The sequence below is a fragment of the Nyctereutes procyonoides genome, unplaced genomic scaffold (assembly GCF_905146905.1).
Source record: "Nyctereutes procyonoides isolate TBG_1078 unplaced genomic scaffold, NYPRO_anot_genome, whole genome shotgun sequence".
NCBI classification, from domain to species: Eukaryota; Metazoa; Chordata; class Mammalia; order Carnivora; family Canidae; genus Nyctereutes; species Nyctereutes procyonoides.
In genome coordinates, this window is record NW_026575052.1 from 1,152,028 (window position 1) to 1,715,301 (window position 563,274).

Genomic DNA, 563,274 nt, shown 5'->3' on the forward strand with positions numbered 1-563,274 from the left:
CAGCTCCCCATCCCGCGGTCAGGGTTAGGCCCCGCCCCCAGACCCGGCTCCGCCCCGCCCCCTGGCCCCGCCTCCTCACCCAGTCCCAGCCCCGATCCGCGCTCAGGGTTAGACCCCGCCCCCATGGCCCCGCCCCGCCTCTGGCCCCGCCCCAAGCCCCGCCCCGGGGCCTAGTCCCACCCCGATCCCGCGCTCAGGTTTAGGTCCCGCCCCATGGCCCCGCCTCAAGCCCCGCCCCCGGACCCAGCCCCACCCCCCGAGCCCCCTCCCCCGCTCAGGGTTAGGCCCAGGCCCCGGCCCCGCCCAGGTCCCGGTCGCTGCTCGGACCCGGAGCCCCTCCGCCCTCAGGCCCCGCCCCCTCGGCCTCGCGGGTGTCCGAGGGCCAGATGAGGGTCGGAAGCGCCCTTGCCGGTCCGGGAGCATCGCCCCCAGCTGCAGCGTGTCCGGGCGGCCCAGGGCGTCAGAGAGGAAGGTGGTCACTGGAGGGGGAGGGAGGGACACGACCCTGGCCACGACCTCACAGGCCCGACCCCCTTCGCAAATGGGGAGCCCGAGACCCAACTGGGACCAGGAACGGGTGCCCTGGGCCAGCCAGCAAACCATAGGCAGGCCTGGGACTGAAGACTGCGCTTCCAGACTCCCATTCCAGTGCTCCCCTGGCTTGGGCTGTAGCTGGAGAGCCTAAGAGGAGCGACTTTGTGCATTGTGCCCCCCCACCCCCGGACTTAGGGGCTGAGAAAGCAGCTTTTTAAAGCTTTTAAGCTTTAAGTTTTATGTGAATGTGGAAGTTTCAGCTTCTATTCACCGACACCAACTTTTGCATCAGGGACTCTGGCTGGAGACGCTTCATGGAGGTGGGAAGATGCACGGGCTTCGAGGTCACAGGGACCCGGGCTTAAATCCTGGCTCTGCGACTCTGTCTCACCCCCAGTTACCCGACCTCTCTGAGCCTCAGTTTCCTTCTCTGTAAAAGGAACACGACAGAAGCGCCTCCTCCATAGGGCTGTGTTAGAGATTAGTTAAGATAAACTGTACAAGGGGCGCCTGGGGGGCTCAGCGGTTGAGCATCTGCCTTTGGCTCAGGGAGTGATTCTGGGGTCCCAGGATCGAGTCCCCATCCGGCTCCCCACAGGGAGCCTGTGTCTCCCTCTGCCTGTGTCTCTGCCTCTCTCTGTGTCTGTTATGAATAAACAAAATATTTAGGAAAAAAAAGATAAGTGTCTGTATGAGATACTTTATAGAAGTCTTGCATTCACTAAGCAACTCAGTGAACACCTTTTATCATTTTTTTAAAAGATTTTATTTTTAAAGATCCCAGGACCCCAAGATCACACCCTGAGTAGAAGGCAAATGCTCAACTGCTGAACCACCCAGGCGCCCCACCTTTTATCATTATTAATAATGGGGTGGGGTCATATGGGGAAGGCTCAAAGCAACTTACTCCATCTATTGGTTCTATTTTATTTTATTTATTTTACAGATGAACAGACTGCCCCATGCTCATGGAGGTGGGTTAGAGGTGGGAACGCGATTGTTTAAAGGCAGAGCCACATCCTTCATCTCAGGTGACCCTCAGAACAACCTTGTAACGAGGTCGGAGACATTTTAAGTTCTTCCTGGTAGAATGTAAGCTCTGTGAAGCCAGGGCCTATGCAAGCTGAGCGAATTTTCACGTCTGTATACACCATGAAGTCATCTCAGATCAAGATATGCAGTGTTTTCAGCACCCTAGAAAGTTCCTTGGGCCCCTTCCCAGTCAATACGGGCTCCAGAGTTAATCACTATTCTGACCTCTATCGCCTGAGATGAATTGGTGGACACTGGGGGTGGTTTTTTTTTTAAGATTTTATTTACTGGGATCCCTGGGTGGCGCAGCGGTTTAGCGCCTGCCTTTGGCCCAGGGCGCGATCCTGGAGACCCGGGATCGAATCCCACGTCGGGCTCCCGGTGCATGGAGCCTGCTTCTCCCTCTGCCTGTGTCTCTGCCTCTCTCTCTCTATCTGTGTGATTGTCATAAATAAAAAAAAAATTCACAAGAGTTTCCCTACTGAGGAAGTAAACAGAACATCTTTAAAAAAAAAAGATTTTATTTACTGATTTGACAGAGAGAGAGAGAAAGAGCACAAGAAGGCCGAGACACAGGCAGAGGGAGAGGGGAAGCAGACTCCCCACTGAGCAGGGAGTCCAATGTGGGACTCGATCCCAGGACCCCGGGATCATGACCTGAGCCGAAGGCTGACGCTTTGCCGAAGGGGCACCCAGGCGCCCCGACTCCCAGCTGCCAGGTCTCTGCTGGGCAGCCAGGGCTGAGAGCTAAGAGCGGTGCAGGTGGACCTCTGCTGGTTACTTACTGAGCGCATGGCATTGCTTGACACTTTTCACAGGTTGATTCATTTAACCCTCACTCAACCCTGTGACGTGGCTTCTGTGCTTACTTCTATTCTCCAGATGAGAAAACTGAGGCGGGGATTTGAATTTGTGCCACGTGCGGAGGTGTTTGTCACCTGTGCCATCCGCCAGGTGGGCTCTGCGGGAATCGGGGATCAGAGTGAGGGTTACTGCAGGAGAGCCAAGGCTGAGGTGGCCCAGACCTGGGCTCATTCCCCACTGCTCCCGTCAACCTGTGTGTCCCCACTCATAGATCTCAGCCACCACATGCATTAAAAAAAAAAAAAGATTTTATTTGTGGGGTGCAGGAGAGCACAGAGGGAGAGGGAGAAGCAGACTCCCCACTGACCAGAGACCCTAAATAAAATAAAATAAAATAAAATAAAAATAAAATAAAATAAAAACAGATCTAAAGCACATTTGTAGAAATGTTGACACCTCTTAAATCTGGGTGTCAGGTGCATGTTTGTTCATTATACTTTTCTGTGGAATTAGGAATATTTCATTATGGTTCTTTTATTTTATTTTAAAGATTTTATTTATTTATTCATGAGAGAGACAGAGACACAGGCAGAGGGAAAAGCAGGCTCCACACAGGGAGCGCGACGTGGGACTCGATCCTGGGTCTCTAGGATCAGGCCCTGGGCCGAAGGCGGCGCCAAACCGCTGAGCCACCCAGGGCTTCCCATTTTATTTTATTTTTAAGTAGGCTCCATGCCCAGCACAGGACTTGAACTCATGCATCAGGAGTTGGATGCTTAACCAACTGAGCTACCTGGGTGCCTCTTGATGGTTCTTTCTTTAAATTTTTTAAATTTATTTTTTTAAGATTTTATTTATTTATTTATTTATTTATTTATTTATTTATTTATGAGAGACACAGAGAGAGGCAGAGACACAGGCAGAGGGAGAAGCAGGCTCCCTGCAGGGAGTCTGATGCGGGACTCGATCCCAGGACCCTGGGATCAGGACCTGAGCCAAAGGCAGAAACTCCACCACTGGGCCACCCAGGGGTGCCACCCTGGCTCTTCTTTTTTTTTTTATTTTTTTATTCATTTATGATAGTCACAGAGAGAGAGAGAGAGAGAGAGAGAGAGAGAGAGAGTGAGAGAGAGGTGCAGAGACACAGGCAGAGGGAGAAGCAGGCTCCATGCCGGGAGCCCGACGTGGGATTCGATCCCGGGTCTCCAGGATCGTGCCCTGGGCCAAAGGCAGGCGCCAAACCACTGTGCCACCCAGGGATCCCTGGCTCTTCTTTTTTAATGAATAAAAGCAGTGAAGAAGTGGAGACAAAAAAAAAAATAATTGTTTCACTATAGACCTTAGTTTCATCTCTTGAAAAATGCATGTTTAAGACTCTGATGCTTGGGGATCCCTGGGTGGCGCAGCGGTTTAGCGCCTGTTTTTGGCCCAGGGCGTGATCCTGGAGACCCGGGATCGAATCCCACGTCAGGTTCCTGGTGCATGGAGCCTGCTTCTCCCTCTGCCTGTGTCTCTGCCTCTCTCTCTTTCTCTCTCTGTGACTATCATAAATAAATAAAAAAAAATAAAAAAAAGACTCTGATGCTTGAATGAGTCTCAAGATTTGTGAAGCACTGTCTAGTTACTTAAGCCATTTAGAAAAAGTCTTAGTGTGAAAATTAATTCAACATTGTCCTAATTGATGTAAATGCATTGACAGTAAACGTTATTAAGCTTCTTTGTAAACATAAAGCTGCGGAAGATAGTTGTTTAGAATAAATAGGTTGACTTGCTCTCTTGTAGCTTCAGGAAAGTTTTATTATTATTATTATTGTGATTAAATATATGTAACATAATTTGCCATTGTAACCCTTTTTAAGGGCAACAGTTCAATGGTTAATACACACACAATGTCATACAAACATCGTCACCGTTTCCAAAATCTTTCATCAGCCCCAAACAGAAGCTGTGCCACCCAGCAGTTCCTTATCTCACCCTTACGCCAGCCCCCGGCACCCTCCGATCCAGTTTCTGCCTCTAGAAATGCACCTGTTCGCAATAGTTGGTGGAAATGGGATCGTACGGTATATCCTTTTTGTCTGGCTTCTTTCATTTAGCATCTTTTCGAGGCTCACCCTGTTACAACAGCATGATCAGAATTTCCTTCCAGGGGACCCCTGGGTGGCGCAGCGGTTTGGCGCCTGCCTTTGGCCCAGGGCGCGATCCTGGAGACCCGGGATCGAGTTCCACGTCGGGCTCCGGTGCATGGAGCCTGCTTCTCCCTCTGTCTCTGCCTCTCTCTCTCTCTCTCTCTCTCTGCGCGACTATCATAAATAAATAAAACATTAAAAAAAAGAATTTCCTTCTTTTTAAAGCTGAATGATATTGGATGCGTGCACCCCATGTCGTTTATCCCGTCATCTGTTGGTGGCCCTGCGGCAACTGTGAACGTTGTTGCCTCGAGCATGGGAGTCCAAGAGCCCAAGTCCCTGTCTCCAGATCTTTTGGGTGTGCACTTAGGACAGCAACTGCTGTGTCATAAGATCATTCTGTGTTTCACTTTTTTTTTTTTTTAAGATTGTATTTTTAGGGGCAGTTGGCTGGCTCAGTAGGTTAAGCATCTGACTTCAGGTCAGGTCATGATCCCAGGATCCTGGGTTTGAGCCCCATAGCTTCTCCCTCTCCGTCTGCCCCTCTCCCTGTCTGCACTCTCTCTCTCTCTCTCTGTGTGTGTGTCTCTCTGTCTCTCACTCTCTCTCTCTCAAGTAAAAAAACCTTAAAAAAAAAAGATTTTATTTTGAAGTAATCTCTATGCCCAACTTGAGGCTCGAACTCACAGCCCTGAGATCAAGAGTCGCGCGCTCACCCACTGGGCCCACCAGGTGCCCCTGCGCTTAGCAGGCTTCCTATTTCTGTGCTCCTGGCCAACACCTGTCCTCTCCTCTATTATTACTACTGCCATCCTAGGGGCGCGCAGTGGCGTACATTGGTTTTAATAAAGTGATTTCTGACACTTTTTTTTTTTCTGGAGGAGAAATACAAAATAGAGGGTTATTGTTTCCCCTTTGTTGGGGTCGATTATTATATTTCACAAGAGGAGAGGGTGACGGGGTCTGAGGGATTTTTCCTGTCTCTTGCTTCCCCTCGCTTTTTCACGCTGGGAAATAAGGAAGCCCGTGGGTTCCCGTCCCCACCGCACCCACAGCAGGGAGGGGAGACAGGTGTGGCTGAGGGGGCCCGAGCGGGAGGGGCAGCGTCTTTGTGGGGTGAGGCCCAAAACCCAAGTGGAGGGCCAGCCTTGGATGGGGCAGGGCCGAAGGGCGGGATACCCGCTGGCTGGGAAGACGAAGGCTTCTGCTCCCCTGCTCCCCAATCCCTGGGGAAAGGTCAGAGTCAGAGACAGGAAGGGGAGCAAGGAGGGAGAGGGTTTAAAAGGGACTCCCAGAATATCCAAGAAGGACCCCCTCTGACCTCACACGCCCCCCAGATGTCCCTGTGGAGCCTCCACACTCCACCCCGCCCCTCTCTCCCTCTCTCACCAGCTCCCTGAAGCTGGGAGCTTCCAGCACCCTCCCTCTTTGGAATCATATCTACCCAAGGCCACCAACCTCCCTGCCCCGACACCCACTGGCCTTTGCCCCCCCTTACCTGACCTCCCGTGGACACTTCCTGCAGCTGGCCGCTGTCCTTGTGCACTGGACTTCTGCGCAGCTCCCACCCCAGTTCTCCTGCTGCCCCAACTGTGGTTGTCAGCCTAGCCAGCATCCAAGTCACCTGGGGGACTCAGGCAATCCCCTCTTGCAGGGCCCTACCCCCAGGGTTGAGATCCAGTAGGTGTGGCCAGGGAGGCAAGAATTTGGCAGGTACCCAGGTGACACTGACCTGCTGGTCTGGGGGACCAGGTGGAGGGAACCACTCTCTCAAAACACTCATCTGACCTCTTTGGTCTCTTTTAAAACTCTTGAGTGCATCACCATTGCCCTCAAGGTAAAGTCCCCTGACGGCCACCTGGTCCCTCATCCTCTCTGCACTGCCCAGAACACCTTCACCGCCCTGCTTCTGTGGACCCTGTAGTGCTCTGCCACGGGGCACGGTCGGTCTGTTACCAGTGCTCCACGTGCACAGCTGGCTCCCGCATCACCTGCGCTCCGGGAGGATGACAGCTTGGAGATAGGTCTCTACCCTGGAGCCCAGCACAGGGTCTTAACACAGTGCTCAGCAAATTGTTGGTGAAGGAACGAATGTATTTATTTTCAGGTTTTATTTTAATTGCCTTATTTATATTTATTTATTTATTTATTTATTTATTTATTTATTTATTGCTTTATTGAAGTACACAAGAAATTTTTACTTGGAGTCAAAACTTATTTTAAAAAGTCAGACTTAAAAAAAATAAAAATGAAAAGTCAGACTTAAATAAATAAATAAATATAAATAAGTAAGTAAGTAAGTAAGTAAATAAATAAATAAATAAATAAATAAATAAATAAATAAAATTTTAAAAGGTGAGTAAGTAAGTAAAAATAGACTTTTTCGGGCTGGCCTCCGATCTGCCCCCTGGCGGTAGTCCTCGTCCCAGCAGGAAAAGGAATGGACGCTGCGAGGTATTTCAATGAATCCGGGCGTGACGACAGAGGCTCATTTGCATACCCGAAATGCATTGCACACCGTACAATTTCTGACTTGGGAACGACTCGATTTTCCTTTTTTCTTTAAATTATTCCCTTCCCCCCCCAAAAAAAATAAGCCTGCTCCCTCAGAATTGTCCAAGAGAAGGACAGAAATCACTAGGTCTTTCGAGCAAAGAGTCACCATCACTGTGTTCGGGGTAGCCGCTACCCGAGGAACGTGTGCCGGGAGCCGAGGGCATACTCTGGTTTCTCTTCAGATCGCATAAATCTTTCGCCTTTTACTAAAGATTTCCGTGGAGAGGAACAATTCTGAGTTTTTAGCCAATTTTTTGAGGCCTTGCGCTCAGCGAGGCTATTAATGACGTTTAAAGGTAGACTCGAGCGTCATTTGGCGCGTTGCGTTGAGTACTGAGGGCTGCTGGTGCTCTAACTCTTGGTTTCTCCTGTGACGTCAGCACGTCCAGCTGGTCGTCGTCTCTAACCGCGGCCTTCTTTCCGCGCACCTGCACCACGTGCCCTGGGGCGCACCTGCGAAGGGAGCTTCGCTCCGATAGAGACCGGGCGAGCGGGTGGGTGGGGTCGTGGGTCGTGGGTCGTGGGGTCCTGGGGTCCTCAAGGAGACCCCGGAGCTGCTTCCCCCACCCCCACCTCCGGAGCAGCTGAGATAGGGAGCTCGGGCCTCGCTCTCAGAGTGTTCCCGGCGCGGAAACCTGGGTCCTGGGTTCGAGACCCTGGGCTCCTCGGTCTTTAATCTGACCTGCTCCTGCTCCCGGGCACCGCGCGGGCCCTGCGCACATGTTTGCTCAACAGAGAGCGTCCAGTCACCCTGGTTTTGCTCAGATTTTGGATAAACTTTTTTTTTTTTAATTTATTTGTTCATGAAAGACAGAAAGAGAGAGAGGCAGAGACACAGGCAAAGGGAGAAGCAGGCTCCATGCAAGGAGCCCGATGTGGGACTCGATCCTGGGACTCCAGGATCATGCCCTGGGCCAAAGGCAGGTGCTAAACCGCTGAGCCACTCAGGGATTCCCTTTTTTTTTTTTTTTTTTTTTTTTTTTTTAATAAAGTGACCAGGGCGTATCTAACTCGCACGCATCTTTCCGTTCTGATCCTGGCTCTAAGCGTTGCGTTTAACTGTAAGTTTTTAAAAAGCAACTTCAGACAACTGAAGCCTAATTGGCTGCGTTTGCTACGACATGTTGATAAGTATTGCTGTTGGTTTGGTTTTCCTGGTAAGGTAACTAAAACCAGAGTCGGGGGGAAAAATGAATGATGAATGAATGAATGAATGAATAATAAATAAATAAATAAATAAAATAAAATAAAATAAAATAAAATAAAATAAAATAAAATAAATAAATAAATAAAACCAGAGTTGGATCGTTTGTGAAAAATCGGAATGAGAGGGATCCCTGGGTGGCGCAGCAGTTTGGCGCCTGCCTTTGGCCCAGGGTGCGATCCTGGAGACCCGGGATCGAATCCCACGTCGGGCTCCCGGTGCATGGAGCCTGCTTCTCCCTCTGCCTGTGTCTCTGCCTCTCTCTCTCTCTCTCTCTGTGTGACTATCATAAATAAATAAAAATTTTTTAAAAATCGGAATGAGAAAGACTTAGTGAAAAAAAAAAGACAGTGATGGTTAGGATGGATTTGATCAAACTCAAGAAGAAGTTAATTTTTGTTTTTGTTTTTTGTTTGTTTTTTTGGTTTGGTTTTAACCCATCCCACTGGCCAGAACCCAGCTTTGCGGGCAGCCTAGGTGGGGGGTAGGCGGGCAAATGTAGTCTTTCTCCTGAGCAGCCCGGGGCCCCTGCTCATGGGGCGAGGCCGCAGGGGAAAGGGAGTGGACACCCGGGAAGAAAACCAGCAGTGTTTGCACCAGCGAGACCGGCCGAGGTCCCCTCCTCCTGGCTCCCCACCTCCCAGGCCAGCTCTCCCTTGCTTGTGGCTGTGGGATAACCCTTCTGATGTCCCCTCCCCCCCATCTTTTTAAAGATTTATTTATTGGGACAACTGGGTGGCTCAGTGGTTTAGTGCCGCCTTAAGCCCAGGGCCTGGGCCTGGAGACCTGGGATCGAGTCCCCATTGGTGTCCCTGCAGGGAGCGTGCTTCTCCCTCTGCCTGTGTCTCCGCCTCTCTCTGTGTGTCTCTCATGAATACATAAATAAAATCTTAAAAATCTCAAAATCTCAAAAAAAGAGTCACATGCTCCACCAACTGAGCCAGCCAGCAGGGCACCCCTAACCCTTATATAATAACCCTTTACCCATATATAATATATATATGTTAATATTAATATTTTTTTATTATTTAAGAGAGAGAGTGAGCATGAGAGAGCACGAGCGGGGACAGAGGGAGAAGCAGACTCCCCATTGAGCAGGGAGCCCAATGCGAGGCTCCATCCCAGGACCCTGGATCATGCCCTCGGCTGAAGGCGGCGCTAAACCGCTGAGCCACCGGGGCTGCCCCCTAAATATATTTTTAAAAATAAATTTTTAAAAATTTGCGATGGTGACGTGTGCTTCTCCATGAATCGATTAAATATTAGGCTCAAATGGCTCGTCTGATGCCTGCCATACTTTCAGAGTCGTGATGCACACGAGCAGCATCTCACGATCTGTGCAGCACCCGTAACGGGTCATGAACGCTGGCATTTCTATTCGTGACGATGACATAAATGCCACAGTTAATCATGGGGAGGAGATGCTACATTCCAGTTAGAGCTTTAGTGAAAATAAAGAGAGATTTCTGAGCCACGTCTGCAGCCCCTCTGCGTCCTGTCCGTGGACCCGGGTTCAGCAGTTCTGGCCTGCGTGCCTTGGCCTCCAAGTGTCCAATACTAACCATCCCGTGTGTGGGTAGAAAGTCTGGACTTTATCAAGCACACTCACACCCAGTTATTTACTTAGTGGGACTTCCCGACCATCTTATGAAGTTGGAAGGTGCTATTAGACCCGTTTTACAGGTGGGAACCTGGCGCATAAACACCCAGGTCACTTGTTGGAGGTGGCACGATGATAGTGACCAAGCTGGAAATGGAGCCAGGTCCCCTAACTCCCGGCCCACTGCTGACTCTTTTATATCCCGCTCCCTTCCCCAGAAATGCTGTTTAGGTAGTTACCTTTTCATGAAGTTTTATCTTGAGGGAATCCACGCCCTTTCTCCTGAGCATCCCACCCTGTTTTGTCATCTCTCACGACACCCACAGAGTGGTCCCGATGCCGGTGGCGCTTGGGCATCCATCCAGGAGCTATGGTTTACCTGGGAGCAGAGGCGGTCATTACCCTGTCAACGGGAGAGCGTCGATCCTGCAAGGCCTTAGGGACCTCTCCCCCTGACCTTTGGCAAGTCACGCTGTTGCACCAGGTCTCAGTTTCTACTTTCGTAAAGCAGGGTGATAAGCTGTCCTCCCTTGGTTTGGGGGGAGGCTGTAAAGATTGGCTTAAAATTATAACAGTGATGAGGGGAGAGGACATGCTATGTCCATGGTGGAATTGTCACCTGTGATGTGGTCATTGCCGTGAGTTAGAGCCGAGCCTACCCACCCCTTGCCTTGAGAAGTTGAAGATCTAGATCCATAAACCCCAATTCTCTAAACTTTTCACCCACTTTATTCCTTTGTGTGTGTGATTTTATTTATTTATTCATGAGAGACACACACAGAGAGAGAGAGAGGCAGAGACACAGGCAGAGGGAGAAGCAGGCTCCCTGCAGGGAGCCCGACGTGGGACTCGATCCCAGGACCCTGGGGTCACGCCCTGAGCCCAAGGCAGGTGCTCAACCGCTGAGCCCCCCGAGCGCCCCCGCCCACTTTGTTCCTTTTGAGGACTCTACACTCTGGACAAACGGAAGTGTTACTGTCCCCTTGCAGCCCCACGCGTCCCCACCTCTGTACACTCACGCTCTGCCCCCTGCCTGGACAGTCCTCTCCCGCGCCTTCACCTGGTGGATGCCCGTTATCCCTCAGGTCCCTCTTGCAGCTTGCAGCTTCCTCCAGGGAGCCGTCCCTGACCATCCAGGGGGGTTCAGTGTGGCAGCCCCTCGCCCCCGCTCTCTGACCGCAGTACAGCTGTGTCACTCCGTAGCTGTCTCCACTCCAGAGTGTGCATTCCCCGAGGTCGAGGACTGTATCGATGCTGTTCTCCCCTTTCCAGGGCTTAGTGCCTTATGGTCTGAGCCTCACTTGCCTCATCTGCAAAATGGGAATGAAACTTACCCTACGGAGTATCCTGGACACTTGTGCTTTGCTGCCAAACATCTATTCCTCCTCCTTTTTTTTTTTTAAGATTTTATTTATTTGTTTTTTTTTTAATTTTTTATTTATTTATGATAGTCACAGAGAGAGAGGCAGAGACACAGGCAGAAGGAGAAGCAGGCTCCATGCACCGGGAGCCCGACGTGGGATTCGATCCCGGGTCTCCAGGATCGCACCCTGGGCCAAAGGCAGGCGCCAAACCACTGCGCCACCCAGGGATCCCTATTTATTTGTTTGAGAGAGATAATATGAGTGGGGAGGGAGGGCATCAGGGAGAGGCAAGCTCCCCCTGGGCAGGTAGATGGACCTCAGGACCCCGTGATCATGACCTGGGGCTCGATCCTGGCATGATCCCAGGATCATGACCTGAGCTGAAGGCAGCCTCTTAAGTGACTGAGGCACCCCTCCTCCTCCTTCCTGATAAGAGTCCCCCAAATCTCCTTCGGAAACCACCTCTCTTCTGCTAGTCTCTGTTCAGAGGTTGGAGATTGAGCCCAAGCTCAGCTCTGAGGAGGTCATAATTATGGTTTCCTGTCACTTGCAACCCCAAACACCAGGATTAAAAGATACAATCCATACAAATGCAATTCAACAAACATTCCTTGAACATTTAGTTTCTGGCTGTCCAGCCACCGCCTTTGCAAAACTTAAGTGCCAAACACACCTTACATGTTCATCAAATGTAATCTTTCCCCCTTTGCCACCCACCAGCCAGACGCAGGGCCTGCTAGAAGGTTCACAATGAATATTTACTGAATCGAGTGATTTATCCGAAGCTTCCATCGGGCAAAGTCCAGAGGAACCTGGAGCGTCAGACCACAGGCCAGGTGGCTGGCTTAGGGGGAAGCTGTTTGCTCAGCCAGTGTCAGGTGGTGGCGATGAGCCCGCCCTCCGTGAGCCTCCTTTCTGCAGGGAATGCATCTGCCCCACACCAAGTGTGAGCCACCCAATTGCAGACCCCAAACCAGGCTCAGAAGAGGGATGCCCCGGGGGCTCAGCGGTTGAGCACCTGCCTTCGGCCCAGGGCGTGGCCCTGGGGTCCTGGGATCAAGTTCCACATGGGGTCCCCGCAGGGAGCCTGCTTCTCCCTCTGCCTGGGTCTCTGCCTCTCTCTGTGTGTCTCTCATGAATAAATAAATACAATCTTTTTAAAAAATATATTTTTTTATTTATTTATGATAGTCACAGAGAGAGAGAGAGAGAGAGAGGGCAGAGACACAGGCAGAGGGAGAAGCAGGCTCCATGCACCGGGAGCCTGATGTGGGATTCGATCCTGGGTCTCCAGGATTGCGCCCTGGGCCAAAGGCAGGCGCCAAACCGCTGCGCCACCCAGGGATCCCAATAAATACAATCTTTAAAAAAAAAAAAAATTCAGATCACTGTCACTTCCCCGGGGTGGGTGGGGGGAGGGTAAAAACAAAACCCCGGAGTGCAAGTTATTTTGTTCATTTTCAACTCAAACATCCTTTGAGGATCTGAAGAAAGCTCTAGAACCTCTCATGAAAGAGAAAAAAAAATGCATACAGTTGGCCATTCTGGGGCCCATGGTCCGTTGAAGTGTGATTACAGATTCCTGAGCAAGAAAAGCCACAGGGTTTCTCCTTCATCTACGATCCCATGAATCCCCGTGTCTTGGTGTGTTTGCGCCTCGGAAAGGTTCCACTGCCCCACTGCAAGAATATGCCTGGATATCTGAGTCCATTCGGGCTCCTACAACAGGGTGCCGGGGCCTGGGGCTTAGGAGGCACAGGAAGGGGTTTCCCACACTTCTGGGGGCTGGAAACCTGAGAAGTACCCGCCCTCTGGGTTACAGATGCCCGTTGTAGCCTCACCTCCCACGCAGGAGAGGACAAGGGTGCTCACTGAGGTCCCTCTAATTAGGGCACTAATCCCATTTGGGAGGACCCCAGCCTCACGGCCTCGTCACCTCCCACAGGGCCCCCTCCAAGCACCACCATATGTGAATTTTGGGGGGACACATTCCACCCGTGAACAATGCCCTTGGGAGAGTCCACCTCCCTTTTGGAAAAATCCTCCAGGGCAGCTGTGGGCCTCCCGGTTGGCGTCCTAGACTGAGGCAGTGGCTTGGTGCGGGCGGCCTATTCGGGAAGAGGCCGCAGGGGCCCAGGCGAGGGTGACTGAGGCAGAGCAAAAGGAACAGAGGGAACCCGGGGCAGGGTGCGTGCGTGCGGAGCCCCCCACCGCGACAGGGCCCGGGCCTGCCCGGATCGCGCCCCGGAGCCGCGGGAACAGAGGGAAGCGCGTGTCCACGGCTCCGTCTCCCGAGAGAAGGGCCGCGCACACGAGCGGCTCCCGGGGGTGAGAGAATTGGAGAGGGCGGAGAGGGCGCTGTGGACGGGCCCCCGCAGAGGCCGCCTGCAGCCCCGGTGGAGGCGCTGGGGGCGCTGGGCGAGGCGGCCTGGAGGGGACGTGACCGCCCGTGACCGCCCGTGACCGCAGCCGCCAGCGACCTGTGAGCTGGCTGGGCCATCGCGCCTCCTAGCGCCGCCCTGCCCCTGGATGTGGGACCCGAGCGCCTTTCCTGCTCCCAGAGGCTGCTCCAAGGACGTGGCGGCGATGGGGATGGGGACGGAGCGTTGAACCCAGGTAAGGCCTCTCCCTGCCCGAGACCAGCGCGCAGGGAGGTGCCCCTAAAAAAGTACCTTTTATAAGATTTCATTTATTTATTTGAGAGAGAGAGAGAGAGAGAGAGAGAGAGAGAGAGAGAGAGAGAGACAGATCACAAGAGGAGGCGCAGGGCAGAGGGAGAAGCCCACTGGCCCCTGAGCGGGGAGCCCGCTGCAGGCATCATGACCCAAGCTGACGAGCTGATGGCCGAGCCACACCCTCTAAATCCTCCTGGCCCCCTCCCCACCCAGAGCGGCCCACCTCGTTCTCACCCCTGCCCCACCCTCTGCGAATGGGGCCCGGGTTCAGGGGGTGGGGGCACCTGGGAAGCTCCCGAGGACCCGCAAACCTGCAGGGCCAGGCGCACATCAGGCCCCACCGCGTCCCAGCTGCTGGGAAGTGCGGGCAGCACGAAGCCAAGCGTCCCACACGGGGTCCCAGCCCTAGGAAGGCAACTCGGGAAGCCTCTGTGCATCCCTCCTGGGGGAGAGGCGCTCCCGGGGCGGCCTCGCTGAGCTGCGTTCCCTCCCCGTGACAGTGGCCCAGCTGGAGACGCTGCCCAGGCTCCCGGCAGACACCTGTCATTCTTGGGGCTCATTCTCGGGGCGCGCTGCTGATGCCATCGCCAAGAGGAGCAAAGGACGCTTCAACCCCTCCCCTGCCAGGGGGGGATGCCCGGGGGGGGGGGCGGGGTGGAGCTGCCTCACCGCCCCAGGTGGCTGCCTCTGTCCCAAACCCTGGGATGTCACCGCACATGTGCGGGGCCCCAGCACGTGGGGAGCGCTCGGTCCTGTAAGTCACAGGTGTTGATGGAGCTTCTAGGGGTTCAATCGGCATTTCTTAGCAGCGGTGACACGGGTGTATTTTTACCATTCACTGGTTCAGAGCTAAACAGGGGGATAGGACTACCGGGTGTGGCTCTTGTCAAGCAGCTTCCAGTCTAATGTAACAGCTGCAGCACACACCGCACCCTAAACCACACCCTGCTGCACCCCACGGGGTTCCTGCTTCCCAAACAGGGAGAGCCACCAACGACTCAGGGCTGGACCAGGAAGGCACCTCTGAACTCTGCACTCTTGGAGCAGAGGGGAAGGCATGTGGAGCTGGGGCTGCCAGGCTGCCGTGGGCCACCATCAGCGGGTGGCAAGCAGCCCAGGCTGCCCGGGGAGTCGGGCTGCAGCACCCACGACACGGTGACCGGGGCCTCCCACAGTCCTCCAGGCTCCGTCCTCCTCCCATGGGCACAGTGTCAGCAGATCTTGGTTTCAGCAAGCAACTGGAAGTGTTTTCCCGCTGATACCCAGGGCAGGCAAATGGGGGGCACCCGGGGCAGGTGGGGGCAGAGGCTGAAGCTCCTCAACCTGCCCGCAGGGCCCGGCGAGCCCGTGAACCCCCCCGCCCGCCCCCAGGGAGCAGAGAGGTAGTAGCCTCCGCGTCTTCGGAGGAGGAGGGTCAGGCGTGGGGAAGCGGTCCCTCACCACGGCAGAGCCAGGTGGCTGGCCCTTCTGCTCCAGGCACTGCCCAGGAGCCTGGTGACGGAGGAAGATCCGCTGTCTCTGGGTTTCAACCACACACAAACCGGTCATGGAAGTTTGAAAGAGATTTATTTAAAAACAGAACAAAAAAGAAGCTTTGGTATTTCAAAACCCAACAATCATCAATCACTAGAAAGTTACCGCCCCCGAAGCCCAGAAGTACAAAAGCACGGATCTCCACAGGCTCATGATAAGAAAGAGACAATGTGCGAACCCGGGGATGACCCGAGACCCGCGCCCTCCACCCAGGCGGGGCGGCGAAGGCCCCAAGTCACCTCCACGGTTCACTGTCTAAAGTGGATGCGAAAGCCATCCGGCAAAACCTCAACAACAATAAATTAAAAACTCAGTCGAGAAAGAACACATTAAATTAGGAATAGAACACAATTTTTCCTAGACAAGTCTCTTCAAAAGTGGGTCTATTTCCTGGGACAGAAGAAAGAAGGGAGGGGAAGCAGAAGGAGTGAGTTCAATTTCAAGTATTTTCCATCTAGGTTCATTTTATTGAGTCGAAAGCTTTACAAAAAGTCCACTGGCCCTCCCCTCCCGCTCCCCGATGCCAACTCCTAAACATCCACACGCGCTCTGCGTCACTGGTGTCCCCGACAAGGCACAAAAGGGTGGGTGCTTTCAAAGGATCCCTTGTTCGTGCAGCAGGACTTTCAGTGCTGGGTGTCTTGTGCAGACGGGGCTGAAAGCGGGACCGTTGGTGCGCTCAGACACTGGGATCCTCCTGTTCAAGTAACAAAACAAGCTGTTATTCTTCACGACCTCGTGGAAGCCACAGCACTGTCAAGGGAAGCAGGTGATGGAGCTGACCTGGGGGCACCCTGCCCAGGCTCTGACCCGGCTCCTGGCCTGGGATGTGCTACAGCGCCGCGGGGTCAGCAGCCTGGACACCTCCGCGCCTGCTGCAGGGTCACTGGGCCCTGCCCTGCGGTGGCCCAGCTCGGCAGGGGGAAACTGAGGGACACGGGTAGCACCCCAAAATGAGGGGTTGGGCTTGTCCCCGGGACCCGGCGGGGAACCAAGGGCAGATGGGCAGATGCCAGAGGAAGAGCAGAGGAGCCCCCGCGAGCCGTGGGGAGAAGCAGCCTGCCTACTTCACAGGGGCCGTTGGACCCACGCGATGCAAATTTAGCACCTGCTCTTACAGCCTGGGAAGATTTCTTACTCATCTGACTTTCCGTTTGTTCCTCCAGCTCGGAGCTCAGACCTGCTGCCCACCCTCCTCCCACGGCTCTGGGCTCACTGCCCCCGGCCAGAAGCCCGAAGGCACGCAGCCCTCTGCGGAGGTGATGAGGCGCTTCTCCCGAGTCGGCCCAGGCCCCTTAGCCGCGGAGCGCACAGACCGAGCGCTGACACACCGCTCCTCGCAGCAGCCCGACAAGAGGAGAGGGCAGCAAGGGCAGCAAGCCAGCTGCCTCTGAAGGACTCTCGCCCGTGACTGCCAGTAACGGGCCCCCTTCTGTTCCCTCTCCCGGGCAATCCTGGTAGTGAGCAAGTAGGGAGGGCTGGTGGCAGGGCGGGCCGGGCGGGCTCCCCAGGCTGAGCCTGATGCCCAGGATGCATTCCGGGTGACAGTCCCACAGTGACCATGCTCAAAGTCATGGCTTCCTGGGGACAAAGATGCATCAGGAAACAATATGTGCTCACAAGATGACCGCCTGCACTGGCCCACAGCGAGGGGCAGTGAACTGGCCCTCCCAGGTGAGGACAGGGGTCCCCCCTGCAGCTTCCCTAGAGGCTCAGGTCAGCCTAGGGGTCTTGTGCAATTATTTGTAAAGGCTGAGGTTTACTGGGGCAGGGAGGGCACTGCCCACGCCCCTGGAAGGCCAGCACTCAGCTGCCCACACCTGATTCCCGCCACCACCCCCTGCTCTGGTCTCCTCCAAGGAGTCACGCTCTGACATCCTCTCTAAACACACTCACGCCTCTCTGCGCTGCGGGCGGAGGGTTCTGGCTGAGAGGGGCACCCTCCCCCGCACGGGCCTGGGGCTCTGAACACACTGGGGCTTTATACCTTACTCCTGAAGAGGGGCTTGGCCCCAGGCCCACAGTACTCGTTGTAGATGAGCTTGAAGAGGAAGAGGTGGAAGAGGGTGATGAGGGAGGCCACGCTGAACCAGAAGAGGAAGGGCAGCCCAGGGTCCTGCTGGGCCATATGCTCATCGTGGGCCAAGATGGCCTTGAGGTGCAGCGTGTGGCGCAGGTCCTGCAGGTGCGTGAGGTCGGTGGAGATGTAGAGCAGCGGCGTGATGGGCTGCGTCACCATGACCGGGAAGGTGTGGCCCTGGGGCACCGAGGTCAGCTCCACGGGCTCCTCCAGGCAGCCCGCCTCACAGGCGTAGATCTTGACGGGCTGGCCGCGCGACTCCACGGACACGTGCAGGTATGGCTTGCCCTCGGGGTCCGCGAGCACAGCCAGGTTGATGTGATCATTCTTGTAGCGGATGCCGTGCAAGGCGTAGCTGTTGTGCAGCACGTCAGGGTCGGCCTGGAACTGGAGGTGGTTCTCGGTGAACTGCAGTCCCCCGAAGCTGAGCACCATGCCCTGCAGGATGCCTGGGGCGCCGACCCTCACCAGCCCCTTGCAGCCGCGCTTCTGCAGGGTCAGCTTCCATAGGTCGGAGAGCTGCAGGATCTGCGGGACGGAGGCCAGCCGGCCGGGCCAAAGGTTCTCGGCGTGCATGGTGGCGTGGCCACTGAAGCAGTGGTCTTCGTAGTTCAGTGTCGACTCCATCTGGTCGCGCTCCCTGTGGCTCAGGCTGGGGCTGAGCAGTGGGGCTGGCGAGCAGGAGAGCATGTAGTACAGCGTGAGGTTCACGGTCAGGCCTGACGGCGTGTGGGCGTCCGTGATCTTCTTCATTTCCACACCTGTAACGCCACAAAGGTTGCACGTTAGGGGGGAACGGCGTGGCCGGGGGGCTGAGGTCACAACATGAAGAGCTCCCTGAGTCGGGGAGAAAGTCCTTCTGCCCGGCGCCCTCGCACGGCCAACTGGACCCTCTGAGCCTGAGGCCCCTGTGGGCAGCACCCAGGCCCTCTCAGCCGGCTCCCTGCTAGCATCTCGTCTCCAGGCCTTGGAGCTTCAAGTAACATCTGAACACTTGATTTCCCGAATCTGCACGAATCCTAGACGCCAACAGCTAACCGCCCATTTGCTGTCTCCCCCAGGACGCGCGCGACAGGCATTCTGAACCTGATGTGGTTTGAATTCTTGCAGCCCCGAACCAACCCCTCCCCTCAGATGATCTCCAGACACCTGCTCAAGCCCTCCCCGCAGTCAGGCATCACGGTCAAGTGCTCACGCCCCACAGCCAGTCCATGCACAGTCCTGCCGGCGCCACCTCCGAAAGTACCAGATGCCATCCATCCACTTTCGTCTCTGCGGCCACAGCTCCGGTCCCCCCTCCCCCGCTTTCACCTGGGCTCCCACAAAACCCTATCTGGTCGCCATGCCCCACTTTGGTTCCCTTCTAGTCTACACTCCGCACAGAGCAGCCAGGGGGATCGTCTAAAAATGTACGTGCAAGAGCGTCTCTGCTCTGCCTTCCACCTCACGTAGAGTCAGATGCACCATCTTCACCAAGGCCTGCAAGACCCTTCAGCATCGGGCTGTCAGCACCCGTCCCTGTTTGCAGCCTGCCAGCCACACCGGCCTCAACCAAACGTGCTCCTGCCTTAAGGCCGCCGACCTGCTGGCTCCCTCCGGACCATTACTTGGCCGGTTTCTTGTTCTTTAGGTCTTGGCTAAGTGCCTCCTCCTCGGAGAGGCCTCCCTGACCCCTGCAGCTAAACAGAGGCCCCACCCCACTCTTCCCCCTGACCCCTCACCCTCAAACGCGTACTTCTCACTTTAAACGACTTTTTATTCTAAAAAGTTATCTTGCGGATTCATCCAGATTTTCACTTTTCTAGTATCGTCTTCCTCCCATCCAGAACTTAAGCAAAAGCACCATGAGAACAGGAACTCCGCTCTATTCACTCCTGCATCCCTCGTAGGGGAGGACAGTCCCTGGCAAGACCCAACCTATACACGTGCTGAGCGGCTTAGACACACTCTGAGCAACTACGCATAAGGATGTAGACAACAAGCATCCCGGAAACCAAAATCTCTCATCTAGAATAGAATTTCCTCTACTTCGATGGCCGACGGGGGAAACAAGCTTTCACTCGACCTGTCCATTCCAACCTGCTGAAGAAAAGGTTCCTTTCCCTCCCAGTAAAAAGGCACAACCACACTGGCCAGGGCTCGCTTCAGTCAGTGCCCGGGGCATGTGACTCTTGATCTCGCTCGGGGTTGTGACTTCAAGTCCCACGTTGGGCACAGAGGTCACTTTAAAAAAAAAAAAAAAAGGAAAGAAAGAAAGAAAAAAAGCCCATGCCTGTCACCAGCCAGACTGGGGTAACTAAGGAACGGATGTGGGGATGCCCAGGCCTCTCTCTACCTGTTGATTTAGCCTTTAAAAACCGACTCTGAGGGACACCTGGGAGGCTCAGTGGTTGAGCGTCTGCCTTTGGCTGAGGGCGTGACCCCAGGGTCCCGGAATCGAGTCCCGCATCGGGCTCCCCGGAGGAGCCTGCATCTCCCTCTGCCTGTGCCTCTCGTGAATAAACAAACAGACTTAAAAATAATAATTAAAAGCTGACCCCGAAAACCACTCTCCAAATCGGGCCTCGTCTCCAAGAACAAACCAGTAAGACCTGTCTCTCACTGTCGCCCTTTCATTAGAATCTCACAAGAGCCCTGAGCTCAGTGCTACCGTCGTTATCGAACACAGGCCCACGGAGGTCAGTTAAGTGGCCCAAGGTCACACAGATGCTAAGTGGTGGAGCAGAGGGTCAGCCCCCGGGGTCAGTGGGCAAGCCCCCTTGCAGCACCCCTCTGCTCCCGTTCAGTGTCACCTCTGCAGACTTTAGTGGGGCATCTCCGGGAGGGACTGTGTGCCCTGGTGTACGGTGTGGACTGTGGACCGATAACTGGCCAGGCCTCACCTGGGCTGAAGAGCTGAGCCCAGAGGCGCTGGTGGTCCTGAAGCAGCTCGGCCGCTGGCATCTCCAAGAGCTCCAGCATTTCCTTTCGTGCCAAATCCTGGAGCACCTTGAGCTCCTTGGCTGCTTTGCTTTTGAGCACCTGGGGGTTAATGGGGCCTGAAACATGCACCACCCACAGCACTGTCTCGTCCAGCTGCGTCTTGGGCGCCACTTGGAGCCGGTTCACCAGCTTCTTGGCGGCCACCACCACCAGGTGCACCAGCCCCGTGGGGAAAGGCGGGGAGCGGCCCGAGTAGAGGAGGAACTGATGGTCTCCCACCTTCTCCAGCGTACTGGTGAAGGCTCTGGGGGCCGGGCCGACCGTGGGCCCCACCGTCTGCAGCGCGGCCACGCGCTCGGTGGGATTGCTGAGCTGGATCCGCTGCAGGTAGACGTGGGGTCGGCCCCGGTGCGCCAGGAAGTCCTCCTGCAGCAGCACGCAGTCGCGGCCGGGCCCCGGCGCCAGGCCGGAGGCCGAGGCGGGCCCGGGCGCGGCGGCCGCAGGGCCGGGGCCCGAGGGCCCGAGCTGCAGGCACCGCACCCGGCGCAGCAGCCCCTCCCGCAGCAGCAGCACCGCCTCGCCCGCCTCGGGGAGCGCGCCGGGCGGGCGCAGCTGCACGAAGGGCACGAAGTCCGGCGCCACGGCGGGCGCCCGCTCCCCGGGCGTCACCCACAGCCGGTTGGCGGCCGCGTCCAGCGCCAGGAAGCCGTTGGCCACCAGGGCGGGCACGCCGGGGCCCAGCGGCACCGCCTCGCCGCGCTCCCGCAGGCCGCGCCAGCCGCGGGTGGCCGCCTCCAGGCAGGCGGAGGGCTCGGCGGCGCCCGGCTCGCCGCGGGGCCAGGGCGGCAGGTGCAGGCCGCCCGCCGCCCGCCGCGCCCCGGAGCCCGCGAGCCACAGGAGCAGCAGCGAGAGGCCGAGCAGGCCGAGCAGGCGGCGGGCCCAGCTGCTCGACAGCAGCCCCGGCAGCCCCTTCAGCCGCTGCTGCAGCCACATCGGGCCGCCGAGCGCGGCGCGGGGGCGGCCGCCGGGCCCGCCGCCCAGCCCCCCGGCCCGGCCCGGCCGCCCGCGCCTCGCTCCTCGGCCCCCCGCCGCCGCCGCCGCCGCCGCAGCAGCAGCAGCAGCCAGCGCGGCTTCCTCCTCCTCCGCCTCCTCCGCCTCCTCCGCCTCCTCGGCTGCCGCCGGCCGTCAAACGACGCCGGCCGTCAAGCGCCGCCCGGTCTTTTGCGACGCTCGGTCGCGGAGGGGGCGGGGCCGGGGGCGGGGCCGAGGGCGGGGGGCGGAGACGCGGCGGGGACCGCCCATCCGGGCTGCTGGGAGGACGTCCCACGGAGGGATGGGGGGATGGGGGGCAGGGGGATGGGGGATGGGGGGGCGTGGACGCGGCCCACGCACTTGTCAAGAAAAACCCAGAGCCAGCCAAGCCGAACACGTGCGGGGCCCCCGTTTGCTATTGATGGTTTAATTTTTTTTTTTAATTTATTTATGACAGTCACAGAGAGAGAGAGAGAGAGAGAGAGAGGCAGAGACACAGGCAGAGGGAGAAGCAGGCTCCATGCACCGGGAGCCCGACGTGGGATTCGATCCCGCGTCTCCAGGATCGCGCCCTGGGCCAAAGGCAGGCGCCAAACCGCTGCGCCACCCAGGGATCCCTTGATGGTTTAATTAAAAAAAAAAAAAAAAAAAAAAAAGGAAACTTTTTTTCTGTTAAAATGACTATCCTCCCTGCAGAAAGAGTACAGAAAAGGAAGGAAGGAAGGAAGGAAGGAAGGAAGGAAGGAAGGAAGGAAGGAAGGAAAAAAAGAAAGAAAGAAACCACTGTAAACCAGATTTTTTTTTTTTTTTTAAGATTTTAGTTATTTAGTCATAGAGACAGACAGAGGCAGAGGCACAGGGAGAAGCGGGCATCATACAGAGAGCCTGACGTGGGACTCGATCCAGGGTCTCCAGGATCATGCCCTGGGCTGCAGGTGGCGTTAAAGTGCTGAGCCACCGGGGCTGCCCTCTTTTTTTTTTTTTTTTTTTTTTTTTTTTAAGATTTTATTTAGGGCAGCCCGGGTGGCTCAGCGGTTTAGCGCCGCTGCCTTCAGCTCAGGGCCTGATCCCGGAGTCTCGGGATCGAGTCCCACGTCGGGCTTCCTGCAAGGAGCCTGCTTCTCCCTCTGCCTGTGTCTCTGCTTTTCTGTGTGTCTCATGAATAAATAAATAAAATCTTTTTAAAAATTTAAAAAAAATTTATTTATTCATTCCTGAGAGACACACACAGAGAGAAAGGCAGAGACACAGGCAGAGGAAGAAGAAGGCTCCTTGCAGGAAGCCCAATGTGGGACTCGATCCCGGGACTCTGGGATCATGCCCTGAGCTAAAGGCAGACGCTCAACCGCTGAGCCACCCAGGCATCCCAAAACCAGATTTTCTACGAAATATTTTGTTGACAAGTCTTCCAGACCCGGTCTGGCTGCACATACAAGCATATGGAGACATGAATCGCACCCAGGACTCTGTCCATTTCTCTATCACACCAAGTCGCTGTCTTGATGTCACCCCGAGTTTTAATCTCTTGAATGCCATAAGACACGAAAGTCTCATTATTTGAAAATGCCTTTAAATTGTGAGCTATTGATGCAAAAGAGCAATTGTGCTCTGTTTCTGGGGGAAAAATTCAGTACGAGCACAGGGGCAGACAATGGGACGATTGTTTCCACGTTGGTTTCAGGACATTCCAAAGCCAGACAGTGCTTCCCAGTTGTTGAAAATTAAACGGTCATTTGAGGTGGCTGGCTTCCTGCGGGCCGTGGGCAGACACGGGTATGTTTGCCAAGTTGGAGTGCCGGCGCCCTGTGAGAAAGTGCCTTGTCCAGGTGATCTTATGGTATGCTGACCTTTTTTTTTCAAGATTATTATAAAAGCATAAATGCAATTTTTTTATAGTTTATTATTTTTATAGTAATCTCTACACCCAACATGGGGCTTAAACTCACTACGCCAGAGAACAAGAGTTTCACACTCTTATGACAGAGCCAGCCAGGCACCCCATAAAAATTCTTAATTCCCATCTGGAGTTCACAAACCCCACAGAATATGTATCCACGGCCTACCGTGAGAAAGGCTCCATCCAACCCCCTTGGGAAGGCAGGAGCCCTTGGGGTGGCACAGTGACATGAGAACAAAGGACTGGACCATGCTTGATTCTAATGTGAAATGGGGATGATGAGAGAGCTGCCTCTCATGTTTTCGAGGAATAGATAAGTTAACCCAGGCAAGGAATGCAAGGTGCAGGACCCACAATGAATGTTCAGTAAACGTAAACCCACATAATTCTACTCGCTCCTACAAATAACGGTGTAATAGACGTCTACCTTGGCCCACTGACGTGAATGTTGCAGGGGAAATAATTCCTAGAAGCAGATTCCTGGGTCAGAAGGAAGCCTCACTGTATCCATTCTTAACTCCCTTGCCACTCTCCTTCCCACCCAGCAGGGGAATCACAGCCCAGGGTTAGCCACCGAGTCACAACAGAGACTGGCGGGAGTCAAGCGTCCGGAGGACCCTGGTATCAGGTTCTCTGGGCTTCAAATCTTGGCCTTACCCTTGCTAGCAAGTCAGCTAACTTCCCTGGGCCTCAGTTTCTCCATTCATAAAGTGGGGATCATAAAAGAGAGTAGGATTGCTCTCAGGCTTCAGTGACACCAGCATGTGATACATTTAGGATACTGCCGGGCTGAAAATAACCATTTGCCATTTTTTTTTTTTAAACCAGGAAACAAGAAACAGGGGTATGTGAGACAAAATTCTACATGTGCTAAGAGTTAAAGGGTAAAGTCTTCCTCTCTCCTGACCCCAGCTATTCTGTTCCTCCCCCTAGAGGAACAGAATAGAGGCAACCACTGCTATTTCCATTTATAGAAACGGGAGCATATAACATGCGCTTGTATCTCTCTCCTTTCACTGAAAGGAACGGCTTGGGAATTCGACCGTTATTGTTATTCAAGGGGCTGAGTGCCAGTGGGAGGAACTGGCTGGCGCAGGTGGAGGGGACGGAGGCCCAGGGCCCGGGCAGCAGGGTGTCCAGCATCCTTCCTCGGCTCCGCAAAGGAAACGGATAAAAGAAGACAATGAAAGGGAGAAAAGCAGCCCCACCGCTTGGCACCAGAGGACTGCCCTCGGGCCGCTATCCTCGGTGCCCCCCAGGAAAGCAGGTCCTGCGCCTTTAACTGCGCCCAGCACGTGCAGCACGCACCAGCAGGCACATCTGGGCGGCGGCAGCAGCAGCAGCAGCAGCAGCAGCAGCAGCAGCAGCAGCAGCAGCGGCTGGTTAAACAGACAGGCTCTCCTTGTGGATGAAGCTTGGACCAGGTTCAAATTCCAGCACTTTGGCAAAGGGAGCAGGAAACAGATCGGGAAGGAATGGAGGGGAGGCTTCCCGGAGGCGTGAGTCCTTTCTCCGGCGAAGGCCGGCAGCCTCCCGGAGTGATTGCCTCTCCTGAGTTACAGGGACTCTGGGCACGTGGACTTTGGGAACCCCGGGGCCCAAAGATTTTTTTTTTTTCTGTCCTCACTACTGCCCATAGTGGTTCTCCTTGGATCCCAGCAAATGGAGAGTGAGAGCCAGGCTCTACAGCAGCCTCCCTTCCCGTGCTCCCGCATCAGCTGTGATGTTGGGCAGGTTGCTTCCCTTCTCTGGGCCTCAGTTCCCTTATTTCGTAAATAGAGGCAATACTGTCCAACTCACAGGGACGTTGGGAACATAGAGTGAGAAAGAGCTTTGAAAATGGAGCCAGCCCACACAGGTTCATTCTCCACCCCTCTGCTCATCCCTCCATTTCCTTCTTGAAGGATCTGGAATTTCAGTCTGTGTCCTCCAGAATTCAAAAACATCCGGTGGATTCTGGCACCAAGACTCCCCAGCTGCAGAAACTCCCAACCCCGCAGGTCCCAGTTGGGAGACAGAAGACCTGGATTCCACCCACGCCCTGTCCCTTTACTTGCCTTGTGACCCCTGCGCTCACTTCGACCATCTGTACAGTGAGTAGATCTCTGAACAATGAGATGATCTCCAACGTTCCCAGGGATTCTATCTTCTAAAAATAACATATGTTGGTTTTGCTTGGATTGTACGAATAGGACATATTAATTGCAAAAACGAAAATTGTAAGAACGATGAAAAATATAAATAAAAAAGCTACCAGGAAATAATGCATGACATACACTATATAATTATGCATATATGCAGTCCCACAACCTGGAAATAATCACTGCAAACATTTGCGTGTCATTTGGTGTCTCTATTGTATCCATGAGAGGCTATTTTTACTGAGTGAGGTCATAGCGCACTTCCTTTTTTCCCCACTTAATCAAATTGGTAGAGGATTTCCCCTGCTGAAATAGTCTGGTTTCTCTTCTCCCCGGCACCTGGGCCTGGACTACTCTGTGATGTTGCTAGCACCCCTGACATGCCCCTCCCTCCACCCTTTGCCCCCCAGGGGTTGGGGGGGAGCCCCTGCCCACCCAGAGTTGCACCCACCACCCACGCCTCTGGAGCCTAATCTGCTGGAAAGAGGCTCCCAGATGTGTCTGAGGGCCTCTTCCAGGGAAGGGAGGATGCTTTCGCTTCTCAGAGCTGGATGCCCCAGGCTGGCATCTGCTCCAGGAGCCCTGGTTCTGGAAACCCTCGAGCGGTTTGTGGGGCTTTGAAGACCCACGTCTGTGGAGAGCCACTTTCCTTCCTCCCTCCCTTCCTTCCTCCCTCCCTTCCTTCCTCCCTCCCTTCCTTCCTTCCTCCCTCCCTCCCTCCCTTCCTTCCTTCCTTCCTTCCATTCATTCATTCATTCATTCATTCACTTAACGCGGAGACCTCAAGAGCCAGACCTTCCTTGGCTCGAGGTTCCCTTCGTCGCCCAGGGACGCAGAGGCGGTTAAGTGGTTTCCTTTTTTGGTAGATGCTGAGGCATCTTCTGCATTTCCAGCGGCCAGGGGGGTCTCGCCAGGGCTGCGGATGCCTCCGACGCCCCCCCCCACACACTCACACACACACACACACACACACACACACACACCCCTGCAGGCCCCCGCCCGCTTCCCGCGGGGAGGAGCTCCGGGAGGAGAGCGCGGCCCGGCGGAGGGACCCGGGAGCCGCCCCAGCTCCGGGCGAGCCTGCGGGCAAAGCCTTCCCCCGGGCGGCGGGGCGGGGGGGGGGAGCGAGAGGGGAGGGGAGCGGGGGGAGGGGCGCGCGGGAGCGGAGGGGCGCGCGGGGAGGGGCGCGCGGGGCGGGGCGCGCGGGGCGGGGCGCGCGGGGAGGGCGCGCGGGGAGGGGCGCGCGGGGAGGGGCGCGCGGGGCGGGGCGCGCGGGGCGGGGCGCGCGGGGAGGGGCGCGCGGGGAGGGGCGGCGCGACCCCGCCCCCGGGGCGGGCCCCGTGCGTGGCACCCCGGGCGGGCGGCCGGCCCCGTCGCGAAGTTTCCAGCCTGCGAGCGCCGCGGGGCCGGCCGGACGCGCCCGACCCGGCCATGCGGCCGCTGCTGCTCCTGGCCCCGCTGGGCTGGCTGCTCCTGGCCGAAGCGAAGGGCGACCCCAGGCCGGAGGGTGAGCGCGGGCGGGGCGGGGCGGGGCGGGGGCCGCCCGGGGGCCGCGGGTCTGCACGCGAGGCCCGCGCTCCCGGGGGATCCGGCTGCGGCCACTTGGCCGGGGGCTCGCAGGCGACCGGGGCAGACCACTGCGCCACGCAGCCGGGAGGGAGCCGAGGGGCCGTCTAGGGGCTCGCGGGGCGCCGGCCCTCCGGGCTGTGCTGCTCCAGCGCCCCCCCCCCTTCCAGCTGGGAAACTAAAGTTGGGTGGACTCACCTGCCCTGGAGCCAGGAGGGGCACGCAGGTGTGTGTGGCTCAGGGGAGCGCCGGGCCGCACAGCCGCGGGGTGGGGAGTGGCCCCCGAGCCAGGTACCCTGTGGCGAGGCCTCCGTGGCCTGCTCCGCCCCCGCCCCCGCCCCCGCGGGCGGGTCTTACTCCCTCCAGGCCCCGCAGGAGCAAACGGGCTCAGACAGGTGCGCTGACTGCCCAGCGCAGGGCAGCCTTGGATGGCTGGGTGCTCTGCTGCACTCCACGGCTCTTATGGGTCCCCCGTCCTGAGTGGGTGCTGCTGCCCTTGGCCACCTCCAGGGCTGCCTGCTGAACCCCCGAGAGCCCTGGGGAGGGTGTAGACTGGGCAACCCCAGGAAAGCCGAGCCACTGGCTGCACCTTCCTCTGCCCTCCTTCCTGGGAACCTGGGAGCCGGCAGGGTGTAGCAGACCCTACCAGAGGAGGGGATGGGAACCCCCATTTTGGAGTATCTCCTTGGTCCCAGGTTGTGCCCAAGGCCACACATCTCCCAGTGGTAAAGCCTGTGGTAATTCTAGCCTGCAAAATGGGGCAATGGTACCCGAGTCCTAGCGCTCTCACTAGGATTCCAAGGGATGAGGCCTGCTGGGGAGGGATCAGCCCATCCTATGCAGGCTTGTTCTTCCCTGGACTCAGCACTACCTGCTTTCCTGGAGTATCCCAGCAGGGCAGTACATCAGGTCAAAAAATCCAGTGAGGGAGGCGCTGAGCACAGGGCTGGGCTGGTGGTGTGTGCAAAAGGCCTGTGGCCTGGGCCCACTCGCTGGTCGGGAGCCAGGAGCCCTAGAATAGCGTTTGTTTCCTGGATCTCTCTTCCCCTGCTTCTGCCAGTGTGGCCCCCGTCCACCCCCAGACCATTCCAGGAGACGAAACTCCTGCTGCCCACAAGGAGGCCTACAGAATTGAGTCAGAGGGACCAAATCAATGGCAGGGCCCCAGGTGCCCTGACCCCAGCAGCAGTGATGGGAGGGGACAGAGTAGACAGGAGGTAGCCCCCACCGAGGGAGGGTGCAGGACTCGGTGTGTCGCTGAGACGATCCAGGTAGAGCACCTGGTAGGTAGTAAGGAGGTACTCGACTGAGGTTACCAGACCCGAGCTAATATCAAGCCGCTGTCACGTTGAGGCTCTTTGCTTCCCTTACTCCATTCAGACCCTTTTGATAAGTAAGGAATCATTGGCCCCATTTTGCAGATAGCACGACCGAGGCCCCCGCAGGTTCAGTACCTGCTCTCCCGTCGTCGCTGTAGGCGGTTGGAGGTGGAGGCGTTGACTGGGGCTCGGATCCACTGCTCATTTCTGCTGACCCCTGCCTGGGGGGTGTGGGCCAGGGGGGCTGTTGCCTAGAGATGCCGTCCAGAGGAGCCTGCTCCACTTGCCCAGGCCCAGCTGAGGTGGGCCCCTCAGCCGCTGGCTAGGATGGAGTGGGCCCCCTGACTGGTGTCAGGAGTGGGGGACACTCCAGCAGTCCCCGGAAAGGCCAGCGCCTCCCTCCCCTGGTTGGGCCCGGGACGCCCAGCGGTACCAGGTAGCTGGGATGGGGCCACCGCTGAAGAATGTTCCAGTGGGGCAGGTTCAGGGAAGCGGTCCTGGCAGCTCGTCCACCCCTGCAGCCACCCAGACACACACCGCTTGGGCACACGGAGAGAACGAGAGAGTTTTCACTCCCAGCTTAGGGGAGGACACAGGCTCCTCACCTCGGTAGAGGCCCAGTCTAGGGCGGGGATGCAACCCTCCTCCCATCGCTGTCCTCTCCCTGGGCTCCCGCCTGTCTCCACGGCCTTGGCTTGGCCTTGGAGAGGAAGGACCATCTGGAGCCCCTGGCGGCCCCTGAGGTCGGTAGGGCGAGGGCGGGGCTTCTGGATCGTACTGTCCCACACGGGGAGTGGAAAGGCCCCAGGAGCGAGGGTGACCCAGCTGGGCCTGTGCACGTGTGTGTTGGGGGGCATGTCTGAGGAGGACCCGGGGAGTCAGCCTGGGCGCCCTGGGTGCCAAGTGCACGTCTCTGCCACACCCTGTTGATGGGGTGAGGATGGAGGAAGGGGAAGGGGGAGGAGCTCCGCTCATTGCCTGTCCCAGAGAGCGGGCAGACCTGCCTGCGGCCCCGCCTGGCGCTGCTGGGGGAGGAGAGGCCTGGCTGCGGCGGAGCCCCCAGCGCCCCCTGGGACCCCAGGGAGGTGACTTCCTGCGCCCGCAGGCCCCCGCACCTGGGACCCCTCGGCCCGCACATGTCCTCCCCTCGGGGACGTTCCCTGTGACGAGGCCTGTCAGCCGCGCTGGGCCCGGTGCGGCCCTGGGTGTCAGGGAACCCCCGCCTGTCGTCGCCCTGGGCCTGTGCCCTGGGCCGGGTGCCTGCCTCCTGACCGCGGAGCGTCCACGCTGCGGGTGCCGGCGTGGGTGCCGGCGTGGGTCCGCAGCATTCCAGAATGCCGCACGGGGAAATGGGGACATGGGGGACACGGGCGTGGGGAACTGCAGCCCATTTGCTTCCCGTGTCAAGCTTCCATGACCTTCGGCGGCGGGGGCGTTACTTAGCTTCTCTCTGCCTCAGTTTCCACACCTGCACAAGGGAGGCAGGAACATCACTGCCCCGGGGCTGTGGATGGCTACGCGTGAGAATGAATGTAACACACTTTGCGTGACATGTGGCGTCTAGTAAGGGCTCACCGGTGGCAGTGCCTACTGGACTTCCCTCCCCGGGCCGAGCCCCACCGAGGCCAGACAGTGCACACCCAGACATCCTGAGTCACACCCAGTGCCAGCCACAGGGAGGGGGAGGGAGGCCAAGGAAATGAAGATTTCAGTGTGGCCTGGGAAGGGAGAGGGGCAGGTCTGTGCTGGTGCGTCACCCGCTGGGCACCCCGACACCGCACCGGGTAAGGGGAGGAGATGATGGGGGCTTCCTGGAGGACTAAGGCCTCTTGATGAGAAGGGACAAGGGGATGGGGCGAAGGCTGGGTTAGTGAGGCAGCTGTCGTGGGGTGAGTGGTGCTGAGAGGTAACCCCAGGGTCCCTTGGGGTCGGGGCCTGCCAATCATCCTCTGGCTGGGACACCCCCCCTGCCCCCTGGGACCTGCATTGGAGCCCAGAGTCAGGACCAGGGATGGCCAGGATCAGAGGTTTCCAAATGTGGCTCGCCTCAGAAATCACCTGGGAGCAGTAGGAACAATCCCGCCTCCTAGGCCCATGTGAGACCCCGGGCCGGGGCCCTGGAGTCTGAGGTTCACAGCCTCCCTTGTGATGCTGTCACGCAGGCAGGATTTGGGACCCTCCGGACCGGGTGGGTGATCTGGTCGGGTCCTTGGCCGGGGAGGCAGGTGCTAGATTTGTTCAGGCCCCGGGGGCGCACCTGCCACCATCCGGGGACACAGAGGGGGTAGGCTGAGCGGGTGGGGGTCCAGCGTGGCCTGCTGTCCACTCCGCCACCTCAGCTGCGGTTTCTTCGGACGGACGGGGAGGCAGCCAGCTGGTCCCTGTCCAGGCCTGGGCGGTGTGTGCAGAGGTTAAGAGAGGGGACTCTGGATCCAGGCTTCTGTGTCGACATCCTGCTGCTACTACTTCCTGGCTCCCTGGGGCAAGTTACTCACCATGTCTGAGCCTTGGTTTCTTTTTTTGTTTCTTTTTTTTTTTTTTAAGATTTTATTTATTAATTAATGAGAGAGAGAGAGAGGCAGAAACAGAGACAGAAGGAGAAGCAGGCTCCCTGCAGGGAGCCCGATGGACCCGTCTGGGACCCCGGGATCATGCCCTGAGCCAAAGGCAGCCGCTCAACCACTGAGCCCCCCAGGTGCCCTGAGCCTTGGTTTCTAAGCCTAGAGTTGGGGGCGGGGGTGAGGGGTTAGGACCAGTAAAGTGCCTAGAACAAGGTCCAGCATGTCGAAGGTGTCAGTAGAGGTGAGCCACTTTGTAGGGTTATTTGGTAGAGGGGACTCCGGAGAGGAGCCTGGAGACGCCCGCCGGTCCCCTCGGCCCTCCCCCTGCAGCCTGACTCCGGGAGCCCTGATCCAGCATCTCTCACAGACACACATGCTGGCTTTTTCCATCCATGAAATGTGACACTCTTCCTGTCGCTCTGCTGCCCGTGCCAGGGACCGGAGGGCCTCCGAGCTGGCAACTCTCTCCTCCTCACTTGGGGGGACACTTCACCATCCTGGGAAGAGCTCACGTGTGGGCAGCACCCCTGTCTTGGCCCCCAGGGTCTGGGGGGAGGCCTCCCCTCCACACCTGCCTGGTGAATCCCTCCCTCTTGCTCCCCAGGTCCCTGGGCCCACTTCCAGTGGATTCCTGCCCGGACCTGCTGGGCCACCCCTGCCCTGGGGCCAGTGCCTGCCTAGTTCTGCCGCTCAGCCAGCTCCCCCCCATACCCCCCCGAGGGACCCCTTTGTTCCTCCAGCCCCGGCTCCTCTTGCTTTCCCAGAGTCTCCTCTTGCTTTCCCAGAGTCGGGTGTATGGGAAGGCCTGACGAGCCTGTGTTGGCCTGGCCACCGGGTGTGTCCGTTCACCCAGAAAAGCATCACGTCCCGGAGCCCAGCGAAGCAGCAGTGAATGCGGCAGAGCAGGGGAGGGGGGGGTCCTGCCTCTAAGGGCAGGAGAGAGGGCAGGAAAAACCTGAGAAGGCTTCATAGAGGTATTAACAGGGAAGGGGTGTCACTGTCACTGGTCTTGGGACCCGGAGGAAGATTAGAGAAAGGGGAGGGAGCGGGGGTAGAAGGCCAGGAGCCCAGGATGGTAGGGTCTTGGGCCTGCTTGGTGGAGGGAACAAGTCGGCCCTGGGCCAATCAGGGAGGGCTTTGAATGCCAGAGCAAGGTGTTTGCCTCTCAGTGATCAGGACCAGTCCGAGCTCGTAGCAGGTGCCAGCAGCCCGGTATCCCAGTGGGGTATCGGCAGGCCTGATCTCACTGAATTACTCTGGCAGTCCTTGAGGTCTCCCCATATCCACGGTCTCGGTTACCTGCAGACGACTGTGGTCCGGGCAGCAGATGAGCCTCCTTCTGAGGACACGTCAGTACCAGCCCGACTGTCATGGTGCTGCATTCATCTCACCGCGTCTCATCATGTAGGGTTGCTTGGTTTTTGGTTTTGTGATTTTTTTTTAGAGAGAGAGCATGCATGCCCACGCACACGCGCAGGGTGGTGGCAGAGGGAGCGAGAAGCAGATGCCCCACCGAGCAGGGAGTTCAGCAGCAATGACTCAGGGCTCGATCCCAGGACCCCAGGATCTGGACCTGAGCCAGGGGTAGATGCTTAACCGACTGAGCCACCCAGGCGCCCCTGCAGGGTATTATTATTTTATTTTATTTTATTTTATTTTATTTTATTTTATTTTATTTTATTTTATTTTAAGATTTTATTTATTTATTCATGAGAGACACATGGCAGAGGGAGAAGCAGGCTCCATGCAGGGAGCCCGATGTGGGACTTGATCCCAGGACTCCAGAATCATGCCCTGGGCTGAAGGCAGGAGCTTAACCACTAAGCCATCCAGGGATCCCTTATTATTCTATTTTATTTTGCAAATCGCTTAGTGTGTCGAATTTATAGTAACTTTCTCATAGGTGTGTTCATATAGGAGAGAGCCTTGTATACATGGGGTCTGGTGCTTTCTGTGGCTTTGGGCATCTACTGGGGTCTTGGGATGCATCTCCCGTAGATAAAGGGGGGACTACTGTACTGTTGGGTTTTTTCTTTTTTTTAAATAGTCTCTATGCCCTGCATGGGGCTCAAACTCATAACTCCCTAGATCAAGAGTCCTGTGCTGTACTGACCAGACCCCCCTACTGTACGATCATCGTCCCTATTGTACAAAGTGGAAAACTGGGGCCCAGAAAAGTCAGGGCTTGTCTGAGTTCACAAAGCTGGGATTCTGACCAGGCAGGCCAGCTCCAGAGCCTTTGCCTCTCAGGTAACACAGCGTCCGATGGTGATCTGGAAGGGACTTTCCCAGGGCTCCCCGAGATGCAGCCTGGGGACTTGTTTCCAGCAGGTTCTATTGCAGAGGTGAAGCCTGAGAGAGGTCTCTTGTGAAAAGGCTTGTGCAGTTCCTCTGGTCAAAGCTTAGGATTTCAAGTCGGTTCCCGTGGGGGGTGAAGTCCCAGGAGGCTCAGCAGGGAAGACCGCTGGGCTCGGTCGGCGGTGTGTGCCCGGGCTTAGGCGCGGAGAGCGGCGGCCGGCCCTGCGCTCGGGCCCAGCATCGGCCGGAGAGGTCCTCCTGGTGGTCGGTGTTTGGGGCCAGTCCTTGCCTCGGCCCTGGTGAGAGGCCAGAGCCCCCTGGATCCACTGAGACCCAGCCCCCCGATGCTAGGTCCAGGCGCCTCCTGTCCTGCTGGTCAGTTCCCAGCGGGACGTTCCCTGCAGGAGCCTCGGGAGACCCCGGTTCCGTCCCAGCTCTGTCATTAACCAGCTGGGTGACCGTCGGCACGTCCTTCCTACCTGGGCCTTGGGCCCTTGTCTGTAATGCATGGACGTGAGGACACATCCTTCTAGGACTTGACACATCTGGGAGCGAGCACCTCCTCTCCCCTGCTCCACTCCCGCTCACCACCCCCTTGTCTGTCCATAGACAACCTGTTAGTCCTCACGGTGGCCACGACAGAGACCGAAGGGTTCCGGCGCTTCAAGCGTTCAGGCCAGTTCTTCAACTACAAGATCCAGGTAAGGGGTGCCCGGGGGTGGGGGAGTCCAGGAGCCAAGTTTTTGCCCTTCGCAAACTGGGGGCCATGGGGAAGCTTCTGGAAGCCGGAAAGATGAGGATGAGTTAGGAAAAGCAAGAGGGGGAGAACACAGTCAAAGTCTGGGGGGTGCTGGAGCTGGGAGTGTGGGGGGAACTGAGACAGGAGGAGGCTGTGGGGTCACTCATGTGAGGGGGTGTGGCTGGTAGGAGGCAGGGCCTGGGAAGCAGCATCTCCACCAACGCCCCCGGGTGATCTGGGGATGGCCGTCATCTGGACACCTCAGCCGTGTAAACACTGCTGTAAAGAAACATGGGCCAGGGCCAGTCCCCCTGGCGTCTTCTGTCTGCCGTGTCTGGAGCTTAGCCCTGCAGGGAGACTCCCCTCCTTTCGGCCAAGTGCCTCCTTCAGTCAGGCACAGTGCTAGGCGCCCGGGATAAAATGATGGAGGAGGCAGACGGTGGCACTGTCTACACAGCTTGCAATCGAGTGGTGTTAGGCCAGAAAGAAAACAGATTAGTACACATGAATGCGGGTTGAAGCAGAGTGCTGCTTCAGGCGTAGCTCGATCTAAGGGTTCAGGCTGCATGGTAAGGGCTTTGTCCTTCCATCTCTGGGTCCTGTCCTGTTGGTCTTCATTCGCAGACATCCGCCCCCAGCTTCCCAACCTTAGCAGAACTAGACCTCCTTTCTAGATCTCCTTTCCTTCATTTGAATTGCAGAGTCTCAGGGGAGACGCTGATAGGCCATAGGCTTAGGTCACAGGCCCAAACCCTCTGGGAAGGATGGTCAGGTCACGTGACCCGGCCCCCGCACCCAGCCTGGTCAGCCTCACTCACTGTAGGGTGCTGTCCCCCCAGCTAGGCAGGAGATGCTGGATAGACGGCGGCAGGCGTGGTCACTGTACCGGTGGGGGTGGAGGTGGGGCCTCAAGGTAGATCTTTGCCAAAAGCCCACGTGAAGGGGCCTTTCTGTGCAGGCACTGGGCCTGGGGGAGGACTGGACCGGGGAGAAGGGGACGTCGGCAGGCGGAGGGCTGAAGGTCCGGCTGCTGAAGAAAGCTCTGGAGAAGCACGCGGACAAGGAGGACCTGGTCATTCTCTTCACAGACAGGTAGGTGGCTGGGGGCTTCTGGGTAGAGAAATGGAATATTCTAGAATGAGGCCCTTGCAGGATGGCGGGGGTGAGGGGGGATCGCTATCTAAGGTTGCCTGCGGGTTTAGGGGGGCTGGGAGCCCAGAAGAGACCATGCCCGTTGGTGAGAAGACGGGCAAGGGGGCCTGCCCGGGTCGGTGAGCCGTGCTTCGAGCATGACGAGCACACGGTGGGGTGGAAACGCTGCGGGCCCGGCCGGAGACGACAGGTGGCTTGGGACGCGGCGGCCCGCGAGCCCCTGCCCACCTCTGCCCTGCCCCCGCTCTCCCCGCTGTGGCCGCAGCTACGACGTGGTGTTCGCGTCAGGGCCTCGAGAGCTCCTGAAGAAGTTCCGGCAGGCCAGGGGCCAGGTGGTCTTCTCGGCCGAGGAGCTCATCTACCCGGACCGCAGGCTGGAAGCCAAGTACCCGGCTGTGTCTGACGGCAAGAGGTTCCTGGGCTCTGGAGGTGAGGAGTCGGGGGGTGCCGGGGTCCCTTGGCCGCCGTCAGGAACGCCACGCTGCAGTCCCCCTTGTCTCGTGAACACCCACAGCCACCCGCACGAAGCCGGGGCACCCCTGAATACCCTCCCTCGGCCCCCGACCCCCAGCCCATGGGCTGGTCACCCCCCTCCCACTTGCGAAGACCTCTTGGTCGCACCCTTGGCCCCACTCCCTCGGCCCCTGCCTCGCCCGGCCGTTCAGGGTCGTCCCCTGGCCGCCCTGCCAGCTTCTGTCCTTGCCCCTTCCCGTTCCTTCCCCGCCCGGCAGCCAGACACAAATCCATGTGCATCGCTCAGTGGTTTCCCACTGCGTGGGGATCAGTCTGCATTTTATCATGGGTTCCTCCGTCTGCCCCCCGGGTTCCTCTGTCTGCCCCCCGCAGCCTCGGTTTCCCATTGGCCGGGAGAGCGAGCCCAGTCGGGGAGGCCTGGTCCCGGCCCAGGGCTGGCGGTGTTCCCCCCACACCCCCTTCTCTCCTCACCCGTCTGCACTGTGGCCAGGGGGCTGTGTGCACTTTTCCCTGTAAGCCACAGGCGCCGTGGGACCCTGGCCCAGCCTCTGCCCTTCTCTGGGCCACGTTTCCCAGATAAGTGTAGGCAGGGGGCTGTAGGCCTGTGCCCCACCAGCTCTGCCCCTGGGGACTGCTGGTCCGACCCACCCCCTCACCACCTACGTGGTGCCCGGCACCCGAGCTGTGCGGATCAGTGGGCACCGTTGACCCTGTGAGCTCAGTGGGAGCGTGTCACCGGGTGGCATTAGCTGGCAGGTGCTTTCAGCCTCTAGACGTCAGTCTCACCTCAGTCCAGGAGGACCTCTCAGGGGAGGTAAAAGAGTGGGAGGTGAACGAGAGCGGATGCCAGGAAGAGGCGCCCGACTTAGGGCCCCGGAGGCTGAGTGCCTGTCTCTGTGTGTCCCCCACCAACCCGCAGGCTTCATCGGCTATGCCCCCAGCCTCAGCAAACTGGTGGCCGAGTGGGAAGGCCAGGACAGCGACAGCGACCAGCTCTTTTACACCCAGATCTTCTTGGACCCTGAGAAGAGGGTGAGGGGCAGCGGGGAGGGCTGAGGAGCAGGGGCGGGGGAGGGGAGCTGTGGCATCTCGATGCTGGACCTTGATGCCGGGTGGGAAGCAGGGCCCCCAGGGCCTGGGCATCGACACCCCGTCTGTCCGTTCCCTGATTCCCCGCTGTATCCAGTGGCCACTTATTGGGCGCCTGTGTGAGACGCTGTCCGGCGCAGGGCAGGGGCGTGGCCGTGAACGGGACGCTTAGGGTCCCCACCTTCGTGGACCCTCAAGTCCGGGAGGCGGGAGCATAGGACCTCGTGTTTGTAGTGATGGTGTTGAAAGGAACCGACGAGCTGAATTGCCCCCACCACCCCGCCTGGGGGGCTTCTGGGGGGCCGGTGAGGTCTTGGCTGGACCTGTGCCCCGACCTCTGAGCCTGTCTTGAGGAGAGGTCATTGAGGGGACTGAGGATGGTGTGTCGGGACCAGTGTCGCCCCAAACCAGCCAGTGTCCTCTGGGCGGCAGGGAACTCAGGGAGTTCTTTTTTTTTAAACATTTTTAAAAATTTAAATTCAACTTGCCAACATATAAAACTCGAGTCCTTGAACGGTCCGGATTCCTGGATTCTCGCCTGCTTATCCCTCAACCCCCATCAGCTCTGTGCTATGTGACCTAGGGCGAGTCACCTTCCCTCTCTGGGCCTCGGTCTTCATCATCCACAAAATAAGGAAACGAAGCGTTGGGACTTGCGCAGTAGAAATGTGAACTTTTAAACTCGGTCCTTCCTCCTCCTTCCCCTTTGCCTCCAATGACGTCACTTGCAGAAGCCCAGGGATGAGGGCCGAGCCTAGCGTGCCACTTGCCTTCCTTGGCCTGGCCCAGGGCTCTGTGGGGCCCAGCTAAGTCTTAAAGACGCAGCTTTCTGTTGGAGAGAACAGGGGACCTCGGGCCCGGGCTCCTGGGGTTCAAATGCCAGCGTAGCCAGTTATTAGCTGTGTGACCTTAGGCGAGTTATCCAACCTCTCTGTGCCTTGGTTTTTCTTAAATCTGTGAAACATAGGGACGGCGGTACTTTCCCATAAGGGTGTCGTATGGATTAAATTAACTAATGTACCTGCAGTACTTCGTGATTGACAGTAAAGCAAAAAACTAGCATCTGTTAACGATGATTGTTCTACTTGAACCGGCTGTTTCCTTAGATACCTTCCGATTCCGAAAGTCCCCGGTTCCCTGCGAATAGAGCCACTGCACCCATAGGTCCCAGGGCTCCCGGCTGCCCTGGTGTGACAGGGAGAGGAAGTAGCAGAAGTGGGAGGGCAGGTCCCCCACCCTCGGCCAGGCCCGTCCCTACTGCAGCCTGGTGTCCTCTCTCCTGCAGGAGCGAATCAACATCACCCTGGACCACCGCTGCCGTATCTTCCAGAACCTGGATGGAGCCTTGGGTGAGCGGCCCCACGCGGCGGGGGGATCCTGAGGGGGATGCCAGGAAGGAGGTGAGGATTCCAGGCAGGACCTGGACCCGAGGAGGAGGAGGAGGATGGGCTGGTTCCTGCATGGCTGCTGTGCCGGGAGGTCGCCTGCTGCATCTCAAGGGCCCCACCTGGATGTCCCAGGGCAGAGCTGTGTTTCTGTGGGGTCGAGGATGGAGGGCCCAGGGGTCACTCTAAGAGCCTGCGGGATGCTGACGCAGGGGGCAGCTGCTCGCTGCGGGTACCTGCCCCTGCCCCACAGCCGTGGTTCTTACAGGTGGGCCTGCTTCCCTCCTTCCTGCCCTCCCACCGCCCAGGTGAAGGCTTCCTGGGCTCTCGTGGGGGCTGAGCTGACGGGAGGGCTATGGGTGGCTTGGGAAGTGGAGAGGGTGCCCGGTCCTTTAGAACCAGAAGCACGCTTGGGCCGGCCCTAAACCCATGACTGCTCATGACATTCCTTGATCTGTCTACCTGGGTGACCTCGGGCAAGCTTCTCTCTCTCTCTCTCTCTCTCTCTCTCTCTCTCTCGAGCTCAGTTTTCCCATCTTTAGTTGGGTCCAATCGCTGATTGGTGATTTTATGGGGTAGATGGAATCTCACTTTTTGAAAAATATAACGAGCACTATGGCTCCCTTCTTGGGACGGTGTAGAAACATCCGCACCCTTCTGTCTGTGGCTCCCGGGAGTGCATGGACGTACGTTTAGAAGCCGAGTCCTGAGCATCTCTTGGGGGAGCGAGGGCCCCCTCGCATGATCACCCACACAGAGGGCCTCCCTCCTGGCATCTTCCAGGCCTCTGACGAGAGGCCCCTCTGCCTTTATAACTGTCGGGTAGGGGACAGGCGGCTTCTCCTGCTGTCTCACGGGGTCAGAGCAAGGGGTTTAGGTCCTCCGGAGGAGCTCTCTCCACCGCACAGGACCTGTCCCCGACCCTGCCCCGGACTTCCACGTAGGCCGGGGTGTTCTCCCTGCCGCTCCGCCTGCCTCCCAAAGCAGCTGCCCCCGGGCCCTGTGCCCGGGCTTCTCTGAGCTCTCGCTGGACCTGGGACGTTTCAGGTCTCGCTGTGTCCTGTCCCCTGCTTCTGGCTCGAAGAAGTCCTCACAGTAAATCCTAGGGACTGCCGTGGCGTCTGTGCTCCCCATGGGCAAGGCGTGATGCTAAGCGCTTGCCCCACACGGAACCCTTGCACTCCTACCCCCGTTTTACAGATGAGGAAATGTGGGGCTCGAAGAAGCGCTATAACCCCGAGCACGCCCCAAGCAGGAGCTAGGATCTGAGCCTGGCCCCGGGCCTGATGCTGGGTGTGTCTGTGCTCTCTGATCCCCAGATGAGGTCGTGCTCAAGTTTGAGATGGGCCACGTGAGAGCGAGGAACCTCGCCTACGACACCCTCCCGGTCCTGATCCATGGCAACGGGCCCACCAAGGTAGGGAGCGGCCCCAGCCCCTGGGGGGAGAGAGGCGGCAGCCAGAGGCCCCAGTGTGCTCCACCGTGAGCCCACAGCTTCTCCCTGGGGGCAGAGCCACCCCCCTGCCTCTGTCCTCACAGCTGAGTTCAGCGTGGTGCCTTGTCTCCTTGCTGTGGCTGTGATGGTCCTCCCTGCTCAACCTCGGGGCGCAGAGGAGGTCCCTGTCCCCACCTGGGCCTCCGCTGGGCTGCCCCAGGCATCCATACCCCGTCGTCCCAGGGCAGACTTGTTTCTTCATGCAACAAATGTTTACTTAATATTTGCAGCAGGACACAAGGCACAGTCAGTCCTGAGCAGCACAGACTGGTTCCTGTGCTCCTGGAGCTCAGAAGGGGCTGGGGTGCAGGCCAGATCCCTTGGGGCCTGGGGGGCCAGCCCTGGCTCACAGCACACTGCTTCAGGTGTGGTCCGCGGCCCCCTCTGTGCCCCCACCGGGTCAGAATCACGTGGCCCGGAGAGAATGGGGGGGAGTGTTGAAGCAGATCTCCCGACCCCACTTGGGAGCCGCTCAGTTGGACTCTCCGGGCTGCCGAGGGGGTGTGGGGGGGGACAAGCCATCTGCATTGGCTCCAGGCAGACCCATGACGAAGGGGTGTCAGGGTGCCGGGTCTCACCTCTGCCCTCAGAGCAGCTTTGGTGATCTCCAAAGGGAACGAAATGTTCCCTGCAAAGCCTGCTGCAAATAAAGTCACCTTCCTGCCCCCAGGGGCGAGGGGGACGTGACTCAGTGGTTACAGATGGGAGGGGCCGGCCCGTACCCCGCGTCTCAGACCCCATGTCTCCCTGCAGCTGCAGCTGAACTACCTGGGCAACTACATCCCGCGCTTCTGGACCTTCGAGACGGGCTGCTCCGTGTGTGACGAGGGCCTGCGTAGCCTCAGGGGCATTGGGGTACGGCTGCCAGACAGGAGGGGCCCGAGCCCCTTGGGCGGGGAGAAGACGGTCTTTGGCGGGAGGTAAAAGGCTCACCTTTCTGTCTGGGGTTCCGTCTTCCTCTTCACCCCGGCACCTCCTCTTGGAGGCCTTCTCCGCTTACATGTGCTCCAGCTCGCACCCCCCTCCCCTCCCGGCCATGCCAAGTCCTGGCTCCTTCAGCCTGAGTCGTCTCCCACAGGCCTGTCACCTCACCGACCTTCCTCCTCGTCTGTAGCTCACTTGAGAGCCGAGCCAGCCGGGCTCTCCGCCAGCGGGCCGGCAGCTGGTCCCGGATCCAAGTCTAGGCTCAGTCTGCCCAGCAGGGGCCTCCTCCTGCTGCTTTCTGCTCCCTGCCACGGCCTCCCCCTACCTCCCCCCGCCCCGGCCTAGGCCCCTCTCCTGCGAAGTCTGCACCCCTCTGGCTCTGCGTCGGGCTCCCTCCGGCCACCCAGGGGCTCAGCGGTGGGCCTGGCCAGACCCTGTGCCGCCCCGTCCCCGTGCAGGAGGAAGCTCTGCCCACGGTGCTGGTTGGCGTGTTCATCGAACAGCCCACGCCGTTCCTGTCCCTGTTCTTCCGACGGCTGCTCCGCCTCCACTACCCCCGGAAGCAGATGCGGCTTTTCATTCACAACCACGTGAGTAGCAGCGCTGCCGGGGTGGCGTGTGGCTCGGGCGAAGGCCCAGGCTCACCGGGCGGCCTGAGGCACCCGAGCACTCGGGGCAGCGCCACCACCTGGGCCGAGTGGACGCGGTGGGCGGTGGGCGGCGTCCCCGGATGGCCTGACCTGAGGCCGACTGGCTGGGCTCCAATCCCAGCGCCGCTGCTCGCGTGGGCTGCGTGACCTTGGGTGCCTGTCTCCACTTGTCTGTGCCTCAGTTCTCTCATCTAGGTAGGGGTAGGGTAGTGCCAACCGCGTGGGCCCGTGGGACACGGGTGCCCACCACGGGTGGGGAGGCGCATGATAGGCGCCCCTAGCCGGCAGCATGGGCACGGGTTCTCTCCCTGCCTCATCCGTCCCTCGTGATTTGGTTCCCAGGCAGATTGGTTTCCATTCCCTGCGTCCCTGCTGGGGAACCGGGCAGGGCCCTGCGCCTGCTGCTCTGGGGAGAGGCCCCTCCGTCCCTCCCTCTCCTTCCCGCTGCATAAAGTCCCACCTCAGCCTTTGCTTACCCCAGTTTCCCTAACTGGGGCGCCAGGCACACCCTCCAGTCTTCCCGGTTGCCAAGGCTGCTTCTCTTCCTTAACGTCCTCTGGGCCGCCCCGGATGGTGTCACCCCTTCTGAGACCTCTCAGCCCCGAGGGGCTGCACCCCGCGCCCACCCTGGGTCTCAGACGTTCACTCAGCTGTGCTGCCTGGAAACAGGGAGAGGGTGTGGGCCCGGCCCCGGGAGGCTCCAGTTTCCCTGCAGACATGAAACAGGGCACCCGTGAGGGGTGACTTTGTGATTTGGCGCAGCGGAAGAGAGCCGTCACCGGCGGCCTTTGAGGTCCATCCGTGTGCTCCGTCTGACTTGTCAACGCCTGGCAGTGACCCCGTGGGGGAGGGCAAGTGGCTTGTTCCAGACCACGCAGCTAATGGTAGCAGAGCTGGGCTTTGCTCTGGATCCTGGGTTTGGTTCTAAGGATCCTGCTCCTTCCGCTTCCCCATCCAAGGAGCCCAGGTGTGGGCTCTTGTTTTGCCACGTGTGGGGTCACCTGGAGCATTTTGCACCGAGGCAGCTTCCTGGGCCGCACTCTGGACCAGAATAAATGACTCTGCATATGGGGCCTGTGGGGTTGGGGGTACTGTCCCCAGTGACGGAGGGTGGGCCTGGCCTGATCAGGGGAGGGTGGTCAAGGGTGGCTGGGGATGGGCACTCTGGGCAGAGGGGCTTGCAGGGGCAGAGGTCTGGAGTTAGGAAAGCCCGTGTGTGGCGCCTGCCGGGCATGAAGGGGAGCGGCCTGCCGTAGCCGAGGGTGCTGTGGTCCTGGGGGTGGGACCTGTGTTCCCTTCATCACCTTCCCACCCCCTACCCCTAGGAGCAACACCACAAGGCTCAGGTGGAGCAGTTCCTGGCAGAGCATGGCAGCGAGTACCAGTCCATGAAACTGGTGGGCCCCGAGGTTCGGGTGGCAAATGCTGATGCCAGGAACATGGGCGCGTGAGTTGGGGGCCAGCGCACCACGGTTGTCTCCGGGAACGGGAGGGGACCGGGTGGGGGTGGCCGTGGTATCAGGAGCATCACGCCGAGAGACAGGCATTCAGAAGCCTGTGGGTGTCCCCAGCAAGTCCCTGCCCCCCCTTGCCTCAGCATCCCCATGTGTCAAATGGGGAAATGGTCTCTGCCCTGCTGACCCGGGCGCTCCTGGGTGGGGCTGAGCGGTGTCATTTGGGGGCAAGGAGAAGTCAGAGAAAGATGAAGAACCGCGGGGCCAGAAGTGGATAAATGCTGACAGACCATCTCTGATTTTTCTCTTATTACTCAAACGAGTAGAGTAATCCGTGTTGGCCGTGGGAGGACGGGCCCAGCCGGGGACGGGAGGTGGCTCAGCCCTGTGCTGGCGGCGCCACGGCCGTGACCGTGCCCCCACATTATGTACGGACGCTGCAGTGTGAATTTCGTGGGGCTTCTGCATCACCTCATTTCATTTTCGCCCCCCAACCATTTAAAAATGTCAAATGGTCCTGAGCGCATGAGCCGCCCGACCCCAGGCAGCGGGCTGGCTTTGGACCACGGACTGGTTTGCGCAGCCCCGGGCCAGACAAAAAGAGCACGTGTTTGTAAGGCTTTGGGTCCGGGGAACCAGACTGTGCTTCCGAAGGGCAGGACCCGTTGGCGCCCCGGCCCGGGGCAGCGTAGGGACCTGTCGGGGGCCATGCTGTCCCCAGCACCGCAGTTTGCAGGGCACCTGGCGCCAGTGGCCGAGTGAGCTCTGGGGGTTCGTCTTCTGGCCTCGCAGCTCAGGGTTTGGGTCTCAGGGCCAGGGGGCTGCAGGTCCCAACCTCACCGGGTGGGCCTGAGCCCTCTGAAGACCCTTGGCTGGCTCCCTGAGCTCGTGGAGGGGCGGGCCTGGGAGCACGGCCGCCGGGCCACTCCGGGTCCCTGGTCGGGGAGAGGCTGGCACCAGAGCCCCGGCCGTGCTGACCCGGGGACCCGGCCTGCAGGGACCTGTGCCGACAGGACCGGGGCTGCACCTACTACTTCAGCGTGGATGCCGACGTGGCCCTGACTGAGCCTAAAACCCTGCGCCTGCTGATCGAGCAGAACAAGTGAGGCTGGGGGGCGCCCACGGCCAGCAGGCAGCCCCTCCGAGCCCGCCCTGCCTGCCTTCTCTGCCTTCACCTGGGGCCCCCACCCTGGGCTGGCTGCAGCCCTGCACCCCCGCCTCAGTCCAGCCTCTTCCCCCCTCGCTGCCACCCCTCCCGCCTCTGCTCGGCTCCCGCTGCCCGTCGCTTGGGCCCTCTACCAGCTGGCCAGGGCCCGCTCCAGGCCCCACCCCAAGGGGCTGGCAGGTTGAAAGGTGTCCTCTCCATCCCCGACCTGGTCGGATCAGCCCCAGGCTCCCGGGGCGGGGGGCGGGGGGCTCAGAGGGCCTCCCACTGAGGTGCTCCCTTCCTCAGAAACGTCATCGCTCCATTAATGACCCGCCACGGGAGGCTGTGGTCCAACTTCTGGGGCGCGCTGAGCGCAGATGGCTACTACGCGCGCTCCGAGGACTATGTGGACATCGTGCAGGGGCGGCGTGTGTGAGTACCTGTGGGATGGGGACCCCTCATCTGTCTCCCCCAGTGGACCTGTCCCTGTTGTCCTCGAGTTCCTGCTGGACCCGAGGCAGGGGAGACACACAGAAGGACTTCCCGACAGCTGTCCTGGGCCCGGGTACCCTCCCAGCCTTGACTTCCCCGTCCCCAGCCTGTGGTCCCCTCCATCTTCCTCTCTCGTCCTCAGTGGCGTCTGGAACGTGCCCTACATCTCGAACATCTACCTGATTAAGGGCAGTGCCCTGCGGGCCGAGCTGCAGCACACGGACCTGTTCCACCACGGCAGGCTGGACCCCGACATGGCCTTCTGTGCCAACATCCGGCAGCAGGTCAGCCCGGGCCGCGCAGTAGGAGGCCGTCTCGATGGGGAGGTGTCTCTGTTGCCTCACACCTGGAGATGCCAGGGCCTGGGGCGTGGGGGTACCTGGGATGCCAGGCGTGGGAGCCGACCCTTGGGGTCTGTGGGGATCACCTTGGGGACCCAGTTTCTGCACCCATCTTCTCTATTTACATTTTCACCAGAGCTAGAAAAAACTTTCCACCTAAATACAGTCCAGGTGCCCAGGAGACACCCTGCCCTACCGGCCGTGCCCCACCCAGCGTGTCCCCGCAGTTACCATTTCAAGGTGGCAGCGTGGTGACATTTCGCCATGCCCAAAACTTGAGGACCGGATACCATCCTTTGCTTTTACACATTTGTTCTTCCGTCTCCGTCCGGTCCTCCGGGAAGCCTTCCTTGATTGTGCCCCTCGTCAGGCCTGGGCTGGGTGCTGGGGAGATGAGATGGGGTGACCCTCACACGGTTCCCTGACCGCCAGCTTCCCGAGCAGGGGAGGCTGCAGCCGAGCCTTCGGGGGGCGTGCGTGGGGCTGGGGGCGAGTGTGCATCCGGCCTGTTCTCCCCAGGATGTGTTCATGTTCCTGACCAACCGGCACACCTTTGGCCACCTGCTGTCCCTGGACAGCTACCAGACCAGCCACCTCCACAACGACCTGTGGGAGGTGTTCAGCAACCCCGAGGTGAGGCTCAGCTGGGTGGGCATTGGGGGGAGGGACCCCAGTGACTCTGCGGTGGGGGGGGGGCCTCCTGCACTGCTTGAGAAGGGCTGGCACCCCTGGGGCCACCCTGGGGACAGAACTGTGTCAGTGTGAGGGCCCTGCAGAGGCAGCACCGTCTAGTGGCGGAGGAGGGGGCAGGATGAGGCCCTGGCCTGTGGACCGTCTGCGGTGACTTGGCTGAGCCTCTCCGTCTTTGGGGCCTCCGTTGTCCCTTAAATGGGTACGCTGCCCCAGCCTCGCTCGCTGCGGGGGGGTGGGGGTCATGAAAACCAGAGCGAGAGCAAGTGTGGACAGCATTCCTAGACGTAGTGAGCCTGTGGCACACACACACACACACGTGTAGGTTCACGTGCAGACCCAGCTCTCACGGGCACATAGTCACCCTCGTTGCAAGGGGCCCCGAGGGAGGAACCCCCCCTTAGAGCATCTCGTGGAGTTGGGCAAGGGGTGAGCCCCGCTGGCCCAGGCCGGGCCTGAGGAGCCCAACTGCCCTCCCCACGCCCCAGGACTGGAAGGAGAAGTACATCCACGAGAACTACACCAAAGCCCTGGCCGGGAAGCTGGTCGAGATGGTAAGGACGGGGCACCTCTAGGATCTGCTGAGGGGGATGAAGGGCAGAGGGAGGAGACCGCTGCCCCAGGGGAGGACGGGAGGCACCACTGGGTGCTCAGGCTGCGCTTGGGCAAGAGAAAGGGTGGTAGGATGGCCCTCCTGCTGGTGCTTCCCAGCCGGAGTCTGCAGGGGCCTTGGGACCTTGGGTTTCCCCTGCGACCCAGGCGAGGAGGAAAGACATCCCCGAATGTGCTCTCCACTGTGGGCCGGGGGCCAGTAGCGAGCAGCTGCAGGGCCTGGAGCCCGCGAGAGGCCTCGGCCGGGAAGGGCTGGTGCCCAGCTCCACAGCCTTCCCCGTGAGCGGCTCCCTGACCAGGCTGCGGGGAAGGGCCTGGGCTGCATGGGAGGCCTTGCCCCGGGGGGCCGGGGGAAGGGGCAGCGGGGCCCTCGGGACCTGGCACTGAGTCCCCGCCCTCCCCAGCCTTGCCCGGATGTCTACTGGTTCCCCATCTTCACGGAGACGGCGTGTGACGAGCTGGTAGAGGAGATGGAGCACTACGGCCAGTGGTCTCTGGGAGATAACAAGGTGGGGTGGTGCTGGGGTTCGGGGCCTCCGCACACACCTGCCCTCGGGGCACTCTTCCCTGAGCTGGCCAGCCTCTCTGGGGCTCTTCGGATGGGGGCCCTGGCACTTAGGAGTCTAGGGGCATCACGATGGGATGGAGCGGGGGTCTCTAAGCTGCCTTCACCCTCAGTTGCTAGGTTTCCAGTTCCTGTTTCGTGATTAGGATGATTTAGTTTTTCCTTCACCAGACTGAGTGTGTAATGGGGGAGGGAGGAGCCGCTGTGGGATGAGGGAGGGTTGGGAACATCCCTGCCACACTCATCAGAAAGCAGAAGCAAGTGGCTTGTGGGCTTGAGAGGCTGTGTGTTCCCCGGAGGAGGAATCCTGCACCTGCGCTCATCCTGGAAAGTGCAGGGGGGGAGGGCAGAGGGGGCCAGGAGGGAGCCGGCAGGGAGATTCTTGAGCAGATTCCACTCCATGCTCAGCGTGGAGCCCGACCTGGGGCTCGATCCTACAACCCTGAGGTCATGACCTCACCCACTGAATGCCCCAGGCACCCCAAGTTCAGGGAGCATTTTTAAATTCCTTTTTTTTAAAGATTTTATTTGAGGGATGCCTGGGTGGCTCAGTGGATGAGCATCTGCTTTTGGCCCAGGGCGTGACCCCGGGGACCCGGGATCGAGTCCCACATCGGGCTCCCTGCGTGGAGTCGGCTTCTCCCTCTGCCTGTGTCTCTGTCTCTCTCTCTTTCTCTCTCTCTCTCTGTGTCTCTCATGAATTAATAAATAAGATCTTAAAAAAGAAAAAAAGATTTTATTTGAGAGGGAGAGAGAGCGAGTGTGCGCACGAGCAGCGGGGAGGGGCGGAGGGCAGGGAGAAGCAGGCTGCACCCCGGCGGCCTCCCGCTTACCACGCCCTCCTTGGTCACCTCCAGGACAACCGCATCCAGGGCGGCTACGAAAACGTGCCGACCATCGACATCCACATGAACCAGATCAGCTTCGAGCGGGAGTGGCATAAGTTCCTGGTGGAGTACATCGCCCCGATGACGGAGAAGCTCTATCCGGGCTACTACACCAGGGTGGGCGCACCAGGGAGGCAGCGGCTATGGGGTGGTGGGGGTGGGGGCGGGGTGGCAGCGGGGGGGGAAAGCAGAGAGCGCAGTCCCTCTCTGCTCCAGGGAGAGGCCTGAATATTTGGTCTCCAGGTGGGAGTGAGGCCTCCCCCCACGATGGGGGTGGGTGGCAGCTTCTGGAAGAGTCCAGGGTGGGGGCAGCCCACCTCGTCACCCCCCGACTCCTCCCCCACGTCCTTAAATCACGCCTCAGCAACGCCTTCCTCTGGGGCTCTCCACGTTTTCTCCAGACACCTGCTTCCTCCTGCCTAGTAGCCACCGAAGGTTGTCAGGGTCAGATGCAGTCCCTCCCTCCTCCCCTTCCCTCCCTCCTCCCCCTTCCCCTCCCTCCTCCCCTCCCCTCCCCCTCTCCTTCCCTTCCTTCCCATCCTTCTGTCCGGTCCTCCCCCTGCACATTTTTTCTGACAGCCTCCCCGGGCCAGGCACTGGGGAGCGCAGCGTGAAACCTGTGTGAAACCTGCCCTCGGGGTGCCAGGGTCAGTGAGGCTGGGGGGGGGCCTTCTGTGCACCCCTGCCTCTCCCGCTCTTCAGCGGCACCCCCCCTCCTGCTCCCCCCCCCCCACAGGCCCAGTTCGACCTGGCCTTCGTGGTCCGCTACAAGCCCGACGAGCAGCCCTCGCTCATGCCGCACCACGACGCCTCCACGTTCACCATCAACATCGCCCTGAACCGGGTGGGCGTGGATTATGAGGTGAGCAGCTCGCAGGGCGGCTGAAGAGGCACCGGGGCCCTGGGGCCCAGCTCCAGAGAACCCGAGAGACGGGGTGCCCACTGGGCTGTGGAAAGGGGAAGGCCTCCGTGCTGTCGGGAGGGAGGGAGGGAGAGTCCTTTAGATGCAGGGGTGCAGGAGGTCAGAGGTCAGGCTGCATGGACCTGGGGCCTGCCCGCCAGCTCTGGGGCCTCAGGCATGTCCCTTAGGCTGTCAGTCTGCTGGTGTCTTAGACGGGAAACGTAGAGCGCCCTGTGTAGATGCTGCGAGAATCCCATGAGCTCGGGGTCGCTCAGTAAGCACCCAAGGCCGAGAGCCATTCGTGGTGAGGAGTTTAGGGTTTCTGTAATTCTTGGAAGCGAGAGGGCTGCTTTGAGAATGGGGGGACCGGGTCAGTCCGGGTGTGGGGCTCAGGCTTGTGGCTGGAGGAGAGAGCTGGAGAGACCACGAGGACGTGGCGGGGAGAGGGCACAGTTCCGGGGACCTCAAGCCCCCACGGGAGGCCCCTGGGTGTGACTCATTCACTTACTCCCTCCATGAGCTGCTGTTTCTAAGTGTTTCGGGGACTCAGGCCTGGGCCGGCCACGGCGAAACACACTCGTACAAACACCTCTCACATTTTTGAGAGTTCACCATGTACGAGGGGCTCTCCTAAGGGGACGATTTTGTCCTCCCCACCCCTGGGGGACATTGGCAATATCCGAAGACATTTTCGGTTGTGAAACTGTGGGGGTGCTGCTGGCAGCTAGCAAGGAGAGGCCAGGGTGCCCAGGACAGCCCCCCAGCAAGAGAGTTACCCGGCCCCCTGGCGACGAGGGCTGTACAACAGCACACACGTACTTGGTACCACCGAGCGGCACACTTAGAAAATGTTTCCAACGGGAAAGTTTATGCCACGTGTTTTTTGGCCCAATGGAAAAAAAAAGTCTTCTGGCCACAGATGTCCACACAGTGCTGAGGCTGAGAAACCAGGCCCTCAGCTCCTACCTTGTCTCATCTCAGTGAAGCCTCATGACCCTGCGAGTTTCCCAGAAGGGGGAACTGAGGCCCGGGTTGGTCACAAAGTAAAGCACATCACCGTCGTGTGCCCGCGGCTGCCTGGCTCCAAGGCCCGCGCTGTCCCTGCAGGGCCGCTGGGCTGCCTGGGCTCGGAGGGGCTCAGACGGAGGTGGGACGGGGGCAGGGCCCGGCCTCCGGTAGGACTGACGCTTCCCCTCTTCCAGGGCGGGGGCTGTCGGTTCCTGCGCTACAACTGCTCCATCCGAGCCCCACGGAAGGGCTGGACCCTCATGCACCCCGGGCGACTCACGCACTACCACGAGGGGCTCCCCACCACCAGGGGCACCCGCTACATCGCCGTGTCCTTCGTCGACCCCTAATTGGCCGGGCCGGGCCACCTTGGACCTCTGCGTCTTTGCCAACAACCACTGCCCAGCAGCTCCTGGGGCCCCGTGCTCCCGGCCTCCAGGCTCCTGACCTCCATCCACTGCTCTCGGAGTCGCCATGGGAGAGATCTGGCCCCGAGCCAGAGGCGGAGCCCGCCCCCTCAGCTGGGGCTTCCCTGGTGCTCCTGGCCCAGCACACGGAGACACTGTTCCTGCTCATCCCTCCATAGCAACTCGTCCTCTTCCACCCGTCCTCTCCCACCCGTCTTCCTGAAAGGCCCAGGCCCCTTCCTCTGCTTCTTCCGTGGGCGGGACTCGAGCGGAGGGGGGGCTCAGCCAGCTGCCCAGAGAGCCCTAGGGGTGAGAAGGCGGCCCCCAGCTTCTCCCAGCAGAGCTGCAGCCCCAGGATTTCTGCTCCAGGCTTGGGGCAGACACAGAGACCTGGATCAGACTCCAGCCCCCGCCCCGCCCCCCGGGGCTGCTGAAGCCCCTTCCTCCATGGCTCCCATCGTGGGAGCGAACTTGTTCCCTGGAGATGATGACTCAGAAAATCTCCCGGGAGACGGGACAGCTGTCCATACCACAGCTCCATCCTCCACGTGGGGGGAGGGAGTGCGACATGCACGCACTGCAGTGGATCACCCTGTCCCGGATGCCCCCCGAGAGAGGGACAGACAGTCGGAAATAGGAGAGTTTCTATTAAAGGTCATTCAAACCACAGAGTTGGGAGATCCTGGGGGGGGGGGGACCGGGGGGTGTGTGAGTGGGCACGTGTCAGGGCGAGTATGTCCCCAGGGAGGTGTTTAAGAGCCCCTGACTGGCAAGGAAGGCTGTGTCAGCAGTCTTGGTGACTTGCGTTTCCCAAACGCAGTCCTGTGTGTGTCCCCGTGTCATTTGTGTATTCCACAAAGCCTTACACGTGAGCGCGGTGCTGGCCGCTTGGGGTGCGATCGGCCCCAAGTGCTCCCTCCTCCCTGGAGCCTCTGCTGACCACCCTCCCCGCAAACAGGCCGGAGAGCAGAGCACTCCTGGTGGCCCCCACCGCGCCCTGGACAGACTCCCGGGCACTGATGACGCCTCGGGCGCTTACTAACGGGGCGTGTGTCCGTGCGCGGCGGCGGGCTGGGCGTTGCCGTTTCAGGCACCCAGCGCTGCGGGCGGGCAGGGACGGGCGGCTGCCGGCGGCTTCCGTAGGCGAGGCCTGTGGGCTCGGGGAAGCCAAGGAAGCTCACAGAAGCCCGTGGTGAGGGACAGCGGTTTGAATATGATTTTGCTAGACGTCTGGTCCCTCCACACACACACACACCCCCCCCGGCCCCTGCAGTCGGCAGTGGGGACGAATCTCAACTGCAGCTCGGTTCACAGTGACTCCGTGTGATAAGTGCCCGGTGGCTGGAAAACCTGCTGCGCGTAGCGGGAAGCACCAGTGTCTTCTGCGATGCTGCGCCTCTTCGCTGAGGTGATTTCTTTCCCCAGGGGATATTTGGCAATATCTGAAGTCATTTTTGGTTGTGACATCCAGGAAAGGGGGGGCAAGTACTACTGGCACCCAGAGGCAGAGGCCGGGCTGCTCTTAAACACTCTACAGTGCACGGGACGGCCCCTCGCCCAAGGAATTAACCTGCCCCAGATGCCGGCAGCGCCGAGCAGAAGTGCTGGTAGCAGATGCCAGCTAAGCAGGGCCTGGGACGTGGGACCTGGGACGTGGGTCGGGGAGGAGCTTCCCAGGAGCTGAGACTCCAGGCCAGGTGGCTGGAGCCAGCAAGCACAGATGGGATCAGAGAATGCAGGTTGGCTGGGCGTGGGCAGTGGCCAGGCTGTAAAAGCCCATTTTCCCAGGCTAAGGAGGGCTGGACGTCGTCGCTTCAAAGACATTCGGGGGTTTTGTGCATGCATCCTAAAGATAATTTTAAATGATTTTTTTTTTTTTTTTTAGTGATCCAGGGTGAATTCCTGTAATGTGAATCTTTTTGTTTGTTTGTTTGTTTATTTATCCCAGAGAGACAGAGAGAGGCGGAGACACAGGCAGAGGGAGAAGTAGGCTCCCTCCCTGTAGGGAGCCTGAGTGGGACTGATCCCAGGACCCCGGGGTCACGCCCTGGGCCAGAGGCAGACGCTCAACCGCTGAGCCACCCAGGGGCCCTGTATGTAGTGCAAATCTTAATCCTTTTCCCATCTCAGCCCTGGCTAGAGGTCTCCCCAGAAGCGACCATGCCTAATCTGTCTCTCGGGCAACCTTTTTGAGCAGACTTGTGTGTATACCAGTGTGCATCTCAGTGCTGTTTTTAACTTTTTTTTTTTTTAGGATTTTATTTATTTACTCATGAGAGACACAGAGAGGCAGAGACACAGGCAGAGGGAGAAGAAGGCTCCCTGCGGGGAACCCAATGTGGGACTCAATCCTGGGACCCCGGGGTCACGCCCTGGGCCACAGCCGGATGCTCAACCTCTGAGCCACCGCTGAGCCGCTGCTGAGCTCAGGCGTCCTGAGTGCTACCTTTTTCTGATTACAAATCAATTCCTGTCCAAGAAAAAGTCACTGGGAACAGAAGTAGGTGACACAGTAAAGTCTTGTGCAATTGCACGCCAGCCGTACCCTGTGCACCCCCCCCCCCAGTAGCACTGTGGGCCGGTTCAAGCCGTCTTGCCAGGGAGGGCCTCAGGGCGTGGGACGGTTTCAGAGGGAAAGCGTGAGTGCAGGCCAAGTGCGGACCAGAGGCCACAGGCAGGTGACCAGGCCCCAGGCTGGAGGTCACAGGAGGGAGCTGACCGGAAGTGGACAAGACAGATGTTAAGGGCAGAGAGCCTCCAGGCCTCCACCTGACTTGGGCAAGATTCTGCCAAAAAAGAGATAGGAAATGGAATTCATTTCCTGTGCTCTGAGAATGGACAGTCCCCTCGGGGGCCAGGGTGCGGGAAGGGAGGGCGGTGGGCCGCAGGGTGCGCCCCGTCTCACAGTCCGCCCCTGGGGAGTCTCGGGACACAGGCTGCTGCTTCACCTGGGACCGCACGGTCCCCTCTACCCGTTTGGTCCCTCGACCAGTTTGGCTGGGAGCCAGTGAGCCGGTCAGCCCACGCACCGACTCCCGCTGGGGACTGGGGGCAAGATTCCGCCCCGGAGATAGGAGATAGAGCCGCGTGGCCTGTCTGGTAGAAACAACGTGAGCACGAATCCCCCCCACAGAAGACCTCATTGTTTATGTTGCACACGCGCTGCCCTTGGCCCGATGCGGGGGCAGGGGCCCTTCCCACCAAGCAAGCTCGAGGCCCAGCGGGGTCCCAGAAGGATCTCCGACAGCCCTCAGTTCCACCCCATCGCCTGGAGAGCGCCTGGGCTCCCACAGCTCAGGGGCGCTGTGTTAGGGGTCCCCCGCCACCCCCACCTACACCACCTCTGCGGTCGTCCCCTAAGTGGCCAAAGGACAAGTTACAGATTAGAAGTTCCTACAACTCCTCCGAGTGTTCAGTTAGGACAAGGTACATGGGAGGGGCAAGGAGCTTGTCCCCTCCCTCGGCCCCCCCCATCTCCACATGTTCACCAAGCCAGCGGCTCTGTTACCCTCCTGGTTCAGGGCCTCTTGCGGCCTCATTACACAGGTGTGGTGGGTTAAACCCTTAGCCATTGAAAACCAGGTCAACCTGCAGCCCCCTCCCCTCCCAGGAGGTTGAGGGAGTGTGTTCCCCAAAACTGGCTTGGTCTCCTTGTGGGGGTCACTAAAAGACAGAACCAAGCCAAAGAACAGGAAGAGGAAGCGGTATCTGTGCAACAAGTAAGGGGAACACGGGATATTTCCCAAGCAGCGTCTCCCCAACAACAAAACTAGGGAAGTTTCAAGGTAAGAGCACATACCCATTCGTGAAGGGCTGGTGCAACGGGCAAAGGTGCATGGGACTGGGCAGGCTAGGGTCCGCATTGTCAATTCTCCGGTCTGGTACCTGAGTGCTCAGAGGGGCTTGGGTCCCGCAGAGATACCTCAAGAATGTGCGCCAGCTCGGTCCTTGGAATCAACACTGGGAGTTTTGCCACTATTTATCGTCCCTGAAAGGATTAGGCTGGCTCCTGGCCTGCTTCTACAGTGCCCCCCCCCCCCAACACACACCTTGAGCTGTTGCATTCCTTGTGCTTGAGGGGTCTTGGGCAGAAGTCAGTCTTTTGTAACTGCTTCCTGCTGAGAACGAGCAAGAAGTTGTGGTCTCCCTAGTTAGAGGAGTGAAACTCTCTTTTTTAAAGATTTATTTATTTATTGGGGGGGAGGCAGAGAAGATCTTTTTTTTTTAAGATTTATTTATTTATTTATGATATACACACAGAGAGAGGCAGAGACAAGGGCAGAGGGAAAAGCAGGCTCCATGCTGGGAGCCCAATGCGGGGGGGGGGGGGGGGGGGCACTCAATCCCGGGACTCCAGGATCACACCCTGGGCCAAAGGCAGGCGCCAAACTGCTGAGCCACCCAGGGATCCCCCAGAGGAGAGAAGATCTTAAGCAGACTCTGCTCTGAGCACAGATCCTGATACAGGACTCGATTTCAAGACCTTGAGATCATGACCTGAGCAGAAACCAAGAGTCGATGCTGAGCCAACTGAGCCACCCAGGCGCCCCGAGGAGCGAAACTCTCTTGGTGCTGCATTTAGATAAGTCTGGGGAGCAGAGGGCTTGGGCTGCAACTTTTCACATCCTCACTGGAGCACGGGACTTAGGTGGACTGTTGCAACCTAGCAGAGACACGTTTCTACCAGCAAGTTACAGGTGCACGGACCAAATACCTTGGTCCCTGGGATTGTAGCTGTTAGTGAGGGATTCCAGGAGCTTCATCTTGTAGCTTCCTAGAAGAGTGAGTGGCTAATAGCCCCACGTCAGGTCCTGTCCTGATAGGGCTGAACTGATCCTGAGCTGACCCTGACACCCAGGTCATCCAACAAACCCAGGCACTTGATTCACAGGACTCGAGTTTATTCCGTTTGCTAAAGGGAGGCTTATATTTGCATATTTGTTGAGGGCAAACACAACAGTCCCTAGGTGAATTATGTGATTAATTGCTTATTCGGTTTTCAGCATCAAGGAGAGTTAAAGTTGCAAGCTGCCTGGAAAAGGTTTCTGGGAATCCTGTGAGCAGGGTATCAGGCTGTTTTTTCCGAGAGGTTTCATTGGTTCCATAAAGTCAACCTTAGTTCTTAAAGCTGTCTGGTTAAGGGTTCCTGGTTGGCTCAGTCAGTACAGTGTGTGACTCTTGATCTCAGGGTTGTGAGTTCAAGCCCCATGTTGGCTATAGAGATTACTTAAAAAAAAAAAAAATTCAGGACACCTGGGTGGCTCAGCCATTATGCATCTGCCTTTGGCTCAGGGCGTGATCCCGGGGTCCTGGCATCCAGTCCTGCATTGGGCTCCCCACAGGGAGCTTGGTTCTCCCTCTGCTTGTGTCTCTGCCTCTCTCCCTCTGTGTCTCTCATGAATAAATAAATAAAATCTTTAAAAAATAAAATAAATTCTTGAGGCTCCTGGTTGGCTCAGTTGGCTAAGTGTCTGCCTTCAGCTTAGGTCATGATCCCATGATCAAGCCCCTCCATGGGCTCTCTGCTCAGCAAGGAGTCTGCTTCTCCTTCTCTCCCCGCCCATCCCCCTGCTTCTCCTTGGCTCATGTTCTCTCTCTCTCAAATAAATAAAACCTTTGAAAAGAATTAAAATCTTAAAAAAAAAAAAATCTGTCCGGTCACATCAGAGTCTGTGCACGTCTCTCTCAAATATGGTCTTCCAATCAAAGCCTTAGATAGTAAACCAATGTTTCCAATGGTGTCCTTTTACAAGGAGAACAGATTTTTACCAAATTTATGCAAATAACTGTAATTGTCCTCAGGGGAGACAATCTCTCTCTCTACTAGCTGAGAGTTTCCAAATTCTAGAGGGGATCACGGAGGGAGAAAACGATAAATGTTTCCATTTGTTCGCCAAGGAGTATTTTACCGAACTTCTGTAAGTGTTAAATATGTTAAGAGAAAACGTTTCCTTCAATCTGGAAGAGCAAACATAAGAGAACCGGCAATGTTTCAAATAAGAGTCATAAAAACTATCATCATTGTCCTCAGTTCATTTAGTCCCACAGTATTCTTGTCTGAATGCAGTTTTTCTATTAGTTCCGAAAATTCTTACTCCAGTTTAGTTTTATGATCTGAAGTGTATTAGAAACCTGTATTCATGAAAAGTCTCTTCCAGGAATCTCCTTGAAGATTAAATATGTTTATAAGAGCATCAGAACAATACTTATAAATGACAGAAGACTCAAAAATGGCCATGGGGGCACCTGGCTCAGTCAGTTAAGAGTCTGCCTTTTGGCTCAGGTCATGATCCCAGGGTCCTGTGATGGAGTCAGGCTCTCTGCTCAGCTGGGAGTCTGCTTCTCCCTCTCCCTCCACTCCCCCCCTGCTTGTGCTCTCTCTCACTCCCTCTCTCTAAAATAAATGAATAAATAATATTTAAAAAATAAACAAAAACTAAAATTAACAAAAATGCAATGGGTAAGGGTGCCTGGTTGGCTCAGGCAGTGGACCTTGTGACTCTCCATCTCAGGGTTGTAGGTTTGAGTCCTACACTGGGTATAAAGATTGCTTGGCGCCTCTTGATTTACTCTTGATTAGAAATTGTAAACAAAGGGTTTTTTTTTTTTTCTTTAGGGACTCTTGGTTTCGGCTCAGGCCATGATCTTGGGGTCCTGAGATCAAGTTCCACATAAGGCTCCACACAGAGCATGGTGTGTGCTTGGGATTCTCTCTCCCTCTCCCTCTCCCCCCGTTTGTGCTCTGCCTCAAAAAGAAAAAAAAAAAGAGTAAACCAAGGGAGTGCCTGGCTGTCTGAATGTGACTCTTGATCTCAAGGTCATGGATATTGAGCCCTATGTTGGGGGTAGAGACTACTTAATAAATAGAAGTTTTTTTTTTTTTAAGTGTTGAAAAAGAAGAATAAACAACCCGTCTCATTTTAGGACAAAATTACTTTCTTTTTCCTTAAAAAGAATGTATTCCCATTCCTCATTCCTTTCTCACCAGAAACACGTATCTTTCCTTGCATAGAGTTGTTTCCCTTACTATTTTCAGTAGTCTTAATTATATCCCTAACCCTTGGAAACCTTAATTTCTAGTGGAAACTAAGTAGTGAGCAATTGTGAGCTGTTACACCAGAATCTTACTTGGAAAAGACTTAGATAGCCAATGACTTGAACTTGATTTCTTCTTTAAGCTAGCAAAACTTCACAGTTTTAAATTACCAAAGATTTTGGAAACTCTTTAAAAGTTTACTTACAGGGCGCCTGACTGACTCAGTCAGTGGAGCGTTCAACTCAGTCTCGGGATTGTGAGTTCAAGCCCTGCATTGGGTGTGGAGATTACTTAAAAATAAAATCTTAAAAAAAATAAAGTTTATCTACAAACCTTTTAATCTATTCAACCTTCTTCTTCCCAACAATTACCTACGGAAACTTCATGAGACAGACAAAATCAACTATCATTTTAAGTCATTTTTGTTGACAAATTGCAACAGGTGCATGAGTTTAATAAGCTCAGGTAGAATAAAAGCTGATCACCGGTATTATATTTGATGTTGATAACTCAGAAAGACATTTTTATTTATCGGAGTTTTTTATTTTTTAATTTACTTTTAAAGATTTCATTTTTGAAGTAATCTCTACACCCAGAGTGGGTGGGGCTTGAACTTACAGCCCAGAGATCAAGAGTCACATGTTTTACCGACTGAGCCAGCCGGGTGCCCCTAAAGTGACTTTTCTTTTCTTTTTTTTTTAATATTTTATTTATCTATCTATTCATGGGGGGGGGCAGAGACACAGGCAGAGGGAGAAGCAGGCTCCACGCGGGGAACCCGACCTGAGACTCGATCCCGGAATCACGGGATCACGGGATCACGGGATCAAGCCCCGGGCTGAAGGTAGTGCTAAACCTCTGAGCCACCCAGGGATCCCCTAAAGTGATTTTTCTTTTTTTTTTTTTTTCTTTTTTTTTTTTAAAGTGATTTCCTTATGTCAAGACTGCTTACAGGTAATGAGGCTGAAAGTTCCAACCCTCTAGTCACTTTGTTGGTTCCCCCCGCAACACCGCCCCCCAAATTTACCGGGTTTCCAAAAGTTACCCCATTTACATAAATTCAGGTGTGGTTGAAAGGGGCTCCTTATGAATAACAAGAGACACTCAAGTCACAGAAACAGTGGATGAAGACCAAATACACATTTATTATAAACCACAATATCACAGTGAGCCAGTTTTACGCCATTTTAGATGTTTTAGTAGCCACATTTTAAACAGTAAAAAGAAATAGATGAACTTAATTTTAGTAATAGATTTTCTTTAACTCGGTTTATCCAAATATTTTCACCTTAACATAAAATCAATATAAAAATACTAATGAAATAGTTTACTTTTTAAAATTTATTTATTTATTTATTTATGAGAGAGAGAGAGAGAGAGAGAGAGGCAGAGACACAGGCAGAGGGAGAAGCAGGCTCCATGCCGGGAGCCCGACGTGGGACTCGATCCCGGGACTCCAGGATCCCACCCTGGGCCAAAGGCAGGCACTAAACCGCTGAGCCACCCAGGGATCCCCTAGTTTACCTTTTTTTAAAAAAAAGATTTTGTTTATTTATTCAGGAGAGACACACAGAGAGAGGCAGAGACTCCGGCAGAGGGAGACACAGGTGCCCTGTGGGGAGCATGCTGCGTGATTCGATCCCAGGACCTCAGGATCACACCCAGAGCCCAAAGGCAAACAGATGCTCAACCACTGAGCCACCCAGGTGTCCCCATGTTCACATTTTTTAAGCTTACTGATTTTTTTTTTTTAAAGTTTTTAGTAATCTCTGTATCCAAAGTGGGGCTCAAACTCATGACTCTAGCGATCAAGGGTAGTCAAATGCTCTTCCAACAGAGCCAGCCAGGTGCCCACATTTTTTTTTTTTTTTTTTTGGTGCTAAGTCTGCAGCACGTCCCAATGGGCACTGGTCACCTCTCAGGGGCCCCATAGCCACATGTGACTGGTAGGGGCCTTCCCTGCTGTGGCTGAGGCCACCAGGCCACCTGTTTACTTCTGTGTCCTAGTGCCTGGCACATGATGAGGCCCATGATCAGCCATATGTGATCCGGGGTGATCTCTCCTCTGAGCCTCCAGGCCATGCATGTTAGGTACCCTGCCTGTTCAGTGCCTGTTGCTGTCCTTGCTTCCTCAAAGTCACCTGAAGGGCACCAGCTCCAACTTTGCCTCCTGCCCTTTTTTTTTTTTTTTTTTTTTCTCCTGCCCTCCTCTTAAGAGCGCTTCTCTAAAATTACAATACGCGGGCTGGGATTACAGAGGTGGCACAGGCCTCGGGGTCAGGCTCTGGGGCAATCCATGAGAAAGCGGGAACCTCTAATCCACGCCCTTGTTTTCTCGGTCCCCTCGACAGCTCGAGGCCACGCCCACCCCGCCCTGACAGGCGTCGGGCGGAACTACAGCCCCCATGATGCAGCGGGAGTCCCGAGGCTTACGTCACGCGCCTGGGACGCTCCGGCGGTGAGACCGCCGGCTGGAGGCGCCTCGCAGACCCCCTGACCCGCGAGGCGTGGCGAGGTCTGGCGGGCTGAGCTCGGAGCCCGCCCCGCTCCCGCCCCCGCGCACGACTGACCGCGGGCAGCGCGGCGAAGCTGCGGCGCTGGTGACGCGCGCGTCCTCCCTCCTCCGCCTCCCCCCGCCTCTCTCCGGGCGGCGCCGTCTGATGACGTCGGGGGCGTGATGGCCGCCGCGAGGCCGGGAAGGTGAAGGTGAGAGGGCGAGCGCGCCGCGCGGGTGGGGACGCGCCCGGCCCGGCCCGGCGAGCCTGGAAGGAAGGCCGGGGGGTCGGGAGCCGGGCAGGCGGGCGGCCTCGCCGCGGGGGGGGGGGCGGGGTCCCCGGAGGGTCCCGGGCGCCCCGCCCTCGCATCCTTCGCGGCCGCGTCGCCGTCCCGCCTCCAGCCTCCTGAGCGGCGTTCGCCAGCGTCGTTCGTTCGCTCAGCTCGCGGGGGCCCGCGCTCGCCTCTGCGGCCCGGGCGGGGCGGCCCTGGTCTGACGCCTCCGCTGAAGGTAAAGCCCCTGCAGGGCAGGTGCTGCTGGGCGCGTCCCTAACCGGGCTCCGGGGCGCGCCGGGAGGGAGCTGCCCGGCTGTCCTGCTGCCCGACCTCGGGCCGACCCTGCGTCGCCCTCGTCCTGCCGCTTCTCTCGCCTCCTCCCAGAAGAGCCTCAGAGGTTCGCCCTCCCGACCTGCGAGGGTGGAGGAAGGCGGCTCCACCGAGTCAGAAACCAGTGCTGTGCGAGGGAGTAATTAGCAGCCTCCTGCGTTTCTTTTCTTTCTTTCCTTTTTTTTTTTTTTTAAGGGTTCCAAGCTTCTGTTTGCCCCAAGGAATTGAAAGTTAAGTGAGATCTTTCATAGCATCCAGCACACATAGTCTTTCGTATGTGTTTTGTTTTAATTTAAAGATTTTATTTATTGTTTTTATTTATTTGCATTTACTTATTTATCTAGATTTTATTTATTTTATTTATTTATATATTTTATTTAGATTCTTATTTATATTTATTTGTTCATATTTATTTTTATTATTTATATTTATTCATTATTTTTACTTATTTATATTTTATTTTTATTTATATTTATTTTATTTCATTATTTTTATTTATTTTTTCATTTTTATTTATTTATATTTTATGTATTTAGATTTTTATTTTATTTATATTTATTTTTTCGTTTTTATTTATTTATATTTATCTTATTATTTTTTTTTAAGGATTTTTTTTTATTTTAATTTCTATTTATGATAGTCACACAGGGAGAGAGAGAGAGAGGCAGAGACACAGGCAGAGGGAGAAGCAGGCTCCACGCACCGGGAGCCCGACGTGGGATTCGATCCCGGGTCTCCAGGATCGCGCCCTGGGCCAAAGGCAGGCGCCAAACCGCTGCGCCACCCAGGGATCCCTCATTATTTTTATTTATTTATATTTATTTTATTTTTATTTATTTATATTTTATGTATTTAGGTTTTTATTTATTTTATTTATATTTATTTTTTCATTTTTATTTATTTATATTTATTTATATTTATTTTATTTTATTTAGATTTTTTATTTATTTTATTTATATTTATTTTATTTATTATTTATATTTATTTATTTTATTTATTTATTTATTTTATTTATGATAGTCACACACAGAGAGAGAGAGAGAGGCAGAGACATAGGCAGAGGGAGAAGCAGGCTCCATGCACCTGGAGCCCAACGTGGGATTCAATCCCGGGTCTCCAGGATCGCGCCCTGGGCCAAAGGCAGGTGCTAAACTGCTCTGCCACCCAGGGATCCCTATTTTATTTACTTATATTTTTATTTATTTATTTTATTTATATTTATTTTATTTATTCATATTTATTTGTTTATATTTATTTCATTTGTTATTTATATTTATTTCTTTAGATTCTTATTTATATTTTATATTTTTATTCATTATTTATATTTATATTTATTTTATTTTTTATTTAGATTTTTATTTATTTATATTTATCTTATTTTATAGTTGTCTATCTATCTATCTATTTATTTATTTAAAAGACAGAGGCAGAGACACAGGCAGAGGGAGAAGCAGGCTCCATGCAGGGAGCCCGACATGGGACTCGATTCCAGGATCCCAGGGTCACGACCTGAGCCAAAGGCGGTGCTAAACCGCTGAGCCACCTGGGCCGCCCCACACATAGTCTTTCAATAAGTTCTACTTTTCTTCCTCCCCACCCCTGCCCCCCGGCCTCAGTTTCACAATCCTCAAGCCCAGTCTTTGTCCCCCTGCACTACCTCCTCTCCTCTCCTCTCTCGACCTGCCTTTACCCAGAGCTCCTGCTTCCCACCAGCACACGGCTGACCACGTGTGTGTGCATACGCAGGATTGTCCCCACCTGTGTGTTGTGTTTTTCTCCAGGGCACTTCCTTCACATCCTATCCTAGTGTTGCCAATGACTAAGCTTCCCTCGGGGATGAGTTTGTTTGGCTTCCAACGTGATTAAACATGTTTTGTGCGCTTTTTCAAACGTGCTGCTTGTTGACATGCTCCTTTTCCTTTCCAATAAGTCAGAATCGGTGGAGTCAACACAATCAGTAGTCAACCTCAACCTGAGAGACCGGACAGAGGAGAACTCAGATCCTTATCGTCATTTTTGACTTCAGCATGCCCATGATGCCCAACCTGTGAAGGTCCCTCACTATCCAAAAAGTAAGTGGTGGCTGTGACATCTGGCACCGTGGATTTGGGTTGAATGGAAAGGGGTGTGCTCTGCTGGCCACCCAGTGGCACATATCTTGGATGGGGTCATCTTTGCACAGAGTTGGAGTTTTCCAATCTGTGTTGAAAAAAAAACTGTATGTCCTTTCTACTTCCTGGAGGATTTCACTGGTAGTGGAGAGAGCCTGTTTAAAGATTGACAGTTCAAAACGTGGCTGGAATCTTTGGGCTCCTTGAAGTTAGTCTCTATCTCCCTTGTTCTCTGCTATGCTGGCTCCTCCCTCCCCCTCTCTGCCCAGCAGAGACTGGCTCCTTATCACAGCTCTGCTGGGAGTCTGCTCTGCTCCCTTTACCCTGTATACTCTTTTGTTTCAATTTCTCAGCTTCTCCTCTGCTCCAGTTGTGCCAGCAGACGATCCGTGGACCTATTTTATTTTCCCTGCTAGGAGTTGCTGTGCATAAAACTGGGTAAGGAGGTGGTGTGGATTCAGGGACTATGCTTGGGATCCAAACACACCATGCAGTGAATTTTGTTATTGCTATTCCCACGTGCAAGAGGCCTAATACTCCTCAACTAATAGCCTAGGTCGAGGTCAAGCTTTTTTTCAGTTGAGAATTGGGTTTGGTTCTGGTCTTAGGTTAACATCTGTTAATACCATGCCCCTAACACTTTCTTGGGGCGGGAGAGGGAAAGTACCAGGATGAATGAGGCTTTCCCCAAAGTATGTTCCTCAGGATTTAAAAAACTGTTACATAGAAGAAAAGTTCCTTTGGATACATTTGTGAAATGTTGCCTTAAATACAGTTAAGCTAGTGTCTTTATAACAGGCCTTCCTTTCCAAAGTCTTTGCTTGGTCATGTGCTCTGATGGAGGCCGACCATGGTATGTAGTGTTTTATAAATTTTTTCTACTATGGAAAAACTAGCAAGTCTATAAATTTTTACCTGGAGTGTTGGGTGTACTACATTTTTGTGGACCATACTATGGGAAATGTTTCTGTAAACTATCAGAAACCATGACTTGAAGAGTATTTTGTGGCTATCACAACAGCTTGAAGCATGCCACATAATGTATAGTTGATAGTAGAGCTACTCTGACACAGCTGGCCCCGGGGGACTGGCCTCCACATGCCTGTGGTGAGCCCTGCCCTAAAGTAAGGCCCATCAGGGCTTCCCAGAGGAACAGGAACCCAGCTGCTTCCTACCACTCTGTAAGGATAGGAAGCCAGCAGGCAAAGCCCCAAGATAGTGGGGGCCCTGTCTTGGCTTGTGTGTGCGTATTCTGCAGCTTTGGTCCATCTGTGCATGTATGTATGTCCAGCTTGCTCTTTGAAGGATCAGATTTGGAATATGAGAGGTTCAACTCTCTTGATTCCCTGAGCTCCAAACACTAAGAAACAGATGATTCACCAAAAGCTGCTCTTGGAGAAAAAAGTAGATTTGTGTATTCCAGGGATGGAAGGGTAAGAAGGCACTCCCAGTAAGGGGCATTCACTAACTCACCCATGTCTCTCTCTCGGTTGTGGAGGAAGAAAGTGGAAATGAAGTAGGTCACGACTCTGTCAGACTTTCTGGTAACTCATTGATTGGGTAGATGAGGAGACACTGTGATTAAAAAAACCAAAAGTCTGGTAAGGTTGCATGTCCTTCTTGGAGATGTCAGGGAAGGCTTCACAGAGAGCGTGACACTAGAGTTGGGTCTAGAAGGACAATAGGAATGCCAAATGGGTGAAAAAAGAGGATTCCAGGCCAGAAGCAGCAACACAAACACAGAACCTCAGCTTGGGAGTTAACTAAGCCAGAGAAATCAGACTGTTTGGATGGGTTGGAGGTGGATCCATGAGGGAGGGCCAGGGCACGCTGCTGCAGGCCGGGGAGTGGTGAGAACAGGTTAGCTTCTGGACTGGTGTGACTCGAGCAGATCATGTAACCTTGACCCACGAAGCTTTGACCAATGTGCGTGCCTTCGAATCTTACACTTACTGAACACTAACGTTTTTGGTTCCATATCCTTTGGGCTTGGCAACAATGACCCAGAACTTGAAAACACATGCTTCTAGATCCCTGATCTCAGGGAACTTTCTGCCTGCCAGCAAGTCGCTTCTCGGGCTGGGCCCTGCAGATCCTCAGCCCTGTTTACTGGATTCCCTATGGCAGTGGTGGGGAAGCCCTGGGTGTGTTGGTGGTGGTGTCTCTGCCCTTCCCCAAAGGTGGGGTATTTGAGGGGAGAGTCATGTGATCTTGCTAGTGGAGTTTTTCTTGTTGCTTTATAACACGTGAAACTACCTGTAACTAGGTACCGTGTCTCCTCAGTCTGCGTGGTGTCACACTTGTCGTGCACATGAAGAATTCCAGGCTCTGAGGTTAAATAACCTGCCCAAGTTTATGTGGCCCAGAAAGAGGACAATTTGATCCTAGCTCTGTCTGATTCCACAGTCTCCTCTACAGCTGTATCGCACCCTATCCTGTACCCTTTTCTTTTCCTTTTGATGCTTTCCTCTTTGCACTCATCCCCTGTTTCTTTGAGAGTCTCACCTGCGGGGCCACGTGAAGCCTGATTTCAGTGCACTCTTCAGCTTTGGAGGAGCCAGTGGTGTTTCTTCCCAATTCCTCTTCTTTCACGTGACCTCAGAAGTCCGTGATACATGACCTCCTCCCTAAGAAAATCAGTTGTGAGGTTTACTGAGGAGGAAGGTAGAAATGGACATACAGTTACTTGTCTCTCCTGTCTCCCTAGAAAGCATTAAGGAAGTAATTTGTAGGTTTAGGTGAAATGTGGTTATTTCCCTGTGGGTCTGTCCACTCTGTGGGATGATTTTTTTTTTTTAATTTATTTATTCATGAGAGGCAGAGAGAGAGAGAGGCAGAGACACAGGCAGAGGGAGAAGCAGGCTCCATGCAGGGAGCCCGACGTGGGACTCGATCCTGGGTCTCCAGGATCACACCCTGGGCCGAAGGTGGTGCTAAACCGCTGCGCCACTGGGGCTGCCCTCTGGGATGATTAAATCCTGAGAGCCAGTTTTCAGTTGTTTTGCACTTTCTCTAGATGTTCTTTCTGCTTCTCAGGGGCTTGTTCAGTGACCTTTGGCACCCTTGGGAGATTTCTTGTGTGTGTTCACTCGTGAGCCTCCTCATCCCAGGTGCAGTGAGTGCTGAGTGCTGGCTCTGACAGCTGACGTGCTGTGACGGGGGCGGCTGGGGAGGGAGTGGCCCACAAGAATTTACTGGGTGTGGGGGATCCCTGGGTGGCGCAGCGGTTTGGCGCCTGCCTTTGGCCCAGGGCGCGATCCTGGAGACCCGGGATCGAATCCCACATCGGGCCCCTGGTGCATGGAGCCTGCTTCTCCCTCTGCCTGTGTCTCTGCCTCTCTCTCTCTCTCTCTGTGACTATCATAAATAAATTAAAAAAAAAAATGTTTAAAAAAAAAAAAAGAATTTACTGGGTGTGGAACCATAGGACCAGGCACACACAGCTGTGCACACTACCCCCATCCTTGGAGGAGCCTTTGCCCTTTGACATCCAGGATCTGAGGGTTCTGGGGAAGTAGGTCTGTGCATGGTGGGAACTCAGGAGCAGGCACTTGCGGGAGCAGAGATTACCAGCCACCTTCTCTGGTCTGTTTGCCTCTCTGGAGTTTGACCAAAGATCTCTAGAACTTTGGAGTTAAGCTTCACAGCCCCTAACATATCACTGCTATTTGAAAAATATGAGCCCTAAAGATGTGTGTGTGATCGAGAGCAAGAGAGCTACCTCCCCAGAAACAGACTGCTGAGAAGCAGGTGTTCTTAGTGGTTGTCATAGAATGGTGGTGGGGTTACGGATTTTTCCTTTGGTTTCTACATTTTCTAGAGGGCACACATTTATAATGAAAGAGACTGATAACATGTTTTTAAGTCAACAGCAGAAGTAGACTTCTGTCATTTGAGCATCACCCGTCCTTGTCCACTCCCGACCACCATTAAAAATGAAAACAAAAGACTGTTAGGAATTAGGGCCATCGTGACCTGGACAGCACACTGGCCAGGGGAGTGTGTTGGGGGTCATGGACCTTGAGTGTCACTTTGCTCTCACTGTTTTCGGTATTCATTGCTTTCTCTCAGGTGCGTGATGTGTAGGAAAGAAGTGAGATTTTAGTCACGCTTTTCTGCCTAAGGCTGAGAGGTGGGCTCTCCGTGTGTCCCTTCCTGATTTCTGCCTGGCCCTCTGAGGGGGTGCGGGCAGGGCCTGCCCCTGGTCAGTAGGTGAGGATCAGCCAGCCCAAGGCCTCAATGCAGGGCCCTGGCTCCAGCCGAGTGCCTGTACCCTGTGACAGGGAAACTGCCCACAGGTCCTCAGCGGTCGCATCCTACTCTTATCTTGCCGACCCGGGTCTAGTCCTGGAGGGCCCGTGCTCTTGGTGGTCCCCAGAGCTGGCCCCAGACCTCCCACTGCAACTTGCCGCAGCCCTAGCAGAACATCCATGCTGGGCATCCCTGGCTTCCCTCACACTGTCTTCTTTTGCAGCGCGATGTCCCTGCTTTTCCCCCGGTGCAACTCCATCATCACAGTCAAGAAGGACAAGAGACACATGGCTGAGGTGAATGCTTCCCCACTCAAGCACTTCGTCACTGCCAAGAAGAAGATCAATGGCATTTTTGAGCAACTTGGGGCCTACATCCAGGAGAGCGCCACCTTCCTTGAAGGTGAGACAGGCGCACTCATCTCTCAATTTCCATATTTAGGTGGGAGGATTTGGGGGTGGGGAGGTAGAGCCTGGCTGTTGGGGAGCTCCTGCCCAGATAGGTTGTCACCTTCAGGATTGTTCTGCTCTTGGAATCGGATAGGATTGGGCTCCAGGGAGATGGGGCCAGAAAAACAAGGGACCCGTCATTCAGGAATTCTGTGCCATTGAATCGTGAGGGGTAGGTGACTCTTACCCCACGTAGAGGACAAACAGGGGTTTTGAGACTTGCTCAGTACCAGCAGGTTGACACAGCAGAGCTTTACTGGGTGTCTCTGACTCCTGAACCCAGGTGTTTTCTCTGGCCTGGTTCTGGCCACCATGCATACCAGGCCCTGTGTGGGCATTGGTTGTCCCTGACCAGGATGTTCTTTCTCTGGTATTTATAGTCAGTGGGATCATGCATCGGAAACTTGCGTCACTGACACCTTTTCCACTAGTTACTAATTTGAGTGCAGCCTCTAGTCCCTGCTCGATCAGCAGAGGAGGGCGGGGTCCCGGGGCCCCAGTCAGTCGATTGCCAACACCAGCCCCTGGCTTTCTCAAGCTCCCTGTCTAGAAGGCACACATTGGCTCCTGTGTCTGCGATTGTCAGCAAAGACCTGGTAGCTGAGTCTCATTTGCCCTTGGTTTCCCTGTTTGTGAAGGAGGTGCTCAGGCGAGACCGGGGCTTTCTAAGTTCTAGTCTACACAACTCTCCAGGTTGGGTGGAAATGCCCTGGGGACACACTTCACCCTCCACTTTCTCCTAGAGAGTCTTGGCTTCTGGTTGGTTGGTTCACATGACGGGCCGATTCTTACAGCTCCCTTACAGCAGAAAGGGGGTACTTCCAGGCCAATGGTCTGAGTGTAGCCCCCCAAATTCACATGTTGGAATTCTAAGACCTAATGGGATGGGGTTAGGAGGTGGGGCCTCTGGGAGGTGATTAGGTCATGGTCGGGGGCGCTCATGAGTGAGGTTAGTGCCCTTGTAAATGAGACCCCACAGAGTGCTCTAGCTGCCTTCCGCCACATGAAGGTACAGCGGGAAGTCTGTGACCTGGGAGAGAGCCCTCACCCCAGTAGGCTAGCGCCCTGATCTGAAACTTCCAGCCACCAGAACTGGAAACAGTACATTTCTGTTGTGTATGAATCACCCAGTCCATGGCATTTCATTGGAGCGGCCTAAGCAAACAAAGACTGAGAATGGACTCTCTATGTCCTGCCTAGCATTGTGCTTGATGCAAGAGAAGGCGTTCCCTACGTGTTTCCTAATTCAAAAATCTGATTTTTAAAGTTACAAGATTGGTAGTTGAAATTATTCCAGTTCATTAGTAATTTATTTGGAGCAGCTCAGGTGTGCCTGGCACTGCATGGAGAGGTGGGGGAGACCAGGCCACTCCTCCCAGAGCCCAAGCTGACTGCTGGTGCTGCTCTGAGGCACTTCCTGAGGTGGTGCTGTGGATGAGCACGTGCTTAATGAGGGTGTTTCTGTGCTGGCATCAGGAGTGGATGTTTTGATTGAATATGAGGCCTCTCCTGTTGGTGGGTGGAGGGAAAGAGCTGGAGTGCTCCTGAGACGTGTTTAGGACTGCCCTGGCCAGGGGAGGGCATAGTGACTGCCTTGGGACTGGACTCTAAAGACTAGTCAGTGTACTGGCTGTTTCTTTTAGGTGTGACCACATGTTTAAGAGCCCAGCTTCCTTCCAGGTGCATTCCAGAGGCCTCGCCCCTGTGCCCTTAGGTGGGAGGAATGGTGATGGTCTGAGGCTGAGGTGACCAGTGGACCTGGGAGGCCTTGTTGCTTTGGTTACTTCCTTTCATGGCATCATGTGGGTGGTCCCCGAGTGCCCCTTGTCAGCCCAGTGGTTCACAGCTCACCTAATCTGCCTGGGCTGCCGTGACAGAAATATCACATAGGAGGTAGCTTATCAACAACAGAAATTTACTTGTCACAGTGCTGGAGGCCGGGAAGTCCAAAGTCAGGACACCAGCAGATTCGGCGTCCAGCGAGGGCTACCTTCCCGGACTGCTGTCTTTCCTCTGTACCGTCCTGGTAACCACATGGCAGGAGTTAGCAAGTTGTCTGGGTCTCTGATACCAACACTAGTGTCAGTCATGAGGGCTGCACCATCATGACCCGTTCCACGGCTGGGGCATAAACACTCAGGCCATTGAGCAGTGAGCGTGTTCCAAGGGGCCAGACACCCGTGTACGTGGGCCAGCCTTCCTGGTGTGAGAACTAGATGGGATGGGGCAGGATCTTGCTCAGTTGTTCCCATCATCTGTTGTCCATCTGCCTATCAAGGCCACTGGGAAAAAGCAGTGAAGTGATCCCAGTACCTGTTAGTTTAGCCAGTATTGTGCATCTGCTAAGTGCTGGGACCACACGGGAGATGATACAGGTGAGCTTGACAGTTACATCATGGTGAGGTAAGCAGAAGGTGGAAGAAGTACAGCGTGCTTCGGGAGCACAAACAAGGAACCTGACTCAGGCTGGGGAGAGCCAGGGAGGGCTTCCAGGGGCTGTGCAGTCCATGCTAGGCTCGAGGCTAAGTGAGAATAAGCCAGAGCACCTCAAGGTAGTGGATCCGTGCAGGGAGGGGTTGGGGTGCACTGAGCAAAGCCCGGAGTAATGGGGAGGCAGCATGGTGAGGGTGGGGACATGGTGAGGTGCCATGTGAGATGGGGCTGGTGAGAGGCCTGGCTGGAGCAGTAAACAGGGTGGATCAGGAAGGGTCTTGCGAAGGTGCACGGGCTCCCTGTCCTGGTTCTGCCATTTAAAAAAGTGTGTGACCGGGAAATGACAAGGAGTGAGTGAGACTGTGTTTGGAAGGTGATGAGAACAGTGCCTGGTAGGTAGTGAAACTGTGTTCGTTAAGTGAAATACATACAAGTGATTGGCAGTTAACATTCGAGTGTTTACTTTCTGTATTTTGTTCATTTAATCTTTGCAACAGTGGTAGGAAGAAGGCACTCCTGTTGTCTTTAAGAGCCAGGAGATTAAAGCGCCAAAAGGTTCATTTGCCTGAGGTCGCAAAGCTGGGAGGAGGGGAGAAGCAGTACTTCCCTTGCACTGGCACCCAGGCAGTCTTGCTTCCAGGCCTTGTTCGGAACTGCTAGGCTGCAGCCCCACAGTAGGGATCCGGCCTTTGGCAGGCGATGGCAGGGAGTGCCGGTCTCTGAGGCCTGCAGGCTTGTGATTGTGGAACTGCCTTGACTGTGCGGTAACTCATTTTCAATCTCAACCCCCAGACACCTACAGGAATGCGGAACTGGACCCAGTTACGACAGAAGAACAGGTTCTGGACGTCAAAGGCTACCTGTCCAAAGTGAGGGGCATCAGTGAGGTGCTGGCCAGGCGGCACATGAAAGTGGCTTTTTTTGGCCGGTGAGTCTGTGAAGCCCTCACAACTTCTTCCTGGCTGGACGGAGAGGGGGCACTTTGGGATATTAACCTCTTACCAGGCATGTGGTTTGTAAATGTTTTCTTGTGTTCCTAGGGTTGCCTTTTTACTCTGTTGCCATTTATTCTCTTTTGCCTGTACTTATGGTGTCATATCCAAGAATTTGCTTAATTCAGTGTCCTGAGGCTTTTCCTGTTTTTTTTTTTTTTTTAAGATTTTATTTATTTATTTATGAGAGACACAGAGGGGTAGAGACACAGGCAGAGGGAGAAACAGGCTCCCTGCAGGGAGCCCAACGTGGGACTCTATCCTGGGTCTCCAGGATCACACCCAGGGCTGAAGGCAGGCGCTAAACTGCTGAGCCACCCTTGGCTGCCCTTTTCCTCTGTTTTTTTCCAAGAGTTTTATAGTTGTAGTCAACCGATCTCCTTGTTACGCTTTGAGGTATAGTAGATACTAGAGGTCTGGAGTGTTTCCTGCACCCCTGAGCCGTTCTGCAGTTCTCAGCAGACCCTGGGTATCCTGTAGTTGGAACTAGGCTCTGACACGGTCTTCCTGGAGGGAGCATCAGATCTTATAGGTTAAGGGCCCAGTCCCACAAGACTGGCCTCCTTTCTGATGCTATTGGGAATCCTGTGCTTCTCTCCCATTGGCGGTACAATGGACCTCCCTGTGACTCCTCAAGTTTGGTTAATTTGCTAGAGCCACTTACAGAGCTGAGGACGCACTGACTTACATTTACTGGTTTGGTATAAAGGACACAGAAGAACAACTTGATGAAGAGGTACACAGGGTGAGGTCCAGAAGTACCATGCTCTGGGCATGTGGATGCCTTCATCAACCTTGAAGCTCATCAAACTTTGTTCAAGATTTTTTATGGAGTTGAATCCACAGCCCCCTTTCCCTGAAGTTGGTGTGTGGGGCTGAAAGTTCCAATGCTCTCATTTGGTCTTTCTGGTGACCAACCCATTTTGAGAGTAGGGAGCCACCCTCCATCCGCTCATCAGCATAGGCGCAGGTGTGCTCAAAAGGGGCTCCCACGAAAGGCAAAAGACACTCCTGTCACTTAGGAAATTCTAAAGATTTTCAGAGTTCAGTGCCAGGAATGCGTGATAAAAAACCAATACATTTCTTATTTTATCATAGTGCCTTCAAAAAAGTTAAAATCTAACACAGGGAGAAGGCACCTGGACAGGTTGGATGCTACATACACACAGGCGTTATCCGAGGAGTAGGCACTCTGCCTAATGACTCTTCAGGGAGAGAGGGCGGGGATGGGGCAGAGAGAGAGAGAGAGAGAGAGAATCTTAAGCAGGCTCCATGACCCTGAGATCATGACCTGAGCCGAAACCAAGAGTCCGATGCTTAACTGACTGAGTCTCCCAGGTGCCCCTAGCCAAGAGGGTTTTAAAGGGACAGGGGTCATTCATCAGTGAGAAGGTGTAGGGACCTATAACATTTTCTGATTCTGTGTAAATATAGTGGTGCCTGTTTACAGCTTTCAGTGCTCAAGGGTTATGCAGGAGGTCTAATGCCTGTTCTGTGACGTGTCAGGGCTCTCTATTCTCCTACAAAGGGAATGTATGATTTATAGATAGGCAAGGAGGGTTGGTAAATCAGTCACATGCACTTAGGAACCTCTATTAAAGGTCATCATGCTAGGGATGCCTGCGTGGCTCAGTGGTTGGGCATCTGCCTTGGGCTCAGGGTGTGACCCCAGGGTCCTGGGATCGAGTCCCACATTGGGCTCCCCATGGGGAGCCTGCTTCTCCCTCTGCCTGTGTCTCTGCTTCTCTCTCTCTATGTCTCTCATGAATAAATAAATAAAATCTTGAAAGTAAAATAAAAAAAATAAATAAATAAAGGTCACCATGCTCGTTAGGAAGATCAACGTGGCCCTGACCTCAGGTGTGGTCCTCCACTCCTCGGGGCTCTCATTTCTACAACCTCGTCTCAGAGATGTGGCCCTCACTTCACTGGAAGGTAGAAGAGGGGTGTGACTGGCGAGAACGCTCCAGTCATCTCCCCAGTCGTGACAGTTACCCTGGGGACTGAAGTGTGGGGCTTCACGTGTGAGAAGGAACACGATGAGAGAAGAGCAAGAAAATAGGCCTTTGGTGGAAAGCCAGGGACGTTGGGGTCATTCAGCTCAGGTCATTCAGACTGAGGCAGACTGCCCCGGGGATGAGCCCGTGGTTTCCAGTAGAAGCCAAGGGGGTTCCCCTTTAGAGGTGCACAGGTCGTGTCCACGGTGATGCCAGGGGCTTACAGCGGCCAGCGGACTCCAGGAGTGGTTTGGTGTCTGCGTGCTGGGGCTGCTCAGCGGGAGCCACTAGCAGGGAGGCTGCCATGAAGAACCAGCACAGCGCAGGCACCGGCCAGAGGCATTTGTCCACCCGCCGCTCTGCCTGGCTGGGTACCGGTGCCCCCGCAGAGAACGAGACTTTGGGCTTCGGGGCCGGCAGCCTCGCTGTGGGAGCCTGCAGTGCTGGAGCTTCCCTGATGGCCCGTATCCCCTTCCAGGACGAGCAACGGGAAGAGCACCGTGATCAATGCCATGCTCTGGGACAAAGTTCTGCCCTCCGGGATCGGCCACACCACCAATTGCTTCCTGCGGGTCGAAGGCACAGATGGTCATGAGGCCTTCCTCCTCACAGAGGGCTCGGAGGAGAAGCGGAGTGTCAAGGTGAGGGTGCCGTGGGGGTCCCCACCAGCTGGAGTGCACAGCCCTGGGCGTGCTGGCGGCCTTGGAGCTTAGATTAGCCAGGACGTCCCTTGTGACCCGGCCATCGGCAGCCCCTGGGAGACAGCGGTGCCCCCCATGGAGGGAGGTGGGAAGCCCTGTTGGAGCTGAGCTGTCGAGGAGGTGCCAGGGATTCAGGGAGGCTCGAAGACCCTGAGCACCGGGAGTCAGGAGGCCCCAGTGCCTTGCGTGATGCCAAGCAGGGGGGCTGGCCCCTTCCTCTGCCGTGAAGAGCACCTGTGCCCCGTTTCCGGAGCAGTTGCTAGATAGCGGTTCTCACTCTGGCTCTGTGATTCTGAATCAACAGCTAGCGGCCTGTCCGTGTTGATTTTCTGAGAGCCATTTGCTTTCCTGTTTGGGGCCAGATGTTGCTTTCAGTTCATAAAGAGCTCATCAGTGCCGAATAACCGCAGCTTTAGGACAACATCCAAGAAAGAAGTTTTGAGAGAGTAGTGAAGAATAGTGGTTTCTGACTTTCAGCTCCCAGCTTCTGGCTTTTCCATGTGAAATGGAAGAAGGGGTGGCAGGTCAGGCTGCACTTGAGCAGCCGTACCATGCGTGCCAAGCTGCACGGGCAGCCTCCTGCCTGGCGACTTCCTCAGCCCTGAGCTCTCTTCCTTTCCCTCCTCCCCCATTAGACTGTGAACCAGCTGGCCCATGCCCTTCACCAGGACGAGCAGCTGCACGCTGGCAGCCTGGTGAGTGTGATGTGGCCCAACTCCAAGTGCCCGCTTCTGAAGGATGACCTTGTGCTCATGGACAGGTAAGAGGGAAAGAGCCTCCCTGGGGTCCAAAACGGGCAGTCCCCAGGTCTCTGATTCTGTGTCATCCGGGCCAGGGTCCCCAGGGCCTGTCATTGCTTAAACAGACTGCCTTTCAGACTGGCGCAGCCAGGTCCTCCTGTCCCCTGGATCTCCTGGGGGCTGGTTACTGTATCCATTGCCATCACTGCGCTGGAGATGTCCCAGTGATGGTCTGTGGGGGGGTGGCGGGCGGGGGGCGCCCAAAAGTTAAGCAGGGTCTCAGCCTCAACCCAATGTTGGTGCGCATGTTAGAGGTGGGAGCTGGTGGTGGTGGGGTCCGTGTGGTATTCTGCGTCTCTTGAAGGAACGCTTTGGGGACGGGTTAAAACTCCTCTGGGAAGTACAGCACTATAGTGCTTATGGGACTCACGTGTAAAATTTTATCTTAATTGTGTATCTCCAGGGTAAAGTTACAAATGGTTTTTTTTTTTTCTTCTTAAAGATTTTAATTCTTTATTCATGAGAGAAGCAGAGACATAGGCAGAGGGAGAAGCAGGTCCCCTTCAGGGAGCCTGATGTGGGACTCGGTCCCAGGACCCCAGGGTCACGACCTGAGCCAAAGGCAGATGCTCAGCCACTGAGCCACCCAGGCATCTCCACAAATCATTGTCTTTAAAAGTGGTATAGAGATGGAACAAAACATTTTCAAACCATCCAGAAGGGTATGAAATGAAAAGTAAATATCCTTCCAGTAAAGGTCAGGCCGGGTTGCCCTGAGATCTGTGGCTTTGTACTCCTTTGCCTGGCTGCCCTTGGGCCTGTGCAGAGCAAGAATAGGGCCCCGTGTGTGAGCCTGATGACAGTGTGCCCACCACCCCTAGCCCTGGTATCGATGTCACCACGGAGCTGGACAGCTGGATTGACAAGTTTTGCCTGGACGCCGATGTGTTCGTGCTGGTGGCCAACTCAGAGTCCACCCTGATGCAGACGGTAACCCCTCCTCCTCCTCTTCCTGTGCCCCAGAACCCAGCTGAGCGGGAAGGGGGGCGTGAGACTCACAGGGCCTTGGCCGCCAAAGCCCCTCCTACACTGAGGTCTTTCCCCCATCAGGAGAAGCAGTTCTTCCACAAGGTGAGTGAGCGCCTGTCCCGCCCAAACATCTTCATCCTCAACAACCGCTGGGACGCGTCTGCTTCGGAGCCTGAATACATGGAAGAGGTTGGTGGCTCTTTATTCGCCAGTCTGGGGAGTGCCACCTGTGTGTCTGCCCAGGGCCTCTTCCAGCCTGTGACTGAGTTCACCACCAGGGATTTCCCCTGCATTCCCTGGGGTCCCTGTGGTGTCCTCTGAGGGCTCTGAGAACGCTCCTGCCACTTCCCCCGTTCCCCTCCCCGGCTTCCTCTACTCTTCAGACGGCTGCCATCCGGGTCTGAAAAGCGTCCACAGCACGTCAGCAGCTCCCTTGTCTGAGGCCGGTGCTCACTTCGGTTCATAAAGAATGAATCGCAGTAGAACAGGCTCAGCCTTTGGTAGACAGCCAGGAAAGAAGCTAGGAGGAGGAGCGGAGAATACTTGATCCTCCCTGACCGTTCATAATTCTTTACTTGTTCTGTGTGGAAGGAAAGGGAAGCGACGGGAGTGATAGATTGGTGACGGGGGATGAAGTGCACAGCTGCCAGCTGACGCCAGGCAGTGACTGGGACGCTCCTCGCCTGAGAGGTGGATGTGACACAGTTGTTGAAAGGAAGAAATGGGCTAACGTTGAGGAAAGCAGCTGGCAGGAGAACCCTGGGATTTCAGAGCTAGAAAGGATATTCCAGTGGTGGCGCCCACTCATTTCATATTCGAGGCCCTGGGAGGACTCGGCTTGGCAGGATGGAGCCCAAGGTTAGGTTCCTTTCCTGGAACCTGGCTCACGGGTTCCTTTCCTCCTGGGGCAGCACAGTGAGACGGTGTGCTGGTTCTCACAAGGGGCAGTTTGGGACATATTTAAGCCTTTCTTTTTCCTTTTAATTTAATTTAATTTTTTTTTTTTTTTTAAATTTTAGAGAGAGCACAAGTGGTGGGGAGGGGCAGAGGGTGAGGAGAATCCCAAGCAGACTCCATGCTGAATGTAGAGCCCAATGTGGGGCTTGATCCCAGGACCCCGAGATCATGACCTGAGTCCAGCTCCAGAGTCGGATGCTTAACCGACAGAGCCCCCCAGGCGCCCCACATGTTTAAGCATTTCTGCTTCTATTTGCATGAAATAGTTGTGGCAGCCTATACCCCAAGGAGCCCCTGTCATGTGGCTTTTGGGGAGCGTGGTGGCTAGAGAACTGACGGTGGGAGATGAGGTCGTGTGTGTGTACATTTGGAATAGTGGACGTGACTCTATTATATTACCTGTTCTTTAGAAGAAAGGCACAGGGGGCTGTGGGCTCCGTCAGGAGGGGCCCACCGGCACCCCACCTGGTCTCAGCCATCCACTTGGACCTCAGGTGCGGCGGCAGCACATGGAACGTTGTACCAGCTTCCTGGTGGACGAGCTGGGTGTGGTGGACCGAGGCCAGGCCGGAGACCGCATCTTCTTTGTGTCTGCCAAGGAGGTGCTCAACGCCAGGATCCAGAAGGCCCAGGGCATGCCCGAAGGAGGTGACGCTCGAACGGACTTCCTTTCCCCTGATGTTTAGGCTTCCAGAAGCTGGTTCTGAGAGTGAGGCAGTAGGAAGAGCCTTGAGCAAAAAGCTCTTTGCTTCTCGGCCACTGTTTTAAGCCCCGTGCCCAGTCTGCTTGCCTTTGGGGAATTTCATCCCTTGCCCCTGCCGACTTACGTGGTGCAATTCTCCTAGGGGGCGCTCTTGCAGAAGGCTTCCAAGTGAGGATGTTTGAGTTTCAGAATTTTGAAAGGAGATTTGAGGTGAGCCCTTTGATTCCGGTATCTGGTTATTCTGTGCCTCCCCGGCGCCCACCAGCCGTGTCCCTGGTGGTGAACGCCAGAGCTTGGGCCGTGGCTGGTGGACCCTGGTGGCCTCTGCCTCCCTCAGCACCTCTTGTCTGTCCCAGGAGTGCATCTCCCAGTCGGCAGTGAAGACCAAATTCGAGCAGCACACAGTCCGGGCCAAGCAGATTGCGGAGGCGGTGCGTCTCATCATGGATTCCCTGCACATAGCGGCACAGGAGCAGCGGTAAGAACCGAAGGTGGTGTACCCACGGGGGGCAGTGCTGGGACGTGATCGCCTCACCCCCACCTGCGGACGGGCCGGCAGAGCCGAGTGCCTGGGTTGCCACCAGGCCTAGTTGGATCCATGAGGAGGAGCCTGGTGAGGACAGCCTTCGGGTGTCTGGCTGTCCCTCGTGGTTCCCTGAAACGCTGCCCCACAGGCACATGTGGAGGCCTCAGCGTGGCACCACACTGAGCACCACGGCATTTCTCAGAGCTTAAAGCAGGACAAATTTGTAATTTTTATTTTTGTTTATTTTATTTTATTTTACTTTTTTATTTATTTATGAGAGAGAGAGAGAGAGAGAGAGAGAGAGAGAGAGGCAGAGACATAGGCAGAGGGAGAAGCAGGCTCCATTCACCGGGAGCCCGACATGGGATTCGATCCCGGGTCTCCAGGATCGCGCCCTGGGCCAAAGGCAGGCGCTAAACCACTGCGCCACCCAGGGTTCCCAAATTTGTAATTTTTAAAAAATATTTTATTTTATTTTAAGTAATTTCTATACCCATTGTGGGGCTCAAACTCAGAACCCGGAGAATAAGAGTTGTGTGCTCCACCAACTGAGCCAGCCAGGTGTCTCCTCCAGGATTTTTCTTTTTTTTTCTTTTCTTTCTTTCTTTTTTTTTTTTTTGATATATTTATTTATATTAGAGAGACAAAGAGGTAGAGGGAGGAGCAGAGGAAGAGAGAGAACCTCAAAGAAACTCCCCACTGAGCGTGGAGCCTAATGCACAGTTCAATCTCATGACCCAGAGATCATGACCTGAGCTGAAATCAATAGATGCTCAATCGAGTGAACCCAGGTGCCCCACCCAGGACACTCATTTTATAAAAATAACCTTTTTTGTAGAAATTAAAATCTAGGAAAATAGAGAATAACATGAAAACATTTTGCTTCCTTCAATGTTTGCTTTATATTGTTTTAAATTAAGAAAAAACCCTTTTTCTTAAACACCTTTCAATTCTTTAGCCCCTACCCCACCGTCATCCTGCCCATTCCTCAGAGGCAAGCACAACCGTGGATTTGGTGTGTAGCCATCATCCATTTAAAAAGTGCTTTTACATAAACTCTGAAGAATCTGTAAACGCTGCTTGTATGTGCTTTAAATACACAGACATCCTGTTGTCCTGGACGTGCTGGTGCACCTTGTGTTTCTCTCTGCTCAGCATTGGTTTTGCCTCCTGCCCTGCTGATTACACAGAGTTGGAGTTTATCACTGTGAACTGGCATAGAGTATTCCCTTGGGACCATACCTCATTTTAAGTTTTTTTCAAATTTAATCTCCAGACCCACCCTGGGGCTTGAACTCACAACCCAGAGATCAAGCACTGGATGCTCCACTGACTGGGCCAGCCAGGCATCCCTCCCGTGGATTGCTTTTTAGATTCTGTTATTTTCCTATTGCAAACCCTGCTGCTGCTGTGGGCACCAGTTTACGTGTCAGCTTGTGCACGTTTGTAAGAGTCTGTCTGGGATTAACTCCCGGAGGTGGAACTGTTTCATCTCAGGGTGTGCGCATTTTCAGTTTTACTGTGTCTTCCTTTGTCGTTCTCTCCGTGTGTTCCCAGTCCCACCAGCAGCGTGTGCTGGGACTCTGCTTTCCCCGAGCCTTGCCAGCACTTCAGACTCGGTGACTCTGTCGGGCTTGTGCCTGTGTAGAGTAGTACCTCTTTTTTAATTTCATTTCCCCGATGACTAGTCGGGCTGAGCTTTCTGTTTTCCTATGTTAATGAGCAGAACTTGTTGTAAGCCCCCTGAAAGCACCCGCCCCACCCTGCCCCCACCTCTCCCGAGTTGGAGGGAGTTGGGAGGACCTCCGAGTGTGTGGCTGGCACCTGGGAAGGGCGAGAGCGCATCTCTGGGCATGAGTGTGAAACTGCTGAGGCCACAGCAGGGGCACACGCAGGCTTCCCGGTGTCCCCTCGCTCCTCCACGTGGCTGGGAGGGGACCCGCTCTTGAAACTGTGCACTTCCTCTCAGGGTTTACTGCCTGGAAATGCGGGAAGAGCGGCAAGAGCGGCTGAGGTTCATTGACAAGCAGCTGGAACTCCTGGCTCAGGACTACAAGCTGCGGATTAAGCAGATCACGGAGGAGGTGGAGAGGCAGGTAAGGATTGCTGCTCCGGGGATTGCTGGGCTCCAAGTAGCGTCCAGGGTGCTGGGAAGGCGAAAGAGCACACGCGTCCTCATCCTGGGGCCTCCCAGCCTTCCAGAAGGAAGTTGTGGCCCTGACTCGGGCGCATAGTGCCCCCCACCGCCAAGGGCTCCCTGGTCCGTTGTGTGACCCAGGGCAAGTCCTCGTCCTCTGGGCCTCCCATCTGTAACATCCCTTCTCCCTGCGAAGCTGCCCTGCCGTCAGTGAGCCGAGAAGCCTGCCGGCTCTCGGGGAAGCTTGTGCGGTGGGTGAGAATCGCTCAGGCTCTCCTGGTGCCGCAGGACGGATCCACGTCGCCCTCCAGCCCGAACAGTGCACTTTGCTGTCCTGCAGGTGTCCACTGCGATGGCGGAAGAGATCAGGCGCCTGTCCGTGCTGGTGGACGACTACCAGATGGACTTCCACCCCTCCCCAGTGGTCCTCAAGGTCTACAAGAACGTGAGTCGTCGGGCAGCCGGTGTTCTGGGCTCGCCTCTGTCCCTTTTGTCCACTGGGTGGAATCACTGCGCAGGACAGTGATTCAGGGCCCCTCAGCCAGGGCGGAAGGACCCGGGCTTCCCTCAGCACTCTGAGGTCATCTGCGGGGGGCGGGCTGACAGCGGTTTCCTTGTCCCTTGGCTCCTCAGAAGGGACTCCCGAGGTGGGGTTGTTTCTCTTAACCTCTCCCTTCCGGATTCAGGAACTGCACCGCCATATAGAGGAGGGACTGGGCCGGAATATGTCCGACCGCTGCTCCACGGCCATTAGCAGCTCCCTGCAAGCCATGCAGCAGGACATGATAGGTCAGTGCCTGGGGGCTGGCGGCCGGGGCCTTTGGGATGCCCCGAGGCCCGCTTTGGGGTCCAGTCCACAGAAATGATTCCCTTTCCTTGTCTGTCACCTTTGACAACGAGTTAGTTCAATACGCTCGGGTTCTTGGGGTGTGTTGTGCTTTCAGTCCCCACAGGGAGCCGTCCGGGGTTACCCTATGGGACTGTCACAGGCTGAGGTGTGGCCAGGCTTTCAGTTCACACAGGGCCTAAGTGTCAGCAGGTGTGGAGGGCCCTGGGGAGGGCCACTTGCAGCCCCGCGAGCCCACTCTTTGCACACCCTCAGCACCCTGGGCAGTGGCTGGCACGGCCTCTGTTCCGAGGCCGGGCACCTGTGTGGCCCAGGGCCGAGCTGACGTGGCTTCTCCTCATCTCCCTTCCTGACAGATGGTTTGAAACCCCTCCTTCCTGCGTCCGTGCGCAGTCAGATAGACATGCTGGTCCCTCGGCAGTGCTTCTCCCTCAGCTACGACCTGAACTGTGACAAGCTGTGTGCTGACTTTCAGGAGGACATCGAGTTCCACTTTTCTCTCGGGTGGACCATGCTGGTGAATAGGTTCCTGGGTCCCAAGAACAGCCGCCGGGCCTTGATGGGCTACAATGACCAGGCAAGCAGTGGCCCTCACCCTGGGCATTGCTGGAGGCCCGTCTGCACCCTGCCTCCAGAAACCGGGACCAGTTTTTTGTTTTTTGTTTTAGATTTTATTTATTTGATAGCACAAGTGGGGAGTGTGGGAGGGAGAAGCAGGCTCCTCACTGAGCAGGGAGCCCAAAGGGGGCTCGATCCAGGACCCCAGGGTCATGACCTGTGCTGAAGGCACTTAGCTGACTGAGGCACCCCGACGTGCTCACAGGGATCGCTCTGAAAGGGGTTTCCTGCCATAACAGCCATGGCACCTGTGCTACCAAATTCTGCCACAAATCAGTTGAGTTTTACCCTAAGCACTGATTTTTATGAAATTTAAAACATTAGCTAAACTTACTAAGTATGTGAGTATTAGATATGGAAGTTTTAGGTTTATCTACACACCATGTTTCTCAATTTAGATCTTAAACCACTCGTGTCCACAGCACTGAATTACTGTGCGTTCTGCTCCTGGTGCACGTCCTACACTTTGGGGGCTGGCCAGTGCTCCCTTGGGGCTGGCACATCTGTCATGAAGCCTAAATTCTTCCTTGCTGCACACAGAGCTTATTTTTATTGCCTTTTGGAAATTGAAGAGCCGCGCTGTGTGTCCCTGTTCCCGGACACCTGGCCCTGAGGCTCACCAAGTGTTCTTAGCCCTCCTGTCATGTCTCTTCAGGTGCAGCGCCCCATCCCTTTGACGCCAGCCAACCCCACCATGCCCCCGCTGCCGCAGGGCTCCCTCACCCAAGAAGAGCTCATGGTTTCCATGGTCACCGGCCTGGCATCCCTGACGTCTAGGACCTCCATGGGCATTCTCGTTGTTGGAGGCGTGGTCAGTGACAGGCCCACCTGGGAAGGCTGTGGGCAGGCGGGCAGGCAGGCGGGGGCTCCTGCTTTGGCTCAGCGCGTCACAGTAGGCGCGGAGCATTTTCACGTCTACCAGCGACTTTTCACTGTGGTCTCACAGGTAGCTGTGTAGAGCCGTAGACTAAGCTTTAGTGTGTATCTGTTGACTTCTTTTGGTCTCAGTCCACTAATGTGACGATTAGACAGCACCAGTCCCAGAGGAGGACAACCTCGTTGGCTTGCATAGAGTTAGGATTGGAACTGTGATCTCAAGCCGTGTTTGTCCCCAGCAGGGCCTGCACCACACAACAGGCAGGGAAGAGACTTGAGAAATGGACAGACCAGGGTTCTAGAGAGATGGGTGTGCCCAGGACCTCTCTTTGGAGGGGATGCCAAGAGCAGAACTTAAAGGGTTTAGGACAAAGAACTCAGGCTGGGCCTTGAACCCTTGCCTGTCTCCTGGTTTTCTTGCCCTTCCCTTTCCACTCCAAGGCCTGAGATCGCAGGCTGCCTTCTTGATAACTGGGGTGCTCCCCAGTCCTGACCCCAAGACACACAGAGGCCAGAGTAGGTAATAACACGTTGAGTTTTCCTGACAACATGGCCTTGCTCTTTCTGCCATGGTCTTTAGAGCTACACTTTGGTGGCAGGTGTGGCGGTAACAAAACTGCCAGGAATTGTACTCCGTTTGGAAGGCTACAGTGGGACAGATCTGGGGCCCCTTGCCCTCCTCTCTCTAGCTGGTGCATGCTGTGCTGCTTTGTTCATGGGCAATGACCTAGCAGAGGGTTGGTAGCTGAGATGTGGGTCCCTGTTGGTCATGTGACCCTTTTAAATACCCTGTTTTACCCAAACAACCCTGAGAGTTGGGTGAAGAGCATTATGCGTCTTTTGGGAAGATTGGTTGTTAAAAACTTGCCCAGGTGTCAACCAGGATTAGACAGGCAGCACTGAAGCCGTGATTTTTGGCTTCACATCCACTGCTCTTTGACCGTAACCGCACCGCCTTGAACCAAAGCATCATAGACCAGGCCAACAGAAGCCACCCACTGAGCAACGAAATGCAGAATGCTTGTCGGTGTCGTCGGGACGGAATGTCACTTTACAGCATGCCTGCATTCGTCTTTAAGAATTCTGAGTGGGTCCATGCTTCTGGTCCTAACACCACTTCCCTACCCCCCACCTTTGCACAAGTCATGTCGTGTGGCCAGCACTGAGTTACCCTTGTTTCTGAACTGGGGCTCTTGGGAAGGTCCTGGCTGTGGCAGGCTGAGGGGATGGGCAGGAGGACGGCAGAGAGTCTGCGTCAGCTCATCCCTGTGCCTCTGCAGGTGTGGAAGGCGGTGGGCTGGCGGCTCATCGCCCTCTCCTTTGGGCTCTATGGCCTCCTGTATGTCTACGAGCGTCTCACCTGGACCACCAAGGCCAAGGAGAGGGCGTTCAAGCGCCAGTTTGTTGAGTATGCCAGCGAGAAGCTACAGCTCATCATCAGCTACACTGGCTCCAACTGCAGTCACCAAGTCCAGCAGTGAGTGGCCCCCCCAGTGCCCAGGCACTAGTGCCGCCTCCTGTGGTTCAGGATTTCCCTCTAGCTTTCCTGTGGACCTGGCCTGGAAACCTTCAGGTCCCGAACATCATCTGCCCCTGGCCTTGAGCTGTGCAGTGTCGGCTCTGGGACCAGGGATGGGGAGAGGGGTCTGTCCGGGGTCACCTTATGTCCTGGGTTGGGACCAGGTAGGAAAGAAAGAGGCTGTGGGAAGAGCAGGGACGTTACTTGTGGCATTTATTAAAGGTGATCTGGAAGGGCTTGGTTTATAGGCAGTGAGCTGCTGAGCCACGGCCCTGCCTTCCTGGCACAGCTCTGGGCAGCTGGGGCTGGATTGCCTGGCCTGGCCGCTAAAGGGGAGTGCTGGCTTGCCTGCCTTACATCGCTGTGTGGTCAGCTCCTTTTTAGGGACCTTGCCCCCAATTTTCCATTTTCTCTGTGAACCCTTGGAAATAGATGCTGTTTGCATTGGCATCTCCTTTTTCCAAACGGAGAAATTGCACCTGGATGAGTAGTCTCTTTCCCCCTCCACTGGCTGATGCACAGCAGAGCTGGGATCTGAATCCTGGACTGTTGTGCCCAAGCCAGGGTGCTCCTGGCTGTCCCGACGGTGCCGATGCTGTGCATGTGGTGGTTGTGACCTGCACGGTCTTGGCAGGGGTGGGGAAGTTTCTGCGGAACTGGGATGGTGTGGGGCCGAGCTGCCAGCGGCTGACACGTGGGCTGGCTGCTGCCCTGCTCTCGCTCGGGTTTAGCCAGCGCCGTGTTCTGCAAAACAGCCTCGTGGACCGGTTGATCCCGACTCCCTCTCCCTCAGGGAACTGTCTGGGACCTTTGCTCATCTGTGCCAGCAAGTCGACGTCACCCGGGAGAACCTGGAGCAGGAAATTGCTGCCATGAACAAGAAAATTGAGGTTCTCGATTCACTCCAGAGCAAAGCAAAACTGCTCAGGTGAGGCCGTCCTGGGAGGCCGGGGGGCTCTGGTGTGCCGCTGGGCACGGTGGGTGCTCCGCTGCTTGTCTCTCTTGGGTGTGGACGTGAACCTCATTATGTCAGGTGGCACACTGCTGGGTGCCGGATACGGCGCCAGCGCTGGAGGTGCAGCAGGATGTCGAGTCGCTGCCCTCCAGATGCTTGCAGCGGGGCCGTGTGGCAGCTGTGGAGGAGCCAGGCAGTGTGGTACCGTCGGGTTCCAGGTCACAGGCACCTTCTCCTTAGTGGCATGTGTCTGGCACTTGAGGGGTGCTGTGCCACTCAACCTCAAGGGCTCGTGTAACCCCTTTCCTTTTTCTAAAAGGGAAAACTGGGGCTTCCAGAAGTTAAGTAACTTGTTTGGGGTCCCGTAGGAGATGGTCAGGCCAGGAATAGGTGTGTGTGGCTCCAGCACTCTGTGACACTCTGCACGTCGATTGTCTTTCATTGTCTCCTGTGTACTCGGAACCCTGGGCTGGACCTGCCGCATGCTTCACTCCCAATTCCGTGGGAGCCCAGGGCTGGGGGCATGCTAGCATTTTTACCCACAGGAGAGTTGCGTAAGGTCCCTGGTGATGGGCAGGGCATGTGTTGGCACCCACATCCCCCGAGGGGGGGGGGTTCCCTGCTGAAAGTCAGTGCTTTCCTGGAGAGGATCAATCTCAGGAGCAGGAGGCCTGGGTTCTGGCCCAGGTGCTCATGTTCGGGCAGACTGCATAGCTTTCTTAGGTTCCCTTGTTTTCATCTATAAAATGGAGCAAGATTTCATGGTAGCCACAGAGCTGAACCTAAAAGTGGTGTGCAAAGGTCCTCTGCCCGCTCAGCCCCAGATAACATCAGTACATGGGGACCCTGTGCTTCCTGCCCCCGCCCCTGACGTCAGTGCCAACCCCTTGGCACATAGTGGACTTTCCCTCCCTCGCTGTGTGGATGTGCCCTCACCGCCCACCAGCTGGGTCAGTCCTTTCCTAGGGACACGCGGTACGACTCACGGGGTGTGTGCGTGGTGGGGGCTGCCTCTGCTGCTGTCACCAACAGGGATGGGGTAAAGCCGTAAGGGCTGCAGATCCAGCAATGCAGCCCCTCTCCGAGAGGCAGGAAAACCTAGTTCCAGACAGTTCAGGGACTTGCCTGTGGTCAGGTGACCCGAGCGTGAGGCTTGAGGGTCCGAAGAGCTCGACTTTTGGCTCCAGTGCTACAGTGTGGCTGTAGGAAGTTACGTAACGTCTCTGGCCTCTTCCTCATCTGTGCAGTGGGAGTGATTGAGGCTCCATGTCACAAGAGCTTAGAACAGCCCTTGGCCTGTGACACTGTCACCTGTGATCGGCTCTGAGTGCCACAAAACACCCGTTTCTCTGCAGGAACAAAGCTGGTTGGCTGGACAGCGAGCTCAACATGTTCACGCACCAGTACCTGCAGCCCAGCAGATAGTGGGCAGCCGAGAGCCAGAGCCGCGTGGAGAGGGCGGCACCGCCAGCACTGTGGGCTCCTAGCAGCCCTCGCGCAGTTCCTGCCCGTTGCTGCCGCCCCGAGAACGAGAGCACCCCCCCGTCTCATACCTCTCATACCGTTTTGAGCCCTTAATTGCTAGGTTTTCCCCCTTCGCCTGCTGTTGCAGGAAGACCTGGCTTGTGCCCCTAGAGGAGACTTGTAACGATGACCGTGGACAGCATGGTACAGGGAGTCAAGTGTCTTTGTCAGGTGCGCTGGTGGAGACTCCCACGAGTGCTTGACAGGGTCTGGGAACTGCCCACACCGCAGAATGCCTGCTTGCTGTCACGCAGGCCCCCTCCTCTGGCCGACACTACCGCCCACCCCAGCACCCCCGCCTGCCGCACACCCCAGCACACGCAGAGCAAGGCCGCCTTGGGGGGGTTGAGTTCTTCCCAGGTTGCATAGGAACAAGTTCCAGAAAGGCTGAGTCCATCGCAGGAGGGCTGTTGCCTGTGTGTCAGCCTGGCCCTTCCGCTTGCACGCTTCGCTCTGTCGGCAGAACATTGCAGACGCGTCCTGGAGGTGGGGCCGTGGGGGTTGTAGGCGGAGGCAGCCTCGTGCATGCGGTGGGGCGGGTGATGCAGAGGTGCTGAGGTGACTGGCTGCAGGGTGGGGCCGCGTGGAGAGAGTCGCCGCTGGTAGCGCTGCGCGGGGCTCGGCTTCCCTCTCTCACCGCATCCCTTGTTCCGGTCTCGCTCCTTAGCCGGTGTCGTCTGGTTTTATTGTTGGTCAGAGATGGTTTGGTTCAAGGACGTTCAAGGATGTAGCAGAAGGAAGGATGGTAGAGGGAGGTGGGGGTGGGGCTCGCCCAGGACAGGGTGGGGGGATGTGGGGGGGTGGGGGGTGGAATGTGGAGTCCATGGGGAACAGGGAGGGCTCGCCCCTGCCGCCCTTGGCCACCAGTCCTCTGGGCTGAGCCTCCTGTGCCTCGGCGGCTGCAGCTGGTGGGGGACAGCATGGGAGAGCCAGCCGCCATCCCCCAGCCCTCCCCACCTCCCCGCCCCCCAGAGCTCTAACTGACCCCCATCTGGCCTCGTGTTGACTTTGAGAAATGTTTCCTGTTGAGTTTGGGATTGTTACTGGTTGGAGTGGGGGCAGGTTCCTTTCTCCACGGTGTTAACTGGGGCAAGCAGCCTTTGCAGTTCAGGTCAGAGAACTTCCTAGAAACCAGCAGGTCCTCTCTCCCAGAAAGAGGTGGGGCTCGTCCTCTTGAATCCCCCCCGCCCGCCAGCTTCCAGGAAATGGGTTGGTGGCCTCTGCTCTCCGCCGGTGGCCACGCAGGTGGCATCCTCTCCAGGTGCCCGCTTGTCTCAGCTCTTGAGTGCACCTGCTGTGTGGGACACGTGCTGGACTCTCTCGAGACCGCCACACGGCAGGGGGACGCTGGGAGCTTTTTGCCAGGCCCAGGTGGTGGTCACTTCAGTGTCAGGAAAAATCAGGGTCACACAATCCAGTGAATTTTGTGCTTTTTTGGGGGGGAAGAAATTACTTAAAAACTAAACATGAATTTTTTTGAATGTAGCCCCTGGGCAATAAACGGAATTTTGAGTTTCTTACACAGTAAGTAGGATGAAATGTTCCCCACTGAGGACAAGACTCCGGCAGAAGTGTGGCAAAAAGCACTTTAATTTAATGCTGCTAACTTTGTGTTTATGTTCCTTTGCTGGAGTGTGAGACCTGCTCGACACAGTGAGTTTCTTGTCTGATGTACTTAAGGTGACATACTTGCCTGAGTTACTCCTGTATCATTGCTGATAATATTGGAACTAAAATAAAACCTAGTTGGAAACACTTTGCGGGACCTCAGTTTGCTGCTCTAAACCGCGCCTGCAGGCTGTACTTTGAAATGACCTTAACTTTGTCGGGGGAAGTTCCAACTGTAATCCGCAGTCGCCGTCGGTTCCTCCTTCCTCGGGCTCTTGGAAGGACCCTGATACTCTGAGAACAAAGGACTAACTGATCTTTAAGAACCAGGAAATCTAGAGTGATGTCTTCACAGATTTCGCTGTAACTCCGATCGTTTTTCACTTAAAAAGTAATGAGTCAGACGGGCCCACCCTGGTTTGCCTTCTGAGAACTTGGCTGTGAGCTCTCTGTTTTTGAAGGGCCCTCGTGTGACTCGTCAGCCTCCCGCCCCCCCCCCCCCCCCCCGCCTGTGCCCCGGGCTCGGGCGCCCCCACCCCCTGCAGCACCCCCTGCAGCGCGGCGGGTGCGGCCTCATCCTTCCAGATTCCCAGGCCACAAACGGGGTGTCGTCCTGGACGCTGGCGTCACTTGCTGCCGTCTCCAGAGTACCTCCAGAGCCTGAGCATGCCCCGCAGTCTTTCACGGCCTCCGCCCTGGCCCCCGCTCCCTGCCACCCACCTTGTCCCTCCCACGCGTGCGCCCGCCCGGGTGCTTGTTTTGAGGCAGCGGCCTTGCCGCGGATTTGGAGGAGAGCTCCGGTCACCGGCCGCATCCCGGCGCTGGCTCGGCCCGCAGGGCTGTGACCGCCCCTCGCTCCCTGGCGCCCTCCGCGTTGGGCACGCGGCTTCCTTGCTGCTTCAGACTGCTGGGCACGCACCTTACGTCCGGCCCGGCTGACCCTCCGCCTCGTCCTCTAGCTGTTACCACAGCTGCTTCTTTCACCTCCCCGCCTGGGTGGACCAGGCCGCCTCTGAACCCCCACCCCCCCAGCCCCTGGGACCACGGACAGAGCAGCCGTGTCAGTCCCCGTGGCCGTCCTCCACGTCACAGATATGTTCCGTGTGTCCACCTGTTGGAACATAAGCTCTGCAAGGCCTGAGATTTTTGTTTTGCATGTCTGGTGCCTGGCCCGGAGTCAGAACTCGGTCTTGATACCTGCTGAATTAATGAATCCTGCCCTGATAACACCGTCCACACGTCAGCCCTCCAGGGCTGGGGCCAGAATAAAATGCTACTAGAAACTTCCCAACAGTAGCCATGGCCCCGGGGGCTTTCAGATACTCCAACCTAAGCAGCTGGAGGCCTGATGGATCCTGGATTGGAGCCCAAGTCCTAAGTTCCCAAGTGGCTTTCAGACTGAATTTTGTTTAACCCACCATTAGAAACCCACCAGCACACGTGCATCTGTGTGGATGAAGCCAGAAATGCAAAGTCAAGCCAGCGCCCCCTTTCCGTGGTGCACGGGTGTTCGCTGCTGCTGTATTCACAGCCCACCGGGCTGCTTGCCAGCTCCTCCGGGGTGATGACCCGGACTTGGGAAAAGCTGTCTGCACGCCCCGCTCCTCAACGCCGCCTACCTTTATCCCAAGTGGAGACCAGACGCCTGTGGTCTCCGCCCGACCCACCCACCGTGAGTTCTGGGGAATCCAAGAGGCCGGATTTTCGGTTTTCCAGTAACCGTATCCGTACGTGGTCACAAAGCACGTGGCCAGGACGCACCCCTCTTCCCAGGTCGGGCCGTCTTCACAGCCCCCCGCCAGGTTCACCCCGTCCCCCAGGACAGGCATCTCTGTCTCTGAGTCCGACTCTTGGGCTCGGGATCAGAGCAGCCAGCTAAGAGCTTAGCACGTGTCAGACATTTAGATGCGTGAACCCGAATCTTCCCAGAAATTCGGTGGTCTGTGGGCCTCTTTGTGCAAATGAGGAAGTTCATGGAATCAGCGAGAGGTTTGCGTGCCTGCTACGTGCTGATGAGCACGGTCCTAAGCGTTAGTCACAGCGGCGAGTAAGGTGGATAAAAATCTCTGTGTTCAGAGCTGGTGTGCTGGGGCTGGGGGCCGGGGGACTACAGGCAAAGCCAGTTGAGAAAAAGGCATAGTAAGACTATCAGAAGATAAGGACTGGGGGGGGGACGAGGCAGGGGAAGGTCGGGGAGGGTGCGACAACGGTGTGGTTGGGGTCGGCCTTGCTGAGAGGACTTTTGGAGGAAGATGGTGGGGAATGAAACCGCGTGGATATCTGAGGTGATGCAGGGATGGAGGGACCAGCATGTGCCAGGGCCCTGAGGTAGGAGCACGCCTGGTACCTTCAAGGAACAAGATGAGACTAGGGTGGCCGGAGCAGAGTGAGGGGGCGGAGAGGGTAGGAGATAAGGTTTGAAAAGGAACCCGAGGCCGACTGGGATCTCCCAGGTAAGGACTTGCCTCTATCCTGAGTGACTCAGATGCCACTGGAGAGCTCTGAGCGGAGGAGTCCCATGAGCCGACCTCCACCTTGACGGGCTCCCAGGCTGCTGTGGAGACCACAGAGCAAGGACAGGAGCTGGGGGATCAGAGGGTGACCGATGTTCCAAGGAGGGGAGGATGGTGCCTGGGGCCGGGTGACCGTCATGGCAGCGGTGAACAGTGGTCAGGTTCTTGACGATAGACATGGGGGCGCCTGGGTGGCTCTGCCAGCTGAATGTCTGGTTCTTGGTTTCGGCTCAGGGTGTGACCCCAGGGTCCCAGGATCGGGTCCCACGTCGGGCTCCCTGCAGGGAGCCTGCTTCTCCCTCTGCCTGTGCCTCTGCCTCTCCTTGTGTCTCTGAATAAATCAATACAATCTTAAATAAATAAATAGATAAATCTGAATATGGATAGAAATCCTGTGCTATGCTGACAGACTGGGTGGGCCGCGGGGGACTCAGGGTCCTGGGCACGCGGTGGGATGGGGAGAGCGTCAGTGGGCAGGTTTAGGGGCGGTCCGGAGCACCTGGGACACGGTGTATTTAAGGCCCCTCGTGTGTGGCTGGACACGAGAACTTGGAGCTCGGGGAGCCCGGCCCAGGGATACACGTCTGGGAGTCAGCACGCGGGTGGAGTCCTGGCCGGGGCTCCCCAGAAAGCAGAGCCTCAAGCAGCCGGTTCCCGCCCCCCCATCTTATTTCTGCAGCACAACCCGGAGCGGAGCGGGAGGGAGGGGGAAGCGGGACGTCAGAAGGGGGGAGCTAGCCGAAGGGGCATTACAGAGTCGGATGCCAAAAAGAAATAAATAGATACACGTAAAAAATAAAAGTCTGTTGCCGTTAGATGTGTCACAGAATCACAGACTGACCCCAAGAGGCCACACAAGCGGGTCGCCCCCGTTTCCTGGGGGGGAGCGGGGCTGCATCCACGCCTCTCTCCCCACGGGGTGAAGCTGTGCCTTGGGCACTGGCTCTGCACTTCTGGGTTGGCAGGTGGACGCCGGGGTGGCAGGGGGTGGCAGGGGTGGCAGCTTGGGCCTGCCGCAGGTCCCTCAGCTCCAGTGGAGGGGAGCAGCAGGTGCCAGGCCACGAAGCTGTTCGGGGACGCGGAGGCTCTTCCAGAACAGTCCCTCCTCCCCACCCAGCGGTCCTGGAGGTGGTGGCAGCACTGCCTCCGCCTGGGGGACTGGTGGCCGAGTCACGGCCCTGCTGCTGCCTGGTCCCCTGCCCACCACGGTTCCGAATTCCCGCATCCTGCTCCTGGTGATCCCGACTTCGTCCCAGGGGATCGGAGCCCATCGCCCCAATGACACTGCTGCCAGCGGGAGTGGAGGCCCCAGGGCACAGGCGCCGAGGGGCTCCCGACACCCCGTCCCACCGGGCCAGAGCCTGTGCCCAGGATGCGGTGACAGGAGGGTCCGGCGACCGGGTGGCGATGGCATCTTCCAGGCCGAGGGACCCTCCGGGGCACAGGAAGCCCGGGCCCAGGAGTGGTCCCCACTCGCCCCCCCCCTCCCGGGCCCTGCGTGCTAGGGCGTCCCTGCTGCCCATGCCGGGTCCGTCCAGGCCCTGCCCGTGGCCGTCGGGCTTCCTGGTGAGGTCAGTGGATCCTTGTCGGATGCCCCGTGGTCCGTATTTCGCCAGAACCCAGGTCCCTTGGCTCGAGGTGGCGTCACTATATCGGGACCAGAGGTCCCGCGGGCGCGGTGGCGTCAGTCTCGAGAAGTACGAGGTGCCCCCCTCCAGGACAGACGGACGCAGCCACCTGCCCCCGGGCAGGGGGTGGCGCTGGAGATGGCTGACAGTCGCGGCCGCAGCAGGACCTCCTGAGCCCTTGGAGACGAGCCGGGGCCACTTCATCCGAGGCCGGGACTGCTGTCCCCGCATCGACTGGCGTGGGGGGTCAGCCGGCCTCCAGCACGTCCCCCATCCAGCTGTTTGTTGGCTCCCCGCCCCACGTTCATTGATGGATTTGAAACGTGAGACAGTGTGCCCGCCGCCCCCTTGGTTCTCTCGGCTCGTCCCCTCCTCCCCGACTCCGGCCCCCGTCTTCCGAACCTCCCCCTGCTCCTGACCACCAGCGGATCTTGAGCCGCCCGGGCGGTGGGTCCGTCCATCGCGCCGCTCAGCGCTTCCTATCGCCTGGGCGACCGAGTGTGCCTCGCGCAGCTGCGTCCGCTGGGACGACTGGCTTTCGTCCTTGTCCTCCGGGGCCCTCGTGGGAAGGGGGCGGCACGAGGCGGGCCTGTGTCCCTCCCGGCTGGGGCAGACACACTGCACCCAATGAGGCCAAGTTCTTCTTTGTTTCCTTTACTTGCTTCACATCTTTCACTTAATTGTTAAAATATTTTCTTTGACACAGAGCGAGAGAGCGAGAGGGAGCGTGCGTGCAGGGAGGAAGGGCAGAGGGAGACACAGGCTCCTCCCTGAGTAGCGAGCCCAATGCGGAACTGGTCCCAGGACCCTGGGGTCACGACCTGAGCCAAAGGCAGACACTTAACCGGCTGAGCCACTCGGGTGCCCCTGCTTCACATCTTTTAACAACAGCCTTATCGAGATTTTATTTATCTATTTATCTTTAAGCCCTATGCTCAACATAGGACTTGAACTCATGACCCCAAGACCAAGAGTCCTGTGAGTCATGTGCTCCGCCAGCTGAGCCAGCCAGGTGTCCCTTATCAAGATATAATTTATTTTTTTTAATTATTTTTTTTATTTATTTATGATAGTCACAGAGAGAGAGAGAGAGAGAGAGAGAGAGGCAGAGACACAGGCAGAGGGAGAAGCAGGCTCCATGCACCAGGAGCCCGATGGGGGATTCGATCCCGGGTCTCCAGGATCACGCCCTGGGCCAAAGGCAGGCGCCAAACCGCTGCGCCACCCAGGGATCCCAAGATATAATTTATATACAATAAACTGGAGGTTTCAAGTGTATGAGTGAGACATACATATGCCCGTGAGGCCATCACCACACCCAGGACAGTGGACATATGCATCACCCCCAAGGTTCCCTCATGCCCCTTTATCACGCCTCCTTCCCTCCGACCTCCTAGATCCCATAGATCCCAACCATGGATCTTTCCATCGCTATCGATCTGTTCACATTTTCTAGTTTCATACAGATAGAAGACATAATACATAGTCTTTCTTTTCCATGCAACATAATTATCTTGAGGCGCATCCAGATTGGGCACATCAAAAATTCATTCCTTTTTATTGCCGAGTGGTATCCACTATACGGACATACCATGATTTGTTTATCCACTTGTCTGTTTGCCTATGTTTCTTTTTTTTTTTTTAAGATTTCATTTATTTATTCATGAGAGACAGAGAGGCAGAGACACAGGCAGAGGGAGAAGCAGGCTCCCTGATGTGGGACTCGATACCAGGACCCCAGGATCACGCCCTGAGCTGAAGGCAGACGCTCAGCCACTGAGCCCCCCCCCCCGGCATCCCTTGACCTATGTTCCGATACAGCCGTTGTAAACATCTATAAGCAAATCTTCGTATGGACAGTCTTTCCCTGGTTGGGTAACTGCCTAGGAGTAGAATGACTGGTTTGTATAGTGTGTACACACTTAATTAAAAAATAACAACAACAACAAAAAAAAAACCCAACACCTTTATTGAGGTGAAATTTACGCACCATAAAATCCACTGTGCAATTAAATCATTTCAGCAAGTGTACAAGCTTGTGCAGCCTTCGTGACCCCCGGGGTGACCCAGCGGTTTAGGGCCTGCCTTCCGCCCAGGGCGTGATCCTGGGGTCCTGGGATCGAGTCCCACATCAGGGAGCCTGCCTCTCTCTGTGTCTCTCATGAATAAATAAAGTTTTTTTTTTAATTTTTATTTCTTTATGATAGTCACACAGAGAGAGAGAGAGGCACGAGACATAGGCAGAGGGAGAAGCAGGCTCCATGCGCCGGGAGCCCGACGTGGGATTCGATCCCGGGTCTCCAGGATCACGCCCTGGGCCAAAGGCAGGCGCTAAACCGCTGCGCCACCCAGGGATCCCAATAAATAAAATCTTTAAAAAAATAATAAACATTAAAAAAAAGTCCCCAAAAGCAAAGTTGTGCAGCCTTCACCACAGTCCAGGTCTAGAGCGTGTCCAGCACCCCAAACGATCCTCTTGCTCTCCTCCCTTCCTTTCTTTTTCATCATTTATTTAAAGAGTTTGTTTATTCATGAGACACAGAGAGAGGCAGAGACACAGGCAGGGGGAGACGCAGGCTCCATGCAGGGAGCCGGACGCAGGATTCGATCCCAGGACCCCGGGGTCGCGCCCTGGGCCAGGCCGACGCTCCACCGCTGAGCCCCCGGGCGCCGCTATCCTTTCTTCCCTTTCATTTGCTGAATTACACGGATTGGTTTCGCAGTGTCACCTGGCGGCGGCGGGCGGGCCGCGGCGGCGCTCGGGCTCGGCCCGCGGGCGGGTCTGTAGGCGGGACGTCAGGTCCCGGGCCCCCGCTGCCCCCGCTGCCCCCGCTGCCCCCGCTGCCCCCGCCGCCTCCCCCCTCCCGCGGGGACCCTCCCCCTTCCTCTCCCCGCCCAGGGCCCGGCACCGCGCCTCTCCGCGCAAGGCAGGGAGATGAATACTGGAAGGAAAGTGTGAACAAAGGTCCTGGGGCCGCCGCCCCCACGACCGCCCGGCCGCCCGCAGGGGAATCCTGCTCTCCCCGGAGCCGCGGCAAGCCCGAGCTGCCGCCTTCACGCGCGGCGCGGCGCGGCGCGGCCCGTCCTGACCAATCGGAGCTCGGCCGCCGGAGCGCGCCCCGTCCTTATTCGCCACGGCCCGTACGCGATCTCGGAGGTTGACCAATCAGCTGTTGATTCCCGCCGTGAGTCCCGCCCCAATGTTGAAACCGCCGCGGCCGGGCGCCGAATCACGTTCGCAGGAGCGTCAGGCTCCGCCCGCAGCCTGGCCAATCAGGGCGCGCGGACGGGGCCCCGCCCACGTCCCGCGACGCGGGGGGCGGGCCGGGCGGAAGTCCGGGCGGCGGGAGCGGCGGCTGGCGGCGGCTTCCGGGCGGTGGGTGAGCGCGGCGGGGGCGCGGCGGGGGCGCGGCGGGGCGCGGCGGGGGCGGGGGGGCGCACTCCGCGGGGGGAGGAACAGGGAGGCTGAGCTCCGCGGGGTTCTGCTGCCCCCTCTTCTCTTTGGAGACAGGCTCCGCCCCCGGGTCGCTCGGTCGGGGGAGGAGGGGCGCCGGGACCCGGGTGCGGGTCGGCCTGTTGGCCTCCGTGGTCTGCGGCCTCCCCGCCCTCCCGGGTCGTCGGGCCCCCCTGGGCGCTGGTGGGGGTCCAGGTCAGTGTGGGGGGCCGGGCCGTGGCTGTCAGAGTCCACACCGGGAGACTGAGTTCCCGGGTGGAGCGAGCCCTGGATCCCTGAGGGCGCTCGGAAGCCCCCTCCCTGCAGAAATCCTTCCAGAGGCCTCTGTGCCCCTGAGCCTGGATCCCTGGGGCAAAGGGGCAGAGGAGGAGGGGGGAGGAAGGGGAGGAGGAGAGGGAGGAGGGGGAGGAGTGGGGGGAGGAGGAGAAAGGGGGAGGGAGGAGGAGGGAGGAGTGGGGAGGAGGAGGAGGGGAGGGGGAGGGGAGAGGAGGAGGGGGAGGGGAGGAGGAGTGAGAGGGGGGTAGGAGGGGAGGGAGGGGGAGGGAGAGAGGGGAGGGAGGGGGAGGAGGAGGAGGGGGAGTCACAGGCACCCTCAGCGGCACAGCAGGGGCTGGAGTGTCTGGAGTGTCGGGTCCTGGAGCCACATTCGGGTTCACATCCTGGCTCTGTGGCAAGGGGGGCTGGAGGAGGAGGAGGGGGACGGAGAGGAGGAGGAGGAGGGTGAGGCTGGGGCTGGAGTGTCGGGGTCCTGGAGCCACACGCGGGTTCACCTCCTGGCTCTGTTGCGTATTCGCTGTGTGACGTGGGTCAACTTTGGTTTCTTCATTTGAGAAAAGACGGGGAAGACGGGCGGGTGGTAGGACGGACGGAAGCTTCCCTTCAGCCTTGCCCTAGTCGTTTCCCACAAACTACAGGAACGTGGTAGCTAGGGCCGTTGCAGGGGACCGTCCTCTTTGCGGCCTGTGAGCGAACGCGCCCTGGCCAGGGCCCTGACAGCAGACGTCCGTGTGCCGGCACCGCACTGAAGCCTCACGGCCTGACCTCGTTTCATCCGCACAGACCTCAGCAGTTCTGTTTCCATGTCTGTTTGGCAGATGAGGAAACTGAGGCACGGAGCAGTTCAGTAACCTGCTGGAGGCTGCAGAGTGGGGACCGGAGCCCCGGGTTCCGGCTCCGCGGCAGCTCCACAGCCCGTCAGCTGCCGCCTCTTCAGGTAGGAGGGCTGGGCCTGGAACCTGGCCTGGAGGTGACTCTGCCGCCCGTGGAAGCCCCGCGACATGTCTGGGATGGTGGACGCGGGCGACCTGGTGCAGCTCCGGCAGCTCAACCTGGCGCTCCTGAGGCAGCTGTGGGCCGGGCAGGATGCCGTGCGGCGCTCGGTGGCCAGGGCAGCCTCAGAGGTGCGTGCTCACCTGGAGATCCCGAGGGGCGCTGAGGGGACTGCCTGACCCGGTGGGAGCTCAGGCCTCCATGCAGCGCGCCCAGCGCAGAGGAACCAGCCCCAGCAAAGAAGGGGCCGGCCTGGGCTCCTGCGGAGGCTGGAGCAGGGATGAGGATGGGGACGGGGATGAGGACGAAGATGCGGGGATAAGGATGAGGTGGGGGGATGAGGATAGGGATGAGACGAGAGGGTGAGGATGAAGGGATGGGGGGATGAGGACAGGGATGAGGATGAAGGGATGGGGATGAGGGGATGGGGATGAGGATGGGTGATGGGATGAGATGAGAATGGGAGGATGAGGATGGGATGAGATGGGAGATGAGATGGGGGTGGGGATGGAGAGATGAGAATGGGGATAGGGATGAGGATGGGGGATGAGCATGAAGATGGGGATGAGGATGAAGATGGGGTGTGGAGATAATGATGGGGATGAAGATAGGATGGAGGATGAGGATGGGGAGCCAGGCCTTTGTGCCTGGTGCAGGCCGGCTGGGTGTGTGGCTGGGCCGCTCCCGGGGTGACTGGGCCTCTCTGTTCCAGTCAGCCCTGGGCGCCAGCAGCTGGGACTCCCAGACCCCATCATCCCAGGAGATGTCTCCAGTGGCCCTCAGAGCCTCCCGCCTGCAAGACGCCCAGCAGGACGCCCCCTGTGGTATGTCCTGGCCCGGCGGGGCCAGCTCTGGGGTCACCTCTCTTCCGTCCACCAGGGACCGGTGCCCAGCATCCCTGGGCTCGCCGAGGCCCTGCTCGGCACCCTTGCCCATCTCAGAGCCAGACGACTCAGAGCTTTCAGCAGGGCTGGCCGGCTCAGTGCCCCAGGAGGCCCGGGCCCAGAGCTCCGTCCTGGACCGGCACAGCCAGCCGCCCAAGGTAACGTGGGAGGACAACTTCCTGACCCTGACTGTCCCCGTCTGACGAATGCCCTCGGCAGCAGCTCCCCTCCAGGGTGGGGGGCTTCCTGGAGGTACCTAGGGCGTGTCCAGCTCAGCTGAAGTGCTGAGAAGTGGTGGCCGTTAGTCTCTCAGCGCTTTGGGAAGAAGGTGATGAACCCGTTATACAGATGGGAGGACCGAGGCTCAGAGGCCACCCTTGTTCAGAGTCACACACCAATGGGGTTTGGGGCCAAAGTCTTGTCTTCCAGCTCCCAAGCCCTGGAGCCTCCTTCGGGCCGGGCCCGCACGCCTAGCCCTTGCCTCTGTCTCCCTCCCCAGTCGAGAGTGACCTTCCGTGAGGAGTGTGCAGTGCCTGATGGGATCTGGCGCCTCAGGCCCTACTTGGGCTACGACTGGATCGCAGGTACGGCGCCTCGGTGCTGCCGGAGCTCCCCACGCCGAGCCAGCGCTGCCCTGCTGTGCGTGGGTACCAGGTCGGGCCCGGTCTGTGTGCATGTCGACCCTTTACACTGTCCTGCCCCCCGGGACCCTCTCCCCCAGCAACCTCAGAGGCCTGGCAGGTCCTCCGGCTTCGTCTCCCCATCACTGTCCATTTCTGACGCAGCAGCCAGAATGAAGTCTTAATCACGGGGGTCAGAGGACTGGGCGCTCCGAATAAAATCCAACATCCTTATCTAGACCGACCAGGTCTGTTGCCGGTCCTCGAACCTGCAGCCCTCGTGGTCACTGTGGGGCCTTTGCACTTGTGTTCCCGCTGCCTGGGGAGCACTTCCCAGGTTCACACCCTCTGGTTCCTTTTCACCATGGAGGGCGCAGCTCAGAGGCGGGGCCTTCGGTGAACATGATGTCGTAGTCACCACCACCCCCCCCACCCCCGTGGCGCAAGTCATTTGGACAGTCTCTGTATCGCTCGCTCTCGGGAGTCGCCCCGTTTCCCTGTTTCTTAGCTGACGTCCGCGATAGGCGTTCGCTTCCCCCGAGCGCCGTAGCCGTCCTCTTGCCGAAGCTCTGGAGCCCGAGCTCAGCGGTGCGCGAGGCGTAGTAGGCCCTCACCCAGCACTTGTAAGGGCTCCTTGCTGTGTGGCTCCCCGTTTCACAAAGGAGGAAACTGAGGCACGGAGAGGTGGAGTTCCCTCCTGAAGGCAGGTGCTCCCGGGGGTTGCTGGGACCCCGCGGTGGTGGGGACGCGGGCCCTGTCCCCAGGGTTGCCTGGCCCCGTCAGCTCACCGCCTGCTTCCCGGAGGAGGTGCCTGCCATGGGTCCGTCCCCCATGCCATCAGCATAGGATGGCGGAGAACAGGGCGCTGTGCCGTGCGCGTCCCTCGCCGTTACCCCGTCCTGTCCTGTGCTTCCTGGTGATCCGATTCGGTCGGTGGGGCTGCTGTGCGCTGGCCCCGAGGACCGAGCACCGCGGAGGCCCCGCTGCCTCTGAGACGCCCAGTGGGAGGCGTGTGACTTCTCCCCCTTGCTCCCCCCCTCTCTGTCTCACCACCCCCCCTTCTGCGTTCTGCATGCTCCTGGCTCCTGGTTCCGGCCCTTCCCTCTGCTGGGCGTGGGAACAACTCCCGCCAGGACCATCTATACTCACTCTTTCCAGCTCCGATTGCGTTTTCTTAGTCTGCCGCCCGCTGAGCCGTCCTGTCCACGGCAAGCAGGGTCACATGCTCCCCTGAGGGCTCTTACCTCCTAGCAGGTGTCACCCCGCAATGTCGTGTCTCAGGTTTCTTAGGAGCCTGGGTCACCCCCACCGCCTCCTCGTGAGGCCTGCGAGGCCGACCCATCTAGTTCCCTCCTCCCGCGCTGGCTCCGTCCATCCATGCTTGTTCGCTGTGCTTGTTCGCTGCACGGACGGTGGGACAGGCGTGAGGGCCGACTCGCTTGGTGGGGAGCTGGCGGTCGCGGTGCGTGGGGCGCCCCCGCTGGTGTGTCATGTGAGGCAGCGGGGCAAAGCGGGTTGCCCCAAGTGCCGCCCCCGCCCCCCCACCCCGGCCCCGGCCCATGGCCACACAGCAGCGCCGCCACTCGCCCCCTCCAGGGTCGCTGGACAACAGCTCCCCCGTCACCAGCAAGCCCGATGCCTTCTTCTCGGAGCTGAAGGATTTCCGGGAGGCCAACAAGGAGGAGTGTGTTCACAGTGACCCTGAGTGAGCAGGGGTGGCGAGGGGTGGCGAGGGGTGGGAGGGCGGCTCGGGCCCCCCCCCACCCGCTCGCGCTCAGCCCTCTCCCCTCACAGGCCCCGGCCCCCAGGCGTGCGGGAGAGCCGCAGCGTGGAGGAAGAACATGCATGTGAGTGGTTGTTCTCACCAGGCGCCCAGGGAGGCAGCGGGGACCTGGGGGGCCTGGGGACCAGGTGCAGTGAGGCAGACCTTGGGGGGCTGCGGGGCAGCTGAGGCCAGGCCCTGCAGGACCAGGCTGGCCCTGTGTCGCCCACCTCCCCGCCCCGGCCGCCTCTTTCCTCCGCGCCTGTCTTTGCTTCGGGTCCGCACGTGTAGCATGTGTGCACACGCGTGTGGATGGCGCATGTGTGCTGTGTGTGATGACTGCTACAGGTGTGCGTGTGTGTTCACTAGTGTGGCATGAAGCCGTGTGTCACGCCTGCACACGGGTGTGAAAATGCCCGTTTGTGTGAGGGCACCAGCCTGTGTCCCGCTGGTTTCGTCACGTGAGCACACGTGCACGTCTGTGTCGTGTATGTGTGTGTGTGTGTGCACCCGTACGTGTCTGTGCGTGTGGGGTGGGGCAGCAGGGGCTCGGGGAGGTGGGGGCCCAGCTGAGGGGAGCTGCTGCTCATGGCCCCGCAGGTGTGTACTGTTACCACGTCAACCGACGCCTGTTTCTGGTGCCTTCCGACCCCGGCGTCCCCTGCCGCCTGTGCAAGACCCCCCGGGACCAGAGGGGCCCTGAGACCCTGCTGGAGCCCGCGCATGTCAGGTGAGTGGCCAGAGCAGGCAGGTACTGGGGGCAGCACAGCGGCGGCCAAGGAGGGGAGCCAGCCTGAGGCCGGGCCAGTCCCGAGGGGGGCAGGGCGGGCCTGGGATGCTGGCCCCGCAGTGCCTCCTCTCCGCCCCCTCCCGCAGGGTGAGCATCCCGCTGTCCGTCCTCCACCCTCCACACCAGTACCGCATCCACCGGCGGAAGAGCTTCGACGCCTCTGACACGCTGGCTCTGCCCCGGGTGAGCGGCCACATGGGGCCCGGGTGGAGCTGGGCTCGGAGGCAGGTCCCCAGATGGCTTCTGAGGCCCAGGGAGGGCTGAGACTGTCCCAGGGCCACACAGCGAGGCCGGGCCGCTCCCATCGCGGCTGGTCTGCGTGCTCGCCCACCCCTCGTACGTGGGCCGCCTTCTTGGAGCTCCTGTGTGCTGTGCGCGGCCCCTCGGAGGCTTGGCTCATGGAGCCCTCACGGCAACCAGGAGCGCAGGTCCTGGAGCCTCCCGCGGTTCAGATAAGGAGACTGAGGCAGAGGGAGGTGCCTGGGCTCAGGTCAGCAGGTGGCAGAGCAGAGATGTGAGCAGGCCCTTCCAGTTCCTGGTGCCTCCCGTGGAAACGTTCTTCGTGTCTCCTGGCCAGGGTGGGGGTCAGTGGGGAGGGGAAGGGGTGCTCATCTGTAAAATGGGTACAGCCTATGGTCCTCAGACCAGTGGGGTGAGTGGGGCCCTTCAGTGAATCGGTACTTCTGGGCCATGGGGAACATGTGGTGCCCGGGAAGTGCTCAGCCACTGTCCATGGACTTCCCCCTCCTGTCTCAGGTCGGGGCCAGGGCCTGGGGTCCCCCAGTGTGTGGACACAGCCCCCTCCCCGGGGTGCGCCCCCCTGGAAGGGAGCCCTGCCACAGGCCAGATGCCTTAACCCTTGCTGTCCACAGCACTGCCTGCTGGGCTGGGACATTTTCCCTCCCAAATCCGAGAAGAGCTCAGCCCCCAGGAGCCTGGACCTCTGGTCCTGTGTGTCCTCCGAGGCCCAGCACCGGAAGCTGCCCGCTGCCAGCCCTTCCCACCTGGTATGGTCAGGGTGCCCCAGGACGGACATGCCTTGGAGCAGGCCTGGGGTCTGCAGAGCCCCCGGGGGTGGGAGGGGGCAGGGGGAGCAGAGCCAGGAGCGTCTCTGCAGGGGCCCGTCCTCCCAGCCCACGGCACCCCCCTTCAGGCTCTTCTGCTCCCTGCCAGCCGCCCTACCCCACCCGGGAAGGTGACCCAGACTCTACAATCCAGATGGGGATAAGGGGGGAACGGAGGGTGACCATCCAGGCCCTGCCAACACGGGTCCCACCCTGCACCCCAGTGTGGTCAGGACCCCAGGCCTGCGCCCCCTGTGAAGCCCTGAGGACTGGCCATTTAGAGGAGGATGGAGCCGCGGCCACCAGCTGTAACCCGTCTTCTCCGTTAGGGCACCCGAGGAGGGAGCCCTGCCCGGCCTCAGCTGCAGGTGCACTTAAGCTCTGGCCTCCTAGGTTGGGCAGGTGGAGGGACCCAGGCCCTTGTCCCTCTTGGGGACAGAGCTGGGGAGGTGACATGTTTGTAAATAAAGCCCATCCTTGTCTGTAGCTCCAGGTTGCCCTGTGTGCTGGGTCTGTCCTGCTGTTGCCCTCGGTGTCCGGGAGGTACCCTGGCAGCGCCTGCCCACCCCGGGGACAGGGCGTCTGACGCTGGGTGGGGTAGATCCAATGCCTGGGTGTACCTGCAGCTCCCAGCCCTGGGTGGGCGGCCTCTGGGGTGGGGGCTCAGGGCCACAGGCTGACCCCTGCAGACAGCGGGCGGTGAGTGAGTTCTCCCCCCTGGTTCCTAAAGCTGGGGTCCAGGGCCCCAGGCTCCTCCGAGGCCCTCTCTAGCCAAGCCCCCGGAGCCACAGGTGGTCGGGGCCGTGGTCGGGGCCGGGCGGGTAGCTGGAGGGTGGACGGGCCGAGAGCCCAGATCAACGGCCAGTGTCTTTCTCCTGAAATCCTGGTTTTGAGGATAAAAGTGGAGTAAATGGGGAACCAGAGCCCAGAGGAGGCACATGGCTTTTCTGAGGTTTCTCAGCCTGGAGGCCGAACGAGGGTTGTGGTCTCCTGTGGCTTCCACTAGAGCCGCGATGCCGGGAAGCTCCGTCAGCCCGTTGCTCAGGGCCCACGTGTCAGGGCGGGGAGGCTTCTGCTGCCGCAAGCGATCCCCAGCTCCCGGGGGCTTCCGTGGGTCCCGGTTTCTCCACGTCCACACCGGTGTTTGTCTTCTGCCTTTTTGATAATAGCCATCCTCGTGAGCGCAAGGTGCTATCTCGTGGCTTTGGCGTGTATTTCTCTGATGATGAGTGACGGGGAACCGCTCTTCTTGCGCTCGTGGGCCGTTTGTAGGTCTTAGGAGAAACGCGCGTTCAAGTCCTCTGTTCATTTTTAAATCGGGTTGTTTGCTTTTTTGATATTATTCACATGTAATTTGAAGTCATAGGGCCCGTGGGAGTCAGTGGTTTTGTTAGAAATTCTTTGGCTAGAGGGAGTAGAGCATCTGGAAACCTTTTGCCAAACAAAAATAATGAATTTACAGCTGAGAGCAGCTTAGAAGTTTAGCTGAGCCGGAGGAGGAACAGTTTGAACAACACAAACATTTCCCATAAAAGTCCTGATTTTTCTTTCTTTTTCTATTTTTCTTTTCTTTCTTTCTTTTTATGCTGGGTCCATTAAAGCCTCAGGGTAAGTGATTTCTCTGGAGACACAGTTCTTTTGAAAAACGTAGGTTTCACCCGTTTGCTTCCAGTCACTCCTGTGTGCAAGAACCCCCACCCACCGTCTCCAGACACCCTGACGCCATCGATAGACTCAGCCTTGCTTTGTGTACCAGCAGGAAAAATGGGTCTGCACTCGGGCTGTGAGATGGTGCTAATCTCAGAGATGTTAAAATGTGAAAGAAATTGCATCTTAGAATTAACGAGACACACAATTTATTAGAGAGAGAGAGAGAGAGCGCGCGCGCAGGCACAAGCAGGGGAGGGGCACAGGGAGAGGGAGCAGAAGGCTCCCCGCTGAGCAGGAAGCCCAGTGGGGGGACTCGATCCCAGGACCCCAGGATCATGGCCTGAGCTGAAGGCAGACGCTCAACCAGAGCTCAGGTGCTCTGAGACCCGGACGTCTTACCCTAAGGCTCCCCGACTTCGGTGTACTGACCCCGGAGCTCTGGGCCCCCCGCGGTCTCAGCGGTGGCCTCCGTGGTGGTTTCCTTGGGGCCACGGGGAACGATCGGCTGGGGTGGCGAGGCTTGGCCTGGTCTTTGCTGTGGGTCTGCCTGCCGACGTTTCGGGGGGCCGAGGAGGGTTCGCCCTGGGCCCCTGGCCTGCCCGCGCCGCCTCTCCTGAGCTGTTCCGGGTGACTGCTTCAGGTGGGGCATAGGCTTCTTCCAACCCCGGGGCCCCCAAGAATGAAGGCCACAGGCTGAGACCCCTGGATGGAGTTTCATGTCTTCCAGGCCCACTTCATGTGGCCGCAGCCCCTCCCACCGCTGTCCTGCCCCCCGCAGCCATTCTGCCTCCCCGTCCCCACTTAGGACTGCCCGGGTCTCTCCCTGTCCCCTGCCTTCACATCTTCCGACCCCTGCTCAGCCTTCTGCGTCGCCCCTGCCTGTGTCCCTCTGGGCCCTTATGTGTTCCTAAGTCCCTGACCGGGAGCTCCCTTGCTGAGCGTGTGCCCCCCACTAGAATGTGCTGGCTTTCTGAGAGCGGAGGGAGTATTTTTTTTCTTTGTTGGAATTTTTTTTTTCCTCCTGTTTTCTCACAAGTAGCGGCTAACCTGTATTCAGGACCCAGTGTGGTCTTCCTGCCTGGCTTCCCACCTGCGTCGAGGTGGTAATGGATGCTTTCACTCCCCCGAGCAAGGGAGCCTCGCGTTGGGGTGCACACTAGTGTTTCTCCCCCTCCGAGGATGTGGCGTGAATGCCAAAGGGAAAAAGCAAGATCGCCTACGTCTTCCCCAAATGATGTTGAGTGTTTGTCACTTAGAAATAAGAACAGGGGCGCCCGGGGGCTCAGGTCCGGGAGTGCGTGACTCTTGATCTCAGGGTGGTGAGTTCGAGCCCCATGTTGGGGGAGGAGACGACTTAAAGAAACTTAAAAATAAATCCGGCCTGAGCTCTGTTGCCCCTACGAGAGCACAGACCCCACACAGGCGTCCATTCACACACATGCCCCCCTCGCCCCCGTTTGCACACGTGCATTGAGCTCCTGCTGTATGCCGGGCAGGGAAGCCAGCCACGGTGACAGCAGGGTCCTGTCCCCCAGGGCCCCGTGGGAGCTGGGTGTCGGGGCGCCTCCCGTCCCGTCCCTCGGAGCAGCGGCCAGCCCCACGGAAGCCTCTGCCTGGGTCTCACACCTGCTCACGGTCCTCGGCCCCGGTCCCGATCCATGCCGCTGCCCCTGCCCAGAGCTCCCTCCCTACCCTGAACTCGGGCTCAGGCCTCGGGCTGAGCCCCTGTGTGCGCCGCGGCCTCATTCTCTGGTGGATGCTCGGGGCGGGCACCGGGCCCAGACCCGGCCGCAGCTCCGTCCTGGGACAGCACGTGGCAGGAGGTGGGGCAGTGGGTAGGTGGGTGAGCCCCTGGGTCCGGGGGAGACCGGCCACACAGCCCTGGGACCCGAAGGGAGTGCGTCCCGGGAGTCCGGCGCTGCAGCAGAGCTGTGACGTGGCTGGTGTGCAGATCGCGGGGGCCTGGGATGGGCCGTGGGGAGTGACTGGGGGCGCTGTGACCTGCTCATCCTGGGCCTTTGTCCACCCGTCAGCAGCTGTGGGTCCCCAGCCCTGGGGACAGATGGGGAGCGCGTGCAGGAATGAACACTGGCCGGCCTCCCAAGGGACCCTCGCAATGTCCCAGGGAACAGAAGCGTCTCCCAGGGGGCGTCCGGCGGGGGGCTCCCTGGGGGTCGGGCGGTCCTCGTGGGCGAGGGCTGTGCATGGCCCAGAGAACAGCGAAACGCTGCATTTCCCAGAATTATTTCCCTGTGTGCTGTTGGAACTCAGCATTCTGATGGTCTGAGAATAGACAAGATTTTGGTGCAATGGAAGTTTCTACTGGGCACCCAAGTCAGGGGGTCAGACCCTCCCCACACGGTTGGCGGCTTCCTGACGGTGACCTTGGGCGTGTCCCCTCACTTCTGCAGCCCGATTTGTCCTCCGTAGGGGGGGACAGTGCCAGTGGGAGGTAGGGGCCCTCGCTGCTCAGATGTGACGGTTGTGATCGGCTGCACAAGCCCCCTGCCCCAGCCTGTCACTAGGTCAGTGCGCGGCGCCCAGCCTGAGTCCACACGTCCTTGCCCCCCGCACCCCGGGAGGAGAGGGTATGGGCTGCCGAGTGCATGGGCTCAGAGCCTCGCTGCCCGGCCGCCGCGGGCGCTGCAGGTGCGAGCAGCAGTCCTGAGCCGTGCCCCCTGCGAGGAGGCGCCCGGAGGACCGAGCCTGCCGCGGCCTGCGGTGACCAGGGCCTTCCCGGACCCACAGTGAGGATGGCGGCCGGCCAGACGGAACAGGAGGTTGTGGGGGGAAGCCAGCCTCCGCGGAGCCGTCTGTGGCCAGTGGGGTGATGGGGGGCTCTGACGGGTGGCTGGTGGTGGCCCGGGTGGCCTCTGGGGTAACCCCCTGTCATGACACCAGGCTGAGCCCTGACCGCGGCTGGCAGTGGGCTGCTCTCCCCATCCGCAGAAGCCACCAGCCAGGGGGGATCCCTGGGTGGCTCAACGGTTTGGCGCCTGCCTTTGGCCCAGGGCGTGATCCTGGAGTCCCGGGATCGAGTCCCACGTCGGGCTCCCTGCATGGAGCCTGCTTCTCCCTCTGCCTGTGTCTCTGGCCAACCCCCCACCCCCACCCCGTCTCTATCATAAATAAATAATTAAAAAAAAAAAAAAAAGAAGCCACCAGCCGTCCCCTGCCTTCTGTGGGGGAGGCCCGGGTGCCCTAGGCCCCAGCTCCCAAGGCGACGGGACTGTGCTCAGCGGGGCCGGGGTCCCGGGGGTGTCAGCAGGGGAGCAGGGGAGGGGGCCCCGGGAAGCTCTCCTGCCCTCAGGGTCATCGGGCAATCCGAAAACCCGGGTCCCGAGGGAGACCCCTCGTCCCTGCTCCGTGGCTCCCCTTGCTTGGTGGCCCGGAGAGCAGCAGCGGCTGCAGGGCTGGGGGTCCATGGGCGGGTGGGTGGGTCGTGGGCCCCGGAGCCAGTCGGCACCCGCTGCCTCCCCCATGAGGCGTCCGAGGCTGCGACGGTGGTTGGTGAGTCGCGAAGCGCAGGAGGTGGCCCTGGTGAGGCCTGGATGCTGGCGGGGGTGGGGGGGTGAGGTGCCCCCACCAGGGAGGTGCTGGGCGATCTGCCCGTCACGGGGGGTTCAGGGTGCTGCGGGGCCGTGTCCCTGCCCCCAGGGCCCTTCGGGGAGGGATGGCAGGGCGCGGCTGCCAGCTGCGGGGCTGGGCTGACCGGAGGCCTGGGCCCCCCGTGTCCCTCGGGTCCCCCGGTGGCCGCCTCGTTCTGCCTTCCGTGGACACCTTTCCTCGGCCTCCCCGCTGGCCGCCGCCTTCCCATGTCTCTTGACCGGGGCCGCGTGACCCCGGGCGATCTCGGCCCTGCTGGGCCGGGGCCTTCTGAGGGCCCGGGGTCCCCGGGGCTGCCCATCCGGGCCGGGATTCTAGGAGGGATGAGCCGGCGTCGCCTGGGGCCCACATGTGGGTTCAGGGGTGTCCCCGAGACGTGTCCCCGCAGAACCTCAGGATGGGGCCTTGTGTGCGGCCGGGGGGTGGGTCTCAGCCGAGGCAGAGGGAAGGCCCTGGAGGCGGGGCCCGCGGTCCCCCCAGGTGGCTCTGAGCTCGGGGGGCCAGAGCCCGGGCCTGGGCCGCCGGCGCCCACCCGTCCGTGTGTCGAGATGTAGCGTGGGCGCCTCCGAGGGGAACCGGCTGGGGGGAGGCCCGCACTTGGGGGACGGCGCTGGCCCCACCAGCGCGACCCGCGGCCTCCAAGGGGAAGCTCGGCGTCCCGCGCTCTGGGGGGCCCGAGGGGGCCGCGAGGGCCTGTGTCCCCGGGGCCCGCAGTCTCCGGGCCAGGCCCCGCCCACCGAGCGTCCTCACACGCGTGTCTGCTGGCGCTCACGCGCACACGTGCTGCAGGAGGCCCGGCCGCCTCGGTGGCCTCGCACTGAGTCATTTACCGACCTGCTGGGCTGCGTCGCTTTCATGGAAGCCGACGCTTGGCTTTCCTTCCGCCGAGAGCTTCTCACTCAGTTTCTCTCGGTCTCACTTTTCATTCTGACTGGGAAGGATTTTTTTTTTCAACTTCTCTCTCTTGTGGTTTTGCTTTTTTTTTTTTTTTGAGATTTTATTTATTTATTCATGAGACACACAGAGAGAGGCAGAGACACAGGCAGAGGGAGAGGCAGGCCCCCTGCGGGGACGCGGGACTCAATCCCGGGACCCCGGGGTCACGGCCTGGGCCAAAGGCAGCCCTCAGCGGCTGGGCCTCCCAGGGGCCCCTCTCTTGTGGCTTTTTGGTGGCACCACAGCCCCCCCCCCCAGCTAACCGTTGCCTGTGCCATGTGCCTGGCCTCCGGGAGCCAAGGACGCGGGGGGGGGGGGGGGGGGGACCGCAAGGCGGTGACCCCAAGGCCGTGTGCGTCCCGCCAGCCACCGAGCCTGAGCTTCCCAGGGCGCCCCCGCCGCCGACCCGGGTTCTCCGCCCCGTCCCCCCGGCTCCAGTGCAGCTCTGTCACCGCCCCGGGGCGTCTGGGGACCCGCTGGCCTCCCCAACCCGCTGAGGTGCGGGAAGTCTCAGATCGGTGGGAGTGAGCGCCCCTTCCTGCTTCCAGGCGCTGGACCCCGCGTCCCGGGCGCCCTGCTTCCCTTCCGGGCTGGGCAAGGGGCCATGGAGTCGTGTCGCTCGTCCCCGAATGGCAGAAAACTGTGCTGCTCCTCTCCTCCCGCCGTGCCCGGGACACCCCACCTCCCGGCTCAATCGCGATCCGTCAGCCGGCGTCGTGCCGCCCAGCTCGTGGGCCGTGGGGGGATCCACGAGCTCGGGTGCGGAGGGGCCGTTAGGGCCGGAGTTGCGCCCTCCCCAGCCCCCTGTGTTGGGGCCTTAACCCCTGATGTGACTGTGTCTGGACACACGCCCCCCAGGGGGTCACGAGCGCCCCCAGGACACCCGATGTGCACGCGGGGACGCGGCGGGCGGCCGTGGGCAGGCCGGGAGAGGCCGCGGGAGGAACCAAGCTGCTGGCACACCGCTCGGGCCTTCCAGCCTCCGGGACCGTGAGAAATGTTTGTGGTGTTCGGGCGCCCGGGCCCCCGGGGTCTGCGAGGGCGGCCACCGCGGACGGCCGGGGGCTCCCGTGACGCGGCCCCGCGCAGCCACCGCCCCTGCCCTCCCTGCGCACCTGCGGTCAGCTGGTGGCCCGGGCAGCCCGCTGCACAGCCGTGGGCCTCTCCCCGCGGTCAGAGAACAGGACCATTTACCTTCCAGGATGGCAAGGTCTCCCCCGGCCCCCACGGAGCTCTGCTTTCACTGCCGCGTGATAAAAATACTGTTATGTTGGGGCGCCTGGGGGGCTCCGCGGTGGAGCGTCTGCCTTGGGCTCAGGCCGTGACCCCAGAGCCCCGGGATCGAGTCCCGCACGGGGCTCCCCGCAGGGAGCCTGCTTCTCCCTCCGCCTGTGTCTCTGCCTCTCTCTGTGTCTCTCGTGGATAAATAAATAAAATCTTTAAAAAGAATGTTATCTTAGGGCAAAGGATGGGTTTAGGAGATGAGGGGTCTCCTGAACCGCGGCCCAGACACTGTGTGCTCAGCACTCACCTGGGTCGGCGCCCCATCTCCCGGTGGGACGCGAGGGCAGAGGGACCCGTTCAGACCGGCCCGGCTGCCTGTCACTCGAAGCCCTTTGGGCTCCTTGCCTCTAGCGACGATGGGGTCTGCGGGACGGTGGCGATCCAGACCTATTGTTTGACAATTATCATTAGCAGCTCAGGCTGGCTGTCTTCAGTAAATCCACAAATATTGACAGTGCCAAGTCCTGGGAGCGGGGCTGGGATGGGGGTGGGGGGCGAGCATCGGAGAAATTAGGCAAAACTCCCTGTCCTTGGAGAACTTCCTTTCTAGCGCCGAGGATGGGGGGGTGCTGGGGGTCTGGGGACGGGGGTCCTGAGACTCTCCGGGCCAGTGCTCCTCGCCTGGAACCCTGGGGACCTGGGGGCCTCATCTGTACTAGATGGCCACGCATTTGCATATTTAGGAGAGATCCCTGTCTTCGTAGTAGCGATAGTAGTTGGGCGGTGAATGTTCTAGAGCTTCCTGTGCGTGTGTCCGGCACTGCCAGCAGACTTATCAGCTCCTTTAATCTTTGCAGGGCCCTGTGAAGGGGGGAAGCCAGCGGGGAGGTGAACCGGCTCTGGCTTGCTCAGCTGGGGCAGGGCCAGACGTGGCATTTGAACCCAGCCTTGTCTGACTTTCCCAAACGCCTCTTCTTCTTCTTCTTCTTCTTCTTTTTTTTTTTTTTAAACACCAGGCTACCTCCAATTCCATTTTATTAATACAAGGTGGGGTTTTGTTGTTTTTGTTTTTGTTTTTGTTCTTTTGTGTGTGTGTATGTGTTTAATTTGCAGCCTAGATCACATGAAAGAGGCTCTCTGCATGCTCTTCATTTTGCTGAGTCCTGGGGGAGGTGACGACGGGGGCACAGCTGCTGCAGCGAGAAGCTGCCCTGGCTCCCCGGCTCTTGCAGGGCTGAGCTCCCACACAGGGGCCCCGGCGGCTGAGCTCGGCCTGACCTGGTCATTTTGAAATCAGGGGCCCCTCCTGGGAAGGATGCAGGCTTAGGGGAGCTGCAAGGCAGGCTCAAAAATCAGGGCTTGAGATGACTCATCTGCGGCTATTTATTACCTATCTACATTTCTCGATCTGATTGGGCTGCTCGAGGGCCGAGCCTCCTTCTCTCTGGGTGCTGACTAAGCAGACCAGGGTCCTGCCCGCCTCTGGCCTCATCTGGAGCTCTCTCTCCTCGGCTCAGCACCACGCGGACCCCGTGGGGCCGCTGGAAGTTCCCCCTAATTGCCCTCGTTGAGCTCTTCCCAGCAGCCCCACTCTCTGTGGGTTCCTGTTCTTTCTCGCCACAGTTCTCAGCTTCTGTGTCACCTCCTCAGGGAAGCCCTCTCTGCCACCACGCCCACCGGCTTAGGTGGCCTGATGGAGTCACTCCTGCCAAGCGGGGCCCTGTGTCAAGCTGCAGCTCCTGGGTACCGCCGGGACCAGCACCAGCCGGGGACGCCCCACAACTGAGAACCCGCAGGAACAGAGGGGGGCCTGCAGGGGTCCAAGTGATTAAATCCCTTTAAAAGGGGACGATGTTCGCAGCAAAGTGTCACACTCCTCACACACGACCGCCCTGCGTCTGACTGCTTCAGAGAGGCTGTGCCCGATGCGTCCCCGAGCAGGACCGAGAGCCTTCCCTGCTGGACGCGAGAGGCAGGGAGGGCCGGGCACTGCCCCGGGCCAGATCGAGGCCTTGTCTCCACCGCACGCCCACAGACCGGCTTCGTGCCTGGTTCCTTCACTTCCTACGCCCTCTGTCCTCTTGTTTGTCGTGTGGCTGTGTGGTGCTGCGCTCTGTGTGCCCGTGTGTGAAGCCGAGCTAACCACGAGGCGAAGTGTCACTGGGTTTGGAATCCCGGGCCTGCTTTATCACTATGTTAGCCCTGCCTTGTGGCTGAGCAAAGTTGACGTCATGGAAAGACACAGCTCGAGTGTGCGCCCACACCACTCAGGACAGTTCGTGTGACCCGCAAGACTGCAGGTACGCTGATTCTTTGGGCGTTGGAGAATTTAGAAGAATCTGAAAAGAATGCTAGAATCTTGCCTGAAGTGATCACAACAGAACTGAAAATAGTACGTTGCGGTGGGACGCCTGGGTGGCTCAGCAGTTGAGCATCTGCCTTCGGCTCAGGTCATGATCTCCCGGGATCCAGGATCGAGTCCCACATCGGGCTCCCCGCGGGAAGCCTGCTTCTCCCTCTGCCTGTGTCTCTGCCTCTCTGTGTGTCTCTCATGAATAAATAAATAAAAAATCTTAAAAAAATAATAAATCTTTAAAAACATTTAAATAAGGAGATAATGGGGATCCCTGGGTGGCGCAGCGGTTTGGCGCCTGCCCTTGGCCCAGGGCACGATCCTGGAGACCCGGGATCGAATCCCACGTCGGGCTTCTGGTGCATGGAGCCTGCTTCTCCCTCTGCCTGTGTCTCTGCCTCTCTCTGTGACTATCATAAATAAAATAAAAAATTTAAATAAGGAGATAATAATACATTGGAGACTAAATGTAGTGTGGACATTGACTTTGCAGACGTCTCACTGAGGGTGAAATCCTAAGGGGTAGGCAGGTGAGGCCGAGACCAGTGCCATGCAGAGAGCAGGCAGCAGCGGGAACCCGTCCGGGGCTCACCCCTTTGCTTGCCGGCCATGAGATGCGACTACCAAAGCCAAGACCTGGGGAGACGGCCTTGGAAGGGCACTCAGAGGGCTAAGAGAAAATTAAACCATTTGGGAACATTACAAAGATACATGCCACTACTGGCCAAATTAATCTATGACTTGCCAGAAAGTCACGAAAATTGTGGGGAAATCTGTACAAATATCCCAGCTGTGCATGGGAAACAGAGCTCTGCAGAGTTGTTAAGTGGCCTATATCAGCTGCTAGGTTCCAAAAAAGGTTGAAAGATGTGGACACTAGCTAAAGGACACCTAAAAAGGACGGTGAAGAGGGCCTAGAGGCCTGACCCTGTACTCTGTGTAGAAGACCCAGGCTACCCCAGGAGTTAGAAGTCAGAAAGAAGCTCACAGCCAGGAGGACCCCGAGAGATGCAATCATGGATCTGAAGGATCCCAACAATGTAAAGCCCTCAGGGTCCTGGGCGCCCAGTGCGGACGGCATCCTTGAGAACCATCACAGTTAGACCAGGACTGGCAGACGGGCAAAGAGCTGGCTGGTGGGGTGATGAGGAAGGCCAAGTCAATGAAGAATTTATGTTTTTTTATTTTTTATTTATTTATGATAGTCACAGAGAGAGAGAGAAGCAGAGACACAGGCAGAGGGAGAAGCAGACTCCATGCAGGGAGCCCGACGTGGGATTCGATCCCGGGTCTCCAGGATCGCACCCTGGGCCAAAGGCAGGCGCCAAACCGCTGCGCCACCCAGGGATCCCTCAATGAAGAATTTAAAGGGCAAAACACCTTTGGGACCCCAGGCCCCCATCTCGAGGACCCAGGAGATGATGATAACCCCCGGTGGGGGAGGATTATCACAGCAGACCTCTAATGTCAAGGAAGAGAGCGTTAGATGACGATCACAGGCAAGGACAACCTGTGGAAACAGCTGAAGCAGGAAATAGCTCATACACTGGTGCTGAGCTCGGAAAGGTTATAACATTTTTGTCAGCAACACGGATCTGATGCGCACGGATTGCTCCACGTACAGGACAGTGGGGCCAACACAAAAGCGTTATCAGGCACAGGGATGCCCATCAGGCATCTTCTATACCCGAAAACCCATCCTTAAACCGTGTGGTCATAGAAGGATGCAGAAATACACCACCAAAATCCTATCCCTGTGGACGGCTTTGGCACGGGGGACGGTGAACTCCCACCCGGATCCCACCAGGTTTGGAGATGAACTCGACTGATTTAGAGCAGAGCCAATTACACCGCCCGACGTTGGCCCTTCTGGCAAAGACCTAGCACGCTCGGGGAAGATTCACCATGCCCTTGGAGGTGCCCGCGCTCATGAGATTGAAAGAGCAGTGCTAGGAACCCCAGGAAGTGCCACAAATTTCATTTATGATGCCACTCCGTGCCAGAGGTAATCCGTACACTCAGAGGCCCGCTGGGCCATCGGGCACACATAAAATAACATTTGTGGCTCAGGAGACGCACATGATGAGGATTATAGGAGATGTGAGGACATGCGTAAGCCCTCCTGGCACCTGCTGGCATTGCTCACACCAGTGAACACACAGGCGCCCATCTGCTGACAGGGACAGGCCACAGCTAAGGCCATGGTGCAGGTGTCTGGGAACAAACAGACCATGTGACGGAGATAGGACACGGAATTATCAAAATAATCAAAAGAGAGGGGATGGAGAGCCTGATCAAGGATGTCCAGTGCGAAATCAAAGAAAACGGCAACAAGAAGGCACGTGGAATAGAAATCAGCATAGAAACAGCAAAGAAATGAGGAAAAGAATAGAAATGGACACGGAAGTCGGGGCAGAAGAGGAGAAAAAAAGAAACGTCTCCTCCGTGAAGAGAGGAGCTAGAAATACCAAAGGGAACAGGGGAGTTTACTATAACTTCTTTTACACAAAACTCGAGGCCCCAGGGTGGCCTGGCAGCCGCTGAAACCGGAGATAGTAGGTCGTGAATGCAAGTAACATTGAGAACAGAAAAAGAAATAATAACAGACACATTTTTCGTCGAAACAGGACCCCAAATGTTATTCAAGAGAGGGCGCCTGGCTGGCTCCGTCAGTGGAGCCTGTGACTCTTGATCTAGAGGTTGTGAGTTCAAGCCCCACACTGGGCATAGAGATTACTAAAAAAAAAAAAAAAAAAAAAAAAAAAAGCTTTAAAAAAGAGAAAGACCTACTAAAGGAAGAATTGAAGAATTATAAACATTGAAGGATTAGAAGGAAACATAACCAAAGGAATACCATAGAAACAGAGGTGTTCAGGTATGATAGAGAACCCATAGGACATAGGTTTGCGGGTGCAGTGCAGTTAGAAAGGACGATAGGAATGGATCTAATCCCAAAATTACATGAGGAATGGATGCCATCAAAAGGAAATAAAAAAAGAAGACAATGCTTAGGGGTGTCTGGGTGGCTCAGTAGGTTGAGGGTTCGACTCTTGGTTTTGGCTCAGGTCATGATCTCAGGGTCATGGGATCAAGCCCTGCATGGGGCTCCACATTCAGTGGGGAGTGTGCTTGAGATTCTTCCTCTTGCCTGTGTTATTTCTCTCTCTCTCTCTTTTATTTTTATTATTTTAAAAATATTTTATTTATTCATGAAAGACACACAGAGAGAGAGGCAGAGACACAGGCAGAGGGAGAAGCAGGCTCCATGCAGGGAGCCCGACGTGGGACTCGATCCCGGGTCTCCAGGATCACGCCCTGGGCCGAAGGCAGCGCTAAACCGCTGAGCCACCCAGGGATTCCCTCTCTCTCTCTTTTAAATAAATAAGCAAATCTTTATTTATTAAAAAAATATTTTGTTTATTTGAAAGACAGAACATGGGCAGGGGGGAGGAGACACAGGGAGAGGGAGAAGCAGACTCCCCGCTGAGCAGGGAGCCCGAGGTGGGGTTCTATCCCAGGACCCTGAGATGTGACCCGAGCTGAAGGCAGTTGCTTCACTGACTGAGCCACTCAGGGGCCCTGAACAAATCTTTAAAAAAAAAAAAAAAAAAGAAGAAGAAGAAGAAGAAGGTGGCAACGCTTAGCATGAGTAAAGAAAGACCAAAAAGAGGATCTTTTGCTAAACAATACCCATTAAAAGGGGGACATAGGAAATAACAGGAAGGATAATGGGATCATTGAAAGTGGGTACAATCATTCAGGAATGTCATCCAGTTTTTCATTGTCCCATATGGCCAGTGTTAACATCTAATGGCCAATATAGGCTAACAGTTGGTTATAGGAACCTAAATAAAGTATCACCAAAATTAATGGGGGGCATCGCCTGACACAGAAGAAGTCATTAGTAAGAGAACTAGTTATAATGGAAAATGTTAGGTGACTATGGATGGGCCAGACATGTTATTTTGTTACTTGAAAAACCTATTACAGAAGAAAGCCAGGAGGGAACCCTGGGTGGCACAGCGGTTTGGCGCCTGCCTTTGGCCCAGGGCACGATCCTGGAGACCCGGGATCGAATCCCACGTCGGGCTCCCAGTGCATGGAGCCTGCTTCTCCCTCTGCCTGCGTCTCTGCCCCTCTCTCTCTCTCTCTGTGTGTGTGACTATCATAAATAAATAAAATTAAAAAAAAAAAAAAAGAAGAAAGCCAGGAGTGTCCCACACTCTCACGGGAAAGAAAACGAGATCAGTTGGTAATGCTGCCCCAAGGATATTTCAATAGCCCAGGGAGGGCACATACCATACTGTCCACTCCTGCAGGTGGATCATGGTGCAAGTCTCTGGTAATACCTTACACTGATGACATGATCATGACAAATAGTTACAAGGAACCCTTCAGACGAGAAGAGGACAGGCCAGCCCAGCATCTATCACGATGAGGAAACATCAGGTCCAGACACTCATTGCAAATTTCTAGGAATTCAGTGCTCTTCTGAGGAAGGAAGGTACCTAAGTAAGAGATAAGACACAGCAATAGGACCACCTAAAGGGAAGACAGAGGTACCAAGACTTATAGGCCTATTTAGCATGGGAGAGAGCAACATGCCGTACTTAAATGGAATTTTATTTTATTTTATTAAGATTTTATTTATTTATTTGAGAGAGAGAGAGAGAGAGAGAGAGAGAGAGGCAGAGGGAGAAGCAGACTCCTCTGAGCAGGGAGCCGATGAGGGGCTTGACCCTAGGACTGCGGGATCATGACCAGGCTCAACCGACTGAGCCACTCAGGGACCCCTTTTCTCTGATTTTTTTTTCTTTTCTCTGATTTTTAAAAGATTTTATTTTTAAGTAATCTCACACCCAACACGGGGCTTGAACTGACTGCCTCGGGATCAAGAGTCACACACTTCACCCACTGAGCCAGACACGCGTCCCCTAATTTTTATTTTTTTTAATCAGATCTCCAACTCAAACTTTATCCATTTAAATGTCACATACGTGCCTGCCTCTAATAAACCTTTATTTCACTCAACCTCAGCAAAACATTGAATTATCTCCCTTGCCCATTTCCTCCCAAGGAAAAACACTGAAATGATTAGTAAGGAAAACCGTAGGGATTAACACATCTGTTTAAAGTTTTTTTTTTACATCTGTTTAAGGCTTACAGAGCGTCATTCCTAGTAGGAGAACATGACCCGAGTGGATGCCCTGGTGGCAAACCACTGTAGGATGCTTCAGTTGTGTGTGGGGCAGAGGGGTGGGGGTTCTCTTCCCGGCGCCCGGTTTCTCCGCGAGGAGGTCCGAGGGGCACTGGTTTGTGTTCCTGGGGCCTCCGCTGGGCGATCGCACTTGCTCTTCCTGCAGCAGGGGGCTCGGCGCTGGAGGGTCTGCTCTGGGCCCAGGCCGTGACCCTGGGATCCCGGGATCGAGTCCCGCGTCGGGCTGCCCACAGGGAGCCTGCTTCTCCCTCTGCCTGTCTCTCCCTCTCCCTCTCTCTGTGTCTCTCATGAATAAATAGATAAAATCTAAACAAAACAAAACAAAACAAAAAAACCCTACCAATTAACATTACTAGTTGTTGGGAATCTGGGCACCATGTCATTAAAACAAAATGGTTCATCGAATAGACTATGACACCAGTGTTGTCATATCTAAACAAAATTTGGCCCATGAGAGGTAAATGGGGTAATACGATCCTTCTCTGCGATCACACTCTAAATAATTTTAAAGGTTGGTTTATTTATGTGTGAGAGAGAAATAGAGCGAGCCTGGGGGTGGAGAGGGGCAGAGGGAGAGGGAGAGAGTCTTAAGCAGACTGTGCCCTGAGCACGGAGCTCAATGCGAGGCTCCATCTCCCGATCCTGAGACCATGACCTGAGCCAAAACCAAGAGTCGGATTGGGCCCCCCAGGTGCCCCCCTACTTCTTGCCCTCCCAGGGCTCTCGTTTCCCCCGAGTCTGTTTGGCCAGACGACAGGATTGCTTCCACGTAGTGGGTGGACGAGCTGCCCTGGGCACTTGGGTTGGCAGGTGCCCAGGCTGGGAGGTGTGTGCGGGCTGCCGTGGTTGCACGGCATGGGGGTGTGTGTGTGCACGTGTGCGTGCAGCATGGAAACAGGTGCCCTGCTCCCCACTCCCGGACATTCCATCAGCCTCTGCAGCCTCCCTTTGTCCCCCCGGGAGAAGGCGGAGGGTACGAAGCAGCAGGTGGGCAGGAGCAGGCCGCAGTGGCCAAGGGGCTGGCTAGGGGGCCACGCCTGGGGCCTGGGGCTGTCCCTGCCCTCCCTTGCTGCCTGGGCTTGCCCCAGGGTCAGGGTCATCGGCCGGGAGGGGGTGGCCCGTGGGGAGCGACTCACAGTCTGCGGGTGTGTGTCAGCTTCTGTGCAGGCGGGCAGTGAGGTCGGGCCGGAGGAGCTGGGGCTGCCCTGCTAACTGTCGCGTCTTTCTCGGCCCAGGACAGAGGCCCGTCCCCGGGGGCCTCGGGAGGCTCCAGCCCTAGCCGACGCCTGAGCTGCGGCTGTGCCTCAGGTTCCCAAGATCTCGAGGATCTGGAGCCAGGCCTCAGGGAGGGAGACCAGGTCCGGGGGTGGGGCTCCCCTTCCACCGGCGGAGGGCCCGGGGGGGCCAGCACGGGGGCTTGTGAACGCCGCCTGGAGGCTGCTGGGCAGCTTCTGCCGGGAACAGGGTCCCTCCCGGCGGGGACTGTGGCCTCTTACGCACCCCGCGCGGTGATGACAGCAGGACCCTGGGCCCCACACTCCGTGCCGGAGTTTACATTCAGGGCCGCTCTGCTGTCCTGGAGGGACCCCCGGGGAAGGCAGGGCTGACCTCCACCTCACACCCTGGGCCCCCAGCCTCGAATCCGGTCACCCCCAAAATATGCATGAAGCCAAGCCCCGTAATTATCAGCAGACAGACAGATGCCTCCTGCTCCCGGGGGCACCCACCGTCGGGCCAGGCCGGGCTCCCCGCAAACGGCTCTAGGCCGAGGTGTGCAGCCTTCCTCGCAGGAGCCCCGGGTGAGGTGCGGGCGCGGGGAAGGGCTCTTTGAGGTGGTTTCCTCGAAGCCAAGACCTGAGGATGACAAGGGCAGCATTTGAAAGTCTTATTTTTCTAGGGGCGTCTGGGTGGCTCAGTCGGTGAAACATCAGCCTTGGGCTCAGGTCATGATCCCCGGGCCCTGGGTCGCCTGCCTTGGGCTCCCTGCTCAGCCCCCGCCCCTCCCCCTGCTTGTGCTCTCTCTCTCTCTCTCTGTCAAATAAATAGAATCTTTTAAATTATTTTTTAGGGCTGCTGGGCTGGCTCAGTGGAGCTTGCAACTCTTGATCCCAAGGTCTTGGATGTGAGTCTCACGTTGGTTGTAGCATTTACTTAAAAAATGTCATTTATGGTTTTATAGCTTTATTGAGGTATAACATACCAACTTTACGCATTTAGAGTGCACCATTTGGTGTTGGGGCGCACACGTACACCCGTACGAGCACTGCCAAGGTCACGGACACATCCAGCATGCCACGAGTGTCCTTGGAGGGCCAGCGTCGTGAAAAGCTGGGGAATAGGGTTTCGGGCAGAGGGACTGGTATGTACAAAGGCCCTGTGGCAGGGACAAGGCCGGTTGGGGATAGGGTAGGAGATAAGGTGGTGGTGGTGAGGGGCAGGAGCCCCACCGGGGTCTGTTTGGCCTCGCTGAGAGGCTTGGTTCTGGCACTAAGTGCTTCCTCGAGATCCTCTTGACTGGTGAGTGGGCAGCCACTTGATACTTGGCCATCAGGCCCCTGGCCCTGTCCCCACCAAGGCTCTTCTGAGAAATCCTCCAAGTGGGCCTTGACACCGGCTAATGACTTAGCACATGGTTTCCCCCAGACATGATTTACATCTTCGCTGGGGCCTTCAGTGCCTCCGCTCAGGGGGGTGACTAATGCTGGAATTTCAGGCTGAGGGGCCGCCCGTGGACGGAGCCCCGAGCAGTCACTCCTCGGCCTCCAAAAGGGAAGCTGCTTCCTCGAACGTTCTGGATGTAGGTCACGATTCCAGGGTGCGGTGGCCTCGACGCCCCCAGTCCCGCAGGGTTGGCCCCTGGGGGCCACGCCGGGCCTGTGGGAAGGGCGGGGTGGACAGAGCACGAGGCCCGGCCTCACGGAGCCCTGGGGGCTTGCGAGCAGAGGCTCCGGGACACCTGGACGTGTGGGCCACCCCGGGGGCTCCAGGGCACCGTGGTTTGGGGGTGCCGGGTACAGCAGGCCCCACCAGCACCCGACAGGGGAGGCGCCGACTCCAGAGTCACCGGCCCGAAGCTTAGTGACTGGGCGGCTTGGGCAGGTGATTTCTCTGAGCATCCGATTTCTCATCGATTTTTAAAAATCATCACTTAAAAGAAAAAAATCATCCTTCTCAGGGCTACTGTGCCGAGGACCTCGAAAGCACCTTTGATTCAGCCATTCAGTGTTTTTCCCCCATGTTGTGCCATGCGCTGAACACGGTGGGCCCAAATCCCTGCCCCGGGGACTCCCCCTCGGACGCCAGAGACCCGGGCCTTGATTTTTCCGTCTGCGGGGAGGGGGGCGGGGGTGGGCAGCGAAGCGCGGCTCGTCGGGACGCGGGGGGCCCTGTGAGGAGTGGCCCCGTCTTTCCTGAGCGGCGGCGCCCGGCCCTCGTGCGCAGGACCCGGACCGCGGACCCCCTGCAGGGACACACCTGAGGGTCACGCTGTCCTCACCTGCGCCGCCCGCCGAGCTCTGGCTTCCTTCTTGTACCGAAGCCTCCGATTCCGTGATTAATACTGGACTGGGCTTGGTTTCCTGACAGTGGAGATGACTCACCCCCTTTCACAACGGCCCCGCTGAGCAGAAGGTCCGGGGGGGACGGGGACTCCGTGACGCGGAGCCGGGGCCCGGGGGTTGTCCCCCCGCGCGCCGGGCCTTGGCCAAGGCTCCTTCCCTCTCTGGTCCTGGCGCCCACCTCTGTCGCTCTGGCAGGTGGAAGCCGGGGAGGAACTCCCAGGCCCGGGGGCTCCCGACGGTTGGCGCCGCCTCCTGGGGCTCAGTCAGGCGAGCAGGGCCTCCCCACAGGAAGCTTTGGCCCTTGGCAGTCGAGACCACCGTCGTACTGTGCATGGAGAAACCGAGGCTCAGAGAGGGTGAGCGACTGGCCCAAGTCCGCACAGCGCGGCGGAGACCGTTTGAGCTGGCCTGGAAGAGCAGAGCTGGGGCGCCCTGCAGGGCCCCGGGCCTGGATGGGGTCGAGGCCTCCTCTGTCCCCTCTCGCCGGGGCCTCAGACCCACGGGACGGGAAGCAGACGGGAAAATCTGCGCCCATTTCATAGACGGAGGCGCCTGAGGCCTGGAGGGGGACAGCCGCGGCCGGATGCAGGCCTGGATCCTGGGCTCCCGGCGTCCGTCTAGTTCCCCACCCCGGAGCGGCCACCTAGCAGGCTGGTGCCACCCTGGGCCCCCACGGGCCGCCGAGGCCTGGGCAAGCGCCCCACAGCGGTGCACCCAGCGGGCGCGGGGAGGCCGCCCACATGGCACCTCCTGAGCGGCCAGGGAGGCACCTGCCCCAGAGCCTGCACCCCTGCGTGGGGCAGTCGCGGCTGGAGGGGTGACCTCGCCCTTGGTGGGGGCATCTCAGACAACGAGCCCTCCATCCGTGGTCCCTCGTGGAGAGGCCCGGGCCTAGTGGGCGCCTGGCACCGCGCAGTGGGCGCCCTCCCCTCGGTCCGCCTGCAGCTCGGAGCCGTCCACACGTGCATTACCCGGGCTCCGTGCAGCCCTCAGAAGGCTGCCAGGTGGGTTTGAAGGCCACGTGTGGCCGAGGAGGCCACAGGGTCCCAGTGACCCCGTTACCTCCTGGTCCCCACGTGCCCTGGAGAGGACACAACCTGACTCCTGAGGCCGCATCATCACAGATGCGGTGGCTTCCATCCTGTCCCCTCGGCGTCACCTGCTGGGGGGAGCCCGCTCCCCGTGGGGCACTCAAGGCTCGCGACACCACCGCCTCCTGCCCACGGCCACGTGACTGGCTGGTTTTGGAGGCAGGGTGTCCCGCCCCAGCCAAGCCCTCGGAGGCTGCGGCCCCAGAGGACACCTGGAGGGCGACCTCCCGACAAGGCCCTAAGCCACAAGCACCCCGTGGGTTGCTCCCTCACTGCCGACCCACAGGAACAGTGCGACGGGGTGTTTATTGTTGCTTGAAGCTGCTACGTGCCCTTGGAGAGAAGAAAGGCCTTGCACGTGGCTAGCCCGGACTCCCCCAGCCGTGCTCCCTCTCCTGGGAGGAGCAAGGCCGAAGGGAGAAGAGAAGGCAGCCGAGGCCCCAAAGTCAGACAGGATTGGAGGTGAATCCCAGCCCCATCACTCGCCAGCCGTGTGACCTCAGGCAAGTTCCCGAACTACTCGGAGCCTCAGTTTGTTCATCTGTGAAGTGGGGACAGCAGTACTGACCTGTGATCTTGTTGCTGGGAACAAATGTCTGGCCAAGGGCCTGGTGGGTGTCCTGCTTGTGGGGCGTGCGCGGCGGGAGCTCGTCCTGCCCACCTCTAGGGACCCGCCTTCCTGCCCCAGCCTGCAGCAGCCACGACTCCCCACCCCCTGGGAAGCTACAGCCGATGGTCCAGGATCCAGCTGGCATCCTGGGCCCTGAGACAGGCAGGCCTGCGGGGGTCTGAGTCGCAGGTCCCGCCGGAGAAGCCCCCCCTTGTGGAGTGGTCCTGCTCCCATCAAGGCTCCTGGGAAAGGTCCCTGGAAAAGCACCAGGGCTAATGGGAGGGGAGGGGTCCGGGCTCCAGCCACCCACCCGCCTTCCTAAAGACTCCCTGTATCCGCTGAGGGTATTTTGGGGGCTATTTGGGGCTGGGGTTCCCAGCTGTTGGGGAAGTCCCTGGATTTCCTGAGCCAGGTCGGAAGCTGGCGTCTTACTCAGCATCTCTTTGGTGACATCGGCTCCCTGTTCCCTCCGGAGCGCTTCCTGCCACCGCCTTCCGCGCCTTCCTGCGAGCTGAGCGGCGGTGTGGGCAGGTGCTCGCCTTCCTGCCTCCTGCGGCCTGGGGGCCGGCAGCCAGGGCAGCCCCCCCCACGGCTCGGCCCCACACCTGCCTGGGGCCCGGGACTTCCCCGGCTCTTCTTCAAAGCACTTTCACCCTTGTTGGGGGGTTCGGAGCTGCCTGGGGCCGCAGCAGGTGCCCAGTGGGCCCTGGCCCTGCTGGCTCTTTAAGGCCCTGTGAGCTTGCCCCCCACTCCCGTCCCCCCCCCCCCCCCCCCGCTGTCCCTCCCCCTACTCTGGGGGGGGAGGGGAGGGGCTGTGATCTCTAGGGGGAGGCCAACTCCTGACTCCCAGGGCTCCAACCAGCCCCTGCCCCGCACTGGATCCCCTCTGTCCGTGGGGGGCAGGGCCCCCCCTGGGCTCCCAAAGTGTACCAGTCATTACGGTCATGACGCAGTCGAGACCAGTTCTAGAATTGAGGTGCCAAAGAAAAAAAAAAAAAACGACAGAAACCGCCTTTCAGCCTGGGAAGGTGGCTGGGGGGAGGGGAGGGGACGACGCAGAGGTGGCCCTGGAACGGGGTCGGGGCGGGCAGGACCCGCAGGGGTGTTTCCAGGGGAGGACAGGGATGGGTGCAGGTGAGGAGGAGATGGGAGCTGGGCATGTGAGGCTGGAGCACTTGGGGTGGGGGGGGCTGACGGGGAAGCCAGAGCAGCAGGACTGGGCCAGGCGGTGCAGGGTTTCCAAGGCCGCTGGCTTTGGGACGCGCTGGCCTCGTGGGTTCAGCGGGAGGGCCCTCTCGGTCTCTCACCTGCGCACGGGCACAAAATAGGATCTTCCCCGTGGGATTTCGTGGAGGACTCGAGGAACCAGCGCCTGAAAAATCTTAGCACAGAGTAAGCACTCAAAGGCAGCCGTTGTTATGAAGTGAATAACCTGACTGCCCCCGGGATGAGACGCACCCCCAGGCCCGCGCCTGCACCCCTGCCAGGCTGCTGGGCACAGAAGCCCGTGGGGAAGGCCGCGGGCGCCGGGGCTCCGGAGCACACGCCCGTGATCGCCCTGAGGGGAGTGTGGTATCCCAGCAAGCAGCCACACACCGGCTCCCTAACCCTTCGCCACCGCTGTCGTCGTCGTCATGATGCTTAGGGTATTTCCAGCATTTATAAATAATGCTTTAGGCAACATTGCCTTGTTTATGGTTTCCTTTTTCCTCTTTCCAGTTCAACTGTTACCTTTGTTTTTCTTTGCAAGGGTGAAAAGGTATCAACAGTTTTTTGGTGGGGAGGGTGCTTTTGCTAAGAATTGTCATATTGCTTTCTGAAAAGGATTTGTAACACTTACCAGCAGGGTATGAATGTGTATTCCAGGTTCGCCACGACTTTGGGGTTGGATTTTACCAAAGTTGTTCTTATAAAGAACACCAAAAAAAAAAAAAAAAAAAAAAAAAAAAAAAAAAACACCAAAAAAACAAAAAACACATCAGTGCCACCAAAAAACCCTGATGATTTAAGAAGTCCAAGAGGGTATCAAAGGTTGCCTTCATTTGCATCTCTTCATTTTCTAGAAAGGTGGAATTTTTAGAACTTGTAATTAATGGTCATTTATATTTCCCCTGGGTTGGCGGTGTTTGTGTCATTTTTGGGTTCTGCCTACGAGCTGAACAAGCATCTGTTTACTCAGAGTCCCGTTTCCTCTATAGGTAGAAAAGCCCTGCGCTGGGAAGCAGGCGTCCTGGGTTGCTCCTGTCCCTGCCTGGGGACATTGCGAACCTCATGGGTAGCGTTCACGATCACTTGCTTAATTGTTTAACGTAGTCCCGGCTCAGACATGCCACGGCACTGGGCTTGGGCTCCCAGGGGAGAGCCCAGAAGGGGTCACCCAGAAGGATGCACAATATATAGGAAATTTTTCCAAGTAGAGTCCAGGAGCGTGAGGACAGTTGGGTGCGGTGGGAAGGGCAGATACGGAATGCCCTGGTGGGAGACCGCTCGTAGAGCCAAGGAGAGGATGGCATTTCTGGAAGATGGGGGGCTCATACCTCGCAGGGACAGACCAACGGTCACTGGGCCATTCCGGGTTCAGGGAAAACAACTGGGCTTTTTTAACCCGAGCACCTAGGACTGGCTGCCTATTTCTCGGTCTACAGGTCTGGAAAAAAAAAATACAACACGAGTAAACAAGTCCCGGACCTGTAGTCTACCTGGTGGATGCTCAATATATATGTTTGGGAGGTAGGATGAAAGGAGTAGAGAGCCCATGGGATGGAGAAGCACTGGGAGGGAAAATTATTCCCCTGAAAATGAGAACTTAATTCAGAATGAGGCTTGTATAGTTTCTTTCTTTTAGGTAAGAGTTCTAGGCTCTTCTTCCAGGCAGAAAACTCTCACGGGGGCAGGGAAATATCTGTGGATTGACAATGAAATGCTCTATACTCTGTCCATCAGTCCCTTCAACAGTCAGTCCATCCCCCTATCCAGCCATCCACCACCTGCCAATCCATCAATCCATCCATCCATCCATGCACCCATCCACCCACCCATCCATCCATCCACCCACCTGCCCATCCATTATCCATCCATCCACCCACCTGCCCATCCATTATCCATCCATCCATCCACCCACCCACTCGTCCACCTACCCACCCATCCATCCATCCATCCATCCATCCATCCATCTGCCCACCCGCCCATCCACTATCCATCCATCCATCCACCCGCCCACCCGCCCACCCACCTGCCCACCTGCCCACCTGCCCACCTGCCCATCCACCTATCCATCCATCCGCTCACCTGCACACCCCTCTACCCACCCACCCACCACCCATCCATCCATCCATCTGCCCACCTGCCCATCCACTACCTGTCCATCCATCCACCTGCCCACCCACCCACCCATCCATCCATCCATCCACCCACTCGCCCATCCACTATCCATCCATCCATCCATTCATCCATACATACATACACCCACCCACCCACCTGTACACCCACCACCCGCCCACCCACCCACCTATCCATCCACCCACCCATCCATCCATCCACCCACCCAACCATCCATCCATCCATCCGCCCACCCGCCCATCCACTCTCCTGCCCACCCACACACCCACCCATCCATCCATTCATCCCCCACCCACCCATCCACCATCGATCCATCCACCTGCCCACCCACACACCAGTCCGTCACCTCACCCATCCAACCATCTATCATTCATCTACTGATTCATTTTTTAGCAAAGATTTATTCATGGGTGTTGGCTTTCTCTGCAGCCTCCTGACTCGAGCTGTGCCTTCTAAAAGAACCCCCAGAGCAAGTGAGAATGTCTGGGTTGATCTGTATCAGGAGCAGGCATCTACTCAGACCTAGCCTTATCTTGGGGTGGGGGTGGGGTGGGACCATTGCGCCTGGAGCCTCCCAATGTCCTGAGTCTCCCACCTTCGGGGAGAAGGGGTGGTGGGGACGGTGTTGGGGTGGCGGGGCTGCCTCCCCTGGTCATCATCGGTGCTGCCGGGCCAGGCAGCGAACTCCCTGGAGCGCGGGAGGACGCCTCCTGTCCAATCAGGGCAGGTCTTTAAAACAGCAGGAGGGGAGTGTGGCTTGTCCTGAGTCATCTCTGCACGTGTTTGTCCGCTCTTTCTTCTTTCGCTGCTGGTAGCGTTCCTGGAAACCGTTCTGGGTACCAGTGCTCCTCTGGACGGTGGGGGCAGGGAAGAGTTAAGGCCGAGCCCTCAGAGCAAGAGCAGCCCACTTTGGAAGTGACTTCACAGCTGCGGGCGCGTGAGGTGCGCTGGGGAAGTGTGCGGCCGAGCGAGCCCCAAGCCCGAGCCCCAAGCCCGGCACCGGCTCCCCCAGGTGGGGCTCGGGGCTGCACGTGGGCGCAGCGCACTTCCCGGGCCGCCTAGGTGGGCGCTTCCCCGGCCAGCTCAGCCCACCGCCGCCGGGATGCGCCCCGTCCGCGCCGCGCTGGGACTGCTGCTCCTGGGGGCGCTGGGAGCCCTCCCGCAGGTAGGTCGGTGGCAGGAGCCTGGGAGCGGCCAGCAGTGCAGGGTTCCCTCCTCGCTGCCGCTGCCCGAGCCGGGAACGTGGGGAGTGGGGGGGCGGGGGAGGCCAGGGAGGCTCCTCACCTCAGAAGCGCTCGGGGAGGGGGCACAGGTGACAGGGCAAGTCCTCACAGGTGGGAGGTTGGCTGGCTGGCAGCTGGTGGGGGCCTCTCCAGCTGGGGGGGGGGCGCCTGTTGGCTGGGGGGGTCCTGGGCTGGCCGGATGGGGCCTCCTGCGGCCGGTGCCTGTGCTGGTCTGCTGCTTGCCCCTGTCCCCAGCCAGGTGGGGCCGCTGTGGCCAGCAGAGCCTGGTGTTGGGGCCCTCCCTGCTGCTTGCCCTGGGCCCTGAAGTGGGCAGCGAGGGGGAGCTGTGAGTGGCTGAGAAGCGGGGGTGAGGGTGCTGGAGGGGCCAGGTTAGTACCCCTGCCCCCCACCCCCAGCCGGGCAATGCGTGGGGGGAGCTGACGTCTGCTGCAGGGAAACCCCAGAACCGAATCTGGGGACTGCTCTAAGGAGACTGAGCCTTTAGGGTGGGCGGCGCTGGGCACAGGCGGGGGGCCCGAGCGCAGGGGAACGGCCTGCTGTACCCGCGGCGCTAACACAGGCTCCTGGGAGGGAGGCCCGCGGCTGACCATGGCACCTGGGAGACAGTAGGTGTTGGTGGGGGCTGCTCAGTCTTGGCGCAGAGGCGGAGCGCATCTGTTGGGGGGAGGCCCATGCCCTCTAATCCTATAGGAGAGGAGGCTACTTTTAGAGGGCAGCCCTGTGCATCCCACCCTCAGGGCGGGGGGGGGGGGGGGAGTGGTCTCCAGGCGGGAGGAGGAAGAGTGTAGGTAGAAGAGGGCCAAGCACACGTCCCCCCCCCCCCCAGTCTTCCATGGAACAGTGAGAGACAGGGCGCGGGGGCAGCGGATGCCCTGGCTATGGAACCCCGGCCCTTTGGGTCCTCTGCTGATGACCTAGGGGAGTGTGTGAGTTTGGGGTGCTAAGGCCTCGGGGAGATAAAGGGAAGGAAAGGAATGTGACGGGGACTTGGGGACTTTGCTCACGCTTGGTGGCTGGAGCACCGTGGCTTCCTTTCTATAGAGCAAAATCCCAGTTTAAATTTAGAAAAAAAGAGAGAGAGTATGTATTTAATTACACAAGGAATATATGAATATATCCTCGATGCAAAAGATACAGATAAAGCTAAATCTCCAGACCTCCCCCCGCCCTGGTCCATCTGAGGCACAGCCGCCGTCAGGCCTCGCAGCTTCTTTGGCCCACCCGCGTGAACGCGTGTCCATGTCTTATTAGTCCTAGAGAAGCCGATAAACTTCTCCATATCCTATACGTGCGGCTTTCCAACGTCCGCAGCAAGTCTTGGACACGCTGCCTGGGCGGTCCCCCGTTTCTCTTTTATTTACTTATTTTTCCCCGTTTATCCTTGAAAACGCTATTGCACTGTTCTACCAACTGGGACTTCCAGAGTTTTATCCCTGTCCCTCGCGTGTGGGTGACAAGGTTCCTACTACGGTTTTGCTAGTTTGTCCGCAATTTCAAAGGACAGACCCCCGTTAGGGATGCTTTTGGGAATGTGCACACGCTTCTTTCCCAGAGAAGCAGGTGAGGCGGGAGGGTGGAGGTTGTAGGGTGCAAATGTATTCGGGTTACAAGGTGCCACCAAATTGCCTTCCAGGGAGGCTGGACAATCCTCCCCCCCCCCCCAGCAGTGCCTGAGCGTAGTGACTTCCCCACATCCTAACCGACTTTTGATCTTATCAGAGTTTTTATTTTTGTCAATGTGACCGGTGAAAAGGGCCATATCCTTGTTGTCTTAATTTGCATTTTCCGCCTACCAGAGAGACTGCGTGACTCTCGTGGGCTCAGACACTGGGGCATTTCTTGGCAGGAATCGGGCTGCCTGTGGGGGAGGGGGCTCCACGCACCCAGGCCTCCTTCTGCCTCCTGTGGCCACCGTGAAGTTTTAGGAATTCATCATTAAAAAAAAAAAAAAAAAGATAGAGAGACCTCAAGCCAGGGATTGTATTTTTCAATCCTTTTTTCTCACCGTCTGATTTGAGACTCCAGCGTTTTGTGGTTGACGCCTGAAGCAAGAGGCCTTTCTTGCTGTGTGTCACCTTTTGAGCAAGAGATTTGGCCTCTGATGCCTCATACCACAGTCTCCCCAAGAGTGGTTTTGGTGATGTGACCCAGGATTTGCCCCCATGTGAATCCTGAGAATTCATTGCCCTAAGGCCTCCCCATCCGCTCCATCCTTCTCCTCTGGGCACCGGTTGGTCGGTGGTGGCCGGGCAGGGAGGCCCAGGGTCTTTCCAGGAGCTCTGCAGACTTCAAATTCCCGGCGTCATGGTTGTCGTGGTCGTCATGGTCGTCGTGGTCGTCGTGGTCCTCCAGCGCTGAAGCTACAGGACCGTGTCCCGCACCCGAGCCCTCCTGTCCCAGCCACGTGTCCCTCCAGCCACGTGGAGGCCCCTGCCGCCACCCCGGGCTGTGGCCGAGCCTTTGCTGGGGTGACTGCGGTCACCGAGCTCTCTGCCTTGCTCTTTCCCCGGCCTCTCCGGGGCTCTGCCAGCAGCCTCCGGGGCTTAGGCACTGGCAGGAGCCCGGGAGACTTTTCCAGCTGCCCACAGGCTGCAGGGACGTGGAATTCCACGCTGTGCACAAGGCGGAAGGTTCCGGAGGGGGCTGCCCGATGTGAAGCCGGGGAGGCGGTGTGGGCCGGTCTTACTCAGGGCCTGCCCTTCCTCAGAGAGGCCTGGGCAGCGGGGGGAGCACAGCGGGCCGGGGGGGCATTAGTCAGCCTGAGACCAGTCAGTGCTGGAAGAAGGGCAGCGTTTACTGTAAGTTTCTGACTCTGCTCCCACTCATCTCTGACCTACACTCCTTTCTTGAGTTGATTGTGATTCACCCTGAAGCTCAAATGCACCTTCCCTCCTGCCCCTCCTGCCCCTCCTGCCCCTCCTGCCCCAGGAACACCAGCGGGGGGAAAAGGGGGCCGGGGGAGCCCCGGAGCTGGGGGCCGTCGGCCCAGATGGGTGCCCGGGCCAGCAAGGCCTCCCGGGCTCGCCGCTGACCCTGGGGGGGCCCGTGTGGGCTCACGCCGCCACCGTTTTCCAGACGGGGATGTGGAGGCTCCGAGGCAGAGGCCGGCCTAGCTGGTCGTCCCGACTGGTCAGGGGCTGAGCGGGACCAGAGCCCCAGACCCCGGGGATACAATGTCAACAATAAAGGCAGCCCAGCAAGCCCAGTTCTCCACTCCCCTCTCCCCTGCCCCCCTCCCCCAGGGTCGTTGGGGGTGGAGGGAGGGACAAATCTTCCAGAATCTTCCCTGGCGTCCTCCGTGGCCTTGCCTGAGGGGAGGGACACTTTATTTGCCGCTCCGTCCAATCGCTCCCCGGCTGCCTTGGCCTTTGGGGACCCGGCGCGTTCACAGAATCCTGGGGGGCAGCTGCTCTGGGCACGGTGTGCGAGGGCCGCTCTGAAGCTCTGCGTGCCCGGTTCTTGGGGATGCGGGCTGCGGGGGCACTGGCTCCCAGGCTGTGGGCAGAGGGACACGGAGGTGGGCGGGCGGCCGGTCTGTCCCCCACCAGCGGGAGCCCACGCAGGGCTCGTGCTCCCCCCTGCACGGGCTGGGGGCGGCTCCGGGGCTGGCGGCGGCCGGGGAGAGGAGGAGGCCAGGCGGCCCGGTGGGGAGGGCCCCGGCCAGGAGGGCCCCGGTGGCGACACCGTCCTAGCTGCGGCTGCAGCAACCGGTCCGCAGGGCGCTGTGTGGATGGGCCTCGGAGCCACGTCCCCGGCCTGCGTGCAGGGTCTGGCCTCCACGGGCTGCACGCCCGACGCGCCTCCTGCACCGTGGGAGTGTCCACTCCCGAAATGCCCCCCCCAGGGCCGCGAAGCCCCCCAGTGAGCCTTCACCTCCCTGCCAGAGCGTGTGTGCCCCCTGCTACCGAGTCAGGAGAGGGAGGCTGAGAGTGTGGGAGGGCGGGGGTCAAGGAAACAGGCCGGCCCCCGCAGGTGGGGGGACCCGGAGGAGCCCAAGGCACCTCCCAGAGGGGTCGAGAGCTGAGGCGCCTCTGGGCCGCGGGTCTGGGGGCTCCCTCTTCTCTGATGCCGTGGAATCCTCCCAGGCTGCGGCGCCGGACTCTGGCCAGGGCTGCGGGCCTTTGCCCGCCCGAGGCCTGGCGGAGGGTGCACCCCGACCCCTCGCTGCCGCCCCAGAACGTCCGGGAGGGCATGGCCCAGGCAGCGGCCCAGCTTGTTCCTCTGGGGCAGGAGGGGGTGCAGGGAGCCAGGACTCAGCAGTCGCAGAACTGGCCCCAGGCCGGGCCTCGCCGGTGCAGGCCTCCCTTCTCCGCCCGGTCCTCTTAGCTGCTCTCTGACCTTCAGTGGCTCCCCACTGCCGGGGTCCTGTTTCCCCAAGTTGGGCCTAGGGAACAGGCGTCCCATGAAGACAGGGTCCTAGGGCCCACTGAGATTGGGAGACGCCGGTCTCTCGGCCTCAACCTTTCCTTTCGGCGTATCAGGGGGCGAGCAAGCGCGGTTAAGGCCCTGGGACTTGAACTGTTGACGTCTTAGGTGGAGTCCAGTGGTGGGTTGGTTGGTTGCATTTTGGTTTTTTTTTTTTTGCTTGTCATCTGTGGCCATCGGGAGGAACTAGCGTTTGGTGGATGCTGTCTGGGAAGTGATGGGCAGTGCGGACGGTCTCCTCCTTCTGCTCCCACTGTCACCCCGCAAACCACTGAATTCCCCGGCCGCTCTGTTCTTTCCCGCTTCTGTACCTTCACCTTAAGGCGCCTTCCGCCAGGGATGCCCTCCTCTCATTTCCTCCTGCAACACCTTATCCTCCTTCGAGAAAAAGTAGAAGTGCTCCTCCTCTAAGAAGCGTGTGAATGCCCCAAGCCACTTCTTTTTCTCTCCCTGTCGTGTGACACCTGCGTCATTCAGCTTCGCTCAGCTGATCCCTGTGTTTTTCAGATCTTGCCTCCGAGGTTCCCTCCTTCCAAAGAGTGCGGTTTCGTGTCGCCCGTGGCCCTGTCGCGGGGGCTGTGATCGAGAGCGGGGACCGTCCGGCACTGGCTCTCGTGCGGCCCACAGCGCCTCGCCCAGCGCCCTGGATTCCCACTGGGCCTTCAGGGAAGGCTGGCGGGAAGGGGACGCGGCTTTATTTGTCTTCTGGGCCAGGCCCCGGGGTTAGTTCCCTCCTGGGGCCATCACGACCACACCTGTCGTGGCTCAGAGCCACACGGAGGGTTAGGATCTGTAGTTCCTAAATCCAAAGTGACCCTGGGCTGGAATCAAGGTGTGAGCAGCCTGCAGTCGTCCCCGGAGGCTAACCCACTGCCTTGCCTTCCATGCGCTGGAGGCTCCGCATTCCGAGCGTGGCTCAGGCTCCTTCCTCCATCATCACGCCGGCCTCGGCCCCACAGCTCCTCTGGGACCTGTCGTCGTCCCCAGCCTTCTCTGACTCTGACTTGGAGTCTTCTGTCCTTTCCAGGACCCTGGGGACGGCACTGTGCTCACCTGGATGATCCAGGGTCTCAGGGTTGCTGATTAGCAACCTCAGTTGCCCTCTTCTGCCACCTAAAGTGACATAAACCATAGGTTCCAGGGATGAGGACGGGGACATCTTCGGAGGGGCGCCCTTCTCCTCTTCCTCCACCCCACGGGAGATTCTCAGTGAGCAGGGCTGCCAGTCTGGTGAACTCCATCTCAGAGGAGGCCTCACCTGTTCCTGGCTTTCCCTCCTGCGGCAGGTGCCAGTCGCCCTCCTCTGGGGCCGTTTCTGCATCCGCTGTCTCGGGATTTTACCGCCAGCCACGGCCAGGCTGCATGGAACCTGCACGCCCCCCGCAGCTCCCGGGGGCCCAGGGCTGGGAACTGGGAAGAGGCTCCCCCTGGCTCCTGCTCCGAGGCCGGAGCCCCGAGGGGTGCGGCTTGCAGCAGGGAAGCACTGCGTGCCCGAGGGTGGGGTTGGGGTGGGGGAGCACGACTCCAATTTTGGGTGGTCCCTTGGCCGGGAGCCCCAGGGCGCCTGTGGGTGGGGAGCGGGGCTCGGAAGCCCCCAGGACCAGATGACAGACCCAGGCTGTTGGCGGAAGAACCTTGCAAGGGGGCCGAGGCAGCAAAAAGCCGGTCCCCCGAAACGTCCACATCTAATCCCTAGACCCTGTGACTGGGTCACTTTATGAGGAAAAGGGGACTTCGTACAGGTGATGAAGGGGTAGAGCTTGGGAGCGGGGATGAGCCTGGATCCCTGGCGCGGGTCCTCCCGGCGTCCCAGGCGGCCGCTTCCCTGGCTGTGTCAGGAGAGGGGAGGCGCGGGAGACGGAGATGCCCAGGAAGGACCTGCCCGGCGCGGCCTTTGCAGGACGGAGGGCGCGGGGTGCCCATCGCAGACCACAGGGGTTCCAGGGGAGGGCCCTCATCCACGCGCGGGCGGCAAAGCGGTGGGACCTCAGTTTTCGAGGCAAGGAAACGGGAGTCTGCCCCGGGGCGTCTGGCAGGGGTGTGGGCCTGCCCCCCTTGGCTCTAGCCTGCCGACCTGCTGGGGTGACAAGGGTGGGGCCTCCGAGCAAGGACGAGCCAGTGTGCGGGACAAGCAGGACGAGGTGGTCAGGGGAGCCGTGTGCAAGGATGCCAGGAGGGACGGGGCGGTGGCCGTGGGGACAGGAGCGGGCGACAGGGTGCCAGCTGGGCCTCCTGGGCCGCCCTCGGTACTATAATCGTAGTTGGGTTGGAGCCCTTCAGCGGGGCAGATGGAGGAGACCAGGTCTGCGTCTTAAAAAGCTCCACCTGCACCCCTGCCTTTGCCTGCGTCCATGCCGTGAGTGGGGCAGCGGCTGGGGGCCCACGGGTGGGCCCCAGGCTGGAGGGCGGGAAAATTGAAGGTGGCACCAGAGGCTACGCAGGCAGGACCGGTGACACGGAAGCCTGTGGATAAGAGTGTGCACAGGACGGTTCGGCCAAATCCTGGCCCTGACACCATCCAGCTGTGTCATTTTAGGCAAGTCTCTTACCCGTGTCTCAGTTTCCCCATCTGTAAAACGAGCTAGATATAGTGGGTCCAGGGTGGGACCTGGGATTCTGCATCTTTAGCAAGCTGCCAAGCAGTGACAGCGTTCCTGGTCCAGGAGTGCCAGAGGCAGGGACCCCTTGGGGTAGGGATGGAGCGCATCCCCCCTCCTCCCCTTCTCCCCACCTGGCTCTGGCTCCTTCGGGTATTTTGCATTTGATCTGAGTCCTCTACCCCCACCCCCCCAACCAGGTCTGGATGCCGGGTCCCTGCAGGTGTGGCCCAGCCCCTGTTTCTCTGTGCAGCTGAAACCAGATGGGGCTTTTTTGAAAGTGAAATTGCCCAGGTTTTGTAGGGAAAACCAAAGCGGCCCGAAAACAGGCAGGTTTAGAAATGGGAAGGTTTCAGGCCACTCTCTTTTTATGTTGATGCCACCAAGGCCGGGCCACAGGCCTCAGTTTGCACAGCTCATTACCCTGTGGACACCTCGCTCTGCCCTGAACCTGCTGGGGAACCCCACCCAAAAGCCCCCCTTCCAGTCCCCGGGCTTCCCCCTCCCACTCTCCCCTTTCTGACGCCCCTGGACCTGGGAACAAGTGGGGAGACGGCAGAGGGAGGGCCCTGAGCAGGGCCAGAGGTGCAGGCTGGGCCTGGGGTGTGGGACGGACCAGCTTTGGGGCATCACAGTGTGCAAAGGTGAAGCTCAGGACCCCCGATCCCGCCTCGCTCTGGCTGACGGCTGCGGCCACCCTGGGGAGGTGGGGATGTCTCCCCTGCGGGAGCAGCAGCTCCAAGCGGGTATCGGGGCCTGGCCGGCTCTCCTGCACACGGTGGGTGCCCGACCTGGCTGAGTGGCCCGAGCGGTGGGGGGTCAGCTGCCCGGGACTCAGGGCCTGCCCGGCCGCCCGGTGCCACCCTGGCCGCGTTCTCCTCTCCGAGACGAGTTTGCAGGGTAGTGGGGTCTCACGGGGGGTCGGGTTCCATACCCGCTGTTGTGACTTGTACACCACGCGTCCCCGCACTGGCCCCATTTTCTGGGCGCGTGTAAAGCTGTGACATCACAGGCAAAAAATTCCCCAGGTCTCTGCCAGAGGAGGCCCCGCCACAGCGGCCTGGGGGCATCTGCAGGGGGGGGGGCGCTGAGCTGCACCCCCACCTGGACGGGCCTCTGCCCCCTGTGCCACCAGCCCTCAGGGTCCCCACGCCCCCGCCCCGGGGGCACCCTGGCTGGGGCCCACCGCCCCAATGGCGGGGGGACAGCGCGCCCTGGTGGCAGCCGGGGATTGATGCGGGTCGATTGTCGCCGAGCACCTGTTAGGGTGGTGTGGTCCCCCGCCTCCTCCTTTTTCTGCTTCTCCTCCTCCTCCTCCTCCTTCCCCCCATTACCATTCTCTTTCGCGGAACCATTTGCAAGTTAACTGTGGACGTTTTGAATCTTTACCCCTGAGTGTTTCCGCAGGTTCTTCTACGGCGAGGACGCCTCTTAGGTAAGCAGGTTACCAGATTCAGGCCTTCAACATCCATGGGACAGGATCAAATACAAGGTCCATACTCCAATGACACCAGCCGGGGTCAATCTTCTCCCGTACGGCCCCGCCCACATTCGGAAGCCAATCCAAACATTGCATTCAGCCACCGTGGCTCATCAGTCTCCCAATTCTGGAACATTCCATAGCATGTTCTCTCTCTCTCTCTCTCTCTCTCTCTTTAAAAAGGTTTTATTTATTTATTCATGAGACACTGACACACACACACACACACACACACACAGGCAGAGGGAGAGAGAGAAGCAGGCTCCACGCAGGGAGCCTGACATGGGACTCGAACCCGGGACTCCACGATCAGGCCCTGGGCTGAAGGCAGGCGCCAAACCACTGCGCCACCCAGGGATCCCCTCCATAGCTCTTCTCTGTCTTTCATGCAAAGAGTCCAGCCAGTTGTTTTGCAGAAAGTCCCTCGGTTTGGGTCTGTCTGATGTATTCTCATGATCTGATTCAGATTACGTACTTTTAGTAGAAAGACCACAGATGTGGTACGGGTGTCCTTCTCGGCACAGCAGACTTTTTATTTTACAAAGGTGGGCAGCGTGTGGCCCAGAGAGGGGGAAAGATCTGGGGACACAGTGAAGCTCAAATATCCTCTCAGCACTTAGGTGCTGTGTGACCTCGGGTGGGTGACTGAACCTCTCTGAGCTGCAGTTTCCTCCTCTGTCACCTGGGGTGGCAATCTGGCCCCACAGGGCTGGCAGTGATGTAAAGGAGGAGCTACGTGACCGGCGTGAGGGGGGTGATACGTAATGCTAGAGCTTTCCTATTCCTCTCTGCACGCCCCCCCCCCCCGACTTAGGATGCAGTGGCAGGAAGTGAAGGGTAAGAATTCAGGCTGCCCCCAGACCCTGGAGAGAGAGCAGGGCCTGGACCTACGGCCCCCTTGGAGTCCACAGTTATCAATGAGACAAGTGGGCAGCCAGAGGGGAAAACCCAGGCCAAGGACCCAGAATTTTCCCCACGCTCAGCAGGCCTGAGCCTTCGCGCCCCCACCCCACTCCACCTGTAGGCGTCCAAGCTCACTCGTGAGATGTTTTGAGTCCGGGAGAACCTCCAGTTGTCCCGGGAGGTCTCAGTCCCTGGAGAGGCCCCCCAGGAGCTCCCTGGTTTACTTGAGAAGAAGGAGATCCTGCCGGAGGGAGGAGGCTGGGTCTCGGTGGGTGGGTGAAGACAGTGTCCCCAAGGCCTGGGGCTCTGGAATAAATAAGAAAGGAGGCACACCAGGGCCGTGTGACTGGTGTGCAAACGTCAGGTCATACGTATTTCCCATTTACATGGCGACGTTTCGGGTGTGCAGAAAAAGAACCAAAGAATGCTGTGATCACCACTGCCCGTACCCGCCTGCCAGCCACTCTGGCCTCCCGCTCGCTGACCGCACCACAAGCATCCACTTATTAGCTTTCATTGTTCGCTTGGCCCGGGATGAGAGTAGAGAAGCCCCTTAGACCGGCGAGGCCTCTCCGCTGTGGAGGAGGGAGCGGGAGGGTGGCTCCTGGCTTCCCCCCAAATCAAGAAAGCCCATTCGTCCCATTCATCCCCCAAGTGCCCACCTCGCTGTGCCAGGCGCCACTTGGGAGGCTGCGGAAGCGGGTGGGCCACAGGTCCCTCCTCCCCTCTCCCTCTCACCTCGCTTCCTGGAGCCCAGAAACCTGCCCGTGCTCACCTTTCGTTCCACCAGAAGGACAAAGTTCCTTCCGCCCGGGATGTCAGCAGGGACCTTCCTCTCTGGAGCCCCCTGTGACAAAGGCACTTGCGAAGAGCCCCGGCAACATATGGAGGAACGTGTCAAAACTAAGTCTTCCTGAAAAAAGTGAGTGTTGAGCCCTACCTCGCAGCATGCACCAAAACGACACCCGACTATGGAAAGTTAAGGGATGTCACGTAGCAGACAATGTGGGACAGCATCTGAGTGACACGGGCCGGCAGACAAGTCTTACAAAGGACATTAACTGTGACGGAAAAGAGGGATCCCGTCACCTCTCAGTAAAACTGAGAGCTTCTGTTCACCCAAAAGCCTCCCTTAAGACGGGAGCCTGGGTGGCTCAGCGGGTCGAGCGTCCAATGCTTGGTTTCAGCTCAGGTCATGATCTCAGAGTCATGGGATCAAGTCCCACGTGAGGCTCCACGCTCGGTGCGGAGTCTGCTTGGGATTCTCTCCATCTCCCTCCTCTCATTCTCGGGCTCTTTCTCTCTCTCTCAAATCAAATAAATAAAACCTTTTTTTTTTTTTTTAAATAAAAGGCTCCCTTAGGAAAGTGAAACGGTCGGGGATCTCTGGGTGGCTCAACGGTTTGGTGCCTGCCTTTGGCCCAGGGTGTGAACCTGGGGTCCCGGGATCGAGTCCACCATCGGGCTCCCTGCATGGAGCCTGCTTCTCCCTCTGCCTGTGTTTCTACCTCTCTTTCTGTCTTTCTCATGAATAAATAAATAAAATCTTAAAAAAAAAAAGAAAGTGATAAGGCAAGGGGTAGAAGGGGAGAAGATATTTGCAGCGCCTTTATTCGCCAAAGCGCTTGTGTCCATTATATATAAAGAATTCCCAGGCATCAATAAGAAACGCCAGACGATCCGATTTTTTAAAAAAATAGACAAAAGACCTGCACGGGCATCTTAGACAGTATTGGAATGGCTGACAACCACGTGAGAAGGTGCCCGGCATCGTTACTCACCAGAGAGATGCCGAATAGGCGATGCAAGGAAATACCCCCGCACGCTCCCGGCCACGGAGCAGTTCCCAGAACCCCGAGTGCCGGCGAGGACGGGATCGGAGCCGCTGGCTGCCGAGGCTCAGGGCGCAGCCTGGAGGCGGTGGGGTCTGGGGTCGTCGCAAGCTGCGCGGGGCCTAGGGGCGGCAGCCGGGCCGGCGGGGGGGGGGGGCAGCGTGCACCTGCTGCGCCCAGACGCTGGCCGAGGGCTGCTCCTCGAGGCGTCGTTCGTGGTGATCCGAAGCCGAGGGCGCCCGAGGTCGTCAGGAGCAGGACAGAAACACGCCGCGCGCCCTGCGGCCCCCTGCACCGGGCCGGGCCGGTGGCTGAGCGGCGGGGGCGATTGTCACAGCGCAGCGTCGCGTCAGGGAGGCCGCTGCCGGGCAGCAGGACGGGCTCCGGCCACGGCCACGCAGAGCTCGAGGGCTGCCAGACAGACTCGCGGGGGTGGGCGGGTGCTGCTTGCTGTCGTGCGTGGAAGGGGCGGGGGCGCTGGGCGCTGGCTCACGTCTCGGTCTGGGTGTCGGCCGCGAGACATGTCCACGCTGGAAAACTCCAGTGGGCGCGCACCTGAGCCCACGCCGGTCGACGCCGGAGGCCGGTGGGAGGCAGCGGGACCCACCCCCGGGGGAGGATGGGGCGGCCGTGCAGGAGCCGGGAGTGTGCCCGAGGGCTGGCCGCGAGCACGAGAGGGGTCGGGGCAGACCGCAGGTTTGGGGGTGCTTAGGGAAAGCTGGCTTTGCGCCGCCCCCCACCAGGTGCCGCGGGTTCGAGGCGGGCGTGGAATCGGTGTCTCCGTCCGGGTTCTCCTCAGCGCCGGAGGCCCTGCCTCAGGCCTGGTGCTGGCGGCGCGGGGACACCGGCCGGCCGGGTCTCACCCACTTATCCCGCCCTCCAGGACCGACCTCGAAGGGACACCTGTGCCGGCCGCCCCGGCCACTCCTACGACGAGGCCGCCCGGAGGTGCTGTTACCGCTGCCCGGCGGGTGAGTGCGGGTGCTGGGGTGCGGGACGGCAGGCTCTGTCCTCGGGTTATAAGCCCGGCGATGGGGGGGCAGGGGTCCCACCTCGGCCCGCGTCAGTCCCACTGTGTGCCTGAGGCCGTCGGGGGGCCCTAAGCTCAGGGAACCGGCCCGAGGTCACGGAGCCGGAAGCGGTGGAGCTGGCTGGGGCTGTGACCCCGAGCCTGAGCTCTCGACACCCCCTGGCTGCCCCTCACTTCTGAGTCTGGAAGCCCTTGGCGGTCCTCGCCTTTTCCAGCCCAGAACACGCGTTTATGCCGGGGCCACCTGAACAATAGAACTCTCTGGAACCGGGCTCCCTGCCCAGAGCCCGTGCCCGGAAGGCTCACCCAGCCCCAGCACAGTGACTGGTTCCCAGCAGAGTATCGCCCTGCCCATCCTCAGGCCCGAAGGCACCGCCCCCCTCCTGGTTGCTGTCGAGGGTTCCCGAGGCACACCCAGTGGCCTTTGCTGGCTGGGGCACCAGATAGAGCCAAACTGTCGTCTCTGACGTCGCGCAGAGAGCTCAGGGGGAGAGATACTAGTTCTGGCGGTGGAGGGTGTGAGGCCTGCAGCCTCGAGCTTGGAGGACAGCAGGCCCCCGGGAGTGGGGGGTGACCTTCAGGACAGGTGGGGGACCCAGCCCCATCCTCGAAGCCTCCCAGCATCGCTGCCTGGAGGGTGACGACGGGCCATGCTGCGCAAAGTCACCGAGGGTAAGTGGCCGCAGCTGAGCGGGCGCCCGGGTCTGCTCCTAGACCTGCAGACCCTTCTGCTCCACCGTGAGGGCGGACCGGGCCCAAGGTCAGGCCCCCACAGGGCCCAGATATGCATTTTGGGGAGGAATTCGATTTTTGCTATTTCCCAAAATGATTCAAAGTAGTCATGGTAGGGAAGAAGTAGAACTTTATTGGATTTTCTGTTTTATTTTGTGGTTTAGTGTTGGATCTTGGAGTGTCAGGTGAGTGCCTGGGCTCTCTTCAATGCTCGGGACTCCAGGCCCCAACTGGCCAGCCCCCACGCCCTCCCCAGTGCCTGCCATCCCCGCCTGCCCCTTCACCCCTCCCCGTTCCTTCGGCCTCCCATCCCCCATCGGTCCATCCGTCCATCCGTCATCTCAGTCCTCCCAGGCAGCCATAAGAAAACACCACCGACGGGGAGTCGGGGCCGGGGTGGGGTGTGGGGGGCACTGCAGCAACAGACATTTGTTTCCTGACAGTTCTGTTGGCTAGAAGTCCAAGGCCAGGGTTCTAGCCGGGTTTGGTTTCTGGTGAGAAGTCGTCTCTTCTTGGCTTGCAGACAGGCCCCGTCATGGCTGAAGGAGGGAGAGGAGTGGGGGAGAAGGAGGGGGGGAGAGGGGAGGGAGAGAGAGAGAGAGAGAGAAGATACATATTTTCTCTTCTCACAAGGGCGCCAATCCTCCTGGATCAGGGCTCTACCCTCCTGACCTCACTTAACCTTTCTTCCCTCCTGAGGACCCTAGCTCCAAATAAAGTCACACTGCGGGGGGTTAGGGCTTCAACCCACGGATCTGGGGGGGACACCGGCCACAGCACCGAGCCCTCCCACCCGGTCCATCCAGCCGACAATGTTTGTTGCTCCATTTTATTGTGAGGTCACTTGTCACCTTTCCAGGCTTTTCCCCTTGGCCTTTCTTCCTGGTGCTTTCAGGTCTCTGGGCCTTTGACATGCCTGTGTGCCCCGGGCTGCCCTCCGCACCCCAGCCCGTCCCTCGGTCCTGGCACCCCCGCCTCCAGGAAGCCTTCCCTCCGCAGCCCTGCTGTGAGCCGGCTTCTCCCCAGAGCGACCGCAGCCAAGGTTCTGACCGGTGGCTCCGGCCCCATAATCTCAGCTGTGGGAGGAAAGACCCTTCCCTCCCTCGCGCCAGCTCCCTTCCCCCCTGCCTGGCGGGGACAGAGTGGGCAGGGAGGGCAGGGGGGCAGGGGGGCAGGGGGCAGGGGGGCCGCAGCTCCGAGCCGAGCGCCTCCTGCTGGGGCTGGGCGGGGCATTGCTGCTGCAGTTTTATTGCCGAGGCTGAGGCTTCCGGCAAGCTAGAGGAAGAGAAAAACCCACAAAAACCCCTTCCTCGGTCTCTGGGGGAAATTTCTGACATTTTGCCCGCCCTTTGCCATCAGCGCTCGGCTCAGCTGTGCGGCAGTGTTGGCGGGGCCGCGGGGGGCGCGGAAACTGGGGGACCTTTGAGACGAGAAGTTTAGATGTTCCCGAGTCTCTCGTCTCGCCCGGCCCATGAGGCGCTTCGTAGAATCCCGGCCAGCCGCTCCCCGGCGCTCTGCTTACACACCCTCAGGGACGGGGAGCTCACTCCCGGCGTCACAACGAGGACAACACTGAGCGCCCACGGAGCTGGCCCTTCGCTGGCTCTTGGGACCCCGATAGGGAACCCGGAGAGGAAACCTGGAATGGCGGGGTTCAGAGATTTTCCCACGGCCTTGTGCCCCCCACCCCCCGGGGCTGACTCAGAAACCCGAGCTCTTCCCCCCTCCCTGGCACTGACCGCAGGGCAGAGCGTGTCAGCGGGGAGCCCTGTGGGGGCTACCAGCCCCCTCCTCCTGCCCTACTCACCCCCGGGTCACAGGGAGAGTGGGGGGCGGCTGTGAATGCTGAGGCCTGCCTTGCTGCTGGGGGACAACGTGGAGCCAGGCCGCGCAGTAGGTGGACAGGGGGGTGCGCAGGGAGGGGGGGAGGAGGGAGGGGAGGAGGGGGACCGAGAAGGAGAAGAGGGAGGAGGGCAGGGGAGGAGGAGGGAGGCCGTCGGGAGGGAAGTGGGGCTCCGTGTGCTCCAGCCCCGGGCCCTCCTGTTTGTGGCCCAGGCCGGGGCTCCCCCTCGGGGCCTTTGCACGACCGACCCGGCTGTGCCTGGAGGGTCCCCCCACCCCGCGCCTCCCCTGGGCACCTGGGTGGGCCCTCGGTCCCCCGGCCCCCGCCTTCTCCCCATGTGTGCACACATGGGACACCGACCCGCTCGTGGCTCCGTGGGCCTGCTCCCCCTGGCTGCGGGGCGAGCCCTTGGGAGTGGGCACCTCGCCTTCCGCACATCTGGGTGCCCGGCCCCAGGTGCCCATCGGTAATGAGTTGGGCGACAGCCCCGCGGCTGCGGGCGGCGCCGGGTCTGGGCGGATGGGCCACAGTGGTGGGGCAGGGGCTGCTCGGGCTCACCCCAACCAGGCCCTGGTGCCCAGGATGCAGCGGGTGGGGACCGTCCCAGCAGGGGACGCACCGTGTCCTGACCTGGCTGGCTGCGCAGGGTCCCCGTGGGGAGACACGCGCCTCGGCAGTGCTCAGGTCCGGGCGCAGGCCCCTTGTGTGGGACCCCGGGTCACTGTCCCCAAGGGCCACCTGCGGGGTGAGGACCGCTGCACAGATGTGCCCCCGGTCCCGGAGCCCAGGGGCTGAGCCCCTCGAAGGCCGTGGCCCAGCCTTGGTCGCGGCCTGGCCGGTGGCCGCGGGAGCTCGTCTCTAGTGGCTGCTCCCATGGGCACGAGTGTCTGTGCCCAGATGTCCCCCGTCCTATAGGGACACCAGGCGTCCTGACTGCGGCCTGCCCACGACCGCCTGTGAGCTTTCCCACCCCGTGAGGGCCCTGTCCTCGAGTCGCTGGCCCGCTGACACGCGGGGCGAGGGCGCCTCCTCCGGGAGGACCCGTAAGCTCCAGGGCACAGGAGGGCGCTGGAGGAGGGGCCCGGCCGGCCGCTGGAGCCCTGGTGCGAGCCCCGGGAGCCGGGTGGGTGTGCGGGGAGCGTGGGGCTGCGGCCACACTGGGTACGTGGTCAGGGCACACGGGGTCGCGCATGTGCCGGCCTCAGAGCCTGGGGGAAAGCCTCGGCCTTGAAGAGCGGACATTCGGGGGAGGAATTCAGATACTAAGGCAATTTATCCCACGAATAAATGCGATTCCACGTGTAGGTCAAGGAGATCACAGGAGCCTCAGGTGTAGGACAGCCAGCGACGTGGTCTCCGACGGTTTATAACAGGCCTGACCAAGTTGCTGACAGAGCGACAACCTGACAGTGACGGGAAGGCGGAGCACGAGTTTCTCAGGGTAAAGGGAAGAGGCTCGTTCCTGGCAAAAGGCAGCTTGTGCAAGGGTCCTGGGGTCAGAAGGGCGCATGGCCCCTCTGGGGGCCATGGAGATTCCAGTGCGTCTTGACATGAGACGGTAAAGGGCTGCAGGTGGGCCGAACCCCCGTAACCACGGTAAGGACCCAGGGCTCGATCGTAGGGGCCGCGAGACGCCCTCGAAAGTTGTAGGCGAGGGGTGCTGGGGTTGCCTGTACCTTCCTGAGAGACCCCGGGGCAGCTGCCGAGATTTTCTGAGCCAGAGGGTGGCAGCCACCAGGCCAGTACTTCGGAGAGGGTCTTACATGTTTTCCCGGAGCAGGGAGCCCCGCGTCCGTGGGTGGGTTTCAGGCGCGCTGACCCCGGGCGAGCGCCCTCACGTTCATCCGCCGCGAGCTGAAATGTCCCGCATGAATCCGTCCCTTAAGGATCAAGACCCCACAGCACAGCGGCGACACCGCAGCGTCTCCGCCGGAGGGACCCGACGTCCTCCCGCCCGCGGCCGCGGCACCGCGGTGGCCGCCGCCACCCGCGAACGTCCCCTGGGCTCAGCTCATGCTTGGCCCCACGGTGCCCCCGGGCTCCGGGACCGGGCCTGCAGCGGCCGGTGGCTCGGCCTCTCCAAGCATCCGAAGGCCCTGGTAACAGGCCCGCGGTGACCACGCACGCGATTCCGAGCCGCGTCCCACGTCCCCCCGCGACGAGGAGGCGGCACGAGACGTGCCAGGGCCCCGCGCACCTACCTCCTCCGCGCCCAAAGCTCAGGCAGACGAATGGAAACCGGGGGGCGCCCTCGGGCACCCGCGGCTCTGCGCCCGGACCCTGCCTGCCTCCCAGCCACCTCCTCCTCGGGCACGTGCACCTGCCGCACCGCAGCTCCCGCGGACCCTGCGCTCCGCACCACGAACCCAACAGGAAAGAGAAGGGCTTGCTCCTGGTAGCGGTTTTTTTTTTTTTTAGATCTTAGATTTTATCCATTCATGAGAGACGCAGGCCCAGGCAGAAGCGGGCTCTTCGTAGGAGCCCGATGTGGGACTCGATCCCGGGACCCCGGGGTCACGCCCTGAGCCAAGGGTAGACAGACGTTCAACCACTGAGCCACCGGGCGTCCCAAGGCTCAGGTGTTGTGGTTGGCTCCTCTGGGTCATGTGGCCATCGTGAAGGATGAGGCATTCTGATTGGCCCGTCTGGATCATGCGTCCATCGTGGAGAATGACGTAGTGTTGTGATTGGCCCGCCTGGGTCATGTGGCCATCGTGAAGGATGACGTATTGTGATTGACTCGCCTGGGTCACGTGTCCATCGCGAAGGATGACGTATAGTGATTGGCCCGCCTGGGTCACGTGTCTATCAAGGATGCTGTATTGTGATTGGCCCGCCTGGGTCACGTGCCCATCGCGAAGGATGACGTATACTGCCTGGCCCGCCTGGGCCACGTGCCCGCTGGACTTGGTGTGGGTGGGAAGCGTCGGGGCTGCTGCCGAGGCCGCCGGCGGGTGGAGGCGCCCGGTCCCCGCGCCCCTCGCCGTGGGTGTGGACCGCGTGCGCCTCCCCTCCCTGCGCCTGGGACTCGCACTGCCGGCCGCTGTGCGTGCGTCGCAGTCCGGCTGCCCTGGCTCCTCGGGCCGAGGGGTCCCTGCCCCGCGCTCGCGGGCCTGTGCGGCTTCCTTCGGCGAGGCCGGCCCGGCGCCGCCACGTGGTGTGGCCCGAGGCCGGGGGCGCCGGGGGCTCAGCCGGGGCCTCGGCCGGGGCGGCGGCCTGGAGCTTCTGTGCTTCCTTCCCCAGGGCTGAGCGCGCGGCTGCCGTGCCCTCGGGGGCCCTCCGACTGCGGGAAGCGCTGCGAGCCCGACTACTACCTGGACCGGGACGGCCGCTGCAAGGCCTGTGTGAGCTGCTCCGGAGGTGAGGGCGGCGCCGGGGGCCTCGGGGGTGGGGCCGGGCAGGGCGGACGGCGGCCTCGGCCTCGGGGCGGGCCTGCTGCAGCCCTTTGCCAAGCGGGTCGGTAGACGGCGGCGGGGTGGGGGTGTTGCTCTTTTTTTTTTTTTTTTAAAGATTTTATTTACTTATTCATGAGAGAATGAGAGAGGCAGAGACACAGGCGGAGGGAGAGGCAGGCTCCACGCAGGGAGCCCGACGTGGGACTCGATCCCGGGTCTCCAGGATCCCGCCCTGAGCTGAAGGCAGGCGCTCAACCGCTGCGCCACCCAGGGATCCCCTATGAATCTCCACACCCAGCGTGGGGCTCGAACTCACAACCCTGAGATCAAGGGTCACATGCTCTGTGGACTGAGCCCGCTAAGTTCCCCGAAATAACATAGCTTTTTGCATTCTTGTCTATCCTTTGTCACCTTCCCACAGGTTGACATCTGAGATGTGTAGAATCCACCTCCCCTGTGCTTGTTTTCCATCAGATTTTCACTGTGTTCTATTTATTTTTGCTCTCTGATGTCAGAGCTGTGTTATTAGGTATGATGTTCGTGAATACTGTGTTTTCTTGAGGTTAGACCTTTCGTCAGCATGAAATATACCTCTTTGCTCCTTACAGTGCTTGCCTTAATTCCGTTTTTGCTTGGTATTCACATTGCCATTCTTCTTCATCTGCCTTAGCGTTTCTCTGGTGTATCTTTAAGTTGGTTTTTTTTTTTTTTATTTTTTATGATAGTCACACACAGAGAGAGAGGCAGAGACACAGGCAGAGGGAGAAGCAGGCTCCATGCACTGGGAGCCCGACATGGGATTCGATCCGGGTCTCCAGGATCGCGCCCTGGGCCGAAAGCAGGCGCCAAACCGCTGTGCCACCCAGGGATCCCTATCTTTAAGTTTTTAAGACTTAAGACTGCCTTGTATTAAATGACAGTTACAGACGTTCATTATGAAACATTCAAGCACATGAGGAGATGTGAGGAAGAAAGCCAGCTCTGCCCCTTCCCCCTGGTTGGATGTCTGACCGACGCTTCTCTGTATCTCTATATAGAGGGGAAAAGAATGGGAAGGCCGACAGCCATACATGTGTGCAGAAAAGAGATTTTTAAAAATATTTATTTATTTGGGAGGGAGAGAGAGTGTACACACGAGAGGCGAGGAGGGGCAGAAGGAGAGGGAGAAGCAGACCCCTGATGAGTAGGGAGCCTGAGGCAGGGCTCAATCCCAGGACCCTGAGATCATGACCTGTACTGAAGGCAGATGCTTATGCCCGGAGAAAAGGGATTTTTATTTATTTTTATTATTTATTTATTTTTTAAAAAGACTTATTTATTTATTCATAGAGAGAGGAGAGACAGAGAGAGAGGCAGAGACACAGGCAGAGGGAGACACAGGCTCCGTGCAGGGAGCCTGACATGGGACTCGATCCCGGGGCTCCAGGATCATACCCTGGACTGAAGGCGGCGCTAAACCGCTGAGCCACCGGGACTTCCCGAAAAGGGATTTTTAAAGAGGATGGGAACACACTGTTCGTGATGTTCAAGTGATTACATTTGATTTTATTCAAGTGTATCAGAGGAAGAAGAAATTAAAGTGAAAATAATCACAAGAGAGCAGTTTCTAAAAAAAAAAATACAAAAAACAAACCCCTGTAAAATTAAGAGGTTATGAAAATCAAGAAGTAGTTGGAAGTCATTAAAAGAATAAAACTCTCTTGTGGTAAAGTCATGTTCTGCTTATTTCAGTTTTTGGATAGGAAAGAGTAAATTGGCTTCCTGTAACGAAAAATTAAGTAATTAGCTTGCTGCCTCCCTGTCCTCTTCCTGACTTTTATTACTTACTTTTTTTTTTAAACTTTGTTATTGCCTATGGTGTTTATATTTTCTGTAACCCTCAGTTCCTTGGCTGTTTGCTTTGCTATTTAAACTTATTCATTGTGCACCCGGAGTACATTGATGACAGTTTCTCTGTTCCTGAAATTTTCATTTTGATTTATCACTTGGTTGGTTAGATTTCACTGACCTGTGGATTTTTCAGGAAGGACTCATCTTTGCACATCCCTCGGGGGATTCTTTCATGTTTGGGAATGTTTCTTGCCTGTATGCTCGAATGACAACTTGGGCAGGTATATGATTATTCCTGAAACCTGTTTTCTCTAGAGCTTTATAGGCATTGGTGCTTTGTCTTCATATGGTGAATATTGCTGTGGAGGAGTCTGCTATCCGCCTTCTTTTTGCCCCTTTGTAGATGACCGCAAGAATAATCTTTATCTTCAGAGCTCAAAATTTACCAGAATATGCCTTGAGATTAATTATTTGGAAAGGATTCTTTCTGATACCCGGAATGTCTTATTTTGTCTTTTTTAAAAAAGTTTTTATTTAAGTTATCTCTGTGCCCAACATGGGGCTTGAACCCACGACTATGAGATCAAGAGTCTCATGTTCCACAGACTGAGGCAGCCAGATGCCCCTGGAATGTCTTTTCTATCTGCAGTTTAGTTTTTCTTCATTTTAGGGAAACTGACCTGGATTTTTATTTCTACTAAATATATATCTCAATGTCAACTTTACGGACGCCAATTATCCTTATGTTTGATTGTGTTTGCCTTTCCTCCCTGTCTTTTTTTTTTTTAAGATTTTTTAAAAAAAAAAGATTTTATTTATTTGAGAAAGAGAGAGAGCACAAGCAGGGGGGTAGGAGCAGAGGGAGAGGGAAGGAGCCTAAAGACTTGGGGCTCGATCCCAGGACCCTGAGATCATGACATGAGCTGAAGGCAGACGTTTAACCAACGGAACCACCCAGGAGCCCCTCTCCCTGTCGTCTTTAACTGCATTAGTATCTTCGTCTTTATCTTGGATTCACTGGTTTTTCTCTCAATGCTTTCTCTGTGCCATGAACTCAGTCTTCGTTATGATCTCTTCTGCTGCTTGCCTTCCAGGTGTCACCAGGGCTCTCAGGACACTGGTAATTTATTTATTGGATTTATTGGTGGTGCTGTGCATCTCCACTTGCTTTCTTTAGCTCTCTAGTCTTCCTTCTTATCCCATCCTTTTTTTCGTTTTAAGATCATCTTTTCTTTGAGCCTTTCCTTTGCTGATTTCATATTGTTAAGTTCTTTTATAGTAAAGCAGTCTTGGGATTGCTTCTGTTTTGGACTGGGTTCTTTGTCTTTCCAAAATGTATTTCTATCTTTTGGAACTTTCCCTTTCTTTCTGTTTCTGTCTTCCCTCCTCCCTTCCTTCCTCCTTAACTACTATAGTATGTTTGCAGAGTTGTCTACTCTTTTTCCGTGTAAGCATAGCAGGTGGAGCAGCTCTGTTGCTGCCTTCCTTCTGCCCTGATACAGTGTAGCTTCTTTACACCCGCCTCACCTCCCTGGGCTCTGGTTTGTCTTTTCTGCCTGGAGCTTCAGCTGGGGGCTGAGTGTCACTTTTCTTTCTTTTTTTTTTTTTATGATAGTCACAGAGAGAGAGAGAGAGAGGCAGAGACACAGGCAGAGGGAGAAGCAGCCTCCACGCACCGGGAGCCCAACGCGGGACTCGATCCCGGGTCTCCAGGATCGCGCCCCGGGCCAAAGGCAGGCGCCAAACCGCTGCGCCACCCAGGGATCCCTGAGTGTCACTTTTCAAAAATACTTTAGTAAAATACATATAACATAGAATTGATTATTGTATCCATTTTTAAGTATGCTGTTCAGTGGCATCAAGTGCGTTCACATTTTTTTTTTTTTTGGCAACAACACTGTCACCAGTTTCCAGCTCCAAAACTTGTACTTTGGCAGAACTGAAACTCTGTGCCCTTTGAACACTAGCTCCCTAGCACCCCACCCTGCCCCCTGTCTTTGGCAACTACCAGTCTACTCTCTGTCTTTGACTACTCTTGTAAGTTCATGCAAGTAGAATCCTAACTGCTGTATTTCACCAAGCGTAGTGTCTTCTAGTGTCTTCGAGACATTGTAGCAAATGTCAGAATAGTATTAGAGAGAGTATTGTAAAGCCACTGGATGGCTCTACCACATTTTGTTTATCCATTCCTGTTGATGAACACTCGGGTTGCTCCCACCCTTTAGCTCTTGTGACTGACTAATGCTGCTGTATGCACGTGTCTACCAATATCATCTGGTCAAGTCCCTGCTTTCAGTTCTTTGGACGAATATCAGCAGTGGAATGGCTGGATGTGGTCATCCTGTTTAATTTCTTGAGGAATCCTGAGTGTTACTTCTGAAACTGGTTTTAGGAGCCTGAGGGCTTGGGTGGGAGGCAGAGAGCAGCCAGGGAAGGTGTCGTCCTTGCTGGGGCAGGGATCTGTCTTCTCTTCCATCAGACAGGCATTACCAGAGCTGCTGCTGCCGGAAAAGAGGTGTACCCCACTCCTGGGGCCTCTGCTCATTTCCACTCGGCCTGTCGTTCCGAAAGTTAGCAAGTCCCGCTGACTTTCCCACTTCTCCCTGGGCCTGTCATACTATGTTTGGGCTGCTACTCTTAGGGTTAAAAAAACCCTTGAGTTTTCTGGGGATGCCTACTGTTTGTCCTCTGTCTGCCTCTCAGATTTTCTAGAATTCTCAGGATTTTATTCTCTCTTCAGCACCACTTCTGGGGTGCAGGTGAGAGTTAGGGGCTCCCCTGGGGCCTCTGTAGCATGGGAGAGCGGGTAGGACAGCCTCCCCAGAAGGTTTTAGGGGCCAGGCCCCGGAGAAGCCCTTAGCTTTCTGCCCACATCTCCTTGGCTACAATCCTGTCACATGACCCAAACCCACTGCAAGGCATGCTGGGAAACGTAGTTTTTCTCTGGGCCTGCAGAAGAGGAGTTGGTGCATGCAGCATTGTTCTCGGGGAGATTCCTTTTTTATGACTTCAGCTTCCTTTCTTTCCTTCCTTGAGCTCCAGGGGATTCTGTTTAATAGCTAAAAATTCCTGAGAATATTAGTTGTACTGATGCTAACTCTCTTTGGAGAGTTAGTTCTTTTTGAGTTTGGAGCAATTTTTTCTTGGTGCTGGTTTTCTCACCTTTGGAGACCCTCTGGTCCTGCCCGTTGTACCTGGGGGGGGGGTGTTCTGGAGTGGCTGGTCTTCTGGGTCTGCAGGGTCTCTTCCTCCCACAAATGACCAGCCCCAGGGCACGTCCCGCTCACCTCCCCAAGAATCTCCTGGGGGAGATGCCTGGCTTCTGGATTGTGGCACAAATGGGGAGAACCGTGGGGAGACTGACCCATGTGGGTGTTCCTGCGTCACTCCCTCTCGGCTTCCCTGGGGCCTGCCCCTGCCCTGTAGCCCCTTGGAGACGGGAGTACTCCACCCTGGAGCCTCTCCTGGAATAATCCTCTTGGGTTATTTTGGGCTGTGGGCTCCTTCTTCCATGCAATCCCACTAGCCTTCCATATTTCAGGAACTCTTCACCATTTCTGGTTGACCAGGGATGCCCTGTGTTTCTTTCCACAGGAATGCTTGCATTTGCTGAGTACTTAGACCAGTGATTTTTTTTTCTTGAGATAAAATTCACCATTTTATTTATTTTTAAAAATTAACTTATTTTTCAAAGTAAGCTCTACATACACCTAGTGTGGGGCTTGAACTCACAGCCCTGAGATTGAGTCATGTGCTTTAGCGACTCAGCAGCCAGGTGCTCCTAAAATTCACTATTTAAAGATGTGCAACATGGTGATTTTTACCATGTTCACAATATGCAACCACCACCACTATCTGACTTCAGAAAATTTCCACCTCCCCAAAAGAATCCCCAATCCTCCCAATTCTCATCCCCCTTCACTCACTTATAGTCACTAATCTACATTCTGTCTCTGGGGACTTGCCTACTTGGGACATTTCAAAGCCATCAGTATATGGCTTTCAGTGATTGGCTTCGTTCACCTTGCAGTATTTTCAAAGTGTATCCGTGTTGTAACGCAGGTCATTTATGCTTTGAATAATATTCCATTGGAGGGATATGCCATATTTTGTTTATCTATTCGTTGGTTGATGGATATTTGGGTTGTTTCTACTTTTTGGCCATTATGAGCAATATTGACCTGAATGTTAGATTTGGGACCCTCCTCCCTAATCCCTGGCAAACACATCTTTCTAGTGTCTCGATAGTTTGGTCTTTTCCAGAATGTCACCAAGTTGGAGTCACACGGCATGTAGCCTCTTCAGACTGGCTTCCTTCATGTGGCAATGTGCATTTATGGTTCCTCCATGTCTTTTTTTTTTTTTTTTGGTCCATTTTAAAATGGGGGCATTGGTTTCCTTTTAATACAATTGTAATGATGTCCAGGGATATGGGTGGGGAAGTGGAGGCTGCCTCATTGGCCCCGCCTGCCTTCTTGCCCTCATTGCAGGAACACTCTGGAAAGAAGGGCTGAGCGCACTAGCTCCCTGCCCGATGGGAGGCCACAGCGGCATCCTCCGTCATGAGCCAAAGTGTCCCTGAGGGTTCTCTAGATCCTTTCCCCGGTCTTCCCTCTGTCCCCCATGACCCTTCTTTGTGTCCCTTAGAGGATCTTGTGGAGAAGATGCCGTGCTCGGGGAACTCCTCCCGTGTCTGTGAGTGCCGGACCGGCATGTTCTGTGCCACATCAGCCACCAACACCTGTGCCCGCTGCATCTCCCACTCCATCTGTGCGACAGGGATGGTTGTCAGGTTCCAGGGTGAGTATCCCCACCCTCAGCCCAGCACTAAGATCTGTGCCAGACTGTGCCTCTCCCCCACCCCTGCCCCAGATCCCCAAGTGACCTTCGACCTCCTACTTCTTCAATCCTGTGGGACAGATGGCCGCCTCCCCTCGAGATTCCGTAGGTGCACCAGCTACTGCACTTGGTGTCCCAGGCTCAGAGGGACCCTGGTGGCCTGAGGCACAGGCCCGCCTGGAGGAGGTCTGGGGTTGGTGTGAGGCTCAGGGCAGAAGTTCTCTGATGCCTCGTAAACAAGAAGCAAACCTCGGGTCTCTGTCCTAGGAGTTCCTCCGAGGATTAGGGCTGGTTTCCCCACTCTTGAGGCGTTGGGAGTTAGAGTTGCTGAGAACCGAGTTTCTTTTCCCACTTGCTGCGTGAGTTCAGGCAAATTCCTTACCCTCTCTGGACTTCTAATTTTCTGATGATACAAGGAGGCTCGTGGCCAGAAAGGAGGCCAAGCACTCAGGTCCCGTGTGGGTGGTACTGAGGGCACCTTGCAGAAGGGAGGCATGCGGAGTGGGTGGGCTCTGGAGCGTGGCCGCAGGGCGGTGGGGCAGCCCCCCAGGCTGGGGAGGAGGCAGGAGGGGGTCGCAGGGAGTAAAGTGCCCCTGCCCAGCCCCCACCTTCCCACCTCTCCTTTCACAAGCCCCATGCCCCCACCCTCTCCGCCGCCGTCCATCCTTTCCTTCCCCCCACACCCCCCAGCCAGCCTGTCTCCCAGTCCCATAGGTTTTGCCCCCCCAGTTCTCTCTCCCACCCCCAACCCTACTTCCTCCTGTCATTCCTTGCCCACGGCCGACAGGCAGAGCCACGCCGGCAAAACCAAATCTGGTGCCGCCCCTCTCTGGCGCGCTCACGCCCTGCTGAACAAACACTTCAGTACGTCGACGTCACTCTAACCATAACGACAGTTCTGCGGGCGGTGCGGGCTGTGTGCACGACAGAAGACCCGGGGACTCACCGCCCATCTTCCTTGTTTGATGGGTCTGCCCGCGGCGTGTGCCTGGCCTTGGCGGGAGCAACGGGGAGGGGACGCCCGCTCCATCTTCCCACAGGCAGGCTCCAGGCCGTGGTCCTCCTCCCGCCTCCGCTCACCCTCTGCGCCCCTCCTGTCTTGGCTCCCCTGGGTTAGGGCCGTCTTTGGGGTCCGGCTGTGCGCGCTTCTCGCTCCTCCCAGGCCCTTAGAGCGTGCTGTTCCTCTGGGACACGCTTCGCTCCTGTTGCTCGCTCAGCCCTGCTCAGCCTGAGGTCTCCGTCCGCACCTCGCTGCCTCAGGAGGCCTCCTGTGCCTGGTCACGGGGCGCGACTGCACCGCGACGTCTTGTCCCTCCGTGCCCCTCACAAACACGGATCCGACCGTTTGTGGCTCTCGGCTGGGTCGGTGTGGCTTCCCTCCCAGCACCGTAGCTTCGCGAGGGCTGGGCCCGTCGGGCCCCCGGTCACCCCCGCGCTGCCTCCCTGAAGGCCAGGCACAGTCTGCTCCGCAGAGGTATTCGTGGAAGGCCCTGGGGCCCGATGGACCTGCTGGGGTGGGGGGCGCAGGTGGGGTCCCGTGCCCGGGGTCACAGACCGCTCAGCTGAGGGCCGTGCAGGAGTGCGCCTCCTGCCAGGCGCAGGCGGGGCATCAGCCACCTGGGCTCTGGGCCCCTGGCACGTGTGGGGCGGGCGCCCAACCTGGGCTTCGGGCTCCGTCTAGAATGCGAAGTTGTCCCCGGGAGCCCGTGCATCTGTGGGTCGCGGCTGGAGTTCTGTTCCAGGCGCCGCGGGGGGTTCGCCCCGGCCTCCAGGCCCTTGGGCTGGCGTTCCCGCGGCTGCCCCAGGGTGGCACCATAGCCCCGGCCCCGGGCTGCCCCGCCAGCCCGCGGTATCACTGGCCTCACGCGGCCGTGGAGCGTGTGGAGGAGGCCGGTTGCGTTGAGATGCGCGGTCAGGGTGGAATGTGCCCAGACGTCCGACGCTTAGTGTACCAAACTGTAAAACAGCTGGTTAAGGATTTTTACATGGATCATCCTCTGACTTATTTTAGACGTAGTGGGCTAAACGAATTAACGTCACGTGTTTCTCTTTACGTTTTAAAATAATGGTTACTAGGAGGTTTCAAAGAACGCGTGCGGTTCCCATCAGGCACTTCTCTGGGACAGCGCGGCTGGCCAGCTCGTGGGCTCCCCGGCTGCTCCCACAGGGCCGCGCTCCGGCCGGGCCAGGGGAAGTGGTTTCTGCGCGACAGTCAGCCCCGAGCTCAGCCGCGTGCAGAGCTGCCGTTAGGTGGTGTCTCCTGAAGGTCTCAGAACTCCGTCAGGCAGGCTGAAGTAGCTGCTACAGCTGAGGAAATTGAGGTCCAGGATGGCGGGTGCGCTGCTCAGGACCACAGAGCAGGGAGTGTCCGAGCCGGGCTTGGATGTCATCCTGCCACATGCAGAAGCACGAGACACATCCGCGTTGCCCACGCCGCCTCCACCGAAACCTTCAGATCATAATCCCACACGGGACGCTTTGCTCAGCGATGAGTCAGGAGCCTAGTTGGGGAAAAGGACGCGCTTCTTATTAGGCGTTTACCGTATAGCGCGCACTGTGATGGGCGCAGCGAGGACATGAGAGGTGGCCGGCAAACTCCGATCCACGTGATGGGAAGTGCTGTGTGTTTTCCTCTTTACTCTGCTCGCACCCAGTATCCTTCGGGAATCTTGGGGCTGCTTGTAACAGAAATCTTGGATTTTTTTGGTTCATGTAGCGGCAAAGTCTGGCCTAGCTCTGGGGAGTGTCAGGCACGGCTGGATCCAGGAGCTCTGTCATTTCCCGTTTCTCCTCTCTGACCCCTCAGTGTAGGTGTCCGTAAGATACCTACCAGCAGCTCCCGGCTTGCTTCCCTCCCAACCCCAGTGGAAGGACGGCTTCTCCTTCCTACATTTTCCACAACCAAAACCAGAACCTTGGCATTGTACCTCACGGGCATGCCTTGGGTCATGTGCCCATCACTGAGCCCGTTCATCAGCATCAGGGGAATCAAATGGATTGATTGGTCCAGGCTGGTCTGTGGGAGGGATTCGAGTGAACACAGATGCGGAGATTGGAGAGACTGTTCCCAGGAAGAATCGGGAGGCTTTACCCTAATGGGGAAGGGACACTGGGCAGGTCAGGTGGGCACCACCAAACGTCAGGTGGCCGCCGCATGTTCCAAGCACCTCATTCCAAACTCTGGGTTGGGGTGGTAAGATCGATTCCTAGCGTCTCGCTCCTCGGCGAGTCTCAGGCTCCTCGGTGCCGTCTGTCAGTCCCACGTTGCTGCCTCCCCTGCAGGCACGGCAGAGAGGGACACTGTCTGTGAGCCGCCTGCCCCAGCGACCAGCCCTGACTGCAGCACCAGCCCCGAAGCCTGCCAGGCCCCCACCAGGTGACTCCCGGCCCTCTCCCGTCCTGCTGAGTGTGGCGTGGGGCTGCCTCGGCCCACGGGGTCCCCAGAGCCCAGCTGTCTGTGGTGTGGGTGGGCTGCAGCCCGGGGTGTCGGGACCTCAGGGCGCCTCTCTGTCAAGCCCATAAGCCCCTCGAGGCACCACCGTGCACCCAGTCTTCCCTGAGCACATACGAGAAGGGCCTAGAAAATAGGCCTTGCTCCCAGGAGCTGACAGTGGGGCTGCCAGAGGCTGTGGGCAGAGCGCTGGGGACCCCTTCTCTGCAGAAATGGTTGCCCTTGGGCACAGACCTCCCTTTGCCCCTCAGGAGAATTGGCGGTGCCATTTCTGGCTTCTTTCCCAGCAGCGCCCCCCCGCAGGCCAGGCCTCTCCTGACTTCCTCAGCAAGCTCCAGGGCCAGGACCATGCTTCTTGGAGGGGGTGCTCCCCTTACCCCGGAAGATGATTCCACAGTGGCGAGGGCCACCGCCTCTCCCTCTGCGCAGAAGCCCCGTCCAGACCTAGGTAAGTTCTCCAGGGGAGCGGTGGTTGCTTCCCAGGGCAACAGTGTCTCGGTGGGTGGACCTGCGTGTGGCATCCGGGCAGGGGGCTCTGGGCTGTGGTCTTTCTCGGTCCGGGGAGGAGAGGGTCTCGAGGTCTCTTGGGGCTGAAGGCTTTGAGGGACAGAGTAGATAATGGAAGAGGTCATTCGTTCCACGGCCGCCTGTGTGCCGGACGCTGAGGTGCCTGCGAGGGAGCAGGTGTCGGTTTGACGTCCTCCTGAGTCCCTTGACGACGGACGGGCCCCCCCTTCACTCCTGTTTGTTCCTGAGTAGCCTTCCGTGGTGGGTGATACCACACGTTGTTTATTTAGTACTTTTTGGATATTTGGGTGGTTTCCTCTTTTTTGGCTGTAATGAATAATGAGAAAACAAGTCTTTGTGTGACTGTGCGCTTTCATTTCTCTGGGGTTTGTGTTCTTAGTTGACTTCTTATTAAGACTTCTTAGGATGCTGGGTTTGAGCCCTTCCTCCTGTAGCGGAGTCCAGAAGCCCTCCTTCCACCCGGTGGCTTGCCTTCTCGTTCCCTTTATGGTGTCTTTGCCAAAGAGATGCTGTCTTTTTATTTATTTTTAAAACTTTATCTGAGAGCACGTGTGCACATGTGTGAGTGAGGGGACTGGGAGAGAATTCTCCATCTGAGCTGACATCAGGGGTCCGACGCTCAGCTCACTGAGCCACCCAGGTGCCCCTAAAGAGATGCTCTTAATTTTAACGTGGTCACTGGGCCTGGGGGGCTCGGTCGGTTAAGCATCTGCCTTCAGCTCAGGTCATGATTTCAGGGTCCTGGGATCCAGTCGTGCACCAGGCTCCCTGCTCAGTGTGGAGTCTGCTTCTCTCCCTCCCTCTCCCTCTGCTCCCGGCCTTCACGCGCGCACTCTCTCTCTCTCAAATAAGTAAATAAAATCTTTTTTTTTAATTTTTATTTATTTATGATAGTCACACAGAGAGAGAGAGAGAGAGGCAGAGACACAGGCAGAAGGAGAAGCAGGCTCCATGCACCGGGAGCCCAACGTGGGACTCGATCCCAGGTCTCCAGGATCGCAGCCTGGGCCAAAGGCAGGCGCTAAACCGCTGCGCCACCCAGGGATCCCCAGTAAATAAAATCTTAAAAAATTTTAATATAGTTACACAGATCCATCTCTCTTTGTGGCCGGTGCTTTTTATGGACTGCTTCATATCTTTTCCTCCACTCAAGTCTCAAAGACATCTGCACTTCTTTTCTAGAATCATTACCATTTTGCCTTTCACGCTTAGATCCGCTGTCTGCCTTGGCTTTCGTGTGCAGTGTGAAGCAGCGGCTGTGTTGAAAGTGTCCACCTGGATGTCCAGTCGAACCAGCACCTTTTAGCAAACTATCCTTTCCCCACTGTTTTACATGCCATCTCTGTGGTGAGCCAAAGGTGTGTAGGTGCCCGGGTCTGATCCTGGGCTTGATGTTCTGTTGCGTTGGTCTTTCATCTAGTCCGTGTGGATGCCATCCTGTCTCCAATCCTGTAGTTTTTCCTTAAGTCACTGTGGATGGTTGAACAACTCCTGCACTTTTGTTCTTCAACATGGGACTGACTCTTCCTGGTCGTCTGCGTTTCTTTTTTTTTTTTTTTTCCTAAAGATTTTATTCATGGGAGGCACACACAGAGAAAGGCAAAGACACAGGCAGAGGGAGAAACAGGCTCCATGCAGGAGCCTGATGTGGGACTCGATCCCAGGACCCCGGGGTTATGCCCTGAGCAGAAGGCAGACGCTCCACCCCTGAGCCACCTGGGTGTCCTGGTTATTTGCATTTCTACATCCACTTTAGAATCAGCTTTTCATATTCCATAAAACATCCTTTTGGGATTTTGATTGGGATTGCATCAAATCTGTAGACCGGTTTAGAGAGAATCCATATCTTTACAGCATCCAGTATGTGGGAAAGCCCTACGTTTCTTTAGATCTCCTTTATTTTTATGTACTTATTTTTGCTCAGGCCCGCTTGAACAACTTCTCTCAGTAACATTGTGCTATTTTCTGTGTAGAGAAAGTTACAGCTCTGTGGCAATGTTTCTGATGATGGTGGGAATGGTATTCTTCCTTCTGTGTTTTGTGTTCTAACTCTTCATTGTTGGTCTTGTTTTGAACCACGTGAACAGCCAGTGTGTGGCCGCCTCACCTGTCAGGGTAGCAGCTTCCTATGGTTCAGCCCAAACATGTAGACGCTCAGTTGATTTTGATGTGATAGCATTACATCCAAGCACCTTGCTAACCTCCCTTGTTAGTCCTAATAACAGATCCGCCGATTCTTTGGGGTTGTCTGTGCACCTAACGACGCCGTCTATCCATGAGAGCCTGACGTCTTCCTCTCCGGGCCCTGCTACTCTCACTCTTTTCCTTGCCTTCCCGCGTTGCCTGGTCCCCCGGTGCCACCCCAAACAGATATTGGGGCCAGTAGGCATCCTTGCCTCACGTCTGATCTCAGAGGGAAATTGCCCCCACCCCGGGTTTTGACATAGCAGTGAGGCCGGGGAGAGGGCATGGTGGCCGCACCGGCCGCAGAGGGAAGAGACTGAAATCAGGGACAGTTAGTGCCTTGTCCTCTGTGGCTTTAGGCACATTCCTTCCCTCTCTGGGCTCAGGACTTTGAAAGATTGATGCAACATGTGTGGAGTTCAGGAGCCGGCCATGGAGCCGGGGGGTGGTGAGTGGGTGCGGAGGTGGGCTGGTGGCCCGGCCTGGAGCTTCTCTGCTTCCTTCCCCAGGGCTGACCGCGCAGCAGCTGTGCCCACAGGGGTCCTCTGACTGCGGGAAGCAGTGTGAGCCCGACTACTACCTGGACCGGGACGGCCGCTGCAAGGCCTGTGTGAGCTGCTCTGGAGGTGAGGGCCTGGGGCTCCCGTCCAGGGGCAGCTTCCTGGGAGCAGGGGTTCTTGGCTGAGGATCTGGGGTGGGGAACCCCAAGTTCGTCCTGGGGCTGCACAGCCCTCGGGAGCCTAGCTCGCCTCACTGATGTCTCTGAGCAGTTGGCCTTTACTGAGTCCCACTGTTGACTGCGGGGCTTTGGTGGTGGTGACCGCCTCTCAGAGAGCTCCATTTGCTCACTCTTGCAAGGAAACCTTCGTTACCATCTACCCGTTCCAAACTGGTCTCACCGTTTTGCATAGCTGTCTTGGGGTGCGTAGCTTATGATTATCCCCATCGTACAGAGGGGAACGGGAGGCCTCACACAGGCCAGGAGGCCTGGAGAGCAGCAGGGCTGGAGTTTAAACGTGGAGGTTCTGGGCTCTGGTCACACTGCACTGTCCCCTAGAACGTGCTGCAGACAGGCACTTACCGGGTGACTGCTGTGTACGCGGCCAGCTCACCACAGCCTCACAGCACCACCAGCCGCCCCGTGACGTCTGTGAGGGCCACGCAGGGTAAGGGAAGCAGCCAGGCCCCAGACGGCCCTGGCTGGTCGCGGTCCCAGCCCGCTCACAGAGGCCACCAGAGGGGGGAACTGGGACTACATGTCCTTGTCCAAGGTTGCTTTCTCATCCTAGCTGAAGTCGAGGCCAGAGAAAGAACGCTGCTTGTTGTCGCTAAGGCCACCGTTCCAGGTACTAAGCCACGTAGCAAGTTGTCTAAAACTTGGTGGCAAGAAACAAGCCATTCACTGTACTGAAGGGTTCCACGGGTCAGAGTCCAGACGCGGTGCTGTGGAGCGGCCGCTCTCTGCTCCACGGGTCTGGGGTTTCAGCTGGAAAATGTGAAGACGGAGGTGGGAATCCTCTGAAAGCATTTCCATTCATGGGGCCGGGGCTGGTGCCTGCTGCTGCGGGGGCTTCAGTTGCTCTTTGTGTCAGCCTCTGTGTGGCTCACGTGGGGCATCCCCAAGGCCTGGCGCTGGACCCCAAGGATGGGGCAGGGGTGCAGACAAGCCCTGTCCCTTCTCTGAACCTACCTCTGAAGTCACACGGCGTGACTTGCGCCAGTTTGTGCCTCTTGAGGCAGTCACGAATCCCACCAGAGTCCGTGGAAGGCGAGGAATCAGGCTTCTCGATGGGCAAGTGGCAGAGGGCTGGAAATGCTGTTCTGGCCATTTTTGGGGAAAAAAATGCAATCTGTCGTAGCCACCAGGTCAGATAGAGACACAAGAGGTGGCTCTGGGTCCGAGAAGTCCTTCAGCTGAAAGGGCGAAAGTCCTGCGCAGCGGTCGGTAGGCTACGGGGGTAAGAGCAGACTCTGGAGCCTAGGAGCTTTGGTTCGAATCTTGGCTCTACCAGTTTGCAGCTTAGAAACACTAGCACGTTTCTTCACGTCTCTGTGCCTCAGTTTCTTCATCTGCAATGGGCATGGTAATAGCATTCTCTCAGAGAGCTGTTGTAGGAATTAAATAGGTTAAACTAGGTTAATCTGGGCAGAGGGCTAAGAATGGTACCCCATGCACTTGGTGGTATTGCTACCGCCTTGCTTGCTCTCAAGATGTTTTTAATAATTTTTATTTATTTAGAGAGAGAGAGAGAGTGTGTGTGTGTGTGTGTGTGTGTGTGTGTGCGCGTGGAGTGGGGGAAGGAGGAGGAGAGGGAGAACATCTGAAGCAGACTCCCTACTGAGGGCAGAGCCCCACATGGGGCTTGATCCCACGTCCCTGAGATCATGACCTGAGCTGAAACCAAGGGTCAGCTGCTTAACTGACTGATCCACGCGGGTGTCCTCCCCACTCCGTGGTATTAATACTGCCCTGCGCACACTTGATGATATTACTAGCTATAATCCTGATAATAGCTGTCACTGTCCCATGTCCTCTCTCTCACTGTTGAGCTCACTCTTGCCCTCCACGCAAATTCCCCAAATCCTCCCCAGGTCCCACTCTCTCTGGAGGTTTCAGGAAGAGGCTGTGAGGTCCTTTACCATTTGAGGTCTCTTAAGTATCCTGCTGACTGAGAGAAGTCCTCCTGAGCAAGTCACATTTGTCTTATCTACTAACGTGGTGACTCTATTTTTCACCCATTTAGAGCACATAAAATATTCCCAAGCACATATAAGTGCATTACTGTAGTAGTTTTTTTTTTTTAAATAAAACCTCTAATATTTCTTTTATTTTGGGGAAAAAACCCTTTTTATCATTGGAAATTTTTTTTAAATTTTCATTTATTTATGATAGAGAGAGAGAGAGAGAGGCAGAGACACAGGCAGAGGGAGAAGCAGGCTCCATGCACCGGGAGCCCGACATGGGATTCGATCCCGGGTCTCCAGGATCGTGCCCCGGGCCAAAGGCAGGCGCTAAACCGCTGCGCCACCCAGGGATCCCTCTTTTTTTTTTTTTTTAATAAGATTTTATTCATTTGAGAGAGCACGAATGGGGTGAGGGGCAGGGGAGAAGCAGACTCCCCACTGAGCAGAGAGCCCGATATGGGACTCGGTCCCAGGACCTGAGCCAAAGGCAGACGTTTAACGGACTGAGCCACCAGGAGCCCCGTTATTGAAAATTTCAAACAAATTCAGAAGTAGAATCAGGAATGGTCATGGACTTCACCCAGTTTTGAAGAATTGTCAAGTCATGGTCAGTGTGGCTTCATCTTTACCCATGCCCGCTCACCCTGCCCTCTGGATTATTTTCTTTTAACACGTTTAATGCAGTATGATTGCCGTGCAGTGCAATGCACATGTGAAAAGTGTGCCACGTGGTACATTTTGACGTGCGCAGCTGTGAAACCATCACCACAATCAAGGAAAATGATGAATGATCTCCCCAGAAAGTTTGCTTGTGTTCCTTATCCTCTCTCCCACCGGTGTGCACACCCTGCCTCCATTCCCAGGCAATCATTCTGCTTTCTGTCGCTGTGGAAGTGTTTGCACTTCCTAGCATTTTCTATCAGTATTATCATATAGTATGCTTTTTTTTGTTTTGTTTTTTTTTTTTTTTTGGCCTTCTTTCACTCGGCCTGTTCGGAGCATGCCAAAAGATCTGCTCAACAGAACAGTCACATGCGTGTTTGCTTCTGGGCAAATGCGTCTCTGCCCTCCTGGGGGTTCTCTGGACCCCCTGCCCTTGTCATTCCAGATCCATCCTCATGACCCTTCTCTGTCCCTTAGATGACCTGGTGGAGAAGACTCCTTGCACCTGGAACTCCTCTCGCGTCTGTGAATGTCGGCCTGGCATGTTCTGTGCCACCTCAGCCACCAACTCCTGTGCCCGCTGTATCCCCCACCCCATCTGCCCACCAGGGATGGTCACCAAACCCCAGGGTAAGCTTTCTGCACCTCTAACCAAGGGGCTGAAGTCAGTGCTCCTGTAGCTGAACTTCTCTCCACCCCCAATTGGGCAAATGATCTTCAGCCCTGGCTGTTACTATAGGTTAGGTTTGGGCCTTGGTTTTGTTTTAACAGTTAGATCAGGTAAGTGGAGTAAAATCTAGATCGGGGGGGGAGGGGGGTGCCTGGCTGTCTCAGTTTGAAGAGCATGTAACGCTTAATCTTGGGATTGTGAGTTTAACCCCCACATTGAGATTACTAAAAAATACAAATAAAAGAAATCTAGGTTTGGCATTTTGGTAAGAGATTCTGATAATTTTTAAAAAAATTCTTCCTTCTGAAATTGTTAGGCTAGTAAAATCTTGACTTGTTTGAAAGGCCATTTCATTGACTCAAGATAGAGCAATATGAAATTTTTGAAGATGGCTCCAACTCGAGGTGGTAGACATTTGAGATGCCTGGCTGACTCAGTAGAGCCTGTGACTCATGATCTCAGGGTTGGGAGTTTGAACCCCATGTTGGGCGTAGAACTTACTTTAAAAAAGGCAACAAGAGAAAACAAGGTGGTAGACATATGCCAGAGTGCAGAAAAATACAAACTCTTGATGGTGGGGGAGTGGGGGGAGAGGCTCATCAGCACACAAGAGATTTCAACACATTTCTAGAAGGTGGAGCACAGATGGAAGGGTGGTGACAAATGAAATCAGAAGGAAGCTGCCCCTGGAATTTGCTCCATGAATGCTGCAGGAAAAGTAAGCGGTAACTTGCTCTTAAGACCCCACAGAAGCTCTGAGCTCAGGGCAGGCAGTGAACTGAAGGATGGGAGCGAAGTGGAGAACTGAAAAATGCAGTGGGCTGCAGCTTCATCTTGAAAATAAAAACTAAATACTCGGGACAATGGTATTCCACAGACACCGACCAGTGTGAACAGGTGGTGCCTGGGTTTTCATCCTCTGGTGAAAATCATCAACTCCTTGGCTGCAGACGCTGAAGGAGTATCTGGAGAAACATAGGGCTGCTGGTGCGGTGCTGCCACTGTGGTGTAAAGCCCTCTTGGGTTGTGTATTTGGGGGGTACAGCCTGTTGATAGGCTACCCCTGCTAAGTCCCCCTGAAGTGCCAGCCCACGCTCCCCACCATGGGCCCAGAGTCTCCCAGGTGGACCTCCTCCTCGGGGAAGAGACCCGCTGTGGAAAGGACATGCTACCACCGCAGCGGAAGAGACCCCACCAGCTACTGGAATAGTCACACTCCTTTCTAAGTAAGTATGAGTGAGCAGTAAAGCTCTTCAGACTGACAAGGAAAACCAGCAGCGTGAAAAAGAATAGCAAGACACATTAACGGAAAAACTGACTATGAATGAAGCAATAGAAATTACGTTAGAAATAGGAATAGAAGTCTAAAAATTTAAATTAGCTTCCACAGAAAAATTCAAGAACTTGCTGCATCCGTGGCAGAGAGGACAGAATGCTGTGAAAAAGAGACCATAAGAGAAGAGGACAAAAAAAGGCTTTTAGAAAGTGTGCTTGGTACCAGGTACTGCCTCTCAGCTCTCACTTCACCGTCAGCCACCGGCTGCGCAGTAAAGGACTGGACTCTCCACGGTTTCCCCTAGTGAACATGACGCTAAGCTTTGCCGGTGCCAGGGCACTGGAGAGCCACTGCAGGAAGGAGGCTTCTTGTGGCTGCATTTGCTTTTTCTTGCTCTTAACTGTGCACTCTGTCAGCAGGGCACATGGGTGGGGCCATCTGGTCGTGCCCTGCCCCAGAGTAGACAGTCCCTGGGCAGCCTCACAGCCCCAGCCTGGATCTGGTGACCACTTTGGTGTGACCCTCCCAGTAGGGACACTGGTGCGCTCCAGGCCTCGTGTCAGCAGAAGTGCCATAATTCCCTCCATGCACCCCGTACCCCAAGCCCTGGGTCTTCTACATTCTCATTTCTCATGGTCCTCTTGACCTGGTCATTGTGGCTTCCAGGCCTTGTACCCACAGCAGTGCCCCAACTTTCCTTGTATACTTGACCTGAAAAATATGAGACTTCAGATCGAAAGGACCTACTAAGAGCAGAGCAGGATGAGTGAAGGTGACCCACACCATAATAGACAGACATTTGGGTTATTTCCAGTTTGGAGCTATTATGAATGAAGCAATCACAAAAATTCTTGTACAACTCTGTGTAAAACGTATCTTTTTGTCTGTCATGAGTAAATACCCAGGAGATGGTCACGATGCTGGCCGCACAGAACGTCTTTGAGGGCCAATTCAGAGCCTGCCACTGCCTATGATCTGACCTTACCACCTAGTTTTACAGATGGAGAGAATCATTCAGGCAGAGCTAGAGCTGGACGATGAGGATCCTGAGTTCCAGCCTGGAGTACTCTCTACCAGACCACATCAGCAACTCCTTAGTTGTGAACCTAGAATTTTCTATTTGATTAAGATACAATTAAGTTTGAAAGCAAAAAAAAGCCCAAAACATTTTCAGACGTAAAAGGGCAGAAAGATTTTCCCTCATGTGTCTTCTCTTAGAAAGTTACTTGGAAAAAAAAAATATATATATCTATATATATAAATAAATAAATAAACAAATAAACAAACAAACAAATAAAAGTTACTTGAAGATGTTATCTGGCTAAATGAGGGGCTAAAAACAAAAAAGCCCTGAATCTAGAAAACAGTGACTCTATCCCAGGAGAGCAGAGAAGTCCCAGAATGACAGCCGTATTGCAGACCAACTGAGCCAGGTTAAGAACAGATGAATGGAGGAGGGCTCCAGTCAATTGTCTCGTCTGCAGGAATGAATGAAAGAATTGCAGTGAACTTCATGAGTAGTACGTTTGAGAAACTTGATGATATGAAGGCACATCATTTTTTTTATCAGCAAGAAGAAGAAACACAATTGAAAACTCTAGGGAAGATAAAAAGCTGACAAGAAATTAACACTGCAAATACGAAGATAAAAATTTCATCAGATTTTAAGCACTTACCGGATGCACAAAAAGAGAATCCATTTTGGCCTTGATGCTAAGACCATTGTCATTCCCATGGCCCAAGGATCAGGTGTTTGGATTTAAAGAGAAGTATTTCCGTCTGGTAAATAATACCCTTTTTAGTTCTAAGTTGGGATTAAGAGTGGGTAGTTTCTTTTTCTTTTTTTTTTTTCCCTCTTTCAGTGGCCCTTACCAGAGAACACAGGCAGACTAAGTAGGGGCTAGACAATACCTTCTGTTCACCTCCAGACTTAAAGGAGGAGGAAAAGGGGAGGGTCACTAAACCAGGGACAAAGGAGGAAGGCTAAGGGGAGGTATGATACATGCAGAGGTCCAGAGGCACCCAGGGACCACTGGGGCCACCTTCTCCACTTAGAGAAGGACAGTCCCCCCCCCCTTTTTTTTTAAGATTTTGTTTATTGGGGCACCGGGGTGGCTTGGTTAAGCATCTGCTTTCGGCTCAGGTCATGATCTCGGGGCCCTGAAATCTCGGCGTCCTGGATTGAGTCCCGTATCAGCCTACTGCTCCCTCTGCCTTTCTCCCCTGTTTATGCTCGCGCGTGCGCTCTCTCTCTCTCTCTAATAGGGATAGCAAGGGGCACAAGTCGGGGTGGGGAGGAGGGGCAGAGGGAAGGGACAAGTAAACCCTGCTGAGCAGGAAGCCCAACTCGGGCTTGGTCCCAGGAACCCAGGACTCCAGGACTCCAGGATCATGACCCGAGCCAAAGGCGGGTGCTTAACCTGCTGATCCGCCAGGCGCCCCAGGGCTGCAGTTCTGTTGCTGGCTTGCAGCAGGTGTTCCTGTGGGAGCTCAGACAGAGGCTGCCTTAGAGGCCAGAGGGCTCTCTCCTCGTGGTGCTACCCCGGGGGTAGTAGCCGCAGGTGGTGTGTTGGAATTTGAGAACACCTCCAGCCCCCTCCAAGTCAACTCTTAGTGACAACAATGACATCTTAAATGTAATTCAAATACTGATTTGCAAATAAACAGAAATTATTGTGACAAGTCACATCATCTTCCTCGTAGCCTAAAGCCTGCGGGCTTCAATGAGTCAGGTTATAGTCTGGTGACCATGAGGAAAGACAGCATCTATTCGGAGACCCTCCCCGAGAGAGAGTTCCTCAGGACCCTACTAATCCAAGAAGGAACTTAATCCTTGCTTCGCTTTCTCTTCAGAGTGTTTGAGGAAAAGTCTGAGAAGCATCATGAGAGCTTTTTAGAAGGGAAATGAGTGTGGCTGAGATATTTGCTTTGTGCCACATCCGAGGAGGGGTGCTGCCACCAGGGACACGGTGGAGAGGGACGTGGTTGCGTGTGACCTACTTCAGATGGGGCCGGTTTTCGTGACCCTAGGGAGGCAGTTAATCATAAACTTGTAGGAGTGTGCTCGGCCCCGGGGAGGAGGTGGCGTGGTCCGGTGGAGTGTGCGCAGGAGCCCTGCCCTCTGGCTCCAGCTCTGGCTCTGTGGTTCTCTCCCATCTGTAGAAACAGGGAGCTGGGTCAGATCAGAGGAGACCGTCTCTGAATGGACCTCAAAGACATTCCCTCTGGTCAGCACAGTGACACAGCCTTTCCTCTCCGAAGTACGCAAGGACGATGAGGTTACACGTCCTCACAGATTTGTGCAGGGACATTCAAGGCGCTGTCGTTAGCCGTGTAGTAGCTTCAGACTGCAAATGACCCAGACGTCCAGCAGCTGGTGAGCAGATAATAAACGGTGGAACCTCTCTCCACTGGAGGACTGCTCCGCGCGACAGAGGTGGACTTCAGAAATACTGTTGTGCTGAGAGAAGGAAGCCGAGAGGAAGAAGCCAGACCCCGGGAAGTACAGACTGCCTGATTCCATCCAATGAGATCCTAAACAGGCAAACTAATTTGTGATGATACAAAGCAGACCAGTGGTTGCCTGAATGTGGGAGGAGGATTTATGCAGAAGGACCCTACGGAGCCTTCTGGGACGGCGAGAATGTTCTAGACCTTGAATGGAAGTATAGCTACTTGGCAGGATACAATCTCCAGAACCCATCAGACTGCACAACAGAGGGGACATTTTCTTCCATATAAACTATGCCTTAATAAAGTTGATTTCAAAAGAAAGGAATTTTGATAAAAATCGAGGCTGTGTTTAGCTCTCAGGAGATAGTCTTTACGTCCATTTATTTATGTGTACTTATCAGGTTTCCCTTTGAGATAAAATCCGAAGGTCTAGAGCCCCCAAGCCACCTTCCTGTAGGATCACAGTTGGCTGGAGATGAGGTGCAGCTTTTCCACTTTGGTCTTTAGAGCCACACACCTGCGTGTCTCAGCCAGCTCTCGCCGCAGGGATAGCGGGTGACAAGCTGCGTGGACGTTTCAGGGTTCAGCTCTCCCCCGGGGCTCCACTGGGGGCCTTGCTGTCTTGCCTGGGTTCGTGGGGTTGGTTTGGGCTTGCTTTGAGTGCTTCTCCTATATCTCCCCGGAGCGCCCTCCCCTCCCGCCGCGCTGGAATGCAGAACGGCCGGCCGGGGCTGGGAGCAGGCTCCGTGACTTCCTTCGGCTCCGCGGGGCTTCGGTGAGGCGGGAACACAGACGCCTTCCCCAGCTGAGGAGGTGGACCGTGACGTGATCCACCACGCTGACCCGTCCCTTTGCTAATTAAATCCTTGCTTTGGGGAGGAAGGCCTAATTTTTAAGAACAACTTTATTGCAGTACTTTGACAGACCACAGAATGTACCAGTTTTACGTGTGTAATTCAGCGATTGTAAAGACATTTACGGAGTTGTAAACCCCTCCCCACGATCCGAGAAGCCTCACACCTTTAGTGGTCAGTCCCTGTGTCAGTCCCCACTGGCGTCCCCACCGGACAAGCACCGATCCTACTCTCTGTCCCTCCAGATTAACCTTTTCTGGACAGGTCCAGAACACATGTCCGTGTCAGGTTTCTTTCACTGTGCGTCGTACTTTTGAGGCTCATGCACACGGTAGCATTACTGCCACGTGATACTCTGGTACGGATATTGTCTGTCCATTTACCAGTTGATGGACATTTGGGTGTTTCCCCTTTTTTGGCTGCTGTGAAGAGCACTGCTATGGACAGTCGTGTACATGTTTTAACACGGCTGCTCACCAGCCTCTCCCAGGCTCTCGGTCTCCTCCCTCCCCAACCTATGCGGCGCCCCGCCCCGCCTTCTGCTTCCTCTGCGTAGATAGCCCCCCCAGACACCCCAGCGACAACCCCCTCAGGGAAGCCTGCCCAGTCGGACGAGGTGGATCCCCCTGTTACACGGAGCCCACGTGCCTTTGTGTGACACCTGTGTCACGTCTGTGGGCCCTCCCACGCCTGTGAGCCTCTGACGTAGGTAGGGATCCTGTCTCTTCGAGTTAGTGCCACGTCCCAGCTCCCGGCACAGTCCCCGGGACATAGTAGGTGCTTGTTAGAGAGTTGTTGCATGGACAGAAAAAAGGAGGGAGGGAAAGGAGGAACGAAGCTCAGGACACCAGCCTGGGTCTCCTGGGCTGCAGCGTCCTCCTGGCCTCACCCGGCTGTCTTCTGGAAGTTACCTTTCTTTTTTTTTTTTTTTTTTTTTTTTAAGATTTTATTTTGAGAGAGAGAGAAGGGAAGGGACAGAGAGAGGGAGAAGCAAATGCCCCGCTGAGCAGGGAGCCTGACACGGCTCCATCCCAGGACCCTGGGGTCATGACATGAGCCAAAGGCAGATGCTTACCCGACTGAGCACCAGGCACCCCTGGAAGTTACCAGTCCTGCTGGGCAGGGCTCCTTGACACTAACTCTAAGCCCTGTCCCTGCAGGTACGGCTGAGAGGGCTGCCCCCCGTGAGCTGCCTCCCCCTGAGGCCCACCCTGCGTGCAGCATCAACCCAGACGACAGCACGGCGCCCACCAGGTGACTCCCTGGCTCTTTTGGGGGCCGCCAGGCTGGAGGTGGAGGTGGGCCTGGGCTGGATCTGTGTGCTGAGGTGACGGGTCACTCTGGAGGCTGTGTGCCCGCCCTGTGCTGGTGCCCCCGGGGACGATTCCTGAGCACAAGCTTCCCACTGGGGCTCAACCGCCCGTCTCTGCCTTCTCTCCTGACAGCACCACTGCCTCTCTGGTCCCCACGGCAGACCCCCAGCCCAGTAAGGAGCGTGGGGGGCCCATCACCCATGCCTGGGGAGACCCCTCCATATCAACTAGCACTCCTGTCTCGTTCTCCTCCACCGGGAAGCCCGTTCTGGTTTCAGGTAACTACGGCCTCCTGGAAAGAGGGTCTGGCTCCCAGAGGGCCCGAGGGGGGAGGCTTCTCTCTGGGCGGGGGGAGCCCAAGGCTCATCCCAGGTTTCGGGCCTGTTGGGCGGGCGCCGTGCCTCGGTTAGGGGCTGGGATTGGATTCACAGCCTCATCCCCAAGGCTCATAACCACCCCTCAGAGAGTACCCGGTGAGCGAAGACATGACCTTGACTCTTGCTTAATCCCTTTGAGCCTCCTTAGTCGCCTGTGAAACCATCCCGCCACGTGGCCCGCAGGGCAGGAAGCAGTTGTGGTCCTGTCGCTGGCACAGCCCTGGCTCCTCACCCGCTAAGGGCCCCCCCCCCACACTTCGGGGCTTGCAGTCCTAGCATCAAACAGCAGGTGGCAGCCGCCCTCCGGCCAGCCGTCCGCAGAGCGCAGCCCTGCGTGGCCCCGCGTGGCCCCAGCTCCCTGAAGAGCCAGGGCGGGCCCCCAGCTGCCCCCAGCCTCGGTCTGTATGTTAACATGGTCCCGGGGCCTGCTGCACAGCGAGGTTTGAGAAGCCCACACGTGGCACGTACTGCTTTTTAACATCTGAACGTGGACCTAACAGTAACTCGATACACGATCTTCACAAGGGACAAAAGGAAAAAAGGAACAAGTACTCACTTAAGTTGTAAAAAAACAAAACAAAACAAAACAAAAAAATCCAGATAGTGGTTAAGCACGTGGGAGCTGGAGCTGCCCTCCGGACCGGGCCCGGCCCAAGTGTGGTTCTTATGGTTTACCCTCGCCCCTCCGGACCGGGCCCGGCCCAAGTGTGGTTCTTATGGTTTACCCCTCGCCGGTTAAGTGAGTTCCTCTTTGCAAGCCTCAGTTTCCCTTGTTTGTGAAAGGAGATGGTGATGGTGCCCCCGGGGTGTTGGGGGAACAGGTGCTGAGGTGCGTATGTGCAGAGGGGACCCCGTGCCTGCCCTCACGGAGCTTCCCCCCCAGGGGAGCTGGGAGCCACACCGGAGCCCACGCTCAGCCTCTGCACTGCTCTGCCGACCCCACCCTGACCCCGCTGCCCGGGGCCACGCCTGGCCTGTGCCCTCCTCCACGGCCCCCAGACAGCGGGCTCTGGGACCGCTTGTGCTTCATCCTGGCCCCTCGACTTCTCAGTTTTGCACTGTCTAGAAATGGTTTTCCCTTTTGCCAACTACTTAGCCTCCCTGACGAGCTCCCTAGAGCCAGGTGGGTAAGGGCCACACAGGGAAGTGGACGCCTGGGGAGGGACTGGGTCCTGCCAGCCACCATGCCGTCTGTGCCCTGGGAGAAGGAGAGATGGTCTGGGGTGAGGTCTGGGGTGAGGACTGTCCGGCGCGCTTGCGGCAGGGCCCCCGGTGCTCCCGTGACGTCCGCTTCAGAGCCCACCCGCCTCAGGGCAGCTGGTGCAGCGCCGCCTGTGTTCCAGGGCCCGTGCTCTTCTGGACGGTCGTAATCCTGGTGGTGGTCTTGGGCTCCGTCTCCTTCGTCCTGTGCCACCGGAGGGCCTGCAGGAAGTGGATTCAGCAGAGTGAGTGGATGTGGCCTGGGGCCCAGGGAGGGCGGGGGCCGTGCACTAGCCCCGAGGGTCTCTGCCCTGGGTGCCTCCAGCCGACTGCGCTGTCATTTCAGAGCTGCACCTGTGCTATCCTGTCCAGACCTTCCGGCCCAAGCCGGAGCCTGCGGGTAAGTGTCCAGATGTCCACGGGGCTCCTTGGGCCGCGTGGAGACAGCAGCTCTGGGCCCTGGTCTGGGGCGCCCTGTCTCCACAGCCTTGCCTGGCAATGAGATGCGGGTGGGAGCGTCCTCCGGGTGTTTGGGTGGTGGGCTGGCACGAAGGCTTAACATCCGTCTTGTCTTTCATCCTTTCCTCCACGGCGCTGGCCCCCAGGCATTCCTGAGCGCCTCCCCTTCCTTCCTCCCCATCGCTCTGCGCCCCCTCCCCTGCTGGCCGCGGTGGGGGGGGCATAGGGGTCTGTAGGGCAGCTGGTAGGGCTGGAATCTTGGTCCTTGGGGTCCTTAGGGCCCACATGGCCTCAGTGAGGTTCTTCATTCCTCTAGCCTCCTCACCTGTGGAAGGGGGTAGTGGGACCTAGTTCAGGGGGTGGGCATGGGCCTAGTCGTGGGAGGCCTGTCCGGTGCCATGCAGAGCACAGACGGCCTGTTTCCTCAGCAGGAATCTCTGAGCCTTCTGATTTCTAGGCTGTTCTGAAGCCCTCCCTGGCCCTCACTCTCTGATCCCAGGCCAACTAGTGCAGGCCACCGGTCAGAGCCCCTGCCCTATTTCTAGCCGTCACCTGGAGTGTGTGTGGGGTCCCAGCCATCTGTGCCAAGTGCCTTTTCTCTCCCGTGCAGCCCTTTCCAGGCAGGGCAAGGTCTTCATCAGCTCTCTACAAGCACTGATTGAGCACCTACTGTGTGCCGGGCCCTGATCACAGGGGAAGGAGTGAGCAATTGCCTGGGCTTCCCTTTCTGGTTTCAAGGCTGGCTCCCCCAGTGGGTGAGCCCGGGGCCTCCCAGGGAGGTGGGTGATGATCCCTGTTCCATCAGGAAGACTCAAGGCTCAGAAATGTGGGTAACTGGCCAGGGCCACACAGCCGGTGAGACCCAGACTTTGCAGACTGCGTTCTCGGAGGGCTCAGACCTGTCACGTCTGCCTCCTCCCCTCCAGCTTTGGCCACTTCCGGTATCTACCCACGAACCCGGTGGTCAGCCTCAGGCTGGTCAGGGCCCTCTCGCCCCCCATCTCCCCAGGGCCCCGGGAGGCCCTCACTGCAGCCCGCCTGTTGACTTGGGGCACAGACCTTATCCACTGAGGCCTGTTTTGAATTTGATGAGTTTCATAGCAGGTGCTCGTGCGCCCTTAGCAAGGGGGGTTTTTGTGTTTTGATAGTTTCAAGCCTTTTTCCATGAGCTGTCAGCCTTAATGTCTCATTGAAACCTGTGTTTGCTTTCTTGACATTTTTCTAGTATTAGAATTTCCATTGCTGTCAGTTTATTTTTTTCTTCAAACCTTCGTGATGGCAGTTTTGCCACAGAGAAAGAGAGAGAAAAACAGCACCTTCTCTGAAGAAGCCAGACCTACAAGAAACCAAGCCCTGAGACTCAGTGGCGACCATCCTGTTTGGGGCTGTTTCTGGCCCTCGGGCTTCCGGCGGGTCCTTGGCGGGGGGGCCTGGGTCCCTGGCCTGAGATGGAGGGAGGGCGAGGCCGGGATAAGCACGCAGGGCTCAGGCTGAGAATTCCCTCCGGAGCAGTGGGAGCTGAGGGGGCGAAGGGGATTTCATTCCGTGCTTGCTCACTCAGGAACTCCCGTCATTGTGTCGTTGTCCAGGTGGCCCTGTGCTGGGTACAGAGACGGGCCCGAGCTCTCCCTAGCTTCCAGACTCAGGGCCAGCAGGATGGGCCTGCGTGCCCCCCCCCCCCCCGCCCGGTCCGGGAGCTCCTGTGCTTACCAGCCATCCCTTGAATTGATTTGACTTCACGCCACGTGTCCTCCGTGGCACGTGCTTGCAAAGCACATACATGTGCACAGTGGGCCTGTGAGGCACTTTTTTTGGGGGGGGGGTGCAAAAAGGTGATTTTATTAAAGCACGAGGATGGGACCCGTGGGCAGAAAGAGCTGCCGCCACATCTGCTGGTTTTGGTCCCATTTCACAGATGAGGAGGCGGGGCATGGGAAGGTGGAGGGATTTGTTGAAGGCCACTTGGTTCATAAGCAGCATGAGCAGGATTCTGTTGTTCTCGGGGGTGCGAAAGGGCCTCTCGCCTCAACACTGTTGACGCGTGGGGCCGGATCATCCTTGGCTGTAGGGGGAGGTTGGGCAGGGTCCTTGGTCTGTAGACCCCCTCCCGGCTGGGACGACGCTGCTAAGTGTCAACCTGGGGGTGGGAATCGTGCCTGGTTGAGAAACACTGACTAATGTTCTTGTTTTCACTGACGCTAGAGTCATTCTCTGCTACTTCGAGCAGGTTTAAGTTGGAAAAAAGTTTTGTGTTGTCCTGAAGCAGTTTCAAGCCGGTGGAAGAGTCACAAAGACAATACAGAGAACTTGCTTTTCTGAACTCTGAGATGAGGTAGTGACGTGATGCCGTATCATCTCCAGGTACCTTGGCCTGTGTTCACACAAACGAGGGCGTACTTTTACGCAACGTAGTGACACGGTCAAAGTCAGAGACGTCACCCTGATGCACTGCCGCCAACTGATTCTCAGACCCCATTCCGTTCCTTCACTTGTCCCAACCACGTCCTTTAGAGCAGAAGAAGCCAGCTCAGGACTGTGTGTCGCATCGGGCTGTCGGGTCTCTCGGGTCCCTCCAGCTAGGTCCATTCCTGTCTTTTCTGTCATGTTTGCAACCTGGCCACTTTTGAGGATTCTACCCGAGTTGGCAGATGGCAGATGTCCCTCGCCTTGGGTTTGCCTCGTGCGTCCTCACGATCAGAGATGGGGTCAGGTCGTGCGTCTTTGGAGGCGGGAGGATCCCGGGAGGGCCGCTGAGCTCCCGTGGTGGCGGCCCCCCTGCCAGGTGCCCGCCAGTCGCTTTGTGGGCGTGGCCGGCTCTGAGCACCTGCCCTGAGCAGCGCCTGCCAGCTGCGCCAGCACGAGGCTGATCTTTTCCCCTTGGCAAACAGTAAGCTCTTTCGGGGATTTACTTCGAGGCCCTGTGAGTAAGCAGCTCCTCATCACTCTCTCCTCCTTCCCCTGTCCTTCTGTCTGCATGGACTCGGGGCTTTCTCTTTTATTCTCTTGCCATCATTATTTAACTTGATGTTCACGTTAGGCCGGCAGGGGCCCTTGAAGCTGCCCCCAGTGTCGTCCTGTCCCATCCTCCCTGTTCTGAGCACTCTAAGGTGACCCCGACTTACCTGGTACTTTGCTGCCTCACCCTGGAATCAGCTGCGTCTCCAGGAAGCCCCGATCAGAACCTAGGGGTGCCGGTTGCCAAAGCCTGGCCGAACCTCTGTGCCCGGCTCCTTCCTCGGGTCTGTTCTTCCCACAGCAGCCGGGCCTCCAGGCCAGACGGGGGCTGCCACTGAAGGGGGGGACTGGGATGGACGGGACCTCTAGCGTAGGTGTCACAGCTCAGGTGCCTGGCCGCAGCGGCCCTCACAGCAGCCCCGGAGATCCTGTGCACTTGTCCCAGGGAGGCCACCGATGCCTGGTGTGTCCTGGACTCACGTCCTCGTGTCCCAGATGCATTTATAAGAAGATCGTAGTTATTCCCCAAAGCAAGGAAACCAATAAACAAAGCCAGTGGACTGAAGCCACATTTTTAGGGGAAGTGCACTTAGGAAGTCTGACCTCTGTCCTTGGCACATTTTGTTCTGGGTCTTTATCAAAGTCCACACGTGGGTTGTAACGCAGCTGTAGGCAGACGCTGGTGCCTCTGGATTTTGACATTTCATGCCTGTTTCCAAGAGTTGGTATCAAATGCTGAGTTTTCTCTTTGGGGTGATAGAGCATCGTGCCACGTCAACATCTGGGGCCCACGACGTGCCAGGCAGCCTCCTGCACACTGTCCCTTTTTCACATTTAAGTTTTTAAAGTCTTAAACAGACTTCAAGTTTTAGAACGGTTTTAGGTTTGTAGAATATTTGAAAAGCTAGTGCAGAGAGTTCCTGTGTACCCCACGCCCAGTTTCCTCCGTCATTTACATCTTCTGTTAATTTGTTGCAATAAATGAGGCAATATTGATACCTTGCTATTAACTAAAGGCCTTACTCTGTTTAGGTTTACTGAGGGTTTTTTTTTAATGAGTTTTTTTTTTTTTTTTACAAATTTTATTTATTAGAGAGAGAGAGCCCATGAGTTGAGGGGAGCAAGGTGTAGAGGGAAAAGGAGAGGCACGCACCCGCGGAGCAGGGAGCCCCACGAGGTGCTCGACCCCAGGACCCTGGGATCATGACCTGAGCCGAGGCAGACGCTTAACCGACCGAACCACCCAGGTGCCCCAGGTTTATTAACGTTTACCCACCGTATTTTTTACTATTCTAGGCCCCCCCCCCCCAGAATACCACGTTACATTTAATTGTCATGTCTGCTCGGGCTCCTCTGGACTTTTCTGACTTTCCTGTTTTTGATGACCTTGGCAGTTCTGAGGAGCATGGGCCGGCCAGTTGTGCGCAGGATACCCCTCTATTGGAATTTGTCTAATATTTTCCCCTGATTACAGCGGGGTTACGCGTTTGGAGGGTGGGGGAGACGGCCATTCTCATCACCTCGTAGGAAGGCACATGCTCCCTGTGTGACTGCTCGTTGGGCACCTTCACGTTTCGAGGCTCATTTAATCTTCATAAAGACCCTCCAAAGTTGGCGTGACGTGTCCATTTTCCAGATACGAGGACTAAGGCCGGGAAGGTGGAGTGATGTTATGTTGGGGGTTCCCTGCCAGGAAGGCCTCTACTTCAAGACTGATGAGCTGCCTCATTGTTTTGCATCTGGCTTGTTTTCAGGTTTTGGGTTATTCTAAATACCACGTCTGCGCACGGCCTTGTTGTGTTCTCCCGGGTTATTTCCTGAGGGTGTGTCCCTGAAGAGGGATTACTGGGTCAAAGGGTATGAGGTCTTCATTGCCACATGGCTCTTGAGAAACATGGAACCAGTTCACAGGGCATGAACCACTATGTTCCTTTTTACCCACATGCTCTCCAATACTGAATTTTATCATTTTTATTTTATTTTATCTTGTTACTTTGTTGTGCTCTTTCCCCCGCCACCCAGCTCACCCCTGGCTGTTGGTAAAACTCAACATCCCTCTCCAAGGGCAAACATAAGGCTTCACAGACATCATTTAAAAGAATGTGCCTCCTGCTGAGCTGGTCATATGATTTTTATCCTTTGTTTTGTTATGTAGTGTGTCACATCAGTTGATTTGTGGATGTTGCACTATCCTTGCATCCCTGGAATAAATATTACTTGATCATGTTAAAATAAGTAAATAAACAAGATAAAAGAATGTGCTTTGGGCCAGGGAGCAGTGGCTTGGGTAACAGACAATGGCCACCTAGCAGAAATGAGCCGCAGCCTCCCAAGGTGACCACTTCTGCTGGGAGCAGCAGTTACTAGGCAGAGGAAACTGTGCATTTGTTAAATCAAGACTCCAGAAGGGGCGCCTGGGTGGCTCAGCCAGTTAATCCTCCAGCTCTTAATTCCAGTTTAGGTGGTGATCTCAGGGTCGTGAGATTGAGCCCTGTGCTGGATGTGGAGCCTGCTTGAGATGCCCTCTCTCCCTCTGCCCTGCCCCTCCTCCCCACTCTCTCTCTTTCTCTAAAAAAAAAAAAAAAAAAAAAGAGAGAAGAAGAAGAAAGAATCCAGAATTGTGGCATTTTATATGTGTTCTTCTTTTGACCGTCATTCTGGTTCATTTCCTCTTTAGACACTTTTACCTGCTGATAGTCACTTAGAAGGTACGTGTAAGAGTTTTCCCCAAACTAACCTAGTGTCTACACAGCACTTTCAAACCGCCTGTCTTGTTTATCTTACTGCAGTTGGTTGGCCTTCAGCATTTCAGTTAGGATTTGGGGCTCATGGGTCCCCGAGCTGCTGAAGTCAGAGTGTTCTGGAGGTGACTTAGCTCACTGGCATTTTCAGAGCAGATTTCTCCAGTCAGGTCTGCACATGGCACAACATATTCCAAGTCTCTGAGGGGACTTCCTCAGGGATCATCTGGACTGTGTGTCCCCAGACACACAGGAGGTGATTGGCTCCAGGGTAGACCGACGCCTGGGTGCCATCTCCAGCTTTCTCAGATGAGCAGTGGGCCGTGGCTAAATGTCAACTTATGCTTGGCCATGACCTGGCCCCGTATTTGATATGAGAGAGACGCTGGTGTAGAGGGTGGAGGTTTGGGACGAGGAGGTAAAGTTGTGCCTTAAGAGTCAGTGAATCATCACCTCCTGAGCCCCCCAGAGGGGGATGGCAGGTGGTGGGATGATGATGAGCAGCTGTCCTGCTCGAAGGTGGTCAGTGGTCACATGGGCTCCTTCAGGCACATGTAATAGAAAACCCAACTCCCTCGAAAGGCCTCCAAGGTCGATTGGCATTGGGTGTGTCCAGTGCAGGGCCCAGCAGAGCCCTCACAATCTGTCATCCATGATCACCCAGCCCTGAAGTCTTCCATGCGAGGTTGCAGGGCGCTCTGGGAGTTCTGGACTCTCTAGGCCGTGGGGGCTACAAGGGAGTGGCAGCAGCCACAAACCAATTACTTCTTTTTTTTTTTAAGATGTTATGTATTTATTCATGAGAGACCCGCAGAGAGGCAGAGGGAGAAGGAGGCTCCCTGCGGGGAACCCAAGGCGGGACTCGATCCCCGGACCCCGGGGTCATGCCCTGGGCCGAAAGCAGACGCTCAATTGCTGGGTCCTCCGGGCGTCCTCACAAACCAACTTCTGAGCCAGCAGAAGCCTCCTTGGCTCGGCCTGGAGTGTGCGCCTGTCCTGGCCCCCTCCTGTACGTGTGTGGGGTGGGGACAGGGGCAGGAGTCCGGTGCGCCGCTTGGCGTAGTGGCTGGAGAGACGTGCTTCCCAGTTCTCCCACTGCCGTTGCCGCAGCGAGCACCGGGAAGGGAGTCTCTGTGCCCAGGCGTGGGCGCCGATTCTGAAGCCGTCCACTGTGCTCCAGACTGCGGGCCTGACCAGTGTGCTGCCGCCCATCCGTGGGCTGGCGCAGGGCCGGACCCTCCTTGCTGAAGTCACTCCTCTGTTTGTTTTTGCAGATTCCAGGCCCAGGAAGAACCTGATGGTAAGTAGCCCTTCCTTGCCCCGCCTCCCCGGCTGTGTGCCCCTAAATCGGACTCCTTTGCCAGCGGATCTGCTGGTTCTGAGAGCCGCTGATGGGTCGTAGTCGTCATCATCGTGTCCCCCCCCCCCCCCCCCGCCGCAGTGACCCGGGTGTGGGCTCCCCTGCGATTTCAGCTGGGTCTGCCGCAGCAGACCGGGCAGCACGGTGGGGCCTGGGCCAGGGCCTGGAGGAGGATGGGGAGCTCCGCCCCCTCACAGCCTCTGACTCCTGGCTCATCCTGCAGGGGACTTCCAGAAGGGCCTGGCCGACCATGGATTTGGTTTTGGCTGCTTTGGGTGCCAGGTGTGGTCAGAGAAAGGCTGTGTGTTTGCTTCCCCTTCTCCTTCACTCCTCTGTGGTTCTCGTTCTCACAGCTGGGATGGCAAATCCATAGCGCGACTCTGAAAACCTAGCATCACGGGGGCGCCTGGGTGGTGCAGTTGGCTAAGCTCCGACTCTTGATTTCAGTCTGGGAGGTGATCTCAGGGTTGTGAGACTGAGCCCTGCCTCGGGCTCCGCACCGAGTGTAGAGCCTGCTCTGTGTCTCTCCTGCCTCTCCTGCTCATGCTCTTTCTCTTAAAAAAAAAAAAAATCACGAAAATTTGCCCACCACGTATGGAACACTCTCGATGAGGCAGGCACCTCGCTCTGTGCCTTCCAAAGTTATCCTCGGTGTCCTTCTGGCACTCCGAGGTCGGTACCGTTGTCCATGTCCCAAAAGGGGAAACAGGCACAGATGCGAGAGGAGGTTCGTTCCACGTTTGGAAAGTAGATGAGCGAACCCTGGTTGGACTTGAACCCCGGGTTGTGTGGCTCCAAAGCCAGCGCCCGACCTGTTGCCCCGCGCTGGAAGGACCTCTTCACCCGCCTTTTACAGAGAGCTTGCTGTGCGCAGGTGCCGGGCCGTGCTGCCCTGAGCCTACGGTTAGCGGGGAGGGGCCCCCACCCGGCCCCCGGGCTCAGCCTGGCCCCTGCTCGCTGAGCAGCCTCGGTGGAGGGTGGGGTGAGGGCAGGGACGGTGCCCTGTGGGGCTGAGGACGGGGCAGGACAGAGCACTCCGTGTGGCCAGCTCTCAGGTGGGTATGGTTCACCCATATTTTTTTTTTCCATTTATCAGTTTTTCCGTGACTTTCTTTGAACTCAAACATTCATTCAAGGAGAAAGGTTTCCATCCCTTAATTTTTTTAAATGATAGAACCACAGTATGAGTTCACTTTCAAATTATGGGGGGGTCACATTCAAATATGCTTGGGTCAGATAAGTGGCTGTTAGAATACCAGGAAATTTCATGAAAAGGCATTTAATGATTTATAAGATAATCTAACATTTCTTGGCCGTGGGAGGCAGTATTTTCATAGCAACTTGTTTAAAATGCCACCTTTTGGACTTCAGATTCTTCTAAAAGGACAGTCAGGGCTACGTAGACATACTCTGTGAATCACTCAAACCCCATTTAAAGGCTGAAAGTAAATAGTACGCGTTAGAATGTTCCACGAGACCACTTCTTTATTCGTACCTATGAAAGTCAAAAACAAAACCACCATCTTCCTGAAGACGTAGCTACTTTTAGAACACGTTAGCGTAATTGTAGGCGATCGCTGTCCCAGGAGGTCAGGGCTGGTGGGTTGTGGTGGGTCTGGAGCACGGACGTCCAGCGCCAGGTACGGGGCAGGGTTCGCGTGCTGGCCCGGACACTTACTAACCAGCCTGAGCCAGTTACTGGATTCTCCTGTGTCTCAGTATCCTGGTCTGTAAAATGGAGAGGATACTAGTATTAGCACCTTATAGGGTGGTTGTGAGGATCGACATGTTTGTTAAGGCCACACAGTGAGTACCATATGGGATGCTGGCTACTATCATTCATTCATTCATTTATTCATGAGAGAGAGAGGGGCAGAGACACAGGCAGAAGGAGAAGCAGGCTCCACGCAGGGAGCCCGACGTGGGACTCGATCCCAGGACCCCGGGACCCGCCCTGAGCCTCCCCATGCGCCCCCACTGTCGTTATTTAGTACAGGCTAAGAGCAACAGGACTCCTGAAACTCTGCACAGGGCTCGGGCTCTCAAAGCCCAGGAGCCACGGGTGGTGTGAAGCAGCCTGAAGGCAGAGGTGGTGAAACGGGGCTTCCCAGGGTGGTGGGGGGCACCTGCATCAGCGCCACGTCCCCTTGCCCACAGCAGCTGGAGAAGAGTATATCGGTGGTCGAGTCAGGCCTGGAAGAGGTGGGCTTAATGAGCTCCCCGGCTGTGGACCCCGGCCCCGACGGGGCGGCCTGCCTGGAGAGCATGCGACTGCTGGAAGAAGCCAGCCCGGCCGGCGGTCCCCCGTCCCCCAGGGACCTTCCCGAGCCCCGGCTGACCTCGGAGCACACCAACAACAGGATCGGTGAGTCTGCCGCTTACGGGGTCCTGCTGTGGGCACAGCGGAGGGCGCTGGGGAGGTGGGCCTGGACCCTGGGCCCGAGCAGAACTGGGGACCTGGGGGCGGGGCTGGGGGCAGGAAGGAGCGTGCGTGGGTTCTGCCGCTGGCCTCGCAAGCAGGAGCAGCTTTTGGGGAGGGAGGTAAGCGCCATGGGGTGTGTTCCTGCAGCGCGGCCCCCGGCTGAGGTCTGTGGGGTCGGAGTAGTGGGGGCTCTGCGCTCCTGGGCCATCGAGAGCGTTTGTGAGATCCTGGGGGGGTGGGGGGGGCGAGGGGCTCCCCCCGCCCAGGGTCTGCCAGCCTTGAAGTGAGCAGCCCCGGAGCGCGCCCGCCCCCAACAAGCAGCCCTCGGAGGGACAGGAGGACACGTGCCAGTGCTCTGTGGCCACGCGGCCTCCCTACCGGGCAGGGGTGCTACAGGCGGACAGGGGGCCTCTGCAGAGACCCCAGGAGCCCTGCCCTGCCCGGCCCGGCCACCCCCAGGGTCTCTCTGCCTCCTCTCCCACTGCGCTCCCCCCAGGGACACCCGGAGTGTTGCCACCAAAATCACGGCTGTCCGTTCTGCGCCCCTGCTCAGGCCCCGGGGTCCCTGTCACCCTCAGGATGACTTCCAGGATTCTTACTCGGTTGTTCCTACTGGTCGCTGCCGCCGCCGCCCCACCAGACCCCCCTGCCTCCTGACCCCTCCTGTCTGTGCCTCCCGTTCACTGGCAGTTTCCAGAGTTCGGGGAGCCCTCTCTCCCTTCCGAGCGCCTCTGTGGGCGCTGCTGCCTCACCCGGGACAGCCAGCTCCTCCTTTGAATCTAGTCCATCTCTGGTGTCCTGTGGCCCTTGCTCACTTGCGTCCTCCTCCAGGAAGTCTTCCTGGCCCTCTCCACTCTCCTGTCTAGACCAGATGCTGTGCTCCCCCAGGCCCCAGGCCTCTGGCCTCAGCACCCTCAGCACCCAGCAGTGGGACTGTGTGTACCCCCCCACCCCCACCCCGGCTGTGAGCTCCATGGCTGTCTTCTCTGGAGCGTTCACCCTTGCTGGGATGATACCAGAGGGGCATTGTAATTGTCCTGCACGTTTCTACCGCAGGCGTTGGTGGATAGAACTCTCTGGGGCAGAGTCTTTCGTCTGAAACCAAAACTTTTGGCATTGGAGCTTTCTGCAAGTTTTATTTATAAAGAGTTTCATTTGGGGGAAATACCACCAAAGGCATCTCCTTTAAATTTCCTAAGAAATCCTGCTTCGGACATTTGAGTCTGTGCTGAGTGCAGTGCAGGAGCTGTGGGGCAGCTGGAGGGAGGTGCTGGGCTCCCAGGGGTGCTGCGGGGTGGGCGTCCTGCTCAGCAGTCCGTTAGCCTCGCTGGCAGGCGGGGTGCTCGGGGGAGACGGCCTTGGGGGTTCTCTCGGGGGCCTTTTGTCCTGACACCATCCCAGAGGAGCACCCTGCCCCACTGAACCTGCCCAGTGCCCTGGGGGGACCAAACTACGGCCTGAGCCTTATTCCTCTGCCCCTGGGCACCAGGTAGGGGAGCCCCTCACCTCCCACCTGCGGAGATAACTACTCCTGGATTCCAGAGCCCTGGGTGGGGGAGAAGGTTCCAGCAGCTCCTGGAAGACGCTCCCCTCCTCTCCCAGATTTGGCGGAGGGGGGTGCTGTGATGAGGGTCAGAGTAAGAGCGGTCAGGGCCCTCGGAATGTGAGGTGGCAGGAGACGGCCCCGGCTTTGGCTTCTTGTACCTGACCACCCACCTCCCTCTTCTCTCCGCCCCGCTGCCTGTGCCTCGCCCTCTCCAGCCCCGTCTGGCTGCTCTGTGCCCTCTGTCACCACCCCTGGCTCCCGCCTCTCCCTGGCCCCTCTCTGCTCAGGCTCCCGAGCAAGGGGCCTGCAGGCCTCGGGGGAGGGTGTGCGGCCCGTGCCCGGGGCCCTGCTCCCTCTTTTGGGGTGTGTGTGGGCGCCCTGCGCACAGCTTGCCACACTCACAGCTTTTTTCCCATCCTTGCTATTTTGAACACTTCCCTCTTCCCTAAAGATATAAAAACCCAAACAGAAGAGCCAGCATTATGCAATGGGGTCGAGGGGAGCAGGGCCCCCAGGGTGTTCCTGAACCAGAGAGGTATAACTGGGTTACCCAGAGAGGCAGGACCCCAGCCCTCAACTCCACCCCAGCTTTCAAGTTCCTTCTTGAGCTTCCTCATTCCCACTCCAGAGAGTCCCAGGGCCAAGCCGCTGGGAGCTGGGACCCCGCGCTGAGCTCAAGGCCGTCAGAAGCTGGGCTGGGTGAAGGCCAGGCTCCTCACTTCCCGGCTTCTTGGGCGGCTTACTTAGCTCCCCCAGAGCCTCCCTGCACCCCTTCCCAGCAGATGGTGCTGAGGCCCGCAGGGGACCTGCCTCCCTTCATCCAGGCGTCACGCCCGCCGCCCTGCTGGTGCTGCTCGGGCGCCACTGCGCAGCCCTCGGGCGGGAGGTTGTTAACAGGGCCCAGGTTTCTGAGACTGCGGTCAGGGGTCTGGGTTGACCTGAACCGAAGTTCCCAGGGGCTCGGGACCCCCGTACGAACACCGGGAGCACCTCGGGCAAACCAGAGCCCGGGCCACCCCGGCTTCTGATCTAGGCACAGGACAGGACTGGAAAGGGCAGCCGGGCGGGCGGGAGCGTCTCCTGAGGTTCCTGCCAACTACCTGGGCGGGCCCGTTAACCTCTCGGGGCTCCAGGTTCGTGATGTGCCCACGGGGACCGGGGTGTGAGCGCTCAGCCTGGCCACCGTGGTGCTCATGGCGGGGGGGCTGCACCCCCGCTTTCTCTCCCCCGGGCTCGCTTTCTCTCCCAGCGCTGCTCCCTCCTCTACCCCATCCCCAGCTGTCCATCGATCCAGATCCATGGGTCCAGGTAGATAGGGAGCCTCTCCCGGGAGGAGCGAGGAGGAGCGAGTGGGCCATCCCTCACTCTCAGCATGTGGTTTCCAGCTGTTTTCTTTCTTTGAGCCTCAGGACGCCCCTGAGGTTGGTGGGGGTGGCTTTGCATCCGGGAGGGTGTGTCATTTGCCCGAAGCCACGCAGTAGGGGTGACAGAGTGGGACCTCGGACCCCCCTCCGCCTGCCTGCTCTGTCCAGCGAGGGCTCCGGCCCTCCCCTCACCCATCCATTTGCCTTGCAGAGAAGATCTACATCATGAAGGCTGACACCGTGATTGTGGGGACCGTCAGGACCGAGGGGCCTGAGGGCCGCGGCCTGGTGGGGCCGGCAGGGCCTGAGTTCGAGGAGGATCTGGAAGTGGACCATGCCCCCCACTTCCCGGAGCAGGAGACAGAACCACCTCTGGGCAGCTGTGGGGACGTCATGTTCTCGGTAGAAGAGGAAGGAAAGGAGGCCCCCTTGCCCATGACCGTCTCTGAGAAATGAAGCCTGGCCTGGGTTGGGGCTGAGAGGACAGAGGAGTGCCCCCTGGGAGGCCAGGGTGGCATCCATGGCACCAGGCGGGGGACAGAGGCCCATGTGGCCCCAACTGAGGTTCCAACATCCAGGGGTAGAGCCGCCCGGAGCCAGGGGGTCCTGGGGTCTCTAGTCATGTCCCCAGCCTGGACCCTGGGGGAGCCTGGGCTTTTGCAGGAGGGACCATCTGGGGCTGTGGCTGCGGCCAGCCCGCGGGCACTGGCACCTGGTCTCCTGCCATGGCTGGGAAGATGCCCCCGGAGCCCTGTGTGCCAGACACACCACCAGGGCCAGGGCAGGGCCTGAGAGGCACGGGCCTCAGCGCCTGCCACTCTCACCTGGGCCACGGGATCGATGCCCCCTGATCCTGCTGCCCTGCTGCTGGCCCCCAGTCACTGGAGGCCTGGAATGTGGGCGTGAACCGGCGCCATCGGTGGCTTCTCCTGAGTCCACAAGGAAGTTGGGGCTGAGGCATCATTGGCTGCCCCGTGTTGGCCACAGCTGCAGCGCTGCGCTGGGTGCCCCGGGTCGGGGTGAGGCCCAGGCCGGCCCCCAGCGCTCCCCCATTCTGTGGCCCCCAGCTCACCGTGGGGCCCAGGGTCGACTGGCTTGACTCATGGTGTCCCCACCAGCCCCCTGGGGAGGCGTCTTGGGACCCGGATGCATGCAGACCCTCAGCAGCTGCAGGACCTGCCCCCGCAGTGGGGGAGCCCCGGCCTTTCCTGGGGCCCTGCCGGCTCCGTGGCACCCCCTCTGCGTCCCCAGATTTGCCATGTGCACAGCCCGGGGCCCAGCCCTGCCACCGGGGCAACGCGGCGTCGCCTTGCCCTTCGGCCTTAGTCTGGATTCTCAGAAGAGCAAGTGCTCCCGTGTGGACCTGAGGCCTCCTCGCATTTCACACCAAGGAGGAAAGTGGTGCGACGTGGGGCTGCCGGTGGGGCTGCCGGTCCGCGTAGGGACGGCGCGGATGGGGGATGGCGCGGACACGGCCCGGGAGCAGCCTGAGCCACCGGACATGGGCCCCGGCTGTGAGGGGCGGGATGAAGCGCCCCCCCCTCCAAAGTCCCCTCGTGGAACTTCCGATCCTCTGAAGCTTGATCCTCGGAAAACTTGGAAGGCCCCTTAAGGACCCGATGGTTTCAGGACACTCTGAGGTTGAGACTGAACATGTGGGCACGAAGGCTCCGGGCCAGCCTCCCCCTGGGGCGGGCTCCCTGGTCCCCCACCGACCGGGGCGGCAGCGTCTGAACTCCATGCGCCCAGTCGGGGTGAGCCCCCCCCAGCCCTGTGAGGGCCAAGTGCCACCCTCTGTGCCCCCGGCCCTCCCCCGTTCTGTGGCCCCCACGGTGGGCAGGGGGCTCAGGGTCGGCTGGCCTGGCTCTCGGCGTCCCCACCTGCTCCCTCTGTGGGCGGCCTCCCAGGGCCGATGTGTGCGGAGCCTGCTACCTGCCCGTGGCGTTAGCACCGCTGGGGGACGTCGAAAATAAAGCCTGTCGTGCCGTAAGGCTCCCCTCGGCCTTGGCTCCCCGCGCGGCCTGGGCAGCAAGGACGGTCCGTAGCAGCCGTGGTGCCGGCTTGGCCTGAGCGCGTCCTGAAGCCCTGGGCTTGGGGCCTGAGCTGGGAGGGCCCAGCCTGCGTCCCCTCCCCTGCCTGGGGCTCCCCGTGGGGTGGCGGAAGGCGGCAGCTGTGGACACCCCCCAGCCCGTCCCCACACCACCAGCAAAGCCGGCGTTGAGCAGGGTCTCCGGGAGCTGTGGCCCTCGGAGGAAACTCCCCGGGCAGCAAGGCCAGGGCCGCTCCCTAAGGTGGAACGAGGCCGAGACCCCGAAAGCCCGGCCCCGGGAGCTGCGTCGTTGGGCTGAACCCAAAGGGGCACCTGTGCAGGGACAGGAGCTGCCCCGCCTGTAGGTCCCGGGGGGCTCTCTCCCCGCCCCCTTTTTCTGTCCCGCACGCGGTAACGGCGGGGGTGGGGGTGCAGAGCTGCGCAGAGACCAACCCAGAGGCAGAACATCCCAAGCGTCCGGTCGGCTGAGCCGAGCCCACGGCGGGCCCCTCACCCGGGCGGCCCCGTGCTGGGCACACACCCTGGCGGTGCCGGGCCGAGGGGCACAGGCGAGCCCTGCGGGCCGGTGCGAGCCGGGTGACCTGGGGGGGCGGCGGGGGGCTTGGGCTCCGCCGTACGTGCGGGCTCCGCGGGGCCGGGCTGCGTCCCGTGTGCGAGGTCAGGGCGCCGGCACCGCCGCTCCGCAGGGCCCGGGCTCGTGCTTGCTGCGTGGCCGCTCGTCCCCGGGCGCTGCGAGCCTGTCCCCGCGGGGAGCGGCCCTTCCTGCTCCGACGGGTGGGTTCAGGCCTCCCCGGGGCTGGGATGCAGCGGGACCCCCCCAGGGGACAGGCCCCCTCGCTCCACGTGGTGCCCCACAGAGCCCCAGGTCACGGTCCTCGGCAGGCAGGTAGATGGCTCCGGCCCCGGCCGCGGCCTCCCCTGTGCCCCGGGTCCCTCCACCAGGCGACCCCTCACGGCGGAGCACACGCCACTGTGCCGCCGCTGCTTGGGATCTCCTTGAGCGGCCCCCTCCCCCTCGCCTGCTCCCCTCCCTTCCTTCTAGAAACACGTATGCGGAGCGAGGGCGGGGGGGGGGGGGGGGGGGGGGGGCGCACTCACGCTGCCTTGTTGACCTGGGTCCCGCGTGGGTGGAGACGCCGAGAAGGCACCCGGGCTGCGCAGGGCCGCTCCGGAGGCCGCGTGAGAGGACACGGGGTCGCGGGGGGTCGTGGGGGCGCCCTGGGTCAGAGGAGCTCGCGCTGCAGCGCTGGCGGCGTGGCCCGGTCCTGGCGGGTGTCCCCAGGGCTCATGTCCCCCAACTGCTTTCCCCCCAGCTGCTGTCCCTGCAGGAGGCCGGGAATCGGGAGTCTGGGTTCCCCTTTCTTTGGGTGGCTTCCGGGAGAGTGGGGCCCCACACCCAAACCCCCTGGGAGACGCTGGAGCATGTCCGTGTTTGGGGACGGGGTCTCCCCACGTCCTGGCACATGTGTCCCCTTCCACCCGTCGGGGCCTGTCCCTGCTCTGGCAGTTCCAGCCCCATGTTCCAACCCCCACCCCTGTGTCCTAGGTCTGTAGCCCGCAGGTGCCAGCGCCCACGGGTCGCCGGGGCACGTGCTTGCCTGGGGGCGCAGGGCAGGTGGTGTGGGCCTTGCAGGAGCTATGCAGGGGACCCAGCCCTGCCACGTCCCCTCTGTGTCCGGGCTCCACAAGCAACGGCCGAGAGGCGGAGGATCGCGCCCCCTTGGCCGGACTGGGGCCCGGAGGGGCTGACGTGCTGACCCGCCGCCGTAGCCCGGGAGGCGCCCTCGGCCCCGCGGGGCTGCGTCTGTGTCGAGGTGATCATCTGGCTCCTGCCCTCTGGACCCGTTTCCTCTCACCTCCAGCTCACCATGGCTGGGAGGTAAGAAGGAGGTTGGGTTTATTGTTTTTTTTAATTTTTAAAAAAGATTTTATTTATTCCTGAGAGACACAGAGAGAGGCAGAGACACAGGCAGAGGGAGAGGCAGGCTCCATGCAGGGAGCCCGATGTGGGACTCGATCCTGGGACCCTGGGGTCACACCCTCAGCCCAAGGCAGCCAGGTGTCCCCGAGGTTGGTTTTGAGGCCCCGCTCGTGGGGAGGCAGACACAGTGCAGGATGCTGGGGGTCACGGTCCAGGCTGGGTGGACGGTAAAGACTCTGGCTGATTTTCATGCTTCCGTTTATTTATTTTAATTTGGTGTTAAAAGTAAGCGCAGTGAGTGAGCTGGGTTCCTGTTTACAGGCAGCCCCGCAGGAGTCGGGGCGGCCCCATCAGACCGGCCCCGCGGCCTGAGTGCCCGGAGCCCGGCGCTGGGTGCAGCACCCCGCCGTGCTGCCTGGAAAACGTAATCATTTTTGAACAAGGGGCCCCGTGTTTTCCGTGTGACGTGATGTAGCAGATCCTGCACGCGGGCGGCGGGTCGTCGGTTGGGGCCTTACCCGGTGCCGAGGCCCGGCCCCACCTCCTGCCGCGTGGCCGCTCGGGCTGGCCGCCGACTTGCTCTGCCCGCTCCCCCGCCGCCTCCCGGGCCCTCGGGGCTGAGCGGCCTGAGCCCACGCCCGCCGCTGATTTTACTGGAAGGCCCACAGTGTGGCCTGGGCTGGGCGGGAAAGCGCGGCTCTGCTCCCCGCTGGCCCGGGGGCCACACGTCCAGGGCGCAGGCAGGTGGGCACCGCCCGGGGTTTCTGTCCCCAGACCCCCCCGGGGCGGCTCGGCCTCTGCCGCGGGGCGGCCGCTCCCCCAGCAAGCCACCCCGGCGTCGGAAGCGGGTCCAGTAGCCGGCACAGCCTCGCCCTGGCCACATGCGCGAGGTCAAGCGCAGCCGCAGAGCCCAGGTTCAGGGCAGAGGAGGTGTAGACGCCCCCGGGTCCTCGCAGAATTCCGAGATCGTACTACGTGGCAGGCACGGTGCTCGACGCTTTCCATAGCACCTCAGGTTGTCCCCTCCGTAGTTTGGTTGTTGTCGCCCCGGTCGCCTCAAGGAAGCTCAAGCACTGCCGCAGGTCACCCGGACGGGACCGGGACTGAAGCCGTCGGTGTGCGGAGCGCGAGACACCTCCGTGTGGTTCGAGAACGTTTGAGGCTTTCCAGATAATCGGTTCCCACACCCCAGGTTCCAGATGGGGAAACTGAGGCTGCAAGAGCCCTTGCTGGGCCTCTCCCGAGCGGGGCGGGGGGGCAGGGTCTGGCCCCTTCCCAGGCAGGGTGGGGCCCCCCCCAGCTCAGGGCTGCACCTCGCCTGGCCAGGAAGTCACCGAGAGCTGTGGGCAGGTTATGCAAGCGGCTGTCGCAGGGACATTGTTTTTCGTTGCGATTACACTTCGCTCAGGAAGTTCCCGTGGCCCCGGCGTGGAGGGGGGGGGGAAGGGGGGTGCTCCTGGGGGAGCAGGGTACCGGGACGGAGGAGGTGGCTCCAGGCCAGGCCACAGCGCAGCGCACTGGGCGGGGCTCCTGCTGTCACCCGGCTCCCAGCAGGCCTGCCCGGCCACCTGGCTGCGGCCCGTGTGTCCCCCCTACCCCCTGGGCTGTGGCCGCCTGAGTCCCGGGCCCTGCGCACCCCGTCCCCCACCCCGGGCTCCGGGAAGCCGGGCGCCTGCAGTGCACCTCCGGGCTTGCACCTGCCCTGCCTCCCAGGCCGGCTCTACCCCACTGCCGCCCTGACCCCCACACCCCAAGCCTCTGGAACTGGCTGTGCCCCGGCCCCTCCCAGCCCCTCCCACCCCTCCCGTCACCAAGCCCGGGGCCTGCACGGGGGTAGGGGCACGTGTCACCAGGACATCGCAGGCCGCTGCCCCAGTCCCAGGCCTGTGTCCTCACCTGTGTTCTCCTCCCCCAGGAAGCCTCTCAGGACTGACCGGGGGCGGGACCTCTGCGTCCCCCCAGGTCCCCCAGCCCTGGCTGTGACAGGGGTCAGAGGCCTGGTTCCGGCCGGCTCCCAAGAGTTGTCTCTGACGAGTTGACCTTGTCCATCCAGCGAGCTGCCCGGAGCCAGGCAGGGGCTGCGGCGGGGCCCCCCACGGACGGGGCGGTGGGGGCTCCGGCGTCCAGCATGTGGCACCGCTGGCCTGGGGCTCCTGCCTGCCCCTCTGCCGCCAGCTGTCCGGCGGGAGGCTCGCTCCTGTCCTGTGAGTCCGTGAGCTGCGGTGGGGACAGCCCTGTCCCTGCAGACGTGGGCCGCAGCGGCGGTGCACCCCAGGGCGCCGGGTGAGGCCGGCAAGGGTGGGGGCGTCAGAGACCCGAGCGCGGGCGGGTCGGGGGTGCCCGTGTCTGTGCCCCATCTCCGTGTGTCGTGCAGGAAGGCGCAGCAGCCTCCTGGGGGACCTGCCGACCGGTGGCCCGGGGACCTTCCTTGGCGTGTGGAGGGAAGACGAGGCTGGGCGCGGGACCTCGGCAGGGAAGCTCCCCGGGCGCCCCGCGGGCCCGTGCGTGGCCGTGGGCAGGTGCCTGCCGTGTGCGGGCCCGTGGCTCCCAGACCCCGTCTGCGCAGCAGCCCGGCGGCAGGGCCTTGCTCATCCCCGTCCTGGGGAGGGGGCGGCTGAGGCTCCGGGACACAAAGCCAGACGTCAAGGTCAAGGTCCCGTGGCCAGTAGTGTCTTGAGTAGGACCCGCCCCCAGGCCAGGTGGTGGCAAAGTTTTTTTTTTTTTTTAATAAATTAATTTTTATTGGTGTTCAGTTTACCAACATACAGAATAACACCGTGCAACACCCAGTGCTCATCCCGTCAAGTGCCCCCTCAGTGCCCGTCACCCAGTCACCCCCACCCCCCACCCACCTCCCTTTCCACCACCCCTTGTTTGTTTCCCAGAGTTAGGAGTCTCTCATGTTCTGTCTCCCTTTCTGATATTTCCCCTCATTTTTCTCCTTTTCTCCTTCCCCTTTATTCCCCTTCACTATTTTTTATATTCCCCAAATGAATGAGACCATATAATGTTTGTCCTTCTCCGACTGACTTACTTCACTCAGCATAATACCCTCCAGTTCCATCCACGTTGAAGCAAATGGTGGGTATTTGTCGTTTCTAATGGCTGAGGAATATTCCATTGTATACATAGACCACATCTTCTTTATCCATCATCTTTCGATGGACACCGAGGCTCCTTCCACAGTTTGGCTATTGTGGACATGGCTGCTAGAAACATCGGGGTGCAGGTGAACCTGCGTTTCATTGCATCTGAATCTTTGGGGTAAATCCCCAGCAGTGCAGTGGCTGGGTCGTAGGGCAGGTCTATTTTTAACTCTTTGAGGAACCTCCACACAGTTTCCAGAGTGGCTGCACTAGTGGTGGCAAAGTTGATGCCTTCTTACTACCTGAAGTTCCCCGTCACTTCCCAGGAGCTCGGGTTTCCTGGGGTCCTCATTTGGGCACCTGGCCGGAGCTGGGCTCCGGGGGCTGGGGTGACAGGGCGCGCCCAGTAAGCGTGTGTGGCACCTGCAGGGACGGTGAGGGGCTTCGGTCCCGGGGAGCAAGTCCCGAACACAGACAGCCCCGTGTGGCGGACGAGGGGTGGCCCCAAGTCATCCTGGGCTCCTGAGCCAGGTCCCTCTGCCCCGCAGTCATCCCTGTCCCCCGGCCCGGGGCTGGCTGGTGGGCGTGTGCTTGGAAACTTTGAAGTCGGTGAAGATTGGGAAATTGTACCAGGGGAAAGATGATTTCTTCTTCCTTTTGAGTCAGGGAAAGGGAAAACCTACCAGGAAAATGAGGTCAGTGACTTTGGTGCCGTGCGCTCCCTGCTGACGCGGTCCCGCGTGCTGGGCGCCGCGTGGGGGGTGGCTTCAGGGCCACGCGGCGTGTCCAGCCTGGCAGGGCGCTGCCCCCCCCTCGCTGCCTGGCCGCTCTGGCTCCCACCCGGGCCTTCGTAGGAGAAGATCCTGGGCCGGCCGCCTGGCCCCGGGCCAGCTGGAAGTGTGGCGGCCCCCCGACCCGGCCTGAAGCAGTGGGGTGCCCAAGAGGCCCACGTGCAGCACAAGTCGTCACCCCTGGACCTCAGAGCCTCGTACAGCCCCTGCCTCGCAGAGGACAGACGGGGGACCAGGACCCACAGACAAGGGACGTGTCTGAGGTTACTGGCCTCTGAACTAGAACCCGGGCTGCTGGTGCTTTAGGTATCAAAACAGGGGTGCCATGGGGTGTCTAAGTGACTTCGGCTCAGGTCATGATCCCGGGGTCCTGGGATCAAGCCCCACATGGGACTCCCTGCTCTGGGGGAGCCTGCACCTCCCCACACACTTTCTCTCTCTCTCTCTCTGTCTCAAATAAATAAAATCTTAAAAAATATATATTAAAATGAAAACCAAAACCCTTAATATAATTTGGAAGTAAATATAATTTGGGGGGGGGGAAACTGAATAAACAGAGCCAAAGTAAAGGAAAATAGTAGAAATCGTGCATGATTCCAAACCCCTTATAACCATTTCAAAATGTGGGTTTCTTTCCTTTCTTTTAAATAATTTCTAAAAATTAACTTCAGTGATCTATTAACAAAATAAAACTTCTCCCCCCATGGTTGTAACCCTTATGGGTCTTTGTCCGTAGCCCTCCTCACACGGGTCAAGACATTTCTATCCCACAATTATAAGTCATTAGCCCTTCAGGACGGGGACCGTGCACCTGAACCTCACCTCTGTGGAGCCGCCACTGAGGGATCTGCTCCTAGTGATTCTGCATGGAAGTTCTAGAGCGTTCCTGCTTTTAGTTCTTACTTTTTTTCTTTTAGTTCTTATTCTTTTTTTTTTTTTTTTTAAGATTTTCTTTATTCACGAGAGAGAGAAAGGCAGAAACACGGGCAGAGAGAAAAGCAGGCGCCCTGCGGAGAGCCCGATGCGGGACTCGATCCCAGGACCCTGGGGTCACGCCCTGGGCAGAAGGCAGATGCTCAACCACTGAGCTCCCCCAGGCGTCCCTATTCTTCTTTTTTTTTTTTTTAATTTTTAAAAATTTTTAAGTCATCTCTATATCCAACATGGAACTCGAAGTCGTGACCCCGAGATCAAGAATTGTGTGTTCTATTGACCGAGCCAGGCAGGCACGTCTCTTGCTCTTTTATTTTACACAACAGACCTGCTCCTTCTCAAAATCTGTGCTGTATTAGGGAATCACCTTTGACTATTTCAATTTTAAATGATGTGCATTATTCTACGTCTCCGGGATCCTGGATCCAGACCCTGGGATCTTAGGGTTCTGGGGACGGACTCGGGAGTGAGCCAGGTTAGTGGGGGGCAGACCTTTCCAAACGCCCTTCAGATGAAGTCGCTGCCCTTGGGTCTCTTTCTCAAACTAGCTTTCTGTCCTAATAATCCTCGTTACCGATCGTTCCCTGTGTGCCAGCTGCTTCTCACGCATCATCATGTTTACTCTCCACAGCAACCTCCGCAGGCAGGTGTAGTCCTCACTGCCATTCTACAGATCAAGAAACTGGGCTCAGAGAGGTGTAGTGACTCTTCTACGGTCACTCGGCCAGCGAGTGGCAGAGTTAGGATCCAGAGCCCAGCGATGAGAAAACTGTTATCTTTCCATCTAAAATTCTACTGGAACAAAGAGTTTTCCAGCCAAAAAAAAAAAAAAAAAAAAAGAAAAAGAAAAAAATTGCCAGTCTCTGGTTTAGCTCATTTTCAATTTTTTTTTCAATGCCAGGCTTCCTATAGAGATGGCAAGAGACCCCCGTGGGCTGGAGACATCTTGGAGGGCTTCGAGGAGGAGGTGGGGGGGTTGGAGCGAAGCCCTGAAGGATGGCTTCACATTAGAGGAGGAAAGCATCGCATTTTGAGGTGACGGGGTTCATGCCCAAACCGCCCGGGGGTCCAGGTGGGAGCCCTCTGGGAAGGCACGTAGATGAAGCCTTTGGGAAGGTGAGGTAAGGACAGGTTTAGAAAAGCTATTTTCTCTAGGAAAAGGCCCAAGGATGTGACAGGTATGGGCTTTGCCCGCTGGCGGGGCTCGTCTGAAGAGCTGGGGCCACCAAGCAGGTATCAGCTCCGGGCGATGGGGGAGGTGGGCCCCGAAGTCCACGTCTTCCTAAGGGGCGGCCTGGAGAAGGTCTTGCTCGGGCCGCAGGAGAAACCCTGGGGCCTCCACCACTGAAGGGGAGCCGCTGCAGGTGAGTGGTAGGCCTCAACCCAGCAGGCCGCTGCCTCGGCCTCCGGCAAATCCCTTGGGAAACAGAGTTTTTCGGATTTTGAGGTTCGTCCCAATATCCATTTGTTCTGTTACGGGCTGGCTGTGTGGACTTGGATGAGCCGCGTAAGATCATTTCTTGGATCACGTCATAGGGTCACCAGGCTCCGCCCTTGAGCTCACCTGGAGAGAAGGCAGGGATCAGAGGGAGCCAGGGGGGCGGAGCGGCGGGTTGGGGGGGCTGCTGGCCCCCATCACCCGGCCACACCCGAGTCTCCGGAGGAAAATAAAAAAACACTTAAAAAGACATAGAAGATGCTCCCAAAAAGTGCAGGACACAGCGTGGTGACAGTGCAATGCATCGGTGCTGCCGTGGTGTCAGTTGCCTTCCAACGGTCCCCTATGAATTCAGTGCGGGTCACAGCCGGCGCTTGAAGAGGCTACAGGTGAATTTCGGGATGTGTACGGAAGAACGAACAACCCTATATAAATCGGTCAGTGTTGAGAAAGAAGAGCGAGGGGGCCTCACTCTACAGGATACTAAGCAGTCGACAAAGCTCTACTAATAAAGACCATGTGGGGCCATCCCAGGAGCAAGAAGACCAATGGGGCAGGAGATAATGCAGCCATAGAGCCTTGTAATTATGATCGGGGACTACAGGATGGGCTCTGGCCAGTGGGAGAGGACAGACCAGCTCACTCTGGAGAAAGTCGAGTCTCTAGATCTTACACACCATGTCCAATTTGATTGGATTAAAGACCTCAATGGGAGATATAAAAATCATAAAGTGAATGAGAAGAATTATGGAAAAGTACCTCCCTATCCTAGGGTTGGGAAGGACCTTTTGATGGAGAGCCAAATGGGGAAAAAATTGGTGTATTTTATTCCATTAAAAAGAAAGACTATATATATATATATATATATATATTTCCAACAGCCATAAGCAAGAACACCAGGCCAGTGAGAGAATGAGGGAAGTGTTTGTGATGTCTAAAAATGACCAGGGATTAATATCTAGAATATACAGGGAATTATTGCAAATCTACAAGAAAAAGACAGGAAATAATAGAAATACGGTCAAAGGATGTGAATCGGCAGTTCACAGAAGGGGAAACCCAAATGACTAACAAGTACTGAAGAGGTGCTCAAACCCACGAATGTTCAGAGAAATGCAAATGCAACCAGAGTGGGTTCCACTTCACACCCATCCAATTGGCTAAAATCAGAGTGCTGGCTGACGGTGAGGTGGGGGGAGCGTGAGGAAGTGGGACCCTCTCACCCTGGCCGGTGGGGCCGTCCTGGGGCGACTTCCGGCAGGATCTGGGAAATAGGCACACGCTTCCCCCCACCCCGGACCCGGCAGTCCCGCCGCAGAGGAATCCAAACCCCCCACCGATGCCATGGGACGCCCTATGGAGCTCAGCCTGGGACGGGAAGGGGAGCAGAGATTGGGGAAAAAAGGAAGCAGGCGCAGAACTTTGCTTGGAAGAGTGGGATCCCCTGAACCGCTCGGTGTGAGGCCCTAAGAGACAGCCAGAGAGGGGCCGGCAAGACAGGGTCCATTCACAGCCGCTGGCAGGTTGTGAGCCACCTGGGAACTCCGTACAGCACGGGGGGGGGGGGCCTGTTGGGGGGAGCCCTCCTGCCCAGGCCAGAGCAGCCCATCTGTAACGGGGTGGAGAACTCCGAGGGGGACCAGGGGAAGCAGGGAAACTGAGGCCAGGGCTCGGTGTGTCCGCAGGGCAGAAGGGGGCCATTGTGTCTCTGCCTCTGTAACGAGAAAGTGGGGACCAGCTGCTTCCCAGCTCCCCTGGGCCCGAAGGGGAGACAATGAAACTGGGTGAGGAGGGGGTTTTGGAGAGCAGCGTGGCAGGTGGGTGGCCGTTAGGAGGTTGGGGACCAGAAGGGTTGGGGGGTTCTGAGGTCCGGAGACTTTGGGGCCCTCATCCCTCCAGTGAGAAGGATGTTCTCAGGGCCAGGGTGAGGCTGAAAGCAGGGAGGAGAATTGAAAGCGCTCTGACGATATGAAGGGCTATAAAAGGAAACCCACTGCCAAGATCAAAGGTCCTCGCACATGGGGCACGTGGGAGTCCCACAGGCCGCCGGTGGGAGTGTAACCGGGTACAGCCCCTTGGAGAGGGATTTGGCAGGACCTAGTGAAAATGAAAATGTGCAAACCCCACCGCCTGGCAGTTCAACTTTCTAGGTTTATGACCGAGGAGTCTAGGAGGAGCTCCGTCCTGTGCTTCAGGGAGGCAGGCCCAAGGATGGGGATGCCCCAGCAGGGACCGGGCGGAGCAGAGCCCAGCCCCCCCACCGCCCCCACCCCTGGCCGTCCCTTCGCAGGGGCCGGGAGCACCGTGTGGGGCGGGCAGGCGGGCCAGCGCCACGCAGCAGGTGCAAAGAACGGAGCCAGGCCTGAGCTCATCACACGGAAAGTTCTCAGAAACCCATGCCAAGGGGAGGGGAAGCCGTGGAGGGGCAGAAGGTGAGCCCGGCTTTCTGCCGCTGGCGGAGCTGCAGAGGCCCGGAGAGAGAACGGTCCTCCCTGTTGTTTGTGTCAACCCGAGGGCAGAGAAGGGACTAGAGAGAGTAGGGCTCTGAGTAGGGCGCACTCAGAGCACCAGCTGCCTCGGGGCGCCGGAGAAAGGCTGAGAAGTGGGAGTCAAGCTGGGCCCCGGTCTTAATGATAAAAGCTAGGCGAAGCAAAAATAATTCAACAAAATCTGAGAACCCACTGTTCAGTGTGAATATATGTAATTGGTGTCTGTGCAGCTTTTCTAGGTGTTGGGGACCCAGGGGGGAGCAAAGCAGTCAAGGTTCCTGCCCTCTCGGGAGAGAGAGAGACGATACGCAAACAGAAATTATATAACGGCGAAGAAGAAAAGCAAAGCAGCTGTGTTAGGGGGTCAGGGCAGCCTGTCTGAGGAGGTGACATTTGAGCAGAGCTTGCACGGAAGAGAGGAAGTGAGTCATGCAGGTATCTGGTATCATCAGTCAAGGGTGATCCAGGCGGAGGGAACTGCAAGGGCAAAGGTCTGGTGGGAACGTGCTCTGCTTGTTCAGGACCAGGCAGCAGGGCGGAGGGGTGAGGTGTCCCGACGGAGGTCGGGAGGTGCGAGGACAGCCTCGGTGCTGACTTTGGTCAGTTCCAGGGAGTGCGAACGTGGCTGTTTCTGATTGTGTGCTTTTTAATTAAAAAAAAAAATCTAAACAAAAATAATGGGAGGTGAAAAGTGAAAAGAGAGATGGGTGCAGCAGACGGCAGGCCGGGCGCTGCGGCAGGAGGAGGGCGGTCTCATCAGTGGGGTCCTGCGGGGCCCAGGTGCTCCCACGGCGGGCGCACCCTCTGCGGACCCTGGCAGGCGGGGATTCGGATCCAGCTCAGCCCCGCCCCAGCCCTCCTCCCCACGTCTCAGGACATCAGGATCCTCCAGGCAGGACAGGAGGGGCTCGCGGTCCTCGTCCACAGCCGGCCGCGGAGCAGGGGACCGTGTGTGGCTCCCGGTTCCCCGCCCAGCACATTGGTGGCTGGCTGCTGGGTCAGGCCCGTGTGCTGCCCGAGCCCGGCGCCCGAGCCCGCGTGCGGGGCACACTCCCCGTGAACACGGGGCCCTTCCTGGGCAGCCGCCATCAAGCAGAGGCGGCCCTGAGGATGAGATCAGCCTCCCCCCCCCCCATCTAGCTCACAGCTCCCTTGGGTTAGAGACGATTAGAGACGGTTAGGGACCGGGAACAGGGGGCCGAGGTCACACAGGGAGGGGCTGCAATGAGAAGTCCCGGAAGCGTAGCTGGCCCCACTTGTGGGGTTTAGAAACCGGGGGTCTTCAGAAGGGTTGGGGCTGGTTTGGGGGTTGGTTCTGGAGAAGAGGCAACTTAGACCAGGGAGGTTCGGGCGGAGTTGGGGGAGGACCGGAGGCTCTCTGGGTTCCCCTCTGCCGGCGGCCTGGGCGTCCTCCCGAGGGCCCTCCTCTCCTTTGGAAGGACGCTGGGGCAGGGACTGCTTGGTAGGGCCAGCTTAGCCCAAGTAGCCCAAGCCATGGCCCTGGGCTGGCAGGAGGCGACAGGGAGGCAGTTCAGGGCTGTGGCTAACACCAAGTGTTACTTCCTGTTCGTGATTTTAGGACATGAGTCATCAAGGGGCTGGCCCGGAACATTATAGGGCATTATAGGGCGCTGAGATAAGCAGGGCGGTGGGAGGAGAGAAGGGCGCTGGCCCTGGTGGTGGGCCCGGCTGGGTTGGGCGGGGGGAGGGCGACAGGCTCCCCTGCAAGACAGGATCCCGTGGGGCCCGGACCAGGTCAGAAGGAGCTGGCTTTGCAGCCAGTCCTGAGACCTCCCCCGAGTGTGAGCTGCCACTCCCCACCCAACCACAGCTCGGCCTTGCAAACCGCCCCGGCCACAGCACCTGCTGCAGCTAAACCCTCTGTGTCTCCCAAAAGGTAGCCGTTAGTCACCTGAGGGCCCTAGGGCCCTCCACAGACACCGGGCCCAGGAATCTGCATGTTGAACAAGCCTTGCAGGTGACTCTGATGCTGGCCGTGGCTGGAGAGCCCTTCCTCCAGACGCCTGGCACACAGGGGTGCCCAGTAAGTGTCCGTGGGCAGCCGGGCTGGGCTGTTCTTGGGCCCGATGCCTTCCACTAGCCCTGCCTACAAAGTAGAGTCATCGACTCGGGGGGGGGGGTGACATGGTGGGGGGCCCTGCGAGGGCCGCAGGCTGCACTGTGTAGGAAGGAAAGGCTCCGGGGAGGCCCACGCTGAGGACATGCATCCAAACTACGCACGCAGCCCCTGCGTCGGGGACCCGCGGGCCCCGGTCCCGTCTGCAGGAACCTGCGTGTTCCCCGTTACCCAGGAGCAAAAACAGTGGGGTTTCCTGCGCTGTGGGGCTTTGAGGGGTGAGCCCTGCACAGCCTGGGAGGGATTGGGACGGACCAGCTTCCTGGGCCTCGACTCTGACATCCGCTGGCTCGCTCACTTCTGCACCCCCCTCTCACCTCCCGTGCACGCTCGTCACGTGACATCGTGCATTACTGGGCCCCTTCCTCTGCGTATCACCCGGTCACCGGGGGAAAGCAGGGCCGTGACCAAACCCCGCTGTCCTCCAGGACCAGCCCATCCGGTGGCGTGAGGCGCGGCCGGCTGCGCAGAGCTCGTTGGCCGCGGGGGCGGCTCGGCTGGAGTGCGGTGCCCTTCATGCGTGCAAGCTCGCCCGGGAGCTGGGCCCCTGCGCGGCAAGGCGATGTCTGCAAGTCACTAGGCCCAGAGGCGACTGTCAATAACTGCTAGTATCACAATTACTAAGAGAGGAGAGGGACGCGTAAGCAGCTAACCTACGGAGGTGAGGGTCTGCTGAGGGCCCGTGCAAGTGCCGAGCCCTGCCTGGCTCGCTGGGATGTGGTTAAGGGCAAGTTTCACAAGAGGGAGCTGGGCTTCGAGCTGAAGGTGATCGAGTAGGTGATCACCAAGCAGATGGAAGGGGAAGGATCCCGGGGCAGAGCAGCGCCCACGGACCAGGGCACAGAGGAGAAGCCTCAAGGTCATCCAGGGAGTCCAGGGTGGTTAGAGTACGGGGCCGGGGGGACGTGCCTCCAGACGGTCTGGGCCGGGATGTGCAGCCTCCAGCATCTCGCTCGGAGGGAGATCCGAGCAATCCCGAAGGCCGCAGGGAGCCACAGGCCAGGGCGCCGAGGACCCCGGGCGTTCTCAGTGTTGGCGCCGCGTACATTTTGGGCCGGATGCTTCTCTGGTGTGGGGCTGCCCTGTGTGTCCTAGGACATCTAGCCGCACCCTGGCCTCTGCCCACCGGACGCCACCGGCACCACCCTGCCCTGCAATCGTGACAGTCCCAAACGTCTCCAGACATTGGCAGACGTCCCTTGCTGGGCAGGGGCCAAACATCGCCCCTTGATTTCAGATATTGAGTCAGGGGGAGATGACATGACCGCCTCGTGCTTCTGCGAGCTGGCCCCGACCAGGCCACGGAGAACAGGTTAGAGGGCCGGACAGGTTAGAGGACCAGGTGGGAGGCCCCTGGAGCATCACAAGTGAGAAATGGCCAAGGCCAAAGCCAGGACTGGACTGTGAGGCAGTAGGAAGGGGCGATCCAGACTGAGGCCGGGTGTGAAGGGGGCTCCTGTGCTGTCGCTGACGTTTACCAGCTTCCCCGTGGCAGGTACAACATGGTGGGTGCCAGGATCAAACCCCACCTCGAAGAGAGAGCTCCGGGCCACCTGTGCAGTTGTTCTGACAGACTGAATGCCACGTGGTTCAACCAGCATTTGCCATTGCCCATCCCCAGGCAAAGAAGATGCTGGGGTTGGGGACACCTGGGGGGCTCAGCGGTTGAGCATCTGCCTTCGGCTCAGGGTCCCAGAATCGAGCCCCGCATCGGACTCCCCGCAGGGGGCCTTGCTTCTCCCTCTGCCTGTGTCTCTGCCTCTCTCTGTGTGTCTCTCAGGAATAAATACATCTAAAAAATCAAGAAGAAGGGATCCCTGGGTGGCGCAGCGGTTTGGCGCCTGCCTTTGGCCCAAGGCTGGATCCTGGAGACCCGGGATCGAATCCCACGTCGGGCTCCCGGTACACGGAGCCTGCTTCTCCCTCTGTCTGTGTCTCTGCCTCTCTCTCTCTCTCTCTGTGACTATCATAAATTAATTAATTAATTAATTAAAATAAAATAAAAAAAAAATCAAGAAGAAGAAGAAGATACTAGGTTTGGAGATTCCAAGAGAAGGGATTTGGGGAAGGGTATGGCTATTGTGCTGAGCGCCCCTTGCAGCCTCTTGAAGTAGGGGGTGCTTCCCTTTATCTTGGGCGAAGCTGCCTGGGGGGTGCTTGATATCCAGAGTTTAGGGCCCACAAGACTGATAGAAGATCCTTCCCTGCCTTGTGCACTCCCGAGTGCCCAGGACCCCACTAAAGGTGTGTGACATGAGTCGGAGCCTGAGGCTAGATGGGCCCCGAGGTGGCCGCCCTGGAGCAAGACAGGATGCATAAGGTGTGAGCCGGGCTGGGCTGCTGCAGGCGCAGGGCAAGGGGCCGCCGTGGACTCCAGGTGAGAAGCCAGCTTCGGGCCATCTCCAACCCAAAGGGCTTCCTCTGGGGGCGGCGCCTCAGCAGGAGAGGCCTGGAGCACCCCCCTTTGTGTTGGAGACAAGGGGATGTAGACAGTGGTGGGCAGCAGGAGGCTCGGGCATCTCTAGTGCAGGCCGGGGGTGCTGTGGTCAGAGGAGTCATCCAGAAAGCCTTCAAGATGCCCACGAATGTGCCTCCAGAGAATGAGCCAGAAACTGCTTCCAAGAGGCCCCAGTGGGGGGGGGGCGCGACAACTGTAGCTGCCATGGAACAGCTCCCCAAAGCCTCTCCCCAGCCACGCCTGGCAGGGTCAAGACAGAAGTCACCAGATCCTCCCCTCCTAGGTCCTTTCAGAGCTGGGTTCAGCCGAAGGGGAGAAGCCCCCCTAAGAGACTGGAGCTCTGATGGGTTCCCAGGACTCGCCGAGGTGCGCAAACAGGCTCCGGGGGCGCCCGAGATCCCACGCGGAGGCCGGACCGGGCGGCGGGCCTCGTCCCTCGGGCCCGTGCCAGCTGCTGGCCTGCGCTCAGAGCAGCCTCGGCCCTGCGCCTGCCCTGCTCTCTGGACACTGGGCTGACCCCACAAACTCCGTTTCCCAAGTCCCTTTGTCAAAATGTTTTCCATCTTAGGTTCGGCCGATGGGAGGCACTGGTGGGAGGTCAGTGCGAGGGCGGGAGGGGGAAGCCGGGCTGTCTCCCTCCTTTGTGCTTCTCCTGGGGTCTCCCGCAGTGGCTCCGTGTCCTCCACGGTTCCAGATTCCCCGATGCCCCGGCTCCTGGCCCCCGAGGTGCCACCTCCAGCCCCAGGGATGGCGGCGGTTCTGAGTGGCTAATCTCAGGGTTCTCTCCCCTTCCCATACTTGTTCTTTTTTTTTATTTATTCATGAGAGACACAGAGAGAGAGGAGAGACACAGGCAGAAGAAGAAGCAGGCTCCACGCAGGGAGCCCGACATGGGACTCGATCTGGGTCTCTAGGATCAGGCCCTGGGCCGAAGGCAGCGCTAAACTGCTAAGCCACCCAGGCCGCCCTTTTTTTCCTTTTATTTATTTATTTTTAAAAAGATTTTATTTATTTATTCATAGAGATGCAGAGAGAGAGAGGCAGAGACACAGGCAGAGGGAGAAGCAGGCTCCATGCAGGGAGCCCGACGTGGGACTCGATCCTGGGACTCCAGGATCATGTCCTGGGCTGCAGGCGGCGCTAAACCGCTGTGCCACCGGGGCTGCCTGCTTTTTTTCCTTTTAAAGAGAGAGTGCTCGCACGCAAGTGGGGTTGGGGAGGTTGGGGAAAGGCAGAGGGATAGAGAGAGAATCTCAAGCAGGCTCCACGCCCAGCTCGGAGCCTGAGGTGCGACCCGATCTCATGACCCTGAGATCATGACCTGAGTGGAAATCAAGAGTTGGCCCTAACCGACAGAGCCATGTGGGCGCCCCTAAATACCCTTTATAGAATCACTAGGGAGAGGGTTTGCTTTCCTCCTGACTAGGCTGTCACCCACCCCTTGGGTCCAGCTGATGGAGCTGGGCTGGGAGGGTGGATCCCAAGAGGATCCCCACGTTTAAGCGGTGAAGGTGCCATTCACTGGGATGGGGAGCCATCGAGGGGAAGAGTCAGTGGGACCCACTGGGTTTGAGGCGTGTGCGGATCAGCCACGGAGAACCATTTGCCCCTGCTTCCACCAGGTGACACCCTCCTCCTGGTCTTCGGCTCTCTGTTCCGGATCAGGGAGTCCTCAAGACTTCCAGGTGGGACTTGTGGGGGCCAGAAGAGAAGTTTAAGCTAGTTTTAGAGGCCGAGTCTCTATGTGGAGTTTGTGGGCTATGCTGGCCGCACCCTCAGCATGGCCTTGCTCTCAGAAATGTTTGGGAACCAGGTAATTTCCCAGACTCCTGGTCAGGAGGTGGGATTTTCCACCCCACAGATCACTTCCCAGTTTCTCCTTCAGCACCTAGCAGCACCATCCTTGCCATGTCCACCATGGGGGTTGGTGGCCCAGAGGAGAGGTCTCTGAACCTGTCGGGCAGCCTGCCGTGGGGGGCACGGGGGGAACAGAGCAGTCTCCTTGGAAACGCCCTGTGTGCTGGGGGCGAGGACTCCCAGGGCTGGGGGTCCACACAGGGCCAGCCCTCGCCCTAGAGTTGCCCCTGAAAGGAAGAGGGTGAAGATGGCAGCTCGAGCGGGTGCTCAGTGTGAGCCCAGGGAACCAGCCAGCCCTCCGGGGCCTTGGCCTGGGTCGGCTCCTCTTTGGGCCCCTCTGCTTCCTGAGTGGCTTTCTGCCCCGGCCTCTGTGCTCGTCAGTCACCTGGCGGGGGACTTCAGAAGGAAGGCAGGGCAAGGGCCCGCAGAAGGGCTGGAAGGGTGTTTAAAGGTAGGTGTGCCCGGGTGTGCCCGGCCGTTCGGCCGCGGAGTGCAGGACTCCTGATCTCCCGCTGTCCGTTCTCGCCCCACACTGCGCGCAGCCTGCTTACGGGAAATGTTTAAAGTGGGCAGCCCGGGGGGCCCAGTGGTTTAGCGCCTGCCTTTGGCCCAGGGTGGGATCCTGGAGACCCGGGATCGAGTCCCGCATCGGGCTCCCGGTGCATGGAGCCTGCTCCTCCCTCTGCCTGTGTCTCTGCCCCTCTCTCTCTCTCTCTCTCTCTCTCTCTCTCTCCCCCCCCCCGTGTGTCTCTAATAAATAAATAAAAAATCTTAAAATGCTTAAAGGTAAGTGACCGCGCGAGTAGTGGTACCAGCGGCTAACAGAGCGCACAGCTGTCAAGTCACAGGTGTGTTTTGGAAACAGAAGCCGCATCGCGCGCCCGAGACCGCCCTAAAGCTCCGAGGATCCGGCTCCGAGGTCGGTGCCGGGCGCCCCGGGGGTCTGGATTCCGGGGAAGCGGGAGGTGCCGCCCCAGCTCCGTCACCTTTGGGAGGCGTCCGGCCCAGTTAGTGCCCCGCCCGCCCGACACAGGCCAGGCTGAGAGGCCCGCGGGGGCCGCCCCCACCCCGATGGGGTGACTCGGGGGCAGCGGCCCTGGAAGGAGGCTGAGGGGTCCCGGCGGCGGGAGCGGCAGGCGCGGGCGGGGCCGGCCCGGCGGGTGGGTGGGAGGGGCCCGGGTGGGAGCGGGGCGGGGCCTGCAGGGGGCGGGGCCTGCAGGGGGCGTGGCCTGCCGGGGCGTGGCCTCCAGGCCCCGCCCCGCCCGCCACCTGCCTCCCTCCCTCCCGCCGCCCGCCGGCTTTCGCTTTCCGTCCGAGGCGCGGGAGGCAGCGGAGCGCGGGGAGGAGGCGCGAGGGCGACAGTCGGGGCCGCCCGGGCCGCCCGCACCATGGCGCCCGCCGCCCTGTGGGCCCTGCTGGCCGCCGGACTGCAGCTCTGGGGCGCGGGGCGCGCCGTGCCCGGCCAGGTGGGTGCCTCGCGCCGCCCTCGCGCCCCGGCCGCGCTCCCCCTCCCCGCCACCCCGGGCGCTCCCCACACCCCTACCCGCCCCGGGGCGCCCTGGCCCCGCTCCCCCCACCCTTACCCGCCCCGGGGCGCCCTGGCCCCGCTCCCCCACCCCTACCCGCCCCGGGGCGCCCTGGCCCCGCTCCCCCCACCCCTACCCGCCCCAGGGCGCCCTGCCCCGCTCCCCCCACCCCTACCCGCCCCGGGGCGCCCTGGCCCCGCTCTCCCCACCCCTACCCGCCCCGGGGCGCCCTGGCCCCGCTCCCCCCACCCCTACCCTCCCTGGGGCGCCCTGGCCCCGCTCCCCCCACCCCTACCCTCCCCGGGGCGCCCTGGCCCCGCTCCCCCCACCCCTACCCGCCCCGGGGCGCCCTGGCCCCGCTCCCCCACCCCTACCCGCCCCAGGGCACCTCAGCCATGCTCCCTCCGCCCATACTCACCCCAGGGCACCCCGGCCCCACTCCCCCCACCCCTACCCACCGTAGGGCACCCTGGCCCCACTCCCCCCACCCCTACCCACCCCGGGGCGCAGAGCCGCACTCCCTCCACCCCTACCCACCCCGGGGTACCCCACAGGGGCTCAGGGCAAACGAGGTGCTGCCCCCGCCAGCGAGACGACCATGGCTCGTGCACCCAGACCCCCGCCAGGGCACACGTGCACTCGGGCCTCGAACCCGGGTCCCCAAGATGGCCCCGGGCTGCTCCCCACTAGAGCCAGAACCCCACCGGGCAGGCGGTTCCGTACCAGGGTGCTGTCCCCACTGGGGCCGCGGGCACCCTCTTCAGACTTCCTCCTCCTCTGGGCTATGGTTTTCCTCTTTCTTAGAAATACCAGGGCTGCGCCCTGAAAGAACAGGGCCAGGTGTGCAGTAAGCGCCTAATAAGGGCACAGGAGGGCTGTGGGCTGTCTCCTGCACTCTCTGCACACACCCCCCTCCCCAGGACCAACTTGGGGTGTCCGGGGACCATTTCGAGCCTGTGCTCTGTGGGCTCTGGGTGATGGGGAGGAGACAGTGTCTTCAGGGCCCCATGGGCTTAGTTCTGGGGACACAGGAGGTGAGGGGGGCCTTCTGGGCATGTTATCAAAGGCACCCGGGGTCCCTCAGGGACTCCAGGAAGGTGGAGGAGGTGCTGGTCAGCGTTACCTGCACCCACCTCAGTAGAAAGGTGGAGCGTGCGAGGGGATTGCTCATCCTTTGCCTTCTGGTGCTGTCCCTGTAGCCTGGTGGGACAGAGTAGCCCCATTTCACAGAGGAGGCAAACAGAGGCTCGGGGAACTTGTATTTCATGGAAGGGCATGGGGGGCGCCCTTCCGTCAATCCCGCCTGGCCTGGTTGGGGAGGCGGTGTGCCCTCGCGCGTTCCGTGGTGCCCTTACGCTGATGGATGCGCCGTGTGCCCACCCAGGTGACCACCTTGGCCGGGCGGACGGGGGAGGTGGCACTGACTCGTGGTGAGGCGGAGTGATTCACTGGCTGTGACTAGAGACGGCTTTAGAGTCCAGTTCTTGAGGGCAGAGGACAGAGGCCGTGGGGCCAGAACTGACTCCCCCGCAGTGGGTGCCAGGATGTGCCCTGGGGCGGCCTCAGAGGCTCAGAGCTCAGAGCGCAGGAGCGAGCCACAGGCCCCGGCCTGGAGAGGGCTCCCGGGGAAGAGGAGCAGGCCCGAGTCCCGGGGGAGCGTGGGGGCCCTCCGGACCAGCTCTCGTCCCTGCCCGTCCCTGCCTGGGTGCTCCATGGCCTGGCGCCGCTCTCTGGCCCCACTGTCCCCCCAACCTTCCCTGCGGGGGTCCCGCCGTCCCTGCCCATCCCTGCCCGAGCAGAGCCTCCTCTGGCCTCCAGCGGCAGAGGCACAAATTGCCCCGAGCGGCGTCTGTCTGTCCGAGGTCGGAGTGAGCCGCGATCTGGGTTCTCCCTGCCACCTCTCGCCCCCCATCCCCCGGCGCTGTCCCCGTCCCCTGGCCCGCTCCCCGGGAAGCCTCCCCTCGGTCTCCCAGCTGGATCTTCTGCTCTTCGCTCCTCCTGGGGACAGACTCTCTTCTCCTTTTAATCCAGTCTGTCTGACCCACCTCAACAGATGGAAATTTCCTGGACTGCAGGGCCCATGGGGTCCTCCTCCCCCTCGGTAGTCCCACAGTAGCTCCTTTTTTTTTTTTTTTTTTTTTTTTTTGGACTAAGTGCCAGGCACTGTCCTCGGCCTTGGGAATCTCACTGAAGGCTTCCTTACGGCGCCTCCTCAAGGGGCAGGTGTGCAAACCGAGGCCCCGGGGATGGGGTGACATTTCCCAGGACTGTGGAGCCGGGGGCGAGCGGGGGCTGCGGGGACCCGAGCGCGGAGCTCCTGTCATTCTGGCCTCCCTGTGTCTGTCTGCCCGCGCCTCCTGCCCACCCCCCCAGGTCCCGCAGGCTCCCTGTGAACTTAGCAAGGTGGCTGTGAGGAGGGAGCCCCCAGGAGACCTGGCGGCAGGTGTGGCAGGCTCGCTTTGCCACCAGGGCTCTCGCCTCCTTTAAAAGCCGTGTTTGCTGGCTGGCGTGGATGCGTCACTCCCTCCTCTCCTTCGGGCATCGGGCAAGTGACCGGCAGGAAAGCTGCCAGGGTAGGCGAGCACTCGGTACCCTCTGGGGGTGGGCGGCCCGGCCGTCGGGCTGTCTGCTCCTCGCTGGGGGACGGGGCCCACCTCCTGCCGCAGCTCCTGAGGCTGCGGGGCCACTGCGTGCCCCTTCATTCCCCGGGCCAGCTCGAGTCTAGGGGAGCGCCGGGGGCTCCCAGACTGGCCTGGGGATGGTGGTCTTTGGAGTGGAGGTGGCTGAGCGGTGTCCGTGTTGACCCGGAATGTTCGTTTGACCTGCCCGACGTCCTGGAGGGGCACCTGCCAGCTGATGAGGCTGTGGCCTGGCAGTGGGGCGCCCCAGCACAGGGCCGGGGCAGGCGGCCGGGCGCCCTGCCACGGTGCCACTCATTCATTCCCCCAACATGTGTGGACACCTTCTCCAGGCCACCCTGGTGCTGGGCTCTGGGGACCCCAAGATGCTCCAACCCTGCAGGAGCCCCACTACCAGGGGTTGTGGACCTGGGCACTGCCCCACCTGCCCTGGTGAGCTGGGCCACGGCAGTGAGCCTCCGTCCGTTCTCCTGTCTGTGCACCTTGCTCTCCTTCAGAGCCGAGTGCGTGTGAAGGGCATTGCAGCAGGTACGGCTGAGAACCTGCCCGCATTTTAGTGTCGGGTGGTGACCCTCACCGCCGTCCTGGGGCCTGACCCAGGGGCTCCTGGAGCACTGTGTTTCTCCAGGGTGGGGCACCTTTTAGGGTCCTGACCATCCAGTGTTTCCTGGGGGCATAGCCAGGAAGGTTGTGCATTAGGTGGGGTGGGTGGGGCGAATTTTGATGCCAGCCATGGTGTGTGTGTGTGTGTGTGTGTGTTGCATTTAGTGCTAGTTCTCAGTTTTATGCCATGCTGGCTGCTTTTCTGATCCTTGAGCATGACACACAGACACCTGCCTCAGGGCCTTAGCACTTGCCTCTGCCTTCATCTTGAATGCTCCTCCTGCTGATATCCTCTGGTTTCATTCACTCCACTTCCACTTCCTTCTGCTGAAAGAAATGATTCTCAGAGAGCCCTTCTGTGACCATCCTGCCTAGGAGAGCTCCCCACCAGGTGCCCTCCCTCCCCTGAACTGCTTTGTTTTGTTTTAAAATATGTTATTTATTTATTTGACAGAGAGGTAGAGCCAGAGAGCGCACAAGTGGGGGGAGCGGCAGAGGGGGAGGGAGAAGCAGGGGCCCTGACGTGGGGCTCAATCCCAGGATCCCAGAATCGTGACCCGAGCTGAAGGCAGACAGCCAACCGACTGAGCCCCCAGACGCCCCTCTGCTTCGTGGTCTCATGCAACACCTGTCACCTGTCCTATTTCTTTCACTTCCGTTGCTCCTTCCTACTGGAACGTCAGCATCGTGAGGGCTGGGACCTGCCCTCGGCTCGCAGCCCAGAACGGGGTTCCTAGCACACGTGACACTGGGCCGCGTGGCTGTTGTGGGGCTGTCCTGCGTGTAGGATGTTTAGCAGCATCCCTGGCCTCCACCCACTCGCCGCCACTAGGCACCCCCCTTTCGTTGTGGCAAAGATGTCACCCCTAGTGTAAACGTCCTATTGCCCTGGTCGGGAACCGGCGGCTTGGAACAGGGCCCGGCGTGCAGTAGGTGCTCGAACATGTTGAATACGTGGGCGACAGTATTCACTTGAGCTGCGGAACCGCCCCGTGTTCTGGGTGAGACAGAAGAGCGTGAGAAGCCAGGGGTGGTGGGGCTGCTTCCAGTCCGTCCCCCTCCGTCCGGGGTATTTCTCGGGGCTCCGCCTCGTGCTGCGCTCGGGTCTGTCTAGGCGCGGGTGCTCTCCCTAGAGTGCTCCTTCCTGTCCCCGACATCCCCACCCGAGCTCGTGACGGGGCCACCCACTGGCAGTGACTCAGGGCCCCTGTCCGCATGTGACTTGCCCAGAAGCAGGCAGGGAGGGAAGCTGGGGCTTGGGGAGGAGAGCGGGGTGCCACCAGGGGAACGGGAACCGGGTGGAGGTGCCGGCGCCCCGAGTTCCGGCCGCCCGGGCTGGCCATGGGGAAGCGGAGTTGATGACTTAGGGGAAGGGCCCAGGCCTCGGAGTCACAGGGCCCTCAGCTCGGTCCCTTCCCCCACTGTCCAGGCTGCGTCCTCGCCTCGGGGACTCTGTGGTCATCGCGCTGGCTCCTGGTCGCTCGGAGGTGCTCCCCGGGCTCCCCCAGCTCCCCCAGATCCCCCGGCTCCCCCGGCTCCCCGGCTCCCCAGCGGCCACTTGCACGTTTGTGGCTTTGCAGGGCCTCACCTGACTCCGGGTTGCGGGGCGCTCTGGCTGAGGCGGGGCCCTCTGTCCCTGAGCCGTGGGGCCCCAAGGCCTGGTGGAGCCCCGAGAGCAGCCTCCCGTGTGCCTACCCTTGCCCAGCGGCCTTTCCTACCCCGGCCCCCACCCTGGGGCCACCCATACTGGCCGGTCGCCTGTGCTCGGGGCCTGAGCTTGCGGCCACAGCTGTGGGGTCAGTAAGGCCCACCCCCAGTCCTTGAGGATGGCAGGTGCTTTATGACATTTGAGGGTGAGCGAGGGGGCACATTCGGTGTGGCGCCGTGGACCCTGATGACCCATGGCCTCAGCCTTCCCTTCCCGCCTGCGGGATGGGCCTTCCGGGCTGTCTCTAAAACCTCGTCGCCTCTGTGCTCCTGAACTTCTGTTTGCCCGTAACCCCGCGGAGGGAGAGCCCCGTGGAGGATCGTCTGAGGCCAGGCCGTCCATTCTCCGGGCTCTGAGGGACTTCTGAGACAGCGAGGCTCCAGCAAGGAGCCCCGGCCTGTCAGGAGAGCAGCGCTCCCAGCCGAGCGCGGTCCTGGGCTCGCGTGACGGCGCCCAGGTCCTTCGCTTCTCTGGGGCTCGGCATCCCAATCTGAAGCCTCCCATCGCCCACCCCGTTGCCCACCCCGTTGCCCACGCCCTTACCTATCCTGTTACCCACCCCGTTACCCATCCCGTTACCCACCCCCTTACCCACCCCGTTACCCACCCCCTTACCCACCCCGTTACCCACCCCGTTACCCATCCCGTTACCCACCCCCTTACCCACCCCATTACCCACCCCGTTACCCATCCCGTTACCCACCCCGTTACCCACCCCGTTACCCACCCCGTTACCCACCCCGTTACCCACCCCGACATTCTCCTGGATGTCTGGCAAGTGCTGGCTCTGCACATGCTCGCCACAGGCCACGGCCGAGGGGTGAGGGGTTTGGAAGTTCCCCCAGGAAGGAGAGCCCAGCACCCCACGCTGTTCCTGGCTTGGCCTCCCAGACTGCCTTCCTGCTGACCTCAATCCCCTTGGCTTTGCTGGAACCATCTCCCTGACCCAGGCGCCGTTAGCATCGAGGAATCCTGGCTGCCTGTCCACTCGCTTCCGAGATGCGGCAGCTCCAGGCAGAAGGGGATTCACGGGTCCCCTGCCTCCCTGCCCCTTAGTAAGGTTCGGAAGCCAGGCCCGTCGGGGCCCGAGACCGTGGGTGCGTGTGCACCGTGGGTCTCCGCTGCAGGGCCGGCTGTCTGGGAACCCCCAGTTCAGGGAAGCCTGGTGGGGAGTGACGGCTTCCTCGAAGAAGTGCCTTGCCACCTGCATCGGGCACCTGCCCTCCGCGCTGGTTCGGGGCCCTGCCGGCCTCCTCCGCGGCCCAGGGCTGTGGGCATCGCCCCCCTGTGCTGCGCTGTGGCCCGTGGGGCTGGGCCTCTGAAGCGCAAGGCCCACCTCCGGGGCCCCACGGTCATTTTCCACCGTAGTGTGTTGTGAGGTCATGGGGTGGGGGTGGTGACATCACTGTGGTTTGGGGCTCTCGGGTGACGCACCTAGTAGGAGGAAGTGTCTGTTTACCGACCGACTGGGGTTCGGAAGACTAGGTTTCCTCCCGCCCTGAATGTGAGCGGTGCTGGGGGAGCCGGGTGGGGGGCAGCTGCCCAGGAGGCCCCAGGCTGCAGCTGTGGTTGGCCTCTGCCCCGCTTTCTCGATGAGGGGGACACCGTCCCGCCACCGCCCCGGGCCTCCACATCGGCTTTGCGGAGGTGGAGGGGTGGGGACAGGTGTGTCTCAGGTGTCACCCGTGCAGGTTTATGATCCCTAGACGGTTGGCTCCATCTCCAGAACGAGAAGGCCCATCAGCCAGGTCTCCCATGCCAGGTGATGGTGCCGGCACGGAGCGAGGCTGCAGACGCCCCTCCCGGGCCCCGGGTGGGCCCGCGTGGGGCAGACGGGCGTGTGGGGGGCCCTCAGACTTCAGGCCCCGCGGGCGGGTCTGTCTCTGGAGCGCTGGGTCCTCAAGAGGCCAGCAGACCCCGGAGCCGGGGCCCTGGTGGCCCAGCCGCCGACCAGAGACGCAGCAGAAATCCCCAGGGGCTTTTGTTTGTTTTCCTTCGCTGTTCAGACAGTGGCCCACCGTGTGTTTCAATCTGAGCTTGGCCCTGGGTGGGTACGGCTGCTGTGGCCGCGGGTTCAGGGAATCGAGTGGGCCTGGGGGGCGGGGGGCGTCTGGGGACAGGCGGGCCGTGCGGCGTCTCTTCTGGGCCGTCCGTGGGAGGCCTTCTCGGGGAGGTGCCAGAGGCTGCCGACGTGACCGCAGCCCGGGGCCGGGGCTCTGAGGCCTGGTCCTGGCTCAGCCTCCGGCTCTGAAGGGCTCGGCCCCTTTCTTTCTCCTTGCGACCCCCAGTGGCCCGGACCTGGCCCACCCTGCCTTAGAGTCCTTTGGCCCCAGGTGCTGGGGGTGGTGCTGCCCCGTGCGGGGTGGGGGATCGTGGCTGTGGGCAGAGGGGGGCTGCAGCCCTGGCCTCCGCGTGGCCCCACTCCCACGGCCCTGGTGTGGACCTGACGGTGACTCCGGGGCGGGGCTGTTCCCAGCACCTCACCTTAGGTAGCGGGAGGCCCCTGCACCGCCGGCATCCTGGGCGCCCCCGTTTGGCCTTGCTCCTGCTGACCCACAGCCGCTTGCAGAGACTCCGTCCGGCTCGTTCGGGAGCCTCTTGCCTGCTGCTGCAGCCTCCTGCCCCCTCCTGTCCCCCCACCCCCACCCCCGCCATCACCCCCATCTGGATGGCCCCTTGGTCACTGCCCTCATCTTTTATTGTCACTTCCCTGCCTCTGCCCCCGATCCTGTCCTCTCTCAGGTCCTCGTCCTGCAATGACCACACAGGGATCCCTCTGAAAGCTGAGCCCTGAGGGTGGGCGGGGTGGGGATGAGTGGGTACAGGAGGGGGCTAGACTGTCGTAGCTGGGCGGGGGGGGGGGGGGGAGCCTGGCGAGGAGCAGTGACGGCACAGGGGGCTGGGGGACGCGGGGGACCAGCTAAAGCAGCGGGACATGTAGACTGCGCTAACAGTGGGAGCTCCGGCGGTCTTGGGAGCGTCTACTAAATAGTTATCTTTCTCTCTCTTTTTTTTTAATGGTTTTATCTATTTAGTTGAGGAGGGAGGAGGGGCAGAGGCGGGCTGCGGGGCTGCATCCCGGGCCCTGAGATCATGGCCTGAGCCAAAGGCAGCCGCTTAGCCGCCCGAGCCCCCCACCCCGGGCGCCCAGCACTTTCCGTGTCCTATTTCCTGACCGCTCACCCCAGCCCCCGGAGCGGATACTGTCTGCGGATGAAGACTGACGTTTATTAGACAGACGAAGTCTCGTGCCGCTGGCTAGTAAGGGGGAGTCTGAATTCAACGTGCTGTCAGGGGTTGGGGCAGTGGGGAGCCACCGCTGGTTAGAGAGCCAGGGAGGGGCCAGAGCACCGGCCTGGAGGGGCAGTGAAGCAGAGGGGGCCGCGGGGGCCGCAGCGGGACGGGACGGGCTGCAGGGAGGGCTAGGGCCGTGGAACAGGCCGGCTGGGACAGAGGCCCTTGGGAGGCGGAGTTGAGTCTGTGTCCCACCCTGAAACGCAGGGTCCCTCTGCCCTCGGCCCTGTGACTGGCCCCAGCCAGAGCCAACGCGGGGCCACAGGGAGGGCGTGGCCGAGGCTCGGAGACCCTGGCGGGGCTGACCCGCTCGCTCGTGTCAGGTGTGCCCAGTGTGCTGGGAGGTGGGCCCTGCACGGGGCAGGACCTCCGGGGGCGGGGGCTGGGCCAGGCCTTCTCCGGGCGCTCAGTCCTCACGGCCCCCGGGAGGGGGACCCTCAGGACCCCCATTTTATAGGAGGGGCAGCCGAGGCCCCGGTGTTGAGCTCTCTGCTCACTGAGGCAGAGCCAGGATCCCACCGCGGGTGATCGGAAGCCTCCCCTGGGGATGCGATGGTGGTCGCCGGCCGGGAGGGCTCCCCAGCTGAGGACAGACCCCTCCCTCCTGGGAGCCCTCTCCTGTCCCAGTCCCACTCCCACGCTGGCTCCAACTCGTTTTGACTCCTTAGAAATGAAAACCTTTGCTTCTGTTAAACAGTTCAGCATCTGTTAGGAGCCTGCTGTGTCCTGTGCAGGGGCCGGGCCGGGCCAAGCCAAGAGCAAGGACCTACCAGAAGCCCTGGGGGTGCGGGGCGCTCACTGCCGGCCCCGCTCAGCCCTCCGGGGCCCTGTGTGACGGGCGCTGCGTCTGTCCGTCCCGTCCTACGGGTGACAGGCCCCAGGCTGCAGAATGGCCGGGCTGGGATTAGACCCGGGACCTTGAGCTCGGGCCTGAGGGCGGTGGAGCAGGTGGTTTTAAACGGGGCCACACTCGGCTGGGGGCAGGTGGCTTCGGGTCCTTCTGGAAAGACCACGAGGAAGGAGGCTGTGGCTGGAGGAGACGCCGGGGCTGGGGGGGCAGGAGCCGAGGAGATCGAGGAGGCCACTCAGACAGGTCAGGCAGGCCAGTGGGGGGAGGGGGGTGCAAAGGGGTGCCCCCACCCCCAAGGAGCCAGCGGCCACGCCCTGCCCGAGTCCAGCGCTGGCACTCGGCACAAGGCCCGGCCCCAAGAACCGGATACCAGCCTGGGCTTCCTGTCTGCCCCGGGCTCACTTCTAAGGCGACATCACAGGCAGGAGGCAGGGAGTGGGATGTGTCACCTCGGGGCCGCGGCCTGTGATGTGGTCTGCCTTTTCTGACGCAGATGCTGTTCCTCTCCATGACGGCAGACGAGCCTCTGCTGCGCGGGCCCAGCTCGGGCCGGCCTGATGTGGCCGCACCCCGCAGTCCCCGGGGCTCCCGCGAGCCCCCAAGGACGGGCCCAGACGGCTCTGCAGCTTCCTCGGCGCCGCGGGGGCCAGCGGCTGCCATGCAAATGATGGGGTTTCTCTATTGCTTGAAGATGGTTTCCAGCTGTGTAGGGGTCTCGGGGGTCCCGCAGGCGCCTCCGCCCTCCCACGGCTGCACCTCCGCCCCTGGGGCCCTGGAGGCCCCCCGGGACAGCCATGCACCCGCCCGTGCCTTGTCACTCAGTGTTCCCAGGGGAGTCCTGTCCCTCTCGGGAGCAGGACAACAAGGCATGAAACCGTCCGAGGACACGGAGCAGACGTGGCCGTGACTAGCTGCTGTCTGCGCCTTGCTGGCTGTCTGTTCTGGGACGTACTGTCGAACCTCCGGAAGCCTCTATTTCTGCATCCCTAAAATGGGGTAACATTGACGACTTACGTCGGTGCGGGGATAAACGAGAGGACGCACGAGGTGCCCAGTGCCGTGTGTATACGGCGGGTGTTTATCCTGGGTCCGTGCCCCCACCCCCATCTTTCTGACTCTGTGAACAGGGTAGGTTCGAGGGGCACATGCTACTCCCCAAAGTCCGAAGCTTCTCCCTGGAGCCCCTTCCCTCCTCCTCCCCTCCCTGCCCTCTCCCTGCACGCAGGGGCGCTCCCCAGGGAGCCTGGGAGTGCAACCGCCTTCCCCACGATACTAGCATCTAAGCTGGGGGGGGGTCTCCAGAAACTCAAAAAAGCCTTGACAAACCCCAAAGACATTGCACGCGTGGTGGCAGGAAGAGCAGAAGGCTCCGTCCCCCGTTGCAGAGCTTTCAGAGGACAGTGTCCTGCGGCAGCCGCGGCTTCTCCTTCCCCTGCTCGGCCTTCCTCTCTCTCACTGTCTATTTATAAATAGGAGAAGGGACTGAGGGCCACCACCTTGGGGTACATTCGGGGCCGGGGCCCCACTCCTGGAGCGGGGAAGACGGGAAGTCATCTGGTGCAGGGTTGCCCAATTGCCCAAGAGAGCGCTGACTCAGCCTCCAGAATCTGCCTTGCAGGGCTGCCCGGCTGATGGCCCTGGTGGCGCGGCCACCTTGCCTGGTGCTTCCTCCCCTGCCTCCCGGTGCCGGTGCCGCTGCTGTGGTTTCGGCTCCTCCAGGAGGGGAGGGGCCGCCGCGGGGACAGGCCGTCCCGCTGGCCAGGAGCGTGGTCTGGCTCTCTGTTTGGCCCTGGCAGGTTCTGAGGCTCGCTGGCCGTCAGGAGCTCACAGCCTTACTACTGCCCCTTATTCCGGACACTGTCCTCTGGCCACTTAATCGCCCTCCAGGCCCTGGCTTTTGGCCACCCAGCCAGGCTCTTTGTTTGGGGTCCCGTCGCCCCTGCAGGTGTTCCCCTTGAGTGAAGCCCCGTTTGGGACGACGCAAGGCCACTGCCCCCGGGGGCTCTGGCCCGTGGGACCCTCCTCTCTGCCCCAGTTGGGCTTCCAGCCACTGTCACGGCAGCTGGCCTGCCACCGTCTCCTGACTTCGGTCCTCGAGGAGTAGGTCAGTGTGGGTGGCCCTCCAGCTCCTAGGGTCACAGGTCAGCCTCCCCACACTTGGCCTCAAGGTGGGCGGGGACCCCCTCCTTTACGGGGCAGCATCTAGCACCGCGCTGGCCCCGCACAGCTTGCTGCCCAGTCTTGTCCTCGCCTTGTCCATTTTCAGCTGAAACCAAGCAGAAGGAGCGGTTCTAATAGTCTGTCTGACACAAGTCTACCACTTGGGGCCTGTGCAGACCTGAGCGCTCCCCCAGGGGTCCCCGGACCCTGCCTGTGCTCCTCCAACAGCCCCGGGAGGAAGCAGGGCAGGGCCTTGTGTCACCATTTTACAGGTGACGGTGTTGAGGCTCAGAGAGGGGGACACCCACACGTCCCCCAGGACCAGCGCACACCCAGACCCCCTCCCGGGATGCCGGGGGTCTGCACCTCGGGTCCCTCTGCTCCCAGAGGCCACTTGCACAGGTTGCCCTCACCCCGGGAAAGGAAGGAGGGGCAGGGGCTGGGGCCTCCCTGGGCCCCAGCCTGGCCTCACACCCCGGCCCCACCCCCCAGCTCATTCAGCCTTTCCGAGGCCTCTCGGGCCACCCACTCACCACCCGGTCCTCTGAGGTCTGGGAGGGGCCTGAGCCTTCTGACCAGAGCTGGAAGGGGCTTAGAGCACCCGCCAGGCGCAGGTGCCGTTGCCAGGCCAGGAAACAGGCGCAGAGAAGGCGGGCCCCCGCCCACCTGAGAGGGGTGCCTGAGGGGGACGGGGTGGGGGCACCCGTGGGTGGGCCTAGGGGGTTGAAATCCAGTCTTCCTGGGGCGGAGCACGCAGGCACCGTGATGCCAGGGAGGAAGCGGGCTGGAGGCCAGGAGGCCCTTGAGGCAGTTTCCCTGAGCTCACAGGTGGGTGCGGGCCAGAGGGGCGGGGCTTGGGGGCAGCTCTGCGCCGGGCCCGGGCCCGGGGTGGCCTGGCCTCCACCCAGCATGGTCCCCACGTCCTGGCAGGCGGCAGGGCAGGGGCGGGGTGTGCGCCGCTCGCCCCTGACTTCGTGCAGCGTCACTGGGAGGCTGGTCCCCGCCCCTCTGGGCCCCCACGGTCTGCCCGCGCCTGGCACGCGGCTCCTGCTCTGGCACGCGGCTCCTGCTCAGCTGTGCCTTCGCCCTGCCGCCCGCCCCGCCCTGCCCCTGCCCGCCAGGGGGGAGCCCCGGCTCAGGTGGCAGGTGTCCCACGGGCTGCAGCTGCGGAAGACCCGCCTGTACCGAGGCTCCTGGGGGGGTCACCTGGGAAACAGGCCGGAGCTGAGGGCAGAGGACGGGGCCTGTGGCGATGATGTGTGCGTCAGAAACGGAGCCCTATGGGCTCCTTGCTCAGGGCTCCCTGCTCAGCGGGGCGTCTCCCTCTCCCTCTGCCCCCCCCCCTCATGCTTTCTCTCTCTCTCTGTCTTTATCTCTCAAATAAATAAATAAAATCTTAAAAGAAAAGAAATCAAAGGAAAGAGCCCGAGTTAGAGACCCTGTGTGCCCGGTGAGCCAGGGCCCCAGTGCCTGCTGGGCGCGGAGGTAGATGGACGGGACGTGGCGCCGCAGTGACCCCAGGACGAGGGTGTCGCTCCGTCTGCAGTCCTGAGGAGGAGACCAGAGGTTCCTCCAGCGGGACCAGGACGAGAGGCACGAGGCACGACCCAACTCCACCCCAGCCTTCTTGGATGACCTCAGACAAATGGCATGACCTCCCTAAGCTCCCCACCTGCCCTTGGGGTGGAGGTAGGTTCCATAGCCCTGCACCCGGGCCGGCACATAGTAGGTGCTTACTGAATACCCCGCGGTTGGTCTTCCTCCAAGGGCCAAAGCAGAGAACCCGGAAGAGTGATGGAGGCCACACGTTTGGGGGGGCCCTGAGTCTGTGTCACGGGAGAAGGGAATGGCCTAGAACTTGTGGGAGACCAAGGAGGTGGCTTTGCTGCTTTCCATCCCTATTTTGCACATCAGATGTGCCTCATACATTGTATGTTAGATGGGCCCTCCCAACCCCCTCCCCTCCTCCCCCCTCCCCCCCTCCCCCCTCCTGTCCCTCCCTTATCTCCCTCCTATCTCGCCCTCCCCTCCCTCCTCTTCTCTCCCCTCTCTAACCTCTCCCTCCCCTCCCTCCTTTCCTCCTTCTATCCCTCTCTCCTTCCCTCCCTCCAACCTCTCCCTCTCCTCCTCTCCTTCCCTTCCTCTCCCTCCTCCCCTCCCCATCCCCTCCCTCCCACCTCTCCCTCCTCCCTCCCTCCCTCCTTCTATCTCTCTCTCCCTCCCTCTTTCCTTCCCTCCAATCTCTCCCTCTCCTCCTCTCCCTCCCCCCTCCTCCCCCCTTCCCCTCCCTCCCTCCTCTCCCTCTCATTCACCCATCCCATCCACCCGCCCACCCCTCCCCTTCTCTCCCCATCACCACACTGGGTCACATCGCCTGCCAGTTAAATGAGTGATTAACAGTCATCAGTGATTTCCAGATTTTTACCTGAAACCTTGTATGTTGAAAAATGGGGTTTGCTAAACTGCTGAGTAAATTGAGTACTATCCAATTTATTTCCTCATTTTAAAATGTCAGAGCTGCCGTGTGGGTGGGTGATCTGTGGGTCTGAGTCCCCGCAACAGCAGCAACAGCAGCCGAGGGATAGAGAAGCTTCCACGCCCCTGTCCCCAGAGCCGGCTGCCACCTTGTGGGGGCCTGGAGGGAGGTGGAGGTGGGCGCGCCGGGCCCCAGGCCCCCCCCCCCAGGCCGCTGCGGGCTCCACAGGGCGGGGAGTGACCTTTCGTCCCGCTCCTCTGCTCCGCGAGGGGCTTTCTGTTCCTCATTGTTAAGCCGTGACGGCCGCGGTTGGCTTTGTTTCTCTTCTGTCCAAGAGGATCAACAGGCCTGGAGGTTGCTCAAAGGGGGGCTGACCCGGGCGCCAGCACGAGGAAGTGTCGGGAAGGATGCTCAGTACAGAATCTACAGGAAGAGACCCTCGAGGGGAGGCTCGGCCGTGGGGGGCGGTGGGGGGCGGGAGCAGGGCGGCAGGGGCTGGGGGGTGGCGGGAACCCTTGGGGCAGGGAGCGCAGCCTTGGCCGCCACGGGCGGGCCCTTTCCCGGCAGGACTTTGGACCCTGACAGGAAATCCTCCCCCTCCGGCGGGACAGGCCTGGGGCTGCGCAGGAGCTGCTCTGAGGGTCGGGCTTCTGGGGGTTCTCGGCCCCACGTGAGCGCCGCCCCTGCAGTGGGAGGGGCCCCCCTGCGCTCGGGGCTGCCCCCCACCCTTGGTACCAGGGAGCGGGTGACCCGGGGCACTGCAGAGGGTGGGACCTCTGTGCCCAGGGCCCCCAGCGCTTGCTGTCCGTGGGGGTGGGTGTTGGGTGTCGGGTGTCCGGTGTCGTGTGTGCCGCCAGGGGGCTTCTTTGCTTGTTTTCTGTCCGTGGTTGACTCAGGGCTCCTGGGCCCCGGGTCTGGGGCACTGCCGGTGCCTCACCCCGACGGCGGTGCCCTGAGCCCACCGGGGGGCTGTGGACGTGTGTGCACACCCGCAGCCACGGGCATGGATGTCCCCTTTCTAGGCCCTGTGTCGGCAGCAGGGTGCCTGCCACCGTCGCCTCCACCTGTGCCTTCCCGGCATCACCGTGGGGGCTTTGGCGCCGGACCTGGGCCGGAGGTGGGTCGGGGAGGCCGCTGCCGGGTGCCCCCCAGGAGGGGCGCCGCCCTGGAGCCACCATGCCCGCGGGGGATCGCGGACTTGCCCCCACCCTGCAGGCTCACAGGGCACCCATGGGGGGCGCAGCCGGTGTGCCGGGGCCCTGGGGGAGGTCCGGACTCGGGCTCCCAGGTCCTTCGGGTGGGCCGTGGGCTGGGGAGGCCGCGTCACAGACAGAGATGGGCTGTTGTCAGAGGAGGCCTTGGGGCAGAGGCCTGTGGGCCGGGAGGCCCAGCCCTGGGGGGGCGGCCGGTACAAGGGGGCCGAGTGGGCTGCTGTAGCGCCCGCGGGCTAGAGCCCCTGGAGCGCTTGGACCCGCACCTGGCACCGCACACGTGCTCACGCGGGGGACCCGTCATTGCTGTCCCCGAGAGCAGTCGTCTGCTGGGCCCCAACCCTGTGCTGCGAGCCCTGCATTGGAGTCTGAGGGCCTAGAGATGCTGGGGCTGAGGTTTGCGTGCCTGCCTCGAGGGTGTTTGCGGTGCGTGCATGCGTGTGCAGGCACATGCGTGTGGATGTGTGCACACAAGCACGGGGGCCCGTGCGCCCACCTGCCCCACGTCGGAGTGAGCCCAGAGGAGGAGGAACCTGCCACAGCCTGGGGGAGTCAGGGAGGACTTCCCAGAGGAGGCAGCACTCAGTTGGAAGCACCCAGGGGCGATTCCCGGGGCAGAAGGGAATAGGAGGCATCCTGGGCGGAGGGGTGCTTTGTGCCGAGCACCGTGGTCCTCTGCGGCTGAAGCCACTGCCCTGTGGGCAGCGTGGGGGCCTCACATCTGTCCCCTGGAGTGTTGGGAGCCGCCCCGGGCTCCGGCCAGGGGCTCAGCCACCGCTGAGGGAGGGAGAGGAGGCAGCAGAGGGTGGGGACTCTCCGCCTATCTTTCCCTCAGGGGGAGAAGCCCCCACGTCAGCGGAGCCCCAGCAGGGCCCCAGGGTGGCCGTCGGGTGGCCACGCTCATGGCTGTCCTGCCCTCCCTCTTCCAGGCTGCGCTGCTCCCCTACGTTCCGGAGCCGGGAAGCTCATGCCAGCGGAGCGAGTACTTCGACCAGAGGACCCAGAGGTGCTGCAGCATGTGTCCGCCTGGTGAGGGCTGGGCCTGTGGGGGCCGGTGCCCCGCAGGGAGGGAGGGTGCAGTCGTGGCCCTCGTGCTAACTGAATTCCTTCTGGCTCACCAGTTGGCCCCGTGCTGCCTCTCGCTGCAGGGCCTTCACCTATTCTGTTCCCTCTTCCTGGCACAACTCCCAGCTCCCTCCCCCCCGGGCTGGCTCCTACTTTTCCTTTGGACCTCAGCTTAGATGTAGCCTCCCCCAGGAAGCCTGTCCCCCCTGCCTGGTCAGATCTGGCTCCTCCTCTGAGCTCCCACTGGCCCCCCGACCCCCCCAGAGGGAGCTCTTCCACCACAGTCGTGGCCTCCTCTCCTCTGGCCTGCACTGTGGGCTCCTCTGGAACTGGGACCGTGAGCTCGTCCGCGGGATCCCGGGCCTGGCGCGATGCCTGGCACGTAGGGGTGCAGAGTGCATGTGTGGGCGAACCCGCGAGAGCCTACCCCGCACCGAGGGGGGTGCCGAGGCCTAACCCGGCTGGGAGAGCAGAGTGGCTGATTCCTGGTGACCCAGGCGCTCGTTCATTCATACGTCCACTCCCGTACTGTCCAGGAAGCATCTGCTCGGTGTCGGGCACTGGGCTACGTGCTGGCGGGACAGCAGAGAGCAGGGCACACGAAATCCTCACCCTCGTGGGCTGCGTATCTAACAGGCACAGACGAGCCAGCAGAGGAAATGCATGTGTGCTCCTACCAGAGAGACAACAAGGCAGGGGGACGCCGAGGGAGACAGAGCGGGACACGCTGTTTTATAGGCGGTGGTCAGGGAGGGCCTTTCTGAAGAGGCGACACTTGGGCAGAGACATGCAGGACGCGAGGGACTGGGTTATTCAAATATCCCGTCAGGCTGGAGAAACAGCACGTGCAAAGGCCCTGAGGTGGGGAGCCTGTCTGGTGAACTTGAGGAACGGTGAGGCCGGTGTGTTGCCCAGAGAGAATAAGTTAGCAGGGGCCGTGGTAAGAGTTTAGGTTTTGTTCTACAGAAGCCATTGGAGGGCCTTGGGGCCATTAGCCTGAGGCGCGGGTGGGCACACAGGTACCTGTCATCTCCCCCGTTTTAGGAGACCAGCAGAGCAGTGCATATGGCAGGATGGGCTCAGGGTTGGCTCTGGTGCCGTCCCGTCTCCTGGCTTGCCTTCCCTGCACGCACGCAGGAGTCCCGCGTCCTCGTCCTGGACAGGAAACCAGGGGCTGCGTTCCCACTGCTGCTGTCCTGCTGGTTCGCACCCACAGACCGAGAATTTTAGCCAACCGTAAACCAGAGAGGAGCCAGCCAGCCAGTTCTCACTCAAGTGTGATTGACTAGCAGCAGGCGGTTCCAATGATGGAATCCCAGGCATCTGGGAAGAGCAGAGGAAAAGGGCGTTTTATGAGCCTCAGGGCTTTGGAGGTGAAGCGACAGCCGGGGCCTGCAAGACGTGAGAGCCTGGTGAGGGGCGGGAGCCCTTCCCAGGAGGCCTCGGCGGCGTCAGCAGGCTGGGGGGGCGGGGCACTGACCGCGGCCCTGGCGGCCCTTGCTTTCCCAGGCTCCCACGCACGGCTCTTCTGCACCACGACCTCGAACACCGTGTGTGCCCGCTGCGAGAACAGCACGTACACCCAGCTCTGGAACTGGGTTCCCGAGTGCTTGAGCTGCGGCTCCCGCTGCGGCGCCGGTGAGCGGGCTCGGGTGGGCTGGGTCCCCGGGGCCGTTTCCACGCGCCAGAGCCTGAGGTCTGCGGGAACAGCCCTTCCCTGTGCGTGGGGGGGGGTGGGCGCAGGGGGAACCGTGCCTGGGCGCGCAGGCCGCCCCGGAGGTGGAGACGAGCGAGCCCGCAGTCTTGGGGGGGCCCTGGGCAGGGCAGGGCAGGGCCGCGGGAGGCGGGTGTGACCCTGGCTGCCCCCCCCTCTTGTAGACCAAGTGGAGACTCAGGCCTGCACGCGGGAGCAGAACCGCATCTGCGGCTGCAAGCCGGGCTGGTACTGCACGCTGAGGAGGCAGGGAGGGTGCCGGCTGTGCGCGCCCCTGCGCAGGTGCCGCCCGGGCTTCGGCGTGGCCAAACCAGGTACGGGGCCGGCGGGGCCTCGGGGACCCCGGGGGCCTCTCCTTCATGGGCGTCGAGCCATCCGCCGGGCCAGGTGTCTGCTGCCCACCAGCTGCCCTCCCCGCCCCTCCCATGCCCGCACACCGGGTTAGGCGCCCCCTGCCTGGGTGCTCGGCCTCGGGGACCCGGAGAGGGACCACGTGAAGCCCAAAGCTCCCGGAAGATCCGCTGGTGCCCCAGAAGATGGACCCACATGATCCTGGAGACCAGGAGCTCCCTAGAATTGGTTAAACAGCAGAGCGCCCAGCTGTGTGTGTGTGTGTGTGTGTGTGTCAGACGCACACGTGTGTGTTCTAAGGGGCAGAGGTGCAGACCGAGGTCCCCAGGCCCCTCACACGTCTCCTAGGGCTCCCGGGCCAGGCCCGCTTGTTCCACTGAGTTAGTGACGGGTTCCACGTTTTCTCTGAAGGAACTGCAACGTCAGACGTGGTGTGCGCTCCGTGTGCCCCGGGGACGTTCTCCAACACGACGTCATCCACAGATACCTGCCGGCCCCACCGGATGTGAGTGGCCCAGTGGTCTGGTTCTGCAGGAGCAGGGAGGGCGGCCCCCGGGCGGCCGTGTCCCGGGACCTGAAATCCCCCATCCGCTGCCTCGGGTTGAGGCAGCCGGCAGGGGTCTAGCGGCCTCGCCCTGCAGGCCAGCGCGGGCAGGCGCAGCACGGGGGCAGGCCAGGGGGTGGGGGGCACGGATAGTGCTGGGAGTCCCCGGCTGCCCTCAGTGAGCCCGGCCACGCCGAGCCCTCCTGGCCTGTGTTGTCCCGCAGCTGTAGCTCGGTGGCCGTCCCTGGCAACGCCAGCATGGATGCGGTGTGCTCACCTGCGCCCCCCACCGTGAGAACGGCCCCACGCCCCGCCTCCACGCGGCAGCCAGCGTCCACGCAGCCCCGGCCCGCGGAGCCAACGCCAGGACCCAGCACGCCTCCTCGGACCTCCGTTCTGTTCCCGGCGGTCCCCAGCCCCCCAGCCGAAGGGCTCAGCACAGGCGACATCTCGCTTCCGATCGGTAAGCCTCGGAGGGCTCGGTCAGCCTCTCGCCTCCCTCCCTTCTGTCTCAGAGTCCCCCTGAGAGCCCACTGCGGGCGGGACCTGTCGTTCGTCCTGGACGCGGCCTCTGCTGAGACCGAGACCCGGGGCTGTCACTGCTGAGAACCGCGGGTGGGGGGGGTGCGTCAGCGTTTTCTCCGCCAGGGCGGAGGGGCTCCCGGGCGCTGTCTCAGGTGGTCTCAGTAATGGGGACGGGGCTGGGCACCTCATGGGCTTTCCTCTGGGGTGAGGACTACATGGGCCGCAGAGCTCAAACTGGTGACCCCGGGGACGAATGTGGCCGACACACACGTTTAGTTTGGTGCCTGGTTTTGGGCTGGTTTGTCGTGTAATTAAATTGGAGAGCCTCCGACTGGGCTTGCCCCTCCCGTGACCCCCGGACCCCCCTGCTCACTGACTCACCTGCCCGGCCCCTGGTGCCGGCCTTCGCTGTCTGCAGCGGTCTGGTCTTGAGCTTCTCTTTTTCCTTGTAGGACTGATTGTAGGAGTGACGACCTTGGGTCTGCTGATGATAGGGCTGGTGAACTGCGTCATCGTGACCCAGAAGAGTAAGTTTTCATTCCCTCCTCTTTGATGCTTTCATCCATTTGTTCTGGAAGCTCTTCTGGGTCCTCTTGTGAGCCCAGCACTGGGCACAGCCCTGGGGGTCAGATGGAGCTGGAAACGGCAGGCCTTGGTCTGCGGAGCTCGGAGCCTGGGGCAGAAGGCACTGCCGCTAACTCACCTGCTAAGAGACACGATGCCATCAGAGCAGTCCCAGGGGGTGGCAGTCTGGGGTTCTTTTTTATTTGTTTTAAGATTTTATTTATTCATGAGAGACCCAGAGAGAGAGGCAGAGACCCAGGCAGAGGGAGGGGCAGGCTCCATGCAGGGAGCCCGATGCGGGACTCGATCCCAGGACCCTGGGATCACACCCTGGGCTGAAGGCGGGTGCTGCACCGCTGAGCCACCTGGGGCGCCCCGGCAGTCTGGGAGTCTTGTCTGGAAATCCTGGGGATCTTCCTGGGCTTCTGGGGCAGGAGGCACGTGAGCCGCAGCGGATTTCCACGGGTAGATGTGTACAGGACAGGAAGGGCACCCAGGGACGAGGGCACAGCGGGAACGAAGAGCGGGCGCTAGAGAAGTGGTTGGCGCCGCGGAGGGGCGCGGGCCGGGGCCCCCGTGTACCTCGTCCGGGGGTGATCGCCGCCCCAGGGCTGGGCCTTCTCTGAACGGCTGTGCCTGGGCCCCCTGCTCCCCCCTCCTTACTGCCTGTGTGGCCCGAGGAAGCCACTGTCCCTGACGTGACCCCCTCTCTCTTCTCCGCAGAGAAGCCCTTCTGCCTCCAGGGAGAAGCCAAGGTGGTGAGTGCTCCTCTGCCCTCCCCTTGCTCCTCCCCCTGCTCCTCCCCGCTCCCCTGCTCCCCTTCCTGCTGGGCTGGCTTGCCGTCTGGGGGAGCAGTGGATTCTGGAGATCCGCGTGTCCTGTGTCCGTGTTGGCCCTGTGGGCGGAGGGAAGGCCAGCCAGCCTGTGCTCGTCCTCGGGGTCAGGCGGCCGTCCAGGGCCGCGTCAGAGAGCGGGACACCCCCATGCTGCCCCCCCCACCCGGGTCCAGGGGGCTGGGAGGGGTTGGCCCGGGGTTGAGGGGGAGGCTGGGGTCTGGGCCCTGCGTCCTGCCCTCGCTGCCACCAAAGCTGCTCGCCTTTGATCTTCCTACGAAGTAGGGTCTGTGGGGGCTTCTGCTGGAGCCGAACCTGGGCCGTGGGCTCCTGGTCGGGGAGGCACGCCGTCGCAAGCGACCTAAAGTGGAGGGGCCCTATTTTTCTCACACTGTGGAGGGTCGAGGGGTTGCCAGCTGCAGGGACTGGTGGCTGCGTCCCTGCGGGAGACCGCGGCCCCCAGCTCTGCCGCCGCCAGCTCAACATGCGTCCTCTTGCGTGGCGCCTCACCCCGTGAGGTCGTGGTCCCCCCTTTGTACGTGAGCGCCGGGTTTGCGGCGGGCGGAGGGGGCAGTGCCCGCCAGCCACCGGGCCTCTTACCAGGACGTCAGACGGTGTCCCTGGAGCCCTGGCGGCCTTCTTCGTCTCCCTGGCCGGAGCGGCGTCACAAGGCCCGGCCGCTTTCCCAGCCTTCGGGGGGGCGGTAGTGGGCGCTGGACAGGCTGTAACCCCTACGTGGCAGGCGGGGCACAGTGTTTACCCAGCGTACAGACGAGGAGAGTCCCAGTGCCTCCCTCCAGTCGCCGTCCGCTCTGGCGAACTTTCTCCGCCGTCTTGGCGTCTTGGCGTCGGGGGCTCCCTGCACGCGGGCCCCTCATCCGTACTGCAGGCCTTTCCCCGCGGGACACCAGCCGCGTCCTTTCTCGGGAGCGATGGCCAACAGCGTCTCCAGATGCTGCTGAGTGTCCCCTGCAGGACACAAGCCGCGATCCAGGACGGAGCGCTAGGGACTCGGCCGAGCCCCCCGGGGCCTAGTGACAAGGCTCCCACGGGAGCCGGGAAGTCCCGTCCTCCTCTGGGCCTCGCCTGCCTTCTGCGCAGAGTCCTGCACTGCCCCTAGGGCTCTGGCGGATGGGGCCACGGTCACGCCCCCCGCCCCCAGGGCTGCACGCCCAGGGCAGCCAGATGCTGATCCCAGAAACCACACAGAACCCGCGTCCGGGGAGCAGGGCATGGAGGGAACAGGCAGCGGTGGGCAGAAGCGCCGCGTGAACCACGGCCACGGCCCGCTGATGTCACGAGTGCTGCTGGGGTGCCCAGGGGAGGAGGGGAGCAGGCCCCGCTCACCGCACCCCCTTGTCTCCCGCCTCTCCAGCCTCACCTGCCCGCTGATAAGGCCCGCGGCGGCCCCGGCCCCGAGCAGCAGCACCTGCTGACCACGGCGCCCAGCTCCAGCAGCAGCTCCCTGGAGAGCGCAGCCAGCTCCGGGGACGGGAGGGCGCCCCCCAGGGCCCAGCCGCCGGCACCAGGCACCGGGAAGGCCCATGGGTCTGGGGAGGCCCAGGCCAGCTCCAGCAGCTCAGGTGAGAGGTGGGAGCCCACCTGGCTCCATCCCCCACTCTGTGCGCCTCCTGGGCCTTGTAGACAAACCTGCCTTGTAGACAATCCCAGCTCGTCCTTGGAGTCCCCGATATCCAGGAAGGGGTTTTCCCGTGTGTTATGGTGTATAAGTGTTACGTGTCCTAACGTCACAGCATCATGATGCATTCTATAATGTTTATTATATAGCATCTGAATTATCTATTAAATACTACTATATAGTGTTATCTTAAAACCTATTGTATTTGACAGATGTGGACCTGGAGGCCCAGGGAGGCTCAGGAGCTCGTCCCGGGGCACACAGCTAGTCAGAGGCAGGAGATCCCCCTGGGCTCTCAGGATCCAGAGCCCTGGGGTGGAAAGCTGCGTGAATAGTGGTGTCTCCGGGGCTCCACTCGCTGTGGCCCGTCGCCCAGTCCCTTTGGGCCTGAGGCATCAGGGCTGTGGGGACCTCATGGGTTCTGGAGAAGCCCAGGCCCCATTTACACAATGTATTTTGCTCTGGACCTGGTCTGTGACAGGGTCACCCGTGGGGAGAAGCCTCAGTGCCCCCGTTGGAGGGAGGTCCTGCCCCCTTCCCAAAAGCCTGGGGCTCCCTTGGGTGTATTTTGCAGGGGCAGGTGAAGTCCACAGGCCTGCGTGTCCGTCTCCCACGCTGGCGGGAGGTCAGGGGACGGCAGTGGGTCGGGTCCTCCCCAGACGCCTCCCTGGCCGCTCTGGTGCCTTGGGAATCTGAACGGGCTCCTTAACCCTGCTGAGCCTCCGCTTCCTCGGCTGCGGATGAGCACGGCGTCCGGCTGGCGGGGCTGCGGCCTCTGCCTCCCTGCTGTCTGGTTCCGGGTCTGCGCCCTCCCCGGCTGCCTCACGCACTGAGGTGCCCACCCCGGGGGCGCCGGCCCCTCCCGCCCTCATCACTGGGATGCCTTGCCGGAGCCCCCGCCCCAGCCTGAGAGCTCCCCACGGAACGGGTGGCCCGTGGTCCTAAACCTTCACTGGATGAGCACCGGAGACTCCAAAGAGAAACTCCTGGCCTTTGAGTCTTGGAATCATCTTTCTGATTTCCTAGCGACATCTCTTCCACAGTCCTCCTGGTGTGGCCTCTGCTGTGGCCCGGAGGTGGACCCCGACTATGTCTCCCGCCCCTCCTACCCTCTGCCCCTGCTCTCTGTCCCCCCAAGCTCTCGGGCGTCACCTCTGCTCCTCCCCTCCTCCCGCCCCCGCATCTCTCGCTACCATGGGAACGTGCCATCGTGCCCACGTGTCGTCCCCCATCCGCCCCTGCAGCGTCTCAGTCACCGTGTGCAAAGGCCGTGGTGACCGAGTGACATTTGGATGCTGTGGTGGCTCAGGGTGGAAATTTCCTTCTGCCCCCTTAGAGCAGCCCTCCCTCCCCTGGCCTGTCTGGGGCTGTTCCGAGCAGAGCCGCTCCCAGCTCCCTCCTGCTTTCAGGCTCCCAGGAGCTGGAGACAGACACCCAGGCCGCCCGGGCGCCCCTGACAGCAGGCGTGGCTGGGTGCTTGGCCGGGCCCGCAGTAAGAGCAGGAGCAGCTCTCCTCGTAGGGGGGCGTGGTGCATGCAGCCCCTTACACCCAGCATCCAGCCCCCCCAGCTGGTGGGGACTCTCAAGGTCAATGTTTCAGCTCCACGAGGGAGTGATTTCCAAACCCTTCGGTGTTGACTTTACCGCAAGTGGACAAGGAGCCGGTGAGGGGTCTCACCTTTTCCTGGTTGGTGTGGCCAGGACTGCTGAGGCTGCCTGTGGTCCCGAAGGGGACTCCTCATAGTCCTTGTCCACTGCGTGACCCGGGTCTGTAATGCCCGCTTTCTGTCCGGCTCCCTTCTCTGACTCTGGTGGGGAGTAGGTTTTGTTCTTGGGCCCCTTCACCTGCTTTACGTAATGGGCTCCTCCCACCTGTGGGATGAGTTGCTGGGAAGTGACTTGCCCGAGGTCACACAGCAGAGCTGGGCGAGCACCGTGGCCTCTCGGCTCTTGGCCTGGCGCTCCGGACCCTTTTGTCTTAAACCTGCCTCCTGGGCAGCGGACAGGCCGCGGAGACCTCCTGCACCCCAAGACCCCCCGCTGACCGCCCTCTCCCGTCTCATGTTCGGCAGAGCCTTCGTGCGGCGGCCACGGGACCCAGGTCAACGTCACGTGCATCGTGAACGTGTGCAGCAGCAGCGGCTCCGACCACGGCCCTCAGTGCTCCTCCCAGGCCAGCCACACGACGGGGGACGTGGATGCCGGCCCCTCCAGCCCCCCAGATGACCAGCAGGTCCCCTTCTCCCAGGAGGAGTGCCCGTTTCAGTCCCAGCCAGGGGCTCTAGAGACTCTGCTGGAGAACCCAGAGGATAAGCCCCTGCCCCTTGGTGTGCCTGACGCTGGCATGAAGTCCAGTTAGCCAGACTGGCGTGAGCTTGTCACAGCCCAGGCGGGCTGTTCCTGGGCCTTCTAGGCCCCCACCCCCCAGGACTCTGGCTCTTTCTGGGCCAAATTCCTTTAGTGGCCCCACAGCCTCAGCCTTCCTCTCATCTGCTGGCAGAAGGGTGAGGCAGGGAGAATTGTGGGAAAGCGCTCCTGGCGTGGGTGCGTCCCTCTGGGAGGCTAGCTGGACGTGGACATGCCGGCCCGCCTGGAGCCAGCCCTTGCCACTCTGAGCGCCGCCCCCCCCCCCCAAGCTGGTCCTGCGAGTTCAGCTTCTAGAGCCCTTATTTTTGTAATTTTTTACTTTTTTAAAAAATCCCTGGGCTCTGTGCAGCCCTGGCTTCCTGGGAGGCCCCGCATCCTGCCTTCCATGGAGAAGGGGCAGTGCTTTAGCCTGATGCTGAGGCTACAGGACGGTCCCAGCATGGCGGGGGCGGGGGTGTCCTTGATCAGATGGTTCCGTGCAGGGAGGGGACGGGGGACCCCCGGTGCAGCTTGCACCACCTCCGGATCCGTGCCTGCCAGCCTTACCTCTTGCACACGGTGGGAAATCAGACACTCCGAGGGCCCAGCCAAGCGGCCGCGTGAGTGCTCCAGCTGGGGCCAGATGGCCAACCTCTAACCAGAAATCTTCCGGCAATTAAAAAAAAAGAAGAAAAAGAAAAGCACCATGCAGGCAGAGGAGCCAACAAAATGACCAAGCGGAAGTCAGAGTTCGCTGGTCTCTGCTTTGACCATCACGGATTCGCCTGCGGCTCCAGCCCCGCCTCCCGCCTCCCGCCTCCCGCCCCCCGCCCTCTGGTGCCGGCTTCCCCGAGGGAATTTCAGGAACGGGAGATGACTGAGGCCCACAGTCTCCCTCCTCCTACCTCAGCCCCCGCCTCCCGACGAGGCTCCTCTTGGCCTCAGCACCCCCACCTTGCTGGTCCTGGAGCCCCAAGGAACCTGCGGGGCCTCCGGGGTGCTCTGCCTGGGGTGCTCTGCCTGCCGGGGCCTCCTGGGGACGCGGTTCGCCGAGAGCCAGTCTTGTGTCTGTGTGTCTGTCGTGTGCTGTTGGTCTGTGGAGCCGTGTTGTTGGGTCGTCCGGCCGGCCCGAAGCAGCTGAAACCGGCAGTTCTGTCCCAGGATTCTTGCCCGTTAAAGGGTCAGCCCGCTTCCCCCAGACACGCACCCGGAGTCCTGCAGAGCACGGATGGATGGACGGACGGACGTGTGCGGCCTTGACCGAATTCTGGAAGGAACGGGGGTGGGGGGCTCCTGGACAAGCCAGCCGGGTCCCGGGTACTTGGATCCCTTGTTGAAAATTCCAGTGGCCTCGGGGCTGGACTTGGATCTGAGCTCCTGGACGGTAGGCGAGTCCAGCCAGTACCATGAAGAGAAAGAGCTTCCCAGAAACCAGGATTCCCTTGGAGTCCGACGTCCGGCTGCCCCTGCCCCTGCCCCTGCCCCTGCCCCTGCCCCTGCCCTGCCCGGGCCCTGCCCCCGGCCTCGAGGCGGTGGAGCGTGTCTGCCCCCTGGTGGGCCGCCCCGGGACGACCTCAGGCCCCGCTGCTCTCCCAGGGCAGCTCTGACCCCCAAGGAGACCCTCCCTGGGGGGCCGCGGTTCCCAGGCTTGTCGATCCCCGAGTTTGTACTGTATACTGGACAGCGCTCCTGCTTCTAAGTAAACCTTGTTTTGTACATCGACTCCTGGCTCTGGCTGTGCGTCTGAGCTGGGGCCCGTCCGTGGTCCGTGGTGCCACCGATGCGTAGGGGGCGGTGGAGTGGTGGCCGCTGGGCCTGGGACCCCCACGCTGCGCTTACTGAGAGCCCGGCCCTCTGCCCTCCGTCAGGCCCAGCACCTCCTGCCGGCCTCTGACTGCGCCCTCTGACTGCGCCCTGCCACTCGCTGTCATCAGCCTGTTTTGGGGTGAAGGGGGGTCTCTGCAGATCTGCTTGTTCACAGGCAGTGGGAGTGAAGCTCCATCCGGTGGCACCTACGAGGCCCATCGCGGGTGCTCAGGGCAGTGTGGGGTGCGGGGCAGCTCCAGGAGTACAGGGGGACCCGGGGCACAGCCTGGGGGGCCAGTGCTGGACTTGACCCTAGACCTGTTTCTGAGACTGGAGCCCTTTCCAGAACGAAAAGTGGGGAGGAGGTTGCAGGCAGAGAGACTTCAGGAGAAGGGTGGGGGGCGGGGGGTGGGGAGCCTGGCTGGCCTTGAATTCGCCAAGCCAACACCCCCCCCCCCCCATCAGGGTGGCCGCCTGGGCGTTGCCCTCTTCCTTCTGGGTGATTCCCTGGACCTCTTGCCCGCGGCCCTGCCTCCGCCCTCTCCATCCAGAGCAGGGAGCCGGGAGGGGAGAGCCGCTCGGATGCCCCTTGAGCTTCTATATTTCCTCTCCATTATTGCCCGAGGAGATAGGCGAGGTACCCACCACCCTGCCGGGCAGAGGAGGGCGCGGGGCAGGGCCTGAGGCGTGGTACTTCTCTAAGTCCAGCTTAGAGACTTAGAGGGCAGCCTGCCCGCGGGAGCCTCCCGATAACCAGCTCCTTAGACCTGCACGACAGAGCCACGCAGTCCGGGGTTAAAGGGCAAGCACTCTCTCCCCTCCCCCCTCCCTCCTCCTCCCTCCCTTTCCCCCTCCCTACCTCCTCCACTCTTCCTCCCTTCCCACTCCTTTCCCCTCCCTCCCTCTCCCTCCCTCTCCCTCCCCCCTTTCTCCCTCCCTCCCTGGACCCCTCTGCGGCAGAGCTGAGAGGCTTCCCCGGGGGCAAAGCTAACAGGGAGCTGGGGACTGTGTTCCAGCTTTCCAGGAACCCGCAGTGTGGACCTGAACCTCCGCGTCCCATCTGGAGCTCAGACCTTGCACCTGTAAGCCGAGAGGGTGGGCGTCTGAGCTGTCCCCAGCTGTCCTGAGCTGTCCGAGCTGTGGCGCTGTCTCCTTCCACAGGGCTGACCGTGTGCTCACGGGGGGGCTCTGGGCCTGCACCAGGGGCCCTCGCACCGAGCGCAGCCAGTGCTACCCGAGGCAGGATGCGGATTTTGAAGACCCAGCACAAAACAGATATAAAATATCTCATCAATCATTTTTGCATTGATGGCATATTGACATAACATTTCGCAATGTCACCTAGATAAAATATTAACATTAACTTTACCTGTTTCTTTTCACGCTAAGGTGGATACTAGAACATTTGGAATTACGCATGTGATTCTCGCACTATATTCCTATCAGAGAGTTAAATGCCTTCACAATTTGATGAAATGAGTTTGTGATTACAATTGCAACCCCGCCCCCCCACCCTTCCTGGGGGGCCTGAGTGGCTCAGCTGGTTGAGCATCTGACTGGATTTCAGCTCTGGTTGTGACCTTGGGGTAATGAGATTGAGCAGCCTCTGCACTGGGCATAGATTCTCTCTCCCTCCCCTCTGTCCCTCCCCCTGCCTCCTCCTGTGCTTTCTCTCTAAAAAGAAAAAAAATTGCAACACCTCCCCCTACCCCTGAGATCTCTACCTCCCCTCTGGGACTCTTAAAGCCCTTATCACTTGTTATGATATCTTATAATTTACATCTCTGTTACATTTATTGCTTACTGTCTGCTCCTCTTGCTAGAACGTAAGCTCCAGTGAGGCAGGGCTTTGCTATTTTGCTCAGTCATGTGGCACCAAGTACATAGAATAGTGCCAGGCTCATAGTAGGTGCTCAATAAACGGTGAATGAGTGAATGAATGTAGGCATAGGAAGTATGGGGGGGGTTCCACTGTCACCAAATCTTCCAATTTTTCTAGAAAGGCCCCAAATACAGATTCTCACGTATTATCTCCAGCTTTTAAAAAGATTTTAACAATTTATTTTGGAGGGAGTGCAAGCAGGGAAGAGAGGGAGAGGGAGAGAGGATCTCAAGCAGACTCCCTTAACTCCCACTTAGAGCCCATGTGTGGCTTGATCCAACCCCCCTAGAAAATGAGCTGAGGCAAAATCAAGAGTCCGACACCCAACTGACCGAGTCACCCAGGTGCCCCAATCTCCAGCCTTTTAAATGTTGTAATTCTAATTCTGTTACAGCAAGGTGTGGGCCAAAGGAAACATTTCTGTAGTGTCCAGTCCTCTCTGGTCTAGAGGATTCTGGGGGCTGATGCACACTAGGCCAGGTGAGAAAGGGCCTGATGGAGGGAGTCCTGAGGAGGCCCCTCAAATCTAGCCTGTCCCAGAAAACTTGCCCCTTGTGGGCCAAGGTGCATCTAAGGGTCCAGCGTGGGTGGCGATTAAGGGACATCCCCCACCTCGTGTGCCCCTCACCAGTGGGGTGTCTGTGGCCGGTAGATGCTCCCATGCTGTGACCGCTGCATCTACCGAGGCTCAATCCTGGGACTGAATCCTGAATCGGGCTCCCAACTCAGTGAGGAGCCTGCTTATCCCTCTCCCCTTCCCCCTGCTCATGCCCTCTCTCTCTCTAATTAAACAACAACAACAAAAAAACCTTTAAAGTTTTTGACTGCTATGAATAAAGCTGCATTCCTGTACGTCTTTGCAGACACATGTGATTCCATTTCTCTCGGGTAGATATTTAGTAGGAGGATGGCTGTCTGGTCCGTGTGCCTTCCGAGGGATTCCAAAGTGAGGGCCCAAAGACTTTTCAGTAGTACTAGTTGATTGAATGGTGTCCTGGCATCTGCATTTTTTTTAAGATTTTATTTATTATTTATTCAAGATAGATATATATAGAGAGAGATGCAAAGACACAGGCAGAGGGAGAGGCAGGCTCCATGCCGGGAGCCCGATGTGGGACTCAATCCCAGGACCCGGGATCACGCCCTGGGCCAAAGGCAGGCGCCAAACCGCTGACCTACCCAGGGACCCCCTGGCATCTGCATTTTTTATTTATTTATTTTTTATTTTTTTATTTTTTTATTTTTTAAATTTATTTATGATAGCTACAGAGAGAGAGAGAGAGAGAGAGAGAGGCAGAGACACAGGCAGAGGGAGAAGCAGGCTCCATGCACCGGGAGCCCGACGTGGGTATCAATCCTGGGTCTCCAGGATTGCGCCCTGGGCCAAAGGCAGGCGCCAAACCGCTGACCTACCCAGGGACCCCCTGGCATCTGCATTTTTAATAAACTCCCCAGCTACAGCCGAGGGTTCCTGTGCTAGAAGATCTGGACTCAGATCCTTCGGCTCTAATGGGCTGCTTCCCTTCTGCCTCCCATCTGCAGAGTCTGAGGTTTCACACCCAAACCTCATCCCCCGAGGGGACCCAGCGTTGAGATTCTGATAGGCTGTTCCCACCCCTGAGGAGCTCAGGCCTCGCCAGGAACGTTCAGCCCGCAGTCGCCTTCGTTAGCTCAGCATTATGAGGGTTGATAATTATGATGGTTAATACCCTACTGCAACCTTGCCCTTAGGCCTCCTGCATCTTCTGACTTTTATGAGCTGAGGTCTTCCTGTCCTTGTGGGGCTGATGCAAGATGACGGGTTCATTTGTCCATTTATTCCTTCGTTCACCTACAGCACCTTTAACCGGGCCTTTTCTGTGCGAGGCAATGGCTCGCTGCTAGAGGGGCATTCGTGGAAGGGAAAATCAGTGCTTTCAGGGTGCAGAAAGGTGATGATGAGTAGGAACAAGATAATTTCAAGTGCCATTAAGTCCTGTATATGAGGAAATACAACAGGGTGATGGTTGAAGGGAACCTTAGGTAAGAGCCGGGAAATGCTCTGGGAGGTGGAATGCGGCTGTAGGACCCTCTGGCTATAGGACCATCCAGCTATAGGACCATGTGAGGGGCCCCCCCCCCCCCCCCCCGCAGCCTGCAGCCGCTGGAGGAAGGCTGGGAGCCCTTCAGCTGTGGCTGGTTTGTATGGAGAAGTGCCGCACGTGTAAAGGGCACGCTAAATTCCAAAAACTTACTATAAAAAATCCCCCTAAAATACCGCATGGTTTCTTTCTTTCTTTTTTTTTTTTTTTCCTGTCGGCTTCCAGGTTGATATGGTCATATTCTGGACATACTGAATTATGTGAAATACATGATTTTCCCTTTTTTTCTTTTAAAAAATGTACAAAGTAGTAAATTAAAAACTACGATGTGGCTTGTCTGTGTGGCTTGGACAACAGATGTGGGGGGAAGGCATCCTAAGGAGAGAGACTGGGGGACGGACGGGGTCCTGGGCGGAACCGAGGGATTGGGGGGTGCAGGGGCCCGGAGGAGGACTGGGGGCGGGGCGGGAGGAGGACTGGGGGCGGGGCCCGAGGAGGATGGGGGCGGGGCCCGAGGAGGATGGGGGCGGGGCCCGAGGAGGATGGGGGCGCGGGGGCGGGAGGAGGGCTGGGGGCGGGGGGCGGGAGGAGGGCTGGGGGGCGGGGTGCGGGGGCCCGGGGGGGCACTGGGGGGCGGGGGGCCCGAGGAAGATTGGGGTGCGGGGGCCCGAGGAGGACTGGCAGACGCGGGAACGGACCAGCGCGGCGGGAGCCTGGGGGTCGGCTCTCCAAGGTTTAATTCAGGTGTAAGGCGGAGCTGCTTTAAGCGAGGAAGTGGCTCGGGCTCAGGAGTTGTAGCCGAGCCCTGGGCGCCGACCCCCGCGGATTCCGGCGCCTGCTCCCCGGCCGGCCTCGGCCCCCTGCCCCCTCCCCGGGCTCCCTGCGCCCCCCCTCCACCCCCCAGCACGCTCCCCCGCCCCTGTCTCCCTCCTCCCCCCCGCCCCTCCCTCCGTCCCCCGCCCCCGTCTCCCACTCTCCCCTCCCCCCCAGCTAGGCTCTCCCGGGCCCCCCCCCCCGTCTCCCCCTCCAGCCCCGTCTCCCCCTTCCCTCTCCCCCCCCCCAGCTAGGCTCTCCCGGCCCCTCCGTCTCCCCCCTCCCGCCCCCCACCCAAGTCTCCCTCCCCCGGTCTCCCCCCGCCCCGGCCCCCGGCCCCCCACTGCCCCGCCCCCGGCTCCCCCTCCCGCCCCCCCGTCTCACCCCCGCCGCCCGGGGTCCGGCTCCCGCGGAGCCTCGGCGAGCGGCTGCGGGCGGCAGGGGGCGCCTCCTCGACGACTCGGCGCTCGGCTGGGCAGGCGCCGGCGCGTCGGCCGCTCGATTGGTCGGGTCTGGGCGGGCCGGACGCCGCGGGCCAGCGCCATTGAGGAGCCGGGAGGGGCAGCGCCGCGCAGGGCCGGGCTCGGCCGGGACGGCGGCAGGTACGGGGCGGGGGCGGCGGGGGGTGCGGGGCGGCGGGGGCGGGGGCGGGGGGCGGCCGAGCGCCCGCTGTGTGTCGGCCCCGCCGCGGGAGCGCGCCCGGGACCCGGGACCCGGTGCCGCCTCCCGCCGCCCAGCTCCTCGGGCCCCGCCGGCCTGTCGGCCCCCGGCCCCGCACGGCCCCGGCCCCGGGGTGCGAGGGCTCAGCCGCGACCCCGCGAGCCCCGCACGGGCGCCGGGCCGCCCCTCGAGGGTCCTCAGCGCCCGCCGGCTCGGGGGCCGCGCTCGGGGGCGGCGACCTCGGGCCTCCAGCCGCCCGTCCCCGCGCCCCGGGGTCACGGCCGGGCCGAAGCCCTCCCCGGGGCGGGACCCGGCGCCGCGCCCTCCGGCCTCCACCTGCGAGGCGGGGCTCGGTTCCCGGCGGCCCGAGGGCCGCGACCCCCCGCGCCCTCTGACCCCCGACCCCCGACCCCGCCCCGGCTCCCCGCGCGCTCGGGCCCGCGGAGCTGCGCCTCCCGGGGCCTCTGTCGGCCCCCCCACTGCGGCCCGGGGTCAGGGGTCGGGGGTCGGGGGTCGGGGGAGGCCCCGGAGCGCTTGGCGGCCCGCCTCACCGGGCTGGGGCCCTTCCCGACCCCGCAGCCCCGGGGGATCCGCTCGCCTCGCTGCGCTGCTACAGCCTCGGGGGCCCGGGACCCCCACCCTCGGGGCCGGGACCGCGCTCGGGGCGACGCCGGCGGCGGTAGCGGGGGCGCTCGGGGCCGGTGCTCACCGGACACAAATGTCTCTTACCAGGCCGCTAAACACATCTTTTTTTTTTTTTTTTTTTAAGATTTATTCACTTATTTATTCATGAGAGACACAGAGGCAGAGACACAGGCAGAGGGAGAAGCAGGCTCCATGCGGGGAGCCCGACGCGGGACTCGATCCCGGGACCCCGGGGTCACGCCCTGGGCCAAAGGCAGGCGCCAAACCGCTGAGCCCCCCAGGGATCCCCTCCATCTTATTTATTTATTTATTTATTTGTTTGTTTATTTATTTATTTATTTATTTAAGAATTTGTTCTTGTCATCTCTCCTCTGAACAAATGTGTCCAATGATCTCTAGCACATGCTTTGTTTTACACAAAATAAGGCTCAAGAAGATGTTTGGAAAGAAATGAGTGTTTCATCAAATGCTGTTTATTTACCTTTTTCTTTTCACTGTCCCCGACGGCGGAATGAAAATCTTGCTGCAAGTGCAAGACACTGTTGACAAATACAAGTCGGCCTTTCCTGGAGGTCCAGCTGACGCTTACAGGGTTGGGGCACCTACAGTCATGTTGGCCCCGGTGCTTGAGCGACTGCCCTTGGCCCAGGGCGTGACCCCGGGGTCCTGGGATGGAGTCCCACGTCGGGCTCCCTGCTTGGCACCTGCTTCTCCCTCTGCCTGCGTCTCTCTTTGTCTCTCTCTCTGTGTCTCTCATGAATAAATAAATAAAATTAAAAAAAAAAAAAAGGATCTAAGACTCTTCCAGGGCCTTGTGTTTTGGGTCTTTGTGAGGAGGTATCATTTGGGATACGTGTGTCTTCTGGCACACACATGAATCCCTGGGCTTGGGGCAGCCCAAGCCCAGGGCCTGGAAAGGATCCTGAAAGCGCTGGTTCCAAGTGGGACGCGTGCCAGAGCAAATTTGGAGTGTCCAGCTTGGTGGGCTGGTGTCTGAGGTGCTTGGCTCCGAGCAGGACTTGGAACTCACCGTTCTAATTGGGATCTACACGCTAGCCAAGCGATTTCAGAACTCATTTAAACTTTTGTGTCTCAAGTTCCCTCGTGTTAACTTTTTGTAGTAGTAAAAGTAATCAGTGTATTTTTTGCGATGCTAACACACACAGTTTTCTCCTAGGTTGTAGTAATGTCGTACTGACTGTAAGTACTGTAGCTGGAACCAGAGGATTTCTTGTATTTGTATTAGTGAGATAGTTCGTTATATCAGCATCATCTGGTGCCTGGGTACCTGTGATGCAGTTCCAGAACATTTAAGAACAGTGATAAACCACTGCCTCCTCCCTCTCACTTATGTTACTTTAGGAATGCTCTTGATAAACAAACTTGCAAAACTGAATTAGGGAAGGCTTAAAGAGGATCATTGCAGACTATGAAGTTCATTGAAATCTCTTAGGGCGTTTTTGTCTTAATCTAGGACAGGGTTCTTCCTTTTCCTGTCTGTCTTTGGACAGGGTTTTTTTTAACCTTAGCGCTGTTGACATTTGGGCTGGATGACTCTTTGCTGTGGGGGAGCTATCTTGTGCATCGTAGGATGTTTAGCTGTTTCCATGGTCTCTATTTTCAAGATACCAATAGCAACCCCCAAAAAATGTGTCTAGACATTGCCCAGTTTTACTTGGATGAGAACCTCTGAGCAGGACAGTCTAGTCCCAAGGTGAATTACTAAAGGCAGGCAGTTTAATGATCCGTTATATCAAAAAGATAGACAGCTTGGAATTATAGGTTATTTTTTGGTAAATTTGTAAATGACTGTTCCTTGTAGCTGTGTCAGAATGTAGACGTGTTGGTTCGATTCTCTGCTAACGGGGCATCTTGCAGTGCTCTTTACCCCATCTTTTCTAAATCTGCTTTGCATTCGTCCATCTATAGGGGAGGTCGGGTAGGAGATCAGCTTAGAAAATCACCTGGTTTTTCTCTTGACTTCCTTTCTTTCCTTTTTCTTTCATAGATTCTTCTATGACCATGAGAGAGAGAAATAAAGAATGATCCATGATTTTTAAACACCTTGTCTTGAGGATATAGTCATGTTGGAAGGTCTTGTAGCCTGGGTTCTCAATACTTATCTGGGAAAATACGTCAACAACCTGAACACTGACCAGCTCTCTGTTGCGCTTCTGAAAGGTAAGTACACGTATTTCTTTTTGGTAAAGTATGCCACTGCACATGACATTTTTTTCTTTCTTTCTTTCTTTCTTTCTTTCTTTTTTTTAATATTTGTTTTGTTATACTGAGAATAATAAAATATAATGCCCAGATGGCTTTGTACTAAATATGTGTAAAAGGAAGTATGTTCTCCCTCATGACACTGATTATTATTACAGGGTAACTTAAGTATGTAGTTGTATTGCTGTAGCTTTTAGGGAACTATTAAATATTAAAAAAAAAAAAGACTATACTGCTGCTGATTGTGCTTTATCGCAGTTAATTTTTTAGCTTTATTTTTTAAAAGATATTTATTTATTTATTTATTTATTTATTTATTTATTTATTTATTTATTTATTTATTTATTTCTGAGAATACACAGAGAGGAGAAAGAGAAGCAGAGACACAGGCAGAGGGAGAAGCAGGCGCCATGCAAGGAGCCCGACATGGGACTCGATCCCGGGTCTTCAGGATCAGGCCCTGGGCCAAAGGCGGGGCTAAACCGCTTGAGCCACTCGGGCTGCCCTAATTTTTTAGCTTTATGAAACTTTATGGATGTGGCCATGATGTAATGACAGTGACATTGGCTTCAAATCCTGTTATTTTACTTATTAGCCGTGTGAACAAGCCATTGATATTCTGAGTCTCAGTTTCTTTAGAAAAAGCATGTAGTATACCTCTCCAGAGTTGCTGTAAGACTCAAATGCAGCAAATGGAATGACATTTAAAGTCTCTGTCCTGCTGCTGGTTTATAATAGACATCTAGTCAAAGTTTTAAACTATGTTACTATAGGGTCTTCAAAAGAATAACATTTGAGAGATTTTAGCCTTTATGGGCCTGTCTTTGGTAAATGCTTATACATGGTTTAATGCAGTGCAGGAAACTGGTGTGAGGTTTGGAAAACTGCTTTTTCTACCCCCTTCTTTTTTAAATTTCTCTTTATTCACAATGGGACACTCAAACAAATCTGGAGAAAGGAGATAAAGTGAGTTTGCAAGCATGTAGCATCACAGTAAGTGGAAAGGAGATCTCAAGTACGGCAGAAAGCTCACCTTCCTGGGGATATGGATTTTGGCAGGTGGCCCAGGACAGGTTAGTGGGGATGGCAGCGGCACAGATCGTGGGAGAGTCTGAGAATAGGGTGCCAGTGGCTCACTTGTCAGAAGTGTTGTTTCTAGATTTTTCCTGACCCACCTAAAGCAGTGAAAGGATCGTGGCAGCCATAGGCTATAGGGAGCTCTGCAGTCGCCCCTCCCACTCCCTTCCTTTCATTGGAGACAGAAGTAGGCTTTTTCTTCATCTCTGGCTTCTGTCCTGACCTTTTTGTCCCGTCCTTAGAAGGGAGCTGCTAAGTGCAAGATGAGAGTGACCAATCTGTCAGGGAAGAGGATGTGTTCAAAGTACAAGAGTAGTGTCAAGTGTCATCTCTTTGGTCATTTACTGAAGTTCTCCTACATGCTGTGGAGCTCACTAGGTTGTACAGGACAGGTAACAGGGCCTAGAAAGAGAATTGCAAATCATAATCTTGTTCATAAAAGAGATAGCTCTTTCAAGACTAATATGGTTAAGAGGATGTTTGCCGAAGAAATGAATAAAATTTGTGGTATCTGCTGTATCATGGATTCTGTACTAGTAACGGATCTCCGTTTTAGGATATCTCTCGTAATGGCAACTGTGTGTGTCTCTCTGATGCTTCAAAGTGCTTTTCTGTGCTTCCTGTTTAAAAAATATTCTCTGTGCAGAATAGAAAAATAATTTTTCTTTCATAACCGGTATTAGTGTGGTGTCCCTTCCTTATGGATGTAAATCACCCCACAATGCTTGGCTAGGAAAGTGTTGTGGCATTGCAGTTATAGTTGAAGCATATTTGGAGGCAGAGGGTACTGTATAGGAATAAGAATATTATTTCAATCCATCTGCAGATATTTAGTGTCCGAGATGCTTTGGGAGATGCCAAGGAGATGGAGACAGTGGTCAAGAGTATGAGTTTTGTAGTAGGCTATGTCTGTGTGTGTGTGTTTTTTTTTTTTTTTGTTTTTGTTTTTTTTAGAGAGAGAAAGTGGTGGGTGGGGGGTGTGCAAAGGGAGAGGGAGAGAGAGAGAATCTTAAGCAGGCTCTACAATCAGCGCAGAGCCTGACTTGGGCTCGATCTCATGACCCTGAGATCACGACCTGAGCCCAAATCAAGAGTCAGACGCTTAATTGACTGAGCTGCCCAGGTGCAGCCAGACTGGTTTTGAATCCCATTTCCTCCATTTATCAGGAACTTGGGTAAATTACTCCAGTCCTTCATAAATTCTCAAATTCTTTCTGTAGCGTCTTTCTGTAGGAGGAGAGAATATTAACTGTCTCATAAGGTTCTGAGGACTAGACACGCTAATGCGGGTCAGAGAGCTTAGAGCTGCTCGGGGTGTAGAGGGCGCCTGGGTCAGTGTTAGTTACCATCATCCGCCGTTGTCATGATCGTCAGCATGTGATTGGCTTGGGCCGGACTTCAGGGCTGGATTGGGTGCACATATGGAAAGTGATTAACAATGCAAAATAGCATACGAGTCGTGGAAGGAGAGAGAACATGTCTACGATTTTATTTGTTCCATCTCTCAGCAGACACCACTAAGCACCTGCTTAGGGTATGGCTGTGTGTGTTACAGATAATACAAAAAGGGGGGACAGTAGAAGACCCCTCGTAACAGCTGCTCGTAACCATGAGCAAGTTACTGAAGCCTCTTCACCCCTGTCCCTCTTGCCGCCTGAGATCAGAGGCGTGGCACAAACTCTAGTGCTGCCCCTTACTATCAGCTCTGCACTGTTTTTTTTTTTTAAAAGATTGTATTTATTTATTTGACATTGGGGGGGGGGGAGCACAAGCAGGGGGAGCTGCAGAGGGAGAGTGAGAGTGAGAAGCAGGCTCCCCACTGAGCCGGGAGCCCAGAAGGCAGATGCTTAACCGAGCCACCCAGATGCCCCAGCTCTGGTATTTAAGCATACGACTTACCTGTGCGCCTGATTTCCCTCACCTCAGAATGGAGAAGATAATGGTATTTCTTCATATTGTTGTGAAGATCAAATAAGATGATGGACACGGAGCTCTTGGCTCCAGTAGGATCTCCCTAAATGCTATTCCTGTTGCCCGACATCCACCGCCGTAGGCCCTGCCCTCGGAGACCTGTTAATTCGTTGGCAGTACAAGGCAGCGTACGCTGTTGCTCTAGAGACGCAGGCGCGGTGCGCCGGGGTGCCAAGGGGGGCCGTCCTTCACCCTGTTGGGAGGATGCTGGGAAGGCCATTCCGGAGGTGGCGGCGCAGGATCCTGGCAGGCGGCCCGGGGTGGGTCACCACATTCCAGGTAGAGTGAGGCTTGTGAGCACAGGCAGGAGGCAGAAAACTCGCAGGGCGTGTTTGGGATGGTTTGGGGCCAGGAGGTAGCAGCTGCCAGTGTCACGCCAGGAACTTTGAACCTTGGGCAATGGGCCTATCTTATATATGGGGCCCAGTGCTTAGGTCCCCCCACCGTTTTGTTCCTATCCACTCTGCACCTCAGGCTGGCTTTTTAAGTGACACAGGGGCGCGGGAAGGGAGTTAGTTGTCAGTGCTGACCAAAAAGCCACCAGCCTCCAGATTTACCCTGGTTCTAGGGACTCCACTTCTTGCTCAGCTCAGCTGAGGAGTTTGTGGATAAGACATCCAGGAATAAGCCTGCACGTCATCTGCCTGGAAAGGAACGAAGAGCACTGTACCTACTGTGGGTCCCTGGAGGGACCTTTCCCAGCAGGGCAGTTGTGGGTGCATATTTGAATGGGTGGGGAATCTGAGAGCCTTCCCTCCAGAACTGCTGAGCGCTGTTGCTGTTTTTGCCCGACTCCTTTGTTTTGGCAGCTGGGGGCTGCTGCCCTCTTCTCATTGTTTCCCTGGGGTCTTCTCCTTCCTAGACCACTTCTTTTGCTCTCTGCACTTCAGCTTTAATTTTTCCTGGCATGTATTGCCTACCATTCCTTCCACTTGCCCAAGATGTACAGCAGCCAAGGAATCCCAGTGCCAGCCGCCTTTGTGACAGATTTGGGTATTGAAAAATAGGGCAAATGATTCAAATTGCAAATGATGCTCTTCAAAAGAAGAAACTATGTGCTTTCTCCTTTTAAGTCAGTTTCAACTGTTGAGGAACATGTTTCATGTCCCCCCCCCCCACTTATGATCATTGCTCCCCAAATGTGGAAATAGAGTTGTTTCTGGGCTCTCTGGGGTTATTAACTTCTCCTTTTGGTTAGTCTTAAGCTATGTGGGGACCCATGTGGGGACACATGTTCCTGCAGAAGTCTACAACGTGAGCTGGTTGCATTTGCTTAGCATCTGCCAAGCTGCTAGATCTGAATACTTTAGAAGCCAGTTACCCACAAATCTTGAACAGTCATTTAAAGGAAAAAAATAATTGTTTCTTGTATTGGTTTGTCTTTGGCTGGCTTGCCTTTCTTTTGAGTTCCTGTACCAGTTAATGGTTGCTGGGCAGTTGTCTGTACTCCCTGTTCTCAGAAATTGCCTTCGGTGGTGCAAACAGTTTTGTAGAATGATGGCTGTCTCCTCTGCCCCTTAGGACGGGGACCCTGCCTTCTCTTCTTGTATTTCCAGTGGCCAGCACGGTGCCTGCTGCAGATTGGGGAGTGGTATATCAGTGTGTTCGCATGACTTCCACAGCGAGGAGAGGGAGAGATCCAGCCACACCCTCTCCACTATGCTTCGGCTGTTCAGGGACATCTTGTACCTCTAGGTTTCAGTCCTATAAAAGCTGGGTCTGAGAAGGACCTTCAGCAGTGGTTTGTTCTTTGCTTTCTAACAGGTAATTAGGCCTGCAAGCGTAGATGCAGAGAACATGTGGAGCTAGTCTTTCCAGAAGAGAGTATAATTCCCTTTGGTGACCATCTTTATTTAATTCTCATGGGCTCTCATGTTACGTGCAATATACCCATTTTGGGGGAGTGGGTGGGTTGCCAGAGCTTGTTAAAAATGGCAAATTTCTGTGTTTCAATCCCAGAGGTGTCTTGAGGGGGGTCTAGGAGCCTGCATTTCTTCCCAGGTGACTTAGATGGCGAATATTTGCCTAAACCAGGGGTCTGCAAACTGGCTAGCTGGTCAAATCCAAACTGAGAATGGCTTTTATTTTTTTTTTTTAAAGGCTTGTAAAAACCCAACAACACAAAACAACCAGAGAGAATATACAACAGATAGCCTAAAGCTTAAAAGTATTTACTGTCTGCCTTATTATAGAGAAAGATCCTTGCCTACACCCTTCACCTGCTGGTGAGCTTCAGCTGTCAGAACGGGATGGTCGGGAAACTAGTAAAGCTAGTGTACACAGGCTGATTGTGGGGTTACTCCTGGCTTTTTATAGCTGGGTTAAGCTGTAAGACTTCACCTTTAACTTTTAATGATTTGCATATAGTAAGTGCCTACTGCATATGTTGGGTGAACATTTCATGATGTCATTTTTATTTTTCAGGTGCTGTTGAGTTGGAAAACTTGCCCTTAAAGAAAGATGCCTTGAAAGAACTAGAATTACCATTTGAAGTCAAAGCCGGTGTGTGGAACTCTACAGGAGAGGGAGGCAGTTTTGAGTCTTATTCTGCTTGGGACAGGAAAACTGAGAGCCCTTGAGTTTGGCTCTGTTTGAGCAGGAAGAGGCAGGATAGGAAATACCGAGTTTAGATCAGTACTCAAGTGTGGCCTTTTCTATTAGGATGACCTTGGGGCAGTGGTGGGGAGGTCAGGTGTTTCCCGGCATATTGAATCAGAACTGCCAAGGGAGTGTCCTTGAACCTGCATGTTTAATAAGCACCACAGGTGATTCTTACATTTCCTAATGTGTGAGAACTTCTGTCCTAGATACAGGGGGTTCTTATTTTTGGAGAGTTCATTATATTACTGAGAGGTTGTTTATTGAATGAAAGGTGGGCTCTGGCACAGTGTGCTTTCTGGCGGTGTGGCTTTGGGGGAGTTTCCTTGCCACTCTGTGTGTGCTTCTTAGTCTTTAAGATGAGATGATAATCATTGTACCTACATCAGAGGGTTGTGGGAAGGAATGCATGAGTTACTGCGTCAAAATTACTCGAAACAACGCCTAGCACACTAAATAGATGTTTGCAGTTACTGTAGGAGTTCTGTAGTTACTAGGTTTGGTAAGGAAACAAGAATTGTCTTGGAGTAAATTTATTCTTTGTTGGGGCTCTTGGCTTACTCAGGCAGTGGAACCCGCGACCCTTGATCTCAGGGTTGTGAGTTCGTTCCCCATGTTGGGTATGAAGATTACTTAAAAATAAAATCCTTATAAAAGTTCTTTGTTAAATGACCATGTATAAAATTAGTCCCTATTCAGACGCACCGTCATCATTCAGTAATAGCTTGTTGATGTCAGTCTTTTCATTACTTTTGAGTACTTATGTTACAGTAAAATGCAAGTACAGTGCAAATCAGTTGCTGGGTGAAGTAGGATAGAAATCTTGCAAAAGATTTAGGCTTTCTTGAAGTCACTTCGAGTGATGGGTGAACTGCTGGAATCACAGGCAAAGGCACTGAAAAATGAGACTCTGAAAGAAACTGAGGAATGATGATACTGAGGGCACTTCCAAAGAGTTATTATTTGAATGTCAAAGGATTAGGAAAGGCTCTTGTGGGAAATTGATGAAGTTTCCTAATATTTTTGCAAAAATGACCCTCTTTTACTTTTTTTTTCTCCAAAAAGTAAATGAAATGTAACAGAGGTTATATTTTGCTGTCATCTAACTTATCAAACATGCCTCTTCCCCCCAATAATTTAGGTTAGAATTACAATCGCACACTAATTATTATTAAATTCTTTGTGAGTTGGTATGTGGTTTGAGTTATTATATAAATTATTAAATAGAAAAGACTTTCACTTTTCTAGATAAAATCCAAATTAAAATGTTATTTTCATTATTTGTTGCCATTTCTTGATTTATTACTGGATTACACAGTTGATCACTTGGTGTTAATATTCTCCTATCTTCAACAAATCAATCCTATTTGAATTCTAGATCTTAGAGGGTAGAAATCACTCAGAAAACATGTGTTTCTTTCAGAGGGAGCATATTAGTTGGGCCATGTGAATCTTCCAGAGATCCTTTAGGACAGTTCAGATATTCTTTTGCGTTATTCCTTCGTGGTAACTTACCTCCTATTAATTGAATTTAAAGAAGACCTGTGTCCTAGGAGACTGCTAGATATGGTAGCACTTGGGAAATCAGTCTGGGTTCTCATGAAGAATCAGGATTCTTTCTCGATAGAGTGCCACTGTAGCATTTTAACCACAGTTCGGTTGGCATGTTCAAGACTGGATATACTGTGAGTAAGTCTGGTAACTGCCAAGAAGTGCTTCTCAACCAGCCCACTAATAATGAACAAGAAATGAGTTTCATGCTCATGGGCTTGTGCAGGTGCTATGGGGAGAAAAGACAAGGAAGTTTAAGAGGTAGTTCACTTGGGGAAGAAGGACTTTGCAGAGGCGAGGTGTCGCATTTGATAGGGTCAAATTGGGCTTTTCTTTTTTTAAGATTTTATTAGAGACAGAGATAGCAACAGATAGCACAAGTGGGGAGGAGAGGGAGAAGCAGGCTCCCTGGTAAGCAGAGAGCCCAACTTGGGGCTCGATCCCAGGACCGGACCCTGAGATCGTGACCTAAGCCGAAGGCAGGCACTTAACCAACTGAGCCATCCAGGCGCCCCCACTTTGGGCTTTTTCCATGTACTTTATTGTGCCTCGTTCTTACAGATCTCAGCCTACAACTTTCTATTTCCCATGTATGAGAACCTGCTGCCTGTTTTCTTAGATTAAAAAATAAATGGTAAAAATACTCATGCTCCTTATAGAAAACTAAAAGGATGCAGAAAACCAGTAAGAAGCAAAAATGTGGATGGATAGTTGACAAGACTTTGCTTTTTCCCAGGCTTAATTGGGAAGGTAACTCTTCAGATTCCCTTTTATCGCCCCCACGTGGACCCTTGGGTGATCTCCATCTCCAGCCTTCACTTAATTGGAGCCCCTGAAAAGCTAGAGGATTTCGATGATGAGAAGGAGAAACTCCTGGAGAGGGAGCGCAAGAAGGCTCTGCTTCAAGCCCTGGAGGACAGATGGAAGGTGAGGCGCACCCCGTCGGCCACCAGACCCAGACCAGCCACCGTGAGACATGAAGTGAGCAGAGCACTGGATCTGCTAACACCAGCTCTTTCCTTTGCAGAATGAACGCCAGCGGAAGGGGGAGTCCTACTGGTATTCAGTTACCGCCTCTGTAGTTACGAGAATTGTGGAGAATATTGAAGTAAGTCCTCCTGACTTTTTATAAAGTATGAACATGACAGGGACTTCTCCAGCTTAACTGTGTCGTGCTTCTCGGTACCATGTTTCTTGTGGGTTCAACTGAAATGATGTTCGGAGCCATGGCTGACTGCTCAGGTCAGCTCTTACAGGCTGCGCCAAAGGAAAACCTAAAAAGCAAGTCTCCAGCCCTGGGCAGACATGGGTTTTTCTTGCTTCACCTTGTGTCAGTAGGAGTTTTCCTTTCACTCACATTTTGCTTTGTTTTTGAATGTTGGACTCTTACTTGCCGAAAGGATGTGCCTCCTTAGAAGCCAGGTCACCTAAACCTTTGTGACTTATCATTTCGGGCCAAATCACTTCACTTCTCGGTCTTGGTTTCTTCATCTGTAGAACGAGAGAGGTTGAATACACGGTTTCTAGTTGATTCCATAGTGAATTGCGGACAGCCCACGGAGATGTTTAATCTCCTACTGATGGATCTGGTGGTGGTTTGATGAGTTACAGTGTCAGGGCTGGTGGCCACGGTTTCTGCTTTACTTACAGTTTTGTTTCATCCTCAAAAACTAGACCAGGGTCTGCTCTCGTTTTCACAAATGCCCTAAGAGTAAGCCCATACATAGCGCCTCTGGGGTTTTCTTGCAATGCCAATGTGACACAGGCCAAATGGTTTCAAGGTATACTACTTCCCCTCAAACTGTCGGAGGTTGTTGGTTTCATAACTGTCATGAGATTGACAGAGAGATTGGTACATTTGAGGTGAGTGCTTTGAATTCTGTTTTAGACAGTTGTATTTTTTTTAGCTGTCGTTTATTTTAAATAATTCATCATTATTTTTACTAATAGCTTGAACTGAGATTTAGTTCATATCCCTTGAAGTTCACACTTTTAATGTATACATTCTAGTGTTTTTTCTTTTTTAATTTTTTTTTTTTTAATTTATGATAGTCACACACAGAAAGAGAGAGAGAGAGAGAGGCAGAGACATAGGCATAGGGAGAAGCAGGCTCCATGCACCGGGAGCCCGACGTGGGATTCGATCCCGGGTCTCCAGGATCGTGCCCTGGGCCAAAGGCAGGCACTAAACCCCTGCGCCACCCAGGGATCCCCTCTTTTTTAATTTTTTAAAAAAGTTTTTATGTATTTATTTTGAGAGAGAGAGAGAGAGAGAGAGAGAGAGCGCGCACAAGTGGGGGGAGAGGCAGAGAGAGAGGGAGAAGTAGACTCCCTGGTGAGCAGGGAGCCCAATGAGGGTCTTGATCCTAGGCGAATCATGACCTGAGCCAAAGGCAGATACCTAACCCACTGAGCCACCCAGGTGAGGCGGCTCCACTCTAGTGTTTTTTTTAAGATTTTATTTATTTATTCATGAGAGACACACAGTGAGAGAGAGGCAGAGACATAGGCAGAGGGAGAAGCAGGCTCCATGCAAGGAGCCCGATGTGGGACTCAATCCTGGGACCCTGGGGTCACGCCCTGGGTCAAAGGTAGGCACTAAACCACTGAGCCACCCAGGGTTCTCCTCACTCTAGTGTTTTTTTAGTGTGTTTACAAAGTGCCTAGATTACAGTCCCTAATGGCAGACCACTTTCATTACCCCCAAAAGAAACTGCATCCCCACGTATAGCCACACCCTTTCCTCCGCTCCCTCTAGCCCCATGCAACCACTGAACTACTTCCCTTATGGAAACTGCCTATTTTGGACATTTCATTTCATTTTATTTTATTATTTTATTTATTTTATTATTTTATTTTTTTTTATTTTATTTATTTTATTTTATTTTATTTTAATTAATTTTATTTTATTTTAATTTATTTATGATAGTCACAGAGAGAGAGAGAGAGAGAGAGAGGCAGAGACACAGGCAGAGGGAGAAGCAGGCTCCATGCACCGGGAGCCTGATGTGGGATTCGGTCCCGGGTCTCCAGGATCGCGCCCTGGGCCAAAGGCAGGCGCCAAACCGCTGCGCCACCCAGGGATCCCTGGACATTTCCTATCCATGTGGTCGTACACCATGTGGCCTTTTGTGTCTGGCTTCTCGCACTTAGCGTAATGCTTTCAAGGTTCGTCCATATTGTGGCATATGCTGGGACTTGATTCCTTTTTATGACTGAATAGTGTATTCCATCAAAGATACAGATTGTCAGAGATAAAGTTGAATGTTAGTTATAGTGGTAGAAACAGATTTTTATTCAATAACTGTTTTTTTTTTTTTTTTTCCCCAATAACTGTTGACAGAAGTGGAAAGAACAGAGCTCTACTCCAGTTTGCACAGAGGTGACAGGGAGAGTGAGGCAGGGGATCCGTGTGGGGGAGGGCTCAGGTGAAAAATGACCGAGGGTCAGTGTCCATGTGATAAGATCAGCTGTATCTGCTAGCTGGGCTTCTATGCTCCGAGAGACAGAGACTGAGATTGAGACTGGTCTTGTCCTTCCTGGTGATGACATTTCAGAGGAATGGTTTTCAAGTCCTCGATTGTAGGAGATACATACATATCTCATAGAGACAGAGAAAGGATTCACAATTGTAAGCTGTCTTTGGTACATGCTCTAAGAAAGGGAGGTCAGGGACCTAATGTCAGGCGTTGGCTGGAACAAACAGTCCTGAGCTTTTCCAGACAGGAACTCAGAATGAGGCTGGAATGTCCCAGGGACACAGCCTTAGGCTTGCTAGAAGCTGTGTTAACATGTGCTCAGATCTCTCTGCCTAGGAGGCTGAATGCTGAATGGAGTATCCATACTGAGAGGTTTTGCGGTTTTCGGAATATACTACATTTGTTTATCTGCCTATCAGTTGATGGACATTTGGGCTGTTTCCATTTTTCGCCTGTTACAAATAATGCTGCTGTAAACATTCGTGTATATTGTTTTGTGTGAATACACGTTTTCAGTTCTCTTGAGTATATATACCTGGGAGTGGAATTGTTAGAGTCATCTGGTAAATCTGTTTAATTTTATGAGGAACCGGCAAACTGTTTTTTCCAAAGAGGCTGCACTGTTTTACAGTTTCACCATTGATGTGGGAACATTTTAACTTCTCTGCACCCTCATCCACCGTTATTATTGTCTGTCTTGTGAGGATAACCACACTAGCGGGTGTGAGGTGCTAAGTTGCCGTGGTTTTGATTTGCATTTCCTTAATGGCTAATGTTGGACATCTTTCCACGTACTTAAGGCCACTTGTATATCTTTTTTGTTTTTGTTTTTGTTAATTTTTATTTATCTGCGATAGTCACACACACACACACACACACACAGAGAGAGAGAGAGAGAGAGAGAGAGAGAGGCAGAGACACAGGCAGAGGGAGAAGCAGGCTCCATGCACCGGGAGCCCGACGTGGGATTCGATCCCGGGTCTCCAGGATCGCGTCCTGGGCCAAAGGCAGGCGCCAAACCGCTGTGCCACCCAGGGATCCCTGTATATCTTTTTTGGAGAAATGTCTATGCAGATCCCTTTTCCATTTAAAAAATGGGTTTATTAGTGAATTGAAAGAGCTCCTTATATATTTTGTTCTTGTTTTTAAAGATTATGGGATCCCTGGGTGGTGCAGTGGTTTAGCGCCTGCCTTTGGCCCAAGGCGCGATCCTGGAGACCTGGGATCGAATCCCATGTCGGGCTCCCGGTGCATGGAGCCTGCTTCTCCCTCTGCCTATGTCTCTGCGTGTCTCTCTCTCTCTCTCTCTCTCTCTCTCTGACTATCATAAAAAAAAAATTAAAAAAATTTAAAGATTTTACTTACTTATTAGAGAGAGAGAACAAATAAGCAGTGAGGAGGACAGAGGGAGAGGGAGAAGCATTTCCACTGAGCAGGGAGCCGGCTGAGGGACTCAATCCCAGGATGCTGGGATCATGACCTGAGCTGAAGTTGGACACTTAAGCAACTGAGCCACCCAGGTACCCCAAGAACTTCTTTTTTTTTTAAAATATTTTTTAAATTTTTATTTATTTATGATAGTCACAGAGAGAGAAAGAGAGAGAGGCAGAGACATAGGCAGAGGGAGAAGCAGGCTCCATGCACCGGGAGCCCGACGTGGGATTCGATCCCGGGTCTCCAGGATCGCGCCCTGGGCCAAAGGTAGGCGCCAAACCGCTGCGCCACCCAGGGATCCCAAGAACTTCTTATATATTTTGGATTCTAGTCCCTTATCAGATGCATGATTTGTAAATATTTTCTCCCATCCTGTAGGTTGTCTTTTCACTTTCTGTTACAATTTTTCATTCACTGAGGCAGAGTGCTTTTTCTGTGGCTCACCTACAGGGACAAGGGGAAATAAGTAGTGCAAAGTGTATGTGTCCTGTTGGTGTTCCTGTGTCTAGGCGTAGAGACCCAGAGGCAAGATTAAGGTGTCGTAAGAGAACCAGTTATCTAGATCCAGTGGTATGTAGTTTAGTTTTTTAAAGGGATCTTCTGAAATGATTTGATAAAAGCATTACAGCTCTTTTTTGGAGATAGTACCAATCACAAAGGAACATCATTCATGTTGTTTGTGATTATAACTCTCAGGATTGTGTTTATAATTCTTGTCACATTGGACATGTGTATGCTGTAAATGTTTGTATAAGGTGCCTGCTGTGGCTTGCTTATTTATTTATTTATTTATTTATTTATTTATTTATTTATTTATTTTGGAGTTTTAAAATGAGTTTATTCAAGAACGTTCTTAGGAAGGCAACAATGTTTGTCATTAAAAAAAACTTTCTTCATGCTGAAAAGGTAATGTAAGAGGCTACAGTTATAAGCTTTCTTTCTTCCTTCCTTTCTTTCTTTCTTTCTTTCTTTCTTTCTTTCTTTCTTTCTTTCTTTCTTCTTTCTTTCTTCTTTTATTTATTTATTTTTATTTATTCATTTACAGAGACAGAGAGAGAGAAAGGCAGAGGCACAGGCAGAGGGAGAAGCACGCACCATGCAGAGGGCCTGACATGGGACTCGATCCAGGGTCTCCAGGATCACGCCCTAGGCTGCAGGCGGCACTAAACTGCTGTGATTCGGGGGCTGCCCTATAAGCTTCTTTCTATTGGAATTCTGTTAGTATATATAGCACAGTGTAGTCATTTCTGCGATGCTAGAATAAATAAAAAAAAGTCTCTTCTATGCTTCTCTTCAAAAACTTGATGAATAATAGATACATAAAAAAGCGATTTTTTTTTCTATTCATTCTGTAGTATTGGAGCCAGTATTTTTACCATCACAGGCTACAATTTTCACTTTATCCACTTTAATAAGTTCTGTCACCTCTCTGAATTCAACATCATTCAACACAAAAGTCCACACGTTATCGCAGAATCTGTATGTATTTAGAGAGCCCCTGAAATTGACTGTTCTTTTTTTTTTTTAATTTTTTTATTTATTTATGATAGTCACACACACACACACACACACACACACACACACACACACACACACAGGCAGAGACATAGGCAGAGGGAGAAGCAGGCTCCATGCACTGGGAGCCTGACGTGGGATTCGATCCCGGGTCTCCAGGATCGCGCCCTGGGCCAAAGGCAGGCGCCAAACCGCTGCGCCACCCAGGGATCCCGAAATTGACTGTTCTAACCCTCTGTGCCAATGCTGAATTATAGCTTTATCAAACTGAAGGAGAACTTGAAGGGCAAGTTGGGGGGTGATCTGTTGAGACTGTATGAGCTCATCAAGGCTCTCTTGGAGACTGTTTCCCAAAGTGATATTTCTATATAACTGATATGCCATGGCTTAGGAGGAAGAAATTGTTTTTCTTATTCAGGCTTGCATTGATGTCCTGTCGGGAAGGCGCTTCCCGCTGCAGAGCGGACTGAAGCGGAGCGGACCGAAGTGGAGCAGACCGAAGCGGAGCGGCCAGTGGCCCAGCAGGAAGCACCCACTTCCTGACCGCCTCTTCGGCCGCCACGGGACTACTGTGGCTTATTTAAATGCTCAAGGGCAGTTTGACGTCTACCTGTAGCACATGTCTAAATGCATTTTCCTTTGTTCTCCCCTTTGCAGTTAAAAATTCAAGATGTTCATTTGCGCTTCGAAGATGGTATTACTAATCCATCCCATCCTTTTGCGTTCGGCATCTGTATTAAGAATGTGTCCATGCAGAATGCTGTGAATGAACCTGTGAGTATGCACTGTGCTTGCAAGCTAGGAAGAAAGCACTGATTCTGGGGAATTTGGGGCGCTGCCTTTGGTCATTGCATGTTCTGTAAAGGAGACCGCATTCTTTCTTACCACGTTCTTTGGTGGGAATGTATATTTCTTGCTGTGTCAACAGATTAATGTGCCGGAATAGGGAAGTGGCCCATTTTCTCTGATGTTTCGTTATTTCACTCAGACCTTAAATGTTAATGTGGTTCTTTTTCATTTTATGCACAAGGAAACTGAGTCACAGAAAGGATTTCAGCTTTGATTTTCTTCTCATGCTATGTGTACTACTGGGGTAGGCTTCTGTTTCCTAGAATTGGTGTGCCGGGGCAATATTGGTTGATGCCTTCACGTCTTGAACCCCATTCTCCACCTCTCTTCTGACCTTCTCGTTCGAGGTCTTTACCTATGGGACATCTCTGTGGTGTTTTAGGCTTGTCATAAGCAAAATTATCCCCTTATGTTCCACTGGCCCATTTTGCTTCCCTGAAACCAAATTTTTCCCTTTATTCTCTACCAAGTTACCGAATGTTACAACGAATAAAACTAACATCCTTTGAGCTGTTTTCTGTGCCAGCCACTGTTCTTAGTGCTTACATGATTTATCGCATTGAATTATCAGTACTTTTTACCACCACTGTTAGCCTCATACTGCACACAGCTAAGGACGCTAAGGTTACAGAGTGATGGAATGGTGGAACCAGGTCTTGAGCCCACATGGACCAGTTGCAGAGTAGGGGTTTGCAAACTGCACCGTAGAGCAAAATCTCCCCTACCCCCGTTTTTGTCCGTAAAGAATTACTGGATCGTGGTCACAGTCATCATTTACATATGCTTCAAGGCTGCTTTTGTGCCCCAGAGGGCAGAGTCGAGTAGTTAAAACAGAAACTCTGATCCACAAAGCGGTCATATGTACTTCCTGGACTTTTTCAGAAAAAGTTTGCCACCCTTGCTCTGGAGCATGTGTCCTTACCGTTATGCTTATCTCCACAAGCCTGTGCTCATCCTTTTGCTTCATATTCCTTAACCTCAATATCCAGCCGCTCACAGCATCTGGCCAGTTTCCTTGCAAAATGTCTCAAATATGTCTCTTCCTGTCATCCTTGCTGCAACTGCCTTAGTTCAGTATCCTCTAAGCTTTGGCCTGGGCTAATAATAAACGTGCTGTTCCACGACCTTGCTTCCATCCCAGGCCATTGTTTCTTTCTAAACCAATGCTTCCCACTGTCTTCCACATCATGGCACACATAGGAAAAAGATATTATTTGGACAGGACCCTGGGGCAAATGCATGTGACTGCTGAGGACTGGAGGTGGTTAAGCCCGGTATTGTTTTTTTCTTTTTTTTTTTTAAGATTTTATTTATTCATGAGATACACACACAGAGAGAGACATAGGTAGAGAGAGAAGCAGGCTCCATGCAGGGAGCCTGATGTGGGACTCGATCCTGGGACTCCGGGATCACACCCTGGGCTGAAGGCAGGCACTAAACCGCTAAGCTACCCAGGGATCCCAAGCCCGATATTTCTAAATGTAACTTGAGCCTATAAATTTGCTCATTTCCTGATACACTCATGTCTCTTTTTCTCTAGCACACCAGGGTGGGAAGCTTTACTTTGCACTTTTGCCAGAGTTCTGTTTCTAAAACACATACTTGCCCCTGGTGGCATGCCTACCTCACAACCTGGTGGCTCCATGTCCCTTCAGGTATGAAGTCCAAACTCCTTAGTATGGCCTAAACTTCCTTTGCTAGTGTATTAGTTTCCTTGGGCTGCCTTAACAAATTACCACAAACTAAATGACTTGAAATGACAGAAATTTATTCTCTTTAGTTCTGGAAGCCTGAAATCGGAATCAAGGTGTTTGTGGGGCTAGTTTTATCTGGAGGCTCTGAGGAAGAAACCGTCCCTCCTTGCTTCTGGTGGTTGCCTTAGCGTTCCTTGGCTTTTGGGTGTATAGCTTCCACCTCCGTCTTCACATGGTCTTCTCCCCTGTGTGTCTGCCTTCTCTTCTTAGGATGCCAGTCATTAGATTAGGGACCCGATCATCCACTATGACCTCATTTTAATTTGATTACATCTGTAAAGACCCTATTTCCAGGGGGATCCCTGGGTGGCTCAGCGGTTTAGCACCTGCCTTTGGCCCAGGGCGCGATCCTGGAGTCCCGGGATCGAGTCCCACGTCAGGCTCCCTGCATGGAGCCTGCTTCTCCCTCTGCCTGTGTCTCTGCCTCTCTCTTTCTCTCTATGTCTATCATGAATAAATAAATATAATCTTTAAAAAAAAAAAAGACCCTATTTCGAAATACTGTGACATTCGCAGGTTCTAGGAGGACGTGAATTTTTGGGTTAACTACTTAACCCAGTAAACCTAGTTGCGTTCCAAGCTGCTTTTATTAGCACTTAACTCTACTCCCAAGTGTGTGTTTGTGCACCTGTACCAGTGCTGCCCTCACACCGTGAATACAGAGCTCCTTTTACCCAGATGTAGTCACCAGCTTCTGAAGCTGCCAGGCCTTTTGTATGGTGGACCGGACACTTGGACCTGTGTCCCCATGCTTCCCTCCTACCCTGCCTACCTTGTGCCAGAAACATACAGCTTTTGATGCTCGTCTACACGGTGACATTTTCTCTTTTGTTTGCTCATAGCATCTTACGTACTCTTCTGCTTTCTGCTTCATTAAAATTGATGTGTGTGTGTATCCCTACTTAGCTAGATTTTGAACACTTTAAGAGCAAAGCCATGTTTTAATTCAGTTTTGTTTTCCCAGTGCCTTGCAAAGTGCTGATGCAGGCCTCTTCAGACCTGGTTTATTGAATGAATAAGTCTGTGAATAAAGAGGCTCATGTGGTCTTCCCTGTTTTACATCAGGTACAGAAGTTAATGCGGAAGAAGCAACTAGACGTAGCAGAGTTCAGCGTCTATTGGGATGTCGATTGCACTTTGCTGGGGGATTTGCCCCAGGTGGAGTTACAGGTACGATTCCCATGGAAGGGTGTGGGGCTGCTGCATGGGTTTCTGTTCTCGGTGGCTCTGATCACCGCGCCCACAGCCCTCTTCCTCCACTGGTGTCCATGCCAAATGAGTTTGCTGGAGGTACTTTGCGTGCATGTAATGCTGAACTATATACAGTGTTCTGATATGTTTCACATTCGTATTGCATTCTAGGTTCCTTTCCTTTTTTTCACTTAAAGCTGTGTTTTTAAGATTGTCACTATTTATATTTCTGGTTCATTGCTTCTGACTCCTGCATAGTAGTCCATGGTATGCATCTAACATCCTGTATTATAGTTACCTATTCTTTTTTTAATTTTTTAAAAATATTCGTTCATGAGACACACAGAGAGAGAGAGAGGGAGAGACACAGGCAGAGGGAGAAGCAGGCTCCACGCAGGGAGCCCGATGTGAGACTTGATCCCAGGACTCCAGGACCACACCTTGGGCTGAAGGCAGGCGCTAAACCGCTGAGCCACCCAGGGATTCCCAAGTTACCTATTCTTTAAGCTGTCACAAATTTGACATCTGGATTTTAAGTGAACAAAGCACCAGATCTGATCCTTAAAGAAGATCTTTCTTATTATATATATGTTGAAATGTCACCTTTGGTGGTATTCCTTTAAGAAGTACTTAGAAAGTCATTAAAATCATGGGACATAAAGTATTAGTGCTTGTGAAGGATAAAAAAATTCTGAGTTTGGGCAGCCCAGGTGGCTAAACAGTTTAGCGCTGCCTTCAGCCCAGGACGTGATCCTGGAGTCCCAGGATCAAGTCCCACGTCAGGCTTCTGCATGGAGCCTGCTTCTCCCTCTGCCTATGTCTCTGCCTCTCTCTCTCTCTCTCTCTCTCTGTATCATAAATAAATAAAAATTAAAAAAAAAATAAAGAACCGAGGTAAGACAACGTGTGTACCATTTGTGTGAGAATGGTTAAAAGACCAGAAAATCGTGGATCAGTCTGAACATATACAGAATGCCTCTGGGGGATACAGAACAATCTGGTATTATTGGTTGCCTCTGGGGAGAATAATTGGGTGGCTGGAGGATGGGAGTTGGAAGGAGGTATTTCACCTTTTTTTGCCTTTCAGTTTTGAACCATGGGAATGTTTTAACTAATAAGAAATATAGATAAAAAAAAAATACTAGCAAGCTTTAGATTCCTGTTTTTGTCCTGGTTTGGTATTCTGAGGTAATAAACTGTAAATTCGGTAATATACCAGCATGTAACTTGATCCCGAAAACATTTGCCATGATGACAGACATTCTTGTGACACTCAGGAGGCCATGGACAAGAGCATGGAGAGCCGCGATCATCACTACATCTTGGAGCCTGTGTGCGCATCTGCTCTCTTGAAGAGAAACTGTTCCAAAGAGCCGCTGAGGTCTCGGCACGCTCCCCGGATTGAATGCGATATTCATTTGGAGACCATCCCCTTGAAACTCTCACAGGTACTCTTTCTTCCTGCTGCTTTATATTCTCCTTGTTGAACCAGTAACTGGGACAAAGGAAGCATGGTGACAGGAAGGTCTAGATGCCTCACAGCACCCCAGTGGGAAAGAGCGTGCCTGTGAGACCACAGGTGTGGCGAGTGTAGCACCCACTGTGCGTTACACGGTTGGCTTGGGGTGCTGTCAAGTTAGTTTTGATTTGGTTTTGAAGTGCTGGGCAGAGTCCAGGACATATTGTAAATACGAATACTTCACTGTGGTTGGAGAGAAGTGCCACGTGATGCTGAAACGTGGCCTTCCATGCGCACTGGGGTTCGGTTTAGTGGCCTGACCGAGGTATGTTAAGGGAGTAAAAGAAACACGTCAGTTCTAACCTAGTTCTTTCTTTCCACCTCTGCTGAAAAGCTGCAGTACCGGCAGATGATGGCATTCCTCAAGGAGCTGGAGCGAAAGGAGAGGCAGAGCAGGTTCCGAAGATGGAAGCCCCGAGTGGCTGTGTCTGAGAAGTAAGCGCTTGGAAATGGCACCGTATGGTGTGGCTGTCCTTGTCTGTGGGTCAGAAATGTGCATCACTGTCGCTTACACGTGGCTGGAGCTAAACTACAGTTGATATTTTTGGCCTTTAAAATGTCATTTTCGTGGTTGATCTGTGTTGATGTTCTTACTGTACATTTTGTTGGCACAGTGGGTTCGCTCTCAGGTAGAGTGCAGCAGAGTTAAGGTCCTCTTGGTCTTACTTAGCAGGTAGACTGGTGTCGCTCCACTGGGATCTGCCTGTGTGGGAAATACTTGGCAGTGATCTCTGTACCTCCTTTCCTACATCTCTGCTCCCACGCTATTTGAGCAGCATTTATGTAGCACACTTTATGACTTCAGTAGCAAAAACAAATCTTTTCCTGTTGCAGTAATAGGCTCGACCAGTCTAGTATATTACAGATTTTAAAGATCTGTGTATTTTCATTCTTTTCTGAAGTATGCCTTTTAAAGTCTTTAGTGTCCAAATTCTTGCTAATTCTCTTAAGATCGTCTTTACCTTGTAGTCACTAGTTGACTCTGTCAGTAGACAGGACTGCTATTATGGGTAATTCAAACCAATCCAGTACTATATTACTATTATTGATGTCTTAGTTGAGAATCTATTATTTGATGTTCTTTGTCAGCACATTGACTTTACTCACATGTTGGGTTTAGTCTAATGTTGAGATGAGCTGGAGGCATGAAGTATTGGTGGGCAAGAGAAGAGAGGTCTCAGAGGAGGAATAGGGTAGTTTTTGTACATTGTCCTGGGTTGAGGATGTTTTAGTCGCTTTTATTGTAAGAGGTAATTAACATTGTTATGACACCTCTCAGCTGCCGAGAATGGTGGTATTTTGCTCTGAATGCTAACCTGAACGAGATCAGAGAGGAGAGGAAGCGTTGTACCTGGGACTTCTTGTTACACCGTGCCCGCGATGCTGTGTCTTACACCGACAAATACTTCAGCAAGCTGAAAGGAGGCTTGCTGCCTGCAGATGACAGGGTGAGGGGATTGTTGTTATCTTCATTGTTTCTTGGCTTTCAGCAGGAATGTTGGAAGCCAGGTGGGTTCTCTCTCAGTGCTTGGGGTAGTTTGTGAAGGTGTCCGGTTTCTCTGCAGCTATAAGACCTGTTTTGGTTTTGGTTTTGTTTTAACCCAAACAGGAGGAGATGCGTCGGATTGAGGAGGAACAGAGCTTTGAGGAATTGAAGATTTTGCGTGAACTGGTTCATGAGCGATTTCACAAGCAAGAAGAATTGGCAGAGGTAAGAAATCCTCTGTGAGAAGATATGTTCAGTCCTAACATGCTCAGACTGCTTCCGTGTGGATGTGCTGTGCTTCTTGGGGATGGGGAGGACAGAGAATGATCAGTGGCAGGTCACAGCTTGTTTGTCTTTGGGGACTCATATTTGCTCCTTTCTGGTTGACACAGAGCCTACGAGAGCCTCAATTTGATTCTCCAGGAGACTCTCCTGGGGACCCAGAGACCAGTGGAGGCAGTGGGATGCTACAGTACCTTCAATCCTGGTTTCCTGGCTGGGGTGGCTGGTATGGGCAGCAGACCCCTGAGGGGAGACCGGTTGAGGGACTGTCAGCAGAGCAGCCTGAACAGTGGACTCCCGAGGAGATCCTAGGTAAGGTGGGAGCGGAACTTTGCTTCTTGGCCCTTGGCTGTTGTGAAGGGAGACACTTGGTTCATAAAAATCCATCTGTTTGTGCAATGGCCCATAGTATTTTCAAATAAAAGAAGTAGACATTTGTAAAACGGTTTGTCTCCCGTTCATAGATTGAGATGGAGGAAATTTTTGAGAGAGACTTCATTTGCAACTTTGTTGGTAAATTTGAATAATTAGCATAGTTTCGGGACTGAGTGGCAGCGGTTGTAGGACTAGGTGAGTTCGAAAGGTTTAAACTCTGAAGCTGGGGATCCCTGGGTGGCGCAGCGGTTTGGCGCCTGCCTTTGGCCCAGGGCGTGATCCTGGAGACCCGGGATCGAATCCCACGTCGGGCTCCCGGTGCATGGAGCCTGCTTCTCCCTCTGCCTGTGTCTCTGCCTCTCTCTCTCTCTCTCTCTCTCTCTCTCTCTCTCTCTCTCTCTGTGACTATCATAAATAAATAAAAATTAAAAAAATCTTAAAAAAAATTAAAAAAAACCCCAAAACTCTGAAGCTTAAGCATCAGTCCAAGGCCACTCTTTAGATCCATGCTGTCCATTATGGTAGCCATAGCCACAGATGGCTATTTATTTTTATTAAAAAAAATATTTAATTGAAGCAAACTGATATAGTGTGCACACGCCATACTTCTACAGATCAGTGACTTCCAGAGTGAATATTCCTGTCTAACCTAGACGCTGGCAGAGAAATAAAACATAATCAGCACCCTGGAGGGCTTTGTGCATTTGTTGCAGTCACTCTCTCGCATGTTATCATCTATTTCTTGATTTATAACACCAGAGGTTTGTTTACTGATTTTCAAACCAATGGCTCTTTAAATTCAAACTAATTCAAAGAAAAACAATTTTTTTCCTCAGTTATACTAGCCACATTGGCCACGGGGCTCAAAGCCACTTGTGGTTGGCGGTGCCTGGGCCAGACAGTGCAGATGTAGAACATTTCACTGCTTTGGGCAGCGCTGCTTAAGCTGGACTTTGTCATAAACCTTAACATCCTCCCTTGTTGGAGAATAAGTTGATAAGCTTTCCTACAAAACAATGCGATCATTTTACATTAGGAATGAAACAGTCACTCCTGACTTTGGAATTCTTCCCTAAAAAAAGGGAGAAACTTGTTAAATAATATCGTCGCCACAATCAGCATGCCTGGTGGTGCTTTTTTGGGTTTTTGTGTTTTCTCCTAAAGTCTTTCCTTTGTCATTGCTCAGGCACCGAGGAGTTTTTTGACCCGACCACCGATGCATCCTGTCTGAGCGCGTACACGAAGCGGGACCTTGTTTTCGCCAGACTGCACTTGCGGCTGCAGCGGGGTTCTGTGACACTGCTGCGCCAGGAGCAGGGCACCCCACAGATGGAGGAGAGCGCCTTCCTGCAGCTTGAGTTGTCAGGTGTGGCCCCACAGAGCGGCCTGGTGCTGCTGCTCCCTGCCTGCACCAGCATCCCCTTGAGTCTCCTTATTTGTGCTCGTTCTGTTCTAGAAACTGGCCATGAGCACCAAGCAATTGTACGCTAGGTCATTGATGCTGGGGGAACGTAGGCATGAGGGCCTCTGAGCCTCCGATCATAACGTTCACTGATGGATCGGTACCTGACCTTGGTGCAAGTGTGTCTGTGTGTAAAGACAGCTCATTTAATATATATAGGGGATTCATTAATACCGAGCTCGTGGCCAGCGGCACTGTAACTCCTGTCTGAGTGCAGCACTGTGTGTGGGGATCATTTTAAACAGTGAAATCACCAACAAAAGGTACAAAAATGCAAACAGCTTGGCACTAAATAGACCACGAGAGGGGCATTTGTGTGCAGTATGAACCAAGCCAAACCAAGAAAGCAGAGTGATGTTACCTGGTTCACCCTTGGCTACGAGGGTGAACGTTGGGTGACTCAGATTTGTTTCTGCTCTACACATGTCTCAGAAGCACCACCAGGATGGATCTCGGGGTTGTAAATGAGTTTTTAGTGAGTAGGTGAATTCACAAACATGAAACCCGTGAATAGTGAGGATTGACCATGTTTGATGTGTTTTTGTGACTTTGAATTAATGGTGTATGAATATGCAGATGTTTTTTTTTATGTATCACACGTACTTTTATTTTGGTCCAAAAAATAGCCACTTATCTCAATAATTTAAAGGTAAACAACCAAAAAAGAAGTTTGTTTGACTTTATAATTTTGAGATAGCACAAACGTAGTGTGAATGAGCAGATTGCTCGAACTCAATTGTAAGGTGCTCTGTTAAGAATTCATTCTGTTACAAAGCTTTTAATATTCCTTATGTATTTATAGAGAGTGACTTATACAGACATACTGATATATAGGTAGGCTTTTTTGTTCTACTTTCAAGGAAAAAGACTTCATGATACTTAGTCGTCCAGATACCTTTAAAATACTTGAGGGTATCATGGCGTGGTATCCACTCTTTGTTGATCTTCTTGTAGATGTGAAGCTATCGGCAGAATCTCTTCCTCGAAGAAATTCCTCGCTGCTCTCAGTACGGCTGGGGGGACTGTTTCTTCGGGACCTGGCCACAGAAGGAACCGTGTTTCCCCTTCTGGTGTTCCCGAATGCAGTATGTACGGCAGTGGGATGGCTGCTCCGTCCAGGGCTCTGTGACCTGTGCCCGACTTAGGCGAGCAAAAAGTAGCACTAACTCCATTCATTCTGACATTTGGTCATCTGGAGACAGATGGGCTGATTAAAAAACAAACTGGAATTCAGTAAGATTTTTTTAATTGGTCAGAGAGCAGATTGGAAGGAAGCAGTGCCTCCTTCCCTTCTTCTTCTCCTTAGTCATGGCTGTTAATGGAGTAGTTTACTCTGTTTTGGAAGAAAATGCCAGAAGCACCACTGTTTTCATATTTCAAGGGCAATGTTTGCATCTCCTCTATCTGGAATTCATTTTCATGCATTTTGACCCTTAGTCACAGATATTTTCCAGACTTACAAGAGAACCACTTCAACTTACCTATATATGTGTAATTTTTTACATTCAGTATATTTTACCAATTAGGTCTTTGATCTTGTTAAGTTGGCAAAGATACGGTCAGAATAGTTGAGCATTTAGCTACTTGCTCTGTCTGTGATTTTTTTTTTTTTAGGGGAGGGACTGTGGAGAGGGTGGGAGGAATGCAGCATAATCTAAGAAGCCATGCATACTTCATACTCATTTAGGAGTCATTCATTAAATGCGCGGACTGCAGAGTAGCATACCGTCCATATTAGGTTAGAAAAAGGCACAGACTAGAGAGATCAGTCTGCAAGTCCTCTAATCTGATGTCAGATGAGTTTTGATGTGGTTGTGTTAAGTGAGAGTGATGCCAAAGGGCAAAACTAGAGGAAGTGTTTGCACAGTGAATTGTCCCCTCTCACCTGACATCTGTGCCTTTTGTGTATGTTTTAATAGCAAAAAGAAGTTGGCAGAGTCTCACAGTCTTTTGATCTCCAGACAACATCTACAGACAGAAGTGATCATAACCCTGGTAATTTGTCATATGTTCTTAAAACTAATCTTCAGAAATAAGATTACTGATCAGTAGTGCTGGTCAGTTGTAAGAGGGAGTGTGTCCTGTTTTGTCCAGCGGTTTGTTGTGTGGGTCTCTGTTGTTCATGGAGACCATGTTTTCTGTTAACCTGTGTGTGACCGGGGTAAGCCTGCAGGGCTTCCGAGGCCTGGGTTTCCATAATGAGAGTGAATATAACACCCCAATCTTGAGGATTCCTACTGAAAATTAGTCCTTGTTAGGGTCTCTATTTTATGAATTTTTCATAAATGAGAACTAATTGGAAAATAATTTAGAAAATATCTTTTTTTCCAGAATTCCTTACGGGTTATTAAGAATAAGGTGATTGTTTTTGCTGTGTTCCATATTCTTTCTCTGGTTCTTCCCTTTAGCTGCGGACCCAGACGACCCAGTTTTTGAGATGCTGTATGAGAGAAATCCAGTGCACAGCCATTTTGAGAGGCGGCTGAATGTCAGCACGAGGCCTTTGAACATCATATATAATCCCCAGGCTATTAAAAAAGTAGCAGACTTTTTCTACAAGGGAAAGGTTCATACCTCAGGTTAACTTTTTTGTTTGTTTGATCTTATGTTACTTTCTATAGACATCTTTCTTGTCATTTTTAGTGCTTTGGACAGGGGTTATTACACATTGAAGTGACCTGGTAGTGGCTGGAATCATGACCTAGAGGGCACATGGATGGTGTTGTCCTTAGTTATGGAATCAAAGTAGTTGTCCTTGCAAAGTCACTTTTCCAGAAGGGATCAATATCTTAAATATTTTCGTTTTCTTTGCCCTCATCTGTCATACTTTAAAAAATTCTTTCCATTCTATTAGAATCTTGGTTTCCTTGGCTACCCAGGATATTTTAGGCCTGTGAATTTAGGAGGAATGTTCAAGAATTTCCCTTTAGATGGCAGGGTCTGTTCCACTTGTTTGGTGCAGCGTTAAATACTGCAGAGCTTATCCTTGTGCTGTTCTATGTCATCATTGCTTTATTCATGCTTCCCTTTGTTCCCAAAAGAGATTTGAGATCGTAGAAGCAGAAAAAACACTTTCATTGACATGGACATTGATAACACAATAGTCCTTTCCTACATGTAGCCCCTCTCTCCCTTCTTAAAACAGTGGAGCTGCTTTAGTTTTTGGTCCAGTTTTGGAGTCTTTATGTCAACGATAGCCGTAAATGCCTTGGCTTTATTGCTCTGTCCCTGATAGAAGGCATTTCCTTCCAAATTCCACTTTCTCTATTAACGTAGTGTTATGCTTTCAGGATTTTAGAATAGTCTGGGATCTTTCAGAAAATGGTTCAAAAATTCCAGTAACTTAGGTGCCCTTCAAGTGTGTGCCACCTTTCCCCCCTGTGGCCAGGTCCCCCACCATTGCCTCACTCTTGTTACCCTTTGCAGTGGCAGGGCGAGTAGGAGTAGAACTGTTGTGCAGATGGTCTTCTAGCTCCGTTGGAAATTGGTGATGAGACAGTGTTGCAGTGGTCTTTTCCACCCAGCCATTTGAAAATGCTCATTCTCCTGTGCATCCCTAATCTTGCAGGTTTTGGTTATCAGTCTGAACTTGAGCTGAGAGTGGCAGAAGCTGCCCGAAGACAGTACAACAAACTGAAGATGCAGACCAAGGCGGAAATCCGACAAACTCTCGATCGTTTGCTAGTGGGTGATTTCATTGTAAGTGGGGCAGGGGCAGGGGCAGGGGTGGGGGCAGGCGTTCTTTCTGTCAAGTTTTTCACCTCCTCTAGTTAAACCTGTTTTTTTAAACTACAATCAATAAATTAACTGAACATAGGAAATCCATCATAGCTAACACAAAATAAAATCTCCTGGCTTTTACAGTCAGAGTATCAAGAATAAAAACAAATGGCTGGGATTAAACCGTGTTTCTTCCCTGTGTCCGTCTTGGAACTCTCTTAAGATTCGTTCATGTTCCATTTTCTGTACCTGATGTTTTACAAATGTTTTGCATAAGAGTATTCCCCTTCACTTACTATTATCAGATGAAAAACACCTGGAATGGTGCCCCAGTTTTGTTTCCAGGGTAGATAGTCACTTTGTGCTACTAAATGACCAGCTGACGTGAGGACGCCATAGAAAAAGGAGAGCCGAGAAATACTTTACGAGTCCAGCAAAACTCAGTCTGTAGCACAGTGGCATGGAGGTGACCTGCTTAGATGCAGCAGTAGGTGGAGCAGGGAAAGTGCAGCTCCCTTTGGGGAGCAGAGCCCCTGTAAGTGTAAGGGACAGCAGAACTGTTCCAAGTAAAGTGGAACTGAAGGTGGTATGGGATGAAGAATTAGTCCTGTTTTCTGTTTCGAGTGTGTGTGTTTCAAGACAAATGCAACAAGTAGTATCCTCTTGTTATCTTAGTCAAAGAGATTTCTTTCTGATGACATTTATGTAACTTGGCTTTTTACCACATTCATATATTCAAGGCTAATTTTAGTTGCAGGGAAGAACAGTGAACACACTCATGGCTTGGTGTGTTTTTTTATATTTCAAATGTCAAAGCTTATGTTTTTCACTAAGCTATTTTGACCTGAAAGTTTGTGGTTACTAATGTCTGTGAATAAGTAAAAATATTTGAATTTGGATGTTTATTGGAATTCCATAATTTCTGTAATACGGTGAGATATTAAGTCCTATAAATTTAGAAGCATGATCTTTCTTAAGCCATGGATCACCATAATCAGAGACCCCCCCCCCCGGGTCCGGTAATTTGCTAATTTTTTTTCTCCCACTTTAAACATTTACCTGTGATAATGTCTCAAATCCTTAAGGATTTGGATCTACTTTTGTTTTAAACTTTTTCTGTAATACCCTAGATCTTTAAGTCATCCCATAACCCTGAGTGTGGCTTTCAAGGCTTGAGCCCAACTAATAATGCTGTTCAGTTTTTGCAGTTGTGGTTTTGTTGTTTATAGTTTATTTTATTTCTACAGGAGGAGAGTAAAAGGTGGACAGTGCGACTAGATATTTCTGCCCCTCAGGTGATCTTTCCTGATGATTTCAAATTCAAGAATCCCGTGTTAGTTGTTGTGGATCTAGGGAGAATGCTGTTGACAAATACCCAAGGTATGATATAAATGTGAAGACACACCCTGCATGGGTTGATCTGTCTATGCTTAACCTAGTAAACGAGTTTTAGGGGTGCCTGAGTGGCTCAGTAACTTGAGCATCTGACTTGATTTCAGCTCAGGTCATGATCTCTCAGGGTTGTGAGATTGAGCCCCATGTCGGGCTCTGTGCTGATTGTGGAGCTGCTTGAGATTCTCTCTCAATTTCTCTCTCTAAAAAAAAGGGGGCTTTTTATGACATTTTAACCCCCAAGTTCACTTGTTACTTTTTTGATAATAGTTATATTGGGATATGCTTTAAAATGGACAGTTTAGTTGTTATTATTGATATTGACAGAATTGTGCAATTTACTGTATTATCTAATCCCAGAACATTTTCATCATTTTATGAAGACATTCCAAACCTGTCAACTCTCACTCTCCATTACCTCTTCTTCTAGACTCTGCCAACCATTATTCTTTCTATCTCTGTGGATTTGACTATTCTGAACATTTTATAAGGATGCAGTCATGCAATATACGGATTTTTATGTCTCACTTTTTTCAATTAGCATAATATTTTTGAGATTTATCTATTTTGTAGCTTGTAGTAGTACTTTGTTTCTGTTTGTGGCTGAATGATATTCTTTGGTGTGAATATACCACATTTTGTTTATCCATTCATTAATTGGTGAGCATTTGGGTTGTTTCTGCTTTTTGGCTACTGCAAATAATGCTGCTATGAGCATTCATGTATAGACTTTTGTATATACCTGTTTTCAAAATCTTGGTCATATTTCAGTGTGGAATTGCTGGGTCATATGCTGACTTCGTGTTTAACAGTTTGAGGAACTGCCAGATTGTTTTGCAAAAGGGTGGTACCATTTTACTGTTTTACCAGCAGCGTATGGGGGTTTCAATTTCTACATCCTTGCCAACACTTCTTGTTCTCTGTCTTTTGGATTATAGCCATTTTTTTTTTTAATGAGTATGAAGTAGTATTTCATTGTGTGTGTTTTTTTTTTAAAGATTTTATTTATTTATTTGTTCATAGAGACACACACACACAGAGGCAGCGACACAGGCAGAGGGAGAAGCAGGCTCCACGCAGGGAGCCCGATGTGGGACTCGATCCTGGGTCTCCAGGATCACACCCCGGGCCGCAGGCGGCACTAAACCGCTGCACCACAAGGGCTGCCCTCATTGTGGTTTTTATTTGTATTTCTCAAGCAACATTTTGTATCTTTTTTTTTTTTTAAAGATTTTATTTATTTATTCATGATTGTCACACAGAGAGAGACAGAGAGGCAGAGACACAGGCAGAGGGAGAAGCAGGCTCCATGCACCGGGAGCCCGACGTGGGATTTGATCCCGGGTCTCCAGGATCGCGCCCCGGGCCAAAGGCAGGCGCCAAACCGCTGCGCCACCCAGGGATCCCAACATTTTGTATCTTAAAAATATTTCTCTGACCTTCATTTCAAAAATAGAGATTTACTGTATTTAGGAATATTAGGGATATTCTAAAAAGAGACTCCTGGAAGGTTATTTCATTACTGTGACTAGGTCCAAAAAGTACTTACTGTTTACCTTGAGATGGGCAGGAAGAAAGGGGATTCATGGGGTAAAAGGTTGAGGAAGCTTATCAAATAATCTCAACCTAGAGAGAAGACCCAAAAGAAAAGAGATAGAAGATTCAAACACGAGTGGCAAAGTTTGGTGTTATGGGGAATGTTAAAGGGAATTAGATCTGAAGGGAAGGATCTTAAGACCACGGAAAGCACCTCCTTGAACTTGTAAACCATGAACATGGAACAGACGTGGGTGGCAGAAACCAGTGGTGTGATTTTGTAGTTGACTTAGCACTGAGCGGTAAAAGTCTGGACTGTAGAAGTCTGTAGAAGAGAAGAGTTGAGTTGTGAATTCAGGCTGGAATGGGATGGGATGCTGAGCAGTTACTGCTTGCAAGAACTGATCTGGCACCTGGAGTATTTTTTTTTTTTAAATATTTTATTTATTTATTCATGAGAGAAACAGAGAGAGAGAGAGAGAGAGAGAGGCAGAGACACAGGCAGGGGAAGAAGCAGGCTCCATGCAGGGAGCCTGATGTGGGACTCGATCCTGGGACCCAAGGATCATGCCCTGGGCTGAAGGCAGGTGCCAAACCACCGAGCCACAGCGATCCCCTGGAGTATTGTTGAATAAGATACATGAGGCCTGAGTTCTTCTGGAACATTCTAGTGGAGGGAGCAAAATGAACACCTAGACAAATAAAGGAAAAGATAAACAGATGACTGTGGAGAGTGATGTAAGAATGGTGAGAGCAGCTTGTGGCAGTGGTGGGGCAGTGGGTCATTTTTTCTGCTCCCTGACCTGTGTTCCTATGTCAGCAGGGTTCCATTTTTTCTGTTTTTTGTGTTTTGCTTTCAAAATTAATAGATAAGTTTAAAGCCAGTAAATGGTAAAATCAGAATTTTATGCATAGAGTTTTCATCCATTTATTTTTTTAAATTGGAATGGGTTGATTCTCTTTTTCCTTAATTATTACAATAAAGGGAAGAGTAAGGAAGGAACAGACATATACTTTTAATCTTCTTTTTTATCTGCAGATGACTCCAAGAGGAAAAGTGGAGATGGGATAGCATCTGAAGAGAACCAGTTTAGTGATGATGAATATAAGACGCCTCTTGCCACACCTCCTAACACCCCACCTCCTGAGACAAGCAGTGGTAACGGAGGGAAAACACCTCCTTTTTCTGGAGTTGAATTCAGTGAAGAGCAGCTTCAGGCCCATTTAATGAGCACGAAGATGTATGAGAGGTACTCCCTGTCATTTATGGACCTCCAGATCATGGTTGGACGAGTGAAGGACAATTGGAAGCATGTCCAGGATATTGATGTGGGACCAACCCACGTGGTTGAGAAATTCAATGTTCACCTGCAATTAGAACGTCGACTGATTTATACATCAGATCCCAAGTACCCTGGAGCTGTGCTCTCAGGCAATTTACCAGACTTGAAAATCCACATCAATGAAGATAAAATATCTGCTCTAAAGAATTGCTTTGCTCTCCTGACTACCCCAGAAATGAAGACTTCAGATACTCAGTTTAAAGAGAAGATTTTTCCCCAAGGAGGGCAACGGGGAAGTTTGCAAGACTCAGTAATGAATTTAACCCAGAGCTTTGTGATGTTGGAGCAGCACACCCGGGAGGTTCTGGTAGAGTCGCAGCTCCTCCTGGCTGAATTTAAGGTGAACTGCATGCAGCTTGGAGTGGAGAGCAATGGCCGGTACATTTCCGTGCTCAAAGTGTTTGGGACCAATGCTCACTTTGTGAAGAGGCCTTACGACGTTGAGATCTCCCTGACCGTTCATGGCTTGCTCCTGGTGGACACAATGCAGACGTATGGTGCTGATTTTGACCTTTTGATGGCTTCACATAAGAACTTGAGCTTTGATATTCCAACTGGAAGCCTCCGGGATAGCAGGGCCCAGTCTCCCGTCTCTGGATCCAATGCAGCCCACCCTACTAATGCTGCCACACTAAATGACCCATCAGCTACTGGTGTTTCGCTTGACAAAATTCTCACCAAAGAACAGGAGTCCCTCATTAAACTGGAATATCAGTTTGTGAGTTCAGAGTGCCCGTCGATGAATTTGGACAGCACTCTTCAGGTGATTTCATTACAGGTGAATAATCTGGATATTATCCTAAACCCGGAGACAATTGTGGAACTGATTGGTTTTCTTCAAAAATCTTTTCCTAAGGAAAAAGATGATTTGAGTCCTCAGCCTTTAATGACTGATTTTGAAAGAAGCTTTAGGGAAGAAGGAGCTTACCAGTCTACATATGAACAGAACACTGAGGTTGCAGTGGAAATCCACAGGCTTAATTTACTGCTACTTCGGACGGTGGGAATGGCAAATGGCGAGAAATACGGCAGAAAAATTGCAACTGCAAGTATTGGCGGCACGAAAGTTAATGTCTCAATGGGTAGCACATTTGACATGAATGGTTCTCTGGGCTGTTTGCAGCTTATGGATTTGACACAAGATAATGTTAAGAACCAGTATGTTGTCAGCATTGGGAATTCCATAGGCTATGAAAATATCGTTAGTGATATTGGGTACTTTGAATCTGTCTTTGTTAGACTGGAAGATGCAGCCCTCAGCGAAGCTTTGAGTTTCACATTTGTTGAGAAATCTAAGCAGGAGTGTTTTCTCAACCTGAAGATGGCTTCCTTGCATTATAACCACTCTGCTAAATTTTTGAAGGAGTTGACCCTGTCCATGGATGAGCTGGAAGAAAATTTTCGAAGTATGTTGAAAAGTGCAGCTACCAAAGTCACTACAGTACTAGCTACCAAGACGGCGGAGTACAGTGAGATGGTATCACTCTTTGAAACTCCAAGGAAGGCCCGGGAATCCTTTATCTTAGAAGAAAATGAAATGTATGGGTTTGGCCTCGCTGGGTCTCATTCCGACACCGTAAAGCTAATCTTGAACATAAATATTGAATCCCCTGTTGTTTCTATCCCTCGGAAGCCTGGGAGTCCTGAGTTGTTGGTGGGACACTTGGGACAAATATTCATCCAGAATTTTGTGTCAGGAGATGATGAATCCAGAAGTGACCGTCTGCGGGTAGAAATTAAAGACATTAAGTTATATTCTTTGAATTGCACCCAATTGGCAGGCAGAGAGGGTCCTGGATCCGAAGTAAGCCGGGCGTTTTGTTCTTCTGGGTCTGTCAGTGCCAGTAGTCAGGAGGAAGCTCAATTTACCCGACATGATTTCTTTGAATCTTTGCACAGAGGTCAAGGTGAGGAGCGCAAATCTTTTGTCTCATTTTGTCTAAAGATTCCAAGCCCAGTGCATGTGGTACTTTGCTTAAAACAACAAAAACCAAAAAAAAAAAAAACAAAAAACAACCAACCAAACAAAAAACAACAACAAAAACCTTTTCTTTTAGAATTGTCCCCAGTGAGTATTTAAGAAATCAAAATAGAATTTTATTTTATTTTTTTTTCAAAATAGAATTTTAATAGAATGCTTCATACCAGGTTGGTATGTTTTCAGTTTTTCCCATTGGATACCGTATTTGGCAAAATAAGAATTCTTTCTTTTTTTTTTAAGGTTGTCCCCTTTAACACTGGATGAGTGCCCATTTACAGGAATGCTTCAGAGGGTGGAGTCTGTCAGAGTATTATTTACTTTAGTCAAATACATCTGATTTTTTTCAGTTCTAAGCTGTAGATCTTTGCTAGTTAGATATTATAGTCCAAGATAGCTGGAGGGATTGACAAAAGCGGAATACAAAATTTAGTCTGTGGATGTTATATTTTCCTAACAGTTTTCTACCATCTTCTGTAATGGATTGGTTCAGGGTCTGGGGATAAGATGCCTATATTTGTGTTCTTGATCTGATCTGCTAAAAACCAAACAGTTCAATCTATTAGTGTTGGCATCCATGAACATCAGGTGAGCCCTAAAGCCTGGCTTTACTTACTGGTGAAGAAATTCATGTCTTTGAGAATTTCTTCATTTGTGGTTCTCAGGTGTTAATTCACCTGTTCACTTACATCCTACCTAAAGATTGCTTTCTCTGCTTGGGATAAAAGGTGTTCACTTAGAACCTGGTACTGTTCTTGATTTTGTTGTAGGCCCAGTAGGAGGGATCAATCTGTACTTGAAAGCTGGGTAGAGATGAGCAGTTTGCTTTGGAAAATGCTGGCATGGGAGGCTAAGGGAAGCTTAGAGACCTGGTCTGGATTAATGTTCATCGCATTGTACTTTGAAGCCACGAAATAGAGCATATTGTTTCTTTTTGTGTATGAATTTATGTTGTACCTCTGTTTGCTATGAGTTTTGGTCTTGGTCTTGCTATGAGTTTGCACTCAATCATAGACAAGGCTGTCTTGCTCTAATGGTAACTCACAGACTCTATTTTATGCACCCTACACTTCATCAGCAACAGTGCAGTAAGTATTAGTATTTCCAATCTGTCGTTTTTCTCTGTGTCATGCCAGCTTTTCATATCCTGAACAACACCACCATTCAGTTTAAACTGGAGAAGATCCCTATAGAGAGAGAATCTGAATTGACTTTCTCCCTTAGTCCAGATGACCTGGGAACTTCTAGCATCATGAAGATCGAGGGGAAATTTGTCAACCCAGTTCAGGTAAACACCTGTTGATTTTCATGTCTGGGCACTTGAATTCCTATATTTATATTTATACCACATTGATGTGTCCATATCTTGTTATATAGTTGTATATATAAAATGTTAGAAGGAGAATATGTAAATTCAAAGAGATGTTGTGACTGCCTATTACTGTCGATAACTTGTTCCGTGAAAGTGGCGCCTTTTCATTGTGTGCTTTCATCGCTGTGGAGTCAGTCTTGTTGGCCACCTTCATGTGGAGGAACAGTGAGTTCTGTAGAAGGAGGAGGCAGATCTTTTATTTCATTGCCATTCAAAAACAGAGTTACTGCTTAAAAAAAATCAGAGCCTGTCTTTCCCAGGAGGATATAATTCTTGTCACTCTTTTGACATACTTGGCTCAGCCTATGAAACAATCTGATTATTTGAGCTGTTGACAGATCCTCTCAAGGGAGAATTAGTTGTGCCCTCTTTGAAATGAAATGGGCCAGGATAGGGATTTCTGTGTGTGTGTGTGTGTGTGTGTGTGTGTGTGTGTGTCTGCACATATGCTTGTGTATGGTGAGTACGCCTGTGTGTGTGGTGAGTATATGTGTATACAACCGTCATCCCTTTTCCTTCAGAAGTATCAGTTTTCCTGCTTTCACAGGGACGAGAGCAAAGAGCGTATTGTTATAAAACAGCAGGGACAGGCAGGATCTTAGGACAGTGGACCCCAGCCTTGGGCAGTACTTGGTCACTAGTCTGTATCTGGCAGCTGCTCTAGAGTAACTCAGGAGTGCTGTTCACAGAACATGTGTACCTTTTGACATCAGTAGTTCCTGGATGTGAGTCCCTGGGTGAGGGAATTTTCCCCAGAGCTTTCCTATCTTGGCCAAACTTTTGCATAACCAGTAGTGGCTACTAGACTGACATTTTCATCTGAAATCTATTTTTTAACATGAATTCTTTTTTTTTTTTTTTTTTTTAAGATTTTATTCATGAGAGACAGAGAGAGAGACAGAGAGACAGAGACAGAGCAGAGGGAGAAGCAGGCTCCATGCAGGGAGTCTGATGTGGGACTCGATCCCGGGACTCCAAGATCATGCCCTGGGCAGAAAGTGGTGTTAAACCATTGACACCTGGGCTGCCCTATAACATGAATTCTGTTGGATTATGTTGACTTAATGTTCTTATGGTTACCATTCATTTACTGTGATTTTTGATGGAAATCTTCTAAAAATGATTGTAAATCAGTCTAAGTTATTATTTAATAATTCATATTTTAAATAATTTAAAAATACTTTATTATGAAAAATTTAAAGCATACAAACAGTCGAATAGTTTAATGAACCTCACGTACCCATCATTTAGATGCAGCAGTTATCAATATTTTGCCACATTTGTCTCATTTCTCTCTTTTTTATTTTTTAGGTGGGGATAGGGTAGGGAGGGGAAGACGGAGAAAGAAAATCTCAAGCAGGCTCCACGCCCAGTGCAGAGTCTGATTTGGGGCTTAATCTTATGACCCTGAGATCATGACCTGAACTGAAATCAAGAGTCAGACGCTCAGCTGACTGAGCCACCCAAGCACCCCTTTTGGTGAACTATTTTTAAGGCAAATCCCAGAGTCATACCATTTTTACTGCTATATGTTTAGAATGTATCTCTGTAGTCAATGTGCATTTTCTTACATAACTAAAATGGTATTATTTTGTCCAAATGAGGATTCCCTGGTTAACATAACAAATTTTTTTTTTTAATTTTTATTTATTTATGATAGTCACAGAGAGAGAGAGAGAGGCAGAGACACAGGCAGAGGGAGAAGCAGGCTCCATGCACCGGAAGCCCGATGTGGGATTCGATCCCGGGTCTCCAGGATCGCGCCCTGGGCCAAAGGCAGGCGCCAAACCTCTGCACCACCCAGGGATCCCAACATAACAAATTTTAATCCATTTTCAGATTTCAGAGACATTTTTGATTACTTGAAAAAAAAGGTCTTTTCACTTTTGCTTTGTTTCATTCAGGATCCAAATGAGACCTGTACATTGTGTTTGTCTGATATGTTGTGTGGGTCTTGGTTTAGCTTCCCCCTCGTTTTCTTCCCCACACTATTAACTGCATTGTGACAAGTAGGTGAGTTGTCCTGTAGGTTGTCCCACAGTCTGGCTCTGACTGTTCGTTTATGGCGTCACTCAGTTTGTTCTCTGTAATACTGTACCTTAATACTGTACCTTAACTCTACAGGTTTAACTGGATTCAGGTTCCTTTTTTTCTTGGCTAGAACACTTCAGCAGTGGGGTTGGGTCCTCCTATTGCATTATGTCAAGAGGCACGTAATGCTTGGTTGTCTCTGGGTTAGTGATGCTGAGATTGATGATTTTGTGCAGGTCTGGAGATCTGGATCCGTCCACTGTAACATTCCCCTCCAGTCCTTCATAGAAGGACTTATTCCACGGGTGGCCTCTGATGGTACACGTTAGTTCAGTAGGGGCTTAGAACAGGCACTTTCCAATTCTGCCATTTCTATATTTGTTTGGAATTTCTTTGTTAAAAAATTGCCTATAAATATATAAAAAACTTGTGTGAAAATGTTTTTAATAAGTTATAATCAAAAACAAAATATAAGGGGAGAGGAAACATAAGTGATCATGGCTTTTTGTTGTTATGATTACGAAGCACTTTCTTTCTTTTTTTTTTTTAAGATATTATTTATTTATTCCTTGAGAGACACACACAGAGAGAGGCAGAGACACAGGCAGAGGGAGAAGGAGGTTCCACACAGGGAGTCTGACATGGGACTCGATCCCGGGTCTCCAGGATCCCACCCCAGGCTGAAGGCAGCGCTAAACCGCTGAGCCACCGGGGCTGCCCACAAAGCACTTTGTTTAGCTGAACTAAACAAAGGTTGTTAGGCTAATTGGTTGTGATCAGCGAGTTTTAGAACTGCGAGTCTTGTTTCTTTGTCCTGTGGTATCACCACATTAGACTTTTGGCAGTGTCCTTGTCAATTTTTGCAGTTGTTTTTGTGGTTTAGAAAGAGCGATTTTACAGATTCCGGCCTACAGTCAACAGTACTTATTGAACATTGTGTAAAGATTATTTTGTGAGGTGCTGGGGGAGGCAGGAGGAGGGCCTTATCAGTAGACATGGGTCATGACAGGTTAAGGACAGAAAAGGAACAGAAGGGATAGTCCTGCAGTCAACTAATTTATAACATCTTGGGGAAACCCATAAACATCAACTTTGGAAATTTGTGGGCAGGTGCATTTGAGTGCAATTAATAATTGGTAGTGGGATAACTGAATTTCTCTCTTTGACTGCAGGTGGTGTTAGCAAAGCACGTGTATGAGCAGGTTTTACAAACGCTGGACAATCTTGTGTATAGTGAAGATCTGAATAAGTTTCCGGCCAGTGCAACCTCCTCACCTTGCCCTAATTCTCCTCTGCCTTCCCTCAGTACCTGTGGAGAACCTTCTGTTGAAAGGAAGGAGAATGGATTGTTCAGCCACTCCAGCCTTTCTAACTCTTCTCAAAAGTCCTTGTCTCTGAAGGAAGTCAGATCTTTTACCCAGATTCAAGCCAACTTTTGTATATCAGAGCTTCATGTCCAGCTAAGTGGAGATCTGACTTTGGGGGCCCAGGGTCTTGTGAGCTTAAAGTTTCAGGATTTTGAGGTGGAATTCAGTAAAGACCATCCTCAGACTTTATCTATTCAGATTGCCCTGCGCTCTCTGCTGATGGAAGACTTACTGGAGAAAAATCCAGATTCTAAATATAAAAACCTGATGGTGTCTCGGGGAGCCCCTAAGCCATCTAGTTTAGCGCAAAAAGAATATCTTTCTCAGTCTTGTCCTTCAGTATCCAATGTGGAGTATCCTGACATGCCTCGGTCTCTCCCTTCCCACATGGAAGAGGCTCCTAATGTCTTCCAGCTGTATCAAAGACCCACCTCAGTATCCCGGAAGAAGCAAAAGGAAGTCCAAGACAAGGACTGTCCCCTGACCCCACCTCCTTCACCAACAGTAGATGAGCCCAAGATACTTGCTGGAAAGAGTAAATTTGATGATTCCTTGGTACATATCAATGTATTCTTGGTGGATAAGAAACATCCAGAATTCACTTCCAGTTATAATCGAGTTAACCGGAACATTGATGTTGATTTTAACTGCCTGGATGTGCTGATCACACTACAAACCTGGGTCGTGATACTAGATTTTTTTGGAATTGGTTCCACTGCCGACAACCATGCAATGAAGGTGCTGCCTGAGGACGTTCTACAAAATGTGAAGTCAGAATCAAACGCTCTCTTAGAGTCTGAACTTCAGGATCCAGTTAATACTAAGCTGGATCTCAAGGTATCATTTCCCTTGTTCATTCACCCTAAGAAATAGATCTTATTGACAGGGGAGCTATGTATAGTCTTCTGGATGTCTGTTAATATTTTAGGTAAGGTTTTAGCATAAATCCCATCTGGAGGCAAGAAAAATAAATGGTTTAGGTAACCGTCCACCTTTCCTTTCGGTCCTGCAGTTTGGTGGAATGCCTTATTTTATTGAAGCCTCAGTTTGCTGGTCTTCTGTCATCCAGTTAATTAAGATAACTAAATGGGGGTAACGTATGTAAAGTACCTAGCTGAGTATCTGGGATGTAGTAGCTATTCTAGAATGTGGCTTTGATCCTCTCTCCCTGCTCACTTAGAACATTGTTGGCTTTCACTGAGGCAACAGGACAGCCATTGAGAATGAAGTCTCAGATCAGACTGCCTCTGTTTGAATCCTGGCACTTTTACTGTAACCTGTGGCTGTGTGGCCTTGGGCACAATTTTTAACTTCTTTCTCTTAATTTTCTCATCGATGAAATGGAGGTGTTGAGTGGTGCCTCCATCATTGGAATGTTGCAAAGATTAGGTGAGATAATTCTACGAGGGGAGCCTTTTGCGCAGTGCTTGGCAGGAAGTGAGCATTCAGCGATTGATAGCTTTTATAGTTTTGCTATTATGTGGATTACCAGACTTAACAATTGTCCTTGATACTCTTATTGTAAATGTTTAAAAACACTTAAAAACGATAGAATTAAGGTTATATTCTGTTCTGTATGCTTAGCACAGTAAGATGTGTAAGCAGCAGCTCAGCTCACTGTTTGGGGGCATGTCATCGGAACTAGCACCCTCCAGAGCCCGGGGCTCCCTGCAGTGGCTGATGACATCTGTGCCTGGAGAGCGAAGTTCTTTATCTACTTGTCTTAGCAAATGTGGACTTGCTCTTGCTGCTGGGGAACAGTCAGGGAGGAGAGTCATGTTTAATCCAGTTGCTGTCTTCTTTCCTTAGCTGGCAAGAGGCTGCATTCTTCTAGAAATGGAAGAGCTTTCAGGGCAGAGTTGGGCATGCATCAGTGTCACCTCTCCCATCTCTGTGGATGAGTGCCTCTGCGGCACTCTGAGACCTCTGGAACCTTGTTTAGCCAGATGAATGGCAACTGGAGAGGCTTCAGTCATTGTTTTGGACCTCATGTGTTTGTAGCCGTGACTTTCATCCTGGGGTATCAGTCATGAACGGCCTCAGGAACCCTTTGGTGTTGGGTGTGGAAGAGCTCCAGAGGCCTTTGCACAGATACATGTAGCTGGCTTCACACAAGAACACCACCAGATAATGCCCTTTGGCAATGGGCTATTTTAGAATAAGAATTTTTGAAAACATTTTTATTGTGAAAAATTTCAAACATAACACAAATAGAATAGTTTAATGAACTTCCATTTACTCTGTTCCTTTAAGATTCATCACATTTACTTTATTCCTTTTTTCTTTTTGCTGAAGAAAGCAGAATTCCAGATACATGATTTTACCTCTTGATGCTTCAGTATTCATTTCTAAAAAATGTGAACATGTTCTTACATACCCACATCTAACTAAATTAATGAGAATTTCTTGGTATTCTATAACACTCCTCAATCCATAATCAGATCTTTCTGATTATCTCAGAGTAGCCCTTTTACTAGTGGATTATGTATAGAGAAATGAATGATTAAGAAACTTCATGTCTTCTCTGTGATCTCTGCAATTCATTGGAATACTTTACTTTTCTGAACTGTAGTTTCTTCGTCCACAAAAGGGGGAGAATTAAATAAAATACCATGTGACTCCTTTGGTTGGGAGTTCAAGTAAGGTTCACATGTTATGTTAGCTGTCATATCTCCTCAATCTCTGTTAATTAAAGAAAACCAGTCTTCATTCCCCCCATGCCATTGGCTTGTGGAAACCTTGTGGACACAGGGTTAGTATCCTGCAGAGTGTCCCACATTCTGGATTTTTCTTTTGGTTTCCTTTTGGTGCCATTTGACTTCTTTGATCTTCTAATTTTAGAAATGGAAGTTAGCTCTAGAGGCTTCCTCAGATTCAGGTTCACCTTTGTGTTAACACCTCGTAGGTCGGTAGGTCGTGTTGGGTGCTTCTTGTTGAGTCACGCCTGGGGGAATGCAACATCTGATTGTCCCACTTTTAGTGATGCTAGGATTCACGTTAAGAACAGGGTGTGGTTGTGACAGGTGGATTCCTCTAATCAAAGTGTTTTTAGCCTCACTATTTGTTATTTGGGTGATTACATAAGTGACTAGAAGCTTTCTGTTTTCCTCTTTCATGATAATCTCGTTTCCTTGAGACTTGTGTGTCTGTTAGGAAGCTGTCTGCGGTCTCCAAGGCTACTGCACCCACAATAATCCCCTCCTTTTTTCTCTGCCTTCCTCTACAAATGTTCTTCCCTCTTCTTTTCTTCTTCTTATTTTCTTTCTTCCTTCCCCCTTATTTTCTTTCTTTCTTCCCCCGTCTTTTTTCCTCCTCATTGTGGATTCATCAAACTTTTACTGAGCACCTGCTTAGTGGCAGGCACTGAAAATACAGGGGTGAGTCTGGTACTTGGAAGTAGTGAATGTGAATTGAGGTCCCATCTTTTCGACTTTCACCTTCCTTCTCTCCAACTGCTCTCTTATCCCCACTGATGACGCTAAGGTATCTGTCTCAACACATCCTATATACAGAAGTCCTTTGATATTTGAAATGGCAGTGTTACAATACAGGATTTGTTACAAGGATTGTGGTTCCTAAGACAGGATTTTGGTGTTCCTATTTCTGTGTATCCCTTGAAAAGAAAATCTTTGATGGTAGTTCCTAGGTGAAGTCCCAGTTGGTCACCAGATACTTCTATTAAATATTTGTCTAGTCAGTAAACAGAATTCTAAGTCATATTTATCATTTTGCTTGGATGGATTTCTTAAGGTAAGACGTAAAGAATCTCTATGAGTAATTACAGAATAATGCAATATTAAATACAGATGCAAAAATGAGAAAAATTGTTTTATAATATAACATGTTTCACTAACGAAGTGTAGATGAGGTGAGCACAGAGACAACACCAGAGGCCCAGGGTTTTAGGCTGTTCAGCTGAGCCTCTTTCTCATCAGCTTTCTCTTCGGATTATATGTGACTGAAAAAGAAAGCAAAAATGAAATTGGCATCCACAAAAGTATTTACTTCAAATTTGCTGAGCCTTTCTGTATCTTCCTCAATTTGTTTCTGTTTGCCTGACATGTATCTTTTCTCTCCTAATAAGATCTGTCTTGCTTTATTTCCCACGATCTTAGGTTCATTCGCTCTCTCTTGTGCTGAATAAGACCACCAGTGAGCTTGCTAAAGCGAGTGTGTCCAAATTAGTGGCACACCTGGAAATGATTGGTAAGTGGAGAGAAATCAAACTTGCAAAATCTGGTAAGAACTTGAGCCTCCTGCTCAACAAATCTAATTGTCCTCACGTGCACAGTAAGGTGGGGGATCAGTGGCTTAGACCAAAAAGTTCTTGGTCTAGCTATGATTGCTGATAGTGGTTCCCAGATACTGGCTTATGGATAAGAATCATGTGGACAGCTTGTTAAAAATAGAAGTGTTTGCCCACTCCCTGCCCCATCCCCAAAATGTGGTTCGTTTGGTTGGGATGGGGCGCTGGCATCTGTCTTGTGTTTTTAACACACTCTGTCTAGGGTGACTATATATAATTTTTTGTCCAAATTGTGACATTTTGAGAGTGAAAGGGGACATAATTAATAATTACACCTGGGAAACCAGGGTATATATTTAATCTATTGCCATAAATAGAGCCGCCAGTAGGTGGTGTGATTTTAGGTAGGAGGACGTGGCACAGCTGGCATTCTAATAGGACTCTGCAGGTTGAAATTGTTAAACACAAGTGATCAGACACATCAAGTTCTAAGTAGTAGAGGTTTATTAAGTGTGAATAAAACACCGTTCCTTCCTTAAGGAACAGATAGTGAAATAATGGAAGATCACAGCTCAAGTGTTGACTTTGTGGTATAAACAAGAATGTCTTTTGAGGAGGGAATGACCCGGAATTGAGATTTCATGCCTGGTGTAGATTAAATTAATTTATAAAAGCTCAGAAGAGATAGGCCTTTAAAATTGGGATAAGTTTGTTAGAGATATAAGGGTCATATATATGACATCTTAAGTTCATTGAGAGCTGAACTAGCATGGCAAATATAAACACCTAAGTCATTGCTTTGTAGAGCTAATTACGATGATAGAACTTGTTTTATGGAAGCAGCAGTTCACAGTATCACTTTTTAATATCCACACCATGTAAAGAATGATTCATCAGTTCACATCCTAGGTGCGCATGTCTTAACATCCTTCTTTGTTCTTTTCCACCTTCAAGGGGTTTCATTCTTGTAATAAATACCAGAGTAGTTTTAGATCTGTCTACAGTGTCTGTCTCATTAATTGCACTTTTTATTAAATCACACTAACACCCACTTAATGTTGCCTGAATACCTGACATATCTCTGACACTTCCTCCCTGATTCTTTTATTCATAGTACAATTAATAGATCTTTTGCTATTTCACTAATTCTAATTAGTGGTCTTAATCTCAGAAAGGATCTCATTTTGTCTGTATTTAGAAATGTTTTATCCTTTGTGTATGCATTCAGTTTAATTTCTTAACCCTTATAAACGTTAAAGTATGATACACCGTTTGTTTCAACTCTCTTTGGACTTCTGCATTGAGACCATTTGAAATAATGTGGAAAATGTTTTTGATGGATGTGTTGGAAAATGAAAATTTGCTTTTGACATTTAATTTGGATAAATAGTGAAAAGTCTGAGACGTGCGTATCAGTTCTTGTGCCAGACATATTTAAGGTGTAGTACGAAAAATGATACATAAGGATGTGTTCTAATTTTAACAACTCTAGATGGAGACCTGGCCTTACAGGGAAGCATTGGGAGCCTGTCCTTGAGTGACCTTACAGCCCATGGAGAATTCTACAGAGAGCGGTTCATTACAAGTGGGGAAGAAGCACTCATCTTCCAGACTTTTAAGTAAAAATACCAATTTTTCTCATTTGACATTTTGTCATATTTGTTTGCTGTTTCAAATTCTTGTTGGCTAAACAATAAAAGTTTAAAAAAAATTTTTACCTTTGGGGTACCTGGGTGGCTCAGTGGTTGAGCGTCTGCCTTTATTCTCATGAATAAATAAATAAAATATAATAAATAATAAATATTGAGGGTATGAATTTAGATCAGTTTCCATTTCTCAATGTTCTGGAATGACTTCAGCCTGAAAAAGTTGTTGATGATATGGATGTCATATTATGTATTTTTTCTATATAAAGACAATCTATATCGAATCTTTTCAGTTTTAGAATTTAGAAGGCATTTTTAGGCCTTTGTAGTTTTTAAAGAATGGTTTCTTCAGAAGGCTAAAAGTGGGTTTTCAACATCTTAGGCAGCTGTTAAGAAAATATAGATATCCAGCTCTGCCCCCCGGATTTTCTGCTCTAGGGAAGTGCTCAGTCTTTTTTTTTTTTAAAGATTTGCTAAAGTGATTCTCACGTTTAACTAGAGCTGAGAAAAACTGTCCCCAAAGATATCCGAGAACTTTTTCTTTCATTTTTAGGAGGAGTATATCATAATCTGAGAATGTAGATTGATGTGTTTATATTACTATCTACCACAGTGGTGTAATTTTATAATAAATGAGATAATTTTTTAAAAAAGATTTTTTATTTATTTATTCATGACAGACACACAGAGAGAGTCAGAGACACAGGCAGGGGGAGAAGCAGGCTCCATGCAGGGAGCTGGACGTGGGACTCGATTCTGGGTCTCCAGGATCACACCCTGTGCTGAAGGAGGTGCCAAACCGCTGGACCATCAGGGCTGCCCAAATGAGATAAGAGAAAGCAGGAGAGCACAAGCATGGGAGAAGCAGGCTGCCCATCCAGCAGGGAGCCCGAGTGGGGCTTCATCCTAGGAACCTGGGATTATGACCTGAGCCAACAATAGCTACTTAACTGAGCCACTCAGGTGCCCTGATAAATGAGATAATTAATATAAAAGTCCTAACTATCTACCTGGCACACAATAGGTGCTTAAGCAACTCTGAGTTTCTTTCCCCTGTGACTGTGTCCCATATAATTTACTATTATGATACCATGTCCTTTAAAATGAAAACCCATCATAAAAGTTTTCTAATTTTGACTTGGAATGTAGATGCTAAACTTCTTTGGCCTACATTGCCCTGAAGTAAAAAGAAGACTTCTTTCTACCTCCAGGAGACAGTTTTCCCTAGAAACATTGATTCTGTTGCCTAATGTTCTCTACCCATTGGTTCATGGACTTATTTTTGTCCTCTTTGGAATCCCATGTTGTTACAGTCTTTGAGTGATTCTTCACTTTTCCCTAAAGGCAGGGAAAGAGGCATGAGCCACAGGTGGCTTCTGTGTGAGTTCTGGAATCGAGAGGGAGTCTAGGGGTGCCTGGGTGGCTCAGTTGATTAAGCATCTGTCTTCGGCTTTAGTTCATGATCTCAGGGTCCTGAGATTGAGCCCCAGGCTCCCTGCTCAGCCGGGAGTCTGCTGCTTCTCCCTCTCTGTCCATATCCCCTTCATTCATGCTCTCTCTCGCTCTCTCTCAAATAAATAAAATCTTAAAAAAAAGGGGGGGGGATCTAGCACCAGGACTGCCTGTCTGTTCATAGCCATAGCCATCACACCAGGCTTTATTTAACATGGTTGCCACAGCTTAGAGAAGGAGTTAAGTATTGGAGTTCACTTTGTCCAACCTGAATGTGGATTTGCATTTCAAAAGCTAAAGCGGTTTTCTAGGGAAACCCCTAAATGAGCCTGTTTTCTTCCAATGCTGACTGGTATCTGGCTCCCAAATCACACTTCTGCGCTTATTCCCAGATACGGCCGGCCTGACCCTCTGCTCCGGAGAGAACACGATGTCCGAGTGAGCCTCCAGATGGCGTCCGTGCAGTATGTCCACACACAGCGCTTTCAGGCAGAGGTGGTGGCCTTCATTCAGCATTTCACTCAGCTGCAAGATGTTTTAGGGCGCCAGCGAGCTGCTATCGAGGGGCAGACGGTAGGAAGGCTCATTACCCTGGGTTGCTTTTCTGATTTTATCCATAGAACTTTTAAGCCTCTAGAGAAAAGTCTGGAAAACTTCACTGCAAAAGGGAAAGGTCTTTAGGTACTTACCTGCTTGCTAGTGTGGTCCATGTAGCCGACTACCTGCAGGAGTCCTACTGTAATTGGAGAGCTTACATCCCTTCTTCATTGTGTCGTGTTTTAATGGCCTTTAAGGTTTAGCTTTAGCTTCCTCTAAAGAAGATAGATGAAGTTGGTGGCTAATATTTTTGGTCCCTTTTGGTATTTTAGTGGAGATACTTCTCTTCGAAAATGTTTCCAGGGATCCCTGGGTGGCGCAGCGGTTTGGCGCCTGCCTTTGGCCCAGGGCGCGATCCTGGAGACCCGGGATTGAATCCCACGTCGGGCTCCCGGTGCGTGGAGCCTGCTTCTCCCTCTGCCTGTGTCTCTGCCTCTCTCTCTCACTGTGTGCCTATCGTAAATAAATAAAAATTAAAAAAAATATATAAAAAAAAAAAGTTTAAAAAAAAAAAAAGAAAATGTTTCCAAAGAACATACCGATTATATAAAGAGAGTTTTTTCCAATAGATTCACAGTTCCTAACTTCTTCATTCGTGGGTCTCTCAGTGTTTTGGAAATATTTCCATGGCACATCCTTAGCCAAAAGACACACCTCAAGGTCTGTCCATTTAAAATATAGTTCAGTCTAAACAACATGGGCAGTACATGTGTCCTAACGACTCAGTAGCTCTTTAAAAAAATGACACAGAAGTGAAAGACTTGTATTTTTATTTCATTTGTAAATAAATTACTTGCTAATAGGGATGTAAGTGCCCCTTGGCACTGTACAGCTTCTCAGACTTGGGACCAGGCTGGACACGGCAGCCCTCATTTCCTGTCCCACATTCATTTTCTCATGGCACTGGCTTTTTCAGCAACTGCTGGAGACCTGGCTTCACGAAGATGTAACATGAAAGGAATGTAGCGTGATCTAACATTGAACGTGAACTATCTCAGTCTAGTATATGCATTGTCCGACAGATGATATGTTTGCCCCCCAAATTTAAAATGTCCTGACAGCACACATGTGAGTGTGTGGCGGTGTCTTCTGGTGTCTTCACAGAGTTTGGGAACCATAGAAAATGTTTACGGCGTAGTCCTTTGTAAAACTTATTTTTAAGCTTCATTAGGTAAAAGATTATAATTAAATCGATAACAGTCTTTAGTGACAACATTTAAAGTCTTTAAATTTTTTGAATATGTTCCGTATTGATTTAGTACAGAATCAAAGTAAAAGGACATTTGATGAAAAGTTTCCTTCTCAATTACTTTTCCTTAACCAGCCAGTTTCTCTCTTTGGAGGTAATCATGTTACTAGTTTCCTGTGTATCTTTGAGAGAATATATTTTTTTAAAAATATAAAAGCACAGGGGCACCTGGGTGGCTCAGTTGGTTAGGCCTCCGACTTTTGATCTCAGCTCAGGTCTTGATCTCAGGGTTGTAGGTTCAAGCCCTCATTGGGCTCCACACTGGGCGTGGAGCCTACTTAGTTGAGAAAAAATATACATATATATGTATAAATATGTACTTACTTATAAAAGCAGAGTCAAATTATAAGGAATGTGGGAAAAGAGGATCTTACTGTGTCCTAGTATCCCAGGTATGTTTTAATTTGTTTTCATTGTTTTTTAAATTTCTCTCAATGCATGTTTCCATGGTTGTAATCATAGAGTATATGACCTTTTATTTTCTCTCCAGAAACTTTAAAATAAACTTATTTGACACGTATAAAAGAGTACCTACAGCATGTCATTTTCAAAGTATGATAATAAAATGAACATATGTGCACCTACAACCAAAATAAAAATTAAAACATCGCTAAGGCTGCTGCATGTGTTCGTACCCCATCGCATCTCATTCCTGTCAACTCCTTTGGTAACTGCTCTCCAGATTTTTGGGTCTTGTGGTCCCTTAAAAAAAAAGTTCCCATATAATATTTTTTGCTTCATTTGTTCTGATCTTTATAAAAATGGTATTAAGCTGTGTTTAATGTTCTTTTACTTGCTTCCCCCCCCCATTTTCATTTAGATACGTTCAGGTTGCTACACGTGATTGCCTTTCATTTAATTTCACTGTTGTAGTTTATTGCGTGTAACAATAAAATAGATAAAATAGATTTATCCATTTTCCTGTTGAACATTTGGTTGTTTAGAGTGTTTTGCTGTTGTGTACTATGTCTCCTGGTGCACATGTGTTAAGAGTGTCTCTGAGCAGGATTTCTGGGCCGTGGGGTATATGCACGTTTATCTTTAAAAGACTGCGCCAGATTGTTCTCTGAAACCATTATGCACTCCCACTGGCAATGTAGAAGAATTCCTTTTAATTCATATCCTTTTATGAATTAATATTCTTTAGTTATATCTTTATTTTGGGCCAACAATGGTGTAATGGCATTATTACATTTATGTTCTACCTATGCTTTTTTGTGTTATTTTTACTTATTTTAAAAATAATTAAAAAATTTTAATTCCACCTATCTATGCTTTTTAAAAGAAACATAAATTGAGGAATAGCATACAGTACATACAGTAATGTACCGTAAAGTGTGTTAATTTTATGCATTCACTTTTGAAAGTCAGCATGTTAACCTTTTTTCATAACCTGTTTCCATTTTGCTTTGCATTTTTCATAGCAATCCTATTTTATAACTGTATAATCCATCAAGTCAGTTTACTTAACCATTTCCTTGTTTTTTAACATTTAAATTGCTTCCAGTTTTTCATTCTTGTGAGTAATACTTCTATGAATAGCATTGTATGCCTAGGTTTTTTTTTTTTTTTCTTCCATTTTTTGAATTATTTTTATAGTATTGAATCTTGTAAATGATATTGTTTGGTCAAAGTGACGAACATTTTTGTGACTCTCCGTTCAATACTTCTAATAAATGTTGTCTATTAGGATTAAGTACCCTTAAAATGATTATTTTCACCTATGCAGTTTAAGCAGCAGTTTTACTGTGAGGAATCCCTAGCAGTAGGAAATGAGACAATGTGCGTTAGTGTGTAACTGGGCTTAACTTCCTGGGTCAAGCAGAAATTAAACAGGATAGTCTTTGAAGTTTTTGTTATATCGAGTTAAGTAAGACAAGTAGATGGTAAAGGAATGATTTTCTGTTTTGAACAGTGCTAAGTGTGTGAGCTCTAAAGAAAAGCTGATTTTCTCAAGGATCTTTAATCCTAGTTGTTTAAAATACTTAGGTTTAAGATTTTGCATTACTTAGATTTATGGAGAGTGCTAAAGACCTATTTTGCTGATAAAATTGAGGCTATTTTGAAACTTAAAATTGCTTTCTCCTACTATTGTACAGGTGACAGGTAGTATCCTCTACCTGTGACTTGTAGCTGGATTTTTATTCCTGTATTTTCTGGTGTCTGTAAATAATGATCCAGTAGGACTTGACATTTCTTTTTAATCTTGATATTTGAAATTATAAAATATTTCATGTTCCTCGATTGGGCCAAATATTTTTTACCCCAGAAGTGTGATATGGTTTTCCTGTGTCTTCTGCTTTACCTGTTTTTCTTTTATTTCTTAAACTTTTATTCACTGAGCAACTGGGAGTACAGATTTTTGGTGGAGCTAAGATGTATTGCAGTTTTGAAATCTTAGTACAAGAATCTGGAGTCTGGGTGTTGCCAGTATAAGCTGTGTCACCAGCAGCAAGTTATTTTTCTTGCTCAATTCTCTCTCAATTATTGGAGGAAAATGGAGATACAAAAAATAAATATGCTGTACGTTCGCTTAACAACATATTAACGATGCTTTGGAGTTTTCAGAGTGCTTTCACATATACGATCTCATTTGATCCTTAGGACAACCTTGTTTGTTCATTTCTGTGAATTATTTAGTGGATGTTCATTGACAAATAATGTGTCATACAGTCTGCCAGGTGCTAGGAACATAATGGAAAACAAGAAAGACAGGGTCATTGCCCTAATGGAGCTCATGTTTTAGTGAGATGATCTAACCCAGGAAAAAATATAATTAGTTATGATTGTAGTCAGTGAGGGAGTGGTGGGCAGGTGTGTTATTGCCATTTTATCAGGGAGGAAACAGTAATTCTTTACTCTGCTTGTCTGGGACTCTAGCTAACTCACAGTTGTGCTTTTCCCTTAATGGGGGAACATGTAACATGTAACTATTAAGGCTGTTAGAGAAGTAAGAGCTATGTGGTATTAGTGTATTAGTTTTGAGTCTGCCCCTTCATGCACTGAACTTCATAAAATAGAGTCGTATGCTACTAGATGATTTCTTCTACGTGCTCCACGGGTATGGTGCCATTTCGTCCTTACGACAGCTCTTGAAGGTAGGGCCTATGATTCCTCCCGTTTTAGAGATAAGGAAAGTAAGACTCAGAGATCTAACAAGTTACCCAGGCTCACCAGGCTACTGAGTGGCCAGAGTGGGGATTCCCATCAGGGAGCCAGGCTTCAGAGTTCCCATTCTGAATTCTTACACTAACCTGACGAAATGGTCACAGTCTTTTATCTCTGGAGGTGAGGTTGTGAAGATATCAGATTTCTTCTATTTGTTTGTCTTTCCCTTCTAAGTTTGCTACAGTGAATATGAGTTAATTTGTAATTCTAAAATTTACTCAACAAAGCAAACAGCAGTCATGGGCTGATAGACAATACCAACAACTCAAGTACAGTTAGAAAGTGAAAAAGGTAGCTAGTTACTGTGTTGCAAATTCTCCTGACTTATGTACTTAACACCAGAAGAAAGAAGAGCTTTTTTAATGTAATAAAGGCTATATTTTTTTCTGCTTAGAAAGTAATAAATGTGTTTTAGAGGTTATTCCAAAAAAGTTAATAAAACTATGAAGAAGTAGAAAATTAAGATTGGCTCTGTTTTGTAATCTGTATTTTTCACTGATCAATAGATGAGAAACATTTCATTATATTAGTGTATTGTACTTTTGGTCCTCTTTATCATGGTATAATTTATAGTAAAATTAAGCAATTTTAAGAGTACAGTTCAGTGAGTTTTAGCAATTGTATAGTCTTGTAAGCATAGTCACATCCAGATTTTTAGAACATTTCTGTATCTACAAAGTTTCCTTGTTTCCCCAGGCAGTCTCCTAATCCTTGTGTCCTGGCAGCCATTGGTTTGCTTTCCATCAGAATAGTTTTGTCTTTCTTTCTTTCTTTCTTTCTTTCTTTCTTTCTTTCTTTCTTTCTTTCTTTCTTTCTTTCTTTCTTTCTTTCTTTCTTCCTTCCTTCCTTCCTTCCTTCCTTCCTTCCTTCCTTCCTTCCTTCCTTTCTTCTTTCTCTTTCTTTCTTTCTTTCTTTCTTTCTTTCTTTCTTTCTTTCTTTCATTCATTCATTTTCTATAAGTGAAATCATACAGCGTAGCTCTGTCTGGCTTTTTTCACTTAGCATAATGCTCTTGAGATCCATCTGTGGATGCACACTGCAGTAGCAATGTGATTTATTTTTATTTTTATTTTTTTTGTGTGTGATTTCTTTTTATTGCCAAGTAGTATTCGTTCATTGAATGTAATGCAGTTTGTTATCCATTCACCCACTTTATATCCATTTAGGTAGTTTCAAGTTTTTGGCTATTATGAATAACACTACTGTGAACATTTGCATTGAAATCTTTGTGTGGATGTACGTTTTCATTTCTCTTAAATAAATACCTAAGAGAGGAATTGCTGCGTTACATGATAACTGTGTGATTAACATTATAAGGAACTGTCTTCAGAATTCTTTTGGGTAAGAGGTCCCTGGCTGGCTCACTTGGTATGACATATGACTCTTGATCTCCACATTTTGAGTTCGAGCCCAACATTTGGGCATGGAGCCTCCTTTAAAAAAAAAAAAAATCATTAAGAAAAAAGTTTAAAAAATAATTGTTTTTGCTTTTCTAGGTTCTTTGCTCTTTCATGGATTTTAGAATCAGCTTGTCAGTGTCTACAGTAAAGTCTGCTGAAATTTAGATTGGGATTGTGTTGAATCTGTAGGTCAGCTTTTAGAGAAATGACATCTTCATACTATCTGTTTGTCTTTTTTTTTTTTTTTTAAAGATTTAATTTATTTACCCACGAGAGACACACACACACAGAGAGAGAGAGAGAGAGATGCAGAGACCCAGACAGAGGGAAGTAGGCCCCATGCAGGGAGCCCGATGCGGGACTCGATCCCGGGACTCCAGGATCACAGAAGGCAGGCACCAAACTGCTGAGCCATCCAGGGATCCCCTCTGTTTGTCTTTTGAGTATGGCATATTTCTCCATTTACTTAGGTCTTTAATTTCCCTCAGCAGTGTTTGTAGCTTTGAGTTTACTGGTTTTATGTATCTTTTATTAAATTGATCCCTAGATCTTTTATATTTTTGATACTGTTATAAGTGATATTTTAAGTTTCAATTTCCAGTTTTCTGTAGACTGTATATAGAAATGCAGTTGATTTTTTTTTTTTGGGGGGGGGGGAATGCAGTTGATTTTTATACACTGACTTTGCACCCTGCAACTTTGCTAGATATACTTACCACTTCCAGCTACTTTTTGGAGGTTCTTTAGGATTTTTTTACATAAATGATAATGTTGTCTGTGAACTTTACTTTTTCCTTTTCAATCTGTATGCCTTTTGTCTCTTTTTCTTCCTTCACTACACTTCCAGTACAATGTTAAATAGAAGGAGTGACAGCAGACATCCTCACCTGTTTCCAATCGTAGGGGAAAAGAATTCAGTTATTCTAGGGTTGGCAAACTATGGCCCATGAGAATATACATATGTGTGTATGTATATATATATATACACACACACACACACACACACTCATAAAGTTTTACTGGAATACAGCCATGTTTACTTACCTATATACTATCTGTGGATATTTACACAGTTTTCTTGATTTGTTACAGATTTTTGTATATGTGTTCCTGAGGGATATTAGTTTGTAGTGTTCGGGAATAGAAAATAATGCCTTTTCTGGTTTTGGTAACCGGGCAGTGCTATCCGTGTGGAATGAACTAGAAGTGTGCCCTTTTCTATTCTCAGAAAATTTCTGTAGAATTGATATTATTTCTTTGTGTATTGTGGATACAAGCCCTTTGATATATGTGTTGTGAATATTTTCTCCCAGTCTTTGGCTTTCTCCCCACTTTCCTAACACTATTCTTTGAAAAGCAGAAGTTTTTCATTTTGATGAAGCCCAATTTTTTTCTCTCACAATGTTTGTCTGTTGTCAAAGAAATTTTTGTCTACCACAAGGTGGTGAAAATGTTCTCTTCTGTTCTCTATTAGAAGTCTTTTTGAGTTAATTATTTTTAATTTTTTAAAAGATTATTTATTTATTTATTTATTCATGAGAGACACACAGAGAGAGGCAGAGACACAGGCAGAGGGAGAAGCAGGCTCCTTACAGGGAGCTTGATGTGGGACTCGATCCCAGGACCCTGGGATCACTCCCTGAGCTGAAGGGCAGACGCTCAACCGCTGAGCTACCCAGGCATCCCTGAGCTAATTATTTTTAAAGATTTTTAAAGTAATCTCTGCACCCAACCTGGGGCTTGAACTCACAACCCTGAGATCAAGAATTGCATGTTTCTGACTGAGCCATCCAGCTACCCCTTGAGTTAATTTTTGTATATTTTGTGAAGTGAGGGCTGAGTTTTTTTTTTTTTTCATATATATAGCTAGCCTGTTCCATTTCCCATTGTATTATCTTGGCACTTCTATTGAGAAGCAATCGACCATATAGGCATGTGTGTCTTTTTTTCACTTTCTATTCTGTTCTACTGATTTATATTTAATTATGTGCCAGTACCATCTTGTCTCAACCATTGCCGCTTCATAGTGTGTCTTGAAATCCTAGTGTAAGTCCTCCAACTTTGTTCTTTTTCAAAGTTTTGGCTATTTCAGGACCTTTGTTTTTCCATACAAATTTTAGAATCAGCTTGTCTTTCTACAATAAAATCTGCTGGGATTTTTATTTTTATTTTTATTTTTTTATTTATTTATTTTTATTTATTTATTTGTTAAATTTTTTTAAATTTTTATTTATCTATGATAGTCACATAGAACGAGAGAGAGAGAGGCAGAGACACAGGCAGAGGGAGAAGCAGGCTCCATGCACCGGGAGCCCAACGTGGGATTCGATCCCGGGTCTCCAGGATCGCGCCCTGGGCCAAAGGCAGGCGCCAAACCGCTGCGCCACCCAGGGATCCCCCTGCTGGGATTTTTATTTTGATTACATTGAATCTATGTGTCTGGAGAATCAACATCTTAATAATAATACTGAGTCTTTGGTCCTTAGCTATGGCATATCTCTCCATTTAATTAGGTCTTCAGTTCCTCTCAGTACTGTGTTGTAGTTTTGGTTATACTGGTCTTACACATCTTTTGTTAAATTGATCCCCTAGGTATTTGAAATTTTGATGCTGTTATAAATGCTACCAATTTTTTTTTTTTTTTAGAAATGTTATAAACAAAGTTTTTTTTTTTTTTTTAATTTTTATTTATTTACGATAGTCACAGAGAGAGAGAGAGGCAGAGACACAGGCAGAGGGAGGAGCAGGCTCCATGCCGGGAGCCCGACGTGGGATTCGATCCCGGGTCTCCAGGATCGCGCCCTGGGCCAAAGGCAGGCGCTAAACCTCTGTGCCACCCAGGGATCCCTAAATGCTACCAATTTTTAAAAATTTCAATGTCCAATTTTTTATTCAAAGTATAAGAAATATAACTTTCATATATTGACATGTTGACCTCTTATCCTTCAATCTTGCTATACTTAGCCTAATTCCTTTTGATTCATTAGGGTTTTCTACATAGATGATTATGTTATGTTGAATAAGGGAGTTACATGTTTTCCTCTCCAACCTATAAGTCTTTTTGCACAGACTAGGACTTCAGCATAATGTTGAATAGAAGTGGTGAGAGGGGATGCCCTTGCTTTCCTTATCTTAGGGAGAAAACATTCTGTAAATATGATGCTAGCTGTAGGTTGTTTGTGCATTTGTTGTTTAAGGACTCTGTCCACTTCATCTAAATTGTCAGTTTGAAAATAAATAAATCAATAGTCAATTGATTGGCATGAAGTTGTTCATAGGTTCCCTTATCTTTTCAATATTTGTAAATTCTGGGGGTGCCTGAGTGGCTCAGTCGGTTAAGCATCTGCCTTGGGGATTGAGCCCCCATATCAGGCTCCCTGCTAACCCGGGAGTCTCTTCCTCCCTTTCCCTCTGCCTGCTCCCACTCACTCGTGCTCTCTTCCTCTCCCTCTTAAATGAATAAATAAAATTTTTAAAACAAAATTTTGTAAGTTCTTTTGTAGCAATGTCCTGTAATCCTTCCTGATAGTGACAATTTTTGTTTTCTTCGTATTTTCTTTCTTTCTTTTTTTTTTTTTTTAAAGATTTTCTTTATTCATGACAGACAGAGAGAGAGAGAGAGAGAGAGAGAGAGAGAGAGAGAGGGAGAGGCAGAGACACAGGCAGAGGGAGAAGCAGGCTCTGTGCAGGGAGCCGGACATGGGACTCGATCCTGGGTCTCCAAGATCACACCCTGGGCTGAAGGCGGCGCTAAACCGCTGGGCCACCAGGGCTGCTCTTCTTCATATTTTCTTGATTCATATAGCTGGAGGTTTGTCTGTTTTATCAGTCTTTTCAAGTAATTAACTTATTGAGGCTTGTATTATGACTGAGGCATATTCTCAATGAGTATGCCATGTACACCTGGAAAGAATGTATATTCTGTAGTTCTTGGGTATTATATTAATGTTTGATTTTTAAAAATTATCTGTTTTCTAAATAACTGATGTCTGCTTTATATTTTTTTCCCTTTTACTTAGGTTCATTTTGCTTTTCCTTTTTCTACCTTCTTACAATAGAAGCTTTTTGATCACTGATTTAATCTTTATTCATGTATATTATAAAACATTTATTTAATATAAATTCTTCATTAAGTATTGTTTTAAGTGTGTCCCACAAATTTGAATATGTTACATTTTCTTTATCAGGCCAAAATATTTTTCTTTTTTTTTTCTTTTTTTATTATTTCTTTTTTTTTTTTTTTAAAGATTTATTTATTTGTTATAGACAGAGAGAGAGGCAGAGACTCAGGAGGAGGGAGAAGCTCCATGCTGGGAGCCCGATGCGGGACTTGATCCTGGGACCCTAGGATCACGCCCTGGGCCAAAGGCAGGCACTAAACCGCTGAGCTACCCAGGGATCCCCCAAAATATTTTTCTATTTCTCTTGTGATTTCTTTTTTGAACCTTGGGTTATTAAGAAGTGTAGAGTCTACTTTCCAAATAATTGGGGTTTTCCATTATCTTGTTACCGATTTCTAATGTGACTCCATATTGCTCATGGACTATACTCTGAGTTTAGTTGTTTTGGAATTATGAATTCATGGAACTTTGGGGAACTGGAGGCTTTTTGATTATAAAATTAGAGCATTGATTGAGTCTGTGAATCCATTCTTCTTCCTGTTTTAGGTGAGAGATCAAGCCCAGCGCTGTTCACGGGTTCTCTTGGACATTGAGGCGGGTGCTCCTGTTCTCCTTATCCCCGAAAGTTCCAGATCAAATAATCTGATTGTAGCAAACTTGGGGAAGTTGAAAGTTAAGAACAAGTTTCTCTTTGCTGGTTTTCCTGGGACCTTTTCCTTACAAGATAAGGTGAGCAATCCGTATCCATTACCTTTTCAGTCCAACTAGTATTTGAGCGTCATTTGAAGATTTCGTATGTTGTCATAAGATGACTTGTAACTGCTGTTACTTTTGTGTTATATGTGACTTGAACAATTTTTTTTGACATTTTGACATTTAAATTAACCTTTTAATAGAGATAGTGAAAATTATAACCTTCACCAATTGTATGCAAGCAAACCAATGGGACCAACCTTCTGTCTGTATGATGCTTTTCTCACAGGCTGACCTTATAAGTGATCAACTTTTTACATGACCTGCCCCTTTTCAGAGGATGGGATTTGGCCCATGGTTTATCTGAACCTGTTCAAGAATATCTTCCTAATAACACCTTATACAGTATTTGGCTTTACAATTTAAAGCTACTTTAGCACTTAATTATTTCTTCGGACAGTATTTAGAGGTAACTGGGCTGAAGATTGTTGCTTTCATTTTACATTCATGTAGTAAAACCCAGACTTGGTACCAGAGTTGGTCTAATGAGCCCCTCCCACCCATTTCCACAGTCCAGGAGACTACTGCTGCTGGAACTTGGGAGGGGGTCTTGTTCTAGGTGTGCATTTTAACGGAACCTTGCTGGTTTCCATGGCAGCTTTGTAGTATATTTGCTTATTAAGAACAAATTCATGTTAGCTTGTCAGAAAAGCACTTACTGAAATTCCTAGCTGGTTATGCCCATCTTTAGTCTGATAGCTAATCAATAGTGAGAGAACCTTTGAAAGAGGAGGTACACAAGATTTCATTATGAGATCTTAGGACTGGCAATAATAGTGATAAATAACCAATATTCATTGGATGCTTCTCATACATAAACCAGTGATAAGCTCTTTACATATTTGTCTAGTTTTTCCTCCTTAGCAACCCTGAGGGGGTATCTAGTTTTATTAATCCCATTTTTTGAGCTAAAGGTATTGAGACTTAGATAGGGTGAATCATTCCTTTTGGATAATTCAGCTAGTCACAAGTACAGCGTGGGCCTCAGACTTGGTGTGTCTGCCTTCCATATGCTCTTAACTGTGATACACTTTCACCTCCCGCTATTAGGTTTAGGTCTGTGTGGGGAGAATAAACTGGGGAAGGCTGTCTCTGTGATGTGCCTTACTGACCCTGGCCTGTGTAGCTGTAGCTCTTTTGAATTTTCTAAAGGGTGTGGCTGAGTTCATTAAAATAATTAGAGGGAAGAACTCCAGCTCTGCTGCCATCACTGCCCACGGGAGAGTGAATCCCTCCTTTGGAGCTGTCTTTTGAGCCCACAGTAAGTTCTTTAGTAGGATATCTTTGTGGTAGATCTTTGTTTTGAGGACTAAATGTTTTAGGAAGAGATCTGCTAGAACCAGGATGGGTGATCAGGTTGGAATAGCACCGTTGTTTCTCTGCCCTTCCTAAAAAGGTGAAGGGCTGATGCTCTGTATTGGTTATATCTATACATGGGCTCATGAGCTAACTCGGAAGTTGGCCTCTAAAGAATTGCCAGAATATTTGAAGAAATTTTTGCATATGAGTTTCTGTTTTGTTAAATAAGCCAAATAACAGCACATAGTCTGTAGCATTTTAATGAAAGACTTTTCCTGTATTTGTTTTTGAGGATTTGATTTTAAGTGGCAGTGCATACAAGGATCGCTTTTTCTTCAAGGTATAATAGACTTTTTGCCTTCTGGCTATTCTCAAAAACCTTATGGGATTCAGCAGACAATTCACATTCATCTGCTTTAAAAAGAAAACTTTAAAAACTAACTCTTTAAGTACCACATTATTTGGGAAAGCCTGCTTATCACTTTTTTGTCCCTTCGATGAGTCACTTCCTTCCCTTGTAGAGAAGGCTTTCTTAAGGACCAATAAAGGAATTTTTTCTTTTTTTGGCTCTAGGCAGTAATTTCTTGATGATCTGATTCCCTTAAATACCAGGAAAACTTTATTTTGTTACATGCCAGTGATTGTTCTGGAGAATTCCATAAGGGCTGCTTGGAGTGTGTAGCTTGGTAAAGTCTTTGTAATCAGATAAACATGTCTGTGGAGCTTACCTCTCTGCAGGGGCACAGTCAGGCTTAGTTGATCTAGGCCAAGATGAAGAATCACTTTCTTCACCAAAAATCACTTTGCATTTACATTTTCCCTTTGATGTATTTGCATGTGTGAGGTTTGTCTAATATGTATTCCAGTGGTTAAAGAACAGGAAATACTCCTGAAATCAAAGCTTGCAGAGGGGTTATTTGCCTTTGAGTTCCACTATTCCAGTGTGTTTGGGATTGTTTTACACAAATCCATGTCTTAATGAGTGCAGGCTTGGATTTTTTACATATGCTTTCCTTTCATTCTTCTCAACCACAGCTTACGTTTAAACCATAATTTCTAAGTCAGCCTTTCAAAAGCTTTGAGTTAATCTCCTCAAGCCATTGATTTATTTAAACGAACTACAGAGAGGATGTAGAGATGAATCAAGTGAAAGACCAACAACTACTCTCTAGAATTTAAATAAACTAAGCAAAGGGGAAGGTTTTTAATGTCGAAATATCTAAATAAGAGCAGTTACCTAGCAATTTGCCTTCCAAAAAAAAAAAATGCGGAAAGTAAGAACCGTTCCCCCCCCCCATTACTTGTAAATCACTGTACTCAAGGTACTGGGAAGAACAGTATTACCATTTCTTTTTCAAATGCTGAGACAAATCAACATTTAGGACAGTACTAGCAGGAAACCCATTCTTCCTCTTATCCCCCAACATGCCTGTGAAAGCGGGTCAGTGGTGCAGAAGCCCTGCCAATAAATAACATGGAGGCGTGGATGAAGTTTGTTTGTTTGTTTATTTATTTATTTATGGGTGAAGTTTAAAAGTCAATTAATCATTCTGGTGACAAAGATTTGCCCCGTTAGCAATGAACTGAAGGTACTAAATATGTAAGAAAAGTGTGTAGTGGTTTCAACAGAATGCAGAATTTTTTTTTTTAAGATTTTATTTATTTATTCATGAGAGACACAGAGAGAAAGGCAGAGACACAGGCGGAGGGGAAGCAGGCTCCATGCAGGGAGCCCGATGTAGGTCTTGATCCCAGGACTTCAGGATCATGCCCTGGGCCCAAAGGCAGGCACTAAACCGCTGAGCCACCCAGGGATCCCTAGAACTGCAGAATTTATGTTATTCTGTATTTGCCCTTAATTTTTATGCCCTTGAACAGAAACATAATAGGAATAGTCAGCCTCCTGTGCTTTCCGTTTGTTTTCATTTGCAGTTACTTAAAGAGATGAGAAATGTAAACCCAGAAGGAGTGACTTCTAGGAAGTGTAGACACAGTACCATGACTTGATTCCGTTGGAACCATATTGTTACAGATACATTTTCTTAGAATAATAAGCCCCTCCCTTCCAGCAAAGCAACAGCATATATCCTATGGCCCAGAGGTCTGCTTTTGCTGTGTTTGACCTAGACTAAACCACCAACAGCATCTTAAGCCAACAGATAATATATTCCTGCAAGATCGCTGTAGTTTTCAACAGGTGTTGAATTAAAAGTCACATCTCTGCAATTAATTACATGTGACAGGAAATGTCATGATTCCGTTACCCTTTTGTTTATGGAATTTGGGAGGCTTGGGAAGTACCAAGTGCCATAGAGTCTTTGAAGAGTCTAAGGACTGGGTTAGGACTTGCAGGAAAGTAAAGATGCAGTCCTCTCCATTCTGCCTTCTAGTTTTATTTTATTTCTTCCCAGGAATCTGTGCCTTCAGCTTCCCCAACGGGTACCCCCAAACACAGTATGAGGAAAATGACAAGCACAGAGGACCCGAAGGGAACGCGTTCTGAGGGGCTGTTCATGATGCCTCCTGTTGGAATGAGTCCAGGCAGCCTGAGGAGTGAGTTTGTGCCAAGTACCTCGACCAAGCAGCAAGGGCAGCAAGCCACGCCCTCTGCTAGCCAGGTTTCCAGTAGTCCAGGTAAAAGAGGAGAAAGGTGGGGAGTTCATGAGACTGGTGGGTGCCTCGGGGGGATGCATCAGAGCGGTAGTGAGTCTTTAGTGATAGTCTGATTTTGATATTGCTTTTAGAAAGCTTAAGAATCTTAGCATGTTGATTTAAGCAGTGGGTGACTTCTAAAGTCCAGTTAAATGAGCAAGACACAGTGTGAATAAAGGGATTTAGATGGTCTCTTAGGACTTTTTCCTTTAGGTGAAGGCCGTTGCCCCAAGATAGAGTTAATATAAGTAGAATGATTCCTGCATCCTTAGACATATCCTTGCAAGTTTCTGTCTAGACACTATCCTTTTTCTACTTAATAATTGTTCTGTATAACTCTAAAAAAAAAAATCAAAGAACTTTTAAGAAATATTCGTGTGATTTAGGTCACAATAGAGATACTATAACAATTTTGCAAAGACAGGAAGCATCCAGTTATTGGTGTTCTGTAAGTATTAGTCATTCCAGATAAGAACCTGATTTTGGCCTTTTGAGTTTTTAAAAATTTAATTAAGTTTAATTTTTAATTTTATTTTAATTCCAGTGTGTTAACAGTGTTATATTAGTTTCATGTGTACAATACAGTGATTCAGCACTTCATAATCACCCTGTGCTCATCAGGACAAGTGTTCTCCTTAATCCTCATCACCATTTCACCTATCCCCCTACCACCTCCCTCCTGATAACCATCAGTTTGTTCTCTGTAGTTAAAAATCTGGTTTTTGGCTTATCTCTCTCTCTCTCTCTCTCTCTTTTTTCCTTTGCTTTTGTTTTGTTTCTTAAATTCCACATATGAGTAAAATCATACGGTATTTGCTTTTCTCTGCTTGACATTTCATTTAGCGTAGTAACCTCTAGCTGCATCCATGTCATTGTAGGTGGCAAGATTTCATTCTTTTCTATGGCTGAGTAATGTTCCATTGTATTTACAATTTTATATTAGAATATAAGCTTCATAGGGGAAAAGATATTTGTATGTTTTGTTCACTACTGTATCCTAGAATAGTGCCCTGGACTTTAGAAAAATAGCTGGCAGAGAGGAGGTGTTTTAAGAATATTTGCACAGATGAATTTTAAGTCTGAAGAACTGATATATTTACTGTGGGCTGAATGCTGGTGTTGTAATTTGGCTATCCTGTGTATGAGCATGCTGTTAGACATGGCTCTGCCGCTCTGTGGAGGAGATGAGAGAGGCACTAAGTGGGCCCCTACATTATGGCCAGAGTGAGATGTTACAGGAAGGATGGAATGGTGCAGGAGGAAAGAACAGAGAGCCCCTAGCTGAGATCAAGAGGGGAGGGCGATGCTGTAGGTAAGGCTGTTCAGATAGCAAAGGACTTGGCAGTTTTGGGGAGACAGAGGCCCGTGAGTGAGGCTTCAGGAGCAGGGTGGAGAATAGCTTGAGATAAAGTTGGAAAAGTAGGCAGTGGGCTTATGCAGGGTTTTATAGGGGTTTAGGGGGAGTTTTACAGAAACAACTTTGGATTAAGCATAATCATTAAAGCGTAGAAGGAAGAGAATGTTATGGCCTCATTTATTTTTTTAAGGATTACACAGGTATTTTGTGGGCAGTACGGTTTTGTGAGGGCCAGATGGGAATACGTAGGTATATTGGAGGGGAATTTCTGGTGGGCCAGGAGGGAATGATGGTGGTTTGGATGAGATCAGTAGTAGCAGAAATGATTACATATTTGTTCAGGAAAAGAGTTTTGTTGCTGGAAAACTTTGTAAGCCTTTGGGTTACATCATCTCTACATGAGACCTCTGTAGGATATCCTTGGGAGGGATGGCTGTCAAACCATTTTGGCCATAGGTTCAGCTCATGTCTGACGACAGTAGTGAGACACTGAAGGGATGTGGCACAGTATGTGTGTGGCATAGAAGAGGAGCAGGCAGGAAGTGTCTAGCACGGGAGCGTCGCAGAGGGAGGCCTTGGTGCCAGAGTGGAGACTTTTGGATACTCAGATTTTTGAAGCAGGCAGTTCTGAACGTTTTCCAAAGACAGAATGAACTTTGTTTAGCTTTTTAGTTTTGTTCAGGGTCATTCCTTTTTGGGTCTTACTTTCTTCATTCTCTCTCTTTCCTTGGGTACATGTAGAAGATCATGTCTGCCTGCTGGATTGCATTGTTGTGGATCTGCAAGACATGGATATCTTTGCTGCAGAGAGACGTCCACGAGAGTATTCTAAGGCCTCTGATGACAGCAGTGGAGATCTGATATTCCCTTCCTATTTTGTGCGTCAGACGGGAGGGAGTCTCCTAACTGAGCCTTGTCGGCTGAAATTGCAGGTGGAAAGGAATTTGGACAAGTGAGTGGTTTATGTCTGGATAGGTGTGTCTATCTTAGGTAGAATCTTAATAACTTGGAAATCAGTGCTGTGAAGGTAAGTCTGGAAGAGAATGGGTCTTCTGTTATTTTTTCTAGGTAGCAATGTTTACTGAGTCCCAACTGTGTGCTACACATGAAGGCTACTATGATGGGAAGAAAACCTTATGTCTTTTTGGAGCTTACATTTTGATGATACAGGGATATAAGAAGGCAAATTAGAAAGTGATTCAAATTTAGAGTTTCAGTGTTATAAACTCTGTTACAGGATTGCCCCTTGGGAAATAAAGACCAATGGGCATGACGGTAGACGCAGGGAGGTGGTGATGGCATGGGGGAGGGGCGTATTTTGGAAGAGGTGACAATTGGATTCTGTTTCAAGCACAATAGATTCTGGACCTGGTGTTGCTACATATCCTGGAGCTCCATTTAATCAGAGTAACTATTGAGATGCAGCTTTGCCCACCTTGCTCTATTAAGCAATCTGAAAGTACTCCCTAAAGGCTAATGAACTGACTCTAATTTACTTTTTCATTGGCCTCAAACACCGGACACCCGTTTTGCAGGTTAGAGCATTGCTGTAGTTGTCATTACTTCTGTGGGATCATCTGGGAATGTCTTGAAATAATCCCAGACCCCACCTGAGACCACCAGAACCTGACTCTCAAGGCCCAGGCTCGGGTCATGTGAGCAAGGGCCCTTGGTGGTACTTATGTTGGCCCAGCCCATACACAGTGCGTGATGTCTGTCCGTTTGGGACATTAATTTTGGAGAAAGCAGCAATGCTTGCATTTCAACTATAGCCAGAGACGGGATGTGGCTGTCAAGTAATGAAAGAGGTTCTCATTTGCAGCATTTTGACAAGCAGTCTCCTTATTTGTGGGGAGTGCAGTTTTAATCCCTCTTTGGCCACTCCCTTCGCGGTTCTTGGGTTTGGGTGAGCCATTTAATGCCACCTTTTTGTTTCTCTCTGGATTAACGACACTGTGTTGCTGCTCTCTCTGGGATTTTTGCATTTCATTCTTACTTGTTATTCGAGTGCTCCCTGGCTGGCACTCAGTTATGCTTGGCATGGGCTCTCTCTAGCTTCACTGGCCTAGCAGTCTTAGGAGGAGCTTCGTTCTTTAGAAATGGAACACTTTGTTGTCTTTTCAAGTAATGCTTTCCCCTTCAAAAAAAATGTGCTTTGTTACCCTGATTCTGTAAACTTGACTGGCTTCGCTTCCATCAGTGTTGATGTGCAGGTGATTATACTGTTAGCCCTGATAGGCGATAATAACTCAGTATGAGGTACCCTCTCACCACAGAAACAGGAAGCCGAGAGGGCGCTGGGGAGTCCTGCCCAGCCTTTCTTTGTACCTTGCATCACTGTTCTTTCTTTACTTGATCATATATAGGTTTTTCTCTGAACAAAATAATTTTTTTTATAGTCCTCTACTGTACATACTCAGAATGTGGTGTCTGCAGGATCCATGTTGCCCCCTTCACCCCAAGAGGGTGAGGGAAGAGTTCCTCAGTGTTGGGATGAAGTATACCACCCCCTGACCCGAGCGTCTCAACCGTATTCTTGCCCATCTCGGCAGAGACCAGTAACAGATTCAGATTTTATCCTGATGCCTCATCTGGATTCAGCATGAAACTCTGGTGTCTGCCTTTAGTTATCATGAAATCTGAAGAGTTAAATGAAGAGGTTGCCATTTCTTTATTGCCCTCCCAATTGTAGTGTTTAAGTTAAGCTCTTTCTGAGTCTCATGAGATTTTTCTTTATTAATAGACTATTTAGCTAGCTCAGATTTGGGGACTTCATAAGTACATATTTGCAGAGAAAGGGGGCTTTTGGTAGCTGAAGCATGATGCTCAGTTGTGCTGTTGTGCTTCATTTGGAGCCACATGAACTTTTTATTATTGGAAGTTAGAAATGAACTGATCGATAATGTAGGTGGGTACATTTTAGCTCTTTCTTACATTTGGGTGTGAGCTTTGTCGGTGTTAAATTCCCGACTTATTTGCCAAAGTGACTTATTTTTCTTTTCTCAGAGAAATAAGTCATACTGTGCCAGACATATCTATCCATGGCAATCTCTCCTCAGTCCACTGCTCCCTGGATTTGTACAAATACAAGCTGATCCGTGGTTTATTGGAGAACAACCTTGGAGAGCCCATAGAGGAATTTATGCGGCCTTACGATTTACAAGACCCAAGAATTCACGTGAGTGAGACCTCGTGCTGTCCTGAAACTCTTAACTCTTGCAGTCCCTGCCAGTGGCCACCTCGCTCATGGGTCCTTCCAGCTCACCTGCGGAGAGAAGGTAGAGCAGCAAACAGATTAACATCTTGACCTATGAACCGCCTTCTCAGCTTGGCATTTTCATTTTGCAGACTATTCTAAGTGGAGAAGTGTACACGTGCATGTGCTTCCTCATCGATATGGTGAATGTAAGTCTGGAGCTGAAAGATCCAAAAGGAAAAGAAAGTCCTGGTTCCTTAGCCAGGTATGGCTTTAATGGTACTATTTTACTCCTAGTGACGGACATCACAGTAACAGTATTGCCAATGGTACCCACATTTTGCTTTAGCATAGAGCAGAGGTTGCAGATTGGTGGTTTGTGGCTAGAGGTGGTCTACGCAGTGCTTTTTGGTTGGCTAACACAGTGCTTTTTAAAAGTTTACATTCGCTGCTTTATCAGTAAAGATAGGTTGTTAGGATGTTTCAGTGACCTCTCTGTACCTGGTGCCGAAATGGATGGATTTGAAAGAGCTGCAGAAATAATACGAAACTTCAGTTTCCTAAGAATTGACTCGTGTTCGGTCGTGTTTTTTTTTTGTTGTTGTTGTTTTTTTAAAGATTTTATTCATCCATTCATGAAATACAGAGAGAGAGAGAGAGAGAGAGAGAGAGAGAGAGAGGCAGAGACACAGGCAGAGAGAGAAGCAGGCTCCCTGCAGGGACCCCGACGCAGGACCCAATCCCGGGTCTCCAGGATCACGCCCCGGGCGGACAGCAGGCGCCAAACCGCTGAGCCACCCGGGCTGCCCTGTTGTTTTTTTAATGTCAGCACTGTTTAAAAAATTGTATAGTTGACACATAAGGTTATGTTAGTTTAACATGTACAACAATGATTCATCTCTGTACATTATGCTGTGCTCATCACAAATGCAGCTGCCACCTATCAACGTAGGACATTATTACAATACCCTAACTATATTCCTTGTGTTGTACTCTTGATCCCTGTGACATCTTCACTCCCAAATTGGAAACCTGTACCTCCTACATCCCTTCACCTCTTCCCCTCCCTGCCCCAAATTGACCAGTATTTTAAAAGTATTGAGCTCTAGAACCAGGTATGGAAAGCTTGTAAAGCTGCTAATGGTATCTGTAGAATACAACTTTGATGGAATGCCGTATTTGTATAAACACTGGGAGAGACAAAAGAGCCTCCGCAGTTGTACTTCAGTTGCAAGGAGAGGGGGAGACATTCCAAATAGCCTAGGGTGTAGTGAAGTGTAAGGCTTCAATGGAAAAAGTTGTATTACGGTACATTCCTAATGTAATCTTGCTGCCATGCTAAGTCATCAGCAGCTTATAAAATAATACTAAATAAAAGCTGCCACAGGGGACAAAAAGTAGGTGCCAGACATGCAGACACAGCAGTGATTTGGAAAAAATGAAGACTTTTTTCCTGATGTGTCCACTGTGGTCCTCAGCCTGCTCTGCTACACAGTCGCTGTGGCTGGCTGAGCAGCCAGTGTCCTGATGTGCCAGTGAGAAAAGCAAGAGCCCTGGAGGGGTCCTGAATGGTACTTAAATGTGCCGCAAACCTTGTGGCTTTAGAAGATGGTCCCACAAAGTGCAGAGGACTCAGAAGTACAGGCTCTGGTGTGTCTGCCATAGGGGAGACCCAGAGCTGATTGGTGAGTGGCAATGATGACAGCTTCCCTTGCCAACATTTAAAAGTTGGGGACTTCACGTAAAGAGTTTGGATTTCAACCTCTTTTGAGAAGTTGAAAGCTTTGACAATACTGGGCCTGTGTTTTCACTTGGAAGCATTGGGAAACCGAGGAGCAACTTGGGCTGCCTTCATATAGGGCATATTTTGCCTGTTGATTCACTTAGTGTGTCACTTGCATGGTCTGGCTGGACCAAGAATTTGTGATTACTGGTGGGGAGTCTTTGAGACTGCATTGTGTTTCACACTTGAGCATCTTTTCATTTTGATCTTTTGACAACCATATGAGGTTGGGTGGATGTGACTTCTTCTATCTTTCAGATGGAATTTTTATCTAGCCTAAGATGATATGCTGGAAAAGTGGTTCAGTATTTGAAAATAGGACTTCCAGTCTAGAGATTTCCCTACTGAAACACTCTTTTTTTTTTTTTTTCTTCTTATCGTCCCCTTGAGAATCCATCCTGGCCTATATCTAACTCAGTTGAATAAATCATGGTATAACGAACCTTGGGTCCCACATTGTCTTGTGAGCCAGTGGTTTTTTTCCTGATGATTGGGTATGCCCATAGTTTATTTATTTATTTTTTTTACAAAATGAAGTAATTCTGTATGGAATATCATGATGGTACTGAATAAATTATGTATTGCACATTGTAGCTTTCTCTGTCATTAAAAAAAAGTGTGGAGGGGGGAGCATTAAATGCACTTTCTCTTGGTGGATCAGTTGCATTATTTCTCTGTATGAAGAGTAGTATTTGTTTTGGTGGTTTCCAGGAAGCTATCGTGGTTATATAAAACTTTGGCAGACTTTGGAGAGAGAATCCTGCAGGCATGCTAGGAATCGACAGATGAAGGGTCTAAAGGGACCCTGACATCCCTCAGGGATTGTTACACGTTTATAGCCTTCCCAGACTTGTGATGAGAAATAAGAATGCTAATGCACCCAGAGCATACTAGACAGTGTTATTCCTCATGGAGTTCTTGTGGACAAGATCATCTTCCTGGAAATGAAAAGTAAGAGATAGGGCACAATGACACTGAATCCTTTTTGAGGAGTCTGTTAACAAAATCAATGAAAGTTATTCTTCATAAAACTCAGGTACACGTAGGATTTTGTTCTGTTGTCTCAAATTTAGATAATTTTGAAAACAGAGTTTAATACCTTGTCTCCCTTTTAGATTCGACTTCAAGAAATGTAAACTGCTCTATGAAAGCTTTTCCAACCAGACCAAGTCCATTAACTTGGTTTCCCATTCCATGATGGCTTTTGACACCCGCTATGCTGGGCAGAAGGCCAGTCCTGGCACGACAAACGTATTCAGCTGTATTTTTCAGCCTTCCAGGAACAGCAGCACCACCCAAGGATCCATTCAGATCGAACTGCATTTCAGGTAGTGGATCCAGATCCTGACTCTTGCCTTTCTTTATCAGAAAAACTTCCTATTGTGGTCAGTGGGCCAAGGCTGTATCAGCTTTGAAACGTCACGGGACTGAGAAATCACTGAACAGATAATAGAAAATGGCTCACCCGTGCAGCTCATAGTGTATTAACTTTGCATTCCTATCACCATGCAGTTGCAGTAATTGGCCAAAAGATGTCTCTGTTGCCTTAAAAAAAAGTTGAGAGCCCAGAATCTTAAAAAAAACCTCCCTTGTAGTCTGTTCTAATAGGTAAAGTGAATTGAGGAAAGAAGAAATTATTCTAGTTTAAGGGGAAAGAAGACTTTTGATCTATAGAAATTATAGGCAGGAAGGTGGTTTTGCCTTGCATTATTGTTTTATCTGTGCAAGTCTTACCCACTTTTCCATTTAAAAGGGCTTTAGCCTCTTTGGACTAGATTATGTTTTTCTGCCTGGTATTATGCTAGGCAGTGATGTGTGTAGAATGAGTGTATGTTTTGGGGTCGTACAGATCTGGGCTCAAAACCTTCATCTACCACTTCCTAGCTGTGCGCCCTAGGACAAGTTCAAGCACTTTGAGCTGCAGTTTTGTCCTCTATAAGATAGAGGAGAATGACCATACCTACCTCACAGGGTGGAGGCAGTAATTAAACAAGTAATTCTGGCCTGCTGCTTGGCACAGGTGGCAGGTCTTATTATTATTATACTGATGTAGCTGGTGTTAATTTTATGATATACTACTGGCAGATTTTATGGCTGAGGATAGGCCTGAAAATTGAAAAATAAGGTTTGAGCTAAAATCCTCCAATGCAAATCCAAAAGGAGACCTTTGGAAGTAATGTTAGGTCTATTCTATTAGTGCTTTAGGTTTATCAGCTATGCTGTAAATACAAACTAGTAAATAAAGGGGCTGGGAACAGCTTCATGGGAAAAAAAAAAGATCATCGAGATTATTCTTGTATTCATATGCTTCAATGTACTTGACATTTCAATGTGCTGTGCAGTGGGTTCTCAGGGTTGAGATTTCTTTTAGGGAGAGGTCATGGTCACTCTCCATATGCATTTAGGAAGTCTAGCAAAGTAGACAGACTTTTGCCTGAACTTTTTGGATGTTCAGAAATGGGAGTGCTCATTGCCTCTTACTAATTAAGCCTTTGCAGGAGCCAGGCATTGCCCCTACCTTTATACTGAAATTCTCCTGGCAAAGTGGGTGACATTTGCCCCATCTTACAGGTGCAGCAGTAGAAGCTAGGAGGGCATTGAGTACCCCCTTCAAGGTCACATGGTGAGTGAGTGAAGGGATCAGGGCTCACACTGGGGCCACTGATCGCAGTGCCCATGCCCCTTCTGGTGGTCCTCAGTTGTGGCCACTGCATGTCTGGTGATCTGACCGACCTTGGTCAGATGCTAAGCTGGCTGTGATTTGTGGTTCTTTGGTTTAAGGATAATTATCTGATCAGGAGCCTTCCATATATTTGGCCCTTCTGCAGAAACAATTTTTGGGGGGGATTTGCTATGTTATTATTGATATAGTGACCTAATCTGTCAGCTAGTTGTCACACCAATCATATTTTTAATACACAAGGAGCCTTGAAATGTTACTCTGTTTATATACCAAAGGTGTATAATTTCTTGGAGTCAAATAGTAAAGTCTTACCTTGGCTCTTGTGAACAGAGGTACTATTGTGAGTGAAAGGGGGTTAACATGTTCTCTTGATTGGAACTTTTGAACGCTTTCTGTGTCTCAAGAAGAATTGCTCTTCTGTTGGGATTTTGTGTGTCAAATATAAATCACTTGACAGTGTTTAAAGGCTTGAAATATTTTCCAGAAAAGGGTATCAGACATACTTTGACTTTTCAGTTAGTGCATAACTCTGACGATCTATGTTCGAAATGGGGTGGAAAATTTTTACTGAGGGCAACATTTTTTCTCTATTACAAAAGAGTAAAGTGTTTCTGTGAAAAATGCTGTGTTTGTATGAGGGAGACATGCATCGTTTATGCCCTTTTTCTAGAGGCAGTGAGCCAGGTTTAGGAGAAACGAGACTAGAGACGCCAGACTTAAAAACATCTCAGAATCAGCTTTTCCTGAATAGGAACCCCTTTTAGGGGAGGTAACCATATATGAATAGTAGCTGGAGCTCCAGAGTCACTTTTGGGCTCACAGAACAAAGTTCAACCCAGAAAACTGTAGAAAGGTGTCCCAAGCCCACTTTCCCTTCTGCTCTACCCATCTCTGCCTACTCATAATCTGGTAGGCCGCACCAGGATTTGAGACTAGGTTTGGGGTCCTCCTTGGACTTTCACCTCAAATAGAGAATTTGGGGTAACGGGGCCTATAAAACCAGTATTGTCTGTCTCCCTCCCCCAGCTCTACTTCCAAGGTGCTTGGGTTTATGCCCACATATAAATGTCATCTTATTTTTCTTCCTTCTCAGGCTAAAAGATCTGGGCTCTCTGGTCAGGTCCAGCTGGAGAATTAGTACTAGTATGTACATTTGGTGTTGGTAAAGAAGTGATCCCAGATATCAGAGAGAGAATGTCTCACTGATGATCTTCTTGAAATAGCCTGTAGGGAAGGCAACCGACATTTACCAAACAAAAGCCTGTTACATGCCTGGTGCTTTACTTTTTGCAGTGTTTGTATTTGCAAAATGTTCATTTTCTAAGTGAGCAGACAGGCTCAGAGAAGGTAGGTGGCTTACGCAGGATAACACAACTTGTGACTGGCTTTAAGCCTGTGCTCTTTCTACTGCACCAGGTTTTCTCAGCCTCAGCACTGTTGGTGTTTCAGGACAGTTTCTTGTTGTGGGGCTGTCCTGTTCATTGCGGGATGTTTAGTAGCATCCCTGGCCTCTGCCCACAAGATGCCCATAGCAAACCATGCCCCCACCCCATGTTGTGACCGTCACATGTGTCTCCAGACGTTGCCAAAAGTCTCCTGGGGAACAAAATCATCCTGGTTGTGAACTGCTGCGTGACACTATACTGCTTTCTTATAGCATAAAAATATGATTAGCTTTTGAAAACACACATTGAATATCTTATTAAGTCAGTGTTCAGAGTTTATTGATACTCAGAGCGGTCAATTTAAAAAATTGTGGAAAAACACCTGCCTGCAAGTTAGTAAAATACTTTTCTCCTTTCCTTATTTTTTTAAAAATCTTTATCCTTGCAGATCTACAAAGGATTCCTCCTGTTTTACAGTAGTCCTCAACAATCTGCGAGTGTTCCTCATATTTGACTGGCTGCTGCTAGTCCATGATTTTCTTCACACTCCCAGTGATATTAAGAAACAGACTAATGTTACTCCTTCTCGCCACCGTAACTCTAGCAGCGAATCTGCTGTAGTCCCCAAAACTGTGAAAAGTGGAGTAGTTACCAAGCGGTCTTCTCTTCCTGTGTCCTCTGAAAGGCACCTTGAAGTCAAGGTCAATGTAACAGGTGAGCATATGTAGGTGTGAGTCATTGAGTCTCGGTCTGAATGTTAGGACTGATATGTGTCTTATTAGGATGACTCTTCTATCATCTCTGTATTTTCGTGTGAGCACTTAAACATTTGCATACAGACCAACAGACCAGCAAGTGTCACAGTTCTTGATCTCCATTTTCTGGTGTGAACTGCTGGCTCACACTCAAGGCTGCAGGGCTCTGGGTCCTCCGCTCTGCTTGCCCATGGCACATGCCCAGCTTGAGCACCATCTGGCCAGTGGTCTTTTCCCTCAGTGTTAAATCTGGCTTCAATTTTCTGTTTGATCTATAGGGTTCCAACAGATACGCTTTACTGAGTTTTGGCAAATCTGATGTGTGAAGATCTCAGTGTTAAAGTTAAATAAGTGGGGGGATTATTTTTTTTCTTTACAGAAAGAATATGTTCTTTATAAACAGATTTACTGTAGTTTTTGTTAACTAGCAAACTCTCCTAGTATATCTGTATATATTTGTGTATCTATTGTGTTTGTGATATACCCCAACTACTGCTCAGTGTTTGGAAGAAGCTGGCTAGCACAGTGCACTTTAAATGGATTTAGTTTCAAAAGTTAGCCTAAAAAAAAAAAAAAAAAAAAAGTTCAGCCTAAACATGGTTTTTGATGAAAATGAAAAGGAAATATGCCATGTACAGGTGAGTATAAAACTGTCTGCATTTAGTAATTTAAAAAAAACCTACTTTAAATTAGTATATGTTCTTTGTAAACAACTTAAACAGCTATGCAAAAAAAAAAAAAAAAAAAAAAAACCAAAACAGCTATGCAGATAATGTCGTGCCTTCCACTGCCCGACTAACATTAGTATGTGACTCTACTTCCTGGGATTTTAAAATTTTATTTATTCATGAGAGAGAGGCAGAGACACAGGCAGAGGGAGAAGCAGGCTCCCCTCAGGGATCCCGTGGTGGGGCTCGATCCCTGAACTCCAGGATCATACCCTGAGCTGAAAGCAGAGGTCAACCGCTGAGCCATCCAGGTGTCTCTTTCCGGGGATTTTAAAACAGGTCATTGCTTGGAGAAGGGATGCTTTCCTGGGCTTCTGAATATTTCATAGGCCCCCAGGAGACGTAGCTTAAAAATACATTCTAAAGAGAGAAGAGAAACAGCATCGCAGTCTTTTCTGTGTGTACAGTGCTCTGTTGGCTCAGCTGTGCCCGGCCAGATACAGAGAATTTGTTCAGGGTGGCAGTGAAGCAGAGTGTCGACAAACATCCTGGAGAACAAATCTTGCTGGCTGATGTCCCCAGAGTAAATGCATTGCCTCATTTGCAACAGCCTGTTTTTTCCAGCCTCCAGCCTTGGCTTGGTTGACAATGCTGTCCTTTCCAGGCACGGAGTTTGTGGTCGTTGAAGATGTGTCCTGCTTCGATACCAATGCCATTATTCTCAAAGGCACCACAGTTCTCACCTATAAGCCCCGATTTGTTGATCGCCCCTTTTCAGGGAGTTTGTTTGGCATCGAGGTAAGAAGTCTATGTGTCAATCAAAACACCGAATGATTGGCTTAAAAGAAAAGCATTTGGAAGAGAATTTTACCTCTTAAGCTTTCATTAGGGGAAATAATTGATGGAATTGGTGGATTCCAGCCCCGCCCCTCTTTGTTTGTCTTCAGATCTACCAGGTTATCCTTATGTGTGAATTCAGTCCCTCAGTGTCAGGCTATCAACATACCAAGAGCCTGAACCTTTTTTTCTTACATCTTCCCTTCCTTAAGAAGTTCAGGGAGACCCTTCTAGTCCTACCATTACAGTGTCAGGCCCCTGCTGTGCCATCAACTTTAACTGGTCTAGTCCTGGGCAAATTAGGGTAGGGAAGTGGTCCACATTTTCCCATGCCCCCTTCCCAACGTTAAGTTGTTGACTCTGAAGACCTAAGGCTTTGTGGTCACGGAAACTTGTTTATAAGAGGTGTGAAGGATTTTATGTATTGTCCTTTTAGAAATATCTAATCTGTAAAAGAATGTCTCTAGAGAGTCATGCATAACCTAACAAAGTGAGTCTCTGATAGTGCTGCTTGAGGCTCTAATTTAATCTCATAAAGGAGATACTTTGCACTAGAGTAGCCTTTGTGGCCTGAAAATTACATTATGCAATATTAAGTATAAGCTGCTCTGTTTCTTTTAAAGCTGGGGGTTGTGGAGAGGGAAGGAGAAATGAGGCAGATTATTATTTCTATCAAGTGTTCTTAATTCATTGATATCCACTAATGTTCCTCTTGTTATAATATTAGAGTCTTTCATCCAGGTTACTCTTCATTTCCTTTCCCTTTATGATTGAACTTTTCATAACCTGTTCTTTCCAGTGGTATTTCAGAAGTAGAATGAACAAAACTTACTTTCACTGTCAGCAGCATATGGCACTTTTTTTCCCCCCTTCTCATCAGATATAGCTAAATAAAGCCTGTAGAGATTTCACTTCTTGATTACTTGTTTCTCCCATATAAAGAAACCTTAGTTTGAGAGGAAGGGTTTACGTGCTGGTGTGTTGTGAGTTGATCATGAAATTGTAGTTCATCTGCTTTGCAAAACCACTCCAGTACCAGCTTTGAATGGAAAATGTTGGTGATTGATTAATGAACTGTCAGGTACAATTGGGTTTTGTGTAGCAGAAGGCCCTGAAACAAAAAAGAAAATGAAACTTTTTTTGCTCCAAAGTTTTAGAAAAACTATAGGCAAAATATTTGACATTCCTGGAAGTTCTTGTTTCTAAGGCAGCACCATTGGATCTGAATTTTAAGATCCTTCTTGTACATCATTGGGGGAGAATTTATAAAGGAAGCCAAATGAGTTGATTTTGAATATAGCATAGGAGCTTAGTTTTACATGTTTTCCAACAGCACTGGAAAATGCTCCCACACTCCAAAAAAGGGGAAAAAGCAAGGGAGACCAACAGAATGCTTTCTAATGTATAGGGTTTTTTTTCCTCTCTCTTTTATTTAAATTCTAGTTAGCATACAGTGCAATATTAGTTTCAGGTGTAGAATTCGGTGGTTCATCATTCACATAGAGCACTCAGTACTTATCACATGTGCCCTCCTTAATACCCATCTAGCCCATCCCCTACCCACTTCCCTCTGCAACCTTCAGTTCTCCATTGTTAAGAGTCTCTTATGGTTTGTTTCCCTTTCTCTTTAACCCCCCACCTCATATGTTCATCTGTTTTGTTTTTTAAATTCCTTATATGAGTGAGATCATAAGGTAATTGTCTTTCTCTGATTGACTTATTTCTGTTAGCATAATACATTTTAGCTGTATCCATGTGATTGCAAATGGCAAGACTTCCTTCTTTTGATGGCTCAAGTAATATTCCATTGCATATACATATATACCAGATCTTCCTCATTCCATTCATCTGTCGATGGACACTTAGGCTTTCCATTGTTTGGCTATTTTTTGTTTTTAAGATTTATTTATTTTAGAGGGTGAGCAGGGGAAAGGATGAGGGGGGAGGGAGAGACTCCTTAAACAGACTCCATGCTGAACATGGAGCATGACTTGGGCTTCGACCCCAGAACCTGGAGACCATGACCTGAACTGAAATCAAGAGTCAGCTGCACAACCCACTTAGCCACACAGGTGCCCCTGGCTATTGTTGATAATGCTTCTATGAACATCGGGGTGCAAATACCTCCTTGAATCTATGTTTTTTTATCCTTTGGGTAAATAGTGTAATTGCTGGATCGTAGGGTAGTTCTATTTTTAACTTCTTGAGGAACCTCCATACTGTTCTCCAGAGTGGCTGTACCACTTTACATTCCCACCAACAGTGCAAGAGGGTTCCCCTTTCTCTACATCCTCACCAATACCTGTTGTTTGTTGCATTGTTAATTTTAGCCATTTTGACAGGTGTGAGATAGTATCTAGTATCATAATTTTGATTTGCATTTCCCTGATAGATGAGTGATGTTGAGCATCTTTTCATTTGTCTGTTAGCTATTTGGACGTCTTTGGGAAAATGTCTATTCTTCTCATTTCTTAACTGGATTATTTGTTTCTTGAGTCTTGAGTTTGAGAAGTTCCTTATAGATTTTGGTCTTTTGTACTATTCTTGAAGTACAATGAAAATTTGATTGTAGAATGGGAGTCTTTTCTCCCTTCTCCTCTCCCCATAAATATATTTCTTGTTGAACTTTTTATTGTAGAACATTTCAAACATATACAAATAAACAGATGAATATAATGAATCCCTATATACCTGTCACCCAGCTTCAGTAATTAATATATTTATTTTCAATTATGAAAGTAGCAATTATATTACATCAAATTAGCGGAGGGAAGAATTACCCATCCCTTTGTCTGGAATCTCTATTGACATTTTGGTGTGTTTCTTTTTCCTATAGTCATGGCCTAATATTATTTTGATTGGGCTGCTTGTTCACATGATCCATGTTGTAACTGTCCTACATTCCATGTGATCTTTTTAATTGTCACTTTTTAATGATTACAAAAGATTCCATTGAGTAGATATGATATAACCTGGATTGATCTTAAATTTTTTTTTTTTTTTTTTTTAATTTTTTATTTATTTATGATAGGCACACAGTGAGAGAGAGAGAGAGAGGCAGAGACACAGGCAGAGGGAGAAGCAGGCTCCATGCACCGGGAGCCCGATGTGGGATTCGATCCCGGGTCTCCAGGATCGCGCCCTGGGCCAAAGGCAGGCGCCAAACCGCTGCGCCACCCAGGGATCCCTTAAATTTTTTATTAACTATTAAATAACAAGTGATTTTCCCCCTGTATTTTGCATTATTTAAATTAGAAATTATTTAGAATTAGAAATTATTTAAATTAGAAAACTTTGCATAAATTAAATTAGAAATAGGCTAATTTCTAGAAAGAAATAAGATTATTGAATCAAAGGGTGTGAGATTTTTAAGCCTTTTGCCATGTGTCGGTGAGCTATCTTTTATGGAGGGGGTAGGGAGAACCACTGTCCACACTCTTAGCCATAGGCAAGAATGCCAGCCTCCCTCTTGGCAGTATTTATTTCATCAGTTATATGGGTCTTTTGATAATATGGGGCTGATTGCTACCAGGATAGTGATTTTTTTTTTCTACTGACAGTTAGACTTCTAAATCAAACATTAATTTATCCTATACTGTATTTCATTCTCTAGGTGTTTTCGTGCCGACTAGGAAATGAACATGATACAGCTCTTTCAATTGTTGATCCAGTTCAAATTCAAGTGGAACTGGTGGGGAATTCTTCTTATCAGAATAGTTCAGGATTGATGGATGCATTCAATAGTGAAGATTTCCCACCCATCTTAGAGGTAATGATGAAAAATGTGTAAACACATTGATACACTCTCAAACACTGCCCGGTGCCTGAATGACTTATGTACTCTGCGGAGCTCAGCATTTTCATCACTTCAGCAAATGCAAAAGAGATACAACATTGTCTCAGTCCTAGAAAGTTGTTTCAGTCTTCTGAAGAATAAAAGACATGTTGATTGATATAATCTTGAAGTTCTGTGAAAGTTTACAGAAAACAGAATGCAACATAGGGAGGAATCTGGATTGTGGGTATAACCGAAGGTAGAGTGAGTCTAAGCGGAGGGACAGGATGTCAATGTGGGAACAGGTGCGCAGGGGTAGAGTAGTCCATGTTAGGAAGTAGCTAAGTCGGGTGGAAGGTGCCCAGCTGACATGAAACAGAGGAGGTCTCACCAGAACAAAGTTGTGTGTAGGCAGTATGGAGGCCACAAGGGTGAAGACGGGGAAGTTGAAGCCAAGCAAGGAAGGTGTAAGGATTTGTAAGGATTCTTTGGCCGAGGAGGAACAGTTAATCCGTTTGAACTGTCGGAGATTGAAAGAGAGAGAAAAGCTATGTTGATTTTTTTATCTATAAGGACAAAATAAGTAATAAACCAAGTGCCACCCCCAGACTTTCCAACAGTCACCCCAGTTTTAAGTGGCCTTGTGCTGGTGTCTTGCTAATGTTGGAGACAGGATTGGGGAAATACTAGTGTGGCACTGGACTTACTTATGGTTATATTTGGAGAAAGAAGAGGTAATTTTTGTTGAGTGGGCAGTTGGTTTCAGAGATTTAAAAAAATTAAATGAATCAAAGCAAAATGGATTCACAGAATGCTAATAGGCAATCCCATTCCTTCTAGAGCCGTTTTCTTATTCTCTGCTTTGGTAATTAATATACTTGTAAGGAAATCATCTGACTGAAATATTCATTGCTATAGTAAATATCCTAGCTTTTTATTTTTTATTTGATGCAGCTTTGTGAACATTTGACCTCATAGCAGAGATGTCTTACCTCATGACTCTTAGTGCTTAATTTTAAGCTCCTCTCAGTCTTCAAAATGAAAAAAATGGACATAGTGTCTGTGGACTTCTAGAATTTGAATTGGGAACTATACATACACGTAAGAAAGAGGTATGGGTGTAAAAGTGAATGCAACTTGAAAAAACTGCTGCCTTTTCAATTTTGTTAGATTCAGTTACAAGCCCTGGATATCAGACTCTCCTACAACGATGTTCAGCTATTTCTTGCCATTGCAAAATCCATCCCAGAGCAAGCTAATGCTGCAGCTCCAGACGCAGTGGCCTTGGAGGCCAGCTCCGTTAGCAGTTACCTTCCCGGCACATCTAGAGCTGGAGAGATCAGAGAGGGGACAAGACATACCTTAGATCCTGTCTTGGGTAGGTGTGGAACTATGAAACCTACTCAGGTTGCCTAATAGCTCCCCTTCTGGTTAACTGTTAAGATTTTCTTTTGCACAATTAAATTGTTCAGAGTATAATTGTATGTCATTAAGTGTAATTATAAGTTATAAGTATGATGCTGTAATTTTTAAAAATTTAAGAACAAATACAACACCCCAAACTGATGGCTCTAGCCTACTCTAGTTTTCCTTTTACCATTTCTTCCAGAGTTCTATGAATAATGCTAAAGTTGTTTTAAACTTGAGTTTTCTGCCAGTGTAATGTGAATAACACTAAATTTCAGTTTTCAGCTTTTATAAACATAATCAGTATTGGGAAAAGATTCTTAAAAAATTCAGTGTACACTTTGGTATGTCTCCAGATATAGCCCATTTTTGTCTAGAGAAATGTTTTAGCCAGCAGTTTCTGAATTTCGTTTCTTTTTTCTTCAGTTACGCAGTGGACTAATTTATGTAAACTTATTTATAAAAATTAAGTACGTTTTTTTCTAGAGTTACAGCTTGCTAGACTGCAGGAACTGGGATTCAGCATGGATGATTGTCGCAAAGCCCTTTTGGTGTGCCAAGGTAATTTGCACAAGGGTTTCCTTGACTTGTTGTCTATCTTGATGATAGGCTTGCTTCTCATATGCCGCCCCCGCCCCCCCCAACCCGCTCCCACAAGGTGACTTGAGAACCGGACTGTGTTTTGAAGTCCCTCTGTGGTTGTCTGTGGGCTGAACATGATCTTGGACTGGGCATAATAACGAGCAGCGGTATTTCATAGTGGATGATAATGGGGCCCTGGGGCCGATGCTGGGGTTCAGGTCTTTGCTGCTTTTTGATTACTTATTAGTGACTTGGGCAAGTCACTTAGCCTCTCTGTACCAGTGCTTCCTTATCTGGAAAAAGAGAATGAGAGGACTTCCCATGGAGGTTTGATATAAATAGGCACTATAGACAAAGCACTTAGGCAAAGTGCCTGGCACACAGCAGGTGCTCTATGCTGTTAGCCAGTGTTCGGGGGTAGTGGTAGTGGTGGTGATACTGGTAGTTGTGCCCACTGAGCTCCCATATGCCTCAGCCTGAGTTTCCTGATTGAATCTTTGTAGCCCTTAAAGGTGGGCATTATTGTCCCAGCTCCAGGTAAGGAAACTGGCGCACATAGGTTAAGTAAACTGATTGGAGGTCCCCCATTAGTGAGAGGCTAAGATGGGCTGAAAGCCAAGTCTGCCGGTGTTCTCTCTGCTGCAGAGTACCCCCTTTCCGCCTCCCTCCATATTACCCTTTCTCTTAAAACAGGAAGATAGAGCAAAAGCTGTGTCTTTTCTAGTCTGCGCTTGCGTGTACATTTCTCTACCTCTTTACATACTATGTAAACCCATACATATAAAGACACGTGTACATATAATATTGTGTGTATGTTGGCAGATTATACCGCAAATACCGCAAATAAAATACCTCTTTTACAGTACAATTTTGTTGAATTATAATTACAATACCAGAGTCTTCCCATGTCGTTAAAATTGTTTATAAATACTGAATTTTTTTTACATTGACCTAATGATTTAACTATTCTTTGTTTTTCATTCATTAAATATTATACACTATTCTGTAACAAATATTTTCTGGTACGAACTTCTGTCTGTATCTTTTAGAATTTCCTTGGTGGAGGGCAGCCCAGTGGCTCAGTGGTTTAGCGCCACCTTTGGCCCAGGGCCTGATCCTGGAGATTCAGGATTGAGTCCCACGTCAGGCTCCCTGCATGGAGCCTGCTTCTCCCTCTGCCTGTGTCTCTGCCTCTCTCTCTCTCTCTCTCTCTCTCTCTCTGTGTTTCTCATGAATAAATAAAGTATTAAAAAAAAAAGAATTTCCTTGATGGACAGACCTAGTAGTATAAATATTGGCTCAAAGGGCATAGATAGATGTTTTAGACTTTTTACTCAACTTGGCAGATCTTCTAAAATGTTGTACCAGGTCAAACTCTAATCAGTTATGTGTGAAAATACTAGTCCTATCACACAGTTGTTCACATTAACTATTACCTTTTTCCTTCTGGAAAAAAAGAAAGGCGGATCTAGTTATCTTGCATTTCTTAGCTTTGTTTTTACCTAGGTGTCACTGTTAGTTTAATTATCTCAATACCCCATAGTGTTTATATTTTCTATTCTTTTATCTCTTTAACACAACATTTCTTTTTAATTTCTAAGAGCTTTTATGGTTTTTGTTAATTTTTATTTCTTTAGTACTTCTTAAGTCATTCCATTAGTCACAAAAATGATAACAGCAGCTAAAGTTAGTAGAGCCTCTATATGTTCCAGGCTCTGCTTGTAGGAGAACTTCACTTGTACTTATCTGTTTCCTCCTTGTGGCAGCCCTGTGAGTACATGCTGTCAGGCATAGAGGCACTGGGTAACTTGCCCAAGATCCAACATCTTTTAGGTGCTGGAATCAGAAGCCACACCATCTTCCTCTAGAGCCTGTGCCCTTAACCATTTACCCCTGTGCGGTGCACTGGATTCTGGTAATTTGTAAATATGGGATTGCATTGCTTTTCTTTGCTTTTTTAGCTTTAGCAGTCTGGTAGTGTTCAGGGAACTATTATTTTAACTGTTGTATATTACACACATGCACTTCTCATTGCTCTCTGTTCTCAAGGAATTTGTGACCAGTTGAGAAGAGGAAGTATGTACAGATTAAGACATTTGAGAACAGTCACAAAGTAGCACATCAGTACGTACAAAACTACACGGCAACAATTACATACTTCCCTACTCAGTGACATCTAGAATTTGGACCCTATCTTCTCCTCTCCTCTCCTTCGTCAGATGTCATACTAGTGGAGGGATGGCTCCTGGAGGCATTTTGAACTAAATCATGAAGGATGGTGAACTTGAGTGGATGTGTGCAAGGGGGCTTCATTCTTTTTGCTTAGAAGTAGAATTCCTATATGATGCCAGGTTTTTTCTTCTTTTTTAAGTTTAAGAGTACATCTGGGAGCAGGGTTCTCTTGGGCTGTCCAGTAGATCCCTAAACACTTTATTTCCCCTATGAGCTGCCTCAGTGTCTGTGAAAACTGGCTGAACTGATCACCTTTAAATTTTCTTGAAGGCCAACTGAAAAAGGCGGCAAGTTGGTTGTTTAAGAATGCCGAGCCTCTGAAATCTCTTTCTCTGGGTACGAGTGGCTGTGAGAGCCAGGGGCCTATGGCGGCGCGGCTCATTTCTGGAGTGGAGGTGAAAGCCGAAAGCGTGTGCATCTGCTTCATCGACGACTGCATGGATTGTGACGTCCCTCTGGCTGAGCTCACCTTTTCCCGTGAGTGTTTTCCGAATGTTCACATTCATCTTGAAGATTTGCGGTTATTGCCGAGTTATTTGGGGGCCCGTCTTTTTCTTCTTCTTCATTTTTCTTTTGGGTGTGTGTGTGTGTGTGTGTGTGTGTGATGTTCATGCTCCCCACTTAGTAGTACTATGGGTGAAATTTAGTTAATCATTTTACATATGTTTTTCATTATTTGTATTTTAAAGAAATGTGTATGTATTTGCCATATGTGGCCTTCAGCCTCCAGTTTGGAAATAATAGACATTGTCATTGATGAAATTTCTGTTATATTAACAGCTCTAGCTAAATAATTCCTGATGTCTCCTTTTTGTTTATCTTTGTATGTATCTAAAGACTGTAATGAGTCCTGTTATTAGAGGTGTTTAAAAGATTAGCTCAGAAAATGCTCTGCTCTATGTTTGAAAAGGAAGTGCACAGTATCTTAGAATGTTCACCTCAGAGTGCTGTCCGTAAGGGCCCTGAGAGCTGTCTGTCAGTAGTGGGGCAAGAGGACGAGGACCTCTCCCTCAGCCATGTCATCACAGGCAGTGTTAGATGGGGCTTCTGTGGAGAGTACAGGAAATCTCACCACTGGGTTCACTTTCAATTTTCCACTTTTTCAACCTTGCTGGCCTCTTTTTACTTCAAGGAAAGATCTGTCCTGGGGATTAAGTTTGACCTTCTGTCCACGGGAGAGGCTTCCTGTTCCCTGTGCTTCAAGCCCCACAAGGGCCACTTGATTGAGAGTAATAGCTGGAATTTTGCCCGAGTGTCTTCAGGGAATAATTGCTTCTTATTTTTCTATGATAACCTTAAAATTTTGAGCTAATTTTCCTCAGGATATAACTGCTTTTACCAGTCTGCCTCCTGATTTTCAGATATTCAGGGCAAAATATGTTTTTTTATGTTCCTGCACACTTCAGATGCACCGAGGTGCCTGGGTGCCGGGGCTGGGCTGGGAAGGGAAGGAGGCAGAGGAGGCCTTTGCCTCAGGCACGACATGGAAAGGGGTGCCAAGAGACTCAGGAATGAAGACAAATAACATTTTAACACAGTGTTGTTTTTTTTTTTTTTTAAATCACAGTTCATGGAGAAAACCCACGATGAACAAAATATCAAAATTTTGTGTGCTTTCCTATGAGGTCATTAGTATCAGCTAGGATTAGTGTCTGTCTCTTTGCTGAGACTTAATCCAAGAAAGAAAGTTCTGGTTGTTCTTGCCTGGCAGCTGCTATAACATATGCTTCCTTTGCAGGTCTGACTTTTCTGCAGCATGTAAGAACTAGCCCTGAAGGGTACGCCCACTTCACCCTCTCCGGAGATTATTACAACCGTGCCCTGTCAGGTCAGTACCTAACATAAGTGATTGTGGGATTTAAAACCCACACTTGAATTATTTGCCTGGGTCTACCTCTACATAAATTTTGCATGAGGGGAGGGAGGTGGGGCCAGGCAGGGAAAGGTGAAACACAAGTGACTGCATAGGCATAAAAGATACAGATTTTTTTTTCCCCTAACATATCTGATATGTTGCAACTGAGTTATTTAAAAACAAGTTTTCCTAGTTAGTTCTTTTCAGTGCTAAAGTTTGGGTCATTCTAGAACATGAGATTGCTCAGGAGCAAAGAATCATTTGGCCCTGACAGAAGCTAAATTTCAAGGGAGATTTCTGCCCATAAGCATTTTAAACTTCAAGCCTCCTTCCTCCTTGCTGGACCTGTTTCATTAAAAGCATACTGAATCAGTGATAATGTACAACCTGCCATGCCCTACTCGCTCAAGCAAAATACAGTTGATCAGAGCAGGTGATTATGGAATCTGGATAATAATGCAAAAAAGTTTTCAGGTTCCTTTCCTTCCACTGGAAGGATCAAGGTAAGGGCCCATACACACGGACATTCAGGAGGCGTCATAAACCAGGGCTGAGCAGTTTGAGTGTGAACTTTGCCTTAAGATATTTCTTAGTAGGTGTGGACAGAATAGAGCCATACGGCCTGAGGCTTAGACCCCAGAGTGACTGCTCCCTCTGATTTCAGTGGAGAATGAAGTGTCATCAGTTGTGCTGCTGCAGATGGTTCTAGAGTGTATGTTAGTTAGCATTTTTTTAACTGTTGAACATGTTTAACTTGAGAATACTGACCTAAGTCTTACTAGTTGAGGGAGACTCTTATGGGGCATATGGAAGCCATTTTTCTGAGAATCATTTATTTTCCCAGAGCAAATCTTACTTTTAAAGCCTTATGAACACTTTTAGGTCACTAAAGTTCAAGTAGTGCGAAGGGACGAATGTATCTACTTATTGCTACATATTGGATTGGATTTCTGTTGGTCAAGAGGCTGATCTGTGACTGATGGAGTATAGTTAGAAAACTTAAAAATGAACTGTCTTGAAAAGTTGAGTCTTTAAAACCATGGAGAGGTACCATTTTTCTCACCTAGCACGCTGGCAGAAATTAAGTGTGACTCTACTATGAGCCACAGAACTCTAACTGCTTGCCATTAGAACTGTAAGTTGGTACAAGCACTTTGGAAAACAATCTGATGTGCAGCAGGGTTAAGTATAAGCATACTCCACAGCCCAGCAGTATACTTCTAGGTCTGTACCCCAGAGGATCCCAAGCCCCCGTGGTAGTATTCCTCCTATAGCTATAAATCTATAGGCTCAAGGGAATATTTCACAGAAGTAGAATGAATACAGATTGTGGTGTGGTCATAAGCAGATTACAATTCACTGGGGAAAATAAATGTGCCACAGCTATGTGGCAGCGATATGAGTGAGTCTCAGAGGCATGTGGTCGGGCAAAAATAGAAACTTGCAGAAGAAAAAAAAAAAAAGAAACTTGCAGAAGTACATGTATGGCAGGATTTCATTTACATAAAGATCCCTCATAGGACAGACTCACCACTATGTTGTGGAGACACGCATGTATCTATGTGGTAAAACTATAAAAAAAGAGCAAGGAAATGAATAAAACTCCAAACTAATGTTTACTTGGAGTTGGGTGGAAGAGGGTTGGTGGGAAGGGGGCTGACATGGGAGAGTGGCACTCAGGGACTTTAGAGGAACTAAGGATTTTCTATTTCTTAAGCAGAATAGTGGCTACATGAGTGCTTGTAGTAATTTTATTCTTTAAACCATACATATGTGTTGTTTTCATTCCTTTTTGTACACAGGACATTTGAAGATTAGAAACTCGAAAAACTTAAGTGAATGAATTTCCAATTATGCTCTACCTGTTTATTCAACCAGTGGGTTCTTAACATAAGCAGGAGAATCAAATTTAATGGTTACTTCAGCCACTGACAGCACTTTTCCATCCTGAGTCTGAGACTCCTTTTTCTATCTTGAGTGGATCAAAAGCAGGTCTTCCCTGCTCTTTAATAGCGAGGGTATATATCCTCTGTGCCTTTCTTCCTCCCACCTTGGAGACCCTGGGGCATGTGTCTGTCCTTCCACTCACATCCTCTAGACAGCACAGACATCTGTGGGGTGACCTGTAGCTAAAGATGGTGCTTTCGCTGTGAATCACGTTGGAAATAGAAAGCTATTAAGCCAGAGTTTGTCCTTGCTGAGCATTTGTGAACAGCGTTCCCCTCTAAACTCTTGATATCTGCCTAACAGATGTCTTCCTTCCTGTGTTCTTGTAGGCTGGGAGCCATTTATCGAGCCATGGCCATGCTCTGTATCCTGGCAACAACAGGCAGCTAGTCGCCTCCACCCTCCCCGACTGAAGCTGGAAGCCAAGGCCAAACCCCGCTTGGATATCAACATCACTTCTGTACTGATTGGTGAGTGGAAAGTTGTGTCTAGAAGACTGATACCTTTCTGTACTGCAGTCTTTTGTCTAGAAGACTGTTGACCCTGGCTTAGCAGATATCTGAGCCCACATTGGACATCACCCATTCACCGGGGCTGCTCTCCTGATAAACCCCAGCCTAGCTCATGGTTCTTTTTATCCCATTGCTCCAGAGTTGGCATCTTGTATTAATGCTGTTAGTGATCAAGCAAGAGCTGAGACTGTTGGGAAACATAACTCTCTCTCTGTTTGGGATGAATCTTCTCCCTGATGATGCTTGGTCACAGGTTTTTCTTAAATATCCTAGAAGTGAGTTTAGATTCCCTTCTTTCAGGCTACTCCTACACAGAATAATTCTTAAAAGGTATAGTTTTGACCTTGTCTTTATAGTAGGATAAATTGCCTGTACTATTTCCTATCTGAAAATCACTGGGTTGGAGGGTTGCCAAGCTAATGGTGTGTGTTCTTAAAGTTTTTTGAGAACACTGAAATGTATGTTCCTGGATTCACTGTAGTGAGTCGGAACCACTCTGTGCTTGTATTTATATCATCTAAGAGAAAAGTAACATTATCATACAGTCAGGTGTTGCCTGCCTTTGCTGTGAAAACCCACTCTATTTGAATCATTGATCTACATGGTCTGATTTTTGGTAATACTGTGGTTATCTGAGTGATAACACTACTGCAAATCTGTGAACTTTCTTTAGTGGATGTGATTGAGGCTCATAGGATATCCATTGGCTTATTCTGTGTCATAATAAGATGCAGAAAACGTATAGTGAAATGAGACGGTAAGTTTATTGATTCCAAAATTTTAAAACCACTGTTTGACATTAACAGATTTCATTCATTAAATTTGCCCAATTAACCTCATGATCGTTCTGTACTGTATTATTTTGATACTATGTTATTTCTTATATAATGTGTTCATCTGGAAATTTAGATAAAGTTTAGCATAGCTTTTTGGAAAGCTGTAATAAACAAGACCTTAAAAGAGTTTTATTGATATTTCTGATGAGCATCTATTTAAAAATGTCTTCCAAAAAAAAAAAAAAAAAAGAAAATGTCTTCCAAAAGGCATTCTTGTCTGTAGTAAAGCTGTTTTTTTAAATCTTCAATTCCTTATTTCTTTTTTAAAGATTTTGTTTGTTTATTCATGAGAGAGAGGCAGAGACACAGGCAGAGGGAGAAGCAGGCTCCATGTGGGACTTGATTCCGGATCCCGGATCATGCCCTGAGCCAAAGGTAGACATTTAACCACTGAGCTACCCAGGCGTCCCGTCCAATTCCCTATTCCTAATGCTGTGCTGAAACCCAGAAATATTACTGTGATCTCTTAGCGTTTAAATAAATCTTACATATAGCCAACTATTTGGAACTGCAAACTAGAGATCAACAAGTTTTGTTCTACAAAGTATCTTACCTTAACTAGTAGAATAGGTCCTTCTCCAGGGATGGTGCATCATAATTATTTTGTTAACCTGCCCTTCCCATTATATTTCCCTTCTAAAACTAGTAGAACCACTCCTGGAGAATTGTCCGCTGGATTTCTGCTTCCTGAGATATTCGTAGTCTTTTTTTTGTCTTTAAGATTTTATTTATTTATTCATGAGAGACACAGAGAGAGGCAGAGACACAGGCAGAGGGAGAAGCAGGCTCCATGCAGGGAGCCGGATGTGGGACTCGATCACGGGACTCCAAGATCACACCTTGGGCCAAAAGCAGGCGCTAAACCGCTGAGCCACCCAGGGATCCCTGATATTGGTAGTCTTTAATAGCCTCCTCACTGGTTTTTCTGTCTTGAAACTCTGCCCCCTTAGCATAGCATAGCATAGCATACCCTTCACAAACTACTTCCCTTTTCTAGACTGCTTTGCTGTGTCCCTATCTCAGTATGTTGGGCCAGAGTCACACTACATTATTCATTGTTCCCTAAAAGGGCTATGTACTTTCATGTCTTTAAAATCTTTGCATATGCTGTTCTCTTGGCCTGGAATGTCCCCGTATCCCTAATCCCATTGGTAAACTCTTGGTCTCTAACCTCTGCTCATTCCTCTCGACCCAGAACAAAAGTTCCCATATCTCGGAAGATTCCCGTGGACCTTGGTGTGTACTCTCCCACTTCTGTCAAAGTAGAATAAATCTTCCCCTGTTCTGTGCTCCTGTAGAATTTTATTTATGTCTTTATTTTAGCTCCTTCCACTTTATGGTTTTGTGGTGATGGTTGTTTGGCTAACATTGATTTCTGTCAGTGGAGCATGAGTTCTCCAGGGACAGACTTTCTGAGAACCTAGCATAGCGCCGAGCACGCAGTAAGGCATTCAACAAAAGCTTGTTTTGCTGAATTGAAATTATTTGACTCAAACCCTCAATCTTTTCTATTTCCGTTCTTAATATCTTTGGGGAATTCTTTCTAGACCAGTATGTAAGTACCAAGGAATCGTGGATGGCAGATTACTGTAAACAGGACAAGGAAATAGATTCAACCTCAGCAGAAGACTGGATGGGCTCTTCAGTGGATCCTCCATGCTTTGGACAAAGTAAGATTTTTCTCTACAAATGTCTGACTAAATCACAGTTGACCAACACAGCCATGTTTCATTGAGAAATCCAAATAGAATCATCATTTTCTGTGAAAAAAAAAAAAAAAAAAACACACCCAAAAAACCAAAAAAACAAAAAGCAACCTGTAGGATATTCTGTCTTGTGTAGTTCTAATCTTTGCAGGAGACACTTTTCTGGCACAAGGTACTGAACTTTTAATATAGGCTCTAATTCCCCCTTTGTGGGAGAGAAAAGATCTGCGATAGACAGTTTTCTGAATTCTAGGAACATTGCATACGAGCTGGTACTTCTGAAACACAGCAAGATCAGCCACTGGTTGGTGTGTTTAACTTGGCAAAACTTCCCAGTTCATTTGGACTTTCTGATTGGATATTACAAACTGTCTTTTCAGCTTTCTAAATCTAGAGGTGCAGAGTGTGGATATATTCTTGAAGGGAGGACCGGCAGGAGCCCATATGGAAGAAATTGTTAAAAGGAGGGCTCTGTATTGTTCATAAAGCAGAAAAGAATTGAATGCCCAGCCTTTTGAAGAATGAGCAGTCCGTTTGTTCTCTCTTAACGATGTTTTCTTTCCTTATTTAATGCCCTACCATGGAGCTCTGATTTCCTTAGAGCAGGGGGGACTGTGGTGGCCAACCATGTGGCCCTTCATTTCTCCACAAGCCATTGTCCTCCAAATTCAACTCAGCCTAGCTCTGTCCGGGTGGTTTCTTTGGGGAGTCTTGGCTGGACTTCACATAGCTCACAAATGCTTAAATATTCCCTCTGGTCTGCAAACATGTCACGGGAAGATGGATTTTCTGAGTTTATGAAGTATTTGAACTGGTGCGTCTGTCCTCAGGGTGTAGAAGTGGACCGTCTGCCTTCACTTCCAGAAGGAGGACAAGGAAATGTCAGCTACGTTTGGTCTCTGTATTCCCAGGCTGTTGCTTCTGAGTCTCCAGGTCATTGCTCAGGAGCCAGGGCTTTGCAGATATCATCAGCTTCAATTCTGGCTCCTCCTCTAACCTTCCCAATTTGTGTGTTAAAAGAATGTAACAGTCTACCCAGAAGACTCTGTATAACCTTTGTAATATGCACTGTGTCCTAGAGAGTATGTTTCATACAAGGGGATTGAGATACAGACTCAGTGTAAACATAAGGAAGGCCTAATCTTCAGGATTCTGGTGAAGGATTTTCTTTGTCTCCACCCCTCCACCTTTAAAAAAATTTTTTTTCTCCTCTTTCTTTGTAGTTAATAAGCTGCCTTATCTGTGTTGAATGCCAATACTAAATTAAAGCTGGATTTTTATTTACCTATAGATTTTTATGGTTACCTAGGCTGCAGGGGTATATCTTTTAAATTAGACATAAGTGAATATACCTGAATTTCCAAATCTCCTTTCCTATTGGATGTTCCTGGGCAACACCACATGTGACAGATGAGATTGTATTCTTTTAACAGGTCTACTAAATTAACTGTGGGGAATTTGTTTCGAAAGTCAGTAGACTTGCACCTTGTTGAACCGATCACATCTTTCAGTTCCTATTGATGAACATTTAGTTACAGTCCCCCCAAATTTGTGCATTTCATTCAGGCCAGCTTCAAAATGATCCCTTGAAAGAGAGATTCTTTTTTTTTTTAAGATTTTATTTATTTATTCATGAGAGACACTCACAGAGAGAGGCAGGCTCCCTGCAGGGAGCCCGATGCGGGACTCGATCCCGGGACCCGGGGTCACGCCCTGAGCCGGAGGCAGACGTTCAACTGCTGGGTGGCACAGCACCTTAGAAAGTTCAGTAGTTTTGTACTCAAAGGACATTTAATTGAAATACCAAATGTAAGTGTTCTAAAAACTTCCATGTTTAATTTATAATCTAAGTAATACTATGAGGTAACCCCTTGGTGGAGACTGTTTAAACTTGGAATGCAGATTGACTCTTTCCCTTGAAATTTCGAAACCTCTGGGGGATTAGCATTTTGCTGCCACTGCCTTTCCAAATTGGGATGGAGCCACTGCCACCCTCGTCTGTGCTGGTCGGTCTTGGTAACTTTTCCATGCCATTTAAGAGCATACATGCTTTAAGTGAAAAGTCCTCAAAAGGCTTGTCATTTCTGTTAAAGAGAATCTTGACGATGTTTTCTTTCCCTAGTCAAGAAAAACAGGAGCATGCTACTGTGACACATCCTCCACAGTGAAAGCCAGCATAAAAATGTCTTGCTCACTTTGTCAATACTTTCTTAGCTCTTAGCAATCAGTGAAGGGAACGATCCTGTAACTGCATGATGCTCGCTATTTTTATAATGTACTCTTTTTGTGCTTATGTTTTGGAAGTGAGTCTTCTTATTCGCTTTATTTTTTCTTACCCTCTAACTTTGTCTTTCCTGTCTACCAGGCCTCCCCCTTGTCTACCTTAGAACTAGGAGTACAGCCAGTCTGACTAACCTAGAGCACCAGATCTATGCTAGAGGTACAGTATAGCCAAGCGAGGGCTTGTTTTATTTTCCTGTTTGAAGAACTGCCTTGTACACTAAATTTCTGTGAATGGGAGCTGAATGGGATATCCCAGGTTTGAGAACTCTGCTTTAATAGCAAGGAAGAGCACTTCGGACTGATGAATAGAGTGACACCTTATATCAGGAGCAGGTGATGTGCGTCTTCCCTCTCTCCTAACCCTCCACGCTGTGGAATCAACTCCATGGTGTATGGTGCAGAAATACCCAGTGTCTGGGGTGATTTCTCTTTTTGAAAAATAAGAAAATGGAGGAAAGCCACCCTCCCTCAGGCAGTGCTGCAGGTCTTTGTTTATAGAATCCTTAGTGAACATTTATTCTTACAGCGATGCAAGGGGCTCTGTGGAGTAGAAGCTGCCGTGACCAGGAATTGAGCTAAGAAAAAATTTACCAGTAAATATTTGCAAAGACACAAACCTTGGTTTCCTTAGCTATAAATTGAAGTGCTTCAGAGATAGGAAATGAAATGTGCCTCATTTCTGTCTCTGACCCTTTAAGTTTCCAAGAATTTGACTAAGAAGTCAGTACGATAGAGAACACCGTAAACCTCCAGGAATGGGAATCCCACGATGTTCATTCCTTCACTAGTTTGAAGGAGTGCGATTTAATCGGAATGATTTATGTCTGTACTTGGCAAACACCAGGTCCTGCCAGGGTCATGATATATTGTGTAAAAAAGACCGTTTGAGCTTCCTCTACCAGGAGTTTGGAACAGGGATGTTCATACATGGGGGTAGTACAAGGGTCTTTCCTGCAAGGTTTTACCAAGATGGATGTGGAGGGGAGGGTTCACAAAGGAAGCCTGTGATCCCATCTTCATTTATTAATAGATTTAGACGCTCAGCTTTTCTGCATCTGTTATTTAATCTTTCAGGCTAAGTAGCCTGGGCGCCTTCCTGATGAGGGAGACGGAGTAATTTTAATTTGCCTTTGTTCACATGACCAGCTGGTAGCAGGCCTGGGACTTTAATCTGTTTCTTATGATTTACAAACCAGGTCCTTTCTGATAGACTGGTCGCTTACATGGCGTGGAGACCTGCACTGTTCATAAGGGCCACATTGCTCTGTGAAACCAGCCCAGCAGGGTAGCAATTCCCTCAGCCCTGTGAAACCCAAGCTGGACTTGAGGAGCCCTCGATTCTCTCGGCCTATCAAGGAATGAGGTCTGCTCACTAGAGGCAGATTTTCTGGGGCCACCAGGGAATACTGCTCTCTTGGATGGACTTGGGAATGTTGTTCCCTGGTGCTGTGCCAAAGACAAGTATGCAGTTGACTCGGGCCCCAGTGTGGGAGATGTCGGATTTGTCCCCTGGTGTCGGGTTTGGATTCGTGAGCACTGCATGTTAGTTATTCTCAGAGGCACGCGCTGCTGTGGTCTGTGCTGGTGGGTGTGATCAACCCACGAAGCTTGGGGACCTAAGCAGTGTGCTGACCCCGGCTGCTTCATTCCAGAGTGACGTACTTGTGACTGTCTTTAAATGGACGCCTAGCACTTTCTCCTGTATTGCAGTGTGATCAAAGCCATTTGCCACCTGTTCTTTTTTAATCTAATTTGCAAATGGAAACTTACAGTCTGGCTCACAGTGGGATATGAAAGCACATCTGGCTTCTTTTCCTCCTGGGTCCTTTATCTGCTGTAATAAAGCAGCTTTCTCATGCACTCCTGGAGAGGGAGGTGCCTTTCAAGGTGGCACAATAAGCCCTGTTTACCCTGCAGACAGCTCTTAAATCTTTTACTCCCCCTCTGCTCTTGTCACCAGCCTCACAGCTACTCCTTGATTTTGTACTTGATGTAATTTTTTTTTTTTTAAAGCCAATCTTGCAAACCAAGTGAAGCCATTGGCATGAGAAATGGGTGTATTCTAGGTGGTTTTCCGTGAGATGTTCTAGATTATCATCGGAAGTATGTGGGGTATTTCTAAAGACTAACCACAGAATTGTAGGAACACCCTGCAGACTACATGTTTGTTTTATCGGATCACCATTTCTCAGATTCCCTTGAGCCATTGTCCTTAGCAAAACAGAACTTGTCTTAGCTTGAAATTGCTTGTTTTTGCAGCATTTATAGTACTAGCTTCTGAAAACTTTAGGAGGCACAAAGGAGAAGAAAAGAAAGTGATTACTTTTTAAAAGCCAGTAGCAATTCCTGACTTTTATGGTCCTGGCCCAGGCCTTATTCTGGCGGTGGGAGAAGGCAGGGTCTGTTGCAGTTTACCTTCTTGTTTTGCTGACAGGAAACATGTGGACCTGTAAGGTGTGTTTAATTTTGCTCTAGAGTTCTCATCGGGCAGTTGTGGTCACCTTTAGATGTCTTTTTGCATGGCTGTGGACCACTGGGTCCTGGTGTTGCTCAGCCTGTCTTTGCGCTTTAAAGCTGGGCACGCAGTTTGTGGGTGGTGCCCGTGAGGCGTGAGTGCGTGGCTGGTGCCTTTGGGGTTCTGTCTCCGCCTTCCGCTCTCAGTGTGACCCACCGACCCACGGGACCTTGGTAAGAGGAGCCGTGTCAGACCTCACGGCCGGGCAGTGGTGCCGGCAGAAGGATCTCAAGGCAGCCTGGGTGCTGGAAACCCATTTCTGGCCACACGGTCTCTCGCTTCTCTGTTTTCTTAGAGTGGTTATAGTCAGGTCTCTGGGATTCGGTTACTTGCAGTTTTGGATCAGTCAGTGTTTCTTTCCAGTTTCCCTGATTAGAAGCGATTTTATGAAAAGAAACCCTACTTTATGCCCCTTTTGTAGAAACCCTAGTTCCTACCTAGTAGCAGACAGTGGTGGTATCTATGTTAAAAAATGAGCTTAAAATTTCATTTAGAAAGTTTTTGAATACTATACTTCTGATCCTCCAGGGAGGGGGAAGAAAGTATTAGTTTAAGAGAATAAAAAAGAGTGTTTTTTAAAATATTTTATTATTTATTCATGAGAGACACAGAGAGAGAGAGAGACGCAGAGACACAGGCAGAGAGAGGAGCAGGCTCCCTGTGGGGAGCCCGACCTGGGACTCGATCCTGGGATTCCAGGATTACGCCCTGGGCTGAAGGCAGATGCTCAACCACTGAGCCCGCCACGCATCCCTGAAAAACGTGTTCCTTCTTCTGTTAAAATATGCATAACATGACAAAAGTATAGCTTTTATGGAAAGGGAGGCTGTTAACGGGCAGGCGTTTTGGACAAAGTGTGAGTGTGTATGTGCACTGTATCTTGCTATGGTTGGGGTCACTTGCTGAGAATATATTCCTCGGGACTTGTGGGGGTCCATCTCCCTCTGCTGATTGCAGCCAGTTAGGGCCTGGTTGAGGTTAGCTCTCCTGAGGTAAGGTTCACTGGAGTCGTGGGAGGATTGGGGGCTGGGAGTAGTCCCACATCACAGCCAGCTGGTGCAGGGACCACCACCACGTAGCAGACAGCAGACGACTTGGAGATCCCATATGTCCCACTGACACCTGTGGCGGTGCCGTGTCTGTGGCCGCCACTGTCTGCCCCTCTGCAGGAGAGGCAGTCAGGGCACTGCGCGCGGGTCTGGGGAGGGTCTCTGCCACGCACGGAGAGGCCTGTGCTAACAGCCTTCCTCTGTTTGCCTGTAGCAGAGGTGAAGACCCCCAAGCGCCGGCAGCCATTCGTCCCTTTTGCTCTGAGGAACCACACGGGCTGCACTTTGTGGTTTGCCACCTTGACCACCACGCCCACCAGGTAAGGCACGCCGAATAGGTCACCCTGAGCCGTCTCTGCCACCAAAGGCTCCTGAGTGCCAGCCCAGCACAAGGTGGGCCCCTTCAAGAAGCTCTTAGGATTATAGTTGAATTAATAACTTGCCGTCTTGTTGAAGTTTATGACAGAGGTGGAATCTGCAGTCAGAGAAGTAGATCTCAAGTCTGAAATGTCCCAATTATGACCCCGACCCTGGGGTCACATTATGTTTAAGCTAAAAGTCAAGCAAATTAAGGATATGAGTAGGAAGTGGGAAGGAAAAGTCATCCCATCTTTTCTCCTCCGTTCTCATCACTACCCCCTTTTAAAAGAAGCTGTATGTGGTTATTAAACCAAACATCCTGCACTTTTCTTCCAAGACAGCTTTGAAAACACCTCCCCCCCCCCAAAAAAAAAAAAGAAAACACCTCCCATATTATCCTCACCAAGAATTATCTTCAAACCTAAAACAGTTCACGCCAGATGGAAGTGGGTGGAGTTTGGAGAACAAAAGAGCATTTACCTGGGCCTAGTGAGGATGTTCTCTACCAGCTGCCTGCCTGCGTAGACCTTGGCTCTACCCTCGGGGTACATGCTGATCTTTCCAGTTTAGGGAATGAGGTGCATGAAGTAAATAACAGGATTGGCCAATTTGAAGCCATATTTGTCCTGCCTCCACTAAGTATGGTAATGCCCCTGAAGAGGTGTTTATTTTTTTTTTTAAAGCAGTTTAGGTCTGTTACATTCCAGATAGTAACTTAAAAACTACTTTTAAAACTCCTGACTGTGTTTACCTGTATTTACGTCCCGATATGTACTGGACTCACTCGCTTGCTGGAGTAAGTGGTGGGGCAGTGTTAGCTTTTAGCTCTTTCTCAAGCTTTACTGAGGCTGTGATTGTCTCAGAGATGACTGCAGTTACCTCTTAGGTCATCCTGGTAGCCAGGCTCCCTGGGCTTCTGATGGGGATTGAGGTCCAGGAGGGGCTTCTGCACCCCCAGCATGGAGCTCCGGGTGAGAGGGAGTTGAGAGAGAAAGACGGCCAAGCTGGTGTTGTGTGATTTGGTTCCAGGGCTGCGCTGTCCCACAGTGGGAGTCCAGGGCTCGTCCCAGAAGGGAATGGAACATTTCTTGATGATGCTCACAATGTTAGTGAGTGGCGGGAAGTTCTCACGGGCGAAGAGATTCCCTTTGAATTCGAAGCAAGAGGAAAGCTAAGACACAGGTAAGGTGTGGTTCATTCTTTTCCTCCCCCCAAAATATACTGGGTAGATCTCTCTATTACAAGAGATTGTCCCTAGTATTTTGCCCTTTCCCTTGCCTTTGTTAATGATTTTAATGTTTGGTTTTAAAATGCTATTTAGAAAACCAGTGTTTCCTTTTGCTATCTTGGGTATACACTTCTTTCATTAACAGTCCCTTTATTTGGCATGAGGGGTGATGGCCAGTGTGTTGCCCCTAATTTGGTTGAGGGATGTGCAGATGACGACACTCAAGTTCACTGTATACAAGCCTGGTTTTCAGGATGTAGTGGCGACATGGTCTCTTACATGTTTTTACTTTTTTTGAACGTTACTATGGTTGACACACAATGTTACATTAGTTTCAGGTATACAACATAGTGGTGTGACAGCTCTACATTATCCTATGTTTGCTGCAAGTGTGACTACTGCCTGTCACCCTGCGGCACTATTACAATGCCACCGACTGTATTCCTCATGCTGTACCTTTTCTCCTCGTGACTTGCTCACCTCATAACCGGAATGACATGCTGTTGTTAAAAGGTCGTCAAAGCATGTTGATTTTGGTTTTAAGATGTGCGTGTGCTACATAGCACTTTCAGCAAGCAGGTGGGTTCAGGAAGCAGGGCCAGTCATGCTAAGAAATTCTGATTCTAAGGAGGATAACAGTGACTCATCGAGGGAGACTGCCAGTTGATCACTGTTGAAACAGCCAGGCAAAGGATTGGACTAAACACGAAAGAAGGTCTGTCTGGTTACTGAGAGGTCCCAAAATGTCTTTTTCTTTTAATTTTTTTTTTTTTTTTTTTTTTTTTTTTTTTTTTTTTTATGATAGTCACAGAGAGAGAGAGAGGCAGAGACATAGGCAGAGGGAGAAGCAGGCTCCATGCACCGGGAGCCCGATGTGGGATTCGATCCCGGGTCTCCAGGATCGCGCCCTGGGCCAAAGGCAGGCGCCAAACCGCTGCGCCACCCAGGGATCCCTCTAAAATGTCTTTTTCGCAGACATGTTTAAGGGGAAGGGCTATCCAGTGGATGGCGATAGGGTGAGATACTAGCATGTGAGCCTCCTATCCATTGTCAAGCAGAGCTGAAGTATCAGAGCTCGGCTTCGGCTCTCTGGCCTTATGCTTTCATGACGCTTTAAGTCTTTGTGTGCAAAGCTGCTCCCAAGTGAAACAGCTCTTCCTTGCGCACAGCTCGGACCAGCACACATGATTCTCTAGTGGCCAGCGTCCCGCACTGGTGGGCCTCCCAGTGATTACATAGGAAGAATAGTTTATACACTCACTGTGCTGGGCACACGTACCTGGAGCCACAACAGAATTTCCAGGGATGAGTGGTAAGCATGTTCCTGTTCCACAAAGTTCCTGGAGAAGTTAATTATAGAACTGCTGGCTGTATTTCTTCATCAGCACTGCCTCCGTTGCGTCAGGACGGTTTGACCTCTTTGTCATTTCCGTTTTAGCATACATGTCTAGTAACCCATTTTAAGTCCCACTGTTCTGCTTGAATTCATCAAAATAAATGCCTTCTCTGGCTTTTCCCTCCTTGGCACATGGTGCCCCACTCCTTCCCTCCCCCTTTCCTGTCAGCCTTAAATCCAGTTCCCCATTTTGGGCTTCTGGCTTGAATTAGGCAAAATCTAAAATAGAATTAAATGTGCAATTTCCTCCTGTTCCTCCCGTTCTGCCCGCTGCCTTCTGCTCCAATTTCAGCCGAGCACTTCAGCCCTAAAGCTCTGAGGGTTTCGTCTCTCATAACCTGTCTGTAGGCGTGTAGGACTGAAGCCAAACAACTGAATGTGGTTCTGAGGGATGTAGGATTTTCAACAAGGGAACCAAGAAGAAAATGTCATTTTATGCATTTCCGAGAATGTGGTTATATGATGAAATTGCTGGTACAACACTTTTACTGGCCCACTGGAATGCTTTTAGCTGACGTCATTATTTTATAGAGGTGGGGGTGGGGGCGGCATGCGGAAAGGACCCCGGCATGTGCGCAGGATTTGCAGAGTTTGTACAAAGGGAGGGTAAATGCCAGTCTTGCTCGGGCTTCACAGACCTTGCACGTTTGTTTTAAGTATAACACCCAGTTAAAATATTCTCTTGATTTTTCTTGCATTAGGTAACCACCAAAAGGCTTAGCCAAGGGGATTTTTATATCGTTATATAGTAAATCAGATTTGACTCTTTGCTTCTACTTTCCTTCCCTTTTTAAGATCATGCTTAACCATCCTTTCCCCTGTTCTGCCTCATAGACACACCCACGACCTCCGGATTCATCAGCTGCAAGTGAGAGTGAACGGCTGGGAGCAAGTGAGCCCGGTGTCCGTGGACAAAGTGGGGACATTTTTCCGCTATGCAGCACCCGATAAGAATTCATCTTCCTCTACGGTGTGTGGCTCCAAAATTGGTGTTTTAGGGCACAATCTTGCCCCAGCCATGTGCCCTTAAAGCCAGAGACAGGACACTTCACCCCGTAACCTCGCTCTGGTGAAATTGTCTTGTTCCTCATTTCCCCTAGCTCTAGGAAGAAGACACAAGATTATTTGGGGTCAGGCATAGGGATTCGTAGTTGCTACATAGGTCAGCCACCAGTGGTTAATTTCAGTAGAAAAAAAGATAGAAAATTAGCGTTAACACATACTACCTCACCTGTGCAGACCCATTTCATACTCAGTTGGCCCAATTGGCAGTTTACTAATCTGCCAAACGTGTCGGCTCTACTTCCGCATATTGTCATGCTTCCTTTGTATATGATATTCTTTATATTTCTTGTAATGCTGTTCCTTGATCCTTCTAGCTCTGTCTCCAAATTCTGCTTTCTGGCATAAAGACCAATGTCCACGGTTACTCATTTTCTGATCACATACCCTTTCACACACCCTTGCCCTAATGTTACCCCAGCCTGCAGTTAGGGGTTGAGGGCCTACCTGAGGAGAGACGCAGGCGGCCTCCTTGTCTGGAACGCGCAGGTGGAGGCTGCTGGCATCCTGGCTGCTGTAGTGGTCATGGGCGCTCTCACTCACTGCTTAGCCATATTTTGTAGGATTACATTCCTTACTGGGGAGCCAGTGATGCGTCAGAAAGTGCAGATTGGCAAAGACATCGTAGCTTTCCTTGTGTTCCCTTTATTGATGAAAAATATCCTCAGAGAACGCTGTTCCTTCCTCTTCTTCTCTTGGGCCCTACGTTTCTTAGAAAAGGAGACTTTCTTTCCAGATTATGTTCCTGCCTAAATTTATGTCTAGTCATGAAAGGACTAACTCTCCCCAGAGATACCTTTCTGTTGTATTGTTGTGTCGTGGAGAAATTCTGTATATTTGGAATGATCGAAAAATGAGTATTACTTTTCTCGTATCCTCTAAGATAAGATGTTTTCTTTTCATGGCAGACCATACTTTACTAAGATTATTTATAAATCCTATCCTTTCAAGCAAATTACGTTGTCATTGAATTTAATGATGCCTGTAATCTTAGGTCTGTGCTGACTCTGACTTTTGGATTCTTTCTTAGATTGGCAGCCCAAGCAGCAGAACGAATATTATTCATCCGCAGGTTTATGTGAGTATGATTTTCCTGTGTCTACTGAGTATATACACTGCACTTGAACCATACATTGATGTCCTAGTGATCACAGGACTTTATGACCTGTGTGTGATTGGAATTGATCTTTGCCCTTTCCTATTAACAATTTACCTTCCTTTTATAAGAACTTTCAAAGAAATGTTTTCACTAACTTGGTATATTAGACTGTTACGGGGAGGAGGAGAAAATGCAAATGTTGTGGTCCAGGTTTCCCTTCTCTTTTTTCCTTTTTCCTTTTTTCTTTCTTCCTTCCCTTCCCTTCCCTTCCCTTCCTTCCTTCCCTTCCCTTCCCTTCCCTTCCCTTCCCTTCCCTTCCCTCCCTCCCCTCCCCTCCCTTCCCCTCCCTCCCCTCCCCTTCCCTCCCCTCCCCTCCCCTCCCCTCCCTTCCCTTTCTTTTTTCCTTTCTTTTTTTCTTTCTTTCTTTCTTTTTTTTCTTTCTTTCTTTCTTTCTTTCTTTCTTTCTTTCTTTCTTTCTTTCTTTCTTTCTTTCTTTCTTTTTTCTTTCTTTCTTTCTTTCTTTCTTTCTTTCTTTCTTTCTTTCTTTCTTTGAAAGAGCATGCGAGTGTGTGGGGGAGGGGGTGAAGTGGGGAGGGGCAGAGGGAGAGGGGGAGAGAGAATCTTAAGCAGGCTCCACACCTAGTGCGGAGCCCAAAGCAGGGCTCGATCTCACAACCTTGAGATCAAGACCTGAACCAAAATTGAGAGTTGGACGCTTAACTGTCTGAGCCACCCAGGCTCCCCCGTTTTTTCTTTTCTTTTCTTTTCTTTTTTTTTTAATTTTTATTTATTTATGATAGTCACACACACACACACACACACACACACACACACACACACAGAGACATAGGCAGAGGGAGAAGCAGGCTCCATGCACCGGGAGCCCGACGTGGGATTCGATCCAGGGTCTCCAGGATCACGCCCTGGGCCAAAGGCAGGCGCTAAACCACTGCGCCACCCAGGGATCCCCCCGTTTTTTCTTTTAAGTTAAAATATAAATTAACCCTGTGCAGTTATGTGCATTTCCCAGATTTTGGTCCCAAGATTGTAAAGTAAATAAGAATGAAAAATAGTAATTTTTATTTCCATTTAGCTTTAGAAACCTCATCAGAGGATGATGTTAAAAAAACTATCTTCAGAATTTTGCTTATAGTTTCTTCTTTCTGATGGTAGCAAGTTTTGAAATGTGAGATTTTTAAGTAAGTTTAGAGACAGCAGTGTCAAGATTTAAAATCATTCTTGGGCTTTGGCTCTCTTGGGGATTTACTAGGCTAGGTCAGTGGGAGCTTTGATATTTGTGCTGGGATTGTGTCCCTCTAAAAACCCTCCAGAAAATGACAGTTTGCCTTTTCACTGGGATTTCATGGACGTCTTGATTCAAAACGAGCTCTTCGTTTTATTGTGCATTAGGTCAGTTTCCACATACTGTTTGTTTTAATAAAAATGTTGGTAGTAGGAAAAGCTTGGATGTGGTGTCATTTGTTTCTCCAATAAAAACAGCATTGTCCGTATGTTCTGAACACATTCAAAGAATGATAATTGCAGAAACCTTCTCTTTGGAGTACCTGATGTGGAGTTTGATACTTAAAAAACAAAAAAAACTTCCCTGGCATTTGCTAGTAGAATGAAACATGTGTTGAATGTCTGAATGAACATGTGGAAACAGAAAGTAGTGGCTGTAGCCCAAGACCAAAAATAAATTATTTCCCTCCACTCTGTTAAGTTTTGGAGCCTCGGTGTCCTGTTTGTGAAAGAGCAATTACTGAACAAAGCTGAAAAAGTTGCAGAGAAAGAGAAGTTTGATTTTTAAAGTCCTTTAAAAAACAAATGTTTTTTCTGCAGGCGTGTCAACGAGCGGTGTATGGGTCTAGAGAGTAATTTTTATGACATTTAGGGGGAAAAAGTAATTATTGTTCCTGTGAAAGGCATACCGGTACAGACAGCTCTTTCTTACACACTCTGGATTTTACAAAGACAAGTTCTAACCTCAGAAGACTTCCTTCTGTTTTTCTGTGTGTGTTGGGCAGTATCCAGCCCATTGTTAGCGTTCAAGGAGTGTTTCTCACTTTAATGTTAATCTGGGAGAGAAATACCACAGAAGGTAAATCATTTTATGTTCTGCAAAGTCCTACCCCAGTGTTTCTAAACGTTTAGTTGCTTTGGATGATCTTTATTCCCCTCCAGTAGAGTTGAAAACAAGCCTCGTTCACAGTTTCCATATAAGGGCTGATGTGTAGGAACCCAAGGGCATTGTGAATGAAGGGTAATTTCCAGCAGACAGTTTCTTATCAAATTGCAGGAAGTTTGGAAGATTTAATAGGTTATTATGGGTCTTAGTTACTTTATAATGTGTCTAGAGGCCTAAGACTGATTTTTCTTTGTGACACATTTTGTGATACCACATCTGAGTAGAGTATCTGTTTTTCTAGAAATGTTTAGAATTGGCTGTTTTAACAGTGTGTATCTATAGCATATTCACTTCTATTAAAGATGAATGGTTTTAGGGCTTAATGACTAATTTCACTGAAGGGTTCTAGTAATAATAAGATGCTTTTGATTTAGGCACTCTGGTTGGTATTGTTGTATTTTGTGTGTTTTTTCAAGAGCACAGCTATGACACTTTTATTCCTGTCTTTTTTGCAGTTCTCTTCACTCCCACCTGTCCGGGTGGTCTTTGCTGTGACGATGGAGGGCAGTGCTCGGAAAGTAATCACTGTCCGATCTGCCCTCATTGTGAAGAACAGGCTTGAGACACCAATGGAACTAAGACTGGATAGCCCATCAGCTCCAGACAGTGAGTTTTGCCATAGTCTGTCTTCTTTTATCTTGAGAGGGTCAGACTTTTGGGTGGAAGACCATTCCCTGAAGATGCTGACCCTTTTTTTTGTGGCAGAGCCCGTGGTGCTTCCCGCAATCATGCCCGGGGATTCGTTTGCTGTGCCTTTACATCTCACTTCTTGGCGGCTGCAGGCCCGGCCTAAAGGATTGGGTGTATTTTTCTGTAAGGCTCCTATTCACTGGACCAATGTAGTGAAGACTGCAGAGGTTAGCAGCAGCAAACGAGAATGCCACTCTATGGACTTGGACAAAAGCCGATTCTTCAGGTATGCACAGCACTGCAATGGCGTGTAAATTTTCCTTTTTAAAAAGATATTCATTCTCTCTCTGAGGACTCCTAGTGATTCAGTTGTGCTTGTTTAAAACCCTACTGTTCTTATTCCTTAAGTTCTTATGTTAGAGCTTATAAGGCTTCGAGGGTTAATCTTTGGTGGGTATGCGACTGTTGCTTATCATCTGATATTTATGGGAGAAGCAACCAACAAACACACTGCTCACAAGATAAGAAACTTGTATGTGTGCATCAGCATAAAAAGAAGACATGCAGAGAGGGAAGAAAAAAGTATTAGCCAGTACCTGTTTCTAAATTGAGACTCAGAATCTTGGGGATGGAAGTTTTTCAAATGACAGATTTCAAAGGAATTTGGAGGAAGGCTCATGCACCTAGTACTGACTTGCCTTAGGGACCTTAACAAAATTATCTAATCATTGAGACTCCTGTTTTCCCCTTCTGAAGCATATAGGTAGTACATTTCTAGATTCAATGTTGGAAAAAACACTGGATTGGTATTGTTCAATCCTTCTAAACTTAGACTTTAAACTTACTTAGATCAGAGACTGTCAGCTTTAGTTTTCTCTTTGGTGAAGACAGGTATTCATTTACCTTAAACTTCTAGAAGAGGTGCAAGAATAGTGTAAAGAATTCTAGTATGCCCTTTACCCTGATTGGCCAGTGGTTAATGGACTGAAGGGAGAAATGAATAAATACGCAGCCATAATGGAGTGTTTTAACACTTTCCTATCAATGATTTATAAAAACAAACATCAAAGATTTGAATAGTGCTGTCCATCAGTGTATGTCGTAATTGGCATTTCTAAAGCACTTTAACAACTCCAGATCGTATACTCACTTCAAGTATATATGGAATAATTATCAAGAGAGACCATCTACTGGGCCATAAGACGAAGATCAATAAATATTAAAAGAATTGAAACCATACACAATAAATCTCATCACAATAGGATTAAACTGGGAATCAGTAACAGTAAGATGCCTGTAAAATCCCTAAAATATTTGGAAATGAAACATTAGATTTCTAAATAACCCAAGGGTCAAAAAAGAAATCACAAAGGAAATTAAAAATATTTTGAACTGAACAATAATAACAACTAGACATTAAAATGTGGGGGAAGCAGCAAAAGCTGTTCTACAGAGAAATGTATAGGTTTTGTGTTTTGTGTTTTTTTTGAGAAATGTGTAGCTTTTAATGCTCTTATAAGAAAATAAGGAAGATGGAAAATCACTGGTCTAAGCTTCTGCCTTAAGGTAGAAAAGGAAGAGCACATTAAAACAAACAAATAGAGAAAGAACCTGATAAAAGTAAATGTGGAAATCAATGAAATAGAAAACAAGCAATAGAGAAAAATTAGCAGTGTCAAGTTGGCCTTTTGAAAAGATTAATAAATTTGATAATAAGATTGGTCAAGGAGAAAAGAGAAAACACAGATTACTGATAGAAGGAATGAAAAGAGGAGACATTATTATAGATTCTATAGACCTTAAAAGGAGACTCTATGAATAATTTTATACAAATAAATTCCACTCTGGAATGACAGATTTCTTAAAAAAGACAGATGATCAAAACTGACACAATGAAGAAATAGAAAATCCAAATAGCCCAATATCTCTTAAAGAAATTATTTTTTCAATAAAAAGCCTTCCCAGAATAAAGACTCTAGGTCCACATGGCTCCACCAGTGAGTTCTACCAGACATTTTAAGAAGAAATAGCACCAGTTCAAGTCTTTTGGAAAGCAGAGCAGGAGGAAACAGTTCCTCATTCATTTTATGAGGCCATATATACCTGATACCAAAACTGACATATATATTATTGAATAAAGAGAGAGGGGAACTATAAACCAATATTTCCCCAAGAGATACAAAAATTCTTTTTTAAAAAAATTTTTTTTAAGATTTTATTTATTTATTCATGAGAGACACAGAGAGAAAGGCAGAGACACAGGCAGAGGGAGAAGCAGGCTCCATGCAGGGAGCCCAGCTTGGGACTTGATCCCGGGTCTTCAGGATCACACCCTGGGCTGAAGGCAGCGCTAAACCGCTGAGCCACACGGGCTGCCCGAGATACAAAAATTCTTTTTTTTTTTTTTTTTATTTTAAGTTTTTTATGATAGTCACAGAGAGAGAGAGGCAGAGACACAGGCAGAGGGAGAAGCAGGCTCCATGCACCGGGAGCCCGACGTGGGATTCGATCCCGGGTCTCTAGGATCGCGCCCTGGGCCAAAGGCAGGCGCCAAACCGCTACGCCACCCAGGGATCCCCCGAGATACAAAAATTCTTAACAAAATATTACCAAATAGAAATCCAGCAAGTGAGGTTTATTTTAGGAATGTAAGATTATATTAACATTTGAAAATTGATAAATGTAACTTACCATATTAACCCAAAAAGACTAAAAGAAAAAACCCATCAGATTATCTCATTAAGTGCCAAACAAACAAACAAAAAAGCACTTGATAAAATTCAACACCCAGTACAGGCAGCTGTACTCGGCAAATGAGGAACCGAAGAGAATTTTTTCAGTTTGTTTAAGGGCATCTGTTATAAACCTACAGAAACCTACAGCTACCGTCAATACTTAATGGTGAAACCTTAAACTTTTTTTCCTTGAGATTGAGAACCAGCCACTCCATATGATATTGCCATAGCAGTCCTAGCTGTTGCAATAAGGATAAACAAGAAATTGAGAAAGCTTAAAGATCTGAAAAGAACTAAAACTTAATATATGCAAATGACACATATATGTAAAGAACCATAGACTACATAGGAAAATTATGAGGCTTCATAAATTTATCAAGATTTCAGGATTTGAGATCAACCTACAGAAATCAATTGTATTCTTTTTTTTTTTTTTAGGATTTTTATTTATTTGAGAGAGACAGAGATAGTGACAGAAAGAGTACAAGCCAAAAAAAAAAAAAAAAAAAAAGAAAGAGTACAAACTAGGAGGAGAGGGAGAAGCAGACTCCCAGCTGAGCAGGAAATCCGACCCAGGGTTTTATCCCAGGACTCTGGGATCATGACCTGATCCAAAGCAGACCCTCAACTGCCTGAGCCACCCAGGCGTTCCTCAATTGTATTCTTATATTCTAGCCATGAACAATTGGAAATTAAAATAATGCTACTTATAGTAGCATCAAAAATCATAATTACCCAGAACTCAATCTAAGGAATTATGTACCGTTCTCTATGCCAGAAATGACAAAACCTTGTCAAGAGATAGTAAAGAAAACCCAATAACTAAGTGGAAAGATAACCAAGTTCATGGATTGGAAGACTCGATATTGTTAGGATTTCCATGCTCACTAAATTGATATGAAGATACAACCCAGTTGGCTATCTGCAACCCAATTAGCCATCGACAGGATGATGAATAAATAAAAAGTGGTATATTCATCCATTGGCATGTGGATCAAATTACTGATGCATACAACAGCTCAACTGTATCTTGTAGAAACTCCATGTGACACAAAAAAGCCAGACACAGAGAGTGGTATGTACTGTATTGTTCTATTTACATGCAGTTCAAGAACAGGTTCAACCAATCTATAAGTGGTAAGTGTCAGACAGTGGTTGCGTCTTTATTGGGAGAGGATATTGACTGGAAAGGGATGGGAGGGTACTTTCTGGAGTGAGAAATTGTATAACTGGTTTTGGGTAGCAGTTAGGTATACATATTTTTCAAAACTCACCAAACTGAACATTTAAAATTATCCATTTTATTGTGATTTAATTATGCCTCAGTATATGTGTTTGGATTGAAAATTGCGAATATCTTAACTGAATTACTGAACCATGTTTACATTATGCTTTCTCATACTCCACTAAGAAAAAATTCAAGTTCTTTATTTAGGCCAATGGTTTTTACAGTATTTTGTCTTCATAGGTTTTGTGTGGCCATAAAGAAGGAGAATTACCCGGATTATATGCCCTCAAACATATTTTCTGACAGTGCGAAACAGATCTTCAGACAACCTGGGCATACCATATATCTCCTGCCAACTGTGGTCATCTGCAACTTGCTACCTTGTGAACTTGACTTTTATGTTAAAGGGATGCCAATTAATGGGACCCTGAAACCTGGCAAAGAGGTGGCCCTCCACACAGCTGATACATCCCAGAACATTGAACTGGGTGAGGGTTTAGTCAAAGAATCATTGGGTGGTAATTCTATGGGAATGTCACTAAATGTTTTGTGATCATTTGATAAAGATTTTAGAGAAATTATAGCACGTATGATATGTCAGTAACCCAGCTCAAGGGATTTATTACAGTTAAAAAAAAAAAACTTCTTAGACAATTATCAAAAGAAAAAACTGAACAAATCCAAAAGATATATAGAGGAAGTACTCAACAGAGCCTGTTTTCTTACGTTGCTCATTTGATGTGTGACTATAGGAAGTCATTTCATCTTTTGAAACCATGCTTTTTTCCTAGCTGTAAAATGAGCAAAATCGTAGGTCTCTCCTTTTTTCCAGAAGGGAGAAAACGTGTACTCGGCACACACTGTACTCCAGACGTTAAGTCAGGTGTTTTCACACGTGATCTCACGTAACCGTTATAGCAGTAGTTGCTTATCCTGTTTACTGATGAAGAAATTGAGGTTTGGGTTGTTTTATCTAGCAGGTAATTTTCAGCCACAGGGATGAATCGGTCCTAAATTTGCAGCACTTAAGGCAAAGTGAGGAATTTAGAGTTTGGGCAGGACATATGTTGTTTTAAGTCCGTTGTAGACACATTGAAATAATGATGATGGAAGTATTTTTGTTGCTACAGCTGCGTGAGTGACCTCATTGTGTCCTCTCATTCAGTCTTCACACAACTCCTGTCACAGGCTGACAGCTGTTGGCCCCATTTTACAGATGAGGAGCCTCAGACTTACTGGACTTAAGCAGTGTGTTCAGCGGTGACGAGTTTACATTTCAGTGAATATATAAATCCTCGAGCTTGATGTAGAAGAGCAAAAACAGTGCAGTGCTAGTGGTCTGTTCTAAGGAAGCAGGTCCCTGCTCTGACATTTAAATATGTCTTTAACAAATGTTCCTGGAGCCCTGTAATGTGGACATGTCCCCACCCCCACCCCACCACCACTGCACGCACACACAGCACTCCTCTCTTCCCAGTCACGCTCCATGTGATGGTCACTTTTAATAACCACGCGGCCACACACCTACCAGTATTCTCCTCATTTGGCAGAGGATATACCACGAGGTTGGCTTGCCGCCCAGCACACAGCTGGCAAGGACAGACTGGGAATTGGAATTGGAATTGCCAAGACTGGGTCTTGGGCAGTGGGACTGCAGAAGACCTTACCTGTTAGCCTGTCCTTGCCTTTCCTGGGTTTGAGGTACCTGCCCAGCTCAGGGCCTGTTGAGTAGTAAGCTCATGGGGATCATTGATAGCTTTTTGATATTTTCATCCTTTTGATAATGGACTTTAAACTCCCGTGTTCCTTCCAGGCCATCTGATTTGCTTCATACTTACTCTTGCCCCAGTTAAAGGAAAATGGCCATTCTAATAAGATTTTTGCCAGTTACATATGTAGTTACTGATTTTTCCAAAAGGAATCCAGTTTTGTTTGGCTGTGGGCTATTTTGATAAACTATAGTGAGAACCCAGGCAGACAGTAGCTTGTATCTTCTTTAGGGGTATCACTGGAGAATTTCCCACTCTGTAAAGAATTGCTCATTCCACCGGGAACCCAAAACTACATGGTAAGAATGCGACTCTATGACATCAACCGTCGGCAGCTGAACCTCACCATCCGGATTGTGTGTCGAGCAGAAGGATCCTTAAAGATCTTCATTTCTGCTCCATATTGGTTGATTAACAAAACAGGTATGTACAGAGGCCGCTCAAGTAGGCCTTTGGCGTTGGTCATGGGAATTCAGATTTATTTGCTCAGCCAACCGAATGGAGCCAATGCAAATAGATGACTTCAACAGTCTAAGCTGCTGAAACTCTCCTGCTTCCATAATAAGTGCTTCATCATGGTCAGAACTGTCCTTTCAGACAACAGACTGAGCCCAGCAAATAAATTTAATTTTCACGATTCTCCCCCTTGACAATTTTTCCCTTTACCATCTACATCTGTCTTGCATAGACTGGGTGGGACTGATGTAAGCTGTCCCCCTCCTTCCTAAAGGGTTACCACTGATCTTCAGACAGGACAACGCAAAGACAGATGCTGCAGGTCAGTTTGAGGAACACGAGCTGGCCCGGAGCCTGAGCCCTCTCTTATTCTGCTACGCTGACAAAGAGCAGCCAAACCTGTGAGTACAGTTATTTATGGAAAGGGGAAATAAGCTCCTAGGCGAGGGAAAAAATTAGCAAAGGCTATAGTATATCCGTGTAAGTCGAAATATACTGTAGATAACAATCCTGACTTGGCGGGGGAATAGGACCATGACCTAATGGGATTTTTTCGGATCTAATTTCTGTGTCACTTGATATTGAAAATAAACCATTTGGTGGGTTTATAATGAAAGCTAGTTTTATTTTACATGTTTTGAAGTAGTGCTATTCATAACCCTGCCAATGAGGAGCACCCACGTGTTCCCTTCCTCCACTGCACGGTTTTCCCCTGCGCAGAGCCGTCAGCGCGGGCAGCAGAGCTGGCATCCAAGGGGACTTAGCCTGGCCCTTTGGTAAAATGTCCACCGTGCCAACCCAGCCCAGGTCGTTTTGTATGAGGTTTTAGAGTCCATCTCTTTTACCCTTGAAATAAACGGCACCACTTCAAGATTCAGAGCACTCGCGTGTTTAAAGGCAGGAAGGAGCAACGGTGGTGAGATTTAGGTGACCTGGTCTTTGTGCATGTGGTAGGAGCATGAATTCCCTTTTGTTCTTGGTTTTGATGTTCTGCTTTTTATTTTTATTTTTTTATTTTTTTAAATTTTTTATTTATTTATGATAGTCACACACAGAGAGAGAGAGAGGCAGAGACACAGGCAGAGGGAGAAGCAGGCTCCATGCACCGGGAGCCCGATGTGGGATTCGATCCGGGGTCTCCAGGATCGCGCCCTGGGCCAAAGGCAGGCGCTAAACCACTGCGCCACCCAGGGATCCCGATGTTCTGCTTTTTATAGGAGTCTTCTCATTTAGAGCCTTCCTCAAGGGGAGCGCATCTGATAGCGTTCTAGTGCCAACCCCTGCTGCGTAGTTCTCGTGGGCTGCAGCCTTCCTAGGAAGGAGTGGTCTCAGATTGACTGGGGACTTACTGGACGTGGCGGGAGATACAACCAACCATCTGACGCAGTGTCACGCCTTTCCTGAGACAATTCTGACAGTTTTAGATCAAGGACTTGACACTGGTGACGCAGCTTGACTTATTTAGGGAACTCACAGTTCACAAAGCATTTCCCCTCGCCCATCACATCCCCGTGGATTAGGCGGGGCAGGAAACACTGCTTTATTTTACAGTGAGGAAACTGAGGCTCTGAACAAACTACCCGTCCAAGGTTATGTGGCTTGTTAGTAGTAGAGCCCGGTACACACATTCAGGAGTTCTGTATCCAGGATCCATCACAAGACATTGGCCAACCAGACAGCGCTTCGCCGTTGTAAGAATACCAGGCCTGAGAAAGAAGGTTGCGCCTTCTGTACATAGTTTCTTGGTGTGCACGGAGTCGTGTGCGCACTTGTCTCATACAGTCAAGTTATTTCATGAATCCTTGAAATACCTGAGATGGGAAAGGATCAGATTCGAATCCTTGTTTCTCAGAGGAATAAGGTATCGTAGTCCTTTCCTCATGATTTATGCCCACAGAATCCTAATGTTTTCTCTGAACGTGTTCAGGTGTAGATGTCCATACATTTCACACATTGAGGTACTGTGGCTGCCTCAAAGGTAAGAGTCTTGACCACTAGCTGATTGCCCTTCTGTGTTGGGGAATCACACGAAAGTGAGGAAGAGTCAGTGTCAGAGTTCTGGTTTTGGGTGATCGTGTTTCCTGATTAGAGCAGGAAAAGTAAAGACTTTCTTACAGCAGAAAGTAAGACTTTCTTACAGATGAATACATATATCTCTGCTTTTCTGCCCCACAGCTGCACGATGAGAATCGGAAGGGGGATTCATCCTGAAGGCATGCCGGGCTGGTGCCAGGGCTTCTCACTGGATGGTGGTAGTGGTGTCCGAGCTTTGAAAGTCATCCAGCAAGGAAACCGCCCAGGGCTGATCTATAACATTGGTGGGTTACATTTGGAGCAGCGGGAGAATCAGAACCATTGGCCGATGACCTCAGGCTTGGAGGAATAAGCTGGCCATACGTTTTGGCCTGGCTGCAAGTGCTGATACTCTCATTTGGCATTGGGTCAGGTATCTGTTCTCTGAATGCTAGATTGATATCAACGCAGATCTGTTCTAGGGATCTAAGGAGCCACCTAAACACTGCCCTTTTGAGGTCTGGGGCTCTGTTTAATTTCAGACTCACCTGCGTCAGGAAAGTATCAGTTTGGCTTGAATCCTTGTTTTTCATGGGAATAATAGGAACACTTAGAATGCTTTTCATCCTCCAAGCATTTCCCACGCATTCATTAAAACTTGCAAACCCTAAGAGGGTAAGGAGCATTGTTCTCCTTGAAACTGAAGCAGAGAGGTTAAGTGACTTGCCCAGATGCAGAGGACAAGTCTGGGTCAGAAGTAGGATTATGATTGGGGGGTACACATTTGAAGCAGAAAATGTAATAAAGTGTACTTAGTGGTTATAGTAACTAGAAGCCCCTAAACTAGCTTAACTTCTTGAGGGTGGTGAGGGGAGGGGAGAATGCTGTACCTATGTACCTCATAGCCATCTGGAATGCTCAGAAGATTCTCTGAAGGGTTAAGGTAAGTTTGATTTAAATGTCTCAGGTTTAAAATGTTAGCAGTACCCCTTTCCTTTAGTATATAATTTCTGAAGCTCTCAAAGCACTGTTGAGGGCTGAATGTTGGAAAACCACCTAGACCGTGCTCGTGCTGTCCATTGAACCCTCTGATGATGATAGTGTCCCATTCTGCACCGTCCAGCCCAGCAGCACTAGCCACGTGTGGCCGCTGAGCACACAGGAGTACGTTACTAACAAATACAGCCAGTGTGACCAAAGAATTGAATCCTTTCTTATACTGAAGTTTATTGAATTTAAATAGCCATTCAGGATTAATGGCAACTGTAATTGGACGGTGCAGATACAAAGAGTCCTGTTGTAGAAGGAAAAACTGAGGTGGTATCATGTAGCTGTTTATCCTGAATCCCATGGAGGGTCCGAGATATGTTTAAGTATTTGAGGGCTTATTAGCAGGAGTCTCTTCCAAGTCCAGCTTCCTTTTCCTGTTTTTAGAACATGAATTCATATGCATTCTCCCTTGACATGGGCACTGTCTTTAAGGTTGATGTAAGATTTTTAGTAGAGGAAATTAATTCTTTGATCCTCCTGCCAGGGATCATTTTCTTTCTTTCTTTTATTATTACTGCTTGTTTGCTGGGGGTCATTTTCTGTCCTGTGTCTTTACATCTGTTTACTCCACCTCTTGAATAGGCAAAGGCTGCTTCATGCTGTGTTTGGGTATCTGGTGGGGTATCTGGTCCTTGATATAGTTCCCAAAGAAAGCTACCACAGGTTGGCTAGAAGCTGCAGTTGGAAAAAATTGAGGGGAGAAATGGAGCCTGTGCCTTCCAAAGCTGCTGATTTTTGGGAACCACAGAGTTACTGCAGAGGCAAACAGGTCTCTAGTCAGAAATACGCTGTGAGCACGTGTATAAATTTTCATTCAAGGAGCATTCATTAAAAGTCATTGCATATGTCTTTAGGAATGGTGCTGTGATAGGGATTTTGTTTTTACACCAAAGAAAGGGATAGGGGGATTAGGCTGAATTAGGACTTTATAATTCCTAAGGATCATGGGAGCTTGGCATGTATTATCAAGGGAATTTGTGGAATCTCTCACTTGAATATTTTTGAAGAATTAGATAGATGACTAGCTCCCTATCAGGAAAGTTTAAAAGTAAAATCCTGAGATGAAAAGCCAGGGAGACCTTGCCAGTTAGCCTTACATGTAAGTACCTCCAAAATAAAGGATTTTGTACATTTTTATCTTATCGGATACTCATTTATTGGGAGATTGCCACGGCCATATAAATGAAAAAGGAAACTTAAAAAGCCCGTATTGTTTTTTAAAATTGGGTCTTGATACTGTAGATTCTTTTTGTAGTATCAAATTAAATATATCTTTTGTAGGCAGACTTTGTATTGGTTGAGATCAGCTACCTACAGATATCGATTTCTGACAATGCTTTCCTGTGTGTTGCAGAAAAAAAAATGATAGGGTACTTCTCCCTATTCGGGTATTACTTAGCATTTCTTAGGTAACGAATTTCAGGGGTGTGTGTTTTGTGTGTGTGTGTGATTTGCTCAGTCTTTTACGTATTTTTGAAGACTTAGATTAAAGCAACACCAGCTTTTTCAAGCTAGTACAGGTGAATTATGGCCTTAACAGGCTGGAATATTTATAATTGGGGTTATGTTGGGACACTCAGGACACTTAGTTGCCATGTCCTAAGATCTCTTCTTTTTTTTGTGGTTCTCTTGACACTTGCCGACTGCTAAATACAGTCCTTTTATGTGTCTTGTCATGATGTGAGCAAGGGCTGCTGAGGCAGTGTGCCTGGGGTTGAGCCCTGGCTGTGCCACTTACTGACTCTGGCCTCATGCAAGTTCCTTGGCTCTACAGGTGCCTTAGTTTCCTCATCTATAAAAAGGAAAGTTTCCTCATCTATGAAAATACTATCTCATAAGGTTGTTAGGAGAATTAAATGTAAAGCCTTTGGGAGAGGCGCAGCCTGCATCAAGGATTCAATAAATATTTTATTATTTCTATCTATAAGTATTTCTATCACTGTATAACCAGAGCTCAGCCTAATGCCTTGAATACAGTTGCTATATTTGTTATCTGAATGAATGAATAATTTATCCCACTGGGTTTGGAATTTTTAAAATTGTTATCAGGGTTTTAAAGATAATTCAGTGCTGTTTTTTCCTTCTTTCTCTCTTGAGATCCAATATTTTGCGATTTCCATCTGATTATGACTTCCTTTCCTTGGTATGTGTTTTGTTTGCTATTCTGTCTTTCCAGGATCTGATAGGTGCTGGAAACTCTTATCTTGTGAATGAATACATCCTATGATGTTTAGCTTTATGTTTTAGCTGGGTTCTTGGGCAGTGGGGTAAAAGAAAGTCCTAGGGAAGAATCTGCTGTGTTCAGAGCCATTCAGGATGATCCAGTTAAGTAATCTGAAGTTTCTGTGATATCATGTAAAAGGGGCAAGTTCTCAAGGAGGACATTTGTGTCCCAGATTTAAACAGATACACATTACATAGATTATTGCCGTAGTCCATTTCGTAGACGAAAACTACCAGTACTCGTGGCTGAACACCTGCCCTTGTAATGCTGTGCCCCTTTGTGAGGAGGCTAGGAATTATGAGGATACTGGTACCACCACTGAGACTTCTTCAGGCTGAAGTGGGCATAAAGAATAAGACTTTGAGAGCAGTTGTTTTCATTCCATCCTTGGAAGGCTTGACAGCACCTCTGGGTGATATGGTTGTTTTCTCAGGGAAACTGAGTAAATTGTGAAGCCTATTGACTTTTGAAAGGCCACGAATTTTCTTTCTTCTGATTAATTCATGGAAATGGTTCTTATTATTTGCAGGTATCGATGTCAAGAAAGGCCGAGGTCGATATATTGACACTTGTATGGTCATCTTTGCCCCTCGTTACCTGTTAGATAATAAATCATCTCACAAGCTTGCATTTGCACAGAGAGAATTTGCCCGTGGACAGGTAAGTAGTTTACTTTGGAGGAATGACTAGTGTTTATTTAGTAGCATGGAGAGTTTTAACGCCATGGTTTATCTCCCCATCAGCACTGTTGAGTTTTGTGATGTGAATGACCATTTTGGGCTTTTGGTACCCTAACCAGCTTGTGGTAGAGGGCAGGGCCCAGAGTAGGTGGTTACTCAGGAAACATTTGCTGTCTTGATTTGTTGAGTAAAGCCAGTGATCCTGTGTGTTTCAGGGAACAGCCAATCCTGAAGGTTACATTTCAACCCTTCCTGGTTCCAGTGTGGTGTTCCATTGGCCTCGGAATGACTATGATCAGCTCCTATGTGTCAGATTGATGGATGTTCCCAATTGTATTTGGTCTGGAGGCTTTGAAGTCAATAAGAATAATTCCTTCCATATCAACATGAGGTAATTTCAGAGACGGTATTTAGACAAAAAAGTAGCAGTGTTTGACGTGCAATAATGTAAACAATGAGCTGTAAATACCATATAAATTAGAAATACCTACAAAGCTATTCATAGTAAATATTAATACTGTCCTTCATGAAATGGACATATATGTTTCTAGCTCAGACATAGTTCTTAAAACTTGCAGCGACCAGGTAAGTTTGACCGAACATTTTGATGGTATGAATTACAGGGTGTGTTGACAGTTTTGACCACAGTGCAGGAGCTGTGGGCTGAGGTGATAAATCCAAGGGCAGCAGAGCTCATGATCACCTGCAACTCTGAAAACTCTGTATTTAGATGCTAATATTGTTTATAGATTTTTTTTTATATTCTTCCACAGTGTACCCTCTTTTCTCACTTGGTGTTATTTTAGTAAATCATCTGGCCTTCTTTGTCCAACCCAGTGACCCTCAGGTTCTTATTAAGAAAAATTTAACAGATTCAGCCTCAACTATCACAGGATGACTTTCTTCTTTCTGCTTTTATCAAGTGCTTTTTTTTTAAAAAAAAAAAAGGATTAAAGTTTTCTTTTTTTATTGTGATAAAATACACATACTACATGAGAAAGACAACACAACAGATTATTTTCTGGGCCTCAGACACGTAGTATGAAATTTACCACTTTACCATTTTTAAGTTCACTAGGTTAAATGTGTTCATATTTTAGGGCAGCCAGCATCCAGAACTCTTCTCATCTTGGAAAATGAAACTCTATACCCATTAATAACTGTGCATCTCTCCTTTTCTCCAACCCTGCAGCCACTTATCTACTTTATCTCTAAATTTGGCTCCTCAGGTCCCTAAGATGGAGCAGAGTCATACAGTAGATGTAAGATTCTTAGTAAAAGAAACTATCGGCTCAGTGATTTAGCGCTCCCTTCAGCCCGGGGTGTGATCCTGGAGACCCGGGATCGAGTCCCCTGTCAGGCTCCCTGCATGGAGCCTGCTTCTCCCTCTGCCTGTCTCTCTGTCTCTCATGAATAAATAAATAAAATCTTTGATTTAAAAAAAAAAAAACTATCTGTGACTCTCCTTTCCCATGGGATGGTCTTGGCACCCTTGTCAAAAATTATTTGACTCTATATGTGAGAGTTTATTTCTGTGCTCACGCTTCCATCCTCTGTGTGTTTGTCTTTATGTTAATATTGCACTGTTTTTGAATAATACAGCTTTGTAAAGTTTTGAAATCAGCAAGTGTGACACCTCCGACATTATTCCTTTTAAGGGTTATTTTGGGGGCTCATGGCTGGTTCAGTTGGTAGAGCATGGGACTCTTAATCTCAGGGTTATAAATTCAAGCCCCATGTTGGGTGTAGGTAGAGATTACTTAAAAATAAAGCCTTTAAAAAAGAAAGATATTATTTTGGCTGTTTAGAATTCCTTGAGATTCTATCAGAAATTCAGAGTAAGTTCTTCTACTGCTGGAAAAAAAATACCACTTGGGATTTGGGTAGAGAGTGTATTAAGTCTGTAGATCCACATTGGGCAGCATTGCCATCTGAACAACATTAAGTCTTTGGACCTGTGCACATGGGATACCATTCCAGTTATTTGTGTCCTGTTTAGTTTCTTTCATTAAATGTCTTGGCAGCTAAAGTCACTGAAATCATTGCTATTTTGATGCATTTAGAAGCAAAATTTAAGGTTTTATATTTTATGGTTAGTTCTCCATTGAGAACACTCTTGTAAAGGAGCAGAATACTGGCTGATTTTAAGAATAGTTGATGCAAGGGGCGCCTAGGTGGCTCAGTCAGTTAAGCGTCTGCCTTGGGCTTAGATCCTAGAGTCCTAGGATCAAATCCCACATCGGGCTCCCTGCTCAGTGGGAAGCCTGCTTCTCCCTCTCCTTCTGCCATCCCCCCCCCCCGCCTCCGCTCATGCTTTCTCTCTCAAATAAATAAAATTTCTTGAAAAAGAATAGATGCTGCAAAATAATATCTTTTTTGGCTTTTTAAAACATATTTTCTGAGGGTTGTTTTTTTTTTCTTTGTGGTCAGTGGTGTACCCTTCATCATTTCCCTTTGCACTGGCCCTGATTAGAGTTCATTGCATCTGATAAAGGGGTTTTTGAGCTGTGTCCCTAGGAATCATCAGGGGTTTTAAGGAGATGACTTTAGGGGCTGAGGAAGCCAAGTGGGCAGGGCTCCAGTGCACTCATCCCTGCTTCAACCAGAGCTCTTGTCTGCTAGAATCCCGTATCCTCACCAGATTTAATGGGGTGGGGAGGGGAGGAGTTAGGTCTGCAGTGGTTTATGTACTGCTTGGGTGGAGGTTGCCTGGATATGTTGTGTGAGAAGAGGAAGCCAGTTCAGAATTAAGCAAAAATTGTTCATGACTACTTCAAGGAGAGAAGGAAGGAAGGAAAGAAAATATGTGGAGGTGGGAGAAGATGGCTTGTGTACCTTTGTTAATTAACCCTTTGGAGTGGTTTTAGTGCACTAAAGTTACTGAGCACAGACCCACAGCCTCTTTCTCTGCCTTTCCCCAAGTTTTCATTTTGAAATGGTTTAAACCTACAGAAAACTTACGAGTAGTATAAAGAACATTCTTTTATCTTTCACCTGGATTAACTACGCATCAGCATTTTGCTGTGTCCTTGCTGTGCCCATTGCATGGATGCACACTTTTTTTCTGAGCCATTTGAAAGTAAATTGAAGTCATCCTGTTAAAAAATCTATCCATAAAAACTTCGTTTATCCACTTAAAGACAAGGACATTTTTTTCTCAGTAAATATACTATTACACACTGAAGAAATTTAATGTTGGGTTTTTTTCTGATAGTTTTTTTAAATTGATCCCTATACTTAACATAGGACTCAAACTCATAACTCTGAGATCAAGAATCACATGCTCTGCTGACTGGCCACCCAGGTGCCTCCTGATAAATAGTCTTTTGAAATGTCCTTCATAGAGGCGCCTGGGTGGCACAGTCGGTTGGGCATCTGACTCTTGGTTTCAGCTCAGATCGTGATCTTAGAGTCATATGATTGAACCCTGGACCCAACTCCATGCTTAGCATGGAGTCTGCTTGGGATTCTCTCTCTGAAGTAAGTAAATTAAAAAAAAAAAAAAAAAGGGATCCCTGGGTGGCGCAGCGGTTTGGCGCCTGCCTTTGGCCCAGGGCGCGATCCTGGAGACCTGGGATCGAGTCCCACGTCGGGCTCCCGGTGCATGGAGCCTGCTTCTCCCTCTGCCTGTGTCTCTGCCTCTCTCTCTCTGTATGACTATCATAAAAAAAAAAAAAAAATTTTTTTTAAAAAGAGGGCAGCCTGGGTGGCTCAGCGGCTTAGTGGCACCTTCAGCCCAGGGCGTGATCCCGGGGTCCTGGGATTGAGTCCCACGTCTGGCTCCCTGCATGGAGCCACTTCTCCCTCTGCCTGTGTCTCTGCTTCTTTCTTTCTCTGTCTCACATGAATAAATAAATCAAATCTTAAAAAAAAAGAAGAAAGAAAGAAAGAAAGAAAGAAGAAAGAAAGAAAGAAGAAGAAGAAAAGAAAAAAAAGAAAGAAAAAGTCCTCCATAGCAATTCTGCTCCCCCTGATTGAGGATCTGGTCACAGATCATCCATTTTATTTGGCAGGTAAATCTCATCCACTTTAATTTAGAGTAGTCCTTCTTTTCCTTTTATTTATTTTTGCCTTTTTTGACATCGAAATTTTTAAAGATTCCAAGCCAGTCTCTTGTAGAATGTTTTATTTTCTAGATTTTTTCTGAGAGTTTCCTATATGTAGATTTAGGCTAAATATTTTTGGTAAGGATACTACTACTTATGTGGTGTTATGTATTTCCCAGTGGGTCACACAGGAAGCCTGTGCCATCCGTTGGTCCCATTATTGATGTTGCTACATTCAGCCATCACTTGACTAGGGTGGTGTCCACCAGGTCTCTCTATTGTAAAGTTACCTTTGATTCTTTGTGGGTAGTAGTAGACCATTGAGGGGATAATTTGGGGCTGTTTGTATTCTGCTCCCCAGAAACCTTTCACCCAGTGGTTTGATGGTTCTTACCTGAATCAGTGATTACATGTACAGTAAATACATCTTCTGCATTTATTAACTGATACTCTCTTTTGAGGAAGAGCTTCTTCATTCTCTCCAGTGATGTACCTGTATTTAAATTCACATACACTTATAAACAAAAAAACTATGGGGATCCCTGGGTGGTACAGCAGTTTAGCGCCTGCCTTTGGCCCAGGGCGTGATTCTGGAGACCCGGGATCGAATCCTCCGTCGGGCTCCCCGTGCATGGAGCCTGCTTCTCCCTCTGCCTGTGTCTCTGCCTCTCTCTCTCTCTCTGTGACTATCATTAAAAAAAAAAAAATTAAAAAAACTATGATTTACATACTGGTAACTACTTGGATTCTTTGTCACCTTCCCTCATCCTATACTAAAAACCCTGGTTATCAATAACATCCATATATTAGTTCGAACCATGTGAAATTGCTCTTTTTTATGTCAAAGCAACAACAGTTACTTATTTGCTATGCTGGCCCTATTACCCAAAACAGACCCACTCAATAAAATATGTAGGTCTTGTTGTGCAGTGACAATGTGCTGTTCAGAAATTGCTTGGATGAATTTTCTTTTTATTCAGAGTGATTAACATGGTCAATTTCTAGTTTTTTTTTTTAATTTTTATTTATTTATGATAATCACACAGAGAGAGAGAGGGGCAGAGACGTAGGCAGAGGGAGAAGCAGGCTCCATGCACCAGGAGCCTGACGTGGGATTCGATCCCGGGTCTCCAGGATTGCGCCCTGGGCCAAAGGCAGGCGCCAAACCGCTGCGCCACCCAGGGATCCCCCAATTTCTAGTTTTTTAATGTGACCAAAGAGGACACAGTGGTATGTACCTGTTGAGGTCCAGATGAGAAGTCTAAGAGAGTGAGCTCTAAGTTTTTTCCTTCACAGTGTGCAGCCTTCTTGTTTCCTTTATTTGCAGAGATACCCTGGGGAAGTGCTTCTTCCTGCGCGTGGAAATTACTCTCCGAGGAGCCACCTATAGGATCTCATTCAGTGACACGGACCAGTTACCCCCTCCTTTCCGAATTGACAACTTTTCTAAGGTATCGACTAGAGTCATGAGCCAGTTGGGCTGTTTCACGTGTGGGAATGTGGAGTATGTACTGCCTTGAAGATAAGGATGAAATACATTTTAAACTTGGGTTGGAAAGAAACTGTATGGGGGTCTCTGCAGCTGGACAACACTAGACATCCTTACCCCCAGGAGGTGGTTTCTGCTGGTTGGTTTGATTGCTGCACAGCCTTTGCCCAGAAGGGACTTCTCAGCTCCCCACAATCATTCTGACTAGATTGTTTGGTGGACATGGTGCCCCCTGTAGACATTCTACACAAACAGAGGAGGAATCAGAATCAGATCATCCAATGACAATGGGGATGGGCAGTTTTACTGTTGCTTCCTTACAGTGAACATTTTTTTATAAATCTTCCAAGTAAAGCCAAATGGTATCAGAAGAGGCTGTTTTTAAATTATGCCTTCGAATAACAACATCTTATAATACGTGACTTCCCATAGCTGAATTCCAGAATTTGTATTCCTTTCTATGTTCAGAGTATATCTATTATAGGGGGTGAGAGTGGAAGAGATGGCCCTGTCCTTTAGTTGTTGGGCTTGGTGCAGCTTGGAAGATGACTAGAAAGGCATTTGAAGAAACCAGAAGGATTATGCTTATGATTGTGGTTATGCCCTGTGTAGGATTTGCTTGGGCAGAATCTGGATCTTAAACCTAGGGAGCACTGACTCACTTTCCAGTAACAGCATTCTGAATCAAAGTCCTCTTTATCCTCCCTGCCGTTACCATAGGTTCCTGTTGTCTTTACTCAGCACGGTGTAGCTGAACCCAGGCTCCGAACTGAAGTGAAGCCCATGACTTCATTGGACTATGCCTGGGATGAACCCACCCTGCCTCCTTTCATCACGCTGACTGTGAAGGGGGCGGGCTCCTCAGAGCTCAACTGCAACATGAATGACTTCCAGGATAACCGACAACTGTATTATGAAAACTTCATTTATATTGCTGCTACCTATACATTCTCTGGGTAATTCAGAGTTAAACTACTGTTCTTATAAAGCAGAAGGTGCTAATTATTAACTGGTTTTAAGTTTTAAGCAGTTCTCAAGAGGCCCAAAGAATGAAGGAAGATTCCTTCCATTCTTTTCCAAATCCTAGGCTCTGGGTCTATCTTGAAAGGTCTTAGGCTAAACCCTTGTCTTCTGGCTAGATTACTTGTATCCAAAGAGGCAAGACTGTTCTTTCTTCAAAGAACTCCCCAATAATCCATCCTAGTATTTAACATTCCTCCCTTAAGATACTATTCTCATATCCTCCGTTCTTCTTGTTTAAGGTGGTATTTTTAGTGTATTTTTTAAATTTCGTGCTATTTTTATCTTTTCTCATTTGAAACTGACTAATCTTTATCATAATCATTCAAACCATCTTCCTGACTCCCCTCTCTCATTGAGAATACTGATAATCACCTATAGCCAACCAGAGTAGCTCAACTTGACAGTAATTCCAGCAACCTTGGAATTATAACTTCCACTGTCCTCTGACTAGCTGTATTTAGAAAACTCAGGTGAAGAAGAGCAAGTTTATTCTGGTTGTGTTGTTAGATTGGTACACAGAGATTCAAGACATTGGGCTTTCAAAACTTAGTCATCTCACCAACATGTTAATACAATTGATCATTCCTATGCCAGTCATGGGGCCAATTTTAAAGTTTACCTGTAGGAACGCCTGGGTGGCTCAGCGGCGGAGCATCTGCCTTCAGCTCGGGGTGTGATCCGGGAATCCTGAGATCAAGTCCCACATCGGGCTCCCTGCATGAAACCTGCTTCTCCCCCTGCCTGTGTCTCTGCCTCTCTTTCTGTATCTCTCATAAATAAATAAAAATCTTTTTTAAAAAAAGTTTACCTGTGGAAAAAATGAGAAATAGCTAGATCTTTAGCATTACAAATATGAATCACCTGGTGATTAGGGCATTTAAAGCCAGATTCCTTTAAAATGTTCTAAGTAATTTTGCTTATGAATGATATTTTTGTATCTGCCTGAGACTCAAAAAATAATCTCTGGATCTAGTGGTACCTCTCACCTACGTAGAGTCCAGATTTCACTAGTCATGAATTGAATGGCATCTTTGCTTAGAATAGCCATTCTTTTCCAGTTTGTCACAGCTCTCCTTGGAAAGAATGGTGCTGGGTGGTTTATCTTGCGATTAAGTCAGTCTGCTCGTTTCTCTTAAAAGATTATGGCACTCGCCAGTGTGACATGCTTAAGATTTTAGTGCCTGAAAAACCAGTTCTTAGTCTGGTTGCTAATCATGTTTTTCCCTTTATGTTCTCCTATTTAATTCCAGTAGTTATTATGCTCTTTAACTGAAGAATCCTGATGGGGGATTGTGAGTGTAATGGGTTGGATAGATAGGGAGCAGATAAAAAAAAGCTTCCTGGGAATCTTGGTGTGTAGAGAGATTACACCATGTTTTGGAGTCTATTAGACACTATTTCTTTGCATTTTCACAGGGAACAAATGCTGAGGATGAGACTAGTTTTGTTTTGGTTTTATTTTCAGTTGAGGTGAAATGTGCCCAACATAAAATTAAGTGTTGAAAACTGAACAGTTCAGTGTAGTGCATCTGTGATGCTGTCCTAGCTGGAACTAGAGCCCCCATCTAGTTCCAGAACATTTTCATTAGTCCAAGAAGAACATCCAAACATTAAGCAGTTCTCCCCAGGCCCTGGCAACCACCAGTCTGCTTTCCATCCCTAAGGATTTACCTGTTCCAGATATTTCACATAAATGGAACCATAAATATGTGACCCTTTGCATCTGGCTTCTTTCACTTAGCATGTTTTCAGGGCTCATCCATGCTGTATCATGTGTCTGAATTCCCTTCCTGTTATGGCTGAATAATACTCCATTGTATGGCCGTACCACTGTTTTCCACTCGTCTGTTGATGAACATCCGTGTCTTCTCCAACTTTCAGCCATTGCCAAGGGTGCTGTTGTCAGCAAGCCTCTGCGTGTGTTTTGAGTACTTGTTTCAGGTTCCTTTGTGTATTTACCTAGGAGCAGAATTGCTGGGTTCTCTGGTATTTTTTATGTTTAACTTTTTGAGTAATTGCTGTGCCGTTCTCTGCAGCAGCTGAATCACTGTACATTCCCACTAGCAATGTGCAAGGGTTCTGATTTCTCCCCAGCCCCCCAACACTTGCTATTTTATTTTATTTTATTTTATTTTATTTTATATTTTATTTTATTTATTTTATTTTACTTATTTTATTTTATTTTATATTTTATTTTATTTTATTTTATTTTACTTATTTTATTTTATTTTATTTTATTTTATTTTATTTTATTTTATTTTATTTTATTTTATTTTATTTTATTTTTAAGATCTTGCTTATTTATTCATGAGAGACAAAGAGAGAGGCAGAGACACAGGCAGAGGGAGAAGCAGGCTCTCTGTGGGGAGCCCGATGCGGGACTCGATCCCAGGACTCCGGGATCACGTCCTGAGGCAAAGCAGATGCTCAACCACTGAGGCATCCAGGTGTCCCCTACATTTTTTTGATTGTAACCTTCCTACTGAGCATGTAGTGACTTCTTGTTGTGGTTTTGATTGGCCTTTCCTTAATAACTTAGGATGTTGATCTTTTCATGTGCTTATGGGCCATTTTTTGGAGAAATGTTTATTCAAATACTTCACTCATTTTTAAATTTGGCTTTTTGCATCTTATTGTTGAGTTTGAAGAGTTTCTTGTATAATACGGATACAAATTTGCAAATGACATATATGATTTGCAAATATCTTCTCTCCTGTAAATTGTCTTTTTACTTTCTTGATGGTGTCCTTTGAAGGGCAGAAGTTTATAATTTTGTTGAAATCTAATTTATGAGTTTATTTTTGTCACTTGAACTTTTGGTCACAAAACCTAGTTTTTTTTTTTTTTTTTTTTTTTTTAACAAAACCTAGTTTTTAACCCCAAATTTATCAGTCCCTTTTTTAAAAATAAAGATTTTATTTATTTATTCATGAGAGACACAGAGAGAGAGGCAGAGACACAGGCAGAGGGAGAAGCAGGCTCCATGCAGGGATCCCGGTGCAGGACTCAATCCCAGAACTCGGGGATCATGCCCCAAGCCAAAGGCAGACGCTCAACGGTTGAGCCACCCAGGCATCCTTATCGGTCCCTTTTTTGATGATAGAGATTAGTGGAGACAGGAGAATAAATAAAGTCTTATCAAAATACACCAAAGTATAGCTAGGCTGCAACATTCCATAAAGCTTAGGATTCCTAAGCCGCAGAGAAACACAACACAATTGAGTTGGAAGAAGGTGATTATATATCCTTTGTTTTCTTTTCATCCTAAAGGGACTCTCATTTCTTGCCAAGCCTTGGGGATGCAGTGATGCTGGTTTTCTGTCTGGCAAAGAGTAGAGCCAATTCTTGGATCCTTGGATTGTTTGACTTTTCAGGTGGTACTGGGGGAAGCTCTAAAGATATATAGTTATTCTTTTATGTCTGAGCTTTAAGGCACTAAAATCTTCAGGAGTTGCACAATGTCAGTATGTCTTCTGACAAATGAATGCTTGAACCATCCAAGAAAACACAACCTTGGTCTTTACACAACTTAAGACTTATTCTTCTATGATTAAAAAAAAAAATCCTCTTTTTAGATGAGGTTTTAAGCATTTGCTTCTGAGCACTTGAAGACATGTGTGAGTGCATGTATATACATGTGTGCATGTATGTATTATTGTCTTAATTCTAGTTTACAGGAGGGGACAGGAAGGCCTGTGGCTTCCAACAAGGCTACTACCTGTGCAGAGCTTGTCTTGGATGTCTCACCAAAGACACAAAGAGTCATTTTAAAGAAGAAGGTAAGAAAACTTAGCACTTGGAATTTAGAAGAGGAGGTTTTGAGCCCTGGAGGGGCCTCTGGTCAAGGGAAGGGAGGCGGGCTGGACAGCTGGCTGGGTGGGGAGGGGACACGGGAGTCTCACCTGTTCGGGTTGGAGTTCTTCCTCCTATCCTATGATACCTGCTCCAGGAATCCCATGCCCTTCTCATCTCCGTTGCCCTTTTGGGGGTAACTTACTTCTTGAATTCATTTTTTCCAGATTTGTGATTTGCTGTTTTCATTACTCTGTTTTTCTAGTCTACTTTTCCCTAAACTGAATGGGGAAATGATCAAACTGACAACTTTTTCCCTTTTCTTGCTGACATTCTTTTCAGGTCAGTTGAGGGAAATGTTTCTGAGATATAGACAGGAAGACAGTGAAATTTGGCCAGAAGCATCACAGGTGACAGAAGGACAGGAAGGATAAGTAGTCCAAACCTAAAAAAAATGAAAGCTATTTGAGAACAGAGAGGTGCAGAAGTGACTCTAAGAGGAGGAAGATTACCAAATTGCGTGATTTTTTAAAACACATTTACCTGAAAACTGTGTTCTTGAAGATTTTCCAAAATACAAATCACACAGTCCAAAAATAATCCTGATAAGTGAATGTCTCTTGAACACGCCATTACCCTAATGCTGACAAAGGATCCGCCTTTTATAACCAAAAGTGGTATTGCGTGTCAGTGGTGTAGCTTCATTTGGATTTGAGTTTATACAGCTCCTCTCACATTTTTAAAAAAAGAGTTTATTTATTTATTCATGAGAGAGGCAGAGACATAAGCAGAGGGAGAAGCAGGCTCCATTCAGGGAGCCCAATGCAGGACTCGATCCCACGACCTGGGGATCACAACCTGAGCCGAAGGCAGGTGCTCAACCACTGAGCCACCCAGATGTCCCTCCTCTCACATTTTTAATTGGGGAGAGGTGTAGATTCAAATCATCTCGAATTTTGTACATCAAATGAAACTTTTAATACATATGTTTTTTTTTTGCTTTTTTTTTTTTTAAGATTTTATTTGTTTATTCATGAGAGACACAGAGAGAGGGGCACAGAAACAGGCAGAGGGAGAAGTAGGCTCCATGCAGGGAGCCCGATGTGGGACTCGATCCCAGGTCTCCAGGATCATGCCCTGGGGGCGCTAAACCACTGAGCCACCCGGGCTGCCCAATACACATGTTTTTAATTCACTTTTTATGTTTTTAACAGCTTATTGAGATATAATTCACATAGCATACAGTGTACTATTAAGGTTTGCAGTATATCCACAGATATGTCCGAGCATCATCATCACTCAATTTCATAGCATTTCATCACCTCTAGAAGAAACCCTGTATCCTCCAGCTCTTGCTCCATTTTCCTCTCACCCCCTAGCCCTAAGCAGTCACTAACCTACTTTCCATCTCAATATAGCCCCCTGTTCTGGACTTCCGTATGAATGGTGTTTTTTGAGTGTCTAGGGTTCTCCTGCCTGTCACCCTATCAGTACTTCTGCGTCTATTCCTATATGATAACAGTTCAGAGTCCTGCAGTTCAGATCTGTGTACAGTGTTATTACACTCTTTTTTATGGAAGGTTGTATCTATCAGATGCATTTGGGAACTAAGATTTGGGAATGGTGATGACTAAGGAGACCATGAGGCATAGTAATTGAAAGTAAACAGGTCTGGGGGCTTTTATTGGGAATTTTAAAGAAGAAAACTTTGAAAAGCCATAATCTAAAAATAAGATGCAGGAAGTCTGACAGAAGTCAAGTGAATTGAAAAAAGAAATATGGCCGAGCCCTTGGAAAGGTGGTCAGATGGCTCTCCAAGAAGGTTCAGGCTGCTGTGGATGTTAGCATGAATGGAGACAAACTCAGGAGTAAGGTGATTTGTCACCTGGATTTCGAGCACCAGGTGTGATCAGCACTACAGGAATGATAAGTAGCTGTTTAATTTCCAAGGGCCAGGTGACTGCGGAGCAGACAAAACAGATTTTTTTTATGAAGTAGGAAAAACATTTGGAAAAAGATGTTATAATTTATAGAACATTTTTACTGCTGTTAATTTCCCTTGATGGGGATGAAAACTGGTACATCAGAGGGTGGATATAAAGGAGTTACATTGACATCCAAAACTAGGCTGTATTCTAAGAATTAGCATTAGGAAATGGTCCTCTGCTCTTCAATTGGAAACCAAGAGTAGAAAGTCTGACACCTTGGGTTTTTCATTGGTTCATTGGTTTTCTTCTTCTTACTTTTATTTTGAAAGGATCTCAAAATCAGAGAAAAATTGCCGGAAATTCTGTAGAAGGGATGCTGTGATTTTGATTTGTCCTGTTACTGTTGATGTTAACTTTAGCACTTGATGAATGTGGTGTTTGCCAGTCTCCTGCACTACAAGAGGAAGTTTCTGTCTTTCCCTTGTATTTAGTATATACTTTGTGGACAGGTACTTTGCCACTATGTAGCTATCCCGATCCTTGTCAGACTTTCTGTGTATTATGCATATGTATTGGCTTGGACTTCATGATGAAATACTATAGACTGGATGACTGGAATAATGGGAATTCATTTGTTACAGTCCTGGAGGCTGGGAGTTCCAGGATCAGGATGCTGGCCGTTTGGTTCCCTGCTGAGGGCCTACATCCTGGGTGGCAGATTTCTGCCCTCTTCAGTTTCCTCAAATGGCAGTGTTGGGGATGGTGGGGAGAACGCATGCTCGTTGATGCCTTTCCTTGTAATGGCACTGATTCCATCGGAAGAGTCCTCCCCATATGCCTCGATCTAAACCTAATGATCACCCAAAGGTTCCATTTCCACATATCAAAATTTCAGATGCGGTCTCCAACTTAAGAATTTGGGGCGGGGTGTCAGTGTAGCCCATAGCATTGTGTATGTCATCAGGATGGATTCCTCTCTGACTCCGTGGGTTACCCGTTACTGTCAGGATATATTTAACACTCAGTTTCCATATTTGGCCAGTGGGAGCTCTTTGATCTTCTGTGTCCTCTTGACCTATGCCCCTCATTTTTTGAACACATCCTTACTTTTTAACAGCAAGTTATTCTTGGTTCATCTGTACCTTCCCTGCTATGTTCCTGGATTTGCCACTTCTTCAGGGCACCCTGATCCCTTTTATCAGAGAATGGAAGTTAGAAAGCTAAAATGTGTTCACTGGGTGCACTTGTTTCCTCTGTGATGTCATTTCCAGGCTCTCCCAGGGGACAGAGCTAGGGGTTTTATGTGCACACAACATATGTATACCTGCACATGTGTGCCTACACCCACGCTGTAGGATATGTACATGTACATACAGAATATACCTACACATATTTTATATAAGCATTTATATATTTTGCATATTTTTTAAGATTATTTATTTATTTATTCATTAGAGGCACAGAGAGAGAGACTGAGACATAGGCAGAGAGAGAGAGTCAGGCTCCATGCAGGAAGCCCAATGTGGGACTCATTCTCAGGATCCCAGGGGATCACGACCTGAGCCAAAGGCAGATGCTCAACCACTGAGCCACCCATGTGTTCCTATTTTGCGTATATTTTTTAAAGATTTTATTTATTTATTCATAAGAGACAGAGAGAGAGAGGCAGAGACACAGGCAGAGGGAGAAGCAGGCTCCATGCAGGGAACCCGATGTGGGACTCGATCCCAGGACTCCAGGATCACGCCTTGGGCCGAAGGCAGGTGCCAAACCACTGAGCCACCCAGGGATCCCCCTATTTTGCATATTTTTATATCTCAGTATATTAAAAACCAGCAATTCACACTGATATTTCCAATTCCAGTCCAGTCCAACATCACAAATACATTGATTTTCTCCATTTCCATATTTGTAAGTCCCTTGTCCAGCACTAAGAACATATTTGCTAATGTAACCACCTCTGAATGTAACCCATTATCTGTCACCAGAGTTGCACCCCATCCTCCGTGTAAACACACTCTGGCACCTGGCTTGGCCTCCGATCGCCACCTTTTTCAGCCCCCAAGCTCGGAGGACTGCTCTTCTCACCTCTCTTTGTCTCTGACAGCACACAATAAGCTTCCAGCCACCAGTCCCTTAGTATGCATCATCACCTACATTGAGCTCCAGCATCACACTCTGGGCTGTCCCCCCTCCAACACTCACAGTCCCCATGGACTTCTGTCTTCCTCAGTGTCATCTCAAGGTTTTAGGGCTAAATTGTAAGGGAAGGTAGGCTAGGGAACTGGAAGGAGAATGGTATATCTCAGATTTTGATTGATTAATTGATTGTACCTCTCAGATTTTTAAATGGAAATGTTGGTAGTTTCCAACTCTGATGAGTCTACACGTAAGGGCAGACACTAGAGGAATCCATGTATGAAAACTCGATTTCATCCAGCATCTGTGCTTTGATTCCCAATCTGGAACACCTGCAGGATAATTGAGCTGTTTTCCCATGTGGTTTTGGCACCTCGGATCGAGGTGCTTTCTCATTTTGAACGCAGAAGTGAGCATGTGGGGATTGCATGTGTGCAGCTCAGTTTCCTCTGTCTGTACAGACACAGGAGGCCGTAGCACACAGGAAAAAGAGGAGCATGTCTTTCTGGGTCTGAGTTTTGGTTTTGCCACTTAAAGATATATGATACCTGATATTTTACATTCCTCACTGAGCCTCATTTTCTTACTGATCTAACAGGTTTGTGAGAAAGATCAACTAAGATGAGGTACATAAAGGGCTGGGTGAAGAATTGTAGTCAGAATAACACAGTAAACATTTAGTGAGGCCACACCCTGTGCCTGGCATGCGCTAAGTGCCTTCTATTTGTTACACTTATCACAAGAACCCTAAAAGGGAGCTGAATTTCCCCCTTTGACAGATCGGGAAACAGAGGCTCTAAGAGGGATTTAGTAACCCGTCCAAGGTCACTCAGCTCATAAATGGTGCAGCTGGATCTCAAATCCCGGTGCTAGACTCCAGCATTCATATGACTTTGTTAGTTTTGACTGTGGAATGTAATGCCCAAGCTGTGTTTCCTGCACAGGGGCAGCATGGTACCCAGTGCCCTGTGTACGGTACCCACAAGTGTTGGTTGCTCTGGAGGAGCTCCCAGCTGGAAGAGTGGATGTGATCCTGACAGGTCTAGCTGGGGGAGTTACCTTCACACAGGAAGTATCCTAGATAGTTAGGGGTACTGAACTAGAATATCTGGATTGTGTTAGAAAGGCCATGTGAGTAAAATAGTCAAGTATGTTGGCTTTGAAATCAGGCTGTGGAGGTGAAATCACCGCCTACTGGTTATGTGGCCAGGGGGAAGTTTCTTTATAACTTGAAGAAAATGACTTCCTTACCTGTGATAAAGATAATAATAGAATATGTGTCATTGGATTGTTTTAAGGATTAAATGAGCTACTACATGGAAGTCCCATGGATCACTGACCGGCACATGGTAAATTCTCAATGTATTGTTGTTATTATTACACTTGAAATATAACAGAATCTATAGACTTCCGTGGATTGACCTGGAAGTCCAAGTGCTGTGTATAAAATATCCCAAAGAAGAAACTATATTTAGAATTAACCGTAACTTAGTATAACCTTTGAATTCAGTCAACTATATTTGAATATAATCAATGTATAAATTAGAAACCACCAATATAGTATACTTCATTATAAACACGAAAAGGTAAATTCTAGTGGTCTGCCAGTTATGAGGATTACCAGTGATCAAATATAAAGAATATCGTATATACTTTATAGAACTGGATCCCTCTTGAAGGTAAGGGTACCCGACGGTCACCACCTGGGACAGCAGTTACCCTAGCAGTGCAGCTAAAGGAAACTGGATTGAACCCCGACCCACTAGTTTGCTTAGAAAATACTGAGTATATGAAAAGAATACATTCTTAAAATCAAATACATTATTTGTAATGTTTGGTTGTTTGGTGCAAGAGTTCGGCATATTTCACCCACAGTGCAGCTTGGGATCGACAACAGTGGAAGTTAGAATTGAGCATGTATACAGTGTAGACAGTGCCTTTGAGGGTAGTTTCCACTTGAGAACGTAGCCCGCGTGGAAGCCCTTGACGCCCTTGCCTGAGGCGTGGCTGCCCGTGACGGCTCCCTGTGTCCGCGTGTCTCTGCCCCCAGGAGCCCGGGAAGCGCTCCCAGCTGTGGAGGATGACGGGCGCGGGCATGCTGGCCCACGAGGGGTCTTCGGTGCCTCACAACCCCAGCAAGCCCCCTGCGGCCCGCTCCCCCGAGGGCTCCGCCATCTTGGACATCGCTGGTCTCGCTGCCGTAACCGACAACAGGTACTTTTCTAGGCAACTTTTGATGCGAGCCCGTTGCTTCTAAACTCCGTTTCGGTGGAGATTCACACCAAAAAGTGAGTCTGTAAATGAAGTAAGAATTTTTGTATTTTATATTGTGTTTTTCTTCAGTGAGAGACCTGTCACATTCCCAAATATGTGTTTTGGGGTCTTTATTTTATTTTTGTTAAGCTGTTGTTGAAATGCCCATGCAGATGTTTAAAAAAACATCCAACAGTAAGAAGGATATGTTATGAAAATGTGAATTATCTCTTTGCACTAAACCTCCACTCCATTCCTCCCTAGAAGTGAGCAGATTTTTAAAGAATTTTTTAAGAATCTTGTTAAATCTTTTAAAAGCAGAAATAAATTATTGAGAGAATAATCAAATGCGTTTTTATGACCAACGCCTCGGATTCAAATCAGTTATCAGGGACAACTAAGTTACTTGGTAACTAAGTTACTTGATTTGCCAGTGCCTTAGTTTCTCTCCCCCCCCCCAGGTTTTTTTTTTTTTCTTGTGCCTTAGTTTCTTTATGCAGTCAGTGTATTTGTTTCCAGTTGATACCTTATCCACTTTCAAAAGACTTTACATGACTTCAAAGTGAAAACCCAATATAAAATAAAAGTAATTGGAAATTTAATAGACAAAGCCTCTTGAAAATATTTTCAGACTTTTTGGCAGACGACCCTTCTCAAACTGATGACAGCCTGTTGCTGTGGGAATGCAGGGACCTGATTATTTCATTTACTGTGAATCCTTAAAAATATTGGAACTCCTTTGTGTCCCGTTTGTTGCTTTCCATTTTGTCTTATTCCTCTTCTCTCGTTAAGAGATATCTACCTGCCATGGGGTTCAGGCTATCTGCCCATTAGTTTTAAGTGTGGAGGATATTGGAAGAAAAAAGAGGAAAACCACAATCCTGATATTCTCTTTAGGCCTAACATATTTGACTCCGAGGACTTACTGCATTTTCCCATATTCCAGATACGAGCCACTGATGCTAAGAAAGCCTGATCGCAGGCGAAGCACAACTCAGACATGGAGTTTCCGGGAAGGAAAACTGACCTGTGGTTTGCATGGGTTGGTTGTCCAGGTCAGTAGTGTTTGACACCCGCAGTTGCAGCAAGCCGTGGTTGAGCCGCCTTCGAAGCAAAGTCTCAATTAAGATACATACATTGAAAAGGAGAAATCATTATAGAACAAACATAGCTAGGAAACTCAAAGAACTTTTGTTGTGCATCTGTGTGTATTTAGGGGGAAATATTCTTAAAATATTAAGAATATGATATATAAAAAATGTATTGGGAATGATTGCCTGTAAGTAATGGGATTTTTTTTTTCTTGGCTTATCTGGATTGTTTTTCTTTGGTGATATAAATTACCTATGTAATTTTTAAAAGAAAGAGAGAAAAATGCCAGCTAAAGGTCTACTACCAACTTAAGCGGATTGGTTTTAGTCCTGTGGAGTTAATCTAATATCTACAACAGACTTTTGTGAAGTGTTCTAGGAGGTGGTGATGATGGTGAACCCATCATCATGGGTTCTATATTTCCCAGATTCTGTTTATTTCTGCATTCTTAATGGTGCCCAAATAAGCATTTAATTATTATAGCAAATGTCAGAATGAAGAGTGCTGGTCAGTTTCTTTTGTCTTCAATCAGTCTACCTCATGGTAAACTGCCAGGTACTTTCTAAGCAAATACGTGTTTAGAAAATTACCAGGAGTTTGGATTTTCTGCCTTTCTGTCTTCAGGCCAGAAATGAGGCCATGGGTCTGAGATGAGTAGGTAGGATGTTGTCGCAGAGGTTTGGGCATATAGCTGAACAACATATGTGACCTGGTGCAGTCTCTGCCTCAGCCCAGGACTTTACCCAAAAAAAAGATACATAGGAGAGCATCAGTCCCTGGCAAGAGGACTCTTAGTGTGTTTGTCCCTGGTGGACACCAGCCTGTCCCTTCACAGTGGGAGGAGGTTCTCCAGGGCAATGAGCAAAATTAGAAGGAGCCTCTGCCTGCTGTTTGGTGAGATTTATTTTATCTCTCTTGCCCTGAGCTTTTCTTGTCAAACATAAGCTGCTTGCTTCTATGAGGCACACATCTTGAATGGATTTGTGATTTTCAATTAGCAATACAATTCAGGCTTCTGGAGGCAAGAGAGGGCGCGCTGTAATTGTTGGGTCCTGGGTCTGACCTGGACTTTTCCTTCCGGTTTGTTCCTAAAGCCCATGTAATTCGAATTCTCTTAGAACAGCCCTTCCCCCACCCCGCCTCGGAATCCTTTTCTGGTGTTTGTTGTTTCTTGAATCTATTTCATCATTTCTGTGGTTGTGAATGACCCCATAATAACAGTATTTAGCCGAGCAGGGTGTGCTTTGGTTAGGGAAATAGCTTGTGTCAACCTTATTATTCTAAATAAAGTAATTGAGGGCATTAAACATCTTCTGACACTGCCCTGTTAAGGTTGTGTACACACTTTCTTTCCGAACTTAAAACAATCATAAAAAGCTTTCTCCATGTTGAAATCTCTCCTGTAAACCCAGCTCATAGTTTCCTTTTCGTTACTCATATTTAAAAATTAACAAAGGGGATTGAGACACTCTAGCCATTGTCTTCTCTAGCCCTGTATCTGCTGTTCCATAGGCACGGTCCAGTAAACTTCCATTTTGCTTGGGGCAAAGAAGATACTTTCCTCCAATGATCTGAATAGCTGGCTCTCAGATGACATTCACCGTTCCCTGTTTCATTTTAGAAGAGATGCCATCTTTTGAATATTTGAGCTGACTCTCCAACCGTAGACCTGTTTGGCGTAGACCTGTTTGGGGAGGTTTTCAACTCTGGAATTTGCTTCTTATTGGAAAGCTGAATGATAGTTATAATTGATTTATTTTCAGAATGTTTCAGATTTTTAAGCAAACCCAAATGAGAATACTCAGAGAAACAGGACTTTGGTACGTTTTTAAAGCTTATTTTAATGACTAGAAGTTATGGCTAAACCAATATACTCTGTTCTTACTCAGAATTCCCTAAATTCATATAGCATAACTTTCCATCTTTCCCAGATAATCCTCCTGGTTTTTATCTTCAGTAAAGCTGAAGAAACAGTAAATACTTTGTTAAAAATTGACCATGACACTTCAAAAGAGAATTTAAATTTGATAACCTGTTTAAAATGACATGTTAAATTGTCAAAGTCAGTGCCTTTCCCTTTTCTTAGACCTCTTTATTCTTTTAGGCCAAAGGAGGGCTTTCTGGTTTGTTTGATGGAGCTGAAGTTGTTCTTGGTCCTGATACTTCCATGGAGCTTTTGGGGCCAGTTCCACCTGAACAACAGTTTATCAACCAAAAAATGAGACCTGGTTCCGGAATGTTATCCATCAGAGTCATCCCAGATGGACCAACTAGAGCACTCCAGGTGATAATTTATCATAAGAACTGATGTGAATCTCACTGTACTTTCCCCCCACACATTGGGTTATTCGTTTAACAAACACTTATTGAAACATTTATGTTGGCTATGGGAGTATAATGTCCTTGTTTATAAAATGGGGGTATAAGACCTACTTCATAAAGTTGTTATAAGAATCGAAGTATAAAAATATAAGATGATATAAAAAAGGTATGAGAATTAAAGAAGGCAATACCGAGAATAGTACATATGATTATTTTCAATCATTATATTTTGTAAATATTTAAATAATTGATATATTAACAACATTAATAACAAGATACATGAGGTCCTTGGTCAGACAATGACAGTATTGTGTTTTGGAAGCAGGAGTGGAGGGTGTTCTACAGAGTGCACGGGAAGGATTTATATTCCCGGACTTGGAGGCTTCCTAAGAGGAGTAATATTTAAGCTGAGTTTTCAGTCCTTGACTGAAAGGAGTTAGCCAAATCAAAAGGGAAGGTGGAGGAGCTGTGCCCTAATAATAGTGCTCATTCAACAGTTATTTACTGAGCATTTCTTAGAGCCAAGCACGATTCTCAGTACTGAGTACATACTACTGAACAAATGGACAAAATTCCCTGCGGTCTTGGAGCTCACATTCTGGAGGGGTAGACAAACAAGAAGTCAAAAACGTAATAAATCATATAGGATTTGCAAAGTTGATAAACGAAGGCCTGGAGATAAAAGGGAGTGGCCCAATTGGCACAGAGAGTATGCGCCAAGATAATGCTGGAGACAGAAGCAGGGGCCAGATTACAAAAAGCCTGATAGATGCTACAAGTTATGTGGGTTTTCTGTGACAGTGCAGTCAGGGAATGACACAACCAGAAATTTATTTTACATTGCTCATTCTGTCTCCAATGTGGAGGACTAGAGCAGATGAAAACTAGAGATAGAAGACCCGCCGAGGGCAACTGCAGTGATCTGGATGAGAGATTATGGCAGCCCGGACTGGAGTGTGGCAGGGGTGCTCCTGAAGAGGTTGGCGAGAACCAAGCAGAAATGGGAACTTATCGAGGAGTAGAGTCTGGCAGATGTAGTGATTAATTGAAGGTGGTGAGGATGAGAGAGAGGAAGGAGCCAGGAATGGCCTTCAGGATTCTGATTTGGGCAACTTGGAGGACAGTAATCCATGTCACTGAGATATGAACACAGAGCTGACTTCTGAGAGAAATGAGGAGTTACGTTTTGGACTTGTTAGTAAATGCTGTCCACATGAAAGTGTCCAGCAGTCAGTGTAAATATGGGTCTGACGCTCAAGGGAGAGAGATCTGTACTGGAGATACAGGTTTATCAGGTCACGGTGTAATGAAAGAGCTGAGGGAAAGAGGGAAGATGCTGGTGTGCACCAGTGAACTCTCTGAGATATATCATAATCCACAATATCTCTTGTAAAAGCACTCTTTTAAGGCAAACATTGAATGCAGTGATGTTGAGGTTTGCATACTTTGACTTGACCAGTAATTCTAGATCACCTGTCGATGATGCCTGACCCTCACCATCTGAGGCTCTCAAGGTCTAGCTTGGCATTTGCCGTGTAGACTTAAAACCAAGTTTACTTTATTATTACCCAAGTCTTACTTGGCAGTGCTTCCAAAACCATTAACTTCCATAGGATTATGGAGCAGATAGTGACTTTTGACCTCTACAGTTGATATGGAACGGGTTTCACTGTGGAAGTATGAGCCCTCTTAGTACAGTGTTTTATTCAACTTCAGATAACAGATTTCTCCCAACGGAAAAGTGATCGTTCATCGTATGAAGTGGATGAACTTCCTGTTACTGAACAAGAGGTACAGAAATTAAAGAATCCAGACACAGAGCAGGAATTGGAAGTAAGTTTTAAGTATTGCAAATTCATTTCTTTATCATTAATTTGTTTAGAATTTAGCTCTGTGGTTTTCTCAGTTTTAGACCTATTTTCTCTCTGCCCTTGTGAATTCTAAACATAGCTGTTGCTTCATGGTGTTTAATGTCATCACAACATGAACTTGCGAACATGTTAATTAAATGACAGCTAAAGTTGAATGGGAGTGTAATAATGATCGCTGAAGTAAGATGACAATAAAGAAAAAAAATTGAATTTTTACAGGACTGAGGATCAAGAATAGGCAAACTAGATTTTTTGAGGGGCCCCAGTTTTCTCTTGTCATCTTTCTTCCTCTTTCCCTTGTTTGGGTTTTGGAAAGTGAAAGTTTGAAAAGGAACCTGAGGAGCAGCCCGGGTGGCTCAGCAGTTTAGTGCTGCCTTCAGCTCAGGCCATGACCCTGGGGTCCTGGGATCGAGTCCCACGTCAGGCTCCCTGCATAGAGCCTGCTTCTCCCTCTGTCTGTATTTCTGCCTCTCTCTCTGCGTTGTGTCTCTCATGAATAAATAAATAAAATCTTAAAAAAAAAAAAAGAATCTGAGGTGAAGATGAAAATGTACACTTACTGGGTATTTATTCAGTGATTTAGAAAAAAATTAAGGCCCTACATGCAAAGCACGGTGTTGGATATTATGGAAGTTCAGTAACTAGCTTACTAAAAGCTTGCATCCCAAATAGGGAGAAGGATTCTCAGTTACTTAACTGTAATGAAATGCAAATGTCCTCAGTACTCTGAGAGAGGTATTATCATATCCTATCACTTTGGAGTTCTGGGTGGGGTGTGCACTGTTCCCTGAGAGAAAGGCTCCTAGTGAGAGGCTGGAGTTGGATAATATGACTCTTGTCTAAGTGGCTTTCACCTGCTCAGAGGTAAAGTAGAGGGATATAAGGCCATTTATTTTGTACTCTCCTGGCTACCTTGACCTCTTTTTTTTTTTTTTTTTTTTTTTTTTTTGACCTCTTTTTAAACTGTCATTGTGTTGTATTTTGGTTTCCTTTCAGGTGCTTGTGAAGTTAGAAGGTGGAATTGGGTTGTCCTTAATTAATAAAGTCCCAGAAGAACTGGTTTTTGCAAGTCTTACAGGAATCAATGTGCATTATACACAGTTGGCAACGAGTCACATGCTTGAGCTCAGCATACAGGATGTACAGGTAATGGAGGGGCATTTAGAACTTGTTAAATCTCCTTGTGTTCTTGCTGAGTACCTACCTAGGTCCAGTGTTTGGTGTTCTAAAAACATTAATGCTTTGGCAGAAATATCTTACTGTGGCTTTCAAAAAAGTATTCTATAAAAATAATTGTTGTTGTCTATGTTTATTTCACCAATTTTTCTATATAGTAGCCAGTTCATCCGTAACTTAGATAATTTAGTCAAAGTGCCGTGGAGGAAGGTGGCCCATGATTCCCCATTTGCCAATAGGAAAAAATAATAGGAAATCATTTAACCATCATTAGGGGAATCGAAGTTCATTATACAGAGAAAAAAAAAAAATAAAGGAACTGGACTATGCTTCTGGCCAAGATGTACTAACAGGGGCCAGATTTACTCTTTTACCTGAAGCAACCCCCAAGTTCAGATAAAATAAGGAGACCGCAGGTTCAAAGCACAGTAAACCAGGCATCGAAAGACTGTGACTTCTGAGAGGTGGGGAACAAAAGAGCTGAGCCCTGCATTCACCTCAGTTACTGCTTTGAGAACGTTTCCAGACTATGGCATTGTGAAGGGGGAGACTGAGACAGAGCCCAGCAGTGTGAATGAGCTAAACAGGCAGAGCGGAGGGATCCAAGACTGAGACATCTAGAGTTCACAGGGTAGCCTACCTGGGAAGAACATGCTGCATGGAAAGAAAGCTCAGGAGATCTGCAGAGGGGTTCCGTGAGCATTTAGCAGAGGACAGATCAATGATGCATGTAAGGAAACTATCATCTGAACCATCCAAAAGGATCAGGGACGCATCTGCTGCTCACCCAGGGCTGGGGATGGATTTTGTTCCCCCAGCCAGACTGGAAACACTAATCACATATGTGACGTTGGGAAGAATCCTCCAGCAAGTCCTGCCTTTGTAGTGAACTATAATTAGCCCTCTGCTGAGCACTGTTCCAGACCTTCCTAACAAATCATAAAAGGAAAATCGGAAAGGGTCGATCTGTTTCCAAGTAATTTTAACTGTATCCCTGAACAAAGCTCAAGATTTAATGGAATACAAAAATACCCAGCACCCAGCAAAGTAAAATTCACAATATCTGGCATCCTGTCAAAAATAACCAGGTGTGCAAAGGGGCAGGAAAACACAATATATAATGAGAATAATCAGTCGAACTAACCCAGAGCTAACACAGATGTTAGAATTTTCAGAGAGGGACATTAAAACTGTTATTATAACTGCATTGTACATTGTTCTAAAGTTAAGTAGAGACATAGAAGATATGAAAGACTCAAATTTCTAGAGATTAAAATGAAATGAAAAACACACTGCATTCAATTAATAGCAGGTGACACAGTACAGAAAAAAAATTAGTGAACTTGAAGATATAGCAATGAAACGTGTCCAAATTGAAATGCCCAGAGGAAAATAATCCATAAAAAGAAAACAGCATCAGTGGCCTATGGGACAACCTCAAACACCTAACATATGGATAATTGGAGTCCTCGAAGGCTAAGAGTGAGAAGAGGGCATATAAAAAATATTTGAAGAAATCTTGGCCATAAATTTTCCAAACTAAACCCACAGAAGTTCAAGCACAAACCCAAACATGCATGCGTGTGCATGCACACACATGAAGGAAACTATACCAAAGTATGTCATAATTACTCAAAAGCAATGATGATATATCCAGATTAAACAAGACCTGTCACATGCCAGGAGCAAAAGTGAGCATGAGAGCTGACTTCTCATTGGGAATGATGTGAGTGAGAAGATAGTAACATCTTTAAAGTACTAGAAAAACTGTCAGCCTAGGATTCTGTGCCCAGTGAATATATCTTTCAAAAACTAGAATGAAATAAAAATGCTTTTAGACGTGCAAAAGCTAAAAGAACTCATTACCAGCATCATGCTAAAAAAAAAAAAAATAATAATAGTAACATTTGGGCAGAAGGGAATGGTAGTAGCTGGAAATCTGGATCTATACAGAGGAATGAAAAGCACCTGGAATGATAAATACACAGGTAAATAATATTATTTTCTAATCTTTTAGATCTCTTTAAGAGATAACTACTTAGACAAAACTGACAGCACTATATTTTGGAGTCTATAACACGTTAGGGTAAGAATGACAATAGCATGAAGCAGGGGTAGGGGAGAAGTGGAAGTATGTTAACTGTAATGTTCTTAAAAGCAAAGTAGTCTGCTATGATTTGAATGTAAACTGGTAAGTTAAAGATGAGTACCATAAACCCTAAGGCAACAAAGAGCTACAACTGATAATCCAACAAAGGAGAGAAGATGAATAACCCAAGAGAAGGCATAACAAGCAGAAAACATGGGAAAGAACAGATGAGACAAATAGGAAACAAATAGCAAGATGGTAGACTCATTCAAACCTAACTGTACTAATTAAATAAACGTAAATGTTAATAAACACCTCCAACTGAAAGGCAGAGATGATCAGATTGGATTAAAAATCGAGTTCCAAGTATGTGCTGCCTCCAAGGAACATAGTAAATTAAAGACACAAGTAGGTTAAAAAGAATGGAAAAAGGATGTACTGAGCTGGAACTAGTCCTAAGAAAGTGGGAACGGCTAGATTCCTGTCAGAATCTATTACAGAGCAAAGCATGTTAACAGGAATAAGAAAGGTAATTTCCTAATGATAAAAGAGACGGTTTATCAAGAGGATATAACGATCCCGACTATTTATGTACCTGAACGTAGGGCTTTGAAATACAGGAAGCAAAAACTGATAGCAGTGAAAGAAGAAATGGACAAGTACACAATTATAGTGGAAGATTTCACTACTCTCTGAATAACTGATAGAATTATCAAATAAGCAGCAGCTCATCAAAGGCATATGAGACTTGAATAGCACTGCCAGCCAAGTAGCCCAATTGACGTTTATCCAGCAGCCCACCCAGCAACAGCAGAAAACACGTTCTTCCCCAGTGCGCAGGAAACTTCCAAGAGAGACCATATTCTGGACCAGAAAGCAACGCCCAAGTGCAAAAGGATTCAAGTCACACACAGTCTATTATCTGATGACAACGAAATCAAAGTAGAAATAGCAGAAAGATAGTTGGAAAAGTCCCCCAGATGATTGGAAACTAAAAAACACACTTCTGAAATAGCTCAGAGATCAAAAAAGAAATCAAAAGAGAAATTAGAATATATTTGAACTGAATAAAGACAAAAACACAACATGTCAAAGTTGGTGGAACGCTCCTGGACCTGTACTGAAGGGAGATTTATAGCTGTATTAGAGGAGAAAGTTCGGGAAACTATGGACTCAGGTGTCATCTTAAGAAACTAAACAACAACAAAGTAAGTCCCAAATAAGCAGAAGAAAGGAAATAAAACTAAGAATCCCAGTGGAAATCACTTCAGTGATTCACTTTCAGTGAACAACCATGGTAAAAAAGGAGGAAATGGGTCAAAAGCTGTTTCTTTGAGAAGATCAGTTAAACTAACAAACTTCTAAGGAGTCTGATCAGGAGAAAAAAAAAGAAGAGAAGACACAAATCACTAATACCAGGAGAAGGAGAGGTGCCAGACAAGCCAAAAACTTGACAGTTGTCTGGGGGATGGAGCTTTTGGGAGGAGCTGAAAGCTCGTCCTGTCCCCGCACTGGCCACTGGGTTGTGTGGCTGGCTTTTGACTTTCAAGGCCACTGCAGACCTGGGGAGGGGACCGTGGGAATGCCACAGAGCTGGCCGTTCATGCTGCCTTTCATTTTTTTTTTTAAATTTTTATTTATTTATGATAGGCACACAGTGAGAGAGAGAGAGGCAGAGACACAGGCAGAGGGAGAAGCAGGCTCCATGCACCGGGAGCCCGACGTGGGATTCGATCCCGGGTCTCCAGGATCGCGCCCTGGGCCAAAGGCAGGCGCCAAACCGCTGCGCCACCCAGGGATCCCCATGCTGCCTTTCAGCTAACTTTCTCCAGTAAATGATCCCTGGATTGTTGCAAGTGTTTGGTTAACTTTCAGAGCTCTGATAAGGTTGATTTTGACAGTTTCCGTTAGAGGGTTTTTTGTTTGTTTGTTTGTTTTGTTTTGTTTAAGATTTTATTTATTTATTCATGACCGAGAGAGAGAGAGAGAGAGAGAGAGAGAGAGAGAGAGAGAGAGAGGCAGAGACACAGGCAGAGGGAGGGGCAGAAGCAGGCTCCATGCAGGGAGCCCGACACGGGACCCGATCCCAGGTCTCCAGGACCACACCCTGGGCCGAAGGCAGCGCCAAACCACTGGGCCACCGGCGCTGCCCTCTGCTAGAGTTTTGTTGTCATGCTGTCAAGACAGCTGTTCTGTTTGTAGCATCATGCTTGCAGCTTTTCTTTCCAGCTGCCAGCAGGATTAATGTGTCTAGGAAGCCAGTTCCTGGTAAACATTTCCAGAAGAAGGATCCAAAGACCTAGACTGTGGTTCTTTCCCCAGGTGGGCACCCTGTGTTCCTCCTGGAAGTGGGCAGGCTGTGCCCGTCTCCAGGGTGTCCTCCTGTGGACTCCATGCATTGCTGTCCATACTGAAACTCCTTTCAGAAAAATGTTTTCTTTTGTCTTATATCACAAAGAGCAAATTGTTCAGGCTAATCACATCCCATTTGATTGAGGACAGATAGAAAGTTATTATCTTGTACCTACATTTCTTTGTCTTTTTTTTTTAACCTCAGAAAATTCAAGGAGCCATTTGAGCTTTGTGAATTTCATTAACTTTTTAATCAAAAATTTTTTTTCTGCTATAATACCTCTTGATTTAATGTGGGCTGTAAGTCATAGAAAGTAAACAGATTTGAGAGTTTACTATGATGACAGCATTGGGAGAAAGGACGTTTAAAAATAGAAAATAATGGTCCCGTCCTTAGGGAGCATCTAATCTAATTGGCAGAATAAAACTAGAATTCATAACTCTTATACATCTTGTATCAAATGTGTTTGGGGAAAGAATAAAGGAGAGGTTAGAGTAAGGTGAGAACTTTTGTGTTTCCTCTATTGGATATGACAGGTCATTCATTTAGTGAGTAAATTCTTAGAGCAGCAGCAGTGCCCCGGGCATGGCACTAAGCTCTAGCGATACAGCCGTGACTCAGAAGATGAAGGCTGAGCTTCCTTTGGGCTAATTACAGCCTCGGGAAGGAGGCAGGCTGTAAGGGCCCACGCAGGCGAGTATAATGATTAGCACCGGTGGGAATTGCTAAAAAGAATACAGAAGGATGGTGCTACTCTTTAGGTGAAGTGGCCTGGGAAGATCCTCCCGAAGAAGTGAGAGCTGAGCTTGAAGGAAGAGAATGAGTGCAGAAGGATGTTAGGTCAGAAGCTTTCCCTCAGAATTCAGACTCTGAGAGGAGAGTTGCCCCCCTTTTGGGGAATAGCCAGCAGGCTCATGTGTGGGGGTTGTAGCGGACCTGGAGGGGAGTGCTGTGTGCTAAAGACGGGGAAGTAGGCACTGTCTGTGTCATGCAGGCTGTGGAGGCGTGGCGAGAAGTTTGGTTTCATCGCAAGAGGAAAGGAAGCCACTGACAGATGTAAAGGGAGGAGGGACATGACTTGATTTGTATTTTTGAAAGATCACTTTGCTGCTGTGCAGGCAGTACACGATCAGGGCAAGGATGGAAGTAGGAAAATGTGTTCACGGTCCCTCACCCTTATCTCAGCAGCTTGAGAGCCAGCCGGCTCTACAGGTGGCTGCGTGGCAGGCCGTGTGGCATAATGGGAGGGTCACAGGATTTGGGGCCAGAAACACCTCCATTTGAGTCCCTACTCTTCCGTTTCACTTAGCCATGTGAATGTGGGCAAGTGATCTGAGTTCCCTAAGCTTCTGTTTACTCGTTTGTAAAATGGGGAGGAATAATCTTAGCCTTTAGGGTTGTAGTAAGGGATGTGCTAAGTAATGTGTGGGAATAACACACAGAGGTTCCCAACGGATGTTCTCTTCCCTCATCCTGATTCGGAGCTTTGACACAAGCAAGTGGGGGTGGGTGCTCCCCGCATGAGCCTTTTGCCGTCCACAACCATAGCGCGGTGCAGAGTGCACACTCAGCTATGGTGCTGACGGCTGTGGGCGAATAGAGCAGTGCCTGATGCCGCTTCATCATTTCATTCCCAACAGGGACTCGACTTTGGGAAAGGCCGCTATTTCCATTTGGTGGCCAGGCAAGCACTGATTTCCCTAGTTTTCGCGGTCTGGTGTCGCTTCACTTCATTCATCTGTATCCTAGTGGTCAGGAGCACTGGGCTTGGGGTCAAGGGGCTCTCTCCTCAGCTCCTTCATCTGTGCCATAAGGAGGCGTTGGTTAGGGCTGCAGTGGGACCCTGACTGCAGTAACTCTTGACAGGTGTCCTGTGACTCAGATCCTGCATCAGGCTAGCTTGGTGCTTGGCACATAGTACTCACCTCATAAAGGAGAGCTTCTGTTGCCATCCCTACTGCAATTAGTGCTGCTCTGCAGCGAGAATGAATTTTTTTTTCTTTTAAAGATTTTATTTATTTATTCATGAGAGACAGAGAGAGAGAGAGAGAGAGGCAGGCGCAGAGACACAGGCAGAGGGAGAAGCAGGATCCATGAAGGGAGCCTGACATGGGACTCGATCCCAGGTCTCCAGGATCACACCCTGGGCTGAAGGCAGGCGCTCAACTGCTGAGCCACCCCAGGGATCCCAGAATGAATTTTTCTAGAGCAAAATGGCAGCAGTACTTTTCTGAGTATCCTGCGTAGGATGAGACCCCACTCAATGGTAGACAGCTGAGAACTGAGCAGTTGTCTGTTCTTGTTTTGTTTTGCTGTTTTTTCATGTGCCAGGTGGACAATCAGCTCATTGGAACTACTCAGCCCTTCATGCTCTACGTGACTCCCCTGAGCAATGAGAATGAGGTCATCGAGACCGGCCCTGCCGTGCAAGTGAATGCAGTAAAGTTCCCCAGTAAGAGCGCACTGACCAACATCTACAAGGTAGGCTGAGGGGAGAGCCTGGTGGGCTTGGCATGGTGGCAGGAGGCTGATGGGTTCCCTCACAGCTGAGTCCCTGAACAGCAGTGTGGGGTGTGGCTGGAAGTTGTCCTGTGGACTTAACTCCGTGGTGTAGAGGGATTTACAATAACTGCTCTTAGCACCTTGTATTCTCAACTGTGGCTTCGACTGCATGTGAGAGTGCCCAATCTGTAGGGGCGGAGCCTGTATTTGTCAGAGTAAAAAGTCTCTGTGGGAAAGCATAACATCTTCCAGATTGGTCAGGACCAGGCATGATCCAGATGTGTTATTAAAATAGAATAATTAGAAAGGGAGTGGTAGGAGGGGTCTGACCTCGGGACAGATGTCCTCCCACATAAGCTAACATGCTGTTTAATAAAAGCATGTTGTTCAAAAGAGATAAACTTTCTTTCCTGGAGAATTTTTCACATATGAGTGAGCTGATAACGGCAGCAAATTCTGGAAAAGTGGGAGCTAAGAGGTTGCTTCCATATTTCAGGCCTTTGTCACCATTACCAGTGGGGGCCCTCCAATCCTACTGCTCCTTAAACTAGCTGCTGTCCATGTGAGCTCAGCACCATAACCCTGTCCACCGCAGCCCATCTGCAAGCACGATCCTGACTAAGGAGATACAGATGCCCTGGAAACCAAACAATAGGGTGGCAAACTGTATTAAACCTCTTCTGGAATTTTTGGCTAATGATAACAATGTAGAGAGAGATGAGCCAGAAATCATTTGGCGATGTGTCCTTCTTAATGGCACAGATGAAAATTCCTTCTGGTGTTTACACTATTAATCAGAATTTCTTTCTCTCTAGCATCTGATGATCACAGCTCAGAGATTCACGGTGCAAATTGAGGAGAAACTGCTCCTCAAGCTGCTGAGTTTTTTTGGCTACGATCAAGCAGAATCAGGTTCGTCAACTGTTCTAAGTTTGTGTCTGGGAACTGACCCAAGAATGGCATTTTTTAGTCTGGTTGTGAAGATGGGTAGCCTCTGAGTACCTGACAAGCTCCCTTTCCACCTCAGAGCTCGAGCTCAGAAGCTGAGGCCTGTGTCTCAGCGGCTTTTTCCAAGTTCGGCCTATTGATGGGGGAGGAGGGCTGATGGCTGATGTGGACACAGAGGAAGCTTCTTGGAGTTGTCATGGGGTACCCAGGGTTAAGCCTTTGGGAAGCAGCATACTTTTTCTCTTCGCTGTGGATTTTTTTTTTTGACTCATCTGTTTGAGGATAATAGAAACGATGTTTGTCATTTAGCAAAGCACTTTGCTTCTTAACCTTTGTTTAGTAAACAGACTCTGGGCAAGAATCAAATCCCTTCGGCCGTTCCTTTGGTTTATGCGAGGACAAAAAATTGGCTAGCCTTAACTTCTTAACTTTTTACATCCATGCCTGTATGCCTCAGTGTCATTACCAAGCTTCCTAGCTACTTGACTCTTTGGAGAGGGGAGTGATAGAAGCTCTTGGAAACCCTCCATGTTCCAACAGTCACTACAGAAATCATGTAGCTTTTGTTTCTGTATTTTAGTTTCCTCCTCATCGCCTTTGTAAGATTGAATATAGAGCTTAGAAGGAAGTCGGTAATACTTAGTCTTTTGAAGACTAAATTGCATACTAAGCCTAAAGACATGGTAATATGGACTTGTACATTTATATGCCCACATGGGCTAGAGAAAAAAAAATCACTGGGGGACATGTGTGCATATGTATATACTTACACTCCATGCAAGAAAAATAATTTTGCTCTTTAACTCAGACGTAGAATTTATTTATTTATTTATTTTTTAAAAATTTTTATTTATTTATGATAGTCACAGAGAGAGAGAGGCGCAGAGACATAGGCAGAGGGAGAAGCAGGCTCCATGCACTGGGAGCCCGATGTGGGATTCGATCCCGGGTCTCCAGGATCGCGCCCTGGGCCAAAGGCAGGCGCCAATCCGCTGCGCCACCCAGGGACCCCCAGACATAGAATTTAAACGTTAAGTGTATTTGGAATCAAGAGCAAGGTCCTGTCTGCTTAAGACTGTGTTTTCCACTTTGGGTTGGAACACTGGTGTTTATTTGTATTCAGACAGCCAGTTGAGGGTCTGCCTGCCGGGTAGCCAGTCTCTTTTGGCACCTTCCTGGGAAGTTTTACTTTAAATTTTATTGGACGTGCTTTTCTTGTAAGTTGCTCTAAATAAATTTCTCACCAAGCATTGTATAGTTGATTTAGATGTTTGTAAGCTCCTGGCCTGTCTTTTCCTGGAGCATCTCCTCCACTTTCTCTGGCCGTTTCCGTTCCCTGAATACAGATAGGCAGGTCTCTGTGGCAGTGACATTTTCTAAAACCTAGTCCCTTGTTTTCTATAAATAGAACCATAATAGCTTATAGTATACATTGGTTTGTTTGTTAGGCAGATCTGTACAGTCTCCTTGGTTTTATTTCGAAGGCACATAAAGCCAAGTGAAAATGGCTGACCAGAGGGTGTGGGCACAGGAGCAAGTGAAAGAGCACATTGCCATGTGCCAGCCCGTGGTACTCCTTTTCACTTACTAGAAGTAAAAAAAATCTGCCTTGACTCTGCTGCTTTCCCAAATGCCCACCATTTGGGAAAGAGGGTGCTTATTGTCGTGACGTCAGTGCTTTATGCAGCCTGTTTCTTTTTAAAGGCATTCTGTTTCACTCAGATGCGTTATTTAATTGGTCATGTTCATTATGATTCAGTTAAACTCTACTCCAATGGATGATATTTGGATATCATCTTATGAAATAAATGCAGATAATCTGGGTCATTAATGATAAGCGTAACAGCAGGGTTTTAGAAAATTCATTGCCAGCAAACACACCCATGACCTCTGGCTTCCCCACCTGCATGATTTTTTCCGAAGGTGAGATCTGCCAGATGGTAGAGAGTCACAAATCAAAAGATTAGGCTGTTGTACTTTTTGATAAGCATCATGAAACAGATCTCGTTTGCAAAGAAATGGCATCAGGATACTGTACGTATCACCAAATCCTGAAAAACTAAACTTAGAGAGATGTGTACATTTTCTATGAATTTTTTTTCAATGTTAGCATTTGAATCGTGAGACTTCAGGAGATTTTTTTTTTTTTTTAATTCACAATTTTACTCTTGTACTAGAGGTGGAAAAGTATGATGAAAACCTCCATGAAAAGACGGTTGAGCAAGGTGGAACACCAATTCGATACTACTTTGAAAATCTAAAAATCAGCATTCCCCAGATCAAGCTGAGTGTGTTCACTTCCAACAAGCTACCATTGGATCTTAAGGTAAGCTGATATCTGGATAAGTTATTTAAATGACTTTCCCTGCAAGAGAATAAGTGTGTTTACTATTTGCTTTTTCTGTCCAGGATCATCGTTTATAGCAGACATTTTTATAGGTTTCCCTTCTTGAAGGTTTGACATATACATACCGTATATACACGCGTATACATGCGTATATGTACACGTACTTTTTAGAAAACATTTAAGACTGCTAAAGATTGAGGAGTAATGAGAGTAAACAGAATCACATAAAACTCATCTGCCATCTTCTTAGCTCTTGACTTACTAGCTCAGTGAGGTAAGAGCCTACTTTCCTAGGGCCACTCCCAGATTCAGGAGAAAAGCTACAACCAAGATAATCCCTTCCTTTTGTGCCCAAGACCTGCCTGCCCTCTTAGTTCTCTCCTCGTCAGTATCTATCTCTTTGTGAATGGTTGACACTAGAAATGTCAGCCATCTTCAAGGTACTGGCCACGTACCACTGAGGTGTGACCTCACATACCACCATGATCAGAATGTGACGTGCCTGCAGATCATCCTGGTCCTCACTTGGCAGATACAGCCTGAATTCTGTCTTCATTTGCTGTAATAAGATCTATTTTAATGAAGGGATGGGGCTGGGATTCAAATGCAAGCCTATGTGACTGTGCTGTACTATACCGTATATTATCTACCCCCTAGAAGATAAGGCATCAGAGAATTTTAGAGCTGTAAGAGTCCTCAGTGATCCCCTTGCTCAGTGAACAAGCCTGTTGGCGTTAACTCAGGCCTGTGTAGATAGGCCATGATGGGAGCAGGAATAGGCCCCAGGTGGTTGTTCGAAAGTCTTTTCTTAGACTGAGTCTAAGTCTGCCTCGCCGCAGCTCAGACCTATTGCTTCCAGTTCTTTTCCCTTGTTGACCTTGAAGATGGTTGTCAAGGCATTCATCCCCCTACTAACCACCAGCCCAGGACGTGTCCACTGCCTCACCCTGCCTCCTTTCAGATGCTGCATGATGGCCTCTCTTCTGAACAGGGATAGCTATAGACCTGAAAAAAAATAATAATAAATGTGGAGTCATATAAATTCAGATGCCTATCAGGATTATGCTAGCAATGTAGCAAGTGAAGCAGTACTGTGAGGACCGTTGCATGTCGGCTTTGCTCACTTCACCTGAAGGGGCAGCTTCAGCTCAGGTCCCGCCAGTTGCTGTCTCACAGGGTAACATGAACCCAGTGTTGCTGGATCTTCAGATTTTTCAAGTGAAGCCGGAAATTTGGACTTTTATGTGGAATCTACTGGTTTTGAAATGTTGGCCACCAGTTTGAGTTGTTTTCTTTAAAAACCTTTTGGGTCTAACAAAACACATGTGCAGGCCTCCTGTGGCGCGTGGTTTGCCAACTCACAACTTCTAAAGTAGACCTGTAGGTAATGAGACAGTAGTCTGGTGAACACCAGATCATACTAGATTGGGATGGAGCAAGAGCGACTGCTTCATTTTGGTGGCAAGCTGGGGACGAGCAATCGGGAGTGCCGGTTGGGACCAGAGGAGCAGGAATTGCTTTGCAACCATCCTGAGAACAGTGCCGTGTGCCCTTTCCAGCAGACTCTCCTGTCTGCTTGATTGGCTTTAATTTCATGTTTCCCAGGAGACTAAAGATACTTATAATTAGCATGGGAGTGGGGGGAAAACCATGGGAAAACCACTATCTTGCTAATATCCACAAGTATCCACTTGACTTATGTGACCCCTTGGAATGGGTTTGTTTGATAAAGTATATATTCCCCCAGAACACTTGGCACTCACCCAACAAACCAATGTTAAGCATTTCCTGAGAGTTAAGGACTTCTTGTTTTTTAAATCATCTTACTTAGAAACACAGACACCTAACTATTCCTTTCAAATTGCTCCCAGCAGAAAACTTTCCCCCAGACTGACAAATGCAATATGATTTCCTACAGTTGAAGTAGCTCCAGACCCCCAGTTATATGGCACCGACGCTTGCATGCACGCTCTGCGAACAATAAACTGGGAATCCGTTAAGTCGAATGTTTCACTTGGCATTGTACCGAAGGAACATTTTGAAGGCATTTTCAAATGATCGTTAAAGAAATCCAGTGGAACAGCCGTGTCTTGAGGCGTGCGGCGGGGGGCACCCCGAATGGGGCACATTAATGTTTCAGGCAGGGTGCTGGGAATTGGGACTTCAGAGTTAAATTCTAAGCTTGTGGAAGTCACCGTTTCACCGTGTCTCGAGTTCTCCTAGTGGAGTCTGGGGCTCATAAAATAATGTCATTTATTCAAAGAGTTTCCTAACAGAGTAATATCCCTTTATTAGTAGCTCTTAGGAAGAGCAATATGCTCTTTGAGATGAATATGTAATGGCTAAAAGTATGTGCTTAGGGAATGGAGTGCTATCCCAGAGCAGGAATCGCAAGAGTCTGACTAAAAGGTAACCATGTCTTTGGTATTGAAGGAATAATTATCTTGATTCTCTTGACTGCAGGCCAGAAGTGAGGCTGTCAGAAGTCTCAGAGGGAAGTCTCTTCAGGTTTACACTGAGGGTACATTATTGCCAGATATAGTGTCTGTTCAGAAGGACTCAGAGCAGTTTCCCATCTGCTATCTCGATTGGATTCCTTCCTCTGTGATGGGAGAAGGGGGAGATAATAGTTCCATTTCACAAATGCAGAGACATTCCTCCCTCCCCCCCTTCTCTCCATTATTCTCCCAGGCGCGCATGTTAGAGACTAGCAGGGTAAGATCGAAAAACGCCAGGTAGCTTATATGTACTTTGGGTTTTTTTTTGAAAGATCAAAAGAAGCCAGGAGCCTTTAAAAGGTTTCACGAGGTGGCCTACAGCAGTCCTTTTCCCATTTAGAGCATTGGGGTATTACAAAAGAAGGGCTTTAATTGAGCAATCTAGTTTGGAAGAAAACCCACATTTTAATGGTCAGAGAGCAAGAGGGTGGGGGTGAGGGGGAATTTCAAACAAAGACACTATTTAAAAAGCCTAAAACTGTCTTCTCAAAGGCTTGAAATAATTTGTTGGGAAACTTCAGACCCTTTACTTTTTTCCTCCCCTCCCTAAATAAAAACCAGATTTGTTAAAAGGAAAAAAGATCCAGTATTGTTAATTGTATTTCAGAAAGTGCCAGAGAGGGAAATATCCCTGTAGTTTTAAACACTGTCCCAGGAGGGAAATGGGCAAATACCCTGCTTCACATAAACAGTCTCTATGTACCATAAATAAACCTTTAAAGAATGAATTCCAGACAGTTCTGTTTAGTGCAGGATAAACTAAGAAAGGAAAGGACGTGGCCCAGGGACTGGCTTGTGATCTGAGACCTTATGGCATATGGACAGGTATTTCTTCTTTCAGCTCTCTAAAGTTTCTGGAAAACTTCAGCGGTTTTCATCTGGTAGAGGTAGGACTAGACAGTTTCCTAGTTTTATTAGGAACTCCTGAGCACAGATTGCTTTCTCTAGAATCTGTATACCAGGAAGCTGTCTGCCACTTGAATAAATAAGCATCAACTTTGTATACTACTGTATTTATTTAGTCATTTAGTTACTACAGGAAAAAAGTCCTGCTTATAGCTCTTTCCCTCTCATCTGGTCTACTTGGACTGACCAGAACAACCTGAAGGTGGCAGAGTGATTCACCCCCAAAGGCTGGATCTCCACTCTTGGCAACTATGGGAGGCCCACAAGCAGTAAAGGACGAGGTGGAGATCATTTTTACCAAAGGGCCAGAGTATCTCCTTGGAAGTACATTAGCCATTCAGAAAGGGGACCGTGTCTCTCGTGAGGGCTTTGACAACTTGGTAGAGGCTTCCGAGTCTTGCTACTGTGTACGGTTCCTTTTCTTCGATATTTGGTTGCAATGAGGAAGCTGGGCTAAAAAATAAAAAACCTTTTGCCTTAAGCCTTTGTTTGGATCTCATTTCCTCTCCTCTGAGAAGAAAGTAATACTCAGAGTTGTGCTGGCAAAACAAACTGCTCAGCTGATGTCAGTACCTCTCCGGCTGTTTACTGTATGGCTCGAAGCAGAGGAGTTCAGCCGACCAGGCCTCACCTCAGTTTCTCCTGTCACCGCCACGTGGATGGGTGCAGCATGCATGAATGAGTAGCAGAAGGTTTTTTAGGGGAACAGTATCATCCTCCATCCTGGTCTTCACGCTTCCCACCTGATGGGTGGGTACTGTAGTGAAAATGAGCACTTTCGAGCCTAAAACTTCCCAGTAACTAACTGCATGAGTGTAGGTCATCCACTTAACATTTCTCTGGTTTTCTAAAAAAAAAAAAAAAAAAAAAAAAAACCAAACATTTCTCCGGTTTTCTTTATTTTCAAAGTGAGAGTGTTGGGCTGAATTACTGTGTTAGGCTGAATTAACCTAAGAATACTCTTAATCTCACATTCTTTAGTAGGAGGTTACTAGTGACTCCCCAAGGGCCCAGATCCAGGGCCTTTTTTCTGTAGGGTCCTCTGCCATATTCGGTGTTGCTGACTCCCCATTCCTTTCGGGTTCTCCCCTTATTCTTCTGTTTGTTTCTTTGTCTTCACAGCTTTCTTTTCCTCTACTTTTCCTGACCCATCTGTTTAGGGTCATTTTTTTCCTCTCTGAACCACACCGTCTGGTCATATCCCCTTGCCCGTTTTAAAAATCATATTATTGATCTTTTACCACCTGTAATTTTAGAAGCTCTTTATATACGGTTGGTCTTTGATATGAGTTGCAAAGTTTCTTTCTTCAGCTTTTCAATTGGCTTTTTACTTTTGATGTATGTATGAACCACATGAAAGCCTTTTATTTTTATGTCATCAAATTTACCAGTCCTTTGCCTGTTTGAATCTGTATTTGAGTTCCCAAAAAAGTTTCCCCATTCTCTGGTTTTAAAACATCCCATCTATATTTTCTTCAGTTATAACAATCTCATTTCAATAAAAGATGCTCTTGTCCCAAAAAAAGAATTTAAGGCAGCCTCTGAAAATGCATGCTAAAAGATGAAAAAATAAGGGAGAAAATAGAAAGTGCATGAAGTTGCGCAGGAGGTTTTACTATAAAGACATTTTGATTCACTGGGGAGTGTATAGGTGTTTTAGTTAGTGCTGTTAGACCAACTAGATAGCCAATTGGAAAAATACAAAATTAGATTTGTTACTTATATCCTAAGGAGAGATTCCATGCGGATCAAAGATTTAGTAACATTAGCATGAAAAAGTATTTTCACATTCAAAGAAGAAGAGTATTTTGTGTGCTGTCTAAAATCCTTAAGAGATCAATCTTATTAAACAAAAATATAATTGGAAAATAGACCATATCCAGAAATTGTTAACTGGTTTATAGTGGAGCCAGACTAGCTGAGAATTGCAAGAAAGGCTTGATAGAAAAAAACCCCCAAAGGTCTATTTGAAAGTGCTGGAAATCTACCAGGACATCTAGGACTTGAGGGTCCAAGATTTATGTGAGGAAGGAAACTCAATAAAGTGAGCCCAACATTTGCTTTGCTTTTATTCTTGAGATAATCTTAATCTATAAGTGGCATGTGGAGAAATGCAGAGAAGTTAAGCAGAAGGCAGCTGCCAAAGGCAGAGAGTCTGAGTAGGGCTCTTGGCAGTCTCATGGGGCTGGCATAGCAAACATTAGCTACTAAGAGAGCTGGTAATCGAAAGGGGGGCTAATATCTTACAGAGAAAGGACAGGCAGGAAAGAGCCCCTAGTAGTCTGAGCTGCTGTATATTTTGAGGCAGGTGCCAATTTCTAGGTAACCTAGTCTGAGAGAGGCCAAGATGAAAGTGGCAGTCAAGAGGCAGGAAAACAAAGTAGACCTTCTAGCAGTTTTCTGGTGCTGGGGAATTAAAAGTGGAGGAATGAACCACTGATACTATATGAGGCCTTATAAAGACTAAAATAGGCCAGGAGTTACAAAGACTGAAATCCAGCCTTGAGAAAGCCCAAATCCTGATCGGATGAAACCTCTTTTACTGCCTGCTAGAAACTAAAGACTCATCCATAGTATCTAAAAGTTTTCATAGAAAATGCTATATTCAGTCACAAATTACAGGGCCTACCAAGAGAGGAGACCAAGATTAAAAACAGACACTAGAAGCAGACCCACAGATAACCCAAAAGTTGGCATTATCAAACACAGAATTTTAAAGAATAAATGTAAGTGTGCTCAAGAAGTTTACCAGAAAACTATAATTTATATATATGTATGTATGTACGCGCGCGCGCGCGCGTGTGTGTGTGTGTGTAAAAGAAGTTATTTATTTATTCATGAGAGACACACACAGAGAGAGGCAGAGACACAGGCAGAGGGAGAAGCAGTCTCCATGCAGGGAGCCTGACGTGGGACTCGATCCCGGGTCTCCAGGATCAGGCCCTGGGCTGAAGGCAGCGCTAAACCACTGAGCCACCCGGGCTGCCCTATAATTTATATTTTGAAAATAACCAAATAAGGGAAATTTATAGGCCAGAATTTTTTCATGAACATACAAGTAAAAAATCTAAACAAAATATTAACAAATTAAATACAGCAATTTAGAAGAAGGAAAATATAATTAAAATGGATTCCAGGAATGGAAATATAAGTATTTTCAAATAAATTATGTAATTTACCACATCAATAAAATGAAAAGAAGAAAAAATACGGTTATCTCAACAGTTGCACTAAAGCCTTTTGAGAAGATTCAACATCTATTTATGATAACTCAGCAAGCAAATAATAGAAGGGAACTGTCTTAACCTGATAAAGTATATCTATAAAAAAGCTATAGCAAACATACTCAGTGGTGATATATTGAAAGTAGGGAAGGTATCCATTATCACCACTTCTGTTCACTGTCATACTGGAGATCCTAGTCAGTGAAATAAGGCTGGAAAAATTACAGAAGAAATAAAAGAAATAAATTGTATAAGAACTGGACAGGAAAATGAAAACTTTCTTTACAGAGAACATGAATATGTACTTAGAAAAATCTAAAAGAATGTACAGATAAATTATTATGTGAATGAATAAGTAAATTTACAAAGGTCACTGGACATAGTGTACAAAAATCAATTGTATTTCTACATGTCAGCAACAATTATGGAGAAAAAGGAAAATTTGCAGGATCTAGTTTACAAAAGAGTTAAGAAAACATCAAATGTAATATTTTTATCTATTGCTTTGTGACAAACTACTCTAAAACCTAGTGGTTCAGAACAGTCACTTTATTTGTTCACAGTTCTATGGGTCAGCGATAGAGGCTGGACTCTGTTGAACGCTGCTTCTGCTGGACTCACCTGTGGTTATTCATCTGGCAGTCGACTGAGATTGACTGGTACATGATGACCGTACTCACATGTCAAGTGTTAGGTGTTGGCTGTCAAAAGAACCTCCTTGCACGTGGTCTCTCAGCTTCTTCACATGCTGGAAGTGGCAAAAAGGGCAGAACATGAGCTCCAAGGCTCCTGAGGCCTAGGCTCAGCAGTCACACAGTGTTACTTCCACGCATTTGCTTGGTTGAAGCAAATTACAAGGTCAGCACAGATCTAATAGTCTCCACTAATGGTACAAGATGTAAAGAAGATATGGCCATTTTTAATCTACTACAGATACCTAGGAATAAATCCAACAAAGGTGTATAGAAGACCTTTGCATGAAAAACAATGTAATATTAAGAGAAAAGAGAACTAAATAGATAAGGGGACATACCACATTGATAAGTTGAAAGATTTAATACTGTGAAGTTGGCGTTTCTCCTCAAATTAGTCTATAGATTCAGTGCAATCTTGATGAAAATTCCAACAACTTTTTGTGGCAGATTGACAAGCCGGTTCTAAAATTTATTTGAAAATGAAAAGTGCAAAGAATAACCAGGGTAATCCTGGGGCGGGGAGAAAAGAACAAGGTTGGAGAGCTTATACTATTAGATTTCAAAACTCATTACAAAACTACAGTAATTAAGACAGTGTGGTATTGGTAGAAGACAGGACAAAATGAAACACACAAGGGAATCCAGGGATGCCTGGGTGGCTCAGCGGTTGAGCATCTGCCTTTGGCTCAGGTCGTGATTCTGGGGTCCTGGGATCGAGTCCTGCATCAGACTCCCCGCAGGGAGCCTGTTTCTCCCTCTGCCTGAGTCTCTGCTTCTCTCTCTGTGTCTTTCTGAATAAATAAATAAAATCTTAAAAAAAGGGGGGGGGATCCAGAAACAGACACATAAATTCAGTTACTCAACTTATGAGAAAGTTTATACCACACTGCAGTAGGGGAGAGGGTGATCATTTTAGTGAACATTACTTAGGTAATTAGATACCCATCTGGAAAAAAAAATGGATCTTTATTTCTGCTTCACAGCATATAAAAAAAATCAAATCCACATAGATTATAGATTTAAATATGAAAAGTAAAACAATAACAAATTCTTTAGTAAACACAGGGTGTACCTTTCTGACCTTGGTGTAGATAATAATTTAACCAGGAGACAAAAAGCTCTTTTCCTAAAGGAAAAGATTGGTAAGTTGGATTTCATTAAAACAGAATTCTGATCATCAAAAAACACTATTTAAAGAGTAATAAATCACAGAATGGGAAAAGATAATTGCAATTAATTGCAGTACATCTGTTCACCAGAGGACTTATATAGAAAATGGGTAAGAAAAACTCCTACAGAGCAATAAGAAAAAAATAGACAACCCACTACAAAAATGAGCAAAAGACTTGAGTAGACACTTCACAAAAACGGATATCCAAATGGCCAATATGAGTGTGAAAAGGTGCCTCATCTCATGCTTCACCGGGAAAATGGAAATTAAAACCACACTGAGATACCATTATACATCCATCAGAATATTTGTCTTTTAAAAGGCTGTCTAGGGCAGCCCTGGTGGCACAGCGGTTTAGCGCCGCCTGCAGCCCAGGGTGTGATCCTGGAGACCTGGGATCGAGTCCCACATTGGGCTCCTTGCAGGGAGCCTGCTTCTCCCTCTGCCCCTCTCTCTCTCTCTCTCTCTCTCTGTGTCTCTCATGAATAAATAAATAAAATCTTAATAAATAAATAAATAAATAAATAAATAAATAAATAAATAAATGGCTGTCTATACCGAGTATTGAGGAGGTAGAACAACAGGAAATTTCATAGACTGCCAGAGAGAGCGTGAACCAGTTCAGCTGCTGAGAATGACTGTTGGGCAGTACTGTGTATACGAGGAATGAATGTGAACAGTCTTTGTGACACAGCAGCTCCACTCCCAGGTATATATTCAAGAAAAGTGTGTACAAATGGGCCCCCAAAGACATGTCTGTGAATGTTTGTAGCAGCATTATTCATAATAGCACAAAACTTGAAACAGCATGATTGTTCAACAACAACATGGCCTAATAAAGTGTGTTTTATTCATATATTGGAACTAAAAATGAAAATTAAGCAACTGCAGCTATATGTAACACCCAGAGTACGTACTAATGGTTTCCTTTATAGAGCATTCAAAGCAGGCGGTAGAGGTCAGGATAGTGGTTACCCTGGGAGGAGGGAGAAGTACCTGGGAGGCCACGGTTGGGGAGGGGAGTGCTTCCTAGATGGGAGTAATCATTTACTCTCTGTCTCCCAGGTGATGGTTACATGGTGGTTGTGTTCACTTTGGGGAAAAAACCATTGAGCTCTACGTTTGGTTAGCACACCTTTCTTTCTTTTTTTCTTTTTTTTTTTTTTTTTTTAGAGGAAAGAACAGAGAGACTATTTTTTTTTAAAGATTTTATTTATTTATTTATTCATGAGAGACACAGAGAGAGGCAGAGACACAGGCAGAGGGAGAAGCAGGCCCCATGCAGGAAGCCCAACTTGTGACTCGATCCTGGGTCTCCAGGATCATGCCCTGGGCTGAAGGCAGCGCTAAACCGCTGAGCCACCAGGGCTGCCCTAGCACACCTTTCTATATGTGTGGTCACTACAGTCAAAAAAAGTAAAGCACAACATGTATACAGAATAGACCGGAAAGAATTATGCGGTGAAGCTGATAGTGTTTATTTCTATGGATCTATGTTACCTTGGGTGACTTACATAGATATTTTGTGTGAATATTTTACTTTCATAGTTACGGGAAAAATCCTTATTAATAAATATCAAAACCTTGACTCTCATAGGAAAGTTAATGTAACTTGTAGCTTTCATGGAATCCAAAGTTACAGCGCCCTGGAACGCCATCAGATGGCTTACATATGTCATTTCCTTTCCTCCCTAACTAGGCCCTAAAGAGTACCTTGGGATTTCCACTGATTCGGTTTGAGGACGCTGTGATTAATCTGGATCCGTTCACTCGGGTACATCCCTATGAGACCAAGGAGTTCATCATCAATGATATCCTCAAACATTTCCAGGAGGTGAGCTTTGGAGAAGTACTTAGTGGCTGGAACATAAGCAGAATGTTTGTTTTGGTTGTTTGGGAATTTTGGTTACTAAGACGTTACTATTGAGAACCCAGTTAAACGTTTGCTGTAAGGGGTCAGGTCACAGCCCATGAAGCCATCTACATCACTGAAAGTCCTGAAATGGTGTCTTTGATTTATGAGCTGTCTTGTCCCTCCGAGAACTGGTCTCAGGAGGGGCTCCCACTAGATTAGTCGTAACTCTTAAGAGTTTAATTGATGCTTTAATAACACAAAATACTGTGACTTCTCTATTTATTGGGCATGGGTCTACTTTCAGCAACCATATCAGTGTTCTTGGAGCCTCTGAGATCCTGCCCTAGAGTTGAACTTCAAATTTTTATCAAGTTGGACATTTTCCAATTTGTATTTATTATCCAGACTCTTTGATATTAGATAGGTCAAGATCATATCAAATTTATTAACTGTCAAAGTTATGTATTCTTTTCCCGCTTCCTTTTCTCCCTCCTATCTTCCTCTTTTCTTTCTTTGCTTCCTTCCTTGACTTTCTTAGTCGGTGATATTTCCATTCAACTGTTTGGAGAGTGACATAGGAGAGATCCCTGGAATCTGGAATCAGACAGTGGAGAGATGCAGAAAGTGGAAGGTTACTTGGTAGATCTGAACGTGCCCTCTCTATGCACCGCCCCCTCTGCTGATTATGAGGGGAACTATCACTCCACTCTCCTTCCTCATTTTCCTTCTAGAACTCTCCTGCTGATGATTTCCCTATTTTAGGAACAATGGAGAGTGTAATGTATATACTAATAAATATTTGTAAAGGATATTTTCTGTTGGATAGCTCTTGTTTATTCTTCGAAATGGCTTTGAGGAGTATTTCTGAGTACTGGAAGTCATCTCTGGGGTATGTCCATTGGGAGACCTTGGGTGGAGCTCATGGAAGGATAGGAGCTTGCAGTGGATGCGAATGAAGAGGTTGTTGTGGGTGTGGATGAGAATGGAGGACGAGACCTTTTTGCTTAGGACATTCTACCTGTAGGTATCAACAGGTGCTGGTTCTCATCTCCTCTGTCTGCTCCATTTGACAGGAGCTCCTCAGCCAGGCAGCCCGGATCTTGGGATCAGTGGACTTTCTTGGCAACCCCATGGGGCTTCTGAACGATGTTTCTGAAGGGGTTACTGGACTGATAAAGTATGGAAATGTCGGGGGCCTCATCAGGAATGTCACACACGGCGTATCAAACTCTGCTGCCAAGGTAAGGAAAGAAAAGTGAGATCCATTGTCACTGACCTCGGGAGTCATAGCTGTGAGGCTGTGAGGAGTTGCACATGTGGCCTTTGCTTCCTTGCCCACCTGTCCTGCCTCCCCACCCGTCTGATGACCTGGCACTGGGTCCACTGAGCCCCCCACATTATCTCTTCTTCCTTGGGTCCACCACCGCTGCCTTTTCCTGGGTTCCGGTTGTCCCCTCCCTGGGTCACTGCACTAGCTCGTCCCACCCCCAACCCGCTGGGCTCCACTGCCACCTGCACAATGCCACCAGAGTGAACTCGCTTTTGATAAACCTAGGATTTGATTGTGCTCTTCTCCTGCCTGAAATCTACCAGTTATTTCCCACAGCTTGCAGGATAAAGTCCGACCTGAAAACCGGCTTCTAGAGCAGCAGAAGGAAGGACAGTGGTATCATTCTCCTGTGTCCTGCTGTCTGGTTGGCTTTTTTGTTCATTGGCCTCTTGTTTGGTAGACATCTTGTTATTCTGCAGTTTCTTTTCTGGCAGGAGCTGATTATATGCGTGCAGCTGGGAAAGGAAAGGTAGTTGGAGGGGAGTTACTCTTTGCCTCTGCTTCCCTCCCCTTCCTGTCAGCTCCACAGACTTTCCTCCTGGCAGTTGACCTTCTTGTGAAGGAACAGGGTTTGAGAAGGCACCTGTGCTCTGCTTCCTTCTGCTGGAGCCTGTGTGGCCATGAAATCACAGGTGCCCCCCGTCTGTGAGGCTGTCAAGCTGGCTTTAGCATAGGGAAGCCGTAGTGGTGCCACATGGGAGGCTGTCTTGAAGGGCAGGTGAGAAAGTGAGTTGAGCAACACTTCTGTATTGCGTGGCGATCTTGGTGACGGGGTGTGAAAGCTGGGGATTTATTTCTGTTTTCCACACTCTTTTCTAGAGGTGATAGTTCTTTAGTCAGGTCAGTTTTCAGTACGGTAGTTACGTCAAACAGTACACTCTTTGGCCTGTGTTCAAAACAGACAGCAGAGGAGCAGGAAAGACTTTCTAAATCACGGTTGGGAACCAGACTCAGGTTCAGAGCCTGAATGAGCACGCACACTTCTGCCATGAATCATTCTTCATGCAACCTGGGACCTTCACCCCCACGGCGACGTGAGCCATTGTAGCAGTTGCACTCATTGCCCACTGTCCTTTTAGCTACTCAACTTGGCATAAACAGATGCACTTTGATATTCAGTTCTAAATGCCCCAACTGCGAGGTTTTATTTAATTTGATGAGATTTTAATTAACATAGGGAAGCCTTTTTGGTCTTATAATTACTTTCTTTGTTTTTGAGGGAGAAATGCACTTACTATTTATTGAGAGACCTTCCTCAACCTTGGATAGAAATGCACCTACCTCACAGGCTCACTATAAGGATAAAATGAGCTAGCACGTTATGAAAACTTTGAAAAATAGAGGCGGGACAAGAGAAATGGGTCCTCACTCTGACTCTTACATTTGGATCCATGTAATAAAATGTTCAGACTTTAGCCACCAGGGAACCATCAGCGCCCCTGACACGTAAGCCACAGTGTTCCAGGCTACAGAGGAGGAGGGTGTCAGGCACAAAGAGTGGGAGAATCGGACTCCATCCGGGCCAGTTTGGCTGTTAGGAACCCTGTCACTAACCTGCTAGACAAGAATGAAGAAGTTGGTAGCTTGCCTGTGGCCTCTGCGAGTCTCTCCAGAGTTTCTCTGTACCATCCTGGTGAAAAGGGTTGGCCTTTGCTCTATTCTCCCTCATTTATGGAAGTCTCATGTGTTCCTTGGTTCTTCTGCTTCCCCTGGAAAACAATTTTAGAAGCCCGAGCGTCCGCACAAGAAGAGAACCTTCTGCAGAAAGGGGTCGAGTACTCCTTATCCCAGTCCTCACCCCCAAATCAATATGAAGGCCTGTGTGGCCCTGATCAGGCATTTTATTGAATATCAGGCTTTTTTATTGTCTTTGGATTTGCATAGGAGGACTGCCTTCTAGGGCCCAAGGCCTCTTGAATGGGAACCCTGCTCCCTATGTGGTTGGGGTCCTTTTTCATGTAATTCTCTGGCCTTTAGTAAACTAATCAGTGTTGGCATCACAGGCTGCTACTCAGAGGAATTGCTGTGTAAATTTATTTGGATACCAAGAACCCTGGGTGTGTTATAAAAATTAGGCCGAATATCTAAGATGAGAAAGCAAGGAAACTTAACATTACTATTTCTTGTTGGAAATGGTAGCTCCGAAAGCCAGGCCTGTCAACTAAATAGGCACTCAGGTCATCTGTGTTTCTGTATGTATGTAGTTTGGCTAAAGATCTCCATTTTCTTGAACTTTTGTGGGTTGAAATCAGACCTTTCATGTTGCTTTGGGGGAATGTTTTGTTTGCTTTTGTGTGTACATAAGAGGAGTTTAAGGAAGTGCAAATGACCACAATAATCAACTGTTGGTCTGTGGGAAGTATTCCTTTAAAGAATGCCTGAGTGCTCATGATTAAAGAATGGGGTCAGAAGACAGGACTGCACCTAACCAAGCCCACCAGCCAGGCCCTCTTGGCTGCAAAGACCAAAGGGCTTTAGCCATGGTTCTTTGAGCTTTGAGTGGAGTGGAGAAGCTCCATAAACTTCTCAAAAATAATTAGAAATATGATCTACATGTATTACTCTGGAGCAAGAATCTCAAGTATTTATCAGATTGTCAGGCTTTTTTTTTTTTTTAAGATTTTTATTTATTTATTCATGAGAGACACAGAGAAAGAGGTGGAGACACAGGCAGAGGGAGAAGCAGGCTCCCTGCGGGGAGCCCGATGCCAGACTCAATCCCAGGACCCCAGAATCAGGACCTGAGCTGAAGGCAGATGCTCAACCACTGAGCCACCCAAGTGTCCCAAATCAGATTGTCAGGCTTATGGCTTCCCAAAGATCATACAGCACTATTGCAGACATAGAGTTGTGCACTGGCAGTTGGGCTACCCGGGTTCTAACACTATTCCTGCCTTTTAATAATCTTTTTCTTTGTTAATCTTGAGGTTGTTTTTTTTTGTTTGTTTGTTTGTTTTCTTTAACCAATGAAAAGATGATGCTAAACTCTGCTGCCCCCACCCCGCCCCGCCCTGCCCCGCCACGCCCTGCTCTGGTACCACTGAGCTGAGGAGAAAAAGAGATGAAGAATGTGAAAACCCAGTGAGACATTAAAAGGGAATTCATTCTGTCACATAAGAAGGTAATAGATCTGCACGTCTTGTCCCTGGATAGATGCTGTGAATTATTCACAACAAATTTTTTATTTCAGTCCATCATATCCATTTCTGGGATTTTTCATTACAATTTGAACTATTATTTAGTTTATTTAATATTAGCCTCAAGAAAATAGACCTAGGAAATAATCTGTGCCCTTTGTCCCCTTGATTTCTATGAGCCTTTTCTTCTCATCGCCCAGCCCCCAGACATCTGCTTATGGATTCCAGATATAAGGTGATATGACTTAGGGACTGGCCACCAAGCTGTGAGCATCTGTTCCCTGACTTCCCTGCCTGGTCTTGGCAAAAGGACTCTAACCCTTTGAGTAGAACCTCAAAGACCTGATCCCCTTCCTAAGACCATGACAAGACGATTGCTCCTAGAGCCCTTTCCAGGAATAGAATTTATTTAAGAAAAGCACAGCATTTCAAATTCCAGAACCATGTCAAAGGGACAGGTTTTTTTTCTGCTTTTCTGCTCAGGAGATAGAATGGGGAGTATTAGCTCCATTATATAAAGGAAGAAACTGAGGCCCGGAGAGGTCAGGTGACTTGCCCAGGGTCAGTCAGGTAACCATAGAGTCAGGACCCGCTCTTCTGCACTAGCACTTCCATTCTCATCTGCAGTTACACTTTTGAGATATTGCTAATGGCTTGATTGGTTCTAGACATGCCTCTCTATATTAAAAACAACAACAAGAAAAACAAAAACAAATAAAACGGCCTGCCCAGTCTTAGAACGAACTTTGATAGCTTCTAGGAAAACCATCTGAAGATAAATATAAGCAAGTTACATGAGAGGGAAGGGGAAAGAGAGAGACGAGTCTGTCTGGATAGGTTCATAGAAAGCCCAGCTAGGACTTTAGGTAGAATTTTGTTCAGTTATTCGGTCTCTGTTTGGGGTGCAGTGTACAGAGGAGCCACTTCCCTTCCAAGAGGACCTTTCACTGGCCTTTTGTGCCCAGGAAACCAGATCTGGGTCCGAACAGTGATGCAATGGACCCTGCAGCCGGAGACCCTCAGCCAGCCCCTGCCATCAGCCAGTCTCCGTCGTATATACGGTGACTGTTGAGGGCAGAGGGGTCCATCTGCCTTTTGTTTAAGAAACAGCGTTTGTTTGTGTTTGTTTTGTGGGCAGTGTATTTACAAGGCTCAGACAAGGCTGAAAGCACTGTTTATTCAAGGCAGAAGTTTTATCTTTGCACAAAAGAATGTACTGAGTGCCTGCCTACATGGATTCTGAAGGGGAAAAGGCAATTTATGACTTGTATCTGTTTTTGTCATTATGTATGACTGCTTCATTTTATAGTTGAGCTGATTATCCCCATAATAGCTTTTCCATGTACCTGCAAGCTAGTCATAGGTGAATGCCTCCTTATAAGTATCAGGGTCTTAGTATATTCAATTGGCACAAAACTTCAAGTTAAATGAATATCAAGTCAGACAGTGCTATATCCCTTAGAGAATGCAGAGTTTTCTGTTTTCAAAATGGCTTTGATCTAAACAAGTCACCCAAGGGATTTCTTTTCCAGCCAAGAGGAGGTGTCTTCAAGTTGTTGTATATCAAGAAATAACTCAAATTCTTGGCAACAGAGTTTTTGTTTTATTTTCCTCTGATAACCTGGAATGCTAAAATGATTCCCTTAGTCTGAACTCTTTTTGGCTGAGGCAAATTTTAGACGCTGAGTGACCCATCCGTGATCTATCCTGACTTGGTCAAATCTCAGTTATCTGTGAGAGTTGGAAGTGTGTTGGGTGGCATGAGAATCACATGAGTGACCACCAACCCCGGGCGTTCCCACTGCCCTACTTAGCAGCCTTGTTCATGAAGCTCAGGGAGTGGGGTCTAGCTGCCCCGTTTTCACTCGAAGCAAACAGTTCAATAGCCAGAAGCAGCAGGGAGATGATACTCCCATCGAAGCTCTATTTTTGAAACAGAACGATTGCAAAAGTTCACATTTGTCTTGATGCCCTAATAGTAGTTCAGTTAAGAATCAGGTCCTTGGGGATCCCTGGGTGGCGCAGCGGTTTGGCGCCTGCCTTTGGCCCAGGGCGTGATCCTGGAGACCCGGGATCGAATCCCACGTCGGGCTCCCGGTGCACGGAGCCTGCTTCTCCCTCTGCCTGTGTCTCTGCCTCTCTCTCTCTCTATCTCTGTGTCTGTCATGAATAAATAAATAAAATCTTTAAAAAAAAAAAAAAAGAATCAGGTCCTTAAGTTATCTTCTAAGACTGAACATCTCGTATTTCAGAGGAATCCACTCTGTCTTCCAAAACTGCAGTCTATGTGGTGGAAAAGTATGTCCAGTTGCTAAATTGAAAAGGCAGGAAATATTTGTGTCCCCCAAAGAATAGTGGTTTTCTACCCCAGTGTAAACATGGCGAGTGAAAGAATAATATGTTCGAGGTTCCTTGGGTTGACTGGTTCCCCCCAGAGATGCAGTAGTGATCCCTGTCTGCATTTCAGTAGGATTCATCCAGGGCGTGCCCTTTCCTGCGGAGGTGAGAACTGTAACCTATTTTGCTAAACACATGAAGGACGAATCAAATTCCGGTTCTTGGCAGTAAAAGGTCAAAATACTCCTTGTGGAAGGTCTGTTTTCCTTTAGTTCTTTCTCCTTTTTAATCGTTATCTCCAGAAACCTCTCTTCATTTTAAAGGAAAGCTGACTCCAAGTGTTTTCTTAGGAGACAGAGGGGACTCTTTGCTCAGTATCATCCTTAAAGATCAGAAAGGGACGTGGCTAATGCAGCCTGCTTTTACTGAGCAGCTCCTGCACGTCAGGTGCGGAACCATCTCACTTAATTTTCACTTGGACGCTTTAAGGAAGGCGGGCTTCTCTCTCATACAGATGAGAAGAGCAAGACCCATGGTCTTCATGGTGGTCAGTGACCTTGATTAAAGTAAAGGTTGGGAGCCTGGATATTTTCCTCCACATGGTACAGCCTCGCAGATAAGATCCTCTGCTCAACCTGGACCACGTAGAAGCTAGAACACAGGCAGTTGCAAACGAGGAGTAAAGCTCGGTTTTCTGTTCACTTCCTGCTCCAACTCCTCTGTGTTGGGGCTCTTGGTTTGCCAGCTGTGATCTCTAGGCTGTCGGAATTAGTCTTGGCTCTCCGGGGATCCCTACCCTCGTGTAAGAGGCTTGAAATGGGAGAAAAGGATTGAAAGAGTTTTCTTTATCTAAACAGAAAACGTATGGACTCAAAAGCACTTGAGAAAGCTGACTGTACTTTGTCACACACCCAACGTGCTTGACCCCAGATTATTCAGAGGATCTGTGGCCCTCGGGCCTTCGCTGCTGCCCTGGTGGGGGGAGCAGGCCAGAGCTTCAGGCTGCCTCACATGTGGCCCTCTGCGTGTGAAATTGTAATTTCCATCTCCTGGACTTTGCTGCTTTCAGCATTTCTAAGCCACTAGGATGTCATTTTAGAGCAAAAGATTTGATTTTTAGCACGGAGTATGTGAAGGGGGGAGAGGGGTGCTTTTCCCTGCAAAGTGAAAACAGGAAGGAAACCCATTTTCTTTCTCACTCCTGTCTTTTCTTGCCTCCTCTTGGTCTTTGGACAGCTGTTGAGATCTTGTAGAGGTGTGTCTGTCTCTGGGTTCTGCTCACAGATAGGCTTTCAGGGGCTTGATGATACCATGGCTTGGGTCAGGAAGCCAGACGGACAGGGCTGGGGGCGGTGTGTTGTGCCTGAGAGCAGTACGGTTAATTCTAGTGACCTGTTCTGTAGTTTGCTTCTCAGAGGAAAGAAGCAATAGGATTTAAGCCTTCCTTACTGGGACAATAATAATACTGCTTTATATTTATTTTGATTTTAAGTTGTTGATGGAACATTGATATACCTGTGACCCTTCCTGTAAGACAGGTGATATGAGTACCATCACCATGAAGAAACTGAGGCCCGTGGAAATAAATAACTCACCCAGGGTGGTTCATACAGAAAGTAATAGAGCCTTGGACGTCTTCTTTGGTCTCCTGAATTCTAGAACGTTGCTTGACAGGACTTCTTGACTCTTACCTGATAATGTAGAAGCTGACACCTGCTCTGTATTAGAATTGGGGTTTCTACCGTCAGGGTTGCCTGTGAGCACCCCCCTCACCCACAGAGAACACAGGTGGAGAGGCTTCGTAAATCATTAACCATGGTGCTGTAGATGTGGACATCTAGGCATCTTGTGTTTGGGAGCGCACGGACGGCATGTGTGGTGAGAACAATTCTAGGACCAGAGTTTTGTGGTGAAGTGGGACATGGTGACTGAGCAATTTAAGTTTATATCAGGACATTACATTAAGTAATTTTTGCAGTGTTGGAGGTGAGGAGACATTCCCTGTGAGAGACCGTGAGAGAAGAGGAAGAGTCTTTCAGAAGGGGCGAGAGTCCTTAAATAACGGGCACACCACGCTTACCTCACACGGGCGCGAGGGAAGGATGCCTGCTTCTTTCTTTTCCGTTAAATAACAATGGTGAAACCTTCCCGTGCCACTTTTTTTTTTTAAGATTTTTTTTTATTTATTAGCGAGCTTGCAAGAGGGGAGGGGGAAGGAAAAGGGAGAACAAGAGGGAGAGAAGCAGACTCCCCCTGAGCGCAGAGCCCTACACAGGGCTCCATCCCAGGCCCCTGACATGACCTGAGTCGAAATCAAGAGTCCGACGCTTAACCAGACTGAGCCCCCCCAGGCGCCACCCCCCGCCTCGTGCCATTTCCATGAACTGGGAAATTTCCTAGTTTGGCATGTGAAGGAGGGTAGGGATAAGCTCGAAAACCAGGAGCCAGAGTGGGGAGGCCAGGTAAAGAGTGAAGGGAGAGTGACAGCAAGCTGGCTGTCCAGGTCACTCCCCGGCTCCCCCTCACACCTGCTCACCCCTTGCCTTGCATCACCTGTTCAGGATGCCCTGAGACACCCCCCCCCCCCCCCCCCCCCCCGCCGCTCTGAGTTCCAGGGGCACCCTGGCTCCCATTAAGGAGGGACCACGATTGCCCTGGGAAGATGATAGCCATGTGTGCCCATGTCTCAAACATGCCCTCAGCAGACATTTGTCATTGTCAGGGGCTAGGTGCTGGAGGCTGAGGCTTACAAAAATGTGGGTTTCTGAGGGTGATAATATAGAGAGAAGGAGTGTTTCACCTGGGGTCTATCCCCTTTCCACAGGATACGTGCTGTGGGGGCTGAGGGCCGAGAACGCTGTATTCCGTTCTTCAAGGGTGAGATGAGCTTTGTGAGGCAATTGTCTGTGCTCCCCTGCATCCCAGAGACTTAAAGCTTCTGAAAGGCGAAGATCTCAGCTGTCATCGGGTTTTTTGGGGTTTTTCTTTTTGCCAGTTTACTCTGTGACAGCTGCGAATATTTGTTATAGGAAAACTGAGGTGATCCAGGCTGTGTCCCCGTGTGCTCTCTTTTGAGAGTCAGCCACCAGCACTTTCACACGGTGGGCATTCAGCCCACACAGTGAGTAAGTGACGTTCCTGTTGGAGTTTTTTGCATCGAACTATTTTACAGCTTTAAAGTTTACGTATGATTTCTTCCGAAACACGACTAAAGCTGACTGAGATCCAGAATCGTGCTGCATGTATAGAAACAGCGGCCGGAAGAGGCTGCTTTCAGGGTCCTATCTCCCCCTCCCCTTCCCATCACTCGGAGTCTAGGACATCGGCCGGGATCAAACGAGGCCAGGCGCACGTTACTGGATCCGGCCCAGGCTCTGCTTAAGGTATTAGGAAGCCTAGGGAAATGGTTATAGGGGAAAGAGGGGGAAACCTAGTCTCTCCTAATCTAATGAGTTAAAATAATATTTATGGAAAATATCTGTTTGCTTTATTAGAGGAAGATGTTTAAGTAAACATTTCCTGCAAGCTATTGAATTCATACAACACATTGGTTTGGAAGCAGTAGCTCTCAAGTGTTTTCACTGAAATGAAAATTAAGCAGAACATGATTCCAAACAGCCCATTGTTTCAGCCATGTTGCCTTTGAATGTTTCCGAGCAGGATATTATGGCCAGTGGGGTTGTATTTTCTTTATTGGTAACTTGAAAATTGGCAGGGATGATGCCAAAGGTCCAACAGGAGAGCTGCTAATAGCCCCTTGTACTCTTACGGAAATGTGGCCTGGGCAACATACTCTTGTTATTATTTGATCTTCACAAACTGAGACATTAAAGAGGGTAAGCGTTGTTCACACTTGACAGAAGAAGAAATTGAATCACAGGGAAAGTTGAGGGACTCCTGGGGGATCAACAGGGAGCGTGCAGAGGAGGACGGGCCGGCGGCTCCTCGACAGCCCCAGGCTCTTGCCTCAGAGCACACCGTCTCCCCCTGAGGGACTAAAGTGCGTCCGTGAGGTGATTGAACCTTATGACATCGTGGTGGGGCCAGCAGGGCAGGCGTGACGATCCCTTCCCTTTTTGTGATGGGAAACTCAGTCACACAAGTTAAGTGGTTTTTGCCAGAATCCTGCAGTTGTTGCCGGTACGTAGGCCTCACAGCCGTAAGCCCACGGCTTTTCCCCGCCTGACTGGCTCCCGGCGGAGGCCGAGCGCCTTTCGGACTTGGGGGAAGTCAGTGGGGAGCTAGTCTGACTTCCCAGGAGCGGGCTGCACATTCCTGGCACCCCGGCTACGTTGCGTGAAGCCCGACTCCAGAATCTCCGCCGGGCGTGCCCATCTCCAGTCACAGAATCGCTGACAGAGCAGAAGGATGAAGCCAGCTCTCACCAGCCTGCGGCTACCTGCCTTTTGATTTTGTGTCCTGTGCCATCAGCAAGGAGAGGTTGCTGCAGAATGTTCTTTAAAAATGTTTAAAAACAGGACAGATTGAGGTGCCTCCACGAATAAGGTGTGTGGAGAGAGAAATTCTTGGGACGGAACACAAGAAGACTTTGTCACTAGTTTCTCTTTAAAGATAAAACACAACAGTGAACGCTGTCTACTTTGGTTTTATGAAAAAAAAATTGAGCTCTGTGGGAAGCCTCGTAACCTCACTCTCTCACCTCTCCCTTTCCACTGAGGTCTCGAACCTACAGCCCTTGCCACCCCTTCCAGCTGAACACTGCAAAGCCAGCTCTTCCCAGGCTTGAACCCTCAACACAACCTCTGATACGTTCATAGGCGCTCCTGGAACACAGATCTGGGAAAGAATCTGAAGGTCAGCTTTTCGCCCTCTCAGATGACAGATGGAGAAACTGAGACCTAGAGCTGGTTAGTCACTGCGCCAGCTCTACATCAGGCCTCCAGGGCTACAAATCTGGTATCGTGTTTGAGTTGGGGGTCGGCAGCTTGTGGGGCCCGCTTCTTGTCCTCCTAGAAGCGAAGGAGAGAGAAGCAGTGGGCCCAGGGCCCTGACCTCGGGTACACCTTCTCAGCATTCTCAGTGTTGAGTCACACTGTTTGTGTGTCTGTCTCCACCCTAGTTTGAGCTCCTCGAGGACAAGACTTCAGTCCTGTTCATCTTAGTATCCTAACCCCAAGCGCACCGAGCATGGTATGCAGAAAGCCCTCGAGCCTTGTTGAACCAAACCAATCTGTTTTATGTAAAGGTCAACCCACCCGAAGAGGGAGGGAAATACAGCTCCTTTGAGGCGCCTGGCATCACTGGGCCTTCGGTGGGGTCTCATCCAAGGAGCAAATCCGAGCAGGATCGCTCCTCACCTGGAAGCAAGAGGAGGCCTCCCCCTCGCACAGAGCGCGGGTGGGGCCCCTCCGCAGCGTCTCCCCGCCCGGCTGGGGATGGGGCACCCGCCGCTGGGGGCCGAGCAGGCAGCGCAGCCTCTGGTTGGTGCCACAGTTAACCTAACTTTGTTGGTTAAAGTGAATTTTTTGGAATTCCTCCAAATGTTCGTGTGTGTATCTGCGTGTTGTTAACTACGATTGTTGTCTCTGGGCTCCTTCTCCAGTGTGCGTGAGTCAGGGGAGAGGAAAGGGGAAAGGGAACCTTCTGTGTGGATTCTGACCGGGCCAAGAACCGGCTGCTTGCTGTTCCGCTCCCAGAAAGCCGCAAACAGGAACGTGTGCCCGGCACAGCCTGCCCGCTGCCCAGCAAGCCCGAGGAACTTGACCGTGGGAGCACTTGGATCTGAGCGTGCGCCGTGTCTGGTTCCTCCGTCAGGGAGGGACTAGCTGCTGCCTCTGGCTGCCGGGAACAAAACGGCTTGGGCCCTAAGTCCCATTAGGTGCTGGCCACGTTGCCTTCTGCACGGCCTGGTCACCCTCCTCTCTCCCATGTGGCCAGTGGCATGCGGGTGAGGAGATGAGTGAGCCGCGTGGGGGCGGGGTGTGGGGTGCGGGGGTGCGGGGGTCCTGCCGGCATGGCAGGGGCGCAGGGTCGCCGGTCACTGGGCTATCACTGCCCTGACCAAAGTCGGGGCCTGAGACCGTCACTCTTTGCCTTTTTTCTTAAACGTGGACCACTTGAACGAAACAGCAGACCAAATGGTGACGGAGGCCCGAGCCTCCCCAGGCCGCCTGCTCCCCATCCTCCTGTGCCAGAATCTTCATCGGGGCCCCAGCCCTCGGGCACACAGCACAGCTCCTCCGCTTGCTTGTCGGCGCGAGACTGCAAAGAGTTAACACTTTTGCTTTTTCGGAAAGTTATCTGTGAAGAGTATTAGTTGTTTAATAAAGCGTGCCTGCCCTCCCGGTGAACCCGCCAGTGACTCTGCAGCTGGGGTCATCCCAAGTTCACGCGGTGGACTTCTGACTGCCTTCTGTGTCTGTGAAAACAGTCGGCGGCTCCTGCGGGGATCATTCATTCAGGCCTGTAACACAAAACTGTTGCCAATGGGCACCTGCTGGGCGGCTTCCCAGGAGGGCTGGGAGGGGGATACCGGACTCTCCGGGCATCCGCGGAGATAAGAGCGGCAGGGGGTCCGCTGGGAGCCGCGGCCTGCGGGCTGGTGTCAGAGTGTATCAGGGAGCCGGGGGGAGAGGGTGTGAGCTAATTAAAGGCCTCTGCAAAGGGGAGTAGGGCGTGCGTGCGTGTGGAGGAGGGGTGGGGGGAGGTTTGGAGTGCATTCCCCAAATTTCTAGCACATTCTTTATTCCTCTCTTTTATCCCTCAAAACAGACGAAAACAAATCGAAGAGTCTGAATTTCTAATTCGGTTGCTTCTAGTCTTAAACCACCGCCCCTCCCGCCTGGTGCTGTATTGGTTCTGGCCGCCCTGGTCACGGAGTCACATCGACCAGCAAACCCAGGTTTTGCCACGTTTCCCCGGGAGCCATCCTGTTCTTGAAATACTGTAGGTCGACTGCTTGAGTTTTGCCCTTTGCCCCCCAGTTTGCTGCATGTGGGCCGCGGGGTGTGCTCTGGCCTTTGCCCCGTGTGTTTGGAAAAGCCGCTTGCCCGCCGTAGGGGGCGCTGCTGGGAGGGTGACAGGCTGGGCCTCGCAGCGCGGGGCAGAACGAGCACACGGATTCCTTTTACACGTAAACTGACTTAAGGAAAAAAAGTCAGCTGGAAGCATTAGCTTTACTTGCTCTTTTGCTTCTCTTTAGCCTGTACGTGGCCCCTCCCCCAGCGGCGGACCAGCTTGTTTAGGGACCCAGGTACTTTGAGGTCTGTGGTGTCCTCGTCATCCTCGTCATCCGCCTGGGAATGATACATTTCCTGAAAGCACTTTTGTTCCCGACAACCCCAAGCCTTCATTGTATTATTTCTGATACAGCTCACATGATCTTGGCTGCGTCAGGGAAACATTTAGATCGTGTCGCACAACATGGCAACAGCCCTAGGAAATTCCAGTCCGAAGCCAGCAACCTGCTTCCTTCGTTTCTGGAGCGCTGGTGCATCTGGCTTTGTCTGTATTCTGATAAGGAGTCGCCACAATGTTGATTTTGTATTTCCTCGCCTTTGTCTCACATAATCCGTTCCCGAAGCCGCCGACCGACCGGGAGGCTGCTCGCGGTCATGTGACTCGTGAGGGGGGCGAGCCACAGAGCAGGGATTAGCCCGAGCCCGGAAGGCCGTTTAAATCCGCGTTACCCTTCTCCTCTCGGCAGGCATCACCGTATAGAAAACACGGGAAGGACGCCGCACTGATTACACCGTTGAGGGGAGCCTGGCATTTAAGCTAGTAGCTGAGTGGGTGGCTCTACAGTGGTTCCCAGCTGGTATCTGCTGGCGGCTTCGCTGTGTGCCAGGTTCCGTTCTGAGTCTTCGCACCACTTGACTTGTTTGATCCTCACGGTGACCCCTCGAAGTGCCCGCATGCTTGGCCCTGCCCCTCGCCAAAGTCCTACCCTCCCCGACGGCTTCGATCTTGGACCCGCGCGCAGTCAGCTGTGCAGGAGTTAACCGTGTAAGGCTGCGTTCTCCAGGGGCTGCAGAGAATCTGAGTCACGGTTTAAAGTCCTTTCCTCTGTTGTGTAATTCGCTCCTTTGTGGATGCTACACCAGCCAAGCCAAAGCCGTGGCCGTGCCCCAGGGACAGCGCCAGCCCTGTCCGAGATGCCCAGCGAGGGCATTTCAACTTTGCTCTAGCTGCACATGCAGAACCAACTAAATATAAAGTTATAACATCATCTCCCTTTAACAGATCTACTATTTATTGCGCCTAACAAGAAGTTCACAGCTTAAAAAAAAAATTGTCAGCCTTTGTCCTAGGAACAGAGGAAACAAAAGTTCTTCCCCACTTAGGATCACATTCCAGCGAGAGAAGGTTCAGTAAGCAGATGCGTATGAGGGGTAGTCTGGGTGCTAGGATGGAAGTCTTTGCCGATCCAGTGGGTGCCAACGGAGGGGGCCGACCATTCAACGCAGGGCAGGGAAGGCCTGCACAGAGGATGAGCTGCTTGTGCCAAATCTTGAAGTCCAAGGAGATGTTGGTTGTGGGGACAGGAAGTGGAAGGGTGGGGATGGGCCCCAAGGGGCCCACAAGGGGCAACCCGAACAGGGAGCTCAGGGATGGGGAGCAGCAGCACGTGGGGAGGGGACTCGGGAGCAGTGGCACTCAGGCGGTGGGCTGCTCCGCCAGCCGGTCTCCAGGAGAGGACTGGCCCATCGTTCCCTTCTCCCCGTACCGGTTACAAGGGAATTCCAAGGTACGAGACCTCACGGAATTGTTCACCTTTTAAGCCTAGTGTGGTTGTCACGAGTTACCTCTTTCACAGAGGGGCCCACCCCCTCCGGAAAAAGCAAACCTAACTTGCTTTTTACTTAATTAGAGCCAAACCAATTCCTGGCCTGTTCACAGCAGGTAGATTGCAAATGTAGCCAAACTCCTCTTTCTGGCCGGAGTGCCTCCGTCCAGAACTAAGACGCGGATGGCCTCTGGCACTTCCAATTAACCTGATAATTGCATCTAGATAGAGCAGAAAATCACCTTCCCCAAAGCCCAGAGCAAACGCACTCCATTAGGCCTCACTTAATATAACTGGACTAGAAAGGCGGGAAGGGGCACACCTGGGTGGCTCAGCGGTTAAGTGCCTGCCTTCGGTTCAGGTCAGACCTGGAGTCCTGGGATCGAGTCCCACATCAGGCTCCCTGCATGGAGCCTGCTTTTCCCTCTGCCTGTGTTGCCTCTCTCATGGATAAATAAATAAAATCTTAAAAAAAAAAAAAAAAGCAGGAAGGGAGGTTGTGGGCTTATGCTTCAGCTGTGATTTTCTGCATAATTTGAGGCTCAACAGATGGAATATTTGCCATCGATTCCCAGCTGTGATTGAGGAAATTAATTTATCTGACCCCGTTTGATCAGTCCGTAAAACTGTTTCACCGTGTTCTTTAGGCTTGGCAACTAGGTAGAACCTAAATTTGAGAGAAAAGAGAGCACATTCTATGTTTGAATGTGTTTTGTGGCCTTTCTGCCCTCAACCCCATCCTGCCGCATCTACCTAGTCAGTAGATTTTTCTCTGGAAGTCTCTTCTTTCTCATCTCCACTCACGGCTGGTAGCAGTGTCCAAACCATGTCCACTTGTGTTTGGAATCTTAGTTTTTCATGTATGGATTCAGAGAGGACATTTATCTTGAGGTAGACGTGACTACTGTCACGCTGCCAGGATTTGGGCCGAGACTACGTAGGGCTCCCTGTGACTTTTTGGAACTTGAGCCTCATGCCTGAGATTGCAGTGCGGGCTGGTGTCTGCCTCAGCTCTGGGGTGAGAGAAGGTTTGGGTCCTCTGACTCTCAAGACTGAGTTTAGGGGGATCCCTGGGTGGCACAGCGGTTTGGCGCCTGCCTTTGGCCCAGGGCGCGATCCTGGAGACCCGGGATCGAATCCCACGTCGGGCTCCCGGTGCATGGAGCCTGCTTCTCCCTCTGCCTGTGTCTCTGCCTCTCTCTCTCTCTCTCTCTCTCTCTCTCTATCATAAATAAAAAATAAAAAAAATTAAAAAAAAAAAGACTGAGTTTAGGTTGGGCTGCGTGATGCATGTCAAGGAAAGGTTCCTTCAGTAGTAGAAGGACAAATGTCCATCAGGAGTGGGATCTCTGGTCCTCACCTCCCCAGTGCTTCTGTGTGTGTTCTGTGGTTGCTTCACCACCCCTGTCACCCCGAACTTGAGCATCTGTGCTTGCCACTTGTGTCCTAGAGCTAGAGGTATTTGCATAGCACAGGAAACTTGTGTTTCTTTACATTTTTGTTGGGTTTCAGCATAGGGTTTATTGCTCTTTTCCATTGCTCCTTTTCTGCTCGGGGAGAAAAGCACGATTCTGTGCTCACTGACCATGTGGAGGTTGGCTTCTCATCCTCTCATCTCTAACAGATAAATAATTATGGAGTGAGAGGTATTCCATCTTCTCATGGACGTTCATCACTGTTGGGATGTGTGCACAGTAGAGCCGACTGCTGAGTTTGCTCTCCTTTGCCTTTTCCCCTCCAGATATTCCCAAGCTCTGATGCGGCCTGGCTAACCCCTTCTGGGACGCCTGTGCTGCGAACCAGCACTGAAAGTTTTAAGCGTAAAGAAGAACTAATGCTCCATCATTTCCTGTGTGCCAGGCACTTCCTGCCCTCCCTCCTTTCCCCTTCCTTCCGGCCCCTCGGATCATAAGTTGGAGTCGTGCTCGACTTCTGTCGAGAGAATTAAAGTGCCTCCGAGAGAATTCTTGGCCAGAATCTCTTTGTCTCCTCAGTATCATCTGGAGCTTCATGTATAGAATAGACAAATAAGTACCAGCAAAGTCCTAAGCCAGGTGCCCCTCAATGTGAGAAAATGTATTTAGTTCACATAGCTGAAGAGATAAAGAAGCAGCAGCACATTTCTGGAGGTAGAGACTTTCTGGTCAAACCAGTCAAGTCTTTGAGGTCATTGATGCCCAAAGCTACCCTGGGATCGTTCTGGGCTCACAAGGAGGACCAGGGCCACCTGTCTGCTCTGGAGGTGGTAGCGTCCCACGTACATCCACACTGCGTGCCGTGCTCTGTCCGGAGCACTGGGGATACAAAGGTGGACAAGACCGGCATGGCACCGGGCATGCCTCAACAAGCTTCGCTCCCCCTCCAATCTGAAGGGCCACCACCACCAAATCCCCGGAGTGGCTAGTTTTTAAAGGGACAGTCTTCTAATTTCACTTTCTCATCTTGTTCGTTGAAGTGCTGAAGTTTGTTTTAAGTCCATTGTGCACTCTTCTTTGGCTAACAGGAAGTTGTGGCACTTATCTGAAGGTTAAGAAACATCCAAGGCAATCAGTTCCTATTCTCCTGTGTCCCCAGCCCTTGGGTAGACTTAACAGTGGTCATTATGGCTCAAGATCCCACGAGAGGGGGATCCCTGGGTGGCGCAGCAGTTTGGCGCCTGCCTTTGGCCCAGGGCGTGATCCTGGAGACCCAGGATCGAATCCCACGTCGGGCTCCCGGTGCATGGAGCCTGCTTCTCCCTCTGCCTGTGTCTCTGCCTCTCTCTCTCTCACTGTGTGCCTATCATAAATAAATAAAAATTAAAAAAAAAAAAAGATCCCACGAGAGACCCCTTCTTGCCCATCAGCAAAGCCACAGGCACTCTATGCAAAGAAGTGAGAGCTGTTCCATCCATCTCAGGGAATTCGTGGTCTTGTCTCCTGCCTTTGCCTTGGACTTGGGATGGTCTTGTTTTCTTCCTAGATGCTGCCCTTGGATCTGCCCTTACGCTTTACAGCTATAGCCCAAAACCAAATGATGCCTGGGCTCACGCTTATCTGGGAGAGGTGTCGTCAGCTGCTACTAAATTTGCTTCCCTCTGTTTCTAACTATGTCAAAACTTACGGGTATGGAGGGACAGCATTCCATGTTTTGATCCCTGTCTTATATTATTTACTGTAGGTACATGCCTTCACAACCTCCAGTTCATAGAAAAATAGGCAGTGGCAGCAGTAACTTTAGAACCCTCTAGTAAAAGATATGGCTACAGAGGGGGGAAAATGGAGGGAGTGACAGCTTGAAAGGCAGGGAACCTAAGGATGGCCTTTTTAAGATTGAGCAGATTCTCTTATATTTGTCAATCTGAGAGGAAGAGGCCAGAAAGATTGGAGATACGAGACAAAAGAGGATTGCTTGAGCATCATCTAAAACAAGGTCTTATAAGAGCATGGAAGAAGGCTCTAGATTTGGCAAATACACCATTTATCCAATTTAAATTGGAGGAGAGGAAAGAATTCTTTTCCCTTAGTAGAATATATCATTTGTATGAAGAGGCAGTGGGGCTAGCTTGGAAGAGTGGGACAGGAATGCAAAGCACATCTTTATTTGGCTCTAGGAGTGTTCCAGGCCCCGTCCTGGGTGGTTAGGAGGCAAAGATGAGGAAACCTGCAGTGGCCCCTGTTACAAATTGATGACAGAAGAAACTTTAAGTACATGTTGGCATCTCAGAAGCAGTTCTTAAAGAGCTTGATTTTATTTTCTTGGATTTTAAGAATAATATCTAAGATCCTTCTTCATCCTCAATCTTGGGAACCAAGTAGTACTTTAAATATCCCATATCAGCAATTTTTAGCATCGTGTGCTGCAGCCCACCTAGCCTGTGAGGAAACATAAGGAACAGGACTGCATGGCAGTGGATGCGATGCTAGTAAGGCTGCACACAGAAGTTGTATGGAAGGGGAGTGGGTAACCCTACGGGTTTGTATGCAAGGAGAGGCAGGCCATGCAGAGCTCTGCGAAGACATCTGGGGGAGCCAGACTAAAGTTGGAAAGGCAGAGATTTGTAGCCATTCATGCTGGAAGAGGGAACAGAAAGAGTAGGAGGTGATGTCGGTATGTCCCCGTAATTAGCTTTCTGCCCACCTTCCTATTAGATGGTTCCAGCTTGAGTAACAAAAGCGTTTCTAAATCCAAACCAATGCCTTCCATCTACTGTTTGCTGCTTAGGTGACTAGTAGTCATTTGTAAAATATTATTAGTTATCTAAGCATAAAGTCTAAGTGGAAGAAACGAACTGAAATTGAAGACTTCGGTACCTTCTGAGTTTTAGTTTTAATTTGATTGGCTATATCCTTAAACGTTTTAGACTCAGATCTCCAAACCAGCAGTGTCCAATAGAAATACAGTGTGAGCCATATAATTTAACATTTTCTAGTAGTTGCATTTAAAAAGTAAAAAAGAAACAGGGGTGCCTGCGTGGCTCAGGTGGTTGAGCTTCCGACTCTAGGTTTCGGCCCAGGTTGCAATCTTAGGGGCAAGCCCCACATGGGGCTCTGCATTCGGTGGGGAGTCTGCTTGAGGTTCTCTTCCCCTTCCTCGGCCCCTCCCGCCCCCTACTTCTGTGTGTGTGCTCTCTCTCTAAAATAAATAAATCTTTTTTAAAAAGGTAAAAAGAAACAGAAGAAATGATTTTAAGTATTTTTATTTGACCTGTAATATCCAAACTGTCATTTCAGTCTGTAATCAGTCTGTAAAAATAATTGATGTCTTACATTATGATTTTTCACCTTGTCTTTGAATTCCAGTATTTTGCACTTAACAGCATATCTTGATTCCTACTAATCACATAGTAAGTGCCGTAGCCTCCCGGGGCATGTGGTCACTCTAGTGGACGTTGCAGCACCAAACTAGGAGAGGAAAGTAGGGTCATGTGATAACAACACTACCTGAACTGTGTGTCTGAACTGACGAGTTCCAGGTCTCTGTGGCTGACTTGATTATTTGACTATGCAGGCTATCTCTCTTCACCTTTAGCCTCTCATCCTTTTGCTGAGTGGTTCATTTCTAAGATTTCCCTTGTTCTTGTTGGAGGAAGGAAGATATTAAATAGAGAAAGGACCTTTGTACAGTTGGGTTCTGTCTCCATCATGGCAAGGAGGAGTTTTCCACAAAATTCTAAGAAATAGCTGTCCAAGTTATCTTTAATTTTTTTCCCCTTAGGTTATTTGTTGCCTTTCCTTTTTCCTCTTCTTCCACCTGCTTACCAAAATTTAGAAAACATTCTGTTCGTGATGTTTTTTAATATGGTGGTATTTCAAGTACAGGCATGATTTTTATGAAGCTGATTTTTAATTTTCAAAATGAATTCTGCCTTTGGTCACATATTTAGAGAACAAGTGCCATAAACATTTTTTATATTATAGAAAAGTCCATTAATAGAGTATGATATAGTGTATATACAGTTTAAAGAACAATCAAATGAATACCAGGGCCTACCATTCAGCTTAAATGATAGAATTTAATAATAGAATATTATACTAATAGAATGGAATATGCTAAATTATACTAGTACTTTTGAAGCCTCCCTGATCACATTCCCTTTTTCTGCTGGTGAATTAAATGGATTGGGTTTTCTTCCTCATTCCATGACTTGTTTTTTAGGCCTGAAATATGTTAACCTGGTCACGGCTAATTCAGCAGGCTTTAAAAACCCCAGATCTACAGGAAGTAGATGGGTGGGAATTGTGAATGTCCTCTCTCAGCTCAGCCTTTGTAGGACTGAAAGACAGCAAAGGCAAGAATGCCCTATGGAGAGGCCACTAAGGAACCCAGGAGACAGGCAAAGAGCAGGGGTTTCTTAGGAGCTGTCAGGAAATCACTAAACTGCCATTTTGTTTTTATTTTAGCCCATCTGAGGCATTGGGAAGATTTGAGTCCATTTTTAAAAGAACCTTTGGGGTATCTGGGTGGCTCAATCAGTTAAGCGTCCCACTCTTGATTTTGGCTCAGGTCATGATCTCTGGGTTGTGAGATCAAGCCCCACCCCACAGGGAGCCTGCTTAAGATTCTCTTTCTCCCTCTCCGCTTACCCCTACCCTTTGTCAAAAAAAAAAAAAAAAAGAACAAACGAACCTTTTGTTGGCCTTTCCTTTGAGCTTAGGAGCAAGCCAGGTCTCAGGAGAAATGAAACCGGATGTAAGTGCCTTGGAGCTGAGCTGCCTCCCATTCTCATCCTAGCCCCCCAAAGAGAGACTCACCTTCCCATGTTCTTCCAGGTGCCAAACACCAGTTCCGAATCTGCAGTCTTCTTTTCTCTCAGGCTCATCACACTTGCTGATGAGTAACTTCCTAACAAGTGAGGTGTTGGCTTTCGGCTTTCGTGTCTCTAGCTTTCCCCAAATGCAGGCGCTGCATATGCCACCGATCCCCATAAAATGTTTGGTACTCATAAGGAATAGTACCTTTGTTTCCCCTGTGAATGCTCTGTTACTCTTAGGTGGGTGGGGCTGTTGGGAGAAGCATCGGAGTGCACAGATAGACCGGAGGTGGATCGGGACTGGGGAACCGCACACACTTTCAGGATCCTTTCTTCCCCACGGCATGGCTTACCCACCCCAGCTCTCTTTTGCTTTCATCCCCTCCCCTTTGAATTTGTGTCTGCACACGTGTCAGGTACTGGTACATGAAGCCACCCTTACTGGAGCCGTCGTCTTTTTTTGTAGTTAGATTTGCTTGACCAGACCAGCTCTGATAAAGCAAATCTTTGAGTCCCGGTGCTCTACCTCCCTCAGCTAATCCTTTTGTAAGAAGCTGGAATGGAAGAGCAGACCTCTTCTGTGCAAGCAGGAGCTCCTGAAACCACTGGTCCTGATTCTCACCCTAGTTTGCCTTCCGTCTTTCTTCCCAGCAGTAACTGGTGCACTCTAGTACCGTGATCTGACGCGGTAAAAGGTGATCCATATAATGGACGTTTACAGAACTTCGTCCTTGTCTGGGACAAGGAAGGGGATTGTAGCCTGAACCCTTTCTTGTTCAGGGATTTATGTGTAGCTTTCTGAAAATGTAATATTTATATACTTCTCTTAGCTTCCTTCATTTGTCCCCACCACTGCTTAGGAAAGGGAAGATGTCTCCTTGGCATCACTGTGATTTCCCCTGGCATTCAGGAGGGAATTTTTCATGGAGGGAGTGACAAAAAATCATGTTTGGGTTCCCTCCAAAGATGATCCAGTGTCAGATGTGGGTAGATTCTTAGCAGACTTTTGTTGGAGTTAATCATGGTCTTTCCAGTTTCATCTGTACAGGGGGATAATAATAGAGCCCACCTCATAGGGCTGTTGTGTGGATTAAACTAATAAATGATTTCATAGATGGCCAGCCCCTAGAACAATGCCTGATATATAGTAAACATTATGGGTCTGTGTTCACAATTCCAAAAGTTACGCTCTGGTCTTTAGCAGTTAGTTGGAAGCTTTCCTTTACCTATTCTGCTGCATACTCATTTAAAACTTTGTTTGAAGAAACCAGTTGGAGACAACTTTCTTTAAAAACAAAAACAAAGGGCAGCCCTGGTGGCTCGGCGGTTTAGCGCCGCCTTTGGCCCAGGACGTGATCCTGGAGACCCGGGATCCAGTCCCACGTTGGGCTCCCTGGATGGAGTCTGCTTCTCCCTCTGCCTGTGTCTCTGCCTCTCTCTCTCTCTCTCTCTCTCTCTCTCTCTCTCTCTTTCTCTGTCTCTCATGAATAAAATCTTAAAAAAAAAAAAAAAATAAAACCTCACCAAGATATTTCAAACCCTTGACTTTTTCAAACCCTCCCTGACTTTTTCAGTAAGAAGCCCAGCTTATTCTGCTGTCTAGCATCTGCAGTTATTCTTTATGGTGTCACCCATCCCCTTCCTTCTCAGACTTTTGGCATTAAAGAGAATATATCTACTTATTTGAAATACAGAATACAAGAATGAAGTCCTTGTGACTAGGAATGAGATAAGCTTAAGCTTCTTTTGTATTATCAGATGTTCCGATTCCATTTCTAATGTCTGTATTTTGAGATTTCAGTCTATTTATAATTGACTTCTTTATGCTTTCCTTTGTTCCGGAACAAGTATAAGGTGGTTCCTGTAGTACAGGATGAGACATGCAGGATTCAGTCGGGGTGGGAGGGGGAGCAGAGCACTCACTGGAAGAAAGACAAGGATTTGCAGTAATAACCCTCGACACTTATGCATTGCTTTGTATCCCCCCCCACCAACTACTTTTAAAACCAGGGTCTCTTTGGATTACCCCAGTGACTCTGTGGGTAGTGTTCTTCCTGTTTTATAGATGAAGATACTGATACCTGAACAGAGTGTCTTTTGCTCACGTTCACCCAGCTGATAACTGGTAACAGAATTGGGATCAGGATGCCTGGCATGTCAAAGCCTTGTGTGCTTCCCTGGAGTTGAAATTGTTTACCTGCAAAGTCAGGCATTATGGTGTCACCACCCCAGAGGGATTTCACACACACACACACACACACACACACACACACACACACACACACAGTAGTCTATCTCCTGGTCCACTCCTGAGGCATGGGCCATTTGCACATATTGAAAAACCTTATTAGGATAGCAAAACTGGAGGCCACTCATGGGTAGGAAGGCTTATTCCCCTTGACTAGCACCGGCCGTGTAGAACCCCACCTTCAAGGCTTCTCCCATGTGTTTCCAGGGGTTTGCAGCAGTAGACGAGTGGGAAGCCTGGCACCCTCGACATGATCCCCTACCCCTTCTGGGGAAAAGCTCATAATGAAGCTGATGAAGGGCAAAAAAGTAGGATATTATCCCATCCCAATAGCTGGCTTTAAAGATTCATCCTGCCCACATGATTCTTTATAATCAGTATAGGGAAAACTGAGTGTGAGAAGGCTGTGGCACGAGGCTGTTGTTGGAAATTAGTCTTCCTGATAGCCCTGGGTGTTCTGCTTGCTTCTGTGCTGCTCCAGCCTTGTAGCCAACTGTGCCAATCCTTCAAAGAAAATGCAGGACCTTTTTAGGAGAGTGCCTCAAACCACTCTGAGCATCTAGATTAATCTGAAACAACATCAGAGTTCACAACTGGGTCAAAGTTGCAGAATAGCAAGAGAGACTTGCCAATTCAGCAGGCGTGTGTCTTGGGCCAGTTAGGAACCAGGACAATCTTGAGGTCTGACTTTGTTACTCTATGTTTAGACCTTGTGTGCTGAGATAATTCTGGGTGGCTTTGGATGACTTTGTTTCTTAACTGGAAAGGAGTATCTGTTGCCAGATAAGTGTTTATCCGTAAAATAGCAACATGGTATAGGTCTTAGGGTAGGAGGGCTTTTACATCTCCGGGGACGGCCTCCCTTCCGCCCCCCCCCCCCCAAAAAAAGCAAGGTCATTGGCTTAGGCATGTTACTGAAGCAGAGTGGCAGTCCTAGCTTTAAATATATATATATGTATATATAATAGTGAAAGGGGATTAGAAGGGAAGGGAGAAGAAATGGGTAGGAAATATCTGTATTATTCCTATGCAGGGTCTCTGTCCTGGATTCTTCCCCCTTTCTCTCTTTACCTTAAGGGATATACAGAATCATAACCAAGTAGAAGTGAAAACAGACAAAGCTGTCCCACTCGTACTGGATCTGGGGTCCAGAAATGCCTCTTTCTTGCCACTCATTCCATGTTCGTTCATTCGTTCATTCTTTGTTTCTTTCTCTCTTTTTCCTCCCTTCCTTCCTTCTTCCTCCTTCCCTCTCTCCCTTCTCTCTCTCTTTCTCCTTCCCTCCCTCCTCCCTCTCTCCTTCCTTCACTCTCACTCTCACTCTCACTCTCACTCTCACTCTCACTCTCACTCTCACTCTCACTCTCCTCCTACAGTTCCAGCCTGCCCCATCAGTGTCTGGCTGAGGAGGACCTGCTGTTTGGTTGGCCTTGTGTCAGTGACAGATACCCGTTCCCGGATCCCGTGCTCCTTTAGCTCTTGTCTCTTTACAAGGATCACAAAAGGGGTTTTCAACATCAAGGCCAAAGTCATACTGAGAATTGTTTTTAACTGTGGATATTTTAACAATGTGAATCAGAGTAAAGTCGTGAAGACCTTCGCTAATGAAGTGACTTAGGTCCCATGTGACTTGAAGGGTGTTTTTCTACTAGCATAGCAGTGGAGGTGGAGAGGACTCTCAAGTTTAAGCCTCCATACCACTTTTAAGAACCTTGTAAAAATTGATGGCCGACACCGTGCCAGGCATTTTGCATTATCTCCTTATTAGCACATGAAAGCAACCCTTTAGAGACTGGGTTTTCACAAACAGGTAAACTGAGGCTCGGGAAAGTTGAGCAGGTGCCACCAGGATGCATATTCATGTCCAGCTTACTCACAGGCACAGTGTGTACGGCTGGGCTTTCTGAGTTGACGGGTCCAGCGGATCTGGTAGCGGATCACTGGCAGCGCTGCCAGAATCGGAGCTGTGCTGGTGGCTGAGACTTGGCGCTGAACAACTTTCTGGTTGAGAGGACCTAAGACCTCTCACACTGCAGAGCCCTGTCACTTCTTTCCCTTTCCTGTTATGTGTGGCCACCATTGGCCCTGGTGGCAAGAAAGGTACTGTCACCAGCAATTACTCAGTGGAGCAAGGATATTGAAGAGGAAATTTCCATTAGATAAATAACTGTGAAAGAAGAACCCCAGAGAAGGGGGGAGAAATTCAAACCCAGGCTCCTGTTACACTGGCCAAATATCTCTGGCATCCCATGCGTGCTGAATATCATAAAAGGGTCAGGAAAACTGATCGGACAAAACAGAGGGACACATGTGAATTTTTCCTCTTGCATCATTCCAGCATCTACTTGAATTTCAGTTTTATAAAATCAACTGTCCCGAGACTGGCCGCAAACCCGGGCTAATTTGTAGTGGCTCTGTTTCTATGGACGATGGGATTCTTTTTGGAAGGAGGGGTTTTGACACTTAGTGTGCATCATCTATGCAGCAGAACTGGCATCTTGGAAGTGCTTCTGCGATTTTTACCCCCTTGCTGAAAATAAGGCTTTCTTGAAATAAATGACTTTGGACTGTGGCCAGAATTCACAAGTGTGTGTGCTAAAGCTCCCTTCAGCGAAAGAAGGGGAAATCAGTGTTGTCTTTGCGAGTAATAGCAGGTTTTCTCAAGAACATCCTGTTCCTTGGAAACTTCTGAAATCCTCAGTTTTTTTGTGGACTTGAAATGCTACAAAATGAGCTATGTTGGCTTAAGTCTCCACAAATGCTCCTTCTGATGTCCAGGTATTGTTTCTACTGAGGACAGTTACAAACTACCTACAAATGACCCTCCAAGTGTGCAAGCCTGGCCCACGCTGTCTGTCCCCTGCTTCTGTGGCCTTCTGCAGAGAGCTGCTGCTTCTCTGGGGCTGCACCTGCCAAGCGTTCTGCACACACACCGTCTCATGTCATCCTCCCAGCAGCCCCGCGGAACCTGATTATTCCCATTCTGCATGTGAAGAAATTGAAGTTCAGATAACTCAATACTGTTTTTATTGGGTGCCTCCTGTGTATCAGGCTCTGTGCTAAGTGCTTCACACGTACTGCCTAGTCCTAACGGCATCCTTGTAGGTGGATATTCTCATCCCCATTTTGAAGGTGAGGAAACAGGCTCACAGAGGGGAAGTTACTTGTCCGTGATCTCACAGCTATTAAGTGTCACAGTCTGAATGCCGGATCCGTTATACCGGATACATACCTCCCGACCGAGGTCCTTGAAGGCACGAGGCAGAAACCATCTCTGTTTAGGACTCTCATTTGCTAGCCTGGCACAGTCTGTCGCTTACGTGTTTGATTGGTGGTTTGATGCGTAACTGGATTGTACTTGCTCATAGCCTTACAAATTTCAGCCTTACCATCATTGCCTCTGAGATTAGTTTTCCCCTTGTCTGATTATCTTTCCCCCAGCTTCATTCCCCATTTTGATATCCACGAGCATGCCAAAGAGTGTCTGCTATGAAAAATATTCAAACCGAATTTGAATTTTGATGCATTTGGTTTCTATTTAAAATACATAGGCAGGGGCACTTGAGTGGCTCAGTCGGTTGAGCATCTGACTTTTAGTTTTAACCAAGGTCATGATCTCCTAGGTTGTGGGGTCGAGCCTCGTGTCAGGCTCCTCGTGTCAGGCTCCTCGAGTCTGCTTGAAAGATTCTCTCCCACTGCCCCAGCCCCCTCATGCCCCACTCATGTGCACGGGGTCTGTCTGTCTCTCTCTCAAAATAAACAAATAAATCTTTAAGAAATAAAGTACACAGGCAGAACTGGGGACAGGGTGGTAAAGGATGTCCTGCCCCAGTCACTCCCACATGGCCTTGTGGCTCTTGTGGGTATCTCTGCTCTGGTTTGATGATAGTGTTCTAACTCAAGGTTGTGGGTGAAATAACACCTACCCACCTCAGAGAAGACCAGTGCCAGAGGACGCCCATACGGAGTGCTTACTGGAATCGCCACCCTCTCCAGCACATGTTCTTACCCTATCTTTGAGGGAGAAATAAGATACAGGGTGTGATTTATTTTCCCACCGAGGTGGGGAAGGAGAGAGATGGAATGAAGTATGACTCAGTACTCCCACAGTGAGAGGAGGCCACAAGCGTTTGGTGCCCTGGATTCATACTCAGAAGCCCAGTGGGCTGGCCCAAGGCCCAGCCTCTTTGACCACAGTACCCTTCATCTCACTGGTTTCAGATTAGTTCCAATAAAGTGTCTCTCCCCGTAAAATCTGATTAATCTCTAATCAGTATGGGTTTGGCTGGATCGTGGATTTCAATATCTTCCCGTTTCCTGAGTTTTCAAAGTTACAGTGACAGGGGTGAAGACTTTGGTAATAGTTTCCTGTTAATAATATCTTTGTATCCTTTACGCTTACTCACAAGTGACAGAGGACAAATCTGGTTGACTTAGGTGAATAATTTTTTATCCACAGGGAGGTGAGAATTCAGACAGAAGTCCTAGGGTGAGTTGAGTAGGTGTGGGCACCTTCCTGCAGCTGAGACCTAATGGCAGAACCCAGCATTTAGAGGGGAGCGGGATCCCTTGGGTCAACTTACCCCATCCTCTTGAGGTCAGTGTGGTGTTTTTGCACACAGAACACCAGGACCAGTCGGTGCTGGGGGAGCCAAGGGGCCCGCAGCAGAATCATTTGGCAGCGAAGCTCTTGGCATAGGCTGACTCCTAGACCTTGGGGATTGAACTTGTTTCATTGATAGGGAGGGGGTGTTGAAGGAGACGGGGGGCGGGTGGAGCAGTTCATTATTCTTTAAAAAATAATCTTTAAAAATAAGATTATTCTTATTTTATTCTCCCATATTCGTTTAAGGGGAAAAGCATTATAGGGTTTTTCATTTCTTCCTAGTCAGCTGCCAGAAATCTTAATATCTTTTCCAAAGGATCTCTTTTCAAGGAAACTTAGTATCTTTTTACTTAATATCTTTTCCAAGAGAAGATCTCTTTTCAAGGAAAATGAGAGTTTGAGGAGGTAGGAAAGACCTGAACGAGAAGTAGCATGGAGGCCACTGGGCCTCTTAGGGTGGAGATGGCTCTCTCACCCACTGCTGCGTTACCTCTTCTGTGTCATCAATCAAGGAGAGGGATTTTTGTCCAGACCCTGAGTGGAGAACCCTGGCAACCTACACAATTCCAGAATGTAGAAGGGACTCATTCTTTTGACCCTTTCCAAAATAAGGATCACGTTTTTCTCTTTTCTCTTGATTTGCAAGTGTTTACAGTTTGTGTTCCAGGCTCTCATTGCGTGCTGTTTGATGTAGGGGATTGTTACCTTCCCTGTGAGATTGTCACCCTGGACGGTAGGTCCAAGGCTGCTCTGTGTCTGTGTCCTCAGCAGTACCTCAGTCTGTGCTGGGCCCAGAGTAAGTACTTAATAAAGACGTTCTAACTTAGATCATAGATCACACGCTGTCAAAGCCAGGAAGGATTTTGGAAACCACCAAGTCCAACACTCTAATTTTATAGACGGTACCACTCCAGAAACTCGCTCTCGAGGCTGGTGTTTATCTGCTGGAAAGAGGGGTTTTGTTTTGGGTTTCTGTTTTTGTTTATGTAAAAGCCTAGTGCAAATGACCATAATTCTAAACCTTCGAAGAGCTTTCTTTGTGGTGCAGGATGTTCCTCCTTGGACTAGTAGCTGACGAATAATCACAGTAAGAATGCTCACTAGATTCCATACCCTGAGCCACTGTCACCGATTCTTCTGGCCACACAGCAGTGTGGGTACTGTTGTCATTCTGTACAGGCCAATGGGGAGGCTCCACAGTTCGGCACCTTGCTCAGGCTCCTGTAGCTACTGGAATGGTTGAGGGAGGACTAGAAATCCAGTTTGGTCAGATGCTCAAACTCACGGCCCGCAGTGGCTCTCACATGGGATCCCTGATGAAAGCCCCATTTGGTGATTCATGCTGCTGACTTTGTACCATCCCGTGGTGCCTCCATCCTAAAGGCAATTGTAAGATTGATTTTCATTAACTTTAGTTTTCCAATTAGACACAGAGTGACAGGGGAGGCAAGACTAAAAGCAAATGATAGGGATTACATCTCTAGAAAGGTCAGGGATCGCTGCCCTAGATCATAAAAGCACTTGGACTGAGTAAAAGGAATGAGTGTTCCCATCTCTTGCTCCAGAAACCATTGCTTCACCTTGACTCACTGGTTCTTCCTCTAGTCCCTCCTCTGTGCCCAGAACTCATCTTCTCCTGTCATCATGAAGCTTCAGGCCTTATGGCTTCCAGAGCAGAATGTGTAAAAATACCCTCGGAGCATCTGGGTGGCTCAGTCAGGTGTTTGCCTTTGGTTCAGGTCATGATCTCAGGGTCCCAGGATCGAACCCCATGTGTTGGGCTCTCTGCTCAGTGGGGAGTCTGTGCGTGCTCACTCTCTCATTCTTTCTCTCTCTTTGAAATAAATAAATAAAATTAAAAAAAAAATCCCTTGCTAAACCAGTATGAAACAGACCCCACCCCCGCCCCCCAATGGCCAGACCCACTGAACTGGGTCTTCAAGGCGGGCAGTTCGTCTTGAATCTTTGCACTGAGCTCTGTATCTAAATAGCATTCCTGTGAGTTCTCTGAAAGGTTAGTCCTGGGTCATTGGCACTTAAACCACTTGTTTTGGTAGATCCTTCCTGAGAAGGTTAATTATATATTTGATATCCTTTCCTCTTTATGCCTGAATGATGAAGATAAGTACCCTGTGGTTTATTAACTGTCACTTTAAACCTTTTCAGATTGTCTTGTGACAAAACAGAGTTTTATGTCCTTTTTATCCAGCTTTGATGGATGAGACAGCTTCTTTGGTAAAAGAATACCAGGATAAATAGGATCTTTCTCTGATATGTGGGGGAGGATTTTGCTTTGGAAGTCATGAGTTCAAGTCTGCCAGTTTGTATGAAAGGTGACCTAACCTGTTAACCTTCCCATGTACTTCATTTTTCCTTGTGACCAATGGGGCTGGGCACCTAGGCACTAGATATTTGTTGAATAAGTGAAAGAAAAGACATTGCCTTAGGGCAATTGATGTCTCTAAAAGTTTTGATACCAAACCCAAAAGCAACAGTTGGTCATGTTTCCTATTTTGAATCACATGGATTTCTCGGGGCAAAGAGCTTCTGTCCTTAGCATTATAGAATCCTAACACTTACATCTTCTTCCCCAAGTCATTTTGTTATACATTCTTCAGTAAATTTGCAGTAGGGCTCAGGAAGGCAGATGCCATTATGGACATTTAGTAGTTGTTTTGCAAACCTGTGTCCACCAGTGTAAAGCATCCTACAATCCGTATGTGTCCAGTGCTTGAGCAGTCGAGCACCAGTCTCCTGGGACACATAGTATATGTAATCCAGCAGTTAATATGGCTCTTCTCTCAGTGGGGATTTACTGAATCCCAGCAAGGAGCAAGGCAAGGTATTTATTTAAAATAGCAAAAATAGTGCTGAAGCTTTACAACTCTTTTCCTTTTTTTTAAATTCACTCAGTTCGCAGGGACATTATCGGATGGCTTAGGGAAGACGATGGACAATCGGCATCAGTCAGAGCGGGAGTATATCAGATACCACGCAGCCACAAGCGGGGAGCACCTCGTAGCCGGCATCCACGGCCTGGCTCATGGTAAGTCACGTGATATTGGGAGGCTGGCTCTTCCGCCACCATTCCTCAGAGGTCCCTTTTCACCCTCCAGTTGCACATGGAATCCTGGCCGGGTAGCCTGGGGTACTTTCCGGGCTCTCTTCTTTTACCCTCCTAGCAACTGAAATGTCACAGCCTATGACAGCTCTTCGTTTATTTTCAGAATGTTTGTGCACACTGCAATTTCTCCCTGTTCTCTGACTTCTCTTCGCAAAGTGTCACAAGGTATAATCAAGTGAACCCCTTTTTAGAATATGGAACTGCTGCTTCAAGACTTGCCTTCTGCTTACTGAGCATTCCTTCCGTGGGAAGTGAAACGTCAAACCAGCTGCGGGGTTTGTGGCCCACATGTTCTTGAGTCTTGTATAAACGCACATTCCCAAGGATCGTAAAACCGTGTGCCTAGGAGTTATAGGCGATGGCATGAACGTATTACGTCTCTGAATTTGTGTGAATTCTGACCTTTAATGCTTTAACTCCTACTCGTTTGCCTTTTGTTGTGTTTTTCTCAACAACTTCTTAGTCTGGCATTCAAGGCCTTTGGAAATGTAAAGCCAGCCAACTTTTCCAACCACTGCCTCACAGCCATATTGTATTTCAGCCACCGAGAGCCATGTGGTGTTCCCCAGACATGCCCCCAAAGCCTTACTCACAATCCTCTGCTCTCCCCTCCTCTGCCTCACTTCCTTGCCTATCAAAATCCTGCTCCACCTACAAGTCTCGACTGAACTGTCCCCAGTTAGAATTAATGCCGATTAGAGCATATGTGGCAGTCTGGGTTATGTATCTAGGCAGCTGTGTGTACCTTGCTTTCCTGATCGATTGTGAAGGTCAGGAGAGCAGAAAGAGCGTTTTCTGTTCACCTTTACACTAGCAGAGAGCCTCATGTGATACCTGGCATATAGCTCCTGCTTAGTAATAGTTAGTAAATTGCACTGTTTATACCAGATTCTTAGAACTAGTCCGAAGCTACCAGAAGTCCTATCACAACTGACCAAGTTTAGATCACCTACACTTAGAAGAGGGAGGAATATGGATAATTGAAAATCTTATTTCTCTTCATGCTTAGGACACAGTGTTTAGGACAGAGTTTTCCTAATGGTGAGGTTGGATCAAAATGCCTTTACTCTTCCTAAGCCTGCCCAACTGGAAAGGGAGTAGCCCCAAAGAAGACATCAAACTAGGAGTAAGATTTGGCTGAAATCAATCTGTTTAGGGACTCAAAAGGTGACTGTTGGGCAGCCATTTGGGGTTAAAGATTGAATCATTCGGGATCCCTGGGTGGCGCAGCGGTTTGGCGCCTGCCTTTGGCCTAGGGCACGATCCTGGAGACCCGGGATCGAATCCCACGTCGGGCTCCCGGTGCATGGAGCCTGCTTCTCTCTCTGCCTGTGTCTATGCCTCTCTCTCTCTCTCTGTGTGACTATCATAAATAAAAATTTAAAAAAAAAAAAAAAAAAAAAAGATTGAATCATTCTTTCTAGTAACTGTAATGATAGTGCATGGGACTACGAGGGGCTGTTTTTTAATGAATACAAAATGCTTTGCTATGTATAATTGCCTTTGTCTGCTTCGCATCCTTGGAATGTGGAAAGAAAGCCTAGCTGTCCTCACTGTTCAGATGGACGCAGGAGTATGCTGAGAAAATGGATAATAGTTCAAGGTTGGTTGCAAAATCCCTTCCAACCAAGGACCACTCACACAATATGAGCAGCATCTCCAGAACAGAGAGCCTCATCTGAGGAGGATGCACGAAGCTCTGGATTGCATGAGAGCGGTAGCCTAGAGTGGAAAAATTCTTCAAAGATAACAAGAACCGGAATCCATTCGGTCTCCTTGGTTTAAAAACTGGGAGTCCTGCTCAGTTTTCTCTACAGGTCCCACTTGTGCCAGGTTCAGGAATGTCTGTCTGTCTCTCCGTGAACTTGGTTCACAAGGTTGGGAGAAGGCTGTAGCCTCACTGGAGCAAATGGACCCAGAATCCAAAAGAAACGTTGTGGATTGTTAGTGCATTCTCACCCAAGGAATTTCCTTTACCGATTTGTCTCACTAGAGATGAAGAGTCTAGAGAGCTTCCTCATGCCCCCACCGTCAAAGGGTAAACATCCTGTGAGTGTCCCTGGCACACATCCTGGAAATGCTCCCCGGACAGGGCCCCGCTTCTTCCCCATAATGCCTGTGTCCTCTCCAGCCTCTGCCAACTTCTGGTCCCTTTTGACGCTCTTTAAGGTCATTGCTGTCAACTTTCAAAACACTTGGAATGTCTTTGTGACCTAGGTTAGTCTTTTGAACAGACTCCATGGAGAGTCCCGGCTGGGGACTGGCAGCTTTTATGGGTGGGAGGGGGGTGCCTTTCATCAGGGCCTCATGATTTACTCTGATTGCCTAAACTTGACCACAGCAAAGTGTGCAGTAGCTTTTACCTCGTTTCAAACGCCTGGTGGTAGTGGCCAGTCATGCAGTGTTCGTGGAAAACTGAGGCTCTGTATTTAGTTCTCTCTGCCCTGCATTTTATGGGGTCCCAGCTTTCCCCAAGGGCCACTGTTGATTTAGTCCTACTGTCTGCATATTCTCCTGATGACCTGTGTGCTTCCCACACTCAGGAACTGGAAAGTAGCCACTGTTAACCTCTTGGGTGTTCTTTGATACTTTTAAACTGGGACACACTTCAGACTAACATGTAATATATATTCTCAGACTCTAAACTTAGTGGGCAAGTCTAAGTCTGCTGGTTTCCCAACTGGAGTTGGCCCACCTGTAGCCTACTGAGAGGTTGACAGATGCCTGCCCCGAGCCACCTTGCCAGGTGCATGGAATCGATGCTGTTCAGCCTTAAACACTTTGCGTTCCTCCTCTGCCAGGTGACAACAGCCCTTGTCTCTTTTGCTAGGTATCATTGGTGGATTGACCAGTGTGATAACCTCAACAGTGGAAGGAGTGAAAACAGAAGGGGGTGTCAGCGGTTTCATTTCTGGCCTCGGGAAAGGGCTCGTCGGCACTGTAACCAAACCAGTGGCAGGTGCCCTGGATTTTGCATCGGAAACAGCCCAGGCGGTGAGAGACACAGCCACACTCAGTGGCCCCAGGTCAGTGTCCGTGGGGGGAGTTACATTTGTGGTTTCCAGCCTAGCTCTGCTGCCTCTCCTCCTCTATGCCGATGTGTTTAATCATATACTTTCTGCCTTAATGTTGTGATTTTTTTTAAAAAACTTGAATACCCGTATCTAAAATTTCTGACCTGCCTAATGTAAATACATGGAAACAAGGCACAGAACTCTGGCGTGAATTCTTCTAGATCTTACCTATGTCTACATCTGTGATTTATTCATATCTAAAATAGTGTTTTCCTTCGTCAGAGGAGTCGGAAGTAGGATTGCACCCTTACAGATGCCCCTGTTGGCCAAACTAACCAGACACCCCCCACACACACACATGCCCATTAAGAAAACCATCAGGCTGCAAGCCATGTCTGGCTCCTAGTCTCTGTGGCACGTGCAGTTCACTACGTGAGTCTGTCCTGTCTCCGTTCTCTCTCCACTCGGATGTGCCAGCCAGTCCCCCAGCCTCATGAAGGATTTCCCCAGGCAGGTTGGCAGGTCTCTGTGGGATGCTCTCTTGCCTTGATGTCAGCAGAGAAGGAGAATCAGGGTAGCCCCTTTGGCTCCACATCCCACAGAATCCGACTACTTTCACGTAGTTCTTCATGTTAGGAGCCTATTTGAGCCTTCCTTTCTCAGAGTGACTAATTGGGGATCTTATCAACAAAGGGTATAATGAATGTTACAGTTCCCAGCCAAGCTGGACGCCACTTAAGCCCAGAGGATTTTGCTGCTCCCTGCTGAAGAGATACTCTGTGAGTGAATTAGTGTGCCCTTTTAGACTGTCTAGGGCCTGGGCCTTGTCCATACCCTGTCGCTCTCTCAAATAGGATTTGAAGTAAAATCGTCCCCAGTTAAAATGAAGCCATGTGTCTGTCACCAGGAAACCTTACGGATGACACATTACTGCAGGGGAAATGCTTAAGATTGTAGACTGGGACCATGTAATAAGTTCTGCCAGAATGTCTTCCATCTGGAAGCAGCTGCTTTTTAAAAAAGGATCTGTAGAGTTTACGTTAGTTAAGTTACATTCTATTCTCAGATACAGAGCTCAGAAGATCCTTGAGTGTATTTTGAAGCATTTATGAAGTTGGGGGGAGGGGCAGTAGGGAAGCTTCAAAAGTATTTCCAGTTAGTTTTTCCATGTCTGCTGGAAGCCCCAGAAGTCTACCTCCACTAGGACAGTGAGACCCATGTGAGTGAAGCAGGAGACGCCTAAGAATTCCAAAAGAAATCTCCTTACACAATCCCACAGTGGTCAAGGGATTGAGTGATTTGTTTCAAAAGAGGTCTGAGGTATATGCATTTAATTTTTAAAATATCATCTTGTGCTTGGAAACTTCAGTGATGTCGACTGGAAGGAAATGATTTGAGTTTTCTACAGTGTTAGTTTGGAAGTCCTGATAAAGTTTTGCCTTCTTTTTAGGAGCACAGGAAAGGCACAAAGTGGTTGCCACAGAAACAAAAGCTGTCCTTGTCAGTTTCACTGGTTGCCCAGTGCTCACGTAGCAGGTTTCATGCCATGTCACCCGGTCGTTTCTAGTCAGTAAATCCTGATGGACAATTTTCTAAGGACTCAGGAATATTAGCAGGAAGCAAGACTGGCCCCTGTCTTCAAGGACCTACAGTCCAGTGGGGAAGCAAACATAAAACAAATAATCATAGTAATAATTACTTGCTAAAATTGTGATAAATGGCACAGGAGATGTACAGGATGCTGTGAGACTGTGTAACTGGAGAAGGCGAAGGGGAGAAGGAGGTTGGCTAACCTGTGGTCAGTGGCATCAAGAAGGACTTGTCGAGGAAAGTGCAGTAGCGTTATCCGACGCGTTATCCACTGGGCCACAGAGCCCCCTGGGAAGTGCTAATTAAGATGCACCCTGAAGTATATGGTGGAGGCTGGCCAGGTGAAAGGGAGGAGAGAATCATACTCCAGGTAAAAAGGGGTCCAGAGAGGCTAGGCAACTCACCTGGAAAACAATGGTAATCAGGCATTCTAATGGAAGTCTAGCTGCAGATTTCCTGAGACCGCTCTCTTCGTAGCCCTTCACTCCTAGAAACAAAAGCTAGTGGTAAGCGAGAAGCAGCAGCCAGGTAGTCATCGGCCTGGAGACCTGGAGTCTTAAATGAGGGGGAAGTAAGCCTCTGCATCTCCTCTTTGTTCTTAGAGGAGCCAGTGGTGGGGGAGCCTTGGCCAAAGTTACCAGAGGTGAGTGGGACACGCAGAGGGCCGTGTAATTGGGAGCCTCAAAGAGATTTGGCCCTTTAACCTTTATTGCACTGACAACGCATTACAGCTTCTTCTGAAACACTGACCAGTTTCCCTTCGTCCATTTGTCTGGGTCCCAAAATAGGTTATGAACGAGCATCCATGTGTTAGAAAAGAACACGTGGCCTGGAAAATGGCAGGTCTGGGTCCCCACATCCCTCTTAGCTTGAGGCCTTTGATCAAGTCTCCCTGTCTCCTTAAGCCTCGGTTTTTCCATCTATAAATTGGGGGTAAATATACCTGTTTATTTTCTCTCTCGGAGGTCTGAAGCCCAACCAGTTATTTTAATGTGGATGTTATAAGGAACTATAAAATGCTGGACAATCCTATTTTTGAAAGTCACATTAAAGGAGCACTGAGATTCTTGCAGGTGGAGAAATGTTTCAGTGCCTTGAGGGTTTGTTCTGATGACACTGTGATCTCTTAGGAACATACTAGTTCTACCAAGGGATAAATCACCCTGGTTTCTTGGAAGTGAGTTATAACCATCTCCAACCATCCCAGTTGATTGAACAGGATCCAGGGGTGTTACTCAGGGTTTTTCCCCACTGTTTAGACAACAGGGACTAACAAATGATTTGAAGGGATTAGAAGTGAGATTCTGACCGAGGGCTGACCTGAGCCCAGGGACTGAGCCAGGAATAGAACCCAGGAGTCCAAGAGTTCTGCCTCTGAGTCTGCTCTTGGAACAACACTTTCTGCTTCCTTTGTACTATTTCATCCAAGTGAAGGCTTAGATCTTAGCATCTATGTTTTAAATGACTCAAATTTTAAGCAGATGATAGCAGAGTAAGCCATAAAACTGTGAAAGAATATTCCTTCCAGTAATCCATCTGAAAAGTGGCCTTACAGGAAATATTGGCTCCTTTTTGTGTTTATTTGAACATGATTTTATTTATAGGGAGCCCCTTCCTTGAGTTCTTTTAGATTAAAATACTTCCAAGTGCCTCTCCTTGGTGGAGTGTGCAGGCATTCCGAAGAGACAGTCACTCAACTTTTCCCTGAAATTGCCATGCCATCTGATAGTTCTTGGGAAGGCAGGTGGGGGTGGCGGGGAGAAGAGGGCGGAGGACAGCAGAGCCTTTGGCCTCCGCATGAATGTTGTAGACCAGTATCCCCTGCTGCATTCGTTAACTGTACAAGTATGTGTGGTTTGGAACCGAAATAAGAAGCCTTTTCCAAGGCAACGTTGTGCTGGCTCAGGTTGCATCTTCTAGTCTACGTGTATGGGGCCACATTTGTCTGTTCCCAAGTAAAGTTCATGAAAATGGCACAGCTGGCAGCCACACTTGTGGTGCCACGGAAGCCTTGTCGAAAGCCCACCACTCTTCAAACAGGCCAGGTCAAAGCAGGGCACCCGCTGGGCTGCCTGCCCGGCTCCTGCGTGTGTGCTGGTATTTGACGGTAGTGTTTGGAAGGATAACTTGGGTGGGTAGAAAGCCGCAGAGACCCAGGGGCGGCCATTGCCCAACAGAAGGCAAAAATAACGTGGAAAGGAGGAGCTCCGGACTCCGGGCTATTTATTTGCTTGTTTATTTCTCTAAATACCATCTGTTGTAGGCTTTGGGTTACATGACATTTTGGGAAAGTAGCAGATGAAGATTTATGAAGCTGGACCCTGAGCCTTCCCTCCAAAATATTTCTTCACCTTTTTAGTCAAGGCCCAAAATGGGGAGAGAAGTGGGAGCTGCCAGAACTTGAAATATTTAAACTAATTTAGCGAAGCCCAGGAGTGGTGGGCTTATCTCCTTATTTAAGTTAGATAAGGAGGAACGGGGGTTTGCAGGGTAGTGATAGATCGGTGCTTAAGAATATAGCCACCAGGACTCTGCTGTGCTCTGGAGTCCCAGGAGCCCTGTATTGTGCCCGGACGTGTAAATTCCAATTGCTCTGAGAGCTTTTGGGCAACCTTTTGGTTAATGTCACGGAAAAGATTTATGGCGGGCATATTTGACTTTTTCAGTAAAAACACTCCCAAGACACCCCCCAAAATTTGTTAAAGACACTTTTCATTAATGGCCTCCTGGATGTGAAATTGAAGTGGATTTTCTCAAGGAAACATCCTTTTTGTTGCAGTGTTTGCTTCGTACCTATGACTCTCCAAGACTAAAAGGAAGAAAGACCCTGTTGGGTCACCGGAGCCTGAATGCAGTCAGGTTGAACAGGTTGGGGAAAGGGCCACAAAGGGAGTTTAGGAAATGCTGTCACTACTCTTTCCTTGTGGAAGCAGTGCTTGTAATTACCCTGCAAGCAGCCGTTTGCTTTCCTTGTATTGCACATAACACATTAAGCAGAACTGGTTTGAAATGAGCCTTCGGGGAACTTCCAAAGACACAAATCTTAATAAAAATTACAGTGTTTGTCAGGATGCACCCATGCTATCAGTTTTTTCCACCAGTGTTCCTCCTAAGGCAGAGGAGAGTAGGCTGACGTCCCATGTAGCTGGGGGCAGAAGCAAGTCCGATATTGCTTGGGAAAGTTTATCTTTAAACTCCAAATGAATTTTACCTCTCATCCTGTATTTGTTTTCAGTTGCTACCTACCAAAATTAACCCTTCACAAAGATACACCAGGTCATCCTGTATGTAGCTTCTGCCTCATTCTCATTTAAGAGCTACAAGGTATACTTTCCAGATGAGTCCTCTAGACCCACGGAGCATTGATGGAAAGACAGGTAAACGAACACGAGTGGAAAGCCAGAGCCTAGTACATAGTTGACCCCGAGGCTCAGTTTCTGATCTTTGGGCCAATCTGTCTATCGGCTTGGTAGCGGTCTGCTGCTTGGGGTAGCCAGTGCAGTGGTGGACATGCCAGCTCTATCAGGAGAAGGACTTTGATTTCAGTGGCACTGAGAAAGGATTGCTGTGTCCGTCCAGAGGGAAGGGACTGACTATTCATACCTCCCCTCTGCTGTCCAGAAGTGGTACATTGGATATGGGGCAGCCACCCATCCTGTCTCCTGCTCACCCTTGGGTATGTAGGAGGTGAAAGCCATACGGTCTCACTTCCTGATCCTGCCAAACCAGGCCTTTCCAGAGAATGCCCCAAGGTGGATGGATCATTTTCTCACTCTTTCTGAGCAACCCCCACAGAAGAAACCACATTCAGAGCCATGTCACAACATAGGATATCTCGCTTGGGTCTGAGATTAAGCTGATGAAGTTCCAGGGTAAGATATTTTTTAGAAACCTCTTTCATGCCTTATAAGTTAAAATTCCTCTCATAGGAACCCAAGCAGGGAGATCTTATTTTTTCTAAGACTTCTTCCCTCTTGTTGAACTGTAAATACCGTACTTTGCTTTCACTCAGAGGCTCCAGATGATGCCACTCTTGTTATAACATAACTTATGGAAAGCTCAGATCTGTTGCTGAAAAAAATGGAAACCTGCACACACGTATTTGAAAAGAGTCTTTCCACTTTTGGAATCCCATGACTCATTTTTATTCAAGATTATCTGTTAAGAAAAAAAAAAACACTTTTTTGGTCATGGTACATTATAATCGTTTCTAGAAAGGAGAGTGTCTGTTTTTTGCCATTTTTGGCATGCAGAGATGACTGGCTTTGGAAAACGGCACAATCCTGTTTCCAAAAGTAAAAATAAATTGAGTCTATGCATGTACATCTTTTAAGTACAATCCCTGTATCTCAACCAACAGGTCTTTGCTCAAAGAAAATAGGATGGAAAGTGTGTAGTGCTTTCAGATCTTTGTCTCCTGCATTTGAAAATTAAGTGATCAATCCAGCCATTGTACATGTTGGGCCCTTTCCTTGCTCAGTGATTTGGTTAGTAAAACTCCGAGGGACTGCATTTAAGATTTTTGCTTTGAACCTCAAGAGAAACAGAATGGTGTAGTCCTTCCTGAGAAGAATTTGTATTTTGTGCATTAGAGAAGAACTGAAAAGCCATCTACTGTTTCTGGGATTCCTCTGCGAAGGTGTTATGGTCACTTATTTGGGGGTTTTGATGACTACGTCTCTAATGATTTTCCCTTATAGAGTCATCCTTTGTTGCCCAGGATGAAATAGGAATTCCCCCTTAAAGAGAGAAGCCAGGTTTGAGTTCCAGTCCCTTGCCCCCAAAAGGCTTCAGGTGTGAGGTAATTGTGAGGTGCATAGGGGACCAGCAGGCTGGCTGGGGATAGACTGTAGTGTTGCATCACAAGGGAGAGCTTATAATCCTGGGGGGAGGAAAAGGTAGGCGTGGGGGTGGTAGTGAACCCAGAGTCTCCCTGCCCTCGTACCTTCATTTAGTCTGTTTTGCCAGACCGCCTCTCAAAGACAGATTCTTGCTAAGTTTCTCACTAACTTGTCAAGTAGGGGGAAATAAGATTGCATCTGTAAAACATTTTAATCACGATATGCTCTGAAAAAGGAAAGGAAGGAAGGAAGGAGAGAAAGGAAAGAAAGGGAAAGTTTTCTTATATTGGGTTTATACAATTCAATGCAAATCGGGTTAACAGCGTTCCTTGTCTCTGTCCTTAGCGGATTTACTCAGATATGTAGAGGAAACTGATGTCTCAGCGAGCACAAAATTTGTCCATGTGGGTCCTTTTAGAACACAGGCTCTCAAAATATGGCATGAGGACCCCTAGGGAACCTCAGCCTTTCCCAGGATCCATGAGGTCAAACTTGTTTTTTATACATTTAAATAACTATTGTTATAACAATATTCTCTAATGAACGTACAGTGGAGTTTTCTGGAAGCCACACAATGTGTGATACTGCACACAGCGATTGACTGTAGAAGCAGATAAGAGAATGCAGCTGTTTTCTATTAAGCGAGACTTAAGGAGATTTGCAGAAATGTAAACCAGTGCCACTCTTCGCACCTCCTTCCGCCCACGCGTATGCGCCAGCCAGCAGGCGCCGTACCGGGCTCCGTCGCCCCGCTGGCCAGTAGCACGTGTCGCCAGCGGTGGACTAATGTGGATTCAGCAGCGGGAGCCCCATGAGAGGACGCTTCACCTTGGTGTCCTGCCGGCCCTCGTCCGCCCTCCTGGTTTGCTCCTGACTTTTACTGGGTTTCTTGAGGTAACAACTGGAAAGATTGTATTACGTACCGGGAGACCTCTCACGATCATTTACCCAGTTCAGTCCCTCACCTTAGCAGCGTGGGGAGTGAGGAGCATGTTACCCCAAAGCCTAAGGTCCATCCTGTCCAAGGCCACTTGCTCCCGCGGGCTCGGCCCCGAGCTGGGTCGGGACCTGGAGGAGTGCGCACTAGGTCGGCGCTTACGTGGCAGAACCTGAGCTCCGCCGCAGCGAGGCTGGTGGAGCAGGACAAACCCGTGGGATGTGGATGCGCTCCTTTGAACTCTCGGGGGAAAGCGGGTTTTATGTGGCAGGTCTTGTGTTAACACCAGAGGCAGCTCCTGCTAGATTGTCCCTAAACATACTTCAAACATAGGCGATGCTGGGGGTGACCCAGGCGGCATCATGAAATCCCGGGGACTGCAGGAAACTTCAGAGGAGACTCAGAGCCCAACTTGGCTTGTCTTTGTGAGGAGGGTGGGCCACGGGAATCCTGGCTAACCCTGTGGGGCCTTCGGACCGATTGAATCCGACGGAACCTCCCTGCGTGCGCCAGGATGGACAGAGGGCAAAGTTCATCCGTTCTTTAGACTTCCCGGATCCACGGCAGCAGCACAGGCAGGATGGTAATGACTGGCACCTGCCCACCTCCGGAGGCGCGAAAGGCCGGATCACCATGTGGGTGTTCATATCCCTCGTGAAAAGATGAGAGCCTCTGAGACTTACTCTGTATTTTGCTTGACTTGTTGAGGGGCCCCGTTAGTTCAGTTTAGCTGATTCTAAACGTGAGATGCTCTGATCAGTTGCTTGGTAAACACACTGGTTCAAGTATAGGCAAATTGACAGCAGAGATGCATTAATTGGTGAAGTGTTGCCTCCTCCTGTGTTCCGGGCATATCCTAGGTATTCAGCGCTAAGAATATTTAAATACTCGAGGACAAACTGCTTTGAAGAATCTTCCAGATTCTTGAGAATCACCAAGTTGTTTGTACGTTAATATTCTTAATTTGGTCTCATGCTTATTAAAACAAGTTTCCTATCACTTCCTTGAAGTACCTCTTTATTAGTGACTTGATTTACTGTTTGTTCTTGGAAACCACAACTTGCATTTGTGTTGTGCTCTATTTTGGGGAGGCTTGGCGGTTTTTCCAACCTTATGAACAGGTCTGTCACTACGCTTTCAAAACTCTTCAATGATCTCTGCTCTTTCTACCTTCTATTGCTAAATATTATTTAATTTCTGTATTAATAAAAACAATGATTTTAAAAAGCTATGACTTTGACCATGATTATCTCACTATAACAAATTTTTTTCTAAAGATTTTATTTATTCATGAGAGACAGAGGCAGAGACACAGCAGAGGGAGAATCAGGCTCCCTGTGGGTCTTTTAAAATTAAATTGTATTTTGTCAAAGTAGATATATGTCCACACTTTTAAAAATCAAAAGACTTCTACATGTCTGAAAATAAAAACCACCAATCTCCTGCCCCACTTTTCCCTACCTCTGATTTCTGCTCCCCCAGAGACAACCACTTTCAACACTTTTGATTTGCAAGTATTTGCTTTTGTGTTTCTTTAAAAAAAAAAAAGTGCTATTTCTTGCTATCATTGGACTTCCTAGTCCCTCCCCTTCTTGTTAGTCTAGGTATATTGTTCTTTTTGGGTTAATCAGTATACAGTTTTTACGTTATTCTAACTATATCAACAGCATTCCCAGGGAAGCTACCTAGGTTACTATGACTATGTTTCCTTTCTGGTTTCTTTTTTCTCCCTGGAGTTAGTAATTGCTTTGATTTTTGTTGTTTGCTTAGTTTGCCACATGCATATTCCCATTTCATCCTCAAACTCTTACTCACTTTCAGCTTTTCTTGCTCCAAGTGTAGTAAGTCCTTAAGAAAATGTTTTTTTTTTTTTTTCTATCTGCCTATTACTAAGATATCCACAAAGTCTTCTCTGTGTGCTTGAAAATGCATGATGAAGCAGTTTATCGGTGTTCGGATTTTTCTTGCACGTTCCTCCCTCTGGGTGCCCCTGCTCCTGTCCGGACTGACCCGACTGCTCTCTAGAGTTTCTTTCTTCCATTGGTTTGTTTTGGCCTTTTTCTTTCATGAACAGAGACAGTCCTCAGGTGGGTGTTTCTTGACCGTTCTGCTCCTCTTTAAAGCAGAGGCGCTGGTGGGCAGCCCGGAGCCCTGCGCGGGGCCTGGGGCCCTCCCGGGCTGGGAGAACAGGGGGCCTGTGGCCTCCAGTCCTGTGTTGAGGAGGAATGGGCTGCAGGTCTAGCTGCTCTTTAGGCTTTTAGCCCATCTTCCTGTTTTCACCACCTGACACACTCGCCTCCCCGTTCCTCCCTTTCTGCCCAGGCCGCCCGAGCTGCCTGGTGCCTGAGTTTCTGAAATTTGGTGGGTTTTGCCCTACTCCTTGGCTTCCTGCTCTGTGGCTCCCACTCCCAGGCTTACTTTTCAGCACCATGTGTCCATCTGCTTTTCAGCTTCTAGAATATTGTTGACACCTTCTCTTTATCCTTTTGGATTTGTGCCATCTGTATCCCTTTGCTTTCGCGTTAGAGAGGTCTCTGGACTAAATCTGTCATATTTAATCAGGAGCCCTATAACTTGGACTTTTCACTCATTCATTCATCCTTTCTTGATGTCCTTTCCCCTTCATATCCAACCAGTAGCTGTGAATTAATGTGGTTTTAGCAAAATCCATCTCCATTAATTCTGCTAGAGCATACTTTAAGCTTGGTGGTAGTGAGAAATTGAATAACAACGTTCTTGCTGCCACTTTCTGACCTGTGCTGTGATCCAGGCATTGTTGTAGGGACTTTACATGTATCACCTCATTTAATCAGCACGGCTGCTTCTGAGCAGCGTCTGCTTGGGCGGCCAGCGGCCCTTCCTTCCCGGGAAGGTTTAGAATGCCTCTGGTGAGAAGTCGTGGCTACTCCCAAGCCCAGCTTTCAGTCTGGTCTTGGCCTTTAATCTCTCATTCTGTGTGTTGTAAAGAAACAGGTTGTAGAAGGCTCTTGTCAGATCCCAGGAACATGAAAGAAATAGCACACCCCACGGTAGTGACAAGGCCCTGTCACCACCCCTCCTGGAACCATAAAAGCTATTCAGAGGGGCCGGCAGCTGGTGAGCGAGCGTACTTAGATCCTGGGTGCTGATGGGGGTTTTGTAGTTTCCAAGGGAAGTTGCTGAAAGTTTTCTTATCTTGACACTCCAAGGGCAAGAGGTCTTTCTTCAAAGAGAAGCGCTCGTTTCAGAAAGAGATGTGGAAAGAACATAAAATCACAGATCTTCCCCAGTTCTGGAGAAGAAATGGGAAGTAGCGCTGTGGTAGCCAGTGTAAAAAGAAACCAAGCATTGGCAGGCAGCCGGGAGGGTTCCCGCAACACGGCTTGGTCCCCACGTCGCGAAGCCGGGTCAGGGGCCCCATGGGCCACGCGGGCCCTGAGGGGACAGTCTTCTCAGCCCCGCACGCTGGGGCCAAGCGCTGCGCGTGGGCCCGTCCGCCCGTCCCCGAGCACCCGGCCAGGTGGGGCGCGAACCCGCGCGGGCCCGCGGCCTTGGGCACGAGCAGCCCTCGATGAAGGTGTGCGAGGCCACGAACTCGCTGTGAACCCACGTGTGAAGAGCAGGTGATCGCGCGCTATTGTTAGCGTCTGTAAGTGATCCGCCCGTGGGGCCGAGCGGAGGTCAGCCAGCAGCCAGCAGCCAGCAGCCCCGTGACATGGAAGTCTGTCCCGGGGCCAGGTTTGTCGGGCAGCCCTTGCGGGGCCGCCGCCGGGAGTGATGGGCCCTGGGACAGCTGACGGGCGCGTCCAGCGCTGTGGTCAACAGCTTTGAAAGCATGACGCGGTTTGGAGAGCACTGCCCCGAGACAGTTCTGTTTTCCAGACGCACGACAGTCCCTCGAGTGCAGCGGAGGGCTGTGGAGGGGAGCGTCCGGCCCTCCGGTGGGGCCGCCGGCGCCCTCGGGCCTGTCCCTGAGTCCCGCGGGACGGCTCCGGCAGCGTCCTTGTGCAGGCCGCTCCCCGGGTCGGTCGTTAAACAAGCGACAAAGTGCTCTCGGGGGCGGGGCTAGAGCTTAAAAGGAAGGACTCGCTCTGGTTTCTGTAGATGCCAGGGGCTCTCTGGGCTCTGGAAGCGTCGCTTTCACCTTTTACCCCCGGCTTCTGCCAGAGGCGAGTGGCCGAGAACTTGGGCTTACTGCGAAGCCCCGAGCCTTTGGACGTGCGCGTCCCTACGTTCTAAGTGCTCGTCGCGGAATTCGTTTCGGAGCGCACCTTCCCAGTTGTCCTGTTCCCGGAAATGTAGCTCCTGTTGCCTTCTGCTCCTGGGGGATTTGGGGTGTCGCGGGGCGAGGGAGTGGCTCCGGCTCGGCGATTCACGCGGGACCGTGTGAGACGTCCAAAGTGCTGCGGCAACAGATTTTTTTTCAAGACCTTTTACTGAATCCTAATATACCACAGGCTTTTTTGTGGTGGTTGTGTTAAATCTGGGGATAGGATTCGCAGGATTTTATTCTTTTTTTTTTTTTTTTTTTTTTTTTATGATAGTCACAGAGAGAGAGAGAGAGGCAGAGACATAGGCAGAGGGAGAAGCAGGCTCCATGCACCGGAGCCCGATGTGGGATTCGATCCCGGGTCTCCAGGATCGCGCCCTGGGCCAAAGGCAGGCGCCAAACCGCTGCGCCACCCAGGGATCCCTGCAGGATTTTATTCTTATTCCCAAAATGCAGCGCTGATGCTGACAGAGTGGCGTGGAACATCGTTGGATTTATTGTGCCAAAGTGACAGCAGTTGACATTCTTTCATTGTGTCAGCGTAGGATCAGTTCCTCCTTGACTTGAGTCTCTGCGATCAAAATAACTTATCTGGATGTTCCCTTTGGGTGTTGGAAGCAGCATGGCCTCTTGGCAAGAGGGCACGGTCATAAATCGTGGGACCAGAGCCCTGATTTCAGCCCTGACGTCCCTCTGCCTTGTGGTCTTGGGCCAGCAGCCTATTGTCCCCTCCTTGAGTGAGTCTCCCCACTTCTGAGGGAGCGCGAGGGAGTGAGGGGCGTCCTGGCCGGGTCACGTCTGCCTAGCTGAGGTGAATAACTCCCTGAGGAACGGCACTGGGTGGGCTGCTTCGCCATCACAGAGGAAGCTGGGCACAGGGACCAACAAGGAGCCCAGGCGGGATGTACGAAAGCTTGATCATATTTTCTAAAAATAAAAAGGCAGCAGGTTAATCTGACGCAGTGTTGTACCTAAAATATTCCTGAGCAGCCCTTGGCCCCGGCCTGAACCCCAGCTGGGCTTAGCACCATCGAAGTCCGTTACATCTAATCCCCCAAGGGGTTGAATCTGTGGCCATGCCTGCCCTGTCACTGCCTCCGCCCTCCCTCTGATTCCACGTCTGGGAAAACTGAAGTGGCCCCAGACGCAGCAGCGAGATCACACGGGCGCAGCGTGTGAGGGCAGCCTCCGTACAGCGTAACGTCCGGGCCAGCACTCACACGCACGCACGGCTTCCCACGTGCTCAGTCACCGCAGCGGCGCTCACTTGACCGTGACACAGCTTCTTTGAGCTGATACCCAAGAATTCAGTGTTTTAAAAGAAAGAACAAAACCTCGATGGAGGGCATTTTACATCAAGAATGATGTGCGTGCAGCAAAGGATACAGTCAACAGAACTCAAAGACAACCTACAGAATGGGAGAAGATATTTGCAAATGACATATCAGATAAAGGGCTAGTTTCCAAAATCTATAAAGAACTTATTAAACTCAACAGCAAAGAAACAAACAATCCAATCATGAAATGGGCAAAAGACATGAACAGAAATCTCACAGAGGAAGACATGGACATGGCCAACATGCACATGAGAAAATGCTCCGCATCCCTTGCCATCAGGGAAATACAAATCAAAACCACAATGAGATCCCACCTCACACCAGTGAGAATGGGGAAAACTAACAAGGCAGGAAACCACAAATGTTGGAGAGGATGTGGGGAAAGGGGGACCCTCTTGCACTGTTGGTGGGAATGTGAACTGGTGCAGCCACTCTGGAAAACCGTGTGGAGGTTCCTCAAAGAGTTAAAAATAGACCTGCCCTACGACCCAGCAATTGCACTGTTAGGGATTTACCCCAAAGATTCAGATGCAATGAAACGCCGGGACACCTGCACCCCGATGTTTCTAGCAGCAATGTCCACAATAGCCAAACTGTGGAAGGAGCCTCGGTGCCCATCGACAGATGAATGGATAAAGAAGATGTGGTCTATGTATACAATGGAATATTCCTCAGCCATTAGAAACGACAAATACCCACCATTTGCTTCAAGGTGGATGGAACTGGAGGGTATTATGCTGAGTGAAGTCAGTCAATCGGAGAAGGACAAACTGTATTTCTCATTCATTTGGGGAATATGAATAATAGTGAAAGGGAATAGAAGGGAAGGGAGAAGAAATGTGTGGGAAATATCAGAAAGGGACACAGAACATAAAGACTCCTAACTCTGGGAAATGAACTAGGGGTGGTGGAAGGGGAGGAGGGCGGGGGGTGGGGGTGAATGGGTGACGGGCACTGAGGGGGACACTTGACGGGATGAGCATTGGGTGTTGCACGGGTGTTATTCTGTATGTTGGTAAACTGAACACCAATAAAAATTAATTTATTTTAAAAAAAAAAGAATGATGTGCGTGGTATGAAAAAGCAAATTCCAAAACATACTCCCTTTCGGTTCCCAAACTGGTATCAGAGTAGTCCTTCTCAGCCCTACGCACGATGCTGGAGTGAGTGGCAGTGCCCCGGAGCGTGGAAGAGGTGACCCGGAGAACCCAGGAGACAAGTATGTGCAGCAGCGAGACTCCAGACGACAGCTCTGGCCTCAGGTGGTGGCGGCTGCTGCACCCTTCTTGGGAGCAACTTGCCTTTTTTGGAGTCAGGCCTCTTTGGCTACTTACAATTGTATGTCCCCAAATATAGTCATCGAAGTGACCCCGAGATAAAGTCCCCCAGGAAGTGGGGGCCTCCAGGTCACTGTGTAGAAGCTCTCAAAGTCTGTCTTGGCCCATAAGAGAGTCTCATTCTCAGTGGTGAGCTTTTCCAAATGTTAATATGTCAGGGAATCTTGGTGCATTGGGGCTCCCGATGGGCCACATGAGGCTTCAGAAGACCTTCTGTGGGCCCCGGACACCCAGCAGAGACAGGCTTCGTTTCTGAGTACGATGTAACCTGTGCGATGATGTGGGCGTGCGCGGGTGCTTTGTACACTGCCCTGGGAGAGGTGAGGCGTTCTTATGACTAACGACTTCACTGAACCCCGAACGCACATGTGAGTAACTAGAGGCAGATTGAATAGATTACATACTTTTGAGAATTTCCTAAATTAGCCTACCTAACTTTTTCTTGCCCTTTTCTCTTTCCTGACTTCAGTAGTTCTCTGTGACTTTTTTTTTTTTTTAATAAGCCCAGAACAAATAGTATACAGTGGAAGAAGTGCCATAGAAACAGGGATTCTCAGTAGCTAGAGACAGTTTTCTGTGATCCATTCATTCCATGGCACCTCCTGTCTACCCAGAAAAATGTGCTTTGGGCTTTCAAGTGACAGAGTCATTGGCTCATCTCATCAGCACAGAGGACAAGGAAATCTTTGAGGAAAACACAAAAATGTGTGTACAGTTCATTCAGAAATAAACACATGGTAAAAAAAGAGAGAGAGAGAGAGAGAAAGAAAGAAAGAAAGAAAGAAAGAAAAGAGAAAGAAAGAAAGAAGAAACACATGGTTAGTTCCCATCAGGAGGCACGACTTTCACCTCCGGATTGAACACGACCCACATTTGGAGCAGACCGCTGGCCTCGCCAGACTCCATCAAGACGCGCGTGTTGTTGCTAGTGGGCTGGTCCTAGTCTAGTACCGTGTCACAAGCTTGGGCCTAGGCTAGCATGGCATAACACGGGCCCAAAAAAGGCCAAACTGGCAGGAAAGTGCTTCTAAAGCCAGCAGTGACCCCCCTCAGAGGCTCTCCTACCTGGTCCTCTCAGCACATCTTTGGTTTACTTTTGGCTTAGGGTTTTGTGTTTCCCCTCTGCTCCTCTCACCCCTCGCTCTTTAATGCTTAGACTTTGGTTGGAAGGGTTCTGGCAATCACTGTAGACTCCCAGTAGCCTCATTTAGAGGTGGACCCACACACCATGCTGGTTCACATGATGGACCGTGGGTTGGCAGCTCACCCCTTGGCGAGCCTGCATTCAGATGGCGCCCTCTGGGATTAAAGTCCAAGACTGAAGCGAAGGCCTGCCCGTCAGGCTGACTGTTCGACCCTTTGTATACTAATCGGAGATACTCCAGATCCAAGAGAGAGCTCGTGGGCAGACCCGGGACCTTCTCCCGTTTGAGGGCAGGACACCGGATCCCCTGCTGCCTCCCTTCGGAGCGTCCCAGCCTTGTAGCCAAGGGCTGGAAAATGAGTTTACTTTTTCCTGGATCAGTATTAAAGCTCAGACCAGCTACCAGTCAGTGTTTGCGTTCTCGTCCCCTGCGGGCCTGGGAAGACTGGAGTGTATGGCGGTGGACCGTGGCTCGTTTTCATGCTCTGAGGGCAGGCTTGCCCCCACGGTACCCCCGAATTCACACGTTCACCTGGAGGTGCGCCCCAGGAAGACCCGGTTGCCGTCTCAGAGATGGTTTAGCAGAGATCAGACCGGAGATTTTGCTTTCGTGAGAACAAAGTGCAGTCAGTGCAGTCGTACGTTCAGGAACAGCTCCGGGCCTATATGTAGGGCCCAGGGCCTGCTGGGATGGGGTTTTACACTTGGGCTGTCCTTTTGCCCTTCCACTGAACTCTTTCATTTCAGTCATGAGCAAACAGTCAGCGCCTGAACTAACAACCCTGCAGTCCTCCAAAGCACGGCTCGCTTACAGTACCGAACAAAGGGAAGGAGGGCCGCGTGGGCCGGCCCAGGCCAAGGAATGCGGCTTCAGGGTTCTGCTCCATAAATTTAACCAGCACGACGAAAAGGAGATAATATGAGCCTTCGTGATGATCTGAAAGGGGGAGGTTCTGTGTCCCATTGATTGCGGTCTGGCCCAGCGCCAGGCCCAGGCCTGACCGACAGTTGAACCATATCGTTAAGGCGTGTAACACAGCTCGAGTCTTGTACGGCCGCCAACGAGTACATGTCCACAGGGCAAACGTTTATAAGGAGCTGGGCCGGCCGTCCCGGTTAACCCTCTCACGCCGCGCGAGGGGCCACGGCGGACCGCGCGTGTCCTCCGTGCACACGGCGCCGGGGGACGAGGCGGGCTTCCCTCGGGAGCAGCCCCCCCCCCCCCCGAAACGGGACACCGCGGCGCTGTATTCAGAGGAGCCCCGTGTTTGCGGTATAATGTTGCCGAGGGAAGCGGGGCTGACAGCGCAGGAAAGCGTCTCCCCTGCGCCGGGCGGGCTCGCTCGGGCCGCTCTGCCTTCCCGCCCCGCAGCCGACGCCGCCAGGGTCAGGGCTGCCGCGAGGGCACGGAGCGGGTGGGGACACCGGAGCGGGTGGGGACACTGCGGCCTGGGCTGTGCAGCGAGGCCGGAAGCCCCGCCTGTGCTCAGAGACCGAGGAAAGCAGCGGGCCGAGGGGTGCCTGGTGCCGTCCATCCCTCGGCCACACTGGGGGCCGACGTGTCTTCTGTCCGCACTGTCCAGCAAGACCTATGTTTCTGCCCTTTCCAGAGAGCTGGTGTGCGAGAAGCCAGGCGTCAGGTGCAGACCCGTGTCCCGGCGATGGAGCTCTGGGCGCCCAACACTTAGGCCTGCACACACTATTCTAAGCATTTCATTTGTATCTGTATTATTTATTTATTTTTTTAAGACTTATTTATTTATTTATGAGAGACACACAGAGAGAGAGGGGGCAGGGGGGCAGAGACACAGGCAGAGGGAGACGCAGGCTCCATGCAGGGAGCCCGACATGGGACCGGATCCCGGGTCTCCAGGATCACGCCCTGGACTGAAGGTAGCGCTAAACCGCTGAGCCACAGGGGCTGCCCGCATTTTATTTCCATATATTACTGTCAGTACTGTTTCATTTTCACAGCAGCCCAGTGACGTGGGCACTTTATATGCCCTTATTGACAGGTAAGAAACACGAAGCACAGAAAGGTTATGTGACTGGTTTAAGATCCTAAAGATAGGGAGAGGGAACCAGATTTTGAAGCCTGGCAGTGTGAGTGCAGAGCACACAATCCTAACTTCTGTGCTGCTTCGGGATCATCTCTTGGTCTTCCCCATCAAAAGACTTCCTGACTTAAAGCTGAGGCTTCTTGGGGCGCCGGGGTGGCTCAGTGGGTTAGGCATCTGCCTTAAGCTCAGGTCTTGATCCTGGGGGCCTGGGATCGAGCCCCACGTCGGGCTCGCTGCCTGCTTCTCCCTCCCTCCCAATAAATAAATAAAATCTTTTAAAATAAAAAAATGAATAAATGAATGAATGAATGTGAGGCTTCTTACCGGGTCTCATGACCCACTTCCTTTCAACTCTTGGATATGGATATGGAGTGTGGGAACAGGCCTCTGACCCAGAAGATATGGGAAAGGATGCCAGTGCGGTTGTTGGGGGAATGGGATATGTGTGTGTTTTGGGGGCCGCGGAGGTAGTTTCTGTAAACTTTGGATCTCATCACGTGAAGGATGCTTATCACATTCACTCCCCGCTACCAGCTTAACCTAGAGACAGTGCAAGAGGACCAGGAGAGACCCTCGTCTGCTGGCATCCATGCTTGGAGAATCTCCTCACTGACCTTTGTGGCTGGGAGTGTCCCAGCTCCTCCCTCCCTCCCGTACCCCACCCCCACCCCCACCAGTGATAAGCCTGCAGCCTTCCAATGCAGAATTTGTCCGTTTCACAAACCAGCAGTGGTACATCCTGGTTCCACCCCGCCTTTGCTCTGCCATCCAGCAGAAGCCGTCCTCACCAGCTGGTCACCCGGGAACTGCAGCTGCTACACGGTACAGGAAGCCTTGGAAGGAGACCGTCCAAGTAGTATGTGCTCAGCGTGCTGTAACTTCCTTTTTGTGGCCAAGGCTAGCTTCTGCTTACTTTGGTGCTATGGGGCCTGAAAAAAATTGCTTTTAGGGGTAGGAGCACCTGAACGGCTGGCCTACACGGAGGTCATTGGATTCCCTTCAGTTATGCTTCCTATGGTCAAGGTGCCTCAAAATCCTGGGTGGAACTTAGGGTGTAGACTCCACAGAACGATTGCTAAATCCAAAGTTTAGCAGACCTTGGTACTAAATGTCTCTTAAGGGCACCTGTTTGGAGGTTCTCTTTGTCACCTATTTGAATGCATTTGGCATCAAGGCGCTGTGCTGTACCTGGCCTTTTGAAGTATGCAGAGAGAATTGCTGAGAGAGTAGCAAGCAGTTAAATTGTAGGAAGAAATTCTGCTTTTTCAAATTGTTTTTGTTCAGTTTAACAATGATTGGAGATGCCATGAGGTAGCCAGATGATCCACTAACTAGGATTTATAGAAATTTTTATTTGCAAAGATTTTAATACAACGTTTTAGGAAGTTTCAGTGCTTCATGTACCATGCGGAAGGAAGTCCAATGTGAGCCTTTTGCATCTGTGTGACCCTCTGGAAGGGGAACGATGAAAAGCAGCTGAAGAGTCGCCTCTTGTCTTATATGTGACTCACCCTCCTTTGTCTGCATCAGGGTTGTCCCAGGCCTGCCTGCTTCTCTCCACCCCGAGAAGCTTGGTCTTTGGAAAGCCACATGCCTGCTCCCCCTACCTGCCTCCACCTCGAGGTCCCGAGGGAGAAACCAACCGTCAGCTGGCAGGAGAGGCTAGAATAGAGGTTGTGTATTCGCCGTTGGCAGAGTAGGGAGACATGCTGTCACTTCTGCTCTGGGGAGACGACCAGATGCACCTGCTTCTCCCAGAGGTGCAGAGAGGCTGGTGCCGACTGCTGATGGGCCTGTGCTTCTTGCAAGCCTGTTTCCCAGTGCCTGGGGAGGCCACTTGCAGAAAGCACATGGTGGAGGGGGCTGGCCCAGATCCGAGAGGACTTCATTCCACTGTCCCCTCTGTCTGAAAGGATCTAGCATCTTTCCCTGCTGCCTCCTGGGCTCCCAACAAGCTCTAACACATGCTGAATCTACGTTTTTTTCTAGTCCTGTACAGGCAAGCCCCAGTCCGACAATTGAAATGGGCTCAGTCTTGTTGCTTCTTGTTTCCCGGGAGGACAAGGTGCTCTGAAGGTTTGGTGTCGACTCTGACCCAGGGGGTGCGTCTGCTTTTTGCGAAGGCATAGAAATGCACCTGAGATGACCCCATGCCCTTTTCTTTCATTTTTTGAATTCTCACCACCTGGACCATTAATTCTGCTTTCAAAGGGGGATGGGGAAAGGAGAACATTTCAAAGCAAAACTGATTTGGTCTGTGAACTGGCTTGTCTTCTAGGTTGTACTTCACCCTGATGAGAATCAGAAAGGACAGTCTATAAGCCCCTGAAATGCAATTTCCAGTGAAACCCGAACTTCACTCTAGTGGCTCTGCAGCTGGAGAGCCTCAAAACCAGTTCCAGATGTTCTCTCTCCCCTTGTTCGCAGGAAGGGAATTTCGGGCAAGCTGGGAGGCAGAGTGCTCTTGCTTCTGCCCATTCTGAGAGTGCTCCTTTTGCAGCCCCTGACTTGCCTCGCAGGGCTGTGTAGGGAGAATGCTGTGAGCACCTGGGCTTCAGCCAGGTCCGCCACCTCCCACTCATCCGTCAGGGCACGTTGCTCTGAGCTGGCCGCCTGCTGCAAGCGAGAGAAGCCCTGGCTCTGCTGTTCAAGGTCAGAAAGCAAGATAGGGCTGGAAAAGGAAGTCAGATGGGCTGGGAAGGTAGCCTCCTGCAGAGGACCCTCAGGTTCCCAAAACAACCCCAGTGGCCCTCACCACCATCCAGTACAGGGTGGGCTGTGCCTCCCGGCCTTGGAGGATGCAGTGGCGGAGGATAGTAGTGGTCAATTCATTGCCCCTTTCCTCTTGAGAAATCTCCACTCGGACTGCCCCTTATTCCAGAAGAAACCCATTCCAGACGAAGCCTGGCCATTCTGACTCTTTCTAGTCTGTATCCAGCCCATGCTTGTGGACAGTATGTGACGGAAATTTGTACTCATTCGTGCTTTAGACGTTTTGGTGTTTGAGACTCTGCGCCCTGAATCATCTTCTACAGAATAGTCCTGTCATTTGAGTTTGAAAATATGTACAAATGTGAGCTGTGCAAAAATTCAAACGTTATATGAGCCCTTACAGTGTGTGGACACTGTTCCAAAAACCTGCAAGGTACCTTGTCGTAGCAAACCACTGAAATAGATACTGTTATTCCCATTTTAAAGAAGAAAAGAAAAAAAAAACTCAGTCGCACTGGCCATTGATAATCACCAAAAGGCTAACAGTTGCACCTCGGGCGGGTATCTCTGTGTGCACATAGATATGTGTGTGTGTGTGTGTGTGTGTGTGTGTGTGTGCGCGCGCGCACACGTATATGATTTTACATGAACAGGAGCACGCGCCTTGTTCACAGTGACGCTGGGACGTCTTTCCATTCCAGAAATAAGTCATGATTTCTAACATTTATATAATATTAGATTGCATAGGGGATCCCTGGTGGCCCAGCAGTTTGGCGCCTGCCTTGGGCTCAGGGCGTGACCCCGGGTCCTGGGATCGAGTCCCACATCGGGCTCCCTGCAGGGAGCCTGCTTCTCCCTCTGCCTGTGTCTCTGCCTCTCTCTGTGTGTCTCTCTTTTTTTTTTCTCTGTGTGTCTCTTAAAATCTTTTAAAAAGTATATTAGATTGTATATATACAATAATACACTTAGCTGTTTTGAAACACATGACACGTTGCCTTCTAGGAAGTTGAAACGCTCTGTGCTCCCATTCACAGTGCTTGAGGGGACCCATTTCTCTGACCCTCTGCCGGCCCCGGCTGTTCACTCATTCGAGCTCCAGCCAAGAGTTTTACGAAGTGAGTCCTCTACTAAAGAGCAAGGCACTGTGACTCTTACAGGTCCCGGCTGACCTGATCTGAGAGAACGAATGCTTCCGTGTTACTGCACGCATTTCTTTGATAATGACGGGTGTGGACGCATCTTTTTGGCCATTTGGATTTCCTGCTTGGTGAATCCCTTTTGCACGTTCGTCTCCCCAACCCTGTCCCCAGCCCTCGAGATCAGTTTGTCTCCTCTCCTCCTCTCTTGGCCCGACCCTTCCAGTAGTCGTCATTTAACTCGTTTCTCCTCCATATTAGTACGTATCTTTCTCCCGAGTATTAATGACATTTAGGTTAGTCATTGTGTGAATCCCTGTGAGTTAACGCCTGTACCTCCACTGTAGGGGAGGAGAGCTGTCACCGCCCACAGTTCTCCAGGCAGGTGCTTCAGCGTTGAGAATGAGGCTTCAATCAAACATCTTAGGATCGTACGTGGAGTGGTCTGCAGGCCGGCTCTTACCTTGTTCGTTTCCTCCGATTCCTCAGTATTCGGTGGCCACTCGTTCCTGTTGTAAAACCTGGCAGATTAGCACTGATGCAACATCTTGTTGTCTTCTTACAAATCTTGCTCCGCCTGTAGGCAGGATCCAGCTGGACGCCAGGCCTTCCCAGGAAGCCCCTCATGCCCTCTGTCTGTGTGGGGCCAGACCTCTTAGCAGTCTCATCAGTGAGGCATTTTCTAGGTTTCTCCTCCACCCATGTCAAGGATGTCAGCCTTGCCTTCCCCACTGGACTATAAGCTTCCTGCAGCCACGCTCTGCCTTCTTTGGCATCCCTCTGGGATGTCCAGAATGCTCAGTACAGTGATGGGTCAGAGTATTTACTAAAGAGATTTTCATCAGCACTCAGGCTGGTAATAAGTTTACTGAGTCCAAGAGCATCAGAAAGACCCAAGATCAGGTTTGGCTTTGCCACTTATCAACTGAATGGCCTTGAGCAATCTTGATAATCTCTCGATTTCCTCCTCCATGAAATGGAACACTAATTTAAAAACTTCCTATCAGAATGTTGTGAAATCAGCCTGCCCCATGTATCGTCAGCACAGTAAACGCAGCTGCGGGGACACGGTGTGGACCGTGGTGGCCCAGCCGTCTTTGTTCTGGTGTCTCTCACCAAAGGCTGATGGGAAGATTGTGGTCGAGGTGGCAGTGGAAGTTTCTCCATGGAGTACCCTTAGAGGCTTTTTGTGCTCCTCTGTGTAAAAGACTGGCTGTTGAATCTGGCTTTTTCCAACACGGAGCCTTATAATCATTCGGGGCCTCAACACGATGCCACAAGTTTAAAACATGCAGTTTCTCTCTCATGCTGTGCCAGTTTTTCTTACATGTTAGTGTGAGCGCCTGTGCTTCTGTGTGCACGTGCACGCGTGGGGCGGGGGCGGGGGCGGGGGCAGGGGAGGGAGAGAGGTGCTTGGAAGAAATAAAGATGGGGTTGGGTTTTGCCGAGCATGACAGCTATCATCTCCGGTAGCCTTTAAGCATTTTACCAAACGGACATTAATTGGTTTCCTTCTGTTCTATTTTTATATTGTAGTCATTTTAATGCATATGGAGCCAACTCCTTCAAATGAGACATTTTGTCATTAAAACATGTTATTTAGTTTAACCGCCCTGGGCCCAGCTTCAGCAGCATTGAGGACTGTGGAGGAGGGTCCGGGTGCTTGTTCTCCCATGACCTAACCGCAGCAGGCTCTAACCCACATGTGCCAAAACCAAGGCCGCCGGCAGCCATGTGTCATCTGCATTGTGAGCTTGGCACATCCACCTCCTGGTGCCGGCTCCTGCCCCTCCTTGCCTACCTCTGGTGGCCCTCAGCCCTGCTGTGGCATGTGGCATAAGAGCCTTCTGGCCCACGTCACCCTTGTGTGCTGATTAGACAGGAATCCACAAATCTGTTGAGTGCAATGTTTAATGTGACACAGATGTGGGACACACTGCAGATCTTTCTGCTTTACAAATTTTCAGCTTTTTGCATTTCATCAGTGTTGCTTATTATTTACAGAATGTAACTTGAGACAGCAGAACAGATTGTAATTTTTAAAAAAGGTTTGGGGGGTGATGGGGCCGCAGGGGATCTGGGAGAAAAAAATCCAGTAGTGTGGAATGTTGTTTGCTGTCCAGACCAAACAAACCAGTTTGCCAAGGGTTGATGGACTATGGCAAGCAATCCCATTCATGTTCACACTGGCAGCACTTAATTATAAGGCAGCGTGACCTTCTTATCGCCAAATAAAGAACAGTCTTTTGTCACCAGTTTGAACGTCATGGCACCAGGCAGACGTGTACCTTTAGTAGAGGCACCGGCAGGTATCACCGAGCTGCCAGCTTGTGTTCTGCTTCCTTCCTGTCCGAAGAGAAAGGACACCATTGTACCCACTCCCCACTCAGACACGTGGACGTTCTCCTTGCCTTATTCCTGCTCTGGCTTTATACCCAGCCACTGTGGCAGAACAAAGAAAAATCGCTTTTGCCTGAAAAATCCAAGATATTCTTGAGGACATCGGAATGATGGCCAGAGCCAGTTTGACACACATTCAAAGAGAAGGTGCCCTCTCCTGTTTGTGGAGGGGCAGATTTGACTATTGGTGACCTTGGCTTCTGAGACAGCTCAGCCATAGGTTACACTAAACTTGATGACAAACAATAAAAAAGCACCAGCTGGTCAGCAGGAAGATGAGGAGAAGTAGGTGACTGAGCTCACGAAAGCCATGCATTAAAATCCTTTGAAGAGAGTTCTCCTTGGAATTTGAGCTGGTGCAGAGAATCGGTCATCTTGGTCAGAAGGTTCTGAGCTGCGGAAGCGCCGAGTGTCGAGACCAGATGAGACTGGGCCTCCGAGCAGTTTCCAGAATGCCAGGCCCCACTGCTGGAGAAGTGCACGGGGTGCTGTCTCCCAGGGCCCCCAGGCAGCTAGCCAGTTGCTCCCTGGGAGAGCGCCACCACGGCCCTAGGCCCTAACTCTCTAGGCCCTAACTCTCCAGCGTGCCTGTGCCCCAGGGCTTCCTGGGTCGTCCCCAAGCCCCTGCCTTTCCCGGCTTCGGACCGCCCCTCCTCCGCTCCCTCGGCTCCAGCAGCAGCAGCTCCAGCTCTCCTGCCTCCAGGGCTGACCCAGCCTGTGGCCGTGGCTCTGTCCATTTAACGTGTACGCCTGTGCCAGGAACTGTACTAGGGGCTGGGCCGCAACGGCGTTGGAAGCGACCAAAACCTCTGGCTCCACGTAGCTTCTGCTCGACACTTAGCTCACTCTCCAGGCCGCGGCCGGCTTCGGCACGAGAGCCCCCCTCCCTGGAAGAGGTTGGTGGCTGGCAGGGGGGTGTGTCGTCCTCCCAGGGCCTCAGAGTGACCCTTCACCAGGCCAGGCCAAGTGCAGGGCCTGAAGCAGAGCCTGTTTGTCCCGGGGAGTGTGGAAGCTGTGCGGAAGCTTTGATTCTCATGACCAGTGTTAGTTCATCTTCTCCCATTCCCTCGTTCTCCTTTTCCAACCCCCCACCCCCCGCCCCGCCCCTCACAGCCGTAGTCTGATAGTTGAAGGGAAGGACCTATGGAACTCCCAGCCCAGGTGAACAGGTGGCCTTGAGAAAAGCAAACAAATCACAAACAGGCCCGTTTTAGGGATTGGGTGTATTCAGGGTATCTTGCAGACGTCTTTAGAGAAAGCTTTTTGCTGCTAAAACTATTCTTTAAAAACCTCTGTTATGATGAATTTTATTAATGGCAATGTTCTAAAACTATCCCTTCCAATGGTAAGAATTTGTCACTGGGTGTGATTCAGCGAGCTGTGAGGTGGATTAGCTCTAGCTCTTGAAGGTCGGTTCTTTAAGCACATGGGGTGGATGGGTGAGTGAACGCTCAGGCCCTATTCCTTCAGCACACACCCGTGCATCCAAACATTTGATGTATTCCTTGTGAGCCCTTTGTACCTATTCAGTAAATCATGTCTCCGTAGTGTTTTTCAGGCTTAAAATTTAAATCTGAACTTTGAAAGTTGTGCATTTTGGTATTTTCCATTGACTGAACACCTGAGGGTTCTGCATAAGGGTAAGGGAGAGACAACTTTTGTAAGTACCTTCTGTGTGCCAGGCACTGTGCTGTGTACTATTCACGTATTAAATATCTCAACATTATCAACCAAGTAAGTATTCCCATTTATTGATAAACTGAAGCTGCCAGCAATCTAATAACTTCTTCAAGATCACTCAGCTAATAAGTGAAAGGACTCGGATTCTAGTCCATCTTTAGACTGTGTTTGTCTTTTTCCAAAGCCTCATGTTCTTCTCTAGATCACCAGTCTCCTAAATTTCATCTCTCTCTTAAAAGAGATCAACTTTTGGGAGAAAGTAGATAATATAAAGATTAAAATAAAGAAATTAGTAATCAATTGCCAGAAATCCATCAGAAAAGATCTGGTGTATTTGGCTTAATCAGTTTGTGATCATTAACATTTGCACTTAATAGCTATAAAATCAAGTTTATCAGGAATTGTGTGTTTTGTCCCAGGTAAAATATCTTGGGATTGACATTTGAAGTGACAGGTTAGTAAGGAATTTGTCCATGGTTTGAGGGATTCTTGTAAGCACTACACTCTGGTTCAGAATGCTGTGCTTAGAATGCAAATGAAGCTGGTGTTGGTCAAATACCTTGTTTTTGTGATGATGTTGAAAGTTGCAAAAACCACTTTATAAGCTTTTTTTTTTTTTTTTGAATGCATGCAAAAAAGGCATCTTAGGAAATCTGAGGCTGTTGGGCTGTCATCTATCTCACTATAACATTATCCACTTGATTGGAATTCTTAATGAAGCCAGCTGGCTTTGACCCCCCCCTCCACCCCCTGGCCCCCCACCTCCCCGCACTCCCTGCCCTCTTGAACAGGTAGGCTTACCCGAGGCAGTTAGCTGCCTAGGAAAAGAACCTTTGAGCAATGTTGTTCTTAGAGGTTAAATCCCAGTAGGCGTATCTGTTGGCATGAGTCCTACCAGCTGTCACAGTTGCAATGTCATGGGGTCCCCAAAACATGTGTTAGGTTATAGGAAGCCTTGACCCCTATAAACAAGTCAGGTGTGAATCCCACTGATGAGAGAAAGCCCAGCCCAGGAAACGTTGTCCCCACGGCAGGACGTCAAATTACTAAAAACTTCACAGCGATAGTAATATAATTTCTAACGATTTCATGAATCAGCATCTTATCCACATTTTTCCATTGCGACAATACAATACAGATTTTGTGTGTTGTTCCACATACAACTTCCGAACTCTAGAGAGAAAGAAGTAGAATGTTAACAAAAAAGCAGAAGGAAAGGGAACTATTTCTGTCTGAAGCAGTTTCCCCACTAAGAAAACCTAATCAGAAAGATTGGCTGTTGGACCCTAGCCTGTTCCTAGCCCATCTTCGGCGACCTAAGCTAGGTAAAGGCCCACCTTGTACACCATCAGCACTCTCCACAGATTCATCCTCGCCGCCACCATCATCACAGGCAGCATTTCATTGATTGTCACATACCAGGCACTTTTTTGAGCACTTAGATGCACTCTTTACTCCTCACAACGGCCTCATTATTATCATCCCCATTTTACAGAGAGGAAGCCAAGGCCCCAAGAAGTTACACAACTCACCATAGGTCACAGTTTGTAAGTAGTGGAACTGGGGTTCCAGCCAGGCAGCCTGGCCACAGAGCCTGGGCTCTCTCCTGGTGCCCTACATGCCCCCCACCACACACACACACCCTGCCTGCCACATGAGAATCACCTGCTTATGTTTACCTTCTACGTTAGACTCCAGCAAAGTCCCTAGAAATTTGATTCATCCCTGTCTTCCAAAAGGCCTGGCACTGGCCTATGCGTGTGATAGCTTAGGAAAAGTCATTACATGGGGTGGGGAGATGGGGGCAGAGGCAGACACAAGCCATTCACAAGGCTCTGAGCAGGCTCATTTTTTCTGGCCGCCTTAGTTTGGATCCTCAGTTTCATTCTGCCCAACCTATTTTTTCATGTGTTCAAATTCCAAATTGTCGTAGCAAGTATTTGGTGCAATTTTCTGGGTTCAAGGTTTAGTGCAGCCAGAGCTCAGCAGTTATTATTAAACCAATGGATTAAATGCTGTCTCTGAGTGGGTTCTAGAAAGTGGATTTCTGTTTGTCATGGAACTCGGGGGGGGGGGTGGAAATTTCTCCTGTAAACTGAGCCAAACTTTAGAGGCTTTCATCCTCTCGTGGAATCTCCTCTGATTACAGTGTCCACTGAAAGGAGTAAAGTCTGTGGAGGAAAAAGCCTTTCCCACTTAGTTTTTGGATGTGGGAACAGTAGGGACGAGAAGGCTAGAGGTCAGAGATGAGATGGAACTGATGACGTGGCAGGCTTCTTCAACCCCCAGACCCCATACTGGGTATTGGAGGCAGTTTTAACCAGGTTGTACACTCCAGTGCAGAGTATTGTTTAGACAGACCATTGAGACCTTTTAGAGAACTGACAAATGTTTGGTTGAACCATTCGGTCGAGCATCCTGGTATCTTGTAGCTGTCATCCATTAACAATATTTGAGGAGATAGTCTGGGTTGACCTTCTGTTCTGAGCTTAACTGTTTGTGCTCAGTTGAGCACAGTATATATCTGTGAGATATTTAATTAAAACAAAAGTCTTGGACACACACAAAAAGTAAATGCAGGCACAATCCATCACTCCGTTGGGGTCAGTACGCACAGCCCCTGAGGAAGATGGCAGTCATCAGTCGAATAAACATTCTATTGTACTAGGAAGTCATGTGTTTGACACATACACTTTCTCCCCATTTACTGATTGTGTTTGAACCTCCCTTGGTTGATAGACATTGGCCATGATGAATTTTGCAACCAACTAATAGCTTAACTTACGCTGTATAGGGGTATGGCTCTGTGTGTACAGCATCTGTCTTCAACTAATAGAGCTATGACATAGTTACTCATCATATAAGCGAAGAACAAATAATGGCTGGCCAACTGTTGACCCCCAGGCTGAAAGGCAAGATCAACCCAAGTGGAATTGGTTAGATCTCCTTGTGTCACCTTGTTTGGATTTACTGTTGCCTAAAGAAAATGACATGGATTGTTTGCATTATCCTCATCTTTGGTTTTGGGGCCTCCAGTGTATGTATGTCAGATAGCAGTGGCCAGATTGTGTATTGATCGTGCTCGCTGGGGGGATATCTGCTGTGTATCAGCCACTGTATCAGCAGCCCCTTCCCTGGGGGAAGAGTCGTCCGTGCTGTGCAGCCGACTCTCTGACATTTTCATGGAGTTCAAAGCTCAAGTTCATTTGGTGCTGACATTTTGGATTAGCTGGTTGACTGGAAGGCCTGCTTCTTTCTATACACTGTGAAATTTATAAACCGCAGCAGCTGAGAGCTTAAGATGGCCGACAAGCCCCCAGCTGGCAGCAATTAAATACACCACAGACCTTTGGCTAAACAAAGGCTTGTGGAGGCAGAGTCGCTGCATAGGCACTAAACGGACTCCTGTTCTAAACCATCTTTCATGCCAAGTGCCAGAGATGCTGTCAGCTAATGAGAGGGGAATGGGCAGGGTTTTGCCACCCCTTGCGTTACGGAGGATCCTTTATCCCCAGGGCTGGAGTGCGAAGACCCTACCCAAGCAGCAGCACATGCAGACAGCACAGGTGATCAGGAGACGGGGCAAGGCAAGCGGGGGAGGCCAGAGGATGGTCCAACAGTACTGGGCCAGCGTACCTTAGAAGTTGACCCTTCGACTCTAGCATCTGCACACAAGGCACCACAGCTACTCCATTTCTTGTATTGGACACCATCATCCTCTAGATTGAAAATGGAAGGTGGGGATGAGAAGAAGAAACAGGAGGGGCACCTGGGTGGCTCAGTCAGTTAGCATCGAGCTCCCTGCTGAGCAGACCATCTGCCTCTCCCTCTGCCCAACCCCACTCATGCTGCCTCTCTCTCTCTCAAATAAATAAAATCTTTAAAAGCAAAAACAAAAAAAAAACCCAGGATGCCATTTTATACCCACTCAAGCAGCAAAAATTTGAAAATTGAGATCAGTATTTTTGAACATGCAGTTTAAATTTAATTTAAATTAATTTTTTAAAGTTCAGTTCCAAATAAATAAATAAGTAAAAATTCAGTTCCGTGGTCACACTAGCAACATTCCAGTTGCTTGTAGCCATACGTGACCGGTGGCTGTGTGTTATCGGACAATGCTGTCCTAGATGATACAAGCTTGGAAAAGAAAGAAATCACGAGGCTCTCTTACGTGCATTGCTGGAGGAGTGTAAATTGATTCAGCCAGTTTGAAAACAACTTAAATTGTCTTGTTAGGTAACATTCATGCCTGGTGATCTAGCAAATGCCTCCAAAACATATATATATATATATGTTTGGATATATATATATTATATATATATATATATATATATATATCCAAAGCAACTCTTGCCTGCGTTCACCAGGAAACATGTACAGGAATGTTCATAGCAGCCTTGTTTATAATAGCAAAACCTGGAAATAACTTGTGTACCATCAATAGGAAAACAGATGAATGGTAGTGTATCCATACAATGGGATGATAATAAAAAGTAGATACAATAGATGGATTATAGATGCACACAAAAGAATGGCTGAATCTTAGCTGGATGACTTAAGAAGTAAGTCCCCAAACATAAAAAGGTAGTGACATCCTTTTTCAAAAGCCTAAAACAACTAAAACCAAAGAATATAACAAGATTATAGCAGAGCATATGTTGAAATATAATAAGACTACATGAAGAGGTGCCTGGGTGGCTCAGTCAGTTAAGCATCTGCCTTGGGCTCAGGTCATGATCCCAGGGTCCTTGGATCGATCCCCATGTCAGGCTCCCTGCTTAGTGGGGAGCCTGCTTCTCCCTCTCCCTCTGCTCCTCGCCCCTGCTTGTGCTCTCTCTCTCTCTCTCTCTCAAATAAATAATCTTATAAAAAAAAAAGGCTAAATGAAGAATAAAAGCAAAGGAATGATAAGTACAAGATTTAGAATAGGGGCTGGGCTGTCTTAGGTGGAGGAGGAACGGAGGGAGACGGGGAGGGAACAGCAGAAGACCACACAAGGAGATTCAGGTTATGGCCACTGACGGCGTTTTTGTGTTGGGAAGCGTGGTTTCACAGATGTTTATTGTACCATTTAAGATAAAGAAAAAGCCAATGATGACAGTGGGCCCTGAACCGAGGGTAAACAATGAGCCTAGTGACAAGTAAAGCCCAGCTTAAAAGAAAAAGGGAGTAGAGTCCTTTCCTTCCAGGTGCTCATAGGCTCCCAGGGAACATGAATACAGGAAAGTGAATTCAGACCTGTCACTCAGGGATAGATACTCCATGTCCCTGAGTCACAAGAGAAATAGGTAGGACTGCTATTACCAACAGCCACACTGGTTTCAGAGGGTTACTTGAATTCAGAGTGCCATCGTCATCGGGGAAAACAGTCCCGTCACACAGGGCCCTGCACTGGAGAAAAGCACTTTGAAGTTTTTTGCTGGCTTACGAGTTTTGAAAACACTAGCTTATGGTTTTTTGTTTACAACTATTTGATTAAGTTTGGTGCCAGATGTGTTCACGCACAGTGACTTTAAGTGCGCACACATACCCCACCCTGCAGCCTCCAACTTGGACCTTAGAAGTTAAAATTTTAGGTGAATTTTGGAGAAGAAAGAATAGTTTTTCAGGTACCAAGAGCAATGAAGCAATAGGGGATTGGGAAGAATTCCTTTAACCCCTTTGTGCTCCTATTAAGAGTATCTCTAAACTACCCCATCTGGCAGCCACTAGAGTTACAAGCCTCTAAGGGAAGACCTTTTCCTTCCAGGGCAAAGCTGAACTCTTTTTTTCTTCTATGTCCACATGAAAAGTGAGCCTTGAATGCCATAGTAAGCTCCTCCAGCCAGCAGTGCCTGAACTCTACACCTGGCCTTCCCTTGGTGTGATTGGTTGGTCACAGAATGAAGACCAGGGAAGTGAAACTTGTTGGGACCTGTTGGGAAGACAGATAAGAAACTTGATTGATTGATTGATTGATAGATAGATAGATAGATAAGAAAGAAGAAAGAAAGAAAGAAAGAAAGAGAAAGAAAGAAAGAAAGAAAAAAGGAAGGAAGGAAGGAAAGAAAGAAAGAAAAGAAGGAAGGAAAGAAAGAAAGAAAAAAAAAAGAAAGAAAGAAAGAAGAAAGAAAAAGAATCTTAACAGATAGGTAGTATGTACCCAGAAGGGAGCTACTCGACTTTCCTGTTCTCTGGTGTTTGGGTGGGCTTATAGTTTACTTCAGAGTTGTGCTGGGAGTGAGTGGAGGTGAGGTTGAGTTCATGAAATTTGGGGAGGATCCTGAGGGATGCCATGCAGTAAAGAAGTAACTGTATACACCAGGCAGCTATTTGATAATGTGATGACATGGGGCACACTTACTTACACTCTCAGCTATTTCATAGTTGTTACAAGATGTGATTTCTAGGAGCTCAGGTCCAGAAACAAGCTGCCTTTCCTTGACTTCTCTGGCTTCTTTGGATTCCACCAGAGGAATTTAGGACTCTTAGTAAGTCTTCTTGTCATTGGGAGCATGCCGTTCCCACTTTGCATAGTAATGAAAAGATTGTTTCCTTTAAAGAAAATACATGTGTTAGCAACGAGATTGATTTTGTGACCGTGCCCTCCTGCCCCTTCCTTGGTTTTGATCAGTGGACTATATAAACATACCCTTGACCTTTCTATCAAGAAGGTATGACTCTAGCTGGTTCGTATTTTGCCTTAACTTTGTTGACCTTCAAGGCTCAGAATCTCTGGTCTTCAAACTCCTCCAAAGTTTGCATACCACCTTTACTATTGAGTTCCATGGTTGAAATGGCCCTTATGCCTGTCCCCCCACCCACCCACAAATGCATTCATTCATTTACTCAGCTAATGTTTGTTGTTTTTCAAGTATGAGCTGGGTACCGTTCTAGATCTCAGGATAGCAGTGAATGAAACAAAATCCTTTTTATATAGGAGCTTATGTTCCAGATGGGGTGCCAAGCAATAAGCAAATGTTTTATCTAAATGGGATGTAAAGCAAATGTGTTTTGGACACATGGCTAACTTGATCTAACTTGTATTTTATTGTATTATTTAAAAAAAACTTCTATTTTATTTTTTTAAAGATTTATCTATTTATTCATGAGAGACAGAGAAAGAGAGGCAGAGACACAGGCAGAGGGAGAAGTAGGATCCCCGCAGGGAGCCTGATGTGAGACTTGATCCCAGGACCCCAGGATCATGACCTGAGCTGAAGGCAGATGCTCAACCACTGAGCCACAGGCGTCTCTAACTTGTATTTTTTTTAAAGGGTTTTTTAAAATTTATTTTCTTTATTTATTTATGATAGTCACAGAGAGAGAGAGAGAGAGAGAGAGACACAGGCAGAGGGAGAAGCAGGCTCCATGCACCGGGAGCCCGACGTGGGATTCGATCCCGGGTCTCCAGGATCGCGCCCTGGGCCAAAGGCAGGCGCCAAACCGCTGCGCCACCCAGGGATCCCTCTAACTTGTATTTTAAAAGCATCATTCTCATTGCTGTGAGGAGGACAGGCAAGGGCAGAAATAGAGTAAATTACAAGACTATTGTAATAGTTGGTTAGTTATGATAGAGATGGAGAAGTAGTTGGGATGGGGGAATATATGGATGTTGAGCCTGCAGACCTCCCAGTGGATTGGGAAGATGTGGTGAGAGGCGTCAGGATGAAACTTTACATTGACAAACTATAGGGAATGGGCCCCGTCGCGTTCCTCTTAGAGGGGCCTTTTGGACTTCTGCCAAAATGGCCCAAACGTCTTCCAGGAACTTCATTGGAGACAGAATAGTAGGAAAAGGATACCTTGAGGGAAAGGACCCTTCATTAGCCTGCCATTGGCAGGGCTGGAAATGACAATAGTTGTCTCAAGGTCAGGGCAGCCAGAGCAGGGCTTTGCTGCCTAGAGAAAGGTACCACACTTTACTTACAGGATATAAGTAAAAAAAATAATAATAATTAAGATTTTATTTATTTATTCATGAGAGACAGAGAGAGAGAGAGGCAAAGACACAGGCAGAGGGAGAAGCAGGCTCCATGCAGGGACCCTGACGTGGGACTCGATCCCAGGTCTCCAGGATCAGGCCCTTGACTGAAGGCGGCGCTAAACCGCTGAGCCACCCGGGCTGCCCAAGTAAAAGTTTTTTTACCCACTCCCTCAGTACAGATCATTGAAACTTCTTGACATTCTCCTTACATCAACCTTGAAGAGCTCAACTAGTGGTATCTAGGGCATCCTTCGCCTGAATTTTTAAAAATGTGTTGCTGGCTTTCTGGCACCTATCAAACATTAACCAGATATGGGGCTTCGCGCATCACGGCCCAATGGGCAGAGCATTGACCTGGGTCCAGGAGCACTTGGCCATGTCCCAGTTTTGCTGCCACCCCGTTGCGTGGCCTGTGGCGAGCTTCTGACTTTCTGTCTGTCACTAGCCCTGTTTGCCCCTGACCAGGGCACCTCGGTGCCTTTGCAAGTAAGTCTGCACACTAGTGTTAGTACGTGGTTCTCAAGTGCTGATTCAGTGCTGATTCAATCTTAGTCCTCTCTGTTAGCTGTGTCTAGAGAAGGATGTTTTGCTTCAGTGGAATCCAGGAACAAATAATGAAAAGTACAGCGAGTACAAGGCCGAGGACAGACCCGGCACACTCTTATCAGTCATCTGAAATATGCACAGCCTTTCCAAGACAAATATGGACTCCTGTTTCTAGGAAAACACCGAAAAGTACTTATCAATTACCCTGTAATATGGTTTGTGGAAAAAGACAACATCTACCCTGAAAGCCATGGCAAAGCAGATTCCTCTGGGCGGCCAACAGCAGAGTGGCATGAGTTAGAGCCACTGCAGCATCCCAGACTGTGGCCTGGGCCCAGTCCATGGAGCCTGTCCTCTCCCTCCGAGGATTCCCGTCCTGCGCCCTGTGCCCAGGCGCTGATCTCATCCTACAAGAGGTCCAGAAGCCTGGTGTGTGCCTTCTAGATGCCCCGGCCCCCTCACTTCTTCTTGGCCTTTAGCAAGTCCAGAGGCGCCTCTCCTGAAGATTCCTAGAAAAGTGGGGTTTTCCCAAGTAGAAGTCTTAGTAATAACAAGGACAGGAGCTGTGAGTGGTAGCTGGCCCACATCCTGTCAACCCCGGCCCCATGGGCACTTAGTTTCCTTGATCTTCGCAGCCGTCCTGTGACGCTGTCCCCATCCCAGTTTACAGAGAAAACTGGAACCTGCGGTTGAAGAAGCCCTCTTGTCCATGGTCACCTGGTCAGAAAATGGCAGAGATGGGTTCTCGTCAAAACTAGAGACTCGGGGACGCCTGGGTGGCTCGGCGGGTTGGGCATCTGCCCTTGGGTCCTGGGATCGAGTCCCGCATTGGGCTCCCTGCAGAGAGCTTGCTTCTCCCTCTGCCTGTGTCTCTGCCTCTCTCTCTGTGTCTCTCATGGATGAATATATAAAATCTCTAAAACAAAACAAAACAAAAACCAGAGACTCAACCAGCTCCCTCCCGGAGCACTCACAGGCGGTGCCGTGGCTTCGTGCTGGTCCCTAAACTGGGAGCTTGCCTTGTATGATGTAGTACTTTTTTATTTCAGAAGAGAAAGGAAAATCATATGAACCATAGCACTTAACCTCTTTGCTGTTTGTTCCTTTCCCTGTCCCAGGACGCAAGCCCAGAGGGTTCGGAAACCGCGCTGCTGCACTGGGCCCCAGGGGCTGCTTCCCCGCTACTCTGAGAGCCAGGCAGAGGGGCAGGAGCAGCTCTTCAAGCTAACGGACAACATTCAAGATGAATTGTAAGTGGAGCCGTGGGAAAGCAGCCCCGTTGGCTCGCTGAGCTAGTTGCCTTTTCTCTCTTCGAGTCCAAGAAGTTTCTATTCTGAGCATCATTGTGCCTCTTAGACCTTGGAACCTGCCAGAGCTTCCTTGGCCCAAATGTGCTATAGGTGTAGGTATAACTTCTCGTCCAAAGCCTTTTACACAAAACCGTGGTTCTCAAACTGAGTTCCACAGTGGGACCTCGGCGTTTTGTTTCTAGAAAATGGCAGTCTCTTCCTAGTGTGTTCACAGAGAGAAGATAAAGAGTAAAACGTTCTCAGCTTTAAGGCTTTGTTCTGTGTAAAACCTTCTTAAGCTTTGGTGTTCTCCTGTTTGCTGCAGAATGCCTAGTGAAACAAAACATAAACAAATGGCAAACAACTAGTAGCTGAGAATTTTAGAAAAGCAGTCCTTAAAACAGTGTTGCTACTCTTTGAATGCAAAAACTTATATACCTTGGGTCTTGTAGTATTTTCGGTTCATGAAATTATTCCAAGTTGATATGATAGGATTCAGTTTATCACTATTTTAGGATATTTTGCAGAGACCCTTTTAGCAGAAAATGCTCTGTAACTTAAGTAGGTGTTAGAACCACCAGTCCAGACAAGGCAATTGGTTATGCCTGATGGGTAGCAAAATGCTCATTTAATTTCTTTTAATGCACATTTATCTCCTTTAAGCTAAAGCAAGAAAGGGAGGGTTGTGAGGGCCATGAATATTTTTTGGTTGGTGGAGGAGTGTCTGAAGCAGAGGTTAGTTCAGGATAGCCTTCACTGTCGTTGTTAGAGACAGTGTTAAGATGACCTCATCTCCTATTTTTGTACAATATTTGAATGGAGACATCAAAAATTAAGTCCAGAATTCATTTGCTGCTTACTGGATACGACGGCTTCTTCCTGGATGTGTTTTGTGTAACCCAAACCCCCTGCAGTGTTACTGGAAGGTCTCTTGAGATGGCAGTACATTATATCGCCTTAGCTCAGGCTGCCTTAAAAAGTACCATCGTCCCAGAGCTCTGGAGGATGGGAAGTCCAAGATCAAGGCACCAGCCAGTGTGGTTCCTGGTGAAAAGCTCTCTTCCTGCCTTGCAGATGGCCAGCTTCTGGCTGTGTGCTCGCGTGGCGGAGAGCGAGCACGTGCAGGCAAGAGCTCTGGCGTCTCTTATAAGGACACGAATCCTGTAGGATCAGGGCCCTACCCTTACGACCTCGTTTAACTTTAATCACTTCCTTATTCCAGATAGGGCTTCAGCGTCAGGATTCTGCAGGGGCACAGTTCTGTCCACAGCACTTTTTTTTTTTTTTAAGATTTTATTTATTTATTCATGAGAGACACAGAGAGAATGAATGGCAGAGACACAGGCAGAGGGAGAAGCAGGCTTCCATGTAGGGAGCCCGACACGGGACTCAATCCCGGGTCCCCAGGATCAGGTCCTGGGCCAAAGGTGACACTAAACCACTGAGCCACCCGGGGATGCCCACATGGCACACTTCTTGAATCCATTCCGCTTTTTCAGTCTAGGCCCAGTTCTGGTCACGATTGCAATACCCAGAATCCCCAGGCAGCTTCACTCCAGGGAGGACTTTCTGTTCCTACTAACTTGGGGAGGAGTTGGTGCCCCAGCTGCCCTTTATGCCACTTTGCTGGTGGAACTTTTGGATCAGAGGCCCAGAGAGTCATTCCTCAGGTCCAGCAGGGCTAGAATGGCAGCCCTAGCAGCACTAGGATTTTTGTCTGTTCCATTCACCAGTCCATCCTCCACACCTAGAACAGTAAGTAAGTACCTGGCACATAATAGACACTCAATAAATATTTGTTGAATGAATGATAGCTGGAGAGCTACAGTGTAGCATTATATTAATACATGTTCACTTCTCCATCTTTTTGGAGGGTTTTTGTGGTCAAAGGTTGAAATTATATATTGTTGTATGTCATGCTTTTAATTTCCTCCCCTACTCACCCCTACTCAGTTCGAAGTGTCTGTGGCCCTTATAAAATTCATTTTCAGTAGAGTGACTGGTGCCAAAAACACAAGGAGAAATTGTGTAGTACAGCTAACCTAGGATTGTTCCCAGTGAGACATGCACATTGGAAACTGAGCCACATAAAGCCAACAGTGGAATCAAACCGAAGTCAGTAAAATCAATTTTGTGAAACTCTTGAAATTCATATGAACGAGGAAAAGATACTGGCATGAATGAGTTTTGACTCTAAAGATGAAAACCATGTGTTGCTACCCAAGTTTGTGGGTTAAATCTCACCAGTGAATGTTGAAGAAACCACGTGACCGTGGCCTTCTTCAGACACAAGGAAGAAGTCATCAAGGAAGCCGGCAAATGTTCTCTGAAGTATCCTCGGTTGTCAGGCTGGGTCTTCATGGTGACGTGAATGTTAGAATGATCACTTTGCAAGAAAGGGGTTTTCAAGAAAAGCACACAAGTGCCAAATTATACCTCTGACTTTTATCCTAGAATTGTAATTAAAAGCATATTTAAAGACCTAATTATTTGCATATTTTCCTTCAGAGTTAACCCCTTAAAAGGGTCTTTAATACCTTGCTCTACTGTTCTAACTAAATGTTTCCACATTTTTTTCCAGTTAGACTCACTGTTTCACTTCTGGAAAATGTTGTGTAATTACTTCCTGATGTAGTGAAAACCCCACAAAGTCCCCAGTGCCGTGGGCACTTCAACTTTGTTCTCCCAGATCAAGTTTCATTTAATTTTTCATTTTATTTAATTAATTAGTATTAAAAAGATAGTTACTGACATACAGTTTAAGGTCTGGCCAGCTGAAAGGGCTTCGGTTCCAGAAGAATTGACTATTTCTCTGGTATGTTGCAGAGTTACCATTGCTTCCCATTCTTTTCAGTTTGGATTTTGAAATAGGATCCTGGGTTAAGATGATGTGAAAGTAAAATTTGCCCCATCTGATTAAATTAATTTTTCCTTATAACCAGCATCTAATCTGTAGCCAGGGACCTCATTTTCCTTAAAGAAGAAGGAGGAGGAGGAGGAGGAGGAGGAGGAGGAAGAAAGAAAGTTCCTATTTTATTTCTAATACTTAATCACAGCCAAAGGAACACACCAGCATTGTAAGCATTAGAGGGTGGCTCTTAACCTGATCAGAAAAGGTGCCTGTGAGCCGCCCATGTGACCTGGGAAGCTACTCTACTATACTGTTTTCTGGAGTTTGACAACTGGATTGTATTTTCAAAATGTAGTTTCAGAAAGTAATGTTTATGAGATTTTTTTTTAATACAGAGTAGTATTTAAAAACAAAACAAAACAACAGCCTATAAGCCCCCTAGCCAAACAAGTTCTTTCTCTGTAGATACACCGTTTATGGTATTTTCCATCTTGTCTGTCCTTCTTGGTAAATTGCAGATAGAGACAGAAATCAGATTTTTTTTTAGAGCATAGTTCATAGTGTTGATCCTAACAGCATAGAATCATCAGTATAAAACCTTAGAGTAACATGCAGTCTGAGAACAAAAACGAAAGACCGGTCCTTTTGAGGAATAGGATAGACTTCATTTTCTAAATGAATTCTTCCATTTTCTGAACCAGAAAATGATCTGTCAGTAACCACTGACACTTAGGGAATTGGGCAGTCTTTGATATGCCCCTGAATAAAAACTTGATGGATTAGCCAGCTATGTTAATAAAAGTTAATGGCTTGACTAAATCTTTCATAAGTTAAATCAGGAGTTCTCTCTCTCTCTTTTTTTTTTTAAGATTTTATTTATTCATGAGAGACAGAGAGAGAGAGGCGGAGACACAAGCAGAGGGAGAAGCAGGCCCCTTGCAGGGAGCCCGACGTGGGACTCGATCCTGGGTCTCCAGGATCACGCCCTGGGCCAAAGGCAGGCGCTAAACCGCTGCGCCACCCAGGGATCCCCTAAATCAGGAGTTCTAAGAGAGGTTTTTTTTACTTGACTACTGGCTAAAATATATCCAGCATACAAAGTTGCGTGTGTTTTGGCAAATACTACGGGACCTTACCTTGTAAATTCACTGCCATTTTGTAAGACTGCCTAACACAGAAGTGTGTTGAATGCTACTAAGTGCCAGGACGAGTAAGAAATTTGCCCTTTCCTTAACGAGTTCACAGTCTGGCAGGGGAAGCAGACAGTATTACCAATTGTCTATAATATATGATATATGTTTTTAAAATAGAATCGCGAGCCATGTGTTATAAGGCCTCAAGGGGAAGTGACTGATTTATGCTTGGAGAACCAAAGAAGGCTGTGGACGGTTGTCGTGGTCCTGCAGGGTGAGGAGAATTGTGCCCGGGAGAGAAGAGAGAAAGCGCCATATGCAGAGGAGGGTGCTGGGCACAGGCGCAGAGACAGCAGAGCTCCTGGCATTTCTGGATGGTTGGGATCTGCCGAGTATGGTGGCCGCCCCTGTGTGGGAAGGTGGCTCACAGGCCAGACCCTAAGAGCCGTACTGAGTTCACCTGTCCCGTAGGCAGTGGTGAGATTTTGAAGAGGACCCCACTCAGAATTACATGTTAAAAATACAACCTTGCCGGCAGCAGCAGAAGGGATCCGAGTCCATGAGATGAGACAGGAAGGCAATGGGGAGGCCCCGGGAGAGATCTGGGTAAACAGTAGAGGGGCCCAAACATAGACGGGGTGGTGGTGCACGGGAATAGGGGGGACAGAGTTGAAGGTATTTGGGGTGGTGGCATCAGCCTCACTTAGAGTCGTGCTGACTAAATGCAGAATTGGAGTGAGGAGGGGGTGAGTGACCCCAGGCTTCTTGGTCGTTTGGTGGGACGCTGATGCTGCCTGTTGGGAGAAGGAGCAGCAGCCCGGCCGAGCATGTGCCGAGTATGAGGACATGTGGGATGTGTGTGCATGGAGAGCCTCGCTCACACAGATTTGGGGGTCACACATGAGCGGAGAGGGGTGACGCACATTGGGGGATGGTGTCCTAGGAGCACTCATCAACAGGATGACTCAGAACTTTCCTGATTTTGAAATGACTCCAAAACCGAGGAGAATATGGATATACAAATAGAGTTAAAGCAAAGAAGTAGAAGTGGGAGGAAAAGAAAAATCAAATTGAAGGCGAGGAGGGACAGTTATTTGGCAGATTGCTCTCTCCCCAAGGACCAGTCGGCCCTGAACCCATTTTCCACGTGGCCACCGAGAGGGGCACTCCCTTCTCCAACCTGCTGATTTGAAGGTTTGGGGACTTGAAAGGGCCTTTCCCCACATCAGGGTCACTTAGCATCTGTCTCAACGATAAGCAGTAGAGGGGCAGTGACCCCCATCAGTTGAGCATGTCTACATTGGGAGAGCTGCCCGGTTCTAGAGGCCCGGCCACCATGTGCCTTGGAGAGGACGTCAGGACCCGCCGCCGGGGCAGGTGGTGGGGTGGTTAGCGGCTGCGAGCGCCCCCGTGGTATTCGTGACCGGGAGGTACTGTTAGCAAGAGTGGGTCCTCTGTGGCATCGAACCTTGCCAGACACCCACTAGTAGCACCTGTCATCTTGGAGAACGATGGACGTCATGTGCCCCAGCCTTCCTTCCTCCCAGAAGAAACCTCTGGCGTTGACCCCAAGGTCGGACTTCCCTCTTTGTCTCCTTAAGGGAGAGTGAAAAGTAAATGGTTTACCTGAAGTCTAAACATCCTGTTTTTTATAGGAGCAGTTGTATCTACGTCACCCCAAAATGTATCACCAGGATACCGGGTGACTTCCCTAGCTCTCCGAATTTGAAGGATGGAGCTTATCCAGATGCTTTGTGTTTCAGGCCACATTTTGTCATCCTCCCTCCCTCTGGGTTCTTAATAGGACAAAGGCTAGAAGGATGAGCTCCGGGTCCACCTGAGAGCACGTTGGCTTTCTTCCTGCGCCGGCCCATGAGGTTTTACAGCAGTCCCTTCGTCTGTGGGTCGAGCAGCCTTGTGTGAAGCATGGTCGTTCCAGAGTGAAGAGCCCAGTGTCCAGACTCGGCTCCAGTGCCGCGGTTAGCAAACCCTGAGTCCCTCCAGTGGAGCACATGAAAGCCCGTGGAGAGCAGCTTCTGCAGGTGGGCGGCCAGGAAGGGACGAGGCGCTGTGGCTGTGAAGAAGGAAGGGACAGAGGAAGGCGCCACTGGCGGGGGTTGCGGGGGAGCCCCGAGAGCACTGCCCACGGGCCCTCTAGTCACCCTGCGTGGTGGTTGCTCTCAGAGGCGACACGTTCAGGATCTGTCTCCACAGCAGGGGCCTCCCAGTCTAGAACTCAGTTTTGTTTTTGTTTTTTAGAACATGTTATTTATTGATTCATGAGAGACAGAGATACAGGCAGAGGGAGAAGCAGGCTCTCTGTGGGGAGCCCGATGTGGGACTCGATCCCGGGACCCTGGGGTCACGCCCTGGGCCCAAGGCAGACGCTCAACTGCTGAGCCCCCCGGGCGCCCCTAGAGCTCAGTGTTAGTCATCCTTTGATGCAGTTTCTCGATTTTGTATAAAAGAAAAAAAGATGATGAAGAAGAAGAAACCCCGAAAAAGCATTGGTGGTTGGCTGTCGGCGTGCTACAGAAGCATCAGGAGGAAAACAGGCACCGCTGTTTGCAGGTCAGCCTCTGGGTTCTTGCTCAGACGGTGCTAGGGGACCCGGCGCCCCAGCGTGGTTTCACCATCTCCCTCCCCCTCGCTTGTACCATCAGCTCTGACCTGCTTCTCATTTGGAAAGACTGCAGAAGAGTCGATACAAATGTCCAGAAAGTGTTATCGCCTGTGGAGGTTTCAGGGTGTGGGTGGGGGCCCCTGGTCACTCTGAAGAACCTGGGTAGCAGCGCCGCTGTCCGATGAAGAAACGGAGCCACAAGGCCAGAGCTGGCAGCCTGGCAGCGTCTCCTCCGCTGCGCGAGGTGTCCCAGTAGAGCGTCCGAGCGCAGAGCCACGCTTCCTCCCGACGCGGCCCTGGCCTCCCTGAGGACTCGCACCGTCTGTGGATCTCGGAAGGAGTCTATTTTAAAGCCTGTGAGACTGTTTCAGTATGGGACGTGCACCGATGTCCGCCACCCTGGCCCGGTGCGAGAGCAGCCCCTGGACGGGAAGGCTTGGCTCTTCCTGGAGGCCGCGCCTCAGTGTCCGCTACGGCAGGTGCCAGACGGGTGAGCGCGGGAGCAAGGGTAGTGGGCAGGAGTGCCCCAGCCCGTCCTGGACCAGAGGGAAGGAAATAAATCCCGCTGGATTTTTATTTTTTTAAGATTTTATGTATGTATGAGCACAAGCAGGGGAGGGGCAGGGGGAGCAGCAGCTCGGCGCCGAGCAGGGCGCCCAGCGTGGGGCTGCACCCCAGGGCCCAGGGACCCTGACCCGAGCTGAAGGCAGTCGCTTCAGCGGCGAGCCCCCCAGGCGCCCCTCAGTTGGATTTCCAGCGCCCATTCCTGCTCTCCCAGTGCAGCGGCCAACTTCAGGGTCTCCTTGAGGGCCGGCTGTGCCCAGGCCTCCTGCGCCCGGGAGCGCGGCCGTCCCGGGCGGCCCTGCCAGCTGCTCGGCAGGTTCTGGCCCCGCCGTGCGTCCTGCCCATGCGGAGGCTTTTCTCATTTCTGTCTTTCTGCCTGTTTCACTGCGTTTCTTCTTTTCTTCCCCAGACGAGCTATTTTAGATTCCATTCAGCTCGACGAGGTGATAATGCTGCCCCCTTGACACTGTCACAACCTAGAATGTGGGAAATTCTGTGCTAAGTGGCCCGAGCACCGAAAGCTGCTGGTATTTCTAATTTTGGCATTGAGACTTTACAAGTCTGCATTCTTGGCATTGCCAACCGGTTACGATAGAACAATAAACCCCAATTTTTGTCATGCGAGGCTGTAATTAAAATGGCAACTGGCACAGGCAGAGCCGGAGTCGGGGGCGTCGGCTCGGCCCACGCATCTGTCAGCCCCGGGGCCGGCGGCGCTTCGAAGGTGAGGGCAGGCAGGGGTGCATGTGTCGCGGCGGCGGGGCGCCCAGCTGTCGGCCCGGCACGTGTCGTGACCGCGGAGCACCGAAGCCATCCGGGGACCGTCCCCGCTCAGCCCCCGGGGGAGCCTCGGCTCGGCGGCTGCACTTTGGAAAATCGTCCCGGGACGTCCAGTCCCAGGGGGCCGGGGCTCGCCAGCCAGCCTGCCGTGGGCTCTTAGCATTCCTGCCGCCAGCTGCTCTCTGCCGCCCCTCGACGTGGCCGCCCCACTGGGAGGCCGCTGCGGCCCTTTCCAGGGGTCACCGCCCTTCACTCGGGAGCTGAGCTGAAAGGTCTTATGGGCACAAATTTCCACTTTAAGTCTGTGAACCCCGCGGACCAAAGAGATTCCGGGGTGGGTTTTTCCGAGTGGCCCTACTGCCGCCCCTACAAGTCCGACGGGAAGCGGCAAACCAAGATCACAGCTCCGGAAAGCGCTTCCAAATTTATTGGAGTTTTCCGAGCACGCGGGGCCTTCTCCCCGTCACGGAGCGCGGGCGCCGCGAGGAGGGAGCGCGGGGTGCGGGTGCTGGGGGGCCCGGCCGCCGCCCGGGAGCCTGTTTAAGGCCCTGCCCGCACCCCGGCCGTCCTCGGGCCCTGGCGCTCACCCCCGGCATCGGGCAGGGACGTCAGGGGCTCCTCGGTGGCTGGGGAGGAGCGCGGCTTCCTGTGTCGTGTCCGACAAAGCCGGCTCCGCTCCTCGGCCCTAACTACCTGGAAACTGGTCCCGGCACAAGACCCCCACATGCGGTTTCAGGGTAACGTTGCTTCTCCCGTTGATACTGTTGGTCACTGTCGTCGTCGTCCCAAGCCACCTGCTCGACAGCCCCGGGAGGTCGCTGACGCTTTTAGTCCTAATTCACAAGCAAGGAAACTGAGGCTCGAGGTGTGGTGGAGGTGAGGGAGCCTGGCCCCCGGCTCAGGAGCCCCCAGGCCCCGCCGTCGGGGGTCAGGGCTCGCGGCTTCGGGGTGAGCCCGAGCTCGCAAGCCTCACCGGTTCCCCGCTCTCTGCAGCTTCATAGCCGTGGAGAACATCGACAGCTACTGCGTGCTCATCTCCTCCAAAGCCGTGTACTTCCTGAAAAGCGGGGACTACGTGGATCGAGAGGCCATCTTCCTGGAAGTCAAGTACGACGACCTCTACCACTGCCTCGTCTCCAAAGACCACGGGAAGGTGTACGTGCAGGTGACCAAGAAGGCCGTGAACTCCAGCAGCGGCGTGTCCATCCCCGGCCCTTCCCACCAGAAGCCGATGGTGAGTGCGCTGCGGCCGCCCCCCCCCCCTCGGTAGCCACACGGGGTGGGGACCTCCTGAGTCGGGGGCTCTTGTTCCTCGGATGTGACCGCAGGGCCCTGACTCAGCTCTTGGAGCGCACATGGCTTCTCTGTTGTTCTACAGAAAAATGGCAAACTTGTTTTTCTGCACAAAGAAGTGATACCTGTCAGAGGACCTTCCCCAGAATAAACTCTAAATAAGTATTTGTAAATAAAACGTATATATTGCCTCCCAAGGGGACGAGGTATTGTCACGGCAAGACTTTCAGGTAACATTCCTATTAATAACCAGCATTCGCGCCGGGTACGCCGTGTGCCTGACTGGATGCTAAGTACTTCCTGAGGGCTATTTGGTGTCGTACTGTCCTTGTTCCCACTTGACTGCAGGCTTGAGGGCAGGTGACCTGCTCCGGGTTGTGTGGCCGACGCTGGGAGGAACTGGAGTTCAGACCCAGGTGCTGTGACCCCGGGGCTGGCATTCTTGACCACTTTGCTCACTACCGTCCGACTTTGGTGGCTTTTTGTGCACCTGAGACATCATGCTCAGGTCTCACCTGGTGTGCCAGGGTGTTCACAGCCACATTCGAGAACAGTGGGCCCCTCAGAATGGCCCCTACTCATCCCTGGCTCTTTGCACAGATCAGAAATCCCAGCCAGCCGTACGGGGTCCCTCCTCAGGAACGCCTCGACCTTCCTCTGCTCGGGAATGCTCTTGGGTTTGGCTTGGCTAGCGCAGGCTCCCCGGGGTCATTGGCTGCAGCCAGGGCTGGTGGATTCTCAGAGTTTACACCCAGAAGTTGAGCATTTCCACAATTCCTCTGGGTGGGGGGAGCCTTGCCCGGCTGGCTGCACTTGCACTCCTTTCAAGGCAAGTGAGCAACTAAGCCTTCTTGGTGAGAAAGGCCTTGGGGCATTTGTGTGAGGCTCCTTCTTCCCTCCTCGACTGTCCCCAAACCTCAGAGGTGAGTCCCCTTGCAGTGCTTTCATCCTGGTCTTCGTCTGGCCTCAGAGGACCCTCCCCTCCTCGGAGCTAGGGCAGGGCTCTCGTACAGAAAGTCCCAAACGTCAGCTGTGGTGGCTTGGCCACCGTCACCTGGGACGCATATTAAAGATACAGATTCCAGGAATCCACCTTGAATCACCACTCCTTGAATCATCCACACCTTGAATCACCATTCACCGGAAGCAGGCCCTGGGAATCTTTCTTAGAAGTACACCCATGCCAGGGGCGCCTGGACAGTTGAGTCAGGTCTGACTCTTGGTCTCAGCTCAGGTCTTGAGCTTGGGGCTGTGAGTTCAAGCCCGACAGTGGGTTCCACACGGACGTGGAACCTACTTAAAAATTAAAAAAAAAAAAAGGCAACCCCGTACCGTTGTGATCTGCAGCTGGGCTGGGAGCCGATGCCCGGGCAGTTTGCCCAGGACCTGTGATGTCTTCGGCCCCCACCTCCGGGGCGCGTTACTGATTCTGTTCTGCTCTCCAGGTCCATGTGAAATCCGAGGGCCTCGCCGTCAAGTTATCACAAGAGATAAACTATGCAAAGAGCCTTTACTATGAACAGCAGCTCATGTTGAGACTCAGTGAGAATCAAGAGCAGTTGGAGCTGGACTCCTGAGAAACCCCAGCTGCCGGAGAGACGCTCCCAGACCCGGACCCCGGATCAGTCAGCATGACAGGCCCGAGGGCTGGGCCTGAATCAGAGGCAAACCAGGATAAGGTTTGGGGGATAATATCAAGGAACGAGGGGAGGATACGAATGGAAACCGTGTTAATTTGTGGGTAGGGTGGGGGTTACTTTAGATTATGGGGAAGTAATTTTTAAAAGGTTTTGGTTGAATAACGTTAAAAAAAAGTGTACTGAGATGAATCTAATTTTTAGATTGCCCTGTATTTTGTTAACATGTATATATGTACAACTGTGTGTTTGTAAATATATAGGAGCATTTCTGAGCAGGGCCTGTGATGTGTGTAAAGGTTTGTTAACTGTAAAGTAATATAAAATTATATTGGATCTTCTATTGCACTAATTCTACACGTCTGATTCAGGGTACTCTATAAAAAGGCATTCGTGAAAGTTGAAGAATGTTATGTGTTAGTTTCGGAAACTAGAGAATTGACAGGAATGAAGACAGTGAGGTTGGAACTGCTCTGGCGCCTCTGAATCCCGTGGCCCCTGGGCCGGGTGGGGGAGCCGGTGTCTCAGAACCGGAGCCGGCCCCCGAGGGAGGTGCAGGACAGGGGTCACAAGCCCGTCCTTTATTTATTTCCCACCCCCATATTAAAAGTAGTTCCTAGAACCACACACCCTTTTTCCTCTTTTTGGCTTTCTCCTGACTAGTCTTGCTGAACTTTGAGGTCACTTGTGTGGTTACCGTGTGTGCGCCTGCGTGCACACACCAGCGCTGTAAGTTTTCCTTGGGTTATCATCAGAGAGGGTCGGCTGGAAACACCAGTAGGCTCTGTCGATTTAGGAGGAAAAACATCACACAGAACTATTTGTTTTAACAAATCAAAAATCCACAGATTTATCAGAAGTCCGCAGTGCGAATGCTCTCCTCTCCCGACTACAACGGGGAGAAGGTCCTGGGACGTGTCCTTTCTGCTAAAGCCACAGGCAGCCGCCACAGCCGCACAGCCCTGGGGTCGGGATGGAGACACGGGCCGAGAAGGGAGAGCGTCTCAGGAAAGGGAATGAAATCTGAGTCTTAAAAAGCTGTTTTGTAAGTTTTTCATGGAACCAGGATTCGGCTAAAACATCTCTTGTCCTTGATTTTAAATTCCAGCCAGTAGCGAGGCCTGGTACCAGCGCCCTCTTCTCCCTGTCATGATTGTTTCCCTTTTCTGTAAGGGATAAACCGATTGGGAGGGGGGCTCACTCTAGAATGGATGACCAGCCTGGTGATTCTTTCATTTTTATTTTATTAAAGCTGATTAGTTTCTGTGATTCAGCGGATCAGCGGATGTATAGAAGGTTTTGGGGTCTGTAACTCGTGACCCCAACCCTTCCAAGACACAGATGAAGCGGATCCGGCCATCTCACGTGTGCACGCGTGTGTGTGCGTGCGTTTTCAAAGAAGCAGGAAGGAGCTTTAGCACGAGTGCTCAAGGGCTTTAGCTAAATAGTGTTTCTAAGGATCATCTTGAACTCCAAGGTCTGTGTCCTCTTCACAGACTCTAAGCTGGCGGATCGCAGAATGGAAACTTGGCTTGCGAAGGGTTGTTGTTGGTTTCTGTGGGGTGGCAGTCCTGCGTGGCGACCCGGTGCCACCTGCTGCGAGCCCTCCTCACCAGCCTCCCCCTCTGGGGCCCCCACAAGCCTGCCTTGTGGTTTTTGCCATCAGTGACCCACTGCCGGAGATCACGATCTCTTAAAGATGAGACTCAGGAGGGTTGACCGCCCGCTTCAGTGGGCCTCCTGTCCCCTCCTGGAATGAAGTCAGGGGCGCTTCGTGTGACTGCGGAGGGCGGCCTTCACCCCCGGGGCAGGGGTGACCCGCAAGCGCCTGAGGCTGCACCGTGCTGAGCTGCTCCCCCAGGACTCCGAGGTGTTCGGGTGCCCCCTCCCCAGGCTCCTTTCTAATTTTAATCAGCTCTAAAAGCCGTGTCCGATCTCGGTGGATTGCGTGAGCCCTGCTCCCCGCCAGAGGAGCCTGAGAAGCCCTCACCCCTCACCCCTCACGCCCGCCCGGCTGGAAGCCTCCAGGGGCTTTGGACGGGGCTTCCTGCTTGGCCAGGGCAAGATTCAAAGCCCTGAAGGAAGCAGGCCCAGCCCCAGGCTCCCTGAATGCCCCGCTTCTTTTTAAATTGGTGTTTAGCCCTGGAAGTCTGAGACTTTGTTATGATAATTTCTACGGATTTTCTTGCTGTCCCAAATACACAGCTTCTCTCCGAGGAAAGCAAAAGCAATTGAATACAGAGAAATTGGATAAGGAGAAATCAAAAGCCATCCTAATTCCCAGACCCAGCACGGTTGGCCCAGCCGCAGGGCCCCCTGGGAGGGCGGGGGGGGGGGAGGAGCGGGGGGGGGAGGCGCCTCCCTAACCACGGACCCAGGGCCCAGCGTGCCTGGCTGCCCCGTGGGTGCTCACCTGGATGTTCAGAAGGTTCTAGGGCCACTTTGTTTTTAAGCATCATCTGTGCCTCAAAATACCATAGTAGCTGCTTGAAAAAACCTGAAATTAGACTATCTGGTTCTCTGCTGTGTAAACATTAGGACGTACGGTCCCCAGTCTGTCAAGACTCTTTCATCTGTTTCTCATGTCAGAGTCGTTATTTTCTTCCTGTGGAATAAAATGCTTTATTGACTTCCCAGACAGGTGGTTTTCTTCTGGTCTCTTGGTGTCCGATAGATTCTAGAACCACGGCCCGTGACAAGAGCCAAACAGCACAGCGTCCGCAGTAACCGGCCTGTCCCCTCGCTGCGGGAAAGCGCGAGCCTGGGGCGGAGCCTCCCCTCGAGGAAACCCTCACGCTGGACGGGACTTCACGTTCCAAGAGGGCAGCTCCTGGCCCCACCACCCGGGCGAGGCGAGGCGAGGCCTCGGCAGGGTGGACCTCGTCGTATTTGCTGAGAAGGCGAGATTCCGGGAGGCGCAGTTTTCGAGCTTTCTTTGGGACACGTGCCTACGTGACGCCACCGGACGCGTCAAGAGGGCAGGGGGCTCGCGAGTCTGGAGCTCAGAGAGGAGTCCAGGCCAGAGGTGCCCCACGGGGAGGCCTCAGCATCCAGACGCCAAGTGGAGCCCCAAGGAATGAGCTGAGTGGGGCCAGCAGAGAACAGGGGCCCCGGATCTGAGGCTTGGGGCGCCCAGAGTGTAGAGCGTGGGCGGGTGGGGAGGAAGAGCCCGGGGGACGGCCCGCGGGGGCCTCCAGAGACACGGCACGAAGCCGGGAGGGTGTGGGTCCTACGAGCCGGGCCTAGAACGGTCTAGGCGGGGGGCTCCCAGATGCTGCTGATGATCTGGTAGGATGAGGCCCTACCCCCCGGTTGGCAGCCCGGCGGTCCCCGGAGCCCCAGGGCAGTGTCCGTGGAGCAGAGACGGTCAAAGGCGGAAGGCCCTTGAGTCCAGAGGCAACGACGAGGGCCGCGGACAGCTCTGTGGAGTGACCTGGCTATCAGGGAAGGAGAGCAGTGGCCGGTGCTTCGAGAAGGGGTGGGGACAAGAATACAGGAGGGCAGTAAAGGGGGAGAAAGGAACCAGCCAGGGAGAGGGGTAGGCGGGGTGGAAACTTCCAGAGGTTCTGGATTCCGCGGCTTCTCTTCCTTCGGAACAGCAGGGAGTGAGCACGGGCCGGAGGAGGCGGGAAATGTAAGGCCGGGGTGTGGGGGGTGCCCTGGGCCCGGAGACGCCAAGGGCACGTCAGAGGTTGGGGATCAGGAATTTAAAGTGGGACCCGGCGGCCTGGTTCTGCTTTCCTCCAGCCGCGCTCAGCGCCCGGTCTCGCGTGGATCAGGCAGAGGGTTGGGGCTGGTGAAGAACTGTCCCCTCCTCCCACTCAGACCCCGGCCACCGCTGCCCGCCGGGCTCGAGGTCAGGAGCAGCCGAGCGCTCGGGGAAGGGGGGCTTCCCCTTCCAAACCGAAGCCCGTCGCTCGGAGGCCCCCGGCCCAGCGTGCCACCGGGTCACGGGGAGGCCAGGCCCTGCCGGCGGCCACGGACGCACGTCGCCGCTCTGGCCGGGGCACGATTCGCGCGGTCACAGACACCAAAGAGCAGAACTGGCTGCTGGACAAGGCGGGGGAAACTTCCTAAATTAGTGCAGATCGTTTTCACACAAATACAAACCAAAAATACGATTTCACACACGTGTTCTCCTCTGAGAGCAGCCCCTCCCCGCGCACCCGCGTCCGCCTCCTCACACGGGCTTCCTGGCTTCCCCTCCGAGCCTGCGGCCCACCCGGGGCGCCCCTCCGTCCCCCGCTGCGGCCCCTGGCCTGGTCAGGCCGCCGGTTGGAGCCGCTGGCCCCGCAGCGCCCGTTCTCGGGATCACATTGCCCCCCCTGCCCCCCTTAATCTTGTTTTTTCTTTCGTGTCCTACAGCGAGGATAGATTCCCTGATAGGGCGCCCCGAACGCCCCGAGCTCCCCGGAATCAACCCCTCTGGAGCAGAGGGTGTTACTTTGTTATTCTCTCGATGGTTTCCTGCTCTGTTAGCTGACCCGGTCGGTGAGTCTTTGCGTCTTTAAAGTGGGGCGGCTCCATTTCTTCCCTTCTCTACCTGCCTCAGATTCTAGAATTAAAATTCCGCCGGCTTCATAAAACGGGCCGGGAGACGCCTGCCATTTCCCCTGCCTTGGGATCCTTAAATTACCTGAGAATTGCCCGTTCTTTCTTAAAGCTTAATGGAAGGTTCTAGACTCTCCTAAAATGACTCCCCTTTATCATCGCCCCCCTGTGCCTCTGCTAATTGGAACGTCCACTTCATGTGCCCATTTTGGCAGCGAGTGCGGTGATTTTTTTTTTTTGAGCCTCCAGTCCGGGCAGGCTTCCCACGTGTTGCCATACGGCTGGCTGCGTGCGTGCTCTCAGGTTGCTCGAACACCCTCCGAGTCTGCTCATTTCTCTGTCTCCTTCCTAATCTTGTGTAGCTACTGTGTATTGTCCTTCACAAAGAACTACTTTGGGATTTGTTTCTCTTTTCCATTTTTTTTTTTGAATTTTTGTTGATTATATCTCCGATCTTTTATTTCCCCTCCTCTCTTGCTTCCTAAGATAAGCGCTGTTTTGTTTTGTTTTGTTTTGTTATGTTTTGTGTCAACCTTTCTTCTTAAACAATGATGGCATTTTCAGGTTATGACTTTTCTTCTGAATACAGCTTTGTGTAGCTCAGGTTTTGGTATTAAGTGTTCTCAGTCTTCTGTGTAGCTTTTACTTGTGTTTCGGATTTCCTCTTTAAACTAAGAGTTACCCAGGAATGTGTCATTTCTAAATAATTAAGTTTATCCTCACTGAGTTAGCTCAAATAGTATTGGCTTATAATCAGTAAATGTAACCAAAGGTCCGCATTTTTTTAAAAAATTTGCTATAGTTTTCTTTTTGTCTAAGAATTTGATCGGTTTTTATGAATGTTCCATGAACATAGGAAACAAAAACGTGGGCTCTTCGAGGCACGTCAAGATAGGTACGTGCATACAAATGTACACGCTTCTATAGCTAGAAGTTGGAAACTGTAGACTATGTTAATCAGACCCCGTAGGGTCTCACTTATTCCAGTGTGTGCGAGGGGGCTGTGACCCACGTCTTCAGGTGGCCGGAGAAGGGAGTTCTAACTTACACCTACTCCCCTGGAAAGCGCATAAAGTAAACAAACGGAGAAGAAAGAAGAAAACAGCCTGAATTAAGCCGCCTCCCAGCAATCCCTTCGGAACAATAGCACTTCACCGCTGTGTCCCTTCCCCCGGGAGCTGGGCCCACCCCCTCGTCGCCTTCAGGGAGCCCACCTGCTTCTCTCCCGCAGCCCTGACCCAGGCCGCAAGCCCAGTGTAAATGGTTCCCAGGGGGTAATAAAACCTCGCACCTCCTGCTAGTTCTGAGCAGCCTCAAAGGCACAAAAAAGTCAGGGGTCCATTTTGCCCTCGAGGAGGTGTATGCATCCAGACCAAGTTGGCCCTCGGAAGCCGTGGTCATGTGAACCCCAGGGGGAGGAGGTGTGGGGAGAGGTGCTGGGATGACTTGCAGGGGGACACTCTTGCCCTCGGGGCATGTTTTCCCAAGGCACTTAACTTTAGGGGTACAGGGATCCCCGGGAAGTTTGGCCCAGGCTCTACCAAAAGGCAACTCCGTTTTGTTTGTCCTCAGAGACCGCCCACCTATTCCTAGGGCACCGGACAGCACAGCTTCTGAGCTTCTGGCCCTCCGGCAACAGGGGGGCCCTGTCCACCCTGGTTGTGAGCATCTACCTGGGCTCAGGCTCAGGACTGGGTGCCAGGGATAAGGGATGAGTTGGGTGACTCTCTCACTGCCCTACTGGGCTAGTGGACCTCAGGGTGGGACACGGAAGACCTCAGTGGGAAAGAGACCGGTCGCCAGAGTCCAGAAGGGCTGAGAAGAACTAGTGACGCAGTGGAAAGAGCGGGGTCATGTGCAGTGTCGGCACGTCGGAGGACCGGGACCTCCGGAGAGCCGGGAGTGCGGGGAGCTGAAGCGGAAGAGAGTGGCCAGGGCCCGGGCCCTGTTGGACTTCACAAGCTCTATGGGCACAGGTTTTAAGCAGAGGATTTCACTGGGAGACTGGCACCTAAAAATACCTCTCTAAAAATAAAGTAAGATGAAGTAAAAGCCTCACTGTGAAGGCTGTGAAGTGGAGCCTGGGTGGAAGAGTCCAGAGCGGAACCCTGCGGCACTAGACCAGGTAAGAAATGGCCGGGGCGGTGGAGGTAGAAGCAAATAGATGGGATGCGCCTCTGTGGAGGATGAGGCCGCAGAATAGATCTAATGTAGAGGATTAGGGGCACGGGGGTATCAAGGGTACGTTCCCGGTTTCCAGCTTAAGTTGCCAGGTTACCGGTGATGTGATTGCCAAGGTGGGGGAGCCTCGGAGGAAGAGCCGGTTGTTTCTGGCTGGTCCCTTTCCTGACTGTTCAGTATGTGTTGGACGCTAAATGAAGAAGTGAGTGTTTTTCAGGTAATGGGCATATTCAGTCTGAGATGTCAGTGACCTATTGAGCAGAGGTAGTGGGCAGTTCAGGGCAGGAGAGAGTGGCTTGCCTGTGAGTCAGTTAGATCATGGGAAGAGCAGCAGGCAAGAGGAGAAGGGTTGGACCGAGCCTGGGAACTCCAAAGTCTAGTGCATGAGTGTAGTAGAGCCGGTAGACGAGGCCGCTAGAAAAGTAGGAGAGAATGTTTCAAGATGGTGGATGTGGTCCGCAGGGTTGGATGGAGTTGGAAAGTCAAGATGTGTGTTGGATGCAGCAGTATGGAGGACATTCCCTGTAAGAAAAGTGTGTTGGAACGATGGGGGCAGAAGCTCTATTAGGGCGAGGTGTGGATGGCAGGTCAAGTGGAGATAGTGTCTTCTCTGTGACAGCGGCAGCAGAATGGCCAGCCCATGACAGTGACATACCAGAGGTGGGAGTGGTCTCTGGGTGCCTGTAGACAATCAAAAAATACTAATGAAAATAGGACTAAAAGCCAGTCTGCCTTTTATGGTCACCATGGTACGTGGCAATTGTAAACAAAATATGTGATAAGACTCTCCTCCCCTTAAAAGTCTTCAGTGGGCTTAAGTTCCTTTGAGTTTTAATAGCGTATATGTAAGCTGCAAATTAGCATGTTTGTAGTACTTATTCTTTTTTTTTTTTTTTAAGATTTATTTATTTATTCAGAGAGAGAGAAAGAAGCAGAGACACAGGCAGAGGGAGAAGCAGGCCCCATGCAGGGAGCCCGACATGGGACCTGATTCGGGGTCTCCAGGATCGCGCCCTGGGCTGAAGGCGGCCCTGAACCGCTGAGCCACCCGGGCTGCCCTGTAGTACTTATTCTTTAATAAACCTTGTGTTCCACATAGAAATTAATTCCGAGAGCTCGCAGTCATGCAGTGGTCTCCCAGCACAGTCCCAGCTCTTCACCTTCAGTGTGAGAGGAGATTCTAATGACTTGCAGGTGCTCAAAGCCACCCCGGGCACAGCTCAGGTCTCCAACCCCTGTTGGACCACGCGTGCCTGCATCCAGTGTATGTGGAGTGAGCGATGGTAGGCGCTGATCGTAAGAGGAGGCCATAGAACCTGAGTCATCCTATGTGACCACTCACGGGTTTTAATTTGTGCTTAAAATTTTACACAGTGAAAAAAAAAATTTTTTTTTAAACATTGAGAAAGAGTGCAGACCATAAAGTGTAATATCCCTGTACGGAAAGTACAAATTGAAATCTAAAGCAAATAAAGCTTTATATCAATGGCATAAGTTATCAGCTGCCAAAATTGTACCTTTTGCCAATCCGTTGACTTCATTAAAGTTCACTTACTACCAGACAATTATTTAAATAAATGTTTGTGATGTAGGTCTATAACCCAAAAAATCAAAATTCAAACCATTAAATAAGTATAAAATATATATAAAAAGATTAAGTAGTTGTGTCCTCCTCTGAATTTTAATATTATTTAATGTTTACTCCGTCTTTGAAAAGTTCAATAAAATTTTTCACAGCATTTCTGTTCTCGTCACTATTGTTTCATTCGTGGTTATTACTGATAATATTTTTGGTATATTGGGGGGCGGGATGTTAACACAGGCCTGAGTTTCGGGTGGCCCAAGGGGAAGATCCTTGGGCAGGTCCAGGTCCGCCATCCCTGGCGCGGGGCAGATGCTGGGATCAGACAGAACCGGGGAGACCAACCGAGCCCAGACCCCCAGTGGCGCTGATGGCAGGAGGTCACAGAAGGCGGAAACACAGAACGTTCCTTCGGCGCCGCCTGAATCCGGGGGAAGAAAGGCAAACGAGAGAGGCAAGATATAAAATGAAAGGACCCCGAAGTGGAATTTCGTACTAGTTTGGAATGAACTGGTTCTCAGTCCTTTGCCCGCCGTGCCATGCCGCACCCGACGCTAATCCTGATGGTATCTACCACGTGTTTCTACCACGGGTTCTTGACTTCTTCCCATCAAAAGTGTTACCTACTGATTTCCAAATGCAGATGAGGGATTTCCTACTGTGGAGAAATAGGATTTAGTTCTTTCTACCCCTCAACATCCTCCTGTCCACACACAATACCGCGCTCTGAAAATAGAAAAGGGAAACCTCATTCCAGATCCTACAGACATTTAAAGGATAACAAGGGGATATTTCGAATTACTTTTTGCCTTTAAATCTGATGATACCTCAGATGAAATGGACACATTTCTCGAAAGATAGAAATTACCAGAATTGACAGAAGAAATAGAAAATCTGAACAGCCCTAGATCTATTGAAAGAAATGGAATTTGTAATTAAAAACCTTCCCACAAAGATAAGTCCCCGGCCCGGATGGCTTCATTTGTGAATTCAAGCAAACATTTAAGGAAAAATTAATATGAATCCTATAGAAATCCTTTCAGAAAACAAATCATTTCCAAATCATTTTATTATGCTGACACCAAAACCAGAAGTTTTACAACAGAAAACTAAAGACCAATATCTCTCAACACAGATGCAAGGTTTCTTAACAGCTTTTTAGCAAATAGACTCGAGTCGTGTAACCCAATTGAACATAAGCAAACATTTCAACAAACACTTAATAAAAGAAATCTACAGAGGGCAAAACAGCACATGAAAAATGTGCAGTATCACCCAGAAAAATGCAGATTATATAACACAACAAAATACCACCCACACCTATAGAATATTAAAGTTAAAACCTCTGACAATGGCTAGTTATTGGCAAGGGCGTGGGCCACATGGGGTTCTCCTAGGTCGCTCGTGGGAAGGTAAAATACTAGTTTGGAAAACAGCTTGGAAGTTTCTCAGAGTTAAAGAGCCTCACCCAGGACGCGCCCGCTCTAGCTGCCTACCCAAGGGAAATGGAAACGCGTGCACCCGAGACTTCTACACAAATGTTTAGTCCTAAGAGCCCAAAATTGGAGACAACTCAAGGGTCCATCAGTAGGTGAATGAGAAAAAAAGTTGAGTACGACGTAAGGATGGACCACGACTCCGCAAGAGGCCTGAGCCAACTGCTGACGCGCATGACGAGAGACGAGTTCTCCTTGGGGAAGAACCATTGAGACGGTCCAGGCAAAGCACCAGGCGCAGAAAAGATCCAACCGGTGCTTCGGGGATGTGTGATCGGGAGGGGACGGACAAGATCGCGGTCCTTCTTACGCTGGACACTTGCCCCTGTGGCCTGGCCAGAAATCAGTTCTCCCTTCTCCTAGAAATAGACCCCAAATTCCTTTTGGGAAACCGCCTCTCTCTCACGCACTCGCCGTCCTCCAAGTTCAAGAGGAGCTGCAGCCCCTGGCGAGGGCGAGGACTCGGTCCCGGAGGCAGACGCCCCGGGCTGCCCGTGGCGGTTCACGCGCACAGACGGAGTCCGGTTGCCGACCGGCGCGATCCGCTCGATGCGGGGCCTGGTTCTGGAAGGGACACCCGTCCCACGAGGGAACCCAGGGAGTTAGACGGAAGTCACCCGGAAGAGGTGCTTGCTTTCCGCTCGACTTGAACCTGGCGCGCGGGGAGGGCTTGCCCGACGGGGCCAGGCGGACAGAGGCCGGCGCAGCAGGTGAGGGAGGCCGGGGCCTAAGGACACCGCTCGAGGGACTGGGCTTTGCTTGAGACGGTCCCAGGTCCGCCACTCGCGTCGGTCACTTGCGGGGGAAGCGTGTTGGCCGCGCGGCCTGACGTGGAAGCGGGCCGTGCGTCTCATCTTGGTCATCGGGTGAGCAGGTTGGGAGGGGGAGGGTCGGGAGCCCCTGGACATGATCCCGAGTGAACGACGGCGCTCGGGGCACAAGGTGACACGACACGGGAGCTCGGTCAGAGGCCTGGGGAGACCCGACGGAAGGACTGAGGGGATGAGGAGCCAGGGGAGGTCGGGGAGGAGGACGGGAGGACGGGAGGACGGCTGTGGGAAGGGGGGGCTGGGCGAGGGGCTGCTCTGCCCTCAGGTCACTGAACGAGACTGGAGAGCGGCCAGCGGATGTGGAGTCGGCCGTGGGTGGCCCCAGCAGGTGGGGGAATGGTGGCGTCACGGGGGAGCCAAGGGCCAGGAGGGCAGTGTAGACGGCTCCAAACTTCAGCAGCAGGAGGGAAGAGGGAGGGGGGGGTTTCCTTTTAGGTGCCTTATGAGCAGCGGGGCGGTGGGTGCGCTTGGGGCAGGGAGGAAGGGGGGGAGGAAGGGAGAACCCCTCGGGTGGGCACAGCGCAGGGCCTTGGCATCTCGGGGGGCAGGGCCTCATGGTCAAGAGCAGGCCTCCGGCTTCTGAGAGCCGCGAGGGCCGAGCATCCTGCGGGGCGGCAGCAGCACAGGCCTCCGGGGTGGGGGGGATCCGGGCTGCAGGGGTGAGGCCGCGCACACGGAGCGAGCCGGCAGGTGAGGATTCCGGGCACAGTTAGACCAGAGCGAGGTCACCACCCCGCCACCCGCCCGGGCCGGGACGTCTTTGGCAGACTCCAGGTTCTTTGGCACCGGCCTCGAGGCTGCGGGGGGGTGGGGGTGGGCGCCGTCCGGCCTCAGGAGGGACGGGGCGCAGGACAAGAGCAGCAACTAACTAACGGGGCGCAGGACAAGAGCGGCCCCGCGCTGACCCAGCTGTGACCTGCCGGACCTAGTGGCCACGGCCCCCCTTCCTGCCGGGTCTCCTGCGCCCCCCGTCACCGACTCTGCCCTGCGCACCCTCGCGAGGAGCGTCCGAGGACGTGGTTCTCCTGCACGGAGAAGACGCAGATTGTCCCACGGAGGTAGCAGTGAAGGTCACGCACGTAATTTAGGCGTTTCTAGGAGTCGCATTGCACAGAAAGGAAACTGAAAATTAGCTTTAATGACCGATTTAACCCCAGCGCACAGTTCCTCACTCAGTGTGGGGTCAGTGTCACCCGGCGCGGCAGATCCCGCCTTCCCACCTCGGGCGTGTTTTCCGCTCCCGCGCATCTGCGATCAGGTGCAGCCCCAGGTGGCCCCCCGAAGCCGACGACGGGGCCCCCGCAGCAGTTCCACGCAAACCCAAAGATGCTTTCGGAGGCGTCGGGCTCCTGAGGCCTCACGGAGGATGCGGGAGCCGTGCTCACGGCATGTGCGCCGGCCCCGGGCCGAGAAGCGGCCTTCGTCCTTCTTGGCCAGCACCAGCGAAGCTAGCCGGGTCCCACGCGGTGACCCCACCTGACTCTGCATGTGGACTCATCTCCCGTAATAGCTCAGGGCCCCGGGCCCACGGTGGAGCGTGCGCTGGGCTGCGGCGCCCTTCCCTGCGCAGGACAGTGGTGGCACCGGAGTTCGGGCAGAGGCGGGTGAAGCCTCCTGTACCCCAAGCCTCCCAGATCCCCCCGTGGGGCCAGAAAGGCTGCCAGGAAGGTCCCCGCCTCCTGAGTGAAGTCGCTGGTTTTCCAGGGGATTCCGGGTGAAGGGCAGGTTGCTGTCAGGCATCCAGCCTCGTCGCGGGGGGCGGGTCATGAATCTCTGAGTTCTTTGCTCCGGGGACACGTCCGGGTGAGAGCAGGGTGAGCGGCAGTTGAGGCCGCAGACGGCGAGGGCCACGGGCCGCGGTGTTGCTGCGCAAGCAGGGCGCGCTGGGGGGAGGTGCCGAGGCGACACTCAGGGCCACGTAGCTCAGGCCTAACTGGCCGCGACATTTGGGAAGCGTCTCCCCCGAAGAGCCCTCGGGACTAGCAGAAGAGGCCAGAGGCCGTCTGCTTTGCTCTTACTTGGGCTCCGGGAGCCTCGTGTTTGCTAACCACCGGCGTCAGATTGGGCAACTCTGCACGTAAACCCAAGGCCTCTGGCCGCCTGCCAGGCTGCTTGACGTCCCGGCGGCGAGGCAGGAGGGGTGACGTGGAGCAGGGCAGGGGAAGAGCAAGGCCTGGGCGCCGGGTCTCACCCAAAGGCACCCCCACGCCGGCCTGTCCCCACGTGCCGCGGCCCAGGCGTCAGCAGACGCTCCATTATAAAGGCTGAGGTACTGGGAAGGCGGCCTCCTGCCGTCTGGCAGCTCACATTTTGACCCTCAGCTTGGTCCCACTGAGCTAGTTATCCCATCAAGAGAGGCCACGCCAGTGACCGCGGAGGGGGTCTGTGAGTTAGCTTGGTGACTCCGTGATTCAAATGCCGAACGTATGTCCTCAGGTCGGAAGCACGAGTGGCCGATCGTTGGTTGTAAACGGTCTACCAGAGGTGCAGTGGCCCTTCCATCTGGAGCACAGCGTCGGTCCTTCGCAAACGTGACCAGGAGACCGGCCTACGCTCCTGCCGTCTCCTTAGCCCAGTCTGTCATCAAATTGTTGGGCTTAAGGGGCCGTCAGATTTCCTTGATAGGATTTCTGAAGCATGTCTATCTAGACGGCAAAATGTGGTATTTAGAAAGGGAACAGGAAACAGAGTCGACTATGTGAGTGTTGTTGGTTACACATCTCCTGCCATCTGTGTTTGTTTTTATTTATGCTTTCTTATCTTTTTCCTCCCTCGCACTCTTACCATCCAGAATCCAGCTCCCTTTTGTATTTTTCCAAGGAGATATACACACATAGTCTGCCCATCATCCATCTGTTACCCGCCCGCCTTCCTACTTACCTATGTATCATCTATTTATCTATCCAGGCAATGACATATATACCTATATACTTTGTTTGCTCTTTTATTATTATTATTATTTTAGTTTATTTATTCATGAGAGACTCAGAGAGCAAGGCAGAGACACAGGCAGAGGGAGAAGCAGGCTCCCTGCAGGGAGCCGGATGTGGGACTTGATCCCGGGACCCCGAGGGTCAGACCCTGAGCTGAAGGCAGATGCTCAACCGCTGAGCCACCCAGGCGTCCCTCTTTTAGTATTTTTTTTTACAAAAATTTTAGCAGACTACTTCCTAACTTTTTTTTTTTCTTCTTAATAATACAACTTAGGTATTATTCCATATCAGCACATAAGGACCATTCTGGGGCACCTGGGTGGTTCAGTCAGGCGAGTGTCCATCTCTTGGTTTTGACTCAGGTCATGAACTTGAGGTCATGGGATCAAGCCCTATGATGGGCTCCACGCTCAGCTCGGTCTCCTTGAAATTCTCTGCCTCTCCCTCTCCTTCTGCCCCTCGCTCCACTTGCACCCTCTCTCTCTCAAATAAATAAATAAGGAAGGAAATAAATAAATAAATAAATAAATAATAAATAAATAAATAAATAAATAATAATTTTTTTGAAAGGCCTTTCACTTTTCTTGGGCAGTGGCATGATTTTCATCGTACAGGTATACACCATACTTTATTTAAACAAAACGCTACTGATGGTCACTTTTATTGTTTCCAGTCATTTTACTGTTACAGAGAAAGCTGCAATGAATCATCTTGGACAGACCTGATTTCCTGACATGGAAGTTAAAGTCCTAAAACAGGAATTGTCGGATACTTTGTGCCTTTGTCATTCTGATGAATATTGCCAAATTACCTTCTATGAGGCTCATATCAGTTTACAAATTGAAGTGAATAAGAGTGCGTTTTCCCCCACCCTTACCAATCCACTGCCTTTGCAAATTTTTTGATGTTTCCCACGTTGGCAGAAATGAGCATCTCCTTGTAGTTTTAACGTACACATCTGTTGTGAGAAACTATGTTTTGGAGCCATTTCCTTTTCTGTGAACCGATTACTTTAAAAAAAAACAAACTCATTTCATCCTCATGTATCATCTATAAAGACTGAAACCGACCCCTGAACAATGTATCTGTACATAATGTTAATATATGGCCGTAGGTAATGTTGCTTTTACAGATCTATGAAAGTCACAGAGGCCTCCCGTGGCGGGGTGGCCTTCTGTGACCAGCTTGGATTAACCTAGAGAAAGATCTGGAGAACAGGAGCCCCCCAAGTCTGAGGGCTGGGGAGGATCCTGCCCATCCCCGCGAGGCCTGGCACAGGACGGGGCTCAGTGGCTGAGGCTGACGCCACTTTGAGAAAGCCCCACGCCTCCACGCCCTGACGCCTACCCACCGACCGCTCAGTGCATCTGCCCCGGTCGGGTCGCTCCTTGTCCTGCACCACAGTCTTGGACTGTCCTCATGAGAATACAAACGGGCTATTATTTGGCTCATTTGGATCCACCCTTGATCCCATACGCCCAATCCAGCCACTCCTCAATTCTCTGCTTTCTTCAAAATAAAATTCCTCAGAAGATTAGGATTTTTCTCTCCATCTCTTCACGTTTTCTTTTCCAAATCCTCTATATCTGTATGGAGTCATGAGGTCTGCTTTCTGTCAAAATCTCAGAGAGGAGTGTTAAAATCTCCAATTAAAAAAAAAAAAAAAAAAAAGAAGGCAGCCCCGGTGGCTTAGTGGTTTAGCGCCGCCTTCAGCCCGGGGCGTGATCCTGGAGACCCGGGATCGAGTCCCACGTCGGGCTCCCAGCATGGAGCCTGCTTCTCCCTCTGCCTGTGTCTCTGCCTCTCTCTCTCTCTCTCTCTCTGTCTCTGTCTCTCTCTCTCTGTGTGTGTCTCTCATGAATAAACAAATAAAATCTTAAAAAAAAATCTCCAATTATTGGGGCACCTGGGTGGCTCAATCAGTTAAGCGTCTGCCTTTGCCTCAGGTCATGATCCCAGGGTCCTGGGAAGGAGCCCCACATTGGGCTCCCTGCTCAGTGGGGAGTCTGCTTCTCTCTCTCCCTCTGCCTACAGCTTGTGCGTGCTGTCTCTGTCTCTGTCTCTCTCTCTCTCTCAAATAAAAAATAAGTAAATCTCCAATTATTATTGTAAATTTGTTGATTTCTTTTAGTTCTGTCAGTATTTGCTTCATATGTTGAAGCTATAATATGAAGACTATCAGTGGGGCACAGTTAGGATCATTCTGTCTTCTTGCTAAATTGACTCTTCTCCATTCATGCCATGTCCCTCTTTATCTCTGGAAATAGTCTTTGTCCAAAACTCTTCTTTGTCTGATACTAACATAGCCCAGCTTTCTACTGATTAGTGTTTTCATGATATACTTTTTTCACTTTTTTCCCCCAGCCTTTTTCTTTCTTTCCTGTTAGTGTCCATATATCTAGTGAACAGGAAATAGTTGGTTTTTGTTCTTGTATCTAATCTGATGCCCTGTTTTTCACTTCGAGTATTTTATCCATTTACGTTTACTGTAACTACTGGTGTGGTTGGGTTCAGTCTGTCATCTTTCTGTGTGTCTTCTATTTGTTCCATTTTCTGTTTCTTTCTTAATTTGGGTTAAGTATACTTTAGAATTACATTTTATCTTCTCTCAACTTTTTTTGAAAATGAGAGTAGTTTTAGGTTCATAGCAAAATTGAGTGAAAAGTAGAGTTCCTATATACCTCCTGCCCCCAACATGGTACAACCTCCTTCACTATTACCATCCCACACCACAGGGGTGCATTTGTTATAATGGTGAACCCACATTTATACATAATTATCTTCATGGCTTTAAAACTACCTCCGTCTTTTATTTAGTGTTACTTTATATTAAAATACTCATCCTTAACTTACCACAGTCTACCTTGAAATAATCATTCCACTTCTCGTATTATGAAAAACTTTGAACAGCATAATTCCATTTGCACATTTCCTTCTCTCTCTCTCTCTTTTTAAGATTTTATGCATTCATGAGAAACAGAGAGAGAGAGGCAGAGACACAGGCAGAGGAAGAAGCAGGCTCCCTGTGGGGAGCCCGATGTGGGACTTGATCCTGAAAATATATTTTATCATGAGTTTTGAAGATTATTTTCATTGGAAAAAGAATTCTAGACTGGTAGTTTTCTTTCAGTACTCTAAAGATGTCATTCTATTATTTTTTAGCTTCCAATGTTTCTGATTAGAAGTCAGCCATTATTATTATTGTTATTGTTCTCTTGAATGTGATGTGTCCTTTTTTTATTTTACCTGATTCTTAAGAATGTTCTTTTTGCCTCTGGATTTTAGTAGTTTGAGATGATCTAGGTATGATATACTTTTAAATTTACCCTCCTTGGGATGTACTGAGTATCTTGGGTCTGTGGATTGATATCTATCATTCATTTTGAAAAATGACCATTATCTCCTGAAATATTTTCTCTGTCCCGTTTTCTTTGTATTTTGGAACTACAGACACATCAGCCTACTCAGTACTGTCACACAGTCCTTGGATGCTCTGTCCTATTATTCCTTTTTCCTCTGTGTGCATCAGTGTGAATGATTTCTGTTGATCTGTCTTCAGTGCACAAACTCATTCTTCTGCTATGCCCAGTATGCTATTAAGTGCCTCCAAAGAATTATTCATTTCACTACTACAATTTTCAGTTCAAGAATTTCCATTTAAAATATTTCAAGGGTGCCTGGGTGGCACAGTTGATTAAACGTCTGTCTGACTCTTGGTTTTGGCTCAGGGTCATGAGATCGAGTCCCACTTCAGGCTCCACACTAAGGTGGAGACTCTCCACCTCTCCCTGCTGTGGTGCGTGCTCTCTCTCTCAAATAAATAAATCTTTTAAAAATAAAATAATTCATTTCTGTTCTGAATTTCTCCATTTGTGCAAATGTTTTGATCACTTTTTTCATTCTATTCTTCAATACTTTTATATATTTTTGTTTTTATCTGTCAGTTCCAACAGAAGGATTATATTGAGATTGGGGCTATTGACTATTTTGACTATGAGTCACATTTCCTGCTTCTTTATATGTCTAGTAATTTTTTATTATATGCTAGACATTTTTTTCTATGCTAGACATTTTGAATGTTATATTGTGGGGACTGATGATATCATCCTTCCTCTGACAAGTTTTTTTTTTTTCTGGTAGGCAATTAAATCATGGGAGGATTTTTTTAAAGCTTTATTTATTTTACAGAGAGAAGGAGAGAAAGCATGGGGAAGGGGCAGAGGGAGAAGGAAAGAGTCTTTTCCTTTTTAAAGATTTTTTTTTATTTATTCATGAGAGACACACAGAGAGAGGCAGAGACACAGGCAGAGGGAGAAGCAGGCTCCATGCAGGGAGCCCGATGTGGGACTCGATCCCAGGATCCCAGGATCACGCCCTGGGCCAAAGGCGACACTAAACCGCCAAGCCCCCCGGGCTGCCCTCTTTTAGTTTTTATATCTCTGAAATACCACTTTTGTTTCCGCTCTGCCATTTGAATGACTCTCATCGTGAAGATTGCTGATTATCCTTATTACACTTGATGGACAAATTGCAGTCCTTAAATTGCACTACTTGACCTACTTTAGCATTAGGTACTGTGACTACCCCTGGCTTCTGAAACACTCTTTTATTCTGTGACGCTGTACTTTACTGCTTTTCCTCCTTCCTTGTTTTTTCTGATTCCCTTTCTTAGTTTCCTTTTTCTCTAACAATCTTTTAGAATTGTGAGATATCCCAGGGAATACTGTGCATTCTTCTCTGTATGTATGTAAAGCCTGTATGGATGACCTCATTCGTTCTCATGGCTTCATTTATCATCTAAATGTTAATGATTTCCAAATTTACGTGAGCCAAAGGCAGACGTTCAACTACTGAGCCACCCGGGCGTCCCAAATCACAGGAAGATTATCTTGATCTTGTTGAGAACTGATATTAGACTTTGTTAATGTGAGTCTATTTCAGTTTTGCCCTTAGTCCTAGGTGAATCTCTTACTTGTAGGGTGTAGCCCTTCTAAACAGTAAACTTCCTGGGTTTTCAGTGGAATTCTATGGTATCCACTAAGATTTCACCTCTTTGGATGGCCCAGAACTCCAATATCACTTTAGCACTAAGACCTCTGAAATTCCTATCCAGCTTTCTGTCTCCAAGTGGGTTTTCTAAGCATGATGGGGTCTTGCCCTGTACCTGCATATCTTAAGATTCAGCTACAGACCCAAAAGGAATCTCAATGAAAACTTTTGGGGCTTCATCTCTGCTGCTCCTTCTCTGTGGTTCTCTCTTCTTTGCTAATCTGCCCCTGAAATTTTAATTATCTTAACAGCCCTGAACTCTCTTTTCTCCACCCAGTGAGACTAGCTCTCTGCTTGGAACCTACTTCATGTCACAGTTTGAAAACTACTCCCAGGCAGAAAGTCAAGCTGAGTGTAGAGCTTAGCCTTGTGCGCTCTCCTCTTAAAGATCATAGCTTTTCATTGACTGTGGTCCAATGCCTGATAACTGTTGTTTCATACATTTTGTCCAGTTCTATAGTTATTTTTTTAAAGGAAAGTTTTAAATTTTTATTTATTTATGATAGAGAGAGAGAGGAGAGGCAGAGACACAGGCAGAGGGAGAAGCAGGCTCCATGCACCGGGAGCCCGACGTGGGACTCAATCCCGGGACTCCAGGATCCCACCCTGGGCCAAAGGCAGGCACTAAACCGCTGTGCCACCCGGGGATCCCCCAGTTCCATAGTTATTAATGACAGGCAGATAAGTCCAATACAGCTACCCTACTCTGGATAGAACCTGAAATTCCTCCCATTCTTCTCTGAGACCTTTCCAATTAAGCTTTTATCCTCAAGACCCCATCCTTGGAGGTGCCTGGCTGGCTGAGTTGGAAGAGTATACAACTCTTGATCTTGGAGTCATAAGTTTGGGCCCCATGTTGGGTATAGAGGTTACTTAAAAATAAGATCCTAGTGGTGCCTGGGTGGCTCAGTCTGTTAGGCGTCTGCCTTCAGCTCAGGTCGTGATCCCTGAAGGTCCCGGGATTGAGCCCCAGGTTGGGCTCCCTGCTCAGTGAGGAGTCTACTTCTCACTATGCCCCTCCTTCTGCTCATGTTCTCTGTCTCATCACACACACATGTACTCTCTCTCTCTCAAATAAATAAAAATCTTAAAAATAAAATCCGATCCTTTTTCAAGGTTATCATTGGCCTCCACTGTCAACTCTCATCTTTGTTATAACATCTCATCTAACCCGAACTCAGCAGCATTCTTCACTGTTAATCACTTTCTTATTCTTAAAGCACTTTTTTCTTCATATGGCTTCCAGAAAACCAGTTGTTTCTTGGTTTTCCTCCTACTTCACTGCCAGCTCCTCTCAAGTTTTCATTGCTGCTTCCTGCTCACCTTCTCGGCCTCCAAGTGTTGGAAAGCCTCAGGATGATCAGACCTCTTCCTCTCTCCATCCACACTATCCTTGACTTTCTAATTGAGTCCCAAGGCTTTAAATGCCATCTACAGACTCACACTTCTTAGATTTATACCTCTTACCTGGGTCTGTGCCCTGAAATCCAGACTTGGCGCCCTAACTGCCTTTTCAACATCTTCACCTGGAAGTCTAGACAGCATCTCAGACCTAACAGAACTCATGAATTTTTCCTTCACAAGCCTGCCTCTCCCTTGGTTTTACCCATCTTAATAAATAATTCCATTTTTCCAATTGTGTGCACCAACCATTTTCAAGTCATTCTTAAAATTTCTCTTTTACCCACACCCAATCCACCTTAGAAATCTACCCGCCCTGGATTATTGCGATAACCTCCTGAACGTCTTCCTTGCTTCCATCCTTGTCCCCGTATCAGCCAAGGGCACAGCAGGAGAGAGATAGCACATTTACAGGATGTGATTGCAGAGATTATCAAAGGGGCTTTTTATTAGTTAGGGGTGGGTGGGTACCAACAAGAGATAGCGAAGCATCCTGTCACCAACCACCCCTAGAAATGGATGAGAGTTACGGAGTCTGGAAAAAGCCACATGATGTAAGTCATGGCCTTTGGTAGAAAAAGTCAGCTCCTGCCACACTATAGCCCAGCGGAGAGAGCGGAGGAAACTCTGATCGCCTACAGCTGTCTCCCTGGCCGAACCTAACTGGAAGCCAGATGGTTGGGAGTCTGTCGAGACAGGGAGAGTGGAGTAAGGCAGTTGGGGAATGTCCATCAAATCCCATCCCTGCTCCACATATGCATGTACTGTCGTCCATTCGCTACAGAGAAGCCAGTGGTTTGTTCCTTCTCGCCCCAGAGAGGATAGTGGAGCCACAAGATGGGTGGAGCCTGGGTCTGTAAACGACAAGGGCTGCCTGCCAGCCAGGCCTCTCCTCTTGGTTAAGGGAGTGAGAAACCCACCTCTACTGTTTTTGAAGTAATAACATTGGAAAGTCCGTTACAGTTTAGCCCACTTAACTAATACTTCTGGAAAACAAGGACCCCAAGAGTATCATTTCCATGTGGTTGTTGGGGAAATTAAGTAAGATCTGCTAGGGCAATGCTTGATGTATGTAAGCGCTCAAGCTGTGGTACCAATGGTTTGTTTAATATTTGAAATGAATACATAATCATGCCATTAATAATTTTTTTTCAGATGCCTTGTTATATAGGCTTTAGACAATTGTTTTATTTATTTTTTATTATTATTTTTTTAATTCATGATAGTCACACAGAGAGAGAAGGGAGAGAGGCAGAGACACAGGCAGAGGGAGAAGCAGGCTTCATGCACCGGGAGCCCGATGTGGGATTCGATCCCGGGTCTCCAGGATCGCTCCCTGGGCCAAAGGCAGGCGCCAAACCGCTGCACCACCCAGGGATTCCCTAGACAATTGTTTTAGAGAGCAAACGAACTGTGGAAGTTTTATATATATATATATGTAGAGAGAGAGAAAATTACAGCCTCGCCGCCCCCCCCCCCAAGAAGTTTCTGGTCCACTTGGCCTCCAGAGAACCCAGTACAAGAGAGAGCTGGTTCTGTCCATCTCCTGAGCGAAGCACCCCCCCTGGGATCCCAGCATGCATGGGAGCCAGGCTCCCAGATGGCCTCGAAGGCCCAGGCCTCCCAACGTCCACCCTCCTGGGTAGGCCTTTCCCTCACCAAATCCCGGTGGAGCCGTGACTCAGTTCAGGATGGGAAGAAGTTATTCTGTGCCTGTTCCAGGCCAGTGCCTTAAGGAACCCTGACATCTTCCATCTTATTCTTTCGGGAGCCCTGTGGTGGGAAGTAGTCCGGCAACCCTGGGGAAGAAACCCCAAGACTCCACAGAGATGGTGACAGAGGCCCGATCACCCAGTGAGCCAGGTGAGCCCAGCTTTCCAGGTGTACCCCGGAAGCAGGCAGCACAGGCATGAGCCCTGTGGAAGCGCTTCCAGCCCTGAGGAGCCCCAGATGACATCACATGGAGCAGAACGTTCAACTGGGAGACGCCACTCAACTCATAGACAAGAGATTAAAAAAAAAAAAGGTGGTTGTCCTAAGCCGCTCAGCTTTGGGATTTGTTATATGGCAGCAGGTAACCCAACAGGGCCCAAGCTGGCCCAGGGAGCAGCTTGCTGCCTTGAATCCCCAGGCACACCCCCCCCCGCCCCACCCCCGCATGCACCCTTCCAGCCCCCTCCCCCTCCCCCACCGCTCACCCTGCATCCCCCACCCCCACATGTCCTGCCCCCCCGCCCCCCACCCCCATATCCCTTGCCCCTCCCCCAAATCCCTTCTCCCCTACCCCACCCCCATGTCCCACCCTCACCCTCACCCCGCATCCCTCACCCTTATCCTTTTGCCCTCTGCCCCCCCCTACTGCGGGGAGCGTCAGACCCCGGGCCATGTGGCCTCGAGCAAGCGGGCAGTGGGCAGGACAATCTTCTTGATTGGCAGGTTAATGAAGGCTGGGGGGGGGGAAGGGGTGACCCCCTGCGGGGGGCCGGTGCCCCACCTTGGGCTCCTGGGCCCGGCTGCGCAGGCGGCACAGGGTGATGGATGGAGCCGCCGAGCCCACCGCCAGCCGCCGCCCCCCCCCCCGAGGGTGACCCCCGCCCCCGGGGCCACGGCCCAGCCTCGGAGCAGAGGCCTGGGCCCAGCCGAGGGGCTGCGGGAAATGGCCCGGGTGGGAGACGCCCAGAGGGCCCCAAGGCTTTGGGCGGGCGGGGTGCTCCTACCCCCGTCCCCCTGCCCGTCCTTGCCCTGCAAGCTGCCCGAGCCGTGACCTCCGTGGACGCAAGGCCGGGCCCGCTGTCCCGTGATCCCCGGGCACTTGCACACCCCTCGGCAGAGCCTCTCCCACTGGAAGGCGGGGTCCTCAAGCGAGGCCTCAGTTTCCCCGGCTGACTCCAGCATCTCCCTTTTCCGTGGACAGGCTCAGAGGAGACGGTGGGCCCGGGTCCCACAGGACGAGAGGCAGACCCGGGATTCCAACAGGGTTCCTGCCTCCACAGTCTATGCAGTCGGTCCCCAGGCCCCGTCTTCTGGGCTGGAATTTCCCGGTAAGGATGGGGGGTGGGAGGGAGCCAGTGACACGCCCCGGGTGCTTGGGGGGAGCCAAAGCCACTTTCGGGGACCCACCCTGCAAACCCGGTGCTGGAGGCCGCGGCCGTTCTCGTGGCCCTGGTGCCACAGTGAACCCGGGTCCCGGCTGTTCCTGCGCCCTGAAGAGGCCAATCCAGGGAAACGCAGTCCCCCCAGCCCTGCTCCGGGCGTCACGGTGAGTCCCTGTGTCACCGGGACAGGACGGGCATCGCGTTGGGTCCCTGTGTGGGGACAGGACGGAGTCACAGTGAGTCCCTGTGCCACCAGGACAGGACGGCATCACAGTTAGTCCCTCCGCAGGGACAGGATGGCGTCACAGTGAGTCCCTGTGCCACCAGGACAGGACAGCGTCACAGTGAGTCCCTCCTGGGGACTTGCACCCGCAAGGCTGCGAGTTGGCTGCAAAAGAAGACAGAAAGTGAGAACACCCGCCGGCACAGAAATCAAGAAAACTAACCCCGTTGGGGCGGGAGCCACTCAGAATGGGGGAGACTCTGAGTCCTCTCAGGTCAGGAGAATTAGTCCCCGTGCTTCAGTGAGCCACGTCCCCGGGGGACCACGACATCGGGTTTCCCGACCAAGCCTGAGACAGGCTCCAACCGGGAGACCTCCAGATGCTGGCTCCCGCCCACGCGGTGCCTGGACAACTGGAGAGGCGGGACCCCAGCGCTCCAGCCAGCTCGGGGAGGCACCAGGTCCCAACCACAGTGTCCAACATTCTAAATTTCGTGAACAAAGTGAAAGGTCAGGAAGTACGATGTAAAGGAAGAACGGCTCCGATATAAAAGAGCTCCTTAAGATATCAGAAAGGGAGACAGAACATAAAGACTCCTAACTCTGGGAAATGAACTAGGGGTGGTGGAAGGGGAGGAGGGCGGGGGGTGGGGGTGAATGGGTGACGGGCACGGAGGGGGACACTTGACGGGATGAGCACTGGGTGTTATTCTGTATGTTGGTAAATTGAACACCAATAAAAATTAATTTATAAAAAAAAAAAAGAGCTCCTTAAAATAAATAAGGGAAAAAAGTCGCGAGTCCAATATGCGTGAGCAAAGCACGTGAGAAAGCGGGCTGGGGCCCGGCTCGCCCGAGTGTGCACCTTGGGGGGCACTGCGCTGGACGCCTCACGTCTCAGCCTCACGGGAAGCGCAGCGGGGAAGTCCAACGGCCAAGGGTAGACTTTGGGGACTGTGACATGTTCCCGGCTTTTTCGTGTGTCATCTGTGAAATGCTGTGACCCTTTTATTTGTCCCAAGAAAACCCGTGGATTCCCATCTTACTTCAATCTCTCCAAGCAAGCAGGTGGTTTCTGCAGGATACAGGGCATTCACGCGGGTGTGAAAGCCTGGGAACGACTCGGCCACCCCGAGAGCTGCGTCCCGCATAAAATCAATTTATTTCTGAGCGGCCTGGGGTCTGCAGATACGGGAACTACAGTAGTAGAGTCAAGCTACTCTCGACTCACTTAGGGCAGTTCTGAGAAATACCGGAAAGATGAAAATACAGTGTAGGCGCGCAGGGCAAGGCCCGTGTTCTGATTCGGGCGCTCCGAGCGCTGCGTGGGCCTCCCGCGCCTGTAAGTACGCAGATGACAAAGTTGGCTGAATCGGGGGAAAAAAATGACCACGATAAGGCCATTCCTGTTGCATGTGACGGTCTGGGACTCGGAGGTGAATTCAGTGGTCAGGCTTACCTGCTCCGAATCACCGCGTTGTGAAAGGTTTATTTTCACTAATAACCTAAAAAGAAGATTAAGGAGGCGCCGAGAGACTGTTTTATATTTACTAAGTTGGCAAAAAAAAAAAAATGTTTTTGAGGCCACACCCGGCACTGGCAGCACGCAAATTCATATCCTGACCCTGCCGCTGATGGAATTGCAAGCTGGCGTCGTCACCCTTTTGAAAAGCAAGGAGAGGACACCCGGAGAAAAAGCCATAAACCTCCTTTAGTCTCGGTTCCCGTGTGAATGCCCCGTGGGATCCGCCCCAAGGAAAAGGTCTAAAAGGTGCAAGACCTCGAGGCAGGGAAGATACCCACGGGCGCTATGATCACTGGCAAAGCAAAGCACCCAAACCTCCACACCGATACCCCCACCAGGAAAGGAATTTACCAGAAGTGTGGGAAGGGCGCGTGAAGGGAGAGCCTAAGGCCACTGAGACGATCTTTAAAGTGAGAATTCTGAAGGTGTAAAAAGTGGAAATTGGGAATTAAGAGACAGAAGTAAGAAGCCTGGAGCCCGACGGGGACGGTCCGCAGATGGGGACATGGACCTTGCTCGGGCACTGGGCAGTGGGCGAGGGCCCAGGTTTTTTTTTTCCATTTTCTCTTCTGGACAGACACCGGCTCTTTTACTTTTTAACTAAAGAAACACTCAGAACAAAGGGCCCCAGGGCCGACCTTCTGCTCCGGGAAGCCCCTGGCCCAGGAGCTGTGGGAAAGGCAGGAAGCAGGAAGGTCAGCGCGCCCCAGGGAAATCCCACCGGCCGCGGCTCCACGGAGACCCTGCCGGGGGGCGGGGTGCAGGGGGGGGCGGGGTGCCAGGGTGTGGGGGGGCAGGGTGCTAGGGTGCCGGGGGGCGGGGTATCGGGGGGCAGGGTGCCAGGGGGCGGGGTGCCGGGGGGCAGGGTGCCAGGAGCCAGGGTGCCGGCCACGATGCCCTGCCTCTAAAGCCATTGGCTCCCTTTGAAGGGCCCCGTCATTTTCTTCCTCCTTCCTCCGCTCACTCCGGCCGTCGTGCGGTCGTGCGGTCGTGCGGTGGTCGGGGACGGCAGGCCTCACACGGCAGCAGAGGCTGAGACCCCTGTGCCTTTTAACGGTATTTTAGTTTTTAAAGAGGAGGAGCGTGTATTCTGTGTACGACCCCGACACGCGGAGCTCGTTTCATGCCAGGAAGCGCAAGAACGGGGATGCTTTCTGGGATCCGGGGAGGTTCCCCGACGTCAGGGTCTGGGCAGGAGAGCGAACTCGCCCCCTGCGCGCACCTGGCCCACCTCCCTGTCCGGCCGCTGGGGACCCGCCACGCCCTGTCCACCGCCTCGGCGGCCTGAGCCCAGGAGCAGCAGCGCGGAGGGAACGGGGACATCTGCGCCGCTGAGCTCCCCCCTTGGGAACACGACCCCGGGACCAGGTCCTCTCCGTTATGGGCCCGGAACCAGACACCCTTGTCGGCTGGGAAGGATGGCCCCGGGTCCGGTGCCGGAGCAGGTGGCTTCCAGGGGCCGGCGTCCCGGAGACGCGGTGGCCGTGATGGGCAGGGGCGACCAGAGCCACTGGTGTCCGCGCCCCCGTGGAGGCATCTCCCCGCAGGAGCGGAGCCCCCGGCCAGTGACCCCCGGGCGGCTTCCTCTTTCTCCGTCCCCGTCCTCGGCAAGGTGGCCGCGAGCTCCGGGCGTCCTGCGGGGGTCGGGCCCGTACCCAGCCCCGGAGGCCGCAACTGCTCCCTCCCAGGCGCCCCGGCCCGGGGCTGCTCACTGCCTCGTGTCCAAGGTCCTGGGGCCGGTGCGGTCCCTGGTGCGGTCCCTGGCGGCAGGTGGGATGCCCGGAGTGACAACCAGACGAGGGGATGGGCACAGCCAAAGGCCAACCGAGCGTCGTGGCCTCGGTGCTGCCGCCCGCCCTCTGCCTCACCCCACGGGCTCCCTTCACACGGGCAGCTCCTTGTCGGGGCCCTGCCCTGGCTCCCGTGTCACCTCCCACAGGAGTCCCCGCTGGCCGCCCCGGCCGCTGATTGGCCGTTGTCCGGCCGCCTGGTGCGTGCTCTGTGCTCAGCTGTCACAGGTCCTGTGGCCCCGGCCGCAGCCCCGTGCTCCGCATGCGGGGGGTCGCTCCCGCACCTGCCCGCCCGCGGACAGCGAGCCCCGGGCACCGTCCTGCCCCCTCGCCCCGGGGTCTCCTGGTCCCCTTACCTGCTGCTGGGGCTGAGCATTTCTTCCAGGCACCAGGTGCCTGTTGAGGTGGCCGGCCACGGGGGGAGGACAGCCTGCCCAGCCCGTGGGCCCGCTCCCGGGGATGCCCCTGTGGCCTGCCCGACGCCTGTGTCCCCCTCTGGCACACGCTGTGGAGCCGGCTGACCCGGGAGGCCGTTCCCGCCCACGGCACGTGGCACAGAGAAGAATCTGGTGCCCCCCGGGGATATGCCCCTTTGTGGCACGGAGCCTGGAGCAGTGGCCACAGCGTGGGGACCCTCAGGGCCACTTTGCCATCGAGACAGCCTCTTGCCTCACCCCGACGATGGAGCCGGTCCCCACGGGGTGGCTCTGGCCAGAAGCAAGCGGGGGGCGGGGGATCTGGGTAGAGGGTCCCGCTGGGGACCCTGCCCTCAGCCTCTAGGGCCGCTCCCAGGTAAGACGACCCTGGCCCCACCGCAGCAGTCTCCGGCCCCGCCAAGGGCAGGTGTTGGGTCAGCCACTCGGGGTGGGGGCCTCGGGTGAGGGCGGGCACGGGGTGCCGAGTTCGAACTTGAGGCTGGGCGGGCCGGGTCAGCTCCCCAGGTTTCTGCGGGAGGCGTCAGCAGCTCCTGCCGGGCGGTGGCCTCGGAGCCTCAGGCCTCATCCTGAGCCTCTCGGTGGTGGTGGTGGCTGGGGGAAGAGGCAGGTGACAACTCCCCCGAGAGGTGACAGCCCCGGGGCGGGAGCTGCTGCCACCTGAGTGGGTGTGGAGCAGGTTAGCTGGGTGAAGAGTTCACGGAGAGGGGAGCTGTCTGTTTCCCTCGCTTAATTTATCCACTATTTGGCTAACCTTGCTCTGAACCCAGGCCCCGAGACCCCTTCCTGTCTCCCCCGCCTCCCCACTGGGCTCCCAGCGCCGCCAGACCTCCCGCCCGGCCGAGGGGGGGCCGCTGGGGGAGACGCTGGCCGCCCGCCCCGCCCATTTGCGCCGCGACCTTCCCACCCTCGTAACCAAAATAAAGTCCGGTCGCCGCGAGGTCCCGGCCCCCAAACGCCGGACATGGGCCGAGGAGCGCTCGAGGGCGCCCGCCCCGCCCGCCCGCCCGCCCGCGCAACTGCTGCTGCGGAGGGAGCCGGTGACCTTCCCTCCGGGGCCATCTGTCATCCGGGCGGCGGGAGCCGCGGGGCCCAGCTGCTCCGGGGAAGGGGCCGGCCCGGCTGTCCTCCCGGCTGGCGGCGTAGACCTCTCCTCCTCCGACCCTCCGGCGCCGGACACGTGCAGGGGCCGCGGGGGGGGGGGGTCGGGGGGGGCAGGCGGGGCTCGGCCCGACGCCCCCCAGCCAGGCCCTGCGGGGAGAAGTCCCCGGGTGCGGGTGCGCGGTGACGGCGACGCAGTGACCCGCCCTCCCCCGGCTCCGGGTCGCCAGGGGTGCAGGGGGGGGGAGCGGGCGCCGCCCTCGTTGGTGCGGCCTCGGGATCCCGACACCCACCCGGCGCTTGGCCGCGGTGGCCTAGGTGCCCCGAGGCGGGCTCGCCCACCGGACCTCTGCCTCCCTCCGCCGGGGCCGCCCCTCGGGACCGCGGAGCTGCCCCTGGTCCCTAACCCCACGGCCCCTGCCCCGCGGTCCCTAACCCCTCGGCCCCTAACCCCTTGGCCCCTGCCCCGCGGTCCCTAACCCCTGGGCCCCCCGCCCCTCGGTCCCTAACCCCTGGTCCCTAACCCCACGGCCCCTGCCCCGCGGTCCCTAACCCCTCGGCCCCTAACCCCTGGGTCCCTAACCCCTGGGCCCCCGCCCCTCGGTCCCTAACCCCTCGGTCCCTAACCCCTGGGTCCCTAACCCCTGGGCCCCCGCCCCCTCGGTCCCTAACCCCTCGGTCCCTAACCCCTCGGCCCCTAACCCCTGGGTCCCTAACCCCTGGGCCCCCGCCCCTCGGTCCCTAACCCCTGGGCCCCCGCCCCCTCGGTCCCTAACCCCTGGTCCCTAACCCCACGGCCCCTGCCCCGCGGTCCCTAACCCCTCGGCCCCTAACCCCTGGGTCCCTGCCCCTCGGTCCCTAACCCCTGGGTCCCTAACCCCGGGCCCCTGCCCCTTGGCCCCTGCCCCTGGTCCCTTCCGTCCCCTTGGCCCCCGTGCTCCGCCGCCGCCTCCTCCCGCCCGGGGCCCCTCCCGGAAGGCCGCTCCTCCGCCCCCGGGGCTGCCCGAGGCGGGCCCCGGCGAACTCCGGGCGCAGGCCGACCCCGAGGCCCCCCGCTGCCCCTGGACCGGCGCCCGGGGACGGAGGGGCGGCGCGAGCCCAGGCCCCCGCCCCCTCGGGCCGCCCCGCGGGGCCTGCCAGGCAGGGCTGGTCAGCTGCCAAGCCGCCGGGGCCAACCGCCCGCCGCGGAGCCTGCCGCCTGCCAGTCAGGAGGGCCCGGGCCGCCAACCGCCTGTCACCACCCGGGCCAACTGCCACTCGGAGGCCGCAGTCCCGCTCTGGGAGCTCAGGACGGCCCGACGGGCAGGCCCAGGGGCGACTCAGGGGTCCGCCGGGGGTCGTGCTGGTGGCAGCTGCCTCGCTACCCAGCCTCCTTCCTGCTCTCCTCCGCCCAGGGCACCCATCGCGCGGCGGGGGACCCACCCGGTCCCAGCTCTCGGTCCACCAGGGTCAACGGGCTGGAGTCCCTTCCAGGTGCGGGGACAGACCGCCTGCCTCAGGACTGGCCAATCAGAGCACCGGGCTCCCCGCTGGCCAATCAGAGCACCGGACTCCCCACTGGCCAATCAGAGCACCGGGTTCCTCATTGGCCAATCAGAGCACCGGGTTCCCCGCTGGCCAATCAGAGCACGGGTTCCCCGCTGGCCAATCAGAGCACCGGGTTCCCCGCTGGCCAATCAGAGCACCGGGTTCCCCGCTGGCCAATCAGAGCACTGGGTTCCTCATTGGCCAGAGCACCGGGTTCCCCACTGGCCGAACCAAGCCAATCGTAGCCAATCAGAGCCAACTCCAATTGACTAGGAAAACCCAGTCTCTTTTTCCTGCTGCCCTTGAACCTGGGAAGGTGTGAGGCTGCAGCTGAGCAGCCACCTTGCCCTCCCCCCAACAGGATGTCGGAGGGAAGGCAGCCCAGAGGACGTGAACGGAAGGACCCAGAAAGAGAAACGGGGTCCTAAACCAGGTCTTGGAAGCCAGGTGCTAAAACTCCTGGATCGAGCCGTACCTGAAATCACTTCTCATTGGGCTTTCCAATTATGGGAACCACTTATCCCCCCTTTTGCTTGAGCGAGGATCACTGCGGACGGGACCAGTAGCTGCTCAGGGAGTCTGCCCGCGTCCCGTCCGCTGCTCAGGGTACCAGCGCTTGTCTGAAGCTCAGGGTGGCCTCCTGCCCGGGGGGACTCTTGCCTGAAAGCCAGAGGCACGCAGGCTCCCGTATGTGCCTTTCCTGCCCCTGGCTGCTGAGGCGCGTGGTCGGGACGCCCCAGTCAGACGCTCCCTCAGCCTTGGACTCACAAGTGATGGAGAAGTGGCTGATGGGATCGTCCTCAGTGGGGCCGGAGCAGGGGGACGGGCTCTGGCGGGTTAAGGGAGCCACACGGAGCCAGGATTCCGATTCGGCTGTGCCTCCAAAGTGCAGCCTCTACCTTCTGTGGGTGCACCCCAGCTCCCAGCTGCTCCCGACTAGGCCAGCACCCCGGGACCCCGTGGGGCCGAGGAGAGGGGCGTCAGGCCAGAAAGCCCTCCTGCCCCTGCCCTGGGCGCGGGGCGGCCATCGTGGCCCTTGGGGGCATGGGGCCTCCTCTGCCCCCAGCCGGCTGCCCACGGCTACCCCAGGCAGGGCTCCGCGCAGGGTCCCCCGTGTGACCTCCCCAAGCAGGATCCGGTTACATCGCAGCCAGCAGCTAAGGAACAAGCCCAGCTTGTGTCTTCCTCCAAGTGCTTATTTCCTTTGTCTTGTGAACATAGAAAAATGAAAGGAATGATAAGGATTTGGGGGTGGGGGGGCGGCCCGGAAAATTCTGCAGTGTTGGCGGAACTCGCCAGGAGGGCGGCGTGAGGGAGTTTTCAAACCAAGTCCAAAGACGGAGAAAGTCAAGTGTGCCGGGGGAGGCTGGGGGAGGCCGTGGGGGGCCGGGGAGGCTGGGGGAGGCCGGGCTGCGGGGTGGGGGGCTGAAGCCTCCTGGGTCCCTGGCTCCCATGGGGTTTAGGGGGTCCAGCCTGGGGCGCCAGCTTCCCGTCCGCCTCTGGAGCTGGCCTGTCCTGGACCAGGCCACTGGGCCTCCCGGCCTCTCCCTGCCGGCTGGTGCTCCGGTACCAGCTCTGCTGCTCGGGCTCGTGATGGGGAAAAAACGGGGGGGGGGGCGGTGTATTCTCAGTCGGGGGCCAGTGAGCTCCTTGGGGGACACCGGGGGATTGCTGGGCTGTCACAGCCAGCGACGCTGCCAGACGTCCCCCGCTGTGCCCAGGACGTCCCCCGACAGCCGGCCCCACCCAAGCCCCAGTAGCACATCGGCGGGAAACCGGCCCAGCGCGTGTCACGGTCAGTGTCGGCTTTGCGGCTCGGGCCCCGCTGGAGCACAGGGGAGGTGGGTGGGAGGACGGGGGTGCCACGGACAGGGCTCCGTCCCTCTTCATTCGGGCAGCGGGTGCCACCGCCGGCTGCTGGTGGAGCGTCTGCCGTCCCTCGACGTCCCGGTACGGGTGTCACTCACGGAAGCGTCAACGATGGCACGAGCCGCCTGGGGTCTGCGGGGACAGGCAGGGCAGGAAGGGCGGAGGGAGAGGCTGGGGCAGGCAGCGCAGGCACCGAGGTCAGGTGCGCCCCAGGCCCCGAGTGGGCAGGGCTGGTGCCAGGAGCGGCTGCGGCCTGGTGGTGCAGGCCCCCCCGGGGACCTTGGCGACCCCACGGCTAGGCCTCAGGGCCCTGCAGAAACATTCCCTCCCGGCCACTGCCATCCAGGGCAGTCGGTGACCCCTGGGTCACACAGCTGCGCGCTGGCGACCAGGCTGTCCTCCCGGGCTTCCCCGGCCAGCCCGTGGGAGGGGGGGTGGCCCTGCCTCCAGGGCCTGCTGTCCCCCAGGGGGTCCGTGTGCCCAGAGCAGCTCCCCAGGGCCTGGTGGGGGGAGAAGCGGGGCTCTCGGGGGTCGCTGGGCTCCTGGAGCCCGCAGCCCGCAGCTTGTGAGGAGAAGCGTGTTAACCAATGTTGGTAGGTTGGACCCCAGGACGGAGCCCGCCGGGAGGGCCAGTGGCTGGGTGCCCGCGCGGTCCCGAGGCTTCCGTCTGTGCCGGGGCCACCGTCGTCACCCCCCGCTCTGCCTGAAGCGAGGGGCGTCCGTACATCGACGTTCTCTTCACAAACACAGACCTCTGGGCTCCTGTGAATGGTCCCCCCTTTACAAGTCCCTTCCTGAAAATCAGGGGAGCCCCCTCCGCCGGACGAGTCGACTCCGCAGGGGCCCGTCCCCCAACCCCAAGCGCTGTTGTTTCCTGCCCTCTGCGCCGCCCCCCACTCGGTGGCCTTCACGTGCTTGGGACCCGGCTCCTTTTTTGTTCCCTGTCGGACTGGGACACCCCGGGGGGGCTGGGCTGTCGGTCCCCCAAGGACTCTCGCCGGGGAACGGGGTGTGGCCGGGCCGAGCCCTGTGCTCAGCCCAGGAGCTGTTACCCTGGTCCCTCGAGCCCGTCGGTTTGGCCTGAGGAGAGACTCTGCTTCTCAGAGCAATTGGGTCCCCGGGGGGCCGGGGGGGCCCCAGGAGTCAACCCTGGGCCACTCGCCAGGCCAGAAAGCCCGGTCCCCGAGCCCCGCCACGTGGGCCCGGGTCTGGCCTCCCGGCCTCGGCCCCCACCTCCACTCCGGTTCTCCTTGGAGGCAGGGAGGAGCCCGCGGCGCGGCCTCCGGGTCATTCCCGGGGCCCAGGCCTCCTGCGCGGTCCTGTCCTGGTCCTGCCCCGCGGCGGTCACACTGTGTCACTCCCGGCGGGGTCAGGCGCGGGATCAGCTCCCGTCCCTCACTCCCAGGACTTTGCAAGCACCCAGACCATCCCGGGACGGCCGGGGACCCGGAAGGGCCTCCTGGGAATCTGCCCCAGGCCTTTTCCCTGGTTCCTCTGGGAAGAGATCCCGAGAGACCGAGAGACCGAGTGGCCCAGCGGAGGGCGGGGGTCGGGGGAGGACCAGGCCCTGCCCCTGGGGCTCGGGGACCAGGGCACGTCCCGCTGCGGCCAAGGACCTCGGTTCTCAGTGGGCCTGGGGACGGCTGGCTGGCCCTGTCCCTCCCAGCTCCAGGCGGACCCCGGATCCTCGCGTGCTCCCGCCCTGCAGGCCGCCGCTGGATTCCGTGGAAACCCGAGGAACCCGAGCCCCCGAGGCGGCCGGCGGCCAGCTGGGAACGCAGCAGTTGGCCTGCGCTCGGGGACGGCCAGTGTCGCCACCACTTGTGCCGCCCCCGCCCCCGCCCGGGTGTGCCCAGCCTGCACCCCACTCCTGTGCGAGCCAGTGACAGGCACCTGGAAGCCGAGGGGCAGGCCAGCCCACGGACAGCACAGTGACACGCGTGGGCACAGGCCCAACCTCACCGGGCTGGCCATGGTGCCTGGAGGACGCCCTTAGCAGCAGACCCCCCCCATCCCCCCACTACCCTTTGGTGACACACGTCCTCCAGCACCAAAATGAAGGTGCCAAGGCACTTGCGGTGAGGGGCCTGCAGGGCAGCCCACGAACCAGGGGGACAGTCTCCTTGCTCGGAGCCCGTTTTCTCACCTTCCTAACACCCCCTCCCCGGAGGACAGGGCTGCTCTGGGGCTCTGCTCAGGACCTGGTGCGTGTCACCGAGAGGCCACCCCAGCCCGGGCGCCATCCGTCCGCTTCCCTCCGTCCTCTGCCCACACCTCGACTTTTCCTTACGTTGGTGCGGACCGTGTCCCCGCGTGGCCCCAATTCCCGACCACCCCTCGGCGGCAGCCGCAGCAGGCCTGACCCCGTGACCCGCTCCGGCCAGTGGGATGCGAGCTGAAGTGACACCCATGGTTTCTGGGTGGAAGCTTCCAGAGCCCGGGCTGCGGGACCGGGTGCATCTCCGTGGCCACAGGGAGCGCGTCCCCCATGGAGGCCCCGCCTCGGCCGGGCTCCCAGAGTGAAGGGCACAGGGCAGAGCTGCCGCCGGCCTTGAAGGACAGGTGGCAATGCTAAGGCCCCTCTGTTGGACGTCACTGAGCCCCGGCGTCACGTCCTGGCCGACACGCCCGGTGGCTGCTGGGAGCGGTCCCCCTTCCCCGACCCGGCCCCGCAGCGGCAAGGGCGGTGTGGACGGGGGCCCGGCAGCCCAGGGGCCCGTGGCAGCCTCGCGGTGGCGTCTTCCGAGTTCGGGCTCCTCGGCGACACCGGCCGGCCACTCGGTGGGTGCTCACGGAGGACGGGCCCCGCGAGCCCGAGCTGGTGGCTTGGAGGCTGCGGCAGGGCAGGGGCGAGCTCAGCAAGGTCGTGGGTGGCGAGGCCCAGGGCCCCCACTTGTCTCGCCGGCCGTCTCTGCCCTCTTGTCGCCGCCGGCCACCCCAGCACACCGGCGGGGATCAGTCCCCTCCCCGTTGCCAAGGACAAGGGGTCAGGGCTGTCAACAAAGGCGCTCGCAAAACCGTCTCTTTATTTTTCATTCCTGCCATTCAGCGGGTTTGCGCAAGCCGAGGACGGGTGGATTTTGGAAGGAAAAGAGCGGCTGGGCGGGTGCGCAGCCTCCCGGAGCCGTCCGAGCGCGCTGCTAAGGCTGGTTAGACTCGAGAAGCGACTCAACAATAAACTCTACAGAATTAGAAACAAGTGGAAGTGTCAGGGTGGCTGCTGGCTGGTGTCCCGCCTCCCGTGGGGGCCGGAGTCACGCCCGTCAGTCCCGTGCGCAGGTCCTGGGGCCGGCCCGGGGGGCACCCGGATTCTTCCTGGGGCCAGCAGCAGTCCTGTTCGCCCAGCAGGGCTGTGCAAGGGACAGGCGGTGGGTGCGTGCCCAGGACCTCGGCCCCTCGGCTCCCGGGCTCTCGAGCGCGTGTCCGCGTCCCGCCTCTATGTCCGCCCTTTGAAAGTGTTCATGCAGGTGTAGGTTCCTGAGAATCTGTAGATCTCCTCCAGCGCGGCCTGTGGGAGGATGCTGGGGGGCGGGGCACGGGGTCAGCGGGGCCGGCGGCCGGGTCCCTGTGGCCACGCGGGCCACGCAGCAGAGCCGCGGCTCCGTGGGCTGCCCCCCCCCCCGTCGGGCCACACCCACCCCCCCTCCGTGGAAGAAGGACCTGCAAGCAAGTGGATAACCGGTGCCTCTGGGGTACGGGTAGAGGTAGAGGTGGGTGATGGGGCCAAACTTCTAGCGCCACCTTCTTAGCACTGGGGGCCCATAGGTAGCCACGTGCCACTTATTCAACAGTTATTTGCTGTGTGGGCCTGGGGCGCTGGGTGCTGCTGCCGCCTCCTCCAGGGAGACTGCCCGGACTCACCCCCAGGCCTCTCCCTCGACTCCCACACCCCGAGCTCCCCCAAAGGCCCTGCTGGTGTCCTGGCTGTGTCCCTGTCAGGCCCACGCGTGCCTCAGTGGGCGACGCATCATCTCCGACCCCGGCCCCTAGCGCAGGGCTCGGCAAAGAGAGGACCTCAGTCCACTTGTTAAATCGAGGTGAAGGGCCCTGGCCGGCTCCGGGGGCAGGACGGGAAGGGGGTGTCGTGCAGGGGCTGGGGGAGGGGTGGCCTCCGCTTCCTGTGTTACCGGAGTGGGGGACACAGGAGGAGGAGATGGGGGCTGGGGGCTGACTGCGGAGAGCACTGAGGTGTTCTGGACAGACCAGCTTTTTTCTAGAATGTTCAGAAAGCCTTCTGAGAAGCCCCCCCCCCCCCCGGGGGAGCAGAGGATGTTCTGAGACCCTGCTCCACGGAGGGTCTCAGAATAACAAATGGGATGCACGAGGGAGGCAAAGATGTGGCCCCAGTGCCCCCGGGGGCCCCGGCCCCGCCCCCCTGCTCTGTGTCTGAAAGAGCTTTGGGTTTGGACTGATGGTGGGAGGCTCTTGGGGTGCCTGCACTTGGAGCAGCTCCTCAGCCGTAGACACACAGCCGGGGCGGCACCCGGTTTCCTGGGCTTCGGGGTCTGAAGAAGGCACTTGGGTCCCGCACTTCCCGAAAAGGCCTTTCAGGTCAGAGGGGTGTAGGGAGCAGGGGGTGGGGGCAAGAGAGGTCCGGAGGCCCAGAGGAGTCCGGAGTCCACGGGCCCTGAGCACCAGGTCTGGGTGGGCACCTGGAATGGCCCCTTCAGGGTGAGACTGGGATGGGCAGGATGTGCTGCTCAAAGCCTAGGAGGTTCTAGGAAATATGATGCTGGGCTGACTCTGGAGGAGGAGGATCTCCTCTGAAGCTTACCTCCAGGGGTCACCTGTCCTCATCCCATCTGTACGTCCCACCCGACCAGCCCAGCCCCCGGGGTGTTTCTGTGAGTCCCAAACATTGAGATCCCGGTCCCCCCCCCCCCCCGCCCGGCATTAGACTGAACTTCCTGACCGTCAGGGCCAAGCACTAGTCTCTGGAACGGTGGTTCTCAAAGTGTGGCCCAGGAACCCCTGGGGGATCCTGCAGTCCCTTCAGAGGTCAGACCGTCTTCGTAATAACACTGCGACCTATCTGCCTCTGCACTCCTCTCGCACCCCACGCAGCTGAGTTTTCTGGAGGCCGCGTGACATCACAACCGATTAAAATCACAAGCAGATATAAGCATCCAGTTGTCTGTAGTTCAGTCAGCCAATAAAGAACGTTGCAAAAATGCAAAACAAGGACATTCTTCCTACTACTTTTTCTTTTTTTTGGGGGGGGGGAAATACGCCTTTTATAAAAACATATTTATGTTAACAAGGAAAGGAAATGGATTTGTTACTGCTGTTTGAATAAATGTTTTAAGTAGAAACAAATATATAAATCTTGTAAAAATGTTTCCCTTTTAATTTCTCAAAGGGTAGCTAATAATAGATACAACTCACATTAAAAAAAAAAGGGGCATTGGGTTCCTGTAATTTCTAAGATTGTAAAGAACTCCTGAGACCTACAGGTTTTGGAACTGCAGCTCCATGTGGTGTAGGAAACCCCTGGCACACGGGCCGCCTCCGCTGGTTCTCACGCCCGTGGCAGACATGACTAATCGATCAAACGCGTCCTTTCTCCCGCCCGCCCGCCCGCCACCTCCTCCCCACCTGGCTTCCCCAGCACAAGGCCTGGCCCCAGCTTCCTCCCCCTGCCCGTACCTTTTCAAGATAATGAGGGCGTGCATGGTCCACGGGAGGAGGAGCAGGGCTTGATTGAGCTGCACCGCTTCCACTGTCCTCCGCGCCACCGTCTCCGGCTTCAGCGGCGGGAAGAGGTTGGGGAACCTGACCCAGGGAGAGGCAAGATGGGTTTCTTCCAGAGAAGCAAGTGCTTGTGCTGACCCCTCCGTGGCCAAGGTACCCGGGCATCCCTCTGGCTTCTGCCGTTTGGGAGGCTGGAGGCCCCTTTGGGACGGTCTGCCGGCCCCCACCGCTGCCCCAGAAGTGCTGGCACTTTCCTTCCCAGTGAGTCTCCCCTTGAGAACGGAGGTCTCGTGGCCCTCCCCCTGGGACCCAGTCTCCAAGATGCTTCCCACGGATCCTCTGAAGCATCGTTCAGGTCCTGCTGTGGCCGGGCTCAGACGCGCCCTCCCCGGCCTCCCAGCCCTCTCCCCGGCCCTGCCCACCGCCCCCCCCCCTCCGGCCTGGTCACTCTGCTCCTGCAATCCTGGCCAACCTTTCTGTTCTTGCCACTTGAGCTCTTTGCCGGCTCAGGGCCTCTTACCAGCTGTCCCCCCAGGGAGGGTTCCCGGTCCGTCCACTCGGGGTGGCCTCTGGTCCCCTAGTTCCCTCGACTCCACTGACCACATCTAGAATGGCCTTGCTGCCTGCTTGGTCCCTCTTAGTGGCCTGTGTCCCCCATCAGACTGTGAGTTCTATAAGGGCACAGTCCGGTCAGTCTTGCTCCCCGTCTTATCCCCTGGGGGCAGGGTCTGGCACACAGTGGGTGCTCACTACACACTTGCTGAACACATGGATGCCGAACACCCTGCTGTTCCCCAGTGTGTCCTGCTCGTCCTGTCTGGAGGCAGGGGTCTGAGGCCATGCCCTTCTGTGCCCAGCCGCCGCAGCCCCCCCGCCTCACTGCCTGAGCCCTTCACCCATTACAGCGCGCTCTCCGCTCTCCGTGGGGGTGGGAAACGAATGATCGGATTGGCAAGCAACAGGGAGCACGCTCATGCCTGCTGGGAGGGGCCTGGCCTGAACCCCACTCAGGGATGAGGCTCCCTAAGGGCCAGGCCTCTGCTAAATGCAGCAGGAGCCATTTGCTCTGATTTACAGAGAAGGAAGCTGAGGCTTTGGGGACGTGGGGGGGCTCAAGCCAGGTCAGCCTGAGCCCCAGGCGAGGAAGCCGATGCTTTTTTTCTTCTTCTCTTTCCCCCTAAGAAATGGCAGTTGGTTAGACACGGCTCATCCACAGGTAACCAACCGTCACCCACTGCTTCCGACCTGCCAGGCAGGCTGGTTGATTCCCACCTCGGAGATCACCTAACCTGTGGGGCAGGGGGTACGGTACCGATCCCTTCCTAGAGATGAAACAAGGCACAGAAAAGCTAAGTACCTTGTACAAGGTCGCACAGAGCTGGGACTTGGGCCTGGGCTGTCTGGGCCCTACTCCACACCCCTGCGGGGAGAAATGGCTTGGGGGAGCCTTGCGTTCCCTTAACGTGGTGAGAGGAGAGTGCCAGGAGGTGACACGGGCACGCCTGGAGGGTCTGTGTGCTACAGCCCAGCTGAAGCCCCGAGTGCCCCTGCTGATCTTCTATCCAATGTGCATTTACTGGGCACCTCCTGTATGCCCAGATGAAAAGACGTGATGGAGGGGCAGTAGCTGTCATTAATCCAACCTCCCCTAAATACAGGATCTATGAGGATTTGCAGGTGAGTCAGGCGGAAATACGGATTTCCGGGGCGCACGGAAAGTGTGATCTGCGAGGAAGACGGATCACATGTGTGTCCGCGGAGATGCTCGCTGAGGGCGAGGGCGGCCGGGGCGGCGGTTCTGAGCACCTGCGTGCCGGCCTTGCACCGGACACCCTCCCCGGGAGCCCCCGAGGGAAGTACCATTTCCATTCTTAGCGATGAGCAAAGTACGGCTCAGGGAGGCGGCGGCCAGGCTCGAGGTTTTGCAAGTGTAGAGACACCGTGGTGTCACCAAACCACTCTCGGTGATAACCGTTCAGGGGACCGAGTGATCCCCACGTGGCTCACGCTCTGCGGAGGGCCCTCCACCAGCTGGCTCACTCAGTTCCCACCATGACCTTCCACGTGGTCCTCGTTTTTGGAGGAAGCCGGTGCGTCTAATTTGGAAGGCAAATCTATCATCACAGCTGCGTTGCAGAAAGCAAGGAAAGTAGCTGTTGGGTAGCCCGGCATTTCCTTCCACCTATGACCTCATGCCCCTTCACAACCCCGCATCATCACAGCACCAACTATTGGGCACTTACTGTATACACATACGGAGCTCCATGCCGGGTCCCATTTTATCCTTATCCCAGAACCCTAGGTGTGGACACCCACATCAATCCATTTTTTTTCCTTCTTTCCTTCCATCCATCCGTCCTTCCTCCCTCCCTTCCCACCATCCCTTCCTCCCTGCCCTGCGTGAAGCCCAACGCTCCATCTCACAACCCTGACATCATGACATCATGACTTGAGCCGAAATCAAGAGTCAGATGCTTAACCGAATGAGCCACCCAGGTGCCCCGCTCATCATCCCATTTTACAGATGAGCAAGGGAGGCCACAGTGGGAGCCCCTGGACGCAGGGTCCCGGGGCGCATTACAGGTATAGGTGAGGTGGCTCCCCGGGTGGCTGGCTCCAAAGCAAGAGCTGTACTCCAATGGTTCCCATTCCCTTTGACTTAATTGGCCTTGAGGAGAGGTGGTTGGGCTTCAGCATCTCTTTAAATTGAGCTCGAATTTGCATGCAACATAAGGGCATCCATCGTTAGTGCAGAGCGCGATTAATTTTTACCTATGTAACTGCCACTCAGATCGGGAAGAGAGAACGTTTTGAAAAGCCTAGAAAGTTCCCTGGTGCCTCCTCCCAAGCTCTGTCCCCATCCCTCCAGGGACGGTCAGTGTTCTGGTTCCTCCCACCGTGGCCTGGATCTGCTTGCCCTAGAGCTTCGGACGGTGCACCCGTGAAGAATGCACTCTGCTGCGTCTGGCTTCTTTGGCTCAGCAATACTTCGAGACTCGTCCGTGCTGTTTAGGTATTAGCACTCCATTCTCTTTAGATGGTTGGGGACTATCCCGCTGTGCGCATGGAGCACTGCTGGCTCGTAAAGTGCCCTGACCCGAGGAGCAGGACCCTAGAGCCCTACCGTACCCCCCTGCCCTGCAAACGGAGGATCGGGCACAAGACCACAAAGCCAAAGATCAAGGGCTTCTGAGATATTGAACATTTCAGCGCCCCCGGTGCACCCTCGGCGCCCCTGCCCCAATCTGCCGTGGGCCTGGGCTGCGGGGCGGTGAGTCCCGGCTCACTGACCTGACCCTCATGCCCTGGAACATCTCGGTGCTGGTGTGGAAGGGCAGCACGGTGGTGGCGCTGACTCCTGGGCAGTCCAGCAGCCCCAGGGTCAGGCTCTCCATGAAGGCGAAGGCCGAGGCTTTGGACGTGCAGTAGTCGATGGCACCGGGGATGGCAGAGAGCGCCAGCACGGAGTTGAGACACACGATGTGGCCGTTCTGCAGCTCCAGCATGCGGGGCAGGAAGGCCTTGGTGGTCTGGGGGCGGGCGGGAGGTCAGTGTGGGGCACCGCGGCCTCCGGCAGCCCCTCTAAGCTTCTGGGGAGAACAGGCCGCCCCAGGCACATGCACCCCTCCGGTGGCGGGCACTTGTAGGACGGGAGGGGGGCGCCGAGGGCGCTGACCTCCACATTTCTGTACGTTTGGATGTCTCCTGGGGCTGGCCGGTCACCTCGTCCTCGGACATCCCCCTGAGCCTCTCCCCCCGCCCCCATGGCACCCAGGAGGGAAGGAACAGGTCACTGTCACCCCGGGGCTGCCCGGGGCCTGGGACAGGCCCTTACCCAGAACTGGCCCAGCGTGTTGATGTGCTGGGACTTGAGGAGGGCATCGTCGTCACTGTCCATCAGGCTCTTCCCGTGGACCACGGCCGCGTTGTTCACCAGGATGGTGATGTCGCCCACCTGTGGGCAAGGGTGCCGTGGGGCCGTGAGGGCAGCCGGCCCCGGTGGGAGGCCCTGGCTGTGCACCCCCGGGCAAGCACATCATCTCCCGGAGCGTCAACCCGGACTTGTGGGAAGGGGGTGCCCGCCCTCCGGGCTGATCTGAGGCCCAGAGGACTTTACGGCGTAGAGCACGGTCATGACAAACGAGCTTATTGTTACACGAAAGCAGTTGACGTTCACATGGGCCAGATACCAAAGCGGGGTGGGTTTTGCTCTCTGGCGGCTCACTGGTGCACGCAGTGCAAACAGGCGGCCGGAGTCACGACAAGGATTGGAGTCGGGACGAGGCAATGGGCCATCTGCCCCCAGGCTCTAGGACACACAAGGTCTCAGCTTCCCAAGGGGCCGACAGGTGATTCCTCCTGCTGTGCAATCCAGCCCCAGCCCCAATCCCTGCCGCAGGTAACACACTCGTGCCCGCGCACCCTCACGCACACACAGCCTGGGCCACTCGCGGAGAGTCCCAGGGACGCCCCGGAAACAGCCATTCTGCCGGTGGCCACGCTCTGTCCCAGGCCGCGTGCAAACGGTCCCGGAGGCTGGCATTCTGTGCCCAGCGGAGCTCAGGGCAGGCCCTCACCTTCTCCCGGACGGCTTTGGCCGTCTGGTACACCTCCTCCCGGTTGCCCACGTCACAGATGAAGTAGTGGCACTCGGTGCCCATCTGCCGAATCTCCTCCGTCGTCTCCTTCAGGCATTTCTCAGTCCGGCCCCAGAGAACAATCTGGAAGGAGAGGAGGACAGCGCCCAACAGGCGGTCATTAGTTAAGCCATCGTGATGCAGTGACTGGCATCAGAAATTCAGCAACTTGCCCAATCTGGTTCGACCCAAAGAGTATGCAGAGCACCTCAACAAGACGCTTTTCTAGACATAGGGCCCGTTCTGAAGTGAACGAGCGGTTCCCGAGCCCATTTACGACCGACCGGTGGTTGTGCTTCCTGCAAGTCCTTCCGACACACTCATCTCCACGGACGCCCCCTGCCAGCCCAGTTCCAGTTACCCTCCCAGCCAGGCACAGCAGGCCCCCCTCCGCACGGTTCTCCGGAACGTTCTCAGAACAAGCTGGCCTCTCTCCCATTAGATCCAGAGCCGGGTTTATGAACAGCCGCTGCCAGAATGGACTGGAAGGTCTGGCCGTGAGGCCCACCGAGGCGAAGTGGAGCGCTCCACCGAGCTGTGGCTGCACTGGGGAGGGGGGCGTGAGCAGGGGCGCCAGCAGACGCTGCTGCCCCCACAGGAAACGAACGTGGGACCCAGCCCACGAGGAGGTGACCCTGGTGGGGCGATAGATGGATTCCTAACGGGGTGGGACACATTTATGAAGGGCTGGCCACAGACGGCTCCGAGGACAAGCCTGGCTAACTCTCGCCTTGGCCTAAGCGAGAACAGCCCACCTCCCCCGACACGACAGGGCATGGGCCACTGAGGCTCCACCAAGCCCCAGCCTTGCCTTGTGGTCATTGTCACCAGGTTCCTCCCATCCTCCCTTGTTACCCCATCTGTCCGTCCATTCATCCATCCATCCTTTTATTCCTTCCTTTTCTTCCTTCCATTCACCTACCCAATCCTTTCATTCACCCATCCAATCCTTCCTTCCCTCTGTCCATCCATCCTTCCTTCCATCCATCCATCCATCCTTTCTTCCATCTACCCACCCGACCCTCCCTCCCTCGCTTCCATCCACCTAATCCTTCCTTCTATCTGTCATCCATCCATCCATCCATCCATCCTTCCTTTCTTCTACTCACCCATCCAATCCTTCCTTCCATCTGTCCATCCATCCATCCATCCATCCATCCTTTCTTCCATCCACCCACCCAATCCTTCCTTCCTTCCTTCCTTCCTTCCTTCCTTCCTTCCTTCCTTCCTTCCTCATCTCCTTTCTTCTTTCTACTCATGCCCCCACCTCTCCCTGGGCCCTAGGACAGGTTTGCTTTCTGCCCACTTCACGCCAACCCCACCGGCTGGGAGCCCCCTGGGGTCCTCAAGTCTGGCTTGTTGTTTCCATATTCCAGGGCCCAGGAGCTCATGTGCTATTTGCTGAGTGAACAAATGTTCAAGGCCACAGGTAGGCTGGGCTGGGAGGGGGTTTAAGGCTGAGACCATCCCATCTCCTTTGAGCCCTTTAGGGTCCCAGGACCTGCAGTGCAGAGTCTGCTTGGACCAAGATTCGGTGAGATCCAGATTTCCCCAGAGCCTCAAAACTGTCCTGGGGCAGAGTTGGGAGGTGAAGAGTCAGGTCAGAGCTCGGACCCTGGAAGGGGGCAAGGGGTCAGTCTCAGACGAAAACGAGGCCCAGGCCTAGGCGTGCGAGCCTTGCTGGGTGACCCGGGGCTGGTCCTCTGGGGATAGGAGGGGAGAGAGAGAGCTGAGTGGAGGCCTAGTTGGAGCTGCTCCTGCCACAGCCCCTTCCCGGCTTCTCCTCATCCAGTCCCCCGCTCAGACCCCTCAGAGGACCTGGAGTCACCAGCCAGGACACCGGCAGGTGCAGCCCGGCAGGCCTGCCCATGTGGCCCCTGCCCACGTCCCCCAGAGCCAGAACGAGGGGGCGGGTGGGCGGGGTGGGGGGCACGGGCCTGAGGAGCGCGGGCTGAGCGGCCCTGGAACCCGGTTGGCCTCCTCGGAACTGCCTCCCAGGGCTGCCCGTGGGGGCGGGAGGGCCGCGGCCCTGGACCCGCTCTTAGGCCGGGCTCCTAAGTAAGGGGCTTCCCACCCGTGGGCCACCCCCGCCGGCCCCAGCCCCCCAGCAGCCCCAGCGGAGGCCGTGAGCCACTTTTCTGGCCGAGCCTCTGCGGCTCACAGGTGCGAAGTGACTGCCTGGAGTCGCCCTCGGGGGCCACGGACGCAGGCTCAGAACCCAGGGCCCCCGTCCCGCGGCAGGGGAGCCCCCGACCCCCAGGCGCAGTGAGCTGGGGTCCCGCACGAGAACCTGCCCGGACGGCCCCCGTGTCCTCCCGGCGTGGGTGCCCAGCTGCCGCGCTGTCGCAGCCGTCTGTCTGTCTGTCTGCCCACAGGACTGCCCGGAGCACCTGCTGCGGGCCAGGTGCCCTGCCCGGCGCTGAGGCCCAACACAGAACCAAACGGACGTGGTGCCTGCCCCGGGGAGCCCGTGTTCCAGCGAGGGGACAGTGACGGGCGAGAAAACAGTCAGACACACATTATGGCGAGTGGGATCGAGGGTGAGTGCGGGGACTTCATTTAAATTTGGGGTTTGGGCCAGCCCGGGTGGCCCAGCGGTTTAGCACTGCCTTCGGCCCAGGGCGTGATCCTGGAGACCCGGGTTCGAGTCCCACGTCGGGCTCCCTTCAGGGAACCTGTTTCTCCCTCTGTCTGTGTCTCTCGTGAATAAATACATAAAATCTTTAAAAAATAAATAAGTAAATTTGGGGATTGATGAGGAAGCCCTGTTGTGCCCACGGTACAGATGGCGAAACCGCGGCCCAGGGGGCCTAAGCTGCTTCTCTGCGGTCACGCAGCCAACTGAGCTGGGATGCGGACTGAGGTTTCCCAGCAGGAGAGAAGCCGCCGCCTCTATCACGGGGTGCTGCGGGGGTGAGGCTCCAGAAGCGGCCCCCCCCAACGGTCAGCATGTGCCCCCTGCTGAGGCGAAGGCCTGGGACAGCGGGCACGGCCTCTGGACACCCCTCAGCTGCAGCTGTTAGAATGATGCGCGTTCACGACCTGGAAAGTACTGAGGGATCTAACGTCGTGGGAAATCTGCAGCCTTGTCCACATAGGACGAGGTCAACCCTAAAAGCCTAACAGGTGTTTTCTATTTATTTATTTGTTTGTGAGAGAGAGTTGGGCGGGGGGGAGCAGACGCCCCGCTGAGGAGGGAGCAGATGCAGGACTCGATCCCAGGACCCCGGGATCATAACCTGAGCTGAAATCAAGAGCTGGACGTCAGGGGCCGCTGGGGGCTCAGTGGTTGAGCGTCGGCCTTTGGCCCAGGTTGGCTCTTGCGCCCCCCCCCCGGCGCCCCCGCGCTGCCTCCTGGGAGCTCCCCTCCACCGCTGCCTGTTAGGATCTCTCTCCCGGTGGTTGTGTGAGTGAGTGCGGAGGCTCCCAGAGGCCGCACAGTCAGGGTTTACACGCTCGCATCACGCGCGCTGTCCTCACCAGCTGCCGTCTGCATCCTGCCTCTCGGGGGCAGGGAATCCATCTCACCCTTTCCGAGTCCCCTGTGACCCTACCTGGTGCCCGGCACGGGCCGGTTTTCTCTGTTGTCGATGCCAAGGCTGCTGTGGGCTCCTGCTCGTCCTACAGAACCCCGCCTGAAGGGCCCCTCCGTTCTGCAGCTCCCGGTGGCTCCTTCCATCGTCCCTCCCATGACCCACGACAGCTAGCAGCCAGTGAGCACTCCCACGGGCTCGGTACCTCCGGGTCTTTTCCGTTCATCCTCACAGTTCCTAAGTGGTTACGGTTACTCTGTCCGTTCTCCCGTGAGGCCCCGGCAGGTCAGAGGACTCGCCCGAGGTCCGTCCGCTTACAAGCTGCGGCGCAGGGGGACCGAGGACTCGCAGTGCCCACCGCCCATGCTGACCGCCGCCTCCCCACAAGCTGGCAAGGCCCTCCGGGGAATCCTATCCCCTCTGTCCATCCTACAACCTTAGCACCAGGCGCAGAGTAAAAGCCAGCTAACACTGTCACATGCCACTGGCCCCGGGAGGTCTCTAGAAAAATCTGCTGACCAGAGAACAGTGAGTGACTCTTCTCCACCCAGTCTTGCTTTCTCTGCCCAGAAGGGCTTTGCACGAACGCCTGGACTTGGCATTCGTTGCTGGAGCTCCGCTGCGGAACACGGTCCCCCCCAAGTGACGTGAGCTGGGTGGTCTCTGGGTGGGTCCCAGGAGGAGCATCTGTTTATAATTGGCAGCCCCGGAAAGATCCGGGTCCCTGGGAACATCTTTAGCAGAACAGTTCATGTCTCACGGGCTCCACGTCTTGGAGTGAAGTGGGGTTGGGTTGGCTTCTCAGAAGGAAGAAAATACCCACCAGAGACCCCAAACCACAGCAGGGTAGGGGCTGGGAGGGTCACGATTTAGAGGCTGCAGAGCTTTCCTCCGCTCTTAGCACCTCCAGCGGGAAGACATCATCAATACGGATCCATCCCTGTGGCCAGACGAGAACGGGCAAGCAACAAAAAACTCAGTGTGGCCAGGAAGGGGTGGGTGAGTGCCGTGCAGGGGTGCGGGCAGGTAACGCTCAGTACAAGTTAAATTTTGACTTTTCCCCTCTTTCATAGCCCCGTCCATTACCAAAAAGAGATCCCCTTCCTTTTGAGTAGAGTGGCCTAGAACACAGGCTCAGCAGCCAGACGGGCTCAATTCTCCGATGCGCCGCTCAGGCGTTACACAGCCTGAGAAAACCCACGGGGCCTCCCTATCAATTCACGCTATTAATTTCAAAGGGTGGCTGGGAAGGTGCAGAAGGATATGGTAAATACGAGCTATTATTATTCCTATCAATCCAAGAACAGAAATAGGTCCCCCCTTGCTCGCAGAAGATCCCACTATCCCCCCATAAAACTGGAGTCCCTGGGGTGACAGACGCCTGGAGGACCCCAACTGGCCTTCGCTGCCTTGCTGCTAGACACAGCCTTAACTGGGGCAGAACCACAGGATCTTAGAGACCTCTCCGGTTTAGAAAGACCCTCCTTTGTCCACACCCCCGGCCCACGGAGGTGGGGACTCTGTCCAACCTCAGGGTGGGGTGCAGGGCGCCCTGTAGGAAGATTTCCCAGGAGAGGGTTTCATGCTGAGCTCTGGGGACCCCGGGGAATCTAGTGAGGGCCACTGAGGGGTGGGAGGCTTGGTAGCCAGGGTCCCAGCCACTACCGCCCGGCCACCTGGAGCGGTGACATTTAAAAAAAAAAAAAAAGATTGGGGCATCTGAGTGGCTTAGCTGGTCAGGCATCTGCCTTAGGTTGGGTGGTGGTCCCAGGGTCCTGGGATCAAGCCCCACATCAGGCTCCAGGTTTGCATCGGGCTCCAGACCCACATTAAATATATATATATATATATATATATATATATATATATATATTCATTTATTTATTTTAGCAGCGGAGGGGGAGAGGGGGGAGACAGAAGCAGACTCCCTGCTGAGTGTGGAGCCCAACACGGGGCTGGATCCCCGGACCCTGAGATCAGGGCCTGAGCGGAAACCAAGAGCTGGGCACTTAACCAACTGAGCCACCCAGGTGCCACTTTTATTGGTCTTCTGGAAGGGCCATTTGTACAAAGATTCTGTTGCTAAAAATAAAGTTTGGATGCTATGGCTCTGGATCCTTAGGCCTTTCTTCTCCAGGACAGAAGCTTTTTTTCCTGGGGATGGACCCCAACCGGCTGCCTCTAGTCTCGCCCACGGGGAGCGCCAGCCTGTCGTCCCCGCGCACGCAGCCAGCCTACCAGCGCTTCATCCAAAGGCAACGCCTCCACATCCAGGACAGCGATGGGATGCCGCCCCGGGACCTTTTGGACTTTGTCAGCTTTCCACCGGCCCCGGCAAAGGCACCGGGCCTCCCTGCTAGGGGGCTGGGCTGGAGGCGGCTCCCCCTTCCCGCTCCTGCCCCGCCGAGCTGCCTGCGTGACAGGCAGGACAGGCTCGCCAGGGCTGCATTCCCTGCCGGGGCCGCCGAGAAGGTTCTGGCTACCGCGGGCTTGCTGTGGGACCCCCGCTGCAGTCTCTCCCCTAGTCCCCTGACAGCGCTAGGAGGGAGACTGAGCCCGTTCTGTAAGTGAGAAAACCAAGGCACGGACACCCCCGAAGGTACTCAGCCGGGACTCCAGCCTGCTGGCCGTGAGGCCCAGTCCTGTGCCCTTGGCCACCGCACTTCCCCTGCGGGAGCAAAGTGACCCCATAAAGGGACATACGTATGCCTTCATCGCACAGCTGTCACTGAGCACACAGCAGCGACAAGGACTGGATGGCCAGCGTCTACCTCCCACGGGGCAGCATGTGGTCCCACCGACCAAGTATTTGCTGTGTGGGTGACAGCGACGACCATCAGCCCCCTGAGAGGAGACCAGGGGCCTTTAGAGGCTGAGGTGGGAGGGCAGGTGAGGACAGGAGCCACTGTCCCAAGCACAGGCCAGCACGGCGCCCAGGGCAGGTGGCAGGAGGAGAGGGTGGGCCAGGAGCATCCGTGGTTCTCCCGTGGACGAGGAGGAGGGGCGGACCACGGCCCCGGCTAGTGCTCCTGGGGTGCTCACTGTGTGCCAGGCCCTGCTCTAGGCGCTTTAGGTGTAGTCCTCACGGCGGCCCTGTGGGGGTGAACAGCTTGACTTGTGTCCCCCAAGAAGGTACGTCCAGTCCCGACCCCTGATCGCCATGAATGTGATCTTGTTTGGAAAAAGGGTCTTTGCAGATGCGATTAATTTACGGATCTTGAGAAGAGATCACCCTGGATTAGGGTGGACCCTAAAATCCTAAGACAGGTGTCCTTATAAAGGGCAGAAGAGGGACACACAGAGAAAAGAGGAGACTTCTTCCAGGGGGGCAGCCGCATGCGTGGGGTCCCGCGGAGCTGGTGGTGTGGAGGCCCTGGGAGAGGGCGGCAGCAGGGATGGATCGAGGTAGAGTCCAATCACCACCGCCCTTGACCACTGGGACCGAGGACGTGTTTGATCCATAGGTACAATGGGGCCCCCGGAGGCTTTTGGGTTTTTTTTTTTTTTTAAGATTTAGTTTTTTTTAGAACGGTTCTAGGTTCACGGAAAAGTTGAGCAGAAGGTACAGAGACTTCCCACGCCCCCTCCCCGCACCCACTCCTGCACGGCCTCCCACTGCCAACATCCCAACATCCCCCAGCAGGGTGGCAGGTGCCCTTGCCACAGCTGAGGACGCCGCGCCGACGCATCCCTACCGCCCGGAGTCCACAGCGGACACCCGAGCTCACTCCCGGTGTAAATTCTGTGGGTCTGGACAAACGTATGATGACATCTACCCACCACTGCAACACCACACAGAGCTTCACTGCCCGAAAGGTCTCCTGTGCTGCACCTGTTCATCCTCCCCTCCTCCCGACCCCCCCCCCCCCCGCAATGAATGACCCTTTAAAGAACTCCATGGTTCGGCCTTTTCTAGAATGTCATGGAGTTGGAATCACCGTACACATAGCCTCTTGGGGCTGGCTCCTTTCACTGGGTAACACACAGGGTGCCTCCATGTCTTTTCGTGGCTTCATAGCTCATTTCTTCTTGGTGCCGAATAATAGCCCATTGTTTGAAAGATTCGGTTGATTTATCCATTCACCTACGGGAGGGCCAGGAGGTGCAAGTTTGGGCAGTTAGGCATGAAGACGCCATAAACATCCCTGTGCACGCCCCTGCTCTTTTACTGTCCAGATCTCTCCCGGTCCCTGGGCCGCACATCTCCCTCCATGAAGGAGGTCCTACGTCCCTGAGGATAGAGGGCACCCCCCACCCGCCCCCCACCGCCCCATACTTCCATCTGCCGAGAGCCACGTCTCCGCAACTGTTCAGAATCCAAGGGCTACGTCGCGTCTCATCCCAGGGTGCGACTCTTGTGAATCCTTTTGGTTCGGGAGCCACTGGGAAAACCCTCCAGGGGAAACTAGCTCAAAGGCTGACTCTGCAGAAGAGCAGAACAACTTCCCACTTCCAGCCAGAAAGTCAAGGGCTGATGTTGCTTTTCACAGACATTAAGAGCCTATGGGCCTGGCCCCCAGGGCCGCACCTCCTTCTGTCTACCCTTCGACCACACGTGGCAAAAGCTGGGGGGGGGGGAACCCGGGCCAGAGTTGCTTAGCTGAAGCCCCATGACCTCTGCCTCAGTTCCCCCGTCTGGACCTCCTGGTAGAGAACACACCTGACCTTGAGGTGGTGAGAAGGGGAGGGGAGAGCCAGCGGTCGCAGGCCACCCTGCAGCGCGGTGCACATCATCGGTAGCACCATCCTGAGAAACGCGACCACAAGGGCAGCGCAGGGCTGAAGCTCAGACAGGCCGAGTCACCCACGCGGGCTACGCTGCCCCAAGTCTCGAAGCAATGCTTCAACCTGAGCCCCAAAGCCAAGCTCCTCCACTGCTCCCTGTCCTCACTCACTCACACATCCGAGGGAGATTACTGCGTGGCGGCTACGTGCCGGGCAGGGTCGCAAGCCCTAGAACACGGCAGGGCACAAGTTCATGCCACTCTCCCGCCATTCGCTTTCATGTGAGTGGGGAAGACGAGGACAATGAACATAGGACCAAGTCGACTATGTAACACATGCAGGTGGCCAAAGGTGCATGGGCGGGGCAGGACCGGCTAGGTGGACCGTCACGGGGTAGGAGTGGTATTAAATGGAAGTGGGGGCAGGGAAAGCCTCTCCGGCGGGGTAACATTTGGGCAGACTGAGGGAAGTGAAAGAGGGAAGGATGCAGACATCAGGGGAAGAACCTTCCAGGCAGAGGGAACAGCCAGTGCAAAGGCCCGGGGGTGGGGGTGGGGGAATGAGCTCAGGGTATTGGGGGAGGTCAAGGGGCAGAGCTGAGTGGGAGACATGAAGTTAGGGAATGTAGCTGGGGGGGGCGTGTTGGGGGGCTTTGAATTCTACTCCCAGCGAGAATGGAAGCCCTTCAGAGCCTTGTGACCCGTGAAACAACAGCCTCTGACTTGGATTTTGGAATAAGTCCTGACTGCTGGATGGGGGGTTTGGAATGAGGGTGGGAACCAGGGCAGTGGGGGGGGGGCGGTGAGGAGGTGCCCTACAGGCAGGGGACAGGTGAGAGGGATGGAAGGCGGGAGGGGGGGGCTGGGGCAGTTGGGTGGAGCTGGGGGGAGAGGAGGGGTTCAGGACTGGCTGCCACAGGAAGAGGGTTTGGCCTGAGAAGATGGGAAAGATGTGAGGCACCGAGCCCCGGGGCCTCCCCCTCAAGGGAAGGTGTGCTCTGGCAAGTCCAGGTATGGAGAAGAGCAAGAGCCTGACTCCCACCCCCAGGTGCTTCTACTTCCAGAACACTTGGCTCAAGCACGGGGGGGCGGGGGTGGGTGGGCGAGTGAGGGACCACGGGAGGGTCGGGTCCCAGGTGGCGAGGGCAGCCTCGCAGGAAGAGGTGCCCCGATGCCAGCCCAGCGCCCCGAACCCACCTAGCCCCCACCTAGCCACAGGGAAACACACCAGTTTCCAATAACAAAGCGCCCCCCCCACCAGCCGCTGAGCCTCCACCATCGCAGGGAGGCGGGTCCCCGCTCACATGACGGGCTGAGGGGGTGGCAGGAGGAGCCCGGGCGAAACCTCAACGGGTCTGGCAGGAGGCTCCAGGAAGTCTTTCTGAAAGTGGGCCCAGGGGCGGGTGCAGGGTGGGGGCCCGCGGGGGTCCCAGGAGGGGGCGGGGTGGGGCTGGGCTGGAGTCCTGGGTGGGGACTGGGCAGGGAGCCCATTTGGCGGATAGAAAAGGAAAGGAGAGGGTAGGGGAGCAGTGGGCGGTAGATGTGGAGGGGGGAGGTGGGGGGGGGCGTCTGGGAGGTGTCCGCAGCAGCGCGGAGGGGTGGGGGGGCTGGGATGAGGATAGGGATGAGGGGGCCGAGGGGGTGGGGTGGGGGGAGGTTGGGGCTGGGTGGGGTCCATGGGGCTGGGGCTGGGGTGCAGAGGGGCCAGGTCGGGGCCGGGGGAGGGAAGGGAAGGTGGGGCGGCCCCGCTTTGGGGATGGGGTGGGGTGCACATGGGGTGGAGGAGGGCCCAGTGGGGCTGGGGCTGGGGTGCAGAGGGGCCAGGTGGGGGCCGGCGGGGGGCAGGGGAGGTGGGGGGGCTGCGTTGGGGATGGGGTGGGGTGCACATGGGGCAGAGGAGGGCCTAGTGGGGCTGGGGTGCGGGGCTGGGGTGGGGGGGCAGGTGGGGGCAGTGGGGGGGCGGTCGGGGCGCCCCCCAGCCGCCGCCCAGCTTCCTCCCGCCCGGTAAACAAACGCCGCGTGACGTCAGGGCTCGGCTGGCCCGCGGCTGACCCCGGAGCTGCAGATGAGATGCAAGGTGCCAGCGGCCTGGAGGCCGGGCCTGCGCCACACACGCTCGGCGGCCCGAGGTTACCCCAGCTGCCGCGGACAGGATGCTGCAAACGCCACCAGACATTGCAACACGCAGCCAGTCTGCTGGCCGCCGCGTGAACCCTCGCCGCCCCCCGCCGGCAGCGGCCCAGCTGGAGCGCCGCCTCCCTCCCGCCTCCCTCCCGCTCCCCCGCCTCCCTCCCGCCTCCCGCCTCCCTCCTCCCCGCTTCCATCTGGGGTCGGCCTCTCGGCTGGGGACCCCAGGGCGGCCTCCCCGGGGGCCGGGGGTCAGCTGCGGGCGCCCTGCCCAACAGATTGGGGAAGTGCCTGCCTTTTGTGCTCGGCTTTCTGGGAAGCTCGGGCCTCTTCGCGGAAGCAGAGGCGCTGGGGGCCGAGCCCTCGGGGGTCAGCAGTGCCAGCGCGGCCCACCGGCCCACCGGCCGCCCCTCGGCCGCAGGGACCCCCTGTCCCCGGAGTTCCCAGATCCGCCCGGCCGCGGCCCTTGGCAGCGCCAGGTGTCTGAACCGCCCTCGGGGGCGGGAAGCGCGGGGCTCGGGAGCTGATTTGCTGTGTGACTTTTGGATGAGTCACTTGGCATCTCTGGGCTTCACCATCTCCCTCTGGGGGAAGCGGGGAGAATCGAAACTGGCCTCCCTGTGCTGGTGGAAAGGTCAAAAGTGCAAGGAGCCCCCCCCCCCCCCCCGTGGGCCTCCGAGGCGCCCGGAGACACCGAGGCAGGGCGTCCGCTCACCCACCCACCACACTTGCCTCCTGAGTGTACTGTGGGTGCCTGGGGCCGTGGGGACCTACGGGGAATCAGCCCCGTGGGCTAAGGAGCCCTCCCGCACGGGTCCTACTAACTGAAGTCCTATGAGGACTGGGGGGGAAACTGGAAATAACCCCGGATCTTTATAAAGGGGCCCAGGGACGCAGCAAAGCACAGCTTCACGCCAGCGCCCGGCCCAGCCTCCCTGGCACTGAAGCTCATACTTAAATCTGTCGCCCTCACATCACCCCGTTTTATTGTCTCTACGGCACTTTGTCACGGTCTGAAACGTTAACAGTCATTTCTTTGCTCCCCCGACACACACCTTCTAGAACGCAGGTTCTCGGGATGAATTCCCAGCACCGGGCATGGCCATCAGGTGCCCGAGGAGCTTGTGAATGAACGAATGGAATCATGTTGTCATGTTGCCTCCCCCGCGGAACGGTGATACGGTGTCCCGAGGGGGATCTCGGGAGGGGTGAGCCGGACCGTGCACGCGGTGCGGCTACCGTGAACACCGGCCACCTCCCCCGCGGGGGCCCAGGTTAAAGAATTATTGAGCATTTCAAGACCGCAACGGCGGGACGTTCAGAAATGCGGGACCCTCCTGAGCGTGGGGCCCCGAGTGCCCCCCAGGTGCCACGTCCCGGAAGCCGGGCAGGGCTGTGAGCGGAGGGGCACCCAGTGCCAAGGCACGTGCCTCCCCCTTCCCTGGACAGCAGGGAGCACGGCTCCGATGGATGCATCCCAGGATGCGGAGTGGACGGCACATCCCAACGGGCGGCTGACCACCAGTTGCCTGCACCCCCAGTTGCCGGCACCCCCACTCTGTACGTGCAAGTCACAAAAGCGGTCGGTACAGAAGCGGAATAGATTTAGCGGGGAAACAGTCACGTACAGTGGTCGCCAGTGTTACAGCTCAGGGGCTGGTCTCAGGCTCTGCAACCTCTCGAACCCCACATCTCCAAGGTCCTCGGTTCCTTTCTGTGTGCCCCTCTTAAATCCACCCGTACGTTCAAGCAAGTCCACAAGGGGCTGGGGACCCGAGCTGGCCCGCCTTTAGATGGGGCACTGAGGTCCTGGAGAGGTCAAGGGCACGGCCAGGAGTGGCTGAGCTGGGAAACCAAGCCTGGCAGGACTCCTGGGGGCTGCTGGTGGAGGTGAGAATACAGATTTTGGGAAAGAAAAGACAGATTTTTCACCGGGGTAGCTCCTTCGGCATCCCCCACCCCATCCCAAGCACACATTCGGGGGCCCCCCGAGCTCCTGCGCCCACTGACACGCAGCTGGCGTGTCCCAGGAAGACCTTCGGCTCATGGACCATGATTTATGGACGGGCCTCCTGAGGACAAGCTTTAAATGACTTGCAAGCTGTGCCAAGGTAACCATCTATCCCACAGGCTATTAATTAGGAATCGGTTTAATCTCTGCTGGACGAAGGTCAAACACCACGGAGCCGACCCTTCGGACTGGTGTCATGCTCTCGGGCTGGGGATCTGGGCCGCGACGGCTGGGGCATTCGGGGAGCAGTGGGACCCTGCAGCGGGGACCGGCCTGGCCAGGCCTCCTGCGCAGGCGAGAGGATGCCCGCGTGGGCCTCGGCCTCAGCCCAGGAAGCTGGGCCAGGAGGGCTTTCCCCTGAGCACCAGCCCCCAGGAAGGGGAGGATTCTGCTGGAAAAGCAGCCTCCCCTGACCTCCCAGGAGCCCAGTCCGCCCCACACCGCGTAGAAAGGCTTCTTAGCTCCCAGTGCTCTGCCATCAAGTCCCACCCGCACACCGTGGCCACCGAGGCCAGCCCCCCGCACCCCTGTTCTCCCAGGAAAGCTCGTCTCCCATTTTCCAGACTGGCTCTTCCCCTTTGCCCCGGGGTGTCTCCGCCTCACCCTCCTTGATGCCTCCTCACCTGAGGCCCCCCGAGCTGACATGGCCAGCCGGCCTTCTCCAGAAGTCAGAGCGCCTGACTGCCAGTCCCATGACCCTGTGCGCTGTGTGACGTTAGGCGAGGACTTGGCCTCTCTGAGCCCGAGCTTTCTCATTTTAACAATGGGGACAGGAATATCCTGCCTCGCAGGGTTGCTCTGGGGAGCAAATCGGATTGTCCCTGAAAATCACTAAATGTCGAGGAAGCACTGCAGAGACTGGCTGGAAAGCCGGACCCCGTGCCCACTGGGGCTCCCACCACGGTTTGCCTGTCAGAACGTGGTACACATCACTGGGGGCCACTGGTCCATTTCCCTGGCTAGACTGAGGCTGGGACCCAGAACATTTTTTTTTAAAGATTTTATTTATTTATTTGAGAGAGAGTGTGCCCACGTGTGTATGAGAGAGAGAGAGAGAGAGCCAGCAGCCAGGGGTGCGGGGAGGGTGCAGAGGGAGAAGCAGACTCCCCACTGAGCAGGACCCTGGGATCATGACCTGAGTCGAAGGCAGATGCTTAACCGATGGAGCCAACCAGGGGCCTGTATTTTTTCCTTGTGATGTGCACCTGGTCCCCACGACCCAAGGTCGTCCCCTGGATTGCCCGTCCCTCCTCTCAAATCTACCCCCATTAGAGGGCCTTCCGCTGCCCACCCAGCACAGGGTCCATTAAAGTCCCCTGTTTCTGGTTCGCTCTCCAAGGGCACCTCCCCTGATGATGTCCTACTGCCCTGGTCACAGTGCCAGCTGCGCCATGTGGGAACTGCGACATCTTCCATCCCTGGTGACTCTGGGTGGCGCCTGGAACAGAGTTCTGGATTCAGCAGGTGCTCAGGGCAGGTCCAACCAGCATTTTCTGAGCCCCTGCTCAGCAGGTTGGATCACTCCTGGAATCCTCCCAATGGCCCCGGGAGGTTGGGATTAGCACTGTCACTTTGTGGATGACAAATCTTCCCGGTGACACCCGGTCCTAATCCCCAGAATTTGTGAATGTGTTACTTTATGAGGGAAAGGAGGATTAGGGTTGCAGATGGAATTAAATTTGCTAATCAACTCACTTTAAAAAGGACAGGCTATCCTGGATGATCCAGATGGGCCCAGTATAATCCCAAAAAGGGGCCTTAAAACCAGACAAGGTTTACAGGAGCCGGAGGAAGAGGAAGATGTGAGCGTGGGAGCTGCTGGCTTCGAAGACCCAGGAAGGGGCCACGAGCCAAGGGACACAGGTGCCTCTAGGAGCTGAGAGGGTAAGGATACAGATCCTCCTGGAGAACCTCCAAAGGAGGGCCCCTGACCCTCTGGCCTGAGCCCAGGGAGGCCCGTGCCGGCCTTCTGACCTCCAGAACCCCAAGAGCACAGTGCGCGCTGCTTCACGCCCCCGAGCGTGTGTGTGAGCAGTGCAGGGAGCTCCGACGGAGACGCTGAGGGCCTGGGCCGAGGCCGCCGGACAGAGGAGTCGGGATCACACTCCATGTCTGCCCCAAGGTCTGTGGGCTCCCGGGGGCACGGCAGCCCCTCCCCAGCGAACCTACCAGCTTTGCCTAAAACGAACCCGACACAGGGGCGCCTGGGGGGCTCAGTCGGTTAAGCGTCCAGCTCTTGATTTCGGCTCAGGTCCTGATCTCAGGGTCACGAGACTGTGAGATGGAGCATCACCCCGGGCTCTCATCTCCCTCTGTCCCTTCGCCCACTCGTGCACGTGCTCTCTCCCTCAGATATATACATCTTTAAAAAAAAATTAAAAACCATAAAGAGATGCTTTTGTAAAGAGAGTACAGGACAGGTGGGAGTGGAGAGTCAAACATGACTTGGCCTTACCACCGTGACCAGCGTGTACGGAGTACTCACCTCGGGCTCAGGACTTTTTTTTTTTTAAATATTGTATTTGATTATTTAACAGAGAGACACAGAGAGAGGCAGAGACACAGGCAGAGGGAGAAGCAGGCTCCCTGTGGGGAGCCCGACGGGGGGCTCGATCCCGGGACCCCGGGGTCACGCCCTGAACCCAAGGCAGACGCTCAACCCCTGAGCACCCCGGGCCGCCGCCCCTGTGCTCAGGACTTTCTTTACATTATCTCACTGAGTCTTCATTTTGCAGATGAGGAAACTGAGGCTCGGACGGGTCTAGAAGCTTGCCCAGGGTCACTCAGCAAAGTAAGCGGAAGAGCCAACGTATGGACTTTGGTTTGTTGGTTTTCGAGCTTAAAATCTGAACTACGATTCTCTAGTTGGCTGAATCTGAGCAAGAAAAACAAACGAAGGCGGGTGTGCATGCTCGATACGCGTGAGCCCACGTGCGCGCGTGTAGGCACACCCACCCACCCACACTCACACCCACACCCCCCCCCAACACTAAGGCTCACGCGGTGGCCCCCAGCACAGGACGACGCACCTCCCTGCCCACGGGGCTGCACTCGGCTGCGTGTTCACGGGGCAGTGGCCTGGCGAGGTGAGGCGGGACCCCCCCGTCCCCAGACGGGAGCCAAGGGTGCCCTGTCATGGCGTGGGTGTGTCTGGTGCCTGCCTGCAGGAAGCTCGCGCTGCCCTTCGTGGTCACCTGGCCCCAGCTCTCCAGGACGACCTGGCCGCCAGGCTCCCAGCACCTGCGCTGGCTGGCGGGGCTCTGCAGGGGCCCTGGTACTGGGGGTCCTAGCCTCGAGGACCCCAGAGAATTGGGGTCCTGGAAAGACCCAGTATGGGCTCCCTCCTGCTCACCTGCCTGTAGCCGGAAAAGAGGGAGAACTGGCTTCTCACACCCGGGAAACACCACTATGAACAGGACCCAGCAAAGGGCCTTCCTTTACTCTCCTATCATGGTGGCCTTCAATCTTCTAGAAAAGGGCACAAAGGAAGTCTACCTTGACTGGCTGCTCATTTTGCCTCTTTGAACTGCAGACTCCCTGAGGGCAAGGAGGTTTCAGCTCCTCCTTTGAGCCCCGGAGTGTCTGGAAATGACCTGACAAGGTCTGCAGGACTAGACTCTAACAGGTTCTCCTGGAAGTTTCCACTGGAGATGACTGCACACCTTCACCAGGAGTGCTGACACCTGCTCCCGACACGCTCGCTCCTGTAACAGGAGGCCACCTCGCCGCTCTCCAACACTGTGACTGGCTGGGGCTGGTCCACCCTCGACTCACACAGGCCTGTGACCCTGCAGTAGTGACGGCTTCAGGCTCAACCCTGTCACAGCCGGGGGCACTGGAGTTCCCTTCGAGAACTGCCGAGGAGAAGACCCGGGTCTATCCTGTGGGCTGGGAGCTGGGAGGCACTGGAGGCAGCTGGGGGCAGACGCGAGCAGCCGGGCGGCCGAGGAGGGGGGCCTGGCCCAAGACAGACCAAGTCCCGAGCCCCCGGAGCCGGAAGCCAGGCCCGGCAGCAGACCTGCCCACGGGCCTTCCGGTCACGAGAGTCAACGAAGCAATCCGCGGGCTACCTCTGCCCACGCTGACTCACGTGGAGCCCCCGGCGGCGGCGGCACCGTCTGCTGTGTGGTCCTCGGGACCTGTTCTGCTCCGCAGAGGCACCGCACCTCGCTGGTTCGAGGACCCCCTGGGCTCAAATCCCGCTTGGCCACCCACTAGCTGTGTGACCAGCCCTCGAGGGCATTGACCAGTGGGCAGAGGAGGGTAACGGTACCAGCGCTGGAGCCCACTGGGCTGGAGCCGGTGAACACCCTGACTCCAGGTACAGTGCTCCCTCCACCTGGGCCAGCAGGTGCTCAGTGAACACAGGCTCTAACCAGCTAGGATGGGGGCGGGGGGGGGTCATGCATTTGCTCAGGCAACAAACATTTATGAAGTGCCTACCCTGCGCCTGGTACCGTGCCCGGGACACCTGGCGAGTAGGAAGCCTTGTCCCCTGCTCCTAGGGGGGCTGCAGTCTCTGGGAAGAGACACCTGGCAATGAGGGGCCGCAAAGCGTGCTGAGTTGCCATGGTAACCTGTGACTTAGGCCTCACCACCGCCAACCCGACCCATTGAGCCACTTGGATGCAGAGATGAAAACGCCGGCTACACCCGGCTACACCCACGGAGGGAAGCGGGCGGCTGGGGCCGGAGCCTCTACCCGGCAGCCACGGGAGGGCCTGCGCCAGGCCAGCTCCTGCCCAGGAGGGGGGGGGGCGGTCGTAACCAGCCATCTCAACAGGGGTGGAGGCCTCAGCCTGGGGGGGAACCAGCACCAGGCTTTGAGCCCTCCCTATGGGGTGAGAGCCCCTCCCGCTGCTTCTAGAAGGGGGTCAAGAGCTAAGCCTGCTGAGGGCTTCTGGGGCACACCTAGGACCACCACCTTCCTGGGGAATCTCGGGAGCAGGACAAACCCCGCTGCGTGTCCTTTGCCTTCTGCACCCCCACCCCCCGCCGCACGCCCCGCGGCGTACCTCGTACCTGCTTCAATAAGCAAAAGGTAGAAAGCCGCGGTTAGGGGGTGTCCACTGTCCCCCCCCAGCTGCCCCGGCCCCCGACTCCCCACCCCGGCCTGGAGGGAGCCATACTTTCCTACAAACGATGTTGTCTCCCTGAATCTTCACACCTTCGTTTTTCAGACAGGGGAACTGGAGCCCAGAGACAGAAAGTTACTGGTCTAAGGTCACAGGGCAGCTTGCTGGGAGCTGGGATTTTGGGGATTAAATTCATGCGTGAGGGCTGGGGTCGGTGGGCCGGCCTCTGCCTCTCAAAACGCCGTGGCTCTGGGGCTGGGGGGCCGCATCGCGTGCCTTCAGGGCTGGACGCGGAATTTGGGCAGCCGCCCCCATCCTGCCTGAGACGCTGGGGTCTCTAGCTCACGGACTCCCCCGTGGTGGCGGCGGAAGGGGCTCCACGCGCCTGGGGTAGGAGTGGTGGGGACCCTCTCCCGTAGGCAAAGGAACCGGCTCAGAGGACGATCCGGCAGTGTGGAGTCTCCTCACCTTGGGGTAAAGAGCCAAGATTGGGGACCCGGTGAGATGACGGCGGCAGAGCCAGCGAGGGTGGCCTGGGGAGGGGGCTGTGGCCGGAGTGGTTCCTAGAACAGCTATGTTTATGTATTTTTTCTTTAGAGTAATGGCATTCTTTCGAAATGCACCCAAAAATTTTGCACGGAACTCAAGCATAGCAGACAGACAGACGTGAAGCTGGTCTCGGGAAGTGGAGGCGAGGCCCCTCCGAACCTCATTTTCTCCACCTCCCATGTGGCTCCACCTTCTTGGAATCCCTCGGATGCTCTGGAACCTAGTCTGGAAAACCGGATCCTAGAAACTCCAGTGGTATATTGGGGTCTCTGGGGACCCGGAGAGGCCAGAGGTGTGGAGAAGTGCGGCATACACGGGGGAGACGGTTATCCACAAACACCTCCCCGGGGGGCAGGTTTCAAATGTGGACAAAAAAGATCATATCGTTCACGATCGAAATGCTTTTCCAGCTGCTTCCCCGAGAGGCCTCCGAAAGGGGAATTCGAGGTTGAGCTCCCCAAAGCAGGGGATGGCCAGCTGAGCCAGGAAGGCTGGGGCCCGGTGGCCCGTGCCCGGCGGCTGTCGTCGGTATTACGTACCAGCCACCCGGGCGCCCATCTGTGCTGTCCACCCGGGCTTGGCTCTGGCTTCTGGGTCACAGGACCCCGGAGGGTCCCCTGCTGTGCTATGAGCTCTAGTCTTGAACCAGAAGCCAAGCCTGAGGGACTTGGGTGGATTTTGATTAGATCCAGTGCAAAACTTCTTAACCTGGTGGCATCGGGGACACCCAAGGACCCCGTAAGAGTATAAAAACGTGCATCGTGTATTCTTCTCAGGGCAGGGTTTATACCTTCCTCGGGTCCTCAGAGGGTCCTGCAACCAGCAAAAGGTTAAGACTGACTACAACTCCCTCGGCTGCCACCTCCTTCAAGAAGTCTTCTAAGATTTCACCTAATGAACAGTGATTGCTCCCTTCTCTGTACCACCGAAGCCCTCGGTCGCGCGGGAGGGCCCGGCCGGGTGGCGGAGCTGGAGGCAGCCAGCACTCCCTGTTCCCGCACACCTGGTTGGAGGTGCTACCCGGGTTGTCAAATGAGTGAAGCACAACTGTGTTGTTTTCCTGCTTAGCAGATGGTTGTTTACAGCAAACCCTCCGAAGCCCCGATACCCTGACGCCTGGCAAGTGTCCCCCCGCCCCCCGTTCACTGTATGCAACCACGGTCACTGGGTGCTTGAAAGACTGTTTTTGTCAAGGGGACCTGAACCCCCTCCCGGCCCATCCTGTTACTCCATCCCGTGGGCCCTGGTACAGCTTCTCCGGCCTCTGCCCGGAGCCCTCTGTGTACTTGGCCTCTTGTCTCTCGACCCCCGTAACCCCGGCCGGGACGCGCAGGGCCAGGCCGAGACGATCTGTCCCAACCGCCACGGGCCTAGTTTTCTAGCGACGAGTCCTGAGTTCCAGGTCTGCCTGAGGCCGAGCCTCCTGGGCCTCTCACATCACCCCCAGCTTACAAACGGGCTGCGGATCCCACCCGCCTCCGGGCAGGGCAAGACCGTGGAGGTGAAGCAGCACCCAACAGTCACCAAGACCACCGGATGGAGCCGGGGACGGTGCCACAGTCACCCGGGGGGACTGTCACCGTAGCACTATGGTCACTACAGCATCAGGGCGGTGGATGGCACGCGGTCACGGGGACCCCTAGGAGCCCGAGGAGGTGTGGCTGTGGGTCGGCGTGAAGGACGGGAACGGGGCCGGCCCTGCACCCTGCGCCCTCCTCTCTCCGGCACCCTGCAAAACCCCGGCAGAGCAATGACATAACCCCGGAGGCCCCTGGGGAGGTTGTGCTGAGACCTTGCTTGATGGATGCTGGTGTCCACCCTTCCTTTTGCTCCCTGCCCGGGTCACTGTCCTCACTGATGTCACTCTGGCCACGATGGTGTCCAGACCCTAAGGGGTGGAAGGGGCCCAGGTGGCCGCCCAGAACCTAACCTCCCCATGGCACTCGCACTTACAGAGCAGCCCGCTGGGCTACAGAAAGCTCTGGAGGGCAGGCGGGCGCTCCTGGGGCGGGACCCGGGTCTGCATCCCCGAGGCCTCCCCGCTGCCCGGCGCGGCCCGCCATCCCACCCGGACCAGGTCCCTTGCCTCCGTGCATAATGAGGCAGCCGACTCCATCCCCAGCCCCTGAAGCCCTCAACTGAACACCACGGACCTGCCATCCAACCTAGGCCATGGCTTCTAGCCCTGGTCATCTGGAGCCCGCTTCCTGGACACCCTCCAGCTGCTCAAGGACCCTCTCGAAGTGTTGACCAATACTGACCACAAAGCTCCGGAAGGTCCTTCGACAAAGTGGAACAGAAGAGTGTCTCCTTCACTCTGGGCACCAACACATCTGCTTTTATTTTATTTTGGGAGGGGGCGGGGGGGGCGTTAATCTTTATTGCCATGAACGTCACCTTCCTGGAGCTGGCTCATCTTTCCAAAACATCACGGGCGCTGTCAATCTGGAGACAGTCGTCACACCAGACCCCAAGTGCCACCAGGAGAGAGCCTCCTTTATGTGCTTCTCTGGGGCCGCTCCAAGTCCTCGCTGGCTGAATCGATGAGCCAATCGGACGCAGTCGCAATGACCCCGGGGCCTTGTCACCCTCGAGCTGGGTGGCATCAGCGAGGACAGATCAGGACCTAGCAGAGAGCAGGTCCCCGGCAGACTCTGATCTGAGGCCTGGGTCCAGGAGGACTCCCGCCCACTCCACCGGGGCCGCTCCAGCCTAGATGCGCCGCCGGCCCCTTCACTTCCACGCGGGCGCAGAGATGTCGGGGACACGGCCAGCATCTCCGAAATCCCACGCGCGAAGCTGAGAGCACAGCCGGGCTGGGAACGCGCTCGGAGGAGGGCAGAGCAAGTCTGCGGGGGAGGCTGCGGAGGGGAGCCCTGGCCTCCTGAGAGCTAGCTCCCGCCGCCGCCTGACCCCGCGCCCCTCGTCCTGGCTTCTGGCAGCCCCGGGATCCTGCGAAGACTTCCTTAGCTCTTCACTTCTCTGCTCAAAACCCTCCAACTGCTCCCAGCTTCACTCAGCCTCCGGGCCACAGACAGTTACGGGGATTGTTGATCCCCACCTGCCTGGCCCTGCTCCCCACCCCCTGCCCGGCACCCAGCCCTGCCTGGAAGGCTACTCCCTCCTTTCCCACTGTGTCCTCTGGGTCTGCTTTGCCTCTTTGGGTTTCCCCTCAGCACTTCATACGACCTCATGTGCTCTCTGTGTTATGCGTCTTATTATTGGTCGGTCCCCTTCGCAAAACTGTCAGCTGTTTGCGCGGCTGGGGATTTTTGTCTGCTTTGCCCATTACTGCATCCCCAGGGGTGTGTACAGGGCACCCGGGAGGTGCAGAGATTTGCGGAATGAATGAACACGCGAATGCATGCATGCATGAATGAATGAATGAGCTCCCACCCACCGCTCACTCGCTAACCCGGTCAGGTATCTGGTGCCCTCTTTCTGCGAATCCAGAGGACTGGTTTTTCTGGGGCTCTAATCGCTCCCGCACGGGTCCCACAGTAGACGCGTGTGCATCGGAGAACGCCCGCGTCTAAACAGACTCCCTGTTCTCCTTTTCATTTGGCTTTGACTTTTCCTGACCTTCACGGTTCATCTGAATCATGTGTTTCAAATGTTTCCTTGCAAATATCTTATACACTGGATGTATTTTTAGGTGGTGTCTTTGGAAGTCAACAACCAGGAAGCCACTTCTAACATTCTAGGTGCCGTCATGCTCTTGCACAAGGATAAAGGGGAGTAGGTTGGGTCTGGAATCATTCCTGCCCCGATGCCCAGAACTCTGTTGGGTTTTGAAGGTGGCGGCAGGTCGGGACAAGGTCCTTCCGGGACAAGTTGCGGTGACTGTGACAACCAGATAGCTTTCCTAGGTAGGGAATGACGACGACGGCCGAGGGCTGCCTTCTGGGAAACACAGCGGAGGTCATTTCTCAGTGATGACCTCGACGAATAACAAGATGGAAACGGAGCAGGGAAAGTAACCATAACGAGAGAGAGAGAGAGAGAGAGAGAGAGAGAGAGAGAGAGAGAGAGCAGAGGGCTCCGTGCAGGGGTCAGGGCCACAGGCTCCGCGGAGCTTGAAGCTTAGGAGAGCCTGGAGTCGACGTGAGCACAGGTGCACGGGCTGGGTGGACTGAACGCGAGCTCGTTGGCTCAGTTCAGTATCACTAGAGCTAGTGGGCGTCCTCTAAAGCCCTGATGCACAATTTGGTGGCTTTAGGATAAAGGCTGGCAGTTCTCCTTGATACACTAGCTGGGGCATTTGGGCCAAACTTCAATCCCCTGAAAGCTAAAGGTCAAAAAAAAAAAATTAGTATCTCCTGTAAGAGTTGAAATAAACCCAAGGCAGACGGCGAGCTGGAGGTGCTGAGACAGCTGAGCAGCGGCAGGGAGCCTCTACCCAGCCAGGCACATGTCCCAGCACCGCGCTGCTGCTTGTTCGGTCAGGGGGTCTGATGAGTAGCAAGAAAGGCTGAGATCAGCAGCGAACAGGACAAATGTGCTCTGAAGAGGTCTCTTCCTCCCAACGCGGGGAGCTCGGCAGTCTGTTGCTTTCCCGGATGGCGGGTCCACGAGATGAGAACCCTAAGGCCAGGATCTTGGGGGCCGTTGTGTCCTCTCTCATTTTACAGGTGTGCCTCTTAGCTGCCGCCCAGACAAGGCAGGTACTTTCCTGGGGTTGTAGCAGAGCTGGGCCTTGAACCCAGTCTCTGCCTCCCAGCCCAGGTAAGCCAGGCCACGGGTTCAAGACTGGGCCCCAGTTGCGTCATCTTGTTCCCCGAGGAAAGTGGGTGGGTCAGTAGGAGGGAGGTGTTTGCCCATTTGTAATAGTCCAAAGTGCAAGGCCCCTTGTTGGAAACCCAGGGACCTGATGCCACCAGCTGAAAGGCTTTCTCTGGATGTCACAGGTCGGACAGGTGGCCTACCTTCTTGCTCTAAGCCGCATCAAACAGGCGCCAGATCCTTTTCTCAGAAATTCCCAGCAAAGTCTGCATTCAGGGTGAGGGCGGGGGAGATGGGCCACTGCTGTCTTCCGCAGCACCCCCTTTTTGGTGACTTTCCCACATCATTGTTTAAGAAGCTATTTCGTCCAGGTGGCTCTGGGTCCCACAAGAATCCCTGTCTGGACCCATCCCCTCTCTTCCTCCTTTTTCCAGTTCTCCTCTGTACTGGCCTGACTCAGGGTCGGAGACACCGACCGCTTGCTCACCTCCCCAGCTCCCTAGCCCGCTCTATAATATCGTCCTTCTTTGCCTCCTGCCTCCCTTCCCCAGTTCCAGTGGGGTACATAGTCTCCGACCCGGTGGTTTCTTGCCTGGAGTGACCTTTCCACATCCCTTTTGCTTGGAACCCAAATGCGGCCTCCTTCAGGAAGCTTTCTTCGAGCCTTTGTTACAGATTAGCAGCTCTCCTGGGCGCCCCCGCCCCCGGGGTGGCGTTCCCCTACCTCCGGCAATTCCTGCCCTTTTAGAAGCCCTGAATGTGACCTCATTTGGAAATAGGGTTTTTGGAGATTGTAATTAGTTAAGGCTCATTACTGGTTGAGGCGTCATTACCCACTGACTGGTATCCTTTCAAGGAGAGGAGAGGACACAGAGCTGGACAGAGAGGTTAAGGCCCCATGGGGAGGCAGAGACAGGAGAGGTGCCACCACAAGCCAAGGAACGCCAGGAGCCACGGAGCTGTTAGAAGCAAGGAAGGAGTCTCGCTTAGAGTCCTTAAAAGAGTGGGGCCCTGCTCACAGCTGGATTTCAGACCCGCGGCCTCCATAACCGAGAGAGAACATTTTCGCTGTAAGTCATCAAGGTAGTGGTACTTTGTTAGGGCGGCCAGGAGAGGAGTACGCACTGTAATTGGTGCCTTGCCTCTGAGCACCTAGCCGTGTTTCTGGGTCTTTATTTATCTCTGTTGCACCCCCACCCCCCTCCAGGCCTAGAGCTGTGCCAGACACCTGATGGACACCGCAAGCAGGTTCGGTGAACCAGACGGTCATCATGGCATAGACGGGCCTGGGCCTGCCCCAGCGCCAGGAATGGGAAGGAGGTGGGACTTGCTGAACGGACAGGGCAGGAGACTAGGATTCACAAATCTATAGAGAGGGCGAGTCCCTCGCCAGCTGCTTTAGGAACAAGGCTATCGACCCACATAATGCAAACTCAGTAACAGCAAAGCACAGGCAACTCCGAGCCAGCTCTCATATTATCCCCCTGAAATGAATGGCCCCCCCGAGTCCCAGCTGGACCCTTCCTTAAAATGTTTGGACTGGGCCCCCATCTGTTGCCCCTGCCTGCCTCCACGGGCCTGCAGTCACAGCCCAGGACTTTAATCTAGCCATTTGCCTCATGTTGGTGCCAAAGCTGGAACAGCCACTGCAAATACTTCCAAACAAATAGTCCACTTCTCCTCCTCCCAGGGGCCCCTGCCAATAACCCTGTCAAGGTCAAAGACTTTGGAGGCTGTGCAGGCTGACTAGCTAGCCAGGAGCCTTGAGGGGAAGAGGGATGGGCCCAAGCTCTGTGATTGCTTTCATGGGAGGAATTCCAGGGAGCACAGAAAATAAGAAAAAGGAGTCTAGTGGGAATAACGGAGCAGGACCCTTCCGCCTGGAGCCCCTAACCATGGCCAGCCCTACCTCTGTTAACCTCCGTGAGTTGTGGGTAGGGACAGATGTCTCCAGGTGGGGAGCTTTGTAGCTCCCGGAGCCTTTGTGTCCCTTTAAGAAAAACCGTCCTTTGGGTCACCTTTGCAGCCTAAAGCACACTACTGCCACCGCCACCGGCACATATTGCCAAAGATCATTATGGGAAACTGGTTGTCACTCTTTCCCAAAGGTAAACGAATTTCCCCCTGGATATGCCACCTGTTGGCAGAGGCTATGGTCTTCCTTCCTTCTTTCCCTTTTGGGGACCAATCCGGCCCAAATCCAGGTTGGAAGGGCTGTCAGTTGCAGCCTCTCCTTCCGCCAAGGTGAAGGGAAGGACAGTCATCTGTGAATCAGGCTGTGGCTGGTGCCACCCTCCCTGGCTCTCTGCAGTGGCTCCAGGACCACCCCGAAAACCACAACCCACTCAGTGGGCTCCTGGAAAGTCCCCACTCCACAACACCCGGCCCTCTGTCCCCAGCCCAGTGGGCCCCCAAACACTCCTGGCTCGGGATTGTCCCGGGGCCTTCTCACTGGCCCCAGATGGACTCAGACAGATTCCAAATTCCCCACCATGGCAGCAAGTGGAGGGCTCATTAAAAAGTAGCTTTAGTAATTGGTCAGACAGTTACGAGTTAGAGGGAGCGCTCTGGTTCATCCTGAGGGCTGATGACTAACCCCAGCATGAATGGCACTGCAAGTTTCATAGGCCCCCATGGATCCCGTTCCCGGTGGCCGGATACCAATTTAAGACATATTTCTAACTGGCCCTGAGTTTATTCCCTGGAAGAGGATGTCCATTCCTAGTAAGGTGGGACGCGGTCCCCCGGTGCATGAACTTGCAGGGTGCCACTCTGCACTGTTTTACGAGTCACCAACACCCCCCCCCACCGCCCCCGCCGCCGCCGCCAATGCCATATACTTCTTTAATTTAGGATTGTTTATAGTCAGTCAAGTTTTTCCAGATTGACTAAAAGAGTTCTTCGTAAGCCTACTGCAGCCAGTTACAAAAGCAGTAAAAGAGACCAGGACTTGGGCCAGCTGGAAGAGTCCGAAGAAAGTTTCTGCGGGATGCAGACAGCTAAGGAATGACAATCACACCGAGTGTCCCACACCCCACATACCCCCACAAGGGCACCTCCGTGTGCCATCCTGCCCCCCCAACCCAGGGCTCTGGGGAACCCTCCGACGGGCCTCACCCCAGGAAAATGAAACAACTCTCACTTCTCCTTTTTCGGTGTGTCCAAGGGTTAAAAACACTTCCGAACTACCCTTCCAACTGCAAGGTCAAGCAGCTGTCCAAACCACCCAAGGAGAAGCGGGAGCCGGGGACAGCCAACTGCCGCCCGCCCGGCCGCAGGCCGCCCCTCCCCCACGCCGCCCGGCAGGGGAAGAGTTAATGCGCCATCGGCTCTGGCTGATAGTTCGGACTCCAAAGTTCAGTCCCAGCCTGAGCCACCCCGGAGGAATTGTAAATCTCAGGGCAGGATTTAACAAAACAAAAGCAACCTGGAATTACATGCAGGTTTGGTTTTCTACAGTACATATTTACTTAATCCCCTAGGTATGTGGCTCCGTGTCAGATCAGCTGGCTCCGCTGGCCCTTTCACCCCCCCCCAACCCCCTCGTTCTTCCACAGTTGAAGTTTCAAACTAATTCCCTGTTTTTGCTCTTCCTCCTCGCAGGGCCGGCTGGAGACAGTCCCGCCTGCCAGCCTCCAACCTCTCTCTCTCTCTCTCTCCTTTGCTCTAGTCACTGGGTGAGTCAGCCTGGCTTGGGTCAGAGTTGGGTGACAGCCGGCTCACCCTCCCCACTCGCAGGCACCAGGTCTGGGAAAACCAGAGGAAGAGATGCTGCAACCGCCCCAAAGCGAAGGGCAGCCCTTGGGCGAGGGGGCCCTCCCCGCGCAGTGCCACCTCCTCATTTAATGGGGAGGGAACCCCTCTGGGGCTGCATCTGGGGGAGGGGAGGGGGCAGGGTTGAAGGTGAGAACAAGGACTCTGTGTCAGCTACTGTCCCCCTCTTTCTAGATTTTCCAAACACCTGGGCGTGGGAGTGCTTGTCGGGCCCGGCTGCACAGGCGAGCGAGACCTCCCCCCCTTTCAGACCCGAAGCAAGTATCCCCCCGGCTCGCTGCCTGCGGAGCTGCAGCCGCCCGGGGTTGGGGCTGGGAAGCGGGTTGCCAAGGAAAATCCGGAGCCAGCAAGCAGGCGGCTCCCAGCTCTACCCAGGAGCGCACACGCCCTGCACTCCCCGGGGTGGTGGCACCGAGGGGAGGGCGCCGGGGAACACGCAGCACCTTCCTTGGGCAGGGAGGGAGGGAGGGCGGAGTGCGGGGGTAAGGGGAGGGCGTCTTCGGTTTCGGGGTGTGCATGGGGTGGGCGGAGGGGCGCCGATGCCCCAGCAGCGGAGCAGCTCCGGACCTGCCCAAGGAAGGCAGTGGGGAGCCCGGGACCTTTGCAAGGAGACAGTGCCGAGCTCGGGGGCGCGGGCCCCGGCGCGGCTGCAGGTGGGCGTCCCCGGCCTGCGCGCCCCCCCGGCCTGCGCGCCCTCCCCACGCCGCGCGGGGCCCGTACCTTCCTGGCGCCGCGATCTGCGAACTCGCGGGCGAGCTGGCGCCCGATGCCTCTCCCGCCGCCGGTGATGAGCACGTTCTCCCGTGACAGGTCCCGCAGCTTGGCGGGCAGCACCAGCCCCACGGCGGCTTTGGCCACCAGGTAGATGATCTGCAGAGGGAACCCCACCAACGCGCCCAGCCATTTCCACACCATCCTCCGCGCCGCGGAGCCGGGCCGGGGGGGGGGGGGCGCGGAGGGGTGGGGGCGCAGGGGGGGGGCGCGGCGGAACTCCCCGGACCGAGCAACACAGCAATCAAAAAAAAAAAGAAAAAAGAAAAAAGAAAAAAAAGAAAAGAAAAGAAAACACCGCAAACAATAATAATAAATAACCCAAATTAAGGGTCGGAGAGGCGTCCCACCTTGGCCACTCTTGGAAACCACCTCTTCCTCCCCTCCCCAAATGCAAAACACAGGGTGAGGGTTTAAAAAAAAAGAAAAAAGGAAAAAAAAGAAAAAAAGAAGGGAAAGCAAAACAAAACAAACAAAACAAAACAAAAAAAGATAAATTCTGCTCGGGAGGAGCAAAAGCGTCTGCGGAGGTCGGGACAGCCAGAGAGGGCTGGAGGGGAAGCCGGAGGTGGAAAGTTCTAACAAGAAGCCTCTTGCCCCAGCAGCCGCCGGGGCTGGGGAATTCGCAGGTAAATGTTTACAGGCTCGCAGAGGAGTTTAGGCAGCGGCGGGGGTGGGGGTGGGGGGGTGGGGGGGGTGGGGGGCGGGGGGGAGGCACCAACCGCACGCGCGCACCCTGCTACAGTCCCGAGGTTTCAAAGTGCAAGATTGGAAAGAAAAAAAAAAAAAGAAAGAAAGAAAGAAAAAAAAAAGGTTCCAAATTGTAGCGCGCCCCCCCCCACCCCTTCTCCAGGAAAAAAAAAAATAGAGAAAAAGTGCTGGTGGTGCTGGTGGTGCTGGTGGTGCTGGTGCTGCTGGTGGTGCTGGTGGTGCTGGGCGGGGGGCGTGCGCGGAGCTCCCAGTTTCAGCCCGCGGAGGTCTCCCGACCCATTGCTATTCTGCAAATTGCCAGACCGCGACCCGGGGGCCGGCAGCGCGCGCGAGGAGCGGGGGTCCGGGTGTCAGTTTCCCTCCGCGCGCGCCTCGCCCCCGCGCGCGCTCGCGGCGCCTCCGGCTCTCGGCCTCCCGCTCCCGGCGGAGCCCCGGGGCCGGCCGCTCGGTCCCGCGCCCTTTCCCGGCCTCGTTAGCATCTATTGCCTTCTTTTTGTCCTTTCCAACTTGGAGAGGGCCCGGGTGCGCCGCGCGTGTGGCTCGGGCGCCCTCGGCAGCGCCGCCTTATTCATTCGCGCCCCGGGCCGCAGCGGCGCGGAGCGGGAGGGCTGCCCTTTCCACCCCCCGACCGCCCGCCCCCCCCATTTTTTAATACCCCATTAAGTCTGATTGACAGTTAAAGTTGTTGGGAGGCTTCACTACCGCGCCCGCGAGCGGCGGCCGCGGCCTCCCCTCCCCCTGCGCAGTGCGCGACGCGCGCTCCCGGGCGCGCACACGGGGCGCCGCGGCTGGCGCTCGGCCGGGCCGCTGCCCTGTCTCCGCGCGCCGGGACTTGCCGGCCGGGCCCCTGGAGCACGCTGGGACCTCCCGGAGCCGTTCCTCCGGGCCGGGGCCGGGGGGCCGGGGGGCCGGGGGGCAGGCCCGCCTTGATCCCGCCAGGTCGACCCGGGGTTATGTCAGGCTATCCGGTCACCCCCTGCCTCCAGGTAGCCCCGGGAAGCCGCCCTCGCCCTGTGCCCCGACGCCTTCTGCCTCCACTTCTTAGTCTCGTGGCTGGGGAGGGTCGGAGAGGGAGGTGGGGGGATCAGCTGGGGAGCAGGGTTTTGCATTGAGAGGCGGGGGTGAGCAGGGAAAAGGAACCTCTGCCCCCAAGGTGCCAATAAAATCCCCATAAGATTAGCTGGGAGCATATTTATTGCTCATCTAGGGTTAGAATTACCTTGATTGACAGCGATTCCTTTAATGACAAAAGCCTGTAAACAGGATGTCCTACCAGGGCGCCCCCTGAGCTGCGCAGGCCGCGCGTCTTCTGTCCTTGGGTCCCCCTTGGGCTGCCCTAGCCTGGCACCCACCTTGCCACCTCCCACCCTCCCCGCCCGCCCCCCCCCCCGGGGGGGAGAACGTCTGCTGTGCCAGAGGGTGGGACCCTGCTATTTAGAGATGCCTGTTGCAGGAAGTCTGGGAGGTGAGTCACAAAAAAGCAGCCTCGGTTTAAAGTGCTGATGGGACTTGCCTCCCACTGCCCCCGACCGGCCCGGGCTGGGAGGAGGAGGGAGGAGGAGGGAGGAGGAGGGTGGGCAGGGAACTCCTCTGTGATCTGGGGCAGCAGTCCCCCCCCACCCGTGTGCCAGGCTTGCTCGGACCTCACCCCCAGGCGGTCTGATTCAGTGGGGCTGGGTGGGCCCGGGGCGCGGGGACCAGGCGCTTCGGGGCCCCACCTGGTAGTTCTGCTGAGGATCGGGGAGAGCGTGGCTTTCAGAGAAGCTGACTTGGGGGTGAGGGGGGGCTGGGGATTACCTCGGCCACAAAGCCTCTAGCTCTGGGGAGGAGCTCTGCAGGTGAGGCTCCCTTCCGGGTGAGTTGGGAGAGCAGCATCTGGAGAGCCACCGGCAGGGTGGGGTTGGAGGACGGTCCTCCTTCGTGGAGGGCTTAGGTCCTGACATCCAAGCCTCCCACTGACCTTGCAGTGGGGGCATTCCTGTCTCCATTTCCCTGGCGCCCCAGCCAGAAGCCACAGGAAGGAGGGATTCAAAGACGGACCCGATTTCCCCTCCCACCGCAACCCGCTTGCTCGCAGGAGAGAGGTGGGACGGGGGACTCCCTCCTGTCTCCATTCAGCCCCCCAGACGCGGACCAGAGGGCAGGCCGATGCCATCCTCACCCCCAGGCCCTGGCTAAAGGCAGGACTCCGTCAAAGTGCCTGTCCCCTCCCACCTTGGAGGCCCCTAAAAATGGAGAAGAACCCCAACCTGAGAGAGCCCGGCCCCTTGGTCCCAGCCGCGCCCGGCGTCCGCGGGCCTGCTCCGGAGCCGGGGAGCCTGGAGCGGGAACGCCCGCAGCCTGTTGTCATCTGTCATCTGTTATCCTCGGAGCCGCCTAGTGGCCTGCCCGGGACACTGCGCCTCCAGGCCGCCCCCGCCGCTGCCTCGCCTGTCCCTGCTCGCTCACCAGCTCTCCTTTCCCTTCCAGACCTTTCTCCCACGTGGGGGCAACACCCCAAGCCTCCCGGGGCGAGAAGGTCATCTAGCCCCACCTCGGCACATGCATTAAGCCCCTCGTAAGCACAGTGGCACGTTTGCCTGTGTCCCCTGGTGCCCAACCTGCTACCTGCCCCATGCTGATGCCAGAGCCGCTGGGGGACCCGTGGGTCCTGCTTACGTGTCCCCTGCGTGTGTCTTTGGGTTGCAGGGCAGGCAGCGGGCAGGCCGGAGGGCGTGCACTCTTCAACCTTCAGGGGAGCGTTACACATTATTCTGATTTAAGAAATGAGAGGGCTAGGGGCGCCTGGGGGGCGCCTGGGGGGCTCAGTCGGGTAAGTGTCTGCCTTTGGCTCAGGTTATGATCTCGGGGTTCGGGGATCGAGTCCCAAGTCGGGATCCCTGCTGGGGGGGGGAGCCTGCCTCTCCCTCTGCCTCTATCCCTCCCATCGTGCTTGTGCTCACTCTCTCTCTCTCTAATAAATAAATAAAATCTTTAAAAAATAAAAATAAAAGAGGGGCACCTGGCAGGCTGGGTGGGTGGTTGCGCGTCTGCCTTCAGCTCAGGTCCTGATCCGGGTTCTGGGGTTTTCCCCGTCTGACCCCTCCAAGGGGAGACTGCCTCTTCCTCTCCCTCCCCCTGTCACTCATCCTGCTTGTGCGCTCTCTCTCTCTCTCCCTTTCTCTGTCTAATGAATAAATTAAAATCTTTTAAGAATAAATAAAGGAAATGACACTGCCTGCAGAGGTGGGTGCCATCACACCCATTTAACACAGGAGGAAACAGAGGCACAGCACATCCAGGTGACTCACGGGAGGCCACAAGGGGGGGCCCCTCCCTCTCCCAGCCAGCAGCTTTGGGGGGAAAAGCAGAATAAAAAGGAATAAGTCAGGCAGCCCTGAAAGGGGTGGGGATGGCTTCTGGCTGGGAAGCAGACACCTTTTTCCTACTCGGTTTACCTTCAGGATGTGGGTTTTGTGGGCCTGCCATCCCTGTGGGCTTCAGGCTGCTTCATCAGCTGCCCAGAGGGGTGCTGTTTGCCGCCTCCTGGGCGGACCCCCCACAGACAGGCCCCAAAAAGAGGAGGTTGAGGGGGCGCTACGCTGCAGGGTGTCCAGAGGGTCCCAGTGGCTTGGCTTTAGTGGGAACCGCGTGGGACAGGATGCCCCTCCTGCCTCCCGTCGTCCTGTCTTTTGCTCTCGCTACCTCTCCGCCCTAAGTTTCCTTGGGGGCAAGGGGTGGGGGACTTAACTCCAGGCCCAAGTTTGAAATTTCACATCCCAGTGCAGGGAGAGGGCCCCACAGCCAGCCGCACCCCCTCCCCCAACCAAAAAAAAAACCGTGAAAGGAGCCTTTGTGGGTTTGATGGAGTGGGGGTGAGCTGTAGCCTGGAGAACTAACTTTTTCCATGACTCAGCTCTCCTGGCGCGGGGCGGGCCTGGGAGGTGCGAGGACCCAGCAGGGCAGTTCTGGAGCTGCCTTCCAGCCCGGAGCCGGAGGGGGGGCGGGGGGGCACCAGGGTTGGGGGGGCCCCCAGGAGAGCCTCCCCTGAGACTAGCAGGCCTTGGATAGGCCACCGGCCTGTAACTGTCTCTGTCCCCCTCTGGGTCCCCTAGTCTTTACCTACTATTTCGGCCCCAGTGCCAAGCCCACGAACGTTCATGGCATGTTGCTTATCACCATCTCGGCTGAGACTGGAAAGATAAACGGGCATCAAACCTTGCCTTTTATCTATGAAGCTCAGAGAAGTTAAGAAAGTCACCCAAGACCACCCGGCTGAGATGGAGATGGGACCCGAGCCCTGGTCTGTCTCCTTTATCCGCGGCCGTCCCGGAGAACGCGTAGGATCACCTGGGGCACTTGTGAAAATACAGATTCTGGGCTGCATATGGGATGGGGGTGCATAGAGGCCGGGCAGGGGGTTGCTGGGTACCCAGCGTCTGAGAACCGCCTGGGCTGCCTGTCTGGAAGGTTCCCTTGCTGGCCGCCCCTGGGCAAGCCTTCCCGTTCCCTGCGCTTGGGGAGGACAGGCTGGGGGCCTCACTCGGGGGTGCTCGCTCTGGTCCGCTCTCCCGACCCCGCCGCGGGGGGTCCCCCACCTGGCTGCCCCTGACGCCGAGGCCAGCAGAGCCTGGCAGCCCCGGATCGCATCCCTCCTCCCAGCCCCTCCTCTCCAGCTGCCCTCAGCTGCAAAGCGTGGATCAGGATGTGACACGACAAGATCCCGGGCCAGGGGCGCAGCGAGCGCTCTCGTGTCTGTGGCCGGGTGGCCCCTCCGTCCCTGCTGAGGAGTCAGGGGGGCCCCCCCCGCAGGCTACGCGGCTCAGGGTTTGTGGGGATCCCGCCCGCCCTGGAGCAGGGCTTCTGGAGCAGCTCTCCAGGCGGGACGCTTCCCCGGCCGTCCACCCACACCCCCTGCTGCATGCGCCCTGGGACCCTTCCTTTCGGGCCAAGGAAACTCCTATTCGTCTTGTGATCTTTCCTTTAGCTCCTATTCTTTTTTGTTTTTTGTTTTTCCCCCAGGAAAAACCTGAGTGGGACAAGCTGGCGGTGGGGAGGGAGGGGCTGGATTTGGAGAACCTCGAGGTGCAGCGGAGGCCAGTTCCTGGAGCTCAGGGTGGGCGGCCTGGAGGGCCGGTACCCTGCAGGGCTGGCGCCCGAGGAGCCGCAGAAGATGGGGTGGGCGGAGGGGGGGAGGACAAAGGGGGAAACGGGCTTGGGACAGTGGAAAACCCCCGTGGGGAGGGGACACTTGGTCTGCCAAGGCTGGAGACTTCAGAAACCCAGTAACCACCGCCCCCATAGAGCATCTACCAGGTGGGCCCCTTCCCCTTGGTGAGGACTGGGTGCGTACATAAAACCAAAACCCCAAACCCAAAGCAGATAGAAGGGCTTCTCTCGTGGATGGAAAACAGCCTCTTCGGCCAGAGGAGTGTTCCCACGGGACGACACCTGCCCGTCCTTCCTCTCTGGCCGGGGTCTGCTGGCGCTGGCAGGTTTCCCCGGGGGTTCCTTGGGCTCCGTGTGAGTGGACGTGGGTGCTGGGGCCGCCGGGTTTCCTCTGGCTGCCGGGGCTGGGTGGGAACACGGGCCACCGCCGAGGCCAGAGACGTGGCAGGAACACAGATGGGCTGGCGGGGCGGCTGGGGTAGGGGTGAACCCGAGAAATCCTGGGTGGAGGCCAGGAGGGCACCCAGTGGCTGTCACCTGCCGCCTGCCTCCGGGTGGGTCCCACAATCCTAAGTCAGGGCGCAGAGTACTGGTGGGAGAGTGGCCCTGGGGTTGGCATGATCCTGACCTCGGATCCGAGCCCTGCCTGCTTAGTCACTGTGTGAGCGGGGCGGGCCGTTTGCCTTTCTGAGCCTCTGTGTTCCCGTCCCCAACACGGAACTGTGACCACCTACAGAGAGGACGTCTTTGGGGGCTTGGTACCCGGCAGAGAGAAGATGCTCAGTGGGTGTTCGTTTCCTTTGTCCTGGCAACACGTCCTTGAGGAACTCACTGTCGGGGGTGGGGTGGGCGGAGGGAGAGCCTGGGTGACAGGGTCACCATGGGGGGGTAAGGGGGGGATATCTGAGCGGCAGGGTGTAAGAAGCCTTCCCTGGCACTAGGACGGGCCTGGAGCTGGGGCCACGGGGGTGCCCCACCCTTACCCTGGGCCAGGAGGCCGCAGCCCTTTCCGGTAGAGACGCCTCTGCTGCAACAAGTGGACTCTGCTGTGGTAGCGACAGACAGTATGTGAACAGACGACACGTAAAGCCCTAAAGATGAGCCTTCTCGAATGACCGTGGATGTGCGCCGACAAAACTTTATTTATGGACACGGAAATGTGGATTTCATAGAATTCACAGATCGCGAAATATCATTCTTGGCCTTGATTACTTTCCAAACACTCAAAAAACCTAAGAACCATTCTTCGACCTGCAGACTGTACACAAAAAGGCTTGGGCCGGGCTTGCCTTGTGGACCGTCGTTTGCCCGTTTCTGCCCTAGACGACCACGACTACCATCAAGACCTAAGAAATACACGAAGTGCGAACCTCCGAAGAGCAGGCTCTGTTTTCTTGCCCTTTTTCTGGAAATGGATCGCAGGGCCTGGCCCACATTCACGTCCACTCTAAGAGGTGGAAAATCACTAGGGACACTGAATGTATTGAGAAGTTAAAAAAAAAAAAAGCAGTAAGACGTGAGAGTCTAGGGTGGATTTAAGGCCCCACAACTAGTGAACATTTATTGAATGCTCACCGCCCCCCGGGTGCTATCTGTAGATGCTCAAATGCAATATCTCATTTAGTTCTAACAGATGGGGACCCTGAGATCCCCAAATATTGCCACTTGTAAGTTCTTAAGCAGGAGGTAGGCCTCTCGGGGTCTGACTTGCCATCCCAATGCCTCCCGTTTGTTGCCACTCAACAATGGGCCTCCCCTAAGATTTATGGCATCTCTGCCATCTATTATGAGACTGCTGTTTATTATGATGACCAAGAGAGCCCAGTCTCCCCAGTCCCCTTGGCTCTGCATGTGCATCCCAGGTATTCCAGACTCCCGTTTCCTTTGTGGCACCTGGCCTGCTGTCGCTCAGTGGGCGGGGACGCCGGGCTCCCTCCTACCAGCTCTGGTTCTATTCCTCGAAAAGCCCCTGTTTGGGCAATTACTTCAGTGTCTTTTTGCATGTTGTCCTAACCAATTTATAAAATACAAGTAGATGGGGGAAGCCTGGGTGGCTCAGTGGTGGAATGTCTGCTTTCAGCTCAGGGCGTGACCCCGGGGTCCTGGGATCGAGTCCCGCATCGGGCTCCCCACTCAGAGCCTGCTTCTCCCTCTGCTTGTGTCTCCGCCTCTCTCTCTCTCTCTCTGTGTCTCTCATGAATAAACAAATGAAATCTTAGAAAAAAATAAAGTAAAATAAAATAAGATACGAGTAGCGAAATAGACAAATTGAAGCATGTATATTCATGATATGAAGATTATGTGTCTTAAATATAGGAAACTTAATAATAATCATCATTATTTTACATTTTCCTGAGCATCTATTAGACGCCAGGTCCTGTGCTTCGTGTGGATTATCTTCCTGAACCATCACGGCCACCGGCTGCTGGGGCTCTGTCCCCATTCAACAAATGAAGAAGCCGAGGCCCACATACGGGGAGCAACTAGTCCAAGTTGTGCAGTTTTGGGTGGTGTCGCTAAAACACATGGAAAAATCTGATCTCCTGGACTTTGTGACTCTGGAGCCTCAGTCAGGTGCTTGTTGAGCTTACGCTGGGAGGTCAGTTTTGAAGGGAAAGAACGACACCCTCCCCCGCAAATCAGACGCACAATATTGACAATATACTACGTGTTACAGTTCGCCTAAGGAGCAGGGCATAATTGGGAATTTTATACTTTTTTATTTTTAATCTCCCCGGGAAGAGAAGTCCGTTTTCCCACAGTTAGGGCAGTAAAACCCTCAAAGTGTTAGGATACACATTTATCTCACCAGCATGATCCCATGTTTGGAAAGAAAAAGCTGAAAGTACATATTCGTATTTATTTGGTCACCATTTGGTCGGGATTTACCGTGTGCCGGGCGGGCAGTATTCTAAGTGCCTCGCTTTCATTGAATTTAATCCCTTTTCATCAAAATGGCTCCTTTGGGGAAGGATCCATATTCCTCGTTGAAGTCTATGGAAAGGAAGGTCAAGCAGCTTGGTCAAGTCATGGAGCCAGTGAGTGGCGGGTATGGAATTCAAATTTAACTCGGTTTTATATTCTGTTTCTCTCTCTCCTGGCTCTGGACCTGTGCCTTTCCCTGTCTCTCTCGGCGTGCACACACATGCGCACACACATGTGCACACACACACAGAAATAAGATAGGAACACATCAAGACATCAACAGTGGCTGTCTCTGGATGATAGTAGGCGCGTGTGGTTTTCATCTCCTTTTTAGGTCTTTCTGCATATTCCTAACGGTCTATAATGGGCTTCTGTTAAGAAAAATCCACTCGATGATCTTTTTGTACAAGTATATAGTTTTAGAGCCAGCAGGATACGGGAGTTCTGGTGTGAGGCCACAGAGCCCCTGACCATGGGCCTCTTCAAAAAAATCTGCTAACAAATAAGACGGGGAGCCAGAGCCTTTGCCTCTTGGAACTGCCTAATCCGTCCTATAATACCTTGCTTTGTAGGAAAGTTCTGTGTGTAAATCCCATAAAATCCCATAATGTGCAGCTGACACTGAGCCTACCCAGAACAAAATCTGCTAATGATCACTGCTTGCCAGGAGCCTGCAGAAGTGACCAGGCATCTGTCACAACCCCCACGCCCGCCTCCCGCCTAAACCTTTTCTGATAAGGGCTTTTTCCATGAGTTTATAAAAACACTTTGTTCGGATCACGTTGGCTCTTTATTTCGTCTTACTTGTGTGCCGAACGTCTGCAGGACCGGAAGGGGCTGAGGCTAATCCTGAGGTTTGGGACACAGGGAAAACCACAGGTTTGGAAATCCAGCCGTGACCCCCCCCCCGCCCCCACTGCCTCCCTGTGGGGACTGGCCCTTCTCCAAGGCTGCTGCTGCAGGTGAGGGAGGCTGCGCTGCCCGGGAGCGGCTCCTGGCAGTGGGCGCTGCCCTCACAGAGCTCGAGTGACTCCAGGCTCGGTTGTTAAGCCCTCTGTGCTCCACGTGCTCAGGTTGAAAATGAGGGTCGTATTATTTACCCGGCTGGGCCCCCTGATGCTGGAGAGGTGTCCTTCCTCTCCTGTCCTTCCCCCAACATACTGCCCCTGCGTGGGTACCCACTGTTTAGGTTTTCACAGCTCAGGGTTTGAAAGTTTGTGAACTGTAGGTCTGAAAAGACTTACATTAAAGTTGTTAAAAACAGGGATCCCTGGGTGGCGCAGCGGTTTGGCGCCTGCCTTTGGCCCAGGGCGCGATCCTGGAGACCTGGGATCGAATCCCACATCGGGCTCCCGGTGCATGGAGCCTGCTTCTCCCTCTGCCTGTGTCTCTGCCTCTCTCTCTATCTCTCTCTGTGACTATCATAAATTAAAAAAAAAAAAACGTTGTTAAAAACAGGGCTAAGAATTCCTGTGTACTCTTCACTCATGTGTTAATGTTTTATAGTTGCTCCCATCCATCCATCCATCCATCCATCCATCCATCCATCATCTCTTTGTACTTTTCTTTTCCTGAAATTATGTCACAGGCCCAATTACTTGATAGTCCCAAACACTTTGTGTACAGTTTTTAAAAATAAGAACTTCTACCCCATAACTACAGTATTTTTAAGAAATATTTTATTTATTTATTTTAGAGAGAGAGAGAGCATGAGTGGGGAGGAGGGGCAAGAGGGAAAGGGAGAAGCAGTGCGGGGCTGACCCCCAGGACCTTAAGATCATGACCTGAGCCAAAGGCCGAGGCTTAACCAACTGAGTCACCTACATGCCCCTATAGTACTTTTTTTTTTTTTTCAAAATCAAGAAGTTGATATTGATACAAGGCTGTCATGTAATAATCTACAGGCCTTATTCAGATTTTGCCAACTGTGTCACTAAAATCCTTTATAACAAAAGAAAAAAAATATTTTTTTTTTCTAGCCTGGGAACCCCGCCAAGGGAACACGTGGAACTTAGTTGTCATGCCTCTTTTGCTCCTACACTCTGCTCTTCTACATTTCTTTGACTTTCACGACCTTGACATTTTAGAAAAGCAGTTTGCTATGGGCTGAACTGTGTTTCCCCTAAACTCATATATTGGAGCCCTAATTCCAGTACCATGCAACGCAATTATATTTGGAGATGGGACCTTTAAAATGAGGCAGTAAGGGTGGTCCTAATCCAGTCTGACTTGTGATATAAGATGAGGAAATTTGGACACACAAGGAGACCCCAGGGATATAAGCATCCTGGGGAGAGACCATGTGAGGCTGCAGGGAGAAGGTGGTGCAGGGGAGGAAGGAATCACCTTATTACCCTTGGGTTCTTCTAGCTGCTTTAGGAATTAAACTGATATGAGACAGATTAACAGGAGAGAAAATCAAATTTTGTTACACGTGCATAGAGGCCCATAATGAAATTGAGACCCAATGACCAAGGCAGGCTGTTTTTATACATTTTAGACAAAGAGACGATAACTTGGTGAGGAATTGACAGGATAAAGAAAACAGGTGTTTGGGAGCTTTAATTAGCAAGGAATTCTAAGCAAATTTAGGCCAAGGCCCTAAATTCGGAAAAAAAAAACAAAAACAAAAACAAAAAACAACCCAGCATGGTTTGTTCCTATAGCTTTCTCGGCTTTAAAGTCCCTAATTCTAGTGAGAAGGATCGTCTTTTTGCCTCTTAGTACAGAGAGGGTGTTTTTCATGTAGGAGATTGATGTCCTGCTCTCTAGGGGACGGAGGAGGGTGTGAGTGTCTTTGTGCCACTGATCGTTTTCCAAAGAGCTTCAATTCAAGATAATCATTATGCTGTTGTGGTACATTTTGGGGTGGCCTGCCTGGGGCCTTACAGTTCCCAACTCTGAAACTGCCCTGGAAGCTCACATACCAAAAGCTGAGCTGGTTACTGGGGAGGGAGAAATTGAATTACTAAATGGGTGTTAAAGAGATCTACAAAGAGAGAAAATAACATAGATCAGAATGAGGACGAACCAGCAGGAAAGAACCAACCAGAGCACATTTCTGTGCCTCCCACTAGACCAGTCCCCCGCTCTGGAAACAGATCAGCCCAGTATAATGTCTACGCTTCCTTACCTGGTGAAAAATATTCACTCTTTCTTGTAACAGATTTAAGTCACATATTACTTGGCTTGTTTGGTTTACCCAGATGCAACATTTTTCACTGATTATTGCACAGGCTTCTCCTTGCTGTGCAGCCAGTGAATCTAGGGCATGATGATTTTGGAGAACCATAGGAGGCTAAGCTACTAACGCCTGACTAGAGTACCGTCGTCAAAGTTTGCACGGTGGTATTGAACTCTTGTTCCATCAACCAGAGAGAGATTTAGGATTACCTTTTTTAATCTGTAATCTCTAAAATTTGGGAATAAGACTTTTAGTGCAGAATAGAACTTGAAATTGTGACATCCCAGCGGGTTTTCTTGATTCCTCGATGGGCATATTTATGTGGCATAATTTTCTGAGCAAAGAAGCCCAAGTTTGCAATTCAGCTGGCATTTAGGGTGGAGTGCTTAGTGAAAGAAGGAGCCAGGCATCCAGGTCCACATCATCCTGACCATTTAGGTGGGAATACTTTATGTACTTTGCCACATGAAGTTAAAAAAAGACCAACGTGGTTTATAGGCAAGGTTAGATTAGGACCTGTGGCTTTCAAAGTCTGGAAGGTTCCATGACCTTTGCCACTGATAATGTTAACAACCAATCTATCTCTATTTGTCATGTGGTCCTGTCAGTCTCTGAGAACAGAACAGGTTGAGAAATAGCTGATATAGGAGGCCTATGGTTGGTTCTGGCAGCAAGAAGTCTTAGTGTTGTCACCCTGCCAAGTAAGTCCCGAATTTTGATCCCCCCAAATATAGTCTGTGGTATTGGGCAATCTAATGAGGGGGGCAGTTGTGATATCCCACGTCATACAACGCTGATCTGCAGAAACATTTGGCGATTTGGCAAATGTCTGTGCTAGTTATTTTTAATCTCCTTGCTAAGTTTGAAGATGCCATTGTCAGCATCAAGCCACGGGGTCTGGTTGCAGTACAGTCCTGGCTTGTCTCCCAGGAGAAGTCCGGTGGCATGTCTGTCTTCAGAGCAAAGGGAATCATTTTCAGCTACTGTTTTTACTCTGACAAGGGCTAGTCCTTGAGCTTTTGTAGAGGTTTTCTGGTGCCCAAATAACTCTTCAGGGAGAAGGCTATGTGACATTCTCCTGGTCGTGGATTCCATACCTGTGGCCCATCTGTCTTCCATGCTCAGTACCCCAGGTATTCGCACGGGCAGCAACAAAGATCGGGTCAGGTTCTTTGCATTATCTGAATGTTGACATAGCCGACAATCGGACTGCGTAGTTAACGTGGCCAGCTTTGGTAAATTGCCATAAAGGAGTATTTGGTTTGTGCCTGACCTGCTGAAAAAGAGAAGGTCGGTAAGATCAAGACGCAGGCTGGAAAAGATCTCATAGGCTTACAGAGGAAGGTAGATGGATGGAGACCAGTACTCCCCAGTCAGCCTTCTGTTAAGTGACTTAAAATGTGAAAAAGTATTCAAAAGGAAGTTTCTTTTTCTTTTTTTTTCTTTTAATATCATGGAGTCTGTAAGATGAGAAGGGTAGATGAAGAAGTTTCTTGATCCGTGCTCTTAGGAAAAACTGTCTCCATGGTGATGTGATCTGCTTCTGGGGCCTGGGACTCGGCCCTGGAAATCCTTATTTTCAGGTGACCTGTAAAAGTTGTCTCCCAGTTGCCTTGAGGGGGATAATCTAGGTCTATGTTGGTGCAGCTCGCACGAATCCAGGAGGATTTTTCTTTTATTCTGATGGTAGTGTAAGTGGTCAGCAGTACCTCAGAGGGTCTTTCCCAGCGAGGTGAAAGTCTGTTTTCTTTCTTTCTTTCTTTCTTTCTTTCTTTCTTTCTTTCTTTCTTTCTTTTGTTTGATAGGCACACAATGAGAGAGAGAGGCAGAGACACAGGCAGAGGGAGAAGCAGGCTCCATGCACCGGGAGCCCGATGTGGGATTCGATCCCGGGTCTCCAGGACCGCGCCCTGGGCCAAAGGCAGGCGCCAAACCGCTGCGCCACCCAGGGATCCCAAAGTCTGTTTTCTTCTAAAGATCTTGATGTGCACCCGGTCCCTAGGGGAAGGGGTGACAAGCCTCATCAGGTGGTGGAAGCCATGCCTCTTTTGCCTCTTAGTGGTATGCTGCAAGTGTACCAGCTAGTCTTGTACATGATTACCTACAGAATCTGATTATTCACTTAATCCCCAAATGAAAAGTTTAGAGATGCCCATGGGCATTGGACCATCAAACATTGTTTCAAAAGAAGTCAAATCATATCTCCTATTTGAAGATTCCCAGATCTTAATAAGGGCCAAGGACAATGGTTCTGGCCATTTAAGACTGGTTTCTTGACAGATATTTCCTAAATTCCTTTTTATGTGTAGATTTTTAAGTTTCATTTGCCCTGAGAACTGAGGCTGACATAGGGTATGGAATTTTATTTTATTTTATTTATTTTATTTTATTTTATTTATTATTTTTTAGGGTATGGAATTTTAATGAGTACCCCCCAATTTTTGTAATTAAGTGATTTATCTCTCTGCTAAAGTGTATTCCTTGGTCCGACTCAGTCCAAAAAGGAATGCCAAAACAAGGAATTATCTCAGGTATTAAATTCTTTTTTAAAAAACATTTTATTTATTTATTAGAGACACACACACACACACACACACAGAGAGAGAGAGAGAGAGAGAGAGAGAGAGAGAGAGAGAGAGAGAGGCAGAAACACAGGCAGAGGGAGAAGCAGGCTCCATGCAGGGAGCCCGACGTGGGACTCAATCCTGGGGCCCCAGGATCACGCCCTGAGCTGAAGGCGGTGCTAAACCGCTAAGCCACCGGGGCTGCCCAGGTATTAAATTCTTGACCATTGTGGTGGCATCAGGACATCCAGTTGGGTAGCATTCCATTTATCCGCTACACCTGCAGACAATAATCAAACAATGCGAACAGCCCAATGCAGAGGACAAATCTATAAAATCCATTTGATATGTCAAAAAGGACAGTGTAGGTCAAAAAGGGTAAACTGATTTCTTCCAGAAATCTGGTGACATTTACAAGCGGCATACTGGGAAATAATTTGGCCAGAAGTTTTGTGGATGCCAGGGCAAAACCGATTGTCTTTTAGTTTCTTAACTACCCCCTGTTTGCATGTATGTCCTTTTGGGCAGGAGATAAGTACAAGGCAAAGGGTTACAAGGAAAGGGGCAGGGAGTCCTCTGGCCCGGGGTGGAATCCGTCGGATAATTGTCTGGCACCCCTTGGGGCCCGAGTGTCTTTCTCAGATTGTGGGGCAAATGCCTCATAATGAATAATATCACTCACAGATGAAGGCAGAGTCAGAAATTGGGTGGAGAAGGGATGAGGAGGTCCATTCGGGGCTGCATACTTAGCAGCTCTGCGCGTTTTCTTAGTAGGGCTGAGCAGGGCACCACGGCAGTTTCAGAAGGGGGCGAATAGCTTGTGGTAGGTCAGCAACGAGATGCCCGCGAGCAGTGGGAGGGCCCGCAGAAGTTAATCCCCGGGATTTCCAAATTTTGCCAACAGCAAAGCCAACTTAGAGTCTGTGTAAATAGCCGTTTTCCTTTCTGCCAACGTGCAGGCTCTAGTAAGAGCTGGGGGTTCAGCCACTTGGGCTGTAGGTGAGTAAAGAATGAGCCTCCAGTGTTTCACGCGGGGAAATTATAGCATAACCAATTATTATGCTTCCTTGGAGATTTCGTTTATCACAAAACAGAAGTACGTCTGGATTGTCTGGAGGGATGTCTGAGAGGTCCGCTAGTGGCTTTGAGACCATGTCTGTGGTTGTGAGGCAGTCGTGGGGAATAGAGTGGGGCTCTCCAGCGTCAGGAGACGGAGTAAGGCAGCTGAATGTAAAGGTTACCCTGATGGAAGCTGATGGAAGAGTTAGTGAAATGAGGCTGTTCGTAAGTGGTCTGAGGCCGTGTAGAGAGGCGCTGTGTCCTATGAACTTGCAAGAGACCAAGGCCCGCACGGGGAACATACAGGTGGTGGGGGGTCCTTGGCTTTGTCAATCAAGGTGGCAGCTTCAGCCACTGCACATAGCATAGGAACATATGTGATACCACAGGGTCTAGTTGGCATGAGAAATATGCTAGTAGGCCATATCGGAGAGGCTGCAGTTTGTTCTAGAAGGCCCACAGCAATGCCATTAATGTCATGGCAATGTAAGTGAAAGGGCTTGTCAAAATTAAGTTACGCCAAGAGCCACGGGGTGTGGACGGAGCAAATTTGAAGGCTTCAAAGGAGACTCATGCCTCTGGAATCCAGGAAATAGACTCTAAGGTGACATCAGAGAGAACAGCAAGCAAAGGTTTGGTAAAAAAAAACTGCAAAATTAGGAATCCACTGGTGGCAATAGCTGGTGACCCCTAAAAATTTCTGGAACTTTTTTCTCGTTTTGGGGAGAGGGGTGGACAGAACTGACCGAAGGCATTTTGGGGTGAGCTTCTCACGTCCTAAGCAGAGAACAGTTGTTGGCACTCATTGGAGTTTAAATCTACGGGCTTCAGGGCCTCGTCCAGCTGGCGCCGGCAGGAGGACGGGGGAATCCAGAAGAGCTCCCTGCTTAGTTCGAGTACAGAGTAAAAGGTCATCAACATATTGCACCAGCGTGGAACCTTGAGTAAGGGTTATAGAGTCTAGATTGGCTTTAAGGACTTGGGAAAGCATTGAGGGAGATTCACAGTATGTTGCGGTATGTGAATCTGGGTTAACTGTCTTCCTCTAAACATAAATGCAGAAAAGAAAAATTGTGAATCAGGGTTCAGTGGGATTGAAAAAAAGCCGGAGAGGTCTATTTCTGTAAACCAGGCTGCTTCATCAGGAATGATGTAACAGCTGTGTTGGGGACCGCAACTACTAAGGTGTCACAAAAGACCTTATTGCCCCCAGGTCCTGCATGAAGCCATAAACTTGGTCTCCCTCCAAGTCAAATTTGCCTGCTTTCTTTACTGGCAAGGTTGGGATGTTCCAGGGCGGGAGAGTAGAGACAACGCTGCCCTGTTGCAGGAGAGTCTATTATAGGTTCAATTCCTTGCACCTGTATTTTTGGAAAGAGGGTGCAGAGCCACTAATCAAAATGTTTTCTTTTCCAAGAAATGTTCATATACTCCCCACTTCATAACAATCCAGCTTCACTTGCATGTGTAACCCAAAGACTGATTGGGACATCTTTGAGCTTTTTTTTTTTTTTTTAAGATTTTATTTATTTATTTGAAAGAGAGAGAACACAAGTGGAGCGGAGAGGCAGAGGGAGAGGGAGAAGCAGGTTCCTCGCTGAGCAGGGAGCCCAATGTAGGACTCGATCCCAGGACCCTGAGATCATGCCCTGAGCTGAAGGCAGATGCTCAACTGACTGAGCCGCCCATGTGCCCCCCCCCTTTAAAAATTTTTTTTAAAGATTTTATTTATTTATTCATGAAAGACACACACACAGAGAGGCAGAGACACAGGCAGAGGGAGAAGCAGGCTCCATGAAGAGAGCCCGATGTGGGACTCGATCCCAGGACCCCAGGATCACACCCTGGGCCAAAGGCAGAAGCTTAACCGCTGAGCCACCCAGGCGTCCCCCCCCCACCTTTTAATTTAAGTAAGTTCTACACTCAACTGACAACCCCGAGGTCAAGAGTCCATGCTCTACTGATTGAACTAGCCAGGTGGCCCTGATTGGGACATCTTGAAAAGTCTTCCCTTTTTTAGAGGAATTTGGAACAGAAGTAGGAAGAAAGTAGGAAAATGGGGACTTGGTCTGATGAGAAAAAAGAACACCCTTCTCACTGTGATTTATAGATGCATTAAATTTACATAACAGATCTCCACCAAGAAGGTTTGCAGGTGAACAGTGGCGTGCTAGAAAGGCCAGGTGAGGGAGAGGAGGCTTACAGATAGATACTGGGCCGGGCTGAGGTCTGGGCCGTGGGATAGGTCGCCCTGAGAATGAGAGCCTGGAATGATCGATCAGAGGTGGCCGGTGGAGACAAATCCTCCGAATCAATGCTAGAGAAAGTCACACCCATGTCAGCTATGAAATCCGGTTCCTGATCCTCTATTTAAGTTTTATGATGGGCTCTGCGTGACTTAAGATTGGCTGACCCTCTCATTTTTGGGGGTGGGTCTGGGGTTTAGGAGAATTGCTTTTTAGACTTTCTCTTAAGTGTGGGACAATTTCTCTTCCAATGTCTTCAGTTTTTTATTTTTGTTTTTGTTTTGTTTTGTTTTGCAATGTCTGCAATTGTCTGGAGGCAAACAGGGAGATCTGTGAGGGAACTTCAAGTTATTCCGAGTCATGCTCTTGCCTTTACAGAGATTCAAGATGCAAAGCGTGAATTGTTGCTTTTAGTAAGCTCTTTTCAAAGGACTGGGTAGCTGCCCCCATTACCCTTAGCGGTCGTCCAGTATAACCCATGACGTGATTGTGGATTTGTCTTGAATATCAGGGAGGAAATTTCCCATTAAAGCAGAAATGAGAAGATCTCTATGTTCTGGGGCTTCCAGATTTAATGCAACATGTTTTTGCAAAGTTTGTGCAAACTGTTCAACAGAGGCTTTCGGGTGTTTCCCCTTTTTTCTGAGCGTATATTTCAGCCTGAGACCAATTAACTTTGAGAGGAAAGCCCTCCTCTAGTGGCCCTATTAACCCGGAAATATCAGCCTCGGGGAGAGCCGGCTCCTGGGGAGTTGTGGAAGGGCGAGGAGGGCTCTGGCCATGTGTCCCCAGCACGGGGTGTTTCTCCAGGGGGCCATCCTGCAGTCATGGGCTGGAAGGACTCCCCTGGAAGCCGGTCAAGCTCTCTGTGATTGGGGCTGTGCATTGGTCGTTCTAATTCCTCTCCAAATTTGGTAGATACTGTGAGTGAGGAGCTAACAGGTCTCTGCTGTCCAGAGGACATGAACTCTTGGCGGTGAGGGTC

At 52.3% G+C, this 563,274-nt stretch overlaps 8 protein-coding genes, 1 long non-coding RNA gene and 1 other non-coding gene across 25 annotated transcripts; 7 read left to right on the top strand and 3 right to left on the bottom strand.

Moving 5' to 3' along the window:
* Positions 1-7,217: 7,217 nt before the first annotated feature.
* Positions 7,218-7,334, top strand: LOC129514346 (U5 spliceosomal RNA). The gene has a single exon (XR_008665408.1). It is a non-coding gene; the product is annotated as a U5 spliceosomal RNA (small nuclear RNA).
* Positions 7,335-15,447: 8,113 nt separating this feature from the next.
* On the bottom strand, positions 15,448-21,490 carry KIAA2013 (KIAA2013 ortholog). The gene is made up of 3 exons (XM_055332883.1): positions 20,394-21,490; positions 17,419-18,272; positions 15,448-16,128 (listed from the first exon to the last, which is right to left on the bottom strand). The coding sequence occupies exons 1-3, from the start codon at positions 21,424-21,426 to the stop codon at positions 16,111-16,113; spliced, it is 1,905 nt and encodes a 634-aa protein (XP_055188858.1). The 5' UTR covers positions 21,427-21,490; the 3' UTR covers positions 15,448-16,110.
* A 5,373-nt stretch (positions 21,491-26,863) lies between these two features.
* Positions 26,864-50,328, top strand: PLOD1 (procollagen-lysine,2-oxoglutarate 5-dioxygenase 1). Its single transcript, XM_055332505.1, has 19 exons — positions 26,864-27,010; positions 33,857-33,948; positions 34,945-35,078; positions 35,404-35,567; positions 36,532-36,644; positions 37,987-38,050; positions 39,406-39,503; positions 40,335-40,436; positions 40,964-41,095; positions 42,481-42,602; positions 43,607-43,711; positions 44,063-44,188; positions 44,391-44,532; positions 45,109-45,222; positions 45,768-45,833; positions 46,296-46,400; positions 47,314-47,460; positions 48,080-48,205; positions 49,447-50,328. The coding sequence occupies exons 1-19, from the start codon at positions 26,935-26,937 to the stop codon at positions 49,600-49,602; spliced, it is 2,184 nt and encodes a 727-aa protein (XP_055188480.1). The 5' UTR covers positions 26,864-26,934; the 3' UTR covers positions 49,603-50,328.
* Positions 50,329-58,951: 8,623 nt separating this feature from the next.
* MFN2 (mitofusin 2) lies at positions 58,952-86,917 on the top strand. 5 transcript variants are annotated; one of them, XM_055332016.1, is made up of 20 exons: positions 58,952-59,401; positions 61,725-61,866; positions 62,259-62,343; positions 66,380-66,558; positions 69,831-69,966; positions 72,506-72,668; positions 73,364-73,488; positions 74,350-74,458; positions 74,579-74,686; positions 75,949-76,102; positions 76,300-76,367; positions 76,514-76,635; positions 78,653-78,779; positions 79,161-79,265; positions 79,507-79,609; positions 80,024-80,244; positions 80,941-81,096; positions 82,442-82,638; positions 83,474-83,608; positions 84,991-86,917. In XM_055332016.1, exons 4-20 carry the CDS (start codon positions 66,384-66,386, stop codon positions 85,058-85,060), a joined length of 2,274 nt encoding a protein of 757 aa, XP_055187991.1. In that variant the 5' UTR covers positions 58,952-59,401; positions 61,725-61,866; positions 62,259-62,343; positions 66,380-66,383; the 3' UTR covers positions 85,061-86,917. The 5 variants fall into 5 exon arrangements, with proteins under 5 accessions (XP_055187991.1, XP_055187986.1, XP_055187988.1 ...); XM_055332011.1 differs by lacking the exon at positions 62,259-62,343 and having other exon boundaries at positions 58,953-59,401; XM_055332013.1 differs by lacking the exon at positions 62,259-62,343 and having other exon boundaries at positions 58,953-59,401; positions 61,729-61,866.
* A 7,320-nt stretch (positions 86,918-94,237) lies between these two features.
* Positions 94,238-101,237, top strand: MIIP (migration and invasion inhibitory protein). 4 transcript variants are annotated; one of them, XM_055332703.1, is made up of 10 exons: positions 94,238-94,284; positions 95,457-95,762; positions 96,344-96,673; positions 97,015-97,099; positions 98,732-98,840; positions 98,930-98,982; positions 99,498-99,627; positions 99,774-99,870; positions 100,560-100,694; positions 100,976-101,237. In XM_055332703.1, exons 2-10 carry the CDS (start codon positions 95,640-95,642, stop codon positions 101,015-101,017), a joined length of 1,104 nt encoding a protein of 367 aa, XP_055188678.1. In that variant the 5' UTR covers positions 94,238-94,284; positions 95,457-95,639; the 3' UTR covers positions 101,018-101,237. The 4 variants fall into 4 exon arrangements, with proteins under 4 accessions (XP_055188678.1, XP_055188681.1, XP_055188679.1 ...); XM_055332706.1 differs by having other exon boundaries at positions 94,270-94,288; XM_055332704.1 differs by lacking the exon at positions 94,238-94,284 and adding an exon at positions 94,356-94,557.
* Positions 101,238-143,708: 42,471 nt separating this feature from the next.
* Positions 143,709-183,797, top strand: TNFRSF8 (TNF receptor superfamily member 8). The gene is made up of 12 exons (XM_055331707.1): positions 143,709-143,784; positions 150,297-150,449; positions 153,771-153,864; positions 157,075-157,277; positions 160,477-160,629; positions 167,413-167,506; positions 167,698-167,843; positions 169,286-169,387; positions 169,489-169,542; positions 176,572-176,597; positions 178,815-179,022; positions 182,201-183,797. The coding sequence occupies exons 2-12, from the start codon at positions 150,314-150,316 to the stop codon at positions 182,443-182,445; spliced, it is 1,461 nt and encodes a 486-aa protein (XP_055187682.1). The 5' UTR covers positions 143,709-143,784; positions 150,297-150,313; the 3' UTR covers positions 182,446-183,797.
* An 18,677-nt stretch (positions 183,798-202,474) lies between these two features.
* On the top strand, positions 202,475-228,919 carry TNFRSF1B (TNF receptor superfamily member 1B). 3 transcript variants are annotated; one of them, XM_055332496.1, is made up of 10 exons: positions 202,475-202,615; positions 218,546-218,645; positions 220,191-220,319; positions 220,560-220,709; positions 221,158-221,251; positions 221,515-221,753; positions 222,268-222,342; positions 223,103-223,137; positions 224,588-224,795; positions 226,924-228,919. In XM_055332496.1, the coding sequence occupies exons 1-10, from the start codon at positions 202,538-202,540 to the stop codon at positions 227,208-227,210; spliced, it is 1,395 nt and encodes a 464-aa protein (XP_055188471.1). In that variant the 5' UTR covers positions 202,475-202,537; the 3' UTR covers positions 227,211-228,919. The 3 variants fall into 3 exon arrangements, with proteins under 3 accessions (XP_055188471.1, XP_055188469.1, XP_055188470.1); XM_055332494.1 differs by lacking the exon at positions 202,475-202,615 and adding an exon at positions 216,542-217,522; XM_055332495.1 differs by lacking the exons at positions 202,475-202,615; positions 218,546-218,645 and having other exon boundaries at positions 219,986-220,319.
* LOC129513996 (uncharacterized) lies at positions 223,950-227,839 on the bottom strand. Its single transcript, XR_008665339.1, has 3 exons — positions 227,765-227,839; positions 226,530-226,723; positions 223,950-224,181 (listed from the first exon to the last, which is right to left on the bottom strand). It is a non-coding gene; the product is annotated as an uncharacterized LOC129513996 (long non-coding RNA).
* Positions 228,920-234,285: 5,366 nt separating the features above from the next.
* Positions 234,286-475,876, top strand: VPS13D (vacuolar protein sorting 13 homolog D). 4 transcript variants are annotated; one of them, XM_055331554.1, is made up of 70 exons: positions 234,286-234,381; positions 237,093-237,265; positions 242,780-242,857; positions 245,241-245,431; positions 245,532-245,612; positions 251,590-251,706; positions 254,601-254,705; positions 256,004-256,174; positions 256,580-256,680; positions 257,525-257,693; positions 257,855-257,956; positions 258,124-258,325; positions 259,575-259,754; positions 260,805-260,935; positions 261,770-261,845; positions 262,259-262,429; positions 263,419-263,549; positions 264,818-264,950; positions 267,538-269,748; positions 270,956-271,107; positions 274,395-275,426; positions 278,705-278,795; positions 280,328-280,454; positions 282,326-282,506; positions 293,015-293,197; positions 296,932-297,154; positions 299,271-299,481; positions 301,536-301,707; positions 301,878-301,990; positions 304,624-304,836; positions 308,025-308,290; positions 309,664-309,797; positions 313,450-313,605; positions 314,782-314,989; positions 315,505-315,579; positions 318,103-318,309; positions 319,571-319,660; positions 321,964-322,104; positions 324,530-324,652; positions 327,054-327,128; positions 330,750-330,855; positions 331,925-332,077; positions 334,354-334,489; positions 335,612-335,659; positions 338,324-338,474; positions 338,574-338,784; positions 342,702-342,949; positions 344,462-344,653; positions 344,961-345,087; positions 346,862-347,004; positions 350,503-350,633; positions 350,869-351,044; positions 356,027-356,150; positions 356,909-357,144; positions 360,882-360,990; positions 367,121-367,284; positions 368,270-368,378; positions 370,520-370,699; positions 372,454-372,570; positions 373,605-373,754; positions 380,558-380,707; positions 381,544-381,640; positions 383,854-384,002; positions 394,217-394,351; positions 395,446-395,613; positions 425,922-426,054; positions 428,963-429,158; positions 464,200-464,331; positions 473,315-473,555; positions 475,060-475,876. In XM_055331554.1, exons 2-70 carry the CDS (start codon positions 237,169-237,171, stop codon positions 475,189-475,191), a joined length of 13,164 nt encoding a protein of 4,387 aa, XP_055187529.1. In that variant the 5' UTR covers positions 234,286-234,381; positions 237,093-237,168; the 3' UTR covers positions 475,192-475,876. The 4 variants fall into 4 exon arrangements, with proteins under 4 accessions (XP_055187529.1, XP_055187530.1, XP_055187531.1 ...); XM_055331555.1 differs by having other exon boundaries at positions 330,753-330,855; XM_055331556.1 differs by lacking the exon at positions 327,054-327,128.
* Positions 475,877-509,846: 33,970 nt separating this feature from the next.
* Positions 509,847-547,511, bottom strand: DHRS3 (dehydrogenase/reductase 3). Of its 4 annotated transcripts, none has more exons than XM_055331838.1 (6): positions 547,413-547,511; positions 517,107-517,250; positions 516,365-516,484; positions 515,821-516,059; positions 512,485-512,610; positions 509,847-510,359 (listed from the first exon to the last, which is right to left on the bottom strand). In XM_055331838.1, exons 2-6 carry the CDS (start codon positions 517,188-517,190, stop codon positions 510,275-510,277), a joined length of 654 nt encoding a protein of 217 aa, XP_055187813.1. In that variant the 5' UTR covers positions 517,191-517,250; positions 547,413-547,511; the 3' UTR covers positions 509,847-510,274. The 4 variants fall into 4 exon arrangements, with proteins under 4 accessions (XP_055187813.1, XP_055187814.1, XP_055187812.1 ...); XM_055331839.1 differs by lacking the exon at positions 547,413-547,511 and adding an exon at positions 546,383-546,502; XM_055331837.1 differs by lacking the exon at positions 547,413-547,511 and adding an exon at positions 544,402-545,128.
* Positions 547,512-563,274: the final 15,763 nt, after the last annotated feature.

Bases quoted from the DNA above. Each gene is read 5' to 3' on its own strand.
- TNFRSF1B (XM_055332494.1), top strand. From the start codon at position 217,409: ATGGATGTCCCCTTTCTAGGCCCTGTGTCGGCAGCAGGGTGCCTGCCA. The intron at 220,320-220,559 runs GTGAGCGGGCTC...CCCCTCTTGTAG, and splicing joins CGGCTCCCGCTGCGGCGCCG to ACCAAGTGGAGACTCAGGCC. The intron at 222,343-223,102 runs GTAAGTTTTCAT...TCTTCTCCGCAG, and splicing joins CGTCATCGTGACCCAGAAGA to AGAAGCCCTTCTGCCTCCAG.
- MIIP (XM_055332703.1), top strand. From the start codon at position 95,640: ATGTCTGGGATGGTGGACGCGGGCGACCTGGTGCAGCTCCGGCAGCTC. The intron at 96,674-97,014 runs GTAACGTGGGAG...CTCCCTCCCCAG, and splicing joins GGCACAGCCAGCCGCCCAAG to TCGAGAGTGACCTTCCGTGA. The intron at 97,100-98,731 runs GTACGGCGCCTC...CGCCCCCTCCAG, and splicing joins GGGCTACGACTGGATCGCAG to GGTCGCTGGACAACAGCTCC.
- VPS13D (XM_055331554.1), top strand. From the start codon at position 237,169: ATGTTGGAAGGTCTTGTAGCCTGGGTTCTCAATACTTATCTGGGAAAA. The intron at 254,706-256,003 runs GTACGATTCCCA...TGTGACACTCAG, and splicing joins TGCCCCAGGTGGAGTTACAG to GAGGCCATGGACAAGAGCAT. The intron at 357,145-360,881 runs GTAATTCAGAGT...TCTTAATTCTAG, and splicing joins GCTACCTATACATTCTCTGG to TTTACAGGAGGGGACAGGAA.
- KIAA2013 (XM_055332883.1), bottom strand. From the start codon at position 21,426: ATGTGGCTGCAGCAGCGGCTGAAGGGGCTGCCGGGGCTGCTGTCGAGC. The intron at 18,273-20,393 runs GTGAGGCCTGGC...GTGGCGTTACAG, and splicing joins GGCTCAGCTCTTCAGCCCAG to GTGTGGAAATGAAGAAGATC.
- TNFRSF8 (XM_055331707.1), top strand. From the start codon at position 150,314: ATGCCGTGCTCGGGGAACTCCTCCCGTGTCTGTGAGTGCCGGACCGGC. The intron at 157,278-160,476 runs GTGAGGGCCTGG...TCTGTCCCTTAG, and splicing joins CTGTGTGAGCTGCTCTGGAG to ATGACCTGGTGGAGAAGACT. The intron at 169,543-176,571 runs GTAAGTGTCCAG...TTGTTTTTGCAG, and splicing joins GCCCAAGCCGGAGCCTGCGG to ATTCCAGGCCCAGGAAGAAC.
- DHRS3 (XM_055331837.1), bottom strand. From the start codon at position 544,596: ATGGTGTGGAAATGGCTGGGCGCGTTGGTGGGGTTCCCTCTGCAGATC. The intron at 516,060-516,364 runs GTAAGGGCCTGT...GCCCGCCCCCAG, and splicing joins ACACGCTGGGCCAGTTCTGG to ACCACCAAGGCCTTCCTGCC. The intron at 510,360-512,484 runs GTACGGGCAGGG...CCCGCCCCCCAG, and splicing joins GCCCTCATTATCTTGAAAAG to CATCCTCCCACAGGCCGCGC.
- MFN2 (XM_055332016.1), top strand. From the start codon at position 66,384: ATGTCCCTGCTTTTCCCCCGGTGCAACTCCATCATCACAGTCAAGAAG. The intron at 66,559-69,830 runs GTGAGACAGGCG...CTCAACCCCCAG, and splicing joins GAGCGCCACCTTCCTTGAAG to ACACCTACAGGAATGCGGAA. The intron at 80,245-80,940 runs GCAAGCAGTGGC...ATGTCTCTTCAG, and splicing joins TGATGGGCTACAATGACCAG to GTGCAGCGCCCCATCCCTTT.
- PLOD1 (XM_055332505.1), top strand. From the start codon at position 26,935: ATGCGGCCGCTGCTGCTCCTGGCCCCGCTGGGCTGGCTGCTCCTGGCC. The intron at 39,504-40,334 runs GTAGGGAGCGGC...GTCTCCCTGCAG, and splicing joins ATGGCAACGGGCCCACCAAG to CTGCAGCTGAACTACCTGGG. The intron at 40,437-40,963 runs GTACGGCTGCCA...GTCCCCGTGCAG, and splicing joins GTAGCCTCAGGGGCATTGGG to GAGGAAGCTCTGCCCACGGT.